Raw genomic sequence first — 462758 nt, 5'->3', positions numbered from 1 at the left:
TATTTTATACTTATACTTAACATACTTTTGTTGCCACTACATTTGAATGCGTACATGTATGTGAGTGTGAGGGTTGTAAACCATATTTACGTACATGTTAGTATTTATATGTATGCATAAATATATACAGGGTGAGGCAGATAAAGGGCCTATTAGAAATATCTCGAGAACTAAAGCTAAGAGAATCTTGTAAATTGGAATACAGGGGTTTTGAGGTATGAACTATTTAATGAAAATATTTTCTTCTCTTTGCTACTTCCGGTTATACCGGAAGTTGATTGTAACTTCGTTTTTTTAAATGGGACAACCTGTATATTTTTACATTTTTTTTCCTCGATTTTTTCTTTCTTAAAATATAAGGTTTTGTAATATTATACAGGGTAGGTTAAAAGATAATTACGTTTTCTTATTAATTTCGTAGCAATATTAACACCCTGTAGGATTGTATTAGATTGGCATAATAAACTCTATCGATGTTCAAATGATTTTTAATATAGTCTACTATTGTTAAGAGTTATTGGTATAGTTAAATTTTTCATTTTAGTATACAGGGTTGGTCGAAACTCGGAATGAGTATTTTCTGAGTTTTCTTAAATGGAACACCCTGTATTTTAGTATTGTAATGAAATGCTATTTTATGGTACTTTTTAATTTCTTAGGCATTCCCTATACCTAACTTCTTTAATTTGTGAGTTATTGGTGATTCAAGCCAAACATTAATTGCAACACAAAATAGGTGAAATTGTATTAGGTTGGCCGTGAAAATATTCAGTCACAAATAATTTTTTGGAAATAAATACATTGTAACGTTACAAACGTCACATCTTTGATATTTTGTTTTTAAATAATTATTTTACCTTATTTCCTTTAATATTTCATTGATAATTATCTTCTTCTAATTGGTTTACCCATTTTCCCCTTTAAAAATCGGTTGGCGCTCTCTTTTATTACCCTCTTTTATTATCTTCTATTTAATATATCTCTTTCATTTAAATCATCATACTGAACATACCTCGTATATTCATACTCTCCAAATATCTGTATTTTCAATACGGCATTACGGCATACAATTTTTAAAAAGGCATGTAATTCGAAAAATAAATCATTTTATTTCAACAAATCATCTTCCTCTTGGGGTGAGCTACATATAGTTTTTTTTAGTAATTTCTTACAGGCATTATATTCCATCCATACCTAGTTTCTTATAACATTTTTTATAATATTTTTATCTAACCTTCAAATGTTCAACCATGTGTTTGGTTTCTATATTTCTTTTCATCTATTAATATGCACGTTTAGTAATCAGAATTTTAACTATTCTCATCTAAATTCTATGTAATTTACCCTTGCCAATTACTATTTCTGAATACTATTTGGCAAAGGTATATTTTGGTTTTTCTTCTTGATGATTGATATGTGTCTCTGTTTTATAGTTTTTTGGAAAGAGATCAACCTTTCCCTCTTCGGGAACTTAAGCCTCACATCACCGGTGATGCACACTTGAAGGCGAAGACAATGACATCCAGACTGCACAACCACCACCTCTAGCTGCAGGGGCCTTGGGCCGAAGATCCGACCAGGCCTACGAGAAGTCTATAACAGCAGAACCATACGACATCAAGAAGATACCATCAGCTACCAAAAGCCATAAGTATAATCCAGAATTGTTAGTTTTTGGCAAGAATTTGAATACATTTGTTAATGCAATTTACTAAGTCATTTTATTTATTATAGGTATCTTTATGAACAATAAACATGATTAGTTAAAAACTATGTTTTGTTTGCTTCCATTCCAATTTTCAGAGTTCATTCTAAGGTTAGGACAAGACGAACACACACCTGAGTGACTGAGCTAAGCTAAGGGTGTAACGATGGCTATCTTGGTTAGTTGAGGTAATATTTTCGAATATTGTTTCAATTAGCTGGGGTAGTCCATCGCTTTTTCGTTACACTGGCGCACCAACACACTTGTCTTATCCGAAGAATCGAGCTGTGAGTGTGTGGTTTGGTAACAGACAACAAGCATTAATAAATACTATTTTCTTATATTTCATTTTTATATTCAATTTTTGCAGTAAATCTATATATATTATCTATTTTGGTACTTTTTGACTACCTTTTTGACTAATTTTTATATATTTTCACATGTTATGGGTCAAAAAGTATTACCAGTTTCAATAATTTAATTATATATTTCAGCATAATTGATTTAAAATACATTTACAGTTGCAAATATTGGTATTTTTAACATTTTGATACTTTTTACCTACTTTTTTTAGCTAATTTTTATGTTAGGACCTTGATAGTAATGTCCACATGGTGTTTTTTCTATTTTTTCAATTTAACCAGTTTTTTTGGTAGTTCTTCTTTAATTACTTTCTTATTTTATTGTAACTTTCCAAAACCCAAGAGAATTTTTCCGTTTATTGTCATATTTTCTGTACTTTTTATACGTACTATTTCTTCTACGTTCTTTTCTTAGGTACTTCTGTGTACTCTAAAGTGCATTTAAATCTTGTTTTATTACTTATTTTCAATTACTTTTTACTTATTCTTATTTTTCCTAGTTGTTTTCATATATTTATTACCAATTTTGTACAACTACCAAAAATTTTGTTGTTTCCGTCGAACTTTCTGTTCGGATGGTATATACTACTTTACTTGTATAGTAAAGACTAGGACAATTTTCAAGTTCTTTTCTTTCATTGAGGTATTTTATTCTTATTCTTCTTCTTTACGTATTCAGAATATTAATTTAAACCATTCTTCTTCTTGTCTTGAATCTCAAAAAAATTTTTGTTCGTAAAGCATGATATTTTACATTTTTCAATTTTTTGCATTATTGCACTTATATTAATTATGATAAACATTATATTTAACATCTTTTTTATTTAACAATGCCCTATTTATCTATATATTATTGTTTTATTATTTTATTTTGGGTGTTGTACTGATTTTTGATACAGATTAGCACGAAATCCTCATCCGGCACTTATAAGTTGTTTATGGCTTATATATAGCTGCATAGACACCTAGTGTTTTTTTTTCCTAGGGTACATATAAGTTATCCATAGGGTTGGGCCAGATCTATTGAGTCTGAGTTCCGTTTTTTTGGTCTTAATGACTGTTGATATACAGTTTAATGCTGTATATTATTTTTAGGATGATGTCTTTTATAAATTTTCTCTTTTGAAGTTAAAATAATTCTATGCATCTCTACTCTTCATGAGCCTCTGGTGTAGAATTATGGCGCTTTGAAGTATGATTGTAGTCTAGCTACTAGCATTTGTTATTTTCCATCTTTGCAAATCATATTTATGCATTTTTATACATATATTTTGTTCTTTAGTGTAGATCCCTGGTATGCATTTGATGGAAGTAGCATTTGCATTATGTATCATTATCTCTCTCTTTATTAACTCATTGGTTAAGTCTTTTATGACTAGTTTTATGCAGTTTTTTTAAACCCTTTGGTGTAGAACTTTGTCTTCTTTGGCTTTCCATATAGTTGATACTTATTTTTTTAATGGTTTATCTATAGTTGCACTTGCATTTCTTTTTATCATATTATACTTATGTTATCTTTATCTACTTATATGCTTTTACTCACCTTATCATATTGATTATTATATTATTACCTTACTTTAGATACTTGTTATCCGAGTACTTGTTATTTTGTTCGAGATTCAGTTGTTGTTAGTAGCTCCAATAGCTATTTATTTATTTTATATAGGATGTGATATCCCTTATATTTACTTAAATTTGGTTATATGCCTTTTATTTTATATAAATACCAGAATATTTGCAATGCAATTCATTTTTAATATGTCTACATTATTTGACTATGGTTACTTACTTACTTTTGGATTCTTAGTAAAATTTTATTATTACTTACACTTTATAATACATGTCTTTATAATTTTGAATTAATTTCATACTTTTTTAAAGTACATTTATTTTTTTTCCAGAGATAGATATTCTCTGATGTCATTTATTTATAATAAATAAATATTTTATAGTGTGATGAATACCTACTACAATTCATTGGGTAATATTTTTATTTTCCCCAGAGTAACATCTGAAAATTATTTTGGTACTTTAAAATTTTTTATGATTAATAATTTAAATTAACTATACACATTGACTTAATAATTACTTTATTATGAGTATTTATTTTTGATTTGTTTTGAACGATTACTACTGCATATATTTATTTCTGGTTAGAACTATGATTTCTTGTTTTCCTTGAGAAAAATTTCTCACCTGTGTTCGAAATTTTTCTGATGAGTGGAGGGAGTGTGTAACATTCCTGTTTTCTTTGAGAAAAATTTCTCACGTGTGTTCAAAATTTTTCTGATGGGTGAGAGGAGTGTGTAACGTTACAAACGTCACATCTTTGATATTTTGTTTTTAAATAATTATTTTACCTTATTTCCTTTAATATTTCATTGATAATTATCTTCTTCTAATTGGTTTACCCATTTTCCCCTTTAAAAATCGGTTGGCGCTCTCTTTTATTACCCTCTTTTATTATCTTCTATTTAATATATCTCTTTCATTTAAATCATCATACTGAACATACCTCGCATATTCATACTCTCCAAATATCTGTATTTTCAATACGGAACATGCCGCTACTTCATAGTACTTGGTTGTCATTTTAAATGTCGTTTTCAATGACAGTGTCACTTCATCGACTTGACCCCCTACTCCCTGACATACACTGGAAGGGAAAAATTAATCCTTAAAAAGGCATGTAATTCGAAAAATAAATCATTTTATTTCAACAAATCATCTTCCTCTTGGGGTGAGCTACATATAGTTTTTTTTAGTAATTTCTTACAGTCATTATATTCCATCCATACCTAGTTTCTTATAACATTTTTTATAATATTTTTATCTAACCTTCAAATGTTCAACCATGTGTTTGGTTTCTATATTTCTTTTCATCTATTAATATGCACGTTTAGTAATCAGAATTTTAACTATTCTCATCTAAATTCTATGTAATTTACCCTTGCCAATTACTATTTCTGAATACTATTTGGCAAAGGTATATTTTGGTTTTTCTTCTTGATGATTGATATGTGTCTCTGTTTTATAGTTTTTTGGAAAGAGATCAACCTTTCCCTCTTCGGGAACTTAAGCCTCACATCACCGGTGATGCACACTTGAAGGCGAAGACAATGACATCCAGACTGCACAACCACCACCTCTAGCTGCAGGGGCCTTGGGCCGAAGATCTGCCCAGGCCTACGAGAAGTCTACAACAGCAGAACCATACGACATCAAGAAGATACCATCAGCTACCAAAAGCCATAAGTATAATCCAGAATTGTTAGTTTTTGGCAAGAATTTGAATACATTTGTTAATGCAATTTACTAAGTCATTTTATTTATTATATCTTTATGAACAATAAACATGATTAGTTAAAAACTATGTTTTGTTTGCTTCCATTCCAATTTTCAGAGTTCATTCTAAGGTTAGGACAAGACGAACACACACCTGAGTGACTGAGCTAAGCTAAGGGTGTAACGATGGCTATCTTGGTTAGTTGAGGTAATATTTTCGAATATTGTTTCAATTAGCTGGGGTAGTCCATCGCTATTTCGTTACAACATATTAATCTATACTGATACTTAAAATTACCAATAGTGGTTCAGGTTTCAAAATACCATCGAAGATTGTTGGTGCGATTAACAATTAAGCACAAACTAAGGCAGTTAGGTATAGGGAATGCTTAAGAAAGTAAAAAGTACCATGAAATATCATTTCATTACAATACTAAAATATAGGGTGTTCCATTTAAGAAAACTCGGAAAATACTTATTCCGAGTTTCGACCCACCCTGTATACTAAAATTAAAAATTTAGCTACACTAATAATTGTTAACAATAGTAAACTATATTAAAAATCATTTGAACATAAATAGAGTTTATTATGTCAAACTACTACAATCCTACAGGGTGTGAATATTGCTACGAAATTAAAAAGAAAACGTAATTATCTTTTAACTGACCCTGTATAATCTTACAAAACCTTATATTTTAAGAAAGAAGAAATCGAGGAGAATCCAAAAATGTAAAAATATATAGGGTGTCCCATTTAAAAAAACGAAGTTATAAGCAACTTCCGGTATAACCGGAAGTACCAAATAGATGAAAATATTTTCATTAAATAGATCAGTTTTCAAAACCCCCTTATTCCAATTTTCATAATTCAGTTGTCTTTAGTTCTCGAGATATTTCTAATAGGCCCTTTATCTGCCTCACCCTATATACTTTAATATTGGCTTGATCATTGCCCTTTGATTTCAACCAGACCACTTAACTAACTCTGGTTTTTTGTTATTTGTAGCATTTAATTTTACTTTTACCGTGACCTGAAGATGCTGTGAATATTGTAGACAGCGAAACCGGTCGTCAGTTGTAAAATAAATTGTTTGTGAGAACGTCTCTCTTTTCTTTACTACAAAAATGTTTAAATTTCGATAAAACTCAAAACAAAACTTAACTCACTGCTCGTGGTTACAAATTAATAATTATACAACTTAAATAAAAACATGAAAATTTCTTAAAAGTAATATGTAAACGTAAAAATTTTTTTGATAGTATGTCAATTCGACATCACTCAAAAAAGTGTCGTTGTACTACTACTATAATAATTCGATTGTTTGGGAAAGAAATTAATGACATAATTTGTTGCAATTTATGATAGAAGAAATAAAAAAAATATTTTACGTAGAATTATTAGTAATTATCAACAAATTTTTTAAAAAATTAATAAGACAAAATGTTATTATAAATGATACTTAATTTATCAATGCCAGATCTCTTATTAATGCAATTTGATTTTTTTGTCCAAACCATTTCTTTAAATTCTCTTTTACGTAAATTAATTTCCCTTTCTAAAATTGTGGTTTCTTGAAACATGAAAACATGATCATCATTAATCACATGTTCTGCCAAGGCACAAGATGGGACATTTCTCTTAATATCACTTTTGTGTGAAGTTAATCTAAGGGATAAATTCCGTGAGGTTTGACCAACGTAACATTTACCACAAGTGTTACAAGGTATAGAGTAAATAAGATTACAACTCTCCATAATTTGTAGTGGAGTCTTCAACAACAGGAAAGGGAATTAGAAAGTATACCTACCATTTCTTATTGTTCTCTACCATATATACCAAATTTAACACCCAAATTAGTTAAGTTATTTAGGCAAAATCCAAAAATTCAGATTGCCACTAGAAATATTAAAACTTTGAACAGTCTTTACACCAAAACGAAGACTCCACTACAAATTATGGAGAGTTCTAATCTTATCGACTCTATACCTTGTAACACTTGTGGTAAATGTTACGTTGGTCAAACCTCACGGAATTTATCCCTTACATTAACTTCACACAAAAGTCATATTAAGAGAAATGTCACATCTTGTGCCTTGGCAGAACATGTGATTAATGATGATCATGTTTTCATGTTTCAAGAAACCACAATTTTAGAAAGGGAAATTAATTTACGTAAAAGAGAATTTAAAGAAATGGTTTGGATAAAAAAATCAAATTGCATTAATAAGAGATCTGACATTGATAAATTAAGTATCATTTATAATAACATTTTGTCTTATTAATTTTTTAAAAAATTTGTTGAAATATTACTAATAATTCTACGTAAAATATTTTTTTTATTTCTTCTATCATAAATTGCAACAAATTATGCCATTAATTTCTTTCCCAACCAATCGAATTATTATAGTAGTAGTACAACGACACTTTTTTGAGTGATGTCGAATTGACATACTATCAAAAAAATTTTAAGAAATTTTCATGTTTTTATTTAAGTTGTATAATTATTAATTTGTAACCACGAGCAGTAAGTTAAGTTTTGTTTTGAGTTTTATCGAAATTTAAACATTTTTATTTGTAGATAGTCTTGATAAAGAAAATAAAATTTTCGAAAGCTCGACTAATAAGTTCAAAGTGTTTCACTGAATAGCCCAAAAATTTTATTGACTGCATTCCCCAAAAAGAATTTTATTATATATATATATATATATATATATATATATATATATATATATATATATATATATATATATATATATATAATATATATTTTTTTTGATTTGGGTTTCTTGGGCTTAGGTTCACAAAGAAAAAGAGATGGCTATGATGTTATGTCATATCATTTAATCGACGTTTCGACAGGAATATCCTTGCCTTTTTCAAGATCATTACGTGACTAAAAAACATTTCGTCAAAGATACAATACCAAAATTTAAGAAAACATTTTGACTTACCCTGCATGTAAAGTTGGCAGTGAACAATAACAATAATAGACGTCACAAAATAAAACAATGTTAAAAACATAGGTACAGACCCACTAGTAGATACGTTTAAAATTTAGGTACTGTGTCGAATTATTGTGATGTTATATCGATGTTTCAAATATCAATCAATTAAATACCTAGTTGCTTCCGCATCATAGGCGTGCTGAAATTTCTTTTGTATTATATTTTAAATTAGATTATAATATAATTTGTTCAGATGTTTGATGTCCCTTTTGTCATTAATAGCATGGTTGTTCTTTTTTATTTCTATAGACTCTAGGAGCTCCCTCTTTTTCTTGTTGTGTTCAGTTTTTAAGATTTTGGTGTTGTCAAAATCGAATTTATGTTTTTTCTCGTTTTCATGTTTTGTGAGGGCCGTTGAGTTTTTTTTATCATATTTGTGAGAACGTATTCTTGAGTTGAGTAGCTGGCTGGTTTGTCCAATGTATACCCCATCGCAATCTGAGCAAGGGATTTCATATACTACATGCGATTTTTTTGATTGAGAAGTTTTTGTTTTTAGTTGTGTGAAATTCCTTTTCAATAGATTGTACCCTTTATGAGCAACTGTGATGTTGTGTTTAGATAGGAGATTTGCAAGCTGTTCTGATAACCCTTTTATATACGGAAGAGACATATAATTCTTCTTTATCTTGTTAGTTTTTTTGTTATTCTGGTTGTTGTAGAAAGTATGTAGTCGCGACTTAAAAGTGTTTTCAATGAGATGATGGGGGTAAGAATTAAGCGTCAATGCTGTTTTTGCCTTTTTTATGGCCTGAGGTCTGTTTGTGGGGTCGGACAATCTGATGGCTCTATCAGCTAGGCCAATAACTACTGATTTCTTTTGGGACAGAGGATGATGTGAGTTGAAATTCAGATATCTCGATGACCAGGTTTTTTTAGTGTACCATGAAGTGGTTATGATACTATTTTCTCTATGTAAAGTCAGGTCCAGAAAGTTGATTTGACAATTTTTTTCTATTTCTAATGTAAATTTGAGTTTTGGGTGGAAGTTATTAAATTCGTTTAATAAAATATCCAGTTTATCCTCTGGTGCTGCAGTCAAACAGTCATCTATATAACGATAGAAAAAAGGAATATCGAAATCTATTTTATTTAGGACAATTTCTTCTAGGTGCTCTAAAACTAGTTGAGCGATAGCACTAGATATGCTAGCACCAATAGCACATCCATCTGTTTGTTGGAAGAACTTGTTTTTATATATAAAGTATGTTGAGTTTAATGTTGTTTCAACTGCTAAAAGAAATTCTTCTAGTGGAATGTCCGTAAATTGTCCGAAATGTAAAGTGGAATGTCCGTAATTTCTAATGTAATTAATAAAAATCCACACTATTTAAAAGATGCTGATCACCTGAAATCAAAACTCAAAAATACACATTTACCTAAAGAGTACAAATTAGTTTCGCTCGATGTCGTATCTTTATACACCAATATTCCAATAGCTTTGGCGAAAGATATTATTAAGCAAAAATGGAATGAAATCAAAATATTTACGGACATTCCACTAGAAGAATTTCTTTTAGCAGTTGAAACAACATTAAACTCAACATACTTTATATATAAAAACAAGTTCTTCCAACAAACAGATGGATGTGCTATGGGTGCTAGCATATCTAGTGCTATCGCTCAACTAGTTTTAGAGCACCTAGAAGAAATTGTCCTAAATAAAATAGATTTCGATATTCCTTTTTTCTATCGTTATATAGATGACTGTTTGACTGCAGCACCAGAGGATAAACTGGATATTTTATTAAACGAATTTAATAACTTCCACCCAAAACTCAAATTTACATTAGAAATAGAAAAAAATTGTCAAATCAACTTTCTGGACCTGACTTTACATAGAGAAAATAGTATCATAACCACTTCATGGTACACTAAAAAAACCTGGTCATCGAGATATCTGAATTTCAACTCACATCATCCTCTGTCCCAAAAGAAATCAGTAGTTATTGGCCTAGCTGATAGAGCCATCAGATTGTCCGACCCCACAAACAGACCTCAGGCCATAAAAAAGGCAAAAACAGCATTGACGCTTAATTCTTACCCCCATCATCTCATTGAAAACACTTTTAAGTCGCGACTACATACTTTCTACAACAACCAGAATAACAAAAAAACTAACAAGATAAAGAAGAATTATATGTCTCTTCCGTATATAAAAGGGTTATCAGAACAGCTTGCAAATCTCCTATCTAAACACAACATCACAGTTGCTCATAAAGGGTACAATCTATTGAAAAGGAATTTCACACAACTAAAAACAAAAACTCCTCAATCAAAAAAATCGCATGTAGTATATGAAATCCCTTGCTCAGATTGCGATGGGGTATACATTGGACAAACCAGCCAGCTACTCAACTCAAGAATACGTTCTCACAAATATGATAAAAAAAACTCAACGGCCCTCACAAAACATGAAAACGAGAAAAAACATAAATTCGATTTTGACAACACCAAAATCTTAAAAACTGAACACAACAAGAAAAAGAGGGAGCTCCTAGAGTCTATAGAAATAAAAAAGAACAACCATGCTATTAATGACAAAAGGGACATCAAACATCTGAACAAATTATATTATAATCTAATTTAAAATATAATACAAAAGAAATTTCAGCACGCCTATGATGCGGAAGCAACTAGGTATTTAATTGATTGATATTTGAAACATCGATATAACATCACAATAATTCGACACAGTACCTAAATTTTAAACGTATCTACTAGTGGGTCTGTACCTATGTTTTTAACATTGTTTTATTTTGTGACGTCTATTATTGTTATTGTTCACTGCCAACTTTACATGCAGGGTAAGTCAAAATGTTTTCTTAAATTTTGGTATTGTATCTTTGACGAAATGTTTTTTAGTCACGTAATGATCTTGAAAAAGGCAAGGATATTCCTGTCGAAACGTCGATTAAATGATATGACATAACATCATAGCCATCTCTTTTTCTTTGTGAACCTAAGCCCAAGAAACCCAAATCAAAAAATATATTAAGGTTCAAGAATCATATTCAAACTATATATATATATATATATATATATATATATATATATATATATATATATATACAAAATTTTGGTATTTTTCGGGTTCTGTCGGTCAGGAATTAAAACAATTCTATTTTTTTGTCACTTAATATTTCGTCAACTGATTGTTGACTTCATCAGAAGTGCACTACAAATTTACAAGAAACAAAGGTATAAGCAACATAAGAAAAATTACATAAAACACTACTTACAATGTGGAATTGTTGACAAATGAACAAAACAAACATTGGTCACACACTCTTACAATTAGACTAACATTTTTGAAATGAAACAAATTAAATATAGATAAAATGATAAAAAATGTACACTAATGACTAGTTTATGTGTATAGATAAAATAAGTATAATTGGTAAATGTTGTATCAATAATCTAATTAAATAGATTGCAGAATATTGCAGTATATATTGCTGAGTTGGTTGGTGTCAGCCTTATAATTAATTACATTTTTTGTTTTTGTGATGTAACACATTTCGAGAAATAGCCTGTTTTTATAGTGTTGTACTGTTTGTAGTATTTCAACATTGGTATAGTCAAACTGATGACCTGTGTTGATGCAGTGATCGACTACAGCGCATGTATTTTTATATTTCTGGCAGTCACTTTTGTGTTGAGTAATACGTTGTTTCAGCCATTGGCTTGTTTGTCCAATATAGCAACCGTCGCAGCCTAAACACGGTAGTTTATAGATCGTATTGGTTGTGTACATAGTTGGTGTATGATCTTTTACACGAGAGAATAAACTTTTGTTATTTATACAGCTGTACTTACCAATTCTGATATTAGAATGTGGTTTAAAGAGAGCCGTAATTTTGTTCGTGAGATTTTCAATAAAGGGTAATCTTCTGTATTTAAAATCTTGTGGAGCATCTCTATCCAATTGTCCATCATAATATTCGGAGTTGTAAATTAGTTGTTTTAATATAGACCTCGGGTAACCGTTGTTGATAAATATGTCAAATAGTTTGCGTTTATTGGTACTTAGGAACTGATCATCACATATATGTAGTATTCTATTTTTCATAGCAAGAACTGTACTATATTTTTGGTTTTTGGGGTGGTTGGATGAAAAATTTAAAAATCTTCCTGATGCAGTAGGTTTTTGATACCAATCTAGGATGACGTGATTGTCTTCTGTACGAATTACTTTTGTGTCCAAGAAGGGTACGCTGTTATTAGTTTCTCTTTTAACAGTGAATTGTATCTTACTATTGAAAGAATTGAAAGTGCTTAAGATGGTGTCGACCTGATTAATTGGTACGGAACAGATGATGTCATCGACATATTTATATAGGAAAGGCAGTGTGAATGGAAGGTTGGCTATGGTGTTTTCTATTAGATAATCTAAAACAATAAGTGCCAGTATATTGCTTATCGGACTACCCATAGGAGTTCCAAAGGTTTGACGATAAAATATGTTGTTGAATGAAAAGTAAGTATTTTTAAAAATGAATTTTAACAACGTCAAAAAATTGTCTCTAGTTAGAATTGTGTATGATGTTATTAGTTCCCATTTTAGATCTATAATTGAATATACTAAGTCTTCTGGAATATTAGTGAATAGAGAAATTGCATCTAGGGAAATTAAGACATGATTATTAGGCAATTTTTTACCTCTGATCCTATTTACAAATGTGAACGTGTCTTTAACATTAAAATCTGTCATATCTTCAAAGGCATTCTGTAAGATGTTACATAAAAACTTTGATATATTATAAGTAACAGAATTTATTGAGCTAGTTATGGGACGTAGAGGGAAATTTTCTTTATGTACTTTTGGTAGACAGTACAGTTTTGGAAAGGACGAATTGTAGATAGTAAGTTCTTTTGCCTGTTGATCAGTAAGTTGTTTTTCGGATTTTAGTCTTTTTATTATATTGTTGAATGAAGTCTGTATTGATGATGTTGGATCTTTAGGTAGTTGTATATATGTTAAAGGGTCATTAAGAAGTAACTCAGTTTTCCTTATATAGTCATCCTTGTTAAGGGCAACAGTACAACCCCCTTTATCAGACTCCAAAATAAGCAATTCAGGATGAGATTGAAGAAACTTTTGTGTTTTTTTATACATAATATTTAGGTGAGACGGCTGATTGTTTTTTGAATGATGCAAAAAGTTCGTCACTATATTTGTGGCTTTGGCCCTAATAAGATCTCGTGATGTACCTGGAACATCATCAATAATATTTTCCATATCAGCAAGGAAGATATCTAGTCTTAAGTCACTATGTACAGATGGTATCGCAAACTTTGGACCAAGAGAGAGGAAGTCAGAAATATCTTGTGGTATTACTATATTGGATATGTTTTTAAACCATGCGCTATTGTCTTTAAATAGATAGTCATCAGTTGACTGATGTTGATAGAGCTTTTCAAATTTTTTAACATTGTGTTGTTTTATTTTCTTAAAATTGGTATTGAAATTTCGTTTTAAACAGGCTTCAAAATCACTTAAAATATTGAAAGGTATTTTATCTGATAATTTAAGTTTTATATTTGTAATAGTATTTTGATATCTCGAAATGTTTTTACATGTTATTTTTATTTCTAAAGATAAAGTCTTTTTGGATGTATTTAAAACTAAATTGTCACTTTTATTTACTAATTCATTGTGATTGTTAATTAATAAACTTCTAATTGTCGTAGTGCTGTCTTGGATGTGCTTAGGTGTGATTTGAGATTTTCTACAGCGTAATAGAAATATTCGTCTGTTAATATTCCTTGCTAATTTTAAATTGTTGCTCGCCCATTGTTTCATTAGCTTCGTTACGCCTATGCCATATATTGATGTTATTTCTTGATAAAAACCCATCGTTAATAATAAAGTATTTGATTTATTATCGACCGTATATTATTTAAACAAAATTTTGGTATTTTTCGGGTTCTGTCGGTCAGGAATTAAAACAATTCTATTTTTTTGTCACTTAATATTTCGTCAACTGATTGTTGACTTCATCAGAAGTGCACTACAAATTTACAAGAAACAAAGGTATAAGCAACATAAGAAAAATTACATAAAACACTACTTACAATGTGGAATTGTTGACAAATGAACAAAACAAACATTGGTCACACACTCTTACAATTAGACTAACATTTTTGAAATGAAACAAATTAAATATAGATAAAATGATAAAAAATGTACACTAATGACTAGTTTATGTGTATAGATAAAATAAGTATAATTGGTAAATGTTGTATCAATAATCTAATTAAATAGATTGCAGAATATTGCAGTATATATTGCTGAGTTGGTTGGTGTCAGCCTTATAATTAATTACATTTTTTGTTTTTGTGATGTAACACATTTCGAGAAATAGCCTGTTTTTATAGTGTTGTACTGTTTGTAGTATTTCAACATTGGTATAGTCAAACTGATGACCTGTGTTGATGCAGTGATCGACTACAGCGCATGTATTTTTATATTTCTGGCAGTCACTTTTGTGTTGAGTAATACGTTGTTTCAGCCATTGGCTTGTTTGTCCAATATAGCAACCGTCGCAGCCTAAACACGGTAGTTTATAGATCGTATTGGTTGTGTACATAGTTGGTGTATGATCTTTTACACGAGAGAATAAACTTTTGTTATTTATACAGCTGTACTTACCAATTCTGATATTAGAATGTGGTTTAAAGAGAGCCGTAATTTTGTTCGTGAGATTTTCAATAAAGGGTAATCTTCTGTATTTAAAATCTTGTGGAGCATCTCTATCCAATTGTCCATCATAATATTCGGAGTTGTAAATTAGTTGTTTTAATATAGACCTCGGGTAACCGTTGTTGATAAATATGTCAAATAGTTTGCGTTTATTGGTACTTAGGAACTGATCATCACATATATGTAGTATTCTATTTTTCATAGCAAGAACTGTACTATATTTTTGGTTTTTGGGGTGGTTGGATGAAAAATTTAAAAATCTTCCTGATGCAGTAGGTTTTTGATACCAATCTAGGATGACGTGATTGTCTTCTGTACGAATTACTTTTGTGTCCAAGAAGGGTACGCTGTTATTAGTTTCTCTTTCAACAGTGAATTGTATCTTACTATTGAAAGAATTGAAAGTGCTTAAGATGGTGTCGACCTGATTAATTGGTACGGAACAGATGATGTCATCGACATATTTATATAGGAAAGGCAGTGTGAATGGAAGGTTGGCTATGGTGTTTTCTATTAGATAATCTAAAACAATAAGTGCCAGTATATTGCTTATCGGACTACCCATAGGAGTTCCAAAGGTTTGACGATAAAATATGTTGTTGAATGAAAAGTAAGTATTTTTAAAAATGAATTTTAACAACGTCAAAGAATTGTCAAAAACCTACTGCATCAGGAAGATTTTTAAATTTTTCATCCAACCACCCCAAAAACCAAAAATATAGTACAGTTCTTGCTATGAAAAATAGAATACTACATATATGTGATGATCAGTTCCTAAGTACCAATAAACGCAAACTATTTGACATATTTATCAACAACGGTTACCCGAGGTCTATATTAAAACAACTAATTTACAACTCCGAATATTATGATGGACAATTGGATAGAGATGCTCCACAAGATTTTAAATACAGAAGATTACCCTTTATTGAAAATCTCACGAACAAAATTACGGCTCTCTTTAAACCACATTCTAATATCAGAATTGGTAAGTACAGCTGTATAAATAACAAAAGTTTATTCTCTCGTGTAAAAGATCATACACCAACTATGTACACAACCAATACGATCTATAAACTACCGTGTTTAGGCTGCGACGGTTGCTATATTGGACAAACAAGCCAATGGCTGAAACAACGTATTACTCAACACAAAAGTGACTGCCAGAAATATAAAAATACATGCGCTGTAGTCGATCACTGCATCAACACAGGTCATCAGTTTGACTATACCAATGTTGAAATACTACAAACAGTACAACACTATAAAAACAGGCTATTTCTCGAAATGTGTTACATCACAAAAACAAAAAATGTAATTAATTATAAGGCTGACACCAACCAACTCAGCAATATATACTGCAATATTCTGCAATCTATTTAATTAGATTATTGATACAACATTTACCAATTATACTTATTTTATCTATACACATATACTAGTCATTAGTGTACATTTTTTATCATTTTATCTATATTTAATTTGTTTCATTTCAAAAATGTTAGTCTAATTGTAAGAGTGTGTGACCAATGTTTGTTTTGTTCATTTGTCAACAATTCCACATTGTAAGTAGTGTTTTATGTAATTTTTCTTATGTTGCTTATACCTTTGTTTCTTGTAAATTTGTAGTGCACTTCTGATGAAGTCAACAATCAGTTGACGAAATATTAAGTGACAAAAAAATAGAATTGTTTTAATTCCTGACCGACAGAACCCGAAAAATACCAAAATTTTGTTTAAATAATATACGGTCGATAATAAATCAAATACTTTATTATTAACGATGGGTTTTTATCAAGAAATAACATCAATATATGGCATAGGCGTAACGAAGCTAATGAAACAATGGGCGAGCAACAATTTAAAATTAGCAAGGAATATTAACAGACGAATATTTCTATTACGCTGTAGAAAATCTCAAATCACACCTAAGCACATCCAAGACAGCACTACGACAATTAGAAGTTTATTAATTAACAATCACAATGAATTAGTAAATAAAAGTGACAATTTAGTTTTAAATACATCCAAAAAGACTTTATCTTTAGAAATAAAAATAACATGTAAAAACATTTCGAGATATCAAAATACTATTACAAATATAAAACTTAAATTATCAGATAAAATACCTTTCAATATTTTAAGTGATTTTGAAGCCTGTTTAAAACGAAATTTCAATACCAATTTTAAGAAAATAAAACAACACAATGTTAAAAAATTTGAAAAGCTCTATCAACATCAGTCAACTGATGACTATCTATTTAAAGACAATAGCGCATGGTTTAAAAACATATCCAATATAGTAATACCACAAGATATTTCTGACTTCCTCTCTCTTGGTCCAAAGTTTGCGATACCATCTGTACATAGTGACTTAAGACTAGATATCTTCCTTGCTGATATGGAAAATATTATTGATGATGTTCCAGGTACATCACGAGATCTTATTAGGGCCAAAGCCACAAATATAGTGACGAACTTTTTGCATCATTCAAAAAACAATCAGCCGTCTCACCTAAATATTATGTATAAAAAAACACAAAAGTTTCTTCAATCTCATCCTGAATTGCTTATTTTGGAGTCTGATAAAGGGGGTTGTACTGTTGCCCTTAACAAGGATGACTATATAAGGAAAACTGAGTTACTTCTTAATGACCCTTTAACATATATACAACTACCTAAAGATCCAACATCATCAATACAGACTTCATTCAACAATATAATAAAAAGACTAAAATCCGAAAAACAACTTACTGATCAACAGGCAAAAGAACTTACTATCTACAATTCGTCCTTTCCAAAACTGTACTGTCTACCAAAAGTACATAAAGAAAATTTCCCTCTACGTCCCATAACTAGCTCAATAAATTCTGTTACTTATAATATATCAAAGTTTTTATGTAACATCTTACAGAATGCCTTTGAAGATATGACAGATTTTAATGTTAAAGACACGTTCACATTTGTAAATAGGATCAGAGGTAAAAAAATTGCCTAATAATCATGTCTTAATTTCCCTAGATGCAATTTCTCTATTCACTAATATTCCAGAAGACTTAGTATATTCAATTATAGATCTAAAATGGGAACTAATAACATCATACACAATTCTAACTAGAGACAATTTTTTGACGTTGTTAAAATTCATTTTTAAAAATACTTACTTTTCATTCAACAACATATTTTATCGTCAAACCTTTGGAACTCCTATGGGTAGTCCGATAAGCAATATACTGGCACTTATTGTTTTAGATTATCTAATAGAAAACACCATAGCCAACCTTCCATTCACACTGCCTTTCCTATATAAATATGTCGATGACATCATCTGTTCCGTACCAATTAATCAGGTCGACACCATCTTAAGCACTTTCAATTCTTTCAATAGTAAGATACAATTCACTGTTGAAAGAGAAACTAATAACAGCGTACCCTTCTTGGACACAAAAGTAATTCGTACAGAAGACAATCACGTCATCCTAGATTGGTATCAAAAACCTACTGCATCAGGAAGATTTTTAAATTTTTCATCCAACCACCCCAAAAACCAAAAATATAGTACAGTTCTTGCTATGAAAAATAGAATACTACATATATGTGATGATCAGTTCCTAAGTACCAATAAACGCAAACTATTTGACATATTTATCAACAACGGTTACCCGAGGTCTATATTAAAACAACTAATTTACAACTCCGAATATTATGATGGACAATTGGATAGAGATGCTCCACAAGATTTTAAATACAGAAGATTACCCTTTATTGAAAATCTCACGAACAAAATTACGGCTCTCTTTAAACCACATTCTAATATCAGAATTGGTAAGTACAGCTGTATAAATAACAAAAGTTTATTCTCTCGTGTAAAAGATCATACACCAACTATGTACACAACCAATACGATCTATAAACTACCGTGTTTAGGCTGCGACGGTTGCTATATTGGACAAACAAGCCAATGGCTGAAACAACGTATTACTCAACACAAAAGTGACTGCCAGAAATATAAAAATACATGCGCTGTAGTCGATCACTGCATCAACACAGGTCATCAGTTTGACTATACCAATGTTGAAATACTACAAACAGTACAACACTATAAAAACAGGCTATTTCTCGAAATGTGTTACATCACAAAAACAAAAAATGTAATTAATTATAAGGCTGACACCAACCAACTCAGCAATATATACTGCAATATTCTGCAATCTATTTAATTAGATTATTGATACAACATTTACCAATTATACTTATTTTATCTATACACATAAACTAGTCATTAGTGTACATTTTTTATCATTTTATCTATATTTAATTTGTTTCATTTCAAAAATGTTAGTCTAATTGTAAGAGTGTGTGACCAATGTTTGTTTTGTTCATTTGTCAACAATTCCACATTGTAAGTAGTGTTTTATGTAATTTTTCTTATGTTGCTTATACCTTTGTTTCTTGTAAATTTGTAGTGCACTTCTGATGAAGTCAACAATCAGTTGACGAAATATTAAGTGACAAAAAAATAGAATTGTTTTAATTCCTGACCGACAGAACCCGAAAAATACCAAAATTTTGTTTAAATAATATACGGTCGATAATAAATCAAATACTATATATATATATATATATATATATATATATATATATATATATATATATATATATATATATATATATATATATTATTATTTGGTTTCTTGGGTTTAGGTTCATAAAAGAAAAAAAGATGACTATTATGTTGTCATATTTATTCGACGTTTCGGCTGGATATCCATGCCTTTTTCAAGAATTATGATTACATGACTAAAAAAACAATTCATCAACGATACAATACTAAAATTTAATAAAAGATTTTGACTTACCCTACATGCAAAGTTGGTAGTGAAACAGAAATACATAAATAGATAAATAGACGTCACGAAATAAAACAATGGTGAAACATAGGAATACACCCACTAGTCATTACGTTTAAAATATAATGTGTCAAAATTAGTGTGATGTTTTATCGATGTTTGAAACATCAATTAAATAATTAATTGATTTCGCATCATGGGCGTGCTGAATTTTCTTTGGTATAGTTCAAATTAAGTTAAAATAAATTTGGTTTAAATTTTGGACGTCCTTCTTGTCATTTATGGCATTGTTGTTCTTTTTTATTTCTATACACTCCAGGAGCTCCCTCTTATTTTTGTTATGTTCGGTTTTTAAGATTTTGGTGTTGTCAAAATCAAATTTATGTTTCTTCTCGTTTTCGTGTTTTGTGAGGGCCGTTGAGTTATTTTTGTCGTATTTGTGCGAACGTATTCTTGAGTTGAGTAGCTGGCTGGTTTGTCCAATGTATACCCCATCGCAATCTCTGCAAGGAATTTCATATACCACGTGCGATTTTTTTAATTGAGGGGTTTTTGTTTTTAGTTGTGTGAAATTCCTTTTCAGTAGATTGTACCCTTTATGAGCAACTGTGATGTTGTGTTTAGATAGGAGATTTGCAAGCTGTTCTGATAACCCCTTTATATAAGGAAGAGACGTGTAATTCTTCTTTACCTTGTTAGTTTTATTGTTATTCTGGTTATTGTAGAATGTATGTAGTCGCGACTTAAAAGTGTTTTCTATGAGTTGATGGGGATAAGAATTAAGTGTCAGTGCTGTTTTTGCCTTTTTTATGGCCTGAGGTCTGTTGATAAGGTCGGACAATCTGATGGCTCTATCGGCGAGGCCGATAACTACTGATTTCTTTTGGGACAGGGGATGATGAGAGTTGAAATTCAGATATCTCGACGACCAGGTTTTTTTGGTGTACCATGAAGTGGAGATATCGTCGAGATATCTGAATTTCAACTCTCATCATCCCCTGTCCCAAAAGAAATCAGTAGTTATCGGCCTCGCCGATAGAGCCATCAGATTGTCCGACCCTATCAACAGACCTCAGGCCATAAAAAAGGCAAAAACAGCACTGACACTTAATTCTTATCCCCATCAACTCATAGAAAACACTTTTAAGTCGCGACTACATACATTCTACAATAACCAGAATAACAATGAAACTAACAAGGTAAAGAAGAATTACACGTCTCTTCCTTATATAAAGGGGTTATCAGAACAGCTTGCAAATCTCCTATCTAAACACAACATCACAGTTGCTCATAAAGGGTACAATCTACTGAAAAGGAATTTCACACAACTAAAAACAAAAACCCCTCAATTAAAAAAATCGCACGTGGTATATGAAATTCCTTGCAGAGATTGCGATGGGGTATACATTGGACAAACCAGCCAGCTACTCAACTCAAGAATACATTCGCACAAATACGACAAAAATAACTCAACGGCCCTCACAAAACACGAAAACGAGAAGAAACATAAATTTGATTTTGACAACACCAAAATCTTAAAAACCGAACATAACAAAAATAAGAGGGAGCTCCTGGAGTGTATAGAAGTAAAAAAGAACAACAATGCCATAAATGACAAGAAGGACGTCCAAAATTTAAACCAAATTTATTTTAACTTAATTTGAACTATACCAACGAAAATTCAGCACGCCCATGATGCGAAATCAATTAATTATTTAATTGATGTTTAAAACATCGATAAAACATCACACTAATTTTGACACATTATATTTTAAACGTAATGACTAGTGGGTATATTCCTATGTTTCACCATTGTTTTATTTCGTGACGTCTATTTATCTATTTATGTATTTCTGTTTCACTACCAACTTTGCATGTAGGGTAAGTCAAAATCTTTTATTAAATTTTAGTATTGTATCCAGTGGCGGCGCCTGGTGTAAAATATTGGGGGTGCACACATAATGTTAACATATAAAAAGACCTTGAGACCCTATTTCCGTAGGTAAAGGTTTTTGAGTGTCTTCAAATTGTAAAAATCAAAGGACCTTATTAAAAATTACAATAAATAATGTATTTTATTGACTTAAAATTATAATTTAGTGTTTAAATGACAAGCAAGTTTTGTAACGAAAGTCAGTCGCCTTTTATTTTTTAGATAAATTATTCACAAACAAATTCAGTAAAATTTGGAATTTCTTGAATCATTTTGTTTTTGTTGAAAACATTGCGAGGGCAGTTAATTGATCCTGGCCCATAGCTATTCTAAGGAAAGTTTTGATACGTTTCAATGCAGAGAGACATCGTTCTATTTCTGCAGTTGTCACTGGCATCGTAACAAGTACATAATTAGAGATTAATTATTTATATGGGAAATAAGCCACAATTAAAATGAAAAAAATAATTTTATTAACGTTTCGACGCCCAAATCGGGTGCCTTTGTCAAAATACAAATTTTTGTATAAAATGGCACTATACCTATCTAATGTACTTTACAGAATTGAAATTGGACTATTTGAGCGGCCTTACTGGAAATAAAATCGATACCAAAAGAGCTTTTATATCACTAAGTTATTTAATTATTGATAAATAATTACTAACCTAAAATTTTAGTTGAAAATTAAAAATTTTTTTGAAAAAAACCCGCATTTACCGAAAAAAAATTTCGTCGAAGTAAATCGAGAAAAATCTGTCTCTATGCAGAATTTCATTAGGGTGAATTTTTATTTGGGTGTTTTTGGTGTAAAGTTAAAATCTTTGGAGTTGTAGTGCAAAGATTGAAAAAACACGATTTTCGGGCGCCATTTTATTTATAGAAAAGTAGCATACTATCTGTGGACTTTGCGTACCTATATTATTAATATATAGGATCATAAGATTCGATTCCAGCAATAAAATTGCTGGTAAATAACTTTTCCCAAAAATTGCTTATTCTCCGATAATCTGCCCAGACTATTCTTGCAGTTCTCAAATTTAAGTATTCTACTAAGAAAGAGCCATCCACAAATATGTGAAGAATTGGTTGACAGCAAGCAGCGTGAGAACGATTCGTTAATACTTGAAGAAGTGGTTGATGGAGCGGATCACGCGAATAACGTTTCTTCAATACCATTTAAAAAAACCGGTTGAAAGAGAGAAGCGCGAGAAAGACGAATCCCTAATAATACAGAAACTCTTAAATTTTGATAGTAAACAAAAAAGTGAACATCAAGTGGAGAAGGAAAGTGAAAAGGGGCAACAGACAAGCAGCAGTTCTGTAGCTAAAAGGATATCATCTCTTGCTCTAGAAGAGAAGGTAATAACTCAATTAAATTACGATCATGATCATCATTCAACCCGGTTCTATCCACTGTTGGATATAGGTCTCCCTCAGTATTTTCCATGCATTTCTGTTTTGTGCTGTTTGCATCCAATTTTTGTCGATCCGTTTTATTTCTTCAGACCATCTGGTTGGCGGACGACCTCTACTTCGATATGCTTCTTGTCTTGGTCTCCAGTGTATTATTTGCTGTGTCCATCTGTTATCCGACATTCTAGCTATGTGTCCAGCCCAGTTCCACTTTAGTATGGTATCCGTCACTCCTCTTCTCCGTCTTATCTCCCTGTTCGTAATTCGATTCCTACGAGAAATGCCTAACATTGAGGCTCTATTCCATGGCTTTAAATTACGATATAAGCAGTATAATATGGCATACAAAACAATTTGGTACTTTACGCTTTCCTAAACTCCAATAATTGTCAAACTAACAATCTGTGAGAAAGCCTATAACGTAAGGAAAGAAGCAGAATTGATTTTAATCCATTAGACATGACATACCCTGGTAAGTTTGTTTTGTCGTTTACGGCTCGTAAGACGGTTTTTTGTGTCCAACAAAACAAACCAAACTTAGCTACATGTATAAAAAGCCTATCTGACAAGTCGTAAATGACGAAATAACTTGATCACAAGATTTTGTGTCTAATAAAGTTAAAATCAACTATGATTATTTTTTTAATGTTACTTTACTTAAATCTTTCCTATTTCTTTTAACGTGTTTGATTCATTGTACATTTTTTTAGCCATTTGTTGAAAAAACGTTGAGGAAAAATTACAAAGATCCAAGGGATTTTTGCTTCTATTGCGAAAAGGATGTACAATCTCATTTTGCTAGACATATTTCTAAATGGCACTCAAAAGAAATTGAGGTAGTTAAATATTATGTCATAAAGTTAATTTGAAAGACGATTGGCTTTGTCAAACTTAAGAAGGTAAATTTTATCGGAAATCGGGCAGACGCCGCATTAAGACCTGTTAAAGGACAAACCTTACTGATAAGTCGTCAAGTGCAGATAAATATCTACCGTGCAAGTATTGTTTGGGATACTATAAGAAAAAATGTTTACTTAGGCATACCAAAATTTGTCCGTCTAATAATTATGATAAGGATAATAATAGAAGACGAACGACCCAAAGCGACGGACAAACTACTTTGTTTCTACACCATTTTCTTAAACATGACGATTTATTAAAATCAAAAAAAAATTTCAGGATGCACGCAGATGACAAAAATATTATTGCCAAAAAAGATCCCTTAATTTGTCAGTATACATATTCGTACATAAAAGGCCGTCAAAGTAAAGGCAATATGGATTTGGTAAGAAAGAATATGCGAAGACTTGCAAAACTCTTACACTTTGCAAGACTAAAAAATCCAGAGATTAAGAAACTTATAGGTATTCTTCGCCTAAAGCATTTTCAACTAATAATTTCTGGAGTTAATAAACTGGCAAAATATAATCCAGAAACAGAAAATTATGAGTCACCAACGTTGGCCATAAATTTTGGGACATTTATAAAAAAATCTTGCGACTTAGCAGATATTAATCTTGTTCAGATTGAGGACACAAGCGATGAGAGAAAAGACCTTAAAATATTGAAAAATCTTATAGAATCCCAATGGTGCAATTAAGTTTCTGCACAAGCATGTACCAATTTCAATCAGAATAAATGGAACAAGGAAGAACTTTTGCCGCTTACTAACGACCTCAAGAAACTTAACATTTTTTTGCAAACAACTGCAGAAGAATTATTTGACAAATTGAAATCAGATGAGTATGATTTTAAGACCTATAATTCATTAAAAGACACACTGTATGCGCAAGTCATTCTTCTTAACAGACGAAGACCAGCAGAGGTGGCTCAGCTAAAGATCCAAACGTTTAAATGTATTAATTTAGGGGGTGAAAATGATACCGAATTCGAAAAATGTTTTAACTCAAGCTGAAAAATGTTTATTAGAAACTTACAGTCGTTTTGTTATAAGAGGTAAGCGTGGAAGAGGAGTACCCATGTTGTTATCACTATCAATGAAAATTCATTTCGATTATATTTTACACTGTAGAAATAACTTTGTAATTGAAAGTGACTTTGTATTTCACACCACTGGAAGAGGATTTGTTGATGGAACTAAAATTATTCATAAATATGCCAACAAATGTCAGTTGGAGAGACCTGCGAGTATAACAGCAACAAAACTTCGAAAGCATTTGACCACCATTACTCAACTTCTCCAATTTTACAATAATGATATGGAGCAATTAAGCAAATTCATGGGACACACATTACAAACGCATTGCAATTATTATCCTTTGTCTGAAAAAGTATATAAAACTGCTAAAATTTCTAAACTTTTACTTTTAATGATGGAAGGAGCTGAAAAATACAAAGGTAAAACTTTAGACGAAATTGACATTAACTTACCTCCTCTCTCTGACGCGCAAGGTGAAGAAATGGAAAATATATATTGGATGATAATCTAAACGCCGATTACCAGATTCCATCTACTTCAGCTAACTTAGATAATAATAAAGAACCACCAAAAAAAGGGCCATTTAAAAAAGAAAATCTTTATTGATAGGAGACAACCATGGACAAAGCAACAAAAAAGCATTATCGCAGATTATTTTTCCGACCATATTAAAAACAGAAAGCCTCCCGTTGAGGTAGAAGTGCATCAACTTATATGAGTCTCGAGGTATTTATAGAAAGAAAATGCACAAGTATCAAAGCTGTCGTTTATAATATATGTATAAAGGAAAACTTAAATATTAAACACTATTTTTCAAATATTTTTTAGTTGATGTTTAATTTTTTTTCACTATTTTGAAAGACATTATTGTTTTATTTTTGATCTGTATCACATTATTCTTACGCTTGTAGGCAATTGAAATTGCCATTACCTAAGCTATAATAAATAATAAAATCAAGTAATGTACAAATGTACCTACTTTTGATAATAAATTATTGTACCGAATACTTTCCTGATTTATTCCTTTTTTGTTAATTTGCATAAATTGCTGTCAACATAGGTACGTCATATTTTTGACATTCATTATAAGAACTGGAACCTGGAACGTATAGTTTATAGTAATATGATGCCATCGCTGTTAATTCGGTGGGACATAATATCGTTTTGCAATATTATGATGGGTTCGCCTTCTTTATGATATTCATTATGTGGGACGGATCATTTGCAGTAATGTGATACCTTCGCCGACAAGTTTGTTACTGTTTAAAACCCTTTTTTAACTAATGAGTTTTATATTAGGTATTATTTTTAAATACTATGTAACGTTACTGTGCAATCCACTATGTATTTCATTTTTGCATTTTTAAACACTTGTTGTTGTTGAGATACAATCAAAACTTACGCCAACGAGTTTATCATTGTGTTTGATAAAAGAGGTTGCTTTAATTTCTTATATATAATACTTTATTACAATCAGTTTAATAGTTTGTTTTTGAGATATTTATAATTTGTAATTTTTTAAAGCCTGGATGTTTATTATTTTGAAAAATAAACTAACTAACTAAATAACTGCTGTCATTACTCCACAGGCGAGTGTTCTTGTAATCTGAGATCCCAATCCCAGGGACCACCATTATAAGAGACTAACATTATAAGAGTTTTATTCAATTTATTCTTCTCCGGAAAATAAATAAACAGAAGGGTTTGTCTATTTGTTCACTTAATGAACAATACAAATAATTTACTAGATAAATTGTAACTATCCAAAAAGGTGTAAACTTATGCATATGTAAAAGACAATTCTTGCTTTTCTTTGGTTAATTTTTATTTTGACTACTTACTGAAGCCATACGAAAATTTCCTTAAGAATCCCATTTCACTTAAAACTGGCAACATCTATTAGGCTCAGGTTTGTATATATACACATATGTTTGGGTTCAGAATTGACTGAAATAACAAGGGGATCAGGATTATGTCAATATTATGTAAAATCCCTATTTATATATCTTTAAAAATATTAAAAATTTCTTTTGTATATATACATTTTTGAAATCCCCGCTAGAATTAATGAATATAAGCGTGCCGTGGGCAACTCTAAATACTCTAGATATAGGAGGTTCAGGATTGTACGGTTTTCCAGATGGTTCAGGTATGATATAAAGATGTATATATATATATATATATATATATATATATATATATATATATATATATATATATATATATATATATATATATATATATATATATATCGATAAAAGGTACGTTGTCGCCTCGCGGTGAAAACTATGACGACCTCGCCTCACCCTTTTGTAGTTCTATTTTTCAAAAAATATATGCATATATACAATGAGGGGAACTTTCTAATTAAGAATCTCTAAAGAGGGGAAACGATTTTAAATGTTTTTTTTATATATAAATTTACGATTAAATCCAATGCGCTGTCGCCTCACAACTATATATGACTAAGAATGAAAGCCGGTACGTTGTTACCTCAGACGGCGTTGCCAAATATTCGAAAATGAATAAAGGATTGAGTGGGTCGAACTTTGGTGCACAGCGAGAGGTAGTATAGGTATTTATTACGGATATAGGTAAAGAAATAGTGGGAATTTGTTCACATGTTCCATTGTTGTTTACATTAAAAATAAAGGATGGTTATTTTTGATATTTTAACTTTCGGATGACCAAGCGGGGGAAATTGTGACCCCAGCGTATGTTTTTCTTTAATAAATTCAAAAGTATTTTCAATTTTTAACTCATTATTTTTTTATTTGACTTTAATATCATTCTAGATATCCTCATATTTTGAAATAAAAATAATTCCCTATATTTTACGAATAAAAAATATATTCTGAAGTTGATGTTTAGTAAAATGGCGTCTATTATGTGTAATTACAAGTAGTTTTACGCTAGTGACGTCGACTTTGCAAAGTAACAAGACACTTACTCAACATACACACTACACATGACACTAATACTCATGTTGTGACTGGCTGAAAGACATAAAGTCCATGCCAAAAAAAACTAAAGAAAAAAAAACTTTATTTTTTTGTTAATTGTCATTTTTGACCTGGGGTCATTCCCCCCCCCCTTGGTCATCCGTGTAAGAGAAAAAGGTTGGTCATCGGAAGGTTAAATAAGCTTAAGATATGAACATGGCTTGTTTGGATTATATGTTTAAAAATTTTTTATTAGTAGATATTCCAAAGCTAGTATTTTGCAATAAATTAAGCTAAGCCAAATTATTTTGTGTGAATTATTGCTCTTATACAGTAAAATTATAAAGGCTCTTTACGATATAATTTATTATTTGCAGTAAACATATTATTACCTATCTCACAGAAAAAAGTGTCAACGGTTTATTTAAAAATTTTAATTAAAAACCAGTGAACTAGTATACATAGCTGTAAAAATGTTCCAACAAAACGTATTCTTACAGCAAAGTGTACGAAAATAATCCATAAGGTGGTGAAGGTGGGGCGGTTTTAAGGGCGAAAATGGTTTTCTGAAATTTCTGGCTAAACATTGCATCGTTTAAAAAATTCAACGCAAAAGCTGTGGGCGATAAAAAAATCTACAATTTGTGTAGTGGTCTTTTTATCCTAATCTCAAAAAATTTTGAGAAAAACTCAAAGGTAGGTTTTTAGGTACCTATTTAATTTTTTCTTCTACAAAAATGATTTCATTATGTTTTGCTTAAATGTCAAACCCTTTAATTGAGGCGTTGGTTAGATGTTTATTATATCTAAGAATAAAAAAAAAATATAAAAATAGCAACAAAAAGTAAAATAAAATATTTCTATATTTTCACTTAAGCATCATATAAAAAACTTACATATGATATAAATATTTTATTTTTATAAGATGTTGAATTTTTGATTTTATAATATTGGAATTCACCTTTTTATCTAGATGGATATACGCCATATTGAATATAATTTGAAAAGTGTTGACACACATGAATAAGGCACATATGAATCTCATATGAATCTCATTCGGAATGTTCCCTTGCTTAGTTTTTTGATGCTTTGAGTAGTTTTTTATTTGCATAGTACTTATCGTCACTGTCCGTTTTAAATTATTTACTTGTTTGAGCCAGAACGTTATCTTTTGCAACCAACGCTTTACTTTTTTTAACTTCTTGCATACCTTCAATATTTGGAAAATTAATATTCGTATTTTGAAGATTGCTTTTTTTATTTTCTTCCGCATTTCTAAATCGTGGTGAAAATCTAGTTCTTCAAGCGATTTTTCTTTATATTCTAAAGGAAGAGAATCCCTTTCCATTACTATTAAAAATTTTGACAATTTTACGGTTTGATAAATGTCAGCATGTAATTCATGTCATTCATCATGCATTTTTTCGTCATGCCCCATAAACTTGACAAATTCTTTAGTTTAATTTTTGGACATACTTAAAATTTGTGCTACTGTTGCAATATTTTTGCGTAATTTGTTGCTTGATATAGCTTCAGGGTTTGTTAAATTCATTTTGCTTGTCAATTTACGGATCGAAACATCCCCTTTGTCCCATTTTAGCTTACTGCCTGGAACTGCAAACATATAGTTATTAACGTCGGACGACGTCAGACATGTATTTATTCTATGAAACCTTGCAACATTTTTGGAAGTAAAATAACAACAGCTCAAGAACCTTTACCAGAACACACTGGAATTTTTTGTCCTCTCGTAAGTGCCTTTTCTCCTTCAGTTAAAACATTTTCAAAATCACTGAAGTCCGTTTATCTTTCGTTACTAGTGCTGAATTTTTAAATACTTAACATTACCTATTCGTCTTCTGTTAAAAATAATGGCTAATGCTAGAGTATAGTTAACTAAATTTTTATGTTTCAAAATTATCAATATTGCTCTCAAACGTCTTCTGACACCTCACACCAATTTTAATACTTTCTTCTCAGAATATTTTAATATCACGTACAAGTGGTACTAGCTTTGGCAATTTTTGTTCTTGAATATCTTTGTTAGCGAGAGAAGCAATTTCCAAACTCCAACGATTTGTCAGCAACGTTTTCAAATTATGTATTTATAGCCCTTGGGCAATTCCTGTATTTGTCTTTCTGTTGAACACGTAAAATCAGCTGATCCTTTTAGTATTAAATGGAGGTGTTCATAGCAACATAGTTTTAGATACGTACCCAAGTGCAACGCGATAATACGAGTAGGAGAACTGAAGGTCTTTTTAAAACTATTATATACATATAAAACTAAAGACTAAGTAGTTTCGTGTTGCAACGAAATTGAAAATGGTTATTCATTTTTGATTTACATGTTTACTCTGATTGGAGTACGAAGGAAACCATTCTCGTTGGAACTTTACCGCGCTGAGCAGATGAGACTGAATTATAAAATTCCCTCATCTTCCTTAGTCTCAGCATCCGTTACGGCTTGGAAATTTTAGAAGCCTCAAAGGTGTAACCAGAGAAGGTTCCCATTGTTTTCAATCTGGTAGGATGTGGAGCAACATTTTTGGTGTTGTTTTATGTGCTATTAGGTTGAAAACTTAGTCTTTTGCTAGCAGTTGCCGCTAGAGCATCCCTGCCATTTCGTTCGTTGCAATTCGTGACTGCACGCCGGGGTTTGTCCTAGTTGGGTCAGAGAGAGCAGTATATCCGCCTCCTGATGAGAGACTAATAAGTTTCGAAACCTGTAGAGGCGCTTGCAGCGCTCTCTGATTGGACTAGAATATGATGCGCCTGTAGTTTCGCGTTGCAACGAAATTGAAAATGGTTATTCATTTTTGACATATAAAACTCTTGGAACACTTGAGATCGTCAACATTTTTGGGTCTTAAAATATGCTTTAAAGCAATCGTATTATTATTTACCATCGTTCTATACTTAATAAGAAATATAGAGAGGGTTCGCATTCTTCCACTACATGCATAGTTTATACCCTCTCTCTTATGGTTTTTTAAGTAAGAATTACCAAAATTAACTTAAATGTAAATGCTATACATCTTTCGTTTTGTCGAAGACTCTTGTTACTTAAAGCGGCGTCCTCATTGAGTTGACATTGTCAATCGACTCTGTCTATTGACACTGTCGACCGACAAATCGAAAAAGCTTCGATGTTCACACCAGGTAGGCAGAATATTTGTCGACAGTCGAAACGAAAATGTGTGACGAAGATGACGCCATTATTGTTTGTGCCGCATTTGTTATTATCACAACTAAAAACGTAAATCATCGCGTAAAAGAAGATTATATCACCTGCTTTTCTATATTAAATTCACTGGCAATTTCCATCAAAGCATCGTGTCTCATGTTTCGGTCCATATAATATTTGCTTCTAGTGTACACATTTGTTTTTAATTTGTAAGCTTCAATAAATGCAATCACTTTTTCTTTTCCCATTCCATTTTGCCGACAAGTACAAAACACGAGACTTTAGATGAGGCAGACTACGCCGCACGCTGAATTATTTTTACTGTGTTTTTAAATGTCGAAGGTCGAAGGTTGAATGTACGTCCACACTTCGGATTCGACTCGACTACCCTTTGATTTTACCGACAGAGCATGGAAAATCAGTCGACACGTCGATCGACATCTTTTGTCGATCGACAAAGTCGATTGCCGCGTACACACTCAGTCGAGAGTGTCGATAAACACAGTCGATCTACAACGTCGACTCAATGAGTACGCCGCTTAACATTTAATTTGGGGACAACGTTTTTTTGGATGTCTTGTCAATTTATTTTTGTTAGTTTTTCATTTTATCGTCCTATATTTTTTTTGCTTGAAATATTACTGTTGTCATTTCTATTCAAACATTTTAATGTCAGAATACGGGTTTTTCTTTCAGAGCAGAAGTAGTAAACTTCTGATGTTGGATAGTGTTTTGTTGTTTCATTTTTGATATTTTTGAAACTGTTCACTCCCATGCACTTTGCATGTCATTCACATAAAGATATTTATTTTGGTTTTAGTTTATTTTTATTTGAGTTAATCCTTTCAGGTTCATTTTTGTGTTTTTCAACTTTCTGTAATTTCGATAGTATATCAGTGTTTATCCTCTGTCATAACTGTTATTTTTTTTCCTACTGCGGTTACAGAAAAAATCATTTATGTTTTTACTTTTGTAATAAAGTCACATAATATAATGATTTTTTTATTTTTAGGATTAAATTAATAATTGGTTAGAATTTTCCTATCCCTTCGTCTTCATGATCCTTTGGGCATAGACTTGTTCAGTTCCATATTATAATAACTACTTAAGTATTACATACGCTCCATGATTACTAATATTCTGTTTGTAATTTTTATTAATTCCTATGCGACCAGCTAAAATATTTTTATTCCGGCATGCTCTCTCTCTTATAGAATTTGTTTATATAGGGTGTCCAGAAACTCTACCTACAAACGAAGACAGGCGATTTCTCAGATATTTTCCTAAGACAATTTAACCCAATTCACCTAATCCGAAAATGCTTCCTAAGGGAGCTAGAGCTCTTGGAAGGTGGCATCTAGTAATTAGTTTTTCTTAAATACCTCCAGAACGCTTCTATTCAGAAAAACGAAATTTGGTAAGCCTATTAATCTTCCAGGGATAAATCGATTCCATCCATTGTGAATTTTAAGTACCGGTCATAGGCGTCTATTTTGGGTAGGGCAACGGTTATTTTATAGCATAACTTTTCTGTCTTTAGCGTTTAAGTATTTTTGACTCTGGATTTTTAAATTGTGAGGTATTCTAGAATTAAAAGGTACTCTTGCTTTAAGTCGGTAATACACATCGATTTCTAGAAAAATTTATTTGAAAACTTTTCGTTTTTTGAATTTGAAAAGAATTTAAAAAAACGGTGTATTTTACCAACTTGAAGCAAGAGTAACTTTTAGTACCAGAATACCTCATAATTTAATAATCTAGCGTCAAAAATGCTTAAGAATTAAAGACAAAAAGTTATGCGATAAAATAACCGTTGACCTACCCAAAACGGACGCATATGACCGGTACTAAAAATTTGCAATTAATGAAACCGATTTAACTCTGGAATAAAAACAAACGTACCAGTTTTTGTTTTCTATATAGTTTTTTTTTTAATTCTTTTTTAATTCAAGAAACGAATAATTTTCAAATCGATTTTTCTAGAAAATGGTATATTCTATGGACTTAAAGCAAGGGTACCTTTTAGTACTAGAATAATTCACAATTTAATAATCCATAGTCAAAAATGCTTAAAAATTAAATATAAAAAAGGTATGGGATAAAATAACAAATAACCGTTGCCGTACCCAAAACTGGCGGCTATGACCGGTACTGGGAATTCACAATGAATGGAATCGATTTATATCTGGATGATAAATATGCGTAATAATTTTCGTTTTTCTAAATAGAAGCGTTCTGGCGGTATTTAAGAAAAACTAATTACAAGACGCCATCTTCAAAGAGCTCCAGCTCCCTTAGGAAGCATTTTCGGACTAAGTGAATTGGGTTAAATTATCTTAAAATTATCTGAGGAATCTCCTTTTTTCGTTTGTCGGTAGAGTTTCTGGACACCCTGTATAAGGCAACAATTTTAAATCGTAAGCTGCAACTTATATCATAAACTTTTTAGCTGCCTTGTTACGGTACCGACGGCGCATATTTTTATATTTCACGACATAATACCCAATGCAAACTGAAAGCGACGTTGCCAAAATCTGAGGCGACAAGGTACCGGTTGTTAACCAAAAAGTAGAATTTATATGCTGAGGCGATAACATACAGCCAGTCACTGCTGCAATGCCGATACTAGCGCCAGTGATATACTGCCGAACTAACGAACCAAAAAATAGTGAAAAGGGGTACGTTGTCACCTCAAAACTATTTTTTGCACATCGACTCATAAGGTGGTTGGGAAGCTGTCCTGAAATTTTCAGCCCAAAACGTTGTCGCCTCACCAAAGTGAGGCAAAAATGCATTATTTTTTTCGAGTCCTGAGAAAGCTAGTAGGTATTATTTAAAAATTTAAACGCAGAATGAAATATTACATTATTACCGAGGGCCGAAAGTCCCTGAAGACTTCTATAATTTTTATTCTAATAAGTTACAGGGGTGAAAGGAAAAGAGAATATTGAGTGTAATTTTGAATTTCAAATATCTCATTCAAAAGAAACATTTTGTTTATTCTAAGGGACTTTCGGCCCTCGGTAATAATGTAATCTTTCATTCTGCGTTCAAATTTTTCAAAAATATTTATTAGTTTTCTCAGGATTCGAAAAAAATGAATAGTTTAAAGATTATTGGTCCGAAATTTTGCGCCTACGCTCTTTTAACAACTAAAGATTTATTACAATTAAAACAATAGAAATGTATTTGACAGTCTTGTAGTTATTAAGATATCAAGGTTATCGTCCATAATATCCGTGGTGCGTTCAACGTTTAATGCCCGACTAAATAATTTTTATAGGCAAAAAATTTGAAGAATTTTTGAGTTAATTAGTAGATATCTAGATATTACTAGTTTCAAATAAGTAGATTTTTCTACAACCACTATTCCAAATGCATTTTTCTGCACAATTTTATGTTAACAAACTTAATATTTTCTCGCAGAATAACTGACAGTAGTGTGCAGAAAAGTGACGTTTCTGTGCCGGAAAGTTCTTTTCTGCATTATAAATATAATTAGGTATAACATGTTTTGATGAAATGGTTTTGTTTAAGATATTAGATTTGACAGAACTTTACAAAAAAGAGCCGATTTAGCTACATCTCATGTACCAGAAATCTGAAAAATTCGCTATTTTAACACATTATTTTTAAACTTTACATTTGGTATTCTACAAATGACTATCTTATTCTGAGTTACGTTATATGATATTCTGTATGTTGTTCTGAAGCTATTTTCTTGTGGCATTTTTACAATTTTAACTATTTATAATGGGAAATAAGCCACAATATTATTAAAAATGATTTTTATTAACGTTTCGACGCCCAAATCGGGTGCCGTTGTCAAAATACAGTAGTATTTTGTATTTTGACAACGGCACCCGATTTGGGCGTCGAAACGTTAATAAAAATCATTTTTAATAATATTGTGGCTTATTTCCCATTATAAATAGTTAAAAATGATATTCTGTGTACATCTGTGGTTAAATTGTAGAAAAAATATATAATAACCTGTAACACAGGTGATATTATTCTTAATTATCGAATAGAAATTAAATTATTTATTATTTATTAAATAATTAACTGTTTTATTTTAAAATATATACACTGAGCACGTAAAGGTTGGAATAAATTCATTTTCTCGAGAACGGACGATTTTGGAAAAAAATCCCGAGACAGGTCGATTTTTATTTTTAAATTACGACATTTTGGCATTTGCATCATACTAGTGATGTCACCCATTTGGGCGTGATGACGTCATCGATGATTTTTTAAATGAGAATAGGGGTCATGTGATAGCTCATTTGAAAGGTAATTTAATTCTCTATGCAGTAGTATAAACATTAACATAATTATTTACACAGGGTGTCGAAAAAAAATTTCTTTGAATTAAGTGTATTGGCATAAATAGAAGAATCTGTGCAATTTATTTAATTCAAAATACATTTTACTGCTCTCAAAAATCAGAAAAAAATGTTTATTTGAAAAATAATCATTATTTTTCGCTTAAATTAATGTTCAAACTTTCAAAAGGCAGATGGGTGGCTGCTTTAATATTGAATTTAAGCAAAAAAACAATATTTATTTGTCAAATAAACATTTTTTCCTCTTTTTTGATAGCAGTAAAATGTATTTTGAACTAAATAAATTACACATATTCTTCCTTTTATATCAATAAATTGAATTCAAAAAAAAATTTTTTGCACACCCTGTATAAATAATTATATTAATGTTTATACTACTGAGTAGAGAATTGAATTACCTTTCAAATGAGCTATCACACGACCCCTATTATCATTTAAAAAAAATCATCGATGACGTCATCACGCCCAAATGGGTAACGTCAGTAATATGATATATATGCCAAAAAGTCGCAATTTAAAAATAAAAATTGACCCGCTTCGGGATTTTTTTCACAATCGTCCATTCCCGAGAAAATGAATTTATTCCAACCTTTACGTGCTTACTGTATAATAACCTGTAACACAGGTGATATTATTTTTAATTATCGAATAGAAATTAAATTATTTATTATTTATTAAATTAATAACTGTTTTATTTTACAATTTTATTCTTAATAAACATTTTATAATTATCAATTAACCAATAAGGATTTAGCAATCTCAGCAAGATGTGTCGAATGAAGTATGGTGGAAATCCGTGACCAACTCTCCTAGAATTTTTATTCAAAATTGTTCCAATGTTACAATGTATATAACTACAATTAAGGCAGTGCGTTATATTTTTTTCATTATTTGATTTGGTCTAACACAAATTCAATATTATATTTCAATATCGACACGTAAAAATTTTTACCCACCTTAACATTTTTTATTAACCATTTATCCATTATAAAAAAGTATTTTCACAAACCAAAACTTATTTCAACAGACGTTTACTTAAGCACTGCACTACATAAAATGAAAATAAAACTAAATCGTGCGTGAATTAGCTTTCATAAGTTTAAAGACTAAAAACTCATAAATAACATCGGACGGCAGATGGTTTTTGAAATTTGAATTGGATTAGTATGCCTTAAGTGGACGCACTTGTGCGTCAAGACTTGGCACATGTCTGTTTTGTCAAAAGAGGAAAAGTATCGGATGTCATTAACATTCATCCCGTATAAAAATTTGGGTGGAACCAAAGAAAATTAATGTGTTGTTGGTGTTGGGAATATATGGATGAGAAAGGTTTAGTAGATGGTAGACACACTGAAAAATATACGCAAATATTCGATTTATTTAAAGATACGAAGAAGATACGACAACTCTCAAAAAGGTACGCAAATTGGATAATTATCCGCCGATTGGCAACACTGCTGTGTAAAATATTGGCATTGGAGCGACTCGGTCCGGCCGTCACATGTAACAACGTTGACGTATCCTCTATTTTTTCATACTATCACATTACAATTTTTTGTGATATTATATTTGTGTGTGAAATAGTTTTTATAGGTTTTTACTTGATTATTTTAAATCATTGTGACGTTTAACTTGCTAGAAACCTTGTAATATTGTGTAATGTGTTAAAAGTAAGTAGTTTTGAAACACCAATTAAGTAAAGTTTATTATGTTGTTGTTTTCACCAATCTTGAAAAAATGTGAAAACATTGAATGGTCCACGTCCGTCTGTCCATCCGTCCGTCTTGTCTGTCTGTTTGCAAACTCAACTCTTCCGTCATTATACCAGGTAGAATGACAAATTAGGTGTCAAATGAAAGCTTATCCAAGGATGGTACTAAAGGTGAGAAATTTAACCTAGGCTGTCTGTCCGTCGGTCTGTCCGTCGACCGCGTATATGATTCCTTCGTCATTATACTAGGTAGAACAACAAATGAGGTGTCAAATGAAAGCTTATAATCCAAGGATGGTACTAAAGGTGAGAAGTTTGACATAGGCTGTCTGTCCTGCTGTCCGTCCGACCGCGAATATAACTCATCCGTCACTATAACAGGTAGAATGACAAATGAGGTGTCAAATGAAAGCTTATGATCCAAAGATGGTACTAAAGGTAAGAAATTTAACCTAGGCTGTCTTTCCGTCTGTCTGTCCGACCGCGTATATGATTCCTTCGTCACTATACCAGGTAGAACAACAAATGAGGTGTCAAATGAAAGCTTATTAGAATCCAAGGATGGTACTAAAGGTGAGAAGCTGTCTGTCCTGCTGTCCGTCCGACCGCGAATATAACTCCTCCGTCACTATAACAGGTAGAATGACAAATGAGGTGTCAAATGAAAGCTTATAATCCAAAGATGGTACTAAAGGTGAGAAATTTGACCTAGGCGGTCTGTCCGTCTGACCGCGAATATAACTGCTCCGTCTGACCGCGAATATAAGTGCTCCATCACTGTACCAGGTAGAATGATAAATGAGGTGTCAAATGAAAGCTTATAATCCAAGGATGGTACTAAAGATGAGAAGTTTGACATAGGCTGTCTGTCCGCCTGTCCGTCCGACCGCGAATATAACTGCTCCGTCACTAGACCAGGTAGAAGGACAAATGAGGTGTCAAATGAAAGCTTATAATCCAAGCATAGTAAAAAGTTGAGAAGTTTGACCTAGGCTGTCCTGTCCGTCTGTCCGTCCAACCGCGAATATAACTCTTTCGTCATTATACCAGGCAGAATGACAAATGAGGTGTTAAATGAAAGCTTATAATCCAAGGACGGTACTGTAGGTGATAAATTTGACCTAGGCTGTCTGTGTGTCTGTCCGTCCAACCGCGAATATAACTCATCCGTTATTATACCAGGCAGAATCACAAATGAGGTATCAAATGAAAGCTTATAATCCAAAGACCTAAGACCTTTAAATCAAAGTTACCTTAAAATTGCTATAAGAAAAAGATCAAGTGATAAATAAGAAAGATCAATGAAGATAAACTGTAAAAATCCGTTATAAATCTGTTATAATAAAAAAGTAGATACATAGATAAATCAAACAGATGAATGATTATAATAAAGGACTAATCTAAATGTAGGTACATTTTTTTAGTTGCATCCCCGGACAATTCACTATTTTTGGTCCTTATTACAAGCGCTTATAGCCGATGCCAGACCATACGAATTTATAGCAACAATGGCAATTTAAGCCTTAATAAATATTTAAATTGCCATTGTTGCTCCAGTTAGGAGATTCGTTTGGTTTGGATTTAACACTATGTACATTTTCATATCGACTTTTTTTAAACACTAATTAATAGTGTCAACATTTAGGTAAGATTAAAATAACGTATTTAATTATAATGGTCACTCCTCTTATACGGTGTCTAAGCATGGACATTAAAAATATCCACCATCAATCGTTTGGAGGCCTTTCAAATAGAAATTGGTAGCAAACACGTCTCTTGGTTCAAGAGTATCAGGGAGTGGACAGGCATAAAGAAAGCAGCGCAACTATTAGCCCTGACTAGACGTCAGTTAGTCCATGTATTTTGTCGGACAGAACTTCCAATTGATTTGTTACCATTTAATTAAACTCTAATGCAAAAATCAGACTGGTGTTTATCACCAACTGGGCATTTTAATGAGTGGAACACGAAGAATATGTCAAATGACAGGAAACGTGTTTGTTAGTAATAGCAGTCTGATTTTTGCATGAAAATTTAATGAAAGGGTAACAAATCAATTGCATCTTTTGTCCGACAAAATACATGGCGTAATCCAGCGTTCCAAATGTTTAAACAGTTCCACAATTAAAACTTTCTCTGCTCCAGTGTTATCTTTACACAAAAGTTTTTCCGACTAGACACCGTTAAGCTATTAACAAATTTTCAGTTTCTACTGTTAATCTGTTAATCTACAGCTGTTAATCAACTTTTTTTTGGTACGCGGGGTTTAGGTCTATTTACCCTTTAACTACACGCGCTGGCGTATTTTGTACGCTAGATATAAGAATTATACTGCAAATATATTTAAAAATTTAATTTTTGACCTTGTTTATCTACCTAACCTATCACTGTAATATGCTTTACAATTCGTTTTAGTTTCGTTATAATCGTCATTCTGGGAAGATCGTAATTTACATTTTAGTATTTGTTGTTTCAGGCGGCGGACAATATCCGCCACAATTAGAGTAATATAAGTAGTAATATAAGTACATGTTTCAATTGTTTTTAAGTCATTATGGCACAAAATATATTTTTCTATGAGCGTGCAAAAATGTCTACTATCGCACGCATTTTAGTTCAAAAAGTTTTACTTTTCCGCACGCGTGTTACTTTCCCGCACGCGTTTTACTTTTCCGCACGCGTTTTTTACTTTTCCGCACGCGTGTTAATTTCGATATGTTAATATGGCCTTAAAGTAATTATAATACATGCAATAAACTAATTTTTAGATATTATTTACTAATTTATTTTAAATATATCTTAATGTGTTCACGTTTTAATGAAAATAACGCGAGAATTCGATGAAATAAAATAATTTTGACATAATATTCGAAAGTAAAATCAGTAGACAATAACAGTGGTCTTGAATCGTCGTCATGGAAACCAAGATCGTCGTCATGCCGTCGTCAAGCATCGACAATTATGCTGAAACTTTGGTTTTGACAACCTTGTCAAAGAATTAATTTGTGTATGTATTTTCAGTAGTAATTGCACAATAGCTCTAAAATTCTATATTAATTTTAGAGATCGAGTGTAATTTGTTACGATTATTTCATGAATAAAACTGTTCAAAACCAAAATTGTATTGTAATTTATTTATGTAAGTACAACTTAGTACAATTAAACACACAGTTGTTATAAATATTTTACGGTTGAAAGACATCACTTTTATCATTTTTAAAACATTAAGGGCCGGTTGTTCGAACGCTAATCAACAATGATCACTATCAAATATTGAATTACTGTCACCAAAACTGTCAATGTCAACTTTTATTGGGTCGCTGAAAACATAATTGATTAAAATTATGAGATTAGTTATAAATGCCCCAAGGAAAGAGAAAAAGAGGTCGCCCAGCACAAACTTGGAGAAGATCCATCATGGACGAGATCAGAAGTCAAGGAAAGTCTTGGAATGAGGTGAAGGCCCTAGCGCAAAATAGAACCCGATGGCGCGTTTTCACTGAAGCTCTATGCTCCACTTAGGAGTTTAAGAACAATATATATATATATATATATATATATATATATATATATATATATATATATATATATATATATATATATATATATATATGAGATTAGTTAATCAATTAACATAACAATTATTAACATAATTGATTAAATAATTTCATATTATGTTTTCAGCAACCCAAACACTGTCAATGTCAACTTTTATTGGGTCGCTGAAAACATAATTGATTAAAATTATGAGATTAGTTAATCAATTAACATAACAATTATTAACATAATTGATTAAGTAATTTCATATTATGTTTTCAGCAACCCAAACAAAGTTGACACTGACAGTTGGTGACAGTAATTAAATATTTGATAATGATCATTGTTGATTAGCTTTCGAACAACCGGCCCTAATTGTCATTATTGTCACTGAATGTATTTTTTTCTAGCAACGAAGGGCATCTGACGTAATATACTTGACGACGGGAAATTATCAAAAATTATCAGCTTAATTTACATTTCTGTAGCTTTCTATTGGTCAGAATCTCCTATGAATTAAATAATCATATTAATTAAATTAATTGATTAAGATTTGGTCATTTTTTAAAGACTCGTGGAAAAAATATTGTTCCTAACGCTTGCACAAAGTCTCTTTTCCGCCCTCGACTGCTGTCCGAACTCCCGCTTCGCGTAGTTCTGCAAACTGCAGTCGCGTGCGGAAAGTATGACTTTCTGCACTTGTTAGGAAAATAACTATTTTCTTTATAAACAATACTTTTTCTCGTGCAACAAATTACATTTCAAAAAAATTTTTATTAGTAATTTTATTTTTTCATAAAATCAGATTCCAGTTATAAATCCCAATTGGCTTACTGAGAAGAAACCCCAAGTATTCGCTGATACCGAATAAGGTTTATAACAAACAACTAAGTGTATTTTTTCAAAAAAAAAATAAACAAATCCGCTGTTCTAAGTGTATTTTCTTGTGGCGTATAAAGTACGCCACGCGTGTAGTTATCTTATAACTCGATGCGCGGGTAGTTAAATTGTGGCTTATTTTCAATTTAGTATAATAATTTCTATAAATGCCACAAAGCAATAGCTTCAGAACAATATATTTTGTATAATTTCTTTAAAAGTCTCTCTATAAAAAATTATTAAAAATTATGTAGTGTGATTACTATTTGCAAATACAAACTGTTCGAATTTTCTTAAATGGAACACCTTGTAGGTATATTAGTATTTCATTTGTTAGTAAATAGGTTATATTTATTACAAACTTTCTTTTTAGTGGAGTCAATGAAGGTTTTCACCTCCGATTTCGTTGAACCTCCATCGATTTTCATGAAAATTGGTACGTATGTAGAGGATACCTCAAGAAACAAAGGTGACATGGTGCCAACTTGCGCTTTTACCCTGGGGGTGGATGCCACCCCTTCTCGGGGGTGGAAATTATTTTATTAAATATAATACCACTAATCGATAGAGGGACAAATTATAAGTAAAATTTGTTATATAAAGTTATTCCAATAAATCAATAGTTTTTGAGTTATTAAAGATCAAAAGTTTTGATTTTTCCTGAAAAAAATCCATGTTTTAAAGGAGTTTTTCATAAATAACTCAAAAACCATAAGTTTCTTCAAAAAAGTTGTTGTTATCAAAATCGAAGATAATATAAAAATAAATAAGCTCCTTATTCGAAAAATCCTTTATTACATATACGAAGTGAGTTATATGCAATAGGGATGTTCACAAAAAATTAAAAAGTCATTTCAAACATGTAAAACGATTAAGAAACACCCTAGGAATAATTGTCCAAAATTTCAACAACATTGAAAAAGCCTTTCTATAAAAAATCTTTATTAGAAATCTAGCATTATTTTAAATTTCAAAAACGCTTCTCTATTGGCCTGGCGTCACTAGTTGCATACCCCAAGCGCGCGCCATTCTCATAGTGTTACTGTTTACCTGTTTGACGTTTCAGGTCATTTTATTTTGTTCTCTTCTTGTTTTATCAGGGTTAAAGTGGAGTTTTATAGTGAATTTGTTTAGTTTAAAGTGGATAGACTGTTTGTAAGGACATATTTTGGGTTTTACAAAAATAAACAAATAAAATGGAAGAAGGTTTTCAGAATGCCGATTCGTATAAACTACCGACTGTAGTGTAGATGTAACCAATGGTGTATGATTTATTGGCATCTTGTAAAAAAATAAATCTACCACAGCTTTACTGAGTGTATATTCCATATAATTTCCATGTCGTCTTTAAGCTAAAAAAATAAATGCTTAATACTCCGCAAAAAAAATAGAGAAAGTTGTATGCATGCATTGTACGCATGCATATTGTATACATACATTGGCTGGTTATTACTTTACCTTGGTTAGGTGTATTAAAAATATTTTTATTCTTCTTCATGTGCCTTGTCCGTTGTGGACGTTGGCTATCATCATGACAATTTTAATTTCATTTGAGGCGTTTCTGAATAACTCGATCGATTTTTGTCCAAATCATTGGCGTAAGTTTTTAAGTCATGAGTGTCTTTTCTTCCGGGTCCGCGTTTGCTCTCTATTTTACCTTGTGTTATCAGTTGGAGTATACGATATTTATCATGCCTCATGATATGACCGAAATATTTAAGATTTCGTTTCTTAATTGTAAAAGAGATTTCTTTTTGTTTTCCCATTCGACGCAATACCTGTACGTTAATGTGGGTCGCCCAGGATATTTTGAGGATACGTGGGTACACCCACATCTCGAATGCCTCTAGCTTTTTCTTTAATGTTTCCATTATTGTCCAGGCCTCTGCGCCATATAGCAAGACCGGAAATAATAACATTTTAGCAGCCGCATTTTTAGTGGGAGAGATATTATGTCGCAATGGGTGAAAATATTTCTCATGCATGTTGTTAAATGTTGCTATGTCCTTTTCAACTCTAGATCTTATTTCGGTTGTTTCGTATTTCGAGTTGACAACTGTTCCAAGGTAAAAAATATTTTTGAACTTGGGTATTATACATTTTCATTTCAACCAATCTTTTCACTAAATTATTAATGATTTTAATATAATATAAAGTCATACCTACATCCACATGTAGTTATTTCAAGGCTTACTTTTACTGTATGTATTATTAGAATCCCGTTTTTAGGAATATCCCAGTTTAAGGAATACAAATTTGAGGTCCCTAAACTTTTTCATTTACTCTTTAAGGGGGTAGGTGCAAAATCTTGGTCCAATGCTATTTAAATTCATTCATTTTTTTCGAATCCTGAGAAAACTAATAAGTATTTTTGAAAAATGTAAATGCAGAAAGAACAATTACATTATTACCAAGGGCCGAAAGTCTCTGGAAAACTTCTATAATGTTTATTTTATTAAGTTAGTTCTTTAAGTTAGTTATTTTAAGTTCTAGCTGCAACAAACCATTTCTTTTTCTGTTTTAAATTGGCTGGAACGGTAATAAAAATCTTGTCAGAACTGTTTTTTGATGTATTTACACACCCAGGAACAAAACACCACTTATTTGGCTTTATTTTTAATAATTAAATACGTAAAAAACTGCGCACATTCAAATACACTGAGTAAATAAGTATACAAAACTAGTCGTCGATCAAAGACGTTACGACTGCTGACGTCACAGACCGTAGCCTCGCTGCAGGGTACCGTTTTTCTAGCCTCCAAGAAAATCAACATTATGAACTCATTTATCTTAAAAAATATACATTTTTAAACAGTTTTATGATTGTTACGTTTTTATATACCTTGTAATCTATTGAATTTAACTATATTTAAAAATTAGTGAACATTAGGGTGGAGCGCAAATTTATTTTTTCGAATTTCATTTTCGCGGGGTGCGGAATTGATGCGTCTTTCATTTTCGAATGAAAAACTTAGATGACATTTTTTCGTATTTTCAGTCTGAAAAGTGCCCCACAGTGATTGAAATTTTGAAATTTTGTAAAAAAAAATTTCTAAAAAAATTCGATAGAGTCAACGATAATGTTTTATTCATTTATTTAAGCTATTAGGACTATAATATGAAGAAAAAAAAAAGAAAAATAGTGAATATAAAGTAAAAAAATATTATTACAATTAAAGAATAACATAAAAACTCATTGCGAACTATAGTCTTTCTTATTATCAAATTTAGGCATCAAAAGGCATGATTTGAGCTTATTCTTAACGAATCCGTCTCTCCTCCGTGACCCACAGAGGGCAGCACTTGCTTCTGTAACTAATTTGAAACACCTTTCAGAGGGTTGTGTGTGACACGGAATTTTTCCGTGATAGCCTATGATGGCCTGAGATATCCTTTCGGTACTTAAATAGTGGAGGTTCTGTCTTAGTTTTCCAATCTATCATATCGATGTAATCATGAGCATCCATATTTAAAGTAGGTACTTGGAAAATATGTAAGGCTCCTATGTATGATGTCTCTCTGATCTTCAATATTCTGCGGAGTGCAACTTCTCTGACGTACTGTCTGTTGTCGGCTAACATTCCTAGTAGTAGATTCTCTGAATGTCTCTGAATTCATTTCTCTGTATGACTGGTACAATAACATTCTTTAAGCGGTTTGGCAAATAGCGCGACAGTTTTATCGTATCATATAAATGTTTGGCACCAAAAATACAAATTGGCCTAGTCTTGATCCTGAACCACATAGAAGCATAGACCGTTAAAATAAATGTGCTTAGTATAATTAGGTTTTCTGACGGAGTTTGGCTTGAGACAATCTCAATATCCGATTAACCATTATCAACCATCTAGGCTGGACTAGTTTACCAGGATTATTTTTTTCACAAAATGTTCATCACAATGTCCACTATTGATATACTGACATATTTGTAGTAGATATAGTTAATCGGTGCTTTATTCCTGTGTCGATTTGGTAATATCGGGCAACGTACATTTAATTGCATCAAACGGAACAATGGGTAATACTTCACAGTTAGTAACTGCCTTGCCAATGGGACCTGTGAAACCTTTTGGTCCACTTCTATTGCCATCTAGATGTTGAAAAAGATGACGCAATGTCAGTTCATTGGCGTGTAGTTGGCATATGAACCATTGGAGTGGAGATGGAAACTTGATTTCCAATAAACGAATAACGCCAACTTTGTTTCCTTGGTTAACGACAGTCCCATCACAACCAACAGCCATTATTTGATTTACATCGATAAAGTTCGAGGAAAGAAATGTCAGAATAGAGTTACAAAGTAGTCCTCGCTTTAGAACGAGCTCGTCGAACTCTATTTCTGTCTATAACCCGTGATTAATCGTTTTCAGTAATGAGATCACTGTCGTGGAAAGCTGCAGAAATGATTACTACTCCAGCACGATCTGAATCCCCATAACGATATAATGTTCTGGCAACAACCGGAAATGTGACATCAGTCATTGTGAGTAAAGAAGTGGAAATGATCGATTGCGATTGGAACTCCTCAATTTCATCGCTTTTGTTTAATGTATCTGGCTGTTGAACATTCGGTCGTATCTTTGAAGTTGTAGGTAATCTAGAAGTATTAGGAATGGATTCCACCCCTATTTGCAAGACGTTCTTAAAGTTGCTCTTGTTTTTGTAATCTATGTAAATCCATCTCAGTTTTTTTGGTCGCTTCACGATCTAAACTATTAATCATTATTTTATGGTCAGTTCGTTGGTCGATTAAGAAATTTCGTTCTGGTATTGGAATCTGTCGGTTTCTAAGACAGTTGCAATCTCTGAACTCTAAACATTTGCAAGTTGTAATATCAAACAATTCCTTGCCATCCTCACCAAACTTTAATAGCTTCTCTTTGTAACCGTAAAAAAAATTTGTAAAAAAATTTTTTTTCCAAATTTCAAAATTTGAATCACGTTGGGGCAGATGTTAGAGTCATAATATAAAAAAATGACAAATAACTTTTCCAATCCTTTCTCATAGTAGCGTCGATTCCGCCCCCCCGTTTGTAAAAATTGTTATTTCATTTTTCTCCATATAACAGCGCTCCACCCTAGTGAACATCCCTATTGAATGTATATTTTTTTTCCACGAGTACTCAAATCTTAGTATTCAAGCTTAAATAACAGGAAAACGATGCAATTTGTTAAATAGAGATACTAAACATTTTAATAAAGTACTTAAAGGTAACTATCAAAAAGCTATATAAGAAGTCGATAGCATCAAAATTAAGCAAGTTATGATGGAAATAATCAACAGGGATTTAGAAAAGGGAGATCAACAATTGATGCAATCCACGTTTTAACGCAAACAATCGAAAAAAGTTACGAGCATGGCATAGAATTGCACATATTGTTTATTGATTTCCAGCAGGCTTTCGACAGCATCTACAGAAAACAGCTATTAAAAGAAATGAAAAATATGAATATACCTGCAAAATTAATAAGATTGACCAGAATGACAATGATGGACACAACAGCAAAGGTCAAAACAGTGGATGGTGAAACGAAGAATATCAACATAGAACACGGGGTAAGACAAGGTGACAGCCTATCGACAACGCTCTTTAATATAGCCTTGGAGGGAGTAATTAGAAACACAGGACTAACAAAAAAGACAATAATCCAAAGTTCTACACAAATAATAGGGTATGCAGACGACCTAGGTTTGATAGCCCGTGACAAGAGAAATCTAGAAGATGCACTGCTAACATTGACAAGAGAGGCAAAAATCAGGGGGTTAATAATTAATCAGAAAAAAACAAAATACCTAATAAGTACGAGAAATCAAGACCAAGTAAATAGAATAAAAGAGATAAGAATAAGTGATAATGTATTCCAAAGGGTTGACTGCTTTAAATACTTAGGAGTGATAGTAGATGGTCAAAACAGAAGAAGCATAGAGATAAATGAAAGAGTTAAAGCAGGGAATAGGGCATTCTGGAAATACCACAAGTTACTTAAAGATAAAAACCTAAGCAAGAAAACAAAGACAAAGATATATAGAGCGGCAATTAGACCAGTCATCACTTATGGAGCAGAAGCAATGTGCCTTACAAAAAAAGATGAAGAAAAATTGAGAATAATAGAAAGAAAAATTATTAGAAGAATACATGGCCCAATCAAAACAGATCAAGGAGAAATACGAATTCTGATGAATCACGAAATAAGAAATCTAATGGAAGGAGAAGATATAGTGAGATTCATTAAAGCACAAAGGTTAAAATGGTTTGGCCACATCCAACGAAGAGAAGCAGATGCACTAATTAGGCAGATAACAAATTGGACGCCAGTAATAAACAGACCTAGAGGAAGACCGAAAATAAGATGGGAAGACCAACTGCGAGAGGATATATCCAATATGGAAATTACAGGCTGGAGAGAAAAAATACAGAATAGGAAAGAATGGAAACAGATTACAGAAAAAGCAAAAAAACACGAAAATCTATAAAGGATAATGAAGAGGAATTATGCGGACCAATCCACCGCATGAAATGGATTAAAAGAGCTCATGAACCTGAGCGACCTATACTCTATACTAGAGTGACCGGTCTATATATATATATATATATATATATATATATATATATATATATATATATATATATATATATATATATATATATATATATATATATATATATATATGATGGAAATAAGAGGACCCTTTCAGATTTTTTAGGGAAGAATGGAAAATGAAACCTACGTCATTTCCACAAAAATTAAAATTTATAGTAACCCATTTAAAACTTTATTTATTTTAACATAAGTAATAACTTCAACAATTTTAACCGGTTTAGAATGCATATTTTTGAAAAAAAAATACGATTAAAAAAAATTAGAATTTTTTAAATTTTCGTGAATTTCATTTTCTTTTGATAATAACTCCAAAAATACTCGATATACTTAAAAAATGGTAGAGAACAAAATTTTAGTTTAAATTTTATTTAAGCTTTTTCTTTTTTTAATATTTTTTACGATAAAAAATAACCGAGATAGAAACATTTAAAACGTAAATTTTACTGCGAGAACCATGTAACCGGGGCCCTTTCACCTTGTATTTAAAAAAAATAAAGGATTTACAAAATTATGTTTAATACAGTGTTATAGACCTTTTACTTAGCTTTGTAATAGTTTTTGGATAATTCTCATATTTTAAAAATTAACGGAGTTATTTAAAAAAAAACCAATAACATTTTCTTTGAAAAAATTTTATAGCGGAGATTTTGTATGTATACAGGTTGTGGGAAGTCCAATTAGTCGTTTGTTGTAGGAGATATGAAAAAAGTTTATTTAAGTAAGATTGGGGCATAGATAATATCAGAATTTAAATACATTTCCAAATATACAGGGCCACCCATATTGACAGGGTGAAACAAAATTATCTTTTGTTTAATGGAACAGCCTGTATATTTTTACATTTTTGGATTCTCCTCTATGTTTTATTTCTTAAAATATCAGGTTTTGTGATGTTATACGAAGTAGTTTAAAAGATAATTACGTTTTTTTCAAATTTCATAGTAATATTCACCCCCTGTATAATTGTAGTGATTTGACATCAGAAAATCAATTTATGTTCAAGTGATTTTTAATATAGTCTATTATTGTTAAAAATTATTAATCTAGCAAAACGTTTAATTTTAGGTAATACAGGGTTGGTCGAAACTGAATGAGTGTTTTCTCAAAGTTTGAGAGTATGAGTTTTCTCAAACGGAGCAGCCTGTAATGCCTGTAATGAGCATTGTAATGAAATGCTATTTTATGGCACTTTATTATTTCCCACCCTGCCAGTGAGAACTGAATTTATTTTTGAAATTCCTAACTTTATATCTTTAATTATTTTAAATATTGTAAACGATTAAAAAACAATCAAATTAAATTGAAATTAATAACCAGTGTATATCTTCCACATTTACTTCATATTTAACGTAGCCTATACCATAACATTGCACAGATTATTATCCCTGTATAGCAACGATATACCATGAATGTGAATTCATACTTGAGAAATGTCCTATATCCAGTCTCACAAAAAAAGGGATTCCTCAAACATAATATATATGCAGACAAAATCAGCCAAAGTGATTTGCGATATCTAATGAAAGGTATGTTCCGTTTGTTTGTAGAATTATATTTAATTAGATTTGCTTTAATTACTAAAATAAATAAATTTTCAATTATATTTTATGTATTTGTGGAAAAGGAAACCTAGCATTAGTGGCCACATTTCTATAACGGCCAATTGTTTTCTGTTTTTAGTGGCCGTTATTGACAGGTTTTACTGTACCATTAATATTTTATTAAATTATGAAACATTATTTAAATAAAAAATTTATAAACTTGATAAAATAAAGTTTGCTTAGAATTTACTCCTCTATCTAATTATGGGGTTATTTTTAATAAAATAGTGTTCACCCATGAGAAGGGGTAACATCCACCTCCAGGATAAAAGCGCAAGTTGGTACCACATCACTTTTGTTTCTTGAGGTATGCTCTAACTACTTACCAATTTTCACGAAAATTGATGGAGGTTCAACGAAATCAGGGGTGAAAACGTTCAGTAACTGCCTTTTTGGAAATATTAAAGAATAATTTTTTTTCGTGATTGTCAATTTGCTAATTTTCTGATATTTGGTTGCTATAAGGTTTGAAAAATTAATAAAAATTATAAATCATGCACATAAATGTAAAAAAATATTTATTTTACTTAATTAAACGAGATTGCTTGAGCCAGATTGCTGAAATCTGCATTTTTATCATTAAAAAAAGATGGATTTCACCCCTAAAATGCAGAAAGCGTAACTTGGTGCCATATTACTTTTGTTTTTTGACGTATCCTCTAACTACTCAAAAATTTTCATGAAAATCGATGAAAGTTCAAAGAAATCATGGGTGAAAACATTCAGTGACTACACTTTCAGAAATATAGAAGAATAAGGTTTTCGTGATTTTCGACTTGTTAATTTTCGGATTTTTGGTTGCTATAAGGTTTGAAAATTAAAAAAAAAATGTAATTCATGCACATAAATATAAAAAAAATATTTATTTTTCTTAATTAAACGAGATTACTTGCGCCATAATGCGGAAATCTGCATTTTTTACAATTTAAAAAGTAGGGGTGTATTGCACTCCTAAAAGGCAAAAGAGCAAGTTGATGCTATATAACTTTTATTTGTTGAGGTATCCCCTAACTACTTACCGATTTTCATGAAAATCAATGAAGGTTCAACGAAATAGGAAGTGAAAACTTACAGTGACTGCACTTTCAGAAATCTAAAAAATAATTTTTAAAAAAGGGGTGTATTTCACCCCTAAAATGCAAAAAGCGCAAGTTGGCACTATGTCACCTTTGTTCCTTCAGGTATCCTTTAACCACTCACCAATTTTTATGAAAATCGATGGAGGTTCAACGAAATCTGAGGTAATAACTCATATCCACCTTCATTGACTCCACTATTTGGTATATGTATATGGTTGTATGTACCTATCTAGTATGTTTCGTTTTGTGGATATTTAAAAAAGAACTAGAAATTTTACGTTTTTGCGGATTTGATTTTTTATTAAAACATTTTTTTGCAAAAAAAAACTAATTATAATCTGGTTTTAGTTTAAGATTAAAATAATAGTTGATGTCATATTTCTTTATCACAAAGTTATTTAGATTTTGATGTATTTAGATAAAATTAGATATATTATGTTTTAAGTAATCCATAAATTAATACATATACCTAATAATACTCCATTCGATCGCATACAGTTACGGCTGGTGTCGGCTATAAACGCTTGTAATACGGCGTACGGCTTTATCCTAAAAGGGCTATTACATCTTCCTAAATTCAGGACCGATATTCAGGATACGATTTAGGACACTAAATTCAGTCACTGTAGCTCGCTATTACACCATCCTAAATTTAGGATGGTAAATAGCACAAAGACAGGGTCTGAAAACCAAGAAGTGTTAAAACCACAGGGGTTCGGTTTAGGGCAGTCATTGAGAGCAAGACTATGTTATTATCTCCGAATTCTATCCTACTGCATGGATTTTAATAAAATTTTAGGAATAGGCTCAATTTATCTCCTTTTTCAAAGTCTACCCTATGCCAATGTGTGCTTTTGTCTTGGGGGCGGTTCCCACCCCTTCTCGGGGGTGGGAAACTTTTGCTTAAATAACTACGGAAGTTGCTAGAGAACCTAATTCTAAGCAAAAACTGCTCTATAATTTTTTTTCGAAAACTCGATACTTTTTGAGTTATTCGTGGTTGAAAATTGGCCATTTTCATTGAAACATAACACCTTTTCAAACGGTTTTTTGCGAATACCTTAAAAACAATGCATCTAACTAAAAAAACTATATAAAACTTTTTTGTAGCCTATAAAAAAACAAAGAGATTCGTTTCTTCATAAATCTTCTAGTTATAACACAAAAAGAGATATGATACGTAAGAGAATTTGTTTTTTGGTGCAATCTCAAATCAGTGTATTCAACTTGAGATAACAAAGAAACGATTTTAGGTGTATAGTCGATTTTAGGAGTATAGTGCTACCAATACCTTTTGTTGTGATTGAAACGTTCTTTCAAATAAGCAATATTAAATGTCGATTACATTCAAACTAAGCGAGATATGCTGCAAAAAATTTATGACTAACGAATTTTAAGAAAAAAATGAGAAGTATATTTAACCCCTCATCCACAAGAATTTAAATGCATCGTTTTCCTTCTACAATACATTTTATTATAGTATTATTTATATATTCAAAAAGTTGAGCGGCTTTAAAATGAATGGTTTTTGAAAAAAATAAAATCAAATTATAGAGCGCATATTTAAATTTTCTTAAAAATCTTCCTTTTTCTCCATGTAACTTGAAAATGATAAGAGATACGGTTATGAAAAATAAAATTAAAATGTTTATCTAAAAGAAACCTACATTTTTGTATGGCATTTAAGTTACATGTTACATGGAGGAACAGGAAGATTTTTAAGAAAATTTAAAAATGCGCTCAATAATTTAATCTTATTTTTTTCAAAAACCACTCATGTTAAACCCGCCCAACTATTTGAACATAAAAATAACACTATAGTAAAATGTATTGTAGAAGGAAAACGATGCATTTAACTTCTTGTGGATGAGGGGTTAAATATTCTTCTCTTTTTTTTTTTCTTAAAATACGTAAGTCATCAAATTTTTTGCAGTTTATCTCGCTTAGTTTGAATGTAATCGACATTTAATACTGCTTATTTTAAAGGTCTTTTCAAGCACAAGAAAAATTATTGGTCGACACCTAAAATCGACCGTTTCTCTGTTATTTCAAGTTGAATACACTGATTTGAGCATGCACTAAGAAAACAAACTCTTTTCACTTACTATATATCTTTTTGTGTTATAACTAGAAGATTCATAAAGGAAACAATCTCTGTTATTTTATAAGCTACAAAAATATTTTATATATTTTTCTTAGTTAGATGCATAATTTTTAAGGTATTCGCAAAAAACCGTTTGAAAAGGTGTTATGTTTCAATGAAAATAACCAATTTTCAACCACGAATAACTCAAAAACTATTGAGTTTTCGAAAATAAAATATAGAACAATTTTTGCTTAGAATTGGGTTCTCTAGCAACTTCCGTAGTTACTTAACCAAAAAATTTTCCACCCCCGAGAAGGGGTGGGAACCGCCCCCAAGACAAAAGCACACATCGGCATAGGGTAGACTTTGTTTCTTGAGCTGTTCCCTACTTATTGTGAAAATATCAAGTAAATCGATATAGTAGGATAGAATTCGGAGTCCGAGACCCTCATTGACTGCCCTAATTTAACCAGGTTAAACTTTTAAAAGCAGGTAAAACAGGTACGCTCTTCGAAGGGCTCGAAAGGTAATTATGATTGATTACCTTTCAGTCAGCATCGTGACATGTTTATCGTTTTGGGTACATCCAGTGACATTTTTATTATTTTGGGTGCATAGAAAATGGTACAGGATTGTACACATGTACATCCATCCGATTTACTAGAGATGGCATGGTGGAACTGGAGCAGGTACCTCTTATAACACACAACTTTGGAGAGATTAGAACTATGTATGCTTACTGCGTTAGATGCCGCCTGTTAGAAAGTTTGTTTAAACATAAATTTTGGAAAGACACAAAACATGACAAACCTGGTAATACCAAGCGAAAATCCAAAAGCCGACTTCAATGAAATAGCATGTGGTCCATAAATATAAATATTTAGGGATGAACTCCAAATTGCCAGACAACCAAACTGCCGAGCTACAAAGAAGGATCACCTCAGCATGGGTCGCATACGGAGCTCTATCAGACATCTTCAAGAGGAACATGCCAAATTATCTGAAAAAGAAGACGTCCGACTAATGTGCGCTTCCAAACATGACTTCGGCGCCAAAACATTATCGTTAACCCAGACCACAACAACCAAACTTGAGTGCCCCAAAGAAGAATGAAACGGTCTAGAGATGGCATGATGGAACTGGAGCAGGTACCTCGGAATAGGTCCCAATCGTCTATTCCACGCACCAGTGACCAAAAAGTCGACGGTATCGGTTTCGATTTCAACGGCGCCGCATCGACCGCAATCCGCAATTTACAATAAACTCGGAACTGGATTCTCGCTCGGAATAGGTTTTAGCACAGCCACATCGAAAGAGCCACCATAGGGTTAGTAGGGAACACATCGGCGACGTTCGTTTCGATTAAGGATGGCACGCTGGAACTGGAGCGGGTACGTCGGAATATGTTTCAATCGACTATTCCAAGTATTACACGTGACAAAACTTTGACGGCATCGGTTTCGATTCCAGAGCCGGTCGTACACTTTTCGGAACGACCGGGCAAGAGATTTGAAATGAAATAGGTACGGAATAGGTACCATAGAGAAACGCATCGGCGGCGTCTGTTTCGATTCCAACATCTCACATATGTTTAATGTGATGGGTTCAAAAGAATTTCAGGTCGATACGGCTGTAACAGATTTCTAATTTATGGCAGATATAGTTGTCATTTAAAACTGTTAAAATTTTGCCTCTTTCGCATTTTGTTTTTATTTATATGACTATAATCTAATCGATCCTATCTTCTATAATAACTTAGTGTCTTCATTTTCCATTTGTCTCGACTTTAGGTAATTTAAAAACCCATAATAATTACATGTAAGAAAAATTTGTTTAGTTGTGATATAGATTTACGAATTGGAGGAAAAACATGGTAAGAAATATAAATATAAATATATTTAAAAACCAAATTAAATACATGTCATCCTCTAGATCACGGGTTCCCAACCTTTTAGTAACTGCGTACCACCTGAAATATTTTGAAGATTTTGGCGTACCACCAAACATTTGGGGGTAGGGGGTCATGGAATGGAAGAATGCCCCCCGATCATATTGTTTCTAGAAACATGTTTACTATCAGAAACATGTCCATTGGCTTGTTTTATAGACACAATTGTGGTGTCTAATTTTAATTTTAAAATATATACCATAGTCCAGTACTTAAAACCAGTCTTACACGAGTAATTAGTGACAAATGGCATCAAAAACAGCATAGCTTGTCAGAAGAGCATTGGATACTCGGATTTTAACTCAATCCAGAAGTCAACTAAGGATTTCTCTTTAAAGCTGTGTTTCACAGAGCTATTTTCTATTAGATCGATGTATGTTTCCTGCAATTACAACTCATTTGGTGAGATTCCTGCAAAAGGATTTCTGATCCAGTCAAGTTTGGAATAATCTTCAGAGAAATATTTATTAAAACTTTCTTGAAGAGATTCCAAGTGAAGAATTATGAATTATGTCAACCACTACATCTGGTATTTGAGATATTTCGAGGAATACTGTATTCTGCCACATCCGCAGACAGAGGCCCAGCGTAACAGTTTGTTTCACTCACGCGACGCGTACCACCTGAAATCGTCCCACGTACCACCAGTGGTACGCGTACAACTGGTTGAGAACCTCTGCTCTAGATTAAAAATACAAAATTATTGGTACCTACCAACTAGGTTGATCGTTTGAATGTGATGCATAGGGCTAAAACATTAACTTGTAACTGGCTGAATCAGGGCTGCCGCTAAAGTCTTGGCCGCCCATGTGCAACTTAATATTTGCCGCCCCCTTTTAACACTTTAGTCGTTTCAATATAGTAGGTTATTGATTATGTACTATAGAAAGGAACTACAATGTTAACGGGGTTTTATTATTTCATATGGTCAATGAATCTCTATATATGAAAAAACCGCGGAGTGCTACCATTTAAAGGGGTGCGTTTTTGAGAAATGAGTGAATTAGTCACTGGGCACAGGTTACATTAGGGTGAGTTCTATGCACTTTTGGTACAAACACGTCTACATATAAATTGTTCCCGGTTAAATTTCCTATCTAAATATAACTGTTTAAAGTCAAAGATACTTTTTTTTACAAAAATATATTCAAAAGAAAAAGCACAAAGAAACCCAAAAGAAAGAAATTTTGTTTTTTGTCCCATAACTTTTGTCCACGGGGATATAGGTATAGACATTGCTTCACAGAAAAAAAAACTTACATATTTTCTCTTTAAAATGATGTTTGGTTGAGGTCATTAGGATTTACAGTTTTCGAAATATGATTTTTCAAAATTCGCCACTCACAGCAATTTTGGGCAATTTTCCTTGTTATTTCGCAAATATTGTTCTGTAACTTTTTTCTACGCAACTTTAGGCATATGCAATGAAACATATAGTCCTGTCGCCAGGGGGGGTACAACGGCCTCGTTAATTCAGATGGACTTACCCAAGTTTTTTTTATGTATTTTGACCCGTAGAACACGAATTTTTTGGGTAACAGTTGATCCAGATGTCGATAAGATTGTTATAGACCAAGAACTTGAGGAATCAAATAACAGCGATTTTTGGCAAAACAAAACAATATTTTGTATTTTTTGGGTCATTTTAAGCAAAAAATATTTCTACAAGTTTTTTAGTAGGATGCACAGTTTTCGAGATAAACGCGGTTGAACTTTCAAAAAATCGAAAAACTGCAATTTTTAAACCCGAATAACTTTTGATTAAAAAATAAAATAGCAATTCTGCTTAGCGCCTTTGAAAGTTCAAGTCAAATTATGTCGGTTTTGATTATTTGCATTGCTAAAAATTTATTGTGTTATTGTTAAACAAAGCTACAAACAACTAGTGCGTGAGTGATGTTTCTATGATTTCTCATTTAAAATCGAACGAGTAGGTAGAATAGGTACTAGTGCAATCAAGACTATTTCTACGTTACATGCGTTAAAACGCATGTAAAAGCACGGGAAACCCTACGTGTTTATAGCTTTGTTAAACAATAAAAAAATAAATTTTTACCAATGCAAATAATCAAAACCGATATAATTTGACTTAAACTTTCAAATGCGGTAAGCAGACTTGCTATTTTATTTTTTAATCAAAAGTTATTCGGGTTCAAAAATTGCAATTTTTCGATTTTTTTAAAGTTCAACCGCGTTTATCTCGAAAACTGTGCATCCTACGAAAAAACTTGTAGAAATATTTTTTACTTAAAATGGCCCAAAAAATACAAAATATTGTTTTGTTTTGCCAAAAATCGCTGTTATTTGATTCCTCAAGTTCTTGGTCTATAACAATCTTATCGACATCCGGATCAACTGTTACCCAAAAAATTCGTGTTCTACGAATTAATGAATTAACGAGGCCGTTGTACCCCCCCTGGCGACAGGACTAATATAAGAGAAACAGAAATCAATTACCTTTAAAATGTTCTACTGTATAATGTTGTACGACTTCTTTTAAAGAGGTTATCTTTTTCAAGATTTTATACTTTTAACGAGTTTTTATATTTTTTACGATTATTTATTAAATTTCCCATTATAACTTTTTTTCTACATTTAGGTATATATTATGTAATAAAAAAGAAAGCTTATTCTGTTTACTTTAAAATGGTGTATTTTAAAAAATTCTAGGGTTATTTTTGAATAAGATATGCTTTTTCAAAATGTAATAAGTACTTGCAACGATTTTTGATTTTAGGAATATTTTTTAAATTTCTCATTATAACTTTTTTATATGATTGTGTGTTATGATTGAATCTTATTTTTATAGGTAATACTTTGGATCCACTTGACTCGGCCGGGTAAAGTTCAAAATATGGATTAATTCCAATATTTACTGTCAAAGCTCCTGCACCACAAGCTTTGCTTGAAAAAATAGCATGTACTTAAATGTACCAAAGGATGTACAAAAAAACTGCGGTTGTAGGAAGATAGGAATTGTGATGTTTTCTAAGACTAATGTTTATGTAATTTTTGTAAAAGAAATAATTTTAAATAATACAGGTAAAAAATATCAAATAATCACTCGGATTTCATTATTTAAATATAGATGATACACCATTTTAAAGAACAGAATGTAAGCCCTCTTTATTGAGCAATATATAGTATATTCATGTACCTACAAAAAAGAGAAATTTCACAAATAATCGTAAAAAATGTAAAAAATGTAAAAAATAATATTTTTTTATATTAGGTATTATATAATATACAATATATTATATAATAATATTATTTTATTTTTATATTATATCATAAAAAATCGTTAAAAGTATAAAACATTGAAAAACCATAATCTCTTTAAAAGAAAGTCCTAAAACTTTGTACAGTAGATAGTGGAGTCACTGAAGGTGGATATGAGCTATTACCTCCGATTTCGTTGAACCTCTATAGATTTGCATGAAAATTGGTGAGCAGTTAGAGGATATCTCAAGTAACAAAGCTGACATGGTGCCAACTTGCGCTTTTACCCTGGGGGTGGATGCCACCCCTTCTCGGGGGTGAAAATTATTTTATTAAAAATAACCCCATAATTCGATAGAGGCACAAATTTCAAGAAAAATTTGTTATATAAAGTTATTAAAATAAATCAAAACTTTTTGAGTTATTAAAGATCAAAGATTTTAATTTTTCTTGAGAAAAATGCATGTTTTTAAATAATTTTTCATCAATAACTCAAAAAGTGTAAGTTTTCACAAAAAAGTTATTATTGTCAAAATTGAAGCTAATAAAAAATGAAATAAACCCCTTACTACAAAAACCTTTTAATGTTAACTAGAAGTGAGTAATAGGTAATTGAATGTATATTTTTTTCGGCGAGTAAAAAACTCTAAAAAAGTATTCAAGCTGAAATAACGGGAAACTGATGCATTTTATAACATAAACTTATTAGACATTTGTCAAAGTACTTAAAAATATCTATCAAATGAGCCCTCGAACATGTTGATAGCGTTAAAATTTATGCTCCAAAAATTTTTTCAAAATTTATCTTTTAAAAATTTTTCCAAAAAATGTTATTGTTTTATTTTTAATAACTCTGTTCGTATTTACGATATCAGGTTCATCTAAAGACTGTTTGAAAGCTAATTCCAAGTGATATTTAAGCTCGTTGAACCTAATCTTTTAAACCCCTTACTTTTTTAAAAATAAAAGGTTAAATTACCCCGGTTGCATGGTTCCCACAGCAAAATTTAAGATTTAAACGTTTCTATCTCGGTTATTTTTTACCCTATAGAAATAGTAAAGCAGGTAAAATATTTGGCACAGAGAAAACTAAAATTGGGTTATATATAATTTTTTACGTATATTGAGTATTTTTGGAGTTATTATCAAAAGAATATGAGAATTACAATAATTTTAAAAATTATGATTTTTATAAATCATATCTTTTTTTCAAAAATATGCATTTTAAACCGGTAAAAATTATCAAAAACATTACTTATGCTAATATAAAGAAGTTTTTGTAAGGATTACTATAAATTTTAATTTTTGTGGAAATGGCGTATGTTTTATTTTTCACTTTTTCCTAAAAAATTTGAAACGGTTCTTTTATTTTCATTATAACTTGCTTAATTTCGACGCTATTACCTTGTTCTGAAGCTCATTTGATAGGTATTCCGAGATACTTTGGAAAATGTTTAGCAGGAATATTTTATACATTGCATCGTTTTCCCGTTATTTAAGCTTGAATACTTAGATTTGAGTACTGGTCGAAAAAAATACACATTCAATTGCCAATAACTCACTTTGATCTAACATTACTCTAGTTCTTTATGTGAGGAATGTATTCAATTTTCTATTATCTTCAATTTTAGTATTAATAACTTTTTTGTAAAAGCTTGTAGTTTTTGATTTATACGTGAAAATCCGATTTAAAACATGCATTTTTTTACGAAAAAATAAAATTTTTGGCCTTTAATAACTCAAAAAGTGTTGATTTATTTTAATAACTTTATATGACAAATTTTGCTTATAATTTGTCCCTCTATCGACTTACGCTATTATTTTTAATAAAATAATTTTCACCCCCAAGAAGGGGTGGCATCCACCCCCAGGGTAAAAGCGCAAGTTGGCATAATGTCACCTTTGTTCCTTGAGGTATCCTCTAATTACTCACCAATTTTCATGAAAATCGATGGAGGTTCAACGAAATCAGAGGTGAAAACCTTCAGTGACTGCACTAAGACAATTTTAAAGGTAATTGATTTCTATTTCTATTACGTGTACGATTGCATATACCTAAAGTTACGTAGAAAAAAGTTACAGAACAATATTTGCGAAATAACAAGGAAAATTGCCCAAAATTGCTGTGAGTGGCGAACTTTGAAAAATCATATTTCGAAAACTATAAATCCTAATAACCTTTACTAAATAACATTTTAAAGAAGAAATATGTAGGTTTATTTTCTGTAAAGCAATGTCTATACCTATATCCTCGTGGACAAAAGTTATGGGACAAAAAACAAAATTTCTTTCTTTTGGGTTTCTTTGTGCTTTTTCTTTTGAATATATTTTTGTAATAAAAAGTATCATTGACTTTAAGAAGTGATATTTAGATAGGAAATTTAACCAGGAACAATTTTTATGTAGGTCTGTTTGTACCAAAAGTGCATAGAACTCACCCTAATGTAACCTGTGCCCAGGGACTAATTCACCCATTTCTCAAAAACGCACCCCTTTAAATGGTAGCACTCCGCGGTTTTTTCATATATAGATGTCCATTGACCATATGAAATAATAAAACCCCGTTAACGTTGTAGTTCCTTTTAGTTATCTTATTTTGAATATAATCAATAGCGTATAGGTAAATACTAGTAATTTAAAGAAATGTTCAGGAGATACATCGTAACCGTAACGTGTACCTATATGAAAAATAATTGCTCTGATCTCGACGTTACTTTTAGACCTGGATCCCGCGTACTAAAAAAAGTTGATTAATAGCAAGCTGAAAATTTGTTAATAGCTTAACTGTGTCTAGTCGGACAAACTTTGATGTATGGGAACACTGGAACAGGGGAAATTTTAATTGTGGAACAGGTTAAAAATTTGGAACGCCAGACTACGAAAACGTTGCATGTATTTTGTCGGACATAACTTCCAATTGATTTGCTACCATTTCATTAAACTCTCATGCAAAAATCAGACTGGTGTCTATGACCAACTGGGCATTTTAATGGGTGAAACACGAAGAACATGTCAAATGACAGGAATCATGTTGGTTAGTAATAGCAGTCTGATTTTTGCATGAGAGTTTAATGAAAGGGTAACAAATTAATTGGATGTTCTGTCCGACAAAATACATGGGACGTTTTCGTAATCTGAAGTTCCAAATTTTTAAACTGTTCCACAATTAAAACTGCCCCTGTTCCAGTGTTCCCGTACATCAAAGTTTGCAAGACTAGACACCGTTAAGCTATTAACAAATTTTCAGCTTGCTATTAATCGACTTTTTTTGGCACGCGGGTTCCAGGCCTATTTGAAATACAGTAGTGTGCAAAAGAAACGGGCACACTACTATACCTCTATTACAAACAAAATCGTTTATCAAAAGCGTGTCTAAAATCATCAAATTCTCAACTTAGACTGAACTATAACCCATCTATAACCATACATAAGCATAAAGGAACAATATTATAACAGAGCAACCATCGAGTAATAAAAAAGACTTTTTTATTACTCAATGAGAGCAACTTAACAAGCACTTATCTAAATTCTCGGAAAGTATCCTATTGTCGTGTCGTACTCTCTTAACAAATAATAAATGTGCACAATTTGAAAAATTCGCATATGGACCACGTAGATAAAAATATCCTTAAAGTCCGAAAACCGCCAGCCACTTTGAATTAAAAAGGATTCCCGGAACTACTTTATGACTACAGTTGCAAAAGGGCAGTTCATATAATAAATAACATTTTCTGGCATTTTTGTTTAGATTGTTTAAAATATTAGAGTTTATAGAAATATCTGAATCATTACTATTTGTTTTTTGAATTTATTTTCGTTTAAAAAAAATTATCATCAGTGGACTGCTTTTGGCCGCCCCTATAATTGGCCGCCCGTGTGCGATGCACACTTTGCACACATGGTAGCGGCGGCCCTGGGCTGAATCACTAATGTGTATGCCAATAACAAAAAAAATATTACCGAAAAATACTATTGTGTTCCATCTCTACGATTTAGCCACTTAGGAAGTCGAAAAACCTTCCTAATTAGGATGCTAACTGACTAAATGCGATTACACTATCCTGAATTCAGAACGTTCTAAATATCGGACACTAAATTTAAGGAAGATCTAATAGCCTCTTAAGATAAAACCCTTTATTCGGAAAAAGATTTTTTAGAAATTGTCATCTGTTGACCATATGCAGAGTCAGCAATCCCTGCTTTCGTATACCTAATAGTCTGAGCAAATTAGGAGAAAAGATAAAAGTTTTTTAGCAGATACTTTATTACTGGAATCAAATTTTAAGATTTGGTGCTATTGATTTTAAGATATATATATATATATATATATATATATATATATATATATATATATATATATATATATATATATATATATATATATATACATCCTACTATCAATTTGGCATCGATACATTATGCATTTACCATCGATTTGGCATCGTCTTGCAAAGTGGCATCTGTATATCGATGCCACTTTACACTACCTTAATAACTTTTTTCCTGCACTTGTTACCAGAAGTCTAATCAACTCGGTAGTTAGAGATTTGATTTCTTGATGTTACTTTAATATATCAGCTTTCTTTGTTTATCCCTTACTAAGTTATATAAGTTTATTCCATAAAATGTTTGAGTCCAAAATGATGGTACAGTGAAAATATTATATACATTTAGTTCAGTGTTTTACCGTTTTGTCGCTGCCGCTATATACATGAAAACGTATATCCCACTTTCATTATCAATCATTTTGGCATCAGAAATTTGGCATCACTGTTGAATACAATATTATCCACACCGAAAAATAGGCAATTTGAGAATGTATATATTATTTTCATCAACAAATCATTCTGGCATCATGTTGTTTTCACCCAATTTTGAAAAAATGTGAAAACTTTGTATTATCCACGTCCGTCTGTCCGTCCGTCTGTCTGTAATCACAACTCCTCCGTCAATATACCAGCTAGAATGACAAATGAGGTGTCAACGGAAAGCTGATATTACAAGGATGGTACTAAAGGTGAGATATTTGACCTTGGCGGTCTGTCCGACCTCGAATATACCTCCTCCATCATTATACCAGGTAGAATGACAAATGAGGTGTCAAATGAAAGCTTATAATCCAAGGATGGTACTAAAGGTGAGATATTTGACCTAGGCTGTCTTTCCGTCGGTCCGTACGACCGCGAATATAACTCCTCCGTTATTATACCAGGTAGAATGACAAATGAGGTGTCAAATGAAAGCTTATAATCCAAGGATGGTACTGAAGGTGAGATATTTGACCTAGGCTGTCTTTCCGTCGGTCCGTCCGACCGCGAATATAACTCCTCCATCATTATACCAGCTAGAATAATAAATGAGGCGTCAAATGAAAGCTTATGATCCAAGGATGGTACTAAAGGTGAGATATTTGACCTAGGCTGTCTTTCCGTCGGTCCGTACGACCGCGAGTATAACTTCTCCGTCATTATACCAGGTAGAATGACAAATGAGGTGTCAAATGAAAGCTTATGATTCAAGGATGGTACTAAAGGTGAGATATTTGACCTAGGCTGTCTTTCCGTCGGTCCGTCCGACCGCGAATATAACTCCTCCATCATTATACCAGCTAGAATAATAAATGAGGCGTCAAATGAAAGCTTATGATCCAAGGATGGTACTAAAGGTGAGATATTTGACCTAGGCTGTCTTTCCGTCGCGTCGGTCCGTACGACCGCGAATATAACTTCTCCGTCATTATACCAGGTAGAATGACAAATGAGGTGTCAAATGAAAGCTTATGATTCAAGGATGGTACTAAAGGTGAGATCTTTGACCTAGGCTGTCTTTCCGTCGGTCCGTACGACCGCGAATATAACTTCTCCGTCATTATACCAGGTAGAATGACAAATGAGGTGTCAAATGAAAGATTATAATCAAAGGATGGTACTAAAAATGAGATATTTGACCTAGGCTGTCTTTCCGTCGGTCCGTACGACCGCGAATATAACTCCTCCATCATTATACCAGCTTGAATGATAAATGAGGTGTCAAATGAAAGCTTATGATCCAATGATGGTACTAAAGGTGAGATATTTGACCTAGGCTGTCTTTCCGTCGGTCCGTACGACCGCGAATATAACTTCTCCGTCATTATACCAGGTAGAATGACGAAGGAGGTGTCAAATGAAAGCTGATAATCCAAGGATGGTAGTAAATGTGAGATATTTGACCTAGGCGGTCTGTCAGTCGGTCCGTCCGACCGCGAATATAACTCCTCCATCATTATACCAGCTAGAATGATAAATGAGGCGTCAAATGAAAGCTTATGATCCAAGGATGGTACTAAAGGTGAGATATTTGACCTAGGCTGTCTTTCCGTCGACCGCGAATATAACTTCTACGTCTTTATACCAGGTAGAATGACAAATGAGGTGTCAAATGAAAGCTTATAATCCAAGGATGGTACTAAAGGTGAGATATTTGACCTAGGCTGTCTTTCCGTCGGTCCGTACGACCGCGAATATAACTCCTCCATCATTATACCAGCTTGAATGATAAATGAGGTGTCAAATGAAAGCTTATGATCCAAGGATGGTACTAAAGGTGAGATATTTGACCTAGGCTGTCTTTCCGTCGGTCCGTACGACCGCGAATATAACTTCTCTGTCATTATACCAGGTAGAATGACAAATGAGGTGTCCAATGAAAGCTAAAAATCCAAGGATGGTACTAAATGTGAGATCTTTGACCTTGGCGGTCTGTCCGTTGGTCTGTCCGACCGCGAATATAACTCCTCCATCATTATACCAGGTAGAATGACAAATGAGGTCAAATGAAAGCTTATAATCCAAGGATGGTACTAAATGTGAGATATTTGACCTAGGCTGTCTTTCCGTCGGTCCGTACGATCGCGAATATAACTCCTCCATCATTATAACAGCTTGAATGATAAATGAGGTGTCAAATGAAAGCTTATGATCCAAGGATGGTACTAAAGGTGAGATATTTGACCTAGGCTGTCTTTCCGTCGGTCCGTACGACCGCGAATATAACTTCTCCGTCATTATACCAGGTAGAATGACAAATGAGGTGTCAAATGAAAGCTTACAATCCAAGGATGGTACTAAAGGTGAGATATTTGACCTAGGCAATCTTTCTGTCGGTCCGTACGACCGCCAATATAACTCCTCCGCCATTATACCGGGTAGAATTACAAATGAGGTGACAAATGTGAAAGTTTAGTAAAAGTGACCCAAAATTAGTAAATTCGTATATCAATCCACGCAAAGTTACACGTAAAATTCAAATATTGTCTTCCAGTTCTACTTTCGATTACTTTGGGTGAAAACCTAGGACTTACGAAGTCCAATTACTTGTTTTATTTAAAAATAAGGCATATCATAGACATGCCTTAGGCATCATAGAAGACAATGACACAGAAAAATCAAACACAGCAGCATGTCAAAAGGGCCTTAGTTATGTATCTTCGGTTCTGTTAGACCAAACGTGATATATAGCACCTCAAATGATAGGATTTGACAAACAGAATACAATGACATAGAAAAATCAAATACAACAGCATGTAAAAAGGGACTTAGTAGCGTATCTTCGGTCCTATTAATCCAATCGTGACGTACGGCATCTTAAGTAATAGGACTTGACCAATAGAATCAAATTTGACACAAACAAATCAAATACAGCAAGCAACAAGTCAAAAGGGCCTTTGTTATATATCTTCGGTCCTATTGGTCCAATCGTGACATACAGCACCTCAAATGATAGGGTTTAACGAACAGAATACAATGACACAGAATAATCAAATACAGCAACATGAAAAAAGGGCCTTATTTATGTATCTTCGCTCCTATTGGTCCAATCGTGGAGTACAGCACCTCAAATAACTGGATTTGTCAAATAAAATACAATAACATAGAAAAATCAAGTACAGCAGCATGTCAAAAGGGCCTTAGTCTTGTATCTACGGTCCTATTGGTCCAATCGTGATGTACAGCACCTCAAATAATAGTATTTGACAAATAATATAAAATGGCACAGAAAAATCAAATACAGCAACATGTTAAAAGGGCCTTAGTCATGTAGCTTCGCTACAATTGATCCAGTCGTGACGTACAGCGCCTCAAACAATGGGATTTAACGGGCAGAATGCGACTGTAGACAAATCAAAATGGCGGCATGTAATAGCACCTTAAAATTGTAGAAATAAAATGGATTAACGCACAGAGGTGTATGACATATTATGTGACAGTATTTAACAAAGTGAATACGATTACATACGTCCAGTTTTTGACAGGTGACTTCTCTACATGATAAACGCGAAAAGGCCCCCTTCGTTCACTGTTCGACATAGGCCTCCCGTTCACTGCATATATCCACTTTTTCCTGAAGCCGTGACATAAGAGGATAGAATTTAACGAATTAAACGACAAAGAAGACTAAACAAGGCAGCGTGCGGGAAAAACAGGATCATCCTTTGTATACTCCACAGGAAAGCATTATATATTCAACGTTAGAATTATGTTATAGTATAAGGGTACATATTTTTAAATGATAAATATATTTTTTTATTTAGTACATTCCGTACGTTTTTTAAACATGATCAGGAGAATTTGTTGCCTGAAGTCTATAAAAGAATTTCCTAACAATCCTTGCGTTATGGATTATTTTTGAGCATGTGTTTAAAAGGTAGCTTACAGGCTTATTGTTCAATGGTCTTATCACTTTTAAGCGCTTGTCTTTTTGTAGGGCTATTAATTGTGATTTGAACCATTCTTGCGGGACAATGCCTTTTCAGTAAATGAAGTGAATATTGTTATACATTTAATTTTTTTCACTCAATTAATTGGATGCCCCCTACTGGTGTTTGGTCTAAGCTTACAGCTTTTCCCCATTTAAGCTATTTTATAACTAATTATAATTAGGGGTACGGAATTTTCGCAAATAAAAAACATGAATTTCGCATTTACTTTTTTTATAATTACAAAATTTCGCATTTATTTTTAACTACGAGTAAAACAACAGAACACATTAATTAAAAGCTAACATCGTTGTAATTTCGACATTCGACTCTTTAAGAGCTGTTCTTCGATCTGTCACTGTCACTACAATATTATATGTGCTGAAGAATCGTTCTGCGTCTACGCTGTTCGTTGGACTCCAAATGCTTTGTAATGCTGCTTTAGCAAATGACGAAAAACTGCACTGTGTAGCAATTATGTCTTGTGTCACACAGATATAGGTCATCTGTTGAAAATTCTTTGACTCGATCACTCAAAATTGTTTTAGGGCGTCCCATTTTAGGGGATACTTTAAGTAACTTTATGTTACTATGAAAACTTTTTTGATAGACCATGTTCTTAGTAAAAATTGACGGAATGAGCACTGATTGTCCTGTTTGACTAATTTATATGTTTAGAAAATAAGAATTAGCCGACTTTTATTCCTACTTAGATTTTTACCAATACAAAAGACCGAAATGCAGATAACAACAGTCGGATTATTTATATTTCTCAAAGAATCAACATTGAAAAATATCAATTCCTTATCTTATCTTTATCTATTTAATGATGAACAATGAAAGTTCCTTCTGTTTCAACACGTGTTAGAAAAATAAACACCTTTTAAAAATTATGTACAATAGAAAAATTTCCGACTTCCGTAAAATCTTTCCATTCCTTATTTATTACGTGACTAAGTACCTACTTATTTACGGACGAGTTGAGCACCTGCAGGTACTTCGCGGAAATAAACAAAAACTCCATATTTCACATTTATCTCATTTTTGTTAAAAATTTCGCCGAAATTCGCATCTATTCCGTACCCCTAATTATAATAAAACAGTTGGTAAAGAATCATTATCTCGTTGACTTTTTCTTGTTTATCGTTGATAATTCTGCCGTTTGAACCTTCTGATAATCCATATATTTTCTCTATCTGCTCTTAAAGTGTGTTTATTATATTATTTTCTTTCTCATTTAATTTACACCGATCCAGACTAGTATAGCTCCATATAACAGTTCTAGTTCTGCAGTAACGAATCAATACTTTTATTTAGCACATTAATTTTTGTTTTTTTTTTGTCTTCGGGTCTTGCAGTGTTTCTCGCAATTTTTAATTATCCATTTATTACTCTACTTATCTTATTTTTTGAATATACGACTTGAATAAAGACTTTAAATGTTTTGCCAGTCGTTATTGTTTAGTAGACCGGAATATTGAGATATTAATTCTTTACATTACATATTTGTCTTTCGGTGATTTTCTATTATTAATATGAAGCTGGAAGTGTTAGGTTACACTGGTTTTTGATATTTGGTCCAGAGTTCCCTCTCAATTCTTTTGTCGAATTTCTCTTTATTATTATCGCAGCTGCATGTACTGGTACTAGGTTCTGAGTGCTCAGGTGACCTTTGAAGGACTCCCAATTACTCTATTTCGTCCACTTCTTCTGAGGTGGGTTCAGAAGTGGATATCAACTTCTGTTCCATATCTATTTATATGCCATCTAATGATTTTACTTTAAATTTAGCTGCTTGATCTTCATGAGTAATAAAATTTTTGTTATTTTTGCTATTTAGCAAACAGCATTAGAAAGTCTGTAAGCTTTTTTTATGAACTGCTGAAGTGCGTCCTATAAAAGTAGACATATTTTCATGAAAAACATGTTTTCATGAAAATTCCTTAATTTTATTCAATATGTTCAATACAGCGATTTTAACGGTTTTACAAATTTTTTATGTCGATGCCGTGCGCATAATACGATTCTGGAAGCTCTGAAAAATAGTTATTTTTTTCTTCAATTATCTCAGCTGATTTTTTTATTTACGAGTCATTTCTTCAGATTTGGGAACACTTAATAATCGGAGGGGGCCAAGTCAGGAGAGTAAGCCGTATGAGAAAGTAATTCGAACCCCAACACGAATTTCTGCTACTGTCACAACGCTCTTGTGAGTCGATGTATTGTCTTAGGTTTTGAGAACACTTTAAAGAACACTTTTTTCTTCTGCTTATGGAGTCGTTTTTCATTCATCACATACTGGAACTCACCACATAAATTTTGAAGACCCTGACATCAAAACTGTATTAAATTATATGTGATCTAAGTAAGTTATAGAAAAAGTCAGAATAGATAGAGTAGAACACTTATAAAAAAATTGTAACAAGCAATTGGACATCGTAAGTTCTAATTTTTCACCCAAAGTGACCGGAAGTTGAACCGGCAGTCGATATTTGAACTCTTCGTGTAACTTTTTGTCAGTTGATATGACGGATGAATTTTGTTCACCGACAGACATGGACGAACAGACAGGCATGAAACCGGAAGTATGTATTTGTTCTGGTCTTTCTTAGTCGCGTTGAATAATAGTTTGTACTATTTCGACGAATTTAAAACAGTACTTTCGGTTGCAACTCTGGAACAGGCAGTCCGAGGTCAAACTTCTCACATGTAATATCATATTTTGGTTATAGGCTTTCATTTGACACCTTATTTGTCATTCTTTCTGTCCTACTAACAGAGGAGTTGTGTTTATTGACGCACAGACATGGATAATTCTAGGTTTTCACATTTAATGATAAAAACAATAATTATATAATTCAGTTAACCTGACTATGTCATTGTGATAATGACTTCTTATCTAAAAGTGACAACGGCAATTATTCCATTCACTCACGGTAAAATATCGCAAAACCTCCAGATTTTAAAGAACCGCTTGGATTGACATGAAATTTGGCACACACGTAGCTAAAATGCCAAAGAAAAAAGTGAGATTATGCCGATATGTTCTCTTGTCCTGGATGTGAATTTCACCCCTTCTTGGGGGTGAAAAAACATACGTTCAAAATAAGTCCGGGAGTGGATAAACTAACTAATTTTAATTCTAAGCAAATTTTGTTCTATAAAAGTTTTAAACGGCTGAAAATGTTATAAGAATTTTTTGCTCTACATTGTGCTTTCTATCTATACCTTTAAGGAACGCACTATTTTCGGGGACACCCTGTATATGATCTGTAAGTTGCATTGGTTAAAAATGCTTATTTTTGAAAGGGGGTTTGTTGAAAGGGCTCGAACGAATCACTAGTCACGAGTATGTATATGCAAATTTTAAACAGCCATATCTTAACCAATTTTTGTCTTCCAGAAAATCAAAAAATCCCAAATATTTAAAAAAGCAAAACCTACATTTTTTACTCTTTAAGATATTTGGTATCACTAATAATTTTTAAGTTATTTTGAAAAAAGTCTTTTTTTTCAAAATTAAAGATTTAAAATTTACTTTAAAACCAAATTTTTTCACAAATAAGCACTTTGAACTGATGAAACTTACAAACACAAACAATACATAAAGTTACTTGTGAAGTGGTAACGATTAATTCCATTTGGGCTGTTAATTAGAGGGAGATTTTTACGATATTTTTAACCAAAAAAAAAGAAACAACTGTATTTTGAGCGTAACTTGCTTACTCTTGCTGCTAGAATCTTTTTAAAAAAATAAAAATAAACGTTTTCTTAAACACTTCAAAAAAGTTGTAATAAGTTTTCCTAGAAAAGTGTTTCATTTTTTTTATTTCACGTTAAAATATTCGATTTGGAATTTGACATATAAGAGGTTATTTTTAATTTAGGTTTTTAAACTAAGAGTAATTCAAATTTCCCGCTCCGTAAACCTTGTTTGTAATTGGTACAACCTCAGGCAATTTTACTCATATCAAATTTTGACAATAATGACATTTATAAAATTTTAACACTATTGGCATTTCATAGGTTAGTTTATTTATTTTATCAGCGATTTTTGTATTTTCTGCGTTATTCCTTTTAGTTTTAGATTTTTAGTCAATATTACCGTCAAAGGCCGATATGATCAACCAAAAAAGAAGATGTATCTGAAGATATTTCTAGTTACTTTCTTGGGTGTGAATCTGTCTTTTTAGTTTACCTACTCCTCTTGGTTTTAAAACAAAGCTTAGCAATAACTCTGCTTCTACTGGGTCTACAGACCTGACACATATACCATTTTTACACTTTTCTATAAGCTATATTTGCTATTTGCTAATTTTTTTTCAATAAAGTAGGTAGGTACCTACTTTTTGAGTTATTTGCGAAAAACCGTCTAAAAACGTGTTTTTTTTTTGTTGAAAAATGAACATATTCACTCGCAAATATCTCTAAAATTATTGACTTAGTGAAAAAACTCTATAAAATAGAAGTTGTTTAGAATTAGTCAGTTTATCCAATTCCGGACTTATTTGAACGTATTTGTTTTCATCCCCGATAACGTACGAAACTCACCTCCAGATCAAAAGCACATATCGGCACAATATCACTTTTTTTCTTTAACATATTAGCTATGCGTGTCCCAAATTTTATGTCAAACCAAGCGTTTCTTCAAAATTCTGAACAAAAACCGTAAGTAAATTAAACGAAAATGTAAAAGGTACATTCCATGTCAAATCACTTAGGCGAAAAAATTTGGATCTCCGATTTGTCTGAAAATTGGTATATAGCTTCTGCGGGACGTAAAAAGAAGATATTTAAGGTCTTCTTCTTCTTTTTTCTCAAAATGTTATTTTATGCGATTTTACAGTGATTTGGTGTTTATTTAAACAAATTTGCATTTTCTGTCGTAAAGTATCAATGAAAAACATAATATTTTAATAGAAATGACTCAAAAATGTCATTATATGGCATTATAACAAGTTATTTTGAATCAAAACAAGTTTTTGATCAAATTATATAGTGTAAAAAACGTTAATATACCGTTTTTTATATTTTCCTCCATTCCCAAAATACATCATCATCGATTTGGCTAAAAATTTGCCCGCAGATAGCTAAAAGATAGGACTTTAAGTGGTTAGAAGGATTTGAAATATATTATAATACCAAAAAAGTTACATGCAGTAATATCATACTCAAAAGTATATATTAGTCCAGTCGGGATAGCATTTGACCTTGAATGCCAAGCTGCACAAAAATTTATTTTTCTGATCTTTAGGGGAGTCAATAGTAGCCTAAATTTAAAATCGCGAATGAATTCCTCCGTTACGTTAGCGGCCATCTTGATTTTAAAGGAGAACCTGTTTTGCTCAATATCTCCGCCATTTTTAACTTTTCCACAAAAATGGAAGGAACTGAAATTGTTCCAAATAAATCGTATTTACAATTATTACAATTTATTTTTAACAATTTTTGTCGTGAGGTCGATATTTTCGAGTTAATTGTACTTACAGTAGACGCCTATATTTTTGACTATAATATTGCATATAACTTTTTGGGTATTGTAATATAATTCAAATCCTTATGACCACTTAAAGTCCTATGTTTTGTCTATCTGTGGGCAAATTTTCAGCCAAATCGATTATGATGCATTTTGGGAATGGAGAAAAATGTAAAAAAAAACGGTATTTTAACGTTTTCTATACTATAAAATTTGATCAAAAGCTTGTTTTGAATCAAAGTAACTTGTTATAATGCCATATAATGACATTTTTGAGTCCCTTCTATTAAAATATTATGTTTTCCATTGATACTTTACGAGAGAAAATGGAAATTTGTATAAATAAACACCAAATCACTGTAAAATCGAATAAAATAACATTTTGAGAAAAAAAGAAGAAGAAGATTTTTTGACCTTAAATATCTTATTTTTACGTCCCGCAGAAGCTATATACCAATTTTCAGACAAATCAGAGGTCCAAATTTTTTTTTGCTCCAAAATTGAGTGATTTGAAATGGAATGACCCAAAATTAATTTTTCAAACAAATATTTTAAGTCGTTATGAGAAAATTATAATTTAGCAGATGAAATAAAATAAACACAATTCAACTCGTAAAATATTTGGACCCTTACCAGCCGAACTAGCCGAACAGGTAAAGAACCCACCTTTTATATGGTTTATAATATACCTTTTCTACCTGGCCTCAAACGATTGATATTTTTAACTCGTGGCAACATCGATTGACGGCAAATACACCGCAAATACACATTTTTATGTGGTGGAAGTCAAAATGGCTGTGAAGTGTAAAAATTTTTGTATATAATTTAAATTTTTAAAATCAACATTTTAGAAAACTGAGAACGATACAGGGTATTAAAAAATGCGCTCAACAAACATACACGAATTAAAATTCGAAAATTATAGTATTTCTTAGTGATGCCAAATGACTGCAACATGAAAAGATGACATAATGATAGCGGGATGTATATATATATATATATATATATATATATATATATATATATATATATATATATATATATATATATATATATATATATATATATATATATATATATATATATATATATGTATATATATATATATATATATATATATATTATTATATATTTTAATTATTTATTTATTAATCAATAATTGGCAATTATTATATATTTTATTATTTAATTAAATATATTAAATATTTTATTTTTATTTTATTTTTATTATTATTTATTATATTAATTATTTTATATTTATTGACAATTTTTCTTATATTATTAAACACTTTTTGTTATATCATTATTGCATTTTATTTTATTTATTGATTTGTATTGAATCTATTGGGCGCCATCTATTGAGAAATTATTGTACCTACCAGCTCAGTTGATGTTTGAATCCATATATTGCAGGAAACTCTTTTCTTTAGAGGTGTGGGGTGAAATTAATTCTGTAAGAGGGATTAAGGACAAAATTGTGCAAATGTGTAACCAAAAAGATTGAAGAACACACTGTGATGGAAAATTTTATAAATATATTTAAGTGAAATAAAAAAATACGCTTAATGCAACATCAATTTAGGTAAATACACAGAATAGTGTTAAATGTTTAATATTAGAACATGTCTATGATACATACTCTGGTTTATATATATTTTTATTCGCCACATGAAGGCATATGAAACAAAATGGAAGGTCAATGACTCTGAAAATTTGTGTGGTTATGGAATATAAACTAATTTATGTAAGTAAAGAATATTTCTCTCTTAAATTTATTTTACCAAAGCGGTAAATGATATTAAACTTATTAAATTTTTATATTGATCATGCATGCTTTTCTTTTCATTTTTTTATTAATCATGATATCATGTTATAGTTTTGTAATGTCACCTGATAATTGTCCATCGAAGCCCTATTTTATCTTCCAAAACTTCCAGATGCTGCTTTTCCGTTGAAATCCAGGCTCTCCCAAGTCCATTCAGCTTACAGCCCCATTTTAAGTGACTTTTTAAAGTCCAATCTGCTTAAAAACACTTTCCATACGAAAAGTAACCCTTAATGTTTATTTTTGAATACTTTTTTGATTACATTTTCCGAAATTTCTGTTTTAAAATCAAAATCTTTTGGGAATAGCTTCACAAAGCGTCTGTCCCCTTCGAATCTCTAGAAGCTTCTTCTTGAATTCAATTTTTAAGCTTGGCGTCGTTTTTACAGCCAATCATATTTAAACAAATTAATAATTCATGCTTTGGAAATTTAAATGAACCAATGAAATAATTTTACAAATTATGACATTTAGTCAAAATGGTATTTTTTATCTAAAATTTGGAAATATTTGCCTAAATGGTGATTTTATTCTCTTATTTGAGTAAAATTGAATTAAATTGATTAAAATTACCATCATTAAAGTTTTGTGAATTATTGTTATTATTATTTCTTTGCCTGTAGTTTTGCAAAGCTCTTTCTTTTTCTATTAAAAAATTACAAAGCATGTTAAAGTCTGTAAAATTAAAATTTAGTCTAATATTTTCAATTTGATCTTCAAAATGAACTATTATATGGATAATCAACTCTTTCTCTGTCAGTTTGCCATCTAAATATTGGGCAGCACTAAATAATCTCATAGCATATAAATGCATACTTGTTCGCGAGTTAGAGTTATATTTTCCTCCGAACAATTCAGATCTTACTACTTGTTGTCGAGATAGTCCCCAGAAAAATTCTAAAAATTTTGTTTTAAATTGCTCAAAATTTTCTAATTCATTTTCCACATTTGTACACCAAATTAATGCTTCTCCTCTTAATTGGTTTCTTATAACTTCCCTAAATTCATCAAAATCATTATACTGTAAATATTTGGTCATGAGAATCTTTATGAATGGTACTGGATGTTGTGATTTATAATCCCCATTGAAATATATCCTGTTATCTGAGGTTTCAATTGTGTGTATTATTGTTCCTTTTGTTGTATCTCTTATTTTCTTCTCCATTTTTTCTATTTCTTGTTCCACTTCTTTTACTTCAATCTTCCATTTATTTTCCAATTGATCCTCCTTTTCTTTAGATGTTTTCTGTTCTTTCTTTATTTCATTTATATTTTCATCTACCATCATAAATCTCTTGTTCGTCCATTCTGCTTCCTTTTCTATTTCTTCTTCTACCATATTAATTCTTTCTTTATGCTGTTGTATTTAAATTATTATTTCTTGATTTTCAGAACTTAATTTTGTTTCTAAATTTTCATGTTTATTCATGATCTCTCCGCACAACATTTTTACTTCTCCAATACTCTTATTTACTCTCTGTTCCATTTGTTCTTCTATTCTTTTAATGTTTTCTTCCAATTTCTTTTCCAACCTCTGACTATTTTCTTCTGCTTTTCTGTTATTTTCTTCCAACTTGTCTTCCATCTTCATTAATGTTGTTTCTAATTTTTGTTCTACTTTTTGACTATTTTCTTCTAATTTTTGCTCTAATGATTTACTATTTCCCTCTAATTTAGTTCCCATTATCTTGTTGTTTTCATCTAAGTGAATTAATTTTCTTTCTATTTTATTATTATTTTCTTCTATCTTTGTCAATATTAATTCCATGAATCTTTCAAGCTCAGATTTTTCTTGTTTCTGTTCCTCTTCTTCTTTGTCGTCTTCGAAACATATCTACGTCCATCTGCCATTTTGTATAATATATCAAACTCTAACTTTTATTTATCTTACAATTTTGCCCTTTATTTATTTTAGCGTTCCACGTTGGTTGCGACAATTATTATATATTTTAATTATTTATTTATTAATCAATAATTGGCAATTATTATATATTTTATTATTTAATTAAATATATTAAATATTTTATTTTTATTATTATTATTTATTATATTAATTATTTTATATTTATTGACAATTTTTCTTATATTATTAAACACTTTTTGTTATATCATTATTGCATTTTATTTTATTTATTGATTTGTATTGAATCTATTGGGCGCCATCTATTGAGAAATTATTGTACCTACCAGCTCAGTTGATGTTTGAATCCATATATTGCAGGAAACTCTTTTCTTTAGAGGTGTGGGGTGAAATTAATTCTGTAAGAGGGATTAAGGACAAAATTGTGCAAATGTGTAACCAAAAAGATTGAAGAACACACTGTGATGGAAAATTTTATAAATATATTTAAGTGAAATAAAAAAATACGCTTAATGCAACATCAATTTAGGTAAATACACAGAATAGTGTTAAATGTTTAATATTAGAACATGTCTATGATACATACTCTGGTTTATATATATTTTTATTCGCCACATGAAGGCATATGAAACAAAATGGAAGGTCAATGACTCTGAAAATTTGTGTGGTTATGGAATATAAACTAATTTATGTAAGTAAAGAATATTTCTCTCTTAAATTTATTTTACCAAAGCGGTAAATGATATTAAACTTATTAAATTTTTATATTGATCATGCATGCTTTTCTTTTCAATTTTTTATTAATCATGATATCATGTTATAGTTTTGTAATGTCACCTGATAATTGTCCATCGAAGCCCTATTTTATCTTCCAACACTTCCAGATGCTGCTTTTCCGTTGAAATCCAGGCTCTCCCAAGTCCATTCAGCTTACAGCCCCATTTTAAGTGACTTTTTAAAGTCCAATCTGCTTAAAAACACTTTCCATACGAAAAGTAACCCTTAATGTTTATTTTTGAATACTTTTTTGATTACATTTTCCGAAATTTCTGTTTTAAAATCAAAATCTTTTGGGAATAGCTTCACAAAGCGTCTGTCCCCTTCGAATCTCTAGAAGCTTCTTCTTGAATTCAATTTTTAAGCTTGGCGTCGTTTTTACAGCCAATCATATTTAAACAAATTAATAATTCATGCTTTGGAAATTTAAATGAACCAATGAAATAATTTTACAAATTATGACATTTAGTCAAAATGGTATTTTTTATCTAAAATTTGGAAATATTTGCCTAAATGGTGATTTTATTCTCTTATTTGAGTAAAATTGAATTAAAGAATTAAATTCATTGAACTTTATAGATTCTTTTCATATATTTTGCATATTTTAGGATACTCCCAATAAATTGTTATAACCACTTAATGCGAACACTGTCCGTACACTTTCTATCCCTTTAATCACTACCTCTACAAATTAAAGTCCAAATATTTTCACTATTAATACATATAAAGTACTGAAATAACTTTCATATTATTCAGAAATAAATTACCAATCGATAGTGCATTAGCCATATATCAGAAAATCATTTTTCTTTGTTAAAATTGATATCGAATTCTGACATTTCCCAAACCTACAACTTTAATGAACTATTTTCAACATTTTGGTCAAATTAACATTAATAAAATCTAAAATTGATCTAACTATTATTCTAAATTTTTATATTGGAGCCTCTTCTAAGATACTTTCATAAATTTATAAACTTAACCAAATCATGGAGACCGTAGTACATCAATGAACATTTTCTCCAAGTGATCTTTAGAAAAAAGTAATTTTTTATGATTATTAAACAGAAACAAAGTCATCATGGAACAAATTTGTAAGTAATTCTTTTGGTAAGACTAAATTTCAAACTATTGCATGTTTAGCAACAAATTCTCACATTAGATGCCCCTTAAATAGCTTCCTTTATATAGTATGGTCTATTTCAAACTTTCTTGTTATTTAACTGTATAACTCTAAATAAATTCATTCTATAACTATTAAATTAATTAAAATGCAACTTTAACTTTAATTTCCTTTAGTACTCTCATTCTATTCAACTCTCCAAACCAATCACGTTTCTCGAACAAAACCTATATCAAGATACTTACTTAACTGCTTTGGGCAATGCAAAATCATTAAATTGTTTATTATTTAACTTATTCTATCAATTTGGTATCTTAAAATCATGACAATATATATATATATATATATATATATATATATATTTGGCGCAGAAGATGTGCTATTTTTTTTTATTAACAAATTAGCGCTCCGAAATCTTGCTTTTTTTAATTATTGCTCTGTAATTCCGAAGATTTTAATTTTAAACCAAAAACCACCATTAAAATTCAGTTATTTAATTATGCACAGAGATATTTTAATCCCGAATTCCGTTCTCGAAAATTTTCATTAGTATTTACACAAGAGGCAGTGACGGTTTAAGGCATCATGGGGCCCTAGGCGGCCATAAGAAGTGGGCCCCTTTATAGCGACCATTTACTTAATACAAATTTACAGATATTTATGTTGTTTTGGGAAGTAGTTACTCCAAAAATAAATTACGTCAATGTAAAAAAGATCATTTTTCTTTTTTTACTTCTGTTACTTTGCTAAAGATTTAAGTAAAATAACTGTACCTGCTTGATAAATTTATAATTGGATCTTTTAATGTTTACTTGCAGCACTAAAACGTTCTAAAATTTTGTACCACATAACTAATAGTTAAGGGTGAAAAACATACATACAATAAAAGAGTTTTTTCACTAAATCAATATTTTTGAGTTATTTGCGAGTGAATATGTTTATTTTTCAACAAAAAAAAAACACAATTTTAGAGTTTTTTCGCAAATAACTCAAAAATTAAGTATTTTATCGAAAAAATATTCTTAGGAAAAATATAGCACATACAAAAGTAAAAATAATAGTGTATGTATGAAGTACGTAGACCCAGTATAAGCAGAGCTGAAGCTAATGAAAAGTAGATTCTTATTCGACAAATTCCAAATCAAATATTTCAACGTGAATACCCAAAAAATGAAGCACTTTTCGCTGAAAAACTAATCACAACTTTTTTAAAGTGTTAAAAAAGCTTTATTTTGTTTGTTTTAACAAGTTTCTAGTATCAATATTCAGCAAGTAAAGCTCAAAATAATGTTGATTCCTTTTTTTTTGGCAAAAAAATCTTGAAAATCATCCCCTAGTTTGTACTTATATATTATTTATATGATCTGTAAGTTTCAGCGGTTCAGAGTGCTTGTTATATTAAAAAAAAAAGAATGTGTGTGTACTTTGTACGCACGTAAGAAGTTATACTTCTACTACATATTATGTGATTTTTAAGACAATACCAAAAATTTTAAAAAATAAAAGAATAAAACGCACACAAACACATTGAAAAATGCCACAAAGAAAAAATGATTTCTGAACGATAATAATTGTTGGTAAAAATTTTAAATACGCATTTTCTGAAAAAAAATTATATAACAAATATACTTACAATCATAAAATGCATAAAAAAATAAAAACTTGCATCGGGAATCGAACCCGTGAATTTCGTGGCGCTTTGATTCGTAATCGAAGCCTAGACTCACTCGTCCAATTTCACATTATTTGTCATGTGGAAAAATAGGGTAACTGAACGTTTTACTGTTTCAGAGTTGTTTTGAATATAATTAAATTATGTAGTTTAAATTTTGTGGAAGAAAATATTAAAATATAACAAAACAGTAAGAAAACAATATATTAGATGAAGATTGATAGAACTTTTGTTGGTAATCAAATTAAGTATGTAAATCAAAGCATTACATACCTACTAGATAGATAAATCTACGCCAAAAAATCATAATTTAAAAATAAAAATCGGACCTAATTTGGGATTTCTCTCTAAAATCCACCATTCTTGAGAAAAGAAATGTACAGTAGAGCGTCGATTATCCGAACGTCGATCAACTGAACGACCGCTTATTCGACCTATCGACTCCCGCGTCCCGCACTCGAATACCGAGCAAGCGTTAGTAATTGACGCTTAAAATATCTTCAATCTTCTTCAATATTGTATCCAAAAATAATTATGCTGTTGCAAAGACTGCACTTTTTTGTTTAGTTGCTAGTTGTCATTATCAAGATATAAATAAATATGTAGATATATAAATATGGCTTTTATTCAATTGTGGATAAATATGTATGGCAATAAATATGTATCAATATATTGTAGTTCGATTATCCGAACAAATCGGTTTTCCGAACACCTATGTCCCCCAATTAGTTCGGATAATCGACGCTCTACTGTATTTCAACCTAGGGATGGGAAAAACCTACCGGTTTAAACCTAAAACCGGTTTTTTTACTTCGCAATAACCGGTTTTACCTGTTATTTTTGTCCCGGTTTTAACCGGTTTTTTCTTTTTAAAGTAAAAACCGGTTATTAGGTTTTTACGGTGATTAGGATTAGGTTACGTATTATTTCGGATCCCAATCATAATTATTATTCTCAAGTAATTATTCCAAACAAAACCATAATTCAAATTTTATTTTATTTTATAAATTACAGAAGCAAACTGAAAGTGCAATCTCACATCAGCCAGAAATAATTATTAAGTTTTATTATAATATTTCCTTGAAAAGGTATTTGTAATCATAATATTTACATAAGAAGTGATCTGGTTGTATTAGACAACACTTAATTCACACTTAACTCTTGACATTGAAAGTGGGTGAATGACTTTTTCTGATTACCAAAAATAATGCTCTGACTATGAATATCGAATTACTGATTACGAATACGAATCTCCAAGAATTTCGCTACGTTTTCAAAACGATACACTCATACAGGAAGTATTAAATGAGTTAAAATGTACCTATTCTACAAATATACAAACGTGTTAAAAGTAATACATGTTCTTTCGATAGTATTTACTAATTTTGATCATATTGATATCGAGTCGAATGGAGTACCTATCGCAAACTAAAGTGTATTGTAAATGTAACTTTGTAACCTATTGGATTAAAAAAACCGAAAACCGGTTTTTCCCAAAAACCGGTTTTTTGGCCGGTTATAACCGCCAGGTTAAACCGTAAGCAAAAACAACCGGTATAACCGAAAACCGGTGTTTTGTCAAAAACCGCCATCCCTGTTTCAACCTAATCCAAATGTATAATTACAATATGATTATAATAAAAACTACTTACCAAATTAGAATGAGTTTTCCTTGTCCAAAATAGTTCAAAAGTCCAAAAATATAGGTATATGAAAACTATTTAAAAAGGCAGTATAACTATTAACTAACTTTTGTTTGTTGTTTCTTTTCACACAAATTTTAAAACGCAACAACCATAAATAATCTACCTGCAGCTGTGCCACAGCCGCCATATTGAATAATTTTTGACATGTCATTTGAACATCCAATCAGAACAAAGTTATAATGCGCATGCGTCGGGATCATAGGTTTTAACATATAAAAATTCACCCTCATATCGCCGGTAAAGAAGTATAACTTCAAAAAATTGGAATTTAAAGTAAAACAAATTTTTTGAAATTTAAAAAAAAAATTCTTTCTTTTCAAAATATGTTACTTAAAAATTATTAATGCTACCAAAAATCTTAAAGAGTAAAAAAATGTAGGTTTTGCTTTTCTGAATATTTCAGATATTTGTTAAAAATAAATTATATCCTTGTGGGATCGGTACTCACCGGAAGGACCGCAGACGTTCGGATAAAATTAGCGTCTCTTTGCAAAAACAAGGACGTCGACTTTGCTAAGTAACACGACATATACTCATCACACACACTACACATTACACTAGGTACCTGATTGGAAAAATCCACTGTACCATGGCAATGGCCATTAGTTGTCGAGGCATTAAGCTAAATAAAAAAATGCATACACGTGATTAGTGACTTGTTCAAGCCCTTTCTACTACAGCCCTTTTATAAATAAGCACTTTATACCGATAAAACTTACAGCATATAAACAATACTGTAACGTTACAAACGTCACATCTTTGATATTTTATTTTTAAATAATTATTTTCCTTTAATATTTCATTAATAATTATCTTCTTCTATTTGGTTTACCCATTTCCCCCTTTAAAAATTGGTTGGCGCTCTTTTATTATCCTCTTTGATTATCATTTTATTATCCTTTTTTATTATCTTCTATTTAATATATCTCTTTTTATTTAAATCATCATCTGAACATACTGAACGTACCTCGTATACATTCTCACTCCGTAAATATCTGTATTTTCAATACGGAACATGCCGCTACTTCATAGTACTTGGTTGTCATTTTAAACGTCGTTTTCAATGACAGTGTCACTTCATCGACTTGATCCCCTACTCCCTGACATACACTGGAAGGGAAAAATTAATCCTTAAAAAGGCATGTAATTCGAAAAATAAATCATTTCTATTTCAACAAATCATCTTCCTCTTGGGGTAAGAATAATATATTGTAATTATATTTCTCCGTCTAACAGTTTTTATATTGTTTTTTATCTAACCTAACTTCCAATGTCAGACCATGTGTTCTGATATTTTAGTTTCAAATATAATTATCTTTTAATTTACATGTATGCACGTTTAGTAATCAGAATTTTAACTATTCTCATCTAAATTTCATTTGATTTATTCTTGTCATCTGCTACTCTTTCTGACGATTAGAACGGCAGATGGCACACGTTGGTTTTTCTTCTTGATGATTGATATGTGTCTCTATTTTATAGTTTTTTGGAAAGAAACCACTTTTCTCCCTCCGGGAGTTTCAACAACCCTCAAATCGCCGGCGATACAACAACGAGGACCATGTCATCAGGGCTGCAACCACCTAACCAAGACTGCAACGACCAACATCCGTAGGCCTGGTGGAATACAACACCTACAACCCCAGAGCCCGTTGCAGAACCAGCAGCAGTACCATACGACATCAAGAAGATACCATCAGCTACCAAAAGCCATAAGTATAATCCAGAATTGTTAGTTTTTGGCAAGAATTTAAATACATTTGTTAATGCAATTTACTAAGTCATTTTATTTATTATATCTTTATGAACAATAAACATGATTAGTTAAAATTATTGTTTTGTTTGCTACCATTCCAATTTTCATAGTTCATATCTGAGGTTAGGACAAGACGAACACACACCTGAGTGACTGAGCTAAGCTAAGGGTGTAACGATGGCTATCTTGGTTAGTTGAGGTAATATTTTCGAATATTGTTTCAATTAGCTGGGGTAGTCCATCGCTTTTTTCGTTACACTGGCGCCGCAACGTTTCTCCATCGCTTTTTCGTTTCACTGGCGCCCAACGTGGGGCTAGTGTAACAAAATAGCGATAGACTACCCCAGCTAATTGAAACAATATTCGAAAATATTACCTCAACTAACCAAGATAGCCATCGTCACACCCTTAGCTTAGCTCAGTCACTCAGGTGTGTGTTCGTCTTGTCCTAACCTCAGATATGAACTATGAAAATTGGAATGGTAGCAAACAAAACAATAATTTTAACTAATCATGTTTATTGTTCATAAAGATATAATAAATAAAATGACTTAGTAAATTGCATTAACAAATGTATTTAAATTCTTGCCAAAAACTAACAATTCTGGATTATACTTATGGCTTTTGGTAGCTGATGGTATCTTCTTGATGTCGTATGGTACTGCTGCTGGTTCTGCAACGGGCTCTGGGGTTGTAGGTGTTGTATTCCACCAGGCCTACGGATGTTGGTCGTTGCAGTCTTGGTTATGTGGTTGCAGCCCTGATGACATGGTCCTCGTTGTTGTATCGCCGGCGATTTGAGGGTTGTTGAAACTCCCGGAGGGAGAAAAGTGGTTTCTTTCCAAAAAACTATAAAATAGAGACACATATCAATCATCAAGAAGAAAAACCAACGTGTGCCATCTGCCGTTCTAATCGTCAGAAAGAGTAGCAGATGACAAGAATAAATCAAATGAAATTTAGATGAGAATAGTTAAAATTCTGATTACTAAACGTGCATACATGTAAATTAAAAGATAATTATATTTGAAACTAAAATATCAGAACACATGGTCTGACATTGGAAGTTAGGTTAGATAAAAAAAACAATATAAAAACTGTTAGACGGAGAAATATAATTACAATATATTATTCTTACCCCAAGAGGAAGATGATTTGTTGAAATAGAAATGATTTATTTTTCGAATTACATGCCTTTTTAAGGATTAATTTTTCCCTTCCAGTGTATGTCAGGGAGTAGGGGGTCAAGTCGATGAAGTGACACTGTCATTGAAAACGACGTTTAAAATGACAACCAAGTACTATGAAGTAGCGGCATGTTCCGTATTGAAAATACAGATATTTGGAGAGTATGAATATACGAGGTATGTTCAGTATGATGATTTAAATGAAAGAGATATATTAAATAGAAGATAATAAAAGAAGGTAATAAAAGAGAGCGCCAACCGATTTTTAAAGGGGAAAATGGGTAAACCAATTAGAAGAAGATAATTATTAATGAAATATTAAAGAAAATAAGGTAAAATAATTATTTAAAAATAAAATATCAAAGATGTGACGTTTGTAACGTTACACACTCCTCTCACCCATCAGAAAAATTTTGAACACACGTGAGAAATTTTTCTCAAAGAAAACAGGAATGTTACACACTCCCTCCACTCATCAGAAAAATTTCGAACACAGGTGAGAAATTTTTCTCAAAGAAAATAAGAAGACAAAGTTCTAACCAGAAATAAATATATGCAGTAGTAATCGTTCAAAACAAATCAAAAATAAATACTGATAATAAAGTAATCATTAAGTCAATGTATATAGTTAATTTAAATTATTAATCATAAAAAATTTTAAAGTACCAAAATAATTTTCAGATGTTACTCTGGGGAAAATAAAAATATTACCCAATGAATTGTAGTATTCATCACACTATAAAATATTTATTTATTATAAATAAATGACATCAGAGAATATCTATCTCTGGAAAAAAAATAAATGTACTTTAAAAAAGTATGAAATTAATTTAAAATTATAAAGATTTATACTATAAAGTGTAAGTATTAATCAAATTCAACTAAAAATCCAAGTAAGTAAGTAACCATAGTCAAATAATGTAGACATATTAAAAATGAATTGCATTGCAAATATTCTGGTATTTATATAAAATAAAACGCATATAACCAAATTTAAGTAAATATAAGGGATATCACATCCTATATAAAATAAATAAATAGCTATTGGAGCTACTAACAACAACTGAATCTCGAACAAAATAACAAGTACTCGGATAACAAGTACCTAAAGTAAGGTAATAAAATTAATAATCAATATGACAAGGTAAGTAAAAGCATATAAGTAGATAAAGATAATATAAATATAATATAATAAAAAGAAATGCAAGTGCAACTATAGATAAACTATTAAAAAAAATAAGTACTAACTATATGGAAAGCCAAATAAGACAAAGTTCTACACCAAAGGGTTTAAAAAAACTGCATAAAACCAGTCCTAAAAGACTTAACCAATAAGTTAATAAAGAGAGAGAGAGAGAGAGAGAGAGATAATGATACATAATGCAAATGCTACTTCCATCAAATGCATACCAGGGATCTACACTAGAGAACAAAATATATGTATAAAAATGCATAAATATGATTTGCAAAGATGGAAAATAACAAATGCTAGTAGCTAAACTACAATCATACTTCAAAGCGCCACAATTCTACACGATTTCTAAAAGTAGATATGCATAGAACTGTTTGAACTCCAAAAGAAAAAATTTATAAAAGACATCATCCTAAAAATAATATACAGCATTAAACTGTATATCTGTTGAGTGAATCGCTAAAAACCTCCTAGTTACATTCTGTGTCATACAGGCTACTTTAGGTCAATGTCAATTGTCATGTCAAGAAGATAGAAGTTATGAATTATATTTTGTATATGAAAGATGTAAATCACAAACCATACATACTCATAGACGTTTCACGTAAATTGTCAAGGTCAAGACAGCAAATTAGTTACCATTCCAATCCAGAGATGTCGCTGTCAGTCAATTCTCTTGTCATATTTAACAACTGACAGTTGACAATTAAATTAATTTGTTATTTAGTTTTTATTTTACAGTTTGTGGCTTAAATATTTTATTATAGTGGTGTTACGTTTTTAATTAGATTTAATCACAATTTTAATCAATTGTATTAACCTCCTCTCCGTTTCTGTGAGTAGAATTTTTAGTTTACATTGATCAACCCGTGTTGTGTTTCTCCATATTTAAAAAACAATATAATCGATCCTGAAACAGTTTATTCCAATAGACAAGTGTGTCATCAACATTTCGGGCCTATATATTTTTGGAAGTTTGTAAAAGATTATAAGGTATTTATCTAAACAATCATCCTACAAAATTCTTTCAAAAATTTTCATTTAACTCAATATTACACATCAGTGCTTTCACGTGACACATGTCAGTAGTGTTTATAGCATTTTGAAAACAAATTGGAACATTTGAAGTTTTCAGTAAAACATTGAATAAAACATTGAATTGTCTTTCTGTTGTTTTAATTTCCTGCGAAATTTCATCAAAAATCCCGCAAAATTTATAATTTGAAATTCCTACATAACAAAAATTTGTCAATTTAGTTCCCATTCCAATCAAGAGATGGCGTTAATTCGATCCGAAAGATTAACATGGTCGTGAAACGTCTATAAGTATGTATGGTTTGTGATGTAAAGTAAGAGTTTGATTTAAATAAATGTAGTAAATAGGAAGAAACTATTATTTGCTCCAGCTAATCCCAAGGGAAAATACTACAGATATCAAAAGGTTATGTGCCCAAGACGCTGATGACAAAAATAAAAGAAGGAATAAAAAGTTTTGAGGTTATCCATCCAGAAACGTGACAATGAATAGTAAATCATATAATATTGAACTATTATCAAACGATAATTATCTTAAGTGGAAGTTCCGAATGGAGATGATATTAGCAGAAGCTGGAGTGACTGATTATATTGAAAAATGTATAGATGCAGAAGATAACACCCTGACAGAAACTCAGAAGAAATCACACAAAAGCAATGATAACAAAGCAAAGTCTATAATAGTTCAGTGTGTTTCTGATGTACATTTAGAAGTATTGCGAGAACAGAAGACGGCGTATGGTATGTGGAATGTTTTAAAACAAAAGTTTGAAAAGAAAGGGCTGCATGGGCAATTATATCTAAAAAGGAAATTACTTACCATAAAATTAAAAGAAGGCGAATCTCTGCAACAGTTTTTAACCCAATTTGAAGATATTTTAAGACAACTAAAATCATCCGGAGTGGAGATTGCAGAAAAAGACTTAATATGTAATCTACTAATGGCACTCCCGAAGTCTTATGAAACAGTTATCACAGTTATTGAAAATCTAGCAGATGCCCACTTAACATATGAAAATGTGAAGCAGAAATTACAGGGCGAAGAAGAAAAAAGACAGCTAGGAAGTAAGAGTTATGAACCAGTTGAAAATCAGGCAGCGTTTAGTACTATGAATGTAATTTGTTACAGATGTGGATTCCCCGGACACATTAAGAAGTTCTGTACAAATACACAGAATGAAAATTCCAGAACTCAATCAAATTATGACGACCAAAATTATAGAAGAAACCATCAACCTGCCATGACACAAAACTATCAAGGTATACAAAGAAATCAAAATAATTCTAGAGGGTACAATCACAGAGGAAGATACAGAAGAGGTTATAATAATTCTAGAGGGTACAATCACAGAGGAAGCTACAGAAGAGGTTATAATAATTCTAGAGGGTACAATCACAGAAGTAAATATAGAGCAGGAAGTAGTAATTTTACAGAACAGCGACCATTAGAAGAACAAGTAGATGAAGTGTGTGGGGAAGTAAGTAAGGTATCCTTTTTGACCAAAAGCATGTATGACACTGAGTTAGAACATACTAATTTTAATTCTGTCACCTTTTTTATTGATTCTGGCTGTACTGACCATCTTGTAAATAATAAAGAAGTTTTTTCAGATATAATTATGCTAAAAGAACCCATTAAAATAGCAATTGCAAAGAATGATAATTTTTTATTAGCTACTGGGGTAGGAAATATAAATGTAATAAGTCATGTTAAAAATAACAGAATTAAATGTGTAATTAAAAATGTATTATATGTTCCTAATTTAAGAAAAAATCTATTAAGTGTAAAAAGATTGGAAATGTCTGGAATGAAAGTAATTTTTGTAGACGGTATAGTTAAATTTGTAAATGATAAAGGAATTCTGGGAATAGGAAATAGAAATAACTTATATGAAATTACATTTGAGATTGATAAACATGAATGTCAAAATGTGGTTACTGAAAATAATGAATTTTTACAATGGCATAAGCGATTTGCACATATAAATTTTTCAGATCTTAAAAGTTTAATAAAAAACAAAATAGTAAATGGCATAGAAAATGTTCGAATATCAAATATTGAGTTTTGTGAACCTTGTGTAGAAGGGAAAATATCAAAAAGGCCATTTGGTACTAGAACTAAAAGTACGAGGTTATTAGAAATAATATGTAGTGACGTGTGTGGCCCCATCTCTCCAATTTGTCATGACGGTAGTAAGTATTTTGTTACGTTCATTGATGATTTTTCAAATTTTACTGCAGTATATATGATAAAACAAAAGAATGAAGTTTTCCAAAAATTTGTAGAATTCTATAATATGACAAAAGCAAAATTTGGCTTTGGAATTTCAAAATTGAGGTGCGACAATGGAGGTGAATATGTATCGGGAGAATTACGGAAATTTTGTGTAGATAATGGAGTTGTTTTAGACTATACTACACCATATACGCCACAACAAAATGGCAAAGCTGAAAGGAAAAATAGAACATTGGTAGAACGGGCTAGAGCAATTATTTCAGAATCAGGGGTACCAAAACAATTATGGGGAGAAGCAATATGGTATTCAAATTATGTAATAAATAGATGTACAGCTAATACATTAAATGAAAATAAAACACCTGCTGAAATTTGGGACAACAAGAAAGTTAATGTAAGTAATCTTAGAGTATTTGGAAGTTTGGCATACAGTCATGTAAGAAAAGAAGAAAGAGGTAAGTTTGACTCGAAAGCAAATAAATGTATAATGATAGGATATGCTCCAACAGGATATAGATTATGGGATATTGAAAAGAAAAAGGTTATTGTATCTAGGGATGTCATTTTTAAGGAAAATTGTTTTGTTTATGGTAAAAGTAAAACAGAAGTTGAAGTCGAGGGAGAAATGTTGGAAGATGAATTAAATGAATCTGTGAATTCAGTAAATAACAAAGTTGAAAGTTTTGAGGAGAATGAGAATATGCATAAAAGGTATAGTGAAACTGAGAATAACCGAGAAAGCAGACGCCAGGTGAAACCTCATCCAAAATATGACGATTATGAGCTTTATATGGCATTTGATGCAATGAGATTTATTGATGATGTTCCTGAGAACTTTAATGATCTAAGAAATAGGACAGATAAAATACAATGGGAACTGGCTATAAAAAGGGAACTCGATTCCATAGAAAAAAATAAAACTTGGTTAGTAATGGATAGGCCAAATGACAAAATATTAGATACCAAGTGGGTATTTAATTACAAGATGAATGAAGAGAAAGAGGAGGATAAATATAAAGCTAGGTTAGTAGTCAGGGGCTTTGCACAAGAAAATTTAGACTATAATGAGATATATTCACCAGTGGCGAGGTTAACAACTATCAGGGCATTATTAAGTATCGGAAATCAATATGGTTATCATTTCAGACAGTTAGATGTTAAGACAGCATTTTTAAATGCAAAATTAAATGAGGATATTTACATTTATCCACCTGATGGATTTTTTACTAAGAATAATCAAGTTTTAAAGTTACAGAAATCTTTATATGGTTTAAAACAATCGTCTAAGTGTTGGAATAATGAAATAAATAATTATTTGATTGAATTAGGGTTTAATAGATCTATGAATGATCATTGTTTGTATGTATTAACTGACCAAAATACTAAAATATATTTACTGATATATGTTGACGACATAATGATAGTAGGATCAGACTTAACAAAAATTAATGAAGTTGTGAGCAAACTAATGAATAAATTTGAAATAAAGGACAAGGGGAAGCTTAAAAATTTTTTGGGAATTGAAATAGAATATAAAAGAGATATTGGAATTTTAAAAATAAATCAGTCAAAATACATTGATAAAATTCTTAATAAGTTCAACATGATAGAATGTAAGGGTTGTAATTTACCAATTGACCCAAAATTAAAAATCGTCTTATCTAATAATGATACCTTAACAACCAAGCCAATTAGACAGCTTATAGGTTCTATTATGTATTTAATGTTAGGATCTCGTCCTGATATTTGTTATGCATTAAATTTCTTTAGTAGATATCAAGATAAAGCAACAGATGAAGTTTGGGTATATTTAAAAAGGGTATTGAGATATTTAAAGAAAACACAACATGTGGGATTAGAATTTAAACGGCAACACGATGAAAGTCTAATTTGCTTTGTGGATGCTGATTGGGGAAATGATGTAAATGACCGGAAATCTATTACTGGGTATTTGTTCAAGCTATTTGGGAATACTATACATTGGGTTACTAAAAAGCAAAACTGTGTAACACTATCTACAACTGAAGCCGAGCTAGTTTCTTTATGTAGTGCTGTGAGTGAGGGCATTTGGTTAAAGAAATTGATGATGGATTTTGGAATTCATTTTAATAAAATAACTTACTTAGAAGATAATCAGGGATGCATTGCTCTTATTAAAAATCCAGAGAACAATCGTAGGGTTAAGCACATCGATTTAAAATATCATTTTGTAAATGAACAGTTTAAGAAAAATGAGATAGACTTGAAGTATGTTGATACAAAATGTCAGGAAGCCGATATTCTAACTAAAGGTTTACCATATATATCATTCTCAAATTTAAAATTGAATTTAGGTCTTAGAGATTTTTAGCGAGGGAGGGTGTTGAGTGAATCGCTAAAAACCTCCTAGTTACATTCTGTGTCATACAGGCTACTTTAGGTCATGTCAATTGTCATGTCAAGAAGATAGAAGTTATGAATTATATTTTGTATATGAAAGATGTAAATGTAAAGTAAGAGTTTGATTTAAATAAATGTAGTAAATAGGAAGAAACTATTATTTGCTCCAGCTAATCCCAAGGGAAAATACTACAGATATCAAAAATATCAACAGTCATTAAGACCAAAAAAACGGAACTCAGACTCAATAGATCTGGCCCAACCCTATGGATAACTTATATGTACCCTAGGAAAAAAAACACTAGACTAGCTTCATGTGTGCTTTTTCGTTACACTGGCGCACCAACGCACTTGTCTTATCCAAAGAATCGAGCTGTGAGTGTGTGGTTTGGTAGCAGACAACAAGCATTAATAAATACTATTTTCATATATTTCATTTTTATGTTCAATTTTTGCAGTAAGTCTATATATATTATCTATTTTGGTACTTTTTGACTACCTTTTGGACTAATTTTTATATATTTTCACATGTTATGGGTCAAAAAGTATTACCAGTTTCAATAATTTAATTATATATTTCAGCATAATTGATTTAAGATACATTTACAGTTGCAAATATTGGTATTTTAACATTTTGATACTTTTTCCCTATTTTTTTTAGCTAATTTTTATGTTAGGACCTTGATAGTAATGTCCACATAGTGTTTTTTCTGTTTTTTCAATTTAACCAGTTTTTTTGGTAGTTCTTCTTTAATTACTTTCTTATTTTGTCGTAACTTTCCAAAACCCAAGAGAATTTTTCCATTTATTGTCATATTTTCTGTACTTTTTATACGTACTATTTCTTCTACGTTCTTTTCATAGGTACTTCTGTGTACTCTAAAGTGCATTTAAATCTTGTTTTATTACTTTTTTTCAATTACTTTTTACTTATTCTTATATTTCCTAGTTGTTTTCATATATTTATTACCAATTTTGTACAACTACCAAAAATTTTGTTGTTTCCGTCGAACTTTCTGTTCGGATGGTATATACTACTTTACTTGTATAGTAAAGACTAGGACAATTTTCAAGTTCTTTTCTTTCATTGAGGTATTTTATTCTTATTCTTCTTCTTTACGTATTCAGAATATTAATTTAAACCATTCTTCTTCTTGTCTTGAATCTCAAAAAAATTTTTGTTCGTAAAGCATGATATTTTACATTTTTCAATTTTTTTGCATTATTGCACTTATATTAATTATGATAAACATTATATTTAACATCTTTTTATTTAACAATGCCCTATTTATCTATATATTATTGTTTTATTATTTTATTTTGGGTGTTGTACTGATTTTTGATACAGATTAGCACGAAAGCCTCATCCGGCACTTATAAGTTGTGTATGGCTTATATATAGCTGCATAGACACCTAGTGTTTTTTTTCCTAGGGTACATATAAGTTATCCATAGGGTTGGGCCAGATCTATTGAGTCTGAGTTCCGTTTTTTTGGTCTTAATGACTGTTGATATACAGTTTAATGCTGTATATTATTTTTAGGATGATGTCTTTTATAAATTTTTTCTTTTGGAGTTCAAACAATTCTATGCATATCTACTTTTAGAAATCTGGTGTAGAATTGTGGCGCTTTGAAGTATGATTGTAGTTTAGCTACTAGCATTTGTTATTTTCCATCTTTGCAAATCATATTTATGCATTTTTATACATATATTTTGTTCTTTAGTGTAGATCCCTGGTATGCATTTGATGGAAGTAGCATTTGCATTATGTATCATTATCTCTCTCTCTTTATTAACTTATTGGTTAAGTCTTTTAGGACTGGTTTTATGCAGTTTTTTAAACCCTTTGGTGTAGAACTTTGTCTTATTTGGCTTTCCATATAGTTGGTACTTATTTTTTTTAATGGTTTATCTATAGTTGCACTTGCATTTCTTTTTATCATATTATACTTATGTTATCTTTATCTACTTATATGCTTTTACTCACCTTATCATATTGATTATTATATTATTACCTTACTTTAGGTACTTGTTATCCGAGTACTTGTTATTTTGTTCGAGATTCAGTTGTTAGTAGCTCCAATAGCTATTTATTTATTGTATTTAGGATGTGATATCCATTATATTTACTTAAATTTGGTTATATGCCTTTTATTTTATATAAATACCAGAATATTTGCAATGCAATTCATTTTTAATATGTCTACATTATTTGACTATGGTTACTTACTTACTTTTGGATTCTTAGTAAAATTTAATTATTACTTACACTTTATACTACATGTCTTTATAATTTTGAATTAATTTCATACTTTTTTAAAGTACAATTATTTTTTTTCCAGAGATAGATATTCTCTGATGTCATTTATTTATAATAAATAAATATTTTATAGTGTGATGAATACTACAATTCATTGGGTAATATTTTTATTTTCCCCAGAGTAACATCTGAAAATTATTTTGGTACTTTAAAATTTTTTATGATTAATAATTTAAATTAACTATATACATTGACTTAATATTTACTTTATTATGAGTATTTATTTTTGATTTGTTCTGAACGATTACTACTGCATATATTTATTTCTGGTTAGAACTATGATTTCTTGTTTTCCTTGAGAAAAATTTCTCACCTGTGTTCGAAATTTTTCTGATGAGTGGAGGGAGTGTGTAACATTCCTGTTTTCTTTGAGAAAAATTTCTCACGTGTGTTCAAAATTTTTCTGATGGGTGAGAGGAGTGTGTAACGTTACAAACGTCACATCTTTGATATTTTATTTTTAAATAATTATTTTACCTTATTTCCTTTAATATTTCATTAATAATTATCTTCTTCTATTTGGTTTACCCATTTCCCCCTTTAAAAATTGGTTGGCGCTCTTTTATTATCCTCTTTGATTATCATTTTATTATCCTTTTTTATTATCTTCTATTTAATATATCTCTTTTTATTTAAATCATCATCTGAACATACTGAACGTACCTCGTATACATTCTCACTCCGTAAATATCTGTATTTTCAATACGGAACATTCCGCTACTTCATAGTACTTGGTTGTCATTTTAAACGTCGTTTTCAATGACAGTGTCACTTCATCGACTTGACCCCCTACTCCCTGACATACACTGGAAGGGAAAAATTAATCCTTAAAAAGGCATGTAATTCGAAAAATAAATCATTTCTATTTCAACAAATCATCTTCCTCTTGGGGTAAGAATAATATATTGTAATTATATTTCTCCGTCTAACAGTTTTTATATTGTTTTTTATCTAACCTAACTTCCAATGTCAGACCATGTGTTCTGATATTTTAGTTTCAAATATAATTATCTTTTAATTTACATGTATGCACGTTTAGTAATCAGAATTTTAACTATTCTCATCTAAATTTCATTTGATTTATTCTTGTCATCTGCTACTCTTTCTGACGATTAGAACGGCAGATGGCACACGTTGGTTTTTCTTCTTGATGATTGATATGTGTCTCTATTTTATAGTTTTTTGGAAAGAAACCACTTTTCTCCCTCCGGGAGTTTCAACAACCCTCAAATCGCCGGCGATACAACAACGAGGACCATGTCATCAGGGCTGCAACCACATAACCAAGACTGCAACGACCAACATCCGTAGGCCTGGTGGAATACAACACCTACAACCCCAGAGCCCGTTGCAGAACCAGCAGCAGTACCATACGACATCAAGAAGATACCATCAGCTACCAAAAGCCATAAGTATAATCCAGAATTGTTAGTTTTTGGCAAGAATTTAAATACATTTGTTAATGCAATTTACTAAGTCATTTTATTTATTATATCTTTATGAACAATAAACATGATTAGTTAAAATTATTGTTTTGTTTGCTACCATTCCAATTTTCATAGTTCATATCTGAGGTTAGGACAAGACGAACACACACCTGAGTGACTGAGCTAAGCTAAGGGTGTAACGATGGCTATCTTGGTTAGTTGAGGTAATATTTTCGAATATTGTTTCAATTAGCTGGGGTAGTCCATCGCTTTTTTCGTTACACTGGCGCCGCAACGTTTCTCCATCGCTTTTTCGTTTCAATACATAAGTTAAATAATTTATGAAGCGGTCAGGATTAATCTCATTTGGGATGCTAATTAGGGGCTTATTTTCACCAGTTTTTTTTATCCAAAAAAGGGATCAACTTTATTCTGAGCGTATCTTGCTTACTTTTTATGCTAGAAATTAATTTAAAAAAAACAAGGATGATGCTTTTTTAAACATTTAAAAAAGTTATGATGAGTTCTCCATTAAAAGTGCTTCATTTTTTGATTATTTCACGTTAAAATATTCGATTTGGAATTTGACGAATAAAAACCTACTTTTCATTAGCTACAACTCTGCTTCTACTGGGTCTACCGATTGCACACATACGCCATTTTTTTTTTTTTTAATTTTTTAAAAGCTATATTTTTTCTAAGAATATTTTTCCGATAAAATACTTACTTTTTGAGTTATTTGTGAAAAACGTGTTTCAACGAAATATATTGACTTGTTGAAAAAACTCTATTGAACAAAAATTGGTTAGAATTAGTCAGTTTATCGACTTCCGGACGTATTTTGACGGTATATTTTTTAACCCCCGAGAAATGGGTGGACTCAACCTTAGAGCAATAACACATGCCAAATTTCATGTCAATCCAAGCTCTTCTTTCAAATCCAAAGGTTCTTCAAAATCCGGAGGTATGCTTTTGAAGATATCTGCTTAACTTGTCTTGAAGTCGGTTGTATTTTCCTAATATTTGACAGAAGACAAAGCAAAAAACTGAGTTTGATTGGAAATCATAAATTAACCATTCTCTTTTTTTTTGTCTCCGTTAGCCCTATTTGATTTATTTATCATTTTACATTTTTTTTTAATTACTGCTTAAATAATTAAATATTAATTAATGCATTTGAGCGGGATGCGGGCCCCATTAAGTGTCCGGGCCCTAGGCGGCCGCCTAGTCCGCCTAATGAATAATCCGGCGCTGACAAGTGGTCTAAAATTAATAAATGTATAATAAATTAATAAATTTTTAAGTTATAGATAAACATTTTTTGGCTTATAAATAAATAGAATATCTCGGTAACTATTACATTAGTTAAATTAATATTTAAAACCCTGTTTATATAAAAATTAATAAAATAAAACAGTAAAACATGGAAGAAGTAGACAAGTCGCTTCTTCTAAAAGAAAAATAAAGAACGTGAGTACTTTGTACGCACGTAAAAATGTATACTTCTCTTATATATTATTTCGACGAAATAAATATATCTTAAAGAGTTTATTTTCATTTTATGTAAATATTACACCAATTTTAATACTACTACTTAAAATTCACTTAAAATAATAATAATAAAAAATAATACAGCAACACCATGAGGTGTTAGTTCCAGAGCCACGCGGTTCCGAAGCGGTCACCCATGCAAATCTAACCGCGCTCGACTCTGCTGCTACGTAACCATAGACATAATAAGTATAATAATTTGTGAATAGTGTCTTGAAAAAATTAAAATTTGAAGTGTTGATTATAAATAATTGTAAATAAAACTAATATGTTTGATAATAGGCTAACATCAGAAACGAACATCTGCTACACCTGACCTAATAAAAGAGGGTAGAAAATGAAATATAAGTCCAGAAAGTGGAGTTGGATCCAGTATTAAAAGCTCCAGTATTGCAAAGAATGCCCTAGAGTAGAATCCCCAAGGGAAAAGAGTTCGCCCAGCACAAACTTAGAGAAGATCCATAATGGATGAGATAAGAGGTCAAGAAAAGTCTAAGAATGAAGTGCTGGCCTAGTGCAAGATAGAACTTGTTGGCGTATTTTCACTGAAGCTCTACTTAGGAGGTTCAAGGACCTAAATTGGGCTACAATAAACAAGAAACATTAAAATTGTCACCGAAATTAGGAGGCACATAAATAGTAACAATAGCATATGCATCATATAACAGCAACGATTATATAGAATAGTGAAGAAATATAAATTTTTAAGAGTCACGCCAGAATAATCGGTTCCCATCGTCACAGTTGCACCATATGAAGTAAAGTCAATAAGAATATTTTTAAAGTGAATTTCCAACTTCCTAAAACGAGAGGTGGGGTGAAAGGAATTAATTAGAATGAACCAAGAGAATGAGACACAGTCAGAAGGAAACAAGGGCAGACTGCTTTCGATCTCTATTTGCTAAAGGCGACTAAAATGAGTCACCAACACCTGAAGTTACGACAAACGAAGAAATAAACATCGAGGAGGGAGCGGTAAAGGAAGCATTAAAAAATTTAAAAGAATAGAAAATCTCCAGTAGAAGACAGAATATTGAACGAACTTTAAATTTAAGAACGTACTTTAATATCTAGGCATCACACTACGGAAAGCTCAAAACAAAAGTGGAAGAACAAGTTGACAATGGAGCAAACAGAGCCGCAGGTTACCTGAATGACACAATATGGAGAAATAAAAATATCAGACAAGAAATGAAAGGCAGAATTTACAAAACAGTCATCAGAACAATAATGACGTCATCATCATCGATGGACTTACAACTCTTCGTGAGTCTTTGCTGCGTTTACTATTGCCTTTTGTGTTTGTCAGTCCTGTGCCACTATTTCCCTTTGTCTCACTCCGAATTATGACATACGCGGCAGAAACACAACCTGACACAGAGAGGACAAAGAATGGTAACACACTACGAGACAGAGGTAGAAGTAGATATGACGGAGATTCGAAGTGGAGAACATTAATAACTGGATACGAAACAGAAGAGTAGAATGGAATGACCACATAAGCAGAATGACAACAAATAGAGTAGTAAGGACGTCAAGAGATAATTCCCAATTGGAAGATGATCAGCGGGAAGACCACGAAATCGATAACATACTGGAGGCACATTGAAAAAAAAACTATTCAGTCATCTCTATACGAAAAGAAGAACCAAGAGTAAGTTCTTGTAGAAAAATAGCGACAATAATTGTGGCTTAAAATAATAATATTTAATAACTTCAATCCTAGATTTTTATTTGTAACTAAAGGCAAAATAAATAAATCACAAAAATATATATACAAAATTTATTTCAGTCTAAAGTACTAAAGGAGTACCCAAATACCTACACCAATTCCGGAAATACACTCCAGTGTGAGTAACTTACATGATCTAATGATATAAATAAATGAGTTAAAACTAAATAATGAGAGACTATTGCAACTTAACATTTTTCTGGAATCGGATTCGTACTACATAATACTTAATTCAAATCGGCCAAAAATAAAGTAATTTACGTATGTAATGTTAAAGAAACCTAAAAGTATGGATATTGAAAGTAAACACGGTAATTTTAAGCATTAAGTATAAGAAATAGTTTAAATGAAAAGGAAATGTATTCGAACAATTATTTATTCATACAACTTTTCCCAAAAATTTGATTATGAACTATTTTTTTAAATTTGATCGTACTATAAGTGCGTTCCCAGAACTTTAGTCCGTCCTAAGGTGGAACGAAATAGGTCAGAATAATAAAAGATACTAAAATCAGCTGATGAAAACAATCGGTGCAAGAGCATTTTGAAATAAAAAGAATAGTTTTATTCAATATCAAAACGCAACTTTTTCGCACTAGCTCCATGAAAAAATTACTTCCAATTTTTCGTTCCATGGTTCCAATTTTTCCTTTCTTGGTCAGTGATAAATTATCAGAAAATCGCATGCGCAATTTAAAATAATATAAATAATACCGTTAATACATAAGTATACAGGTATATTTACTACTAATTAATATTAATAATTAATTATTCATATCAAAGTCCAACTTTGCATCGATTGATTTACGATTTTACTAATTTTGAGTCATATTTACTAAACTTTGGTCATCATTGCTTAAACAGAAATGACTTCAAAACCGGAACTAAATATTCAAACTGAACTTTCAATACGTTTCGATTGATGTGTTACATGTACTATTTCTGCGATTATAATGGCACTTCTGGTTAGAACTTTTTAACCGGAAATGATATAAAAAACAAAATTTTACATCTTGCTAGGGCACGTCGAATGATATACCGCTTATACAATTTCGGTGACTTTAAAACAGTACTTACGGTTGCGACACCAAAACCGGAAGTCCAATGTCAAATTTCTCATCTTTAATACCATCCTTGGGTTGTAAGCATTCATTCGACACCTCATTCATGTCAGACAGACAGGCGGACAGACAACCTAGATCTAATTTCCCACCTTTAGTACTATCCTTGGCTTATAAGCTTTCATTTGACACCTCATTTGTCATTCTACAGGTATAGTGACGGAGAAGTTATATTTGCGGTCAGACAGACAGACGGACAGACAACTTAGATCTAATTTCCCACCTTTAGTACTATCCTTGGATTATAAACTTTCATTTGACACCTCATTTGTCATTCTACCTGGTATAGTGACGATGAGTTATATTCGCCGTCAGACGGACAGACAGCCTATGTCAAATTTCTCATTTTTAGTACCATCCTTGTATTATAAGCTTTCATTTGACACCTCATTTGTCATTCTACCTGGTATAGTGACGAATGAGTTATACTCGCGGTCGGACGGACAGACAACCTAGGTCTAATTTCTCACCTTTAGTACTATCCTTGGATTATAAGCTTTCATTTGACACCTCATTTGTCATTCTACCTGGTATAGTGACGATGAGTTATATTCGCGGTCGGACGGACAGACGGACAGACAGCCTATGTCAAATTTCTCATTTTTAGTACCATCCTTGTATTATAAGCTTTCATTTGACACCTCATTTGTCATTCTACCTGGTATAGTGACGGAGGAGTTATATTGCGGTCAGACAGACAGACGGACAGACAACCTAGATCTAATTTCCCACCTTTAGTACTATCCTTGGATTATAAGTTTTCATTTGACACCTCATTTGTCATTCTACCTGGTATAGTGACGAATGAGTTATATTCGCGGTCGGACGGACAGACAGCCTATGTCAAATTTCTCACCTTTAGTACGATTCTTGTATTATAAGCTTTCATTTGACACCTCATTTGTCATTCTACCTGGTATAGTGACGATGAGTTATATTCGCGGTCGGACGGACAGACGGACAGACAGCCTATGTCAAATTTCTCATTTTTAGTACCATCCTTGTATTATAAGCTTTCATTTGACACCTCATTTGTCATTCTACCTGGTATAGTGACGGAGGAGTTATATTGCGGTCAGACAGACAGACGGACAGACAACCTAGATCTAATTTCCCACCTTTAGTACTATCCTTGGATTATAAGCTTTCATTTGACACCTCGTTTGTCATTCTACCTGGTATAGTGACGATGAGTTATATTCGCGGTCGGACGGACAGACGAACAGACAACCTAGGTCTAATTTCTCACCTTTAGTACTATCCTTGGATTATAAGCTTTCATTTGACACCTCATTTGTCATTCTACCTGCTATAGTGACGAAGGAGTTATATTCGCGGTCGGACGGACAGGCGGACAGACAACCTATGTCAAATTTCTCACCTTCAATACCATCCTTGGATTATAAGCTTTCATTTGACACCTCATTTGTCATTCTACCTGGTATAGTGACGAATGAGTTATATTCGCTGTCAGACGGACAGACAACCTAGGTCTAATTTCTCACCTTTAGTACTATCCTTGGATTATAAGCTTTCATTTGACACCTCATTTGTCATTCTACCTGGTATAGTGACGATGAGTTATATTCGCGGTCGGACGGACAGACGGACAGACAACCTAGGTCTAATTTCTCACCTTTAGTACTATCCTTGTATTATAAGCTTTCATTTGACACCTCACTTGTCATTCTACCTGGTATAGTGACGGAGGAGTTATATTGCGGTCAGACAGACAGACGGACAGACAACCTAGATCTAATTTCCCACCTTTAGTACTATCCTTGGATTATAAGCTTTCATTTGACACCTCATTTGTCATTCTACCTGGTATAGTGACGATGAGTTATATTCGCGGTCGGACAGACAGACGGACAGACAACCTAGGTCTAATTTCTCACCTTTAGTACCTCACCTCAATTATAAGCTTTCATTTGACAGCTCATTTGTCATTCTACCTGCTATAGTGACGAAGGAGTTATATTCGCGGTCGGACGGACAGGCGGACAGACAACCTATGTCAAATTTCTCACCTTCAATACCATCCTTGGATTATAAGCTTTCATTTGACACCTCATTTGTCATTCTACCTGGTATAGTGACGGAGGAGTTATATTCGCGGTCAGACAGACAGACGGACAGACAACCTAGGTCTAATTTCTCACCTTTAGTACTATCCTTGCTCTAGCTCTTTTGAAAAGTATTCAAAATACCTATTCAGTCATACTAATTTTTTTGGGTTTTAGTTGAATTTGATTTTGCTAAATAAATTAAATAAATATAATATTGTAGTTTCGCATTTAATTAATAAAAATTCAAATGTCCGCCTTTGGGTTTTTAGTCAAAAAAGTTGACATTTTTCAATTCTCTAGTACTTTTTACGTCAACGTCAACCTTTTTGACAAGTAATAATATGCGGAATTTTTAATTTTTATTAATTAAATGCGAAACTGCAATTTTATATTTATTTAATTTATTCATCAAAATTAGCTTAACCTCAAACAATATTAGTAGGACTGAATAGGTATTTTTAATACGTTTCAAACGAGGTATCACTTGCCATAAGGTCCCATTTAAAATTATCTGTCACAGTGGAGCTGTAAAGTCATCTGTCATAATTACGTCACCTGTCATAACTAGTTAAGAAGCATACGTCCGTTTATTTCCTCCCTCCAAATTTTACAATTGTAGGTATAACCGTTCAAAATATACGAGGGGGGTACGGACTTTTGACTAGCACTGTATATTTAATAATGAAGGGTCACCAAGCACAAATATCGCATTAGATATGGTGTCACTATTTTTAATTAGACGGACATTCTGTTTTATACTCGTCTCTTTTAACACAAAATATATGTTTGTCAATGTAAGTGCATTAAAATTTTGTTTTCTTAATTTTCCTAATTAGATTCCATAATGACCATAGCATTAACTCAATGAATTATGTTTTAAATTATATTTTTAAAGAAGTAACATCGTAAAAAATCACATAACAATACATTATTATTACATATACTCATAGAGATTATCTACCCTAGTGTGCCGTGGCAGAACGAGTTTTTAAGGTAGTGTGCCTCAAGCTAAAATAGGTTGGGAACTGTTCATCTGGATGGTGAAACAATATCGGCAAATTTTCTGCATAATCGTCTTATGTGTAGATCTTTCTCGGGATTCATATGGTCTGTTCTCAGGAGAGAATCAACATCTATAGAATTGTTATTTTTCATGAGCAGAATATCTGATGTGTATAATATGGTGTTCTTGAAGATCTATTGGTTGCTGGTTGGCGTTTGATTGGCTCGGATAGCCAAGTTGATTGCATGCGACGCTGAGAGTGTCTCTTAGCGCTGTTTCACATTATAAGAATTCTGACCGTGCGATGGTTAAAATCTACATAGTGGCTCGAGAAATCATATGGAATCTTTCTTCCTTTACCGCTTGAAACGTTCGGTGAAGGAAAGAAAGATTCCATACAATTGCTCGAGCCACTATGTAAATTTCAACCATCGTGCGGTCAAAATTCTTATAATGTGAAACAGCCGTTAGGGTAGCACCTTCGATTTCTTGTCTTGGTATAATGATTGTACCTTAAGTTTCTTTTACTGGCAATCTGACTTGAGTAATTGTTTGGGGCTCTAACTGGACGGAGTAGAATTGTGATTTATTCATCACATAATAATTTATAGGAAGAATGGAATGTAGTGTAGTGAGTGTGACTTCGGGAAAATTAAGATTTGCTTATAGATTATTGAGGCAGGAAATACATTACCATTGCGAAAGATCTAATTAGATGCAAGCTCGTGGTAGAGGGGAAGCCCATAGAACAGCTAAGCCAGTTCAAATATCTAGGTGTAACTTATCAAGTTATCATGACCCAGCCAGAGACCTAAGATGAAAAATTAGCAAGAGCGCTGTCTTGCCAGGTTGTGAGATGTGGTCTGGAATAACCCTTATATGAGAATGGACAGCAAAGTTAGAATTTATAAAGCTTGCATCAGACATGTTAGGTATGACCTATGACATAGAATCAAGATAAGACACCAATAAACCAAAAGCATGCTACGAACAGCCGAAATGAAGACACTAAGAGCATTAGCAGGGAAGACAAGGAGAGAGAATACGAAACAACATCATCAGGGAACAATGGGGCAGGCAAAGACGAAGAGAATGGTTCAGTCATGTAATAAGAATGGAGGAGCACAGGCTACCAAGAATTGCGCTAGAAGGAAAACCAGCAGGCAAGCGTCCACCGGGGAGACCACCAAAAAGATGGAGAGATAGCTGGCAGTCTGCCTCTCAAGAAATACTTCAACGTTGGAATTAACAGTTCGACAGATCTACAAGTATAAGAAGAAGAAAAAGATTATCGAGGTCAATTAAGACATCAAAGGTTTTGTGTAATTTAAAAAAATAAAATTTTAGGGTTTTCATCATCATCATAATTCAACCCGAATCTATCCACTGCTGGATATAGGTCTCCCTCAGTCTTTTCCATGCATTTCTGTTTTTTGCTGTTTGCATCCAGTTTTTGTCGATCCGTTTAATGTCATCAGACCATCTGGTTGGCAGACGACCTCTACTTCGATATGCGTCTTGTCTTGGTCTCCAGTGTATCATTCGCTGTGTCCATCTGTTATACGACATTCTAGCTATGTGTCCAGCCCAGTTTCATTTTAGGGTCATAATTCTTTCTATGGCATCCGTCACTCCTGTTCTCCGTCTTATCTCCCTGTTCGTTATTCGATCCCGACGAGAAATGCCTAACACTGAGCGTTCCATGGCTCTTTGGGTAACACAAATTTTATTTCTTACTTTCTTGGTTATTGTTAAAGTTTCTGCACCATAGGTAAGTACTGCCAACACTCACTGATCAAAGACTTTTCTTTTGAGACACATAAGCAGTTCTGACTTAAGGGCATAGCTCAGCTTGCCGAATGCCACCCAAGTGAGTCATATGCGGCGGCTTAGTTCGCAAGTTTGATTATCTCTTCCTATGCGTATCTCATGCCATTTACTGAAATCTTTTAGCTTAACACAAGATTTGTCATGATTTGTGTTTTTGTATGATTGATTTTTAATCCAATTTGTAACGAGGCTAGATATAGTTTCTCCAGTTGCGATACTGCATCATCGATGCTGTCAGCAAAAAGAACAATATCGTCAGCGAATCTCAAATGACTAAGTATTTCTCCGTTGATATTAATTCCTTTTTCACTCAGATTTGCGTTCTTAAACATATGCTCTAATAATGTTGTAAACAATTTTGGCGAAATTGTGTCTCCCTGTCGCACTCCCCGTTTTATTTTAAATGTGTTGGTTTTTTATCTACCAGTTTCACTCTTGCTGTCGCATTTTGATAGATGTATTTAATCATGTTTATATAGCGATATTCTATACGACACTCTGTTAAGGCTTTTAACATCTTTTGATGACTTATGGACTCAAAAGCTTTTTCGTAGTCAACAAAGATCAGGACTAATGCCTTGTTATATTCAACACTCTTTTCTATTAAGTTCTTAATTACTTGTAAATGATCGTTCGTGCCATATCCTGCTCTAAAACCTGCTTGCTCTTTTGACTGATAGAAATCCAACTTACTTCCTAGTCTGTTGGTATTGTTGGTAATAACTCTTGTGAATAGCTTATAGGGCTTTTCATTCACAGTCATTTGTTTCGAGCTTCTGTCATGTGTCACATAATATTAATATATCTACGTCATACGTCTTTGGTTTGTATCATTGTTATATACCAATAACGTATGACGTAGTTATATCAATATTATGTGACACATGACAGAAGCTCGAAACAAATGACAATCGATGAAAAGCCCTATATACTTGTGACAGCAAGCTAAGGGGTCGGTAGTTTCTAAGGTCGCTGATATCTCCCTTCTTATGGAGTAAGACGATTTCTGCGTCGTTCCACTGCGTCGGTGTTATTGCTTCGCACAGACATTTATTGAATAATTTAGCAAGTGCCAGTAAAAGTGTATTTCCTCCTATAGGCCAGGGTAATAAGACAAAAATATAACCTGTTCGTGACACTTTAACAGCCAGGGTACTGAAGAGTTTTTTCGACAGGTAATACCTATAGGATGAAATTGTAGCTATTTCCTGCGTAGGATCTGGCGGCCATTTTTATTTATAAACAATTTAGTGTCAAAAAACGACTTTATCTACTCTATATCATATTTATTATGTATAAGTTTTTAGCTTGTGAAAACAGTCATTATTGATAGCAGTGCGTGAAGGGTTTAAAGTGTGCGTGAAGTAACAATGTATTTTAAATAGGATATTTGACAATGTATTTGGCGTTGTCATGGTGATGACAATATGAGCAATGACTTACAACAAAATTTTTGACAGTTTTGTGGTTTAAAAGTAGTTAGGATTTTTAAATGTCAAAGTTCTAAAAATTGTAGAATAGAAATGAATTCCAGTGACGAAGAGTTACAGTTTTTTTATTTGCTTATCGAAGATAAAATATTGTATGAAACTGTGCGTGAAGTACTTTTTGCGAACTTACGCGATGTATAGCACTCGCTCCGTTTTCGCTCGTACTCTAAAAATCGCGTGCGTTCGCAAAAAGCATACTTCACGCACTGTTTCATAAAGAACTATTATCTTGGTATTCTATGTCATATTATGTATAAGTTTTTAGTTTGTGAAAACTGTCATTATAGATAGCAGTGCGTGAAGTGCTTAAAGTGTGCGTGAAGTAACAATGTATTTTAAATGGGACTTAATTTTTCGCACTGTTTTTGACACACTTTCATATAATCAAATATCCTTAACTTTCGAGTTGTGATAGTGATGACATAATGAGCAATAAATTACGACAAAAGTTTTGACAGTTTTGTGGTTTGAAAGAAGTTAGAATTTTTAAATGTCAAAGTTCTAAAAATTGTAGAATAGAAATAAATTCCAGTGACGAAGAGTTACAGTTTTTTTATTTTTTTATCGTAGATAAAATATTGTATGAAACTGTGCGTGAAGTACGTTTTGCGAACTTACGCGATGTCTAGCACTCGCTCCGTTGTCGCTCGTGCTCTAAACATCGCGTGCGTTCGCAAAAAGCATACTTCACGAACTGTTGCATAAATAACTATTTTCCCTTTTTTTTCAAATTAATGAAAAACAGTAAGACTTATGGTTTTCTTAGTACAGACATCTTCGAGAGAATGGAAAAAGCTTTAAAATGGCGTATTACAAAGTTTAATACACTCATTTATTGTTACCATAATTGCGAAAAAAGGTCGAAATTAAAAAAAAAAATTCGCAATAACTATTGTAAAAATAAATATAGAGCTTTAAAATTTTTGTCAAATGAGGGTTCTTTGGTGCTTAATATGTGACAAAAATTTCAAAGCGATTCATTCAATTGTTTAAATTTTATTCAAATTGTTTATCCCAGAGAGCTTTTTTGCAATAACATAGGCCAGAAAAAAATAATGTTAGAACCATTCTACAGGTGTCAAATATAAGAGCATGAACTAAACTTTTAAATTGGTTTAAAAAAAGTAAAGAAAAATGCATTTATTGGTAATAAATAAATATGCAAAAGTATCGTCAATTTTTCTTTTTCTGAATCAGTTAAACTTTTTGAATAACTTTTTTCAAAAAAATCTATTTTTTACCGTTTTTTAGGTGCATAACTACCGAGTAATGTTATTAATATGATAATTGATGCAAAATTGTAATAAATATTATATAATTTATTCCATAAAAAAATAAAAAGTTTATAAGGAAGAATTGAACATATACGCCAGTCAATAGAGAGTTATCAAGTAACTCTATGAGAATACGGTAACGTTATAAATAACATGTAAAGTATACAGGAAAATAGCGTTACCGTATTCTCCTAGGGTTACTTGATAACTCTCTAATGGGAGCAAGAATAGAATATTACCCCCGAATTCTATCCTACTGCATGGATTTTAATGAAATTTTGGGCCTAGCCTCTACTTATCTCCTAATTCAAAGTCTACCCTATGCCGATGTGTGCTTTTATCTTGGGGGTGGTTCCCAACCCTTCTTAGGGGAATTCGCTAGAGAACCTAATTCTAAGCAAAAACTTGTAACAAGAATTATACTTGGCAACCCTGCCGACTAAGTGACGTAGGTTCTCCCAACGGCTGACAGGACAGCTGACACGGCGGAGGCGGACTCCCATAGTTCCTGTTTCTTTCGGTGATTATATCGCTCACAGTAAAGTTTGTGCCTATTATTATTCAACCCCGATGTGTAAGGTGCTTCCCATTATTTACAGTTGAAGTTCCAGTACGTGCAAAACCCCTATATATCCTGACTCTCACACCCCAAACTCCTTCATCCCCTTATACTGGCGTCCCAACTTAGTGGCCAGGATGTATAGACATTGTTTCGTAAATGTTAAAGTGCTTTTTAATACCAGAATTTAAAATCATTAACCCTACTTTCCATAGCGTGACATGCATTATTTTCGCGCGTTTTACCGGTATATCGATTTTGCATTCACGATCTGAGTACAGGGAATCGATTTCGTATTTCGATTATTCGAATCAATATTCGCGTGCTTGTCGTTCTGCGCGGTGTTGCCTATGTCGAACACTGTTTCGTAGCTCTTCAAATTTTTTCAACATTTTGTTGCCAAATTTAAAATTTTACCGAATTTGCTCGGATTTTAAATTAAAATATAATTATATAACCTTTTCAATAAAATATCTTTATTGCATATAATTGTATAACTTTTCAATAAAATGACTATTGCATCTAGTTGTATAACTTTTCAATAAAATAACTTTATTGCATATAATTGTATAAGTTTTCAATAAAATAACTTTATTGCATATAATTATATAACTTTTCAATAAAATAACTTTATTGCATATAATTGTATAACTTTTTCAATAAAATAATTTTATTGCATGTAATTATATTACGACTTCTCAATAAAATAACTTTTATTGCATATACATATAACTATTTAATTTTTTCAATAAAATCACTTTTATTGCGTATGTCTGTTACATATTTAGTAATATTTGGTTATCTGCTATACTTTGTACAATGTCAAAAGCTAATTCAAAAAATCCTGCTCCCGCTATGGTAACAATGTCACAAGATCTATTTGATTTATTACTTTCGGTACTTGCTAATTATAATAAACAAGTATCTGAAGATATTCTGGTACAAATCAGAGACCTTAATAGAACTCCTACACATACGTCAGGAGGAAACTTCGTTAAGTGTACTGCTCGCTTTGATGGTACTGTTAACGCTGATGTTGAAGCTTTTCTCGACAATGTGATCACTTTTAAGGACTGTTCCCAAATAAGTGATGAAAATCCTCTTCGTGGTTTATCCATGCTTCTTAATGGTAGTGCTGCTACATGGTGGCAAGGTGTCAAAAATACCATTCTCACATGGGAAGACGCTGTACAAGCCTTGAGAGATGCCTATTCGAGAAAACTTCCTCCTCATTTAATATTTCGAGAATTATTCTCGCGTGAACAAAATTCTAAGGAACCTACTGAACTGTTTGTTTTCGTATTCTCGTATTCGAGCTTTGCTTACACAATTACCTTATACCCTAACCGAAGAGGTTCAGTTGGATATGGTTTATGGCTTAATGGTACGTAAAGTACGAAAAAGGTTACCAAGAAATAAATTTCGAGGCTTTAAGGAACTTTTAAGGGAATCTCTAGAAATCGAAGCATCCTTAAAGGAAGGTTCAGTTGCTACCGACTCTGATCGTCGGCAAAAACCTCAATCGAATTAAGAAAAGGACTCTGGCAAGCCAAAATTCAGACCGAAGTGTACATTTTGTAAAAATTTTGGTCATACTCAATCGGAATGCAGAAAATTTAAACAATCTAATTCTAATGATTCAGTTAGCACCTCTGTACCTCCTAGTCGTCCAAATACAAATCCTAGCACTTCAAATATACCTTCTCAACGTTCTTCCAGTGTAGTTTGTTACGGTTGCAATACTCCTGGTTATGTTCACACAAATTGTCCCAACTGTAAAATTTCTGTAAATCCTATTACCACAGAAGCAGCTTCTGTAGAGCTTCTTTTAGCAGAAAGTAACAATTTGAACAATCGTCCCCTCTTACCAATACGTGTCTTAGGTTTGAGTGGTTGCGCATATGTTGATACTGGAGCTTAATGTACTATAGCTGGAATTAGACTTTACAATCATTTTTTAAACAAAGGTCTACACTATATTTCCAAGGAAATGAGTTTAGTGCTTGCTGACGGTATAAGTCGCACGGTAACAGCTCATATTTTTGAGTGTTTGGTTTGGTGTTGGGTGTGTAAATCAGTACGGTGGCGTTTTTATGGAACATAATGAACCTACACCATTTGCTGAGCATTGTATTAATTTAACCAGTGATATTCCAATCGCTGTGCCCCCTTATAGGACAACACCTCAGAAAGCAGAAATACTCAAAAATGAAATCCATCATTTATTGGAAATGGAAATCATTGATGAAAGCGACTCAGCTTATGCTGCACCAACTGTACTCGTTCCTAAAAAAGACGCATGTGCGTTGATTACAGACGCCTCAACGAAATAACTGCCAGATAGATGCCGTCCATCCTCTACCGAGGATGGACGATCTGTTGCATGCCACTACACAGACACTATTTATGACAACACTAGATCTGAAAAGCGGCTATCATCAAATAAGTGTTCGTCCATCAGATCGAGATAAAACTTCTTTTATTACCCCTTTTGGTATTTTTAGATTTAGTCGTATTCCTTTTGGTCTACGAAACGCGCCTGCTACTTTTCAAAGGCTTATTGACCGTTTTCGTAGCGGATTACCAAGTATTACTATTTTGGCATATTTAGATGATATTATTATTTTATCTAGCTCATTTGAAAATCATATCAATGATCTAGCTAGTGTGTTACAAAGATTACAAGTATTCAAACTGTGTGTAAATAGAGCAAAATGTACATTTGTGCGCTCTTCAGTGAAGTATTTAGGGCACCTTCTTACGCCCAATGGGATCGCTCCCGATCCAGGGAAGATAGCAGCAATTGCTGAAATGCCTATTCCATGCAATGCTAAACATGTTTTGTCATTTTTGCAAACTTGTAGTTGGTTTCGACGTTTTGTGTCAAACTTCGCAGGTATATCCAAACTTCTTTCGGATCTAAATAAGAAGAATGTAGCATTTGTTTGGGGACCGGCACAAAACCAGGCGTATGAAACTCTTAAGAGATTGCTTACGCAAGCTCCCATTCTGCAGCAAGCAACTTTTACACATACTTTTGTAATTAAAACAGACCCAAGTTCATATGCACTTGGCGCATGTCTCCTCCAGGGGGAGGAAGAAAATGAAAAGCCGATAGAGTATGCAAGTCGCTTACTCACAGCGGCTGAACGTAACTATAGTACGACAGAGCGAGAAGCTTTAGCTATAGTATATGCAATTAATAAATTCCGGGGTTACATAGAAAGTTCGCCTATTATTGTCAAAACAGATCATCAACCGCTAAAATGGTTGATGTCACTAAAATCTCCTACTGGCCGTCTTGCTAGATGGGCATTAGAAGTACAAAGTTACGACTTACGAATCGAATATGTTCCTGGACGGACGAATCGAATCGCCGATATGTTATCAAGGCCTATCGGTGGTCCAGACACAAAAGATATTTGTGACCTCTGTACTATCGCAATGGATGTACCAACGACAAGCAATAAAAAACTTAGAGAGGAACAGTTGACTGATTCACAGCTTAAAATAATTATTGATTGCCTTGAATCTGAAGAACCTGAATTAGTAGACATCAACCGATATACTGATCACGGATATGTCATGAATCAAGGAGTCTTGTATCGGTATAATCAGGACCTTGAATGTGAGGATGCTCAGTTAGTTAGTAGTGCCTCAAAATAAAGTAGCTGAGGTTTTGAAAGAGTACCATGACATGCCCATTGCAGGACATTATGGTGTTGAAAAGACAATCCAAAGAATTGCTCTTCGTTATTACTGGCCTACCATTAGGCGAGATGTTGTAAAGCATATAAAGGAATGCATCGACTGCCAAAGGTATAAACCTTTGAATCTAAAATCAGCAGGTCTAATTCAAACACCTGTGTTGGCACAACGCTTTGAATGCGTTGCAATTGATTTAGTGGGTCCACTACCTGTGACTGAAAAGGGAAACAGATGGATTTTTGCAGTGGAAGATAGGACAGAAATATTCCCGTTAAAACAATCTACTGCGGAGGAGTGCACAAAGGTACTAATAAGTGAAATATGTTTACGATACGGCACCCCTCGTAGAATAATAAGTGACAACGGACCCCAATTCGTTAGTAAAATAATGCAGCAGTTTACATATGGCCTAGGTATTCAGCAATCACTCATTCCTGTTTATCACCCTGCCTCAAATCCGGAGGAACGTAAAAATCGAGATCTTAAAATTCAGATTTCCATTTTAGTTCAAAGAGACCATATTAAATGGGATGAAGTGCTACCCAGTATACGTTTTTCTATGAATACCGTACCAAATTTAGCTACCGGTTATTCCCCGGCCTATTTGAACTTTGCGCGTGAGCTACGTACGCCCACAGATGTGCATAAAGACTTACGAGCTATTATCGCGAGTGAAACGGTTATTCCCGAGATAACACCTTACTTGCGCAGGCATACTGACATTTTATTAAGTGCGCGAGAAAATAATGAGTTACGCCAAGACTCTTCGAAATTGTATGCAGATAAACATTTTCGCGAAACCGTTGTGTTTAACAAGGAACAGAAAGTTCTAGTAAAGACTCACATCCTTAGTAAAAGTGATGCAGGACTGTCTTCTAAATTTGCGCCGCGTCGCGATGGCCCATACCTTATCCTTAACCAACTTTCTCCCACCTCGTACGAGTTAGCAACTCTAACGCACCCAGATGTATCGATCGGAAAATACCACGTGTCTGCTCTCCATCCTTTTGTGGAAGATGATTCCGACTCGCCTGTAACTCCTCTACATGAGTTGCGTAGTAGAGGTCGACCTTCAGCCACGTTGCAGAAAGATGTCGCAGCCAAAAGCAGGGGGCTATCCCTAAACGACATCCTAAGACAACTCAGCAATCTACAGATTCTGGTGTACCTGTAACCCCAACCAGCAACTCCAGTAGTACCTCGTTGCCTACGCAGAGTGATTGTTCCATACAGAGACCCAGACGTTCCAAGCGCACTCCTAAGCGCTATCAAGATGCTCATGTATGATGCCCGAGGTCTGTTCCAAGCCCTCGCTAATAACCAGTTATTCCGTTTTGTATCAGCCATACTCTACGTCTGATCCAAAGGGGGAGGATGTAACAAGAATTATACTTGGCAACCCTGCCGACCAAGTGACGTAGGTTCTCCCAACGGCTGACAGCTGACACGGCGGAGGCGGACTCCCAGAGTTCCTGTTTACGCTCCGAGCAGTGAAGAGCCACTGAAGTATGTATTAGTAATCTAGTTTTAATAATGTAGTTTGTTTCTGTTATTTTCGGTGATTATACTGCTCACAGTAAAGTTTGTGCCTATTATTATTCAACCCCGATGTGTAAGGTGCTTCCCATTATTTACAGTTGAAGTTCCAGTACGAGCAAAACCCCTATATATCCTGACTCTCACACCCCAAACTCCATCCCCTTATAAACTATTCCATATTTTTTTTTGAAACTCAATACTTTTTGAGATATTCGTGGTTGAAAATTGGCCATTTTCATTGAAACATTGGCCATTTTCGAACGGTTTTTTGCGAATACCTTAAAAACTAAGCATCTAACTAAAAAAACTATATTAAACATTTTTGTAGGTTATAAAAAAACAAAGAGACACTTGTCTTCATAAATCTTCTAGTTTTAATACAAAAGAAGATATGGTAGGTGAAAATAGTTTGTTTTTTGGTTGGTACATTCTCAAATTGGTGTGTTCAACTTGAAATAACAGAGAAACGGTCGATTTTAGGTGTATAATGCTACTAATACTTTTTGTAGTGCTTAAAAAGACCTTTAAAATGAGCTGCATTAAAGATCCATTACATTAAAACTACGCGAGATCTGCTGCAAATTGATAACTAATGTATTTTATGAAAAAAATGAGAAGTAATTTTAACCCATATCCACCAAAATGTAAATGCATCGTTTTCTTTCCACAATACCTTTTATTATAGTGTTATTTCTATGTTCAAAAAGTTGGACGGGTGTAAAATGAATGGTTTTTGAAAAAAAAAAGATCAAATTATAGAGAGCATTTTTAAATTGTCTTAAAAATCTTCCTTTTTCTCCATGTAACTTGAAAATGATAAGAGGTGCAGTAATGAAAAATAAAAAGGAAATTTGTATCTGAAAAAGTCCTACATTTTTGTGTGGTATCTTTTTTTCGTATCTCTTATCTTTTTCGAGTTATATAGAGGAAAAGAAAGATTTTTAGAAAATTTTAAAATGTGCTCTATAATTTGATCTTATTTTTTTTTTAAAACCATTCATTTTAATCCATTCCAACTTTTTAAACATAGAAATAACACTATAATAAAAAGTATTGTAGAAGGAAAACGATGTATTTAAATTCTGATGGATGAGGGGTTAAATATAGTTCTCATTTCTTCTTAAAATACATTAGTCATCAACTTTCTTGCAGAATATCTCGCTTAGTTTGAATGTAATCGACAATACAAAAGTTTCAAGCATTACACCTAAAATCAACAGTTTCTCTGTTATTTCAAGTTGAATACACCGATTTGAGCACGCAGCAGAAAAAAACAAACTCTTGTTACCTACCATATCCCTCTTTGTATTTTAACTAAAAGATTTATGAAAGAGCGAATCTCTTTGTTTTTTTATAACCTACAGAAATATTTTATATAGTTTTTTTGTTAGATGCATAGTTTTTAAGGTATTCGCAAAAATCGGTCCGAAAAGGTGTCATTTTTCAATGAAAATGGCCAATTTTCAACCACGAATAACTCAAAGAGTATTGAGTTTTTAAAAAATCATTATAGAACAGTTTTTGCTTAAAATTAGGTTTTCTAGCCTCTTCCGTGGCTATTTTAACCAAAACATTTTTCACCCCCGAGAAGGGGTGGGAACCACCCCCAAGATAAAAGCGCACATCGGCATAGGGTAGACTTTGTTTCTTGAGCTATTCCCTACTTGCTGTAAAAATATCAAGTAAATCGATGTAGTAGGAAGGAATTCGGAGCCAAATACCCTCATTGACTGCCCTAATACTTTTGCATAATTATTTATTACTAATAAATGCATTATTTATTCACTTTTTTTAAACCAATTTGAAAGCTTAGCTCATGCTCTTTCATTTGACACCTGTAGAATGGTTCTAACATTATTTTTTTCTGACTTTGTTATTGCAAAAAAAAAAGCTCTCTGGGATACACAATTTGAATAAAATTAAACAATTGAATGAATCGCTTTAAAATTTTTGTCGCATATTAAGCACCAAAGAACCCTCATTTCACAAAAATTTCAAAGCTCTATAGGTACTTATTTTTATAACAGTTATTGCGATTTTTTTTAATTATAACAATAAATGAGTGTATTAAACCTTGTAATACGCCATTTTAAAGCTTTTTCCATTCTCCCGAAGATGTTTGTACTAAGAAAACCATAAGTCTTACTGTTTTCCATTAATTTGCAAAAAAAAGAAAAAATACCGTTTTTGACAGTAAATTGTTTATAAATAAAAATGGCCGCCAGATCCTACGCAGGAAATAGCCACAATTTATAGGTATTACCTGTCGACAAAACGCTTCAGTACCCTGGCTGTTGAAGTGTCATGGAAAAACCTTATTATCCTGGACTACTAGTTTTATGCTTTCGCTTTCAGTCATTATTTTGTCTTCAACTGAGGATTTATTGTTCTTCATCTTTTGAAGCGCATTTTTAATTTCGCCAATAGTTATATTCGGCATTAACTAAGGGTTAAACCCTTTAGAGTTTTATTAGAGTTAAATTCGGGAAAAATTGGAATTTCTACGCAATAATCTTGTTAATGATTTTGGAAAATGGAAGTAAGTACAAATGGTTCATATTTAATATCATTTTCGTAAAATTCATGGGCTATATCGGGATTAAGAAAAGATTTAGTGGCTCCTGTGTCAATGAGAAGTTTAAGGGGAGTATATTGAATTTTGATATATGGGAGCTCTCTTTTCTCAGCATAGGAATGTAATTCTATTACGTGTCTTCTTTTTCCTTTATGAGTTGAGGAAAATTTGGGTGATCGTTCGTGAAATCTTGATAATCGTACCGTTCTTGTTCATAATAAAGGGTAGTCTTGGTAATTATCTTCTGGTTCTGGTTCTATATTATACAGCTCGTCTACTGTAAATTTGGGGCTAGCTGTCTGTTGATAACGGGAGTTTCTTTGATTCGGGGGTCGATTGAAGTCTGTACACTCATTGGTATTGATCTATCTTCTATATGATTGAGATGAGGCTGGTTTGTACGAAGTACGAATTGAGTAGATTTGGTCTAGAATGTTGTGTGAATGAAGTGATCTCTTGATTTTGTGTAAATCTTGGAGTTTGTGTTGGCCATCTTGAAGTATTACTTATTGATGGTTGTTGTTGAAAAGGCACTTGATTTTGCCTAGAGAATGGCCGTTGCCATTGGGGCTTTGGTAACTGAGGTTGCCAACGCTGAGGTTGAAAAGGATTTTGTTTCTGCGTCTGCGGAGTGGCAGAAAATTTATTAGAATTTGGTAACTAATAGTTTTGCGATTTTTGCAAATACCGAATAGGTATTATTATATCTTCTTGGATGTATTGGATGGCTAAAGCGAGGTTTGTTGATCTCATGGAACGGATTGTCGATCCTAAAGGTTCTCTTAGTCCTGCTAAGAATGTAGTTAACGCTTATTGCTGGAAAAATTCTTTTTTACTTCTCTTTACTCCTTCATTGTCTGTATGTAGTTCAATGTGATTAGAAATGGTATTTAGAAGACATAACTTTTTCGTGAAATTGATGAGGGTTCTCATTTGGTCCCTGACGAAGATTAACTAGATCTCTAGTTAGATAATTTTCATTTCGCTGGTCCGCGAAATCTTCAATAAGGATTGCTCGTATTGACAGCCAGTCGTTACAGCCGTAAACGGAAATAATTTCTCTGGCTCTTCCTTTAATTTTATTCATAATTCTTCGAGTAATCAAATGATTTTGGAAATTTTTCTGCATTAGTATGGCCCAAAAATGGGCTAAGAGCATTGTAATGATATTGATAAAATTATTATAGAGTTCGTTTGGATTTCCATCGTATTCTGGTACGATGAAAAGATCTTTATTGACATCGAAATTGGGTGCCATAATTGAATTATAGCAGTTTAGGATGCTGGAGTTATAGTTATAGAAGGAATTTCAAAAGAATTGATGGGTATTTGATTATCAATTAATGGAGAACTACATTCTGTGTTTGATTCAAAAATTGTTGAAAGAGAATCACTTATTCTAAGAGATGATACTTGTGAAATTATATATTAGAATTAGAAATAAGGTGAAATTTGCTTACAGGTATAGGATGATGCTTGGATGCATTCCTTTTCGGTACAAGTTTCTTTTTTTCTTTTAGCTTCCTTTCAGCTTTCTTCCTAATGTTGAAGTTCTGGATGGAACAGCCGTAGTTCTTCATGGAATCTGGTTCGGTAGCGGGTAAACGTTTGAGAACGACGAGGATCTTCCTGGAGACGTATATATACACTCACCGGCACAAAATTCCGCCACCCAAAATTTTTGATTAAGTTTGACAATCTATAACTTTATTATTTGTACTTAGATTTTCAAGATTCTTGCACGAGTTTGTGGATACATGATACATGTATTGATGTCAATTGCTATTATTCCAGTAACAAAAAATTTTTGCTTAGATGGCATTATACGGGGGTGAATGTAAGCGCTGTTTTTTCTCCTAACTTTAAAAAATTTTGTGGAAAAATTGGTGGCCTGATTTTGTTTCATACTCCTTTTGTATTATCCTGGAGGTATCACTAAGGTCTTGTTTTTTGAATTATCTGAATATCTCTTTTCTTGTAAGAGTTGTAAATAAAACACTGCTTTGAAGGTTTATTTAATTAAAAATATCAAACGCACTAAAATTAACAAAACAAAACAATTCAATAGCGGTTATGTCCACCTCTTACAGCAACGACTGCTCGCAATCTGTTTAGTATTTAATAAAGATGTGTTTTCCTTGCCTGGGGAATAGCCCGATATTCCTCTACCATGGCCATAACTGTACCAAATTTTCTGAAAGCCTAGGATGACGGCAAATAGCTTTTTAATCCATCACATAAATGCTCAATATGATTGAGATCTGGGCTGCATGCGGGCCATTCTAATCTTATCAATCCAACCTCAATTGTATGAGTCAATCAGTGTTTTTATTTAGAAAAAATTGTACAGCTCTTGCAAGAAAAAAGATATTCGGATAATTCAAAAAACAAAATGTTGGTGATACCTCCGGGAAAATATGACAGGACTATGAAACAAAATCAGCTATTCCATTTTTCCACAACTTTTATTAAAATTAGGAGAAAATACAACGCTTCCTTTCACCCCTGTACAATGACATGCAAGCAAAATTTTTTGTTACCGGAATAATACCAAACAATATGAATACATGTACCTACAAAGTTACGCACAAATAATAAAGTTATAAATTGTCAAACTTAATCAAAAATTTTGGGTGGCGGAATTTTGTGCCGGTGAGTGTAGCTTCAATAATATCATTTTGTATATCACTTGAAACTCTCGAAAAAACAGATGTTTCTAGATGTTGACAAAATTTTTGATCTTTTTTGGCAATTAATGTTAACAATTCCCTGTAATTACCTCGATGCGATTGTCGAGAGTAGTCGCACTCAAAATGACCACGAAACGCTAGTTCTTGTTTGGCCCAAAAACATACAGTATCTATTATAAGTGTGCTAAGGATATACCTATCTATTTTTTAACAAACTCATTATGTTTAGCAATATTTGCTTCAAAAGCTTGGTTAAGAGAACTTTTGATTTTTGTTTTGCCAAACTGAATCAAACTGGGTACATAGGCGCCCATACACACGGGCAGGGGGGCCGTGGCCCCCCTAGCTTTTCGGGAATGAACAAAAATTAAATTTATATTACATAAACGTATTTTTGTCAAAAAATTATTGGATCATTTTGAGAGATAAATTGGAAACAACATATGTATTAATAAAAAAATTCACATATTGGGTAATTAATAGTTTAACAGAAAATCTCAGTGGCGGCTCGTGGCTTTAGGGACAGGGTCGGCAAGGTTTTGTCTCCAAAGGCTTCAATTTCATAGGAGATCTTTGGTTTTTGTTTTTTTTTTTTGTTTTTTTTTTATTTTTTTTGTTTTTTTTTGTTTTTTTCCTATAAATTTAGAAACTATACCTGTTTATAAATTAACTCTAGTCTATGTTGTCTCGAAGTAGCAAAATGGGTTATAACGTAATTGTAAAATTTATTATTGTTTTGGAGGGATTTTAAAAGTTTTTTTCTATCGACATTTGAGACAAGTTTGACATTCTCTCCTGTTTCATGGTGTTTCGACAATACGTTTTGACTCTTTTGAGACAAGAGAAATCTTGTTCATTTGAGATAGAATTTGCCCACACTTGAGCACAATAATTTATTAATTTCGGGAACAGTTTGTTGTACCTAATGAATTGCAGTATATAAAATTATACATAGTCTGTAACTTATCCTACCTTCCGAAAATATTTGGATCGGAATATAAAACTGTTAATGCATTTTCTTATTTTATTTGGTTAAAAAATGATGGATAATTTTTAATGAACTTGTCTAATAGATATTTTTAAAATTCTTTGGCGTAACTTTTAAATTTTGAATAGTCAAAGAGGTCAATGACTTATAACAGTGAGTAAATAATAGTTTTGCCTGGTGCAATTGTTTTAACTTTTGTCCGGAGACTATACAATTCACTGGACATCAGGACAGCCCCGTCATAAATTTGCCTTACCAACTTATTTTTGATATCAAAAAATTTTAATCTGTCCTTTAAATTAAAACACCAAAAATATATTCTGTCTTATGGCTTCTACTCACGTCTGAAAACCTAACAACCTCTCATAAATATTAGACGTAACGCGTATCGAAGAACAATTATTGATACTTGTGAATGACATGTTACCTCTATCAGTAGTTTCGTCTACTTCTACCGAAAAGGATAAAAATGTAACTACTAATTGATTCTTTCATTCTGTGCTGTTTTAGGTACGCCGCTGTATTCTTCGAGTCAGAAAATAAATTAGAAAATTCCAGATCGTATTTGTTAAACAATTTTATTTGTTCTCTATAATTAACTTGATTTAACGAATGCTCCAATACATCCTGTCCCCTAAGTGGTAATTCCTAACAACTTAAAAGAATTCAATAGAATCCATAATAATTAAACGACGTAAAACTACTTACCTATTTCATAATTTTATCCCGGGCGCGCTAGCAAGGTAATACGTGGCTACGTACGTGCCTTTCTGCCGTTTGCAGATCACCGCTCGGCAGAGGTACCCGCTGCCGTACTTGCCATTCAAATAAATACGGGGAATGTATAATTGGTTACCTATCGGCTAATATTCCATAGCTTCTTATTATAAGCAAATCGTCGATCTGGGGACGGCATGCCGAAATTCACACAATCGCAATCGGGTTCGGGTGCGGGTGCATCGCTATAGGATCATTAATTTGAAAAGTCTCTTACGCGCAGCACCCAGGGATCACTTAACTAACGTATCGGGATCGAATTCTTTTAAAAATAATGAATAAAATTTAGTCTGTATTATCTCACAGATATATTTTTTATTTCACAGAAACGAATATCATCAACTCCGATTAAATTAAATATTTAAAAAATCTATAATGTGTCCATAAATGTGTGGGTCGGCACTGCCGACCCTGCCGACCTTGACGAGCCGCCACTGGAAAATCTGTGTGTCTGCGACAGCGGTCTATATGGAATGTGCATAATACACATTTCGCACAGTCACGGTATGCTATTAACGAAAACATTGAAAGAGAGATTAGACACGTGGGAACATAATATACATATACTGTAATCGACACCCAAAATTACAAATTAAATGAATCATTTATAATACTGCAAAGAAAATCATATTATCAGCAAGAAATCCGATCTCTGACCGCTAATCACTAATGAGCCATTTGTCTTTGAGAACTGGCACTATAAAGATAAAGTGTAAACTCTGTGAAGTGATTATATTTGTTTTCTATATTAAGTTTTGTGTACACCGAATAGAACCATCTTCATAAGCAGAAATAAATTCATATTGAAAAATAATTTTTAAAATTTATTGAACATAGTCAAAATTTAGTTTGCAAAAGTATTTTTTAGTAAGTAGATTATTTTTAAAGTGTACATTATGATGAACAGAACAATTTTATTTAAATTAAAAACAGGTGATCTTTCATGGCGAATGAGTGTTATATACAGGGTGTCCCAAAAGTAGCGGAAAGGTCGAATCATTCGCGAAATGAACATCGGATCGAAAAACTGAAAAATATGTGTTAAATATTTCTCAAAAATCTATGCGATGACACTAAACAAGTCCACCACTTCAACCCCTGGGTATGAAGCGGGGGGTAACTTTAAAATCTTAAATGAAAGCCCTAATTTTTGTTGCAGATTTGGATTTTCCTTGTAAAAATAAGCAAATTTTATTTGAGCCATTTTGCGAATTGTGGATAGATAGCACTATAATCGGAAAAAAACGATATATCGTGATACCATAGCAAAATTATAGAAACGGTCTAATATCTCGAGAAATATACTTCCAAATGAAAAACTAAAAAACACGTGTTTAATATTTTTCACAAATCTATAGAATCCAAACAGGATTTTTCATTCCACACTCTGGAGGTGGGGTGAGAGTTAACTTTAAAATCTTAAATAGGAACCCCCGTTTTTTATTGCAGATTTAGTTTCCTCCTCAAAAAATAGGTAACATCTATTCGAAACTAATCGAAACTTTTTTTAGAATTATTGTTGACGGATGGCGCTATAATCGGAAAATGCGATTTATTTGCGCCATCTATCAACGATTATAAAAATGTTTGGAATACAGTCGAACCCGCTTATTGGAGTAGCCTTTGTACCAGGCAAAAATATTCTTATAACCGGGATATTCTAATAACCGATCATTGGTGGCTAGTCGAAATAAGTGTACCGAATATACATCATAATATTATTTACATACTATGCCAATGTGTAGTTTTACATACTATGCCAATATGTAGTTTTACATACTATGCCAATATGTATATCATAAATGTACCTACATAATCAGTATATGTAAATGTTTTTAGGTCTTTTTACGTCAATAATACAGTAGTGTAACTACTACTTATCTATGTATGTGTTAAATAGCAAATTACATTATACATATTATGTATGTGAATGAATACAGTAGCAGTAGGTAATTAATATAAAATGTATGCAATATGTAGATATGTAAATATTTTCTTATTAAAATGCATATAACAAAATTACTTATTTTTTCTTGAGAAATTATCGGTAATTATAGTTTTTTATTGTTAATCCCTGTGGTCATCCTTAATCCATTGGTTGAATGGAACTTTTATTGGCGGCAAGAAATGGATGAATTTAACAAAGCCATAATTCACATCTTTCAAACAAGTAGGTAAATACTATCTGGGTGAATTCTAAATAAACTGCTTCTTAACAATTTTATAGCAGGCAACAGTGCCTTTGTGTAGACAAATAAAAACTACTTTATGACCCATGCATTTTTCGGCTAAAGATCGAATTGGTAGGTACTCGTAACAAAGTAATAAATATTTATTACCCTAATAATATCTAATCCAGCACTACAGGCCTTGACGACTGACCATAATACCAAACATAATTTAAATTTTTAGTAAATTGTAAAAAAAAATATTCGTTGACCTGCAAAATATGCTAATAAGCGGTATTATCTAATTAGAACCTATTCCAATAAAAGGATAAATTTATTAAGGAGTAAATGGAAACGTTTCGGGAACTCGAATTTATATTCCATAAACCGGGATATTCCTAGAACAGGGATTCTAATAAGCGGGTTCGACTGTATATGTGACTTATTTTTCATAAGGATTCTAAATCTGCGAAAATAAAGGGGGTCCCTTTTTAAGATTTTAAAGTAAAAACTTGGATCGACACATACTCATGGTTAGTCTACTCGCCAAAGTTGAAGGCAGGGCTTTGCAAGCATTGTATTATTTTCAAACGGGTTTTAAAGAGAGGCGCAACTTTTGTGGTACCCATGACATTTCCATTTAAAAACTTGGTCTAGTATTTAAATGTATGAATAATTTCTCACAACAGGGTTCAAACTAGGTTTTTTAGATGGTTTAAACTACAGTAGACATCCTCTATAACGAGAACTGAAATGGTGGACTAATTATCTCGTTATAAGCGGATCTCGTTATATCAAACAACAATAATATTGAAATGTTTTGATGCCTCTTACGTAGTTTATTAGGTGTCGATGGTCAACCTTAACAGTGAACAACGAGACTTCGCCGTCATAAATTGTAAATTTCCTATAATATTCAATACCGGTCGATAAACAGGCAGAAGTTTATTACAGGTGGCCGAGTTTATTACAGCACTGGCCTCGATAATAAGACAGATGTTGGGAATTTCTATGTACAGGCAGTTGGGGCATTTATTTATTTATGACCATTACAACGCTAAAAACAGGTAAAGACACGTATTCTTCGATTTCAATTTTCCTCGTTGTAACCAAATATGCCTCGTTATAGAGCGTTATAGTTCAATAGGAATTTCATGGGACACCTAATGTACCTCGTTATAAGCGAAACCTCGTTATATCCGTGTTCGTTATGGAGAGATTCTACTGTATATCTTGTCATCCGAAATATACAAAATATAATGTGCAACATCTTCACGTTTGGCCCCCCCCTAAAAATTTTTATATGGGCGCCCTTGACTGGGTATACATCTTACATGTAGTTAACGGCCTCATGTCTCCTTTTTAAAAATCTAACACTATTTAAATCGTGAACCTGGTCCACCCATTTTTCTGTAGAAACCAGAAGACATGGCCAACAATACAGTATATTTTTCTTGCAACCATAATATAACCAAGGATTTTCAATGTACCAACTAAATTTAAAATATCAAACTACTTTTATTGATTCCTTTTTTAAATTGTTTAAAATAGGTCTTTCATTTTTAATTTAATCTCATTTTTTTCTTCAAAATTATACAAGGAGAATTACTTTGTTGAGTTGTAGTTGATCGATTAAGAAGCGACACTCACCCATGGTTAACTGCACGCACACTTTTTATAGGTACTGTCACCAATTTTAAATGTGGTAACAGCGCTACTGATACACAGCGCGCTTATGCCGTCGCTTCTTCAAGATTTTCAGTCACTAGCCGGTCCCGAGTGCCAGTGTGGGTATATAACCATTGTAACCAGAAATCAGTCTGGTAACAGAGTATAATAAAGTGCAACTGAGTCACGAGTGCCAATATTTTCGTGTCTACGAGTAGTTGGCTATTTACTGAGTACGGTAGGTACTATTACCACATAATATAATAATATATTTCTATTGGTAAATAGAATTATTCATCGTCATAAAATATTTATTTGCAAGATTTTTAACTGTTACCAATGGTAACAGTGGTTACATGGACGCTTCGCCAGTGCTGCCTGCGCCAATTAAGGGTTGTCACTCCCGAAGGCACTTTTAAAATTACAACGAACAGCACTTTATTCATAAAAATTACAACTGATCGAAAACTGAATTTTACATGTACCTATTATACAGAATTAATTGATTAGGAATGAAATGTTGAAACTGCTGATCGGCTGGGTTATTGAACTGCAATATCGCTGATATCCGGGGTTATTGTACCGTAATTTGCGTGACTTCTTCAGAATAACAAAGGCTAAGTACTTTTATATCTTAATTATTTTATACCATACCGGTAACCGGTAAAATCTTTGAGTCACAGTTTTGAATTTTATTTTTGTTTCTCATTCATAATAATATGGTTTTTGTTAATTTTGATTAAGTAAATATATCTTTTATGATTTTGTAAATCTTTTATTTCCTGTACCTTTCTGGGACGAGTGTGAAGGAAGAATGAACAGGGAACGAACCCAGGACTGAGCAGTCTGGCAGAGCACCATTCTGATGGATGGAACGGTTGGTAGGTACCGTTTCGATTGCATAATATTTCTATTTTATCATATCTCGAGTTTCAACTCCAGTAGTCCGTATAAGCTGACATTTGTGTTATGCCCATAAGCGGACTCGTATACCAAAGCAATATCCAAATACAACATGAAACACTCAACATCCCATAAATATCAGCGGTTCATATGTATCTCTTAAACCAGTGATTCCCAACCGGGGGGCGATCGACCCCTTGGGTTGCGATTTGAGATTTTCAGGGGGGGCGATATGGGGGGCAATAGAGAAAAGGCTAGTAACAGAGGGCTATGAATCATGATACAATTTAATTCTATAGGTAAGTAATACATTATAATTAATTCTGCATATTCCTTTTATCGAGCTTTCGTATTGGGCGAACATCCGCACAAAAGAGAAAGGGATAGAAGTGGGATAAGAATGATGAGAGTAGGTACCGACCCTGCCGATCTGACTCCAACAAAAAGTGTACGGCCAAAATTGTGGTCGTTTTGTCATCTATCTATCTTTTGATCTTCATTTGTCCAAAGTTGAACGTAGGCTTCCCCCTTATTTTTCCACTCTTTTTCGTTCAGTGCTAATCCTGTCCATCTGGTCCCAGCGTATCTTTTTGGGTCATTCGACCATCTCATCTGTGGTCTGCCCTTTCCTCTTTTACGGTCCCAAGGTCTCCAGTGGATTGTCGCTTCATTCCATCTTCCGTCTTTTTGTCTGTTGTTTTATCATGTTTTTAACTAGGGAGTAGCTGCATGTTTGTTTAGATCTTTCACTTTGGTTTTATTTCTGATCCATGTATTTTTATTTTTGTTATTACCTTGATACCCAGCATCTTTCTTTCCATTGCCCTTTGAGTATTGGCCATTCTTTCCATATTTTCCTTCGTGAAGTCCATGTCTGTGCTTCATATGTAAATATTGGTCTTGCCATAGATGAGGTAAATACAATTAAAGCAAAACCAAAGAATGATGGAATATTTCGTACACTCTGACACTCTGTAAAGAAAATGAGATATTATTCAAAGATGACTCTGCAGTCTCATGGATACTATTATCGAATTTCTGATAACTACTGACCCCGCACTGAGTACAGCACTACAAGAGAAGCGAAATGACATCGCTTAAGTATCAGATATTTCTGAAAAATTAAATGGAACGAATCTGGAATTACAAAGGAAGAACATAAATATGGCCAAAGTGAAGGGAGTAGTCGGAGCATTCATTGACAAACTATCTATTTTTGAAGAAAATATACAGAGAGGAGGTCTGACCAAATTCCCCAGAAATCATCATGTGGTTATTCTGAGGATCTTCAAACATATTTCCTCCACCTTGGAGGGGATTTAAGGTACATAGCTATTAACCAACATTGAGCCAGCCATAAAGAAATTATGTGAGTAATGTATTTCTCATGATCATCTTTCAGTGCGTCACAATTTTTCGATTTCTTTCTAACGCATTAAATTGTATGTGACAGAAAAAAAGGCACGTCGGTGATTACCTTTCGCCGGTGACATTTTTATAACATTTATTCTAGTTATTCTAGTTGTCGATAGATGGCGCTATAATAAAAAAATAATTTTTTTTTCATTAGATAATAATATTACAAATATAATCTGTATAATTTATAAGACTATACAAATCAAAGAAAATACCATTTTATAAATGCAAGAAATACATTTGATTGGTTTTTATTCCAAATTGAAAATAAAATGTGACAACTGTCAGATTTATCTAAAATGTCATGTTAGAATAACTGTCATAAATGTGTATTATCACGGACTTACCCTTTTTCCTATCATTTGTTACGCACTGAAAAATGATCATGAAAAGGATAATATCACCAGGCCCAAGGGAGAAATTAACAATTATTACTAACCATGTTCACCAACACGTGGACAAAATGCAAGAGGCATAAGATCGAAATAGAGAGAAAATTATGAGAGAGATCTATGTCCAGCAGTGGACAAGCGAAGATTGAATGATGACTTACCATGTATCGTTTTACGAAATGTAAAAATAAATCAATATTGTACTGAATAATTTTTTGTTTCAATTTAATTGGGGAGGGGGGCGATTATAGTATTCACAACCGGTGAAACCTGTCTAAGGGGGCGATCATGGGAAAAAGGTTGGGAACCACTGTCTTAAACGCACTTAAAAGTACCTACGATTCCAGGAATTTCGTTCAGCGACGCAACGGGTATAAGTATCGTCAGCCGAAAACCACATGCGACAATCAGTGCACATCTTTCCACAATGTATGTTATATGCGATTTCTGTTGGATATTGCTTTGGTGTACGAGTCCGCTAAGTAATTCAATAGCAATGCAATCTTTAATTTCATCTACATTTGTTTCTAATGACTAGTGTGACCAACTAGCCCGAAAAATCCGGGACATGGCCCGAATTACGAAGTAGTGTCCAGGCGTCCCGGATAAGGCTTCCGGGCCATCCGAATTTTCAACGTTTTGGAAAAATAATTTTATTTTGAAATTTTTAGTACATTATGTATTCTTCTAAGAATTAGAGGTTTTCTTCTCATTGTTAAGCAAATTAAGTTGTGCGACAAATATGATAGTAAGAAGTAATCAACACAAAAATTTTCTGAAGTTGTTTTCTTGTGGAATTTTTGACAATTACATTTTGATGGGATTAATCCACAATCAAAAACTTGAAGCCTTTGAGATGTGGCTATACAGGCAAATCCTAAGGATATCGTAGACGGACAAGATAACCAACGAGACCATACTAAGAAGAATGGGGAAAGAAAGAGAAGTGATGTTTACATTTAAAAAGAGATAGTTAGAATATCTCAGACACATAATGAGAAACGGAAATAAATACAGATTATTGAAAATAATCCTTCAAGGGAAAGTATTCGGAAAGCGAGAAGAAGAATATCATGGTTAAAGAACCAGAAGAAATGGTTCTCCACCACAACAACTAATCTATTTAAAGCATCTGTTAATAAAATAATTATAGGCAGAATGATCGCCAATATTGGATACGGATAGGCACCAAAAGAAGAAGAAGCCACAATTGTATGACACTTACATTTTTATATTAACCTAAGGTTATAATACCTATTTACATGAAAATTCAACATCAGTTGATTTTTCCTTTTTTGAGAACGATTTCCGGATTTAAAAAAAACTAAGAAAAATGTAATTATTACAGCCAATTGTGGCTTAATCCTATCAAAAATATCATTGACAACATAAAAATGTTAAATAATCAATAAAATGATAATATTGAAGTTCTGACAAAAAAAAAATGGCCCGATTTTTATTGAAAAGTCCCGGATTTCTGGTATTTTTTTCAGTCTTGTCCCGAATTGGACTGAATTGGAGTTGGTCACACTACTACCCTAATAGCACAAGGACGTCCAATGGACGTCCATTGGACGTCCTTCACGGACTTTAGGGACGTCCTTTGGACGTCCGTTTTCGTCCGAGGAACGTCCTTTATACGTCCTATTTTGGTCCAAATGTCGCGCTACCGAACGTCCATTGGACGTCCATCTAAGGTCCGAGGGGACGTATATTGGAACTTAATCGGACGCAAATTGGACCTTAATCGGACGTCCTAGGGGACGTAAATTGGACCTTAATCGGACGTAAATTGGACCTTAATCGGACATAAATTGGACCTTAATCGGACGTCCTAGGGGACGTAAATTGGACCTTAATCGGACGTAAATTGGACCTTAATCGGACGTAAATTGGACCTTAATCGGACATAAATTGGACCTTAATAGGACGTAAATTTGACCTTAATCGGACGTAAATTGGACCTTAATCGGACGTAAATTGGACCTTAATCGGACGTAAATTGGACTTTAATCGGACGTAAATGGGACCTTAAGCGGACGTAAATTGTACCTTAATCGGACGTAAATTGGACCTTAATCGGACGTCCTAGGGGACGTGAATTGGACCTTAACAGGACGTCCAATTTTGGTCCAAAGGCCAAGTTGTTAAACGTCCAATGGAGGTCCACCTAACGTCGGAGGGGACGTTCGGTGGACGTCATTTGGGCATTCATAGGATGTCCCAGTTTGGTCCAATGTCTTGCTGCTGAACATCCATCTAACGTCCTGGAAGGTCATTCGGTGGACGTCTAGCGACGATATTTAGACCTGTGGAGAATGTATTGTGGGAAATAAAAAATATATTTTTTAAGGAACTTATATTTCATCTTATATCAAATTACAATTATTGGATATTACAGTATTTACATTAAATTACAATACACTTCTCCAAGAAATTAACGCACCACCTTAAATATGGGGTATATTTGATGTCTCGTATTTCCTAAACCTGTTGTCCCATCTAAGTGATGTTTTTATAATATTATAGCCTAGGCTATAGGTTACCTCCTTAAGCTTGTCATGCTGTAATATATGTATATTATATCATATCGCTCTCTATAGTAATGTGATATAATATATATTACAGTATAGCTCCCTGTGCATGACAAGCATAAGGAGGTAACATATTCTAGGGCCTAGGCTAGAATATTATAAAAAAAATCACTTAGATGCAACAACAGGTTTAGGAAATTCGAGACATCAAAAATGCCCAATTTTTAAGGTGGTGCGTAATGGGCTGTATATACAGGGTGTAACAAAAATACAGGTCATAAATTAAATCACATTATTCTGGGACCAAAAATAGTTCAAATGAACCTAACTTACCTTGTACAAATATGCACATAAAAAGTTACAGCCCTTTGAAATTACAAAATGAAAATGGATTTTTTCGATTATATCGAAAACTATTAGCGATTTTTTATTGAAAATGGACATGTGACATGTGGCATTATTATGGCAGGAATATCTTAAAGAAAAATTATGGTGAAATTTGTGCACCCCATAAAAATTTTATGGGGGTTTTGATCCCTTAAATCCTCCCAAACTTTTGTGTATGTTCCAATTCAATTTTATTATTGTGGTACCATTAGTTAAATTCAATATTTTTGTTTCTTAGTATTTTTCAGATAAGGCAGTTTTTATCGAGTTGCGACTTCTTTTTTAATATGTCCACGTAAAAATTTTATGGGGGTTTTGTTCCTTTAAACCCCCCAAATGTTGTATGTTCCAATTAAACTATTACTGAGGTACCATTAGTTAAACAGAGTGTTTTCAAAACTTTTTTGCCTCTTTGTATTTTTTCGATAAGGCACGTTTTATCGAGTCTGGCTTCTTTTTTAATATGGTTCAAAATATACCTAAAAATGTAAAGCATAAATAATTTTGCATATTATTACCAAGTCTCCATAATCGTACTTAACCATATACAAATATGTGGTGGATTTGACAAATATTCACAATATTTCGATAAAAATTGACTTTTCGAAAAAGCAATAAGAGGCAAAAAAGTTTTTAAAACGTTGTTTAAATGGTAGGTACTACAATAATAATTAAATTGAAACGTGCACAAAAGCACATTGTTTTCGATACATTGGAAAAAATCACTTTTCATTTTGTAACTTCAAATGAGTGATAAAGGCACAGAGACTTAGATCACGAGGTCACATTGAAAGGATGCCAAAAACGAGGACTCCGAAAAGGGTACTAAACTACACTATAGCTTCAAGAAAGAGAAGAGGAAGACCGGAAAATAGATGGAAGCAAGAGGTCGAAAAAGATTTGGAAAGAATGGTGTTACAGGGTCAGAAAAGAAAAATGAATAAGAGGAAGGAATGGAGAAAAATCACATATCAAGCCAGAGAAGATCTCAGTACATAAAGAAACGTGAAAATGAAGAAAAAACAAACTTTTCAAGCCATGGGCCTCTAAGGCCCTTGGTGCTATTAATATATAACTTCAAAGGGCTGTAACTTTTCTTTTGTGCACATTTGTACTAAGGTAAGTTAGGTCCAATCAAACTATTTTTGGTCCCAGGATATGTGATTAAATTTATGACCTGTATTTTTGTTACACCCTGTATATATATAAAGGTTATATTTGGTTCTTGGGACATCAAAGTATATTTTTTAGACATTCCCTGGATATAGTCACTGATGTGACATACCTCCGATTTGTTTTTTCATGAGTTTTGTAAGAGAGACTAAAAACTTTTTTATGGTTACCTCCTGTTTTCATATATTTTTTGACATGTTTTGTAGTAAATTCAACTATCTATTTACTACAAGACATGTCAAAATTTACATGTGAAAGCAGGAGATGATCCTAAAAATGGTTTTTCGTCTCCTACAAAATTCATGAAAAATCAGATAGGAGAATTTGTACATTACAATTCTCTGATGTTTGGGAAAAAGGGCTTAAGTCAGAAATGCACATCGATAATGTTTTGATGATTTCTGGACCAGAAAAATCGGCTCTTTTTATTGGTACATACAGTTTACGTCTACAACAGTTTTTTGCTGGTCCAGAAATCATCAAAACATTAGCAATGTGCAATTCTGACTTACGCCCTTTTTGCCAAACATAAAAAAAGCAATCTGGTCATAACTGACCAATGAGCAATTTTAATTTAACCTAAATTACTAATGTTTCTTAAAATGAAGAGCTTACCCGATAGCGTCTCTTATCTAATCTAACAAGATCGTGCACTATTCTAACATACACAGCCACATCACGCACTATGCTCTGCTTTTCACTATCACCTATCACTCAAACTAGTTCAAAAGGCTTTGTCCTCTTCAATCTTCTAGTTTGCCCAGTAGTATCGAGGAGGATTTCCTCAATATTCTTGTACTTATTTAAGTTGTTTGTCGGGATTCCTGCTATCTTCTTGATGATTATATCCAGGTTCCATTCCTAGGTATTAATATTTGTTTATAAAGTAATAACTTATTATGCATGGACAATGTTGTTTCTTCCAATTAGCCAATACACTTTTTATATCTTTATTTTGGTTATATCTGGTTTTTTGTAGACCACTTTCAGCTGATTCTAAAAAAAATTAAAATGAACGGTAATTTTTCTATTCTTTACAATTAAAAATCAAAATATTTACAGGTAATACATGCATAAATGATTCGTTTCATAAAGAAAATTGAAAACGGATTTTATAATACTTACATAATTGTTTAAGAGATCCAGCCATAGCCAAAACTATTAGCATACTAAACAGTACAGTTGAGTACAGCAAAAAAAGCCACTAATTTCCATTTTTCACCCCCTTATCGATGCATTTTTTTCCAATCAAAATTTTTACTAAATTTTTAGGTTATCTTATGATGAAAATGAAATAATTGATGACTTGATGACCAATGACCACGCGACGCTACATAGATACTCGCGCGGCAAATTTGAAAATGAACGCAAATTGAATAGTAAATGGCCTCTCTTTAGAGTATGGAAAATTTTACCCCTCCAGGAGGACATTGTACTCTTTTCATAGAATATCTTGTGGTAACTTTCCAGCCATAATTTAATCAGATGTTCACGGAATAGAACTTTGATAGTAGAATTCCTGGAATGTTTTGTTGTTAGGGGAAACTTTTATTTTATTTATTCTTGAATATTTCCTGTTGTTAAACATTGTAACCAATAATTTACAAATAAGATTTTCATTACATTACATGAAATCAAAACATGTTTTGGATATTAAACTATATAGTTTTATAATTGTAATAATTTAGTATACAATTTTGAATTAAGATTTAATCTTTCGATCTAATCGATTTAAACTACAGTAAAACTTGTGTTACCGGCCCCCTGCCAACACCGGCCACCTGTACTAACGGCCAGTTTAAAAATTCCCCACACTAATTACAGTAAAACCTGTCAGTAACGGCCGCTAAAAATGAAAAAGCTATTGGCCGATATAGAAAGGTGACCGGTATTGCCAGTTTTTGTAGTCTAGATATAATTGGTTTGGGGAATTTTTAAACTGGCCGTTAGTACAGGTGGCCAGTAACACAGGTTGTACTGTATATCTAGGCTACAAAAACTGGCAATAACGACCACTTTTCTATATCGGCCAATAGTTCTTTCATTTTAGTGGCCGTTAGTGACAGGTTTGACTGTATTTCATTAACGTAAAGTTAACGCAAGTTAATATTTTATTGAATTATTTTGCTATTTGATCTCGTAATTGGTATAATGTGTCCAATATAAGCGTTCATAAAACGTCCGTATTTCGTCCAGTATGGACGTCCAAAGTCGGACGTCCAAAGGACGTCCATATTTATTCCGTCCGAAGGACGTCCATATTTATTCCTTCCGAAGGACGTCCAACATGGGACGTCCGTTTATAGTCCATGGACGTTAGGACCAAAAATGGACCTATTTTGGACGTCCAAATGACGTCGTGTGCTATTAGGGAATTGTCCGTATTTCGTCCAGTATATATACGTCCATATTTGTTCCATCCGAAGGACGTCCAACGTCGGACGTCCATTTTTATTCCGTCCGAAGAATGTCCAACGTCGGACGTCCAAAGGACGTCCATATTTATTCCTTCCGAAGGACGTCCAACGTCGGACGTCCATATTTATTCCTTCCGAAGGACGTCCAACGTCGGACGTCCAAAGGACGTCCATTTTTATTCCGTCCGAAGGACGTCCAACGTCGGACGTCCAAAGGACGTCCATATTTATTCCTTCCGAAGGACGTCCAACGTCGGACGTCCAAAGGACGTCCATTTTTATTCCGTCCGAAGGACGTCCAACGTCGGACGTCCAAAGGACGTCCATATTTATTCCTTCCGAAGGACGTCCAACATGGGACGTCCAAAGGACGTCCATTTATAGTCCATGGACGTTAGGACCAAAAATGGACCTATTTTGGACGTCCATTGGACGTCGTGTGCTATTAGGGTAATGACACATGATCTGTTAGTCTAAGATCCGAAAATAGGTCGATCTATACCCATCTGCTTTCCGGATGAAACATTGTTTTTATTAAATTTCATACATAGACAAATATTGCTAGCATGGTTTGCCTATCAAAACCATGTCATAGCTATGCTTAAGGGGGGCCGTAGGGGTTTAAATCAATATTTCAAGCATATTTTTTTGAGAGTATGGTAGAATTATTTCATTTTTAAATTAAATAGGCATATTAAGTACAATTCATAGATATTATTCAAGAAAAAATTCAAAGAAAAATATTAAAAAATAAGCCAACGGTGGCAAATTTTTGAAGACACCTCAAAATATAATGAATTTTGCGGTGGACATCAGAACTCATTATTAGCTCATGGTAAACAAAAAATTCAAAAATATTTTATTAGCTTATGAGTTTTTCGAGGTAACGCTGTCGAGTTATTTTAGTTTCATCGACTTTTTACTATTTGATATCACTCGGAAGTCAAAACAACTTTTTTTGCAAAAAAGGGTGAAAATCGACATATTTATTACTGTTAAACAAAAAATAAGCATAAAACAAAAAATATCTCGACAGCGTTACCTCAAGGAATGTCTAAAGAAAATATATACAAAATTCCAGGTGGGTCGGTCAAGTAGTTTTTGAGTTACAATGTCTACAGACTTTAAAAAAAGCAGTTCTGAGAAAAAAGCGTTTCAAGTATTGTCAACTTTTAGTTTCAATTTCATTTTTGTCTGTCAAATCGTAAAATAATGCACACCGGAATATATTTTTGAATCGAGGAGTAATTTACAAAAAGAAAATGAGAACAACCGTTGACCGTTGTTCACTACGTTCAAGCGTACTGGCGCGAACCTGCTGCAAAGCGAGTCGAAGGTAGGGATATTCAACACTATCTTCCTACCTCCCTACCTTCGACTCGCTTTGCAGCAGGTTCGCGCCAGCACGCTTGATCGTAGTGAGAATCGGTCAACAGCTGTTCTCATTTTCGTTTGTAAATTACTCCGCGATTCAAGAACATATTCCGGTGTGCATCACTTTACGATTTGACAGACAAAAAAATTGAAAATAAAAGTTTACAATACTTTAAACGCGTTTTTCACAAAATTGCTTTTTTCAAAGGCTGTAGACATTTTAACTCAAATCTACTTGACCAACACACCTGGAATTTTTTTATATATTTTCTTTAGACATTCCTTGAGGTAACGCTGTCGAGATATTTCTTGTTTTATGCTTATTTTTTGTTTAACAATAATAACTATGTTGATTTTCACCCTTTTTTGCAAAAAAAGTTGTTTTGACATCTGAGTGATATCAAAAAGTAAAAATTCGATAAAATTAAAAAACTCGACAGCGTTACCTCAAAAAACTCATAAGCTAATAAAATCTTTTTGAATGTTTTGTTTACCATAATCCAATGATGAGTTCTGATGTCCACCGCAAAATTAATTGTCTTTGAGGTGTCTTTATAAATTTGCCAACGTTGGCTTATTTTTCATGATTTTTTCTTGAATAATCTATGAATTGTATTGAATATGCCTATTTAATTTAAAAATAAGATAATTCTACCATACTTTCAAAAAAAATGTGCTTGGAATATTGATTTCAACCCCTACGCCCCCCCCCTTAAGCATAGCTATGACACGATTTTGATAGGCAACCCATGCTAGAAATATTTGTCTTGTATGAAATTTAATAAAAACAATGTTTCATCCGGCAAGCAGATGGGTACAGATCGACCTATTGGGACCGTGCAAGTTCGGAAAAACGACACCTATTTCTACGCTCTGAACTTTTATTCGCATTTTTAATTATATTGGCCAATCATATGGTCCTGGTTACTGGATAATTGTCAAGGCCATAGTCCAAAAAAAAATAATAAGAAGAAAAAATAATATTTAGGTTGTGTAATTCAAAAGTAAACAATTGTATGTAGTAAATAAAATTAGTTATTAAAATGCAGTATTGCAAGCAAAATACAATTAATTAAATTTACCTTTATATAATAATCGCATATCATATCAATATTGTGAAGCAATATATAATTTTTCTTCTTAAATGACAATAGGGCTTTTCATCGATTGTCATTTGTTTCGAGCTTCTGTCATGTGTCACATAATATTAATATATCTACGTCATACGTCTTTGGTTTGTATTATTGTATATACCAATAACGTATGTCGTAGATATATTAATATTGTGACACATGACAGAAGCTCGAAACAAATGACTGTGAATGAAAAGCCCTATAGGTATGAAATGTACGTCAATTTGACAATTTCAGTTGACAATATGAATTATTTAAGAAAGTTGCAATATTTCTCCGCTATTCGCGCACGATCGTTTCGCGTATCCCTTCCAAGTACTTGCACACCGCGAATATTCGGATCGCGGACTATGTAGAGTGTGGAGAGTAGCTATTAGTTTCCGTTGTTAACATTTCTAAAATATATTTATCGATCTTATCAAGCGCGCCACGCACGGCGAGCTAAGCTATAATATATATTACAGATTTATTCGCGCTGCATACTCCGAACGTATCCTAATTTTTCCCAGGATATAAGTTTTGTTGGTGGAGACATTGATCCAAATTTACGATGTATGTCTTTGTACTCACTAATAATGCTCAAAAAATTACGGGATCTGGATTGTAATGCATTTTTTTTATAATTCTCATATCAAAGTTCCGCGTGAAGTTAGGCATATTGATGACAGTTGAATGGCAGTTCACCAACGGCAGGCGCAGTGTGACCATATTTAGTAGAAAACTACTTTTTTAGTAGATTTTCGATGTAAATGAACAATTTTTAGTAGGGAAAAAATCTAGTAGATTCTAGTAGTTTTAGAGACAGAGACATCTACGAGTAAATTCCAGATTAGATTTCAAAGGAATTTGTCAAAATTCCTGGTTTCTTAAGTCCACTTTACATCAACAATAAATTGAACAATAAATTGACAAAGTTATTCAAGGCCAAATTTGACGTGTTAAAGCACACTTTGACATCTAAGTTTGTTCGTTATAAACTTCACGTGAAGAAAAAAAAATTGTTCTATTTTTTCATTTATTTGGCGTGAATTCAGTGTCACCAACCTGTGTCCATTTGGCGGGAAGTGGAAGTAGAGCTTTTTGTTTATTATTATTTGTTGAGGTTGAGTCTTTCATGGGTGCCGGAGCCGTTAGTACTCATCCGCTATGAGAGAAATTTTTGGAAAATACGAAAATATACATTATTTTAAGCTATTTTCAAAAAAAAAATTGCGGATTATCCATTAGTTTAAATAATAAAAGACTTTGAAAATTGGATTTTATACACTTTTTTAGACTGCCATATTGATAATTACATGTGACGTTGCTGGATGTTGCCAAATCTATAAAAATGTTTAGTTTTACAAGTAACTAATATATAGTATTTTTACTACAAAAACGTTATTACGTAGGTCAAAATTTTTGACGTAAGAGAACTGTCAAAACATTAGAATGTGACTTTTCATTATTGCCATGTTTATAATAATCATGGCAATAATGAAAAGTCACATTCTAATGTTTTGACAGTTCTCTTACGTCAAAAATTTTGACCTACGTAATAACGTTTTTGTAGTAAAAATACTATAGACGCATTTTTATCATTTTAAGTGGGAAAATGGACCTAACCTAACCAAACCTGGACCGTACGGGCATCGGTACAGGAGGGATTTTTCTCGATTTATCTTTGAAATTTAGGGATATCAAAGTATAATTTTTATATTATTTATTGCTAGTGCCACCTACTATGTAGTAATTAAAAAATTCAAATTTAACAATACAGTTTTCTTCAACTTTGTTGGCGTTTAATGTTGTGTTGCAAATTGACAGCTGACAATGACATTTTCTTCTTTTTTGTTAGGACATAGCTGACAAATGGTAATGGCAGTTTCTTCGTTTTCTGTTGACATTGACAGGTGACAAATGGTAATGACAGTTTTTCTTTTTTTTTTGTTGACATCGACAGCTGACAGTGACATTTTCTTCTTTTCTGTTGACACTGACAGCTGACAATGACAGTTTTTTTTGTTGACATTGGCAGCTGACAATGACATTTTCTTCTTTTTTTGTTGACATTGACAGCTGACAAATGGTAATGGCTGTTTCTTTGTTTTTTGTTGACATTAACAGCTGACAAAGGGTAATGACAGTTTCTTCTATCTACTTTTTTGTTGACATTGACAGTTTCTTCTTTTTTTGTTGACATTGACAGCTGACAATGACAATTTTTTTTTATTAACATTAACAGCTGACAAAGCCATTTTCTTCTTTTTTTGTTGACATTGGCAGCTGACAAATGGTAGCCGGTAATGGCAGTTTCTTCGTTTTTTGTTGACATTGACAGCTGACAAATGGTAATGACAGTTTCTTCTTTTTTTTGTTGACATTGACAGCTGACAGTGACATTTTCTACTTTTTTGTTGACATTGACAAGGACAGTTTTTTTTGTTGACATTGACAGCTGACAAATGGTAATGACAGTTTCTTCTTTTTTTTTGTTAACATTGACAGCTGACAATGACATTTTCTTCTTTTTTGTTGACATTGACAGCTGACAAATGGTAATGAGAGTTTCTTCTTTTTTGTTGGCGTTGACAGTGACATTTTCTACTTTTTTTGTTGACATTGACAGCTGACAAATGGTAATGGCAGTTTCTTCGTTTTTTGTTGACATTGACAGCTGACAAATGGTAATGACAGTTTCTTCTTTTTTGTTGATATTGACAGCTGCTAATGACATTTTCTTCTTTTTTGTTGTTATTGACAGCTGACAATAACATTTTCTTCTTTTTTTGTTGACATTGACAGCTGACAATGACATTTTCTTCTTTTTTGTTGAGATTGACAGCTGACAATGACAATTTCTTCTTTTTTTGTTAACATTGACAGATGACAATGTCAATTTCTTCTTGTTTCTGTTCTATCATACACGGAATAGTAAACAATTATATTTATAATATTAAAATAATTAAAATCAGCTAATCACTTTCGTCACAACAAAATGCCATTATCAGAGCTTCGTCTCATAGACATAAAAACCACATAGAAGATTGGGCATTTTACAGTCCGAGAAGACAACCTATTGTAACCAAAATTTAATCTAATCAAAACTTCATCTAAACAAAACTTAATCTAACCTAACATGAACAAAACTAATTAAGATGAAACATAATAGTGGGTGTACTTCTCCTACGGAGGAATACACATAGACATCCTACGAACGCCTGTAGGTAACAATACACAGACCCCAGGTCTGGGGTCGTGCAGACCCCAGATTCTGGATACTTGAAGTACTTGCTGTGATCCACAGTTTCGTGAATGTAGCCAGTTTTTCAAATTGGAATAACCTTTCCACTGGTCAGTCCAAATCTCACTACCTTCCCGGACGTGTTTTTTTTATAATTCCCACTAATACCTCGCCTGTTCTATTCTCCACATATGTAACATACCCCCTTTATTAATTAAAAAACAAAATTTCAAATTTCAAAGATATTTTGATTTATTTAAATTACATCAATATTTGAAACAGAAAACCCTACCTTACGATAAAAATTGGCAACCTAGCATAGCACAGTCGCTGTCGATCTAAATGTCATAAACATTTTGTGATTTTGTGAACTTGATCAAAGAATACATATCTCTCACAAGAACCGACACGGACGGCGATTCTTTTGTTGTTTACATGTACTTAATTTTAGTATCGAGTTGGCAAGTGTACACGCGAGTACACTGAGAAAAGTCTCGCACATTTCTGGCGTGTATCAATAAAATTTTAGTTGCACTGAGAGAAAGGTTGCATGCAGGGCCGGCTTTTGTTGACATTCTTAATATGGTGGAATTATTTTTGATTTACAAAAGGTTGCAAATACAACACAAAGTAATGGTGAGAATTATATTGATTAAAACCATGGATAAAATACCTTTTTTATCCTGATTTTAGCATTGAAAGACCAATAATAAAATATATTATAGTGGCGTGACATTCAGTAATTATTCTTTTTGGCTTATATTGATACAACGATACAAAATATAATTTGTTGTTTTCACCAATTTTGAAAAAGTGTGAACAAGTTGGTGAGAATTTGAACGACTTGGTGTGAGCTAATAGGCTGTCTGTCCGTGCGACCGCGAATATAACTCCTTCAGTCACTATACCAGGTAGAATGACAAATGAGGTGTCAAATGAAAGCTTATAATCCATGGATGGTACTCAAGGTGAGACATTTGACCTAGACTGTCTGTCCGTCCGACCGGAAATGTAACTCCTCCGTCACTATACCAGGTAGAATCACAAATGAGGTGTCGAATGAAAACTCATAATACATGGATGGTACTAAAGGTGGAAAATTTGACCTAGGACTTCCGGTTTTAGAAATGCGACCGGAAGTACTCTTTTAAAGTCACCGCAATAGCACAAGTGATATATTATTCGACGCGCATTCGCAAGACGAGAACAAATATATACTTCTGGTTTCATGACTGTCTGTCCGTCCGACCGCGAATACAACTCCTCAGTTACTAATACAGATAGAATGACAAATGAGGTGTCGAATGAAAGCTTATAACCCATGAATGGTATTAAAGATGAGAAATTTGACATCGGACTTCGGTTTTAGAGTTACAACCGTAGGTACTGCTTTAAAGTCACTCAAAATGTGATATGAATGTAAAACAAGATGACAAAATTAGTAAAATCGTAGATCAATCGACGCAAAGTTACACGAAGAGTTCCAATATCGACTTTCAGTTCTACTTTCGATTACTTTGGGTGAAAACCTAGGACCAATTACTTGTTTGTCGAGGTATTTCCTAATTCATTATATTCGTTATTTCGTAAAATAATCGAAAAATAACAGCCGTTGTAACCGTCACGGAATCCAATTCTTTTTGGATGACAAATGTTCGTGATCAACAACAAGAAAACTGTATGTTAAAATCGAATGTCAATATTTTCAATTTTTATTGTCTTGGAAACCAGCCAAAACATTCCGTACATTCCAGCCAAAACCAGCCAGTACATTCTTTAAAGTCGAATATCGGGGTAAATAAATAAAAAACCAATAAGTATTGTACTATTTTATTTCTATAAATATAAAGATGTAATAACTGAAAAAATATATATATAGTATACAATAAAAACTAATAAGCAATCGAGAAAAGAGAAAAAGTGATTTTTTTAATTAATATATTAATTAATATACAGGGTGTCCCAGACTAATTTACCCACGCTATATCTCTTAAACGAATAGAGATTTTCGAATGGGACAAAAAGTGGTCTATTCTACTTGTAATACACTTTAATATGGCGTAGAAAAAAATTATCCCCTAAATATTCATCCCTTAGTTACAACCCCTAACTTTAATTTTTTATAGTTTTGGATATGGACTTCTATCGTCTATTCAACACATTTTTTGAAAATAAAATCGGTTCGTAAATAACCAAGAAAATATCAGTTAAGTTTTGTTAATTATGTGTCCCAGACTAATTTATCCAGGCTATATTTCTTAAAAGAATAGAGATTTTCGAATGGGACAAAAACTGATCTATTCCATTTGTAATACACTTTCATATGGCGTAGAAAAAATGCATCCGCTAAATATTCATCCCTAACTTACAGGGTGATATTTAAAAAAAAATTAAGTTAGGGGTTGTAACTAAGGGATGGATATTTAGGGGATATTTTTTTTCTACGCCATATTAAAGTGTATTACAAATGTAATAGATCAGTTTTTGTCCCATTCGAAAATCTCTATTCTTTTAAGAAATATAGCCTGGATAAATTAGTCTGGGACACATAATTAACAAAACTTAACTGATATTTTCTTGGTTATTTACGAACCGATTTTATTTTCAAAAAATGTGTTGAATAGACGATAGAAGTCCATATCCAAAACTATAAAAAATATGCAGGGTGCTATTAAAAAATTAAAGTTAAGGGTTGCAACTAAGGGATAAATATTTAGGGGATGATTTTTTTCTACGCCATATTAAAGTGTATTACAAGTAGAATAGACCACTTTTTGTCCCATTCGAAAATCTCTATTCGTTTAAGAGATATAGCGTGGGTAAATTAGTCTGGGACACCCTGTATATATGGAAACGTTTTGATCATTATGGTCAGAAGCTTATATTCCATATGAAAGCAGCCTTTAGCTTTTTTTTTTGTTGGAACGCAAGTATAATCAAGAGAATGTAAACCTATTATGAAGAGTGTATTGTCAATTATCAAGCATTAACTTGAATGTTTAAACAATTTCAAGTGATATTGGATCAAACTTTTTGAATTAGCTAAATTATATAATGTTACTTCTGAAAATCCTGAATTTCAAGTAGTCAGTCATAAATTGTTTTATATATTTGACCTAAGTTATTGTTTTATACAAACTACAGAAACAATTTAATGAAACATAGTTTATTAAATTTAATTTAGGTTTGCTGATAAAAGTACTTTATGGAAGCTTTTGTGAGTATTGGATTCTCAACTTTTTAAACACAGCACGTGGCTTGTGGAATGAACACATATAAAATATGACTCTTCCTGCAGATGCATTTGGTACAGTAGAGGTCAAAGAAAGGTTAGAGAATTTGTATGATATTTTAGATTCAAATTCTTTGTGAAATACCAATAAATACAAAATTAATTTTTTATACGATAGTTTATAGTTCATGAAAAAGCTTAAAATAATTAATTCACATAATCAAGATATCTCAAAAATAATTAAATTGTATAAATGTTGGAAAATAACAATTAATAGTTGTAGGCTATATAAGAAAATATATATAGAAAAAAATATTATGAGCTACAAACTGATACAAAAACAAAATACTAACGCCAAGCCAAACAAACAACTGTGACAACAAACGCCGATCCTGTACAAGACAAATGTCACCAAAATTATTTGCTATTCATACAAATTGAAAAATGGCCGATCTGGCACATGCGCATAAAAATTTAGTTCATAGATAATCCGTTTGTGTCGGTTCTTGGGAGATATGTATTCTTTGATCTCTCTATTTTATTAATCTGTTCTATTCTATTCTGTTTCAAATCAAACACTTTACTCAAACAAAGAAACTAACGACATTCAAAAGCTTCTAATAAAAAAATCATTGCATTGGTACTACTGAAAATATTGACATTTTTACAACATTTATTCCAAGTTCCTTCAATTTTTTTGAGGACAAGAAAATTTCGCTTTCAAGAAATTCACGAATTTATTGACGTCAAGTTAATAACGAACAAATATGGATGTCAAATTGTGCTTTGAGAACACGTCAAATTTGGCCTTGAATAACTTGGTCAATTTATTGTTCAATTTATTGTTGATGTAAAGTGCACTTAATAAACATTCACGACATCTATGATCTATAATACCAATTTAACATTTAAACCGAGCATTTTAAATCGGAGACGCTAATGAGTTTTTTTGCAATAGCGCATGCGCAGTATCATTTAGTAGTTTTTAGTAGATTTTCGACCTGGTTGTTGGTAGATCCTCTAAAAAATAGCAGGCGAGCATTCACGGATATCCTATGTATATCTCGAACAGTGTTGCCAATGCAAAAATAAAAATTATCCGAATGTTGTGAGCCAAATATCCGAAATTATCCGAATCTAATTAAATGGCATAATTGACATTGACAGTTGACATTTGTACATTGGTCGATGACCTTGACTTGACACAATGTCATATCCAATATGGCGACGAGCAGGTTTTTATGTTTTATTATGGAATATTATGTTATTAATTAACTATTAAAATTATTAATTATTCATATATTTATATAATACAATATAATTTTATAATTATATATTTTATATGGAACAGAGTATACTACAAAAGAGTTGTTCCGCCATATTGGATAGTGCGTTTTTGTCAATGGAATCGAGCCCATGCCATCTACTTAACCGTATGTCATATCCCCTCTCCCCCATATCACTCTAGATGACAAATAATGGCAATAGCAAGAAAACTTGTATGTTGTAAGGTTAATAGAAATATATTTATTAAAATAAAAAGCATAACAAATAATACCTTGAATTATCCGAAATTATCCAAAAAATTGTTCAATCCGAAAATTATCCGATGGTCCATGAAATTATCCGAAAATCGGATAATTATCCGGACATTGGCAACACTGATCTCGAATATGCCTACCCTAGCGGCTAAAGATACAGTGCGGCTCCCTAATTTGCGCGTGCGTGTCCTCAACTCCAACGTTGCCGTTTCCGAGATAGTTTGAAGGACAAATTACGTTGAGAAAGAAGAAACGCGTCTAACTTCAATTGTATTTTGTATTTGTCACTGTCACATCTTTGATCGGATTATTGGATATGGGATTTATTCTTAGCCCCGTATTTATAGTCAGTACTCAAGACTGATCTCGAGACCGGTCTCAGCCAAGACGATCTTACGGCAACGTCGAGCTCAAGACCACGTTCTGTTTTATAAACGAGTCTTCGGCTGATCTCGGCCAAGATTGATCTCGAGGCTGGAAAATTATGGATTTTAAGCAATTTTGACATAGAACACCAACTAAAAACTGTCAATCGTCAAGTTAAATATCTTTGAAATGTTTTTATATTTATTTTGTTTTTTGAAAATGGATTATTAAAATGTTTTCAGTTAAATAAAGTTTATTTTATTAGTGGATAGTTTACATTTTTATTTTTTCTAAATCTTACATGCTATTTGTTCAAAGGTTAATGACCTCTCATTTCTTTCCATTATGAGGTAAAGGATTTCTTTTCTTTGTGGTAAAGGATTGCATATTAAAGGAAAGTATAAATATATTCTTTGATATTACCCCAGTATATAACAGAATACTGTGATATTACTTTATTCTTCGTTGGAGATATCCTTTATTTCTTCTGAGAGAAAGCAAATAAAACTATGGTACTTCCTAGTATTACCTGCCTTTTTATTAATGGTGTAAGCTTTCTTGTATGTTTATATTCTTCATCTGACTTAAAACAAAGAAGAAACCATGACAGGTGGAACTTATATAAAATGCAATTACTATTTTCATGGGAATAAGCTGCAATTTAAGTTTGAAATTAAATTTATTTAATGTTTAAATTCTTAAAGACAGGTCACATGCTATAAATTTTGTGACGGATATTATTGAGTTAAAGTTGATTTTATGTAATCGAATTAACTATATTTTAATAAAATCATCCCAGGAACGCAACTCATAAATATTGGCTATATTGCTTTAAAGTCATCTACTCCAAAATGTATAAATATATGTCTGAATTGTCAATATGAATGAGTCAGATAAAATTAAATTATTAGAAGAATTTTTATCAAGCAACAACAATATTGATATAAAATATTAACAATCTTACCCAAATAACAGCACAAAAGTAAATATAGCCTATCCATTTCTACTGGACATTAACGCTCCTCCTCCAATTCTACACTTCTATATCATCCAAATCTCCTTACTGCTTCTAACAACTCTTTTCATGGTCTTTCTCTTTTTTTTTCCTCCAAAAATAATCTGTTACATGTCGCTCTTACATTCAAGTAATGTTGACCTAGCCACCTGACTTTCCATATCTATTATTTTTTGCCAGTCCTAACTCAGAACTGCCAGCCCCTACCAGTACTATGTCTATTTTCATTTCATCTTTCTTATTAATTGTTTCAAGTGCCACAAGCATACAATGCCACTTAAATAACTGCTTCATAATACATTTTTGCATTATAGTTGTCCTACATACGTTTTTGACTTCAATCATATACCATCGATCTGCTTACTAGCTTACTCTTAGTAGTATCTTTTCTATTTCTTTTTCTTCTTCCCATTTATCAATTATTGCCACTCCTAAATACTTGAATTGGTTGATATTTTCAATTTTGTATGCCTTTGTTCCTGTTTTTAGTGTGAAAAATTTATTCTACTTCATCTCTCCATACATTTCAATACACTTAATATTTTATTTTTGTTTCATTTATAGACATGCAATTTTCTTGCTTCACCTCTCAAGTTTCTAAACAACTTCAGCTTTTTTTCTTGTTAAGAGGACTATGTCATCTGCATAAATAATGGTATACAGTGATGAGCGTGCTATTAACTGGCAAAATGACACAAAAGATGGAAACATATAGTACGTTGTGAAATAAAAGGAGATGAAACTAGTAGAGGTGTACAATTATCAACCTACAAATTTACATTACATTACATAATTTCCCACCTTTAGACCTCTGCGACAGTTGTCATACTCCTCCCACACATCTAAAGGTGACAAACTATGTCATGTAAATTTATAGGTTTCTATAGATAATTTTACATCTCTTTTTATTTCACAACATATGTTTTCCATTTTTTGCGCTATTTTGCTGGTTATTAGAGTGCTGTTTACACGCCTGGACCTCGGAGGTAATCTACACTATGTCGACATGGTGTTTTTTTATTAGTTGGATTATACACATTGGTTATATATTATCATTAAAATATAGTCATATTGTCTTTTAACTAATTATGGGATACATCAGATTTTTATTAACATCCTAAGTGCTCTAAACTTTGTTGCAAACAAACGCTAAACACAGTTGCTCGAAATGACATAGTGTAGTTTACCTCTGAGGTCCAGATGTGTAATTAATTTTATATTTGGTAAGGAAAGGTTTGTCAAATAAATACTTATTTAAGAAGAGGGAAACTCATACTCATTTATTTTAAAATAAAATATAAAAAATACATATTAAGAAATAAAATAAAAAATAATATATCTAACATAATACAGATTCAATAATGTATTCTCAGAATAAATAAACAAATTCCAGTTGAACAAGAGAAAGACAGAAGGTATATTTATATTCCAAAAATATATGGTGAAAGTACAATAGTAGAGTAGCAGTAGACAGGTAGGTAAAATAAATGATGATAAATTGATAAAGCACTGGAAACAACGATAAAGCACTAGAATCAGGCTAAATAGCATCTAAAATATGAAGACCAGAGAAGATATAATTTTGAACTATACAGGGCATACCACGATTCATATACATTCATCAAAATAGGACCACGTTCTAAGAGGAAAGATGGAAGCATATGAAATATAATTTTGAACTATACAGGGCATACCACGATCCATATACATTCATCAAAATAGGACCACGTTCTAAGAGGAAGGATAGAAGCATATGAAATATAATTTTGAACTATACAGGGCATACCACGATCCATATGCATTCATCAAAATAGGACCACGTTCTAAGAGGAAGGATGGAAGCATATGAAATACTTTCCAAAATAAACACACAAATGTCAGCTGGACATATAACGAGAGAAAGACTATAGATTAGATATAAGGAACAAACAGAATAAGACATTGATATTTTAAAAATAAAAAATTGCAAGAACAAATCCTGAAATAGATTGGAATGGAGCTGTATTCCTCAAGAGACCAAAACTCAAACAAAAAGGGCTGTCGAACAATGATCATGATATTTTGAGAAATAATAGACAAAAAAATCAAACACAATAAGAGTAGGTATTCAATAATGTATTCTCATGCAAAATATTGTTGAAAAAAATGTCACCAAAAATTTAGAAATTGTTCCACATCATTAACATGTCTATTTACCACCAGATCATTATTTACCTAGATTGTAAGGTACTGCTGTAGCACATATTATTGCAAGACATGTATATAATTTGGTTTGTAGACCTTGTTGAAGACAAGGAAACTCTTTTCCAGGTTCCAAATAGCTTTTCTACATTTCTTGTGCTCACATGAGTACTATGGTAAAAATCTTATTTTCTTGATCATTACCTAAAAAGATATTTATGTCTATTAAATAACCTACTATTTATTTAGCAATTATCAATAAATACCTGGGTGTAATACTGGGGTAAGTAGATAGTGTCTGCATGCATACCCACTACTGTCATCTATTCCTATTAATAATCCTGGAATTTCACTTCTTTCCATTTCACAATTTCACTCTTAATGCTCTTAGATCAAATATTGAATGACTTGATAACCTTGTTGTTGAACAATAATACACATAATTTCTCTTCTAGTACCTACAAATTCATTTACATAAGAGCCTGAATAACATAATATATTGTATGTCTTTACAGTACCTGTACATTTTTGGAAAGCGGGGTCCTCATAAAAACTGGTTATATTCCTATAAGTAGCATAAAACCTTTATTGTTTAAGTTAATGCGCTGATTCGCTGATGAACTTCAATATTGTAATACTCCATTGTATTTTAGATTATATTTTTATCTTGAATATATCGCTTTTGTATACTTCCCGGGCGATTTTCTTCTCCAATATTATCAATAAACTCTAAAAATGCTTTTACTTCTTCATACATTTTTGTTGTAATTAGAAAAACAAAAACTATATGTTGGAACTGAATTTAAAATATTCAAAATTCAAACAATAACAAACAAAGTTAGGTTAGAATCGCGGTTTTGAGGAAGGTCGATCGATGACTTGAGATTCGCCTGTCATTTTACACTTCCCAAGACAACGTCGTGTCTCGAGATCGGTTTATAAAACACAAAGTTGGTTCAAGGTCGGTCTTGAGCATCGACGCTGTCTTGAGACTCGACTATAAATACGGGCCTTAGCCCCGTATTTATAGTCAGTACTCAAGACTGATCTCGAGACCGGTCTCAGCCAAGACGATCTTACGGCAACGTCGAGCTCAAGACCACGTTCTGTTTTATAAACGAGTCTTCGGCTGATCTCGGCCAAGATTGATCTCGAGGCTGGAAAATTATGGATTTTAAGCAATTTTGACATAGAACACCAACTAAAAACTGTCAATCGTCAAGTTAAATATCTTTGAAATGTTTTTATATTTATTTTGTTTTTTGAAAATGGATTATTAAAATGTTTTCAGTTAAATAAAGTTTATTTTATTAGTGGATAGTTTACATTTTTATTTTTTCTAAATCTTACATGCTATTTGTTCAAAGGTTAATGACCTCTCATTTCTTTCCATTATGAGGTAAAGGATTTCTTTTCTTTGTGGTAAAGGATTGCATATTAAAGGAAAGTATAAATATATTCTTTGATATTACCCCAGTATATAACAGAATACTGTGATATTACTTTATTCTTCGTTGGAGATATCCTTTATTTCTTCTGAGAGAAAGCAAATAAAACTATGGTACTTCCTAGTATTACCTGCCTTTTTATTAATGGTGTAAGCTTTCTTGTATGTTTATATTCTTCATCTGACTTAAAACAAAGAAGAAACCATGACAGGTGGAACTTATATAAAATGCAATTACTATTTTCATGGGAATAAGCTGCAATTTAAGTTTGAAATTAAATTTATTTAATGTTTAAATTCTTAAAGACAGATCACATGCTATAAATTTTGTGACGGATATTATTGAGTTAAAGTTGATTTTATGTAATCGAATTAACTATATTTTAATAAAATCGTCCCAGGAACGCAACTCATAAATATTGGCTATATTGCTTTAAAGTCATCTACTCTAAAATGTATAAATATATGTCTGAATTGTCAATATGAATGAGTCAGATAAAATTAAATTATTAGAAGAATTTTTATCAAGCAACAACAATATTGATATAAAATATTAACAATCTTACCCAAATAACAGCACAAAAGTAAATATAGCCTATCCATTTCTACTGGACATTAACGCTCCTCCTCCAATTCTACACTTCTATATCATCCAAATCTCCTTACTGCTTCTAACAACTCTTTTCATGGTCTTTCTCTTTTTTTTTCCTCCAAAAATAATCTCTTACATGTCGCTCTTACATTCAAGTAATGTTGACCTAGCCACCTGACTTTCCATATCTATTATTTTTTGCCAGTCCTAACTCAGAACTGCCAGCCCCTACCAGTACTATGTCTATTTTCATTTCATCTTTCTTATTAATTTGTTTCAAGTGCCACAAGCATACAATGCCACTTAAATAACTGCTTCATAATACATTTTTGCATTATAGTTGTCCTACATACGTTTTTGACTTCAATCATATACCATCGATCTGCTTACTAGCTTACTCTTAGTAGTATCTTTTCTATTTCTTTTTCTTCCCATTTATCAATTATTGCCACTCCTAAATACTTGAATTGGTTGATATTTTCAATTTTGTATGCCTTTGTTCCTGTTTTTAGTGTGAAAAATTTATTCTACTTCATCTCTCCACACATTTCAATACACTTAATATTTTATTTTTGTTTCATTTATAGACATGCAATTTTCTTGCTTCACCTCTCAAGTTTCTAAACAACTTCAGCTTTTTTTCTTGTTAAAGAGGACTATGTCATCTGCATAAATAATGGTATACAGTGATAAGCGTGCTATTAACTGGCAAAATGACACAAAAGATGGAAACATATAGTACGTTGTGAAATAAAAGGAGATGAAACTAGTAGAGGTGTACAATTATCAACCTACAAATTTACATTACATTACATAATTTCCCACCTTTAGACCTCTGCGACAGTTGTCATACTCCTCCCACACATCTAAAGGTGACAAACTATGTCATGTAAATGTATAGGTTTCTATAGATAATTTTACATCTCTTTTTATTTCACAACATATGTTTTCCATTTTTTGCGCTATTTTGCTGGTTATTAGAGTGCTGTTTACACGCCTGGACCTCGGAGGTAATCTACACTATGTCGACATGGTGTTTTTTTATTAGTTGGATTATACACATTGGTTATATATTATCATTAAAATATAGTCATATTGTCTTTTAACTAATTATTGGGATATATCAGATTTTTATTAACATCCTAAGTGCTCTAAACTTTGTTGCAAACAAACGCTAAACATAGTTGCTCGAAATGACATAGTGTAGTTTACCTCTGAGGTCCAGATGTGTAATTAATTTTATATTTGGTAAGGAAAGGTTTGTCAAATAAATACTTATTTAAGAAGAGGGAAACTCATACTCATTTATTTTAAAATAAAATATAAAAAATACATATTAAGAAATAAAATAAAAAATAATATATCTAACATAATACAGATTCAATAATGTATTCTCAGAATAAATAAACAAATTCCAGTTGAACAAGAGAAAGACAGAAGGTATATTTACATTCCAAAAATATATGGTGAAAGTACAATAGTAGAGTAGCAGTAGACAGGTAGGTAAAATAAATGATGATAAATTGATAAAGCACTGGAAACAACGATAAAGCACTAGAATCAGGCTAAATAGCATCTAAAATATGAAGACCAGAGAAGATATAATTTTGAACTATACAGGGCATACCACGATCCATATACATTCATCAAAATAGGACCACGTTCTAAGAGGAAAGATGGAAGCATATGAAATATAATTTTGAACTATACAGGGCATACCACGATCCATATACATTCATCAAAATAGGACCACGTTCTAAGAGGAAGGATAGAAGCATATGAAATATAATTTTGAACTATACAGGGCATACCACGATCCATATGCATTCATCAAAATAGGACCACGTTCTAAGAGGAAGGATGGAAGCATATGAAATACTTTCCAAAATAAACACACAAATGTCAGCTGGACATATAACGAGAGAAAGACTATAGATTAGATATAAGGAACAAACAGAATAAGACATTGATATTTTAAAAATAAAAAATTGCAAGAACAAATCCTGAAATAGATTGGAATGGAGCTGTATTCCTCAAGAGACCAAAACTCAAACAAAAAGGGCTGTCGAACAATGATCATGATATTTTGAGAAATAATAGACAAAAAAATCAAACACAATAAGAGTAGGTATTCAATAATGTATTCTCATGCAAAATATTGTTGAAAAAAATGTCACCAAAAATTTAGAGATTGTTCCACATCATTAACATGTCTATTTACCACCAGATCATTATTTACCTAGATTGTAAGGTACTGCTGTAGCACATATTATTGCAAGACATGTATATAATTTGGTTTGTAGACCTTGTTGAAGACAAGGAAACTCTCTTTTCCAGGTTCCAAATAGCTTTTCTACATTTCTTGTTCTCACATGAGTACTATGGTAAAAATATCTTATTTTCTTGATCATTACCTAAAAAGATATTTATGTCTATTAAATAACCTACTATTTATTTAGCAATTATCAATAAATACCTGGGTGTAATACTGGGGTAAGTAGATAGTGTCTGCATGCATACCCACTACTGTCATCTATTCCTATTAATAATCCTGGAATTTCACTTCTTTCCATTTCACAATTTCACTCTTAATGCTCTTAGATCAAATATTGAATGACTTGATAACCTTGTTGTTGAACAATAATACACATAATTTCTCTTCTAGTACCTACAAATTCACTTACATAAGAGCCTGAATAACATAATATATTGTATGTCTTTACAGTACCTGTACATTTTTGGAAAGCGGGGTCCTCATAAAAACTGGTTATATTCCTATAAGTAGCATAAAACCTTTATTGTTTAAGTTAATGCGCTGATTCGCTGATGAACTTCAATATTGTAATACTCCATTGTATTTTAGATTATATTTTTATCTTGATATATCGCTTTTGTATACTTACCGGGCGATTTTCTTCTCCAATATTATCAATAAACTCTAAAAATGCTTTTACTTCTTCATACATTTTTGTTGTAATTAGAAAAACAAAAAATATATGTTGGAACTGAATTTAAAATATTCAAAATTCAAACAATAACAAACAAAGTTAGGTTAGAATCGCGGTCTTGAGGAAGGTCGATCGATGACTTGAGATTCGCCTGTCATTTTACACTTCCCAAGACAACGTCGTGTCTCGAGATCGGTTTATAAAACACAAAGTTGGTTCAAGGTCGGTCTTGAGCATCGACGCTGTCTTGAGACTCGACTATAAATACGGGCCTTAGACAAGGACTCTTTCCTTGTCTAAGGATTTATTTTTATATTTGGATCTGAGTTGGTTATGTATGTCCTGTTTTATTCATTAAAAAGGATTCCTAAATAAAAGTTTATTCTCAGATATAGATTATGCATGGTTTGACCCAAATCAATATGAAACAAGGACATTTATTGAAGCTATAAATATAATTTGTAAATAATTTTAAACTGTTAATTACAAGAATCACATAGACATTCTTTTTAATTATTAATTTAGACATTTTTGTGTAGAAATAAATATTTTTAGTAGGTATAGATATATAAGATGTAATTTCAATTAATTTGAATGCACAAATATGCTTGTGAAATTGTGGAAAAGCTTAAGATTTGTTAAAATTCTGTATTAAAAAGTACAGTTCAATTCAACAGATATAACATAATATACGTATGGCATTAACAATATAAACAGGTTAATACAATAAAACAAAGGTTTTTGGAATTTTAATCCTTTATTATTTAGATATAGGGCCGGTACTTTGTCCCGGTTAAACTGCCATTAGCTAACTGGGGTTTAATCAGGACAGAAATGTATGCATAACATAGACATAAACACAATTGTACTTATTATTATGATTAGGAGTGCGAAATTGGAAAACCAAGGTGAGGGATAGGAAGCTGATTCTGGAACAGGTCAAGACCCACCATGGGTTGCAGAGCCAATGATGATGATATTATGATTATACATGATATTACAACGCAAGAGGCCCAAAGAGGTTCTTTTCTGTCCCGATTAGCTAACCGAGGTTTAACGGGGACATAAGTCCCATAATCTATAAAGTTTTGAGCCAAAAGTATGTATTACACTTTCATTTTCATGTCATCAGCATTTGTTTATTTAAACATACTGTCAAAAAAATTAATAAAAAAAACACCATAAAGCTAATTTTTCTATTATTATTTTTGTCCTTTAAAATAACTTCCTTGTTCATACATTTTTGCTAGTTGTGGAAGGCCTTTTAACAGAATGAGATATAAAATAAATTTTAAAGGATACTCAAAATCAAACACCAATATCATGTATTTATAAATTGCTAATAATAAAATACTTAAAATCAAATCAGTCACCAATATAATATACCTATTTATTTATAAATTTATTAACAAACTGCAGTCCAATAAAAATAAAATTATCAACATTATACTACATAACAATGATTTTCCTTTCATGTTCGAAGCATACACTACCAACATTCGTTGGAATATATTCTTTTTAGTATGTGTGTAGTAGAAGCATAGCATGTACTATAAAAACATTCTAAATTTCATGTTTTTTGCATATACTTCGAAGAATATTCTCGGACCAAATATACTGAGCACATTCATGTATGTAGTTACTTAGAATATTCGTAAAAGTTTATTCTTGGAATAAACCTTTTAGGCTATTGATTATGTTCAAAATAAGAGAACTAAAAGGAACTACAACGTTAACGGAATTTTATTGTCTCATATCTGTCTCTAAATTAGAAAAAAACATGGAGTGCTACCATTGAAATGAGTGAGTTTTTGAGAAAGGGGTGAATTAGTCCCTAGTCACAGGGCGAATTAGGGTGAGTTCTATGCAATTTTGATATAAACACATCTACAGGAAAATTGTTCCAGGTTAAATTTACTATCCAAACATCACATTTTAAAGTCAAAAATATTTTTTTTTACAAAAATAATATATTCAAAATAAAAGCAAGAAAAAAACACGAAAGAAAGCAATTTTGTTTTTAGCCCCATAACTATTTTCCACAGGGATATAGGTATAGGCATTGCTTTAGCGAAAAATAACTTCCATCCTTCCTCTTTAAAATGAAGTTTGGTAAAATTCTCTAAGATTTATAGTTTCCGAAATAGGATTTTTCTAAGTTTGCCGCTCACAGCATTTTTGGGCAATTTTCCCCATTATTTCGCAAACATTGTTCTGTAACTATTTCGTGCGCATTTCTACGTATATGCAATAGTAGAAAGAGAAATTAATTACCTTTAAAATAGTCTATTGTATAAGGTTATTTATACAGCTCTTTCTAAGGAAGTTATGCTTTTTCAAATTTCTCATTATGACTTTTTTTCTTGTACATTTAAGTATATACATTGTGGAATAAAAAAGCTTATTTTCTTTACTTTAAAATGGTGTATTGCAAAAAATTCTAGGACAATTCTTAAACACGATATCCGTAGGATATCCAAGAGTATCTGTACTTTGAGAAAAATTTTAAATTTTTTTTATTCTTTTCAATTAGAAAAATATGATTGCATATTATATCATAATTTTTTTTTCATAAAGTTAATAATAAAAAAGTTTTCCATAGGGTTCCAATCTTGTTTAAAAATAGTCCCAGAATTTTTTACGATACACCATTTTAAAGTAAATAAAATAAGCTTTCTTTTTTATTAGACAATAATATACCTACCAATTATATACCTACATATACAATAAAAAAAGTTATAATGAGAAATTTAAAAATAATCATAAAATATATCAAAAATCATTAAAAGTATAAAACTTTTTAAAGGTAATTGACCTTTTTTCCTATTAAATGTAACATTGCATATACCTAAAGCTACGTAGAAAAAAGTTACAGAACAATGTTTGAGAAGTAACAAGGAAAATGGGCCAAAATCGCTGTGAGTGGCGAACTTTGAAAAATCATATTTTGGAAATCATAAATCATAGAGACTTCTACTAAATGTAATTTTAAAGAGTAAGGATTGAAGTTTTTTTTCTTGCTTTTCTTTTGAATATATTTTTGTAAAAAAAAATATTTTTAACTTTAAAATGTAATGTTTCGATAGTAAATTTAACCTGGAACAATTTTCCTGCAGATGTGTTTGTACCAAAAGTGCATAGAACTCACCCTAATTCGTCCTGTGCCTAGGGATTAATTCACCCCTTTCTCAAAAGCTCACCCCTTTAAATGGTAGCACTCCGCGGGTTTTTCATATTTAAAGTCCATTGACTATATGAAACAATAAAACCCTGTTAACGTTGTAGTTCCTTTCTAAAATACATAATCAATAGTCTATTTATCGAATATTGAATATCGAATCTACCAAGAACATGAAATTGTTATGTGGGAACCATTTAGGCTTGAGTTAAATGGAGAATAATCTTTTAAAACAAACACACACACACACACACATTTAGTTACACTAGATTTGCTCCTGGTTGAAAATGTAGGTACTGCCACAGCTTGTTGGATTAAATAACAGCATCCTCCTTTTCCAGTATTTCAATGTTTTCTCTATTAACAACTGCAATATTATGTAAAAGTATACAAGCTGATATTATTCTTCAAACAAAAGGTAACTTGCATCTTATTTCACATACTAATATGGGGAATCTTTTCTGCATAAAATACCAAATATTCTTTCTATAACAATTCTTGAGGCAATTTGTGATTGATTATACAGCACTTCAACTACTGTCTGACTTCTGACTGAAGATTCTGCAATGGTGTCATTTTATATACCCATAATATGCAAAAGTATTTAAAAACTTCTAAACCTAAAATAGCACTTCCATATTGTATGATGGTTATGTTGTTCTTTAACTGACAAAATAATTAAATTCAACGTTTTACTCTTTTCAATGATCTTATATTTTCTTAATACCCTTTTACAGGTACAGGTAAAACCTTAGACAACGTGTCTATCTAAGGGTAAAACAAAATAGAATTTTATTTTTATTTTTATAGGTTATTTTTATATTTACATTACAAAAATATTATGTCATTTGTCAAAATAAAAGATTCCTTGCAAGGAGCTAGCATTTTGAATTTCCCGGCGATGTCAATGTGTAAACAACATGACAACGTTGTAAATATTTTGACGCATGCGCAAAGTAGGGAGCCGCACTGTATCTTTAGGCGCTCCTGAGCGATATATTTTGCAGATATTTTGACGCGATGGCAGCGCCACGTGGTAGAATGAAGAAATATTAATGAAAGCAGTCGTGTTGACGGATGTCATTGTCATTTCATCCAAGAATGCAAGGAAAAAAAAAAAAAAAAATCATTGTCAAATAAAATACCAAACGTCAGACCGCGTATTTTAAATTTAAGAAATATTTTCCAAAAATTTAATATTTCTAAACTAGCCATTACGCTTTCGAGGTGTGAACAGTTTCTGTTTTGCAGCAGTTAAAGTTTGCAACTAGTTTAGGGTCTTAACCTAGCTAACAACCGCCGGTGTTGTTGCTTAAGTGTTTGCATATAGGTAAGTTGAGCATTTTTGCTTATATTTTTTTTTCAAGCGGCTTTCTTTTATGCTATTTTGCTTGCTCTTTTTATTTCTTTTTGCTTTCTAGTTATTAATACTTCATTGACTGGTTTTTTCTTACAATGAGTGAGGAAAAGGGGGGCTCAGTCCCCCCTTATCCTGATACTTCTTCTCCGGCTAAAATTGCAATGACTAATAATTCCGAAAAAAATCAAAATCAGACTTCCGACAATAATTCTCAGGAAGAAAAAAAGGTTAATACATACTCCGAAAAAGATCATGGACCTTTTGTAGTATATCTTGAATCTACAAATATACCGAATATAAAAATTGGCACATTCAATACAATTAAAATAGCTCGAGATATATTCAACCTCAAACTTAATGACGTTAAAAAAATAGATAGTAAAGGGCTCAATAGAGTTTCAGTTGAATTTGCCAATTTTCACTCGGCTAACATGCTACTTAAGAACACTCAACTTCTAAATCAGGGGTACAAGATATATATACCTTTTAACTTCGTAACCTGCAAAGGTATCGTCAGACAGATTGATACAGATATTGATGAAAAAGAACTTCTTCGGTGTTGCGATACAGGAAATGACATTGAAATTTTACATATAAAAAGATTAAATAGAAGAGTAATTAAAGATGGAGTAACTTCTTATGAACCCACAGGTACGACACTATTTACATTTCGAGGCGTTCTTATGCCCAAAACTGTGTTTTTTTATGGCATACCAAGACTAGTTGACACATATATTGCCCCAGTGACACAATGCTATAACTGTCTTAGATTTGGCCACACAAAAACAAACTGTAAAGGGAAAGAAAGATGTTTTAATTGCGGGGAAAACAAACATGAAGACGTATGCATGACAAAATGTTTTTACTGCAAGGACTCTCACAAATCTATTGACAAGAGCTGCCCAGAATATACAAGGCAAAAGAATATTAAAGAACTGATGGCGTATGAAAATTTGACATTTTTTGAGGCAAGTGAAGCCATTCCAAAATCATACATCTCAAATAATAAATTTATTTATAACCCGAGAGATTTTCCAAATTTTAAAAATAACAGCAGGCCATTAGAAAATACTCCAAGTACCAGTACAAATAATTCTAACACCATAGAACCATCGCAACGAAGAACAAACAATTTTAGATCATCTACAGTAAAACGTTCCTTTCAACAGGTGGTTCTGAACTCCGACAACAAACGGAGAGTAGTGCAAAAACGTCAAGATAAGCAACCAAATGAAAAGAGTACATATACACAGCAATTAAGACCAGAAAAGCCAACCTCTTCCCCCACTAGCTCATTTTCTCGTTCAGAACCTTTCAAATCAAGAACCTCAGCTAATTTATCACAAAACTCCAATCAAGCCTGGCAATCCAGTGCATCGCAAAACTTTCAAAATATTGATACCTTTTCTTCAAATGACTTTTTAAACTCATGCCTAAATTTTATTAGTAATACATCATCAGAAAACTTAAATTTACTTAAAAACCATTTATTTTCCCGATTAAACGTAGAGTCCTATATGGACCAAGAGGATAAATCTGATTCTGATTTTAATTAATTAAACATATATCAAATCACATAATCATGAATTCAAAAAAGAAATTAAAAATTATTCAGTGGAATATTAGAAGTATTAAATCAAACAGGGAAAACATAACGAACTTAATTTTCAAAGAAGACCCTGACATAATTGCTATTAACGAAACTTGGCTTAAACAAGATTTTAATTTTTCTTTGAAGTATTATAATGTTGTCAGACAGGACAGAGATGACGGATATGGTGGAGTAGCTACTTGTATCAAGAAATCTATTATTTTTTCTACAGTTCAGAAGTACAACTCAGACCAAATCCAATACATAACAACAAAAATTGGTAACTTATACATAATAAACATTTACTCCAATACAAATAATGCCATAACTCTTCCTTTCTTGAGCTCAACAATAGAAAACATACCGACAGAAAACTTAATTATACTAGGTGATCTGAACTCTCACCATCCCCTATGGGATAAATGTCCTACCAATAAGGGAGGAAAAAATGTTTATGATTTTATTTTTGATAAAGAATTAATTATCCTAAATGATGGGTCAGCAACATTGTTTCAACCTCCTAATAATAATCTTAGCGCTGTAGATCTAGCCATAGCAAGTAATAATATGGCTCTATGTTCTACTTGGGGTGTCATACAAGATTGTGGAAATAGCAACCATTTCCCCACTTTTGTCATAATAAACAACTGTGAGTTTAACAAAAATGATAGCATCTATACACAAACATACAAAATGAGAAATATTAAAAGAGCAGACTGGTATACATTCCACACTGGGATGATAACAGGAATGCTTGATTTACCGGTAAACTCTAATTACAATGAGTTTTTGGAGGTAGTTAATCAAGTAGCAGATAACTCAATTCCCTATAAAAACTGTAGAACACAGGGTAAACCTTCAAATCCGTGGTGGGATGAAGAATGTTCACTTTGGATTAAAAGCCGCAAACAGGCAATTCAAAACTTTAAACAATCTGTTTCCTTAGAGAACTATATAAACGCTAAACGTATAATCGCCCAAACTAAACGAAACCTCAGAATCAAAAAAAGAAATAAATTCATAAACTTCTGTGAATCATTAAATAAGGAATCTAACACTACCTATGTCTGGAATAAAGTTAAAAAATTCTCAAATAACAAAAATTACGGCCAGACATTTCATAACCCCGCAGATAACATTAAAACAGAAATTCTACAGAACATGTCTGCAGTTTTTATTGATCCAAATTTTGAGCTTGACGATATAAACGAGCAAGTTTCCCCTTTTACAATCTGGGAACTTAACAATGCTGTAAATAATAAAAAAAATTCGGCACCAGGTATGGACGACATTCCTTACCTTATGATAAAACATCTACCACTACAAGCTAAACATTTTCTGTTGAATATCTACAATAATTGTCTAAATGGTGACAACCTGCCTGAAGATTGGAAAAACCATAATGTTATAAATATCTTAAAGCCACACAAAAATCCACTCTTGGCCAGTAGTTTCAGACCAATAGTTTTATCCTCATGTGTGCTTAAAACATTAGAAATATTAATCAAGAATCGCCTAGATTGGTCCTTAGAACATAACTGTTCATTCACCAACCATCAGACAGGTTTTAGAAAAGGAAGAGGCACTGCTGACAACTTGACCCTCCTTCATTCCACAATTGTGGAAGCCTTTGAATCATCCCAATCGGTTTTGGCCATCTTTCTTGATATCAAAGCAGCATATGATAATGTCAATATATACAAACTTTATAGCAAACTAAAACTTCGAAATATTCCATCTGCAATAAATAATATTGTGTTCAAAATTTTACAGAACAGACTTTTATATTCAAGATCTAATGATGGTGACTTTTTGGGACCTTTCATGGCAACTAAGGGGCTACCTCAAGGTTCTCCCTTAAGTACCATTTTGTTTAATATTTATATAGCAGAATTGTTTTGTATTAGCAATAATGAAGTTAAAATATGTGGATATGCAGACGACTTGGTTTTGTATATTAAGGGATATGATATCCAAAGCATGGTAAGTAAAATAAACAAAGAATTGGAAAACACATTACACTGGCTTGCAGAACATGACTTGTCCTTATCCAAAGACAAATGTGAAGCTGTATGGTTCACAAAGGGTAGGCGAAGAGATAATCTAACAGAAATCAAAATCAACAACACAGCCATTCCTCTAAAAACTGAAGTGAAATTTCTAGGCATAATTTTTCATAAGCATCTATCATGAGACTTACATGTTGACAATATTATACTCAAGGCAAAGAAAAATATTAACATCCTACGTGCAATATGTAGAGTCTGGTGGGGAGCTGACCCACGAACACTCCTAATGGTTTTTAATGCCTTGATCAGATCTCACCTCGATTATGGTTCCTTCCTATTCAACCCAATATCACAAAAATGCAACAACAAACTCAATGCAGTATTTTTTGAGGGACTTAAGATATGTTTGGGGTGCATGAAGTCTACACCAAATTTGGCAATCTTGGCAGAGTCTGCCCAAATGGACCTAGAACATAGAAGATTATTGTTAGCCTCTAAATTTTTAAGTAAAATCATCATTATTGAGAATCATCCCATAATATTACTCCTAATTGAAATACGTAAAAGACTTATAAACAAACCTAATTTTTATACAAGGCATAATGTACCATACTTGGTTTGGGCATTGGAATATTTTTTTCCATATTTTAAAAAAATATACAAAAGCCCAAATTTTCCATGCTATGAATTAGACTATGATACACTAATGAATCCACTTCCAATTCTAAATTGTAATATCAAAAAATATGACCCGATGATTAAAGAAAAATTCCTTATGACTACTGAACAATATGGGAAAGACCATACCTTTATATATACTGATGCCTCAAAAAACAAAGAAAGGGTAGGTTTTGGGATATGCATCCCGAGTATTGAATATAATTTCTCCTCAAGACTTCCTGGAGCTCTAAGCATAAGCAAAGCAGAGAGTATAGCAATACATCAAGCGGTGGAAGTCGCAACTACAAAACATCTAAAGAAAGCTATAATATTTTCTGATTCGCTCAATGCAATAACCAATATTAAAACATGTAACATATCTGCTTCAGCAGATATAAGGGCCCTAAAAACAAAGAAACTTATATCTTCAGCCAATGAGAATGGTACCAAAATTCTCCTTTCCTGGATACCTGGACACTCTAATATATTTGGTAACACCCAGGCTGACATACTGGCAAAAATAGGAAGAGACCTGAATGTACCCATGGAAGTACAACTGAATTCCCAGGATGCCCTATCAGTCATCAGAGGAAAAATTACAAAAGAGTACCAAGAAAAATGGAAATCTTTAGTCCAGAAGAAGACTTCGCAATACAAAACAATTCAAGACTTCTTTCCTACAAAACCTTGGTATTCAAATTTTCCATATAGAAATAGAAGACACACTACCACCATCATTAGAATGCGCACAGGCCATTGTTTAACAAAACAACATCTGTATAAAATGAATATAAAAGATAATCCTTTTTGTGAATGTGGTCGTCTCGAGGATCTAAACCACATCTTTTTTGAATGCCCGATTAATGTGATTCCTAATTTTGATATATACACAAAATTTATTTCCATGAACTTCAAAACACCGCTCTCTATATACAATATTCTAAGTTCCTTAACGGAAGAATCAGTCAATGTAATTATGCGTTTTCTTGCAATTAACCAAATAAGCTTATAAACTGCAATGCGTTTTCTAGCAATTAACAAAATAAGCTTACAAATTGCAAGGCTCAACTGTTTATATGTATCCGTGTTATATTATGTTGCTATTTGTCATTTAATTTAAGTTTTAATTTTTAATCATACTTAACCTGACCCAATTAATCTCATTTAATTATAATCATCACACCTCATCAAAAGCTTCCTTACAAGAACATAGTCAGCGATTTTGGTATGGCTTAGAGCCAGACTACGTCAAGATCGCTTATAAATCGTGCTGGTAATCGCCTTGCAGCGAAACCAAAAATAAAAAAGAAGAAGAAGAAGGAAAAAAAATTTAAATTTCAATGTATAATTTTTATTTTCGCCTAATTTTTCAGGGATCAAAAGACGCAAACAAAACATCTTTATACGTATATTCAAAGAATAATTTCTATTAAGCAAACCTTAGTCAATACAGGTAATAGTGACAAATTAAAATGTGTTCCTCCTTATAATTTTCAAGATCATAAGATTAAACACCAAAAATTATGAATTTTCAGAAAAATGTTAACATTTTGTTAATTATTTCTATATTACGTGATTATTTACTTTATTTATGGTACAACAATTTTTACCCATTATTTTAATGAGTAAGATTAAATAAAGCACATCATGTTTTCAAAAATGTTTATGCCTACAAAATTTTCAAATTTTTTCGAGCCTTCAAGTTTAATAATTTGTATCACAACTTACGCTGTAAATAAAGGGATGAAACAATTTATGATCTAGTCCATTAATTAACTACATTTATTTAATTACTAAAAATATGTAGGTAAAAAAGTATCATCTTCCTCCATAATTACTGTTTTTAAATAACTTTCTATGTTGTTCTGGATATTATTAAAATGAATTATAATGGTCAGAGCCGGCCCGTGGGTAGTATTTCACCCGTGCGAATTACTATTTTGGCCCCCCCCCCTCCCGAGGGGGCAATTCAAAAGTTCAACTTTATAGTAAAATCATGGTTGTAAAAGTAAGGTTGTAAGTATCATGTTTTATTTGAACTTAAGTTGACAAGTTATACACAATTAGATTTTATTTACAAGTCCTGAATACAGTTTCGAAAATGGTTATACAAATTTAATGACTATGGTTATTTATCAATGAAAAAATAGTTTTAAATTAATAAGAATTAAGCTTTAAAATGAATTAAACTTGAAAATAACAATGTTGAGCTTTGGACATAAAGTGGTAGGCCTTGTAAGGCAATGAGACATGACATTGTGTTCTTATGTTATAGGCTAAGTTGAACAAAGTTAACTTTTCTAGATTTTCTCTGGGAAAACTCATTTACAATTGCATTAACATCAATATTGCATCGAGCACTGCAAACTCAACTGATATCAAAGCTAGTCACACCAATCTGTCTTGCGACATGGAAGACCTCAGATAATTTTTTACTATTTTCAACTTGGAGAAACTCCTTATTTCTCCACTCGCGGCAGACACTGGGAAAGTAAGAAGGATTCGCAGTGCTACACACAGGTTAGGAAAGTTCTCCACAAATCCGTTGTCTGCTAAGTAGCTCAACATGTCAACTGGGCCTTTGATTTTGCCTTTGTCTTCTTTTTCGACATTCTGAATCATGTTTTTGACAAGTTCAATTCAGAATATAGTTGAAGACTATCATTGTCACTGTGCTGGCCATTAGTGAGAGCAATGTGTAGGTCCTTGCAGCATATTAATAAGGTTTTGTCATCACTTGTGGTCTTTGAATGTAGAAACCCAAACAGTTGGTGATAGTTTTGAAGCTGCTCAAATCTGTCTCCTAGTGAAGAAATACACTGATCCCAGACCGCGTAGAAGAATTTAGTTTTGAACACGATCTCAGGATCAAGAACTGTTTCATCACTTGATTCATAAGAAATCATTTTCTTCTTTTTTCTCGGCCGCAGTTCACTTTCTTTAGGGTATGCTGGGTCAACTTCAATCGTTTCGGCCACTTCCCTGCAATCGACTAATATTCTGTTGAATCTTGCACAACTCCTTGTTTCTTGAAAAAATTGCTTCGTTGAAGAAATCAAAGCAAGAGAGTTTGCTATGTCCATGTTAACCTCTTGAAGTTTCTTGCGTATGAGGTTTATCTTAAACAAAATCATATGCCACGTTACTAAGCAGCATATGAATCGGAAATCTTTCAACTTTTTGGCCAAACTTGTAGCTGTATTTCTTGCATATCCGTCTAGCCTTTTTTGGTCTTGACTACATTCAAAAAGCACGTCATAGACTTCCCCAAGCTGATATATCAGTGGCACAACCACATTAATTCGACTCTCCCACCTAGTCTCACTCAAAGGTTTCAGGCTCAAGTTTGTTACGTGTTGTTTCAGAACATCCCAACGATGTGGTAATCCTGCGAAGAAATTGTAGACCTCCTGGATGATTCTGAACATAGAAATTATTTGTCTATAAAAAATTAAAACTTACTAAGGCTTTCTGAAATATTACTAATTCATTATAAATGAATGAATAATTGGCTTAAAAAATTGACATAATTTAATAATTTATCGCATTTTAATTTTTTTGGGGTGGAAGGAAATTCGCACCAAACCCTTGGCGCCCTGTGCGGGCGCACGGCTCGCACGGCCCTTGGGCCGGCTCTGATAATGGTATCATCAGCAAATAATTTTATCTTACTTCTAAATGTAGTAGCGATAATGAATTTATGCAAATAAAAAATAGTACAATAAGAACTGATCCCTCGCAGGTATTTGCATTGGGGTTTATAAATTTTACTTGAATAATTTTCTCTGTCATATCATACAGGGTGTCCAGAAAAGATTGGTCGGTCATAAATTATACCACACATTCCGGGGTCAAAAATAGTTTGATTGCACCTAACTTACCTTAAGTACCTACAAATGCGCTCATAAAAAAATTTACAGCCCTTTGAAGTTACAAAATGAAAATCGTTTTTTTTTTTCAATATATCGAAAATTATTAGAGATTTTTTATTGAAAATGGACATGGGGTATTCTTATGGCAGGAACATCTTAAAATAAAATTATATAGGTAGTGAAATTTGTCCAGCCCATAAACATTTTATGGGGGTTTTGTTCCCTTAAGCCCCCCCCCAAACTTTTGTGTACGTTCCATTTAATTCATTATTGTGGTACCATTAGTTAAACAATGTTTCTAAAACTTTTTTGCCTCTTAGTATTTTTTACATAAGCTAGTTTTTATCGGGATGCGGCTTCTTTTTTAAGATGTTTACATAAATTTATGGGCGTTTTGTTCCATTAAGCCCCCAAATCTTTATGTACGTTCCAATTATACTATTATTGTGGTACCATTAGATAAACACAGTATTACAACTGTTTTGCCTCTTATGCCCGATTTCACCAACGATACCTAAACAGATGCCTTATTAAGTAATTCTTATCGATAGGAACTTCTTAAGTCAATACTTAGGAACAATCGCATATCACAACTAAAAGAACTGCTTATCTAGGAAATGCTTTCCTAGGTATTACCTAGGGTACGTTTGAACTATTTTTGATAAATAAAAAGAAGAATAAGATGACATTTCCTTACTTTTTCGATTATTTGTCATTATTGTTTGTTTGCCAATTTGGTTTTATTCAGTTTTGTACTGTTACAGTTATTTTATTTAGTAGTTAGTTATTTGTGCATTAAGTTTGTATATAATAAATATAGTCTTGTATGTTATTTGTATATGTACAGTGAAATGGAAGAAAAGAAAAAGTTGACGAAAAATTGAAGTTAGTTGAATTGTCATTATTGAAATAATTTTAAAATATTATATAATATGTTGAAAATTGCTTTTTACTATTAATTTTTTAATGACACACTTTTAGTTATATCGTGAATGGGTTTTTGAAACACAACACTAGTTTGTTAGGTAGTAGGTAGACTACATAATTTTGTCAACAGACCTGTAAAAAACTCCAAAAGATTTTCTATATTTTCCAACACATTATATTAATAATTTAAAAGAAAATACAAAATTACAACTAATAATATACCTAATATTACAGAATAACAGAAAAATTAAGGTAAGAAGCAAATTATTGACAAACGTCACAAGTACATTAGTCAAAATTGTAAAAATATAACCCGACTGTCAACGATAAGTAATACCTAAAGTTTAGGGAGATCGAAATCCGTATCTTAACGTAAGGTAATGCTTAAGCGGTTAAGGCAATTCTTATCGTATGGTGAAATCCGTTTTAGAGTTAGGAAGTACCTAAACCCACTTAGGTAATTCTTAAATATTTAGGTACCGTTGGTGAAATCGGGCATTAGTCTTTTTTTGATAAGTCACCTTTTATCAAGATGTAACTTTTTTTCAAAATATACCAAATGATGTAAATTATAAATAAATTTTCAGATTATTAACAGCTCTTTATAATCGTACTTAATCATATACAAATATGTGGCGGATTCAACAAATATTCAAAATATCTCGATAAACACTAGCTTATCAAAAAAATACTAGGAGGCAAAAAAGTTTTAAAAATATTGTGTTTACCTAATAGTGCAACAATAATAATTTAATTGGAACATACACAAAAGTTTGGGGGTTTAAGGGAACAAAACCCCTTATATTTTTATGGGGTGCACAAATTTCACTTTAATGTTTTTAAGATGTTGCTGCTATAAGAATGCCACATGTCCATTTTCAATAAAGAATCTCCTGAGCTTTCGATATATAAAAAAAATTGATTTTCAGTTTGTAACTTCAAAGGGTTGTAACTTTTTGTGTGTGCACTATTGTATATAGATAAGTGAGGTTCAATCAACCTATTTTTGACCCCAGAATCTGTGGTATAATTTATGACCAATCTTTTCGGGACACCCTGTATAATTTTGAAAAAATGCAAGTAATTTCCTCTTATTTCAAAGCTACTTTGATTTGACTTTTATTGATTAAGGTAATTCAATAAGTTGACTTTCCTTTTATTGTTTTTGTCAATCGATCAAACAGTTTATCCCTAGTAAAGGCTATAGCGGGATAAGATGGTCAAAAATGCATGTTTTCGATTAAGGATATAAAATTATGCCCTCATGCAAATTTTTAGCTTCCCAGAGGTCCTAAAACGTCTTAAATCGAGAAAAGAAGAATTTTTAGGTTTTATTTTTTTGTGAGCGCAATTTTACTTTAAAAAATCTGAAAAAATGCAAGAGGTTGTATCTTTTGAATACAAAACAACCTAATTTTTTTCAGATTTTTGTAATGAAAAATGAGCCCAGAAAAATTAATGAAATTTTCAAAAAATTTTTAGGTTATGATATGATTTGGCCAACTTTTAAATAATAGTTTTTTGTGTACTTTTTGCCGTTCTTTTAAATGACAGAAGCAGAATTTTTAATATCTGAGCGGAAAGAACGAAAAAATCAAAAAAACCGTTTTTGGCTGTCTCGAGATGCATCTCGGGACAGCCAATTTTAGGATTTAGGATCCTGACTACAACAACTGAAAAAAAACTTAAATTGTGAATTTTGTCATAAAATTTGGTATGTGGGGTTATAATAATATTTGGAACAACTTTTCCAAATAACTTTTATCGATATCTGTAGCGCGAAGCAAATCGAATCGCATATCGAAAATTCAGCCTGTTTGTAGAAGGCCGCGTTTAAAAGTTCAGTTGACTATTTTAAAAATTGTGAACCATCACCCTGTATGACTGTGCAAAACTTCAAATCTGTATATATTTTTATAGCCGAAACATAGAGGTGTCTTCATCTTAAATGCGACACACTGTATCTTATCAATTTGATAATTTATTGCAACTAATATAGTCGTATTATTTATAGATTCAAAATATACAATCAAGGTACTGACAAATTGATTGCATTGAAGTATTGAACCAATTATTAATTGTGTATTAATAAAAAAGAATGTTTATATAATTATGTGTAATAATAATATAATATACTTAGTGAGTTTTATGTATGGAAACCCTCAATTATCTCGGAAATGGCTTGCACGATTTTTATGGATTGTGGTGGTTTGGGGTTTTCTAATGTGGCCGATATTATAGTAATACTTATATTGTTGTCAGATCTTCAGTTTTTCTGAAAACCTAATTAACTTTCTTATTTCAAATAGAACACCCTGTATATTTTTTGTGTTTTGAAGTCCTTAAGAAATACTGATTATTTTCCATGTTATATTCCCTATACCTAAAGGCCATAATTTCGGAGTTATTGCTACATTTATTTAAAAAAAACTTTTTAAACAAATTATAAAAATCAATCTTTTCGGCCTGCGTAGACAATATTTTACGTTCTTTGGACCATTGGGAACAAAAAAGTTCTCGTGTAATTTTTCTATAAAGTTAATCGTTTTCGAGTTATAAATAATTTAAAACTGATAGGAAATCGAATAATTACGATTTTCAAGGTTAAAAACACAAATCAAAAATATTATTTTTGAAACTGCCAATTATAGAATTTCTAGCTAAGCCTTATTTTATCAGTTACCAATTAGTAATTATTTGAGCTAGTTTCATTCTAAAATATTGTTTTTTATGTTATTCAACCCGTCCTCTCACATGCGCTTCATTAACATTTAAAAAGCAATGTTTTAGAATAAAACGTGCCAAAAAATTTTATAGCGAGCCCCTGGAAGAAGGGTTTTGGGTACTCCGCAGTTTCAAAAATAATGGTTTTTATTTTTGTTTTTGAACCTTGAAAATCGTCATTATTCGATTTTTTTCAGTTTTAAATTGTTTATAACTCGAAAACGATTAACTTTGGAGAAAAATTACAAAAGACCTTTTTTTGTTCCCAATGATCCAAAGAACGTAAAATAATGTCTACACTGGCCGAAAAAATTGATTTTTATAATTTCTTTAATTTTTTTTTTAATCAATGTAGCAATAACTCCGAAACTATGGTATTTAGGTATAGAGAATATAACATAAAAAATAATCAGTATATATTTAGGACTTTGAAACGCAAAAAATATACAGGGTGTTCTATTTGAAATAAGAAATTTCATTAGATTTCCAGGAAAACGGAAAATCTGACAACAATGTAATTATCACTGTAATATCGGCTGCATTAGAAAACCCCTACCCACCAAAACCTATGAAAAACGTGCAAGTCGTTTCCGAGATACTTGAGAATGTTTATACATAAAACTCACTCTATTATAAATATTATAATAATAATTATAATAATATTATATTAATACGCATTAATTGGTTCAATATTTCAATGCAATCAATTTGAACTTTTTATGATAAAATTAGTGAATTAGTCAGTATTCTCATTGTATATTTTGAATCTATAAAAAATACGACTGTATTAGTTGTAATAAATGATCGAATTAATAAGATACAGTGTGTCGCATTTAAGATGAAGACATCCCTAAGTTTCGGCTATGAAAATATATACAGATTTGAAATTTTGCACAGTCATACAGGTTGATGGTTCACAATTTTTAAAATAGTCAACTGAACTTTAAATTTTAAACGCGGCCTTCTACAAACAGGGTGAGTTTTCGATATGCGATTCGATGTGCTTCGCGTTACAGATATCGATAAAAGTTATTTGGAAAAGTTGTTCCAAATATTATTATAACCCCACATACCAAATTTTATGATAAAATTCACAATTTTTTTTTTTAGTTGTTGTAGTCAGGATCCTAAATCCTAAAATTGGCTGTCCCGAGATGCATCTCGAGACAACCAAAAACGGTTTTTTCGATTTTTTCGTTCTTTCCGCTCAGGTATTAAAAATTTCGCCTCTGCTGTTTAAAAGAACGGCAAAAAGTACACAAAAAATACTATTTAAAAGTTGGCCAAATCATATTATCATAACCTAAAAATTTTTTGAAAATTTCATTAATTTTCCTGGGCTCATTTTTCATTACAAAAATCTGAAAAAAATTAGGTTGTTTTGTATTCAAAAGATACAACCTCTTGAATTTTTTCAGATTTTTTAAAGTAAAATTGCGCTCACAAAAAAATAAAACCTAAAAATTCTTCTTTTCTCGATTTAAGACGTTTTAGGACCTCTGGGAAGCTAAAAATTTGCATGAGGGCATAATTTTATATCCTTAATCGAAAACATGCATTTTTGACCATCTTATCCCGCTATAGCCTTTACTAGGGATAAACTGTTTGATCGATTGACAAAAACAATAAAAGGAAAGTCAACTTATTGAATTACCTTAATCAATAAAAGTCAAATCAAAGTAGCTTTGAAATAAGAGGAAATTACTTGCATTTTTTCAAAATTATACAGGGTGTCCCGAAAAGATTGGTCATAAATTATATTACAGATTCTGGGGTCAAAAATAGGTTGATTGAACCTCACTTATCTATATACAATAGTGCACACACAAAAAGTTACAACCCTTTGAAGTTACAAACTGAAAATCAATTTTTTTCATATATCGAAAGCTCAGGAGATTCTTTATTGAAAATGGACATGTGGCATTCTTATAGCAGCAACATCTTAAAAACATTAAAGTGAAATTTGTGCACCCCATAAAAATATAAGGGGTTTTGTTCCCTTAAACCCCCCAAACTTTTGTGTATGTTCCAATTAAATTATTATTGTTGCACTATTAGGTAAACACAATATTTTTAAAATTTTTTTGCCTCCTAGTATTTTTTGGATAAGCTAGTGTTTATCGAGATATTTTGAATATTTGTTGAATCCGCCACATATTTGTATATGATTAAGTACGATTATAGAGAGCTGTTAATAATCTGAAAATTTATTTATAATTTACATCATTTGGTATATTTTGAAAAAAAGTTACATCTTGATAAAAGGTGACTTATCAAAAAAAGACTAAGAGGCAAAACAGTTGTAATACTGTGTTTATCTAATGGTACCACAATAATAGTATAATTGGAACGTACATAAAGATTTGGGGGCTTAATGGAACAAAACGCCCATAAATTTTTTATGTAAACATCTTAAAAAAGAAGCCGCATCCCGATAAAAACTGGCTTATGTAAAAAATACTAAGAGGCAAAAAAGTTTTAGAAACATTGTTTAACTAATGGTACCACAATAATGAATTAAATGGAACGTACACAAAAGTTGGGGGGGGGGGCTTAAGGGAACAAAACCCCCATAAAATGTTTATGGGCTGGACAAATTTCACTACCTATATAATTTTATTTTAAGATGTTCCTGCCATAAGAATGCCCCATGTCCATTTTCAATAAAAAATCTCTAATAATTTTCGATATATTGAAAAAAAAAACGATTTTCATTTTGTAACTTCAAAGGGCTGTAAATTTTTTTATGAGCGCATTTGTAGGTACTTAAGGTAAGTTAGGTGCAATCAAACTATTTTTGACCCCGGAATGTGTGGTATAATTTATGACCGACCAATCTTTTCTGGACACCCTGTATGATATGACAGAGAAAATTATTCAAGTAAAATTTATAAACCCCAATGCAAATACCTGAGGGATCAGTTCTTATTGTACTATTTTTTATTTGCATAAATTCATTATCGCTACTACATTTAGAAGTAAGATAAAATTATTTGCTGATGATACCATTATAATTCATTTTAATAATATCCAGAACAACATAGAAAGTTATTTAAAAACAGTAATTATGGAGGAAGATGATACTTTTTTACCTACATATTTTTAGTAATTAAAGAAATGTAGTTAATTAATGGACTAGATCATAAATTGTTACATCCCTTTATTTACAGCGTAAGTTGTGATACAAATTATTAAACTTGAAGGCTAGAAAAAATTTGAAAATTTTGTAGGCATAAACATTTTTGAAAACATGATGTGCTTTATTTAATCTTACTCATTAAAATAATGGGTAAAAATTGTTGTACCATAAATAAAGTAAATAATCACGTAATATAGAAATAATTAACAAAATGTTAACATTTTTCTGAAAATTCATAATTTTTGGTGTTTAATCTTATGATCTTAAAAATTATAAGGAGGAACACATTTTAATTTGTCACTATTACCTGTATTGACTAAGGTTTGCTTAATAGAAATTATTCTTTGAATATACGTATAAAGATGTTTTGTTTGCGTCTTTTGATCCCTTAAAAATTAGGCGAAAATAAAAATTATACATTGAAATTTAAATTTTTTTTCCTTCTTCTTCTTCTTCTTCTTCCTTTTTTTTTGGGTTTCGATTTTTTTTATAATCATTTGCCCAGTACATGTTATTGGTTATGCGCGTCTTGCTCAAGGCAATGCACAACCAGGTGTCGAACTTCAGATCTATTTTTTTTTCTTTGGTCCTATGTGGTCCTTGTCCTTCTTCTTGTTTTTCTGTAGATAGAGGGGGAAAAGTGTTACAAAATTTAAGGTTAACTTAAGACTTTTCTCGTTTGGGGGTAGCTTCCAAACATTTTCACATAGGTTTCAAATTTTTTTTCCTTGCATTCTTGGATGAAATGACAATGACATCCGTCAACACGACTGCTTTCATTAATATTTCTTCATTCTACCACGTGGCGCTGCCATCGCGTCAAAATATCTGCAAAATATATCGCTCGGGTAGGCATATTCGAGATATACATAGGATATTCGTGAATGCTCGCCTGCCGTTGGTGAACTGCCAATCAACTGTCATCAATATGCCTAACTTCACGCGGAACTTTGATATGAGAATTATAAAAAAAATGCATTACAATCCAGATCCCGTAATTTTTTGAGCATTATTAGTGAGTACAAAGACATACATCGTAAATTTGGATCAATGTCTCCACCAACAAAACTTATATCTTGGGAAAAATTAGGATACGTTCGGAGTATGCAGCGCGAATAAATCTGTATATATTATAGCTTAGCTCGCCGTGCGTGGCGCGCTTCAAACTATTCCAACGGAGTGGAAGTTTTTCCCGGCACTGTAAAATTCTCAGAAAGCGATTCTACTGGATAATCAAACCTTTCTTCGCACCAATCAAAGTTGTACGTTTTTATTATTATTTTTTTTTGTTTTCGGTTGTATACTAGGTTTCTTGCCTCTGTCTTGGCTTCTTTGTTTAGATATTAAGTTCAATAGAAGGCTGCTTTGACATTTACTTAAATTCGCTACTTCTTTAGAAGCATGTGTTTCTTCTTCGTTAACTGATTGTATTCCTCCTTCTTTTTCGATAACTGCATTTAGTTCTTCACTATGTAACTGGAGATCAGACAAATTTTACAAAATTTTAGTTGACGTGATATTGAGAAATGATATTGGTTCAGTTACAAAAGGCTCCTAGTAGTAGTTGTAATAGTCTGTTAACTTATTGTCGTATTAATAATGATATTGAGAAGTAGTATACATATACATATATATAGGTACACATCAAGTGATGTGTTCTGAGTTAGGTACTCCTAAACTTAAAGTCTTCTTGTATCTTCAGTAATAAAAGACTCCTAGCAGTGGTTGTAATAGTGTGTTAAGGTGTTCGTCTGGTTTTTCACTCTCATGAATTAATTTCAATTATATTGGATAATGAATCAAAGTAGGCAACTTGTTAACATCGCCTAGCGGTTAAGTATCATCGATAAATTGATTTTTCCAGCGGTTCTCTGTTGACAAGCGTTAAATATTTGTTTTAACTATATAAGAATTTGGTTAATATTAATAATAAAAAATAAAAATCAATATAGTTCACAGAAAGATTTATTGAACCAAAATAGTGACACTTTTCTCAATTATTGTACATATATGTATAGAATACTTGATATTAACTATATATTTGTTACGAATATTTAACAATTAAAAATCTCGAAAATTTAACAGGTGTTAGATTAAAAAGACCAAAAGGTAATTCTTAAACAATTTTTCAATAAAATTGTACAAGTTATTCAAACAACAATAATATAGGCCAAATTTAAAAATACTTATCTTTTCTTACTCTGCTCTCTCATTAAATGTCTTTTGGAATGTTACAACATTACTATAAATTGTCTACTATCTCGTAACAGCTGCCGTTTCTATCTTAGCTCGATATCTATAAAAACTTAACGTTACGCACCCTATTAATCTTTTTACACAGTTAATAATTGCCATTCGTTATTTTATCATTATTATGCGTGACAGGGGGCGTATAAATACAAAGTTGATTACCCATGAACAGCAACCAGCCTGATACGACGTCACTGAATGTCTGCATTCAGTTTGTGCCTCTTTTACATTTTGATATCGTATTTCAACATCATGGTATCGAATTGATGGAGAAGTGTGTATATTTAACGTCAGTCATTAAAATGTGAGTCTTTTAAAATATGAACGACAAAACGTATTATAATTGTCGACAAAACGTATTATAATTGTCGTTTACTATATTAGTCGATTTAACCTACGTAAATCGTTCAGCTGGACATAGGGAACATATATTGTATACAGGGTGTCCCGAAAAGATTGGTCATAAATTATACCACACATTCTGGGGTCAAAAATAGTTTGATTGAATCTAACTTACCTTGGTACAAATGTGCTCATCATAAAAGTTACAGCCCTTTGAAGTTACAAAATGAAAATCGATTTTTTTCAATATATCGAAAACTATTAGATATTTTTTATTGAAAATGGACATGTATCATTCTCATGGCAGAACCATCTTTAAACAAAATTATAGTGAAATTTGTCCACCCCATAAAAATTTTAAGGGGGTTTTGTTCCCTTAAACCCTCCCAAACTTTTGTGTACGTTCCAATTAATTCATCATTATGGTACCATTAAACACAACGTTTTTAATTTTTTTTTTGCCTCTTAGCATTTTTTCGATAAGCCAGTCTTTATCGAGATGCGGCTTCTTTTTTAATATATTTACATGAAAATTTGATGGGGGTTTTGTTCCTTTAAGCCCCCCAAATGTTTGTGTACGTTCCAATTAAACTATTATTGTGGTACCATTAGTTAAACACAGTGTTTTTAAAAGTTTTTTGGCTCTTAGTCTTTTTTGATAAGTCACCTTTTATCGATATGTGGCTTCTTCTTCAAAACATACTTAAAAATGTAAATTATAAATAAAATTTTAGATATTAACAGGTATCTACAATCGTACTTAACTATACAGGGTGTTTCATTAATAATTGTCCATATAGTAACTTTTTTTTCGATATAATATGAAAAAAAAATCGATTTTCATTTTGTAACTTCAAAGGGCTGTAACTTTTTTTGTGTGCACTATTGTATATGGGTAAGTGAGATTCAATCAACCTATTTTTGACCCCAGAATCTGTGGTATAATTTGTGACCAATCTTTTCGGGACACCCTGTATATTTAGATACATAAAAACATACATACATTGCATTACTTGCAGCATCTGAGCTCTCTCGATGACAATATGGTTGTTATCATTAAGGGACATTAACGTCAAAATTGACAACTCATTTTTTCTTCTTCTTCAGTTTATTCGACTGACACAAATAAACGTCAAAATATGACAATGTATTAGCTAAATATTTGGGGCGTAAGGGAATGGGAAACAGAGATATGTTAAATAGGAAACTGTTTAGTTTTGAAATTAGTTTTTAAATAAAAAATGTTTTAAAAATTAAAGTAAAATGTTAATCTCAACTCGTTAATCATAAACTTTGTTTTTGATTTATTTATGGACAGCCTTGCTTCAAAACTCACTCATTCTATTTGTTCTAACAGCTCTATTTCACCAAAAACTCATATTCGAACAGAAGCTTCAACTAACACAGGTTAGCGCAGTTGCCACAATTCTCTCAATGTATATTTCCTATGTCCAGCTGAACGATTTACGTACTGTATAATCTGCCACTTTTTGCTGTTATGAAGGTGAACTTATTTTATTAGGATAAAAATATTGTTTTTAATGTACCTATTTAATTAAAATGATTCCTTGATTAAAATTTTCATTCTGATATAAAATTTGATTGCATGATTTTTCTATAACAACAGGGCTTTTCATCGATTGTCATTTGTTTCGAGCTTCTGTCATAAGTTGTATAATCTGTGTATAATATAAATATACACGGATTATACGACATATGACAGAAGCTCAAAACAAATGACTGTGAATGAAAAGCCCTATTTATCAATGGTAGGTTTGAATTGGTTTAACAGGGTTCGCTAACCAAAAGGCGTTTTGTGCTAATTTCAGTAGTATAATATTTATACATTTATAATAATTGTTATATTTATTATTTATAATATTTTTACCTACATACAGTATGGTATAGTGCAAATGAAAGGAATAAATTAATTATTTCGTAAACCGGCGACTTCAAGGAAATTTTTAAATTATGATATTTTGGCATATTTATATATCATATTTTGGGAGATACACCTGCATACCAAGTCACCTAGGGCTCGATAACACGGAAAGAGTCCCACCAGAGCTCAATCCTTTTGATACCGTAGGTATCTGGGATGAGTCACTTTTCCCCTTAGAGGGAGTGTGAGCCGTATGGCTAAATCTGGATAATAATAATAACCTGTGGGAGTTTTTTGTCAGTTCTTCTATCAGGCGCGCCCCCCTACGAATGGGAGATGCTTTCTGGGTATTCGTAGCGCCAGTACCCAGAGAGTAGCAGGGATACTTCTTGCCGTGGAACAAAAACTGACACCTGGCAGTAGGTATAAAATGCACACCCATGAGAATGGAGATAAATAATTTATGTTTAGGATCGATGCCTGGGGATCTCCAGGGCACGTCTGGAGCCGGCGCTGGACGTGACAGCATGCGGGACGTCGGTGGCAGGGTGTTGAGGAGGCGGACCCCTGTCATACAATCAGCTACAGCCCAACCACAACCACAAGCGAGCCAAATAACAACAAGAGCTCCACCCGCCGAAGGTGCTGCGCTGGATCATCAGCCGGCGCTCACTCAAGCGGGACGACCGAGGCAGCGCATGAAATGGACTGTGTCCATTAATGAAAACATTTTGCGCTTCTATTACAAGGTGACAAGAGTATCAGATCAAACGAAATGGCTCGTGCCGTACAAGAGTTTAATGGAACAAACCCACTTAGCAGACCACCGCTAGCACGAATAAACTCTTGTAAGAAACTAGGTGCGCTGTTACAAATTGTGAACACTGAAGTCCTACCCAACTATGTCGTAGAAGCTCACACGTTGGAATATTTGCATATGCTAATCTACTGTGCAGCTACAGCAATTGCTAATGTAATGGGCGTTAACATCAGAACACGACGGGTTACTAATAACGAAAGAACTGGTAACAGAATTGCACCCTGGGAAAAAGACTGCTCGGAAAGATCGAATTATTACGTAGGGATATTGGTATAGTCACAGAATACATACGAGGTGTAACAAGTAGAAAAGTCATCAGAAAAGCTGAAGAAATAATGCTGACTACCGCAAGACACTCAAGATATGATCCAGAAAATAACACAGCCCATCAGTGTCTGGATACATTAAAACAAAAGCTCTCCGTTTATTCAGGACGACTAAGGAGGTACAAAGTTAGTAACAACCGCAAAAGCGACAATGCTCTTTTTGAAAGTTCTGAAAAGGCGTTCTATCGAAAACTCAATTCCACTGTAGAACGTGTCGATAAGACTTACCCAAGCCAAGAAGAAATTCATGAGTATTGGGGAAATCAACTTTCCACGCCAGCTGCTCTTAACAACAATGCTGGATGGATAGAAGATACGACACAGAACTGCCAACACTACATTACGACCCTTTACGAACCCTTCACTACTGAAGAAGTCTCAAATACCATCAAAGAGCTTCATAACTGGAAATCTCCTGGACCAGACGGAGTTCAAAACTTTTGGCTCAAGAAGTTTTGGAGTGTTCATGAATGCTTATCAACACTAATTAATCATGATATTTCTAATCCGCAGGATATACCATCATTCCTAACTCAGGGAACCACTTATTTAATTCCGAAGGATCAAAATAACACCCAAGATCCAGCCAAATACCGCCCAATTACTTGTCTTCCAACTTTGTATAAATTGGTCACATCCTGTGTAGGCCGGCGTATCTACCAACACTGTGCTCTGAACAATATCATAGAGCCTCAACAGAAAGGATGCGCTAAGGGTTCCATGGATTGCAAAGAACAACTCGTCATCGACTCGGTCATTTCTAACCAGGCATATTCCAAAAAGAGGAATCTTTTTACTGCCTTCATTGATTACAAGAAGGCCTTTGATTCAGTGCCGCATGAATGGCTTATAGATATATTGAGAATATATAAAGTCGATGATAATATAGTGACCTTTTTAGAGTATATAATGACGAAGTGGAAGACTAGAATTCACCTTCAAATACCTGGTGAAAATAACATCGAAACTGAAAATATCGCAATCAGCCGGGGCCTGTTTCAAGGAGATTCGTTGCGTGCACTGTGGTTCTGTCTAGCTGTGAACCCACTATCTTAGCTATTGAACTCCACAGACGCAGGTTTTAGCATCAAAAATAACAACAATGTGGTGGCGAAGCTTAATCATTAATTGTATACGGATGATTTGAAATTAATGGCTTCCACTCGAAACCAACTCGATGAGATGCTAAAAACTAGAAACTTTTTCTAATGATATTAGCATGCACTTCGGACTAGACAAGTGCCGTATTTTAAATATAGTCAAAGAAAAAGTACAGGCGCGGAGGATTCGATATGCAAAATGGCCAGAACATCGAGGCCATGGGTGAAAACGATATGTATAAATATCTTGGAGTAAAACAAGCGCGGAGATTTGACCATAAACAAATGCAAACAGAGATAACTACTGAGTTTATAAGAAGGGTAAAACAGCTGCTTCGCTCACACCTTAATAGTAGAAATTTGTTTAAGGCACTAAACACCTACGCATGTTCCGCGCTTAGCTATTCGTTTAAGAATTGTCCCGTTAAGTGGACAAAAACGGACATAGAAAATCTTCGGCGAAAAGTAAGAACGCACCTCACAAAGACACAAAAACACCATCCATAGGAATCTAGGAGGAAGAGGACTTATGGATATAGGTGAGCAATTAGACAAACAAATTGCTAATTTAAGAACTTATTTTCAGATGCAAGCTGAGACATCTACTCTACATCGCGCTATTTGTACAGTTGATAACACAACACCGATCAAACTGAGGGAACCGGAAATGCGCATAAACCACCTCACTAAAGACGAAAAAATGCGCACATGGATGGATAAACCTCTGCACGGCGACATCCCAATGAGCCAAGACTATGTCGACAATACAGCGTCGAAGTATTGGTCGACATCAGGAAAGATGTTACCTGAAACGGAGGGTTCATTACTGGCCATTCAGGATCAAGTTATACCAACCAAAAATTACCTGAAATATATCATCAAAGACCCTCAGGTCCAAAACGACAAATGCCGATATGGATGTCAAACCCAAGAAACCATCCAACATCTTACAGGGGGCTGCCAGGCATTTGCTGCAACTGAATACAAGGAACGGCATGATGCAGTTGGAAAAATCCTTCATCAAGAGATAGCAATCAAGCTGGGACTTCTCCAAACGGACCATCTCCCATATTATCAATACGTCCCTGAGAGTATGCTTGCGGATGGCAACTACAAGCTATACTGGGACCGTACTGTGCTCACAGACCAAACAGTGGCCCATAATAGACCAGATCTCGTACTAGTTAATAAATTAACAAGACAAACAACACTAATTGATGTGGCGATACCTAACAACAATAATTTACGCAGTAAATTTACTGAAAAGACCGCCAAGTACAGAGATTTGGAAATTCAAATACGAAGACAATGGAGAATACAAAGTATCCAGACGATACCTATTATTATGTCTACTACTGGAGTCATTCCGAAGAACCTCCTCGAAAGCATAAAAAAGCTGGGTCTAAATGAACATCTTTACAAGACCATGCAGAAAGCTGTACTACTCGCAACTGCCAGATGTGTACGAAATTTTTTGGAAGATACACCTGCATACCAAGTCACCTAGGGCTCGATAACACGGAAAGAGTCCCACCAGAGCTCAATCCTTTTGATACCGTAGGTATCTGGGATGAGTCAAGTTTCCCCTTAGAGAGAGTGTGAGCCGTATGGCTAAATCTGGCTAATAATAATAATAAATTGCTGGGTCTGAATGAACATCTTTTTATAAGACCATGCAGAAAGCTGTACTACTCGCGACGGCCAGAAGTGTACGAAAATTTTTGGGAGATACACCTGCATTCAAGTCATCTAGTTAGTTTGAAATAATTTGAAATAAAGTGATTTATAATTTGACATAAATAATAACATAATATTGAAATGATAGAAATAGTCATGTTGCTACCAGAAAAATAATACAAAAAAAATAATTTGTGATGTTATGTGATATAGATATGAATGATAAATAAAAACAAAAATAACGGTAACAATAACGACAACAATATACTATACAGGGTGTCCCGAAAAGATTAGTCATAAATTATACCACACATTCTGGGGTCAAAAATGGTTCGATTGAACCTAACTTACCTTAGTACAAATGTGCTCATAAAAAAGGTTACAGCCCTTTGAAGTTATAAAATGAAAATCGATTTTTTTCAATATATCGAAAACCATTAGACATTTTTATTGAAAATGGACATGTATCATTCTTATAGCAAGAACATCTTAAAACAAAATTATAGTGAAATTTTCATAAAAATTTTATGGGGGTTTTGTTCCCTTAAACCCCCCAAACTTTTGTTTACGTTCCAATTATTTCATTATTGTGGTATCATTAGTTAAACACAACGTTTTTAAAACTTTTTACCTCTTAGTATTTATTCTAAAAGCCAGTTTTTAGCGAGATGCGGCTTTTTTTTAATATATTTACATAAAAATTTGATGTGAGTTTTGTTCCTTTAAACCCCCCAAATGTTTGTGTACGTTCCAATTAAACTATTATTGTGGTATTAGTTAAGCAGAGTGTTTTTAAAACTTTTTTGCCTCTTAATCTTTTTTTGATAAGTCACCTTTTGTCGAGATGTGGCTTCTTTTTCAAAATATACCTATTAATGTAAATTATAAATAAATTTTCGGATTATAGAGCTTTTCATTCACAGTCATTTGTTTCGAGCTTCTGTCATGTGTCACATAATAATAATATATCTACGTCATACGTTATTGATATAACCAATGATACAAACCAAAGACGTATGACGATATATTAATATTATGTGACACATGACGGAAACTCGAAACAAATGACAATCGATGAAAAGCCCTATTAACAGGTCTCTATAATCTAACTTAACCATATACAAATATGTGGTGGATTCGACAAATATTCAAAATATCTCGATAAACACTGTCTTATCGAAAAAGTACTAAGAGGCAAAAAAGATTTAAAAACATTGTGTTTAACTAATCGTGCCACAAAAATAGTTTAATTGGAACGTACACAAAAGTGTGGGGGATTTAAGGGAACAAAATCCCCATAAATTTTTTATGGGGTGCACAAATTTCACTTTAATTTTTTTTAAGATGTTACTGCCATAAGAATGCCACAAGTCCATTTTCAATAAAAAAACCTCTAAGAGTTTTCGATATATGAAAAAAAATCGATTTTCATTTTTTAACTTCAAGGAGCTATAACTTTTTTTGTGTGCACTATTGTATATAGGTAAGTGAGGTTCAATCAACCTATTTTTGACCCCAGAATCTGTGGTATAATTTATGACCAATCTTTTCGGGACACCCTGTATAATAATAATGTTACTGCGATTGTAGTAAAAATTTCTTATAATGCCGCTTCATGAAATCAAGAGATTTACCTCTTAAATTTATTGTAAAACTATTAAACACTAAAACATCATTGTAAGTAAAAATAGCTAGTATATATCTTGGCAGCATAAGACTATGAGGATATCTCAGATCCAGATTATGAGCATATCCACGAAATACTAATTTGTTCCTTAAGTAAATAGAATTTGACGACGAAATAATTCGATATATCAAAGAGGCGAGGTGATATTTTTGTATAAATTATCTATGGTTAACCATTGAAGTTCTTTTATTTTGCATGATACACGATCATATTTTCTTATGCCAAAGACAAATCTGCAACAATTATTTTGAATTTTTTCCAACCTTAATTTCGTAACTTGATCTAAGCAAGGATAAAATACCAAGAGCCCATAATTAAGAATTGTCATTACCATAGTTTCACAAAGTAACTTACGCAATTTAAAGTTTAAAATGCCTTTACTTCTATACAGTTGACGCATAACTAAATAGCACTTTTTTCGAAAAAGGGTGACGTGCTCTTGAAATCGTAGCGTACAGTCATATATGACTCCTAAGTTCCTACAACTATCAACATTTTTTAGAGGTTCATTTTTTATAATTAGTTTTAAGTTATCCTGAACAGTGGCTTTATAATTTTTTGAACAATATAACAAAGAATTACATTTTTTAGCATTTAGTTTAAGATTATGTTAGTGGAATAAGTACAAATAGCTTCCAAATCCTGATTTATTTTTTGTGACGCTTGATTTACAGAGTTAGGTTCAAAAGAGAAATACAGTTGTGTGTCGTCTGCAAAAGAGTGCAATTTCAAATTATTTAAAGATTTATACAGGTCGGAAATATATATTGAAAAAAGAAGAGGACCAAGAACCGAACCTTGAGATACCCCTGAAGTGACAGATGCAAATTCTGATGAATTATTATCGATTGTGACCTTTTGATAACGATTTACCAAATAAAATTTGAAAAACTGTAAAAGGTATCATCAAATCCAAAATATTTCAATTCAGCACACAGAAGAGTGTGATCAATAGTGTCGAAGGCTTTAGAAAAATCAAGCAAGATGACTGAGGTTGCTTTTCCTTCATCAACTGATCGAAGTATATTATCTGTTAAGTCAAGAAGCAGGATCGTTCAAGTGATTCAGGTTTCAGTGAATCAGGTTTATTTGATTTGGGTAGTGGTTTTACCAAAGCGTATTTCCAAATGTCCGGAAAATAACCTACCTCCAGACAACAATTTATAATATGCGTAATATAAGGAGCAGTACTAGAAAGGGAGAGTTGTAGCATCTTTGCAGAAATATTATCACATCCAAGATCGTCCGATTTTAACCTTAATATTAGTGATTTATTCTCATCAACAGTGGCCATTTTAAACGAGAAAATAATATCTGGGTCGAAAATATTTGACTGATACCATTGGGTTGTCTCAGGACAACAATTTACAGGGCTAAAAACAGATGTAAAATAATTATTTATAGAGATAGGATCATTAATCTCCTGAGGGATCTCTATAACTGGTTTATTTACAATTTTTAATAACTTGATAGCTTTCCAAAGATCTTTTTTATTCGAAGAAGCAGACCGATAATTTAAATAACCACTCTTCTCCGGACTGCGTTAGAAATTGCGTTTCGAAGATCTTTATAGTAACTATAGTCTACGACGTTTTTAGTTTTCTTATATTTGGCTAAAGCAGCATTACGAGTTTTCATCATATTCTGTATTGTGGGTGTTAGTCACGGAGCAGGTGGCTTTGTAATTCTTGATTCAACATAGGGAGCATGTTTGTCAAACAGCGAAACTAACATATCATTGAAAATTCGAATTTTATTATCTATAAAATTTTCCTACAGTAGGTATATATTATCCCATGACATTTTTTCCAGATCTGCGTTAAAAGAAAATATTGAAAAGTTTTTGTAATTTCTATAGGTTTGTTCGTAGTACGATCCAATCGATCAGCAACCGTTGCCAACCATCAGACGCATGCGCAGTGAACAGTTAGCGTTGCGCAGTTAACAGTTAGCGTTCGTAGACTACGAACGCGCATGCGTCTGATGGTTGGCAACGGTTGCTGATCGTTCTACGAACAAACCTATTATATCTTTAAAAAATTTGTTTTGTGATTAATATCTAAATCAAATTCACAGTACACTGCTCTATGGTCAGATAGCTCATGATCTAAAACGCCTGAATGTCTAATGAGTTCACTTTTATTTGTATAAATAACATCGAGCGGTGTTTGTGACCTGTTAGTTATGCGCGTAGGTTCCGATACTAACTGAACAAAATTATAAGACTGAAAACAATAATTTATTTGATTATCTACTAGCTGATCAGCATTGATATCACCAGTTAAAATAATATTATTAAATTGAGGTACTATGTGAGAAAGGGTATCATCACAATACTGTATAAAATTTAGCATCCTGCAGGCCTCAGTTCTATATATAACACCGACTAACAATGTTGTTTTCTGTATTTTCACAGAAATCCACATTTGTTAGATACCTAATGGACAAGGAAGGTCAGCAAGTTCTGACTTTGAAATTATTGAATCACGTACAAAAACAGCGATTCCACCACCTCTTCAACCACGGTCTTATCGATAATGAACGAATTATTTTAAAACCCGGAATGTATACACTCTGATCTGAGATATCCGAAGTCAACCAAGTTTCGGACAGGCAAACAATATCAAAGTTGTGATCATGTACTAGATCTAAGAAAACGTTAAATTTTGGAAACAAAGAACGTGTATTAAAATGAGCCAATTTTAGCTTTTTGTTAGACATACTGAATTCTAGTTTTAAGTTGCTCAATTTTACCTACTAAATAACCACAAACTGAACTGTTTGCAACATGAACTGTATCTAAATTAAGTGTGTATCTTAAGTTTAACTTTTTACAATTATTACAACACATAGTCTGACTGGTACAATCTTTCATTTCATGAGATTCAGAACATTTCGGACATACTAAATTACTACGACAATATTTTTTCTGGTGACCAGCTTTGCTACATTTAAAACATTTTACAATATTAAAGTGTTCACTAACATAACATTTGTAAGTGACGATTTTCAAGTACAACCTTCTAATTCTACCAGCTCATTTTTGCCAATTAGTGATAGGCCAGCAAAAAGTTACTCGGGTGCCTTGAAAGTAAACAAAACTGGCTGTGATTCTGTTTTGCTTGTAAGGTCAAGGTCAACGAACCAAAATATTGCTAACGTATAGGTAGATAGCGATATTAAATCGAAAATTAATCTTTCTTCTACAAAAGCTACTGTCGATAGTACTAAGTTGGTAAAAAATGGAGTTTTGATTAACTGTAGCAACGCAATGTCTTTAGAAAAATTAAAAGAGTGCCTTACTCAACAATTAAAATATGTACTTATTCTGTTACTGAACTAAAGAAGTTAAATTCGAGATTAATGATTCGTGGCGTAAATGCTGCCTCTCTGGAAAAAACAAGATTTTTGCAAGACCTTACTACTTTTAGCCTACGGCTCCACGGGCGAGAAATTGACGCTAGCAGTTGCCGTAAAACGAACTTAAGGTTCCGCGGAACGGAATAGGAATAGCCGAACTGTACCGACTACAGGACTTGTGCGTAGTCGGTTCAGTTCGGCTATTCCTATTCCGTTCCGTGGAACCTTAAGTTCGTTTTACGGCTACTGCTAACGTCAATTTCTCGCCCGTGGAGTCGTTCGCTAAAGGATCTCAACGTACATGAAGATGATATAAAAATAGTAACAAAAGTTAAGTTTGAGCGTTTCAACGTCGTGTTGGAGGTGTCACCAGCTTTGTACAAAGTGGTAATAGAAATAGGTTTTCTGTATATAGGCTGGCCGTCGTTTTTGATTTAAGCAGTTTATTTGTGTATTCCAATTCAGAAACGTACTTCTTTAAAACTTCCCTTTCTCGTGACAGACATTCAATCTCATTCTCCAACACAACTTTTTCACATGATAACTCATCACACATTGGAGCAGAACAATGTCCTTTATTAACACGTTGACGGACACTGCGTCAAATGTATAAGCTACATTAATGGAAATTAGACGTCTACAGACGTTGTTGTCCGTCAACGTGTTAACAGAACAATTACGACAATAGAACAAGTTTTTATCGACAAATACAACTCTCGAAATTGCATCAAAACACTTGACGTGCAGAACAACATCACAGGTATTACCCAAACATTTAATGTCATTTGTTGAAGTAAATTTAGCACAAAATTTACACTTGTCAGGAGGTTCACTGTTCGAACCGCTTACCATCGTGGTCGACGATCGAATCAATCATATTACTGAATAGAGAATTGAATGACCTTTCAAATGAGCTAGCACACGACCCCTCTTCTTATTTAAAAAAATCATCGATTACGTCATCACGCCCAGATGGATGACGTCACTAGTATGACATATATGCCAAAATATTATAATTTAAAAATAAAAATCGACCTGCTTCGGGATTTTTCCTTAAAGTCATCGGTTTACGAAATAACAAATTTATTCCTTTCATTTGCACCATAGGTACTGTATACAGGGTGTTTCATTAATAATTGTCCATATAGCAACTGAAGAAACCTTAGCACAAAATACGAAGATTTAACCCAAAACACTTAAATAAAATGTGGTTCCTTACTGAGTTACAGGGTGTTTTATCTAAAAATTTAAAAATTATTTTTGCTCAGCATTTTAAGACTATTCAACGTATCCTTTTCATACTTAGCAGAAAGTGCGCCTACTAGACACCCTACTAAATTATGATAAACAAACGTTTATAGCTACTACCAGAGGCGTACGACAGGGGATGGTGAATGGTTGACCCTTCTCAAATTCTACGCCACTGGAGGAATTACTATATTAATGTGCCATTTTTAGATTCTCCAATACTTTTTACGTAAATAATGTACTCTTTATTGGTAACGATAAAGTCATTAGTTTTCAAGATATTTTAAGATAAGTTAAATATGAAACGGCACAGTTATTTTGATTAATTTATGATATGATTCATATACTTCATTATACTGTACGCCCTACTAAATTAAGATAAACGAACGTTTCTAGCGACTACCAGAGGCGTACAACAGGGGATAGTGGCTGGTTAACCCTTCCCAAATTCTACGCCACTGACGAAATTGCTATTTTAGTGTAATTTTTTGATTTTGCAATACTTTTTATGTAAATAATATACTTTTCATTCGTAACGATAAAATGACTAGTTTTCGAGATATTTGAAATTAAAAATGAAGAGACACAATACATTTATCAAAATAACCGTGTCGTTTCATTTTTAACTTCAAAGATCTCGAAAACTAATAACTTTATCGCTACGAATGAAGAGCATAATATTTTCATAGAAAGTATTGGAGAATCCAAAAATTGAACTATAATAGCAATTTCGCCAGTGGCGTAGAATTTGGAAAGGGTCAACCATTCACTTACCCCTGTCGTACGCCTCTGATAATAACCAGAAACGTTTGTTTAACATAATTTAGTACCTTGTACAGTACCTATACTTTCTGCCAAGTATGAACAGGATACGTCGAATAGTTTTAAAATGCTGAGCAAAAATAGTTTTTAAATTTTTAGATAAAACACCCTGTAACTCAGTAAGGAACCACATTTTATTTAAGTGTTTTGGGTTAAATCTTCGTATTTTGTGCTAAGGTTTCTCTAGTTACTATATGGACAATTATTAATGAAACACCCTGTATAGACCTCTTAAGTATAATATTTACGTTGCGCAATTTTCTCCGAAATACACACATACGTACCACAACGCAAAGTAATTACTACTATTAAGATGAACTAAAGTAATTTAATAAAACTAAGATTACTTTAATCCAACAGTAATTTAAAAACAGAATATTGTTTCCATATTTGGCTGGCCTACAACAGGAATATACGCGTATGATTTCAATACGCAGCAGGCCGTGCGGGGTAAAAAAGGTACCCCAAAAATAAATTTTTTTTGAAAAGTTATAAAAACAATGCTGTGTCTGGGGTATCTAAAAATGCCTAAAATACTCCGTACGGTCATGGAAAGGGTTATATAGATATTTTTTGAATTATCTAGTTTGCTTCATTTTATTGCCGTACATTTACGATCGTGTCTTATTTATTAGAATCTGGCTGTAATTCGCGAAAACCTTTTTTGTATAGTAATTAACTCCCTGTATAATTAAAATTGGAATAAATATGATTTATGTAAAAAAAAATAATAGAAAAGTAAGTGAAAACACAAGTTTTGTTTTTTAATCCAAATTACGATAAAATATCACTTTAATTTCATAAAAAGTGCATATTTGGCTAACACAATCCTGGTAACTGTCAAATTTGTCTGAACTTGCACATACTAATAATAATTTTAATAATTATTAAGAATATGCCACGACTGAAAGAAGGCTCTGACAAAAACCTTGCGATTATATCGACGTCAAGGTAGTCTTTTGTTATTTCCATGTTACTCCGTGAAGGAGGATAGGTCATCCACGAAACTTCTCCATTCCCCTCTATTTCCCCCCAGGTTTTCTTCATACTTTTGTAGTCTTCTTCAATGGTACTCCTCCATGTTTTGGTCGGGCGTCCTATGCTTCTTCGTCCTACTGCACTCCATTTGAGTGCTTGTTGTCTGCATTTTTTTCCTCAGGGTGTGTCCCAGCCAGTTCCATCTTTTCCTCTTTATTGTTGTTCTGATGGGTTCTTGTTTGGTTTTCCTCCATAGTGCTACATTTGTTATGGTATTGGACCAATATACCTTTAGAATTTTACGTAGACATCTATTTACAAAAACTTGGATTTTATTTACATTTCCGTCAGTTATTGCCCATGTTTCACTCCCATAAAGTAGCACAGTTTTCACGTTACTATTAAATAGCCTTATTTTAGTATTTTGGCTAATCTGTTTGATCTCTGCTTGAGCTCCACCTTTTGCACTGATTATACTGCCTAGGTAGCAAAATTCTTGAACCTGTTTTATTTCTTGTTGGTTGATGTATAGTTTGTCACAGTTAGATACTCCTATTCTCATATCTACTGTCTTGTTTGTGTTGATTTTAACTTCTGCCGATTTTACCTCTAGCTTCCTTAATATGCTCTTCATATCATCTATTGTGTTCGTTACGAAACAGATATCATCTGCGTATTCCATATCTGCTAGTTTCTTGTTCCGAAGGTCTTGTTCCAAGGGATCCCGTTTTTTCTTTCAATTGTTTTTTCCAGTATATGATTAAGACATAATATATTAAAGAGCAAAGGTGACAGTACGCAACCTTGTTTTAAACCTATTTCGATTGTTAGTTTATCTGTTATTTGCCCTTTATGCAGTACCTGACATGTTGTTTGCTGATACATCATTTTGATTATTCCAATGATCTTATGGGGTAATTTATTTAGCTTTAAGATTTTCCACAGGACTGTATATTTATAGGCTGTAAAGTCTATAAAGGCCATTATAGTTTCTATATAGTTCTCTATATTCTTTGCTCATTTATTGTAAGTTCCGCGTCTATGAAAATGCCTTTCCCCTTTAGCTTTGCTTTTTTTTGGAGTATCTTTATTTTGTCATTCAATTCTACCATTTCCACTATGCATCTATATTGTCCTATCTACTGCGCTCTACGTATATTTGATTTCAAAAGAAGTTCTGTCTAAAATATTTTTTCCAGGATTGTATCTTTCGAATGTATCTTCATTATCGGTATTCATTGTAAGTCCAGTTATTGTTAGATTGTTTCGATTTTTTTGTTTTTCCATTCTTTCCATCCTATCCTCCACTTCCTTAATTTTGTTTTTGTTATGTAGTTCTTCTTTTTCTATCGTCCATTCTTCCTTCATTTGGGCGATTTCCTTCGCCATGCTTTTCATTTCCTCTAGGTTTTTCTGCAACTCTTTTGTGGTGTCCTTTATGTCCTTTTGTTATTTCTCTGATGTCATTTTTAATTTCTCTCTTTATTTCTGTCATATCTTCATGTAGGTATTTTTTTAAGATCGCGAAGCATTTGTTTGATTTGGTTACTAATTTGCTTTCTCTGAAAAATTCCTACTCTTCTTGTGACGAGTTATGCTCGTTCCTGTCCCTTTTCATGTGCTAGTAAAATAATTAAATGAAGAGAAGAAATAACAAATACTAAAACATGGAAAAACAACTTTGTTTAATTATTAATTTGTTAATTTATTAAACCGGCCCTTTATCTGGTTAACAATGTTTGTCTATAGTTTTTTGTCTTCTTGACCGCTTAGTAAATTAGGTACTTTTTTTCTACAATTTAATCGCAAATTAATTACTTCTATCTAAAATTTTATACACTTCGCAAGCGATAATTATTCTTGATACATAAAACATAAGACTATACCACGACTGAAAGAAGGCTCTGACAAAAACCTTGCGATTATATTGACGTCAAGGTAGTCCTTTGTTATTTGAGTTCATCTCTGCACTTATACACCTTGAATAAATGAAAGTTCAATTTTCACCTGTCACTTTTCATGAGGAAAATTTAAACAATATTATTACAATTAGGATAACATAAATGAGATTAATATTTTCAAACCCAACAGGCACTGTTCTATATCACGTAATATAAACATGTTCATGTAAAAACAATTGTCATTGTCATTTTACACACTAAAAAATTATAAATTATTTTATACACTCACGGACAAAAATATAGCATATTTTGAAATTAACGTGTGAAGTGAAAGTTTTTGTGCTGCCCCCAGTGTCATAGAAATATGATTTCTTTTCCGATGCGACGTTTTAAAGTATCATATAAATGCTATAATCGGATTTAAATTTGATATGGGCTATATGGTGGCCAATATAATTTTTAAATTGAATCTTATCAAGGTAAGTATTCACTATTCTACCGACATGAAGATCTCCGTTGTGGTGTATTAACACGAATTTGTTATCCGATATGGCTGGCAAATGGCAAAATATGATCTTCTAAAATGTTTTTAATGTACAGCTGGTTCCAAAAAAACTGATACGACTCTTAAAGCGTATTTTGTAGAAAATTGAGCAGTGTACTTTCTTCTTCTTTTTGTTTTTGATCTCGCTGCAAGGCAATTACCAGCACGATTTATAGGCGATCTTGATGTAGTCTGGCTCTAAGCCATATTAAAATCGCTGACTATGTTCTTGTAAAAAGCTTTTGATGAGGTGTGATATAATGAATATAAGTTTAATTATGTTTAATTTATTATATTTTGATGGATAAATACTTATTATTTACATATTGTCACTGTCACTGCCAAATCTTAAAATTTGGCAGATATCTTCAACCTCAAAAAATGGCTGTTTGTTTGTTTATTTTATTATTTGTCTGTCATAATAAATATAATATAATGTCAGACCAATCATACACTGCTCAAAATAATCAAATCTTACTAAGAGTCGTATCAGTTTTTTTGGGAACCAGCTGTCATTCACCCAATCACCTCCACAGGTTCGGTATCTCCTGTCCAAGAAATACCACTCCATAGCACTAAGCCGCCATCACCAAATTAACACTCTGTATGAGGTTACCTCTGCCATACCGTTCGTCATATGGAAGTAAGATTAACAACACTTTATCTACAGAAGAGTTGGCCAACAGTTGTAACCTCATATATGGCGTTAGTTTTGGTGGTGGTGGCATAGTGTTACGGAGCGGTTTTGCTTTAAAAGGACATACCGAATACGTGGAGGTGATTGGGCGACTGCATTGAAAACATTTTGAAAGATCATGTTTTGCCATTTGCAAGCCTCATTGAATATGACATATATTATATTGGCGAGCATGTAGCCCAGATCAGAATTATATCCGAGTATAGCATTTTTATGACACTTTAAAACGTCGCATTCGGAAAAGAAATCCTATTCCTACCATAGGGGGGGGGGGGAGTGGTAAGGAAGGCAGCACAAAAAATTTCATTTCACATGTATATGCAATATTTTTGTCCGTGAGTATATAATTAATACATTTTAACAATTTTATTTATGATTAAGACATAATAGACAAAAATGTAAAATTAGCGATTCTATTCAATCCTGAAGATCCATCCAAATAGCGCATTTCCATGTAGTTTTATACTATCCAGTGTTACATTGAAACTTTTCAAAATATACGTACAAAGAATATTGATAAACCAATTGAAAGAACTACAGATGGTGTCATAATATACAAGACGATAGTATTTAAGTTATCGAATTGGGGCATAAATATAATTTACACCTAGGCCATTAACAATATGTTAATTAAGATGCTAGCGAGCTAAATATAAAAATTAAGCAAGAAATAGTCACTTACTATTTAGTTCCAGCATTGAATTAGAATAAAAATACACCTTTTATATTACAAATAGTCGGTGACGTCATTGGCTAATATGAGTAATGTATAATGTTTATACGAAAATTCACTTGATTTGAATGAAACTATAATGTATTTTTTACTAACAATGTAATTGTATTATTGTAATAACTAACTACGAGGGTCATTCGTAAAAGAAGTTCCCTATGCCGCTGAGAAAGAAAGCGATGTGCTGAGAGAAATCTGGTAACACTGCCTTACACATCATTTCTCCCTCTCTCTTACCCCACCACTTTCGTTTCGCTGCATTGCTCAGTGTCGGCCTGGCAGCCTTCGAAGATGGAGGTGTCGATCGCTGTTACCGCCAATGTAAAATTCATGCTGTGATAAGTTTTTTAAATGTAAGATGGATTTCACCTATTGACATTCATTGTCAGTTAATCGAAGTTTATGGGTAAAAGTGCACACCTGTTAAACATGTTCGCAAATGGTGTAGAGAATTCAGTGAAGGCCGATCTAAAATTCATAATGAATCTGAAGGCCTTCCGCACCTATCTTTTGCGTTTTTTTCCGACCATGTTGAACAGATATGGACTTTTACCCATAAAATTCGATTAACAACATGCAAAATCCATTTTGCATTTTAAAAACGTATCACAGCATGAATTTCACATTGGCGGTAACAGCGATTGGAACCTCCATCTTCGAACTCTGCTAGGCCGACACTGAGCAATGCAGCGTGGTGAAAGTGGTGAGGTAAGAGAAAGGGAGGACTTGATGTGTGAGGCAGTGTTGCCAGATTTCTCCCAGCACGTCACTCTTTCTCAGCGGCATAGGAAACCTTTTTTATGAATGACCCTCGTATATAACATTTTAAAGATTTAATCTTGAAAATGAGCTGAACATTATTCTGTTTTGGCCTTTTAGGTAATATAATATTTTGTTTCTATTTCGTTTGGTAGTGGTAATTTTTTGCATAGTTTATTTAAATTCTTAGTTTTTACTCTATAGGATTCCAATCCGAGCCTATTAACACGATAACGAAGAATATTATCCATTTATTCATAGTGCTTTCCAGTTCTGTTTTATAATATAGTTTTAAAACTGATTATAAAAAAAAGTTTGGACCACTTGGACAAAGTCCACTCCATATATGTTTGAAATATATGACGTGAATATCTGGCCAATATATTTGCTAGCACACAAACGAGGAAACAAGCCTGGTAGCACTCCTTATTTTGTACTCGTGATATTACCATTTATTTAAAATATAAAAGTGTAAGTTGCTAAACGATTTTTTAGATGACATTTTAATTATACATTGGGTGGAATGTATAAAACGTAATATCTGCTAATACTTCAAGTATGTACTACATTTTTAAAGTTTTTACTACACTTACAAAGCATTTACTTTCCTCCGTAGCATATGATGTTACTTACCAGTTACATAGAAGAATGTAATACGCTTTTGAAGTATTTGCTAGTTCAGTAGTATTTACTTCAGTTTAAACGAAGTTGGTGGATGAACGACTTCGGCATAGGTGTTTTTTTGTTACAACATGGAAGCATTTATGAATGTGCGTCGTAAAAAAACCTACAAACTAGGAAGAAAATATTTAATCTTTGGGGTCATTCAATTTTACTCATGTACAATTCTAATAATTAGGGTAAGTAAAAATGTGAATTCACAAATCATAAGCACATGAAAAACTAGTTCATCACGATTGGTGTGATGCGAAAACGGGTGGCGCTACGCTTATTAGGAGATACTTCATGTCAGTAGTAGGTATTTCTGCTGTGACGCATGTTCTTCTCAACAAAAGCACATACTTTTGTGTAAAAGAAAATGCTAGATACTATTTGCTGAAGCAACAGCATCTACTACGTTTTATGCATTCCATCCATTATTTCCATTTAAAGTTAATTGCACGTCATCCAATTTTGACGTTCACAATTACGCACACGTAAGTTGTGTTGCCGTATTGTCCATTAATTCCAAACTGTAATTTGCACTTCATAAATTGGCGTACTTTTTCATCATACCTACTTAATGTAAATTATTGTTTTTTAAGTACCCATTTTTTTCTATAAATTTTATTTTATTGAAAATATAAAATAAGATATGAAAACAAGACAAAACAATATTTAAAATAATTATAAAATTAATGTTAGGAAATTTTTAAGCAGTTGGTTGTACTGTAGAGACGTAGAAATTAATGACGTGGAATAAACTTTAAGGAAATAATGTACATATTTAGTTTAACTAATATTTACGAAAAATATACAAGAAAAGGTTTTAGATTTTGGTAATGATAAATAGTTTTGAACTTAATTGTAGTTAATTGTAAAAGTTAGAGATTTTATTCTTAATAAATGAGTAGCTGATCTGTAAGATCTTGAATTGCAAGTACATATCTACCTAAATTCAAAAAGTCAAGTTCTAAATCTGCACCTCGGAGGTAAACACTATGTCGTCATTTCGAGCAACTGTGTTTAGCGTGTGTTTGCAACAAAGTTTAGAGCACGTAGGATGTTAATAAAAATCTGATATATCCCATAATTAGTTGAAAGACAATATGACTATTTTTTTATTGATAATATAACCAATTTGTATAATCCAACTAATAAAATAAGTGGATTAAAGAAACTTATTCAAAAAAACATCACGTCGACATAGTGTAGTTTACCTCCAAGGTCCAGAAATATGAATGCAAACACTCATATTAGAACAATTAAATACATTTTCAAAAATGAATAACCATTTTTAATTTCATTGCAACACGAAACTACAGCCGCATCATATTCTAGTTCAATCAGAGAGTGCAGCAAGCACCTCTACCGGTTTCGAAACTTATTAGTCTCTCATCAGGAGATACATATTATACTGCTCTCTCTGACCCAACCGGGACAAACCCCGGCGTGCAGTTACGGATTGCAACGAACGAAATGGCAGGGCTGCCCTAGCGGCAACTGCTAGCAAAAGACTAAGTTTTCAATCTAATAGCACATAAAATAACACTAAAAATATTACTCTACATCCCACCAGATTGAAGACAAAATCCATTTTGTTTTTTGATTAAATATTATTATTTATATACCATTTTGAACAATATTTATGAAAAACAATTTAGGAATTTAACAGTGCCACGAACTGTGATATTTGGAACAAAACAGGTTACCATTTTCTTTTACTGGATGTCCATACATACACTCCCGGACAAAAATATTGCATATTTTGAAATTAACGTGTGAAATAAAAATTTTTGTGTTGCCTCCGGTGTCACGGAAATAGGATTTCTTTTCCGAATGCGATGTTTAAAAGTATCGTATAAATGGTATATATAATCGGATTCAAATTTGATATGGGCTATATGGTGGCCAATATAATTTTGAAATTTAATCTAATCAAGGTAAGTATTCACTATTCTACCGACATGAAGATCTCTGTTATGGTCCATTAACACGAATTTGTTATCCGATATGGCTGACAAATGGCAAAATAAGATCTTCTAAAATGTTTTTAATGTACATATCAGCTGTCATTCACCCAATCACCTCCACAAGTTCGTTATCTCCTGTCCAAGAAATACCACTCCATAGCACTATGCCCCCACCACCAAAATTAACACTATGTATGTGGTTCCATCTGGCATACCGTTTATCATATGGAAGGAGGATTGACAAAACTTCGTCTACAGAAGAGTTGGTGAACAGTATGTCAGTAGTTGTAACCTCACGTTAATTTTGGTAGTGGCGGCATAGTGCTACGGAGCGGTATTGCTATGAAAGGACATACCGAACAAGTGGAGGTGATAGGCGAATGCCAACTGACATGTACATTGAAAACCTTTTAGGAGATCACGTTTTGCCATTTGTAAGCCACATTGGATATGATACATTGGTGCGATGCACGTCTCTATGTCGCTAGAACAGTGAATACCTACCTTGGTGAGATTAAATTTAAAAATTATATTGGCCAGAATATAGTCCATATCAGATTTAAATCCGATTATAGCATTTATGTGACACTTTAAAACACCGTATTCGGAAAAGAAATCCTATTCCTATGATACTGGGGAGCTAAAGATAGCAGCAGAAAAAATTTCATTTCACATGCATATTATGCAATATTTTTGTCCGTAAGTATATAAATAAATCATGTATTCGGCATCAATGCCAACAACATATATACGATGGCGTTCTTATTTTAACAATTCACAAAGATCAATAACGGATAACCAAAATCAAGATAGGGTGATACCCAAATGACGTATATCTAGACAGACTCAGCGAATGCTGTATTCGCTCCGTGCATGACTGAGGCGATATCCTAGCCTAATCGCCTGAAATTTTTAGCGAATACAATTTGACGTTAAATGATACACATATGACATGTTTGGCAAATTTGACGTTAATGTAATATTTATTTGCCATTTTTGATAAAATTTATTATACAAACAATAAGTTCGAGTGACAAATAAACATCAAATTAAACAGCGGACATTTGGAAGTTCTCTGAAGAAAATATAAATTTTAAGGATTTTTCTTTACTTTTTCGTTATAGTTTAATTGTCGGTGTTGACATTAATTAAGTGTACATCGAAAGCAATTAGGCAGTGTGAATTATTAGTACTAGATTTTAACATTAGCTGGTCTATTGAACTATTAATTGCGTGGTGTGTGTAACACGCAATGGAAATAGATGACGATAGGAATATGCCACCAGATCGGGGAATGGAAGAAATCAGTATTAAAATATAAATATAAATAATAAAAACCAAAACGGCAATAATAAGGTAAGCGAAATATTTATTGAAAAACATTATTATTCAATCATTCACCAAATTTGTCATATTTCGCCGCTACGGGCGCTGACATATTTTCGTGTATCCCCACCGTGGTCACGCACGGAGCGAATAAAGTGTCATAAACATGATTACGTTTGTTGTTGTAGGGCTTTTCATTCACAGTCATTTGTTTCGAGCTTCTGTCATGTGCCACATAATATTAATATATCTACGTCATACGTTATTGGTATTTTACAATGATACAAACCAAAGACGTATGACGTAGATACATTAATATTATGTGACACATGACAGAAGCTCGAAACAAATGACAATCGATGAAAAGCCCTATTGTTTGTCACGAGGTTTACATGTAATAAAAAGATCGGACATCATTGCTTGTCTTTGTCATTATTTGTCTGATAATGTGACAAGCAATCTTTATTTAATTTTAGAAGTTCATTTGCGATGATGAAGATGAAGAATGTCATCCTTCAAGATGAAGACAGCAGATGCAGAGCAATTTTTCAAGTATACAATAATGACTGTTCTAATATTGAATGAGTTGTTACGTCTTGTAAAGAGAAGAATTGGCTCAGAATATTGGGTCTTATTTGTATTAATTTCTGACTTAAAAGGTGTGTGGTAAAGTTTGTTATTAAATTGTGACTTAAAAAATTTTTAATTTGTTAATAAATTATTTATTAGTTTATATTGAGGGTATTGTAATTCTATAGATTTTAGCGAGTTTTCCATTTGATTTTATTTTTGCCTATGGGCTAAACTTAAAACAGTTAAATGGAAAAATTACAATGCCAACAATGTCCATGCGAATAATTGTGTATTTTTAAAACCATTAAAAAAATAAATCTAAAAACGATGTACAAACCACGTTTTTAATATCATTTATTTAAAACGTGATAAAAATGACGTCAATTATGGTGGGACAAATTCAGGTGACTTTCGACGTCGAAAAACCGTGATAAACTGACGTCGTTTGGTGATAATTATGAAGTCTTTTCAACGTTCTGTAAACGTTATTTGGTTGCCTGGGTGGTTACATGTAGCGATAATATTTAATCATTAGTCAAACATAAAACTTGAAAAGTATCGGATATTGACAAAAAATAATAGCTAAAAAAACAAAAACAAAATTAATTGATTAATAAGACGATAAAATGGTATATGTATAAAAATCAAAGTAGCGAAATTCTTAGCGACTTATGAAATGCACTTAAACATTATTGTCAAAACTCTTAAAACCGTTGAATTGTAACTAACGGTCCAGATCCCGTTTGAGCAAATTGAATAAAAAGGTATGTTATAATATAAACTTAATAAAATTTGAAGTATGTTTACACATTACATAAACTTAATTTTTTTACTTGAAACCATTTCTAACTAGCCAACTAGAATGGTATGTGACTAATAATTTATAAGTAGTAATTGTATTTCTGTATAAACTAAACTTTTTTTATTTATATATTCCATCATTACATATTTCTAAACCTTTTCGAATTACATTCTTCATAAAAACTAACATTCATTAAATTTTCTCATGTTTAAACAAGAACCATCCATATTCACCAATCAGATATCAAAACTAACTAAAATAAATATGGTTATTTTGAAAGAAAAATGACATCATTAATAAACTTTTTAAAAGAAAGCTTCCTTAAGATTTATCATGTAGGATTAAAATTTCGTTTTAATCAGTAACATGTATTAATAAATAAGAGCAATAAAATAATTAGAATTTGGAGCGAAAATAAAATATAATAATTATATTTTATTTTCGCTCCACAATTATTGTCACACGTGAATTCCTAGACATTTATAATAGTGCGTTGAATTGAATAACATTAAAGTGATGAGCAAAAAGTAATATTATGTAGTGTAATGTCCCTGGGACAGACACACGCAATTTTCCTACTTCTAATTCAACTGATCCGTACTTTGAAGGACACGTAAATCTGTCGGTCCCGGCTACGTAGTCACAACGTAGTCGCTTCGTTAACACAAAAATCTGAGACAAAAAGAATACATGAATGGAATATTTACAACAACCCAATTGGCTGAAGTACATGATAAATAAATAAAATAATATAACGGCTTCCAAAAAAAAAGTTATATTTCATCATTACATATTTCTAAACCTTTTCGAATTACATTCTTCATAAAAACTGACATTCATTAAACTCATTTATGGTAATAATAAATAAAATAAGAAAACGTCTTCAGAAAAAAAAGTTATGTTACGTTTTTATGTATAAATCTGCAATGGTGGATTATTGATTATTAATGAAAGTGACCGCACGCGAGGTAGGTGGAGCTTATGAGTTTTTACAAATAAGTACAAGGTGTGTTGTAAGATGTGTTAAATGTCATTTCGTTATTTTTTAATCAAATTTTTAATAGTAGATTGTTATTTTAATATAGGCGTTTATTTTAACGGAGATCATATTAAGTGGTCCTGTATATTTGAATTTTGTTGGGATATTGGATCTTTTGTTTCTCCTAACATGTTCATGTTAAATAATATTATAAAAAATAAATATTTTCTTCTTTCATCATCTCGTGATTTATTTATTTTTCTTCTTTTGCCTATTTTAATCCCAAATTCTAACAAACGTTTTAACGAATAAATTTAGTATAGCATGTAGTACCATCGGAGTACCAAAAAACATCGGAGAACAACTAGAAGATCCAGAAGAACTATGGAGTGAATTTAAAAACCAAGTTACCGAAATCTACACAAACAATGATTATAGAAAAAACTTAATCAAGAAAAATAAATAAAAAAATAAATAAACAGACGACATCTTGAAATTGATGAAACAAAGTCGACTGATAAAATCCAATGAAACAGAATATAGACACCTGCAGAGAAGAATACAAAAGGAGATCAAATTAGCCAAAGAAAAATGGATGAGAGAAAGGTGCGACGAAATGGAGGATATCTAGACACGACTTATTTAATATGCACAAAAAACTAAAAGAAATAAGTAACATATTTAAAAAAAGACTTCCCTCTGTACTCGTTGGCAATAATAACAAAATTGTTGTAAATGAGCTCTAAATAAGAAACGAATGGCAGCTGTATATATCAGAGTTATTTAAAGATGACAGGAATAATATTGCCGAATTCTACCAAAACTGTACTGACGGCCCAGAAATTATGAAATGCGAGGTAGAACACGCTATAAATAATGCTAAAATTAGAAAAGCTTGTGGTCCAGATGATACACCAACTGAGTTGCTGAAACTAATAGAGGATGATAACATAAAAGTAGTAGTAAGACTTTTTAATTCAATAAATAACACCGGAGTGATTCCCACAGATTGGCTCAAATCCATCTGTGTCGCAATACCTCTAAAAAACACAGAAAAATGTGAGAAAATAATTGCGAGAAAATGCTCAGAATATCGATTAATTAGCTTAATGAGCCACACTCTTAAGATTTTCGTAAGAATACTTCACAACAGAATTAGACGCAAATGCGAAGAAGATCTCGAAGATACCCAATTTGGTTTTAGAAATGCTATGGGAACCAGGGAGGCACTTTTTGCGCTTAACATCATATTACAAAAATGCCGTGACCAAAGAAAAGATGTATTTGCATGTTTCGTGGACTTCAAAAAGGCATTCGCTAAAGTACAGCATGTAAAATTAATGCAAATACTGAAAAATATGATGACAAAGATATTCGTGTCATTAAAAATTTGTACTGGAATCAAACTGCTATCGTAAAAATTGGAGATAAATACAACGATGAAATATCCATACAACGAGGAGTCAGACAAGGTTGCATTTTGTCGCCAACATTGTTCAATGTTTACTCGGACCCGTTATTTAAAAAGGCACTTGAGAGACAGCCATATGGAATAAAAATTAACGGGGAACTACTTAATGTGATTAGATATGCAGACGATACAAATGCAAAATGTCCAACTTATATCTAACAAACTGGATCACGGTTTTAGAGACATATTTTTGCTACATTATCATATTTCAATCAGGTAAGCTTTTGAAGTCGAGAAGTGTGTCGTAAGTGGGTTAATAAATAATTTACATAAACAATTATTTCATAACAAGGGAGTACGATAAGGAAGAAGCACATGCATACTTCATAACCCTACCAAAAATACTCAATTATAAATCTAAGAAGCAACATTGATATAGGAGGACTACGAAATATGTATGTATCATTATACTCTTGGCTGTGAAGATAGAATAGCCAAAGCTGAATTCTCCTAGTCAAGAAGAAGTAATAGGAAATAAATATGAGGTGTCAGAAATATTATAACAATTAATTTTTTTTTCTATTCTGTATTTGTTGATTTTTTAAACTTTTATAACTTTTTTATTTAAGATTATTTTTAGATTCTCTCGGATATTAAAATTATCTTCAAAACTTATTCTCACATGTTACTATTTAAATAAGTAATTCTAGTTTGCCTACATTTAACACGTTAAAATATAACAAGCATTAAAATTTACAGAAAATAAGACAGATTAATGTTGAACATACCTTAATTCTGGTTTTGGACTTAGTGAGTTAATCTAGTTTTGTTATATTTTTGCCTGGATTAGTCTAGTAAATGTAGATGTAGTAAGTGCGGTTTTTGTAAGTAACCACCTCAATTTTATGAAAGTTGATCTTGTCATTTATATGCATTTTTGTTCTGTGTATTTCCGGGCCCAAGTATTTTATTTATCACCAGGCTCACCATTAATTTTGAACATATACTATTGTATCGCAGTTTTACCAGAATATAGGATTTAAATATTCAATTAAATTTTCATATGAGCAAGATTGAGAGCAATATGTAAAATCCGTCTTATTTTCTATTACTATTAATGCTGTAAAATACAAAAATAATGTAATTACTAATACAATACATCCAAAAAATGAAATTATTATAAAATCACAGATCCGTAAGATTAACTTGGGGAAACACGAACAACAATGATGAGGAGATTTATTATGACAAGGAAACAGTTACGTTGAAAGACAAGCAAATAACTTCTTGATTTAAATAATTATTTTTTGGGTAAAGATTTCTGGAATAGTTTTAAAGGGTAATGTATTATATTATTTTAACCGAATTGGTATGTATTTAATTTAATTTAATAACAATTTCAGTTCCTGAACTAAGTGGTAATTTAGCATCATTTTTCAACATAACAGCCTCGTCAACATTACATATATTCCTAATATTTAAGAATCTGAAGGATTCTCTAACATTTCTGTCAAAAATGTGTCAACGGAGGCATCGCCAATCAACCTGAAAATAATAAGATATGAGTTAGAAATATTTTATTCTACATCATTTTATGATTTATATTTATATTTATAAAATTATATTTAGACATGAGCATAGTACCGCAGTTAAATATGGAACAGAATATCCTATAAACAATAGCTATATTCTATAATCATTAATATACTATAATTCTATCATATCCCATAATCATTAATATTTATCAATTCATCAATACTTGTTAATCATAATGAAATATTGCATCACAGAGCTTGATTGTTAATGTGCAATGTGGAATGGGGTACAAATATTGAATCGAGTGGGTACAATATGAGTACAATTGCCTCAGTTCTGAAAATTTTTGAAGTTTTTTTCAAAAGCTCTGTCCAAAAAATTCTAAAATATTATGTAAAACTTTACCAGGTAACAAATTTTTTTATATAAATTGCTGATTTTTAACATAAAGTATACAAGTTAATAAAAAATTAGGACTAATTAGCAATATCAGAAAACAGGCAACCTATTTACAAGATTGTTTTGGAAATATCGTCAAAACCTTATGTCTACAACTCTATTTTCGCGAATTTTCATCTCTACCCTTATGGAAAACTCTTCTTATGGAAAAGTGGCCCGGTCAAATTTAACGAAAGTTCGGTCAATGATAGTTCTCAATGCGTAGATTAAAAAAGTCCAGGGGACCTAGGTCTGAAAAACTATTATTCTGAAACTCCAGCCTTCTGAAGTTATTAGATTCAGGTGTTCAGTGTACGTCAAAGCGCACTAATTCACAGGCAAGTCAACGAAAATATTTATTACTGAAAGAAAAGAGACTCATTTCCTTCATGCATATTTGACTGCTCAAAAAGCTCAAAAATTTTCCCACAGCACGTTTCAAAACCAAAGAGAAAAAAAATTAACATACAAATAGTTGAAGATGACTTACACCCGATTTTGCCATAAATGATTCAAATTGAGCATAGCATGACCTTAATTTCTTCTTACGGTGCCCGTTTCGGATATTGGCGATCAGCATGGCTATTCTAACTTTGCTTGCTGCTATTCGGAATTGTCCGATTGCAGATGTATTGAACCACTTTCTCAGGTTTTGAAGCTAAGATATTCTTCTCCCTGGTCCGCTGTTTCCAAATTCTTTGCCCTGAAGAATGAGTTGTAACTAGCCATATATCTGTTCATTCCTCATAACATGTCCACGATATTCTAATTTGCGCTCTTTGATTGTGTTAATAATTTCACATTTCTTGCCCATTCGACGTAGGACTTCAACATTTGTCACATGATCCACCCATAAAATTCTTACCTTTCGTCTGTAACATTACATCTCGAAGGCCTCGAGTTTTCTTGTTCTTAACCCGGCATTGGTCGCTAAGTTGGCTTTTACGTCAGTGGTCACGCGTGAGATTTTATCTCACATATAACTTTTAGGTGGTCTACCTCTACTTCTTCTGTCTTCTAGGTAGACTTCTACTTCTTCTGTCTTCTAGAGGTATACCACCTACACGATGGACAGACGACATCAAAAGGATTGCTGGGAATTGGTTGCAGAAAGCCCAGATCGACAAAACTGGAAGAAATTAGGGGAGGCCTATGTTCAACTTTGGATGCACAAGGCTGGATTATTATGATGATGATCCAACTTTTGCCTTTTTTTATTAAATAAAATTTTCAAAATAGATTTAAAACTTAAAAAAGTTATTATTAGCTTTACACAACGTCACTGTTGATGCGCTTGAACATTTTAATAAAAATGTAGATAAAATATCTATTTTAATATTTCAATATATGTAAATTTCAAATTTATGCTAGTACCTTTATTTTATTGTCCTGCAACAAGGCAAGTTCAAAAATTATCTTTGTACGATTCATATTGCAAATACAAAATATAATAATGCTACAATATAGAATAATGCTAAATAATATACACGGTGGTCGCGCGATGAGAGAATGTCTCACGTGAAGCGCACTGACTTAAAAATCGGGCCATACTATGTCAACTGAACCACCATTTGAGCGGATGAATCTGTTCCATTGGATTGTAGAGAGAGGATAATTAGGAGACTAGAAGGAACGTCACTTCTGAAAAGAGACTTCATCGTTGTTCAATTTCAAATTAATCCCTTAATCTGTAATCCCACATTATTCTTAACATCTTAAACTTTTATAGTTTCACCGTGCATAATTGAAACATTGGGAAAATATATATCGAGTAATATTTTAATTATTAAATTCCACTGAACCTTTTGCAACCTAAATAAATTGCCAAATCGTGGTATTTCCAATTGTACTTCCTAGTACATGTTGCAATAGTTTCCTCAATAAACTGTAGTTGTAAGCTTTCAAAAGATTTCAAAGTTCATTGCTGTTGTCATACAACTTATTGATGAACTGTATATTTTGACGAGATTATAAATTAGCCAAAGGGACTATTTTGGGTCGCAGTCTACTATAGAAAGTTACCTGAACAACATCTATAGTGTAATACTCAGTAGCTGTCAATAAAACCATATTTTTACTCCACACTCAAACATTTATTTACCATCGTCGATCGAGAAGAAGCGGACAAAGGGGCATTACAAAATAATTCGATCCTGATATTTACATCGAATTGTCCAATCGTTAAGAACGCTGATATTGTTTTTCCTATGCGTTGTTTTGAAGTGAATACTTCTTATCGTTCGGTATGGAATTTTGGCGGGTATAAAATCGTATTGGGCTTCATTCAAAAATCGTGACGCGAGAGGTTAGCTTATGGTTACCCCTTGCGGTATATGTAGGTACGTTACTTAAACTTATATAGGTACTTAAACAAATTATACAAACAAGACCAGATACAAGCAAAACACAAAGACATCTGGAGACCAACGAAATGAAGATCTTAAGAAGGATTGTTGGAAAAGGACTACAGGACAGGGTAAGTGGTGAGGAAATCAGACGCATATGTGGGGTAGACAATATGAATACCTGGGTAAAGAGCAGAAAATAAGAGTGGAATCAACACATAAGCAGAATATCTGAATCAGGGATAGTAATAATAGCCAGGGACAAGTCACCGTTAGGCAGAAGAAGTATAGGACGTCCAAGGAAAAGATCGAATGACACTTTAGGGACAGAATAAAAGGCACCATTGAAGAAAGAAAAAGGCAGTACTGCCTATTTAAAAGAAAAAGAAGAAGAAGAAGTTCTGATATACCTTTGATGAATTGAACATATTTTGCAATTTTTCTGTTTATTATAAATCCTACACTATGTTTACTCGACTCATATTCGTGTCCTCTCCAATATATCACATTATTTGACGCTAGGGTAATTCAGAAAGAAAAATCATTGGCAAAATACTCGCAATGTGAATGTGAATACAAAATTAGAAATATAAAAAAGATGGAATGCAACTGCAGACACGTGTTTCTGACTCATTAGTCGTCATCAGTACAGTATAGCCAAGTTAGATGAAGGTGCAGTTTAACTTGGGAAAAGATCACTACAGGAGCAATGTTACCATTTGTGACAACAATGTCAGAAGACCCTGCCTTTCAAGGCGACGGCCAACACAGTCACGGAGGTAAAGCTACCTGAAAAAAGAAAAGCCAAAACCTTATGAAATAAAGGATGTTAAGTAAGCGAGTACAACTATAAACATAGAAAAGAAAAATCATTGGCAAATAACTCGCAATGTGAATGTGAATACAAAATTAACAATATAAAAAGATGGAATGCAACTGCAGACACGTGTTTCTGACTCATTAGTCGTCATCAGTACAGTATAGCCAAGTTAGAAGAAGGAGCAGTTTAACTTGGAAAAAGATCACTACAGGAGCAATGTTACCATTTGTGCCAACAACGTCAGAATATCCTGCCTTTCAGGGCGACGACCAACACAGTCACGGAGGTAAAACTACCTGAGGAAAGAAAAGCCAAAACATTATGAAATAAAGGATGCTGAGTAAGCGAGTACAACTATAAATATAGAAAAGAAAAATCATTGGCAAAAACTCGCAATGTGAATACAAAATAACAATATAAAAAAGATGTTTTGGCTTTTCTTTCCTCAGGTAGTTTTAACTCCGTGACTGTGTGATCTGTGTGCGGGTAATATGACAGGGTAATATAGTGTTGCCAGGTCCGATTTGTTTTTAATCGGTACATAAGCAAAAACAAATCGGGATTTAGGGTTGTAGATCGGGACAAATAAACAACAATAGCCCAGTAAATGACCGTTTTGGAGTGTAATTTGCAGAGTCAATTCCGAATTGATTGAAAATGTGGTTTAAGGTTCTACTTAGGTACTGTCTACTTCAAAGTTAAACTAGTACCGTTGGTTGCTTTTACTGGGGGGTGACAGATATAGTTACCCCTTCTCGGGGCTAACAAAATGCGCGTTTAAAGTAAGTCCCAAAATATATCAACTGACTAACTCTAAAAAACTTTTGTTCTATATAATTTTTAAACTAAGTCAGTACTTTTCGAGTAATTTTATCGAAAAAAATATTCTTAGCAAAAATGTAGCTTTTAAAAAAGCAAAAAAAAGTTGTAGCTCATCAAAAATACGTTCTTATTCGTCTAATTCCAAATCGAATTTTTCAACTTGAAAACCAAAAAATTAAGCAATTTTCGGACAAACCCTATTATAATTTTTTAAAGTATTTAAAAAAATCTTTAATTTTGGTTTATATAAAAGTCTCCAGCATTAAAACTAAGTGAGTTACGCTCAAAATAAAGTTGGCCCCTTTTTTCATAAAAAAAAATCGTGAAAATTTCCCCCTATTTAGCACCGTAAATACAATTAATTGTTACCGCTTTACCATTTACTCTATATGGGTAGTATTGTGTATTGTTTATACGATCTGAAAGGTTTACCAGTTGGGAGTGCTTAGTTTTGAAAAAAAAAATGGTTTTATAATAAAAAAAAATTTCCTAAAGTATTGGAAAATGCCCTTTTTTCAAAGTTACTTGAAAAGTATTACGGATACTAAAAATCTCAAGGAATAAAAAGTAGGTAGTTTTTGCTTTTATAAATATGATAGATTCATTTTGTTTTTCTGTAAGACAAAAATTGGTTAATTAAAATATGGCTGTTCATATTTTGCATAGACTTGTGATTAGTGACTCGTTCAGGCCCTTTCAACCATGTTAAAAATACATAAGTAAAGTAAATTGTTTGTAAAGCGGTAACGATTAATTTAATTTGGGGTGCTAAGTAGGGGGAGATTTTCACGATTTTTTTACCAAAAAAAAAAGGAGTCAACTTGATTTTGAGCATAAATCGCTTAGATCCTAGAAACTTTTTTAAAACATAAAAATAAAGCTGTATTAAAAAATTTTTAATTGGGCTTCCCCGAAAAGTGCTTCATTTCTTGGTTATTCAGGTTGAAATATTTGATTTGGAATTTGACGAATAAGAACGTATTTTTCATGAGCTACAACTTTGCTTTTGCTAGGCCTATAGACTTTACGAGTTCACAATTTTTTTCATTTTTTCATATTATACTACATTTTTGCTAAGAATATTTTTTTCATAATTGATGGATTCGACCGTTACTTGATGGAAGTTCATTTTATCTCACAATAAAACACTGAAAAACGTTTGTTTTTCTATACTTCCACAAAATTTATTACAACTATGTTATTACGACAGCTGTTTCGGCAAAGTGCCTTTCTCAAGTGATATATTTTACAATGTGTTTGCCTTTTTAAGTCTTTAACTGAAGAGGTTGAGGAGTGGGGAGCTGTTTGTCTCGAGTTGGTCATTCAGAATTATATCTGTATTTTTCAATTTATTAATTTCCATTGATTCTAAAAGTGATAGCTTAAGGCCGTTATTTTGAATATGTAGAATTTGAAACTCTTCATTGAAAGAATGATTATGATCTAGAAGGTGAAGTGCGTATGTAGAAGTCGATTAAATACTTTTTGAGTTATTTTGAAAATCACCTGAAAACGTGATTTTTGTGTCGAAAAGAAACATTTTCAATCGTAAATAAGTCAAAAAGTATTAACTAAGTTAAAATTCTATAGAATTAAAATTGCTTAGAATTAGTCAATTTATCCATCTCCGGACTTATTTTAAACGAGCGGTTTTTCACCCCCAACTAGGGGTGACTGTCACCCCCGAGTAAAAGCAACCAACGGCACAAGCCGTCCAAATTTTCATGCAATTCGGAGTTGATCCTGAAAATTACACGGTATTGCCGTATTTCCCGTTCATTTACTGAACTACAAGGTGTTTCTATAGTCTGTATTTTTTAATCCTACATAATAATAATATTCAGACGAAATTACAAAAAAAATCATAGATTAAGTAAATTATTAATTTTTTATTAAAATTATATTTTTTTCGATTTTGCCGCTTTTAGAAGTGCCTCGTTTTTATAACATAGTTATAAAATTTACTGCAAGTCCTCCTGCAATAGGTTTTCGTGGGTGAAAATCGGGACATTTAGTGTCCCGATCAGGTACAAATCGGTACGCGTCCCCAGACCCCTGAAAATCGGGACGTCCCGCGCAAATCGGGACACCTGGTAACGCTAGGGTAATATGACCCGCATGCACGCCAATGGTGAATATAAATTCTTAATTGTATGTCAAAAAATTCGCAATAACTACCTCTTAAAACTTACCAAATTTCATTTGCATATCTCAACATTTATTATTAGATAGGTACTCCCGTTAAAGGGGGGCCCTTAAACAAAAGTGACCTTTTTAAAGTTGTTAATACATTATTCCTTTTAACCTATATCCTCAAATTGCATTTTTAAACATCTTATTTATTTGATATAATAGTAGATTATACCACGAGTCAATAATGATGGCTATTATTCCCGAGGAATATTTACGAACCGAGCCGCGTTAGCGGCGAGGGAGTAACATTCCGAGGGAATGAGAGCCATTATTGCGAGTAGTATACTCTACTTTATCTACGACAAATTAATTAATTTAAGATTTTTAATGAACAACTTTATTTGTTAAAAACATTAAAATTAGTAATAGTACAATTAATAAACTGAATTGGTTGAGAATCATCATTAACTTTAGTAGAGTTTTTAATACAAATATTTGGGATCTCGATTGCTGTAGAACAAGAAGATGGTATATTACTGTTTATCTCTTTAGCGATAGTATCTGCTGTGGTTGCCTTGTTTCTCATAGACTGATCAATGTATCCTTCAGCTACCTGTGTTGACTTCCAGCCCCCATGACGCTTTAATCCAGTTAAATTAATAACAATTTAATAACGTTTTATTATAAATGGATTTCGATGTTTCAGGTATTAAGGTAGATGCTGTTGCTGTAGCTAGTTCTACAATTTCTGGTGGTGTACAATTAAAAGATTCTTCATTTTCGTCCATCTCAACACAAACTGTCAAATATACTATTCGTTTGACAGTGACACTTTTTGAGGTTGATTATTTTGTTTCCGTGGTGAATTTTATGATTGTTGTGCCAGTCGTAGATAATAATAATTAAATTCACTAACAAATTTGAAATAAAATTTTTTTTGAAAGTTTGTTAATCCTAAAATTAACGGGTAAAATCACTAGTACAGTTTGTCAAACGTAGCTAAGAGTTTAAAAATCTCACAATCGCCATAACGCCTCATGGTGATTATAAGATTTTGCTACGTTTGACAAATCATATATGTTATGTATTAAATTGGGACAAAGATATCAGGAAGGAAACAAAGAGAAGAATATATGAAAGCATAATGAAGAGCGCTACAATCTACGGTGCAGAAGTTTGTGACATAAGTGCAAGAAATAAAAAGAAGCTACTTAGTAGAGAAATGGACTTTTTGAGGAGAAGTTGTCAGGTTTCGAGATTAGAACATGTAAGAAATGAAACAATTAGAGAACGTATGAAGGTGGAAAAAACTATAATACACGATAATGAAAAGAGACAGCTGACATGGTTCGGTCACGTTAAAAGAATGAATAGACTCGCTGGCCGAGAAAAAGAAGCTGGGTATGGAGAGGCGGCGACAGCCGTAGAAATCCTTATATATATATATATATATATATATATATATATATATATATATATATATATATATATATATATATATATATATATATATATATATATATATATAGGAGAGGTTAGCGCGAGTTAATAAATATCGGCATGGCTCGCAATAAGTATGAAAAACAAAATATGCACAAGATGGAATGCAATCATAGACACGTGTTTCTGACTTATTAGTCGTCATCAGTATGATATAGCTAAACAGGAGCAATGCAACCAATTTGTGGCTATAATGTTAGAAGACCCTCAGGATTCGAGAGCAACAACTAACAAATCCACGGAGGAAGCTACAGCTACCTGAGGCAAGGAATGCCAAACGTTTAGAACGTTTTAAACAATCAAACAAGGAGAGGTTAGCGCGAGTTAATAAATATCGGCATGGCTCGCAATAAGTATGAAAAACAAAATATGCACAAGATGGAATGCAATCATAGACACGTGTTTCTGACTTATTAGTCGTCATCAGTATGATATAGCTAAACAGGAGCAATGCAACCAATTTGTGGCTATAATGTTAGAAGACCCTCAGGATTCGAGAGCAACAACTAACAAATCCACGGAGGAAGCTACAGCTACCTGAGGCAAGGAATGCCAAACGTTTAGAACGTTTTAAACAATCAAACAAGGAGAGGTTAGCGCGAGTTAATAAATATCAGCATGGCTCGCAATAAGTATGAAAAACAAAATATGCACAAGATGGAATGCAATCATAGACACGTGTTTCTGACTTATTAGTCGTCATCAGTATGATATAGCTAAACAGGAGCAATGCAACCAATTTGTGGCTATAATGTTAGAAGACCCTCAGGATTCGAGAGCAACAACTAACAAATCCACGGAGGAAGCTACAGCTACCTGAGGCAAGGAATGCCAAACGTTTAGAACGTTTTAAACAATCAAACAAGGAGAGGTTAGCGCGAGTTAATAAATATTGGCATGGCTCGCAATAAGTATGAAAAACAAAATATGCACAAGATGGAATGCAATCATAGACACGTGTTTCTGACTTATTAGTCGTCATCAGTATGATATAGCTAAACAGGAGCAATGCAACCAATTTGTGGCTATAATGTTAGAAGACCCTCAGGATTCGAGAGCAACAACTAACAAATCCACGGAGGAAGCTACAGCTACCTGAGGCAAGGAATGCCAAACGTTTAGAACGTTTTAAACAATCAAACAAGGAGAGGTTAGCGCGAGTTAATAAATATCGGCATGGCTCGCAATAAGTATGAAAAACAAAATATGCACAAGATGGAATGCAATCATAGACACGTGCCTCAGGTAGCTGTAGCTTCCTCCGTGGATTTGTTAGTTGTTGCTCTCGAATCCTGAGGGTCTTCTAACATTATAGCCACAAATTGGTTGCATTGCTCCTGTTTAGCTATATCATACTGATGACGACTAATAAGTCAGAAACACGTGTCTATGATTGCATTCCATCTTGTGCATATTTTGTTTTTTTATATATATATATATATATATATATATATATATATATATATATATATATATAGAAGCGAACAATATCTTTCCCTGAGCCAGGTGTTGGTCGATGATGTTAGATACTACAAACCGCTAACTAATAACCCCACATCAACTTTCACTAATAAAATTAATAAATATATAACTCAACTTAAGAGATCAAATGTAATTGATATTTCCACTGCGAAATCTCTTCATTCTTATAATGGCTACTCACCTAGACTGTACTGTCTGCCTAAAATTCATAAACCTCAACTAAGTATGAGGCCCATAGTATCTTCTATTAACTCTCCTAATGGTAACTTAGCAAAATTTCTATTGAATATACTTAACAGTACTTATAATGTTGATAATGAGTTTAATGTTGGGGATTCCTTTAAATTCAGTTCCTTCATAAATAATTTCCGACTTCCTGATGGGTATGTGTTGGTTAGCTTCGATGTGGTTTCGTTATTTACTAATTTACCTATAACTGTTGTTTTATCAACCCTAAGAAATCATTGGAATGACATACAAAGACATACTAACTTAACGTGGGATATTTTCTATGAAATGCTAAAATTGGTGTTTGATACCAACTATTTAGTGTTCAATGACAAATATTACCTTCAAATATTTGGCACTCCTATGGGATCTTCTATCTCTCCAATTTTGGTCAATTTTGTTTTAGATGACTTAATAGCTGATCGGCTACGATCTTTGGAATATAACGTCCCTTTTGTCAAGAGGTATGTAGATGACCTGTTTTTGGCTTTGCCACCAGATAAGGTTCAGACCACCTTAACGCATTTTAATGCCTATGACCCACATCTCCAGTTCACTTTTGAACTGGAACAAAATAACAGCATTCCTTTTTTGGATATGCGGGTCCACCGAGGTTGTGATCAGATACTGAGTACATCATGGTATAGAAAAGATATGGCCAGTAACAGATTCCTAAACTATCACTCGTGCCATCCCATGAGGTTCAAACACAACCTACTTCAAGGTCTTAGTTTTAGAGTTCACAGGTTGACGCATGCTCTTCACAGAATGGATTCTTTGTTAATATTAAAGAACATCTTACTACAAAATTATTATCCCTTGTGGCTTGTAAACAGGTTTTTATTCAACACCTCATATCAAAGACAACCTTTATCCTTGACTCAAACTGGAGGGTCAGATGCCATGGTATTACATCCTATTAATCCACCAGGAGCAATTTCTCAGATATCTCCCACAACAACATCAACAACGTACTGTTCACTGCCATATTTTCCTCAGTTCACCTACAACATATCGAGGCTTCTCAGGTTAGTGCCTGTCAGGATTGGAATAAAGAATGTAAAATCAATTGGGAAACTTTTTTCCAACACTAAGACTCCTTTATCATTATTAGAAAAGACAAATGTCGTATATAAGATTCCCTGTGGTGCTTGTGATTTGTCATACATAGGACAAACCGGTAGGTCAGTAAAGGGTCGACTAACTTCACACCGTAGCGACATCAACTGTTCTAAACACTCGTGTGCACTTTCTACACATGTCCTCACAACTGGTCACCAAGCAGATTTTGACAATATCGAGATTCTTGCAGCTGAAAATAATTTCTATAAGCGAACCTTTTTAGAAATGTGCCAGATCCTACGAGAACCTGCTACGATGAACAAGCGTAATGACATTGACAACCTCAGTGTAATTTACCATTCATTGATTCTTCACAATAAGTGACTCACTACATAATCACCCTAACATACCCTCCCATATGTTTTCTTTTTTCAGTTTTTCAGGTGTTTGTCTGAGATGAGCAATTTTGTTTCCTTTATTATTTCTTTGCACCCACAGTCTGCACCTGTGATCCGGGGAGTGGCATTTTCTATGTGTCAGTCACTGTTTTTCAGGTATGATGGGTTTACACCCTGTTCAACTGTTGTTCACTTACTTCTATCGAGTGACTCCAGCTGTCAGGATGACACGGTACTATAGTGTCAGGAGTGAATTAGAGAAGTATTGCTCTATCTTTTTCTTTTGGCTTTCAGACATACATTCCAGATCAGATTTATGCTTGTTTATTTTTTCTATACTATTTTTCATTTCTCCAATTTAAAATAATTTTTATTGAGGGAAGGGGAAGAGGGTTTAATTTTATTTTGAAGGTTTTTCCTTTTTTCGCCTTATTTATTTTTTTCTCTCTCTCTTATTTAGTGCAACCTCACAATCTTTATTTAATAACCTCCGGACAGAAACTAAACTAACATACCACTCTGCATTGTGATTTTTGCTTGTATCACATAATAATGGCCCAACATCTAAGATATTGTTGGTTGGTCAGACATTTCCGTTTTCAAATTACGCGCCCTTGTCACTCTTTCTTAAATTGACAGTACCTTCTGTTTTGTCGACTGTCGCATCCCACTGGTTCGACTCGAGCGGGCTGTTTCTGACAAGGTGAAAGATGGCGGAAAGTGTTGCGAATTGACCAAGTACCGGTACCAATTTTTAATTTCTGTTTGTGATGTCTTAAGTTATAATATTCATATGGTGAAATTTCCTACTTATATTATTTAATAATAATTTTTTAATTATGTGACTACAATGGAATCTTAGTGACTGTGATATTTTTTACTCAAGGAACCACAAAAAAAAAAAAAAAAAAAAAAAAAAAAAAAAAAAAAAAAAAAAAAAAAGTACAGTTTATAAGAAGTTTTGTTTTTCCACCAAGTTGTTTGTATGCCATTGTTCACCTACACCTTGTTACAATTTTTTATCCACATTTATGATAAAGGTGCAATTTTTTGTTACACTTTCTGTAAACCGTTGCCTTTCAATTTTTAAATATTATGTCAGAACTAATAATCACTAAAAACTTTTCGTGCTTTTCACATGTTACCATTCTCACTTTAATGTGATTTTTAATTGGATGACCATGTTCTTCTGGATCTGTTGCCTTATACCATCTAGAATGAATACTTCACATGTAAGTTACAAAAAAATTTCTTCATACAATCTACCTTGATGACTTCTCATAGGTTGCTTATTTGCGATAAGCAGTCTATTATTAGTTAAACCAATTTCCTTCTAAAGGCAGCTGTTCTTGCAGGATGTTTTGTGAACACAAAACGAAACGTTCCTAAAATATATGGATTAGTAGAACAACGAGCTTTTCTTTCTCCTCTTCTTTGACTGACATCTTCAAGTTACACAGTGTAAAGGTTACCTTATCCTTTTCACTGTCCACTTCATTCTTATTCAGATTGACAGTCGTTTGCTCCTTATATATATATATATATATATATATATATATATATATATATATATATATATATATATATATATAAAATGAATAATTTTGGGGAATGCAGTCAATGTGTTTTGGGCTGATTAAAAGTGAAACACTTTGAACTTTTGTCGAGCTTTCGGATAATTTATTTCCTTTATCAAGACAATCTAAAAATACAAATGTTTCAATTTAGATGAAAACTAGAAAAATAAAAACTTACTGCTCGTGGTTTACAAAATAACTAACATACTTATGAAAAACATAAAAATTCCTTCTAAAAAATATAAATTGTAAACGTAAATTAATTTTGAAATATGTCAAAAAGACATTAATCAAATGTAGTTAGACTACTTTAATAACTCGATAGATTGGGAAAGAAGTTGGTTAAAAGTGTATAAAATAATGATATAAAGATGTAAGCAAATTTGAAGTTATAATTATTAGTAAAAAAAAAACTGATAGTAATGTAAAACACGTTGATTTAGAATGTTATAAATATTTTTCTTTTGATACTATTTAGTGAAATTTTAAAAATTAATAAGACCAAATTGTTTATAAAATGCATAAATTAGTAATATCAGATCTCAAAATTAAAGTCAAAGTTAGCAAAAATTACAGTCAAAGTTAGTTAGTCAAAGCCAAAATGTTATTATAAATAATGCTTAGATTATTGATATCAGATCTCTTATTAATACAATTTGATTTTTTTATCCAAACCATTTCTTTAAATTCTCTTTTACGTAAATTTACTTCTCTTTCCAAAATTGTTGCTTCTTGAAAAATGAAAACATGATCCTCATTAATAACATGCTCTGCCAATGCACAAGAAGGGATATTTCTTATTTATATATTGGCAGAGCATGTTATTAATGAGGATCATGTTTTCATTTTTCAAGAAGCAACAATTTTGGAAAGAGAAGTAAATTTACATAAAAGACAATTTAAAGAAATGGTTTGGATAAAAAAATCAAATTGTATTAATAAGAAATCTGATATCAATAATCTAAGCATTATTTATAATAACATTTTGGCTTTGACTAACTAACTTTGACTTTAATTTTGAGATCTGATATTACTAATTTATGCATTTTATAAACAATTTGGTCTTATTAATTTTTAAAATTTCACTAAATAGTATCAAAAGAAAAATATTTATAACATTCTAAATCAACGTGTTTTACATTACTATCAGTTTTTTTTTTACTAATAATTATAACTTCAAATTTGCTTACATCTTTATATCATTATTTTATACACTTTTAACTAACTTCTTTCCCAATCTATCGAGTTATTAAAGTAGTCTAACTACATTTGATTAATGTCTTTTTGACATATTTCAAAATTAATTTACGTTTACAATTTATATTTTTTAGAAGGAATTTTTATGTTTTTCATAAGTATGTTAGTTATTTTGTAAACCACGAGCAGTAAGTTTTTATTTTTCTAGTTTTCATCTAAATTTAAACATTTGTATTTTTAGATTGTCTTGATAAAGGAAATAAATTATCCGAAAGCTCGACAAAAGTTCAAAGTGTTTCACTTTTAATCAGCCCAAAACACATTGACTGCATTCCCCAAAATTATTCATTTTGTATTATTAACAGTCACTACATATTAATAATTATATATATATTGTAAAGCATACGACCGTCAATTTAAATTTCAAGTATTCAACTGGTGAATGCAGAGGTTTAATCGGTCATGAAAGTTGGCACAAAAAAAAACTAGAAGTCAGTTTTTTTTTGTGCCAACTTTCATGACCGATTAAACCTCTGCATTCACCAGTTGAATACTTGAAATATATATATATATATATATATATATATATATATATATATATATATATATATATATATATATATATATATATATATTAAATTGGGTATATTAAATTATAGGCATAATTGATATATTCTTAAATAAAATTAAATCTAATCGAATGGAATCCAATTGAATCCAACCGAATATAATCGAATCTATAGGAAATATTCACTTCTGTCGGCACTCCGCAAGTGCTACGCTCCATAGCACACTACTTGCTTCCACTTTGATTTCCTTAACTTCGTTTACCGGTGACAGTATCAGTTATGTTTCTAATTTATACGTTTTTAAGATATCTCGAGATAGAGAAAAAGGTATCGACATGCGGTTTTCGCTATTCTGTTGCTAATTTGGTCTAATTTTGTAATACAGGATTAAAAATGCATACTTGCATTTAATATTTTCCAAAGAAAACATTTCTGAAAAAAATAAAATAGCGCCTCCTAGCTGGCATATTACTTACTACGCTGTTTCAAAATTATAACTCTTACATTGATGAAAAAGAGCAGTTTTTAACGAGACCAAGTTTTCAAAAATCGATTTAGCAGAACCGGACTTACAGCCATTTTTTCATAACAAGGTTCCCACTCACCCTCACCTCTTATTTGCAAAGGCAGACTTAAACTTGTGAAATCAAATATGCGCAGAATTTTATGAAGAATACGATGACCGGATTTCCAGTGCCCTTTCATTAGGCAAATTTTGTAAAATTTTGATTTTTAAATTTTTGATATTCAGTTACGCCCTCTAGCGGTGGACTTACAATTATGAAAATAATTTCCAGGCTTTTCCCGAGGCAACTTTTGTTATCCAATTTTTTTCTTAAAGTTGTACCACAGTATATAGAGGTTCCACCTCTATATACTGTGGAATACTATATACTGTGGAACCTCTATATACTGTGGTTGTACCTACTAGAAACGGTTCCTGAGATATGGCCGAGAGCCATTCTTATTGGGACACCCGGTACATAGATGGACTATAGGTAATCGGATAGGTTTATTATATGTCAAAGGAATTTATATCAGACTAACGAACACTTTACCAAAAATATGAGTAGCTCTTGTAGAGACCGAAACGTCAAAATAAACGTATTTTCAACTGAAATTGTGGTTAATTCCCTTTAAAGATAATAAATGCTAAAACGTTAAAATGCCACAAAAAATAGCTTCCGAACTACATTATTAAAAATATGTTAAACGAAGTTATAATTACCTAAAGAAGAATAGATGTTCAAGACATTTAAGTCCGATCGACCTTAGCGCTGGCAAACGAAGTAAAAGTTTGGCGAATCTGCCTGGCTCGTTAGGATGCGTGGTACGGGTATAGTCCTCTAATACACCATAAATCTTTTCTCTGAGAATTTCTACCTCTTGGATGGACTTTAAACCTCGAACATCTAAAAACATGAATTTTTTTTTAAATGTGCAGTTAAAAAGTAGTAATATATTAAACAAATTATTAAACAAATAACAATTATTACATTAAAGAGATATGGAACAAAATCATTTATATTTATTTATTTGAGGTTGTTATAAACCCTTAATTAATTTGTTTCTGATACTAGAGATGGCTCTACTGCGGCATGCTGCTGTGGTAACATTTTCAACTTAATTGTAGATTTCTACATGATGACTGCATAAGTTACTGTTTTCTATCGTTACATCCATTGGCTCATCATCATTCTCTTTGCCTTATCCCTATGCGGGGTCGGCTTCCCTAATTGCATTTCTCCACACAATTCTATCTTGGGTCATATCAATGTTAATCCCCTTTACCAACATGTCCTGCCTTATGGTTCGTCTCCCCAGGTCTTCTTTGGTCTTCCTCTCCTACTCCTTCCAGGAATCTGCACTTCAGCTATTCTTCGTATTGGGTGATTAACGTCTCGACGTTGAACATGACCAAACCATCTTAACCTATGCTCTCTCATTTTGGCATCAATTGGTGCCACACCTAGACTTCCCCTAACATACCCATTTCTAATTTTATCCTTCTTTGTCACTCCACTCATCCATCTAAGCATTCTCATTTCCGCCACATGCATTCGTTGTTCCTCTTTCTTTTTCACTGCCCAACATTCAGTTCCGTACATCATAGCCGGTCTTATGGCTGTTTTATAGAATTTTCCCTTCAGCTTCATTGGAATTTTTCTGTCACACAACACACCACTCGCTTCTTTCCACTTCATCCATCCAGCCCTAATTCTACTGCATACATCTCCATCTATTTCTCCATTACTCTGTAATACCGATCCTAGGTACTTAAAACTATTGCTTTTCACAATCATTTCACCATCATTACATCCATTGGCTATATTTCCAAATTGTGCAGACAGTAATTTTATCAACTACCGAATAACAATGACTGTAATAGTTGACTTACAAGATTTATAATCCGTGAATTGTACACAAACAATAGGAGGTTATTATGATTATACTCTCCACATGTTTAACAGCTTTCATAATAAAATTCAGTTTACACCGAATTAGAGGAAAACAACAAAATTAACTTTCTTGATATAAGTTTAGAGTATAACAACAGTAACCGACTGATAACTACAAACTGGTTTACAAAAGATGTCTGGTCCGGAAGATATTTAAATTTTAACACCAACGCACCTGTAAGTCACAAACGAAGTGTTATTTTCAGTCTTACAGACAGAGCAATTAAACTATCTAGCCCACAATATTATTCCGAAAATCTGAGAAAAGTTACTGATATTTTAGAAAAAAATAATTATCCACCAGAATCTTACAACCGTCTAATTAAAAAAAGAATTCACATGATCAAAAATCAATCTAACTCCAATGCCAATCTAAAACAAACTCAAACCATACCTAACAATAATAATAGTAATGTCACCAATCCAAACAAACACTACATATCCCTACCCTACATTAATCGATTCTCCGAACAAATCTCGAAAATGTTGGCAAGATATGATATCAATGTTGGACATAAATCATCTAAAACATCCGGAAAATATTTCTCAAAATTTAAACCCAAAGTTACTAAAGATCAGCAGTCGGATGTTGTGTATAAAGTAAATTGTAAAGACTGCAATTCAACATACATTGGGCAAACACATCAATATCTACATAGAAGGATTGTTGTACACAAACATAGTGTACAAACAAACAAAATAAACACCACAGCCTTAGCCAAACATTCTGTAGAAAATAACCATAGTTTTGATTTTGAAAATGTACAGATTCTGGAAAAAGAGCACATTTTAACAAAAGATGTATATTGGAGATCATCCACATAAAGAAAGACCAAAATTGTATCAATAATAAAACTGATATTAAAGATCTCTCCAATATATATCACAATTTGATAAATTGAGTGTGGTTGTAAGCACACCGTTGGTCAACACTTTAAATACGGCATTTTTAATTTTTTTTTGTTACGTGCTACCTCTGATAGCAACTCCACAGAGTTGCAGTTTGTATCATTACATCAATTTTGTTTAGCCAGGATATATGTCAGTGTCCTAAGCTTCTTCTGTCCAGTATCTTTTCCTATATAACGATCTACATAAACACATATCTCATTTCTCATAACATGTTTCCAAATAATGTAAATTTCTTATTTTAATTGTATTTAATATCTCATTTTTCTTTATTTCATTCGGTTACAAAACGTGGTTGTCTCTTAATCTTTTCAACCAAGGTTATTTTTAAAAATCTTCTATATGCCCACATCTCAAATACTCTGTTCTATTATAATGTTCTATCATTAACGAATATCCTTGTTTTAGCGTTCAAGCCTCTGTTCCATATAAAATACAAAAAAAAATACGCACCTCAGTATTCATATTTCATATCATAACTGCAAAATATCTTGCTCCCATTATTGAAAGTTAAACATAGTCAAGTATTTTCTATGGGAAATAAGCCACAATTTTACTAAAAAATGAATTTATTAACGTTTCGAAGCCCAAATCGGGTTTCGTTGTCAAAATACAAAATACTATTAAAATAAACAAAAATGTTGTTACTAAGTAAAAAAATTCTTCTAATAATTTATTTAATCTGACTCATTTATATTGGCAATTGAGACGTATATTATACATTTTAAAGTAGAAGACTTTGAAATGATATCGCCAATATTTATGAGTTGCGTTCCTGGGACGACTTTACTAAAAGATAGTTCATTCGATTACATGAAATCAATCCCAACTCAAGAATATCCGTCGCAAAACAATCATAGCATGTGATCTGTCTTTAAAAAGACAACCAAATGCAACGATGACAGTAAAATTCTCGCGTTAGAGATTCCATAGTAAATCACGAGGGAAAACCAGGAAAAAACCTCGTGATACTATCCCGACATCGTAAGTATTTGGTCTTACAAACGTTAATAAATTCATTTTTTAGTAAAATTGTGGTTTATTTCCCATAGAAAATACTTAATTATAAAAATGCCACAAGGAAATAGCTTCAGAACAACATTAAACATAGTCAGATTTATTTTTTTCGTATATTATGTAACTTGATCTCCTGCATATTATCGTCTTGATTTTACGACCACCATCCAAAACCGTTGTGAAGTGCTTTTATGTCCAATGCCCATGCCTGGCATTCTCTCATAACATCTTAGAGAAACATGATGTGCATTTTTTTAAATTTTTAAAATATTACGTGTATTGTATATAAAATATCGTCGGCTTACTGCCAAAACCCACTAACTCCATTTTTAAAATTTTGAGAGATCTACTTTTTAAACTTTAATTTGAAATTGAAGATCGACTGAATTTAAAAAAATTATTTAAGAACTGAAAAATATGACAATTTCAAATTAAAGTTTAAAAAGTAGATCTCTCAAAATTTTAAAAATGGAGTTAGTGGGTTTTGGCAGTAAGCCGACGATATGTTTGTTAACAGTGTAATGTTTAACAATTAAAAGTGCTTATTGAAAATGGCAAACAGCCGAAACGTCTAAGCAAAATCAAGTGTTTTATTTATAACAGACCGCAAACCCAGGAATTAAAAACCAACTATTTATATACAGGGTGTTTCATTGGGAAAGTAACATAATATGTTAACTGTAGAAAGAGGACACCTGGGCGATCTCAAAAATACTATACTTAATGGATCTTACTCCATTAATAACAAAGATACTGAGTGTTTTATCTACTTTGCCATTTTCTTAATTTGTTCATAACTTTTTAACCACACTGTATATTTATTTTATATATGGCACGCAAATATCATTTAAGGTGTACAATAAATTAATTTATTTACAATTGTAAAAAATCCAGATCCGGATTAAAAATATTGGAAAAATACTCCGACCCCAAAACAACACCCTGTACATTAAATTTTTTTAAAATGGATTTTTCAGTTGAAAAGAGGATGAAAAACTAAATTTAATGGTATAATTTGAATTTTCGGCAAAATGATTTTTGTGGTGAAATTTTGAATTTGAATTCGGAAATTATGTGAATTGCGAGAGCTCTAAGTAGAAAAAAATTGAAATACAGCTTACAACTTGTCAACCTCACTGTATATTGATTTTATATTTAAGACGCGATACGCGAATATTCTTTTAGGTGTCCAATGAATTAATTTATTTACAATTATAAAAAATCCAGGTCCGGTTTAAAAAATATTGTGTAAATATTCCGACCCAAAAAACACCTTGTATATTAATTTTCTTTAAAATGGATTTCGCATTTGAAAAGAGGATGAAAAACAAAAGTAGTGGTATACTTTGAATTTTTGACAAAATGATTTTTCTGGTAAAATTTTGAATTTGAATTGTGAAATTATGTCAATTGCGAGAGCTCTTGTAGAAAAAATTAAAATGCGACTTAATTTTAATTAATACCATTATTTAATCTAAATTGGTAAAATGTTAATATTTTAGTGTTTTTTTATTATGTGTGAAAAATAGTTTTTGGTAAAAGGGTCAATAAAGAATACATCACTTTAATCAACAAAATAGCTAAAAATTATAACAAAACATCGAAAATTTGTAGCATAATCACTATTCAAAACTAAAGTACTTATTCAAAATTACCACCATCAAAATTATTTTTTTTTATACGTAGGTACGGTAAAATTTTGTAGTTGGGTACCGTCATGTGTACTGTGTACTGTGTGTGTTGAGTAAGTGTCTTGTTACATTGCAAAGTCGACGTCATTGTCTTTGCAAAGAGACGCTAATTGTATCCGAACATCTGCGGTCCCTCCGGTGAGTACCGATCCCACAAGGACAGAAACTATTTTCATTTATTAATTTATAATAAACGAAAAATTTCTGACCCTGGTGAGATTCGAACTCACGACCATTCGGACCTTTCGATCCAAAGGTAGGCGCTCTTACCACTGAGCCTCAGAGGGGGTCATCAAAAATTATTGTTATGTATGCAAATGTTAATATTTTACCAATTTAGATTAAATAATGGTATTAATTAAAATTAAGTCATATTTTAATTTATTTTACTTTGAGCTTCGTATTTCACGTAATTTAATAATAATAGTCTCCCGTTTTATACCGCTCACGTGGCTTTGGGAGTATAGCAGGGTAGTCTGCTATATCTAGGGCCTACGGTATACAAGGAAGGTAACAGGGCCAGTGCTACGCTTCAACCGCCTATTATTACCCCTGGTTTTACCCAAGGTACTCATTTTATTCAGGCTGAGTCGACCTGGGGCCTATAAACATTTTAAAAATGTCTAGTTGTTCTTGCCGGCGGTAGGATTTGAACTCCGGACCACCGGCACGCTAGCCTAGCACACTACCACTCGGCTACGCCGGCCCCATTTCACATAATTTCAGAATTCAAATTCAAATTTTTACCAGAAAAATCATTTTGCCGATAATTCAAAGTATACCACTAATTTTGTTTTTCATCCTTTTTTCAAATGCAAAATCCATTTTAAAAAAATTAATGTACAAGGTGTTTTTTGGGTTGGAACATTTATACAATATTTTTTAATCCGGACCTGGATTTTTTATATTTGTAATTAAATTAATTGACTGCCTAAAAGAATATTCGCGCGTTAAATATAAAATCAATATACAGTGTGGTTGACAAGTTGTAAGCTGTATTTAAATTTTTTTCTACTTAGAGCTCTCGAAATTCACTTAATTTCAGAATTCAAATTCCAAATTTCACCAGAAAAATCATTTTGCCGAAAATTCAAAGTATACCACTGAATTTAATTTTTTATCCTCTTTTCAACTGAAAACTCCATTTAAAAAAAAATTTAATGTACAGGGTGTTGTTTTGGGGTCGGAACATTTTTCCAATATTTTTTAAGCCGGACCTGGATTTTTTACAATTGTAAATAAATTAATTTATTGTACGCCTTAAATCATATTTGCGTGCCAAATATAAAATAAATATACAGTGTGGTCAAAAAGTTATGGACCAATTAAGAAAATGGCAAAATAGATAAAACACCCAGTATCTTTGTTATTAATGGAGTAAGACCCATTAACTATGGTATTTTTGAGACCGCCTAAGTATTCTCTTTCTACAGTTAACGTATGTTACTTTACCAATGAAACACCCTGTATATATGCGGGTTTTATTGACTATAATGAAGCATTCGACAACGTACGACATGAACAATTAAAGTATGTCCTGGAATCAAAGAAGCTGGACTACAATGACCTCAGGATTATATCGAATTTATACCACAAGCAACGTGCAAAAGTACGTGTTAACGATCAGCTTGTTAGAGGAAATTGAAATCAGACGTGGGGTGAGACAGGGATGCGTGTTGTCGCCAGTTCTTTTTCATGTCTACTTGAGATCTTGAAAAAAGATTTTGACGGTGAAACAGCTGGAATAAAGGTAAATGGAGTTCGCATTAACATTAGATATGCGGATGACACTGTCATCTTAGCTGAAAATATTGGAGATCTTCAGAGGCTGGTGACCAGAATAGGTGGACCAGAATATGGTCTAACAATGAACGTCAAGAAGACAAAGTTTATGAGAATATCGAAACTCAAAGAAATAACGAGAATCTCTTCATAAACGGATCCAATATCGAACGAGTCGACCAATATGCATACCTTGGACCAATGATCAACTCCACAGAGGATTACTTACAGAAAATCAAAATCAGAATAGAAAAGGCTAGAGCAAATTTTAACAAAATGAGAAAAATGCTCTGCGCACAAGAGATTTAAAGTTGGAGCTAAGAGTTAGGTTGGCTAGGTGCTACGTTTTCTCTACCTTGTTTTATGGAATGGAAGCTTGGACCTTGAATGCTGCATCAATGAAAAAACTAGAATCATTCGAGCTGTGGGTGTACAGAAGAATTCTGAAAATATCGTGGACAGAACACGTCACAAACATAGGGATTGACAAGAGCAGTCACGCAGAATATCGTGGCTGCGCAACCTGAGGGAATGGTACGGATGTACATCAAATGAACTTTTCAGAGCAGCCGTCCCAAAATCCAAATAGTTATGATCATTGCTGACTTCTGTCGCGGAGATGGCACTTAAAGAAGAAGAGAGCGTAGAATGTTTACCACTCTTTTGCCCTGCTGCGTTGTTTTCTATGTCTCTTTTGGTAGTGCCTTCTTTAGATATTATACATCCGAGATATTTATATTCTTTACATGTTTTAATGGTTCTAATTTCTAAATCTGGATCTTCTTCATCATCCCCTATTTTAAGATACTCGTCTTTGACATATTCATATTGAGGCCCCATGTTTCATATTCTTTCTTTAGTTTTCTAAACATACGAAGTTTTCTGATCATCTGCGAAAAAACAAAGTTGTTAGACATTTACCACCGCCTATGTCTATTCCCATTCCGGATACTTGTTTGCTCCACTGCTCCAGCGATGATTGAATATACAGTGTGTTCATAAAGTGTGGAAACGGTCTATTATCTCATGAATTACTTATTTTCAGAGTTCAAGCTCTAACAGGTCGATTTTTATTTTTAAATTATGATTTTTTTACGTATATCCCATAATAATGACGTCATCATTTGGGCATGATGACGTCATCGATGATTTTTTTAAATGGGAATAGGAGCCGTTTGGTAGCTCATTTCAAAGGTTATTTAATTCTCTATTCAGTAATATACAGTTGAGTCCGCGAGTCTTTACCCGTGCGTCATTAATACCTGGCGAGATAAAACACATACTTTTTATCTAGCATCATTCTCTTTCACGATTGAAACTAATGACAAACCAGCTGCCGCCTGTTATTAAGTAAAAACACATGTTATTTTTATGAACGATCTAGACTCAGTGCATTGAAAAGAGATAAGTATACTGAATTCGCTCTACCGAGATTCACTTTGACACATTCGGAATAGGAAACATACGAGTACAACACAAAAATTCCTACCTCACACTATTAACTGCTAAAATCAACTTAATCTTTCATTAAAAAAAGAAGAATTATTAGAAATAGTGCGAGTGTCTACTAATGTCGTACAATTTTGTGCAGTTTATTTCTACAAAATATTTTTATTTTGTACAATAAATAATTTTCTCATTTGTTATCAATACATTATAATGGTGTAAATAAATAATTATTGATTGGCGTAAGGTTTATGTTATTTTTATGTCTGTTTACTATTAATAATATTGGCTATGAGCAGGTGCGTTGGTTGTGTAGTAATTTCCAATCACTTCTGACAACTGAACTTCCCAAAAAAGAAATTACTAACGTCAGTGTCAAAGTTAATCTCGATAGAGCGAATTCAGTATACGCTATGAGCTCGTAGGTAGAGGGGATAATTAAAAATTGGCGAGTGCCAGTAGTGACAAGTCTGTAAGCTTTTACTTTAAATTTGACATAAATGTCAAAGTGATTAATTTAAAACATTGAAATTAAAAACATTAATAGGAAATAATAATTAGTTGGTCAAAGCTGTGGTGTATATTTTTACCTTAAATATACTTCTGAATTTAAGTTTTTTAATATTTCGTAATATGTAATTATAAATTAATCTAAGCGCCATCTACACGATAATTGTGAAAATATCAGAAGTAAGAAATTAATATTTCATTAATAGAATGTTAAAATGATTAGCAAAATCTTTAAAAAATCCATTACAATTTAATTACTTTTTTGCGTTGTAAATATTAAGCGATAACAATTAAATAATAAATTTAAAAATTACCGGTGAAAGTTGCATTAGTAATCCGCTAGGAGCGACACCAGCGAAGCTCAGAGCGTATACAAAGAAAGATGATTGGGGATGTTTTCACATATTTTAAGTACAATTTCTGACGTTTTGGTTTGTTTACTTTTGTTGCTGTCAGTTTGTTGAATTTTTGCTGTTATCTTGTCGGATTTTTGCATTTTGAAGTTTTTTATAGTATACAAACAGTTGTTTTCACAACTAATTTTATGAACTAGCATAGCTAATCTAAATCATATATTTTTTAACTGTCCCTTAAATCTCAATGCAAGTATGTGGCTGCTACAAGAATTGCTGAAAGCAGGTTTAAGTACTCCCCTAGACTTAAATGTGCTATTAAGTGTGGATAACATTAAAATTTTTAAACTAATTATGACATTTCTTCAAAAAATTAAATTAAAAATGTGAATGTAAAACTAATCGTTTGAATGAATAAGTATTTCTTTTGTATTATGTAATGTATGAATGAGATATTTACTGTAATTAATTATATTATTTTGTAACCTATGTATGTTTTTAGTTCTTACCGTAGTGAAAAAGAAAAAAAATTAATATAGTTGTATTTATTAACATAGTACGTAGGCATTGTTATTTGTAAGCTTTAATTTTTTTTATTTTTTATTTTTAAGTGTATACTGGACAATTTTATACTTATGAACGAATAATAATTGTATATGTAGTTACGTGGCTAAAGGTTCTGAACCAAGGCCAGAATAAAATAAAAAAAAACTAATTTTATATTGGAGTTAGACATTTTACGATAAATTTTGACAACGTACACGTACAAATAACCTCATTGTTGACACATTTAAGGAATGCTTGTGTTTAATGTTTATTTGTTTTAATTGATTTGTAATGTTTAATTGATTTATTAATCAATAATAATAAAATAATTTATTAAGCTACTTGTAGCTGTAATTATGCACCAAAATTTTAAAGCAAAACTTAAAGCAAAACATTCTATTTATTTGATAACGTCAAATTTTATACTATAACCCGTGATCGGAATAATACCCACTTTCTGTCAGTTACTGTTGCGTTTAATAAATTTCCGACTTATTTCGTACGCTTTAAATGATGACGCACGGGTAAAGACTCGGGGACTCAACTGTAAACATTAACATCAATATTTATACCAGGGTGACCAAAAAAATTTTTGAATTAAATTAATTGCCGCAAAAAGAAGAATATTTATGTAATTTATTTAACTCAAAATACATTTTACTGCTGTCAGAAAAGAGAAATAAAATCAAATAAACATGGCTTTTCGCTTAAATTAAATGATCAAACTGCCAAGAGGCAGGTGGTGACATTTAATTTAAGCGAAAAGCAATGTTTATTTATGAAATAAACATTTTTTTTATTTTCTGGCATCAGTAAAATATAATTTGAGTTAAACAGTACATTCTTCTGTTTGCGTCAATTAATTTAATTAAAAAATTATTTTTCGGTCACCCTGTATAAATAGTGATGTGAATGTTTATATAACTGAATAGAGAATTGAATCACCGTGCGAGCTACCACACGACCGCAATTCCCGTTTGAAATAGACATGGCATAGCTTTAACTCTGAAAATAATTAACCCTCTAGTGCCCGAATTTTTTTTTGTACCACTACCTTTCATACTAAACTGAAAATTACAGTGTAATTTTGTGTTGTCTGATTGGCCAAATTTTTAACGGTTGATGCTTAGGTATCCGGTCTAGTCCAGAGGCTGGTTTGGGTATTGCAGCTATAAAATACTTAAATCATAAGACTGGAAACTTTTATTACGGTCTGCCTTGAGGCGGACTGGGGCACTAGAGGGTTAAGTCATGAGATAATAGATCGTTTTCACACTTTATGAACACACTATATATTTTAAATACAGTCGGAGACAGACAATATCCTTGTTTAAGCCCTTTTGCTATTGGAAATGATTTTAGATATAAAGATTCCTTCTTTAACAACATTTCTTGCATTTTTGTAGTATATATTTGCGATAACACTCACATACTTTCTACTGAGACCTACTTTCGTCAATGTTTGAAACCGTTTTTTCAAAGCTACCGTATCGTATGATTTCTCTAAATCTACAAACAATAGAGATATCCCAAAATATCGCTAACAAATATTTGCTATTTCCAAAATCTTTATTTTTAAGAGATAATTATACCGAGCGATTGAGATTAATACAAAGGCAATTAATAGTTTTTTCGATGGTTCTATTTAAAAAGAGCTGAAGTACTATACTAAATAGCGCATAAAACTCTCACGAGTATATAGGGTTATAAGGAAGTAACAAAGTTTAAAGAGAATCAGTAAATGGAAGAAGAGTAAAAAGATACCTAAGAAAATATTGTAATACGATTTTAAAGTTTGTAAGACGACAACCTATCTTTACTGCAAATGGCGAAAGCAGCGAAGATGAATCACAAAATAAAACTTACCTGGATTGTACAGTATTATGGCTCTGAGACATCCGAGTTCTGTTTTGTCCATTTTCATTTCTTTCATTTTGTTTACGAGTTCCGATAGCACCCTGTCATAAATGTTACCAACTCCCACAGCATGAGCAGTTGATCTATAAAAATTTTATTAAATAAATTAAAACGGGATGGTTCCCGTGAGTTGGCTGTATACCATATAGTTACAAAAAACTTAAACATCGAAGTAAAAACTCATGTAACCTCCTTTTGGAGTAGGAACTTTGTTCCCGGAAAGTTATCCGCTTTCGTCTATAAGTTATCGACTATAAGTCGTTCAATTTCTGCAATTTTATAATGTACCTATTAATTAAAATCCAACCACCGTTGGTTCCTGGGGCTACTTAGCAAGTACAAAGGTCACTGAAGTTGGTCTGAACACGTTCGCTATGAATATTTATGTAATTCTTTTAGACGTTTAAATTTTAAATTTTTATTCAAAATATATCAAAATTACAACAGGAGTTTTTACTTCGATGTTTTTGAAGTGAAAACTTATTTAGGGACGTTGTGCACTTTTTGGATGGGGAAAAAGTATTGAATTTGCGACCGTCATAGCTTCGGCGAAATAGATTTTTGAAGTGAAAACTTCTTTAGGGACATTATGCACTTTTTGGATGGGGAAAAAGTATTTAATTCGCGACCATCATCGCAACCGTCATCGCTTCGGCGAAATAAATTTTTGAAGTGAAAACTTCTTTAGGGACGTTGTTGGGTTATTCCGATCTTTTCTGATAGAATTATCGTATATATACATCATTATCAAGGAATATATTAAACCGTAATAAAACGATAAAAGGACAATAAAAGCAAAAATAATAAAAATAACATTTTAAGATTTTACCACAAAAAGTTTTGCACCACCAAAAATTATGCTCATTTTCAAAGTTGATTTTCTCGTGGACGGATTAACAGATCCGGCTAATTTTTTTATTATGATTTTAGATTTTTCTTTGGTATTTACAGTGTTGGGCAAAGGTTTAGTAAAACTTTTTTGGGCTTATAACGGGTGGAACAAAGGAAATGTTTTTCCTATGTTAAGATTGAGACTCCCTATAGGGAGGACAAGATACAAGAGTGGGTGTACATTAAAATTATGTTGCAGTCTTATGTTTTGTGAAAATTTTATTTTTTTATCTTTCCTGATATCTTGAAAAACAAAGAAAATAAACTTTTTTACTTTTTAACATGTGTTTTAACTGAAACAATACCAAATTAACAATAGAAAATAACAGTTAATAAAACTTTAACATGCTTAATATGTAGCTTCCCTAGCCATGCTGCATATGAAGCAGGTTATTTGATTTTGTTGTATGGAGTTTCAGCAATAATCATAGTTTCAATATCTTGCAAGGAAGCAGATAGAGGCTGACGAAGTCTTAATATCCCATAATATATACATATCCCATAAGTGATCAATACGACCCATGTAGAGACTGCGAGGGGGCCAATTCAATATCTGAATATTTACCTCATTTAAATATTGAGTAACAACACGCGATCCGTGAGGAGTCCTTGCCGTATCATACATTAAGATTAAATTATTTCCTATATAATGTGCGAAAGGAACAAGAAGTGTTCAAAGAAAGAATATGTCTGTAATTTACCAATTGTTGTAATTCTTGATGGGTTCAGGGATTAAGTGAACTATTACGGTGTTTTAACAAGTTTATTAAAATTTTTAATAAACTAAAGTACAAAATTGAATCTCAAAAAACGTGACAAAAATAATGACAAAACTTCTAATTGACAAAACTGATAAATCACCTTAGCATAGGCGTAAGTAAGTTAGTAAGTCAGACTACTAATGGATCTGACAGTTAAGTATTTTTGTCAATTAGAAGTTTTGTCATTATTTTTGTCACGTTTTTTGAGATTCAATTTTGTACTTTAGTTTATTAAGAATTTTGATAAACTTGTTAAAACACCGTAATAGTTCACTTAATCCCTGAACCCATCAAGAATTACAACAATTGGTGCCAGGAGTAAAGTGGGATTAAGTGAAATTACTTTAGAGAATTTTTATTGTCAAAACAAGAAGCGAGACCAAGATGGAAGAAATTAGAGACATGATTGCCGCAATGGAAAAACGTCGTCAGGAAGAAAAAGAAAATGAAGATAAACGTCGCCAGGAAGAAAAAGAACATGAAGATAAACGTCGCCAGGAAGAAAAACAAACTGAAGATATACGTCGTCAGGAAGACAGAGAGTTGCTCGTGACACTTATCTCAAAAATAGAAACTTCAAAAGTGAGTAAAGAAGATATGACAAGAGAAATCGAAGAGACAAAAGATGATATGAAAAAAGAAATCGAAGAGACAAAAGAAGACATGATTAAAGAGATTGAAGTAACAAGAGGCCTAGTAGAAAAAAGGCACGATGAGGTAACGAGAACTCTTGAAAATATCCGCCTAGAAATTGAAAAGTCCCGGAAACTGAGAGTTGAAGGTAAACCAGAAGTGATTTGTTCCCCTGCCAATGGAATAATTGAGCCTCCTACATTTGACGGAGAGATCTCCTGGCCAGTGTATAGGAGACGATTCGAAGCTGCTGCACAAAATAATGGATGGACAAATGAACAGAAGGCAACTGCTCTCATATTATCACTTCGAGGTAAGGCTGTAGAAATCCTTCAAAACATTCCAGAGCACGCACAAAAGAAATATGAGACTGTCATATCGGCTCTAGAACTAAGATACGGCAGCCAATATTTGAAGCAAGTATACCAGAGCCAACTAAAAGTGCGTATCCAAGGCTCCAACGAATCTGTGCAAGAATACGGAGCAGAAGTAGAAAAGATGGCACGACTTGCTTGGCCCGAAGCCCCTGAAGAGTTTCTACACCAGTTTACCATTCAATGTTTCCTCGATGGCTTGCGCGATGTAGACCTCCAGCAGACATTACGACTAGGAAGAGGACGCTACCAAATATTAAAGGACGCTATTGTCGCAGCATTGGAATACGAAGTCGTGAAGACTGTGTCCCGCCATCAACGCAAAGTCCATCAAATAAGAGGTGTTGCTGAAGTGGAAGAAGGCGATCTAAATACGTTGTCCCAGGTGTTGGCCGCCCAATTCGATAAATATCTTGGCCCAATAGCTGAATCTTTGAATCAAAAACGTCAGGGGCCCCCAAAGTATTATAATTGTGGAATGTTAGGCCACCTTCAACGTGATTGTAGACAACGTACAAGATCAGAGGACAGTAGGGAACCTCCACAATATCAACGCAATTCGGAAAACTAAACGCAATTCGAAGAAGTCAACGTCAAGGGGCGCACGTTGGCTGATCTGTCCCAAGCTCCCAGATTCTCAATATCCACAAAGACGAAGTAGCGACAGCTTAGTTACCGATGGATATCTCAATGGCCACAGATGCAGTTTTACCGTCGATACTGGGGCAACTAGGTCAGTTATGAGTAAACGTTTCCTGGACCAGTCATCTATAAGACCAATATCGAAACTTCCCATACTAGAGACAGCGACAGGCGAAAACATAACTGTTTATGGGGAGAGATGCGTAAAAATAGAGCTGGGACACGTCGAGATAGAAGTAGTGGTCCTAATAGCCGATATCGTAGACGAGTTCATCCTAGGTGTCGACATTATGTCCGAACACGGGTTTATTGTAGATGTCAGATACAGAACCTTAGTCGTCGGCAATGAAGAAATTTTACTGTCCTCTAGAAAGCAGCAAAATGGGCTAAAGATGTTGGTAGCAGAAGACACGAAGATCCCTCCTAACAGCGAAAAGATCGTGGTCGCACAAATTGATGCATCTGGTAGCTGGGGAGCCATGTTATTAGAACCAGATGAGCAGATTCATGAGGGCGTCATTGTGGCCAGATGTTTGGTAGATGGGAATAAGCAGACCGTTCCAGTAAGGGTGGCCAACCCAAATGGCAATAAGATTACCTTCAAAAAGGGCAAAGTGCTTGGAATATGCGAGCCAGTTGTAAGAGTGACCAGAATAGAAGAAAACGTGCCAACAGCTAGCAGTACACACCAACTCTCCACTGAAATTTTGGAAAATCTTAAGAAATCGTGGGGACATCTATCTGAAGATGAATACCAAAAAGCAGAAGAGTTCATCAAAAACAAAAGTGACATCTTCTTTAAAGGAGAAATAACTGGCCGCACTGACTTAGTCCAACATCGGATAAACACTGACAACTCCAACCCCATAAGGCAGGCACCAAGACGTCTTCCATTTGCAAAACAAAAAGAAGCTTTTGCCATCCTTGAAGATATGCGGAAGGAGACTGTCATCGAAGAGTCGAGTAGCCCCTGGTCTTCTCCAGTGGTGTTGGTAACCAAGAAAGATGGCTCCACGCCGTTCTGTGTCGACTACAGGAGACTGAATAGCGTTACAAAGTATCCATACCCGTATGGATGATACACTTAGTGCCTTGGCTGAGTCGAAGTGGTTTTCCACTGTGGACCTCAAAAGCGGTTATTGGCAAGTTGCAGTACACCCTGAAGACAGAGAGAAGACCACATTTTCTGCTGGAAATGGGCTCTACCAATTCAAAGTGATGCCATTCGGATTGTGTAATGCACCTGCCACGTTTGAACGTTCAATGGAGCTAGTACTTAGAGGACTTACATGGAAAATCTGTCTGGTATACCTCGACGACATTATGGTCATGGTTATGGTCATCGGAAAGAAGTTTTTACCAGACTAAGGAACGCTCACCTACAAGTAAATGCCAAGAAGTGCGAGCTCTTCCAAGAAAAAGTTAGTTTCCTTGGACATGTTATTTCATCCTCAGGAGTTGCAGCAGATCAGGCGAAAATAAAAGCAGTACAGGAATGGCCCACACCAAGAAACAAACACGATATCCGAAGCTTTCTTGGCCTTTGCAGTTACTATTGTCGCTTCGTGAAAGATTTTGGTAAGATTGCCAAACCTCTTTACAATCTGACTGAGAAAGCTGTCATTTGATTGGACACCAGAGTGCCAGCTTGCCTTCACCACACTCAAGCATAAATTGACTACGGCTCCAATCCTGGCATATCCGAAAGAACAGGGTCTTTTCGTGTTTGATACAGATGCTTCTCGAAATGGCATCGGAGCGGTGCTTTCCCAAGTACAAGAGGGCGAGGAACGCGTCATAGGATACTTCAGCAAAACTCTGGGAAAAGCAGAAAGAAACTACTGTGTCACCAGAAAGGAGTTATTGGCAGTCGTCAAAGCAGTAGAACACTACCATTCGTTCCTCTATGGCAGAAAAATCTTGATAAGAACCGACTATTCTGCCTTGCAATGGCTTCTCAATTTCAAGACACCTGAAGGCCAGATAGCTCGGTGGCTGGAGAAACTACAGACCTATGATTTTGAAATTCGTCACCGAGCGGGAAGAAGTCATGTAAATGCCGACGGTCTCTCGAGAAGACCATGCAAAGGGAGGAACTGTCGATTCTGCGAGCGCCAAGAAGAACGAGAGGGCTAGTTTCTACAGTTGAGAACCATAGAGGATAGAAGTGACGAAGAAGCTCTAAAAAAACCTTCAGGCTGAACAGAAGGAAGATACAGATCTAAAAATAGTTCGGGAGTGGCTGGACAACGGAGCTAGACCACAGTGGCAGAAGATTGCAAAATATGGGCAAGCAGTGAAGGGCTATTGGCTTCAGTGGGACTCCTTGTGTCTACGAGATGACATCATCACTCGTAAATGGGAGAGTCCAGATGGAACAAGAACAGTGCCCCAAGTTGTTCTCCCAAGGTCATGTGTTAAGGACGTGCTTGCAGAACTCCATGATAGTCCGGGGGGCATTATTGGGTTCTGTGAGAGGTATTATTGGGTTCATTGTCGGCAAGATGTGGAAGAATGGTGCAAACGATGTGACCTGTGTGCATCCAAGAAGGGACCCAAAACAAGACTTAGGGGAAAACTCCAACAATATATTACTGGAACTCCATGGGAACGAGTTGCTGTAGACATTTTGGGACCATTTCCAGAGACAACATCAGGAAACAAATATTTGATGGTTGCTATGGATTATTTTTCCAAATGGCCTGAAGTAGTTGCACTACCCAACCAAGAAGCAGTCACAGTTGGTGAAGCTCTGCTTGAGAATGTCGTTTCCCGACATGGTGTTCCACTTCTGCTTCATTCTGACCAGCGGTGCAACTTCTAATCGGCAGTTTGGAAGACCATGATGGCTTTGTTAGGAATTAAGAAGACCAGAACAACACCGCTCCATCCTCAATCCGACGGCATGGTAGAAAGACATAACCGGACCATCAACAACTACCTGTCTCTGTTTGTAGACGAAAACCAGAGAGACTGGGACAAACTGGTGCCTCGGATTCTGCTAGCATACCGAAGTTCCCAACATGATGCAACTGGTTACACTCCAGCAATGCTGTTAACTGGTCGAAATATGAGGTTTCCCATCGATCTCCTACATAGTAATCTACCAGACGGAGAGGCGGTTCAAGAGACACTCCCCGAGTATGTCAGCGGCCTAAAGGATCGACTGGTTAAGGTCCACGATTTCGCCAGGAACAAGCTGCAACTCACCAGTAACCGGATGAAGGTTAGGTTCGATCAGAAATCCACACCTGAATCGACCTACAGAGACTGTGTCCTTATGAAGGGCAGAATCCACCGACCTGGTCCATTTAGGTACTGTTCGGGGCGAACAGCCTGAAAGAAGGGGGTGGTGTTATGAATCACCTTAGCATAGGCGTAAGTAAGTTAGTAAGTCAGACTATTAATGGATCTGACAGTTAAGTATTTTTGTCAATTTGAAGTTGTCATTATTTTTGTCACGTTTTTTGAGATTAAATTTTGTACTTTAGTTTATTAAGAATTTTAATAAACCTGTTAAAACACCTTAATAGTTAACTTAATCCCTGAACCCATCAAGAATTACAATACCTCTCGCTCTTTAAAGAGCCTCAATGTAAAGACACCAATCCGTTCTTGCTGTCTCAAGAAAATTCCACCCAAAAAGATCACACAGCCTCCATTAAACAATCCCGTCTCACTTTTGTTGCGCTGTGCATAATGTTCACCTGGTTCAATGTGTTTTTTTTTGTTTTTAAAGTTTTGTTAACTGTTGTTATTTTTTATTGTTACATTAGTATTGTTCCAGTTAAAACACATGTTAAAGAATAAAACGATCAAACCATCAATAAAACCGCAAAACAAAAAAGTCTACAACATGATTTTGATGTATTCATGTTTTTAACCGATTTTTCATAAATAACTAGTGTGACCAACTAGCCCGAAAAAGCCGGGACATGGCCCGAATTACGAAGTCGTGTCCCGGCGTCCCGGACAAGGCTTCCGTGCCTTCCGAATTTTCAACGTTTTGGTAAAATTCCATATTGAAATTTTTAATACATCATTCTTCTAAGAATTCACATCAAATTGAATTGGTGGGACGAAAAAAGGTCGACAATTTCTAGACTGTTATAACCACATCCAAAACGCATGCATTTTATATCGACGTATTATAGTTCTACGAAAACTCTAACTCTGGACTTTTTCCGGATTCTGTATTTTAATTATCATCTTCTGAAAAGACGATTTAAAAACATGAATATCAAATAATGATAATTATATTTTAACCCAAGGTTTAATTTACATGAAAATAGTTGATTTTCTAATTTTTCGTTTTTTGAGAACGATTTCTGGCTTGAAAGTCGAAAGGTCAAAAACAAAAAAAGTCAAAAAACAAAAATGTAATTATCATTACAACCCATTTCATCAAAAAAATTTTTGTCAACATAAAAATGTTAAATAATAATCAATAAAATGATGATGATATTAAAGTTTTATACATATTTAAAAAAAATGGCCCGATTTTCATTGAAAAGTCCCGGATTTTAGGCAGTTTTTTCAGTCTTGTCCCGAATTCGACTAAATTGGAGTTGGTCACACTATAAATAACTCAAAAACTATAAGTTTTTACAAAAAAGTTATAATCACCAAAATTGAAGCTAATAAAAAATGAAATGAACTTCTAACCAGAAAAATCTTGTAATATGAACTAAAACTGTAATTAGTTAATAAAGTTAGATAATTGAATGTAACTATATTTTTTCGGCGAGTACCCAAATCTAAGTATTCAAGCTTAAATAACGGGGAAATGATGCATTCTATAACATAAACTTATTAAGCATTTGTCAAAGTGCTTAGAAATATCTATCAAATGAGCACCCTAACAAGTTGATAGCATTAAAATTTATGCTTCAAAATTTTTTCAAAATTTATCTTTTAAAAATTTTTCCATAAAATGTTATTGTTTTTTTTTTAATAACTCCGTTAATTTTTACGATATCGGGTTCACGTAAAAATCATTTGAAAGTTAATTCCAAGGGCTATTAAACCACGTTGAATTTAATCTTTGAAACCCCTTCCTTTTTTAAAAATAAAAGGTTAAATGGCCCGGTTACATGGTTCTCGCACCAAAATTTAAGCTCTAAACGTTTCTATCTCGCTTATTTTTTACCCTACAGAAATAGTCAAACAGGTAACATATTTGGTACAGAAAAAACTAATACTTGGTTATATATAATTTTTTACATATATTGAGTATTTTTCGAGTTATCAAAAGAAAATGAATAGTACAATAATTTTAAAAATTGCCATTATTTAAGTTCTTGCCAATATAAAGACATTTCTGTAAGAATTACTATACATTTTAATATATGTGGAAATGGCGGATGTTTTATTTTTTACTTTTTCCTAAAAAATTAAAAGGGGTTCTGTTATTTTCATCATAACTTGCTTAATTTTTATGCTATTAACTTCTTCTGAAGCTCATTTGATAGGTATTCTAAAGTACTTTGGCAAGAGCTTAGCAGGTATATTTCATAAAATGCATCGTTTTGCCGTTATTTACGATTAAATATTTAGATTTGAGTACTCGTCGAAAAAATATACATTCAATAACCCATAATTAAGGAATTTTTAAAACCTATCAGGTGTTGTAAAGGACGATGCCAGGAATAACTAAAATGTAAAGAAAAATTTTGTGCGCATTTTTATTTATGACGTTTTTCATTTGTAAATTTGTTATTTTTAAAGATTTTTAATTTTGCAACTTAGGATATTCATTTGATAGAAAAACTTTTAAATAGAAAGTTGTAGTAAATAAAAAACTACAATTTGAGCTATGGTAAGTTTATTTTCGTTAATTGGTTATTGCAAAACAGCCTGCGGAAGGTCCAAAATGGCCGTTTTTTGCATGTGCATTATTTATTGTAAAAATAACTTTCTTTATTTTTTAAGGCTTTAAAATAAAGATCTTTTAATTTCAAACATAAAAAAATTATAAAGCCCGATTGGTGAATTCGTTGCTTAGATATGTATTATAAATTTTTTATCCCGAGATGTCAAATGTCGAAGGCAACTTTTTGAAAAAAAAAATCGTAGAGATTTAATACTAGATCCACTCTTCTTCTAAGGACTTATATTTTCATATTCTAATGTAAATAAATGCATAAAACATTTTTCAATCTCTTATTTCGGGTTTGAAAATAAGGGGGCAGATTTCGTTATAAACATTTAGAAGTGAAGCACCCTCTATACATCGTATGAGTTTCTAACTTGCAGATTGTTATTGCTGAAGACAAAATAAAACTTTAAAACAAAATAAAAATTTTCTACGACCAACTGAAGCCGAGATAATTGTTTTTGTTCTCTTAAATCGTAGTGACTTTATTTATAACAATTAAGAAATTATTTTACAGTGATTGACTAAAGAAAGACTTATTTTTTTTTTCTTAATCCGTAGACCCATTGATACCTTTCGGTGTTGGGCCATTCATTCAATCTTAATAAGGTATCGGGAGTTGCCTCTAGCTCTTAATAAACTTTCTCCACTATTTCCTATTACTTTGTAGAATATGGGAGATGTCACTATTACATTCCTTAATGGGCCGTCCTCTTCTGTTCTTCCCTATTGGTTTTGCTTCCCACACATTTTTCACTTGTCTGTTATTGTCCATCCTCGTTAGATATCCGAACCACGCCAATTTTTGCTCCTTAATTGTGTCGAGTATCGGTTTGATCTTTAGTCTTTCTCTTATTTCCTCATTTCTTACTCTATCTGTTTTTTTTACTCCGATTGTTCTTCTACGGTATTTCATCTCTGCTGCCTGAATTCTGCTCTGGTGTCTTGTTTAAGATCCAGTTTTCTGCTCCGTAGGTCTATATATTGTTTTGTATATTGTCATCTTGGTCTTTGTTGATATTTCTTTATTATTAAGGAATCAACTCTAACATGAAGTAAAAACCACTTCATCAGTAATACATTTTGCAAAAAAACATGTTTGAAAAAATTAGAAGCTACTTTTAATATAATATTTTTAATATTTAATTACATAAGCTGTTCAAAATCATCTCCTAACACATTTATGTACGCCTAAAAACGATCATTGAATGAGCTACTTACTCTACGGAGCATTTGTAAATTAACACATCGAAATACACTTTGTATTCTATTTTTCATCTCATCCCTTGTTGTTGGAGGTATTTTATAAACTTCATTATTAACGTAACCCCAAAAAAATCAGTCCAGTTTATTAAATTCTGGTGATTTGGGTGGCCACGCTACTGGTCCATTGAAAAATGAAAATATCTCGAAAACTAATAAATTTAGACATAGGGAATGTTATCTAAAAATTAAAGTACGGTAATGGTACTTTTCAATAGTGATATAAAATACAGGGTGTTCCATTATATCGACCATTCTTGAAAATTTTGACAATACGTTAAAAAATATGGCATTAATAAACCATTGCTGTTTTGCTTATTTTTATTTATTTTATACAGGGAGATTTTAACTTGTTACGATTTTCATATAAAATTGGTTATAACTTTGTAAATACCCTGTATAACATAACAAACCTTTATATTTTTGTGATGAAGAAGTTAACAAGATTTCGAATTTAAAATAAAATATAGGGTGTTACATTTAAAAAAACATAAGTTTGGTCTGCCACTGTGTTATCGAATACCCTGTAACATTCTAACTAATTTTGTAATGTAAAGCTCAAAGGTGGCTAAAATTTTTGTTATTAACTTTTATTGCTATCTATTACTATAGCAGAGCTATTGAGCTTTACCCTACTAATTAATCACCCTGTATATACTTTAATTATTAATAATAAACATTACATAAATAGAGCACTAAAATTTACATTGCACTTGTTGCCTTGGCGTTTTGTTGTGGAATGCGAGCTTGACTCTTGAAAACACATGGCAGAATTCAAATTGCCGTCCGTTAAGAACCGTATTTAAAATTTTTGCCAATGATACATTTATAAAAATAAAATCAATTTATTAAATTATGATATATATTTCCTTGGTCCTTGATGTCAGTTTTGTTGTTTATACAACGTTGATCTTTCTTTATATGAATCATCTCCAATATACATCATCTTTTGTTATAGTTTTGTTCTTTTTCCAAAATATGTACATTTTCAAAATCAAAAGCATGGTTATTTTCTATGGAATATTTGGCTAATGCTGTAGTGTTTAACTTGTTGGTTTGTACACTATGTTTGTGTGCAACAACCCTTCTATTATGTATATATTGATGTGTTGGCCCAATGTATGTCAAATTGCATTCTTTACAATTTACTTTATAAACAACATCTGACTGCTAATCCTTAGTAACAATGGGTTTAAATTTTGAAAAACATTGCCCCGATGTTTTAGACGCTTTATGCCCAACATTGATATCATACTTTGCAAACATTCTCGACATTTGTTCAGAAAATCCACTAATATATGGAAGAGATATGTAGCGTTTATTTGGGTTGGTGATATTACTATTGATATTGTTAGGTGCAGTTTGGATTTTATTTGGAGTGGCAATTATAGAAATCGAAAAACGGCCAAATTGCCTCAATAAAAGAGATGACGGTATCCGTTTACCTTCGACTTGGAGACCCCTCCTAAAGAAAAATCGAAAATTATCAAAGCTGGGTATATTGATTGTTTAATAAAGTAATATTATTTTTTTGATTAGAATTCAAAATGCAAGTAAAATACAGGGCGTCCCATGTAAGTTAAGAAAGTAATTATACAAAATATCGTACAGCACTGACACTTCAGATTGCGAACACTCTGTAGATTAGTTTCAAATGGTAATTATTCTGATGTAAAGCATGGACAGTTGACAATTAACTGATAAAAAGACGTTAATTAAAATTCATACGATAAAGTGTAATTAATTAATTTCGCGAATAGTACATTTTTAGAAAAACCCAAATAAATCGAAACCTGTCAAAAATAGGTATAGGGAATGTTGAATAAAATAACATTATTTTGTTCAGTAGAATTCAAAATTAAAGTGAAATATAGGTTGTTCCATTTAAAAATATATAACTTTATATCATTACGATAAATTGGGACACCCTGTATATATTTCACAAATTTTAATTTGTAGCCGGTACTGACCTACGTATTCCTACGGAAGGAATTTTTAATATCTTTAGCCGTTTCCCCGGTAGGCTCCGTCCCGTTGAGCGTGGCTCACCCTCTATATATACAGTATAAATTAAAGAAATATGGAACATAGCTTTTTAAGACACAGTGTTTGAACTGCATTTGAGATAGTGGACCAATATAAAAGTTCCAGACATTAAAACCAGAAATCATAGCAACATTAACATTGGCATGTAGAAAATATCTTTGAACTAGAACCTCCTACTTCTATCTCTCTTTTTGGGAGTTTACTAAAATAGCGAGCCCAGCCGAATGAGCCGAAAGTACATAATCGGACTTAAGGGTCCGCATCGCGCCAAGGAATAGAACCGAACCGAACCCACTACCTACATGCACAGACAAGGCGATTGCAGATACGCGGTACGAATGGGTTATTATTTTTATAAGTTTTTGGATATGTATTTAAAACATATAATTTAACCTAAAATATTTATTTTAATATTTATAGTGCTAAATATTTCATGTGTATCTATTTATGGATAATGATGATTGGCATTATACATAATAGGTCTGGATCCCGCGTATGAAAAAAAAGTTGATTAATAGCAAGTTGAAAATTTGTTAATAACTTAAGGGTGTCTTGTCAGACAAACTTTGATATATGGGAACACTGGAACAGGGGAAGTTTTAATTGTGGAACAGGTTAAAAATTTGGAACGGTCAGACCACGAAAACGGCACATGTATTTTGTCCGACAGAACAGACTTAAACTCTCCGAACAGAGATTAAACTCTCATGCAAAAATCAGACTGCTATTTATCACCAAATGGGCGTGTTAATGAGTGGAACATGTAGACTTTGTCAAATGACAGGAATTATGACAGCTGATAAATAACAGTCTGATTTTTGCATGAGAGTTTAATCTCTGTTCGGAGAGTTTAAGTCTGTTCTGTCGGACAAAATAAATGTGCCGTTTTCGTGGTTTGGCCGTTCCAAATTTTTAACCTGTTCCACAATTAAAACTGCCCCTGTTCCAGTGTTCCCATATATCAAAGTTTGTCTGACTAGACACCCTTAAGTTATTAACAAATTTTCAGCTTGCTATTAATCAACTTTTTTTTCATACGCGGGATCCAGACCTATAATATTATGTATATTGTTCTAAAGCTATTTTTTTGTGGCGTTTGTGTAATTTATTTTTCTAAATGGGAAATAAACCACAATTTAACTTAAAAAATGATTTTGTTAACGTTTCGACCTCCACTTCGGACGTCGTTGTCAAAATACACAGTATTAATAAATTAAACAAAAATGTTGTTGCTTAGTAAAAAAAATTTCTTCTAATAATATCATTTATTCTAACTCATTCATATCCTCAATTATTAGAAGATTTTTTTTACTAAGCAACAACATTTTTGTTTAAATTATTAATATTTTGTATTTTGACAACGACGTTCGAAATAAAAGTTAACAAAATAATTTTTTAAGTTAAATTGTGGCTTATTTCGTATTTAGAATAATAAATTACATAAACGCCACAAAGAAATAGCTTCAGACAATATTTTAGGTGAAAAAATATGTTTTAAATAGGTACGTATCCATAAACTTAAACTTATAAAAATAAAATAATCTATTCGTACCGCGTATGCACAAAAAGCTAGAAGGATCTGCAAATTCTGCAATCGCCTTCTACATGTAGTCAGGTCGCCGGTCGGTTCGGTTCTATTCCTTGGCGCGATCGCGAGGCGGACCCTTAAATAGGAACCGGTCGTGTATTAATTCTTATACCTGATTCTGACCTAGAGGTGGGCTAGAAGTATTTGCAATCATGTAACGGTAACCCATCGTAATTTTTACCTGTGATTGTGATTTAACAGAGCAACAAAATAGTCGTATTTTAAACTCCTAATTAAAAATGTTCAAAAAAATTCAACAGGTGTTATTATTTTGTCTAGGTAGGAAACAATTTTATTCAAAAAGTAGTTTTTGTAATGAAAATAATATTGCATTAATAAATAATTTCATATTTTTTCATTGTCTTAATTGTTATTAGAAAATCTAACAAGAGCATAGGCGCCAAATTTCGGGCCAATGCTTTCTCAATGCATTCATTTTTTTCGAATTTTAAGAAAATAATAAGTATTTTTGAAAAATATAAACGCGGAATGAAAGATTACATGATTATCGAGGGCCGAAAGTCCATTGAAATTAAAAATCACACTCAATTTTCTCTTCTTTTTACCGCTGTAACTTATTAAAATACACATTATAGAAGTTTTCAGGGACTTTTAGCACTCGGTAATTATGTAATTCTTTATTCTGATTTTAAATTTTTCAAAAATACTTACTAGTTTTCTTAGGATTCGAAAGAAATAAATTCATTTAAATAGCATTGTCCCGAAATTTTGCGCCTACCCTCTTAAAAACGAAATACAAAGTAAACTTTAAATACCAGTATTTGCTACAAATACTTAGTTACTATTTGGTACTTTTAAATTAAAATTTCAGAATAGCAGCCTTTTAGCCTTTTTATAATTAACTCGAGTTCTTCAATCAGAAATAATTAGACCAGCTTTGGAAATAACCGTTCGCAAGGCACTGATGTTCCAATGACACTAATTCGTTCTTGAGCTACTTGTGCATGATAAGGAAAAATATATTTATTTTCTCTCCGCCATTTTAACGAATCTTCATTTCGCGGCAACCGATCGCATTCCCTAAATCTTTGCATTTCTATTATTGCCCTGCTTGTCGTAGTGCCTCGTGGCTGATCCTGCGATCCCATAATATCATCCGGATCTGCAGATGTTTTCTCATGTTCTAATAAAATTTGAGTCGTAAATCCTTTATCTTTTTGTTCCATTCCAAGTTTTTCTGCAATAAGAGCGATTCTATTTTCTGTGCTATTTCCGCATTTGTTGCATCCTTAAAAGGAATTAGTCGAAACCTTATTCTGCCAAGAAAAGTTGAAATCGACAGTTATCGACAGTTTAATAAAATACTCATACATTGTTGAACTAGTGTTTACGTACATATTTGTTATGCTTATAATAGCCTTAACAATTTCTTCTAGCTGAATAAATCTTTCCAACATATAAAATGTCGAATTACAATATGTGGAAACATCTTGCAGTAATTTGAGAGGATTCCCGTTTCCTGGATTTTTTCAAAATCTAAAAGTTTAGCAGTTGCTTGTAGAACTCTTTTTAAAGTGGCTAATGGTATTTTTTATTTTGGTTAAATTTTTAATGATTTTCTTATATCACTTTTGATAACAACATCTGAGGTAGACGTTGAAACGTCAATAAAATCATTTTTTTAAGTTAAATTGTGGCTGATTTCCTCATCCTTTAAACCATCGTTCACAATAAAGTTTATTTATTGTGTGTGCAAAGCATCCAAAATGTTTCATTTTCACATCATTTTGTACCACCTTTAACATTTTGTGCATTATAGGAAACAATAATGTATTAAAATTTTGTTTTCTACGTTCTCCAAGTTTGATAAGACAGCTTTATCTTACAAATATTGCATGATGCATAATTATCATCCACTTATATAAAAACGTTCCATAAACTACTAAATTTTTCTATTTTTGATTGGCACTAATGGCATGGTATGCGTTCTAATAGCAAACCCAATTTTGTAATAGTGACCTAAACAAAATAATAATACGTGTAGAATTTTACGATGGTCCACAGTGGTAACACTTTTTATTAGGAGTTTAATATACGAATATTTCGTTGCTCTGTTAAATCACAATTGAATCGGTCATTGCGAAAACAATCTAAGACCATATTTTGGGTAAAATGACGACGCTTTTCAACGCCATTAAATTTACATATAAATATATACATAAACATTTAAACTTGTTTTGCCTTTCAGAAAGATTCATTTATAACCCATAATACTTATACAGAGAGCACGTAAAGGTTGGAATAAATTAATTTTCTCGAGAATGGACAATTTTGGAAAAAAATCCCGAAAGAGGTCAATTTTTATTTTTAAATTACGACTTTTTGTCATATATATCATACTAGTGACGTCACCCATCTGGGCGTGATGACGTCATCGATTATTTTTTTAAATGGGAATAGGGGTCGTGTGATAGCTCATTTGAAAGGTAATTTAATTCTCTATGCAGTAATATAAACATTTACGTAATTATTTATATAGGGTGTCCAAAAGAAATTGTTTTGAATTAAATTTATTGACATAAAAAGAAGGATGAATGTAATTTATTTAGTTCAAAATACATTTTACTGTTCTCAGAAAACAGAAAAAATGTTTATTTGGAAAATAATCATTCCTTTTCGCTTAAATCAAATGTTCAAACTGTTAAGAGGAAGGTGGGTGGCGGCTTTAATATTGAGTTTATTCAAAAAACAATATTTATTTGTCAAATAAACATTTTTTCCTGTTTTTTCTGACAGCAGTAAAATGTATTTTAAGTTAAATATATTACACAAATTCTTCTTTTTGTCAATAAATTTACATAATTCAAAAAAAAATTTTTTTGGACACCCTGTATAAATAATTAGTTAATGTTTATATTACTGAATAGAGAATTGAATTACCTTGCAAATAAGCTATCACACGACCCCTATTATCATTTAAAAAAATTATAGATGACGTCATCACGTACAGATGGGTGACGTCACCAGTATGATACATATGTCAAAAAGTCGCAATTTGAAAATAAAAATTGACCTGTTTTGGGATTTTTTACCAAAATCGTCCATTCTCGAGAAAATGAATTTATTCCAACCTTTACGTGCTCACTTTTAAAATATTGTATTATCTCGGAATATCCAACTATTAATGAAAATATTTTTACGTTTCCTTAAAAGTTTACACATTGTAACATGTATTGTTTTCACAATGACTGATTCAGTTACAGACAAAAATCACAATGAATAAAATATCACTATCGTAAATTAGCCCACCTCTAGACTCGTTCGGTTGATTTAAAACAGAATGAAATGGTAAATGTAGGCGGGCTTTTGCATTTACGTAGCTTAGTTCAGAATCCAGCAGTCGACTGAGGTATTGTACTTGTATAATATAATAATTATTTGAAAATATTTTGTTGGCCAACCGCCTAGAGCCGAAATACATGTATTGGCTATGATCCGTTTAAATATCGCTGGGCCTGTAGTCTAAAATGTATATTTTCAATAATATTAATGAAAACATTATTAAGACTGGTCAGAATTTGTAATAAAAAATAGTTAAAATTCCAAAATATACAACACATATACTCAAACAACGAAATAGTTGGCAGGAAATGGAAATTGTTATATACATGCAATGTTACTTATTGCTTACTAAAATAACAGTATAATATAAAATTATTGAATTATACACGTAAAATTATAGTATAATTTTACAAGCCACTAAAATTACTCCTCTTTCTCCTCAAATTCCGTAATAATCCACAAACTTCCAAATGAATCACTGACAACTATTTCGTTCTCTGATTATAGTATGAAGCTTTGAGCTAGTCTACAGTACCGCCTACTGTAACATTTTTTTTTTGATACTTTTAATGAAATACTTTATTTATTCCATTATAAAATATAATTTTCAATGTTAGGTATTAGACCTTATAGATATTTCTTCGACGTGGAGATTGGGCTAGAAAACTATTTTGAGATTAAAATGAAAAATACATTAAAGATGCCTAAACTTTTAATCACGAGTACGAGAGATATAATGGAATGCGAGAGCATGTAACTAACTTAACAATTATTTAAAGAAAATAAAAATAGACGGTTTCGTTTTGATTCAATTCGTGTCCCTTGCCATTCCTTGACACGTGTTTCTAGGTATAGCCGTTATCAAAGAGGCTTTGCAAGAAGACTGAATTGAATCAAAACTGACTGGTTGGTAAATATATTTAAATATTGTACCAACGTATGCGTTTAGCGACCTCTATTTATTAGACTAAATAAAGTAATTTATATACTCTACTCTCTAAGGGCCGATTTCTCATATCGAGTTCAACTCAAGTTAAAACTGAACTTTTAGTGAACTACAGTTAAATGTTAAAATCGTCTTTCTCAATTCCCGTTCAAACGATTTTGCTGGTTTAAACTGCGTTTAGTTTGAACGCTGATATTCAAGCGTTCATGAACCCAGTTCAGAGATTACGCATGCCTATGGTTTGTTTTTTAACCAAGAGGAGTGATTCAAATTTACCGCGCTGTATTGCTTGTTTGTAATTGGTCCAACTGCAGGCAAGTTTACTCCAATGTTATACAATTTTGACACTAATTACATTTATCAAATTTTGACACTAGTGACATTTCATAGGTTAATTAAGTTATATCGGCGATTCTTGTGTTTTCTGGGTTATTCCTTTAATTTTTAGATTGTTAGTCTACTTTTATATAAAAAGCAGTTCTTTTTGGAACGCTTTAGCGACGTATTAATTTAATATAATATTTATGGATTACCGTTGAGGGCAGACTAGGTCAACCAAAAAAGAAGATGTATTTGGTTAATTATTCTAGTGACTTTCTTGGGTGTGAATCTGTCTTTTTAGTTTACTCCTTCTGGTTAAAAAATAAACTATAGTATTGTCATGAAACGCTGTCATTAAATATGTCAAAATCAGTTTGTTATCATTCGCTAAATAGATATCTAAGCATTACGAAAACATGATTTGTATTTTGGTTAGATTTATTAATAATTATTAAAATGAGGCAGAGAAGAAATATTGATGCCCATTATAGGCAAGCACAGTTTACATACAGAGACTAACGAAAATGGATATTTCCTGGTAGATTTTGCCAAAGAAAAGGGACTTATAATAAAAAGTACGTACCACCAACGAAAGGACATTTATAAGGGAACATGGAAATCTCCAGACGGCCGTACAGTCAACCAGATCGATCATGTTTTAATTGAGAAAAACGAAGAACACTGCATAACAAAGGTGAGAACATATAGAGGACCTGATATGGACTCAGACCACTATCTGGTCGGAATATGGATGAAACAATTAGTACCAACTCTTCGAAACAAAAAGAGATTAAAATACGAAAGAAACAAACCAATCACATTACAGACAGAATGTGAGCAAACGTTGTATGGACAAATTATTAACAACAAATTAGAGAGCATAGTGGATGAAAGGAATGTAGAATGCATGTGGGGAATGTTAAAAGATGTAATTAAAGAAGCAGCAAATATTTCCAGCACCAATGACAACACAAAGAAAAAACAAAAAGAATGGTTTGATGAAGAATGTAAACAATCATAGAAAGAACGGGCCAAGCTACGATTAAAAATGATAACTCAAGGAACAAGAGAAGCGCAGGAAAATTACACTAAACAAAGAAATAGAACCAAAAAAATACTACGAGAAAAAAAAAAGGAAACATTATGAAGCTAAACTGAAAAATATAGAGGAAAGCTACAAAAATAATCAAATTAGGAACCTGTACCAAGGGATAAAAAATGAGAAACGAGGGCACCAACCGAAAACTGTACATTATAAAGACAAAAATGGAGAAATGATTATGGGTGAACCAGAGATATTAGAACGCTGGAAGCAGTACTTTGATGAGCTTCTAAATGGACCAGAAAAGACAGACGATAATAACGAGGAAACAGAGGATCTAGTAAATGAAATACAAAAGCAACAGGGTGAAGAGCAGGCTCCGACTATAAGCGAAATTCAGAATATCATCGATAAATTAAAAATGAACAAAAGCCCAGGAAGCGACGGCATAACGGCTGAAATGATTAAATTTGGAGGAAATCAGTTAGTAGAGAAAATCCATAAACTAATTAATAATATATGGGAACAAGAAATACTACCTGAGGAATGGACAGAAGCAATACTGTGTCCTATTCACAAAAAAGGAAATATGGCTGATTGTCACAATTATCGAGGCATAGCGCTGCTAAACATAACGTATAAAATATTGGCTATGCATATTAAAAACAGATTAACAACGAAGGTTGATAAAAGCATAGGAGAATATCAAAGTGGGTTCAGAAAAGGCAGAAGTACTGTGGATCAGGTCTTCACACTACGAGAAATACAGGCTGAAAGTTAGGAATATAATAAAGACACCATGGTTCTTTTCATTGACTTTAAACAGGCTTTCGATCGAGTGAAAAGAAGCGAGTTATTCACAGCATTGCAAGACATGGACGTTTCTCCAAAGCTTATTAGAATTATAAAATTAACTCTCCAAAGAACAATGAATAAAGTCAAGATAAACAATACTATAACAGAAAGCTTTGAGGTCAAACAAGGAGTGCGGAAGGGTGATCCATTATCGTCTATAATGTTTAGCATATTACTAGAAAAGGTTATACAGGAAGCAAACATTAAAAGAACAGGTCTGATCTACCACAAAAAACATCAGTGCTTGGCATTCGCAGACGATTTGGTAATCTTGGCTAGGAGCAAAATAGAACTTATAGAAACAGTCATGAAACTCGAGGAGAGGGCAGCAACCAAAGGATTGTATATAAATGAAGCAAAAACAAAGTATATGGAATGGACAAATAAGCAATTCGTTCGGGGGCAATACATAACAATGACAACAGCGAAGGGAACACAGTATAAATTCGAAGAATTTGAGAGATTTGAGTACTTAGGAACTGTCTTCACAAGAGATCCTAACTGTGAAGAAGAAATACAAAAGAGAATTATGTCGGGCAACCGCGTTATATTTGCTCTTAATGGGTTGTTAAGAAGTAAAAATATATCATGAAGAGCAAAACTAAGAACTTACAAGACCGTAATAAGGCCGATAGTAACGTATGCTTCTGAAACATGGGTCACAACAAAAAAACATCAAGAGTTGTTATTAGTTTGGGAGAGGAAAATACTGCGCAAAATCTTCGGTGGGAAAAACTTAAATGGACAATGGGTAAGAAGAACAAATAAGGAACTAACTGAGCTCTATCAAGATCCTAACATACTAGCAGTAATTAAGGCGCAAAGACTTAGATGGTTGGGCCATGTGCAGAGGATGATTCCATCTAGAATTCCCAGAATGGTACTATCTAGTGCATTGGCAGGGAAAAGACGAAGAGGAAGACCGAGGTCACGATGGAGTAATGGAGTTAGAGAAGATATGAGAAGAATTAACGTAAGGAACTGGGAAAGAAAAGCGACTGACAAAAGGGAGTGGAAAAGAATAGTACATCAAGCCATGGGCCTACTAGGCTCGTAGTGCTTACATATTATTATTATTAAAATGACTGTTTGACTATAAATACTTAAATATGTATAACGTTATTCTAACGTTATTCAGAGATAGCATAAAAAATGTTCATACACCATGGCGATAGTGTTACCTCTCGCCACCTATTCGCATTTCCCGAAAGCTACTTTAATCTAGGAATATTCGAATTGCCAACAATCATTCAGGCTTAGAACGTGAATTACCAATGAGGATTGCATTTCCCGACATAACCGGAGTTCAAGACAAGACTGAACCTCAGTCAATTGGATTATACATTCGGAAAAATGAAAGAATACCCATGAACGAACATATAAAACACGGTGTATTTTCTTGTCACCATGTCACAAAGAAAATTGCCCAGCACAAGTACATGTAATAATATTTATTACATGTACCGGGTGTCCCAATAAGAATGGCTCTCGGCCATATCTCAGGAACCGTTTATAGTAGAGCTTTGAAATAAAAAATTTTATAACAAAAGTTGCCTCAGGAAAAGCCTGGAAATTATTTTCATAATTGTGGGTCCACCGCTAGAGGGCGTAATTGAATATCAAAAATAAAAAAATCAAAATTTTACAAAATTTTCCTAATGAAGGGGCACTGGAAATCCGATGATTGTATTCTTCATCAAATTCTGCGCATATTTAATTTAACAAGTTTAACTCTACCTTTGCAAATAAGAGGTGGGGGTGAGTGGGAACCTTGTTATGAAAAAATGGCTGTAAGTCCGGTCCTGCTAAATCAAATTTTGGAAACTGGGTCTTGTTGAAGACAGATCTTTTTCTTCACTGTAAGCGTGATAATTTTGAATCATCCTAATAAGTAATAAGCCAGCTGGGAGGCGTTATTTAATTTTTTTCAGTAATCTAGTTTTCTTTGGAAAATATTAAATACGAGTATGCATTTTTAATCATACTTTATAAAATTAGATTAAATTAGCAATAGAATAGCGAAAACCGCATGTCGATACCTTTTTTCTATCTCAAGATATCTCGAGAAACGTGTAAATTTTATACATAACTGTTACTATCACCGGTAAGCTAAGTTAATGAAACGTAGTGTGCTGTGGAAAAAAACAAAATAACATTTTCCAGATGTCAACGTATAAAAATATAATTAATTAAAACAACAATATAAAGAGAGACAATACTATTAAAATTAAATATAACACAGAACAAAAAGAACTACTTAGTGACGACCTAAATATTCAAATTGTTGCCCATCATACACTACTCTAGAATACATTATCCAGAGAATACTAAACGCCATTCAAAGCATATCGAAAGCAGAAATTGAGACTGCTGTTCAATCTACTCTTGAAAGAGTTAATGTTTGCAACGAAAATGATGGGCAAAAATTTGAACGTTTATGTCATCACTAAATAGTTGTTTTTATTTCTTTGTAATAGGGCTTTTCAACGCTTCTCATTTGTTTCGAGCCTCTGTCATATGCCGTATAATCCGTGTATAATATTAATATACGAGATATGAACGAGGCTCGAAACAAATGAGAAGCGTTGAAAAGACCTAATATACGTTGACAGCTGGAAAATGTTTCTTTGTTGTTTCCATAGCACACTACTTTTAATTAATTTCGTTTACCGGTGACAGTAAGAGTTATGTTTTTAAATTTACACGTTTTGTAAGATATCTCGAGATAGAAAAAAGGTATTAACATGCGGTTTTCACTATTGTGTTGCTAATTTTGTCTAATTTTGTAATATGGTATTAAAAATGCATGTTTGTATTTAATATTTTCCAAGGAACACTAGATTTCTGAAAAAAATTAAATACCGCCTTCTAGCTGGCATATTACTCGGTAAGTTGGTTGGAAATCATAACTTTTACATTGACGAAAAAGATCTGTCTTCAACAAGACCAAGTTTGCAAAATTTGATTAAGCAGAACCGGACTCACAGCCAGTTTTTCACAACAAGGTTCCCACTCACCCCCACCTCTTATTTCCAAAGGTAGACCTAAACTTGTTAAATCAAATATGCGTAGAATTTTATGAAGAATACGACGATCGGATTTCCAGTGCCCCTTCATTAGGAAAATTTTGTAAAATTTAGATTTTTTAATTTTTGATATTCAATTACGTCCTCTAGCGGTGGTCCCACAATTATGAAAATAATTTCCAGGCTTTTCCTGAGGCAACTTTTGTTATAAAATTTTTTATTTCAAAGCTCTACTATAAACGGTTCCTGAGATATGGCCGAGAGCCATTCTTATTGGGACACCCGGTACTTGCGCTGGCCAATTTTTTGCGTGACACGGTGACAGGAAAATACAGCGTGTTTTATATGTTCGTTCATGGGTATTCTTTTATTTTTCCTACTGTAGATTAACTTATTTATGAGAAATCGGCCCTTAATATGCCTCAAAGAATTTTGTAGGTCATAAAAATAGGTGATGTTACCAAATGTAAACTTCAAATCGATTCTGTCTCAATGTCTACCGTTTGTTCTATTTGAATTTATTCGTTGTAATTATTAGTTTTATTTGTGTTAGTGTTAAATTAACGTCACGCAAATAAGAATAAATAAAGTTCCCGTAGTACTTTTATTTTAGCTCTTTAAAAACACAGTTTTCAAAATCGAAAATTGGGCCAACTTGGTTGGGAAGGGGCTCGTGTATCTGTTACTTATTTTTAATATTTTTTTCATTGTTAGGAGTTTTAATTTAATATATTTAAAAAAATACTTACTTGTTCACGGTTAGCCCTGTCGCTAGTACAATACCTTCTTGTGCTTGAATAGATCTGTGCGAAAATGAGGCTATAAGGAGTTCATTCCATCCTGCTCGAAGTAGCAACACTTGATCAGAAACTGGAAGTGAGGTAAAATGAGGAATCAGTTTAGCCCACTCTACTAACTGCAGCAATTGCTTATTAGTGGCCTGGCAAATATTTGTTACTGCACTCTAAAAAAAGAAATAAAATAATATAATAACTTGAATGGTGTTATAGCACAGCTACTTGGGGAGCAAATACTGTTCTCACCTTTGTGAATGGTGTAGATGCAGTACCACAGTCGACAGGAGAAGTTAAGGATATTTTCTTAAGTTGTGAAGAAGCTGCATTAAATGTCGTTTCAAAGAAAAGACAGCGAATAACGAAAAATATTACTATAAATGTTCATAGAGGTGGCCAAAGAATTCAAATATCTGAGAGCAACAATCACCAATGACAACAAAGTAGAACGAGAAGTTGAAATGCCATACAATAATGATAGCAAACAGATTTTTCATGTAGCACCATGTATACAGCCCTGTCTAGTTTCTTTCTTTGTTTTTAATACATTTAAACATATTCCGTGTACTAACTTTATCTGCGATTTTATCATACATTTGTTTTAGGAAGACGATCAGTGGGAAGACCACGAAAACGATGGAACGACAACTTACTAGAGGCACATTGAAAAAAACAAACAGAGTCATATCTATACAAAAAGAAGAAGATATGTCTTATTAGGTTAATTAGGTGGTTAGATACTCCAGTATTCTCCATTATACTTCAGAGGGGATCCCATTTTAGTGAATCGAAAGCCATTTAATTGTGTAATCTACGAAACAGAACAGCATTGGTATATTGTGTTCCCTCGCTTGTTCTATTATCTGTTTGGTGTTACGCATGTTAATATCCGTTCACGCATTCCTTTTCCTAGTAAGAATCCGCATTATTCTTCAGCTGTCTCTCGGTTGATTATATATAGCAAGATACTGCTTGCATGAGGAATAACATATAGATCTACATAGATCCATAAAAATTTGAAAACTCTTAAACGATCACAACCTAAGCGTTAACATCCGATGGAGCGCAATAAAAAGCTGTACTTTCTAAGCTACTTTACGAACTCGAAGGCTAGACGTTAAAAGTGGCAACTATAAAAAGGTTAGAGGCTAGGAATGCGGCTTTATCAATGCATACTGAGATTACCTTGGATAGACGTGATCAATATATAATAATGCAGAGTGAGTTTTATGTATGGAAATACTCAATTATCTCGGAAACGGCTTGCACGATTTTTATAGATTTTGGTGAGAAAAGGTTTTTTTTAGGCTGCCGATATTATAGTGGCTATTACGTTGTTGTCAGATTTTCCGTTTTTCTGGAAATCTAATGAACTTTCTTATTTCAAACGGAATATCCTGTATATTTTTTGCGTTTTGAAGTCCTAAAGAAATACTGATTATTTTTCACGTTATATTTCCTATACCTAAATGAATGCCATAATTTCGGAGTTATTGCTACATTTATTTAAAAAAAAAATAAACAAATTATAAAAATCAATTTTTTCGGCTCGGGTAAATATTATATTAGATTCTTTGGATCATTCGGAACAAAAAAGATCTTTTGTAATTTTTCTATAAAATTAATCGTTTCCGAGTTATAAACAATTTAAAACTGAAAAAAATCGAATAATGACGATTTTCAAGGTTTAAAAACACAAATAAAAAATATAATTTTAGAAATTACGAAATACCTAAATTCAAGCTCAACTCCGCCCTAAGAGTTTTTGGCACGTTTTATTCTAAAACATTGCTTTTTAATTTGTTAATAAAGCGCATATGAGAGTATGGGCTATCGGGCTGTATTAACAACTAAAAAAATATATTTTAATATAAAACAAGTTCAAATTACTTATCGGTATCTGATAAAATAAGGCTTGAACTTGAATTTTGGTACTACGTAGTTTCAAAACGAATAATTTTTATTTGTGTTTTTGAACCTTGAAAATTGTCAATATTCGATTTTTTCCTGTTTTAAATTGTTTATAACTCGAAAACGATTAATTTTATAGTAAAATTACAAAAGATCTTTTTTGTTCCCAATGATCCAAAGAACCTAGAATAATATTTACCCGAGACGAAAAAATTTATTTTTATAATTTGTTTAATTTTTTTTTAATAAATGTAGCAATAACTCCGAAATTATGGCATTTAGGTATAGGAAATATAACATAAAAAATAATCAGTATTTCTTTAGGACTTCAAAACGCAAAAAATATACAGAGTGTTCCATTTGAAATAAGAAAGTTCATTAGATTTCCAGAAAAACGGAAAATCTGACAACAGTGTAATTGCCACTATAATATTGGCCGCCTCAGAAAACCCTTACCCAGCATAATCTACAAAAATCGTGTGCAAGTCGTTTCAGAGATAATTGAGTGTTTCCACACATAAAACTCACTCTGTATGTATTGAGACGAATGGGTAATGGTAGGGGAGCCCAAGCGGGGATTTTTGCAGTAAGTCGAGCGCGTCAGATTATCATATGGGAAGAAACCTGGTACCCTGTAGATGTACCTCTACCAAATATTGGCTCTAAACACAGGGGAGTTCGTTAAGAGGGGGGCCGAAAAAAAACTCTATCCTTAGAAAAACTAGAAATCGTCAGATTAAGATAAGGTAAGTTAAGTACATGCAAAACAGTGTATATTTCAAAAATCTGACGATTTGGGCGGGGCGTAAGGAAATGGGTGAGTCACAAAGTTTCACAAGAAAAAAGCGAATATTTCGCGAAATGAACGATAGACCTAAAAACTAAAAAATACGTGCTCAATATTTGTCAAAAATCTATCGAATGATACCAAACACGACTCCCCACGGAGATGGGAGGGTAATTTAAAAATTTTAAATACGAATCCCGCGATATTTCGCAAAATGAACATTAGATCGAAAAACTGAAAAATACACTTATTCAATGTTTGAAAAATCTATCGAATGGCACCAAACACCACGGATGTGGGGGGGGGGTTACTTTAAAATTTTAAATAGGAGCCCCATTTTTTATTGCTGATTCGGATTCCTTACGTAAAAATAAGTAACTTTTATTTGAAACATTTTTTCGAATTATGGATAAATGGCGCTATAATCGGAAAAAACGCTTGTTGGAAATGGAAAATTAAATTAAAAATGGAAAGTCCAAACTAAAATGGAATACTTTACTTAACTTTTTTTGGTTTTAGAACCTACTCTTCACAACCCAATAGGTCCCCAAAGTGCTCGAGTGACTGCACATTTACCATACTTTCCTCCCCTACTATAAAGAAATTGAATTGTTACTAACTGTTAAAAAGAGAAAAGCGTCATACCTGGGCCATGTGTTTTGTAATGATATTTACAGTCTGCTACAGCTTATAATGGAAGGCAAAACTGAAGGTATAAGAGAGTTGGACAGAAAGAAACAATCGTGTCTGAGAAACTTAAGGGAATGATTTCAAATACCAGACGCAAACGCAATACATGCGGCACAAAAGAGAAAAATATCGTATGATGGTCGCCAACCTTTGGTAGAAAACGGCACATAAAGAAGCCATAAACCATCTAAACCATCTGGGATTAATCATGTTTTACTATCACATTACATCCATGTTTGAGTTTGCCTTTTAAAGGTATTATGAGCGGCTTGATATCCTAAATTGTATAAAGAGCTTAATTCTAACTATCTATTTATCTAACCATACAAATTTCCTTACTTCAAGTGGAACAGGTGGATCATTGCACTCAACCCTTCGTTCAGCTTCGAGAAGCCTTTCTATGGGCATCTCTGTTTGAATATTTGAAGTGGATTCCACCTCGGACGTATCTCTGTCTTTTGTCCTCTGTCTTTCTTCCTGCACAGCCTCTCGTTTCATTCCCATTGCCAGACATTTTTGATATCGACAATACTGACACCTATAATGATAAATAACAATACATAAAAAGATAATTTTAAAGTAAACATTATCAATATAAACTTTATTTATTTAATAAATCAATATAATTTAAGAATGGTTTTTTCAATGTTGTGATCATTATTTTTCTCAATCTATCGTAATAGCCACTTTACACGATGCAACTAATTGCGCAGTTAATTGCACAATTTCTTGCAGCAATAGAAATTGCATCGTGTCATACGCGAATTGCACAGAAAAGCTGCAACTTCTTGCAGCAATTTCTTGCTGCAAGCAGTTGCATCTAAATAGAACATGTCCTATTTTTCATGCAATTTTTTCTGCAATTTGGTTATATTTTTAGTAACTTTTAAGGCTACACTGTTTGTTTTGACATTCTGTCATCCTAAATTTCAAACTAAACAATTTTTGACAAAACTAGAGGAACTTTTTACCAATTTCCCGCTTCACAGATAACATTATTCTGGTGGATAACTTTAATTATGCAACATAGGGATTAAAGAAACTATATTCTATTTTTATTTCTTTTGTATTTAACAACTTGTTTCCTTTTGTAAATGAATAATGTATTATAGCCATACTTGCATTAGGTATTAATTGATTTTGTTATACATATAATACATATTATAATTTTCTCAAATTATAATCTAACATTTTTTATCTAATATATCTGACAACCATAGAGGTATCTGATAACTCTACTCAAAAAATTACATTTTTAATTTATAAAAACAACATAACCTAAAATTTATGGTATGTCAAAGTTTCTGTCCATTTCATGTCAGTTTATGCAATTACTTGCACCGTGTAATCACTTTATAGGACTTTTCATTCACAGTCATTTGTTTCGAGCTTCTGTCATATGTCGTATAATCCGTGTATATTAATATTATACACAGATTATACAAATATGACACAAGCTCGAAACAAATGACAATCGATGAAAAGCCCTATTGCAGAAAGATAGTTGCAACTTATTGCAGAAGTTCTTGCTGCAAGAATTTGTGCAATAAATTTCGCAATTACTTGCATCCTGTAAAGTGGCTATAAGTTTTTTCAATTCTCAATATTTATTTTGACAAGATTTGCGTAAAACATTAAGAGTCTGAAGATCGTTTATTAGAAAACGTTTCAAAAATTACATGCATTAGGTATAGTCTATTTCACTTTCTACAGAGTCCTTCTATGAACTTACTTCATTATGCTTCTCAATATATAGTGAGGGGTAAAATTATTGAATAAATTCATTTTTTCAAGAATGGGAGATTTTGGAGAGAAATCCCGAAACAGGTCGATTTTTATTTTTAAATTATGATTTTTGGCATATACATATATCATACTAGTGACGTCATCCATCTGGGTATAGTTATAGCTCTTTTGAAAGGTTATTCAATTCTCTATTCAGTAATATAAACATCAAACAATTATTTATACAGGCGGGCCAAAAATATTTTTTTGAATTAAATTAATTCACATAAAAAGAATGTATGTTTCGAAATACATTTTACTGCTGTCAGAAAACAAAAAAAAATATTTATACGACAAACATTGCTTTTCGCTTAAATTAGATGTTGAAACTGCCAAAAAGCAGGTGGGTGGAAGCTTAAACATCGAATTTATGTGAAGAGCAATGTTTACTTGTGAAATAAACATTTGTTCCAATTTTTTGACAGCAGTAAAATTTATTTTGAAGTAAATAAATTACATCCGTCTTTCTTTTTGTGTCAATTAATTCAATTCAAAAATTATTTTATTTGCCCCCTGTATACCTAAATAATTATGTTAATGTTTAAATTATTGAAGAGAGAATTGAATAACCTTTCAAATGAGCTATCACACGACTCCTATTATCATTTAAAAAAATTATGGATGACGTTACTAGTATGATACATATGCCAGAACATTATACATAGTTTAAAAATAAAAATTTACATATTTCCGGATTACCCTTCAAAATTTTCTATTCCCAAAAAAATGAATTTATTCCATAATTTTGCCCCTCTCTGTACCTATATACCAAATACTTTAAACTACTAAATGAGATTTAAGTTTATGCTGTTATTTAATAAAGGCAGCTCATTCTGATACGTGTTCCTTGTGAAGAAATTCTTACTTTAGTATACACCAAAAGATATACAACGTTTACGATTGTTCAATGTAAACAGGTTCAGAAGCTGTAAAATATATTTTATTCAACAAATTATTTTTCTGCTAAACAGACCGAAAACATGATAAGCATACGATGATAAGTCGGAATTGTAAGGTGAATGTTCTAATATTTCCTACTTCATAAGCCAAGTAGATCTTGAAGAATTGTAACTAAAATCTTTGTGAGTCGAAATGAATGCTTGAAATTGTGAGTTCAATTTTAAAAAAAGTGTTTTCTCAAAGAACATTCATAATTTGCAGTAACAAGTGCACGTCCAGGACAGGCTAAACCGTTCATTGCTTCTTTTCCTCGTGAACGAATGTCTGCATCATTCAACCATTTTCGCATGAGAATAATAATTATTGTATTGACCTTTAGTTATCATATAAATGTACTTTAACTGAAAACCCTCAGTTGCTAAAAATATTATTATTTTTGAATCGATTCGCACGCATATTATTTTTGAATCGATTTTCGATCAAGGGTGTCATTTTGACTCACTCAAAATGCTTAGAAAATAATGAAATACAACTATTATTCAAACCTATTTTAACTGAACCTCCAAGTAATTCAATTGTCATACTGACGGATACCGAGATCAAACGTTTTTTCTATGGATGCTATAAAATGTGCCACATCCCTCACTACTTACATACATTCAAAACGAAACATTTCTCACTCTGTGAGAAAAGTCGGCCATTGCAGTGAGAAAATTATAAGTTTGCCGGTTTTCCATACATATGATCGCCGGTTCCATACATATGATCGCCGCGCCGTTTCCATGGTAACATGCACAATACAAACACAATTATTTTCGTCAAACAAAATGTGTTGAAGCAAAATTTACCAAGAATTACCTTTTAAAACTATTCAAATATAACTGTCAATTATAATTTTAAATAAATAAAGCATATAAATATTAAGAATATTAAATACCTACATATCTGTATAGGTATGTATTTTATTTCAATTTAGGCATATGATATACCTAAAAGCACCTAAATGATTTAATTTTGAAGTTTGAACTCTTGACAAAAACGCATCCATAGAAAAAGTACAGTGTACAACACGTGAGAAAATGACATATTTCTCTCTCGCTTGATTTGCAGTACTCGCCTTGTGCCTCTTCTGGTGCCAACAAACTTCTGCGCTCGTGAGAAATATGTCTTTTTTCTCACTTGTTGTACAATATACTATTGAACAACCCCTACTAAAAAGAGTTCTGACTTTGTTACATTAGTAGGGAGTAATTTCTGACGTAAACTACAACTATCTCTAAATATGAGGTTGTACGGTACAAACTCTTAAGAAAATAGATTACACTTTGTCAGAGAAGACGACATGTGTGATTAATTAATTTACACTTCATGACTAAAATTCATAAATAAGTTCCTTTTAATAGTGCGGCAACAGTGCGCCGGCATTAAGACAGTGACACTATACCATCAAAAACAATAATTGTTATTATACTCATAGGCGCGCTAAATTTTGCCAAGTCAGTCGCCAAGTTGCCAAGTTCGATTTCTTGTTATACACTAAGCGTCAAAATTAACGCACCACCTTAAAAATGGGACATTTTTAATGCCTCATATTTCCTAAACCTGTTGTCCGATTTTAGTGATTTGTTTAATATGTTATAGCTTTATTCTTCAAGAATATCAATGTAATAATATTGTTGCTAAAGAGATAAGTGTCATTTTATACCGGGTGTAAAAATGATAGTGTGTTTTTTCTTCAAAGTTTGGAACACCCTGTGGAATATTCTAGCGTATATAAAATATTGAAATTAAAACTCAACTGTAACCTTAAGCTATCTTAACATTTTGCTTTTTTATTAATTCGCTTATGTTGGATAATAAAAAAGTTAGGTATTTTAACAACTAGCAACGTTTTTCATCAATACAGGGTGTTTCTAAATAAGTGCGACAAACTTTAAGGGGTAATTCTGCATGAAAAAATAATTACCGTTGGCTTTATAAACATATGTCCGCAAATGCTTCGTTACCTAGATACGGGATGTTGAATTTTTCTTACAAACTGACGATTTATTTATTGCTCTAAAACTGGTTGAGATATGCAAATGAAATTTGGTAGGTTTTAAGAGGTAGTTATTGGACATTTTTTGGCATACAATCAAGAATTTTATATTCACCATTGGCGTGCATACGGGTAATATGACCGGGTAATATAACCCGTATGCACGCCAATGGTGAATATAAAATTCTTAGTTGTACGTCAAAAAATGCGCAATAACTACCTCTTAAAGCCTTCTAAATTTCATTTGCATATCTCAACCGGTTTTAGAGCAATAAATAAATCGTCAGTTTCTAAGAAAAAATTCAACATCCCGTATCTCGGAAACGAAAAATTTTCGGACACATGTTTATAAAATAACGGTCATTATTTTCTCATGCAGAATTACCCCTTAAAGTTTGTCGCACTTATTTAGAAACACCCTGTATTGATGAAGAACGTTGCTAGTTGTTAAAGTATCTAACTTTTTTATTATCCAACATAATCAAATAAATCGAAAATCGAAATGTTAACAAAGCCTAAGGCTACAGTTGAGTTTTAATTTCAATATTTTATATACGCTATAATATTCCACAGGGTGTTCCAAACTTTGAGGAAAAAACACACTATCATTGTTACGCCCGGTATACAATGACACTTATCTGTTTAGTAACAATATTATTGCATTGATATTCTTGAAGAATAAAGCTATAACATATTAAACAAATCACTAAAATCGGACAACAGGTTGACAGGTTTAGGAAATATGAGACAATAAGAATGCCCCATTTTTAAGGTGGTGCGTTAATTTTGACGCTTAGTGTAGATAATCGATTTTTAGTAGTTCCAATGTGACACAAAATCTAGGCATGGGATAAAAAAGTTTATTTGAAAAAGTGTATTTTTTGTCCTTCAATGGCAGTACAGGCTCGATTTTGCTAATTTTTATTTAGTTATAGAGTAATTTCCACATACTAACATATTTCTCAAATTGGCCTCTGTACCGCCATTCTTTACTATATTACGAATATGTATGCCAAATATCTCGACAAAATATTCAAAATTAAAGCTGCAATCTAGGAACGCGTTTTTCGCGCGATAATTTTGATTATATTCGTCATGTCTCTAAACCTTTTATTTCAGGCGATCCACCTTCTGATGTTTTTTCATATTCGCGACCCATCCCTCAAAAAATTATGATTCGTTGAACAATGGGAATGCATCAAATTTATTTGCTTGGACCTTTTGATGTCATCTATCCATTTTTTTAATAGTAGAATCAACTTTATCTTGAACGAAGAATCGATGTACATCTTCTCCTTGTAATGTCAAATTAAGAATGTTCAGAGAGCTAAAAATATCAGCTAGGTATGACAGTTTTATCAGCCAACCCTCATCATTGAGGTAATCGTTGAGAAAATATTTGGCCTCTTGACTCAGTTGAACCAAAAACAATCTAACTTCGTCTCGAAGTTCGAACAATCTGCAAAGCACATTTCCACGTAACAACCAACGCACTTCACAATGTAGAAGTAACTTCTTATGGTCGCTTCCCATTTCATCACACTTTATAGCGAACATCCGAGATTTTTTCGATTGTGCTTTTATTAAGTTCACAATCTTTACAGCGTTATCAAGAGTGCTTTTGAGGTCTGGATTCATTCCCTTAACCGCCATTGCCTCCCTATGGATGCTGCAATGGGTTAGTGGAGATACTTCCTTGACTTTACTTACCAGGCCCTTATATCTTCCTGACATAGCACGAGCTCAGAGCCGTGCGGTACATTTTTTGAATATGATGCAAGTCTTCGAAATGCCGCCCCTTAAATAGTATTGAGATTCATTCACCTTTTATTTTTATTAAATGCAAATGCACAAAATGAACGAAAACTTTTATTAAAAAAAATACTTTAAATTAAATGAAATATGTATTAAAATTAAATAGCATTTACAAAAATTACAATTTTACCCTTCTGACTTTAATTTTGTACCTAGTGTCGTGTAGCTTCAAATAGCAGTTAGCGAGAACTATTTACCTAAATGATTTTATGCTAAATTTTTTAGTTTTGTTTTTCTTATGGAGCTTTGTAAATAGTTTTTAATAATTTTTAATTTTGAAAAGCTTCTTTCCCACTAGCTACCAAGACTATAATTTAATAAAATTCTTAGTAAGACACAGCATCGGCGCTGGGGTATAATGTGTCCGCCTATAAAACTAGCATAGGCGCCCTTCGGTTTTTTTCAATTAGTACTTTGTATAACATAAGAAAAAACTTTTTGGTGCCCCCCAAACAAAGGCGCCCGCCTGCACTGTATCCCTTTCAGGCCCTTTATCGCCGGCTTTGATGACACAGCTACATTTGGGTATAAAGAAATTAGATTATTTTGGCACAAATAGTTCAAAACCTCTAAAGGTTTTATGAGATATGATATCATTTGGGATATATCACGCAATTCTTCTAGAAGATCATTTGTCTCTGCGTATATCCGATTATTTTTCTTTTTCTATTGAAAGTATTGAATGAAGATTCATACAATATTTTTCTAGTGTTTTTTTTGTTAGAATTTTATTTTCAGTTGGAAATTCGGAATTTATATCAAGATTTTCTGCAGTAATTTTTGTTTGGTCATAGCCAGATGTCTGTAACTTTTCATTTTTTCTATTGGTAGGGGAGCCCAAGCGGGGATTTTTGCAGTTACTCAAGCGCGTCAGATTATTAAATGGGGAGAAACCTTGTACCCTGAAAATGTACCTCTACCGTATATTGGCTCTTAATGCAGGGGAGTTCGTTAAGGGAGGACCGAAAAAAAAAGTCTATCCTTAGAAAAACTCGAAATCGTCAGATTAAGATAAGGTAAGTTAAGTACATGCAAAACAGTGTATATTTCAAAAATCTGACGATTTGAGCGGGGCGTAAGGAAATGGGTGAGTCCCAAAATTTAACAAGAAAAAAGCGAATATTTCGCGAAATGAATGACAGATCGAAAAACTAAAAATACGTACTCAATATTTTTCAAAAATCTATCGATAGATACCAAGCACGACTTCCCGCGGAGAGGGGAGGGGGGGGGGTATATTTAATATTTTAAATACGAATCCCGCGATATTTCGCGAAATGAACATCAGATCGAAAAACTGAAAAATACACCTATTCAATATTTTTGAAAAATATATTGAATGGCACTATTCACGACCCCCCACGGAGGTGGGGTGGGGGATTACTTTAAAATCTTAAATGAAAGCCCCCATTTTTTTTATTGCAGATTTGGATTCCTTACGTAAAAATAAGTAACTTTTATTCGAGACATTTTTTCGAATTATGGATAGATGGTGCTAAAATCTAAAAAAACGATTACAGTGGAACCTCGATTATCCGTCTCTCTATTAACCGTACCTCTGTTAACCGTCAGGGCCTCGATTTTTGACCCTTCGCTTCGTTATCGAACGTATTTGCTTCGTATACTAAAGAGATACGAAACGAATACGTCCGCTAACGAAGCGAAGGGTCAAAAATCGAGGCCCAGGGACCATACTTACATAAGTTATATTGACTACAAAAGTAAAAATTTAGTCATCAATTCATTTTGTTTGAGCATTGCGATAAGCCAAACGAAATTCGTTGAAATGTACACGTGCAGTTATGCCACCATCGCATTTTTTATGTAAATAATTTTTGTTCTTATTCAGAGCTCTGGATTACATTTCAATTTAAATAGGTGATAAATGATACCGTGCTTTTAGAGTTCTATTTTTAGAATCGCAAGCCGAAAATAAAAGTGCACAGCACAATAACTATTACAGTCAATATCTGTGTGTCACCATAATTAAATTTAATTCAAATTCGAACATTGATTGTGTCACTTAGGGCCGGTTGTTCGAACGCTAATCAAAAATGGAATCAACTGATCATTATCAAATATTTATTTACTGTCACCAACTGTCAATGTCAACTTTGTTTGGGTTGCAGAAAACATAATTGATTACAATTATGAGATTTATTAATCAATTATATTAATAATTGTTATGTTAATTAATAATTAATAATTAATTAGTCAATCAATTATGTTAATTATCATAATGATATTTAACATAATTGATTACAATCAACTGATTGACGTACGAATGAGGGGTGTTGTTATTTGATGGTTGTTAAGGGGACTTAATTATAATCAACTTCTTGATTAGCGTTCGAACAACCGGCCCTTAATCGTTTGATCAATTAATTTTTGTTCATGTTCTGTTAACCGTCTTTTCGATTATCCGTCATACCCTTGGTCCGGTGCCCTGACGGATAATCGAGGTTCCACTATATAGTCGAGGAAATGAAGCATTTTGGCTCGCAATTTTTTCGTCCAGCATTGATTTACTTGAAATTTTCACAGAAGGTAGGGAATAGTTCAAGGATCATTTTCTATATCATGCCGCTGTACGCTAAAATCTTGGGGGTGATTGCCACCCCATCTCGGGGGTGGGAATTTTTTATTACATTTTAACCATGTAAATCGATGTGAAAAGTATTTCTAAGAAAAAAATGTTTTTTACATTTTCTTCGTAAAACTAATATTTTTCGAGTTATTCGCGCTTGAAAGTAACAGTTTTTCGTCGAAAAAATCGACTTTTTAGAGGGTTTTTTGAGAATACCTCGAAAAATATGCATTTAATCAAAAAAACTGCAGATAACAAAATTGTATCTTTTAGTAAGATACACTAAATTCTTTTTCTATAATATCCTTAAGACCAATACAAACCGAGATACAGCATGTTAAAGGTTACCTTTTCTCGTCAAATGCATAATTTGAAATATTCAAAGCCAAATAACGGGAAAACTTTGCATTTTCGAGGAAAACTTAAATTATCTATTTTCAGGTATACAATTAAACCTTTCAAAGAATAAGAATAAAAAATTTCTATCATGAAAATAGAGCGATTTATGATAAAAAATATCGGTACCTGCCTTTCTCTACGAAAAAATCAGTGAAAATAACCCCCTAACTACCCTCCTAATTAAAAATTGGTCTTCACCTTGCTGTAATTCCTTGTATATTTGTATTGTCAATACACCCAAGTAGATTGACATATTTAAAAGGCCAAATTTTAGAAAAATTGGGAGTTTAAAGAAAAATTGATTTTTTGCACTTTCGTATTTTTCACGGTTTTACTTCCAAATATCTCCGAAAATACTGGAGATACGAAAAAAATGATGAATTACTAAATTGTAGGTTTTTTAATAACTAAAATTATACTGTGCATATATTTTCATTATAGTGAACAGTTAGCGAGATATATCTGTTTAAAACCTCTATTTACGAGCAAACACCCCCTTATTCGAGCCCTTTAAACCCACCCCAATTAAAAAGTATGGGATCTAACGGAATTTAATTTACACAGTCTTATAGCTCTTCAAAAATCCTACAAAACCATTTTTGAAAAAACTTTTTATCGCCAAAAATGAAGGAGCTATGTTTATAAAACGCGTTTTTTTTTCGAAATATTCGAATAGTCCGCTTATGGAACATTTTCAATGCATGTATAATACCACAGTACTGGTTCGTATACTGGAAGATGACTTAAAAACCATGTGTATTTGTACTTCTACATATTTGTAAATTCGTATTTTGGTGTTAATAAATGTTTTTGTAATTCTATAATTCTACTTTTTTTCTGTATAGATCTATTAAATTATCTACTTATAAAAATTATAATGTTCTTAAGGGTGGTTTTTAAGGGTTGAAATATTATGATATTATATCCTAAAGCATAAAACAATCATTATTTTTAGCCAATCAAAACCAAATTTTACCCATATTAAAGTTTACAACGTTTTTATATCATTTTTGACAATAAGGGGTAGTTTACACCCCTAAAAATAATCGACGCCCTTGAGAATGTTATAGAATATGAAGTACAGTGTGAGATGACCCTAATCCCAAATTTTTATGTAATCGATGCAAGCCGAAATTATTCTTTTAGGATAAGTAATTTTTTATATATAGCTCCAAGAAGGGTGGTTTTAAGGGTTGAGATATTATGGTAGTATATCTTAAAGCATAAAACAATCATTATGTAACTAATAAGAACCAAATTTTGACAATATTAAAGTTTAAAATGTTGTTTTATAATTTTTTACAAGTTGTTTTTTAAGGGGTAGTTTTCACCCTTAAAAAACCAAAAGCGTACAACGGCTCAATATAGAAAATGAACTAGAGGGTGAAATGAGCCTAATCCCAAATTTTTGTACAAATCGATGCTGGACGAAAAAATTGCGAGGTTTTGCCATTTTTTCAGCTTCATTTCCTCGACTATTATTGGAAATGGAAAATTATATTAAAAATGGACAAGTCCCCACTAAAATGGAAAACTTTACTTAACTTTTTTTGGTTTTAGGACCTCACAACCCAATAGGTCCCCAAAACGCTCGAGTGACTGCACATTTAGCATACTTTGCTCCCCTACCATATAGTTTCTGACAACATTTGGACACAATCTGACAAATTATAGTTACATATTTCAACATTTTTGCGACTGAATTTATATGAAATAAAATATCATGCCAAAGAACTACACCGCATATAAATTTATAATTTTTAATATTTTTTGCTAATTTTCGTCATTTGACTTTAGTTTCTGAATTTTTGTTGACTACTTCTTATTATTTCAAATAAGGCATCATATATTTCACAAAATTGAAATCTTAAAGGTTCCAATGCATCTATTCGAGTTGACCATCTAGTATTACCGTTGATTGAAATATTAATACGGGTATTACTCAACGGTTTCAGAGTTAGTTTTGAAACTTGTTTTTTTAGAACTTCCCAACGATTTGTAGAACCAGAAAAAAATCCATTTATAGTAGGTATAGTAACAACTGACTTTAGCAAAATTTTTCACTTCTAAATGAGTATTTTCATTAGAACAAATAATTTTTTGAAACTAACACACAGAGAGATAAAACCAACAGATATCTAAATTACAAATTATGCCACAACATACACATTAAAAAGGAAAAGTGTACAGTTCTTGAATAATACAAACAAATGTTGTTGTTTCTGTAGAAGAAGACGATTTCTTCACTTTTTAAACTAAAGAGTGGCATGCGCACATGCGCAGGGCACATAAAACGCCCTCGGATATTTTTCAAGTAGGTATTCTATTTTGCACACCCTTTCTTATTCTTATGATTATTTTGATGTACATATTTTGATTTTACTCATTATGCCGCTCCCCTTGTGATGCCGCCTGATGCGACTGCCTCACCGCATCATAGCACGACACGGCCCTGCACGAGCTCCATTTTACATTTCTGTTGACCTGTATTAATTCTGCCCCGGCAAAATAAGATTCTCGCCTGCTGTGTGCGAAGCGCTGTTTTTTGCTATTAGCAAAGACAGCTGGTAAGAGGGCATGATCATTTTTTATTACCTTGCCCCGACCGATGCACAGTGGTGAATTTGGCCGAAAACCTGGCCAAAATGCAAAAATTGAAGTTTTTCGATAGCTCGAAATCGGATCCAATAAAATTAAAGTGTGTTATACAATTGAGGCATTGTTAGGTTTTCATTTAAAACTACAGACCTGTATTATTTTGTTATTTTATAGTGGATGCTATTTCTGGAGGTAAGTGAAGTATTTTAATATAGTTTTTAGATTTTTTTTCCTAAAATAAACTTTATTTACAACATATTTACAAAATAATGGCAAGAATTTTCAATCGTTTCTGTTTTCCAAGTTTTAAAATGGAAAGAGTAAAAAAGTCGGCTTTGGTCAGCAAACATTTTTACTTAATAAATAGTTCAATATGTATATAAATATTCCTCAAAAAATCATCTGCAACCAGGTGCAAACTTAGAGGAATTTTTCATTTTAAAAAAATGTAACACGCTGGAGAATTTCTATATTAAGAGACTTTAATGTTATCGTCAGTTAATAAAGTAAGAACAAAATATGAAGCAGCTGATCCAGTAAATTTACAGTTTTTTTACACAAGAGCCGCCGTTTTTTTGTTATTTTTTTGCTTTCTTCTTCTTTTTTTTAATCTTTAAGTCTTTTTACCTTTATGTATAGGCCTATCTTTTTGCTTTCTTATTTTTATATTTTTTAATAATTTTGGTCGTGTGAGTCCAAAAATTTTGACTTTTTTTTAAAATAAAATGCATAAACGATACTTTATATTAAGAAGCCAAAAATTGGTAGGTCAACTCTAAATACATCTAAATTATTTTGTAAATGGATCCGATTAATTATAATTATTACCTACCAATTTGTGGCTTCTTAATACAAAGTTTGGTTTATGCATTTTATTTTTAAAAAATTTAAAAATTTTGGGCTCACACGACCAAAATTATTAAAAAATATAAAAAATAAGAAAGCAACAAGATAGGCCTATACGTAACGGTAAAATGACTTAGAGATTAAGAAAAAGAAGAAGAAAGCAAAAAAAAAAAACAAAAAACGGCGACTTTTGTGTAAAAAAACTGTAAATTTACTGGATCAGATGCTTTGTATTTTGTTCTTACTTTATTAACTGAATATAACATTAAAGTCTCTTAATGTATAAATTATCCAGCATGTTATATTTTTTTAAAATGAAAAATTCCGCTAAGGATGCACCTGGCTGCAGATGATTTTTTGAGGATTATTTATATACCGGGTGTCCCAATAAGAATGGCTCTCGGCCATATCTCAGGAACCGTTTATAGTAGAGCTTTGAAATAAAAAATTTTATAACAAAAGTTGCCTCAGGAAAAGCCTGGAAATTATTTTCATAATTGTGGGTCCACCGCTAGAGGGCGTAATTGAATATCAAAAATAAAAAAATCTTAATTTTACAAAATTTTCCTAATGAAGGGGCACTGGAAATCCGATTATTGTATTATTCATCAAATTCTGCGCATATTTGATTCAACAAGTTTAACTCTACCTTTGCAGATAAGAGGTGGGGGTGAGTGGGAACCTTGTTATGAAAAAATGGCTGTAAGTCCGGTTCCGCTAAATCAAATTTTGAAAACTGGGTATTGTTGAAGACAGATCTTTTTCTTCAATGTAAGCGTGATAATTTTGAACCATCCTAATAAGTAATAAGCCAGCTGGGAGGCGTTATTTAATTTTTTTCAGAAATCTAGTTTTCTTTGGAAAATATTAAATACAAGTATGCATTTTTAATCATACTTTATAAAATTAGATTAAATTAGCAATAGAATAGCGAAAACCGCATATCGATACCTTTTTTCTATCTCAAGATATCTCGAGAAACGTGTAAATTTTATACATAACTGTTACTATCACCGGTAAACTAAGTTAATGAAAAGTAGTGTGCTGTGGAAAAAAACAAAATAACATTTTCCAGATGTCAACGTATAAAAATATAATTAATTAAAACAACAATATAAAGAGAAACAATACTATTAAAATTAAATATAACACAGAACAAAAAGAACTACTTAGTGACGACCTAAATATTCAAATTGTTGCCCATCATACACTACTCTAGAATACATTATTCAGAGAATACTAAACGCCATTCAAAGCATATCGAGAGCAGAAATTGAGACTGCTGTTCAATCTACTCTTGAAAGAGTAAATGTTTGCAACGAAAATGATGGGCAAAAATTTGAACGTTTATGTCATCACTAAATAGTTGTTTTTATTTCTTTGTAATAGGGCTTTTCAACGCTTCTCATTTGTTTCGAGCCTCTGTCATATGCCGTATAATCCGTGTATAATATTAACATACGAGATATGAACGAGGCTCGAAACAAATGAGAAGCGTGGAAAAGACCTAATATACGATGAGAGCTGGAAAATGTATCTTTGTTGTTTCCATAGCACACTACTTTTAATGAATTATTTCGTTTACTGGTGACAGTTATGTTTTTAAATTTACACGTTTTGTAAGATATCTCGAGATAGAAAAAAGGTATTAACATGCGGTTTTCGCTATTCTGTTGCTAATTTTGTCTAATTTTGTAATATGGTATTAAAAATGCATGTTTGTATTTAATATTTTCCAAGGAACACTAGATTTCTGAAAAAAATTAAATAACGCCTTCTAGCTGGCATATTACTCAGTAAGTTGGTTCGAAATCATAACTTTTACATTGATGAAAAAGATCTATCTTCAACAAGACCAAGTTTGCAAAATTTGATTAAGCAGAACCGGACTCACAGCCAGTTTTTCATAACAAGGTTCCCACTCACCCCCACCTCTTATTTCCAAAGGTAGACCTAAACTTGTCAAATCAAATATGCGTAGAATTTTATGAAGAATACGACGATCGGATTTCCAGTGCCCCTTCATTAGGAAAATTTTGTAAAATTTAGATTTTTTAATTTTTGATATTCAATTACGCCCTCTGGCGGTGGTCCCACAATTATGAAAATAATTTCCAGGCTTTTCCTGAGGCAACTTTTGTTATAAAATTTTTTATTTCAAAGCTCTACTATAAACGGTTCCTGAGATATAGCCGAGAGCCATTCTTATTGGGACACCCGGTACATATAATATTGAACTATTTACTAAGCAAAAAATCTTTGCTGACCAAAGCGGACTTTTTACTTTCCCCTTTTTAAAACTTGGAAAACAGAAAACGATTGAAAATTCTTGCCATTATTTTGCAAATATGTTGTAAATAAAGTGTAGTAAAAAATCTAAAAAGTATATTAAAATACTCCACTTACCTCCAGAAATAGCACATCCACTATAAAATAGCAACATAATATATGTCTATAGTTTTAAATGAAAACCGAACAATGCCTCAATTGTATAACACACTTTATTTTTATTCGGTCCGCTGTCGTTCAATCACAACTTTACACTAATGCATATAAATATTTGATCTGGTTGTATTGTTTTACCCCTAACGGCATAAAAAGTACTTTTTATAATACCACGGTTGTTTACAATGGCATAATATAATAATTAACTTATAAAATATGAATTTTAAGTATATTAAGTTTTAATTATGTATTAAAAAAATAAAAAAAGGTAAGCGAGAGGTAGGATTTGAACTCAGGACCAGTAGATCTCCAATCTAACGCTCTACCACAGAGCTATCGGCCCTCGACGTGTTGACGTACGTTAAAATGGAATTCAAATGTCATAGTTAATATAAAATGTCATAAAAATCACATTTTTAAAACAGTTTGAAATTTAAAAAAGAATCCATTTATCGCTACAATAGCAGTTAAATATTGCATTGTTAGTCAGCTCTTAGCTATCCTGAAAATTTCAAGTACCTAGTTAGTCTAGAACTATTGTTAAAATGGATTACAAAATTTGCGGAGTCCGTGACACCAACCAAGTTAAGTATATAAAAAGGTTTTAATAAGCGGCGCCATCTAATGACCGGGGATGTTAATCATTACAGATACCGTCCATTTGAACTTAGCAGGAGGTTACTCTGATTAATTGTTGATCTGTGGCTTGTGGCAAATGCTAGTTTGAAAAAGTAAGGTTGTTTTGGCCTCATTAAATTTATTTCATTCGAAGTACCTGGCCTATTTTCTTGCCCAGATATTGTACTAAATTTTTTGTTTTCTCTTTAATTACCTTTCGTTAGTACTAACTAGTCGTGGTCCTCAGTAAGTAAGAACAACTCAAATTGTTAAGTCGTTTCGCATAGTTATCCAGTGTCGCCAAAAAACGCCGGTTTCAGTTATAGTAAAAAATAAATTAACCCTTTCTCCCTCCTTCCTTCACCTTACTAATAACTGAAGACTTCTCGACCTACCAGTTAAAATAAGGTAAGGCCTTTTTTTGTTAATATTTCCCTACAGTCCGCTTTAAATTTGATTGCGTAATAAACCAGCATCGCCTAATCGCCACCCCATAAGTTTTTGGCCTTCTAGCCGCGATCATCTTGAATCAATTTCGTTGTTGTTTTGCCGGTTCAAGATCTATCGTATTCTTGGCGTTGGATAAATTTATTTAAAATTATAATTGTAATCGGTATAGTATATTTGTCGTGTTAAAATCTAATTAAATCGTAGTGTACCTTTTTTTTGTCGTGTATCGAAAAACCTTGTTCTTCGGTCGACTATAGCTAGGACATTGAATTCGTGTTTTTGCTTCTGAACCCATCGCTTAGTGAAATCGACTTTGGTTAATTAAATATATTTTATATGGATATTTTGCAAACCTAAAAATAGTTTGTTTGGATTTAGTTTAATAAAATTTGAGTAATTGTTGAAAAAATATATACACCTAACTACTATTCTTGACATATTTTTGTTTTTGTTCCATTTTATTTCTTTATCACTGATAATTATTTGAAAGAATTTCAATATTTATTATTAAACATGCCTAAAAGTCAAAACGAACTAAAATTAGAGCGATTATGCTCTAAACGTGAAACTATCTTTCGTAGGGCTCAATTATGTTACGATGCCGGGTCGGCCTTAGAAAAAGATCCAGAAAATGCCTCAAAAATGCGTAACTTTGCAGTTAGATATAGTACTTTCAAAAAAACTCTATCAGAATATGAGGAAATTGTTCAAGATATCGTTATATTAAAACAAGAGATGGCGCCAGATGCTGGCGTTGCTTACCATACGCATTTAGATGCATTTTATGATCTCTACTCCAATATTGAATATTTAGCTTCATTATTTATAAATAAACCTGTTGTTTTGAGTAATAATCCCAATATTACTAATAATTCTAATATTAAAATGCCTAAATTTGAATTAGTTAAGTTTGATGGTGAAGATACATATATCTCTGTGGCCTGTTTTCTATGAAAATTTCAAACAATTTGTTCATAACAAAATAGAATATCCCAAGTCCGATAAGCTACAGTATTTGTTGAGTTGTATTTCCGGGAAAGCCTTGAAAAGCTGTAGCTCAATAGAACCCATTCCTAATAATTATGATATTATTTGGAATATGATTGTTGAAAGATATAATGATAAAAAATATTTGTTTAATCTCTATATGGATCGAATTGTTAATTTTCGCGGTTTGCAATCTAATAATCCATCCTATTTGGAAATATTTTTGGAAAAGTTTGATACTAATGTTTCTGCACTAAAACGATTAAATCTCGATAATTTAGATGATCATATTTTAACTTATTTAGCTATGTTAAAATTACCACAAGATACCATAGATTCATTTGATTTAATAAGAAATAATAATGATTTACCCGCTTATGATGAGTTATTGAAATTTTTACGCCAACGTCGTAAAGCTCTTATTAAAAATGAAAGATCAAGGAATTCCAAAAATAATTCTTCGTTTCAAAAACCGAACAAATCGTTTCATTTGCAAGAACAGAATACGTATTCCTCCATAGATTGTGTTGTTTGTAAAAAAGGCCCACATTTAATTAAAGACTGTAAGCACTTTTTAGGGCTACCATTTGAATCCAGATTTAAATTAGTGAAGGAAAATAATTTATGTTTAAATTGTTTTTCTTCAAAGCATCGAGTATCCAATTGTCCGTCAAAATTTTCTTGTGTTGTGTGCAAAGCTAGGCACCATTCCAAGTTGCATAAGCCAAATACTACTCGGCCTAATGAAAATGTTCCATTTCCCTCCACTAGTACTGAGCCTACCTCTGGTTCTTCTGATAATCCTTCTAGTTTACATGTCCGCCATTCTACAAATATCCCAAATGAATCAGAATCGAGTTCTGTTAGTCTGTTTGGGACATTAATGGTTAAAGTTGTTGATAAATGGGGTAGTGCTCACAAGGTTAGATTTTTGTTAGATAGTGCTATTGTTAGATAGTGCTTTTGTTAGATAGTTGATAGATTCTGCTAATTTTCTTACTTTTGATTGTTCCCGAAAATTAGGCCTAAGTTATTCGAAATTAAATTTGACAGTCTCTGGTATAGGAGGATCAACCACCCCGATAGTAGGTAAAACCAACATTGTTATCTTTTCTCATTTTGATAAAAAAAATACGATATCCTATAGAAGTGTTGCTTATAGACAAAATCTCTAATAAGTTGCCAGATCAACCAGTTGATAAAGACTGTATTAACAGTATAGAACACTTGAATTTAGCTGACCCGAATTTCTTTTTTCCTGGCAAGATAGATGGTATTTTAGGCTTATCTGTCTTTTCAAATATCATTGGTTGTAATAGAGTGTCGTGCGAAGATTCTCTATCAGCTATTGAGACTAGTTTAGGTTATGTAGTCATGGGCTCAGCTGCACCAAATTTTGAAAAAATCCACACATATTTGTCTTTCGTCTGTAACCCTTTGTTGAATTTAGATTCCTTGGTCGAAAGAATGTATGAATTAGAGGATTTGCCCACTGTTACTAATAGTTCATCAGAAGATGAAATTTGTGAAAAGTTATTTTTAGAAAATGTATGTAGAGATGCAGATGGTAGATACACAGTTTCGTTGCCGTTCCAAAATGATCCTAATGTACTGGGTGATTCTTTTGTTCTTGCTAAAAATAGATTGTTGTCCTTAGAAAATCGCCTCGCACCAAACCCAGAACTTAGAGAGCTTTACTGTGATATCTTTCAAGACTATTTAGACCAAAAGCACATGAGTTTAGTTCCCATTCAAACCATTGATTCGTTGTCGTATTATATTACCCATCATTGTGTTTTTAAACCAGATAGCCCTTCCACTCCTTGTAGAATAGTCTTGAGGCCTCTATGAAAACTAGTAAAGGACCGTCATTAAATGAAATTCTTTATAAAGGTCCAAAATTACAAAATAATCCTACCACAATATTGTTGAATTTTCGTCTTTTTCCAATCGCAATTGTCGCTGATTTGAAACAAATGTATAGGCAGGTTAAAGTGGTTGAATCTCATTGTTCGTTTCAAAGAGTTTTGTGGAGATTTGATACCAATGATCCTATTTCTATTTTCCAATTAAATACTTCAACTTTTGGAGTAAAATCCTCACCATATCTTAGTCTCAGGGTAATAAAACAATTATGTAATGACGAATCTAAAAATTTTCCTGATGCTATCATCCCAATTTTAAGAGATATGTATGTAGACGATTTTATTAGCAGTTTTCCAAATGTTTCTGAAGCTATAGTTACACACACTCAGTTAGTGAATTTGTTTCAAAAAGGTGGTTTTAAATTAACCAAATGGATGTCGAACTCGAACGATCTACTATCGACAATCCCCGAACCCCTCCAATTGGTCAAAACCAAACAATTTGATAAGTCAGTCTCCAAAGTGTTAGGATTGCAATGGGAAGAAAAATGTGACAATTTTAGTTTTGGGTTAGAAATACCCTCATCGACTCATTGTACAAAAAGAAACATGCTCTCACTTGTTGCTCGTATGTTTGATCCCTTGGGATTCCTATCTCCTATAACCCTCTTGCTTAAAATTTGGATAAAGAAACTTTGGACTCTAAAGGTAGATTGGGATAGTACCGTACCAAAAGAAATCGAAATTGCATGGGAAAAGTTTCAAAATGAATTTCATGTCCTATACAAAATACAAATTCCACGCCATATAGCAGTTACACCTAATTCGTCGTTGTCTTTTGTAGGATTTTCAGATGCAAGTGCTGCTGGATATGCAGCCATTGTTTATTCCAGGGTTGTTAATTGTACAGGTCAAGTTAAAGTTACTTTACTGTACTCTCAATCTAAAGTATCTCCAATGTCTAAAATAACTCTTCCTCGATTAGAGCTTTGTGGAGCGCTTCTTCTCTCAAAGCTTCTTTCACATGCTATTGAAACTTATTCTCCTAGACATAATATTGATAAAATTTTTGCCTTAGGTGATTCCATAATTGTCTTAAATTGGATAAAGTCCTCAGAGAAAAATCTCAAAATATTTGTTCAAAATAGAGTTGTTACAATTCATAAGATGGTTCCGTCACAGTATTGGTTTTTTGTTCCTGGAAAGGAAAATGTTGTTGATTGCGCCTCTCGAGGTTTGTTTCCTTCTTCGTTAGTCAACCATCCCACATGGTTTACTGGTCCAAATTGGTTACTGTTGAAGCCAGAATATTGGCCTATTCAGTCCGTCAACGGACAGGAAATTATGATTTGTGATTCTGAATATAGATCACAAACCTTCTTTGGTAATGTCACTCGTGTAATTTCTCCGCTGTATACTCTTATTGAATATTTTTCCAGTTGGTCGAAACTTTTAAATTCCACAGTATACGTATTGAGATTTCTTAGAAAATTGCCTTTAAATAAACGGATATCTCTATTTGATTTAAAAATTGCAGAAATTGAATTAATTCGAGCTGTCCAGCAAAAACATTTTTCTGAAGAATATAAAGCCCTTTCTTAAAATCTCGTTGTAAAATCTTCCATACGTTGTTTGAATCCATTTATTGAAAATGGAATAATTAGAGTAGGTGGACGTTTGTCCAACTCCCAATGTAGTTTTAAACAAAAACATCCGATTTTGTTGCCCAAAGCCGATCCTTTAACCATTTTGTTAATAGATTATTTCCATAAATTGCATTTACATGCTGGAGCGTATTTGTTGCAAAATCTTCTGAGAACAAATTATTGGATACTATCTAGTCGTCAGGCCATCAGAAATAGAATTTGGAGATGTAATCGTTGTTTTCGTCTTAATCCTAAACCTACCTATCCTATGATGGCTGACTTACCCGCCGTAAGAGGCAATCAGGCAAAAGCCTTTTCACACACTGGTGTAGATTATACTGGTGCGTTTTCCATTACTATAGGAAAATATCGTGGCGTAAAAACTCAAAAGGCTTACGTATGTTTGTTTGTTTGTCTAAGTACGAAAGCCATACATCTTGAATTAGCCTCCTCGCTCTCTACAGATTGTTTCTTAGCCGCTTTCAAAAGATTTTTATCTCGTCGTGGAAATTGTAAGGTTTTATATTCAGATAATGGCACAAATTTTGTGGGTGCCAAAAGAGTCCTCGATGAAATATATCAATTAACTACTTCAAAAACTTATAAAGATGCATTCCAACAGGAACTTAATAATACCAAAATTTCTTGGAAAATGAACGTACCTTATGGCAGTCACTTCGGTGGTATTTGGGAAAGCAACATAAAAAGTGTAAAACTTCATTTAAGTAGAGTTGTGGGGAATCAGATCCTTACTTACGAAGAATTTTTAACTGTTCTGACACAAATCGAGTGTCTTTTGAATTCGCGTCCTCTTTGTGTTCAAAGTAACGACCCTGAAAATCCAGTCGCGCTGACTCCATCGCATTTTTTATGTACAGAACCTTTAGTGTCATTACCCTCGATGGATATTGATCTTGATAAAAATATGAGTACTTTGAAAAGATATAAATTACTAGATTGCATTGTTCAACATTATTGGAAAAGATGGCATTCAGAATATTTGTCTTCTATGCAGTCTCGTTTAAAATGGAACACTAACTCGAATCCTCCCAAAGAGGGAATGGTAAGTATAATAAAAAATGAAACTATCCCACCTTTACAGTGGCCTCTGGCAGTCATAGAGACTTTGTATCCTGGAAAAGATGGGATTGTTCGAATCGTAAAAGTGCGAACCAAGCACGGTAGTTACATGCGCCCAGTCGTTAAACTGTGTCCTCTACCCAGTCAATAAACTAGAGAGGATTTTTTTATTTTATTTGATAGTTAAAATTTTAGTTTAGGGTGATGAGTTCATGTGCAGACTTAGCATATTAAAATTAAATTAGTTTTCGTTGATTTTTCGTTTATTTTAAAAATAAACTCGGGGGAAGGATGTTTTGGCCTCATTAAATTTATTTCATTCGAAGTACCTGGCCTATTTTCTTGCCCAGATATTGTACTAAATTTTTTGTTTTCTCTTTAATTACCTTTCGTTAGTACTAACTAGTCGTGGTCCTCAGTAAGTAAGAACAACTCAAATTGTTAAGTCGTTTCGCATAGTTATCCAGTGTCGCCAAAAAACGCCGGTTTCAGTTATAGTAAAAAATAAATTAACCCTTTCTCCCTCCTTCCTTCACCTTACTAATAACTGAAGACTTCTCGACCTACCAGTTAAAATAAGGTAAGGCCTTTTTTTGTTAATATTTCCCTACAGTCCGCTTTAAATTTGATTGCGTAATAAACCAGCATCGCCTAATCGCCACCCCAAAGGTTATGCTAATTAGTTTCATCCATAGTTACGAATTATTAAATTTAAATCAACAAAATAATTACCGGTGAGTATTTTTTATGTTTCTCTATGTAATATGAGTATGTTTTGCGATATTTATGATTATGATAACTGTTTTTTTTTGTTGAAAAATTTCAAAACATTATTCAGTGTTTAGTTGGGTAAAATGGGATATCGAGTGGTTTAAAAATCGAGCATATTAAATTTAATTTTTTTAAGGTTATTAAAAGATGGGAAAATATAAAAGAATAAGTGATCGGCAGACACAAGCAGTGGAAGAGGTTCTTGACAGAAGAATGGGTTATCTTAAGGCTTCTAGTCTAGAAAATTTGGGGTACCTCGAACAACTATTGAAGCCAGAGTAAAAAAATTTAAAATGGAACTCTCGAACGAGAAAATTCAGCAAAGAAAGGACTAAGGCGTCACAAACCGGTTTTCACAGCGGAACCAGAGGAGGATTTGATGGAACACATTTTGTTAATTGTTAATGGAATCACGACTATTTGATTTTACTTTGAATGACTTTCGAAGTTTGGCTTTTCAGTTAGCTGAACGCAGTGGATTAGATAATCAATTTAATGAAGACAAAAAAATGGCCATTAACACGTTAATCTCCCAAATGATGCTAAAAATATCTTACCCCCAAGCCCAATTAAGACAGACCTTAATGTTCATACTAGTAGTGAAGGTTGCCGTATGGGTATCAGAGCGTGTACAACCATAGTATCTGAAACCCAACTGTTGGGTGTCATGGCGATTAACGTGTTAAAGCTTGGTTATACAGCTTTCTAAAAAGACATCCAACCGTTAAACTTCGTACACCTGAGCCAACATCTCTAGCTAGAGCCATGGGTTTTAATAAGCCTGTCGTAAAAAAATTATTTTTCCTTGCTTACTGGCGTGCTTGAAAAATATAAAATACCACCCGAACGGATTTACAACGTTGACAAAACGGGTATAATGACTGTGCCAAAGAAAATATCGAATTGTTTGTTATTGCGTGGGAAAAGGCAATTTGATTGTATATGTTCAGCTGAACGCGGTGTTCTTGTTACTGTGGAAATTTGTATGAGTGCTTCTGGTGTATTTATGCCGCCTACCTTCATTTTTCCTAGGTCCAGAGCAAAACCTAAGCTGCTAGATGATGCTCCACCTGGCAGTAAAGCTTTCTATCATTCGTCAGGATGGATGCAAAAAGAATTTTTTTTAATTGGTTTAGTCATTTTATTGAATTTTCAAAACCCTCCAAGGAACATCCTGTTCTTTTACTTTTGGACGGACATATACGACCCACACAAAAAATATTAACGTCATAGAGAAAGCTAGAGATATTGGTGTTGTAATATTGTTAATGTAAATTGGTCCCGTTTTAGAAAATAATCGGCGCTCTCCGCCTCGTACACCACCATTATCATAAAACCAAGTTGATGGTGATGCAGAAAATGAGAATTCTCCAAATACATTGCCTTTAGATACTTTTAGACCACAAAAATCTCCTAAGGTGCTGGAAAATAAGAAAAATTGTCATATTACTCCTCCTCTTCATTCTTGCAACAAGTTCTATGCTAAAGCAACACCCTCTTGTTCGTACTCTTTCAACTTTCGAGTGACTCCCAAAGAACTAATTGCCCTTCCGCACGCAGAAAAAAAAAATAACCCTAATGATAAAAGGAGAGAAAAAACAGCTGTGTTAACCTCAACAACTTATAAAGAAGAAATGGAGAGGTCTATAGGTAAAAGACCCATCAAGAAACCAAAACTAAATTTGGAAAAAAAACAAAATTGTAAAGGCAAAGGAAAAAAATAAGAAATATGTTCCAAAACCAAGAAAAGAAAAAAGAGACAGAAACAAAAGGGATAGCAGTTCAGATGATGAAGACGAAGACGAAGTTTACATTTATTGCTCGGAACTGTATTCCAAATCAAAATCAGATGATGGTTGGGTAATGTGTGAGCGATGTCGACTTTGGGCTCACGAAGCTTGCGTCGGGGTAGAGAATGATGGTGACCCATACTCATGCGATTTTTGTCGGTTTTAAACTGTAAATTTGTTTAATATTAATGTTAGGTATATGAATATTTTTTTATTTTTCAAGTCAATATCATCATCATCATACAACCTCTTCTGTCCACTGCTGGACATAGGTCTCTCCCATTCTTCGCCACTCTTCACGGTTCTGTGCTTCTTGTTGCCATTTCTTGGATATTCGTTTAATGTCGTCCATCCAGCGTGTTGGTGGTCGTCCTCTGCTGCGTTTGTCTTCTCTTGGGCGCCAGTCAATTAGTTTTCTGGTCCATCGTGAGTCTTTCAGTCGCGCTATGTGACCTGCCCAATTCCATTTCAGCTTGGCTATACGTTCAACGACATCAGTGATACCTGTTCTTTTCCTTAAGTCTTGGTTCCTTATTTTGTCTTTTTTTGTCACGCCGAGAATCGATCTTTCCATGCGCCTTTGTGCCACTCGCATTTTTAGTGCTGTTGTTTTTGTGAGCGTGAGAGTTTCTGCTCCGTATGTCATAATAGGAAGAACGCATTGGTCAAATGTCTTCCGTTTCATAGCTGTCGGGATGTTGCTCTTAAAGATGTCTCTTAGTGATCCATACGCCGCCCAAGCAAGTGTTATTCGTCGTTGAAATTCGCAGGTCTGATTGTCCTTGCCTATTCTGACTTCATGACCGAGATATATGTACTTTTCTGTCAATTCTACCACTTGATTTTGGATGGTTAGGTGTTCGCTGGGAACTAAATTTGTCATAAATTTGGTCTTACTGATGTTCATTTTTAGACCTATTGTTGAAGACACCTTTTCTAATTCTAGTAGCATTTGTTGTGCTTCACCCAGATCTTCGGTAATAAGTACTATATCGTCGGCAAAACGCAGATGATTGAGCATTTCTCCATCTATATATTAACTTCAATATCGTCTTTATTCACATTCAAAAACCATCCCGTTTTACCCGACCAGGTGGACAAAACGGGATACTTTGCCATTTTTTTAAAAATTAACTTTTTCAATGTTATCGTGAAACTATTTAGGCGTAACTATACTTAAACATAGGAAGTGATCAATGAAGAAGGTACAGTTAAGGAGAAGTAGATATCAATACCATAGTCAAAGAGTTATGAGTCAAATAACGTTAGCTATCCCGTTTTGTCCAACTCTCCCCTACGTATCCATACGGGGGTGTTCCGTGCTAGGTGTAGCTGCTCAAATGGATATGGCATACGCTTCCCTACATATAAACCGCAAACCGGTTGAACGAAGAGGGTAAGCGCGGAGTGGCGAGCACCAACGTATCCACTATGTGAAGCTGCTACACCAAGCACGGAGCACCCACGTATGGATACGTACCTTATGAGCCACGCCACGACCCACCTGAAATCCGCCCGCGTCCCACTAGTGGGTCGCGACCCACCGGTTATGAAACGCTGCCTACACGAACGATGCATGCCAAGGTTTTGGAATGTTAAAAAAGTTTGATAATTATGTTAGTTTTTTGTACATACCTGTTTCTTTGTCGTTTGTCGATGATACAATTTTTTTCTTCCCTGCAAGCATATGATAAATCTTTTCGCACTGTCCTTTTGAAAAATCCTTTGCATCCTTCACAACTGCAATAAAATAGAAATAAATATATTAATACTAGCATGACTTTACTTAACCCTTTGTGTACTGGTGGGCTAAGCGTTAAGACACATTTTAAACAATTTTTATGCTGTAGCTTGGTGTTTCTTGCAGAGAACAACGACCACGGTTCTGTGGTCGTTGTTCTCTCTTGCGCTGCGCTTACAGTTAAGTCCGCGAATCTTTACCTGTGCGTCATCATTTAAAGCATACGAAATAAGTCGATGATAAGTCGGAAATTGCTGTTGCGTTTAGTAAATTTCAATTTCCGACTTATCATCGACTTATTTCGTATGCTTTAATTAAATGATGACGCACGGGTAAAGATTCGCGGACTCAACTGTAGACAGTCAATACGTGGATTGTCGAGATCCCCTCCAACGACTCGCACGTCAAATTTTGTTTCGCTGACCGTTGGCAATTGGCAATATTTTTATAGTGGTATTTATGTTTACAGATATTATAGTGGTATGTAAATTACAGTGGCCGAGCACGTGGTTGATGGTGCTATAATATTTATCAGTTTTTCAAGATTTTTAATAAAATGGACGGTAAGTTTTTCTAAAAATATATTGTATAGGTAATCTATATTTGTTTGTATTTGTGTGGTAATGTTCATTGAAGAATTTACTACATTTTACACCTTGTAATTATGGTGGTGGCAGTGCTGGGACATAAGGCAAATGCATGCTTTTTTGTTCCAGGCAAAAATAAACATTCCTATGCCGATTTGGAACGTATGTCTCAAGAGGAAATCTTTACTCTTATTAAATACATTCCATCTGATGTAGATTCAAATATTGATGACAGCTCCGATGACGATGAAGAAACAGATTTAATAACAAATATGAATCAAAATATTTTTGATATAGAGTCTTTGCCGATTATCTTTGAAGACACCGTTTCAGAGGAAAACCAACTTGAGGACGTCTTAGAGACAAATCAAATTGAAGCAGATGAGAGTGACGATGATGATACTCCGTTGGATATACGTAGAAGGAAATATTTTCTTTCCAATACAATTTGTACTAGAGACTACCAAAATTGCATTCCCTATAAAAAAAAATTAATGAACCAGTCGGCCCCAATATACCAGAACCAGACAATATTGATTCTCCTACGGATGTATTTCAACGCTTTACAAAGGACCTTATTGATAATATTGTCTTTCAAACCAATCTATATGCGGTCCAAAATAGCGGTCGTGACGAGAATAGATTTACACAAACCAATGCAGAAGAAATGCGGGTATTTTTAGCAATGAATTTACTAATGGGAATAATGGGTCTTCCTAGTCTGAGAGACTACTGGTCTTCCAGAGCGGATCTTCGGGATGTGTATATTAGTTCTTGTATGCCAAGAGATCGGTTTGTGTGGTTGCTCAAAAACTTGCATTTGAACGACAATTCTCTTCAACCTAAAAGACATGAGGCCAACTATGACAAACTATATAAACTTAGGCCTTTACTGAATCATCTATCAGAATCGTTTTTTGCTTGCTGAACAAAGAGAGGTTAACGCGAGTTAATAGATATCGGCATGGCTCGCAACAATGATAAAAAAAAACAAAATATGCACAAGATGGAATGCAACCACAGACACGTCTTTCTGACTTATTAGTCGTCATCAGTATGGTATAGCCAAACAGGAGCGATGCAACCAATTTGTGGCTGTAATGTTAGAAGACCCTCAGGATTCGAGAGCAACAACTAACACATCCACGGAGGAAGCTACAGCTACCTGAGAACACCTCAGAAACATGTGTCTGTTGTTGCATTCTATCTTGAGCATATTTTGTTTTTTTATCATTGTTGCGAGCCATGCTGATATCTATTAACTCGAGTTAAACTAACCTTGTTGTTTGATATTTTAAAACGTTGTAAACGTTTGGCATTACTTTCCTCAGGTAGCTGTAGCTTCCTCTGTGGATGTGTTAGTTGTTGCTCTCGAATCCTGAGGGTCTTCTAACATTGCAGCCACAAATTGGTTGCATTGCTCCTGTTTGGCTATACCATACTGATGACGACTAATAAGTCAGAAACACGTGTCTGTGGTTGCATTCCATCTTGTGCATATTTTGTTTTTTTTTATCATTGTTGCGAGATATGCCGATATCTATTAACTCGCGTTAACCTCTCTTTGTTGTTTGATTTTTTAAAACGTTGTAAACGTTTGGCATTACTTTCCTCAGGTAGCTGTAGCTTCCTCCGTGGATGTGTTAGTTGTTGCTTTCGAATCCTGAGGGTCTTCTAACATTACAGCCACAAATTGGTTGCATTGCTCCTGTTTGGCTATACTATACCAAAAGGTTAAGAATTTTTGACAATTTTGCAAAGTTGGCATCTCTGATAATTTAAGTTTTTTCTTGGCCAAGTAAGTTAAGTAAAAACTTGTATGGCGAAACGCAAATTTCAACTAAGAAATTTTTTTGACTAAGCCAAACTTACGTAAGATTTTACTTAGATCACATTGGTGGAACCGGGCGTAAGTGAAGTAAGTCTGAGTAAATCTCACTTAAGTGGCTGATGTCTGATTTTTTGTTTATAGTTAAATCAGTTTGAGAAATAAAAGCCATTTCAAGAAACAACCTTTTAAAATAATTGTTTTCCACTGCCAGAACCTTAGCTTCTGTATAGTTCATTAGGTGATCATTTTCATGGACATGCATGGATAAACTACATCTGTCTGGATATCTCCTGGCATCAATCTTGTGTGACGTTATACGGTCTTCTAATCGTCTCGACGAATGGCCTATCTACTGCAGATTGCAATTTGTGCATGGTATACTATACACAATATTTGACATATTGTCTTTCAAGGTTTTATCTTTAAGTTTTGAGAAAACTGACTTAATTGTTACAGCTGTTTTTGTAGCAAAGTCACCAACAGCGTTGAAGATTCGTGTCAGTTTTGGTGTTACATTATGTATGTAAGGTAGTGTATAATATTTGGTGGATATGGATGTTATGGCTGCAGTATCAACTTCTTGAACAACAGTGGTAGTGTTTACAGGAGGAAGGTGCATTTTGTATGTATTTGTACCTTTGGCACTTTATCTTCATCTTGGCAGTGTTCAAACATAATCTTTTAGGTGTCAAAAAAAATTTATTTTTTGAAACTCAAATGATCTTATGCAGTTCATGGCGTTTTGAATATTTTTGATAGCTTTTCCAGAATAACTATTCACCATTTGGTCGTTTTCTTTCTGGATAGGTAGTGCATTATGCTACCAGTTCATCTCATTTTTTTTCTTGGGTAACCACTAGCTATTTCAGGAGATTATGACAATTTTCCCCAATTTTTTTTTCTTTTATCTTTGCAACCACTCCACTTTTGTATGTTTTTTCGTAGAAAAACATTCTGGCGCCCTGATTAATTTCCTTGGTAATTTAATTTTCCAATTTAATTAAAGAGGAAAACTATACCATCAAATGTGTGTACCTATTATAATTTTTTTTAATATCAAGGAGGTGTACATTTTTTCTCGTTTATCTTTCTAGTACTACTTTACTTAAAAATCGCGTTGCCTATATTTAATTTCTTTTTACATCAACATTCATCAGTCAAAAGTCTTTCTACCTTTACCTACATTACCGTACCTTACCTATAACTACCTTATATTATGTAATAATATCTTATATTAAAATCAATTTACATTTTAATTTTGATTATGTTATTAATATGTTTCTTTGATGATCTATAGTACGATCCAAGGGCGGATCCAGGGAGGGGGCCATGGCCCCCTCCGAGAATTTAAAAAAAATATAAAATTAAATATTTGCAGTTCAAATGTTTTTAGTTTCAAACACATATATGTACAAAACAGGGAAGAAATACATCTTCTAGACTAGAATTGAAAAAAGGGGGTAACAAGACTGACATAGGATGTTTTGTAAGTCAAAATGTTGATAATTTTACAAAGTGACAATTATTAGAACGACCTTGGCAGCCATCAAAATCGTATCAATTTTCATATTCTGTACACACAAAAGATAAAAAAGAAATGAAGCGTTACTTGGGTCACCAACACTTAGAACACAGGTGTTGATTGGTAATTTCGCACACATTAAAAAGGGATAAATAAAATATGGTCACAATAAAGGGATGGCAGCCCAAAGGCTTGTCACGAAACCTTCAACTTCTTTTGCGAAACTCATGAGCAAAAAAGGAGCCATACGAACCCATAAAAAGACATCATACTACAAGGAGTGCGGTCACGTTGGGCTGGATTTTCTATAAAGTTATCTCAACCAGCAAAAGTCATTAACCAGATAGACTCTAAGAGGTCTAAATAGATACAAGAAAATAGAGAAAGACTACGACCAATAGTAGAGTCTATAGTGTTCTTAGGTTGACAAAATTTTTCTCTAAGAGGCCATCGTGATGATGGACTTCTGCTTCTAGACGAAGATGTTGGACCTAGTAATAAGAGGAATTGTTCAGGTTTAAAATCGCATCAGGAGATAAAACTCTTAAACACCACCTATCCACAGCATCTTCCCGAGCAACATACATTAGTAGCACCAGCCAAAATCAATTGATAACCCGTGGTGAAGAAATAATTGAACAAATCATGAATCAAGTTCAAATTGCAAATTATTACACTGTTACATTTGACGAAACGACCGAAGTATCCCACGTGGAATAGCTTTCTCTTAGTTTGAAATACATACACAATAACAAAATTCGTAAAGACTTTGACAAGTTCATTGACGCTTATGAGAACATAAAAATAATTAGTGAAAATCAAGAAAGAGGGGAAGAACAAGGCGTGACAGAAGAAGTATTGGGAAAATAATATTAAACTTGTTGAAAGAACTGCATTTGATCCGAAGAAATGTGTAGGAATCGGTACTGACTTAATAATAATACTTTAATAACGATCAGTTTTGAATGTCTTTATGGCACTTAAAAGTGTGTGAAAATTGCCTTAAAACTCACCTTGTAACCCTAATTTTTAAAAATTACCCCAAGAATTCCCGGTACCCCTCCCCAAAAAAGTTCATGGCCCCTTCCGAAAATCAGTCCTGGATCCGCCCTTGGTACGATCACAGAATAACTAACCACACAGAAGCGAAACTCAGGCCGAAAACGGTAACGTCATTTTCATGACAGTGACAGTTGTTTATAGTTAAATTTTATATTTCATATTTAATTAATAACTGCTTGTCTAAATATTACATAATTTGGAATTGTCTATTCCTTAGAACATCAAGTTCTATTCTATAAATTATGCACAAGGTCAAATATTTCGGTTTCAACAAAATCAATGGAAACGACAGTCAGATTCGCTTCTGTGTGGTTAGTTATTCTGTGGTACGATTAACTTAGGGTAAGAACAAAACAAGTGGGTCGCGGTGGAGGTGGAGGTCGCGGTCGATGTCGATATCCATGTAAAAACAAACACATTGTAGTGAATGGAAGATAACAGAGCAGGTAAGTCGCGATGGAGGTTTAGCGCGATGCCACCCAGGAGGTTTACATCGATGCTTTTGAAAATAAAATGAGTTTGTTTTACATGGATGTCTACTGCGCGGGCTACAAGGAGGCTTCCCTGAGATTGGTCCGTTCGAAGCCAAGTTGTCATTACCTGCACTATCTGAGTTGATACTTTTTATATAATCCCTTTTTTGTATTCAGTTTATTTTTGAATTTCTAAAGTAATTAAATTCAGTACATTTTTGAAATATGAAGGAGGATCTGATTATTTACAGCTGACATTTCATCACTATCATCACTTGACTGACACAACATCGCAAAAGCGCAGTCATTTTGTCATTTAAATTTCATTAAACTACTTCACTTGATAGCAGTTCTAGCTCGACTGACAGCGCAGGTGACCTCCTTACTATGTGCTGTCGAAATCGACCGCGACTTAACTAGTAGCATCCACCGCGACCTACACCTCCACCTCGACCCACTTGTTTTGTTCTTACCCTTAGATTAGAGTCTAGAGAATTTTTCCAAGGGCACTCCTGGAGGATACTTGAAATATGCCATATTTTGGAGGATAGATCATCATTGGGAGAATAAGTATAGTTGACCTCGCTAAAACTATTACCGGTCATATACTTTCAAATATCTTTTTTTTAGTATCTTCTTAACACACTTAATGATTTACTTATTTAAATAACTATTCATTACTCTCTTTAAAGAAGTTTTTGTGGATCATATCTTAAATAGTAATATTTCATAAGTTTTAAAACGTAGTTATACTAATTTCACTTTTCCATTAGTGTTTTTCAATGATTGATTCGTGGACTAATTAAAATGAATTATGTACTTGCATTCCTTTCTGTACTTAAAGAAAAATTTTCTTCACTATGTTAAACAAATTTTCTTCCCGTGTAGTGAGGGTGTGTAACGTTACAGTGTTCCATCTCCTTTCAATAGTTTCTCCTATTGTCTTCCTTTGAGTTTTACTTCTCATATATAGATTTTCTCTTTATTTTGTTTCTTTGACATTTGTGTTAATTTTCGTTCCAAGCCTTTTCGTCTTAGTTTACATTTCATTCTGTAGTCTTTCCTTTCAAATTAAGTTCCCATTCGCTATTCAAAAATTCGGTATTCAAAAAGATCTGCACTACAATTATTGTTCTAGCTCCTGTCCGATTCCTTTAACGTATTTCAAATAATAATTTTCTAAAACCCGAACTATTTATTGTAATTAGCGAGCATCAAATATATTCGCATACTAGTTTTTCTAGAATATGCTAACCACTTAAAAATGAGCGTCTTCATATTTATATAATTTGTTCTCTTTTGAATAAAACGTGAAACAAGTAAAACCAATGAAATAATATCTACAACGAGAAGTTTTTCCCAACTTATTTGGGGTGAGTATTTTCTTAATTATAATTTACCTTATGCTTTTCGGCAAATATTTTAGTGAGCGATCCTTAGCAATGCTTGAGACTTTTTTTTATTCAGATTTAGCCATACGGCTCACACTCCCTCTAAGAGGAAAACTGACTCATCCCAGATACCTACGGTATCAAAAGGATTGAGCTCTGGTGGGACTCTTTCCGTGTTATCGAGCCCTAGGTGACTTGGTATGCAGGTATATTATTATTATTATCCAGATTTAGCCATACGGCTCACACTCCCTCTAAGGGGAAAATTGACTCATCCCAGATACCTACGGTATCAAAAGGATTGAGCTCTGGTGGGACACTTTCCGTGTTATCGAGCCCTAGGTGACTTTGATTTTTTTTATTTATTATTATCTTTATTTTTTTTACGCTTATTGCTATCATTACTTTTTATTCAGTTTTTAATTACAATTTTTACCTTTGTGTGTGTATCTTCGTTGGGCAAGGAAATTATGTTCAGTGGTATTAGTTTCGACCGTTTGACTTTAGTACAATGGTCTACTTATATTCGAACTGGGTCTCCTTGCCAAACGTGGATCTCATGTGCTCGTATACCCATAGTAATGCGCACATTTTTTTCTTAGGCTAAGGCTCCACGGGCGACAAATTTACGCTAGCAGTAGCCGTAAAATGAACTTAAGGTTCCGCGGAACGGAATAGGAATAGCCGAACTGTACCGACTACAGGACTTGTGCATAGTCGGTTCAGTTCGGCTATTCCTATTCCGTTCCGCGGAACCTTAAGTTCGTTTTACGGCTACTGCTAGCGTAAATTTGTCGCCCTTGGAGCCTTAGCCTTAGTCTCTGGGGAGAGCCTATTCCCATGCTATATACAACAAGAACAATCTAGCCGCCGTTCCGCACTGGTGCCGACGCAACTGCAGTAAGGGCCTGCATCCGAACACCCCCAGTCAACAGTGGCTACTTGGAGCCGAAGTCCCTCCAAGACCTGAGGACGGCAACGGAGATCCCTCGACGGACGCAAAAGATAAGTAGCCCTCTTGCAGTCAAGCGTTAGCAAAGTGCTACTGAAAAATGAATTTCCTTAACAACAAATTTCTTTGTTAATAATCAATCATTTCCTTTGTTCTATATATTAAAATAGCAATTATATGTATCTGATTGATTTACCAGGGGCAATAAATGAATATGTGAAGTTACTTTTGAATTTTATTGATTAACCTCTCTTAGATCCTTGGAAAAGTGATTTATTGTTGCACAGTACAGGACCTACGCCAGGCTGAGCTAGCCAATAAGGGGGCATCCATAAACTACGTCGTAAAAAATTTGGACTTTTTAATAGCCTCCCCCCCTTCCGTCGTAATTCGTCGGTTACAGACGAACCCCCCCCCATGTAGACGTCGTCATTGCAGTACACGACCCCCCTTTCAGTGATTTAAAAAAATTCAATGTTATTTCTGTTTTTTTTAATCAACCTTGAAACTTTATTTGCGAATGTATCACAACAAGAACAATTAAGGGGGTAGGCGCAAAATCTTGGTCCAATGCTATTTAAATGCATTCTTTTTTCGAATCCTGAGAAATCTAATAAATATATTTGAAGAATGTAAACGCAGAATGAAAGATTACATTATTACCGAGGGCTGAAAGTCCCTTAGAATAAACAAAAGGTTTCTTTTGAATGAAATTTTTGAACTTAAAAATCAGACTAAATATTTTTTTATCCCTGTAACTTATTAAAATAAACATTATAGATGTTTTCAGAAACTTTTGGTCCTCGGTAATAATGTAATCTCTCAATCTGCGTTTAAATTTTTCAAAAATTTTTATTAGTTTTCTGAGCATTCAAAAAAAATGAATGCATTTAAATAGCATTGGATCAAGATTTTGCTTATAAATCTTCTCTAAGTATAAATACGACTTACTACTAAATATAACACAATATTTTATTTCCATTCATTCTTTCAGAACTATTTTTCCATACACAGTATGCAGCACATAAATAAACTAACAATATTGAATATTGTTTGCTTCCAAACATTTTTCTGTATATAGAAGCGCTTGTTTAAACTCAAAGAACAATGTCTTACTGTTTGTTGTCCTGTGCTAAACTTTTGCAAAAGTGCTACCTAATATTATTTTAATGTGACTGTGACTGATAAATACGAAATTTATGTGATAAAAGTATCTATAAGAGAATTCTTTTTAATTTTAACAAAGGTGTATTTATTCGTAAACGTTTTGTTTTATTTTCAATTTCATTTCAAAAACTATAGGTACGTTTTTATATGAATATCTGATACTTTAATGCTGGTAAAAGCTAGTAAAAAATTATATTTATAGAGACAATAGCGACAAATTTAAATATACCAATATATTAAACGACGTCGAATGTGCACTCATACCCCCCACCCCCTGTCGTATATCGTCGAAATAAGCAAGCCCCCCTCCCTCCCTCTTCTCAACGACGTAGTTTATGGATGACCCCTAACCTTTGTAAGGGGTTACAAAACCAGTAACTTTTGTGAAACCCAGTGTATTATAAAATTCAATTTAGTTTCCTATATTCATAATAGTAGGGGAGGAAAGTATGCTAAATGTGCAGTCACTCGGGCGCTTTGGGGACCTATTGGGTTATGAAGTGTAGGTTCTAAAACCAAAAAAGTTAAGTAAAGTTTTCCATTTTAGTGGGGGCTTTCCATTTTTAATTTAATTTTCCATTTCCAACAATCGCTTTTTCCGATTATAGCGCCATATATCCATAAAGTTATTTATTTTTACGTAAGGTATCCGAATCAGCAATAAAAAATGAGGGGTCCTATTTAAAATTTTAAAGTAACCCCCCACCCACATCCGTGAGGGGTCGTGTTTGGTGTCATTCGATAGATTTTTCAAACATATTGAATAAGTGTATTTTTCAGTTTTTCGATCTGATGTTCATTTCGCGAAATATCGCGGGGTTCGTATTTAAAATTTTAAATTTACCCCCCACCCTTCTTCGTGGGGAGTCGTGTTTGATATCATTCGATAGATTTTTGACAAATATTGAGCACGTATTTTTTAGTTTTTAGATCTATCGTTCATTTCGCGAAATATTCGCTTTTTTCTCGTGAAAATTTGTGACTAACCCATTTCCTTACACCACGCCCCAATCGTCAGATTTTTGAAATATAGACTGTTTTGCATGTACTTAACTTACCTTATCTTAATCTGACGATTTCGAGTTTTTCTAAGGATATATTTTTTTTCGGCCCACCCTTAACGAACTCCCCTGTGTTTAGAGCCAATATATGGTAGAGGTACATCTACAGGGTACCAGGTTTATCCCCATATGATAATCTGACGCGCTCGAATTACTGCAAAGATCCCCGCTTGGGCTCCCCTACCATAAACGAGTTGCGTATATAAAAACTGGCTAAAAAATAGATCGGACACAGATCTTCAAAACTATATTATGGTCGCCAAAAAGGAAGCGAAAGTAGCAATAGCAAAAGCTAACGCAGAAGCGTATTCAAAGTTATACCAGGGAAGGCGAAACAAAGATATATAAAATAGCCAAACAGAGAGCAAAGAAAGCAAAAGATTTTAGGATACGTCAGATTAGATGTTGTATCGGAGATGAAAATAATAAAATACTAATTCACGAAAAGGATGTCAAAAAGAGATGGAGAAAGTACTTTGACAGTTTATTAAATGAAGAATTTGACAGACAGCCTGTGTAGTTAACGGAGACAGTAACAGCAATGGTCACCAAAATAACAAACGAGGAAGTGGCTCAAGCGCTTCAAAAAAATAAAGAAAGGAAAAGAAGTTGGACCAAATGATATTCCTAGGAGAAGTATGGAGAGCATTGGGAGAGACAGGAACAAGTTGGCTAGCAGGTTTCTTTAATAGAATTATGGAAGTTGGACAAATGACAGATGAATGGAGATACTGTATACTAGTCCCTGTCTAGAAAACAAGGGAGATATACAATAATGTACAAACTACAAGGCTATAAAACTGCTTAGTCACACCATGAAAATATGGGAGAGAGTAATCATTGATAGACGGATACGTTAAGAGACCGAAATATCCGATAATCAATTTGGCTTTATGCAGGGCATTATGCAGAGTAAAGAAGCAAACGCTCATATGGTATTCATTGATCTTGAGAAAGCATATGATAGAGTTCCTCGAGAGATTCTGGGGTGGACACTCAATAAAAAAGGAGTCCCTGGTGAATATGTAAGGATTGTGAGGGATATGTATAAGGGGGTAACGACTAGTGTTAGGACAGGTGTGAGAGATACTGATAAATTTCATATGAAAGTGTGATTGCACCAAGGCTCGGTGCTTAGTCCGTATTTATTCTTATTAGTTTTGGACCAGATAACAGCGAAACTAAAGGTAACATTCCATGGTGCTTAATGTATGCTGATGATGCCGTGTTAGTAGGAAATAGTGAAAGAGACTTAGAACAAAAACTGGAACAGTGGAGACAAGCTCTGGAGGAAAAAGGTTTAAAGCTTAGTAGGACAAAAACAGAGTATTTGGAATGTTCATTTAAAGATGGAGTTGCTACAAATAAAATGGTATCTTTGGATGGTGAAATAATTGTGAAAAGCAATATTTTTAAGTACTTAGGATCGATATTACAGAGTAATGGAGAAATAGATGGAGATGCATGCAGTAGAATTAGGGCTGGATGGATGAAGTGGAAGGAAGCGAGTGGTATGTGACATAAAAATTCCAATGAATCTGAAGGGAAAATTCTATAAAACAGCCATAAGACCGGCTATGATATACGGAACTAAATGTTGGACAGTGAAAAAGAAAGAGCAACAACGAATGAATGTGGCGGAAATGAGAACGCATAGATTGATGAGTGGAGTGACAAAAAAGGATAAAATTAAAAATAGGTATATGTATTAGGGAAGTCTAGGTGTGGCACCAATTGATGCCAAAATGAGAGAGCATAGGTTGAGATGGTTTGGCCATGTTCAACGTCGAGACGTTAATCACCCAATACGAAGAATTACTGAAGTGCAGATTCCTGGAAGGAGTAGGAGAAGAAGACCAAAGAAGACCTGGGGGAGACGATTAGGCAAGGTTTATTGGTAAAGGGATTTATATTGATATGACCCAAGATATAATTGTGTGGAGAAATACAATTAGGGAAGCCGACCCCGCATGGGGATAAGGCAAAGAGAATAATGAATAAAAGAGTTGGGTATTAACGATTCGAATTTCATCTTAGAACTTCGGCAGAAAACACTTAAGTGCGTTGGATTAAAATAAACAAAATTTACAAAATGTTTATTTTATTTTTCACAATTTCCGTGGGCAAATCACTAAGAGTTGTTTTGGAATTGAAGAATTTGTTTATTTGAGATCGTTGAGAAGCAAATCGTGTCCAAAGTGTTTTGTTGTGTTCTTGTCCTGATTGGCTTAGAAGATAATACTAGTTATGTGATTTCAGGGATCAAGTTAATCCATCGCGAGATGTGAATTATTATCGGTTTGGCTACAGAAGATGCCGGTTCGGTAGTCTTTGGCGATTTTTGTCAAACTATATTGGGGTTTGTTTCCCAATATCACCAATTTCCGGTTTTTGTTACTTGAAAATATCTTTATCTGTAAAGCTCAAATGTTCCAGTGGTGGTCAATAGTGTAGTGAAGCAGTCAGTAAATGCACACGGTCAGCCTTTCCTTAGCAGATTTATCCTTAGTGCACTTTTCATTACGAAATGTAAAAGTTTTACTTGGTAAAGCTGGTAATACAGACCAGTCTCGTCAGCATTATAAATATCTTCAGGTAAATAGCCACTTAATAAATTTGGCAGTTTTCTTTGCCACTCTCAAACGTCGTCAAGATTAACATTTGCGGCTTCTTCAGAAATTTGTCTAAATTTAATGTCTTAAGCAAAACTTCAACCAACCATTGGAAGCTTTAAAATTAAAATTAAGTTCTTTCGCCGCTTCTAAAGCTTTTTTTTGTATTATCGGTCTAGATAATGGAATGTTCTTATTTCTCACTTTACAAAACCAATCGTACACTACAGTATCGATTGCAACACCTTTAGCAACACCTCTATCCTCTTTTTTTTTTGTTGAGCATTTCCACTTTCACTATACCACTTTTTTAAATCGACCTTTTTCTTTAAAATGTCACTAACTAGTTTTTCCTATTTAAAACTTTTCGGCCAAAACGCAACACTCATAATATTTATTTTTTTCAGATGCTTCCATCACCGATATTTTTTCTTCCAAAAACTTTCTTTTAGTCGAAGACATTGTTACCCTTAGATCAGAATATCCGAATATCGTAACTAAATTAGAAATGTGTACAGCTCCCGGAGCTTAGGTGGGTGCACGACCGACGACAGCGTTTGTCATCGGTCATGGTTCGCTCCGGGAGCTGTACAAACGATGAATAAAATGGGTTTTGCCAAATCAAACTCAATGTACCTAAAGTACCTAGTTTTATGACCATAAGTACCTATGTACTTATATAATTAGTTTTATGGCTACAATAAGTTATGTACCTACATATCAAAATCTTATTTTGATTTCCGGAGTCCCAATTTTAATCTTTTAATCGCCTTTATCTGACTAATCGTTGTTGGCAAGTAAAATTACAATAATAATTTATTACTGAAAAACTGAAGGCAAATTTAATCTTAAGTCGTTGTGAAGAGGGTTCGTTGTTCGAAGGTGTCTTCCTATTTACCCAAATATGAAATGTTCGGTGACCTAAAGGATGTCCGTCCAGCAGACGTATCCGTTGGGGAGAGGTGTCCGTTAACAGAAGTTTTACTGTACATAATGTGACAAACTTTTTTACGAATATAGCGAATTATTGCTGTATCAACAGATATATATTCGTAAAATCTCTCGGCAACAGAGCTTATTATTCATTGTAATAAAATTTCCTAATCTCTGTTCGCAAATTGTTAAGAGCTCAGTACAAGTTTGACCCCCATTAGTGGGCTCAAATACAGAGAAGACAGGTAAAATGATATAATAACGGAATCCAACCTAAAACTGTCAGTTTAAGGCCGATGCCACATTATGCGTTTTGACCGGATGCGTTTCCGCCGCATCCGGTGAAAACGCATAGTGTAACAGATCGGTCCGGTTGCGTTGGAAACGGATGCGTTTTGAGTCATCGGTACGCGCTTACAAACTGCACCAGACTAAACGCATAGTGTGACAGGTCGGTCCGGTTGCGTTGGAAACGGATGCGTTTTCACCGCATCCGGTCAAAACGCATAATGTGGCATCGGCCTTAGATGTTTTCGACTAACCCACCTTGTATCTGAAGGAATACAATAGACATGTAAAAGTTAAATCGGATTATGTAGGTACATTTGGGTACAGATGATTGACCAGGGCCGTAGAGTATATAATTAAAACATTTATTTAAACTAAATAAATATATTTTTTAAACGGTAACTACGTAGGTAAATTGTATTTTTGTTTTAATAAAATTTCTATATTTTATTCAAAAATAAACAATTAAAAAATAAAAAGTTACTTGCAATTTGTAAAACATACATTTATTTAATTAATACCTATTTTTAAATTATACAAACTAGTCCAATCATTTGGTAGTTTTACCTGGAAAGTTTTCCGGGAGTTTTGAAAATTGGTAATTTAATGGATTTCGGTATGCTTTTTTCGAATTTCAACTTTGCTACCTTGTATCTCCGCCGCCATATTTAAAAATGGCGCCTAATAACAGTGTTTTGGGAATATCTTCTTTTTGACGCATTTTACGAAAAAACATTTATGCAAAAAATTAAACTAGAAAAAATTTCCCACAATTTACATAATTTTACTTTTTTCATAAAATTAATCGTATTTGGCGTACGAGCGCTGCAAAATATATTTCAATAGACGTTTTGAAAAAGACTCATTTCCACACCACCTGGAGGTAGAGTAAGCGGCGCGTTTTTTTTATTGTGGTTTCCCCTGTAGGCCTAATCCACATATGATGTATTTATTAATTTACAAATTTAGGGCAATCTCCTTCGTTTTGCAGTTCCTGATATACCAGGAACGACTTCGTCCTAAGCATCGATCGAGATATCGCAGACCAAAATTTAGTAGGGAATTTTTTCTAGTTTCATTTTGTACATAAATGATTTTTTCGTAAAATGCGTCGGAAAGGATGTATTCCCAAAAAAACTATTATTTAGCGCCACATTTTGAATATGGCGGCGCGAGCGGCGGAGATACGACGTAGCAAAGTTGAAATTCAAAAAGAGCATAAAATCCACAAAATAACCAATTTTTAAAACTCCCGGAAAACTTTCCAGGTAACTCACTTTTTTTTCGACTATTTGACTGACCTAAATTACGATTACCAAACTATTCAAATTCAAAATAAACAGGATCATCTTCGGAATCCGAGTCGTCTTGCAGGTTAATAATTATCGGTTGTATCTCTACAGTCGCATCAATTATGTTGTCAAGATCCCACATTTTTTGTTCTTCTTCCATTACATGCCTTACTGCATCTCGCCAGTTTTGTTCTGTAATATGTTCTAAAGACTCATATAACAATTCACGCACAGCTTGTATTTTATATGATGTATTTTTTCTAGCCACATAACCTTTCATTTGGGCCCAAATGAGTTCAATTGGATTTAACTCACAGTGGTAGGGTGGAAGTCTAAGGACTGTGATGTTTCGCCTTTCCGCCATTTTGTCAACTACATATTTCTTGTACTTAGATTTGTGTTGCCGGGCAATTTTTAAAAGTTCTGCTTTAACCATTCCATCTTCGTAGGGCAGAGACTTATTCCGCAGCCAGTCAAGGACATCTTGTTTCTTCCACGCAGTCGTTGGAAGTCTTTCTACTAGTCTGGAATGATAAGGTGCATTGTCTAATACTATAATTGAATTTGGTGGTATATGTTCAATCATCTGCTCAAAATACTCTTCGAAAACATCAGCTGTCATCTCCTCGTGATAGTCTTTTGTGCTTTTGGATTGAAATTTCAGCAAACCATCCATAAGAAATCCTTTTTCACTGCCAATGTGAGAAATTATTAATCTACTACCTTTACCAGAGGGTGGGGAAATACCAGTAGACCAACCTTCTAGAAACGCTTGCCTGGAGCTTAATATATTTTTATCTGACCAAATTTTTGTTAGAGTATGACCTGCATTTACCCAAGTTTCGTCCTGATAGTAGATTGGCCTTCCTTCAGCCCGGAATTTTCGTATGGATCTTAGATAATGTCTTCTCCAACATATTATCTCTTCGCGGTCAATCAAAACTGATTTTCGGTCTGATTTCTCCCACCGGAAATTTAATTCCTTTAAAACTTCCCACAATTTGGTTCTTCCGATATTAGGCAAATCAGGATCGTCTTTAACTTCTTGTAAAATTTTGTTAAGGTTGGGTATTTCTTTTTTGAAAAAAAAACCGTGAATTTTCCTTCGAATAATATTTTTGGCAAATTCATTAATTTCAACAGGCTTTTTTCCCCTCTTCAAGTGTTCATTTGTGTTTAGGTTAGCTATACCTTGTTTTTTTCTTTCTGATAGGAACCTATATATTGTTGACTCTGCTACGCCCGTCATGTTGGCACAACTCTCGATTATGTTCCGAACAGTGTTTGTGGGATTCTGAAAAACCAGAGCATCGTGAACGTTCAGGACAATAGTCTTCTCTCTTGGTGAATAGACAGACTTACTGACTGTACGCAATAGCACCGGTGTAAAACTTGATGACGTTGATGATGATGAAGCCATCGCAAGCAATAACAAAAACAAGCACGAACGAAAGGTAAAGTATATGTTTGTAGGAATATGGAAAAAAAGAATTTGTGTGTACTTTGTACGTACGTATTATATAATTTCAACGAAATAAATAATATACTTAACAGGTTAGTTGTATTTTATTTAAGTATTAAACTAACTTTCTTACGTACCACTTTCAAAAGTTTTTTATTAAAACAACCAAAAATTAAAAAAAAAATATGAATCATCCCGGACCTCTCGATCTCTGGTCCAATGCTCTACTAACCAAGCTATCGAGCCCCTTGTAAGTAACGAGTAACGTCTCACATATAATTACACAACACGGTGACAAATAGATCAAGTGAAGTATAAAAATGTTGTACCTAGATATTTTATTATCTTACTACCGACGAAGACAAATCCGAAGACACAAAAATTATAATAAATAATACATTTACTAAAAACACGAATATATTCTTTTAATGACTTATTTGCGCTGATATATACATACCTACCTATCTTGAAAGATTAGCAACGTCTGTGTGCGCATGCGCCAGGGAATTAAAAAATTTCACTCACGATCGTAAAGAAGTATAACTTCAAAAACACTACTCACGCACTGCACAAAATTCGCAAAAGAAATTAATATTCGATTAAATGCGGTAAAAACGTACTAAACAAAAAAATTGTTTTCTTTCCTACATAATAACACCCTTTCAATTCAAGTTTCGAATATAAACTGAGGCGAGGCCAAAGCGCCAAAGACGGTGTCTCTATACCTATTCTCAGCTTCAGGTAGGAATTCCAGAGGTATTGCATATTATTGTACTTGTACAGAAGTCAAAATTTTAAGTTTCTTCATAAGTCACGTCTTAACATTAAATAATGTACATTGAAGGTTAGTATTGAAATATGAAAAGAGATCTCTAAAAATCTTATTTACAAAAATTTTTAACGGTTAAATTATCAAACATTAGCCGTGAACGTTTTAATTCTTTTTTGCTAAGTAAATAATTATTAAAAACGTTATTTTATTCAAAATAGAATATTGATAAACATTTTGGAAAGGAAATTAAATGTAAATCCACATTAATTTTAATGAATAAATACCTCAGGAACCTCCGCCTATGATTTTACGACACTTACGGCCGTTTTATGACTTTGACCCTCATTTCGTGCTCTTAAGAATTTGCGAACAGATAAATAAAAAGGAAATATCGAGTAAAAGCAAAAGGACAGTCTATTAAACCGTTTATATGCCCATATATTACAATATATGGGACAGAAAACTGGGTACTGAATGACAGACAAAGAAAAAGATTACAAGCTACAGAAATGAGATACTTAAGAAAAGTGGTGGGAGCAAGAAGATTAGACAAAAGAAGAAACGAAGATATAGCACATGAACTACAGGTAGCGTTACCAGGTGTCCCGATTTGCGCGGGACGTCCCGATTTTCAAGGGTCTGGGGACGCGTACCGATTTGTACCGGATCGGGACACTAAATGTCCCGATTTTCACCCACGAAAACCAATTTCAGGACGACTTGCAGTGAATTTTATAACTATGTTATAAAAACAAGGCACTCCTAAACGCGGCAAAATCGAATGAAAATATAATTTTAATAAAAAATAAATAATTTACTTAATCTACGATTTTTTTTTGTAATTTCGTCTGATTATTATTATCCAGATTTAGCCATACGGCTCACACTCCCTCTAAGGGGGAAATTGACTCATCCCAGATACCTACGGTATCAAAAGGATTGAGCTTATTATTATTATTATTATTATTATTATTATTATGTAAGATTAAATACAGATTATAGAAACACATTGTAGTCCAGTTAATGAACGGGAAATACGGCGATACCGTGTAATTTTCAGGATCAACTCCGAATTGCATGAAAATTTGGACGGCTTGTGCCGTTGGTTGCTTTTACTCGAGGGGTGACAGTCACCCCTAATTGGGGGTAAAAAACCGCGAGTTTAAAATAAGTCCGGAGATGGATAAATTGACTAATTCTAAGTAATTTTAGTTCTATAGAATTTTAACTTGCTTAATACTTTTCGAGTTATTTACGAATGAAAATGTTTATTTTTCGACAAAAAAATCACGTTTTCAGGCGATTTTCACAAATAACTCAAAAAGTAAGTATTTGATCGAAGAAAATATTGTTAGCAAAAATGTAGCATATTATAAAAAAAATGAAAAAAATTGTGAACTCGTAAAGTCTATAGACCCAGCAAAAGCAAAGTTGTAGCTCATGAAAAATTCGTTTTTATTCGTCAAATTCCAAATCAAATATTTCAACGTGAAATAACCAAGAAATGAAGCACTTTTCATGAAAACCCAACTAAGTTTTAAAACGTTTTTAATAAAGCTTTATTTTTGTTTCAAAAAAGTTTCTAGCATCAAAACTAAGCAAGTTATGCTCAAAACCAAGTTGATTCCTTTTTTTTGTAAAAAAATCGTGAAAATCTCTCCCTACTTAGCACCCCAAATGAAATTAATCGTTACCGCTTTACAGACAATTTACTTTACTTATGTATTTTTTACATGATTGAAAGGGCCTGAACGAGTCACTAATCACGAGTGTATGCAAAATATGAACAGCCATATTTGAACCAATTTTTGTCTAACAGAAAAACAAAACGAATCTATCATATTTATAAAAGCAAAACTTACCTACTTTTTACTCCTTGAGATTTTTAGTAGGTATCCCTAATACTTTTTAAGTTATTTTGAAAAAGGACATTTCCAATATTTTAGGAAATTTTTTTTTACTCTAAAACCAATTTTTTTCAAAACTAAGCACTCCCAACCGGTAAACCTTATAGATCGTATAAACAATACACATACCGGGTGGTGAATTGGAACACGGGCCATAGGAAACTCAATGTAAAATTCTAAACTGTTGAATTCCTACTTCCCTAATTATTTTACATCAAAAGACATTAGAAACTATTTGTAGAGGATTGAAATCTGTATTGAAAACGACTGTTAATATTGTTCTACAAACAATAATTATTCAAAATTTTGTAAAAATATAATACAATTTTCAGAGAAATACGCCAAAGTTACGCCACACACACTGCAATAATGTGTATAAGATTGCATTCGGTGACAATGAATTTATTATATTAACAATTTGAACTGTCAATTTCTTTATTTATTTTATCATTTATTCTTTAAAACACAATAAAGTTGATCAGATACCCTCAGTTAAGGAGAAAGTATTAATAATAAAGATATTTTCTTTAGTCAATAGTGTGCTCACTGTCAGTTAAATAGTAACGTGTGGCCTAACATGCCCACACATACCTACTGCGGTAATTACATTATATTTTTCAAAATTTTGGAATGTGTTTAAATCGTACAACAATTGTAACTTCTGTTTTTAATACAGATTTCAATCCTCTACAAATAACTTCTCATGACTTTTGATGTAACATAATTAGGGAAGCAGGAATTCAACAGTTTAAAATTCTACATTGAGTTTCCTATGGCCCGTTTTCCGATTCACCACCCTGTATACAGTAAATGGTAAAACGGTAACGATTAATTTTATTTATGGTGCTAAATAGGGGGAGATTTTCACGATTTTTTTTTATCAAAAAAAGGAGCCAACTTTATTTTGAGCGTGACTCGCTTAGTTTTAATGCTAGAGACTTTTATTTACTACTGGGCTATTGTTGTTTATTTGTCCCGATCTACAACCCTAAATCCCGATTTGTTTTTGCTTATGTACCGATTAAAAACAAATCGGACCTGGCAACACTAACTACAGGTAAAATTGATCAACGAAAAAGTTGAAGAAAAGAAGTTAAAATGGGCTGGACACATGATAGTGAGTGGTGACAGACAAGTGAAAATGGCATGCGAGACAAAAGCAGTGGGTAGAAGCACGAGGGACAGACAAAGGAAAAGCTAGAACACTAGTGTAAACGAAATACGTAAGAAAAGAGGAACATCGTGGCAAGAAGCAAAAGTTTTAGCAGCAGATAGTAAGAAGTGGCGTAAATTTGCAGAGAGTAGCATAAAGACAAGACCTGATACATCTAAAACGAGACGACTACTAGAAGCAACAGAGATGAAAATACTTCGACGAATATTAGGGAAAAGTCTGTTGGATAGGGAGAGAAGCGAAAATATAAGAAGAGCATGCAATGTAGAAGACATAAATGGATGGGTGACAAAACGGAAACACGAGTATAACGAACACATTAGTAAAATAGCAGAAAATAGGATAGTACCAATAGCACGAGATAAGTCACCAAATGGACTAAGAAGTATTCGCAGACCAAGAAAAAGATGGTGCGATAATTTAAACAATTTAGGAGGTTAATATTGAAGAAGAATCAGGCTTTAAAGCCTACATACAAGAAAGAAGAAGAAGAAAAAGCATATAAAGGAAGAAACCTCGACACCTATGGGTATAAGAGACAATCGATTATGTATGTATACAGGGTGTTTGGTAAAGAATGGGCCATAGCTTAACCTTAGATTCCTGAGATTCCTTAGTACAAAAGTTGATAATAACCGAAATACAGGGTGTCAAAGTTAAACTTTTATTTTATTTATTTTTGAATATTTCCTGACAGGCATGGGACAACAACACGAAATTTGGTAAGTGGTGCTGGAATTGTACACCTTACTAAATTATGTTAAAAAAAGTTTCTGGCTACTACCGGAGGCGTACGACGGGGGAACGTGAATGGTTGACCCTTCCCAAATTCTACGCCACTGGTGGAATTTCTATTTTAGTGCTATTTTTTCATTCTTAAATACTTTCTATGTAAATAACATACTCTTCATTCGTAACGATAAAGCCCTTAGTTTTCGAGATATTTGAAGCTAAAAGCGAAGGAGCGTAATACATTAATCAAAATAAGTGTGCCTTTTCATTTTTAACTTCAAATATTTCGAAAACTAGTGACTTTATCGTTACGAATGAAGAGTATATTATGTACATAGAAAGTATTGGAGAATCTAAAAATGATGCTAAAATAGCAGTTTCATCATTGGCGTAAAATTTGGGAAGGGTCTACCATTCACTTTCCCCTGTCGTACACCTCTGGCAGTAGCCAGAAACGATTATTTAACATAATTTAGTAGGGTGTACAATTCCTACACTTTCTGCCAAGTATAACACGGATATGTCAAATTATTTTAAAGTATTCTTTTTTTTTTAATATAATTTATTCTTTTTATTTAAAACTTTAAGAACTATGTGTGTCCGGTACTATAAAACTATTTGACATATCCTTATGAAACTTGTCAGAAAGTGTAGGTACTATACATCCTACTAAATTATGTTAAATACTCGTTTCTGCCAGGGGCAAGTGAATGGTTGACCCTTCCCAAATTCTACGCCAATGATGAAACTGCTTTTAGCATAATTTTTAGATTCTCCAATACTTTCTATGCAAATAATATACTCTTTATTCGTAACGATAAAGTTATTAGTTTTCGAGATATTTGAAGTTAAAGATGAAAAGGCACACTTATTTTGATTAATGTATTATTCTCTTTCGTTTTTAGCGTCAAATATCTCGAAAACTAATGGCTTTATCGTTACGAATGAAGAGTGTATTATTTACATAGAAAGTATTGGAGAATCAAAAAATTGCACTAAAATAGAAATTCCGCCAGTGGCGTACAATTTGAGAAGGGTCGACCATTCACGTTCCCCCGTCGTACGTCTCGGGTAGTAGCCAGAAACGTTTTTTTAACATAATTTAGTAGGGTGTACAATACTAGCACCACTTACCAAATTTCGTGTTGTTGTCCCATCCCTGTCAGGAAATATTCAAAAATAAATAAAATAAAAGTTTAACTTTGACGGTTTTTCGGTTATTATCAACTTTTGTACTAAGGTAAGTTAGCTTAAATCGACGTATTTTAACCTCAGGAATTTAAGGTTAAGCTATGGCCCATTATTTACCAAACAGCCTGTATATGCTACGGTAAGTATGATTAATTGGAAATTATTAATAATTACCGGTTACTACAAACCGAATAGCTAGGTAAAAGTAATAAATATGCTAGAATTAATCACATCGACCGGTAATTATTAATAATTTCCGGATTAGAACGGTAAATGTGATAAATTTCAATACCGTTAAGTGGGTAGAAGCTTGCGGTAGCTAGGTGTATCAGTCACTGCGACATACCAGAGCTTAAATACGCATACCACAGTGTTAGTCAATCTGTAGTCGGCCACTGTGTAATACACTATTTAATGTATGATTAAAGGCTAAAGCAGGATTAAAACCATCCTTACCTCCTGGTACTTTATCCGAAATCAGAAGAAGATTTAGAAGCGATAATAGCAGATCATTCGGATGACGTTGATGATGGAGCAAAGCACCTTGGTGATATGGAACTCAACAGTACAACCGAGAATTCACAGTTAGCGACTATTGAAGATACAGGTAACACTAACAGCCCAATCAAACATAATGCGTGTGTGATAATAATTGCTGTAAATGAGGACATGAGGAAGACAATACCATTATTGGCGTTAAAGAAAATAAGTGAGATGAAGAAGATGGCACTGGAATTGACAAAACTTCAAAAGAAATTTCACGAGACTCGGGATCTTGCAAAACAGTCATTTGGAAAAGAATCTGACAGAATCTTAAAGCATTCTAATGATAGATTCCCTGTTGAAAAAGTAGGTCAAAGTGTTAGAATGCGAATTCCAGAAGTTGATAGAGCTAAGGGCTGATAGCCGAAACATTATTGCCATTATTTTTTCTGTTATAGATGAAAAGCTACACAAGCTATGCAATAAGCATAGCATTTTAAACCAACTTCATGCAAGAAATGAATTTACCACCTGCAAGGAAACACTTATTTCAATCAATGAAGCGCCGGACACTCAGATAAGTCTCAGTGAATGCGTTCGTAAAGATTCGAATTTAGCCAGTCAAGGATTCCGTCACTGCAATTGTAGTGGCCAATGCAATTAAAAACGCTGCAAACACAAAAAATTAAGCGTTCTTTGCAATTATAAGTGCCACAAGAGCCTTTCCTATAAAAACAAGTAGGTAATTATAATCTAGTAACTTAAAGCCTAATGCGTGTGTATGAGTTTGTTTTTACTTATAAAGTGTCTAGTTGAGTTGTTTTATTGATAAATTCTGTTTAAGTGTTTTTAACTTTATGATCAAATTGCATAAATAAATAATAGTGAAGCCCAAAATGCGTTTTTATTACATTAACCAGAATTGTTAGGAAAGTATTAATAATAGCCGGTAAATCTAATTATAAACAAAGGCATTATTAATCACATTGACCAGCTGCTACGGTTACTATTAATATTTACCGGTAATTATTAATACAGACCGGATTTATCACATCAACCGTAACTATACGTATTATGTGTTGCTGTATCATTTCTTATAAATTTCTGATGGATTTGTTATATTTGTTCTAAGTTTTGTTATAAGTTGCAAATTTAAAAAGATCTCTATTTTGTTTTTAAAGAAATAAGTAACTTTGGGCCCACGAAATATTTATTAATTGATTAATTGTATGTTTACGCTGATAATAATTAAATTCTGACTATTCTAAACTACATAATATTATAATAATATAAACGATCAATTTAAAATATCTAAAAGAACTAGGTATTGTCGCCCTGACAATGACAAAAGAACTCGTAACACCGTGACCATGGCCTCGTGCACGAGTATTGCATCATAGTCAGTCACATCGGCCTTGAAAATTGTAAACGAACAATCATTTCACTCTGTATGAACATATTTATTTATAATGAATAACGCTAGTTATATATAAAGTGCTATCTATGAACCGTGAATCCTTTCGAGTATGATTTTTTAGCTAGGCATCCAATCCGTTTATAGTTATAGTTAACTTAGTACATTACATATGTCACTTTCTTTGTGGATAATATGTAGAGAAGGCTTCGGAAAGTATAATAGTAATAATAAACAAAAATCGTAATGCCAATCTTGTTCAACCAGCGAATCTTGTTTTATAAAAAAAACGTAACTCTTTATAATGATGCCATATTCTAAGAAGATGCATACTTATTTGGGAGTCGACATCAAGATATCCAGAGACAATCAAAGTCATGAAATACAAACGACAACAGAATGTGGAAAACTAACCGGCATACTAGGGAGACCAAGACCAATTCCTAATATTAAACAAAAGGTTTACAATTAATGTGTTATGGTCTACTTATTTTAAAGCAATTTAATCACAAATTCATGAAAATTAAATAAAACAATAAAGTATTTAAAAAACAAGTTGAAACTAGGTGTTTTAAAGTCAATAGCATAAAAAATTTCAATGTAAAACGAATAATGTTTAAATTGTTTTTATTTATTTATGTTTTTTTTGGTAGTCAGTGTTACCACCTCTAGTCCGTATGCAAGCGTCAATTTGCGTGGGTACGCTCCTAATCAAATTATCAATACTTTGTTGTGGTAGGTTGCTCCATTCTTTAAGAGCAGCTTGTATTAGCCGTGCAGTGTTTTGTGGATTATACCGGCGAGCTCTAATTTTTCTTTTAAGCTTATTCCACAAATACTCTACAGGGTTAAGCTCGGGTGAGCAAGCAGGCCACTCCATGTAAGGGACATCTTCTGCTTCAATGATATCTCTAGTCACTCTAATGGTATGTGGAGGTCCATTATCATGCATGAAAATTAAATTTTCTCCTTTTACCCCTTTCCAGAGCCCAACTAAAGTTATCAACATGCCTGTAAGCAGTTAAAGTTGATTGGATGAAAATTAAAGGAGTTTTTTTACGGATCACAATGCCTCTCCAGAACATTACACGTCCCGTTTTATATAGGTGAACAGATCTGACAGTTTTCGATCTTGCTTGTGTTTCTCGATCTTTAAGTACATGATTTTGTGGGTCATCTGATTTTACACAAATACTGGCTTTTTCCGGAAATATCACATTTTGTCCATTCCCAATGTTCCAGTTTTGGTGGTGAAGACACCAATTTAGGCAATCAATCTTGTGCTGCCTGGATAACTCGGGAACCCATAACTGTCTCCTGCTGTATACTTCTTGTCATGAACTCTCCTTTTTACCGTTTCAACTGAAAACAGTTACACCTGTAGCTTCCAAAAGCTGCCTTTGGAGCTGCAGGTGAGGAATGGTTGGGTGTCTTCCAGCTGATTGGACAACTATTATTTGCTTTATTTTTGAGCTTTCCTAATTCCTGTTACCCAGCATAGGTTTTGAACAGAACGCCCTGTGTTACGCCTAGCTCTGCAGCTATGTCCCCCTGAGAACATTACTTGCTCCACAAGACTAATAATAATCTTTCCCCGTTTTAAGTCGTATAACCCCACATAAGGCATATTTTCGTTTTTGGACGCAAAAGTTAGTTTACCTATTTTCGTTCAATTTGCATCTCAAGCGATTAATCTATACCGTACCGAGCTGCACTATCTGATTGTCTTATCGATTTGTTTATTTTTAATAAAAACCTTTATTCTTCGCAATAATAACAAGATTTTTCAAAAGAAATAAATATTGCTTTGAAATACATGGGGATTTCATATCAGTTTGGTTGTGTATATTATTATATATTTACAGGCAATAATATTCCGAGAAGTCTTTACTCTCTTTGGGCATTTGGAAAGTTGTAGTTTCAGTAGGTATTTACAACGTTTTTATGTTTTTACAGTATTTTTATACTTACAGTCGGAAAAATGAAAGAATACCCATGAACGATCACACCAATCACTTATTTTGTATTTGCTGTCTTTTTCTATAAATAACAAACGTTTGTTATAGAAAAAAACAGCAAATACAAAATAAGTGATTGATGTGGTCGTCCATGGGTATTCTTTCATTTTTCCGACTGTAACTGTTTTACAACTCAGGATAAATAAAACTTACTTATATATGCTGAATAATCGCAGCCTTGAATAAATATGAAGATCAATTCCTGCAATTTCAAATTTCATTTACATATATAAATGTTAATTTGTTATGATAACAGCATTCTATCGTACCTGTCAGCGCCTTCAGATTGAACCGGAAAACAACGTGTGAGTCAAGTGCACGGGGGCCTCATTTTGAAGACTGGTTAGGCTCGAGGCTCAGCGTGGGGCTCCCCATAGGGCGAATGTTGTAAATATTCGTAGTTGTCTCAATGTAATTAAACTTTTTAATGTATTACATATCTTTATGTTTAAAATGTTAGTTTGTAGTCCACCTTTTTTCCTCTATTCTTCTCAATTTCAATTAGTAGGCCAATCAAGTTAGGCTTTTTCTCGACATAACTGAAAAGACGGTATTTGAAAGTTGAACTGTGTAGTATTCCTTACCGTTTCTCGACGTTCTCATAAATAAGAACCAATCCCAAGGTTTTCATCACTCTGTTTATCGAAAACCCACGCATACTAACCGATACCTGCATGCCAACTCTCAGCACCCACCTTCACAAATTAATTCAGTCATCAACACCCTTGTCTCCAGATCAATACGCCTTTCCGGTGATGCAAGTAGATCTACTGAACTCTCTTCTTTAAAAGAAGCCCTCATCCAAAACGGTTACCGCGAAAATCACCTCAATAGGGGCATCCACATACTTAATCTCCCGCTCAATCCCAACCCAAAGAATCAGACCCTGACCATACGAAAGCTTTTCTTCCTTACATCAAAGGTGTTACTGACATAATCCACAAAATTCTCAAACCACGAGGAATAAAGACAACCTTTACCCCCCAACAAAAACTTTCACCTCTTGTCCGATCAGTCAAAGACAACATTCTAAATGAACAACACAGAATTTATAAAATTCCCTGTGCTGACTGCCTCTGATCTTACTTAGGCCAAACCAATCGTAGAATCCAAAAAAGGATTTATTAATAATCTTCGCGCCAACTCCCACTCTAGGCCACGTCATCGAAAGCCACGTCAGACCAGAGGTAAGGCTACCTGAGGAAATGAATCACCATAACGTTATTAAATAAATGATGTTTAGTAAGCCAGTATAAATATAAATACAGATAAGGAAAATTATTGGCAAAAAGTGAATGTGACTCGCAAAGTGAATGTGAATATATAAAAATATTGTTCTGAAGCTATTTCCTTGTGGCATTTTTATGATTAATTATTTATATAAAAAATAAATAAATTATTTTTCCTGGTTTTCCCTTGTGATTTACTATGAAGTCTCTAACGCGAGAATTTTACTGTCGTTGCATTTGGTTGTCTTTTTAAAGACATATCACATGCTATAATTTTTTATGACGGATATTCTTGAGTTGGGGTTAATTTCATGTAATCGAATGAACTATCTTTCAGTAAGTCGTCCCAGGAACGCAACTCATAAATATTGGCAATATCATTTTAAAGTATTCTACTTTAAAATGTATAATATATGTCTGAATTGCCAATATAAATGAGTGAGATTAAATAAATTATTAGAAGAATTTTTTTGCTTAGCAACAACACTTTAGTTTATTTTAGTAATATTTTGTATTTTGACAACGGCACCCGATTTGGGCGTCGAAACGTTAATAAAATTATTTTTTTCATTTTAATTGTGGCTTATTTCCCATATAAATAATTAATCATATAAAAATATATTACAAAAAACATATATTCCATAAAAGGAAATATATGGAATGTTGGAGGGCAACCGTATATACGCATTTCGGACTTATTGGCCCAATCATCAGTACAGTGTAGCCAAGTTACAAAGGGAGTATGTTAACTTGGCAAAGGATCACTATAGGAACAATGTTACCATTTTTGGTCATATTGTTAGAAGAACCTGTCATCTAAGTTGCCATCCAACATTCCATATATTTCCTTTTATGGAATATATATATTTTTATGTAATACATGTTTTTATACAGTCACATTAAGTTTGCGAGTTTTTGCCAATAATTTTCCTTATCTATATTTATTAATTTTTAATTTCAGTAAAAACACAAAAGTGCCATCTACTCTAATGGCTGTGCAACAGGCCGTCTCGAAAAAGACCGTTCCTATATCTCTTGTACTGTACAAAATGATGCGTGCATTTTGGCTTCGGCAGCTAGCGCGCCTACGCTATGATGTAAAATACCAAATAAATAAATAATATTAACATCACACATCGTTTTCCTTCTGATTATGAATTGGTATTCAATAGGATGATACATGCATGTTTCTGACTCTCGGCTTCATCAGCTCATCATCATCATTCTCTTTGCCTTATCCCTATGCGGGGTCGGCTTCCCTAATTGCATTTCTCCACACAATTCTATCCTGGGTCATATCAATATTAATCCTCTTTACCAACATGTCCTGCCTAATCGTCTCCCACGTCTTCTTTGGTCTTCCTCTCCTACTCCTTCCAGGAATCTGCACTTCAGCTACTCTTCGTATTGGATGATTACCGTCTCGACGTTGAACATGACCAAACCATCTCAACCTATGCTCTCTCATTTTGGCATCAATTGATGCCACACCTAGACTTCCCCTAATATATACATTTTTAATTTTATCCTTTCTTGTCACTCCACTCATCCATCTAAGCATTCTCATCTCCGCCACATGCATTCGTTGTTCCTTTTTCTTTTTCACCGCCCAACATTCAGTTCCGTACATCATAGCCGGTCTTATAGCTGTTTTATAGAATTTTCCTTTCAGCTTCATTGGAACTTTTCTGTCACACAACACACCACTCGCTTCCTTCCATTTCATCCATCCAGCCCTAATTCTACAGCATGCATCTCCATCTATTTCTCCATTACTCTGTAATACCGATCCCAGGTACTTAAAACTATTGCTTTTTACAATATGTTCACCATCCAAAGATACCATTTTCTTTGTAGTAACTCCATCTTTAAATGAACATTCCAAATACTCTGTCTTTGTCCTACTAAGTTTTAAACCTTTTTCCTCCAGAGCTCGTGTCCACTGTTCCAGTTTTTGTTCTAAGTCTCTTTCACTATTTCCTACTAACACGACATCATCAGCATACATTACACACCATGGAATGTTACCCAGTAGTTTCGCTGTTATCTGGTCCAAAACTAATGAGAATAAATAATACGGACTAAGCACCGAGCCTTGGGGCAATCCAATCTCGGCTTTATCAGCTATCCGAATAGATTACGAACTCATTACCAGAAGGGAATCGAAGTATTTTAGGAAATTCACAATTTCAGTGAAAAGCACAAGAGAGTCATCTACTCTGACGGCTGTGCTACAGCCTCTCGAAAAATTATTTTACAATTCACAACAAAAAATATATACATATTATTCAAATTTATTAACTTTGTAACACTAACAAATTACGTAGTTATGTAGTTAAATTAATTATTTTGCTGATACATTTATATTTTCAATATTACAATTATTAAAATGAATTTGAGGATAATTTTTTAACTTCCCTATCGTCTTCGGACATTTGCTTAATAGTTATTTATGATATAAGTGTTAAAAGTACAATTTTAAGGCACGCATGTGAAAGTTTGCAGAATGAGCGAAGCGAATTCTGCAATTCACATGAGTGCCTTAAAAATGTACTTTTTAACACGTATATCATACAATATTTTTTCTACAAACGTTATAAATTTATAAAATACAATATTTTTGTTAATTGCTGAAATTATGAAACCTATGACCCGTACAAGGTATAACTGGTTGTCTACACTCGAGGGGAATGTCTAAAAATTCTTAACGAAAATATTATACCGTTACATAAACTTGTTTTCTCTACAAACGTGTTAAAATGCAAATGCAAACCTTTTTTAAATTGCGCAAGTTGTACTATTAATATTAATGTTAATAAATGAAATATAAATATTTTTACGTTTCACAATTTGACAATTCACTTTTAACTGCAGTGCCTTAAAATTTTTAAAGAACTAGTGCTTTAAAGTAGCATTTTTAACGCTCCTATGGAGTGATAAAAATTGCATTTTTAACACGGTTGTAGAAAAAAGTATTTAATGTTTAAATTAGTCAGTTTGTTTACATATTGAGAACTGTCAAAGCGTATGCATTTGACTTGACATTGGTCACTGCGCATGTGTCACCTTCATCGCAAATGTCATCTCGCGATTCTATTGGTTAAAAATATGTATCATAATACAGTTCATTATGATACAGGTAGTGAAATCATAATTGATATACTTATTAAAGTATGAGAGTAGAAAATAGGGATTAATATATTGCTTTAACATTTTCCACCATCGAGTAAGTTGGAAGGCTGAAGAAGAATTTTATTCTAAACAAATGATAATTATTTCTTACCTGTACACTCCATAATGTTTTCCACTAGCCCTATCACCACATATCGAGCAAAGATGTTTCGACCCGCTAAGTGGATGATTGGGTGGGTAAGGGGAATTCGCTTTTTGCGATCCAGCCGATGGACTCAGCAAATTTGCATGACCTAAAGAAAAAGATCCAGGACTGTTTGGTCCTTGCGGACTGAATTGGTTTAGAGTAGAGGCGTCCGGTTTGATTTCCAATGGCGATTGAGGACCCAATGCCCCCATTGAAAGGTTCTGATCAAGGCTGAGACCTGGAACAATAAAAAAGGACTTTTTTAATTTCAGTACAATATTGGATATATTAGTCCACTCGAACTATGGTTCTAAACGCCGAAAACTTGGTCATGAACCTTAACCCTTAACTTGGCGGTGTGTACTCCAGGATACGTTGTTTATTATAATTAATTTCTCTATATATACGTAAAGTTGCCGCGAGATTTTAAACGTACATTCTCTATAAAGTATTCCCCTAACCAATAAATTAATTTGAATGTCATACACAGAGATTTCCACCAATGAGAGAGCGTTTTATGTAAGCGTGCTAAAAATGGCTTCCAAAAAAGGTGTTAGTTTGTGTCATTCGCAAAGTAAATTCATTTTTTAAATGTTTTAAGTTATTATATGAATTGGTAAACTATAATTCTAGATAATTAGGCCTGCAAGAAACAATCGTATAAAATAATATTCAGGATTTGTTTATAAACAAACAGATAGGATCACTTTGAAAAGTAGTATCTCTGAAAATACATTGCCAGGTTAGCGGCAATTTAGATAGTATCCTTGAATATACATTGGCAGGTACTGATGAAAATTGAATGAGTATCTTTTTGGATACATCACCCGGTATACGGACAAATGCTAACTGTTTCTTATTAGCTACTTTGCCCATTAGAGAATTAACAGGAAAGTGATAAAAACATTTGGTATATTATGTTTGCAATGATTTATCGTATGTTCTTATCTACTCCAAAAGCTTGTATGTATGAATCATATATGTATGTCCCGTCAATATTTCTTGAAAGTATTAGTATAAAAAAATGTTACAGTATGTTTTCATATTATCGAATTCTATTTTTTACATATTAGGTATATACAGTGCGTCTATAAAGTAACGCATAAATTCATTAGATGTTATCTAAATAAACATAGAAATTCCCGAAACAGATCGATTTTTATTTTTAAATTACGATTTTTTGGCATAATACTAGTGACGTCATCCATCTGGCCGTGATGACATTATCGATGACACCGAAAAAGAAGATTAGTAGTCACGTCATATATTCGTAGACTATAGCTGGAGAAAATGCCAGAAAAGATCTTTTCGGACACTTTCCAACTTTTACAACCAAAGGACGATGCCGAAACTGTTGCAAAGGGCAAACAGCAATGAGTTGTACAAAATGTAGGGCGAGATTATGTTTGACGGAATCCCGTAATTGTTTTTATGATTTTCATAATAACTAAATTTTGTAATTTTTTATACTTATAATTACTTTCTACTTTTATTTTTTGAGTGTTCAAGTTTTATTTGAAGTTTTGAATTTAAGTTTTCAAAATAAATGTTTTATCATCATTGTAGTTTATTTATAATTTATAAATGTAAATGATTATATATTAATTGATACAATACTACGTGTATGGTTGAAACCCCTACACAAAAAGCCATCTATTCATAATTGAAGTAACACAAAATTCCACAAAATAAAATGACAACATTAAACAAATCTACAAATGTTTCACTGAAAGTCTTGAAAATTCTAAAGACTTTTAGCGGAACAATTTATTGTAGATTTGTTTATTGTTTTCATTATATTTTGTGGAATTTTGATAATTTTGCTTTAATTCAATGGCCCAATAATATTTAATATATTGGTCCAAACTACAAATATATATCTTGGCAATGTATCTTTCTAGATACGGAGGTATTTTTTTAATAACCTGGCAATGTATCTATTGGGCATCAGTACTTGTTTTATAGTGTTCCTGGCAATGTGTCTTGCGAGGTACATTGTAATGTACGGTACGCCTAGTAGTGTATCTTATGGGATACAATGTCAATAAAATGTCAAAAAATTTAAAATAGAAAAAAAACTGTAATTGACTCTGATAAGGGAGCCCTCTAAAAATGACATCCAGTAAGCAAAAACATTTTTCTTACAGCGGTTATAGGCGCGCCAAGTTAAGGGTTAAAAAGCGTATATTGTCCATACACTTCGTAATTACTTTCGTACTTAAGGGTTTTTGCATTGCTGATTACGAATCTGATATTTTTCATACACAATGGCGGATCCCATGTGGCAGAAAGAAATTGAAAATATCAATCAAAACGCAAAGTATTTTCCAAATTTGGTAATTTAAGGTGGCTGATTACAAATCAGACATTATTTGTTTGAAAAACAACGCGGTGCTCAAATCATTTGATCTTCGCTCGAAAACGATAACCAATGGAGCGTGTGTGCGTGTGCGTTGTGTGCGTCTAAAATTCTTGCGTCCGATTTATGCAACGATCACGTCCACACTAGCACAATTTATTTCGAGCATGCAAATATTTTGCGACGAACAGCTGATCGAAAAATTTACCAATGCCGACGCGACATAAATGAATACGTAATACGTAATACTTATGTACAACCGCCATAATTTACTCAACAACCGCCCAAATCATCTAATATGCGTCATTTTACACTTTTCTATTCAAACAAGTAATTGGACTTCGTAAGTCTTAGGTTTTCAGCCAAAGTGATTGAAAGTATAACCGGAAGTCGATATTTGACCTCTTTGTCCATATAACGTTGCGTCGATGGATATACTAGAGAGATATTGCACAGTCACTTTTGCACTTGCTGTATTACAGCACGCGTTATTTTGACAGTAGAGCATGCGCAGATGTGATATTTGGCTTACGCTGCGTTATTGGAAATAGTGCCTGCCGTTATTAGGGGAGCCGTTACGCTGTGCGGTATTCGTTGCGCTATTTTCTTTTCAGGTTATGTTTGTTGTTTGTCTTGCATTTAAACCAAGTTTATTTGTAATAATTTTCTAACATGAGTACCTCAGACAGTAGCAAACGAATCAGATGTACATCTAATGACGATTTGTGTCTATTAAAATAAGTTTTAGGTCAAAATTAATTTAGTTATTCAGAAAAGTGGACGTTAGTTCAGGAAAACATGAAGTGTACAACAGGAATTTTTTTATTTTAAGGATCATTTGTTTCTCATGCTCTGTATTTGGAAGATAATTCAAACCTTCCTTCCATTTAAATCAAATTCTTTATTTTTAGCATGTAATAGTAACAGGTGTATGTTCATCTTCCAGAATGTTATGCAAGATTTTAAACTAGATGTTTTCATCATTAGCATTGGCCAAAATGAGAGCTTCTAAATCTTGATCCAAAATTGCATACAAATTAGACAAACAACTAATCTTAATCGAGCCGTAAAAATACCGCCACCAAAATGTTGAGCAATATCTGTATTTATGACACGTCTGAGAAATGTCAATACTGTCAAAATAGCGCGGTGTAAATAGCGCAACGTATGCTGTGTTAAATTTGCAATATCTCTCTACTATTTCACTAATCTTGTGTTATTTTTACTAAACTTTCGGTCATAATTATTTAAATGGAAATAATTTCAAAACCGGAACCAAAGATTCAAGCTCGACTTTTCAATACGCTTAGATTGATACGTCACATACTATGACAGATCCAATAGGCAGAAATAAATTCGAAAATTTTATTTTAAACGCATATTTTTTTGAAATTTTATAATACAGTGGAACCTCGATTATCCGTCTCTCCATTAACCGTCACCTCTGTTAACCGTCAGGGTCGGTACATTGTATTGACTACATATCAGCAAAAATTGAGTGAACAATTCATTTTGTTTGGCATTGCGATCAGCCAAACGAAATTCTCTGAAATGTACAGATATGCTACCACAGCATTTGTTTATGTAAACAATTTTTGTTTTTACTCACGTGGGAACAGAGGTAGACGAAACAGATTCAGAAGCTGACACAAGACTTGGAATTAGACGGTGGCGATATCGATAATGCTATTGAAACTGACAAAGATTTGCGTAAAGAAGCTAGAGAAGCTGCATTGCACATGCAACAATTCATTGAGTAGTATTCTCGACAAAAAGCGGCCAATGAAGTAGATTGCATGATGGCATGATCTTACGCCGATTAAGAAATTCAGCCGTTGCAAAAGTAAAACAAAGATTTCAAAATAATTTAAACCAAATTGATTCGATTGTACGAACACAGATCCACACTTATACATATTATCAAACAAAACATATAAATAAAATTTGAGAGTTGTACTATAAATTTTTATTATTTTTTTAATGTTCTGTTAACCGTCTTTCCGATTATCCGTCATACCCTTGGTCCGGTGCCCTGACGGGTAATCGAGGTTCCACTGTATGTACATATGATGGTATGATGTACCAAAATTCTTACTATTCTACATTACCAGTACAATATTTAGAAACTAATGGCGCTTCCGCATCGGTAAATTTTTCGTGTTTATTGAACTAATGGTTCGTCGCAAATTCTAACCAGTGAGAACGCGGTGCTCAAATCATTTGATCTTCGCTCGAAAACGATAACCGATGGAGCGTGTGCGTTGTGTGCGTCGAAAATGCTTGCGTCCGATTTGTGCGACGATCACGTCCACACTAGCACAATTTACTTCGAGCACGCAAATATTTGCGACGAACAGCTGATAAGCACGAAAAATTTTAAAAATTTACCAATGCGGACGCGGCATAATACGTAATACTTATGTACAACCGCCATAATTTACACAACAACCGCCCAAATCATCTAATATGCGACATTTTACACTTTTCTATTCAAACAAGTAATTGGACTTCGTAAGTCTTAGGTTTTCACCCAAAGTGATTGAAAGTATAACCGGAAGTCGATATTTGAACTCTTTGTCCATATAACGTTGCGTCGATGGATATACTATTTCACTAATCTTGAGTTATTTTTACTAAACTTTCGGTCATAATTGTTTAAATGGAAATAATTTCAAAACCGGAACTAAAGATTCAAGCTCGACTTTTCAATACGCTTCGATTGATACGTCATATACTTTTTCTGCGACTATAATATGGCACTTTCTGTTAGAACTTTTTAACCGGAAATGATATAAGAACCAAAATTATACACTTGTTCAAATCTTGCTAAGTTTCAGTGACTTTAAAACGGTACTTCCGGTTTCAACTCTAAACCTAAAGTCCTCGGTCAAATTTCTCATCTTTAATACCGTCCTTGGGTTATAAGCTTCCATTCGACACCTCATTTGTCATTACATATATCTGTATTAGTAACGGAGGAGTTATATTCCGGACGGACGGACAGTCATGAAACCAGAAGTGTATATATTTGTTCTCGTCCTGCTAAGGCGCGTCGAATAATATATCACTTGTACTATTCTGATGACTTTAAAACAGTACTTCTGGTTGCATTTCTAAAACCGGAAGTCCGAGATCAAATTTCTCATCTTTAATACCATCCGTGGGTTATAAGCTTTTAACTGTAAATATAAAAATCCCTCAATAGGGACTGTTTTTAGCTAATTACCACGATTTCAGCATTTGAAAGCACTGTGAGTCGGGTTAGACAAAAAAGGCCTAACTTTGCATAGCGGGCTGCTCGAAATTTTATTATTCTAACCTTTTTAGAGGGTGTCAATAGTAGTGTAAATTTAAATAGCGACTGAATTCCGTTCTAAATCCGAAATGACCGTTCTAAAGATCCGCTTTTGCTTAATATCTCCATATTGCTATATCTTATAAAGTCACGTACCTATTTTAGACTTCGCAACAACCTGAATCAAAAAGTGCATATTTTACCCCTTTAAAGTCTCAAAAATAAACAATTAACACAAAGTTGCCGTTGCATGGACCGGCGAGTTGTTTCTGATATCGATCTTTATAATACAGAATAGGTTTCAAAAATTCACTAATTAATGCGAATTTTTGCAGTCTCTCTTAACCAAGCTAGGTATTGCTGATGTCGTATGTTACAATTTATTTGGAGCATATAGACGAAAGTTTTAATTTAACTTTAAGATTCTTTATAATATCAGCCGTATGAAACATACAATGTTTATTAAACGTTTGGATCTTCAGCACAGAACCACTTGTTAAAATACTTTTGTATTGGGACCGTGCAAGTTCGGCAAAGCGACACCTATTTCTACGCTCTGCAACTTTATTCGCACTTTTAATTATATTGGCGAATTATATTAGTCCTGGTTACTGGATGATTGTCAAGGCCATAGCCCAAAAAAATAATAAGAAGAAAAAATAAGATTCAGGTTATGTTATTAAAACGTAAACAATTGTATGTAGTAAACAAAATTAGTTATTAAAATGCAGTACTGCAAGTAAAATACAATTAATTAAATTTACCTTTATACAATAATTGCATATCATATCAATATTGTGGAGCAACATATAATGTTTCTTATTTAATGACAGTAGATATGAAATGTACGTCAATTTGACAATTTCAATTGACAATATGAATTATTTAAGAAAGTTGCAATATTTCTCCATTATTCGCGCACGATCGTTTCTCAATTCCCTTCCAAGTACTTGCACACCGCGAATAAAATGTTAGTCTTTCTCTGTCATTTTCATTAAAATATTTTTCTCTTTCTCTTTTGTTGTTTATTTGGGTTTATATGACTGAGGACACTAAATCCATTCGCCAATTTTACTATTTTTTATTTTGTTAGTCATTTTTTCGTATCTTATACTAAAACTAATACTAATATTAATCTCTAATAAACAATTCTACTAATAAATAATTATTTTTGTATTTTTTTAAATTTTTTATAATATATATTTTTTTTTCTAAATGATGTTCTCAGAGTTCCACAGGAAAACCTGCAATATTCTTCTTTAGCCCTCTACTTAATCTATTTCTCTTTATTTAGCATTTTATTCATCCGAAATTATAGTTAAAAATCTAATGATAACTAAAATTTAATTTAATTTTAATTTCATTTAAAGCAAAATATAAAGTAGACTTGCTTTCAAACAGAAAAAGGTCTAAAGATCCCTAACAGATCTTAGGCAATAACGCCAAGTAATAAACCAATGAATTCATTATAAAACTTTAATTTTTCACTCCTACAAATTTTAACTCACTATATGGTTTTAAATAATCTTAATATACAGTGCTAGTCAAAAGTCCGTCCCCACACCTAGTATCTTTTTAACGGTTATATTTATAATAGAAAAATTTGGATAAAAATGCTATGGGTACCAGGGAGGCACTTTTTGCGCTTAACATCCTATTACAAAAATGCCGTGATCAAAGAAAAGATGTATTTGCATGTTTCGTGGACTTCGAAAAGGCATTCGATAAAGTACAGCATGTAAAATTAATGCAAATACTGAAAAATATCGGAATAGATGACAAAGATATTCGTGTCATTAAAAATTTGTACTGGAATCAAACTGCTACGGTCAAAATTGGAGATAACTACACCGATGAAATCTCCATATAACGAGGAGTCAGACAAGGTTGCATTTTGTTACCAACATTGTTTAATGTTTACTCGGACCAGTTATTTAAAAAGACTCTTGAGAGACAGCCATATGGAATAAAAATCAACCGAGAACTACTTAATGTGATAAGATATGCAGACGATACAGTCATTCTGTCAGATAATATTGAAGGTTTCCAAATTCTGCTTGATCGTATTCACGAGGTAGGAGAGGAAATGGGCATTAAAATAAACTCAAACAAAACCAAATTTTTAGTGTTTAGTCGTGACCCACATCCCGATGCAAAGCTTCAATTAAACGGAGTCCAAGTTGAGAAAGTTCACAAAATGACATATTCGGGAACTGTGATAACGGACCAACTAGATTCAGACATAGAAATAAAACGTAGAATAGCAATGACTAAAACTACTTTTATGAAAATGAAGTCATTTCTTTGCAATAATCATCGCTGTTTAGAACTAAGACAAAGAATGGTCAAGTGCTATGTTTGGTCCGTACTTTTGTATAGTGCAGAAGTGTGGACGCTAAAAGTATCGATCATGAACAGAATTGAAGCATTGGAAATGTAGATGCATAGACGGATGCTGAAGATACCCTGGACAGCAAGAAAAACTAATGAAGACGTACTAAGGAAGGTCAACAAAGATAGAGAACTGCTAAAGACTGTTAAACATCGAAAAATGTCTTATCTGTTACATATAGTGAGGGGAAGTCGATATAAAATATTACAACTGATCCTTAAAGGCAAAATAGAGGGCCGTAGAGGTGTAGGAAGAAAACAAGTTTCTTGGTTAAAAAACATTCGTTAATGGACTCAGATATCAAATGCAGGACAATTATTCCATATTGCAGAAGATCGAGAAGCCTTCGCAATGGTGATCGCCAACGTCGGATAATTCTGATATGGCACGTGAAGAAGAAGAAAATTTGGAGGGAGGAAATAAACGGACGTAGGATTCTTAACTAGTCATTACATGTGACGTAATAGTGACAGATGACTTTACAGCGCCACATGACAGATAATTTTAAGTAGGACCTTATGGCAAGTGATACCTCGTTTGAAAGGTATTGAAAATACCTATTCAGTCTTACTAAGTTTGTTTGAGTTTAAGCTCATTTTGATGAATAAATGAAATAAATATAAAATTGTAGTTTCGCATTTACTTCATAAAAATTCAAACTACCGCCTATGGTTACTTGTCAAAAAGGTTGAAGTTGACGTAAAAACTACTAGATAACTGAAAAACGTCGACTTTTTTGACAAAAAAAACATAGGCACACATTTGAATTTTTTTAATTCAATGCCAAACTACAATGTTATATTAAACGAGGTATCACTTGCCATAAGTTCCCATTTAAAATTATCGGTCACAGTGGCTCTGTAACGTCATCTGTCACTATTACGTCATCTGTCATTATTACGTCATATGTCACTATTACGTCACCTGTTATGACTAGTTGAGAAGCCTACGTCCGTTTATTTCCTCCCTCCAAATTTCACTATCATAAGTATAACCGTTCAAAAGATACGAGGGGGGACGGACGGACTTTTGACTAGCACTGTATGTAAAAAAACACAACGTAACTGTTCAATCACAAATTAATCCCTTAATTTGTAATCTCACATTATTCTTAACTTCCTAAACTTTTATAGTTTCACCGTGTATAATTGTGAAACATATTGATTAACAGTTTAATTATTAGAGTCCAGTGAACTTTCTGCAACCTAAATAAATTGCCAAATCGTGGTATTTCCATTTGTACTTCCTAGTTTTGCAATAGCTTCCTCGATTAAACTGTAGTTGCAAGTTCATAGTTCTTGTTACCATGCAACTTATTGATGATGTGTATATTTTTAGAGATTATAAATAAGCCTAAGGGACTATTTTGAGTCGCAGTCTATTTAGAATAGTTACCTCATTAACAAGTGCGTAAGTCATTGCTTGAAGTTACGCTGAATGTAATTATCAGTAGTTGTCATTAAGGGCAGTCTATTATAGAAAGTTACCTAACTAACAACTATAGTGTAATTGTCAGTAGCTGTCAATAAAACCATATTTTTACTCCACACTTCAAACATTTATTTACCATCGTCGATCGAGAAGAAACGGACACACGGCATTAGAAAACAATTCGAACCTGATATTTACATCGAATTGTCCAGTTGGTCCTTCGACAAAACAACATCAAAAGGGCGTTAATTGGATTGGAGCTTCGAAGGAGACGACCGTTAGCCACCTGAATAGCTGTTCTCCAGTTCCGTACAAGATCGACGATTGAATTCGAAGTGTGGAGAAAAGAAAAAAATAAAAACGAGACCAGAAAGCACCGAAATTAGGAGTAGGAGCCTTACGAGAACCTTTGAGCACCAGAGAACCTAAATAGCAGTCCTTAAGTCTACTGTTCGACTGTTCCAGCTGTTTGGAGGTGAAAAATCTAGCGGCATCCAGAGATCCAGCTCACCAGTTCCAGTTGCAGTTCTAAGTAGGAGCGGTTTCCAGGCCCACCCGGTGAAATACAAGTGAACGTCGGGATAAAACTGTAAGTGTTTGAATATTTTTTTTATCATTTAGGGCAGTGCATTTTTTTTGATAAATTAAAAAGATTATTAAAGCAACTTAAACTTCAAACTTTTACTAATATTTTATTGAAATATTTATTCTGTATACCTATTTACTTAAAATAGTAATATTTGAACAAAGGTACGCACTAATTCAAATGTAATAACTAATTAATAACTGAGAGATTCAAGTATAGTCATGAAAGAAACAGATAGTAAAAAGAGAAAAATCAAAGAAGCTGCTCTAATTATGCTAAATGGAACGAATTGTGTCGCAAATTCCTCGGTAGAATGCAGTAGGATGTGGTTATCCATACTAAAAGAGGAAGTCAATAGAAAGAAAATACCACGATTAGTAAGTCAGTAACATATCGAGCTACTACATATTTTATATTTTAGTATTATGTATACAGTGAGCACGTAAAGGTTGGAATAAATTCATTTTCTCGAGAATGGACGATTTTGGAAAAAAATCCTGAAACAGGTCAATTTTTATTTTTAAATTACGACTTTTTGACATATACATTATACTAGTGACGTCATCCATCTAGGCGTGATGACGTCATCGATGATTTTTTAAATGAAAATAGAGACCGTGTGATAGCTCATTTGAAAGGTAATTCAATTCTCTATTCAGCAATATAAACATTAGCATAATTATTTATACGGGGTGTCAAAAAAAATTTTTTGAATTAAATTTATTGACATAAAAAGGCGATTGTGTGTAATTTATTTAATTCAAAATACATTTTACTGCTATCAGAAAACAGGAAAACATGTTTATTTAGCAAATAAATGATGTTTTTTTGCTTAAATTCAATATTAAAAAAGCCACCCACCAGCCTCGTGACAGTTTGAACATTTAATTTAAGCGAAAAGCCATGATTATTTTTCAAATAAACACTTTTTTCTGTTTTCTAAGAGCAGTAAAATGTATTTTGAATTAAATAAATTACATACATTCTTCTTTTTGTGTCAATAAATTTAATCCAAAAAAGTTTTTTGGACACCCTGTATAAATAATTATGTTATTGTTTATATTACTGAATAGAGAATTGAATTACCTTTCAAATGAGCTATCACACGACCCCTATTATTATTTACAAAAATCATCGATGACGTCATCACGCCCAGATGGGTGACGTCACGAGTATGATATATATGCCAAAAAGTCGTGATTTAAAAATAAAAAGTGACCTGTTTCGGGATTTTTTTCCAAAATCGTCCATTCTCGAGAAAATGAATTAATTCCAACCTTTACGTGCTCACTGTATAATATCTATGTATTATTAATATTATTTATAATTTAAAATAGCATATCTATATTAAAGTCGGAATTTGGTATTAGATTTGAGAGTAGGTAAACTAAATGTAAGCCCAAATACTTACGATGTCGGGATAGTATCACGAGGTTTTTCCTGGTTTTCCCTCGTGATTTACTATGGAGTCTCTAGCGCGAGAATTTTACTGCCACGGTTGCATTTGGTTGTCTTTTTAAAGACAGATCACATGCTATGATTTTTTGTGGCGGAAATTCTTGAGTTGCAGAGATTATAATACAGAACAGGAAAGGCTAGGTCAAGAAATAACTAAGTTTTTGAATAACTTAAAAAAATTAAAGAAAGAAAAACGTACGAGAGAATCCCTAAACATAAAAAAACAGACACTACAGGAACTGTGGAGCGACTTTGAAGTTCAAAACACAGAAATTATAGAAAGGGGTTCAAAAGATGATAAATATTTTACATCTAACTATTACGAATAAGTACAAAAAAAATCTGAAGAAACGAAAAAGACGTTAGAGGAATTTATTAAAAATTCATACAAGTCTTCGACAAAAATTAGAGAAGTAGAAATTAGGATGGAAAATCTTCATCATTTATTGGAAGACGACGAAAACGATGAAGATATAAGGATTCAAAAGAAGAGGTACAAAAAATAGATGCTTTAATAATGGAAATAACTGTGGACAATAACCAGGATGCACTAGAAGAAGGTGAAATAGAAAGATTTTATATGATGAAAAGAAAAGTGCGGTCGATCATAAAAGAAAATAAGAGATTGGTAGCCCAGTAAATGAACGGGAAATTCGGCGATACCGTGTAATTTTCAGGGGCAACTCCGAATTGCATGAAAATTTGGATTTAGGTTCGACTTAACCTCCACTTCAAAGTTGAAATTGTGGCGTTGGTTGCTTTTACTTGGGGGGTGACAGTCACCCCTTCTCGGGGGTGAAAAAACATACGTTCAAGGTAAGACCGGACATGGATTAATTGACTGATTTTAAGCAACTTTTGTTCTATAGAGTGAGTCAATAATTTTCGAGTTATTTGCCATTGAAAATGTTGATTTTTCGACAAAAAAACTACGTTTTCAGACGATTTTTCGCAAATAACTCAAAAAGTAAATATTTCATCGAAAAAAATATCCTTAGCAAAAGTGTAGCTTATAAAAAACCCAAAAAAAAATGATGTATCAGTAAAGTCTATCAATAAAATAAAAACAAAGTTGTAGCTCATGAAAAATACGTTTTTATTCGTCTAATTCCAAATCGAATATTTCAAGGTGAAATCACCGAAAAATTAAGCACTTTTCGGGAAAACCCCATTTAAACTTTTTTAAAGTGTTTATAAAAAGCTTTGTTTTAATAGTTAACAAAAGTTTTAGCATTAAAAATAAGCGAGTTACGCTCAAAATAAAGTTGGCCCTCTTTTTTTTGTAAAAAATCATGAAAATCTCGCCGTGTTTAGCCCCCAAATGAAATTAATCGTCACCGCTTTGCAAACAATTTACTTACCTATCTATTTTTTATATGATCTGTCAGTCTCACCGGTTTAAAGTGTTTATTTTTGAAAGGGTTACTAATTACGAGTGTATGCAAATTTTGAACAGCCATATCTTAACCAATTTTTGTCTTACTGAGAAACAAAATGAAACTAGCATATTTATAATAGCAAAACTTACATTTTTTTACTCTTTAATATTTTTCTTATCACTAATACTTTTTAAGTTATTTTGAAAAAATGAAATTTTTCAAAAATTTTTAGAAAAATTTTTTTTACTATAAAAGCAAATGTTTTCAAAAATAAGCACTTCAAACCAATCAAACTTACAGATCATATAAACAATACGCATACAGTTAAAATAGATGATAAAGTCAAACGATTAATTTAATTTATGGTGCTAAATATAGGGAGGTTTTCACGATTTTTTTTACCAAAAAAAAGTTGCCAACTTTTTTTTCAGTGTAACTCGTTTATTTTTGATGCTGTAAACTTTTGTAAAAACAAATAATAAGCTTTTTTCGATACTTTAAAAACGTTAATAAGGTTTTCCCGAAAAACGCTTCTTTCTTCGGTGATTTCGCGTTGAATTATTCGGTTTGGAATAAGACGAATAAGAACGTATTTTTCATGAGCTACAACTTTGCTTCTACTCAATTTGTAGACTTTACTGGTACAGTACACCATTTTCTTCGTTTTTTATAGGCTACACTTTTGCTAAAAAAATTTTTATTTTCGATAAAATGTTTACTTTTTGAGTTATTTGGGAAAAACGGTCAGAAAACGTAGTTTTTTGTCGAAAAATCAACATTTTAAATCACGAATAACTCGAAAAGTATTGACTTACGTAAAAAAACTTCATAGAACAAAAGGTGCTTAAAATAAGTCAATTTATCCATTTCCGGCTTTATTTTAAACACGCGTTTTTCACCCCCGAGAAGGGGTAAATGTCACCCCCCAAGTAAAAGCAACCAACAGCACAAATTCAACTTTGAAGTGGAGGGTAAGTAGAACTTAAATCTAAATTTTCATGCAATTCGGAGTTGCCCCTGGACATTACACTCCAAAACTGTCATTTATTGGGCTATGGAGGCGGAAGGATGCAAGAAAGAAAACATAGTATTATCCCAAGTGAAGTTACCCTGTTTTGAGGGAAGGTATGGATCCTGGGTAACATTCTATGATATTTTTAAACGTTTGATACATATGAGAATAACCAGCTATCAAATGTGGAAAAAATGCAGTATCTGAAGACAAGTATCCGAGGAGAAGCAAGTAGAATAATACAACATTTAAACACGACGGAAACAAACTACAATGATGGAAAATGTTGCAAGATACGTGCGATAACCCAAGGATGAATGTATTTATATTAATAGACAAGATACTTCAGGCTCCTGAGATAAAAGAAGCGTCAGCAAAGGCGCTGAAAACATTACATGATACTCTCCACAAATGTTTAGAAGCGATTAGTGGACTAGGTATAATGACAGAGTCCTGGAGCCCTCTTATAGCAAGTTTAAGCATGTTAAAGTGGGACACAGAAACCAGGAGATTATATGAAACGTCAATTCAAGACAGTAGGGACATTCCGACCTATAAGTCAACACAGGAATTCCTACAAAGAAGATTCCAGACATTAGAGATGTTGGAAACAGAAAGGAAAGGAACAGATCACAAACAACAGGCAAAGAAGAAGATAACCTGTGTGGTATGTCATGAAGAACATAAACTGTTCAAATGTACAAAGTTTCTAAGTCTACAAGTACGCGAAAGAAACAAAATCGTAAAGGAAAAGCGATGGTGCGGTAGATGCCTACTACACAAAGGGGAAGTACCATGTTATTCCTCTTATAGATGTGCAAAATGTGGTGGACAGCACCATTCATTAATACACATGTCAGAAGGTCAGTATTATAACAGAAGGAATTCTGAAAACAGAAGGCCACAAAAGAGACCCAATTCTAGTGGGACCAGAGGTGAGAACAGTTACGACGGATCGTCAAGGAGACAAGAGAATACTGTGAGCTGTTTAAGTCATCAGAATGAAGAAGTGCTACTTGCAACGGCATTAGTACGAGAAAGAGACTCAAAAGGAAGCTCACAATTGATGAGAGCATTGATTGACCAAGGCTCGCAGTCATCATTCATTACAGAGCAGGCCGCTACAAGTCTCGGAATAAAAAGAAAGGCTGTCCACGCTCAGATATCTGGAATTGGTGCGTGACATTAAACTTAACGGCACATTTCAAAAATTAATTTAAAATGTAGACCGAAGCACTTGTGCTACGAAAAATAACAAAGAATCCACCGGAGAAGGAGATACAGATAAAAGAGAGGAATCCTAGGAACTTAGTCCTGCCGGATCCAAATTTTAATGAAACAAGTTCAATAGATATTCTATTAGGAGCCAAAGCATATAGTTTGATATTACTTGACGGAGTAGATCGAACGAAGAATGGTTTGCTCGCCCAAAACACTAAATTCGGTTGGATAATGTCAGGGGTAGCACAGCAAGAGCATATCCCGAAGATAGAAGTACTAAGTATATTCTGTAGGCGACAGATGCCTAGAGATACTGAAGTACCTAAAACTAAAGCCACAGAGCAAACTATTAGTATTAAAAAGGAATTGAAATTGGTTGAAACAAACACCAATGAACCAAATTCAACTAATAACAATGTATAAGTTTCTGTAGTCGAGCTTAATTTCAAGGAATTAGGGCCAACCAAAACTGCAGAAGAAACTGATTTTGAGTCGGGAAGAAAGACGCCCGAGGAAAAGAATACAGATGAAAAGGTTGAAGATTTAATAACTCAATCACATAAAGAAGTTCAAGAAATTTATGATATCGAGGGTACAGACCAAAATACAGTTAGAATGGTTGTACAAGAGACAAAAAGTGTTAAAACTGACTTAAAAGAAATAGAACAGTTTAACACAAATACAGAAAATACGGAATGTATTAAAGCTGTTAAAGATATAAATGTAAAGACTCATGTAATATAGTCAGAACAGCATAATTCTGCTGTAGAAGATGTTAAAATTAATATAAACAGTACCGAAGAAATTAATGTGAAAGAAATAAATGTCCACATGTCAAGTGATGCTATGGCGGAAAATTTAAATTTTGAAAAGTTAAATAAAGTTTGTAGTGCACAGCAAAATGTTTGCACACTGAAACTTTTCAAAGAGAAATTATCGTAATAGTTGAGGATACTGAATTTACCGAGAAACATAAAATAAACAAGGCTAAATTGTCCGAACAACAAATAAATACAATAATAATTTCAAATACAATTTTCAATAAATGTGATAATATTCGAAAGGAAGGCGAAGGTATTATGTCACATATTAACAACTTATATGAATCAGAAAGGACTGAAATAAAATCAGTTGGGGAATTTGCGAAATCTAAAAATAAAATTAGAAAAATGAAAGGGAGACCAAGTAATGTTAAACCTGTTAAAAAAGGTTTAAGTGAAATATAATCTTTTAGCAGAGTCATAACATTTCGAAATATAAACAGAAAAACAACAGGGCCGTAACTACGATGTTGGGGGCCCCGGGGCAAACGTGATCTACCAGGGGACATACCGGGGAGTTTGGGGTTTACCTCCCAGCGTAATGGGGGGTCCGGAAAAATGTTTGATATTTAACCCCTTGAAAACTCATTTTAATGCATTCCATGACTCAAGTTCCTTGTACCTACATATTGCTGATTTAGTTGACCTACACAAAAAAATTTAAAAACACCTTATTTTAAGCTAAATAATTTTGCAAGTACCATCAATATAACATTTTTTCTCTTTTCATAAAAAATATACTATAATGTTAATTACATTGTTCGACTACAATGTGGTTCCTTTCACGTACCAAGATGTAGTCTGGGGTAAATTGGGCAAGACAAAGTAGCTGGGACCGGGGGCCCCTATTCCGGTTGCATTTTAGTTTTTATTTCGCCAAAATGACTAATTTCCTCAGTAACAATTTATATCTTTACGAAAGGTCTCGGGCCACAGCTTAGCCCGGGCCTCCTCTTCCAATGACATTTTAGGTTTAATAATTTAAATTTTTTATGTTAAGGTCTTAGGTTTAATTATTTAAAATTTTTATGTTAAGGTCTCGGGGGCCCCTGCTTATCCTCCTTAACTTTATGTTGAGGTCTAGGGTGCCACTGTAAGGTCTTTTTAAAATTGTGTCATTTGAAAATATTTCGTTGGGATCGGCTTTTAAAATACATATTTTTATTTTCCTCGTTAAAATCTATGCACGGCCAATCAAACGAGGGCCCCAGCGGGGCCCACCTTGGCCGGGGGCCCTGGGCACTGCCCTGGTTGCCCCAATGGTAGTTACGGCCCTGAAAAACAAAAAACAACTAGTTTGAGCAAGTGACTTGCTTCTACACAGCCATGATGTGAACAAGTCATATTTAACTTAATGGTACCTAGGGCGTGAAACATTGGATATTTTGTACATCCATATATAAAATCACATCAATTTTATATGTTCCTATGACGGATTAATTTTAAAGGGTTTTTACCCTAATATTTTTACTTTGGTGGTTAGCATGTATGATTCAAGAAACACCGATGATGATCGGTCAACCGATTGAAAACTAGTTCTGTTTGTTTTATGATGTAGCCCTATATAGGGATTTTTAACAAATATACCTTTTATAAAGGATTTCATGGTTACTTATTACCAGGTCCGCTTTCCCATCATCTGTTATTATATTTCCCAAATATTCAAAAGCAGATACTTGTTCTATTACGTGTTCCTTTACTATTATGTTGGTATTCCTTTCTTTTTTCTCATCTTCATTTATTATCATAGGTTTTGTTTTATGAGATTCATTTCCATTTTAAGTTCTGTATATCTTTTTACCAAACGTCTATTAGTTTATGCATTTTTTCTACTATGCCTGTGATTAAAGCTATATCATCAGCGTATAGAAAGTTGTATAAAAACCCTTCGGCTCAGCTGTAGGATCTATCGCCCTTAGTGAAACACCAAATTAAAGATGATAATTTATTTCTGTAAATTACACTAACTTCCCGGGAGACATAAGGACGCTACTTTACTGACCGATTCGTTTGATGTTTGAACTGATAATCATATGAGACTACATGTCTCTTGAAAGTGATTAGAATGAATGTATTTAAAGCCACATCTTGACTGGTTGAATTGACTCGATTTAATGATTCTAGTGAATGCTTTCTCATAGCGACAATCTGAATTGGGTCATAGCCCACACGACCAACTAACAAAGGTTTTTATTTAGTCAGCAAAATAATATGCAATATGCAATTGCCCAAAAATATTGTTTACGATTTGCAATTCGTGAACTAAATTAGGAGCCCGCACATGTAATTATACAATAACAAATTTCGTTACTGCGATATACGGGGTAACAAAAGATTGTTTAATATGTTGATCGTTATATTATAAGTTGATCGTTACTGCAATTAAGTTTTTGTATCCTACTATGTATATATTGAAGGTTTCTTATTTGATCTTTTGTATTTTTCATTTAAGTATCCATGACTAATATAAATAGGAGAGGACCTGGTTCATATCCTTGTTTAATTCCCGTATCCCATTTAAACGTGCCTGATCTTTCCCCATTTATTTGTACTGGGCCTTCTACTTCCGTATGTAGGTATATATTTTGTGACTTTTATCATCTCTTTTGGTGTTTTATAATTTTAAAGTATTTTCCACATTATTTCTCTGTTTATTGCATCAAATGCCGCCTTCAGATCAACGAACATAAGAAATAGTTCATCCCCGTTACGTCATTGTCTCTCTATTATATTCCTTTTACGTTTCGTATGATACAAATGATCGAACAGATGGCATAACCCAGACATCCAGTGAAAGTTATCCTCCAACACCAAATTGTTCTATATGGTCCACGTGATGTTCAGAAAAAAATCACACCATTTTGAGCGTCGGGTTTGGGGGGGGGGGGAGAGAAATCGGTAAATTCATAGTTTTTTACGTTTTTCGTCAATATTTCTAAAACTATGTGGTTTAACATAAACAACCTTCTATACAAAAATTTTATAAATTAAATTTGAAATAAAAAAGGTCTTATGCATAATCCTTCTAAAATCAACGGTTTCAAAGTTACGGAGGTAGTATAGTATAATTGGTCCAACAAAAGGCCTAACCCAGACATCCAAAGTAAAAGTTTTCCTCCAACACCGAATTGTTCTATATGGTCCACATATTGTTCAGTAAAATGTTACACCATTTTGAGTTGGGGAGGGGATGGGGGAGAGGTCGTTAAATTAGTAGTTTTTTTACGTTTTTAGTCAATATTTCTAAAACTATGCTTTAGCGTAAACAATGTTCTATACAAAAATGTTCTACATAAAATTTAAAACAAAATAGGTCCTATACATAATTGTTATAAAATCAACGGTTCCAGAGTTACGAGGGTGAAAAGTGGAGGTTTTCGATACTTTAAATATTTTTTGGGCAATTGATGATGCTTTTAGTTTCTGAGGTTGACGTTTCTTCAAGGGCTTATCACTAACATACCATCGGCCACTGAAATAGCAAATTTTATTTACAAAACACAATCCTGTTGAAGAAAATTTCCCAATAAACATAAAAAGTGTCAAAAACCTCCACTTTTCACCCTCCGTAACTCTGGAACCGTTGATTTTATAACAATTATGTGTAGGGCCTTTTTTGTTCTAAATTTGATGTAGAACATTGTTTACGCTACAGCACAGTTTTAGAAACATTGACAAAAAACGTAAAAAAAAACTACTAATTTACCGACTTCTCCCCCATTTCCCCCCAAACCGGACGCTCAAAATGGTGTAACTTTTTACTGAACAATATGTGGACCATAAAACAATTTGGTGTTGGAGGAAAACTTTTACTTTGGATGTCTGGGTTAGGCCTTTTTTGGACCAATTATACTATACTACTCCCGTAACTTTGGAACCGTTCATTTTAGAAGGATTATGCATAGACCCTTTTTTATTTTAAATTGAATGTAGAACATTTTTGTATAGAAGGTTGTTCATGCTAAACCGCATATTGATGGAAAACGTAAAAAAACTACGAATTTACCGATTTCTCCCCCCTCTCCCCCCAAACCCGACGCTCAAAATGGTGTGACTTTTTTCTGAACATTATGTGGACCATATGGAACAATTTGGTGTTGGAGAATAACTTTCACTTTGGATGTCTGGGTTTGGGTCTAGTTATACCATACTAGTTACCGTTTGTTTGACGGTTTGATCTGAATACAGCCTATTCGTCTTCCATTTCTTTCTCTATCACTGATCTTAGGCGCTTTTCTATAAATCTGGTATACACCTTGAAACCGACCGATGACAAGCATATTGCTCTATAATTCTCACATTCATTATGTTGTCCTTTATTGTATATTGGTAGAACTATGTTTTTCTTCCAGTTTTTAGGGATTTTCTCTGTACTCCAAGCTCCCTTGAATATCTGTAATAGCCAGTCCTCTCCCTTTTCTCCCATCCATTTTATCATTTCTGGATTTATTTGGGGCTCTCCCGCCTCTTTTCCAATTTTATTATTCTTTATAGCCTCTTATATATTATTTTCTCTGGTTTCTCTTTCTCTTCTGGTCTATTTCCTTCTGCTTCATTTCTTTCTACTTCTTCTTGTTTGTATTGTACTTATTAACGTATTATACTTCTACTATTTCTGTAGTGTCTATTTTCAATTCGTTATTTTTATCTCTGATTCCATACTGTTCCCTACCTTTTTTCCCTGAATTTTTTATTATCTGTTTTGTAATTAGCTTCCAATTCTCTTCCGAATTCTTTCCATCTCCGCTTTTTCACTTCCTTACGTTTTTGCTCTATAACGTTTCTCAATATATTCTGCTTTGTTATTTTCATCTCTATACTGTTGACATTTTTTTTATTATTTTTTTTACTTGGCTCTAACATTCTGTTCTCTTGTGATATTTATTTATACACTTTTTTCCGCAAATTTTCTCTGTTGCTTTGTATAGAGTGTCTTTAAGTACTTTCCATCTTACTTCCATATGCAATTGTTCTCTTACCAGCTCTATTCTTTGCAATTCCTCATCTATTTTCTGTTTATATCATTTTTCTCTCTCTTTTTTTAGCTTCTTTATTTATCTTAGTGTATTAAATTAGTATTAGAATCATAACTAAGAAATAAAAATCGACAAAAATTAAAAAAAATAGATTAATCCAAATTTATTTTTTATTTAGGTTAATGCCTCGACAACTAATTACAATGGCACCTATGTACGCCGTTGCTCCCGCCTGGCGGCGCTAGTGTAGTTGGAGGTCAAAGTTTTGACTATTCGTGAAGTTTGTATATGGTGTTTTTTATTACGATTTAATAAATAATAAATTATGGCCGAAATATACGGATCTTGGAGACTGTTTGTGCGTTGAAAAAACGAATTAAGAAGGGATGCGAGAGTTACTGGAAAAAGGAAGCACTTATCGAATGATAAACTATATTAATAATCGTCTCAATGTTTTATTTCTATAGCTCAGAGGGTATTTATTTGGTATTGATTCACTCCCCACACGAGTCTTACAGCTGTGTATAATATGATATGTGCGATCTGCCTTACTTTTTTTATCAATTTAAAATTCACAATTAAGTGCGCTCAGCATTAATTTTTGTGTTTATCTTATTTAAAAATGTGATATTTTCAAAATATGGCCGCCATGGCAGTTGCGCATTTGGTGTAAATTTAGTTTAAGCATGGGTTGAGCGCAGTTGATTCTGCAATGTTGTCTTATTTAAAAAAATTATAATTCCTTATGGAAATATAGAATGTGTTAATTTTAATTAAGTATAATTATTTGGGTGTTTGTCTACGTGAAAGACGACCTTAAATTTAAGGTGAAATTAGAAAAAATTAGGGTTAGGTTTGATCAGGTTATGTTTTAGTCAGTAAAGAATATTTGAATGGTACTGGGTCACTTTAATTTTCAGTTATTAACTTGTTTATATTATTTTCGATTAGGTTAGGTTTGCTCAGGTTATGTTTTAGTCATTTTAAAGCATATTTTAAAGATAATATGTCACTAGAATGTTCAGTTACATATTAACTTTTTTATATTATTTTCGATGACGCTAGGTTAGGTTTGGTCAGGTTATGTTTTAGGTAGTCACTAAAAAATATTGAGAACTTGAGAATTATTTAACAATAATTAGTATTTCACATTTTTCTATATTATTACTTCAAATATAAATTTTTTTACATGTTCACTCCATAAAAGGTCATTGTAGATGTGGCAACAGTGTGAATGTATATAAAATTGCATATCTTAATCCGTGCGTTTATAATAAATTTTGATCTGAATTTTATAGTGAAGTATTCTATTTTTTACAGTCGAATCTGGGGGCAATACGTAATCTGTTTCAACAAAATGTTTATTGCAGATACTTGCATTTATTCTCGGCACATATTTATTCCTTCTTATTGCTACAATCCACTTTTTTCTCATCAGAATATCTTTCGGAAACCTGTGTCCTGATGTTCTCGATGAGCACAAATGCACAGCACAACATTGAGGGATTTTATTTTCTCAAGTTTAATTCACACAGCGAAACAAATATGCAATATTTACTTGGAAATAGATTGATTTGAAGTATTGACGTAAGTTGACATGACCTCCAACTACACGAGCGTCACCTACGTTGAGCTTTCCAGATTAGCTGCCATTGGCATGGTACAGTTGATTTTGCAATCAGATAAACAAAACGTCAAACAATTAGGCATACACGTCATAGATTTAATGACATCATAATCCACGTGAACAAACTTGACGGCAAACAAAATCAACAAAGTTTTCCTCGTATATTAGATTTTTCGCTACCGTTAAGTTTAGCAGGAAAGCGCTGTTGGCAAATTAAAAACATATATTTATTTACCACAGCAACTACCGGCTACACTGTTTCTCTTTGTCTTTATCATCATCAGTGTTTAAAATAAACAGTGAGTTGTTTTGTCTCTACATGACGACAGTTGGATGGCAACTGGTTAAAAGAGGTCAGACAAAACAACTCTCTTTACATCCCACGTGTGGAAATGTCATACTTTACCTAAGGGCATAATTCCTTATAAATTTTATCCTTCCTATGGAATTTCAAGCAAATATGCATTTATAACTTAACTACATACCATTTAAAGAGTTCTCACCCTGATATTTCTTTGGTGGCTCAGCTAGCATTCAACCTGTTCATTTTTTAACACTGATGATGGTTTTGTAAGAAAATCGATAATGTTCTGCGATGTAGCCCTTTAACTGATTTTAATAATAATTTTTATACATTTTACAAACGATTTTTCAATAAAGTTTTTTAATAATTTGGCAATATAATAATTAACTCCAAAATTATGACAGACGTCAGTTACCATTTACAATCTAACCAAATATAATACTGACGTCATATAAACTCGTCACTAATTCTAGCCAATGAAATGCTCGCTGTAATAAGAATGACATATAAAAAAATCGATTATTCCCTATATTTCAAATTTAGAATATGGCAACAAGGGGAAAATTACGTGCATTCCTTATTGTTTGATTTTTCCTATACCTAGTGTAGTGTGTGTTGAGTAAAAGTATTGTTACTTTGAAAAGTCGACTTCATTGTCTTTACAAAGATACGCTAATTGTATCCAAACGTCTGAGGTCCCTCTGGTGAGTACCGATCACATACGGATAGAAACTATTTTCACTTATTAATTTTTAATAAATGAAAAATTTTCTACCCCTGATGAGATTCTAACTCACTACCCCTGAATCCAAAGACTCTCTTGCCACTGAAGCACAGAGGGGGATAAACCAAAATTGATTGTAATGAGAATTACATTTTACATTTTTGTTTTGGCGTTTTGATTTCCAATCTGTAAATGGCTTGTAAATGTTTATAAATTGGAGTTAGGTGGTAATACCAATTTGACAAGTTGATTCTCATTACAATCAATTGTGGTTTAATCCCATATAAAATATTTAACTTAAACATGCCATAAGAAAATAGTTTCAGAACCTGTTTATAATAAAACCAGTAGTGCACTTCCACACGCTCCTAGGAGGGGCCCCAAATTAATGAAATCTTCACAATAAATTTCATGGCCACAGAGAAATATCATTCATTAACGTGTTGACGCGAATATACAAGTTACTTCCATAAAATTTGCATTTGTTTTGATTTAAACTTTGTTTTTGTCTTTGTTTTGTGTTAGGAAATTATTCATTCTAGCTTTTAACTAATTATCAAAATCTGCCACTAAAACCATTTAATGGGTTGGACCCAAGTTATACGAAAATTAATTTTATAAATAAACAAGCTAAATTCATAATATTTAGGTAATTCATAACATTATAATAACTATAACTCCCAAATATGTCAAAATAAAATCTGTCAATTCCCAAATCAATGTTCAAGATAATGTTAAAGAAATTTAAATTATTACTCTAAGGGCCGGTTGTTCGAACGCTAATCAACAATGATCACTATCAAATATTTAATTACTGTCACCAAAACTGTCAATGTCAACTTTTATTGGGTTGCTGAAAACATACTTGATTAAAATTATGAGATTATTTAATCAATTAACATAACAATTATTAACATAATTGATTAAGTAATTTCATATTATGTTTTCAGCAACCCAAACAAAGTTGACATTGACAGTTGGTGACAGTAATTAAATATTTGATAATGATCATTGTTGATTATCTTTCGAACAAACGGCCCTTATAGTTGTAAGTAATGACATATTTAACTTTTGTCCATATCTAATACTTATTAATAAATTTACAGTTTTCTCCTGAAGAGGTCACCAAATAGAGACGAAATATTGATACTTAAAACAGACAGAGTTTTCTTTCATCTGACCGAATCGCCGTTATTCAAAAATTACTATATATATATATATATATATATATATATATATATATATATATATATATATATATATATATATATATATATACAGGGTGGTTCATCTTATTCGCCTCGGTCTCTGTACGGAAAACCACTTGATATTTTAAAAAATTTTCTTCACAGAAATATACAGGGCCTTTAATACTACAACCTAAAAATAATGTGAATTATACAGGGTGTTCCAAAAAAGAGTGGTATATCAAAGTTATATTTTTTCTTATGGAATGCCCTATATCTGATGACATTATTGAATTGACGTTAAAAAATAAGCTATACTTTCATAAGGGTTCCCTATACCTAAATACAGGGGGTTTTGATTTATTTCGATTTTTATAAAAATGTAAGGTTTTAGAAAAAAATAGATATCTACGAATCTAAGAAGCAGTAACAAATTCTTTCTTGGATCTTAATAATAGACTATTTAGCATACTTAAAAAGATGCTCACTGCAACAAAATTTCTTACAGGGTGGTCAAAATATGAGATTGTTCTATTAACAAATTCAAGCTGTAATAACTTACTTATTTTAAATGGAACACCCTGTATCTTACTAGTCTATCGCGTAGAAAATTTACTTAGCTTTCAATTTGTATTAGGGTTTCCTATACCTATCTTTTTACAGGGTGGTCAAAATATTAGATTGTTCTATTAACAAATTCAAGCTGTAATAACTTACTTATTTTAAATAGAACACCCTGTATCTTACTAGTCTATCGAGTAGAAAATTTACTTAGCTTTCAATTCTTATTAGGGTTTCCTATACCTATATATATTTCATTTTTTAAATATTTAAAGATTTCCTAATTTGTAAGCTTTAAAAATTAGAATTAAGTACCTATGTCGTGGTTATGTACAACACATCACGAACACCGGCAATATACTTAAATATCTTAGTCAAGATAGTTTCATTAATAAAATTCACATTTTTATCATTTAATCACACAGAGTGTTCTTATTTTAAATGACATACTCGATATTCTATTCTTTATAATGGAAGATATTTAAAATCTCTTCAATTCCATGTTAACATTCTCAATACACATGTTATTCTGTAAATATAAATTCCCATGATATTCTGTAAATACCCATTTTTACATATTTTTGTACAATAGGCTCGTTTTCGTCAAAGTAGCCATTGCATTTAATTGTTTGTAATTGCGATTTAAAGATTCAAACAAAAAGTGGTGTTCTTAAATTTACTTAATAACCGCTGGGTTAAGATATGGAAAATACTTATACGGAATGAAATATAATTTAAATATCTTCCAGAATACGGCATCTAATATAGGGTATGCAGTTTAAAATAAACATATTATTCAATTTCACATGTAGGCCAAAATCAACTAAAATAATACAACACTCTGTGTGATTACATGATAACAATGAAAATTTTATTACTGACAGTATCTTGTCTAAGTATATTGCCGGTGTTGGTGATGTGTTGTACATAAACACGACATAGGTACTTATGTAATTCTAATCTTTAAAGCTTACAAATTAGGAAATCTTTAAATATTTAAAAAATTAAGGGAGATAGCTATAGGAAACCCTAATAAGAATTGAAAGCTAAGTAAACTTTCTACTCGATAGACTAGTAAGCTACAGGGTGTTCCATTTAAAATAAGTAAGTTATTACAGCTTGAATTTGTTAATAGAACAATCTAATATTTTGACCACCCTGTAAAAAGATAGGTATAGGAAACCCTAATACAAATTGAAAGCTAAGCAAATTTTCTACGCGATAGACTAGTAAAATACAGGGTGTTCCATTTAAAATAAGTAAGTTATTACAGCTTGAATTTGTTAATAGAACAATCTCATATTTTGACCACCCTGTAAGAAATTTTGTTGCAATAAGCATCTGTTTAAGTATGCTAAATAGTCTATTATTAAGATCCAATAAAGAATTTGTTACTGCTTCTTAGATTCGTAGATATTTATTTTTTTCTAAAACCTTACATTTTTATAAAAATCGAAATAAATCAAAACACCCTGTATTTAGGTATAGGGAACCCTTATGAAAGTATAGCTTATTTTTTAAGGTCAATTCAATAATGTCATCAGATATAGGGCATTCCATAAGAAAAAATATAACTTTGATATACCACTCTTTTTTGGAACACCCTGTATAATTCACATTATTTTTAAGTTGTAGTATTAAACGCCCTGTATATTTCTGTGAAGAAATTTTTTTAAAATATCAAGTGGTTTTCCTTACAGAGACCGAGGCGAATAAGATGAACCACCCTGTATATATATATATATATATATATATATATATATATATATATATATATATATATATATATATATATATATATATATATATAAAACAAACAAATGAAATAGAGAATGCGGAAAAATCCCCTTACGAACAATTCACACATCCACTACTTCGGGCTGGGAAAAATTTTTTGAATAGAATCGAAGATCCAAACACCAGCTCTTAGAAATGTGTTTCGCCCTCTTCAACCTCTATGGGCTCATCGGTGAAGATGAGAGGTTGAATATCTTCAGACACATTCCAATCAAAAAACAACATTCGAGACCTAGACATAGCAGGAACGTAAATCTACGCCCAACCTGACAATGCCATTCTCAAGTTTTAATTCCCTAATTACTTTAGAGTAAGTAAGATAATGTTTATGAAAAAACAAAAGATGTAGATCTTTGAAACACACTCAGTGATCAAAAGATCCAAATTATAAAAGAATCAAAATCCAAATCAAAAAATTCCTGCTATGTCTAGGTCTCGAATGTTGTTTTTTGATTGGAATGTGTCTGAAGATATTCAACCTCTCATCTTCACCGATGAGCCCATAGAGGTTGAAGAGGGCGAAACACATTTCTAAGAGCTGGTGTTTGGATCTTCGATTCTATTCAAAAAAAAAAAATTTTTCCCAGCCCGAAGTAGTGGATGTGTGAATTGTTCGTAAGGGGATTTTTCCGCATTCTCTATTTCATTTGTTTGTTTTCGTACGAGTGGTCGTCCAAACCAGTACCTGTGGATCTTTTGATCACTGAGTGTGTTTCAAAGATCTACATCTTTTGTTTTTTCATATATATATATATATATATATATATATATATATATATATATATATATATATATATATATATATAATGATGTTGGATAATCGAGTACAAATATAAAAATAAATAAGCAAAATCATTGGCTAATACTCGTAAAGTGAATGCGAATTTAGTTGGAAATATATAAAATGATGAAGGGTCATCATTCCATACATTTCTGTGCAACTATATACACCGGTGTTTCGGCCTATTTGGGCTTCGTCAGTATAGTGTAGCAAGTTAAAAAAGTTGTTTGTTAACTTGTAAAAGGATTACTACAGGAGCAAGGTTACCAATTTTGGTCAGGTTGTTAGAAGACCCGCAGTCGCAAGGCTACAACTAACATTGCCAAGGAGGTAAAGCTACCTGAGGAAATGAAAAGCCATAACATTATTAAATAAAATGATGTTGGATAATCGGTGTATATAGTTGTATATAGATAATCGAAACACCGGTGTATATAGTTGCACAGAAATGTATGGAATGATGACCCTTCATCATTTTATATATTTCCAACTAAATTCGCATTCACTTTACGAGTATTATCCAATGATTTTGCTTATTTATTTTTATATTTGTACTCGATGTATGATGACCCTTCATCATTTTATATATTTCCAACTAAATTCGCATTCACTTTACGAGTATTAGCCAATGATTTTGCTTATTTATATATATATATATATATATATATATATATATATATATATATATATATATATATATATATATATATTAATTTGGTTTCTTGGGTTTAGGTTCATAAAAGAAGAGATGGCTATGATGTTATGTCATATTTATTCGACGTTTCGGCTGGATATCCATGCCTTTTTCAAGAATTATTATTACATGACTAAAAAAAACAATTCATCAACGATATAATACTAAAATTTAATAAAAGATTTTGACTTACCCTGCATGCAAAGTTGGTAGTGAAACAGAAACATATAACAGGATATTTTGTTAAACGAATTTAATAACTTCCACCCAAAACTAAAGTTTACATTGGAAATGGAAAAAAATTGTCAAATCAATTTTCTGGACCTGACTTTACATAGAGAAAATAGCATCATATCCACTTCATGGTACACCAAAAAAACCTGGTCGTCGAGATATCTGAATTTCAACTCTCATCATCCCCTGTCCCAAAAGAAATCAGTAGTTATCGGCCTCGCCGATAGAGCCATCAGACTGTCCGACCCTATAACAGACCTCAGGCCATAAAAAAGGCAAAAACAGCACTGACACTTAATTCTTATCCCCATCAACTCATAGAAAACACTTTTAAGTCGCGACTACATACATTCTACAATAACCAGAATAACAACAAAACTAACAAGGTAAAGAAGAATTACACATCTCTTCCTTATATAAAGGGGTTATCAGAACAGCTTGCAAATCTTCTATCTAAGCACAACATCACAGTTGCTCATAAAGGGTACAATCTACTGAAAAGGAATTTCACACAACTAAAAACAAAAACCCCTCAATTAAAAAAATCGCACGTGGTATATGAAATCCCTTGCACAGATTGCGATGGGGTATACATTGGACAAACCAGCCAGCTACTCAACTCAAGAATACGTTCGCACAAATACGACAAAAATAACTCAACGGCCCTCACAAAACACGAAAACGAGAAGAAACATAAATTTGATTTTGACAACACCAAAATCTTAAAAACCGAACATAACAAAAAAAAAGAGGGAGCTCCTGGAGTCTATAGAAATAAAAAAGAACAACAATGCCATAAATGACAAGAAGGATGTACAAAATTTAAACCAAATTTATTTTAACTTAATTTGAACTATACAAAAGAAAATTTAGCACGCCCATGATGCGAAATCAATTAATTATTTAATTGATGTTTCAAACATCGATAAAACATCACACTAATTTTGACACATTATAATTTAAACGTAATGACTAGTGGGTGTATTCCTATTTTTTACCATTGTTTTATTTTGTGACGTATATTTATCTATTTATGTATTTCTGTTTCACTACCAACTTTGCATGCAGGGTAAGTCAAAATCTTTTATTAAATTTTAGTATTATATCGTTGATGAATTGTTTTTTTTAGTCATGTAATAATAATTCTTGAAAAAGGCATGGATATCCAGCCGAAACGTCGAATAAATATGACATAACATCATAGCCATCTCTTCTTTTATGAACCTAAACCCAAGAAACCAAATTAATAAAATATATTAAGGTTCAAGAATCTAACTCAAACTATATATATATATATATATATATATATATATATATATATATATATATATATATATATATATATATATATATATATATATATATATATATATCGAGAAAAGGAGTACGACCGTTAATCCAATATAAATTAAGGATCACTCGAAGAGTGGTGGGTTTTTCGGTCAATAGGTGGAGAAATAAGACATAGAAGGTGGCTACTTCATCTATTTATTCGAAGACGTTTCGCTCTCTAATCAAAGAGCATCATCAGTTCATCTAAAAAGAATATTATGAAAAACCGAACATCCATAGAGAAGTTAATACAACAGTGTTACCTCAAAAGACATGTAGTCAAAGGTATAAAATGTAAAAAAAGCTTGAAACAATGAACCATTGAATCGTTAGGTTGTAGAAACAATCAATTAAAACTAGGTACAGTTTACAATTTAACACAGACTTCGAACAGCAAAAGAAGCATGTGGTTATCATACATGTAATTAAAAAAAAGTATGTAAAAAAACTTGTATTCGCCGAGAAACTAGTAAGATCACCAAGATCAACCTTCCAACAATAGCATATTAATTTAGTTTGATTTTTACTTTAGCTAACATTATTAAAAAGATTGCAAAAGTTTATAGTAGTAAATTTGAAAAAAAGATATTAAAAGTTACCACAAAAAAGCTTCTACACTATTCAAATACACTCGGCAAAATGGACATTTCTAAACACAACGAGCCATCCCGTAAAAACAGTGACCTAGAAGTCAAAAATGACAAGGTATTGTTGTATTGGTATTTCGCCTTGTCTTGTCATTGCCCTAATAGGGCTTTTCATCGATTGTCATTTGTTTCGAGCATCTGTCAGGTGTCACATAATATTAATATATCTACGTCATACGTCTTTGGTTTGTATCATTGGGGCAATACCAATAACGTATGACGTAGATATATTAATATTAGATGACACATGACAGAAGCTCGAAACAAATGACTGTGAATGAAAAGCCCTATATACAAGAATCGTAAAATTCCTACAAAAAAATATGTCTTGTGTATAATAATATAACAAGATTATTTTTATTTAATAAACAGCTCACACAAAACATAAATCAGAACAATATACAACTGATGTATGGTCGAAGCGAAGATCGGTGGGATATGTGCATTTTATCAATGAAATTCGATATTTTTAAGATATTCCAGAAGCCTCTACAGATAAAATGTTTTAACAACCTATTAATGATTCAGAATTACTCGACGGATATTAGTACAGTTAAAATAATTAAGACGATAACCAGACAATAATGATTTAATGAGTGAAATTTGAAGTTTTTTTACTTTAATGACAAAAAGAGCAAGCCCATTAGCAGAACCCAATTAAAAATTATTTTGCACATCATATTTGAAACATTATTTGGTTGAAAAATCTCATTTTTGTTGGCCAAAAAAAAAGTATATTAATTTGTTTGGACTAAATTACAGTTGTGTTTATCTTAAAAAGGATATGTTACTATCAACATTCACACTGTGTTGCCAAACTGAATTTTGTTATTTTGGGTGTAAATTTTTTTTGCACGGATCTCCGAGGGTGCAATAATACGTTTTTAGATTGTTATATCCACAGTATTCTAAGCCAAGAAGTTTTTAGTAACACATTCCTAATTGCAGATTGTGGCGCGAAGTTATTAATAATATAATTCTCATACTATTTTTCATTACTATGCATCAAGAAATCCCTACTTGGTTAACACTCATAGTCGAACTAGGTGATTTATAAATGTTTAAGATGCTATTGTTGGCGATTATGTGATTGGCCCACATGTTTTTGACGGTTGAGGTTTTTACGCGACGACGGTGCTCCAGTTTTTCCAAAATTTGCATCTGGGGCTATAATAAAAAAACCTGGTATACCAGAAGCATTTAACAACGGCAACGCCTGATGATATGAAAAAAAGAATAGGTGGAGCTTTTAATAATATTGACTTACAAAAATGTTAAGAAATGTGGCTCGACCATTTGAATATCGGTTACAAAATTGCATAGACGTTGAAGGTGGGCATTTTCAACATTTACTTTAGACTTATATCTTTAACATCACATTAATTGGTACCTTCATTAAACATTGTTATGGTTTATATATTTTGTTAGTTATTTATTGAATGCAAATATTTGTTATTTTATTAAACAATACTTATTTGTTAAAATATTTCTACTTATCAAAAATTGAATGTATTCCCGGCAAATAAAGAAAACTAAAAATATCTCAGAAACTAATAAGTTTAGGTATAGGAGATGCTATATAAAAATGAACGAGTATCATAAATACACCATTCCTAAAAAATAAAATATAGACTAATCTTTGTAAGAGAAAATCGTAAGTTTTTTGTAGATTAAAAGTGCTTATAAAATTGAATGATTCACTAAACACTTATTGGCTTAGAATACTGTTGATATAACAATCTAAAAACTGTTACATCAGTTGTATATTGTTTTGATTTATGTTTTGTGTAGGTTATTTGTTGAATAAAAATAATCTCGTTATATTATTATATACAAAATAAATTTTTATTTGTATGAATTTTACAATTCTTGTATAGTAGGGAAATATGATAATTTCTTAGTATCAAATTTATTGGTACATTTACTGCATATCGTTATGGTTTATATTTTGTGTTAGTTATTTATTGAATAAAAATAATTTTGTTTAATTATCGCTCAATACTAACTAATTTCTACTAGAAAAATTGAATGTATTCCCGATATTTGAAGAAAACTAAAAATATCTCGAAAAGTAATAAGTTTAAGTATAGGGAATGCTATATAAAAATGAAAAAGTATAATAAATATAATGTTTTTAAAAAATAAAATATAGGGTGATCCATTTAAAAAAATTGAGAAAATCGTAATTTGGTTTTGTAGTTCACCCTGTATACAAATATTCGTCAATGATTTCAATTAAACTTAATTTAAAAACTACAGTATATTGTTTATCTCATATAAAAAAATTATTATTTATGAACCATTTCTTTATATACATGGTGTTAATCTCATAGGGATTTCGACATAAAAATGGTCATAACTTGTTAAATACTCTGTAGAGTAATGCAAAACCCTATATTTGAACAAGAATTATGAAAGCAATATAAATATGAAACAATATATAGGGTGTCCCATTTAAAAATTATATGTTTGATATACCACGCAGTTATTGATCACCCTGTAGAAATGAACATATTTTCCAAGCCTGGAGAATACCATTGCCTACATTTTTTCTTAATAACTTTTTTCGATATTCTATACTCTATACCTTTATGGAATTATCAAGCGATCCCGCACTAAAAACTCACCCTGTATATATAACTTAAGGTTATGTTTCTTATAAACATTTTTACATTTTTTTAAATGAATTTTTATATCGTCTTCTTTTATTACGCATTACGCTTATTACCTTCAATAATATCTTCTACATAAATATTCTGTTAGTGCAAAAGAACTTTAAATGCCCGAGAGTCCATCTATTATAAAATTAAAATAATCACTTTTTTGAACATCGCATATTTTTATATCGTCATTAAAAATACCCACAAATATAAAAATGAGATTTTCAAGGTTGTCAAGGTAAGCAAGATAATGGACTGTAATGTCTATTATTTTTTAATTGCGTTTCGTCAGTTCCGCATTCAAAATATTAGCCGTCAAATAACCTTGGGACATACCAAAAATAACTTAGGAAGTGCAGTGATAATCATATTTTTTTGCAACTTTGATATTTTGTGTTATCGTGTATATTTTATACCCTGATAAAATTATGTTGCTATAATACAAGAGATGATGTCAGAGCGGAAGAATAATAAATATAATTATGTAAATTCGCACACTTAATTTTTATCCTTAATTTCCTCCTAAATAATCCAGAATGAGGCGCCACCACAGAACAACCATATCGGTTTACCTTATTTAATTAGGGTGCTGTATAGTAATTGTTTTGATCTTATAAATTATAATTATATTCAATAATCAAAAACATACAACATTTATGGAGATGTTGACATTGTTGACAACTCACACGTCAATGACAATACCAAATGTGAATACCATACATATAATGTAAAAGAATACTAAAGGAAGAAAATAATGTTGAAACATGGGAATACTACGCAAAATAACTAAACCATTCGTCTGCAAAATAATATTTGGATCACAACAACAATATAATAATACATAATAAATATGTGAGATAGATTGCTTATATATTAGGGCCAGTTTCACCAACAACAAATAAATCGGCGAATAATTATTAATGGTCGAATAAAATTTATACGTCGGTTATATTTTTATTGTATACAATTTTTATATAATTTAAAGTTAAACTGACGAATTTTCTTTGTATATACAGGGTGTAACAAAATTACAGGTCATAAATTTAATCACATATTCAGGGACCAAAAATAGTTCGATTGAACCTAACTTACCTTAGTACAAATGTGCACATAAAAGTTACAGCCCTTTGAAATTACAAAATAAAAATCGATTTTTTCCAATACATATATCGAAATCGGTTAGAAATATTTTATTGAAAATGGACATATGGCATTCTTATGGCAGTAGTATCTGAAAAAACAAATTATAATGAAATTTAGACACCCCATAAAAATCCCCCAAACTTTTGTCTACGTTCCAATTTAATTATTATTGTAGTACCACTAGTTAAACACAATGTTTTAAAAACTTTTTTGCCTCTTAGTACTTTTTCGAAAAGTCGAGTTTTTATAGATATTTTGAATATTTGTAAAATCCACCACATATTTGTATATGGTAGTACGATTATGGAGACTTGGTGAAAATTTATTTATGATTTACATTTTTAGGTATATTTTGAACCATATTAAAAAAGAAGCCACATCTCGATAAAAGATGCATTATCAAAAAAATACAAAGGCAAAAAAGTTTTAAAACACTGTTTAACTAATGATTTTTCTTTTCTATATTTATAGTTGTGCTCGCTTACTCGACATCCTTTATTTCATAAGGTTTTGGATTTTCTTTCCTCAGGTAGCTTTACCTCCGTGACTGTGTTGGTCGTCGCCCTGAAAGGCAGGGTCTTCTGACATTGTTGTCCACAAATGGTAACATTGCTCCTGTAGTGATCCTTTCCCAAGTTAAACTGCTCCTTCTTCTAACTTGGCCATACTGTACTGATGACGACTAATGAGTCAGAAACACGTGTCTGCAGTCTGATTCCATCTTTTTTGTAATGTTAATTTTGTATTCACATTCACATTGTGAGTTTTTTGCCAATGATTTTTCTTTTCTATATTTATAGTTGTGCTCGCTTACTCGACATCCTTTATTTCATAAGGTTTTGGATTTTCTTTCCTCAGGTAGCTTTACCTCCGTGACTGTGTTGGTCGTCGCCCTGAAAGGCAGGGTCTTCTGATATTGTTGTCACAAATGGTAACATTGCTCCTGTAGTGATCCTTTTCCAAGTTAAACTGCTCCTTCTTCTAACTTGGCTATACTGTACTGATGACGACTAATGAGTCAGAAACTCGTGTCTGCAGTTGCATTCTATCTTTTTTATATTGTTAATTTTGTACTCACATTCACATTGCGAGTTTTTTGCCAATGATTTTTCTTTTCTATATTTATAGTTGTGCTCGCTTACTCGACATCCTTTATTTCATAAGGTTTTGGATTTTCTTTCCTCAGGTAGCTTTACCTCCGTGACTGTGTTGGTCGTCGCCCTGAAAGGCAGGGTCTTCTGACATTGTTGTCACAAATGGTAACATTGCTCCTGTAGTGATCCTTTTCCAAGTTAAACTGCTCCTTCTTCTAACTTGGCTATACTGTACTGATGACGACTAATGAGTCAGAAACTCGTGTCTGCAGTTGCATTCTATCTTTTTTATATTGTTAATTTTGTATTCACATTCACATTGCGAGTTTTTTGGCCAATTATTTTTCTTAACGTTCCGGCTACTTGCCATTTTTAATAAGCACTTTAATTAATAATTATAAACATAACATAAACAGAGCACTACAATTTATTTTGCACTTGTTGGCTTGGCGTTTTGTTGTGGAATGAGAAACGCCAAGCCAAAAAGTGCAATGTAAATTTTAGTGCTCTGTTTATGTAATGTTTATAATTATTAATTACAGTGCTTAATGAAAATGGCAAGTAGCCGAAACGTTTAAGCCATAACAAAGTGTTTTATTATCAGACGGAAAAACCCAGGAATTAAAAAGTTTCTAAAATGAATAACCATTTTCAATTTCGTTGGAACACGAAACTACAGCCGCATCATTATTCCAGTTCAATCAGAGAGTGCAGCAAGCACCTCTACAGGTTTCAAAACTTATTAGTCAGCAGATGGGACGTGAATTATAAATTGTAAAATTCCCTCATCTTCGTTAGTCTCAGCATCCGTTATGGCTTGCAAATTGTAGAAGCCTCGGAGGTGTTACCAGAGAAGGTTCCCATTGTTTTCAGTCTGGTAGGATGTGGAATGACATTTTTGGATGTTGTTTTATGTGCTATTAGATTGAAAACTTAGTTTTTTGATAGCAGTTGCCGCTAGGGCATCCCTGCCATTTCGTTCGTTGCAATCCGTGACTGCACGCCGGGGTTTGTCCTAGTTGGGTCAGAGAGAGCAGCATATGTGCCTCCTGACGAGAGACTAATAAGTTTCGAAACCGGTAGAGGTGCTTGCTGCACTCTCTGATTGAACTGGAATAATGATGCGGCTGTAGTTTCATGTTGCAACGAAATTTAAAATGGTTATTCATTTTTGATTTATGTTTACTCCCATTGGAGTACGAAGGGAACTATTCTCGTTGGAACTTTAGCGCGCTGAGCAGATGGGACGTGAATTATAGTTGGTTGTTAACCTCTCACCTGATCACAACCTTGTGTAAATTCCGAGCAAGGATGACATACATCCACATGTGATATATTTTTAATCTTAAGACATCGACTTATTGTCGATTACTACACAGCTCATAATGTAGCAATAATGTTATTTTGAGGTTTTACACCTATTCAAGTGGCTAGTTTCAATTACTTGTACACTGGACGTTTACACTGAGGATGGTCAGTTTGACCGAAAACGTTTTGTTGTACTTCCACTCCCTTGTGGATAAATTTTAAGAATTTTTTAATAAATTATATACCTACATACAACAGAAGTGTTTACTTCATTCTACGTTGTCTTAACAAAGGTATACAGCCAACTACAGGGTTTACCCTTTTAAAGTTTTAAATAAGTAATCAATTCAAAAAGGGAAAAGTAAATTTATTAAATTTTGTAAGAATAAATAACGAATAATATTTTTTGTTTATAATGTGAATAAAAAATAATACTTAAATAATTTTTTTGTTAAAACAGAGAAGATATCAGAATTAAAGCTTAATTTAGTAGATGAGAAATAGTTGCAACTATTTTAGTGTGTTTAATTTCCCTATTTTGTCCTGGATGGAGTAAGCAACTAGAGATACCAGAAGCCACAAACCAAAGAAAGCATCAAAAATAAAATAGCCCTGAGAATAAAATTTATTAGAAAATTTAATTTTAATCTGGGTTTGTTTTACATAAGCAGTAATTAAAATAATTGAGTAATTAATTAAATTAAGAATTTGCTCATCAATCTCGTAAAAGAGAGAAATACAGAGCATAACAAAATGGCGTCCAACGTGGGGAATTAAAGGGTATTTCTGGTTGCAACTTTGAAAGGGAAGGTAGGGGAAAGCAGGTGATTGAAAATTTATTCTTGAGTGGTCAAAAATTGATATACATATTTGAATTACGACATATGAATTTCCTTTAGGTACAATTTCTCGTAATTTATTTTATTTGTTTGGTATTTGCATTTGATAATTTTTTGAAATATTTAACAATTATTACATTGGGTACGAGAGAATCTTCGTATCTGTAACATATAGGGTATTTTAAAGTTTCCTATTTGGCGGGGATAATATTTCGTGAAAAGAAATGTATGGGACAAGAAACAAAAGCAAAGAAAACAAAAAACAAGGAGAACATTTAGAAAAAGAAGAACATTCAGACCAGAAGGAAAGAACATTCAGACCAGAAGGAATTGTCAGAATTAGACAAAATATTACAACTTATGCAAATACAATCACAAAAAATTGATAAAAATCAGGAAGAAACATCGAAAAAATGGATAAAATGCAAGAAAATCAGGAGGAAACAAAACAAGCAATAGAAGGAAACAACAAGAAAATAGAGGAACGTATAGAACAGTATGAAAAGGAAATAAAAGGATGTTTGACAACAATGAAAAACGAGATAGAACAACAAGAAATGAGAATTAAAGATCACATGAAAGAACAAGAAATGAGAATTAAAGATCACATGAAAGAACAAGAAATGAAAGTTCAAAATAAAATGAAGGAGTTAACAAATTGCCAGAAAAAGGAACTAGAAAATTTGGAAACTAAGTTGGAAAACGCAATTCAAGAAGACATGGAAGAAGTGGAAAGGAAGATAAAAAAAAACGAAAGAAAAATTAAGGAAATCAAAACGCAACAGAATTGCGGAGAAAGAAGAGAAATGGTTATACATAGTACAGGTTACGTGAAAATACGGTTTGGCGGGGATGTAAGAAGATTACACCCATTGCCCTTCATAAATAGCCTAAAAAAGAAAGTACAACACATCGGAAATTTTGAAACAGCTAAAGAAACTATCAGAAACCATCTTAAGTATGAGGCAGGTCTATGGTTTGACAACAAGGAGGAAGAATTTGACAGTTGGCAACAGTTTGAAGACAAATTTTTAAATTATTTCTGGGGAAAAGTCCAACAATTGGAAATCAACAAGGAATTACAAAATGGGAAATACAATGATAGGATGGGTATCTCAGATAGAACATACTCATTACAAATATACAATAATGCAAAACATTTACAATATAATTATTCGTCAGAACAATTAGTCGAACTGATTGCAAGACATTTCGAAGAAACGCTAGAATTGTATTCCTACAAATACAAACCACCCCGTTTATTACATTAAATCTTGTTGGATTCGAGGCATCGGCATGACCATTGATCAAGTTGCATCTCACTTCTTCTTAATGACATCACATTTGAAATATCCTCAATAAGTTTGTAAGTACTATTTATAATCTATACATGTTTTCATATTATCTTACATAGAAAAAATATCATTGTAGCACCCTGATGATGGCTATAATAATAACCGAAAGCTTGGATTAAAGAAACTTAAAAGAGTACACTTTTCATTTGCTGCATAACCCAATATCCTAAATTTCTTTCTATATATATATATATATATATATATATATATATATATATATATATATATATATATATATATATATATATATATATATATATATATATATATATATATATATATAAGTTAACGACCCACATTCCGCAACATCAGCTAGAACACGGTAATGACCGTGAGAAGAGTAAGTCCCTGAACCAGAGAAACGCTGACGAAGACATCATACGTTCATAGTTATCAAAATGTTACATTTTCATTTCTTAGTTTAGAATTATAATTGTTTAGTTCAGATTTTGCTTTCAAACTGTAAAGACTACTTTCTTGTGTTAAATAAATATTTTTTAAAAAGGGACTTTCGGAAAGATTTTATATTTCTGGCGCAGTCAGTAGGATAGTCAAACGGGCGTTAGCGAATATAACTCTCGGTTCGTTTTTACGATTTTTTGACTATTCGAACAGTTTTCGTGAAGTGAATTCCAGTTGGGCGAATTGAGTAACCTGACGAGAAGATTCGTACCGGAGAGACTTTCAAGCGAATATTGTGAGTGTCTCGACCCAGTTCCGAAGCAGTTCCATGGACAAGATCGCTACATTACTGTAAGTGTTTAATGTCATATAGAGAGCCTAATTTAACACTAGATTCTGATTATTCAGACAGTAGTAACTCAGATACAGATTCTGACTCAAATTTAACTAATTTAGCTAAATTACCTTTTAATAAAAATAATATAAGTTTTTCGAAAATATTAGAATTAAATAATAAATTTAAAATGGCTGTTCCACAAGTTCCTCAACTAAAGAAAGAATACTTAGATATGATTCCAGATTTTGAAGGAAATCATACGTTACTTCCTAGATTTTTAGAAATTTCCGAAAAACTTGTAACCAAATTTTATAATGCTACAGATGTGAATGATTTTCAAAATGAATATTTGATGTCAAGCATAATTGCAAAAATAAAAGGCGAAGCCGCAGTTAATATTTCTTCTTGTAATCTTAGAACTTGGCAAGATTTAAAAAATGCTTTAATTAATTCTTATTCAGACAAAAGAGATATTTATACTTTAAACATAGAAATTTCAGATTTGAAACAAGGCAATAATGAATCCCCATTTGATTTTTATAACCGAATACAAAAATTATTAAATCTTCAAATATCTGTCTTGACCTCAAAAACTGAACATGCTGCTGAAATTAATATTCTTGGTAGCTTCTTCCGAAATTTAGCATTAAGAGTTTTGTTACGTGGGTTAAAAGAACCTCTTGGTACCTTAATGCGTACAAAGAATCCTCCAGATTTAAATTCTGCGTTAGGCATCCTCACAAATGATTTTCAGATATACCTCGACCAAAATAATTCTTCTCAAAGCAAAAATCACAAATCTTATCAAAATAACAATTATTCGTCTAGACCAAAATCCAATTTCCGACAAAACCAACAAAATAATTATCAACCCCAAATTCAATATCAACCCCAAACTCAATATCAACCAAGGAATCAATTTCCAATACAGAGAAATACTATGGATCCTCCGAATCCCCAACCGAATCCTCAAAATATGAGACAAAATAATCAAAATAATTATTTCCAAAATAATCCTAGTACAAGTAGGAATTTTAATCGAAACTCCAATGTATTCCAGCCAAATCCAAACAGAAAATTCTCAAACCCTACTCCAATGACTATCACAACCAATAATACTTTCAGACCATCACAAAACTTCCAAAATAGGACTCGTTTCCGTAACCCCAATAATTTCGCAAGCCAAAATATTATTCCGGAAGAACTGCATAACATAGATAATACAGACTGTCCTGAAAGTTCATCCCAAGAACCTTTTTTAGAAGAGATAGCCTCGGAAGAAAACCAGAGCATGTAGAATTATTAAACTTAACTAACAAAGAATGTGAATTGCCGTACATAATTTTCCCTGAGCATAATTTAAAGGTCCTTATAGATACTGGGAGCACTAAATCTTTTATTACACCAAAAATAGGTGAAAAATATTTTAAAAATTCAATATTTAAAAAACCATTTCAAATTTCCACTGCTCTTGGAACTACTAAGGAAAATTTCTGTACCGTAATTCCTTCTTCCTCTATATTTGGGCATAAAAAGCCAATAAAATTAACTTATCATATTTTTAAGTTTCATGATCATTTTGATTGCTTATTAGGATTAGATAATTTAAAACTATTACAAGCAAATATCGATTTAGTAAATAATTTATTAAGAACACCTTGTTCTTCAATTAAAATTAACTATTATAGTCCGAGCGCTGGGAGCACGAATTGTATAGTAGTGTCTCCACGTTCCGAACAAGTAATTAAATTAAATATAAAAAATATAGAAAATGGTGACGTTATCGTACCTTATACAAAAATAGGGAAATTAGAAATTCCCCAATGTCTTACTAAAGTTGTTAATAAAGAAGCTTTATGCACTATTACTAACTCATCAGAGTCACATTTTAAAGTTGATTTAACTTCACCAATAGAAGTTGAAAAGTTCGATGAATACGAACAAATAAATCATCCTAATCTTAATTCTATTTATGCCGAAAAATTCAAATTTGATATTTCTAAAATCCGCACGGAACATATGAATACCGAAGAGCGGAATTCAATTTTAAAGCTGATAAGAGAATTTTCGGACATTTTTCATATTGAGGGCAACCAATTGTCTTTCACCAATAAAATTAAGCATAGTATAAAAACTTCTAATGAGATTCCAGTATATTCTAAATCATATAGATATCCGGAAATATATCGTAAAGAAGTCCAAAATCAAATTCAGGGCATGTTAGACCAAAATATTATCCGACATAGTAATTCTGCCTGGTCCTCGCCTATCTGGGTTGTCCCCAAAAAACTTGATGCCTCCAATAAACGTAAATTTCGTGTTGTAGTCGATTATCGACGTTTAAATGCTATTACTTTAGGAGATAGATACCCCCTTCCAAATATCACTGACCTCTTAGACAAATTAGGGCGTTGTCAGTACTTTACCACGCTAGACTTGGCTTCTGGGTTCCATCAAATAGAAATGGCAGAAGAAGATATCCCAAAAACCGCTTTTAACACCGAAAATGGTCACTATGAGTTTCTTAGAATGCCATTTGGACTTAGAAATGCCCCAGCTACATTCCAGAGAGTAATGGATAACATACTGAGAGGCATACAAAACGAAAAATGCCTTGTCTACCTAGATGATATTATTATATTTAGCACTAGCCTGCAAGAACATATTACAAATTTAAGAGAAGTATTTCAGAGACTACGTGAATCTAACTTTAAAATACAGTTGGACAAATCCGAATTTTTAAAGAAAGAAGTGGCTTACTTAGGTCATATTGTCACTCCAGAAGGAGTAAAGCCCAATCCGGATAAAATAAAGGCTATTAAAAATTTCCCAATACCTGCTACTACCAAACAGTTAAAAGGCTTCCTCGGATTATTAGGATATTATCGAAAATTTATTAAAGATTTTTCAAAAATTACAAAACCCTTAACATTGCGACTAAAAAAAGATAATGAAATAAATATTAAAGACGAAGACTATGTACAGTGTTTTAATATCTGTAAAGATCTTCTTACAAATGAACCAATTCTGCAATATCCTGATTTTACTAAACCATTTAATCTGACAACAGATGCAAGTAATTATGCAATAGGTGCAGTTTTAAGTCAAGGAAAAATTGGTTCTGATCTCCCAATTGCCTATGCGAGTAGAACACTGAATGATTCAGAAATAAACTACTCTACCATTGAAAAAGAACTCCTAGCTATAGTCTGGGCAGTTAAGTATTTCCGACCCTATATTTTTGGACGTCGCGTGACTCTCGTGACAGATCACAAGCCTCTTCAATGGCTATTTTCATTAAAAGATCCCAGCTCAAAATTAGTTCGCTGGAGACTAAAACTCGAAGAATATGATTATGAGATTGTATATAAAAAAGGTGCTCTAAACACAAATAGCGATTGTCTATCAAGAATACGATTAAACGCAAACGAAACTCATGACATAGAACCTGAAACAAATCAAGACTTCTTAGATTATGTAGAAAATTTTGATGAAACTTTATTAGGTACCCCACATAACGTCGACTCAGAGTCTTTGATTGTTGAACCTGACGAAACAATAAATGGCCAAAATGAAGAAGATATCAATGAAAATGACGGTGCTACAATCCACACAAATGAAGAAAATCCCATCACAGGTATACCTATATCAGAAAGCTCAGTAAACACCGGAATGAATCAAATTATTATTTCTGAAGTTAATTACGAACCAGCAAAACCATCTATTATAAAACTTTATGATAAAAAACAAAGAACTCTCGTACAATTTTCAAAAAATGACACTGAACGTGACATAGTTAAGTTTGTAAAAGACTATATAATACCTAAAGTTAAATATCACCTGTACTTCTAAGATCCTGTATACGAAACTTTTAGTAACGTTATACAAAAATATTTCAAAAATTCGCAAATAAACCTTATTAAATGCACCAAGAAGTTAATCGATATCCCACCAAACGAAATTGAAGAAATAATAAAAAATTATCACGAAGGAAAACAGAACCACAGAGGAGTAGATGAAACAGAAAATAGAATAAAAGCCTTATATTATTGGCCGAATCAAAGAGCATCTATCCAAACTTATATAAACGATTGTGAAATTTGCCAATTAACAAAATACGATAGGAGACCTATCAAACCCTTATTTAATATAACACCTACTGCAACTAGACCCTTCCAAATTGTTCACCTAGATTCAGTCACATTAGAAAAAACAAAATTTTTAACTATAATAGATTCTTTTTCTAAATATGGTCAATTATATAAAATAAATTCAGCTCAAGGTATCGAAGTAGCAAATGCATTAATTCGATATTTTACTCATCACTGCATACCAGAGCAAATAATATCTGATAATGGGACCGAATTAAAAAATTCAGTTGTCAAAGAACTTTTAGAGCTACATAAAGTAAAAGTACATTTTATAAGCTCTCAACATCCAGAATCTAATGGAATTGCTGAGAGATTCCATTCAACCATAATCGAACATATTAGACTACTAAATAATCAAAAAGAGTACAAAAATGACCATATTGAACAAAAAATAAATTACGCTTTACTAGCTTATAATAACAGCATCCATTCAGTAACAAAAATGAAACCACATGAGTTGATTACGGGACATATAGATAGTAATTCTCCTTTTGATATCAATATCGAGCAACAAATTTTAAATAATTATATTTCAAACCATAAAGAAAAAATGAAAATACTTTATTCTAATATCAATAAATCCTTGCAAAACGTAAAAGAAAAAGTAATCTCTAAAGCTAACGAAAATCGAGAAGAATTGCCCGAAACAATCCCTACTAAAGTATTTGTTCGTAATAAGCAATATCAAAGTAAAACAAAAAATAAATACCAAGCTGAAGAAATAAGTAAAATTAATAAAGAAAGAAAAACCGCGAAAATAAAAACTAGACATAAAAATACTGCCGAAAATATTCATTTTTCTAATGTTAAACGACCTAAAAGAAAACCTTACAAATTTTCAGGTACCTCGCAATCGGATGCGCAGCAATCCAAATAAAGGATGTTACCCATAATCTAGGCATATTACCAATCAAATTGGGACCTGCCAAACTTCAAAAATCTAGCCACACTTTTGTCCATTACTATAACTTAAATCCACTTTTAGAAGAGTATGATAACTTAAATATGCAATATGATCACCTAAAAAATAATCTTTCTAATTGTAAATTTTTCAATAATGAAACAAAAAATTATGTTAATTTAGTAGAGTACGTCAAAGATAATATTGAGGAAAAATTTGAAAACCTAAACATACATACCAAGTTACAAAAAAATAAAAGAGGTATTATCAACGGTTTCGGTTCAATTATTAAAGCTATAACAGGAAATTTAGATGCTGAAGACGGCGAAAAAATTAACTCAATACTAGAACACTTAAAGACAAACGAAGCAAACTTGCAAAGCCAAATCAATAATCAATATTCGCTAAGCCATGAAATTATCAGTAACTTTAATGAAACAATTCAAAATATTCAAGAAAATGAAATTAATTTAAAATCCAAAATTTTAGCAATAAAAGATATAGTAGATTTCCAAACAAATCTTGAAAATGTCAATTATTTGAAAGACATGTTTAATGAAATTATAATAACATACAACTTAATACTCGATACAATGGAAAATGTCCAGAATTCGATTACATTTTGCAAATTGAAAACATTACATCCTAGCATAATAAAATCAAGCGAATTATTTAACGAACTCCAAAAAATTTCGTCACATTACAAAGCACAGCTACCATTTGAAGTAAAATATGAAAACATTTTAGATTTCGAAGCTATTTTACAAATAACTTGCAAAATAGAAAAGAATCAAATACAATATTTTCTTTCAATCCCTATTGACTATGAATCCAATTTTGATCTTTATCATTTATTGCCAATTCCCACAAAAAGTAAGTCAGAATTTGTCATCATGTTACCAAACTCAAGATATTTATTAAAAAATGAAAAAATTATATTTCCTCTAAATGACATCTGCACACATAGTAAGATCTTCCAATGTCCTGGTTATCTGCAAATTAATCACGAGCACTCATGTGAAGACCAAATTTTATTTTTTGGCAACTCTACAGACTGCCAATACCTAAAAGCGAAAATTCCAGGAAACCATATCGAAATTATTCCAGAAATCAACCAATATTTAGCTGTCTTTCCTAAAGAAGAAAAACTGATCATTAAATGTGCAGAAGAAACGCAAATAAACATTCTAAACGGCATTTATCTAATAGAGAATGCACCTTGTAAAATTATTTTCCAAAATCAAGAATTAACCTTTCAAGACGTCACATCAGGGCAACCAATGATGATAAACTCACCACAATTAAATTTCGATATAATTAAAATAGCACCAATGGAAATAAAACTAAATTCGCTAAAACTTAAAGATATTCCAAATCACGAAATAAAACCAATATTTCAAAATACGGCTCTGTACCACATTCCAAGTATTTGGACAATTCTGTTGTACATTGGAATAATTACAACACTTATTATTTTACTCAAAAGGAAAATAGCAAAAACAAAGAGAAACGATTCCATAGAGGAAAAAGAAGAAAGTCCTAACCCCGGCATAGAACTCCCTCGCATGGCTTCACTCTTGGGGAAGAGGAGTTAACGACCCACATTCCGCAACATCAGCTAGAACACGGTAATGACCGTGAGAAGAGTAAGTCCCTGAACCAGAGAAACGCTGACGAAGACATCATACGTTCATAGTTATCAAAATGTTACATTTTCATTTCTTAGTTTAGAATTATAATTGTTTAGTTCAGATTTTGCTTTCAAACTGTAAAGACTACTTTCTTGTGTTAAATAAATATTTTTTAAAAAGGGACTTTCGGAAAGATTTTATATTTCTTATATATATATATATATATATATATATATATATATATATATATATATATATATATAACAAATGAAATAGAGAATGTGGAAAAATCCCCTTACGAATAACTCGCACATCCACTATTTCTGGCTGGGAAAAATTTTTCGAATAGAATCAAAGATCCAAACACCAGTTCTTAGAAATGTGTTTCGCCCTCTTCAACCTCCGTGGGCTCATCGGTAAAGATGAGAGGTTGAATATCTTTAGACACATTCCATCAAAAAACAACATCCAAGACATAGACATAACAGGAGCGTAAATCTACGCCCAACCTGAAAATGACAGTCTCAAGTTTTAATTCCCTAATTACTTATTATATATATATATATATATATATATATATATATATATATATATATATATATATATATATATATATATATATATATATATATATATATATATATATATATATATGAAGAGTGGAACTTCCAAACGTTCTAAGTGCCATTTTTTTCAAAATAAGATAGTCAAAATAAAATTGGGCTGTGCTAAGGCTTACTATTTATTCTATTCCAAGCTTTCGGAGGCAATTTCCTCCTTTTTCAAGGTTCTACAAAGAAATTACTTGCTAAGTACTCAAAAAGAAATACAAAGTTTTAACTTACCAAGAATGCTAGATTAAGCAAAAAACCGACATACGTTAAAAACGAACTTATTAAATAAAAACATTTAAAGTAGTTGAAAAGTTAAAAAAACACTGATTTTACAATTAAAAAATAAGAAAACGACATGGTGCATGTCGTCTTAAGTCTGGATCAAACCATTTCACGAACAGAAAGAGAATCAAAAGGCGAGATTTACTGTTTAAATAAGTAGAAAGTTATGAAAAAACTTTTAAAAACTATTATCTATGAAAGACAGTTGTAACGGACTGCAAATACTACCAATCGTAATACCAACTTAAATTTAGCGGGAAATTTGAAAAAAGTTTTTATTATTCATCAAAAAGAAAACAGTATTTAGCAAATATGTTCAGAAAAAATATACTGAATTAATAGTTAACTTGATCAAATAAATAAGAAAATTAAAAGAGATTACTAAGATGCAGAATCAGACTAGTCGAAAGTCAATATATAGTTATAAATTTTACTAAGATTCTGGATCTCAGATCTCTTATTAAGATTGTTGTCATCACTCTTGCTGATATGTATCATCTCCAGGAAAGTTCTTTTGAATTTATTACTTTCTCTGGTTAATATTTTAGCATTGTTGAAATCGATCTTATGGTCTAGATTGATTGTATGCTCTGCCAAAGCACACGTAGGTTATTTAATCTACAGTCGCTTTTATGTGTGATTATTCGACTAGACAAGTTTCTTCCGGTCTCACCTATATATGATGCTGGACATTCAGTACATTCAATGCGGTAAACCACATCTGTGCATTCTAATGTAGTTAAAGGTTGTTTGATTTTACTGTATAACTGACGTATAGTTTTGATGTTTTTGTTAGCTATTTTGATGTTTTTAAATTCCTTGAAAATTTGACTGAGTTCAATAGTTAGTTTCGGAATGTAAGGAAGGGCATAAAAGTACACACTAGTCTGCGCCGAGTTACTCTGAGCTAAAGGCCCTGGTTGTGATATGGTACTAGCAGTGAGAATGTTCCTATTGACGAAGGGAACATTGCAAATTAATTTATTAATTAGTCTTGGAGGATATGAGTTTTCCACAAAAATATTGCGTAGAATGTTTAAATCATGTTGGAGATAGTCAGGATGAGACAACCTTTTGACACGTTCTTTCATCGCTAAGACTAAATTAGTTTTCATCCTAGGAGGATGGTACGAATGGTAGCTTATGAATCTGTTGCTACATATTGGTTTTCTATACCATTGTGTTTTCACCACATTACCTTCACATCTACGCAACTTCATGTCAAGGAATGGCAAGGATCTCTTCGCCTCTTCCTCGCACGTGAACTGCAAGTGTGGGTTCTGTTGGTTGAAAACATTTAACGTAGGTTGTATTAGGTCTGTAGGTAGTGCCAAGATCAAATCATCCATGTATCTCTTTATGAATGGTATTTCAACATTAATTTGATGAAGACAATCTTCAATCAAATCGTCCAAGACATAATTACATAATATTGGTGAGATGGTGGACCCCATTGGAGTACCAAAAACTTGTTTATAGTAACTGTCGTTAAAAATGAAAATATTAGAATCAAAAACAAAAGTAATGAGTTTTTTGAGATTAACTAGATTCAGAGTCGTGTGCAATGATATGTCACCCCAGTGTTTCTCGACACTAAGTAAAATTGTGTGTAAAGGTAAGTTAGTGAACAAGGATACTACATCAAAACTAACCAGTTTATAATTATTAGGTAATTAAAAATTATTAATGAAAGAGCTAAAACTGAAAGAGTCCTGAATGTAAAAAAGCATTATTGTTATTGTATGATTCTGTGAGAATCTTTGTAAGAAAAGCAGCTATGGGGCCAATAGGTGTACCTATAGAGGACACTATTGGTCTCATAGACAGATCTGGTTTGTGAATTTTTGGCAAAGCATAAAATCTGGGAGCAATTGCATTATAAATTTTTAAAGTTTTCCCAATAGATTCATTTATTTGATTTTCCTTCACCAAATCAGAAACTAATTTGTTTGCCTTTTGTTGCAAAGTGCACACAGGGTTATTATTTAACTTTTTGTAATATTTAGTGTCTGTGAGTAAATCTTCACATTTTTGTGTATAATCCCTTGTATACATTGCTACAGTGACATTGCCTTTATCGGTCTGGACAATCCTGATCTCAGGGTGATGTTTCAAAAAAGTTCTACATTTGACATAATATTTGTTTAAGAAATGATCTGCTTCATCTTTGTTAAGATAGTTGGTGATTTTATTGGTGCATTTAGACCTTAGAATGTCCTTCTCGACATTCTCAATTGGTCTTAGAATGTTTTCAATATCTGCTAACAAAGAGGAAACTTTGAAGTCTTTGTTATTAGGAAGCAAAGCGAACTTTGGGCCTAAGGCCAACAACTTTTTAACCATGTGGTGAAAACACAATGGTATAGAAAACCAATATGTAGCAACAGATTCATAAGCTACCATTCGTACCATCCTCCTAGGATGAAAACTAATTTAGTCTTAGCACTGAAAGAACGTGTCAAAAGGTTGTCTTATCCTGACTATCTCCAACATGATTTAAACATTCTACGCAATATTTTTGTGGAAAACTCATATCCTCCAAGACTAATTAATAAATTAATTTGCAATGTTCCCTTCGTCAATAGGAACATTCTCACTGCTAGTACCATATCACAACCAGGGCCTTTAGCTCAGAGTAACTCGGCGCAGACTAGTGTGTACTTTTATGCCCTTCCTTACATTCCGAAACTAACTATTGAACTTAGTAAAATTTTCAAGGAATTTAAAAACATCAAAATAGCTAACAAAAACATCAAAACTATACGTCAGTTATATAGTAAAATCAAACAACCTTTAACTACATTAGAATGCACAGATGTGGTTTACCGCATTGAATGTACTGAATGTCCATCATCATATATAGGTGAGACCGGAAGAAACTTGTCTAGTCGAATAATCTCACATAAAAGCGACTGTAGATTAAATAAACCTACGTGTGCTTTGGCAGAGCATACAATCAATCTAGACCATAAGATCGATTTCAACAATGCTAAAATATTAGCCAGAGAAAGTAATAAATTCAAAAGAAAGTTCCTGGAGATGATACATATCAGCAAGAGTGATGACAACAATCTTAATAAGAGCTCTGAGATCCAGAATTTTAGTAAAATTTATAACTATATATTGACTTTCGACTAGTCTGATTCTGCATCTTAGTAATCTCTTTTAATTTTCTTATTTATTTGATCAAGTTAACTATTAATTCAGTATATTTTTTCTGAACATATTTGCTAAATACTGTTTTCTTTTTGATGAATAATAAAAACTTTTTTCAAATTTCCCGCTAAATTTAAGTTGGTATTACGATTGGTAGTATTTGCAGTCCGTTACAACTGTCTTTCATAGATAATACTTTTTAAAAGTTTTTTCATAACTTTCTACTTATTTAAACAGTAAATCTCGCCTTTTGATTCTCTTTCTGTTCGTGAAATGGTTTGATCCAGACTTAAGACGACATGCACCATGTCGTTTTCTTATTTTTTGATTGTAAAATCAGTGTTTTTTAACTTTTCAACTATGTACTTTAAATGTCTTTATTTAATAAGTTCGTTTTTAACGTATGTCGGTTTTTTGCTTAATGTAGCATTCTTGGTAAGTTAAAACTTTGTATTTCTTTTTGAGTACTTAGCAAGTAATTTCTTTGTAGAACCTTGAAAAAGGAGGAAATTGCCTCCGAAAGCTTGGAATAGAATAAATAGTAAGCCTTAGCACAGCCCTATTTTATTTTGACTACCACACCCAAAAAGAAAAAAGTATTTATATATTTTTTCCAAACTAGTCAAAAAACTTGGACTACCTTTATATATATATATATATATATATATATATATATATATATATATATATATATATATATACAGTGCTGTTTTCGTAACAATATAGGTTCCGGTACGCAATGTTTCGGGGGGTCTGGGGAGTGTTCATAAGGGGGTCCGTACCCGTGAAAATTTTTTAAATTTAGCCTCAATAAGGTCATTTTAAAGCTATTTGGGAGCAAGGAAAAAATTCAGGAATTTGTCTATAATTTTGTTGTTTTTCCTTATTTTTTGTCCCAAAAGGTACCGGTACGGCGTACCGGCGCGTACCGTCACAAAAACAGCACTGTATATATATATATATATATATATATATATATATATATATATATATATATATATATATATATATATATATCGTCGGCTTACTGCCAAAACCAACCAACTCCATTTTAAAAAGTTTTGAGAAAGTTACCTTTAAACTTTAATTTGAAATGAAAAGTCGTCTGAATTTAAATAATGATTTAATAATTGAAAAGTATGACAAAAATATTTTTCAGTTATTAAATAATTTTTTTAAATTCAGTCGATTTTCAATTTCAAATTAAAATTTAAAAGGTAGATTTCCCAAAACTTTTAAAATGGAGTTGGTTGGTTTTGGCAGTAAGCCGACGATATATATATATATATATATATATATATATATGAAACTTAAAGCTAAAATCAATATCAACAAAAGAATTAATATTAAAATTAAACTCACCAGGCTTCCGGGTTGAACCGCGTCGTTGGTTTCTAGGCCGAGCTTTCGACGTCCTCTCTGACGTCATCTTCAGGGCTTCCGGGGTCTCAGTCTCCTGAGGCTCCAGACACTACACTCACTACTCACTACTTCACTACTCACTGCAATACTAATACACAGTATTGCAGTGAGTAGTGAAGTAGTGAGTAGTGAGTGTAGTGTCTGGAGCCTCAGGAGACTGAGACCCCGGAAGCCCTGAAGATGACGTCAGAGAGGTGTATTACTGTGTGTTAATACTGTGTATTAGTATTGCAGTGAGTAGTGAAGTAGTGAGTAGTGAGTGTAGTGTCTGGAGCCTCAGGAGACTGAGACCCCGGAAGCCCTGAAGATGACGTCAGAGAGGACGTCGAAAGCTCGGCCTAGAAACCAACGACGCGGTTCAACCCGGAAGCCTGGTGAGTTTAATTTTAATATTAATTCTTTTGTTGATATTGATTTTAGCTTTAAGTTTCATTGTATTAACCGCGGAAACCTTTCCGAACATATATATATATATATATATATATATATATATATATATATATATATATATATATATATATATATAAACAAAAGATGAGAAGTTATTGGTTTAACGACCACTCGTACGATATCAATCAAATGAAATAGAGAATGTGGAGAAATCCCCTTACGAATAATATAATAAATTTGAAAATGGTGGATGTGTGAATTATTCGTAAGGGGATTTCTCCACATTCTCTATTTCATTTGATATATATATATATATATATATATATATATATATATATATATATATATATATATATATATATATATATATATATATATATATATATATATATATATATATATATTATATGACACTATCATCCTATATGACACTATATGTATATATTATATATTATATAGGATGTAGAAAAGCTATCTCTGTTCAAGAAATTGTTTCTGTGCGTGTACTTTTTTTAATTTTTCCTTTCTCCCTCCTAAAACCAGAGTTTTTCTACTTCATCGGCAGTTGTTTTCATTTTCGCGCCAATATCCTCCCAAGCATGTTTTTTATTTTGTTATAATATCTGGGATTCTTTCTCGATAATTTTCTATTAGTAGTAAACAATCCAATCAGTAGTAAATCCATTCGCATCTAAGGAAATGGTCGTCGAAAGGTTCAGGACGAGGTTCGCCATGAATTCATGTCTTGATTAGTTTGCGAAACTTTCGGTGTTCCTGTCATTGTTATTTTGAAATTGAAAGGATCATCAAGATAGACGAATGAGAATTATTCGAAGTGTCAACTTGAGACAGAATAGTCTCGAGAGAAGCCTCGAAGCCTGCATTCACAAATTTATATATGGGTCTGAGAGAACTCTCAGAGATAAGTTGTGACTTGTCGCCGAGACTGCAGTTGCCATAAGTGGACAAGCTTATTTATGATCTCGAGATATAATTTCCAGTCTTATGTCTATGCCAGAAGAGCTGAGGTCTCTTGAGAAGATCTACTTATTTTCTCATCCAACACTTCTTTTTTTCTCACCTTTTTTACGTTTTTGCACAATCGTACACCTATGCAATTATAAAAGCTAGTGTCTGGCGCAAATCCGTTTCGAAGAATGAAAATATGTATACGCGCGATGAAGTATGAAGTCACATAGTGGGCTGTGTGTTGACTCTATAGTTGACACGGAATTGTCTTGGTCTCGAGACTAAAGTCACAAGCCAATAGTCATAAGCGAGTCTCCCAGGCCGATCTCGAGATCGCAAATGAACAACACCTTGAGATTAATCTCGACATTTTATCTCCAGTGGACAGTTACCTTTTTAATATACCCTGATCGCGACAAAGTTAGGTAAGCTGTTGCAGGGTGCCGTCCACACAGTTATCGACAAGGTTCGATACGGAATTCAGAACATATTCAGGACGCACCTTTACATTCTCCTTTAAAATGTGTAGTCATATCCACAAACTCAATGTAACTGAAACAGATAAGATTAAAATGTGGGACTAAGTTTGTTGTGTTTCAAACGTAACACCTATTACTTCTAGTTTATTTGATCAAAAAAATTTAAATTTGAAAACTGATAAAACAAAAGTGTCATGCAAAAAACATAAAACCTGAAATTCGTCAAATTTATCATCTATATTCATACGGTTGAAATATCAAAAACAAATATGCGAGCTGTCATAAATAAAGGAATATTTTTTGAATCTTAATTTTCCAATCAACTTTATTTTCGGGGTCACCCACATTTATATTATTATCGTATTGTCGACAAAACATGCAATTGCAAAAAAAAAACAACTTTCAAACAAAAAGTATAAAAATCAAGTGAATTCGTCTATGTCTCTTTTGTTTTTGTTTATTTTTATACAGATTTGACCTGCAGACGACTTTTGTTCAAGGTTCCTTCTATCAACAAACAGACACGTTGCGCTACGCTATGCAGGCTATAAAAAACAGATATTCTGTCAACGGTGTACCAAGCGGCAGAAGTTTACTTACTGGGTGTGTACCAAAAATTCATTTACCAAAAACAATCTAATAAGAGTTTTGGAAACATTGATTATTCGGACTGCAATGTTTTTTATACCACGCTTTCAACAGAACCATTTTAATGCTTTTAGACCAGGGTATTTAGACAAAAAAAGAAACACAGGAATAAATCGATTTAACATCTTTTTGCATTGTGTTCGGAAAGTCGCCAGGAAAAAAGTCTACAATAGGGCTTTTCATCGACTCTCATGTTTTGTTTCAAGCTTCTGTCATATGTTGTATACACATACACAGATTATACAACATAATAATATGACAGAAGCTCGAAACAAACGAGAAAATGCAAATTGGGTTTTTGTTATAAATTTTTTATAAGCTGTTGCTTTTTCATAAGCTAATACCAAGCTTTATTGTCCTGAGAAGCGTGGATCATTTTGCGATGAATTGTCGGTAAAATGACACAGTTCAAACAGATTTAATATACAGGTGCTAAAACGTCCCCCTTCCGACTAAGCTATGGATCTGATACGATCAGTGCCGTAGTAATTTTACTATGTAGTGGTCTACCTACGTTGTGTTAAGATTTTTATCATTGCATGAATTAACCAATGCAATAAAATTTCGCAATAAAAAGTCCGACTGACTTTATCATAAAAGTAAATATTTATTAATTATCCATTACACTTTACACTATTAAATTAATATTTTCTATCCCTCTTTGCCGACGCCGACGTTTAAATTGGCAAACCGCTTCAACACGTTCTTCAACGCGTGCGTCGTCGGTCCGAACATTAAAACATTTTTATTTTAATCTTAATCTTACAAAAATAACTACCCTACCACTTACATGACCTACTTGGGCGAGGTGAAATTAATATAGGGGAGTCAATGTAGATCGAAAACTTGGCATTGTTTCGGAAAAAATCAAACAAGCTTAGGTGTATTTTTCTAAAAACTGTTTTGTTGGTTTATAAATATGTTATAGTAAAAAGTTCTACTCACAGATTTGGCCCCTAATTGTTATTAATTATTTAAACAATAAAAGCTGTTTTGTATAAACAATTTTCAAACTATCGGCGAATTCACCATTTTAACTTGATCAAAAATGTTTCTACATATTTTGTTTTTGATTATGCTGCATCCATTTCAATTGGAAAATTAAAAAAAGGGTTTTTTTAGCTTTTATTCAGTATGTGTCTGCGTAACTTGGAATAATATAGGAAACTTAAAAAAAAGTATTCTCCATAAAATGTTCTGCATGGACTCTAACATCAGATATCAAATTTTATTCATTTTATGCGAGGTATGTCAAAAATTATTTTCGCTCAAGAGTAAAATATCTTTATATTTCACAATATCGAAAATTGTTATTATGAAAAGTTATTTAGAATTTAAAACTGTTTTCATAATAAATATGCAACTACATCCTTCTAATTAAAAAAAAATCGCACAATTTTGTCCAATTACGGATACCCAACCTCATTTTATTACATATTATGATAACAATTTTATTATTACTTTTACGAAGAAAAAATTTTTTTATAAAAAGCTCTGCACGGTCTAAAATCTAAGACGCAATCATAATATACAGTGTGGAAGGTACTTATGGAATAAAATTAATTCTGTCCTCATCTTAAACAATTATAAAAAAACGCTGGGACCCGTCGATTTTTAAATGTAAATGTGCACTTTTTAAACATAAATATAAATGTACAGGGTGATTCATGCAAGCCTAGTATAGTCCATAAGCTTTATTTTTAATAGAACACCCTATATATTTTTATATTTTTAAAAGGCCCGTAAGAATCTGATCTCAACGAACTATATCGTAAACGGTGTATTATGGATAATACAGGGTGAAATTTTGAATTTATAAAGTATGGAAACCGCTTATGCAATAAAATTGTTTGTCTTTATTTTAGAAAATTATAAAAAATACTTGGACAAGTCAACTTTTAAATTCTAATGGATGCTTCATAATCATAAATTTAAATATACAGGGTGATTCACGCAAGTATATGGTAGTCCATGATCTTTATTTTTAATTAAACACCATGTATATTAATTTTATGTTATTAGAAGCTACTCAAGAACCTCATCTCAGAAAGTGTATTTTGTAGGATGTATTATTAATAGTAAAGATGACATTTTACAATTATTTATAAATTTCGTCAAGACATTAAATACAAAACAAAACCCAATATATTGACACTTATTTTAGAAAATTTATGTCCTTATTTAGCTAATTTAGTAAATAATACCATTATTTAAAGTATGATAAATTATTAATTTCAAAATTTTATGTATTTATTGATGAAAATTATACATAACTTTAAAATTTTACCTGGTATTATTCATAATAGACCCTACATAATACACTTTTTTGAGATGAGGTTTTTAGCAGCCTCTAAAAATATAAAAGAATACAGGGTGTTGCAAATTAAAGATCATGGGCTCGGTTAGACTTTCGTGAATTACCACGTATAATTAAATTTATGTTTAAACAGTTCATATTTGAATTTAAAAGTTGACATGTATTAGCGTTTTTTATAATTTTCTAAAATAATTATTTACACGAGGAATTTTATTCCAAAGTGGTTTCCATACATTATAATTTCAAAATTTCACCCTGTATTATTCATAACACAACATATATGATATAGTTTGTTGAAATCAGGTTGTTAAGCAGCTTTTACAAATATAAAAATATACAGGGTGTTCCATTAAAAATAAAGCTTATAGACTATGCTAGGCTTGCGCGAATCACCCTGTACTTTAATATTTATGTTTAAAAAGCGCACATTTATATTTAAAAATCGACGTATCTCAGCGTTTTTTTTAATTTTAAAACAAGGTTAGAAATAATTTTATTCCATAAATGCCTTCCACCCTATATAAACTTTTATCAATCTTATGCCAGGTATGTTAAAAAATATGAATTTCGCTCAAGAGTAAAGTACCTTTATAGTTCAAAATATTTCAATTAGAATGTAATAGCATATTCAAACACATAATGTACAACTATTTATAATAACAATTTTTGATTTTGTGAAATATAAAGGTACTTACTCTTGAGCGAAATTCATATTTCTTGACATGCCTCGTATAAAATTAATAAAATTTGATATCTGATGGTTGCATCTTAGATTTCATATCATGCAGAGCATGTTATGAAGAATAACTTTTTTTCGTAAAATTGATAATAAAAACGCTGTGTCTAGGTACACGCTAACTTGTACGCAAATCAAAAAGTTAGGTACACGCGAGCTAAACGTCATTAAGTCAGTGACGTCACTATTTAGCGTGCACTGTGACTATTTTTTGGTACACGCTAACTTGTGCCGCGTGTATGCTGTGGTAAGTACCGCGAGTGTCAGAGTAATGCCGGATTTATACTCAGCATTTGCCACTGCTCATGCCGCTGTCGGAAATATTGCCCGAAATATGATATCCACGCGAGTGAGGTTTTCACATCAGTTCCTCGCCAATGGCCTCACAGCTCATTTACGAATGACTCACAAGAATGGAATGTGACCGATGTGACGACAGCATCGTCTTGCTCACTTACTCACTTGCCGCCGGCAAGTGAGAGAGAGTAGCTGAATGTGAATACCTACTCGCGCTCGCGCTGCCACTGCCAGTCCTGTGACTTCCATCCCGAAAACCGACTTTTTGGGTAACGTCGTGCAATGTCAGTAGCATGAGCAGCTGCAGGGCGAGTGAGCTATTTACACATTCACGCTGCCCACTTCCCTGTCCAACAGGACTGAGTGTAAAGGCGGTATAATGTTAGAATTTGTCTAATCGCGTTGTATTTAGAGACATATAAAAGGATAGACTTGGCTAGGGATATGCCACTCAATGCATCGAGGTGTAACGTCGACATAGGATTGAGTGGTCTAGCCATCTTTGTCAGTCACATGCGCAAGATCGCTTGGTTAAAAGAGATAGATAGACCACCGATCAGTGATGTAGGAGGGAGCCACCGATCGACTGTTTGCATGCTGTTTCCGCGTTACGCTTTTTTGGTGAGTATGCCCAGTCTACGCTTAATATGTCAATGGTTGTCTTAGGGCGCGTCCATATTGCACGCTGGTTTCCGAAGTCAGTGCCGAGTCCGTGTTCAAATAATCCTGCGTATTTAAACGGGCCTACGTGCACGGGTCCAAAGTGCACATGTGCGCTGTTATTAGGATTATTCGCTACACGGCTTTCTGACTCGAAAACCAGCCTGCACTATGGACGCGCCGTTTTACACTTTAATATTGATTGTTGATATTGATTGATTAGTAGAGTTTTCTTATTTTTTTATGTGTTCTGTCTTTTTTTCTATTTGTACAATAAATATATTATACACGGCTCACTAAAATAATTAGTTACGCCCCTGTACTACTGATTACTTAAAATTCAAGTAGTATTTATGTAACCTTTCTGGAAACTCCAGGTTATTGTTGAGACTCGCATTTGAACCCCTCGCCGGGGCAGATCGTCAAAAGCTTCCTAACGAGAATCATCTCTAATCTATCGACGCTCCCGCTATTCGTAAAAAGGCCGCATTTTACCGGCTTTTTTTGCTATCGTTTTATACCGCTCAGATAATTCAATCTGCTCAGTATTATCGACGATGATTTATTTAGCGTATTAGTGAGTGCCTTACAAATGAACCAAATGGATTATGGAATTCAATCAGAGCTCTGATGTGACACGTCATCAAGGAATAAAACTGTAAGTACTCTACATGTATGTGAACATAACTTATTAGTCGTGATACTGTATGCATTTTGAACCATATACCTCTCGTAGCAAATATTCTTTGTGCCATTTATGCAGATAATACTTTAAATTACATATGAAAAATCGTTATCTACTCTTAACCAGCTTACCTATGGGAATATACTCTATAACCGTACAATAAGTATAGGTTACTATTGTTAAGGATACTTTACGTATTGCCTAAACATTTCTGTTCCATCGAGCCGTATCATATTAATTATTTATTAATTAAATCCTCAAGGTCCTTCGTATTTGCATATTTTGATAATCTCTATTCTGAGAATAACGGTTTTTCATTTATAGTGTCTTTCTGTTGCATTTGGAAATTTCCAAGCCACGCCGCCCCGGCACAAAAATAAAATATTCCTCTCTTTCTGCACTCAAATTCTCAGTATTTAACCCAGCACGTCTCTACAATAGCTGGTAGGTTGTTAAGCCCGGTCTACACGTGCAATTTCAGAAACTACTTGCTTTGTTCAAATAAAGGAGTCGTTTTGTTTGTATGAAAAAATATTTGCATATATTACATTATTTTATTTTCGTAAATATATTTTTCTGTTTATAGTATACAAAAAGTGTACTCATTTCTTGGCTGATAGTACGGGTGTTATAATTTTAACATTGTTTGTTCAACCTTTTGATTTAAATTAAATTTATAATTTTGAATCCGATTAAGCCTGGTTCACAGGTTACAAAAATTATTAAAAATAATTTTGTTTTCTTGCATAAATTGTAAGTTTTTGCTACATTTAGCTTCGCTTAAGCTCATTTTACACTTCTAGAAAACTATAGAAAATAAATAATTGTTTTTTCCTTCAATTTAATTAATTTAAATACTTGTTAAGGGTGTCTCACACTTGCTGAAAAATACCCATTTTGGAAAATTGCATATATTTTGAAATTTTATAGTTTTGCATTTCATATACTAATCTGCGCTCATACAGGGTGATACTATTAAGCCAATCTCACACTATTAAACGTGTAATATATAATATATTGTACATATTCTCTCATTTTCGCATCGATTTATAGGTTTAGACATTTGCAAATAATCTATCTAATCTCACATTCTCGCAACATGGCTGACCGATCAAAATATAACCGACAGAGGCTCACCGCAAAACTTGATATAACCAAGTTGGCTGATTCGGTTCCCACAACTCTTAATTCTCTAAACAAATATAAAATTCGTGAAATAATTTCACAACTCAAACATTCTTACGGACTTTTCCGCGATGCTCAAAATGTGCTGGAGACGATCCCCGAGGAACCTACCCCCTCTACTGATTCCTCTGTGGTTTTTGATAAATATTTGGATACAATTTCTCTATTGGAAGAAAGGTTAGAGGTCATTGAAAGTTCTAATGTGACTGCTACCCCCTCCCTCCAATTTGACCCTAATTCTTCTCTAACCTCACAGTCTATGGCTAGGCAACGAACAGTAAACCTCCCTCGTATTCAGTTAAAACCATTTAGTGGCTTAGTTACTGAATACAATTCATTCATTGAGACCTTTGATACAATAATAGGATCTGATACTACATTAAGTGATCTGGAAAAACTCATTTACCTCAAAAGTTTTCTAACTTCCGAGCCTTTGACGCTTCTCGAGCATATCCCACTCACAGGTGACAATTACAAAATAGCCCGGGATAACCTGACACAAAGGTACGCCAACTCTAAATCGCTTATCAAAACTCTCATCTCTCAAATTCTTGATGCGCCTCCTATTTCTGGAAACGCAAATCACTCACAATTAAGAAATTTTCATACGGTCATGTCAAATAATTTCAAGGCCCTATTGAACTTGAATAGGCCCCCTTCAGATCTCTTGCATTTACTTCTCATACATATCGCTACTCAGAAACTCGACGCACCTACCATTAGGGCTCTTGAGTTCCAATCCGGTGGTAGCCAAGCTACCCCTGATTTTGTCCATTTTCTAGGGGAAATCGAGACACGCGTTGTTCATCTTGAGAATATTCAATCTCAATCAAAACCAAAATCGACTACTACTTCCAGACACTCTTTACACCTAGCCTCAGACACTTCTACCAGTAACCTTTCGCCTCGCTTAGGTCCTAAGAAATGTTCCTATTGCAACGACTCTCACTCGATCTACTCTTGTCCTCAGTTCAAGCAGTTGAATTCTAAAGAACGTTTTAGTTTTGTCAAACAAAATAAATTTTGTATTAATTGTCTTGGGTCTCACATGCTCGATCAGTGTAAATCCAAATTCTCTTGCATAGTTTGTAAATCTCGTCATCACACGTTGCTCCATTTCGACAAAACGGGTCATAGTAACCCTTCCGCGGCTGTTGGCCAACACAACTCAAATAATCATAATAAAACCGCTATCTCAAATAACTCCCATACACAGGGTAATTCACAACAGGGGCCCTCACATGTTAGAGCTCCTGAAACGGAAGTTAATCTTCAAAATTCGACTCCACATTCAATGGCTCTATCTGCAGCCTCGCTTGATAATCATTTGGTGTTATTAAGCACACTCCAGGTCTATCTTGTCGCTCCTAGCGGCAAGAGGGTCTTCGCAAAGGCACTCTTAGACTCGGCCTCACAGGTTTCATTTATTAGTGCTGACCTCGTAAAGGAACTGTCACTCACCACTAGAGATGGAAAATTACGGATCAATGGAATTAACTCCACCTCATCCTCGTCTCAATCTATTGTAGATACAACAATTTTCGCTGTCGCTAACGACGTTCCTTTTGACATCTCGTGCTCTGTACTCCCAAAGATAACAAATCCGCTTCCTCAAATTTCTATTTCGGCGAGCAAACTAAACATACCCTCAGAGATACCATTAGGTGATCCGATGTTCCATGTAACATCCCCAATTGGTATCCTGCTCGGTGCAGACCTGTATAACGATATCATTCAACCTGAAATAATTCGTTTGGGAAAAGGTCTTCCCGTTCTTCAACGCACTCTACTCGGGTACACGATATCAGGGTCAGTTCCAGACTTTGCTCTTAAGTCGAAAAATACTAAAAAGGCTTTGGAATTTTATTCAAACTCTCTCGTTACTTGTTGTTCTCATAACACTCCTTCCGCCGTAAATGAGCCGGTAGTGTCCAACGAGGAACTATCCGATCATTTACAAAAATTCTGGGAGCTGGAAGAAGCCGCTCCTCAGAACACCGATCTCATTAATGATCACCCCGCTGAAATTAATTTTGTAAAACATGTTAATGTTCTCCCCAATGGACGATATGAGTCCACACTCAATCTCAAACTCCCTATCGAAGATATAGACATGGGAAATTCGTTTCTCTCGGCAAAAAGACGTTTTCTCAGTCTCGAGAAACGTTTTCAACTCAACCCTGATTTATTGGAAAAATATCAGGACATTATATCGGAATATCTCAATAACGGACAAATAATTCAAGTGCCGTTAAAAATGCTAAATGACTCAGGTAAACCTAATTACTTTCTCCCTCACTTTCCCGTTTTCAAATCCAACTCTACTACTTCCACTCGTATAGTTTTCGATCCAAACAATAAATCGTCTACGGGAATCTCCCTCAGTGACGTCATAGACAAAGGTTATGTCGTCCAACATGAACTTTTTGACATTCTCGCTAAGTTTCGTCAGTTTAAATTCGCACTAGTAGGCGACATCAAGGCTATGTTCCTACAAATCGCCATTTGTCCCACTGAAACATTTCTGTTAAATTTTCTCTTTAGGGACAATATTCAGCAGCCTTTACGGTGCTATCAATTTCAAAGATTACCCTTCGGGCTCCCAAGTAGCCCATTTATCGCTCAAAGAGTTATCAAGCACATCGCTGACAACAACAAACATACCCACGAACTTGCTACTAGTGTTCTGCAAGAATCTATCTATATGGATGACCTGATCAGCGGTGCTGACAGTCTTCATGAATTAAGTTGTCTTTTCGAACAATTAACTTCTTTGCTAGAAACCCATGGTTTCCTCCTCCACAAGTGGAACTGCAGTTCTTCAGAATTTCTGTCTCAACACAATTTAAATCCCGTCTCTGAAGTCAGTCTTAACTTCACGGGATCTGATAAAGTCTTAGGCATATTCTGGGATTCAGAACGCGACCACTTTTCGTTTAAAACTCCTATCTTCAAATTGGCTAATGTTGTTACTAAACGTACTATTCTCTCCTACATTGCTACTTTGTATGACCCGCTAGGATGGTTATCCCCTGTCCTTGTGAACGCTAAGCTCTTGATACAGGAAATATGGTCCCAGAAATTGGACTGGGATCAACCCATTGACTCACCCATCATTATGAAAAATTGGCAAAACCTCTTATCGACATTCAAAACTATAGAAGAGGTCAAGGTACCTCGATGCTTACTTTTACAAAAGAAAGTTGTTGATGTTCAATTAATTATTTTCACCGACGCATCGGAAAAAATATACAGCACTTGTGTGTATCTCAAAGCGACATACTCAGACTTTTCTGTATCGTCGCGGCTTATCGCTTCTAAAAACAAAATTTCTCCGCTAAAAAATAAACTCACCATCCCCAAATTGGAACTTTGTGGAATAGTGTTGGGAGTCACTCTGGCTCATAGACTTTTTCACATCTTCAAGAAAAATTTGAGTATATCTTCATCTCATCTCTTTGCTGACTCTACAATTGCCTTGTCTTGGATACTTTCTAAAAAACACATTTGGAACATTTTTGTACAAAACAGAATTCAAAAGGTCAATTCCTTGTTGGAAACTTTTCCTTGTGATTTCCATTTCGTCAGAAGTCACGAAAACATCGCTGACCCCGCTTCCAGAGGGATAAATGTCTTTGATAATCCCCAGACCACCGAAGACTGGTTATGCGGACCTAGCTTTATTAGAGACAATCCCATCGATTTTTCTCTTCATCAAATTCCTCATTTTCAGGATGATCTTCCTGAATTAAGGAAGTTAGTTGTCTCAAACATAGCAACAAATCACGAACTCAACGACACCTTTGAAAATCTATTCGCTAAATCTTCTTCTTTTCGTAAAATTCAAAGAATTGTCGCTTATCTTTTTAGATTCATCAGTAATATTAAAAAGAAAATAAATAACTCTCCACGAGATACGGATATATTGACGCCACCCGAAATGGAGATCGCTGATCACGCGATCATCAGGTATATCCAAAGTATCTACTTTAAAAAAGAGATTCTTGAATTGAAAAATGCTAAACTCGTGACCAATAAAGCCATTCGTAAACTCAACCCCTTCCTACAACATAATGATGGGCTGATTCGTGTGGGAGGACGTCTCCGACACGCCCCCATATCGTATAATCAAAAACACCCCATTCTACTTCCTTCTAAATGTCGAGTTGTAGAACTAATCTTGACTCAAGCTCATCATAAGTTATTACATTCAGGCGCGCAAACAGTACTTTCGTATGTCAAAATGAAGTACTGGCCAATTGACGGATTAAGACAGATTAAACGCTTAATTCGTAAGTGTGTAAACTGTTTCCGATTCATGACACCCAATTCTGTTCAACAGATGGCAGATATGCATCCCGATCGTGTACTCCCCACTAGACCCTTCCAAGTCGTCTCAGTGGACTATGGGGGGTTCTTCTTAATTAAGTCCTCACATTTGAGGAAGGCACCGCTTTACAAAGCATACGTAGCCTATTTCATTTGCATGAGCACTAAATGTGTTCATATCGAACTCGTCACAGGATTAAGCGCAGAAGCCTATATTCTTACTCTGAAAAGGTTTATTGCCAGAAGATCCACGCCCAGTATTATTTGGAGCGACAATGCCACAAATTTCCATGGGGCAAAAAATGAAATGCGCGAATTCTATGATTTTTTCTTAAATCAAAATAATTCGGAACAGATTAAGGAATTCTGTACTCAAAACTCCATAACTTTCAAGATGGGTGTTCCCCGCAACCCCCATCAATTCGGCCTCCATGAGGTAGGAATAAAGAGTGTGAAGTATCACCTCTATCGAATTATAGGAAATTCCCACTTCACCTTTGAAGTGTTTAACACAGTATTATGCCAAATCGAGGCTATTCTAAATTCGAGACCCATCACTAGGATGTCGTCTGACGCCAATGACTTCGCTTTCCTATCTCCAGCTCACTTCTTAGTTCAAAGAAGTTTAACCGCGCCCCCTGAACCAAGTGTTTCAGAGATACCTGAAAATAGGTTGAATCTTTTTCAGCGTATTAGTAAAATTCAACAGCAATTTTGGAAATTGTGGAAAAAAGACTATCTTTGCCTCCTGCAGCAAAGAAATAAATGGACCGACCCTACTGACCCTGTCAAGATCGGGGATTTGGTTCTGTTGAAGGAGGATGGTACTCCTCCACTCTTATGGCCAACTGCCAGGGTAATAGATGTATTGCCTGGTAAGGATGGTCTAGTTCGTACTGTCAAGATTCACACTACTCACGGTGATTTTCTTCGTGGTATTACGAAAATCGCTGTGATTCCCCTGGAAGATTAAAATCTATCCCTAGGGGGAAAACTTATCGTTTTCCTCCATTTTATCGTTGTTACCCCTTGTGTATATAAACTCTAATTTCTTCAAACATTTCTTATCGTTGTGCACATCTTTGCCAATCCCCTCTCTTCGAGGTGATATAGGCCATCTCTCTCGCCTGTCGCCCCCGGCAATATGTACAATAAATATATTATACACGGCTCACTAAAATAATTAGTTACGCCCCTGTACTACTGATTACTTAAAATTCAAGTAGTATTTATGTAACCTTTCTGGAAACTCCAGGTTATTGTTGAGACTCGCATTTGAACCCCTCGCCGGGGCAGATCGTCAAAAGCTTCCTAACGAGAATCATCTCTAATCTATCGACGCTCCCGCTATTCGTAAAAAGGCCGCATTTTACCGGCTTTTTTTGCTATCGTTTTATACCGCTCAGATAATTCAATCTGCTCAGTATTATCGACGATGATTTATTTAGCGTATTAGTGAGTGCCTTACAAATGAACCAAATGGATTATGGAATTCAATCAGAGCTCTGATGTGACACGTCATCAAGGAATAAAACTGTAAGTACTCTACATGTATGTGAACATAACTTATTAGTCGTGATACTGTATGCATTTTGAACCATATACCTCTCGTAGCAAATATTCTTTGTGCCATTTATGCAGATAATACTTTAAATTACATATGAAAAATCGTTATCTACTCTTAACCAGCTTACCTATGGGAATATACTCTATAACCGTACAATAAGTATAGGTTACTATTGTTAAGGATACTTTACGTATTGCCTAAACACTATTTATTATGGATTGTGGACAATTATTTAGTTCTTTTAGGCCCGGTCTTTTCACCTCCGAATAACTAGTTATCGGGCAGTTTATCTGGCAGATTACATGTAAATATGTCAGATAAACTTCCCGATGACTAGTTATTCGGAGGTGAAAAGACCCTTAATAAATTAAACATTTTAAAACAGTATGAAAACATTTGTAAAAGAGTATGAGACAAAAATTCGTGATTAAGGGTAGCAGAAATGATATGACTAAAAATATTTTAAAGTGTAAATTAAAGGAAGACCTTAAATATTACGAAGTTCAATACAGTTCGTCTAATATACTTACCTTTGAACGTCATGTCACGCCCGTGACGTCACATGATACCAACATGAAATATTTAGGCGGTAGGTCTGTTCATTTTTAGAATCATTTAGCCGAGTACACGGGAATTACTGCCACTAGACATATTTTATTATATACGCGTAGAAATAATATTGGAATAGTTCTATTAATGTACATTTAAAGAAACATACCCTAACTTGTTCATTGAATTTGTATAAGTGGAATATAAAGTGTTTTTGTAAAGCACACTTGTTCGGATTACACTCTAACTGCAATCGAACAAAGGTGACATTTTGACATAAATTGGTAACATTTATTTGACAGTTCCGGTGATGATACGTCATATTTGTTTTTATTCTTTACTATAAGTATTTGTTTTATTATATTTATGGTAGGGGAGCAAAGTATGCTAAATGTGCAGTCACTCGAGCGTTATGGGGACCTATTGGGTTGCGAAGAGTAGGTCCTAAAACCAAAAAAAGTTAAGTAAAGTTTTCCATTTTAGTGGGCGCTTGCCATTTTTTAATTTAATTTTCCATTTCCAACAATCGTTTTTTCCGATTATAACGCCACCTATCCATAATTCGAAAAAATGTTTCGAATAAAAGTTACTTATTTTTACATAAGGAATCCAAATCTGGAATAAAAAATGGGGGCTCCTATTTAATATTTTAAAGTAACCCCCCACCCCACCCCCTTAAGGGGTCGTGTTTGGTGTCATTCGATACATTTTTCAAAAATATTGAATAAGTGTATTTTACAGTTTTTCGATCTGATGCTCATTTCGCGAAATATCGTGGGATTCGTATTTAAAATATTAAATTTACCTCCCACCCCTCTCCGTGGGAAGTCGTGTTTGGTATCATTCGATAGATTTTTAAAAAATATTGAGCACATATTTTTTAGTTTTTCGATGTGTCATTTATTTCGCGAAATATTCGCTTTTTTCTTGTGAAACTTTGGGAGTCACCTATTTCCTTACGCCCGGCCCAAATCGTCAGATTGTCGAAATATACACTCTTTTGCATGTACTTAACTTACCTTATCTTAATCTGACAAATTCGAGTTTTTATAATTTTATTATTGTTAATTTGTTACTCTGTGTACTTTAAGCAATATACCTACCTAATTATTTGGTAATCTTCGGTCTTGTTGAATTGTGTTTCATGTATGTTTTAGAACTTACAAAATGAATTGTCCAGCCGTTTCGAGCTACTGAGACAGGTGCTTTTCTACAAATTAAACAATTACTGAAGAAACATAAAAATCATGAAATGTCAGAAGTAAGTGTAACATGCACATTTTTTGTATTTTTTTTTATTTTAATGGCCATTTGTTATTTAATAACCCTCTCCATTTTAGGTGGTATACGATTATTTGCCCATAAACCGTAAGCTAAACTCTAACTTACTAACAAAATATTGTCGAGGAATTTAATGTATGTTCGTGGCAATTAAAAGCTAATTCAACAAAAAATGTGTTCAACTGGAAAATTAAGCACAATGAAAGATCTATCCAACATTGCATATGGTATGAAAAGTGCTATTTAGTAATAATTTAGAACAGTAGTAAAGGAGTTGAAAGATATTTACAGTGAGTTACTATTACAGATAAAATATAGTTAAAAATCCACAAGGAAGAACTTCCTGTAGTTGGCTGTATTGTATACCATTAATTACAAGTGAAATTTAATAAAAAATTTTCCTCTTGGTAAAAGGTATATTAGTTTAAAAAGCCCTAAAGGGCTACAAACATATAAACAAAACGTTTTCGCTCTGTAACAAGAGCATTATCAGTGTTACAAGAACATGGTGAGCCAACCAAAAAAATACAAAGGGGAAAGCCTTTCAAAAAACAGACAAAAGTCTTATATAAATGAATACATCGAAAAATCCAAAGGATGGATAAAATTCCTAAGGATACGGCCCTAGGGCAACATATGACTCCCACACGTGGTAAGTGGGTCAAAAGGTAACTAGGTCATTATGTTGTAAGAGGTGGTAGGCAACAACCACCTCTACAACATAATGACCTAGTTACCTTTTGACCCACTTACCACGTGTGTTGTTGTAAGAGGTGGTAGGCAACTACCACCTCTACAACATAATGACCTAGTTACCTTTTGACCCACTTACCACGTGTGGGAGTCATATGTTGCCCTAGGGCCGTATCCTTAGGAATTTTATCCATCCTTTGGATTTTTCGACGTATTCATTTATATAAGACTTTTGTCTGTTTTTTGAAAGGCTTTGACCTTTGTATTTTTTTGGTTGGCTCACCATGTTCTTGTAACACTGATGATGCTCTTGTTACAGAGCGAAAACGTTTTGTTCATATGTTTGTAGCCCTTTAGGGCTTTTTAAACTAATATACCTTTTACCAAGAGGAAAAATTTTTATTAAATTTCACTTAAAATATAGTTACTTATACAGTGCGCTGGAATAAGTGTTACCCCCTTATTAACTTATTTATTTTTAGCATATGAGCAAAACGCTCGGACAGGTCGATTTTTAAAATAATCAAAGTATGTATATTATAGCATCAATATTTCGAACTTTACATGATTCCGTTTCAGGTGAGAGCCATAACTTTGATTTTTTTAAATAGGCAAGTACATCATGTGAGACCTCATTTAAAAGCTATTTTCTATTCTCATACTATATCAATTATGATGTCAGATGTCACTACCTGTATCATAATGAACTTCATTATGATACAGATTTTCATTAAGATACAGATTTTTAACCAATAGAATCGCGATATGGCATTCGCGATAAATGTGGTACACGCGCAGTGACCAATGACTAGTCAAATACATACGCTTTGACAAACCGTCAAACTGACAAACTACTGAATTTATTTGTGTTACAAAATTAATAAATTTGAATATATTTTTTGTTGTGAATGATCATAGACAAAATAGTGTATACAACTTGCATTTAATTATCATTATGAAGCTCGTACTCTATACGAAACTTACCGCATACGGTTCGTTTCGTAACCCTCATACTCGCTTTAGAATGACCATCATTAAATGCTCGTTGCATAATATACTATTAAAATACTGATTACAAAAATGTATAATACATTAATACATTTTAAAACGTAGGCGCAAAATTTCGGTCCAATTATTTTTAAATGCACTCATTTTTTTTCGAATCCTGAGAAAAATAATAAGTATTTTTGAAAAATTTAAACGCAGAATGAAAGATTACGGTATTACCGAGGGTAAAAAGTCCCCGAAAACTGCTATAATATTTATTTTAATAAGTTACAGGGGCGAAAAAAAGAGAAAATTGAGTATGATTTTAATTACAAATCTATTATTTAAAAGAAACTTTTTGTTAATTCTAAGGGACTTTTGGCCCTAGGTAATAATGTAATATTTCGAAGAAAATGAATGCATTTAAATAGAATTCGAACAAAAATTTTGCGCCTACGCTCTTAAAAAGTATTAAAGTATTATACATTTTTGTAATCAGTATTTCAATAACTTTTGAATGAGGTGTCACATGATGTGCTTTCCTATTAAAAAAAAATCAAAGTTATGGCTCTCATCTGAAGAGGGATCGCGTAAGGTTCGAAACATTGATGCCATAATATAAGTACACACTATGATTATTTTAAAAATCGACCTGTCCGAGGGTTTTGCTTATGTCCTAAAAATCAATAAGTTAATAAGGGGAGGTAACACTTATTCCAGCGCACTGTATATTTATTTTACATTTATTTTTTAGAATGCAATTTTCACATTTTACATGGTTCTCTAATTCAATTTAAAGCTCTATATTTTTCTACTGATTCCACGAGGAGAGCAATTAAATCCTGGAATGAATTTGTCTCTGTAGATGCTACATAATATGAGTTATTAAATCTAAGAATTACTGGGTTTATAATGCTAGTTGAAGATTCGAAGGGCAAGAGTGAAATCGCTGCCGTGGCCTTAACTGCACACGAAGACAAAGAAACATTTTCCTGGTTTACGAATATTTTTAAAGAGAATTCTATTTGTGAAAATCAAATAAAGTGTTATATGGATTAACTACAAAGAAATGTGATAAAAGAAATTTTTTCTCAAGCCCAAGTATATATGTATTTGTTTATTCCATACTTTGAAGACTATGGAAAGGGAAATATGTAAAGAAAAAATGAATCGTAACAAATCAGTAAGGATGAAAACTCTAGAACTATTACAGAATCTTGTATACAGCGGAAGTGAAAAAGAATATGCCAGAAATTATCAACTTTTGCAAGAAACTGCTTCACAATTAGTAATTAACTCTTACAACAAAAACTGGCATGACATAAAACACGAATGGACGGTTTACAGTATGTGTCATGGTAATTTATTAAATAGAACAAACAATAGATTGGAAGCAATTAATGGAAAATTAACAAAGCAATAGAGAAAAACTGTAGCTTAGCACAGTTCGCAAATTATTTTTTTTATTTGTTTACATTCTCATGAGCATGAAAGGAATAATCGGACAGCTAGATTAATTTTAACAAACTGTAATATTGTCTAGTAAGGATAGTTGTGAAATCCATTACGGAGAATATCTAACACCCTATGCAAAGAGATATGATCAGTTTCAAATCGTAGCCTCAAAACAAGTTGAAGTTATTTTAAAAGATCTTAATTTGTATATGTACGAAGCGGAATAAAATGGGAACGAATACATTGTTTTTAAAAAATAAATGTACTTGCATAAACTTTACATCAACGCCTCTACCCTGTAAGCACATTTTTGCCACTAGAATAGTGAAAAAGATAAAGTTATTTGACAAAAGTTTATGCAATGAAAGATGGTCAAAAGAATTTTAAAACATCGAAGGATTGCAAAAGGAGTTAGTACTACAAGCGAGAACATTTTTTCTTTGCAAGCGTTTTCTGTGACACAGGCTGGTTCTCCTAGTATACAGACAGTAAACCAAGAGAAAAAGGCTCTTTTTGTGACAAATTCGCTGGCAAATTTAGCTAGTCTATCTTCCGGCAGTTCGTTCAGTTACCAAATGAAGATACTAGAAGCAATAGAGACTGCTTGGAGAGAAGGTCATGAAGTAGCCATAAATGTAATTTCTAATAGCACTGACAAAAATACAGATCAGAGCATTACAAATAATAAAGATTCAAATCATTTTTGTGACATTTTATCTGCAAATGGACATGGTCAACTAGCTATGCCAAAAGACATCTTAGTTAGACTCAAATATAACTGGTTTGTTGAACTTTAAAATTATTGTTAAACCAATTTACATACAAATACCAAATTCATGATCATCTCCAGAAACTTGGATGCATTTGAAAACTCCACCATAACACTGAATACTAAAGTCTGTTTTAGACTATAACATACAATGATATAAGAAAATGGTATAACAAAAACTTACATGAAATGATTGTGTACAATATTAATAAAAGAAGTTTTGTGTATTACATTGTCACATTTTGGTATCAAAATATGTTATGTGATTCTGCGCATTACATACTAAAAAAGTACTCTTTTATATTTTTGTGATGGTACATGTACTGTTAACCTCAATTTTCTTCTTCTTATTTTATAACAATATTTTAACCCCATTTTTCTCAACATTTAACTAGTTAGTTTTATCTTTGATATTTTAACCTCCTCAGTCCATAGGTCCAGCCGGCTGGACAATGTTTACTAATTTATTACACGGTTACTATTCGGGTTGGGCATCGCTGCATCCTATATTGCAGCATATTGGACTTCCTATTTATCAGTCAAATTTACTCATTTGAAAAATTCGACAACAGCGCCTACCTCGGTAGTTTGTTGTTACATGTGGTGAAACTTTTTAAGTTATGATGGCGGCTCCACAAAAATACAGTAAGTTGTAGTGTTTTTCTGTACTTCAAAGTATTTATTGTTTTTACTGTATGTTACTTGATGATTGGACGTATTTGTGGTAAATATATATTTGAAAATAATTACAACTGGACACGTTAGCGGTCCTCTAAACTTTTTGTCCAGCATTTTGGACATTGGGACTTAGTTAGCCAAATATGTTAGCATACTCACATTTTTTAAGTTTAGTTATAGACAAGGCGGAAACGGCGGGTTCGTTGGGAAAAATATTCCCATGAGATATTTTTGCATAATCACATTCGTGAGACATCCTAGAATAAGGTTCAAGAAGTCGCCCACGAGAAAAGTGGGCCAATTTTTTTTAACAATTTTTTTAATCAAATTGCAAAAATCAATATTTTGGCGCGGACTAATTTTTTATTAGGTTTTTTGGACCATTCTGGACAAAAAGGTCTCTTATAATTTTTCTCTAAAGTTGATCTTTTTCGAGTTATAAGCAAGTTAAAATTTGAAAAACGCGAAAATGGCCATTTTTAAGGCTTAATAACTCGGTCAAAAATGATTATTTTGAAAGTCAGAAAGTGACTAAATCAAAGTTTAAAGTCGCCGTTACATGATCCTGAAGAAATCTGTGTCATTAATTTACTACTAAGCTCTTATTTTTAATTAATAACAATGAGTGGTTGTATCGTATTGACGCTGCTGTAAATGTGAGTGCGAGTAAGATGCACAATTGGACTGCTGGAATAGCTTCTCTCTCGCACTCAGCATTTACAGCCCCGCACACGTGCATGACGCTTATTATTATTACTGAAAAATAACAGCTTAGTAATAAAATAATGACAAAAATTTCTTCAGGATCTTGTAGGGGGGGGCTTCAAACTTTGATTTAGTCATATATTGACTTTCATAATAACTTTTAACCGAGTTATTAAGCCTTGAAAATCGCCATTTTTCGTTTTTTTTTTTCAATTTTAAATTGCTTATAAGTCGAAAACGATCAACTTTAGAGAAAAATTATAAGAGACCTTTTTTGTCCAGAATGGTCCAAAAAATTAAAGAAAAAATTGTTCGGGCCAAAAATATTGATTCTTGCAATTTGATTAAAAAAAAATTGTTAAAAAAAAATTGGCCGACTTTTCACTTGGGCGACTTCTTGAACCTAAGGCTACGGCTCCACGGGCGGGAAATTGACGCTAACAGTAACAGTAAAATGATCTTAAGGTTCCGCGGAACGGAATAGGGATAGCCGAACTGTACCGATTACAGGACCTGTGCGTAGTCGGTTCAGTTCGGCTATTCCCATTCCGTTCCGCGGAACCTTAAGTTCATTTTACTGCTACTGCTAGCGTCAATTTCCCGCCCGTGGAGCCGTAGCCTTATTCTGGGATATGTCACGAATGTGATTATGCAAAAAAATCTCATGGGAATATTTTTCCCTTCGAACCCGCCGTTTTCGCCTTGTCTATTACAGATAGTAAAAGGATATTGATGGAAAGTGCATTGGAGGCTATTTTGACAGATAACGATTTTTTCGTCAGTGAAGATAGCGATAATGATCAAAGGAAATGGATTTACAGGAATTTAATATATATGTTGGAAGGTCAGTAGCTCTAGGTGGTAAGCCTGCAAGTGGGAGACAAGCTAGTGCGTCTATTTCAAGAAAACCGGAGACATCTGAAGATGAGGTGCCCATAATTCCTGTAAATAGATCTACAGTTTTCCAGTTACCGCCTATAGATGCCATGACCATTTGCCAATATGCTGTGTCAGCAATAGAAATTCTTATCGCGTTGCCTAAACCTCTTGGATGAACTAAGAAGATGAGATTCTTTGGTACAGAATGCAAAATGTATATGTGTATTTCTCCTGAACCAGAATGTTTTTTCAAAATCCACAAGGAAAAGAAAAAGTTTTCCTGTAGTTGGCTGTATACCATCAATCACAAAATTGGAAAGAAATCCTTTGTAAAAGGTATACAATTTTTTTTATTAAAAATCCCTTAAAAGGGCTACATCACAACAAAACGTTTTCGATTTTTATAAAAAATCATCATCAGTGTTCGATCTAAAAATAAGTATAACCGATTTAATGAATATAAAGTTATTATTTAAATTTTGACAAAGGTTAGAGCAAGTTGGTTATACTTACAAACTGGATGCTAGCTGAGCCACAAAAGAAAAATATCTGGGTAAAAACCCTTTACATAAAATATAGATGCCTTAAAAGTGCATACTTCAATAAAAAGGCCTGTGATGGTCACATGGCAAACAGGATAATGCCCTAAGGTAAGGTATACAGGTTTCCCAACACGTGGGATCCAAATTGAGTTGATCACATTTCAATGACTTAATGGCAACTGAATGCGAAATGAGTGATGTTTCTGAAAGGTGTCAAAAGACAGATGGACAACGTGACGTGGAATTTACCCTGTATTACGACAGCCAACTAATTGTTAGTAAAATATTTAATGAAAAATTACATAGTAATAACAAACATCAACAAAGTTGTGGCTATCATTACATTTAAGTAAGTACCTTGAATATGTAAGATGAACGTAAAGTATGAAATGATTTTTATAATGAGAAATAGCCAGAATCTATGCAGCCATCTATACATGTTCCTATTCAAATTGAAGTAAGTCCAACTGTGCTGTTGAAAATTTGATTTACTAAGAATTAAAAGGAGTGTTTGGTTTAATTGTACCAATGGCAGAGTAAATTAGAGAGTCTGTGGTAAATGGAAGTCTGATATTAAAGTAGTGTTGAAATTAAGATAAGTTGTATGAGTCACAGGAGGAAACTGATATGATATAATGATATGTGAATTAATTGGTTAAGGTACCTGAGTGTTGATATTGTAAGTGAAGAAGAATATCAATTGAACTAATAACCTGGCAAAAGTATGAGGTCCTTTTATGTAACATAAGCATCTAGGACTAAACATGTTTATGAAATAGGGATTTTTTCTATTTTTTATACCAAGTTATCGAGTTGAATTGAAAAGGTTTAAAACTGGATGGATGTATGAAGGTGTATTGGAAAACAAGCAATATGTGTAAAATTAGAAGGTAGTGAATGATTTGTGATTTGATATCAGAATTGTTTACTGTAATGAGGTGTGATGAAAAAGGCTGGGCGCCCCAGAAACCAGACCCCACATCCTATGGATAAGAGAGTGGAAGAATTAGTATAAAAACCTTTTATAAATATTTTTCTGAAGTTTAGTTGGACCTATAACGAAAACCTGATCAAATGGCAATAAGTTATGAAATTGGGTGGAAGAGATCAAATAGTGTTAGAGTTGTGACTGGTCGATTTAGTAAAAACTGTGGAAAAAGTTAAAGTAGATTATTTTGGAAGACTAGTAGAAGTTAAGGGATAATGAGTTGATGTTAGAAATGTCATCTGTTAAATAAGTAAATATGGAGGAAAAGTTAATATAAATGAAAAGGAGTTTGGAAACAGCAAAGAAGTTTGGAAATTTAGGTTAAGAAAAAAGTTGACGATGTAAGGGATTGAAGTCACGATTGAAAGACACATGGCGGTTAACACAGTTAGGGCTACTTTGCTTTTCTCTAATTATTTCCAAGTCCTCGTATAGGTCCAGTCTTAAGAAATTCTTTTGAGGTATGTTGTGTATTAGAGAAACATTTTCCGGAATGTTAAGAGTATGACTGTTTTGTTTTAAATGTTGAGAAAAGGTGGAAGTGTTCTCTCTTTTTGTGTGTTCAAGGGAACGAGATGCTAGTGACCTACAAGTTCTTCCTATGTACGTAGCATCACATCTGCAATGCTCTGACTGTGATGCTACGTACATAGGAAGAACTTGTAGGTCACTAGCATCTCGTTCCCTTGAACACACAAAAAGAGAGAACACTTCCACCTTTTCTCAACATTTAAAACAAAACAGTCATACTCTTAACATTCCGGAAAATGTTTCTCTAATACACAACATACCTCAAAAGAATTTCTTAAGACTGGACCTATACGAGGACTTGGAAATAATTAGAGAAAAGCAAAGTAGCCCTAACTGTGTTAACCGCCATGTGTCTTTCAATCGTGACTTCAATCCCTTACATCGTCAACTTTTTTCTTAACCTAAATTTCCAAACTTCTTTGCTGTTTCCAAACTCCTTTTCATTTATATTAACTTTTCCTCCATATTTACTTATTTAACAGATGACATTTCTAACATCAACTCATTATCCCTTAACTTCTACTAGTCTTCCAAAATAATCTACTTTAACTTTTTCCACAGTTTTTACTAAATCGACCAGTCACAAACACTATTTGATCTCTTCCACCCAATTTCATAACTTATTGCCATTTGATCAGGTTTTCGTTATAGGTCCAACTAAACTTCAGAAAAATATTTATAAAAGGTTTTTATACTAATTCTTCCACTCTCTTATCCATAGGATGTGGGGTCTGGTTTCTGGGGCGCCCAGCCTTTTTCATCACACCTCATTACAGTAAACAATTCTGATATCAAATCACAAATTATTCACTACCTTCTAATTTTACACATATTGCTTGTTTTCCAATACACCTTCATACATCCATCCAGTTTTAAACCTTTTCAATTCAACTCGATAACTTGGTATAAAAAATAAAAAATAGAAAAAATCCCTATTTCATAAACATGTTTAGTCCTAGATGCTTATGTTACATAAAAGGACCTCATACTTTTGCCAGGTTATTAGTTCAATTGATATTCTTCTTCACTTCCAATATCAACACTCAGGTACCTTAACCAATTAATTCACATATCATTATATCATATCAGTTTCCTCCTGTGACTCATACAACTTATCTTAATTTCAACACTACTTTAATATCAGACTTCCATTTACCACAGACTCTCTAATTTACTCTGCCATTGGTACAATTAAACCAAACACTCCTTTTAATTCTTAGTAAATCAAATTTTCAACAGCACAGTTGGACTTACTTCAATTTGAATAGGAACATGTATAGATGGCTGCATAGATTCTGGCTATTTCTCATTATAAAAATCATTTCATACTTTACGTTCATTTTACATATTCAAGGTACTTACTTAAATGTAATTATAGCCACAACTTTGTTGATGTTTGTTATTACTATGTAAATTTTCATTAAATATTTTACTAACAATTAGTTGGCTGTCGTAATACAGGGTAAATTCCACGTCACGTTGTCCATCTGTCTTTTGACACCTTTCAGAAACATCACTCATTTCGCATTCAGTTGCCATTAAGTCATTGAAATGTGATCAACTCAATTTGGATCCCACGTGTTGGGAAACCTGTATACCTTACCTTAGGCCATTATCCTGTTTGCCATGTGACCATCACAGGCCTTTTTATTGAAGTATGCACTTTTAAGGCATCTATATTTTATGTAAAGGGTTTTTACCCAGATATTTTTCTTTTGTGGCTCAGCTAGCTTCCAGTTTGTAAGTATAACCAACTTGCTCTAACCTTTGTCAAAATTTAAATAATAACTTTATATTCATTAAATCGGTTATACTTATTTTTAGATCGAACACTGATGATGATTTTTTATAAAAATCAAAAACGTTTTGTTGTGATGTAGCCCTTTTAAGGGATTTTTAATAAAAAAAATTTTATACCTTTTACAAAGGATTTCTTTCCAATTTAATGTGTTTTCAGTTTCATACTTAAATTATATGAAAGCTAAGTCCTGATGTCCATTATGCTGGACATGTCATATTATGTTTGTCAAATAATTTTATTATAGTTTTTATAGATTTTCGTTTATTGTTTTCACAAATAAGGAGAGAAAATAGAAAATATTGTTAAAATAATAAAAACTTTTTTCTTGGGGCTGAAGAGGTTATATTACAAAGATATATTTTATATGATGGATAAGAAAACTCTATTATTATCAGCTGCTTCCATTGCAACATTTCTTAAAAGAAAAGTTAACCTTAAAAGAACCAATGTGACAGTATAACGAAAATAACCTAAGTGCGCATGCCTGTGTACTAAAAATTGTTTTCAAATAGGACATGTTCTAATTTGTATAACATTTTCTGTTAACAGATTTTGTTTCCTGTTTTACATTGTGACAAAACTTAGTATACCATTTTCTTATATCATTTTATGTTATAGTCTAAAACAGACTTAAGTCCATTGAGAGAGTGAGCAAATTCAAATACCTAGGAACGTGGCTTTTTGAAGACTGGGCATCGGACAGGGAAGTAAAATGTCGCATTGAGCAAGCTCGACAAGCTTTAGTAAAATTCAGGAAGGTACTGACCTGCTCAGAGTTCGACCTTACACTGAGACTAAGGTTTACTAAATGCTACGTGTGGTCGGTGCTGCTATATGGCATAGAGGGCAGGACACTCAAAACGAGGGATATAAACAGATTAGAAGCCTTCGAAATGTGGCTTTATCGCCGTATCCTAAAGATACCATGGACGGCGAAAGTCACAAATGTGGATGTCCTTAAAAGAATCAACCAAGAACGTCAGCTTTTCGAAAACATCAAGAAAAGAAAAACGGCGTATTTGGGTCACATCATGCGAAACGAAAAATACCAGTTCCTTCAAATTATAATCCAGGGTAAAATTGAAGGCAAGAGAGGAATAGGATGCAAGAAAATGTCCTGGCTCCGAAACATAAGGCAATGGACAGGGATTAACGACATACAATCTCTGATACACATTGCAAGAAACAGAGAGTTAATGGAAAATGTGATCGCCAACATCCATTAGTGGATTTGCATTTGAAGAAGAAGAAGAATTTACATACATAATTAACAATATTTCTTCTTTTCTAGTTGATGTTAATCAGATTTTAGTAACTGACGTAATGCATAATGTAAAATTGAATTCATAGATCTAATGGAGGAACAAAATAAAAAGGAAAGGGCCTAGCCGGGTAAGATGATGAAAAATGCCCCCAACTCGATTCGAATTCGATATAGGTCACCGTTTAGCACATATAGAGAAACTCACTTTCTGAAATTTTTAGCCCCCTAGGTGGTCACGTGACCCACCTAGAGCCTAATTAGGCTTTTTATGTTTGTATTTTTTATCTCAGCCGCATCAAGAGCTAGCGAAAAACGTTGAATAAAAAACTTGTAGGTAAGTTTCAAAAAGTTGTCCGAAAAAAAAATGCAACTGCAGTTGCATTCCAACTTTTTATATTGTTAATTTTGTATTCACATTGCGAGTTATTTGCCAATGATTTTTCTTTTCTATGTATATGTTACCGGCCAAACCCGATTTCAGGACAAACTAGTTTGGCCTAGGCCAAACTAGTTTGACCTAAGCGCGTTAGGATAAACTAGTAGGGCCTAGGCCAAACTAGTTTGTCTATCACGTGTAGGCCAAACTAGTTTGTTCTAGGCCAAACTAGTTTATCCTGAAATATACACACACTTCAGGCCAAACTAGTTTGGCCTAGGCAAAACTAGTTTATCCTGATATAAAGACGCACACTTCAGGCCGAACTAGTTTATCCTGAAGTGTATGTTTTTATATCAGGATAAACTAGTTTAGCCTAGTCTAAACCAATATAATCTAGTCGAAAGTAATTGATTGCAGATTGGTTAAACGTAAGTTTAGAAGACACTATTAAGAGTCGTAAGACTTTTAAGTATTTAGGGCAAATGATAAACCGAGATGGTACTTGTATGAAAGATATAGAAATGAAAATAGTACTGGGAAAACAAGCCACGAAAGCACTCCATGGAGTAATATGGAAGAACACTCTAACTCTAACTAAAGAAAACAAAAAAGGATTTTTCGGGGCATAGTACTGAATATTATCCTACAAGAGCGGAAGAATGGCCAGTGACAAAAATAATACGAAATAAAATACGAACAGTTGAATTAGAGTTTATGAGAAGGTATATACAAATTACAATGTAGGATAGAATAAGAATAGAGGAAATGTGAAACAGAATAGAAGTAGAATGCTCAATTACAAAAAAGTTGTGGTAGTAAAAGTAGAGCCTTGAAATGGTACGGACATGTACAAAGAATGCCGGAGCACAGGTGGCCGAGAAGATTACTGGACAGGGACCCGCGGGGAGGAAGACGGAGAGGAAGACCTGCTGTGAGATGGAAAACTAACATAGGAAATCCTATGATAGATAGAGACCTCACAGATGGCGACTGGGAGAATAGAGTGCTATGGAAGACGAAAACGGCAAACTCATAATGGGAGACAGCCAAGAAGAAGAAAGTAATTGAGCGAACTAGTACGGCTTAATTTAAATAATAAATTGAATAAAATACTTTGTTCTTGGAACAATAATCATTTTTATTAAAATTATAATTATTCCTAACAAACAAACAATAATATTGAGTTATATTCGCGGTCGGACGGACAGACAGCCTAGGTCAAATTTCTCACCTTTAATACCATCTTTGGATTATAAGATTTAATTTGACACCTCATTTGTCATTCTACCTGGTATAATGACGGAGTAGTTGAGTTCACGGACAGACAGACAGACGGACGTGGACAATTCAACGTTTTCACATTTTTTCAAACTTGGTGAAAACAATATTAATTCGTACTCGATTTTATTCCTAAGTGTATCATTTCTTTTAATTTTTGGAGAAAACCTCCTTGTATTTATTATTTTTTATATTATTTAAATATACAAGAATATATTGATTTATATCATGTATCAATTTCTTCATTCGATGTATCATATGATACAATAATCGATGTATAATTTTTTTGCCATCCCTGTTGGGATGTGATTTGGGAATTCCCTGCATGTAAAAGTCCTTACATGTTCGCTAAATTACTTTAGACTAGGCCGTACTAGTTTATCCTGAAGTGTGAGTGTGAGTCTTTATTATATATATATCAGGATAAACTAGTTTGGTCTGAAGTGTGTATTTATATCAGGATAAACTAGTTTGGCCTAGGACCAGAGCCGGCCCGAGGGCCGTGCGAGCCGTGCGAGCCGTGCGCCCGCACAGGGCGCCAAGGGTTTGGGGCGAATGTGCCCCCTCCCCAAAAAGAATTAAAATGCGATAAATTATTTATCTTATGTCAATTTTTTAAGCCAATTATTCATTCATTTATGATGAATTAGTAATATTTCAGAAAGCCTTAGTAAGTTTTAACTTTATTGTAGACAAATTATTTCCATGTTCAGAATCATCCAGGAGGTCTACAATTTCTTCTCAGGATCACCACATCGTTGGGATGTTCTGAAACAACACGTAACAAACTTGATCCGGAAACCTTTGAGTGAGACTAGGTGGGAGAGTCGAATTAATGCGGTTGTGCCACTGAAATATCAGCTTGGGGAAGTCTATGACGCGCTTTTTTAATGTAGTCAAGACCAAAAAAGGCTAGACGCATACGCAAGAAATGCAGCTACAAGTTTAGCCAAAAAGTTGAAATATTTCCGATTCACCTGCTGCTTAGTAACGTGGCATATGATTTTGTTTAAGATAAACCTCATAAGCAAGAAACTTCAAGGGGTTGACATGGACATAGCAAACTCCCTTGCTTTGATTTCTTCAATGTAGCAATTTTTGTAAGAAACAAGGATTTATGCAGGATTCAACAGAATATTAGTCGATTGCAGGGAAGTGGCCGAAATGATTGAAGTTGACCCAGCATTTCCTGAAGAACGTGAACTGCGGCCGAGAAAAGAGAAGAAAATGATTTTTTATGAATCAAGTGATGAAACAGTTCTTGATGCTGAGATCGTGTTCAAAACTAAATTCTTCTAGGCGATCTTGGATCAGTGTATCTCTTCTATAGGAGACAGATTTGAGCAGCTTCAAAACTATCACCAACTGTTTGGGTTTCTACATTCAAAGACCACAAGTACATAATGACAAAACATTAAAATGCTGCAAGGACCTACACACTGCTCTCACTGATGGCCAACACAGTGACATTGATGATCCTCAACTATATTCTGAATTGAAACTTGTCAACAACATGATTCAGAATGTAGAAAAAGAAGACAAAGGCAAAATCAAAGGACCAGTTTACATGTTGAGCTACTTAGCAGACAAAGGATTTATGGAGAACTTTCCTAACCTGTATGTAGCACTGCGAATCCTTCTTACTCTCCCAGTGTCTGTCGCGAGTGGAGAAAGGAGTTTCTCCAAGTTGGAAATAGTAAAAAATTATCTGAGATCTTCCATGTCGCAAGACAGATTGGTGTGTCTAAACAGATTGGTGTCACTGCAAAAAACCTAAAAATACTTTGTTCCTTGCAAAAAAAAATAATTTTAGGAAAAAAACAAAAAAAAACGTTTAAAAAATTGTTGACCCACTTTTGGTCCTGGCAACATGCAAACTTGTTAAAAGGGCTCCTTTTTGAGTAAGATTGTGCAAAAAATCCGAATCGGAATATTTTTCCTAGCGGATGCGCAGTAGCTTTCTGGACTAATAGTCATTAAATTTGTATAACCATTTTCCAAACTGTATTCAGGACTTTTAAATAAAATCTAATTGTAACTTGTCAACTTCCTTATAAAGTTGAACTTTTGAAAACCAGTTGCCCCCTGGGGGGGGGGGGTGGGGCGCCACAATAGAATTTCGCACGGGTGAAATATTACCCACGGACCGGCTCTGCCTAGGACAAACTAGTTTGGCCTAGGCCATACTAGTTTATCCTAACGCGCTTACGACAAACTAGTTTGGCCTAGGAGGTAGGAGTATGTACAGTTCCTCATGACTCACCCAGTATAACGTTTTTTGTGTAAGATTTTCTGAATTTTTGAATGGCCAAGTCAGTTTTTTTCTAAAATTTATATTTTCATAGGTATTTAAAAAAAACAACTAATATCGAAGTTTATTTCTTTAATAAAAAATAAACCACCCACTTTTGGAGTAGATCTTTTTGATAAAAATCTTTTATGATCTTTTATGTTGTTTATTAAACATTATTTCTTAATGGAATTACACAAAGTTCTATCTTGTTTGATACAATCATGGCATATAGATATCAGTTTTAATGTAGGCAAAATAGAGGAGATTGAAAATGATATCGAAATTAAAAATTATCAGTTATTTGGAATGTCTGTTGCATAAATCTAAAAAAAGGTATACCTACTTGACTTTCACAAGTGTCACAGTAAGTTACTACTTTTTTTGACCCGATTTTTTGTTATGTTTCCCCGAATCTTATTTCCATAGCAACCTTTACAGTATTTTTTCATGTTATCTGTTAGGACTGTCAAACTGAGGATCCCCTGAACAAGCTTCGCCGGTTGAGGAGGATGGATGCACTGGGAGGGATTAATATTACCAAAATCAGGTTCACTCACACAAACACACACACACACACACACACACACACCCACACCCACACACACACACACACACACCCACACCCACACCCACACCCACACCCACACCCACACCCACACCCACACCCACACCCACACCCACACCCACACCCACACCCACACCCACCCACACACACACACACACACACACACACACACACACACACACACACACACACACACACACACACACACACACACACACACACACACACACACACATTTGTTGATGGCACAAAACTTTGCTACAAAAGTACAAGAGTGAATCTATCTACATTATAAATCACGCCTGCGCGCGACGCTACCGTGCAGATCCCTACACAGGTCGATAATAAAGATTCTTACAATCACAGCAAGTCGCAGCTCGCTGTCTACAACACTTCTACCATTCAATATGGGATGGCGCACATTATCAAAAGGTCCTTCTTTATTTACCAAAGTATGAATTTGCATCGATCTCATTTTCGTTAGTATTTGTTGTTGTTCCCTTTCGGAATCATTCTGTGGCTCAATGTTCTCTTAATAATTTAGGAGCAACTTTATTACCTGTTCTCTAAATTCAGTTATTTTCATCTTTTTATCGGCTAGTTGGTTGAAAATAATGTGGGAATTTATAAGTGATTTACCAAAAAGAAATCCACGGCGAGCTTCCTGTACCATTTCAGTGATTTTCTTAGGGGCGAATAACTGTAACTTTCCATCTGGTCTGACTGATCAATTGAGGACTTTGCCGCATTGTATTCCGTTACAGCCTGAGGTTTATGAACAACACCACTTCGTTTAATTGCTTTAGTTTCGGTAGTGTGTTTAGTAGATAGTAACAAAACATCTCTTTTATGCTTCCACTTCAAAATGCAGATGGCTCTCTAGTTTTACAACCCAAACCTTTCCCCTTTTTTCAGTTTTTTATTTATTACTTCTTTTGGGTTTAAACGACGATTTGCTCTTAGCGTCACAACATAAGCCAAGCCGCACACCAAAGAAACATGAAACGAAAAACATGAAACATGAAACGAAAAACATGTTTCATGAAAAGAAAACACTGCTAAACAAATCTCAAAGTCCGCCTACCAATGAAACGAGTGTGATTCATGCTCATGATACATTTTTATTTTCGGAGAGTTTCATAAATGGCCGGACATATATTTGTTTAGCATTGGTTTATTTCCATGAAACGTAATTTACGTTTCATGTTTCTTTGATGTGCGGCCTGCCTAATGCGTTTCCTTGTCAACTAAAATGTTAGCTAGGTCGAGGCTTGTATAGTAGTTCTCAGCTACCATCTTATGCTGATTTCAAAAGGCGTTCTGATAGGTCACCCACTAGATTTGTTGGTACAGAAGCGATACCTTGAGTTGACTATGATTGTCTTGCTAACAATCAAATCTCTACTGATGAAGTCAATGCAACCACTCGGCGGAATAATACATAAAAAATCTAATCATGAACAGAACGACCGCCCGCACGACCGCTTGGCCTCAGGGGAATAAGTATGTCGCCTACGCCCCGGCGCCGGCGTTCGTATCCGACCGCTAAGATATTTTTTCAAAAATTGGGACTAATAAATAAAATTGGTGAAACAGTAATGGAAGTATTTCAGATGGTTGCCAGATGCACTTGTTTCAACTTGGCCCCATGGACTTTTTTAAACATTTTTTTGTGGCAGTCAACCTGTTAAGTTAGCTTTGCTAGATACGAGACGGGACAGTGTAAATAGCTGAGGGACGGGACATATTGAAAAAGGCACGGGACGTGACCACAGTCCCGCGTGAAACTCTAATGGAGAAGATATAATAGTATAAACAAATAGAGTTGCACAATACGGCCAAGACCTAATTAGAAAGGAGATAAAACATAGTATCAATGTTTATTTCAACGAAGTCACACCACAGAACTTTTGGTATAACCCACGTATAGTAATTAAAATTTCGTGAAAAATAATGGCCAAGGTTAGTGATGTTTTAAATTTAACTCAAATCGATCACAATAAGGAGTTGCCAACAATTTTGACCAAGCCAAACAGACAAGAGCTAACAAAATATGAACCGTTAATCATTTTGACATCGTAGTTATTTACTACTATTTTGGATCATGCGTCCTCCACAAAAAATATTTCAGGAGGTCGGAATATATAAATGTTTTCGGTTATAGCCTGTATTTTTTATTAATGTAGAAGCCATGTAGACAATAGATTGATTTTATTGAGTTCAATTTGCGTAATGTTGTTTCAGGACAAAACAGGTATTGTAAAGAAAGAAAATACATAAAAAATAACGACGGAAAAAATTGAGTTTGACATTATACCTACACATTACACATTTCTTTTTACTTATTCATTAACAAAACTAGATTGTTGAGTGTGTGTACGGAGACAAAGATATGGCATTAGACAAAGAATATTTTTGCCACAGAATTTTGTTATAAAGATGTTTAAATTTTTATCTTAGAATCGTTTAAAAACTTGATTAAGATATTTGCCAGAATAAGATAAAAGATTGCTGATACCCAAAGTGATTGCTGATTGCAATTAAACCCAAATATAAGTTCGAACTAGATTGCTATAGTTCGTACTATATTGTTTATAGTTTGTCTACACTTTATTATATTTATATTTTTCTATTCTCATACTATAATATATCAATTATGATGTCACTACCTGTATCCTAATGAACTTCATTATGATACAGATTTTCATTAAGACACAGATTTTTAACCAATAGAATCGCGATATGGCATTCGCGATAAAGGTGGTACACGCGCAGTGACCAATGGCGAGTAAAATACATACGCTTTGACAGTTATCAATATGTAAACAAACTACCAAACTGACAAACTACTGAATTTATTTATGTTACAAAATTAATAAATTTGTATATTTTTGTTGTGAATGATCATAGAAAAAATAGTGTATACAACTTGCATTTAATTATCATTATGAAGCTCGTACTCTATACGAAACTCGCCGCATACGGCTCGTTTCATAACCCTCATACTCACTTCATAATGCCCATCATTAAATGCTCGTTGCATAATATACTATTTACATATTATACAGAGTGAGTTTTTTAGGAAACCCTCAATTATCTCGGAAACATTACATTGACAACGTCAAAATAACTGTCAAAGTCGTGTTCGTTTTTTTGGAGTTCGCCCAAAGAATTATTAATTTTGGCAGTTTTTTGGTACATTCCGGCCTTGTTTCCGCGTGCAGAGTTTTATCAATAGTTTCTGTTTTGTGGTACTTTGTGGAAAACTAGAGTTTTGAAGACAGCTTTGTTGTACAGAAAATGTCAGGTATATTTAAATACTAATAATCAAATAAATAATAATGATAATCAAATTAATGTTTCTTCAATGGATACAGTATCCTCAAATTTCGAAAAATAGGACTTTGATAATACATATCAACCAACGGATGCAGGTCCGTATCAGGTATTTTTGGAACATACCGATAAGAATCTTGGTCGTCTTTTTCCTATCAGAATTGGCGTTTATTTACAAGTAATTGAATTTAGAAATGATGTTATTGATATTCATTCTGTAGGTTTAAAACGTGTTAAGGTAATTTTTAGAACATACAAAATCGCTAATTTATTAATTAATCATGAAATACTAACAAAAAATAAGTTGACTGCTTATATTCCAAAATTTTTCACGCATAAACGAGGCGTAATACGCGGCGTTGATACCTTTTTTACTGAAGAATACTTGAAAAAAGCAATTAATTCCATAGTTCCAGTGGCGGAAGTGCGAAGAATGAAACGAAAAATTATAAACCCTGAAACCAAACAAGAAGAATTTGTCAATAGACAATTGGTAGTAATAAATTTTAAAGGTAATAAAAGTCCGTCCTTTATTAATATAAATATGGTTAATTTCCCTGTAGAACCATACATCCATCCAGTTGTCCAATGTGTAAAATGTTTACGTTACGGTCACAATATCGTTCAATGTAAAGGCAAATCTCGTTGTTCTCGATGTGCAAATGAGCATTCTTCCGCTGAATGTAATTCCGAGTTGCAAATGTGCGTTCACTGTAAATCTTCTGATCATCCTTCAATTTCAAGAGACTGCCCAATGTACAAAAAACAACAGGACATAAAAAAGTAATGGCTTTCGAAAATAAAAGTTTTAAGGATGCCGAATTATCGATTAACAATCCAGCTTATGCCAAAATTAATACCAACAATAGGTTTGATATATTAAATAATCTTGAAAACTTTCCCGATTTAGCACCAGCAAACAAAACAATTTATTATGCTCCTTTAAATAAACCAAAATGAAATTCAACCGCATTAGAATCAAAAACAATTAAAAGGCGAAGAACTGAGACTTCTTCTCAGACTCCAAGCACTAGTAATTCAGATTTAGAAAATTCCCACCAAAAAAGACAAATTTCTCTTCCTCCATATACACCCGCTCCACAACAGAATATTTTTATGTTTTGTCGAGATAAACTTATCTCACAGATATATTTATTAATTACAAATATCATTAATAATCAAGGAAAATTTGAATTAAATAAGATCAGGGACAATACCATTACAATATTCGATAATAATGAAGATAATTTAGAATCCATTCTCACAGATAGTGAAAATGGCTACTAAAAATATTACAGAAAAACTAACTATATTACAATGGAATTGTAGATCCATTTCTAGTAACAAAGGTAGTCTTATGCATCATATTAACAACTACCATACAGATATAATAGTTCTATCAGAAATATGGCTCACATCCGGTCATCATTTTAGACTTAAAGGATATAACTTTATCAATAAATGTCGTGAAGATGGTTACGGTGGCATAGGTATTTTCATCAGACAGGGAATAGATTACCAAGAATCCGAAATTAATAATAATTTCGATGACAGTATAGAAGCATGCGCAGTTTTTTTGAACAAAATTAATCTCTCATTAGTATCAATCTATACGCTGTGAGCTCGTACGTAGAGGGGATATTTACAAATTCGCGAACGCCAGTAGTGGCAAGTCTGTAAACGTTTACCGGAAATTTGACATAAATGTCAAAGTGATTAATTTAAAATTAAAATTAAAAACCTTAATTATAAAAAATATTAATTGGTCAAAGCTGTGGTATATATTTTTACCTTAAATATACTTACGTTTTAACACTGAATTTAAGTTTTTTTAATGTTCTGTAATATGTAAATATAAATTAATCAATTAATCTTAGTGCCACCTACAGGATAATTGTGAAAGTATCCGAAGTAAGAAATTCATATTTTATCAATAGAACGTCAAAATGATTAGAAAAATCTTAAAAAAATCGATTACAATTTAATTACTTTTTTGCGTTGTAAATATTAAGCGATAACAATTAAATAAGAAATTTAAAAATTACCAGTGAAAGTTGAATTAGTAATCCTCTAGGAGCGCCACCAGCGAAGCTCAGAGCGTATAGATCATCAGATGTTAGAATAGAAATAAATGACTGGATCAACCTATTCCTTCAGTTTAATATTGCAAAAAACTATTTTTCTGGGAGATTTTAATGCTCACCACGGTATGTGGGGGCCAATTGCAGACGACGAAAATGGTAGAATATTAGTGGAGGCCATGGATTATTGTGAAATAATTACATTAAATGACGGAACACCAACAAGAATATCCCCAACTAGTAATCATTCAGCCGTTGACTTAACTCTAACATCTCCCCTTTTAGCCGACCGTATAGCTTGGTCAGTAGATTCAGATTCATTAGGTTCAGATCACTACCCAATCAATATAGAAATTCAAATCAATCCCTCCTCCTTTGTCATCAACCCATCAACAAAATGGAATGACTCTCGTGCTGACTGGTCTGTTTTTGGAAATATTTTTGAATTAGAAATTAGTGAGCTCAATAAGTTAGATAGGAATTCAACTTTAGTAGACAAAAACGAATTTTTCCTCAATGCAATCACGGTCGCAGCCAGCATGCAAATCTATGCCTATTAAGAAATCTTTTACATCTTCTGTACCAAGACCTTATTGGTGAGATGAGGAATGTTCTGCGATTGTTAAAAAACGAAAAGAAGCTCTCAGCGAGTTTAAAAAACAAGGTAATGTTATCAATTATCTACAATATCAAAACATTTCTGCTAATGTCAAACGTACGTTCAAACTTAAACAAAAAAACAGTTGGAAAATGTTTTTGAATAAATTAAATAAAAGCACTCCTCTGACTGAGATATGGAACACTGTAAGATCTATTTGCAATAAATACCATCAAAAAAGAAAACCACAATTAGACGAAAGCCTTATTCAAAAAGTTCTTGATACATTGGCTCCTTCATCTGCTGCAGGTCCAATTTTTAACGACAACATTAATCAATTTCACTTCCATCAATACTCAGACACCCTTTCAAAAAATTTTTGTTTTTCGGAATTAGATTTAGCCTTAAAAAAATAAAAAAATACTGCACCTGGACTTGACAGGTTCACTTATACGATAATAAATAAATTGCCTGAAAGTGGTAAACTTCTTCTCTTAGAAATTTTTAATGATTGGTGGTTGAAACAAAAGTATTCAGATAGTCTTAAAAATATAATTGTGTGTCTTCTAGCGAAACCTAAGAAATCACCTGACTTACCTTCGTCCTACCGACCTATTTCATTGTTATCGTGTATTACAAAAACTTTCGAAAGGCTTATAAAATTTAGACTCGAACATTTTGTCGAAAACAGCTCAATTTTACCAAAAAATCAGTATGGATTTCGTAGAGGTATAGGTACAATTGATGCAATCTCCCATTTAGTTACAGATGCTCAATTGTGTCTATCAAAAAATAATTACATGTTGTGTCTTTTTGTGGACCTTAAAGGGGCTTATGATGTGGTAGATTTGGAAATATTATATTCAAAAATGGTAACGTTTGGTATCAATAAAAGAGTCTCTATAAATATTTTAAATTTGTTTGCTAATAGAAAAATATTTTTGCGAGATAGTCATAACGTTTTACATGGTCCAAGAGTACTTTACAACGGGCTTCCGCAAGGCTGTATTTTAGTCCCCTTACTAATGAAATAAAAAATTTTAGTAGTTCCAAAATGACACAAAATCTAGGCATCGGATTAAAAAGTTTATTTGAAGAAAGTGTATTTTTTTGTTCTTCTTAATGGCGGTACAGGCTCACTTTTTTAATATTGTATTTAATTACAGAGTAATTTCCACATATTAATATATTTTTCAAATTGGGCTCTGTACCGCCATTTTTATTATATTACGAATACGAGTGCCAAATATCTCGAAAAAATATTCAAAATTACAGCCGCAATCTTGCTTCTTGCCTCAAATAAAATCAACTTTAAACGCGCCGGGTAAAAATGTAGACCCCATAAAAGGATTATTAAAATAATTTTAAAATGCCAAAAAAACATTTTGCCACTTCTTCAATTCTGCATTTAGATATTTCTCTTACACACATCTTCATACTGATCCCATATACCTCCAAAATAATTGTCAACATCTAGTCTGGCTCTCCGATTATAAACTACAGTAGGGACAGAAAATGAATATTTGAGGCTCTGCGAGATTTCGCCAACCATTTAACCCTGTATACATTCATAGTTATAAATACAAAATTCTAAACTAAAAATAAATCTAATATAAAATAAATCTAAAAATAAGAGATAGGTGCAAGAAGCTTAGACATTCATTCAGTGGCGGCTCGTGACCTTGGAGACAGGGTCGGCAAGGTTTTTTTTGTCTCCTCATATAGGTATACCATCAATCTAAAAGGCTTAAATCATCATAGGAGATTTTGTTGTTTTTTGTTTTTTTTATTTGATGTACATTCTCTCTTGTTTCGTGGTGTTTCGACAATACGTGTTGATTCTTTTGAGACAAGATAAATCCCGTTTATTTGAGGCAAAAATTGGTGGTAATAAGAAAATTGATGAACAGTTTGTTGTAATGAATTTCAGTACTTACTACATAGAATTATACATACATATTTTGTAACTTATCCCACTTTCTGAAAATATTTGAATCGGCATAATTTTTAAGTACTTAACTTGAACTTGTAATAATAAATATCTTGGAAATTCTTTGGAAAAGGGAACTTTTAAATTTTGAATCGTAAAAGAGGTCAAAAATTTTCAAATCTTCAAAATTCGAAAAACGAGTATCTATTTGCATATACATAATAGTAGAATAGTAGGTATCCAAAATTTCAAGATATACCTACTCGTTTTTCGAGATATGTATCATGTCGGTGTCTTTTTTGGGATGGTTCGGAAATATCAAGCGAATCAAAAACGTCACTGCGTATATATTGGAAACTACTATCATTACGGAAATCTCAGATTTTGCACCAGCTTTCGTATTCTATTTTTGGAATTAATAATGTCAGTTGACTGATTTTGAACAACAATGAATATCTTGGGCCACTCTGTCTTAAAAATATTTAAAAGAATATTAAAAGAGTAATAATCATTTAATAAAGTTCTCAAACCGATTGCTTCACGGATCGAGGTATGGCCGCTTTCAAAATCGTCGCCTTCGATAATAAAATCAAAAACTTTCAAAAGCTGTTCACGAAAATCTGCTACAGATACTAAAACTACTAGAGATAATCTGCTTAGATAAAACTAACCGAGATTTAAAATTTCATCGCGTCTGAAAACTGTTCGCTGTTTTTCGAAACAAATTTGTTCTAAAGCATTAATCCGTGAGCTAAACTGACAAGAAAAGACGATATTCTTTATTTTTTTACACGTAACATGCAAAATTAAATTCATTATATGCGCATCATAGTATAGTGAGTAAATAAAGCTTGTGATGCAATAGTTTTAACTTTTGCCTGGAGACCATTCAATTCACCACACATCACAGCAACGCTGTAATATAGTTAGGACAACCTATATAAATTAAGTTTTAAATATCTTTATCAAAATATAATGTAGTGTATTAGCTAGGCCCGAAGACAATGACTCTTGACCGTGAATTAATACGTGAGGTTTACATATTATGTCGTGTATAAAAATGCAGCGTAGGTAAATTCAAGAGTTGTTATAATTAGATACTTGATATGTACAAATGTGTGGTATAAGTAATGATTTGTATTTGTAAACAACTATGGTTGAATCACCGTTTATACGATGTAAATATAAAGTTATCCAAACAATAGAGTTTTAATTAATTGGGACCAAAAAGACATTAACATCACACTATTTATGACAACGCCGTCATAAGATTGCCCCAGTGTGCCCTACCAATTTATTTTTGATATCAAAAATTTTTTTCTACAACCGTGTTAAAAATGCAATTTTTAGCACTCCATACGAGCGTTAAAAATGCTACTTTAAGGCACTAGTGCTTATGGTGGCTCCTAACTTCTGAGCCACCTTAGATAATTAAGGGTTGGTTACCCCCCGACCATAAGGGTTGATGTAGTAAATAACTCTCACAGTTAATACATTTATTTATACGTTGGAGTATTTAACGGTAAGTAGCTGGTGGTATAATATTTGATTAATGCGATGTTACCCGCTGGAATCTCAACTACTAATTGAATAATCTTTTCTCCGTGAAAGTATAATTAAAAGTCGATTGCCGTGTTTATTGTTTTGATATAAACAAAAGTGAGAGTGATATCAAAACTGCTGACTGGACTAGATTACAAATAACATACTAATTATTATTGCAACTTGACCTTGTATCAAAACCGCATGCATTGATGTGGTAATTTAGGTCAATCGTATTTATTAAAAACAAACATATTTGTTTTTACCACGGGCATTTAATTATTAAAGAATTTGTCTTAATAAGATGTTTACTGAGATGCAGTGTATCCCAATACATCTTCCTTTCCTTCCGAAAATTTTCTGACTACGGAAAAGGAAGAAAATTTTTCTAATAGTACCACCAATTGCTTACTGCGTTTTACTAAGTACAATATATATATATATTTTTTTTCCTATAAATAATAATTAAATACAAAAAATAGAAGTGAAAATGTTCGTTATCAACATTGTTCCCGTTCCACTTGTCACTCACGGTGTTCTCGGATTGTAAGCATATAATCTATTCTTATGTATTTCCCTGATTTTATTGTTTTCCAATCTGATCTTACAATTAACATTATTTACCTCTGTTATTGTGAAGGGGCCTACATAAAGACTATCAAACTTACCATTCTCTTCCCTTTTTACCAGGACTAGGTCTCCTATTTTAAAGTGTTGTGGTGTTGCTTTGCGCTTGTTATTTTCTTGTCGCTCTTCTTTGTGTTTTAGTAAGAAGGTTCTAGCTCTCTCGTGTGCGCTTTGTAGTTTGTAGCGTAACTCATTGTAGTAAGCATCTATATTGTAACATGGTTGAATCTCCTGTGTAAGGTCTTCTGGTAGGTTAACCTTCCTGCCATATAACAGTTCAAACGGTGTGTAACCATGATACGCGTTAGGGGTTGTATGTAGCAGTATGTGAACATCCTGCAACACACATCCCAATTTTCTCTGTCTTCGTCTATGAATGCTCTTACGTACTCGTTTAATGTTCTGTGTAGTTTTTCGCAACTTCCAATGGACTGTGGATGGTATGCCGTTGAGAAGTTGTGCTCTATTTTTAGTAGCTTTGTTAGTTCCTGCATTACTTCATTTTTATATTCTGTGCCTTGGTCTGTTCTTATTTGCTTCATGAGTCCGTATGTTGGTATAAAATGATCAAAAATTCCTCGGGCTATTGTCTCTGCTTCTTTATTGCACACGGGTATACTGACCGCGTATTTCGTAAGCTCACATAACATTGTTATACAGTATCTATTACCTTCGTTACTTTTAGTGAATGGACCTATCGTATCTATGTATACTATGTCCCATGGTTTGGAAGAAGTGTCCGATATCACGAATTCCTCGACATGTGTTCTTTTTGGTTTGTTAATTTGACATTTATGACATTGTTTAACGTATTTTCTTACGTCTTTTTCCAAATTTTTCCATCTAAATATTGCTTTTAGCTTCTTTATGAGTCTGTTATTTCCTACGTGTCCTCCAAACATCGGATGATTATGATATTCTTCTATTAACCTGTGTTTTTCTTTGTCATCTTCTATTGTTTCTGGTACTTCACATATGTATATTTCTACATTCTTCAATATTTCGTTTCCTTGTTTAATAAATTCCTCAATTGTGCACACTTTAAAAATAATATCGTTTACGTATATTTTTACTTTACGTACTGCATTCTCTACCGCCAGCTTATCAAGCTGTGACAACATTTGGTTCAAATCAAAATGATTGAATCCTGTGGCTATGCTCTTGCTGCACTTTATTTTGTTTTTGACCCTAATGCTTAGTCTTGGTGAGATTAGTTCTGCTCCAAAAGACAAAATTGGTAGTCTATGCGCCTCTAAATTATTTAGTACCTTTCTTACTGTTTGTTTGGGGGCTTCTGGCTGTAGTGCGAGTTCACTTTCTGCCTTCGTTTGCCTTGCTTCCTTCTTCTTTTCTCTTGCTTGAGCTCGTGTTATAGCTAATATATGGGTATTGTCTATGTATAGGTTCTTTAGTTGATGTAATGTTATTCTTGAAAGGCTGTCTGCGTAGTTATTTTTCCCTGTTATATACTCTATTTCGAAATCGTATTCCTCTAAATCTAATCTGATTCTTGTAAGTTTCGAAGTTGGTTCTTTCATTGCGAATAAATGTGTTCGTGGTTTATGATCCGTTTTGACTAAAAATGTTGGTGCTCCATATAAATAACATTTGAAATGATTAATTCCCCAATGAATCGCTAGTAATTCCTTAACGATTATAGGTTTATTACATTCTCTTTTATTGAAACTTCTTGATGCGTATGCTATTGATAGGTCTATTCCGTTATAATCCTGACTTAAAATTGCTGAACAACTCTCGTTGAATGCGTCTGTTGTTAGGATGAATTGTTTATTGAAATCTGGATATTTTAGGATCGGTGGCTTCATCAGAGATGATTTAAGCTTACTGAATGCTTTTTCGCATTCTTCTGACCAAAAAAATTCTACTCCTTTTCTTGATAATCTGTTGAGTGGTCTGCATATTTCAGCAAAATTTTGAATAAAACGTCTATAATAGTTACAAAATGCTACGAATCTTTTTGTTTCTTCCGCTGTCTTAGGTGTCGGGTATTGTTCAATCGTTGCATATTTCGCTTTGTCTGGTGATACTCCTTCCTGAGAAAGATCATGTCCTAAATATGTTACTTCTCTTCTAAAAAATTGACATTTTCCTGGGTTAAGTTTCAAATTGAATTTTCGACATGTCTCGAATGTCTTTTTCAGGTTGTCTAGGTGATGTTTTTCGGATATTCCTATTACTACTATATCGTCCATGTAAAGAAATGCTTTGTCTGGTGTTAATCCCGAAAATGCTATTGACATCATCCTTGAAAAGCTATTTGGGCTTACATTTAATCCAAAAGGTAATCTGGTAAATTGAAATGCTCCATTTTCTGTGCTAAACGATGTGTATTTTCTCGATGATTTTTCTAATGGTATCTGGTGAAAACCTGACATTAAGTCTATAACTGAAAACCATTTTGCTCTTCCTAGTTGATCTAGTATCGAGTCTAGCCTTGGTAAAGGAAATTTGTCTGTGACTATTTTCTTGTTCAGTTGTCTAAAATCTATGCATAATCTCCATGCTTTATTTCCATCTATCGCCTTTTTCGGTACCAGCACTACTGGGCTGTTGTATTCTGATGTAGACGGTTCTATTATTCCTTGGTCTCTCAGTTTTTGTACTTGTCGGTTTAATTCCTCTGTTTGTGCATGAGGTGTCCTATAGTTTTTAATGTATACCGGAGTTTGGTCTTTAACTCTCAGTTTCTGCTCGTAGAAGTTGTTACATGTTAGCATGTCATGCCTTAGGGCGAATATATCTGAATAATCTTCACATAAAGATACTAACTTATCGCGTATGTATTCTGGAATGTCTAACTTCAATGATTCCCGTAATTCCTTTTTCCTATCCTTGCTGTCGTTGATCAGTCTATATATGTTGAATAATTTAATGTCTAATGTTTTGATTGCGTTTGTCTCTACTTTTACTGTTTCGTAGGTTGTGTTCAAAATTTTGATGTACGGATTATTACTTGAAATAATTGCTCTCGCTATGAATATTCCTGGTTGTATTTCATGTTGTTCCACTATCCTGTCGTTCTTCAGCGTTTGAAAAAATTTACGACTCTGTAAATTTCACATCTAGGCGGTATTATTATCGTGTCATTATCTATATTATCCAAAATGTTTGTACTGATGTAACAATCGTTGTCCTCTTTAATGTGCATTTTAAGGTTAGCGTAGTCTAGTATGCATTGAAAGTTTGAAATAAAGTCTCTCCCAATGATTCCGTCGGTTGGAATAGGAAAGCTAGGTTCCACTAACTGAAAGATATGCTCAAATCGAGATCCTTTTACTTCTAGCGTTGTTTCAACTTCTCTCATTGTTTGTAATTCTCCTTTAGTTACTCCTTTTATTTTCGCTTTTGTGTTTGGTTTCACATGTTCCTTCATAAAATCTTGTGAACATTTCAGTATTGAAATATCAGCTCCTGTGTCTATGATAAAGGTATTTGTTTTCTAGGATTCCTGTTTTCATTCGTACAAAATTCGTTAGGTTTAAATCGAAGTTGTAAATATTATATTCCACTTCTGACTGTGTACTTTCCTTGTTTCGTTCATTCAAAACCCCAACTGCTGGTTTTCTGGTTCCTCTTGGCTGTCTTCTAACTCAAGTAGCCTTACGTTTCTGTTACGTCCTCCTCTCTGGTTCCCTCTGTATGTTTGGTTGTTAAATTGTCTATATCCTCTGTTCGAATAATTCCGTTGGTTTTCTGTTGCTTCTCCTTCGTTCCGTTGTCCGAAGTTATTTCTTCTTCCTCTATCGTATTTGTTATGGTATCCTCTTCGGTATTGCTGCTGTCCTCTCCTATTGTCATAGTTCGTCCTATAATTGAATACTCTTCCCTGTGTGTTCTCCTCTGTCGTATCAATCGATAGAAATTTGGATACTACTTCCTGCGGTGTTGTGAAATTACCTGCCTCCAGTACTAACTTAGCTCTATCCGTATTAACGTTTCGTTTCATTGTTGCTACGACTGTTTCCGTTGTGTATTTTTTCGCTAGCTCCAATGGCATTCCTTCCGCTATGTATGCTACCTTCAACTGTTCCGCTAATTCCTCTACTTCGGATGCGTACACTGCTGCATCTTTGTTTCCTTGCCTTTTCTTTGCTAACTTGTCTATTATCGTTTTCGGATTGTCGCCTCTTAATTCCTTCTTCAGTGCCGCTGCTATAAGTGGGATCGTATCCTCTGTGGTTATCAGGTTTCTAGCCTTATTAGTCAATCTTGTTTTTATTAATGTTATCGCTGTTTCTTCATGTCCTTCTGCTATTTTTCCAAGTAACTCTAATGCGTCCAAAAATGGTTGTAGTTTCCCTGCGCTTCCATCAAACTCGTTGGGCAATACCTTGCTTGCAATATTCAAAAATTCGTTGATTGTCAGAGCCATGTTTAATGTTTTTATATCTTGTTTTATGTCGCTTTTTCCTCTTTTATTTCCTCTTCAATTTTTTCCTCTATCTCCTCGTCACTTTTTTCCTCTTCTACTTCTTCGTCGCTTTGTTCTTCCTCTATTTCCTTGTCGATTGGTTGGTGTATTGAACTTGGAACTACTGTTCTTAAGTTTACAGCTTGAAATGAGCGTATAACCTTGTCTCTGATTCTTCCAAAATATTTGTTGCACGCTTCTCTTTGTTTCTCTGATAGCGCTTCCCAATTTTTCTTCGTTAAGTGTGTGAATTTGTTATACAATTTAATTAACTGTGTCGTTACTTCTTCTTGTATATCCTTAGATTTAGGTACTTTCTTCTTCAAGACCCTTCTACTTTGTCCTACTATTTCTTGCGTAATCTCCTCAACTATTTTGACGAAGTCTTCCCAAGTAACTTTGTTGCTACTCATTTATTCATAGTTTTCCTTATTCCTGTACCCGTAACGAACGCATAAATTTGACAGTCTTACGAGGTATAGTAAATATATATATGTATATAAAATGTTATGTAAAAAATAGTAAAAATATAGTAAATTGTAAAAAAAATCATTATATCAATCAATATAAATCACCGTAAAAATCAGTAGATAATCAAATTAATGGATAAAAAGTCGGTACGATAAAAATATATGCTAGTAAATATATAAAAATCATATAAAATGTATCATTACGTTCTATAAATACCCATAATATTTGTAAAATAATAATAATGATAATAATAATACCAATAAGGTAATTAAAATAGAATAGGTAGATAAAAATAGGTAAAACTTAGATTATGTGTATCTTAAATTACGATTATATTACTTTATTATATGATTATTATATGGTTATTACTTTATTATATGGTTATACGAATCAGGAGTCATATCGTGGAAATAGCATAAGAATAAATAATAATAGACTTACTACTTTTAAACCGTCTGTGTTCGTATCACCCAAAAGTCCTCGCTGCACGTTCCATAACATTGTCCGTTGTCCCACGATGTTCCATCTCCATACCAAGTTCCATTTTCCATACCATTCCATTTTCCATACCATACTCAGCTCCGTCTCGGGCCTGACGTCTCCATCCTTTTTCTATATACCACACTGTTCTAGGGTGGTCGAGGTGCCAGAACATTAACGTGTTTCTCCATACTCGTCCCGTTTACCAGTCCTGTGTTCTTCCCTGGTCTTGGATCGCCATATGGTGGCTCCTAACTTCTGAGCCACCTTAGATAATTAAGGGTTGGTTACCCCCGGCCATAAGGGTTGGTTACCCCCGGCCATAAGGGTTGATGTAGTAAATAACTCTCACAGTTAATACATTTATTTATACGTTGGAGTATTTAACGGTAAGTAGCTGGTGGTATAATATTTGATTAATGCGATGTTACCCGCTGGAATCTCAACTACTAATTGAATAATCTTTTCTCCGTGAAAGTATAATTAAAAGTCGATTGCCGTGTTTATTGTTTTGATATAAACGAAAGTGAGAGTGATATCAAAACTGCTGACTGGACTAGATTACAAATAACATATACTAATTATTATTGCAACTTGACCTTGTATCAAAACCGCATGCATTGATGTGGTAATTTAGGTCAATCGTATTTATTAAAAACAAACATATTTGTTTTTACCACGGGCATTTAATTATTAAAGAATTTGTCTTAATAAGATGTTTACTGAGATGCAGTGTATCCCAATACAAAATATTTTTAAGGCACTGCAGTTCGTATTGACCGTATAGACAATTTTGATGTAATGTCAAAAAAATATAAAAATGGAATGTCAGTCACGTTCAAGTAAAAGTTTTTGTAGATATTGTCCTGTAATTATGTTTGTAGAAAAAATATTGTATGATATGCGTGTTAAAAAGTACATTTTTAAGGCACTCATGTGAATTGCAGAACTCGCTATCGCTCATTCTCTTAAATGTGTACTTTTAACACTTATATTGTCCTTTTCGTGAGCATTTTTCAGTGCGTAACAAATGATAGGAAAAAGGGTAAGTCCGTGATAATACACATTTATGACATTTATTCTAACATGACATTTTAGTTAAATCTGACAGTTGTCACATTTTAATTTCAATTTGGAATAAAAACAAATCAAATGTGTTTCTTGCATTTATAAAATGGTATTTTCTTTGATTTGTATAGTCTTATAAATTATACAGATTATATTTGTAATATTATTATCTAATTAAAAAAAATATTTTTTTATTATGGCGCCATCTATCGACAACTAGAATAACTAGAATAAATGATATAAATGTCACCCATGTAATGCAATCACCGACGTGCGTTTTTTCTGTCACATACAATTTAATGCGTTAGAAAGAAATCGAAAAACTGTGACGCACTGAAAGATGATCATGAGAAAAAGAATATCATAAATAACTATTAATCTGTTCTTTAAAACACCAAAAATATATTCTGCCTTATTGCTTTTACTCACGTCTCAAAAAACCTAAAAACCTCTCATAAATATTACCACGTAACGCGTATCGAACAACAATAATTGATAATTGTGAATGACATGATAATCAGAAGTTTCATCTACTTCCAGCGAAAAGCAAATGGCTAAATCTCAGATTCAATAACGTTATTCAAAATGTAACTATTTGATTATATGTATTAGTTCATTCTGTATTACGAATACACTTCGAATCAGAAAGTAAATATTTCTAAAACAATTTTATTAATTCTCTATAATTACTTTGATTTTTAACAAATGCTTCGATCCATCATGTCCACTAAATGATAATTCCTGACAACTTAAAAAATTACAATATCAAACGACGTAAAACGGCGTGATTATTTTTGACAATTTCTGCCGATGCGATGCTCCAAATGAAACACCGACCGGCAGATTTAAAAGTGCCGTACCTGACCGCTTAACCCACGGAGAGAATGTATGTATGTTCTCTTTCGCTTGCTCATCGACTTGTTATTTCGTTGAGTTTTACGTGTAAATCGTCAAGCTACGGAGAGTTGGGTACGGCTAGCCGAAAGTCAGATGAATGGTTCGGATCATTCATTTTTTGAGAAGTCTTTTATGCGCAGGGATCACTTAACGCTCAGATTGATCAAATCCTTTTAAAAACCATGAATAAAATTTAGTCTGTATTATCTGACAGATTTTTTTTACTTCACAGATACAAATATTAAAAAAGATTATATCTATAAATGTGTGGGTCGGCACTGCCGACCCTGACCGGCCGCCACTGTTCATTATTATGATATATTGAAAGGAGGGCATGAAAATGGCATATTACTACCACCTTCAGTAAGATATGTCTACAAATATGAGATAAGTTACGGTCGAGACAATATAAAAGAGACATTTCAAACTCTTTTTAGTCCTCTGATAAATATAATACTTATGAAATAAATTTGCTAGAAACAACAAATATGCAGAAACCCCTCAAATATCAGTCACTATGCATTTGATTATGTATGTATTTAATTAAATTCTTTCAGTGTGCGGAGGTGAAAGAATTTTGATTGATTTTTGCTTCTAAGTTGGTAATGTTTGATGATGATTATTACGCAAACATTTTTACGCCTAGTGCCAAATTTTTACGTGTGTCGACCACATGAAATAAACGTACACTTTCGTCGCATTAAAATTTCCTACTGTTCTCATTAATCAGATAGCTACTGTTGTATAGTACGGACCAGCTAAGTTCAGCAACTGATCTATGACGTGAACGGTTGTAGTAGAAAAATCGTTCTACTTCTCTTTGTGTCGACCACCCTTATTGGGAATCCACAGATTTTATAACGTATCATGGTCATCAAAAATGCCGAATTTGACCTGAAATTAAATTTTATAAAAAAAGACCGTAATTAGCAAAAGTCATAATCCGAATCATTCCTCATGGTAGAATCACTAGAAGTGTGCGTTCAATGTGATGGTATATTTTTACTTTTCTCAGTTTCTAAATGAACGGATTCAATACTGCGACCAACAGAATCAAAGGATACTTGTAGATAATATATAAAATATCGTGAAAAAGAATTTATATTAATAATATGGAGTTTACCAGATCACTATTCTAAGCAATAGCAGATAAAGTGAAGATCATGCAATAAATTGCCGCCTTTCTAGAAGAATATGTCCCTTGACAAAGAAGAAATCTAACTTACATTTTGCCCAATATAAAAATTTCTTTATTCTCTAAAAATTTTTTAGCATTACGTATAGTGTGATATAAAAGGTATATATTCAGATTTAATAGAGCAGTACTAGTTATAGTTGACTCTTAAGGTGCATTTAAATCAAAGAGAAAACGAACAAACGAACGAACAAATACGTAGGTGTTCGCTTGGTTATTCGTTCGCTACAAAGTAAGATCATTTTACATTGGAGCGAGCGAACGCATTCGTTGATGATCCGTCCGCAATGTCAGATACAGATGAAGATGTAATCATTAACACTGCTAACTTTATAGTTATTGCAGGATATGCCCAAAAAGAAAAAAAGAAGAGTGTGGTGTTCAAATTTGTTACAAAAGGACTTGACAGGACAATAGGGAACTTGCACATTTTTTTATTACATAATAATGTTCAGTTTTGTATAAAAATGAGATTTCCAAATTCTCACGCTTCAAAAACAAATAACTTAGAAGTACAAATTTAAAGTCTTCTGTATTTTAAAATAGTTCAAACGACCCGTGACGTCACATAGTTTAACTATATGGTTCCGTTTATGGTTATATTTTCTTCTTCTTCTTTAGTTTATTGGCCTTTACTACGGAAAATAAAACCATTTTGTAAAAGTACAAGTTTTCTATGAATAGTTCAAACCATCAAAAACACTTGTAACGTCACATAACTGTATTTTCTGCTGACGTTTATAATGTCTAATTTAAAATTATATACAATTTTGTTTACTTTGTTGGTGTAGAATGTAAATATATACAGTGGCGGCCGGTCAGGGTCGGCAGTGCCGACCCACACATTTATAGATATAGATTTTTTGTAATATTTAATTTAATCAGAGTTGATGTCATTTGTATGTGAAATAAAAAAAATCTGTCAGATAATACAGACTGAATTTTATTCATGGTTTTTAAAAGGATTTGCCCAATCCGAGCGTTAAGTGATCCCTGCGCATAAAAGACTTTTCAAAAAATGAATGACCCGAGCCATTCATCTGACTGATTTCGGCAAGCCGACCCCAGCTCATCTCGAGCTTGACAAATTACACGTAAAACTCAACGATATACGAGTCGAAGGGCAACCAAACGTATATTTCTCTCCGTAGGCATTAAGCGGCTTGTTTCATTTGGTAGCATCGGCAGAAATTGTAAAAGATAATCATGCCGTTTTACGTCGTTTAATTGATATTGTAATTTATTTAAGTTATCAGAAATTATCATTTATGGGACATGATGAATCGGAGCATTCGTTAAATCAAAGTAATTATAGAGAACTAATAAAATTGTTTAAGAAATACGATTTGAAATTTTCCAATTTTTTTTCTGATTCAAAGATATTTAGCGGCGTGTCTAAAACAGTACAGAATGAACTAATATAATGAATTAGTTACATTTTGAATAACGTTATTGAATCTGAGATTATCAAAACCATTTGCTTTTTTTTTAGAAGTAGATGAAACTTCTGAATATCATGTCATTCACAACTACCAATTCTTGTTTGATAGGCGTTACGTGCTAATATTTATGAGAGGTTTTTAGGTTTTACAGACGTCAGTAAAAGCAATAAGGCAGAATATATTTTTGGTGTTTTAAAGGACAGATTAAAATTTTTGGATATCAAATATAAATTGGTAAGGCAAATTTACGACGGCGCTGCCGTGATGTCCGGTGAATTGAATGGTCTCCAGGCAAAAGTTAAAACTATTGCACCACAAGCTTTATTTACTCACTGTCATGCGCATATAATGAATATAGTTTTGCAGGATACGTGTAAAAAAATTAAAGAATAACGTCTTTTCTTACCATTTTAGCTCGCCTAAACGGACTACTGTTTTAGAACAATTTGTTTCGAAAAAAATGCAAACAGTTTGTCAGACGCGATGAAATTTTAAATCTCGGTTAGTTTTCACTGTAGCAGATTTTCGTGAACCGCTTTTTGGAAGTCAAGAAGGCAACCGCCCTTATAATTTATGGGCATGAAAAATCGATTAGAACCTATTCTCAGTACTACAGGATATACGTGTAAAATTTCATAAACATCGGTTTTGGAGGAGTATGGTAACTAACACTGTTACAGGAGAATTTTATGTATATAGAAGTAACTGTGAATTAAATAATAAAAGTGGCTAACTTTGACCGCAATTAACCTAGGCAAAAAGTTTTTTTTTGAAAATACCAAGTTTCTTGTAAAAGGTATATATTAAAATACCCTAAATAAGGGTCACAATACAAAACGTTTTCGGATTAAGGAATCCATCATCAGTGTTTAAAAGCCCTAAAATTAAGTATAACCTAATTAAATGAGATAAAAGTTAAAATTGACAGAGGTTTTCAAGAACAAGAGGTCATACTTACAAAATTTGCATGCCTGAGCCACCAAAATGTATCGGATAAAAACCCTTTAAATGTAAATAATAAGGATGTTTTACATATTTATATAAAATTCATTGGATGGTATAGATAAACCTGGATGTTACCCAGGGCAACACAGGACTCTCTCCACGTGGTTGGAACTTTTTTTGGAGAAAACCTCACATATTGGATTTCAATGGCCAACTGACAAATGAATTCAAGAGCAACCCAAAATGACATCAAGAACTGTCAATGTAACCTAGTTGTAATGTTACTTCAGCCACAACATTAAAGATTAATTTAAATGTTTTAAGATAAAAAACAGTATCAAATTTACAAATATTAAAAATAAAAGATGTTCACAAAATATGAAAGATTTTATTCTAAAAATAATGCATTAATTAAGTATTCAAAATAGGGAAATGAAATGTTTACGTTACAGGAAGTTATGCAGTCAACAATACCAATAGGTGTTGTATTGGTGGTATAAAATTGTCAATACGATTAGACAAATAATGATAAAGGTCTTATACTAGGAACACAAAATAGTATGTAATGTGTACATATTATGTGTACGATTTTAAGAGTATTGATGAAATGATAATTGTTTAATGACTGATAACTTTCTTGGTAGTCGACCCCACATAAATTGTATAATGATAGAAAAAGTGATATGATAATTGTAAAAATACTGTTTTGTTTTTATCTGATTTTTATCTGAAAATGAGACTAAAGTAACTTGATGAAACTGAGTCCTCCAGAGACCTGACATCAAATTGGTTAAAAATGAAATGGTTGTAAAGTACGGGGGGGGAGTAGGACGGTGTGAGAAGTCTGACAAAGTATGTTGTGATATTGGACCATGGAAGATGTGTAGTGTGTTGTTATGAAATAATAGTTATTTAATCTATAAGCTATGAGATGAGGCTAAGAAGACAGGTGGCTGGAATGAGACTCAATTCTGATGGATGTGGTTGTATATGTGATGTAGGAGCTAAATTTTGGAAAATTAAAGCTGGTGTGAAATAATGAGGATGTAAGAGGATGAGGTACAAATGAATATTAAAGAGTTAAAGTAAGATGTTGCTTATCGACAATTGGGAGTGAAATAGATGTATGTGGTCGTCATGAATGGTGTAGCAGAGAAGAGGAAATTGTATCTGATGTGGTTTATGAAAAAAGTTGACGGTGTAGGGGTTGAAAATCTCGGTTAAATGACACATGGCGATTGACACAGTTAGGACTTCTCTGCTTCTCTTTAACTATTTCTAAGTCTTCATACAGGTCCAATTTTAGGAAGTTTTTTTGTGAAATATTATGTAATAACGAGACATCTTCTGGGATATTAAGGGTATGTTTGTTTTTTACAAGATGTTGAGAGAAAGTAGAAGTGTTTTCTCTTTTGGTGTGCTCTAAGGAGCGTGAAGATAAGGATCTACAGGTCCTACCTATATATGTAGCGTCACAATCAGAACATTGTAATCTATACACACCACTACGATCCATGTAGTTGATAGGGTCTTTGGAATTGGTAAGACACTGTCCCAGATTGTTGGGCACTTTGAAAGAAAAATGAGTATTATCAACTGCTCTTTTAAGAATATATCTAATGTCTCCAGAAAGACGTTCATGAAGATATGGTAAGGAAGCATATGAGGGTTTGAAGGTCAAGTCTCTAGGGAAAGCAGTCTCTCTCAAGACTCTAAGGTGTCTCTTTTGAATAAGTTTGTAGACAATATTAGGATCGTAACCGTTGTTGAACGCTATTTGACGAAGAATATTAAGTTCTTTATCATAGTTTGATGGTGATAAAGGAATAGTTTCAAGTCTATGGATGTAACTATGGAAAGCTGCATATTTATGTGACATAGGGTGGTTAGAAGATAAAGGTATGACATGATCAGTCTGTGTTGGTTTCCTATAGATACTGAAATCGAAATGGTCATCTAATCTGGTAATAGTGAGATCAAGAAAGTTAATTGATTGGGAAGATTCTAGTTCCATAGTGAACTTGATGTTAGGGTGGATTTGATTGACTTTAGAAAGCAATAGGTCAGCTGAATTAGAATTACCGCAAATGAAAAGCAAAATATCATCTACATATCTAAACCAATGGAGTATTTCCGGATTTTTCATGATATGAGTGGATTCTAAATGATCCATGAAAATATCAGCTAGGAGAGGGGATAAACAACTACCCATGGCTAGGCCATCAGGTTGTCTATAAAATTTATTATTAAATACAAAGAAGTCTTGAGCTAGACAAAATTGTAGTAATTGGATGATGGAATTAGTAGTAGACGTAGTAATAGAGTTGGCTCTTAGAAGCGAATGTACCAGATTAATAGTTTCAAGTTTAGGGACAGAAGTGAAAAGGTTGCTAACATCAAGTGAAAGCATAGTAATGTTGGGACGAAGGTTTATTTGTTGGAGATTGTTGACTAGTTGAATGGTGTTTTTGACTGAGAAGCGAGGGGTGAAATTCGTCAAGTTGTTAATGAGATTTAATATGAATTTTGATAAGATAGATACTGGTGTGTTTATGAAGCTAACAACTGGACGGATGGGGATGCCCTCTTTATGTATCTTAGGTAAACCATACAGTCTGGGTGTCAAAGGATTGCTTGGTATTTTATAGTAGGGAGCAAACTGTTCTGAAAAAAATTCTGCAAAGGGTTTCAGGTTGTCTTTAAGTTTATTGATGAACTTTTTTGAAGGATCGTCTGTTAGTGGAATGAAGTTGTTGTTAGAAAGAAAAGTGATGACTTTGTCATTATATAACGTTTGATCTAGGATTACTAAGCAGTTACCCTTGTCTGCTTTGCTGATGATTAGATTGTGTGTTTTGATTTTGTTTTTGATTGAATTAAGGGTTTGAAGATGAATGTTCCGTTTGTTGTCAGAGAATTGAGGGAAAGATAGTTTTATGATAAACTCATTCGTAATAAATCTTTTTCTCTAAATCAAAATAACAGGAACAATACCAAATTTTCCAATTTTTCATTCCACCCAAGACTTAAAAATCTCTCTTCAGTTGTCTTTAATAAAAATGAACTTGATTTACTAAATCTAGGACTCAAATACTCCATTCCAAGAAAGGTTTCTAAAAAAGACTTTCAGAGTCTCTCCATTGAGCTAGATATCATTATTCAAAATCTTTCTGTTCCGTTAAATCAAAAAACCTCTATTCGTAATTCCTGCTTCATAACTATCAATAAATTCAAAAACAAAAATATTTCATCTTCTACATCTTTCAACGCTTCTAATCACATCATTCCACCAAATACATCTAGTAACTTTTCCTTCAATTTACCCTCCACTTCTCAAAACTCTTTGCACAACTCATCTTTCCCTCAATTCTCTGACAACAAACGGAACATTCATCTTCAAACCCTTAATTCAATCAAAAACAAAATCAAAACACACAATCTAATCATCAGCAAAGCAGACAAGGGTAACTGCTTAGTAATCCTAGATCAAACGTTATATAATGACAAAGTCATCACTTTTCTTTCTAACAACAACTTCATTCCACTAACAGACGATCCTTCAAAAAAGTTCATCAATAAACTTAAAGACAACCTGAAACCCTTTGCAGAATTTTTTTCAGAACAGTTTGCTCCCTACTATAAAATACCAAGCAATCCTTTGACACCCAGACTGTATGGTTTACCTAAGATACATAAAGAGGGCATCCCCATCCGTCCAGTTGTTAGCTTCATAAACACACCAGTATCTATCTTATCAAAATTCATATTAAATCTCATTAACAACTTGACGAATTTCACCCCTCGCTTCTCAGTCAAAAACACCATTCAACTAGTCAACAATCTCCAACAAATAAACCTTCGTCCCAACATTACTATGCTTTCACTTGATGTTAGCAACCTTTTCACTTCTGTCCCTAAACTTGAAACTATTAATCTGGTACATTCTCTTCTAAGAGCCAACTCTATTACTACGTCTACTACTAATTCCATCATCCAATTACTACAATTTTGTCTAGCTCAAGACTTCTTTGTATTTAATAATAAATTTTATAGACAACCTGATGGCCTAGCCATGGGTAGTTGTTTATCCCCTCTCCTAGCTGATATTTTCATGGATCATTTAGAATCCACTCATATCATGAAAAATCCGGAAATACTCCATTGGTTTAGATATGTAGATGATATTTTGCTTTTCATTTGCGGTAATTCTAATTCAGCTGACCTATTGCTTTCTAAAGTCAATCAAATCCACCCTAACATCAAGTTCACTATGGAACTAGAATCTTCCCAATCAATTAACTTTCTTGATCTCACTATTACCAGATTAGATGACCATTTCGATTTCAGTATCTATAGGAAACCAACACAGACTGATCATGTCATACCTTTATCTTCTAACCACCCTATGTCACATAAATATGCAGCTTTCCATAGTTACATCCATAGACTTGAAACTATTCCTTTATCACCATCAAACTATGATAAAGAACTTAATATTCTTCGTCAAATAGCGTTCAACAACGGTTACGATCCTAATATTGTCTACAAACTTATTCAAAAGAGACACCTTAGAGTCTTGAGAGAGACTGCTTTCCCTAGAGACTTGACCTTCAAACCCTCATATGCTTCCTTACCATATCTTCATGAACGTCTTTCTGGAGACATTAGATATATTCTTAAAAGAGCAGTTGATAATACTCATTTTTCTTTCAAAGTGCCCAACAATCTGGGACAGTGTCTTACCAATTCCAAAGACCCTATCAACTACATGGATCGTAGTGGTGTGTATAGATTACAATGTTCTGATTGTGACGCTACATATATAGGTAGGACCTGTAGATCCTTATCTTCACGCTCCTTAGAGCACACCAAAAGAGAAAACACTTCTACTTTCTCTCAACATCTTGTAAAAAAACAAACATACCCTTAATATCCCAGAAGATGTCTCGTTATTACATAATATTTCACAAAAAAACTTCCTAAAATTGGACCTGTATGAAGACTTAGAAATAGTTAAAGAGAAGCAGAGAAGTCCTAACTGTGTCAATCGCCATGTGTCATTTAACCGAGATTTTCAACCCCTACACCGTCAACTTTTTTCATAAACCACATCAGATACAATTTCCTCTTCTCTGCTACACCATTCATGACGACCACATACATCTATTTCACTCCCAATTGTCGATAAGCAACATCTTACTTTAACTCTTTAATATTCATTTGTACCTCATCCTCTTACATCCTCATTATTTCACACCAGCTTTAATTTTCCAAAATTTAGCTCCTACATCACATATACAACCACATCCATCAGAATTGAGTCTCATTCCAGCCACCTGTCTTCTTAGCCTCATCTCATAGCTTATAGATTAAATAACTATTATTTCATAACAACACACTACACATCTTCCATGGTCCAATATCACAACATACTTTGTCAGACTTCTCACACCGTCCTACTCCCCCCCCCCCCCGTACTTTACAACCATTTCATTTTTAACCAATTTGATGTCAGGTCTCTGGAGGACTCAGTTTCATCAAGTTACTTTAGTCTCATTTTCAGATAAAAATCAGAAAAAACAAAACAGTATTTTTACAATTATCATATCACTTTTTCTATCATTATACAATTTATGTGGGGTCGACTACCAAGAAAGTTATCAGTCATTAAACAATTATCATTTCATCAATACTCTTAAAATCGTACACATAATATGTACACATTACATACTATTTTGTGTTCCTAGTATAAGACCTTTATCATTATTTGTCTAATCGTATTGACAATTTTATACCACCAATACAACACCTATTGGTATTGTTGACTGCATAACTTCCTGTAACGTAAACATTTCATTTCCCTATTTTGAATACTTAATTAATGCATTATTTTTAGAATAAAATCTTTCATATTTTGTGAACATCTTTTATTTTTAATATTTGTAAATTTGATACTGTTTTTTATCTTAAAACATTTAAATTAATCTTTAATGTTGTGGCTGAAGTAACATTACAACTAGGTTACATTGACAGTTCTTGATGTCATTTTGGGTTGCTCTTGAATTCATTTGTCAGTTGGCCATTGAAATCCAATATGTGAGGTTTTCTCCAAAAAAAGTTCCAACCACGTGGAGAGAGTCCTGTGTTGCCCTGGGTAACATCCAGGTTTATCTATACCATCCAATGAATTTTATATAAATATGTAAAACATCCTTATTATTTACATTTAAAGAGTTTTTATCCGATACATTTTGGTGGCTCAGGCATGCAAATTTTGTAAGTATGACCTCTTGTTCTTGAAAACCTCTGTCAATTTTAACTTTTATCTCATTTAATTAGGTTATACTTAATTTTAGGGCTTTTAAACACTGATGATGGATTCCTTAATCCGAAAACGTTTTGTATTGTGACCCTTATTTAGGGTATTTTAATATATACCTTTTACAAGAAACTTGGTATTTTTGTGATTTATGGTATACAGCCAGCTACAGGAAGTTTATTTTCCTCCTGGATTTTTTTTTTGAAAATTCGTGTAAAAATACCAGCTCTTGAAATCCCAAAGTAGATTTACTCTACAGTCAATGTTAACAAAGCTTTTCAAATTGTTTTTAAGCCAAAAATGACTACTTTAGTAAAATGTTTTCGGAATGATAAAAATAACTTTTTATAGATTTTTTTAAATGATTGGGGGGCATCCATAAACTACGTCATAAAAAATTTGAACTTTTTAATACCCTCCCCCCCTCCGTCGTAATTCGTCGTTTACAGACGAACCTCCCCCCCATGTCGACGTCGTCATTACAGTTTACGACCCCCCTTTCAATGATTTAAAAAAATTCAATGTTATTTCTGTTTTTTTAATCAACCTTGAAACTTTATTTGCGAATGTATCATAACAAGAACAATTAAGGGGGTAGGCGCAAAATCTTGGTCCAATGCTATTTAAATGCATTCTTTTTTCGAATCTTGAGAAAACTAATAAATATATTTGAAAAACATAAACGCAGAATGAAAGATTACATTATTACCGAGGGCTGAAAGTCCCTTAGAATAAACAAAAGGTTTCTTTTAAATGAAATTTTTGAACTTAAAAATCAGACTAAATATTCTCTTTTTTATCCCTGTAACTTATTAAAATAAACATTATATATGTTTTCAGAAACTTTTGGCCCTCGGTAATAATGTAATCTCTCAATGTGCGTTTAAACTTTTTAAAAATTTTTAGTCGTTTTTTGAGTATTCGAAAAAAATGAATGCATTTAAATAGCATTGGACCAATATTTTGCGTATAAATCTTCTCTAAGTATAAATACGACTTACTAACTAAATAGAACACAATATTTTATTTCCATTCATTCTTTCAGAACTATTTTTTCACACACAGTATGCAGCACATAACAATTTAATATTGTTTGCTTCCCGACGTTGTTCTGTATATCTAGGGTGCTCGGTAAAAAGAGTATAAGTCAAAAATAGTCAAAATATTATTTTTGTAGAATAAGACTATAAAGGACTATATCTTTACCTGGGTATCAATAGAACAAGTCAATATGCTAATATAAATTAAATAAAATGAATTGGTCTTGTTAGTACAACTACTTAAATGAACTTTTAATTTGGTAAAAACAGGTTATGTCAACTTATACTGTTTATACAATTCGAGTTTGTGAACTATTCTTGGCTCTAATAGTACATGTCGGACATGTACTGTTTTGACCATTGATACTTAATAATATCCAAGTAAGGCGGTCGACTTATCCCTAATAGCACACGACGTCCTTTGGACGTCCAAAATAGGTCCATTTTTGGTCCTTACGTCCATGGACTATAAACGGACGTCCTTTGGACGTCCTTCGGAAGGAATAAATATGGACGTCCTTTGGACGTCCCATGTTGGACGTCCTTCGGAAGGAATAAATATGGACGTCCTTTGGACGTCCGACGTTGGACGTCCTTCGGACGGAATAAATATGGACGTCCGACGTTGAACGTCCTTTGGACGTCCATACTGGACGAAATACGGACGTTTTATGAACGCTTATATATTATATTGGACACATTATACCAATTACGGGATCAAATAGCAAAATAATTCAATAAAATATTAACTTAGGCGTTAACTTTACGTTAATGAAATACAGTCAAACCTGTCAGTAACGGCCACTAAAATGAAAGAACTATTGGCCGATATAGAAAGGTGGCCGTTATTGCCAGTTTTTGTAGTCTAGATATACAGTAAAACTTGTGTTACTGGCCACCTGTACTACCGGCCAGTTTAAAAATTCCCCAAACCAATTATATCTAGACTACAAAAACTGGCAATACCGGTCACCTTTCTATATCGGCCAATAGCTTTTTCATTTTTAGTGGCCGTTACTGACAAGTTTTACTGTAATTGGTTTGGGGAATTTTTAAACTGGCCGTTAGTACAGGTGGCCGGTGTTTGCAGGGGGCCGGTAACACAGGTTTTACTGTAGTTTAAATCGAAAAGATTAAATCTTAATTCAAAATTGTATATACAATTATTACAATTATAAACTATAGTTTAATATCCAAAACATGTTTTTGATTTTATGTAATGTAATGAAAATCTTATTTGTAAATTATTGGTTACAATGTTTAACAATAGGAAATATTCAAGAATAAATAAAATAAAAGTTTAATCCTAACAACACAAAACATTCCAGGAATGTAGGTAGTACCGTTCTATTCCGTGAACATCTATCTGATTAAATTATGGGTGGAAAGTTACCACAAGATATAAATGTCTTCCTGGAGGGGTAAAATTTTCCATTACAAGATTTTAAGAGAGGCCATTTACTGTTCAATTTGCGTTCATTTTCAAATTTGCCGCGCGAATATCTATGTAGCGTTGCGTGGTCATTGGTCATCACATTTCATATATTTCATATTTCATTTTCGTTATAACCGATAACCTAAAAATTTAGTAAAAATTTTGATTGGAAAAAAATGCATCGATAAGGGGGTGTGGGAAATGGAAGAAATTAGTGGCTTTTTTGCTGTACTGTCTACTAGTTTTTGCTCTGGGCTCTGGCTGGATCTCTTGTTTAAACAATTTTGTAAGTATTATAAAATCCGTTTTCAATTTTCTTTATTCTTTATGAAACGAATCATTTATGCATGCATATTATTACCTGTAAATAGTATCTATTTCTTTTGATTTTTAATTGTAAAGAATAGAAAAATTACCGTTCATTTTAATTTTTTTTAGAATCAGCTGAAAGTGGTCTACAAAAAAAACCAAGAAGGAAATGTATAGCCTTGTGGCTATGAAAGGCAAAAGAGAGATATAAAAAGTGTATTGGCTAGTTGGAAGAAAGTCCACATTGTCCATGCATAATAAGTTATTACTTTATCAACAAATATCAAGAAGATAGCAGGAAGTCACGAGCAACACGAGCAATTGAACAACTTCATAAGTTCAAGAATATCGAGGAAATCCATCCAGCTCCTCGATACTACTGGGCAAACTAGAAGATTGAAGAGGACAAAGCCTTTTGAACTAGTTTGAGTGATAGGTGATAGTGAAAAACGGAGCATAGTGCTTGTGTGCTGTGCCTGTGTATGTTAGAATAGTGCACGATCTTGTTAGATTAGATAAGAGACGCTATGGGGTAAGCTCTTCATTTTAAGAAACAGTAGTAATTTAGGTTAAATTAAAATTGCTCATTGGTCAGTTATGACCAGATTGTTTTTTTATGTTTGGCAAAAAGGACTTAAGTCAGAATTGCACATTGATAATGTTTTGATGATTTCTGGACCAGAAAAAAACTGTTGTAGATGTAAACTGTATGTACAGTAGAATCTACTACAGTACTGTAGAAATCATCAAAACATTATCGATGTGCAATTCTGACTTAAGCCCTTTTTCCCAAACATCAGAGAATTGTAATGTACAATAATTCTCCTATCTGCTTTTTCATGAATTTTGTAGGAGACGAAAAACCATTTTTAGGATCATCTGCTTTCACATGTAAATTTTGACATGTTTTGTAGTAAATAGATAGTTGAATTTACTACAAAACATGTCAAAAAATATATGAAAACAGGAGGTGACTATAAAAAAAGTTTTTAGTCTCTCTTACAAGACTCATGAAAAAACAAATCGGAGGTATGTCACATCTGTGACTATATCCAGGGAATGTCTAAAAAATATACTTTGATGTCCCAAGAACCAAATATAACCTACAGTCCATTTAATTTACTTACTGTTGCACGTCATTATCTAGCCAGAGATCTAAGTTGACATAGTTGCCAAAGTATAAAAAGATCCTGAACCCATTTTAAATAAAATATATCACATAATTATTGTAAACGTGGATTATACAACAAAACAAATTAATATTCAATGTAAATAAGTAAAAACTTAAGAAATAGAGAACAAGAATTAAGTTATAATCTTTTAAGATTTGCAGTGCAAGCGTTTTTGCACTGCATTGTTAATAATTAAAAAACGGCTCCGAACTCTTGGCAAAAAGCCGGTAGGTTTCTTTGTATAAGTATGTCTACAATAACAACTAAAACAGTTGTCAGATACCTCGATGATTATTCCAAGTCGTTATAAAATTAGGTGAAATTTATATTTTTATAGTAGAGGATCTTTTTATAGTAAAGTAAATAATAAAGACAGTAAATATAATAAATAAAACAGATACTTATAGTAAAGAATATAAACAAATATGAAGTGTCATCACCACAACTGTCAAATAAATGTTACCAATTTATTCTAAAATGTCACCTTCGTTCGATTACAGTTACAGTGTGATCCGAACAAATCTGCTTCATAAAAACGCTTTATAATCCATTTATACAAATTAAATGAAACATATTATTGTGTATTTCTTTAGGTTAACATTAATAGAAATCTTCAAATATTATTTCTACGCGTATATAATAAAATATGTCTAGAGTCTGTATTTCCAGTGTACTCAGCAAAGTGATTCTAAAAAAGAACACACCTACCGCCTAAATATGTCGTGTTGGTATCATGCGACCTCACAGACTACGACGCGGATGACGCACAACAGTTAGTAAATTAGACGAAGTATGTAGATATATACAGGGTGTAACAAAAATACAGGTCATAAATTTAATCACATATTCTGGGACCAAAAATAGTTTGATTGGACCTAACTTACCTTAGTACAAATGTACACACAAGAAAAGTGCAACTATCTTACGAAAAAACTATAGTAAAATTTGGACACCCCATAAAAATTTTATGGGGGTTTTGTTCCTTTAAACCCCCCCAAACTTTTGTGCACGTTTCAATTTAATTATTATTGTAGTACCATTTAAACACAACGTTTTAAAAACTTTTTTGCCTCTTATTGCTTTTTCGAAAAGTCAATTTTTATCGAAATATTTTGAATATTTGTCAAATCCACCACATATTTGTATATGGTTAAGTACGATTATGGAGACTTGGTAATAATATGCAGACTTATTTATGCTTTACATTTTTAGGTATATTTTGAACCATATTAAAAAAGAAGCCAGATCTCGATAAAATGTGCCTTATCGAAAAAATACAAAGAGGCAAAAAAGTTTTAAAAACATTCTGTTTAACTAATGGTACCTCAGTAATAGTTTAACTGGAACGTACACAAACATTTGGGGGGTTAAAAGGAACAAAACCCCCATAAAATTTTTATGTAGACATGTTAAAAAAGAAGTCGCAACTCGATAAAAACTTCCTTATCTGAAAAATACTAAGAAACAAAAATATTGAATTTAACTAATGGTAACTACCACAATAATAAAATTGAATTGGAACGTACACAAAAGTTTGGGAGGATCTAAGGGATCAAAACCCCCATAAAATTTTTATGGGGTGCACAAATTTCACCATAATTTTTGTTTAAGATATTCCTGCCATAATACTGCCACATGTCCATTTTCAATAAAAAATCGCTAATAGTTTTCGATATAATCGAAAAAATCGATTTTCATTTTGTAATTTCAAAGGGCTGTAACTTTTTTTATGTGCATATTTGTACTGAGGTAAGTTAGGTTCATTCGAACTATTTTTGGTCCCAGAATATGTGATTTAATTTATGACCTGTATTTTTGTTACACCCTGTATATACAGCCGATTACGCACCATCTTAAAAAATTGGGCATTTTTGATGTCTCGAATTTCCTAAACCTGTTGTTGCATCTAAGTGATTTTTTTATAATATTCTAGCCTAGGCCCTAGGCTATAGGTTAAGTACCTCCTTATGCTTGTCATGCACGGGGAGCTATACTGTAATATATATTATATCACATCGCTCTCTATAGTAATGAGTGAGCCTGTACATACGGAACCATTTGTTTAAGGTTTAATACCCCATATTTAAGGTGGTGCGTTAATTTCTTGGAGAAGTGTATTGTAATTTAATGTAAATAATGTAATATCCAATAATTGTAATTTAATATAAGATGTAATATAAGTTCCTTAAAAAATATCTTTTTTATTTCCCACGACATAAGATGGATGTTCGGCAGCAAGACATTGGACCAAACTGGGACGTCCTATGAAGGCCCAATTGACGTCCACCGAACGTCCCTTCGGATGTTAAGTGGACCTCCATTGGACGTTTGGCAACGTGGCATTTGGACCAAAATTGGACGTCCTGTTAATGTCCAATTCACGTCCCCTAGGACGTCCGGTTAAGGTCCAATTTACTTCCGATTAAGGTCCAATTTACGTCCGATTAAGGTCCCATTTACGTCCGATTAAGGTCCAATTTACGTCCTATTAAGGTCCAATTTACGTTCGATTAAGGTTCAATTTACGTCCGATTAAGGTCCAATTTACGTCCGATTAAGGTCCCATTTACGTCCGATTAAGGTCCAATTTACGTCCTATTAAGGTCCAATTTACGTCCGATTAAGGTCCCATTTACGTCCCATTAAGGTGCAATTTACGTCCTATTAAGGTCCAATTTACGTCCGATTAAGGTCCAATTTACGTCCGATTAAGGTCCAATTTATGTCCTATTAAGGTCCAATTTACGTCTGATTAAGGTCCAATTTACGTCCGATTAAGGTCCAATTTACGTCCCCTAGGACGTCCGATCAAGGTCCAAATTACGTCCGATTAAGGTCCAATATACGTCCCCTCGGACCTTAGATGGACGTCCAATGGACGTTCGGTAGCGCGACATTTGGACCAAAATAGGACGTATAAAGGACGTTCCTCGGACGAAAACGGACGTCCAATGGACGTCCCTAAAGTCCGTGAAGGACGTCCAATGGACGTCCATTGGACGTCCTTGTGCTATTAGGGATACTAAGACGATCGCTTTCAGAGACGTGTGTTAAGCTTACTAAGCAAATATTACTCTTTTCTGTACGAGATTTTCAAGAAAGAACTGATAACTATTCGCGTTTGGCTGATAACTAAACCGTGGGAATTTTACCAATTAAAGATAACACTTAATAGGGACAGCGAGAATAAGTAATACCAACTTCTTACGTAGGTGTAATTTGAGAAAAATGGATTAGTAAGTGGTTTATTTTCTGGACCACTGTGCAATATGGGTGATCGTAACAAACGTGTTGCATATATTGTTAGCATTATAGACTCCAAACAACCTAAAACCACTAGAAAAAGGACCTTGGATCCGGATAAAGAAAAAGTTCGCAAAGTGACTGTTTGTTTTTCATTTAAAGGTGAATGGCGCTAGAATTCAAGTTTGTAAAAAAATGTTTTATGAACACATTTGACGAAACAAATAAGTTTATTACACTGGCTCTTGCAAATAGGGATTCAAATATTTCAGGGAGAATAACTGATGACCAGCGTGGTCGTGATCCTTCTGCTAACAAGCATAATGAAGAAAAAATTAATGCAGTGAAGTCCCACATAAATTCTTTTCCCCTATATGAATCTCATACTCGACGAGAAAGTAGTAGATTGTATTTGCCATGCCATCTTAATCTTCAGATAATGTACAAATTATACTGTGAAGAAAATGAATCACCTGTCTCTAGACCTATCTATGAAAGACGCGAAGCTGCAGTTCGGCAAGCAGTCGAGTGCGGAAAAGAGACTTTCTGCATGAGTTAGGAACAATATTTTTTCTAAGAGTCTTTAAAAAATTACCAAATCTTAATTAATTAATTTAATTAATATGAAAATACACTTGAAAGAGAGTTCCATAAAATGAACATTTCATTTAAAAAACCTAAAGTAGATACGTGCCATAAATGTGATGTGCTGAGTAATAAACTCAAAGTTACTGAAAGCGAAGATGATAAAACTAAAATAAAAGATGAGATAAGTATTCATCACACTGCTGCAGACAATGCATATGTTATGAAGAGCAACGACACAGAAAAAGCAAAATGTGATAGTACTTTTAGATGCCGCACTTTTGACTTGCAAACTTGTCTCCCAACTCCATATGTGAATTCCTCTGTTGCCTTTTACAAAAGACAGTTATGGACATAGAACTTAACTATTCATGAGAATGGAGAAGGAAGTGTGGCATGATACATGTGGCACGAAAGTGAAGAAGGCCGGGGAGGTAACAATATAGCTACATGTATTTTAAAGAATTAATATCACTACCACCACATGTTTCCAAAGTAACCCTGTACTCGGATACATGCGGTGGTCAGAACAATAATTCACATGTTGGTGTGATGTTTTTAGTAGCAATGCAAAATATCACTAATTTAAAAGTTATTGACCATAAATTCATGGTGAGTGGACACAGTCACATGTAGTGTGATATTGATCATGGATTGATCGAAAAGCAAAAAAAACGGTTAAGTGTTCCAATAAGCCATCCGCACGACTGGTATAAGCTTGTGAGAACTACAGAAAAAAAAGAAGAAATTCAATGTTGTAGAACTTTACCATGGTGATTTCTTAAATTTTTCAGATCTTTTGAAAAGTAACTGTCTCATGCGTAAAAAAGATACAAGAGGAATTCCTGTCAACTGGTTTGATGTGAAATGGTTTCTTTATACAAGAGAAAATGGAATTATTCTTTATAAAACATCACTTAATGAAAAAGAGGAATTTCTGACGCTAAGTGTACTACGTAGAGGACAAACTAATGCTAGGTTGGTACCCAGCAATTTGTATAAAAGCACTCTTGCTATATCAGTGCAGAAGAAAAAAGATATTTTGGATCTTCTTCCTCTGATAAGTCCAGTATTTCACGACTTTTATAAAAATTTAAAGACAACTAATGCTGCTAATGTGATTCCAGATGATGAAGATTCATCTGACGCACAGTAATACTTTTCTCCGTTACCATTATTCCTATGTTTTTATATTGTTTTTTTAATAAATATTACATAAATATGTTTTTATTTATTTATTTTTTAATAAACAACAGCTTTTTTGGGCTGAACAAAATAGTATAAGTCATCTGATGCGTGTGGTCCAAATAATATAAGTCACATTTTTTTTTGTAATTTCCATTTATTTAGAAAAAAAGATATACCATCTTCAAGATTAATGTTTACAAAGTAAAATAAGTAAATATAACAATTCTGTGTACTACGATTTATGAGATATGACAATTAATTAGCTTCAGAACAAAATTATTTTTCGTTTTTTGCTTCTCCTGAAAAGTTGACCAAATTGACTTATACTTCTTTTACCGAGCACCCTAGATATATAGAAGCGCTTGTTTAAACCCAAAGAACAATGTCTTATTGTTTGTTGTCTTGTACAAAAGTGCTACCTAATATTACTTTAAGGCTGTGACTGATAAAAACTAAATGTATGCGATAAAAGTATCTATAAGAGAATTCTTTTTCATTTTAACAAAGGTGTATTTATTCGTAAACGTTTTGTTTTATTTTTAATTTCATTTCAAAAACTATACGTTTTTATATGAATATCTGATATGTACTTTAATGTTGGTAAAAGCTAGTAAAAAATTATATTTATAGAGACAATAGCGACAAATTTAAATATACCAATATATTAAACGACGTCGAATGTGCACTCATACGCCCCCACCCCCTGTCGTATTTCGTCGAAATAAGCAAGCCCCCCCTCCCTCTTCTCAACGACGTAGTTTATGGATGTCCCCTTGGAAAATATAAGTGTTGGAAAGTCTTAAGGTAATTTTCGCAAAAGTTATAGCAATTTTTTTATTTTCGAAATTTTAATTTTATTTTGAAATTTTCGAAGCAACAAATGATCGGATCAAAATTCAAAAACTGCCATTTTGAACCTTTGCTCATCTACTAAAAGATAAATACTCTAAATAAGATATTTAATTACCCTATTTTTACCTGTAGCGATTTAAACGAAAAAACTGCCATTTCTGACGCTTATTTGCTAATAACATAACTAAAATTCTCGTCCGAATTGTGAAGGGCATTTTTGTATTTATAATATATTAGGTATATAGTACCCAAAACCCATTTGCAACCTGGCTGCTCAAGTGCCCGACAAAAACCTTATTTCTCTCTAGACTATGAAAACAAATTTCCTTTGATGATTCGCTGACTTACCGACATAGGTTGGAACATGTGCGAATGCGAACGAATTCGTTCGATCGTGCTTGATTCGCTGTACAAATACATACAATAATTTTAACGAACGAACTCGTTCGGTCGTTCGTGTTCGCTTTGATTTAAATGCACCTTTATCCTCCACGGTTTGGCATAAGTCAAAGTAAGATGTATATTCGTAAAACATTCCAATCTATTTTTCCACATCAAATTATGAACTTTACTATTGACAAATGTATAATAAACATAATAATGCATAAATATGTTGTCGACAAAATGCATGTGTACACTTTTGGAGAAAGGTCATGTAAACAAGACGGATACAAATATTTGAGTAAGATAATCTGAAGGAAGCAGTGATTTTTGCCTTAAAATTTCCGTAAACATTTTTTGTTTATTCTTTGCAAAAATGATTTGTAAACGAGGATAGTATTCATATATAGGACAGATATTATGACGTCACATTATCATTTTTAATTATCTAAATCGAACAAATAATTATTTCCACAGATTCCGATTCAAGGACTGTGTTTCCATAACCGATATCTTAGCGTTTTGGGCTCTATCGAATGGTCCGTGTTAAGCCTTGGTTTCCTCGAAAGCGGCACCGACAAACTGTGACCGTAACACTGCGATAAATGACGTCAGATTGCGGTCAAAAACTCAAAGTTCTTCACTGCGGCAATGCAATGTGTAAACTCAGCAAGCGGTGGCTTCCAACGCATCCTTGGAAACCACTGCTATTATTTTGCGTGGTACAGTTTTTTATGACGCCATTCATCGCAGTGTTAACGGTCGCAGTTTTTCGGTGCCGCTTTCAAGGAAACCAAGGCTTTTTATAGTATTGAAACTTCGGTTCGTCTCAAGGGGCCCCTTAAAATCAGGTTTTATTTGAAAATACTTGCTGAAAGACAGGTGCTTAGAAGCATCAGAAGGTCATATAAATTTTAAAAATGGCTGTTTCTTTCCAGATGAAAATACAATCATTCTTAACGCATGTATGCACTATGTTTGCGCTCCTGCAGGAAACAACATTGCTCCATATAATGGATACCTTCGCGCTCCAGGAGCGTTCCAATCGGTTGCGGTTTATACAGGGAGGGACATTAGTGTGACAAAGTCCAGTTACTCGTTTGTCAGTTTAGGTAAAAGTTGGAGCACAGATAGGACCATACTTTAAAAATATTTTCAAATATACAGGGCGACTCGTATTGACAGACTGACCCGTACTGACACAAACTTATTTTTTTTTAATAGCACCCTGCATATTTTTACATTTTTGGATTCTGATCGATGTTTTTTTCTTCTTATAATATAGTGTTTTGTTATATTAGGTACACGGGAAGTTTAAAAGATAATTACGTTTTTTTTTGTTATTTTCGTAGTATTATTCACACCCTGTAGAATTGTAGTGGTTTGACAATCAAATTTCTATAAATGTTCAAACGATTTTTAATATAGTCTACTATTGTTAATGATGTTGAAAAATATATGGAAGGAAGAGAAGATGCCGGCGGACTGGGAGATAGGGCAGGTAATAACAATACATAAAAAGGGAGACCAACAAATTTGTGAAAATTATAGAGGAATAACATTACTAAGCACAACGTATAAAATATTGACTTCAATAATAAGGAAAAGATTGTCAAAGGTCACGAAGAAGAGAGTGGGACAATACCAATGTGGATTCACAGAAGGAAGATCGACAATAGATGCTATACACACGATAAAACGAATAATGGAAAAAGCAAATGAATACAAACTAGAATTAGAAATGCTATTCATCGACTTCAAACAGGCATTTGATTCGATTAAGAGAAAAGAACTAATGATTGCCCTGGAAAAATTAAAAATCCCACATAAACTCAGAAAATTAATAAATATGACAATGAGAACTATGTACCAACATTAGCATAAAGACACAAAGAGGCGAGACAGATGAATTCATTATAAATAAAGGAGTGAAACAAGGAGATGCCTTATCCACGACACTGTTCAATCTAGCTTTAGAATATGTACTACGAAATATAAACAAAGGAAACCTAAGAACAAGAGGTGGACAAATAGTCGCCTACGTAGACGACATTGTTATTATTGCAAAGAATAGAAACATAATGAAAGAAATGCTAGAAGAAATAAAAGAGAAAGGGGAGACAATGGGACTAGGATTAAATGAAGAAAAGACAAAGATATTAAGACTAGGGAAAACAGCAATAAAACGAAAAACCAAAATAGGAAATTCAGAATTTGAAGATGTAGAAAATTTTAAATACCTGGGAGTGACAATAAGCAAAACGGGTGAAAGAATACCAGAAATAAAGGAAAAAATATTAGCAGCGAATAAAGCATATTTTGCAAATAAAACACTACTTAAAAGCAAAATACTGACTATTAAAACCAAGATGAGAATGTATAACACCATAATTAGACCAATATTATTATACGCAGCAGAAACAATGACGATGACTAAAAAAGATGCAGAAAACTTAAGAATAGTGGAGAGAAAGATCACGAGAACCATACTGGGACCAATCAGAACACAGGAAAATGAATATAAAAGCCGAACCAATGCAGAGATCAGGAAAGTACTGAAAGAAGATATCTTGACCAAAATAAAGCAATGCAGAGTTAGATGGTTAGGTCACATCTGGCGCGCAGGAGATGAAGCAGTGACATATGCTATGATAGAATGGAATCTAGGAGGAAGAAAGAAAAGAGGAAGACCAAGATCAAAATGGTTGCAAGAAGTTGAAGAAGACTTAAAAAACGCAGGAGCCGGAGAATGGCGGAGAAAAACTAGAGACAGGAAAAAATGGAGAGAAGTCAAGGCAACAGTCTCAAGTTTTAATTCCCTAAACACATTTCTAAGAGCTGGTATTTGGATCTTTGATTCTATTCAAAAAATTTTTCCCAGCCCGAAATGGTGGATGTGTGAATTGTTCGTAAGGGGATTTTTCCACATTCTCTATTTCATATGTTTGATTTATATATATATATATATATATATATATATTGTTAATGATGATTCTCTTTTTGCTTATCCCCATTCGGGGTCGGCTTCCCTAATTGCATTTCTCCACACAAATTCTATCTTGGATCATATCGGTGTTAATCCCCTTTACCAACATGTTCTGCCTTGTCTCCCCCCAGGTCTTCTTTGGTCTATGCTCTCTCATTTTGGCATGAATTGGTGCCCCACCTAGACTTCCCCTAATATAATCATTTCTAATTTTATCCTTTTTTGTCACTCCACTCATCCATCTAAGCATTCTCATTTCCACCACATGCATTCGTTGTTCCTCTTTCTTTTAAAGGTTATAGGTAAATGATATTTACCTATACAATATATTTCTGCAACTGTTATTCTATAACATTAAAATTAACTAATCATAATAATAAAGATTTATGTTCATAATGGGTAAGTTATTATACTACCCTTTAGAAAAACCCTCTTGGGCCATTTTAAAAAAGATGGCTTAAAAAAACACTGAAATATTTTGAAATATAGTTCACAGCAACTATCAAAGATTTATAAAACTGAGATACACCATAAAATGATCATTTTACAACAAGTAAACGAATATCAAACGTAATGAATTACAAATTATAATGATATTATGACGTCACAACCAATGAGGGCACGTTTTGGGCTGGTTGCTATAATTTGAATTTGCTCTCGATTTTACTCGTCTTTAGATGCCAAACGAAACACAAAAACAACTTCTTTTTCTTTGATATATGTATATCTTAAATTATGTTCTGTTGTAATTTATAACATTTTTTTCGAATTTAAAATTTTATGCAAGTTCCCTATTAGTCACTTTATCTACTACCGGACTTATTTTGAACGTATATTTTCTTACCCCCCGAGAAGGGGTGAAAGTCACCCCAGGACAAAAGCACACATCGGCACAATATCACTTTTTTTCTTTGACATGTTAGCTATGCCAAATTTCATGTCAATGTAAGTGGTTCTTTAAAATCTGAAGGTTTTGCAATATTTTACCGAGAGTGAATGGACTAGTAAGAATCACGATACATTCAGTAACAGTCATATAAAATGTTTTACTAACCTAGAGACATGTGAGGATGTCCGAAACCTGCGAACGTTCTGCTCCAATGTTGTGCTTGACCCTGTATAATCGCTGTCACCGACATCATGGGCTTCTCTTTCTTCATCATTCTTAACAATTTTATATCACAGACCACTCACAACAACATATCACAAAATACCAAACTAAGGGGAAAAAGACAGCAAAAATTAAGAAAAAATGTTGATAATTAATAATAAGTTGTATATAAATCTTGTTTGTGAGGTGGTAATAAAAGAATCGAATAAATAATACTACATATCTACTTATTTGTAAAGAAATACCTTTTGCCTGTTTCGACACCAAATTTTTTGTAAAATAAGACCAATTCACGAAACTGCTATAGCAGATCCTCTAGCTACTAGAACTGTTATAATAATTATTTTACTGTGCTATTAACATACAATAAAAACTACAAACTATCAGCCGCCATTATGGAACTACAAAGTATCAACCTACAAAAGATGACATACGAGTAGGAAAAAGAAAACCTTGCAAACGCCAAAAATAAACTATAGCAATATTTCAAGAAAATTTAAATAATTATTATGTGTATCAGATTAACTTTGTTAACTTTCATTTTCAAACAAATTAAGTCAAAACATAAAGTGAAACGTATGTCGATGTGTATATACATTGTGTATACTTAGTGTGACCAACTAGCCCGAAAAATCCGGGACATGGCCCGAATTACGAAGTCGTGTCCCGGCGTCCCGGACAAGGCTTCCGGGCCATCCGAATTTTCAACATTTCGGTAAAATTTCATTTTGAAATTTTTAATACATTATTCTTCTAAGAATTAACATCAAATTGAATTGGAGGGACGAAAAAAAGTCGACAATTTCTAGACTGTTATACTAATACCACATCCAAAACGCATATACATTTTATATCGTCGTATTATAGTTCTAGGAAAACTCAAACTCGTGAGTTTTTTCGGTTTCTGTATTTTAATTATCGTCTTCTGAAAAGACGATTTAAAATCATGAATATCAAATAATGATAATTATATTTTATCCCAAGGTTCAATTTACATGGAAATCCAACATTAGTTGATTTTCTAATTTTTCGTTTTTTGAGAACGATTTCCGGATTGGAAGTCGAAACGTCAAAAACTAACAAAAATGTAATTATCATTACAACACATTCCATCAAAAAAAATTTTGTCAACATAAAAATGTTAAATAATCAATAAAATGATATGTATTATAATTTTATATTTAAAAAAAAATGGCCCGATTTTCATTGAAAAGTCCCGGATTTTAGGTAGTTTTTTCAGTCATGTCCCGAATTCGACTAAATTGGAGTTGGTCACACTATGTATACTGTATACTATATACATATACTATACACATCGAAGTAACGTTTCACTTTGTTTTAATTTAATTTGTTTGAAAATGAATCGTGGCGGATGGGCAAAGTTCAAGACCCCTAAAATAATTTCTCGGATATGAATAAAGACAGAGGACTACAGAATAATTTATACTATAATATGATCTTTTAGCTATTTATTTAGACACACGAAACTTCGACTTTACAAAGATCGATCTAAAACTCATTCAACTGTTTGCTTTTCATTGATTATAGATAACCGGCATTATTTTCTAAAATAAGAACAAACTAGTGGACAAAACTAACGCAAACGACAAGTAATAGAAAACACTTGAGACTCAAGATAATACTTAGCTGCAGCTGCAAACTATAACAAAAGCTATGGGAGACTATCTTCAGAGTTACAGCATAACATAAACAAAATAAAAGCTAAAAGAAATATAGTCTCAGTCTGGTAAAGTGGAGAATGAAAGAATATTTCACATAAAAACTAGAGCTAAAACACTGTAGTACTTAACCGCGCGACTAAACAATCTGAAAAAAAAAAGAATATAGGAATTATTAGAATTAACAATTAAATACAAAACAAATGCAGAATCTGTAATACTATCTGTAATAAATGAGTTAATTAAGAAAAGAACTTAAAAAACTCCCAGAAAATTGTGCTGATAAGTTATATTTGCTATTAATAAAACATCCTTAAAGATGATATTATGTAATATGCTTTATAAAAAGTCCTAAACTATACACAACTAACTTTGATCATTCGAAAACGAATTAAAAAGGGAAAATTGTTAAGAAAGAAATGTTGAAATGAATATAACATTGAGAAAATCGGCGATTGCATTCTATTTCACTCTGAACACCATCGATGTCCTACACGAAGTGTTTCGTCCTCATATCAAGGACTCGTTAGGGACATCTAGATGGATGTTCAGAGCGGAGTAGAATGCCGTAAACCTTCGTGGTTTAATAAACTAACCAAACTTCAGTAAACTAGGTACGACATCTATATGAAATAAAGGCAAATATTTCTCTGGTATACAAAGAAATCTCTCCAGTAGCGGACGTGAAAATGTGAATTTAAAGCCTTTATAAAGACTTTTGAATTCACATTTTACGCCACTGTCGTAATACATTTCAGCATGTTTTTTTTATTCTTTCTTACTTTTTAGATAAATATCATAATTTTGTCTCATTGCGGTAAAGTAAGTAGTTTTCGAGTTATTTGCGTTTAAAGATAATGGATTCCATAAGACTATGTACTTTAAACTACATTCAATAAGATTATGTGTTTGAAATACATAATCTTAATGAATCCATTACATTAAAACGCAAATAACTTGAAAACTACTTACTCTATCGCATTGAGACAACGGATGATTTACGTAAAAAGTAACGAAGAATCAAAAAACATGCTGAAATGATTATTACGACAGTGGCATAGATTGTAAGAGGGGAAAGGGGGCGAAAAAGAAGTATATATCCCTACAGCACGGCTCTGGTAACAGCGGAAAACTATCTTTTAAGACTAGTTGAAATACTCTAGTATGTGTAAACTGTGTCAAGTTTGAACAAAAAATATTAAAAGGTGCTTTAACCATGGGCTAAAATCATTTTAGAACATTTGTAATAAAACACTCTGTATCTCGGTAAGGAAGAATATTTTATTTAAGTGTTTTGGGTTAAATATTCGTATTTTGTGCTAAGGTTTCTCCAGTTACGATATGGACAATTGTTAATAAAGCACCCTGTATAGTAGAAATTACGCGAGTTGCATGAGAGCTGAGAAAATCAATGTAGAGCCAAGAAAGTGAACTAAATAGCCCACTACAGTTGAGTTTTACAAAAATCAAAGTTTATAATACCCGATAAGGTTCAGATGAATTAGCACTGATAGCAAGACAGCAATAGGTAGTAAAATAGTCAAAAGAAATATAAGGGTAATCAGACCAAAATAATATTCACGTGATATGCTACATACAGTGCGCTGGAATAAGTCTATAAGTGTTACCCCCCCCCCTTATTAACTTATTTATTTTTAGTACATAAGCAAAACGCTCGGATAGGTCGATTTTTAAAATAATCATAGTATATTATAGCATCAATGTTTCGAACTTTACGCGATCCCTCTTCAGGTGACGGGCATAACTTTGATTTTTTTAAATGGGAAAGTACATCATATGACACCTCGTTTAAAAGCTTTTGAATACTGATTACAAAAATGTATAACACTTTGATACTTTTTGAGAGCGTAGGCGCAAAATTTCGTTCGAATTATTTTTAAACGCTTTAATTTTTTTCGAATCCTGAGAAAACTAATAAGTATTTTTGAAAAATTTAAACACAGAATGAAAGATTACATTATTACCGAAAGCTAAAAATCCCTTAGAATAAACAAACCTTTTCTTTTGAATGATATATTTGAAATTAAAACTCAGACTAAATTTTCTCTTTTTTTTCACCCCTGTGACTTATTAAAATAAACATTATAGAAGTTCGCAGGGACTTTCGACCCTCGAGAATATTGTAGTATTTCATTCTGCGTTTAAATTTTTCAAAAATACTTATTAATAATTCGACCGAAATTTTGCGCCAACGCTCTCAAAAAGTATCAAATTGTTATACATTTTTGTACTCAGCATTTCAAAAGCTTTTAAATGAGCCTTTACTTTCCCATTTAACAAAATCAAAGTTATGCCTGTCACTTGAAGAGGATCCCGTAAAGTTCGAAACATTGATGCTATAATCTATTATGATTATTTTAAAAATTGACCTGTCCAAGCGTTTTGTTTATGTACTAAAAATAAAAAAGTTAATAAGGGGGAGGGGGGTAACACTCATTTCAGCGCACTGTATAAGTACATAATTAAGTATCTGAACACAGAAACATATTCATTGTCTTGAAAGGACCAAACGAGGTATTCTGCATAAAATGAGCATAAAGTGAAAAATGCTAATAGCAAACAACAACTCTTTAATTTCAATTATGTCACGAAGAACAAAGCAGCGATGCGGATTAAGTAAATCAATCTACAAGATAATTCAGGAGAACAGAAAGAAGACAAAAAATCTCCTTTCATTAAACTTAAGAACATGATTGAACAATTGAGCTATTCAGAGCAGTACATAAAATAAGAATTGTTGTGATCATCGGATACATTTGTAGTGACACCACAAGAAGAGAAGAAGCGTTTAAATTTTTATCTGAAGACATCAAGGTGAGAATTTATCAATAGAAACCTATAAATTTACATTATATTGATAGTTTCCTACCTTTAGAAGTATCGGAGTCAAACTGTCGCAATTTTCCTGTCACAGTGGCAATTGCCAAACTCCTATACGTCTAAAGGTGGGAAACTATCAATATAATGTAAATTTATAGGTTTCTATTAATCATTCCACACCCCTACTAGTTTCATGTCTGTTTATTTATTTTCACAACGTACACATTTACTCTGGGCTAATTAGCAAAATTCATGGAAAAGTTATTTACCAGCAATTTTATTGCTGGAATCGAATTATAAGATCATATATATTAATAATATAGGTATGCAAAGTCCGCAGATAGTGTGCTACTTTTTTTTATAAACAAAATGGCGCCGACAAATCGTATTTTTTTCAATTATTGCTCTATAACTCCGAAGATTTTAACTTTACAACAAAAACACCCAAATAAAAATTCACCGCAATTAAATTCTGCATAGAGATATTTTTTCACGATTTGCTCCGACGAAAATTTTCCTCGGAAAATGCGGGTTTTCCTAACAAAAACTATAATTTTCAAATAAAGTTTTAGGTAAGTAATTATTAATTAATAATTAAATAACTTAGTGACATCAAAGCTTTCTTGGTATAGATTGTAATTCCAGAAGCCGGTGAAAATTAAACGAATATTTTAGCAACAATTCAATTGTTAATTAACAATTTACGATCGCAATAATAACCAAAATAATCATGGTACATTGATCAAACTTATAAAGATTATAAAGATGAGATGCTTATTTAATATTTTATCGACAAAATATAAATTTTTTTTTTGCATAATCTTTAAATTTTGAAAAAAAAATAGTTATAATACGCTGGTCTAATTAGTAAAGTACAAAGAAAGGTTATTTACCAGCAATTTTATTGCTTTAATCGAATTATAAGATCCTATATATTATTAATATAGGTATGCAAAGTCCACAGATAGTGTGCTACTTTTTTTATAAACAAAATGGCGCCGACAAATCGTATTTTTTTAATTATTGCTCTATAACTCCGAAGATTTTAACTTTACACCAAAAACACTCAAATAAAAAATCACCCCAATTTAATTCTACATAGAGGCATGTTTTTCCCGATTTGCTCCGACGAAAATTTTCCTCGGAAAATGTGGGTTTCCCAACAAAATCTCGAATTTTCAAATAAATTTTTTGGGCCAATAATTATTTATCAATAATTCTATAGCTTGGTGAAATAAAAGCTTTCTTGGTATAAATTATAAATTCAGAAGCCGGTGAAAATGAAACGAATATTTTAGCAACAATTCAATTGTTAATTAACAATTTATAGTCGCAATAACAACCAAAATAATCATGAGACATTGATCAAACTTAGAAAGATTATAAAGGTGTGATGCCTATTTAATATTTTGTTGACAAAATATAAATTTTTCATTTTTTTGCATAATCTTTAAATGTTTAAAAAAATTGTTATAAACAAATTAACATTTCTTAGAAATTGTTTATTATATTCTAATTTTAAAAAAATACTTAAAATGCGTATTTCATAGGTCTTGAAAATGAATGCTTTAAAAAAATTTTCCAACCATTTGCAAAAAAGTTTATAATTTGTTTTAATTGTTTCAAAGCTTAAAAGTGAGTCTATGGTACAATCTAATTACTCACAAAGAATGTCAAAAATTAGTGCAATGGTTATATTTTAATCAAAGATTAAAAATACTTTTTTTTTGTAATTTATAGCGCGAAAGTAGGCTTGATACAGAGCCGGAGATAAAATGTTCACTCGAAGCGACTGACACGCTTAAACTCGCGCGAGATGTGTATGTGAGCGGGTAGCTACGGTACTGTATTATTCTACTGTTGCGCGTGTAAATTACAAAAAAATATATTTATAATCTTTAATTAAAATATAACCATTAAACTGATAATCAATATTTTTTATAAATATTTAGCTTGTACTTTAAACTCACTTCTACGCTTTGAAAGAATTAAAAAAAAATTATAAACACCGTAGTAATCGTATGTTTATTTTGCTGTTTCATAACTTTTTTGTAAATAGTTGCAAAAAAGTTTTAAAGCATTCATTTTCAAGATATTTGAGATGCGCATTTTAGCTATTTTTTTAAATTATAATATAATAAAAACTTTCTGAGAAACGTTAATTTGTTTATAACTATTTTTTTTAACATTTAAAGATTATGCAAAAAAATAAAAAATTTATATTTTGTCGACAAAATGTTAAATAGGCATCTCATCTTTATAAGATTTCAAAGTTTGATCAGTGCATCATAATTATTTTGGTTATTATTGCGACCGTAAATTATGAATTAACAATTGAATTGTTGCTAAAATATTCGTTTCATTTTCACCAGCTTCTGGAACTATAATCTAAACCAAGAAGGCTTTTAAGTCACCAAATTATTTAATTATTGGTAAATAATTACTTATCTAAAACTTTATTTGAAAATTAAAGATTTTGTTGGGAAAACCCGCATTTTGCGAGGAAAATTTTCGTCGGAGCAGATCGGGAAAAACACGTCTCTATGCAAAATTTAATCACGGTGAATTTTTATTTGGGTGTTTTTGTTGTAAAGTTAAAATCTTCGGAGTTCTATAGAGCAATATTTGAATATAGAATTTAAATATAGAATCTATAGAGCAATAATTGAAAAGAACACGATTTTCGGGCGCCATTTTGTTTATAAAAAAAGTAGCACACTATCTGAGGACTTTGCATACCTATATTATTAATATATAGGATCTTATAATTCGATTCCAGCAATAAAATTGCTGGTAAATAACTTTTCCCAAAAATGGCCTATTCTCCGATATAATCAGCCCAGACTAATTATGATTTCCGTCTTTTGCGTTACTTTGCCGATTCTTAGTGCACTCATCACTGCATGTGGAGAAAATACCGTAACAGAAACCTCGCAAAAATGGTATACCTACCAAGTAAAGAGCATGCAAGGACGAAAAAGCCTTCCAAGTAACTAATATACCCAATATACCGGCTAATTGAAAACAATGTATAAATAGAAAATGATAACAGAAAGAAGAATATTAAAAGTGAGAAATATAATCTAAACTTTATTAATAAAATTTAATTTGAAATATGGAATACCCTATTAAAAACTCCGAAGTGTTTACATTTTTCTAACAGTAAATAAATATATCGTCTGCCTTGATACTATTATAAATCGAATCGTCAAATCAAACAATAATAATATGTATTCATATTTTGATCTTTTCCTACACTGTAAAGTAAATTTTATTGAATATTTTAGTTTTCATATCGAAGATTTGTCAAAATAAGCACATTCATTGACAGTGGAGTCACTAAAGGTGGATATGAGCTATTACCTCCGATTTCGTTGAACCTCCATCGATTTTCATGAAAATTGGTGAGTAGTTAGAGAATACCTCAAGGAACAAAGGTGACATGATGCCAACTTGCGCTTTTACCCTGGGGGTGGAAGTCACCCCTTCTCGGGGGTAAAAATTATTTTATTAAAAATAATACCATAAATCGATAGAGGGACAAATTATAAGTAAAATTTGTTATATACAGATATTAAAATAAATCAAAACTTTTTAAGTTATTAAACATCAAAGATTTTAATTTTTCGTGAGAAAAATCCATGTTTTTAACCGATTTTTCATAAATAACTCAAAAACTGTAAATTTTTAGAAAAAAGTTATTATTACCAAAATTGAAGCTAATAAAAATCTAAATAAACTCGTTAATTTAAAGTGAGTTATAGGTAATTGAATATATATTTTTTTCGGCGAGTACCCAAATCCAAATATTCAATCTTAAATAACGGGAAAATTATGCACTTTATAACATAAAGTATTATACATTTGTCAAAGTACTTAAAAATATCTATCAAATGAGTCCCCGAACAAGTTGATAGCGTTAAAAGTTTAGGCACCAAAAATTTTTCAAAATTTATCTTTTATAGTTTTTTCAAAAAATGGTGTTGTTTTTTTTTAATAACTCCGTCAATTATTACGATATCAGGTTCACCTAAAAACCATTTGAAAGTTAATTTCAAGTAATAATAAACCAAGTTTTATCCTTTTATCCTTTTAAACCTCTTACTTTTTTAAAAATAAAACGTTAAAATAGTCCGGGTTACATGGTAGTCGCAGCAAAATTTAAGTTTAAAACGTTTCTATCTCGGTTATTTTTTACCCTAGCGAAATAGTAAAAACGGTAGAATATTTGGTACAGAAAAACTAAAATTTGGACATATATCATTTTTTACGTATATTAAGTAATTTTGGAGTTATTATCAAAAAAAAAAATGAAAATTACAATAATTTTAAAAATTCTGATTTTCTTAAATTATCTTTTTTTTCAAAAATATGCATTCTAAACCGGTCAAAATTATTGAAGTCATTACTTATACTAATATAAAGAGATTCTAGTAAGGACTGCTATACATTTTAATTTTTGTGGAAATGGCGTATGTTTTATTTTTCACTTTTCCTAAAAAATTCGAACGGGTTCTTTTATTTTCATCATAACTTGCTTAATTTTGATGCTATTAACTTCTATTGGAGCTCATTTGATAGGTATTCCGAAGTACATACTTTGATAAGTGTATTGCACATATATTTTATAAAATACATCGTTTTCCCGTTATTTAATCTTGAATACTTAGATTTAAGTACTCGCCTAAAAAAATATACATTCAATTATCCCTAACTCACTTTCAGTTAACATAAGTTTAGTTTTTTAAGCGAGTAGTTTATTTCGTTTTTTATTAGCTTCAATTTTGGTAATTAGAACTTTTTAGTAAAAACTTATAGTTTTTGGTTATTTATGAAAAATCGGTTAAAAACATGGATTCTTCTCACGAAAAATTAAAATCTTTGATGTTTAATAACTCAAAAAGTTTTGATTTATTTTAATAACTTTATGTTAGAATATATTCAACTATAAATTATGGTATTCTTATTAGTGTTAAAATGGACATAGCAGTCAAAGTGGGCGGGCTAATTCCCCGAACCTTTTAGGTCGAAAACTCTTACATAGGATTGATTACATGAAAGTATCGTGTTACAAGACATATGGATGTGAAAGCGATTTTAGTAGTTTTGTATTTGATATTTTTACAGGAGTCTAGAAGAATATCTCGTTGTAGAAACACGTATCTTAATTTCTTTGTATATTGTAATATTACGGTTTTTCGGTTAAAATAAATAGTTTGTTTACTATTATTTGTACCTTTTATTATCTACTATTTCTAATAGGTTCTGGGCTCAGTTACGTTGTTAGCTCACCTGTATTAAGATAATAATTAAAAGTGTACAGTCGCGAAATTTTCGTGTTAACCGAATACATAATGGCGGAGAGTGCGAAATATAACGTCGAAAAGTTGAACGGCAAGAACTATCAATCTTGGAGTTATTTAGTGAAAATGTTACTCATCAATGCTGATCTATGGGAAATAGTTTCGAGTGAGTTACCATTAGAAGCAGATCGAAGCAGTTCTTGGAAAAAACAAAATGATAAGGCTTTGTCAACTATAGCCTTACTTGTTGACGTTAATCAATTAGTGCATATCCGGAACAGGGAATTCGCGCGCGATGCGTGGATAGCGCTAAGGGAGTATCATCAGAAATCAAGTTTGTCTAGTATGGTGTTTTTGTTAAAGCAAATCTGTAGGCTATCGCTAGAGGAGAATGGTGATATGGAAGCACACATTAGTTTATTCCTAGAATCGTTGAATAAACTGGCCGCCTTAGGGGAAGAAATTAAGGACAGGTTCTCAGCAGGAATTTTGCTGGGAAGTCTTCCAGACTCATACAGTTTTTTGATTACAGCGCTGGAAAGTAGGCCATCGAGTGAATTTACTCTAGAATTTGTTACGAGTAAATTGATAGATGAGTACAGGAGACGTCAGGGAGCTTTGGGAAGAAATCAGGAGGAGTCGGTGATGAAGTCAGTATACGAGGGTAACAAAAATAATGGTACTGCAAGGGCAGAAGCAAGGCAGTGTTATTTTTGTAACCGGAAGGGCCACTTTAAACGAGATTGCTTTAAGTACAAAGCGTTTAAGAAGGAAAAGGCCAATAAAGTCACTGAAGGTACTGATGATGCATGTTTTATGGTCAATTATAGCTCAAGGGACGGAAAAAGGGATTCTGCTTCGTGGTGTGTGGACTCAGGAGCTTCGAGCCACATGGTTAATTACAAAGGATTCTATACCCAATTTGACGGTAGCAGAAAAGGCGTTGTAAGTTTGGCGGAGAAAGGGCAATACTCCGAGGTTCAGGGTATAGGAACAGGACTTATTGAGTGCGTGACTGGATCGGGAGTGGAAAATTTAAAAATCGACGAAGTGTTGTATGTGCCGGGATTAGACTCAAATCTGCTTTCGGTGAAAAAGCTAACAAGTGCGGGACATAATGTGCAATTCGATAAAAACGAGTGTAAAATCGCTTTACACGGAAAAGTCGTCGCGAGTGCGGTGCCTTCACCGGACTTATACAAACTTTCAACTGTGGACCATGGATTGAGTGCTGTGGAGCACTCCAGCAACTGTCAACATGCATGGCATAGACGGTTTGGACACAAGGACATGGATGCAGTCAAACACTTAATGGAAAAGAAAATGGCAGTCGGGATTGATATGACTGACTGTAGGATTAGGGAAACTTGTGAATGCTGTATGAAAGGTAAAATTTTACGTAAGAGTTTTCCAAAATTTTCTCATAGCAATACATTTAATATTCTTGACTTATTACATTCGGATATTTGCGGGCCCATGAAGACTGTTACTCCAGGGGGTAAACGTTATATTTTGACTTTAATTGATGATTTTTCTAGATATACAACTATATATTTATTAAATCATAAAAATGAAGCGGTAAAATGTATAAAAGAGTTTATAGAATTTGCGAGTAATCAGTTAGGTAGGGTTCCAAAAGTAATTAGGTCGGATAGGGGTGGCGAGTACGTAAATAATAATTTAAGGGAATTTTTAAAGGGTAAAGGTAAAAAAATTCAATATACAGCGGGGTACTCTCCAGAACAAAACGGGGTTGCAGAAAGAAAGAATCGATCTCTAGTTGAAATGGCTAGGTGCATGTTAATCGATGCGGGTTTAGCAAAGAAATTTTGGAGGGAAGCGATAGTGACAGCCAATTATTTGCAAAATCGATTACCTACTAAGTCGAAAGAAAAAACGCCCTATGAATTGTGGCATAAAGTAACACCGAATGTGTCGAATTTGCAAATATTTGGGTCTACGGTTTATAGCCACATTCCCAAAGAAAAAATGAAGGATAAATTTGATCCAAAAGGTGAGTCACTGATATTTGTAGGTTACTCTGATGAATCAAAAGCGTATAGATTGTTAAATGTAGATACAGAACGTATTACAATTAGCCGTAGTGTGGTGTTTTCCAAGAGAAATATATGCGTCGAGAAAAAGGAGGCAAAAAGTGAGGAAATATCCATTGGGTCCATGATGAAACGGGAAAAAATAGAGCCAAACGACGTAGAAGATAGAGAGGTTGCAAATTTTGAAAACACGGAGGAAATAGAAAATTCTACGGACACATCTAACACGTATGAGAGCTTAAGTTGGGAAGAATCCCATGACGATGACGGTGATTCTAACTATCAATTAGATACAGATCTCGATATAGAGAATTCAGGTGATCGTAGATCTAGCAGAATAAATAAAGGTATTCCACCTGAGCGCTACATAGCAAAGTTGACAGAACTCGAGGAAGTAGAACCTAGAAACTTTAAAGAAGCGCTTGAAAGAAGTGATAGTGAAAAATGGAAGCAAGCTATGCAAGAGAAAATCACGTCATTACGGAAAATTTTTTGTAAAAGCAATATTGATATATATTTATATATCAAGGTAATAAATCATGAAAGGGTTTACGTACTTATATACGTGGATGACATTTTAATAGCAGCAAAGGATTCACAGGTAATAACTGATATATTTGAAGAGAAACTAAAATGTAATTTTTATATAAGGAGTTTGAGATTATTACAAGATTATGTAGGTATGAAGATTGAAATGTGCGATAAAGGGATATGTAGTTTAAATCAGGCCAGTTGTATTGACAAATTGCTGAACAAGTTTATGATGAAAGGTGGAAAAGAGTTCAATATACCGCTGGATGTTGGATACTACAAGCCTAGCAGAGAAAAGCCGGTGAAAAACAGTGAAATATATCAACAATTGATTGGTGGTTTAGTATATATTGCGGTAAATACTAGACCGGATATATTGGCAAGCGTCACCATACTAAGCCAACAGAATAAAAATCCAAATGAAGTAGATTGGAACGAAGCAAAGAGGGCGTTAAGATATTTAAATAAAGGAAAATATAAAAAGCTTATTTTAGGACAAGAAGGAACATATAGCGCATTATATGGCTATGCAGACGCTGACTGGGCAGAAGACAAAGGGAACAGAACATCAAATAGCGGGTATATATTTTTATTACGGGGTTCGCCTATAAATTGGGGATGTAGAAAACAGAATTGCGTGTCTCTATCATCAACTGAAGCAGAGTACATAGCATTGGCTGAAGGATGTCAGGAAGCAATTTGGTTAAAACAGGTTATAAAGGAATTTGTGGGTTTAGAGCCGGAATTAGTTATATAGAAAAAGGGGTTGTTAACTTTAGGTATTGTCCTACCGAGGATATGATAGCTGATATGTTGACTAAGCCGCTGAATAGGGTTAAGTTAGAGTACTTAAGTAGTAAAGGGGGTCTGTTTGACTAATTCAAAAATAATTTTAGATGCGACGGGATGTTACAATATATTCAACTATAAATTATGGTATTCTTATTAGTGTTAAAATGGACATAGCAGTCAAAGTGGGCGGGCTAATTCCCCGAACCTTTTAGGTCGAAAACTCTTACATAGGATTGATTACATGAAAGTATCGTGTTACAAGACATATGGATGTGAAAGCGATTTTAGTAGTTTTGTATTTGATATTTTTACAGGAGTCTGGAAGTATACGTTGTAGAAGACACATCTTAATTTCTTTGTTTGTATATTATTATAATACGGTTCGGTTATAAAATAAATAGTTTGTTTAGTATTATTTGTACCTTTTATTATCTACTATTTCTAATACTTTATATAACAAATTTATTATTTTTAATAAAATAATTTTCACCCCCGAGAAGGGGTGGAATCGACCCCCAGGATAAAAGCGCAAGTTGGTATTATGTCACATTTGTTTTTTGAGGTATTCTCTAACTACTCACCAATTTTCATGAAAATCAATGGAGGTTCAACGAAATCGGAGGCGAAAACCTTCAGTGACTGCACTATGAATCGGTCATTTTATCGGTCATATCCACATTTTGTCAAAAATAAGTTTATAACATTTTCATGGAGTTTCTACCAGCCTTTACTATTTTTTGAAAAAAATCGCACTAATCCGACCCCTGAAGGAGTTGCATATATTATATAAATAAGTATGTATCATACCACAATCATTGCCCCCATAAACAATATAATCAATATATTATTGCATTTAAAACGGTTTTTCTCAAAAGTACTTCAGTGGATAATATATCGTTTTTAAAATAACCGATTCAATTACACTTTTTGCCCCCTCTGTGGCTCAGTGGTAAGAGAGTTTTTGGATCCAAGGGTTGTGAGTTCGAATCCCAATTGTTAAGAAAATTTTTATTTATTAAAAATTTAATAAATAAAAATAATGTATTTCCTTGTGGGATCGGTACTCACCGGAGGGAGAGCAGACGTTAGGATACAATAAGCGTCTCTTTGTAAAGTCGAATTTACTAAGTCACAAGAAATTTACTCAACACACGCACTACGCATTAGATATTAGACTATAATCTAATTGCGACTGGCTGAATGATGACACTTAAAATCAACCTAAAAAGATTTAAAACGATATTATCAAATCATAAGATGAGGAAGTGGAGTTAATTTTAAATATAGATAAAATTGGATTTTTTAATGAAAGAGTTTCACTTTTGAAAGCAAATTTTGTAAAACATATAAGAAACATAAAAGGAAGATGTAAACATACCTATTTATTGACAAATACAATATTACATATAAAATATCAAATACATTAATACCTAATATAATTGAAGACAAAAATAATAAGGATCAAAGGACAACCAATTTCGAATATAAAAGACCATGTGAATGCAAAACTTACAAGTATATTTACTTTAACAGAAGAATGATTAATTTGTTGTAAATTGCAAATAAAATTGTTTCAAGAACCTTTAATATTACCAACAAAGCTACTTTGGAGTTTTCTAGTTTAAAATGTGTAAAAACATTTTGCAAACAAGCCAAATCTTTATAACTCTATAGGCCGAATAAGTTAAATCATGAAAGGTTAATACAGGTGTAGGTATGTTAAAATATTTTTAACTTGACCGAATAACACAGATCATAATGATATTATTGAAGTAACTACTCGTTTTGACAAGATTTTCGAGATGAAAAACAGATATCACAGAGAAATAGTTTTGGATTAATAATCTTTGTTGTTATATATAAATATAAACATTTATTCTTAATTTTTGGTGCAATCGAATTTGAATTAACACACAAAATTCATCAAAATTCACAAAACAGTTGATTGCACACGAACCTTTGGTAAACAAATACCCGTCAAAACAATTGCCACAACTTTTAGATATTTTTTATCAATTTCCGCAACGGATAAACAACAACTGCACCCGCTAAATTAAAATCAACAACTTCAATTTTTTCGAAAGCGAAAAGTTCATTTACGATTTGTCGCACTTTACATCGCGACGCCTTCGGATCTTTTAAAGACTGACGTCGACGTTACAAATGCTTTCACCGCTTCGCGATTTGCGGGACGTCTGATTCTCATTCTCGATTGTTATATTTCAAAGGCTAAATATTGGAGTTGGCGTGGTATGATGTGAGTATTCGAGCCGGCGCGGCTCACTCTGATTCACCTGCTACTAGACCAGGAATGTACGTTTGTACGTATTTACAGTGTGTTTGCAGGATCGCAGGATTTCTCCTTCTGCGCTTTTTTTGTAAATAGGTGAAGTAAAAGCAGACGATGCTATTATGAAAATAGCACATATGTAAAAAATATTACAACCAATATTTTTTGATATTTTATTTAATTTGCAGTTACATATTCTTATTTGCGACAATTTGTAACCGGTGTTACCTTAGCCATAAATTTCATCCATAAATTTTTTTTTCATATTTTCACAAAAATTTGGTATAAATTTATCAAAAATGAATAAAACAGATAATGACAAGAAAAATGTTATATATGTTATATATGTTTGGAAAAAAAAATTTAAACGGGTGATGTATTGACGGTGAGTAGATAATGCCACTCAAATTCAAAAATCCTTTATGGATGGTACGTTAGTCAACTTTTTTTCTCAGTTTTTTGTTAAATTCTCAAAGTAAATATAATAAAGCATAACATATAAAAAAAAACGTGATGGAGGTATTTTCCAAAACAAGAGAAAAAAATTCTGAAACTTAGATGTATTGCGGGCTATTCGGTAACGTCTCAAATTCAAAAATCCTTTATGGATGGATCGTTAGTCAACTTTTTTTCTCAGTTTTTTGTTAAATTCTCAAAGTAAATATAATTAAGCATAACATATAAAAAAATCGTGATGGAGGTATTTTCCAAAACAAGCGAAAAAAATTCTGAAACTTAGATGTATTGCGCGGTATTCGTTAATACGTCTCAAATTCAAAAATCCTTTATGGATGGATCGTTAGTCAACTTTTTTTCTCAGTTTTTTGTTAAATTCTCAAAGTAAATATTATTAAGCATAACATATAAAAAAATCGTGATGGAGGTATTTTCCAAAACAAGCGAAAAAAATTCTGAAACTTAGATGTATTGCGCGGTATTCGTTAATACGTCTCAAATTCAAAAATCCTTTATGGATGGTACGTTAGTCAACTTTTTTTCTCAGTTTTTTGTTAAATTCTCAAAGTAAATATAATAAAGCGTAACATATAAAAAAAAACGTGATGGAGGTATTTTCCAAAACAAGAGAAAAAAATTCTGAAACTTAGACGTATTGCGGGCTATTCGGTAATACGTCTCAAATTCAAAAATCCTTTATGGATGGATCGTTAGTAAACTTTTTTTCTCAGTTTTTTGTTAAATTCTCAAAGTAAATATAATTAAGCATAACATATAAAAAAAATCGTGATGGAGGTATTTCCCAAAACAAGCGAAAAAAATTCTGAAACTAGATGTATTGCGCGGTATTCGTTAATACGTCTCAAATTCAAAAATATTTTATGGATGGATCGTTAGTCAACTTTTTTTCTCAGTTTTTTTTTTAAATTCTCAAAGTAAATATAATTAAGCATAACATATAAAAAAATCGTGTTGGAGATATTTTCCAAAACAAGCGAAAAAAATTCTGAAACTTAGATGTATTGCGCGGTATTCGTTAATACGTCTCAAATTCAAAAATCCTTTATGGATGGTACGTTAGTCAACTTTTTTTCTGTTTTTTGTTAAATTCTCAAAGTAAATATAATAAACCATAACATATAAAAAAATCGTGATGGAGGTATTTTCCAAAACAAGCAAAAAAAATTCTGAAACTTAGATGTATTGCGCGCTATTCGTTAATACGTCTCAAATTCAAAAATCCTTTATGGATGGTACGTTAGTCAACTTTTTTTCTCAGTTTTTTGTTAAATTCTCAAAGTAAATATAATAAAGCATAACATATAAAAAAACGTGATGGAGATATTTTCCAAAACAAGAGAAAAAAATTCTGAAACTTAGATGTATTGCGGGCTATTCGGTAATACGTCTCAAATTCAAAAATCCTTTATGGATGGATCGTTAGTCAACTTTTTTTCTCAGTTTTTTGTTAAATTCTCGAAGTAAATATAATTAAGCATAACATATAAAAAAATCGTGAAGGAGGTATTTTCCAAAACAGCGAAAAAAATTCTGAAACTTAGATGTATTGCACGGTATTCGTTAATACGTCTCAAATTCAAAAATCCTTTATGGATGGATCGTTAGTCAACTTTTTTTCTCAGTTTTTTGTTAAATTCTTAAAGTAAATATAATAAAGCATAACATATAAAAAAAACGTGATGAAGGTGTTTTCCAAAACAAGAGTAAAAAATTCTGAAACTTAGATGTATTGCGGGCTATTCGGTAATACGTCTCAAATTCAAAAATCCTTTATGGATGGTACGTTAGTCAACTTTTTTTCTCAGTTTTTTGTTAAATTCTCAAAGTAAATATAATACAGCATAACATATAAAAAAATCGTGATGGAGGTATTTTCCAAAACAAGCGAAAAAAATTCTGAAACTTAGATGTATTGCGCGGTATTCGTTAATACGTCTCAAATTCAAAAATACTTTATGGATGGTACGTTAGTCAACTTTTTTTCTCAGTTTTTTGTTAAATTCTCAAAGTAAATATAATAAAGCATAACATATAAAAAAACGTGATGGAGGTATTTTCCAAAACAAGAGAAAAAAATTCTGAAACTTAGATGTATTGCGGGCTATTCGGTAATACGTCTCAAATTCAAAAATCCTTTATGGATGGTACGTTAGTCAACTTTTTTTTCAGTTTTTTGTTAAATTCTCAAAGTAAATATAATAAAGCATAACATATAAAAAAATCGTGATGGCAGGTATTTTCCAAAACAAGCGAAAAAAATTCTGAAACTTAGATGTATTGCGCGCTATTCGTTAATACGTCTCAAATTCAAAAATCCTTTATGGATGGTACGTTAGTCAACTTTTTTTCTCAGTTTACTCAACTTTTCTCAAAATACCTCCATCACGATTTTTTTATATGTTATGCTTTATTATATTTACTTTGAGAATTTAACAAGAAACTGAGAAAAAAAGTTGACTAACGTACCATCCATAAAGGATTTTTGAATTTGAGACGTATTACCGAATAGCCCGCAATACATCTAAGTTTCAGAATTTTTTTCTCTTGTTTTGGAAAATACCTCCATCACGTTTTTTTATATGTTATGCTTTGTTATATTTACTTTGAGAATTTAACAAAAAAACTGAGAAAAAAAAAGTTGACTAACGTACCATCCATAAAGGATTTTTGAATTTGAGACGTATTAACGAATACCGCGCAATACATCTAAGTTTCAGAATTTTTTTCGCTTGTTTTGGAAAATACCTCCATCACGATTTTTTTATATGTTATGCTTTATTATATTTGCTTTGAGAATTTAACAAAAAACTGAGAAAAAAGTTGACTAACGTACCATCCATAAAGGATTTTTGAATTTGAGACGTATTAACGAATACCGCGCAATACATCTAAGTTTCAGAATTTTTTTCGCTTGTTTTGGAAAATACCTCCATCATGATTTTTTTATATGTTATGCTTTATTATATTTACTTTGAGAATTTAGCAAAAAACTGAGAAAAAAAGTTGACTAACGATCCATCCATAAAGGATTTTTGAATTTGAGACGTATTAACGAATACCGCGCAATACATCTAAGTTTCAGAATTTTTTTCGCTTGTTTTGGAAAATACCTCCATCACGATTTTTTTATATGTTATGCTTAATTATATTTACTTTGAGAATTTAACAAAAAACTGAGAAAAAAAGTTGACTAACGTACCATCCATAAAGGATTTTTGAATTTGAGACGTATTACCGAATAGCCCGCAATACATCTAAGTTTCAGAATTTTTTTCGCTTGTTTTGGAAAATACCTCCATCACGATTTTTTTATATGTTATGCTTAATTATATTTACTTTGAGAATTTAACAAAAAACTGAGAAAAAAAGTTGACTAACGTACCATCCATAAAGGATTTTTGAATTTGAGACGTATTACCGAATAGCCCGCAATACATCTAAGTTTCAGAATTTTTTTCTCTTGTTTTGGAAAATACCTCCATCACGTTTTATTTATATGTTATGCTTTATTATATTTACTTTGAGAATTTAACAAAAAACTGAGAAAAAAAGTTGACTAACGTACCATCCATAAAGGATTTTTGAATTTGAGACGTATTAACGAATAGCGCGCAATACATCTAAGTTTCAGAATTTTTTTCGCTTGTTTTGGAAAATACCTCCATCACGATTTTTTTACATGTTATGCTTTATTATATTTACTTTGAGAATTTAACAAAAAACCGAGAAAAAAAGTTGACTAACGTACCATCCATAAAGGATTTTTGAATTTGAGTGGCATTATCTACTCACCGTCAATACATCGCCCGTTTAAATTTTTTTTTCCAAACATATATAACATATAACATTTTTCTTGTCAATATTATCTGTTTTATTCATTTTTGATAAATTTATACCAAATTTTTGTGAAAATATAAAAAAAAATTTATGGATGAAATTTATGGCTAAGGTAACACCGGTCATATTTGAGCGACATATACTCTAACAAGAGTGAACGGTCCATATAATAATTCCAGCTATGTACCTGTATAAATTACCATCTTTGAAGGTGGTGTAAAAGGTACTTATCATTTATGTATTGTCTTTTGGAAGGATTACTAGAGAAAATCCAAATAAATTTTGAAAAAATGGCTGAAATCGCTGAAATTCTTGTAACAGATTTCGTAATGAGTGAACATGGGTGTAAGTTATTGGTGGTAAATGATTTTAAATTTCACTTAAAGAAAGTGCTAAAAAGTGGAAAACATGTATGGTACTGTTCTGCATCTGGTTGCCAGGCAACCTGTTATACCGACGGTAAGTTTTTTTTAATATTTTGAGTAGTAACTATGTTGGTTATCAACACTTTGTTGTCAAAAATGCACATTTTTGCCATTTTTGTCTGTCAGTATGAAGAAAAACATTCAAAACAAAATTTAAGATAACCGCATTATAGAGCATGTAAAACAATTTAAACAAGGTTTTATAAATTTCGCTAAACCTAATTGTTGCTTATAAAACTATAAATTAAGTCAGTTTAACGTTAATATAACTTAAGTAAAAATACAACTTATATCTTGATATTACGTGAAATAGCTCAAAGGAATGAGTAGAATACACGGTTTTTATGACCCTCAGTGTAACTACGTAACAATTATTTTAGTTTCTATATGGAGGGAATAACAAAATTTATGTAAATCTGACCAATTTTTTCTCAATTTAATTATTTATTGACAATTTAAATGAAAAATAGCCGATTTTAAGAATTTTCGTCTATAAGTTACAACATTTTACCAAAAAACTGAAAAAAAACCGATTAGTTTATTGAAATAGCCTTAAAATGAGTTAAAGTAAAATAGAATTGGAGCTTTGTTTATCAATAAACATTAATGAAAAGTAAACATTTGCGATAGGCTCCGTGTTGGCTTAATCCGTTAATGTTCAAATTTATTTCTTACGTTTTAAGCTAACTACCTGAGGTACCCCTAAACCCTAAAAATGTCATCAAAACGACGATTTTGAAGCTCTTCCGACTGGATTAAAGAAGCTATTATCGATTCAAACAAAAGTTTTGTATTTTTAACTCTAAATTTCAACTATTTAATTAAAAATAAAGGTTTTCAGTTGAAAATTCAAAGTTGCTACACCCACCGGTTTCGCAGGCAGAATAAGAACCCTGCTATTGCACAAGTATATAGATTTTGAAAAACCATTAAAAAAGCATTCCAAAGTTTTTTCGATATAACGTCTAGTTCTTGAGATATTTGACAATCGGCTTTCTGGACAGAGCCCTTTAATAATGTAAATATTCTTACTCAAGCTAGACATAAGCCGAGTGAGAGAGCTGACCGTGAAATTCATTTGCTATGTTTCCAAATTTAACGGATCTCGGGTTGTCTTGAGAATGTATATTTAGCATATACACAACGGATCGCGCGCGCTGCCCTCTACAGCGGATTTAGTGGAACCACTGCAATATAAAATTCACCAAAAGGAGTGCAAAATGAGGTCCAGACAAAAATCGATTTCCTTGTACCCCAACCATTGTTACATCGAGATATCACTATATACACGTGAATACAAGGTGAGATCCAAAATCGGATCTCACCTTGCAAAACGGATCTCATCTTGTATAGCTGATGATACAAACGGATCTCGCCTTGATATGAAGACATATATATATATATATATATATATATATATATATATATATATATATATATATATATACATATATATATATATATATTTTTTTATAAATATATAATAAAATATATAATATACCATAATCTTATAATAAGATTATGGTATTCTTGACTGTATATTTAAATATCAAGCAGTAATTCGTGAGGATGCAGTCAATTTCTGGCCCACAAGGCAAAGAAAACTCTTTGACTTACTGTCAAGCTTTCGAATTTATTTTAATTCTTTTTCAAGACATCTGTTGACAAAAATATACAAATATAAAAATTATGTACTTACAATTTTCTTAATTACTTACTAGTCGTGAGATTACATTGGAAAAATTAGGAACTTTACTAAAAGGACAATCATGCACATATAAAAATTCATTTTAAATACTTCAATTATATTGTCACGTTTGAAATATGTCACGAAATATATAAAGTGTATATACTTTATGTAGAAGGAAAGTAAAACTAGTAACAATATAATTTTTTTTTTATTAGATTTTATTAGTTTGATCTATGAAAAATAAATTAAGTTTAATTAGTCCAGTCAATTTGTCTAAAGTATATATAAATTTTGATGTTGGATTGTATAATAGAAAATCAGATTATGATGTGCTAATTTTTTTGTTGATATGCTAATATGTAACAATAAATGTTACTTAGTTTGTCTATATCGGATTTTCTATTTATACATTTTTTATTTTTCTGTATATGTGTCATTTCTATAAATAACCTTTTCTGTTCATTTTTTACCCTCTGTAGGATTGACGCTTGTGAAAAGTTAAATGTATGATTTAAATTAATTGAGTGGTCGGCTAACGCACAAGCTTGTGATTTATTTGTGTTAATATCACTTCTGTGAGAAATTATTCTACTGTGCAATGTACGAGAAGTTTCTCCTATATAAACTTTATCACAGTCTGAGCAAGGTATTTGATACACAACTTTTGAACTTTCCTTAGTCGTTAGAGGATCTTTAGTTTTAGTGTATAGTTGTGCTATAGTTTTAATATTTCTAGTAGCAATTTTCATGTTTTCCAATCCTTTAAATAATTTTAGAAGTTTTTGTGTTAAGAATGGAATATAAGGTAAAGATCCAAATGTTTGCGATGTTGCTGGTACTAAGGTGTCAACTGTTGGGCTATTTATTTTTTGGCTTGTAATGATGGAAGGTGGAGAGGTTGCAGTACTAAAAATTAATTTATTAAGTAGGCCTACCGGATAAGAGTTTTCCATTAATATATTTTTTAGTCTCTTCAAACTCTGTTCTCTATATGTTGGATGAGATATTTTTATTACTCTACTTTTTAGTCCCAAAATTAAGTTTATTTTCATTCTTGTAGGATGTTCTGAAT

At 32.7% G+C, this 462758-nt stretch overlaps 1 protein-coding gene and 3 long non-coding RNA genes across 6 annotated transcripts; 1 reads left to right on the top strand and 3 right to left on the bottom strand.

Moving 5' to 3' along the window:
- Positions 1-146216: 146216 nt before the first annotated feature.
- LOC126878911 (uncharacterized) lies at positions 146217-147892 on the bottom strand. Its single transcript, XR_007695874.1, has 3 exons — positions 147597-147892; positions 147345-147536; positions 146217-147282 (listed from the first exon to the last, which is right to left on the bottom strand). It is a non-coding gene; the product is annotated as an uncharacterized LOC126878911 (long non-coding RNA).
- Positions 147893-150461: 2569 nt separating this feature from the next.
- On the bottom strand, positions 150462-152335 carry LOC126878910 (uncharacterized). Its single transcript, XR_007695873.1, has 3 exons — positions 151846-152335; positions 151594-151785; positions 150462-151531 (listed from the first exon to the last, which is right to left on the bottom strand). It is a non-coding gene; the product is annotated as an uncharacterized LOC126878910 (long non-coding RNA).
- Positions 152336-173474: 21139 nt separating this feature from the next.
- On the bottom strand, positions 173475-455185 carry LOC126878907 (retinoic acid receptor RXR-alpha-B). 3 transcript variants are annotated; one of them, XM_050641800.1, is made up of 9 exons: positions 454942-455185; positions 439711-439874; positions 314055-314328; positions 283113-283217; positions 257197-257395; positions 253425-253639; positions 229059-229192; positions 217708-217891; positions 173475-201917 (listed from the first exon to the last, which is right to left on the bottom strand). In XM_050641800.1, the coding sequence occupies exons 2-9, from the start codon at positions 439817-439819 to the stop codon at positions 201851-201853; spliced, it is 1287 nt and encodes a 428-aa protein (XP_050497757.1). In that variant the 5' UTR covers positions 439820-439874; positions 454942-455185; the 3' UTR covers positions 173475-201850. The 3 variants fall into 3 exon arrangements, with proteins under 3 accessions (XP_050497757.1, XP_050497755.1, XP_050497756.1); XM_050641798.1 differs by having other exon boundaries at positions 454925-455184; XM_050641799.1 differs by lacking the exon at positions 454942-455185 and adding an exon at positions 454883-454898.
- On the top strand, positions 372512-382579 carry LOC126878909 (uncharacterized). Its single transcript, XR_007695872.1, has 3 exons — positions 372512-372660; positions 382172-382275; positions 382355-382579. It is a non-coding gene; the product is annotated as an uncharacterized LOC126878909 (long non-coding RNA).
- Positions 455186-462758: the final 7573 nt, after the last annotated feature.

The sequence above is a fragment of the Diabrotica virgifera genome, chromosome 1 (assembly GCF_917563875.1).
Source record: "Diabrotica virgifera virgifera chromosome 1, PGI_DIABVI_V3a".
In the NCBI taxonomy this organism is placed as follows: Eukaryota; Metazoa; Arthropoda; class Insecta; order Coleoptera; family Chrysomelidae; genus Diabrotica; species Diabrotica virgifera.
Note: the sequence above shows the minus strand (reverse complement) of the source record. Positions and strands in the feature narration are given on the sequence as shown.

Excerpts from the sequence above, each read along its gene's own strand:
- LOC126878907 (XM_050641800.1), bottom strand. The coding sequence starts at position 439,819 with ATGATGAAGAAAGAGAAGCCCATGATGTCGGTGACAGCGATTATACAG. Across the intron at positions 229,193-253,424 it reads ACAGGGCTAACCGTGAACAA|ATCAACTGCTCATGCTGTGG; the intron begins GTAAGTATTTTT and ends AAATTTTTATAG. Across the intron at positions 201,918-217,707 it reads GAACATCTATTCTTCTTTAG|GTTGATTGGCGATGCCTCCG; the intron begins GTAATTATAACT and ends TATTATTTTCAG.